Source organism: Hemiscyllium ocellatum, chromosome 34 (genome assembly GCF_020745735.1).
Source record: "Hemiscyllium ocellatum isolate sHemOce1 chromosome 34, sHemOce1.pat.X.cur, whole genome shotgun sequence".
NCBI classification, from domain to species: Eukaryota; Metazoa; Chordata; class Chondrichthyes; order Orectolobiformes; family Hemiscylliidae; genus Hemiscyllium; species Hemiscyllium ocellatum.
In genome coordinates this window covers 34,543,994-35,031,580 of record NC_083434.1, presented here as the reverse complement: position 1 = coordinate 35,031,580, position 487,587 = coordinate 34,543,994, and the positions used below count along the sequence as shown (strand labels likewise).

The 487,587-nt window shown below is 40.8% G+C and overlaps 2 protein-coding genes across 2 annotated transcripts; one reads left to right on the top strand and one right to left on the bottom strand.

Moving 5' to 3' along the window:
* Positions 1 to 459: 459 nt before the first annotated feature.
* cdyl (chromodomain protein, Y-like) lies at positions 460 to 178,844 on the bottom strand. The gene is made up of 7 exons (XM_060849954.1): positions 178,311 to 178,844; positions 46,271 to 46,934; positions 15,984 to 16,240; positions 10,289 to 10,461; positions 8,082 to 8,292; positions 4,053 to 4,196; positions 460 to 2,069 (listed from the first exon to the last, which is right to left on the bottom strand). Exons 1-7 carry the CDS (start codon positions 178,332 to 178,334, stop codon positions 1,911 to 1,913), a joined length of 1,632 nt encoding a protein of 543 aa, XP_060705937.1. The 5' UTR covers positions 178,335 to 178,844; the 3' UTR covers positions 460 to 1,910.
* Positions 178,640 to 354,020, top strand: eci2 (enoyl-CoA delta isomerase 2). Its single transcript, XM_060849955.1, has 10 exons — positions 178,640 to 179,038; positions 281,424 to 281,580; positions 288,758 to 288,856; positions 298,399 to 298,584; positions 309,741 to 309,810; positions 336,951 to 337,053; positions 337,346 to 337,466; positions 337,631 to 337,720; positions 344,871 to 345,014; positions 353,506 to 354,020. The coding sequence occupies exons 1-10, from the start codon at positions 178,983 to 178,985 to the stop codon at positions 353,659 to 353,661; spliced, it is 1,182 nt and encodes a 393-aa protein (XP_060705938.1). The 5' UTR covers positions 178,640 to 178,982; the 3' UTR covers positions 353,662 to 354,020.
* Positions 354,021 to 487,587: the final 133,567 nt, after the last annotated feature.

The following is a 487,587-nucleotide window of genomic DNA, read 5'->3' as shown; positions in this document are numbered from 1 at the left end:
GGGTCTTACTTTGATATTCACAACCTCCCTCCTGCCTTTCATTTCTGTGTAGTCCTCTAGGCAGCTGAGAGTGCCCTCACCCGAGTGGTAACTTTGAATAAGGTTAGCATAGTCAGCTGCTGTGCGGAGGGAATCTCTCAGTATAGTGATGTCTCAACAAATTGAACCCCTCCTCTGTCTACATGCATCAATCGACTATTTGCCAAACCAAAACTGCATGTGGGTTTTATTTTCCTAAATCTCAACAATTGCAAAATGCAGTACAGCAGGAACTTCTTCTGCCTGAGTGTTCTGATAATTTCCTAATTAAAATTGCAAGTTTTCAGAGGCCATGTTACAAAATATACAACTAGGTAGAGATGAAAGAGGCCACAAGGATAAGCATGAACTGTGCAGAAAAGCACAACAATTTGGCTGCTCATTTGAATATGAAATATTAGTTTTATTTACCCAGATTTTTTTCACAGCTCATTTTAATTATTAACCTATAAAACTTTACAGATTGTACAGTTTAATATAGTTTAAACTACTGAACAAAAGTAGGTCCCACAGATGCAAAAATACTGTACCAATCCAAAGTAAAGGCAGATTTACACAATGTACAGCTCTCCACTAGGAAGGGGAGGTGATCATTTCTAAGTACAAACAAATAAACTGTACAAAAATAAGATTTAATTTCCATTCATACATTCAGAGAAGATTGCAAATGCAGATATCTATATCCAGTGAGACATCTGCAAACGGAATTAGTAACCACTCCTAAAAGGAATGCACAATACTATTTACATGGGGCACTGTTAAGAATACCGCATAGTGTATCATAAAATAAGCGGACACAAAAATCACCTACTTTTAAAGGTAATTTTTGGATGGAGTTTTGCTTTGAATAGTGTGCCAAAAGGATTTTTTAACTTATTAAATTAAGAAATAATGTTTCTAAAGTGGTACTAAAACATTATGAATACATAAAGCATTTTTGGGTGTAATATATCAATTTTAACAGCAAAGAAAACACAAGCTCTTTCTATAATTTATCGCTCTCACCCAGAAACAGAAGTATAAGTTTATAGTTGATTAAAACAAAGAAAAAAAGCCTACACTTTAAAAACACTAAAACTAATCTTTAACTTTGTTTATTTCATATAAGATTCACAAAGAATCACTAATACTGCAAGGCAAGGTTTTTCTTAAAGAGCCAGTGGTTTCTTCATGCTTATTGGATAATATTGTACTAATATGTTCCAGAACTGGGTCAAACATTTATCACACAGCTCCTGAGCACATTTAACATGTACACATAAGTCTATAGATATCCCTCAGAAGAGTCTAAGGATTAGACATTAGATCCACTGTCAGAACTTAGAATTTTCTTTTGATCTTTTTTGTTGTCGAGGTACTTATAATCCTCTCTAGATACCCTAGATACCCATGACCATTACTTTCTTTTAAAAACAGAGAGTGTTTATTTTTAAATTTAAACCAGCCTTACATATTCTCTATCAGTGAGAAGGAGGCTAGTTATTACCCGTCTTTTTTTCCCCCTCCCCCTCTTAAGCTGAGTGTTTTTCCAAACTTTCCTGTCACAAACATATGCATTTGGATTTGGAAAGCATAGTAATGTACAGTGCAGTAATTGCAAATAACAAAAGCTACAGGATAAACAAAGACAACTGAAAAGTTTGGTAGTGCACACCAATTATATCCTTGTAGCTTTCTTTCCTGTCATCATTTTAGATGATGACAATACAGTACTAGTTGCGATCTTCAGCTTCCATTTTCCAGCCTTTGCTCCTCAGCTTCTGAGCAGATATGACTCGAGAATGTCTTTCTACAGTTTCTCCCATCTCGCATTTATAACCCAAAAAGGGACAACCCAGCAGGAAAGAATTTTCCAATGAACAATCATGTATTCAGAATTCATCAATTTTCTTCTGTAGATATTTCAGCATAGAGTCCATCCCCTGAGAAGAGCTCCAGATTTTCCTCAGCACATCAGATTCGTTTTCATTGGTTTGCTCCAAATCCCCTCTCATGGCATTTCTGACAAGAGCTTTGGATTCTTCAAGTACCTGGACAATGCAAAGAAATTCTTTTCAGAGTTATACTATTATTTCACGTATAATGAGAGCGCTTGTGGAATGAGTGATTCAGTTACAGCAGCATATTACACAATCTGTGGAGAATCAATCTACAATCTGTGGTCGGCACGGTGGCACAGTGGTTAGCGCTGCTGCCTCACAGCGCCTGAGACCTGGGTTCAATTCCTGACTCAGGTGACAGACTGTGTGGAGTTTGCACGTTCTCCCCGTGTCTGCGTGGGTTTCCTCCAGGTGCTCCGGTTTCCTCCCACAGTCCAAAGATGTGCAGGTCAGGTGAATTGGCCAAGCTAAATTGCCCGTAGTGTTAGATAAGGGGTAAATGTAGGGGTATGGGTGGGTTGCGCTTCGGCGGGTCGGTGTGGACTTGTTGGGCCGAAGGGCCTGTTTCCACACTAAGTAATCTAATCTAATCTCAGCAATGAAAATCTTCCAATCAGTAGGGCAATTGCCCTGGATAAGTTAGCAAAATAAGTTTAAGCTTGCGATTATAATTGCATTGAACATGGGACTAAGATGATCAAGTCTGAAATTGCATGGAACGAAGTAATTCAGTCTCAACAAAAAAGGTCACATGGTCATTGATCAGACATGTTGTTATGAACAAAGTAGCCAGTTTCTATTTATGTATTTTTTTCCTCCAAGTTTATGCTTCATTAGTTCTGGGTTCAGCTGGAAGTTAGTACTTCATAAAGAAGCAGTGTTCCATCTTAGTAACATTACAGCCCGCTAGATTCGGTAATTTGCATTCTTGCCATGACTATTCATAAATGGTGGAAAATAAGAAGAAGAAAACTGTTTGATTTGGGAATGATGCATACCCATTAATCAGTGACAAAAAAATTTCCCTTTGGCCAAATTCAAATTTCTATATAAAATATAAGTAGGAAAGTAAGTTGCTAAGAGGACATAAGGAGGCAATAAAGGGATATAGATCTTTGCCATACATTTAATCTATCAATCAATCAACTATAACATGGGAAAATGTAAAATTGCCAATTTTGGCAGGAAGAATAAAAAGAATACCATCTAAAAAAAATTGCTGATAACTCAGATGCAGAAATATCTGGGTGTTTTAGTGCATGATTCATACAAAGATAGTGTCAGTTACAGCAAATTATTAGGACAGCTAATACAATAGTGGGAATGGATTACAAGAGTAGGAAGCATTCCTTCAGTCATACAAGAGCATGGGTGGAACCATATATGGAGTACTATATACAGTATTAGCAAATGCAGTTGAGTAAGCTCACTAAACTAATATCTGGAATGGACAGGTTGTCTGGAAGAAAAATTAGACACGGCTGAAAATGTGTTGCTGGTTAAAGCACAGCAGGTTAGGCAGCATCCAAGGAACAGGAAATTCGACGTTTCAGGCCAGAGCTCTGATCTCCAGCATCTGCAGACCTCACTTTTTACAGAAAAATTAGACAGCCTAAGCTTAAATGTGCTGGAGTTTAGAAGGATAAGAAGCAACTTGATTGTAACAAAAAGAATACTGAGAAAAAAGTTATAGGGTGAATGTGGAAAGCATGTTTTCTCTTGTGGGGTGGCCAATGAATTCTTCCACGAAAGGCAGTGGGAGCAGAGTCTTTACCATTTCTAAGGCAGTAGATAGATTATTAAGAAAGGTTAGCGGGATTGCAGGAATGTGGAGTAATCAGATCAAACAGTATTTGATTGAATGACAGAGCAGGCCTGACAGGATGAATGGCCTACTTTTGCTCCTTGTTGCTAAAAAATGTGAATGGCTGGAACAATTACTGATTTCACACAGAACTGACATTACACTGATATTTACCAACTTAGATAAGCTTGCAGAAACACTCTACATCAGTAACCATTTTAAAAAAATTGCTTTTTTTATACATTTAAGGCTCATAAATTCTGAAGTAAAATGCTGCATTTTTACTGACTAAGAGACTTGCATATTAGAAGCATAATTTCCTGACTTACAAGGGAATTACATGCGACTAGTTCCTTAATTCGGACCATAACCTCCTGACTGAATGTTCCAGGCCAAAAAACCTGCGATACCAATCCTTTTGCACATGCTTCTTGTGCAGTCAACTTTCGTCCACTGAACAGCATTTCATTAGCCTATGGGGGGGAAAGAAAACAGAGAATCTTAGCATACATGAGAAAAAAGATTCTGACTAATATGGTTTGAATAAACCATTTATATACAACATTTGCTCTTTACTCAAATATTAGGCTCACTCATCTGTACAATCAAAGTTTAGATAGTTATATATAAAAACATACAGAGGAACCTCAATTATCCAAATACCAATTATCTGAACATCGGATTATCAGAGGGAGATCTCTAGGTCCCAATGGAAATATTACATCAAAGACGTGTTTCCAACAGTGATCGCATCTTTTGTTAACAGTGATTAAACAGGCACGGTCTCCAAATGACTGCCTGCTTGCCCTCTCTCTCTCTCCCCACACTTTTCTACACAGGCGTGTACCCTAAACCCTCCTTCGCCAGATAATGTCTCCACTATTGTCTTGTAAGAGCAAATGTGGAACCTGTCAAAAAATTGCAGTAAAAAGTTGTGTGGGTGGTTGTGGCTGCGCACCCGTGTGTGCGTGCTATTTGGAGACTCACCCCACAAAAGCAGCAGCAGTCTTGATGTTGGTGTACAGTCCTGCTTGCCCAGAGGGGGCGGTGTTGGACAGGGTTGGGTGGGGTGTGTGTGCACGCTGTTGCAGTCTCCTGAACAGGGAGCAAACTTTAAAAACTCTAGGCCTTAGAGGAAAGGCACTTAATCGATTATCCGAATAATCTATTATTATTTCTGTAATTCAATGTTAATAATGATCAATGCTTGCTATGCAGGGAAATAATTCAAAAGTAGGAAGGTTGAACAAGTTTATTTTTTTCCTTAAGTTCTGCCTCAAGCAATGGGTGAACACCCAAAGTCTAAGCTTAGACTTCACTACTGAATAATTACGAACAGTGGGGAAGAAAAAAAGAAAGGCAGGGAGAAGAACCCATTCTTTAAAAAACACACATCAGGAGATGGTTAAAAATGGTGAGAACAGAAATTAAACCAAACATTCAACAAAAATCATTCAGATAGGACCTATCCTTTTTTAATAAAAGCAGCAAGTGCTGCTGTAACTCAGCAGGTCTGACAGCATCTGTTGAGAGAAACTGGAAATATTTCAAATCCACTGACTCTTCATTGTTCTGAGAAAGGGTCACTGCACTTGAAACATTAACTCTGTTTTTTCTCTCTACAGATGCTTCCAGATCTGCTGAGTTTTTCCAGCACTTTGTTTTTATTTCCTATTTCTAGTATCTGCAGTTCTTTGTTTTGTTTTATTTCACAGCTCTTTTATAGAGTCTGCTCAGCTCATGCTTGCTCAAGTGCAAATGGTAAATAAATATAAAGGCATGGAATAGTACTGGTCTTTACTACCCATGAAAATTGTAGTTAAAAGCAGATTTATAGGAAAAATTGTATTTTCTCTCTCTCTTCCCCCCCCATCAAAAATGTATAAAACAGCTTCAGTGAAATTATCAATATAAAAAAAGGGCAGCATTCTTTCTTGCTAGTTATCAATGAAATGTGACAACTGATAAAAGGTGTGCCTACTTCGAAGTAGGGAACACTTGTAGTTTAGTTTTTCAAAAATTTCAAACCAATGTTGTAGTTTTCAATAACAGTTTCAAATTCCTAAAAACTATTGGCACATCACAGAATATAAAACATGCATCTTCAGATGGAGTTTATTAATACAAGTCAACAAGTTGGACAAATGACAATGAATTAAAAACAATGAATTTTAAAAATTGATAAACAGGGATGACACTCTAATGTGCTATATAACACTTTTTTAGGAAAATTAGGGATACTAGTTACTGATCCAATCCAGCAAAACAATTGAAAAGGGAAAGAGAGCGCTTCGCGGGAAGTTAATCTTTTTACAGAAATTTATCAAAACAAGATTATATTGGGTACTGAAGATAAAACCTGTGGAATTATTTGCCAGTTGGATCCAAAATGGGGAAGGATGGTCGACACTCAGAAACTTTAGAACATAGAACAATACAGTGCAGAACATATCCTTCAGCCCTCGATGTTGCGCCAATCTGTGAATTATTCTCAACTCGGCCCCCTACACTACCCCAAAGTCATCCATGTGCTTATCTAAGGATTGTTTAAATCTCCCTAATGTGGCTGAGTTGACTACATTCTTCCGTGAAAGGCAGTGGAAGGTAGGGCTTCCACACCCATATCACTCTCTGCCTAAAGAACTTGGCTCTGACATCTGTCTTAAATCTATCACCCCTCAATTTGTAGTTATGCCCCCTCATACAAGCTGACGTCATCACCCTAGGAAAAAGACTTTCACGGTCTACCCTATCTAATCCTCTGATCATCTTGTATGTCTCTATCAAATCCCCTCTTAGCCTTCTTCTTGCCAATGAAAACAGGTTCAGGTCTCTCAGCCTTTCTTCAGAAGACCTTCCCTCCAGACCAGGTAACATCCTGGTAAATCTCTTCTGCACCATTTCCAATGCTTCCAAATCCTTCCTGGAATATGGGGACCAGAACTGTATGCAATATTCCAAGTGAGGCCACACCAGTGTTTTGTATAGTTGTAGCATGAAATTGTGGCTCCGGAACTCAATCCCACTACGAATGAAACCTAACATACCTTCTTAACGGCACTATCCACCAAGATGAGAGTGTCGCTGACTAGGCCAATATTTATTGCCCAACCGATAGGGCAGTTAAGAGTCAACCACAGTGCTTTGGCTTGGAGTCACATAGCCCAGACAAATTAAGGATGGCAATTTCCTTCCAAAAAGGACATTAGTGAATGAGATGGGTTTTTCCAACAATCAGTGGATTCAATGGACACCTAATTTAAAGATTTCTATTGAATTAAAAATTCCACCTTCTGCCATAGTGGGATTCAAACTTGGGTTCCCAGAATATTATCTGGGACTTCTGAATTAATAGACCAGTTGTAATACCAGAGCCATTCCCTCCCCAAATATTTCTCCCATATATGCAAGCCATTATTATAATACATGTTTTTAATCTTTCCCAAGTTGTTGGAGTCTAATTTTAAAATCACAACAGGCTATAAAGACACTGCCTGTTTTCAAAAATGTTTGCAGTATCTAGTTAAAAAAAAAAACAGATATACTCAGGCATTTCTTATAGATTATTTCTCTTAACACTCAGTCATATTGCATGGAAATAGAACCTTCAGTCCAATTCATCCGTGCCGACCAAGTTTCCTAAACTCAACTCATCCCATTTGCCGGCATTTAGCCCATATCCCTCGAAACCTTTTCATGTACTTTTTAAATGTCAATTGTACCCACCTTCTCCTGCAGCTCATTTCATACATGCATCACCTTTTGTGTTAAAGGGCCCTTTAGATCCCTTTTAAGTTCCCCACCCCACCTTAAACCAATGCCCTCTAGTTTTGAATTCCCTTATCCTAGGGAAAAGGACCTTGGCTATTGACCTTATCTATGCCACTCATTATTTTACAAAACACTATAAAAGCTCATCCTATAACCACTTCCACGCTAATGAAAAAAAATCTAACTTATCCAGCCTCTCAAACTCAAACCCTCCAAACCTGGCAGTATTCTTGTGAACATTTTCTGTACACTCTCCAATTTAATAATATCCTTCCTGTTGCTCAGCCAATTTCAGATTTTAAAACCAACAGTTATGACAAAATATAATTTAATAATAAAAAAAGTGACAGTTACCCACCATAAAAGGTTATTATATTTTAAAAAGCTATACAGGGAATAAGTAGGTCAAAATGTAACTCGGGTAACATTAACCATAATTTCCATTCTACACTTAAGACCCATTTAAAAGTTGAATAGTGTTTTATTTTACTTTATCCTTTTATTTCTTTTAAATCTATACATCATAAATGCTCAGTGTTGCAAGCTTCTAAGTATTTTTGATGATTGTAGAATAATTAGCAACTTACCGAAGCTAACCCCATAATTCTGGGAAACGTCAGTGATGAACATCCATCTGGCGTCTGTCCGAAAGTAGTGTAGGGAGTCTGAAACCATGCTTTCTCATTAGCCCACACCACATCACAAAGAGGTAATATGGAGGCTCCAAGACCAATTGCAGGACCATTCACAGCTACTATAATTGGTTTCTTAAACTGAATAAATGTATTGACAAAACTCCTAAACAAAAATAAAACAAAGTCTTTGAATGGTTTCCAGATATGCCAATTTGTGTATTGGTTAGTAAATGGTTGGGTTAAAGACCATTGACCTAAGCACAAATGAGCAAAATTTAAAAATATTTAACAGATGTCTCAAAACTCTAGAATTTTAAAAATATTGATGATTTTTTAAAAAATGGGTAGATCAATCCTTGGGTTAATTCAGTGTCTAATTCTGTCAAAGATCTCAGACATACATTATCTATTTTCAAAGAAAAGCTATTCTAAATCAAGCTCTTAAAATTCCAAATTTGCCCATCATTTGAAAGAACCGCTAAATCAATCAAGTGGTTTCATAATACAGCACAAAAACCTCAGATCAACGCAGTTATTTCCAATGTACAGTTTTAATTGACCAGATTTGTACCTTTCTTTACATGCGAAATGCACAACTTCAATGACAATGTTGTGCAATGGATTTTCAGAAGGTATATACACTACAAAAAAAATACTAAGGATGTAGGAACTTTTGAAGAAAAGCAGAACACACTAGAAACACTCTCCTCACCAGTTAGTATCTGCGCAGGTACGCAGGATTTTTCAGATGGCACTGTCTCCTGCCCTGCCACCTGAAGATTCAGCAGAAAATGTATCTCCATTAATCACAGAAGCTACACAGCCATTTCATTCTCCAGGAATTATTAATTGGCTGGAAACAGAAATTCCAGCACCTTCAACCCAGGCATAATTCATGCCTCAGGGAACTGTTGGCTAGTTTGTCTGACAGCTCTGTAGCCCAGTGTCAGTGTCAGCATTGGCCAGGACTAGAATTACAAAGAGTACCTAGATTCTGGATCAGAGCAGGATGACCTGCTGGCTTTGCACCAAACCCCCTTCTAGCAGTCTCAAAATTAAGGCTGGTCCAGAGCCCAAAACTCTTAAGTTTCTCAAAAAAAATATTAGCAAAGAATTACCTTCTTTTAAAACTTTGGACTAACTAATCCAAACAGTTAGTTCTATCTCCCTGTACAGATTCCAGTAATGTATCCATTATAGAAGTCAAACAAAAATAAAACAAAGAACTACAGATGCTGGAGATCTGAAATAAACAAAAACAAAAACTACTGGAAGAAACTTAGCAGCTCTGGCAGCATCTATGGAGAGAAATCTTGATGTTTTAAGCCCTGTATCCCCAGTTCAAATCTAGAAACAACTAAGAAAAGGTGGTATTTATGGTGATGGTGGTGGAGAAAGAGGGAAGTGAGGAGTGGCAGATAAGTGGAGAGAGGCTGCCACTTCAATAAATGTATCCATGCCAACATTTCTGTCTCAGGCCTGCTGCTGTGCTCCAGTGAAGCTTGACACAAACTAGATGAACACCCCCTGCAACTTCCACTTAAGCACCTTACAACTTCAAAAAAGGACTTAAATTGATGGGTTGATAATGGAGTTTGGTCATTTCAAAGCACAAACACACCTTTCCTTGTCTATTACCTACACCCACAGCCCAGTACTGTCATAATAACGTCCAATCCATTCTCAAAAACGTAGTCCTCAACACCAACTATTTATTTTCTTCCTGATTTACTATCAACAATCCCTTTGTATGCTCATCCTTCTCACTCTTTAAACACCCTCTTCACCCATCTACTCATTCCTTTACGCCATCCCCAGGATCAGCATAAATACCATCTTTCCTAGTTGTTTCTAGTTCTGAAGGATCACAGGTCTTCGTTTCTCTCCACAGATGCTGCCAGACCTGCTGAATTTCTCGAACAATTTCTGCTTTTGTTTGATGTTGAGATCCGATTGACTGGCCTATAATTATTTGGTCTATCCCTAACTCCTTTTACATAATGGTAAAATATTCACAGACCTCCAATCCTTTGATGTTTCACCTACAGATATTTATAATTTCTTCCGGTACTGAAGATCAATCAACCTAAAATATTAACATTTCACAGATACTGCCGACTGAGTCCAGCATTTTCTGTTTTTATCTTAGAAACACATACCTGATGGATTCAGTCATTTTTGTACTCTCCCTCTTTCGGTCATCTGTTAAGCGTCGAATGAAATAAATAAAATCAAGACCACAACAAAAGACACTTCCTACAGCACTCAGTAAAACCAATTTACTATCATCAGCTGCTGCAGTGTTCAGGGCACTTTGCATTTCCTTCATTACCTGTAAAAAAAATACAAAAACCTTAACTGAATTTAGCCAACATAAAACCTTAATTGCATAGACACTTAGATGATTCCATTCAACATTTAAAAACTTGTTTTGCTGGTTTCCTAAAGAGACTTGTACTTCGTCCCTTAAAGCAACTAATTGAAAGAAGTTCAAGACACTGATGACACTAACTGGTACAAACAGTGGTGCTTCACTGGTGGAAAAGAATTGCATGCTTTCAGTTGAAATATTTCCTGCAAAAGACTGCAGCCTTCTGACACTGCAATATGCAGAGCTGCAAATTTTGTGGCAACTTTGTAAATCCAGGGCAAGGTATTTTCTGAGGAGACTCCCCAAATTCCAAATATAGTCTCAAGCATCTCCTACTCTTATAACAAAAGAAGGGGAACACTCATCAGGAAATTTATGACCAAGCCCAAAGCTATATCATTTAAAAATAGCAGATGATTTGACAGGATATGCCGAAGCACCCAATGCATATGCAAAATGCATTTTAAGTGTATTCTTTAAAAAGAAAGTGTGGGCAAAACTGGCTGGGGCAGCATTTATTGTCCATTACTAATTACATTTAAGGTGATGGTAGAGAGTTGCCTTCAAGAATTGCAACGTATGGGGTGTAGGTACATTGAACTATGAATAACCTATCCAATACCAAGGATCCAATTTTAAATTATATTTAAAAATCAGTGTCTCAAGACTTTAAAAAAATCACTTGTGAGACATGGGTATTTCTGGCTCATCAGCATTTACAGGATTACTCATCCCTAATTGCCCCTGAGAAGGTGGTAGTGACCTACCTTTTTGAACTACTGTAGTGTGCCGTAGGTTTGACCTGCAATGTCCTTAGGGAGGGAATTCCAAGCAAATGTGAAGGAACAACAAAATATTTCAAAGTTAAGACGGTGAGTGGCTTGTGGGCAGGTACAACTTCCCTTGTATCTGCTGTCCTTGTCCTTCTAAATGGCAGTGATCATGGGTTTGGAAGATGCAAGATGCTATCTAAAAGATCACTGCAGTTCATGCTGCTTTACTGAGCAGTGGTGGAAGAGGAAGTGGATGTTGTGTCAATCAAGCAGGCTGCTTTGACCTGGATGGTGAAAAGCTTCTTGTATTATTGGAGCGGCACTTGTCCAGGCGAAAGGGGTGTATCATAGAGTCATAGAGATGGACAGCATGGAAACAGACCCTTCGGTCCAACCTGTCCATGCCGACCAGATATCCCAACCCAATCTAATCCCACCTGCCAGCACCCAGCCCATATCCCACCAAACCCCTCCTACTCATATACCCATTCAAATGCCTCTTAAATGTTGCAAGTGTACCAGCCTCCACCACATCCTCTGGCAGCTCATTCCATACACGTACCCTCTGTGTGAAAAAGTTGCCCCTTAGGGTGGTTTTAATATCTTTCCCCTCTCACCCCTTTTGATATGTGCCTTGTAGATAACGGCGAGACTTCAGCAAATCAGGTGGTGACATACTCATCGCGGTATTCCTAGCATCTGATCTGCTTTTGTAAGCCACTGTATTCATGTTAGAGTCCCTGGTAAATAGTAACCCCCACGATGTTGATAACGAGGATTCAATAACGGTAATACCACTGATGTCAAGGGGCAGTAATTAGATTATCTCTTGTGAAGGTGGTAATTGTCTGGCACTTATGGTTGCCACTTGTCAGCCCAAGCCTATCCAGATTTTGTTGCACTTAATCAAGAGTATCTGAAGAGTTGTGAATGGTGCTGAACAATGTGCTGTCATCAGTAAACATCCTCACCTTACAACAGAGGGAACGTCACTAATAAAGCGGCTGATGGTTAAGCAGAGGACACTACCCTTAGCAAGTTCTGCAGAGGGATGTCTGCCCTCCAACAATGATAACCATCTTCCGACGTGCCAGGTACAACTCCAACCAGTTAATTTCTGTGATGGGCTGTCATTCTCACCTCACTTCTGGAATTCAGCCCTTTAATCCATGTTTGAAGCAAGGCTGTAATGATATCAGGAGCCAAATGGTCCCTGGTGGAACCCAAAATGGGTTTCAGTGAGCAGGTTGCTGTTAAGCAGGTGCTGTTCAATAGCACTGTTGATGACACCTTCCATCACTTTGCAAAACTTGACCTACTCTTGGGAAATAAGGCAGGGCAGGTGACTGGAGGTGTCACTAGGGTAGCACTTTAGGGCCAGCCACCATAATGCTATTGCCTTCAGAAATGAGATAACGGGGAGTCCAGAGACAGTATATTCCTGTTAGGGCGAAAGGAAAGGCGGTAGGTGTAAGGAAAGCTGGATTACTAGAGAAATTAAAGTTTTGACTAAGAAAAAGTAAGCATGTGTCAGGTATAGACAGGGGACATCAATTCAGTCCTTAGAAGTGTACAAAGGTAGTAGGAGTATACTTAAGGCGGCAGTTAGGAGGGCAAAAAGAGGACAGGAGATAGCTTTGGCAAACAGCATTAAAAGGAAAACCCAAAGAGATTTTATAAATACATTAAGGACAAAAGGGTAACTAGGAAGAGACTAGGACCCCTCAAAGATCAGCAAGACAGCCCATGTGTGTAGTCACGAGAGTTGGGGGAGATACTAAACGAGTATTTTGAATCAGTATTTACTGTGAAGAAGAACATGGAAGATTCCATGCTGTACATCTCTATGACTCTATATAGATTGTGGGGAAATAGATCGGGACATCTTGAAAAATCTTGAAACACAAAAGTGGATAATTCCCCAGGAGCTGATCAGAAGGTAGGGAAGTGATTGCTGGGCCCCTTGCTGAGATTTTTGTATCTTCGGTAGTCACAGGTGAGGTGCTAGAGACTGGAGGTTGGCTAATGTGGTGTCAATGTTTAAGAAAGGTCGTAAGGATAAGCCAGGGAACTATAGACCAGTGAGCCAGACATCAGTGGTGGTCAAGTTGAGGGACAGGATTTATACATATTTGGAAAGGCAAGGACTGATTAGGGGTAGTAATATCGCTTTGTGTGTGGGAAATCATGTCTCACGAACTTGATTGAGTATTTTGATGTAATGAAGAGAACTGATGAGGGCAGAGAATTGGACGTTACCTATAGGGATTTCAGTAAGGCATCCGACAAGGTTCCTCATGGGAGATTAGTTAGCAAGGTTAGATCTCATAGAAAACAGGGAGAAGTGGCTATTTGAATACAGAACTGGCTCAAAAGGTGGAAGACAGAGGGTGATGGTGGAGGGTTGCTTTTCAGACCAGTGCCCTGTGACCAGTGGTGTGCCACAAGGATCGGTGCTGGATCCACTACTTTTCATCATTTATATAAATGATTTGGATGGGAGCATGAAGAGGGATCGTTAATAAATTTGCAGATGACACCAAAATTGGAGGTATTGTGGACAGCGAAGAAGGTTATCTCAGATTACAATGGGATCTTGATCAGATGGGCCAGTGGGCTGAGAAGTGGCAGATGGAGTCTAATTTAGATAAACGCAAGATGTTGGGAAAGCAAATCTTAGCAGGACTTTTACACTTAATGGTAAGGTCCTGGGGAGTGTTGCTGGACAAAGAGACCTTGGAGTGCAGGCTCATAGCTCCTTGAAAGTGGAGCCACAGATAGATAGGATAGTGAAGACTACATTCGATATGCTTTCCTTTATTGGTCAGAGTATTGAGTACAGGAGGTGGGAGGTCATATTGCTGCTGTACGGGACATTGGTTAGGCCACTGTTAGACTATTGCACTCAATTCTGGTCTTCTTCCTACCGGAAGGATGTTGTGAAACTTGAAAGGTTTCAGAAAAGATTTACATGTTGCCAGCGTTGGAGGATTTGAGCTATCAGGAGAGGCTGAATAGGCTGGGGCTGTTTCCCTGGAGCATCAGAGGCTGAGGGGTGACCTTATAGAAGTTTATAAGGTCATGAGAGGCATGGATAGGATAAATAGGCAAAGTCTTTTCCCTGGGGTCGGGGAGTCCAGAACGAGAGGGCATAGATTGATTTCGGGTGAGGGGGAAAAGATATAAAAGAGACCTGAGGAGCAACTTTTTCACTCAGAGGGTGGTATGTGAATGGAATGAGCTGCCAGAGGAAATGGTGGAGGCTAGTACAATTGCAGCATTTAAAAGGCATCTGGGTGGGTATATGAGAGGAAGGGTTTGGAGGGATATGGGCCAGGTGCTTGTCTCAGTATGCAACATCCTTGTAAATCAATACCAATAGGTGAGGGATTAGAGAGAATGAGGGGGAATCTTTAGGATGTGGCATCCAGTCAGTGCTGGGGTGAAAGAAAGTTGGAGGTAGAAAGGTGAGGCTCAACAAATCAGAATTCAAGGAATGGTTAGTTGCAGTGGTGAGAGATTTTAGAGGTAAGCGAGTTATATAAACAAAAGGCAGAAAATAAAAATTGAGCTGTGACAAATACACAAGTACTTAGGAGCACAGGAGATAGAAGCCTTTCAGCCCACTCAATCTGGTGCACCTTTCAAATAGATCATGTTTGATCGTCTATCTTTACTATTTATTCCCACCATCTTCATTTCCCATGATGTAATTATTAAAACTTCATTCTTTCATGGGCATCATTGGCAAGGCTAGCATTCACTGAGTAAACTTAACTTTCTTAAACGGAGATGCTTGTTCAGCCATTTCAGATGGCAGTGAAGAAACAACCACACTGTTACAAATCTGGAGTTAAATGTAAGCCAGTCCTACTAACGATGATAGATTTCCTTCCTCAAAAGGATATCAAAAGGACTTATCAAAACAGTAGTACTTGATAAACAAGGGCCTATTTGTACTTCGTGTTTACATGCTATTTGAATGTTTCTGTAGAACAAAATGCCAAGATTTGGATGTTGCAGAGTTTTGACAATTCAATATCTGCTGAACCCAAAGACTTCCTACCAGAAAATAGACATCTAAATATTTCAAAGGAACTTTTTTTTCCTTAAATACTGTTTAATATCATAGTTTGACCTCCAGGTGGTGCATAAAACTAAAACCAGACAGACTAATCCTTAGGGTTCATGCATACCACAGCATTTCCCTCATCATTTGTACATTCCCTTGAAAGGATATCCAACTGCCATATTATTCTCATAATTTTAATTGCATGAGGAAGACTCAGCTAACAGAAACTTATAATTAGAAACGTAATAATCATGAATGAATGTGCATGCAACTTTCTTTGGATGTGATGACAAGTTGAGGCCCTGTTTGCTCATGGTACTGTTCCAAATAAGTGAGGAATTATGCCTTGTCAGAATCAATATTTATCCTTCACTTATCACAAACAAATTGCTGTTGTGGGAACTTGCTGTGTGCAAACTGACTTTCACATTACTTAAATTAACAAACGGTGACTAGACTTCAAAAATATTTTAGTAAGATGTTTTTGGATATCCTGTTGTGAAAAACAAAAAAAAATCACAGGTCTTTCATTAACTAAATCTCCTGTGCTACAAAATAACTTAATGAGGAAGCAACAGTATTTGGAACATATTTGTGGTTCTTCCAACAAAAATAAAGAAAATACAAATGTTACTCACCTCTGGATTCAAAGAATTATTTTCTGATGACTTGGTGGAAAGTAAAATGTGCGTAAACCCGTCTTGTTTCCTGACAACAATATCCCTGTATCGGTAGGCACTTTCTGTTTGTCTTACACTGAATCTTAGTCTCTTATCAAAAGGTTGGTCCCGTCTGTCATCTATAAATTTCCTTTTGTGTCCTGCAACTCCTGTTACTGAACTTTGAATATTAGCTGTACCATTAGCTCCCAAAGCATCCAAGAAAGTAGGAGTACCTGCAAGGAAAAAGAAAGATTTTTTTTGTTGTTAAACCTATCAAAAATGAGCAAGTGGATATCTTCTACTAATATTTGTTTAGGATACGCAGATTTAACAACTGACTGGCTGCTCTTAAAAAAAGGCTCCAGAGCAATCAAAATCAAAAATTACCACCTAATACGGAGAACTTTAATTATCAGGAATAATCAAAGAGCATATCACAGCCTTTTCTCACAACAGATCAGTACATTTGTCTGTTTACTGCTATTAGGGACAAATCCAATTTAAAACATAGAACATGATCTCAATATCTTCATAGATTCCAAGAGTGCAGTTTGGTATTTGACACCCAAATGTATTTTTCTTTCACTGGATTGTTTAAGATTTACTTCAATCATCAGTTTCAGTTTTTAAACAAATAATGTATTCAGATTCGTAAAAGGTCAGAGTGCATTGTAAGCATTACATCATGCTGACTCAAAAATACACAATCCTATAACAGCTACGAGTTTGTACAAGCATCCAGTCATATGAAGTGGATTTGAGTTGGAGACTTGAATAGCTGTAGTTTGCCTGCATAAAGACATATCAATAGAACTGAGTAAAGGCCTCAATTTGTTAAACAGTGGTGATGTGATGGTGTTCATAACCAACAAAGGAAGCTACCAACAAAGATGCATCAATCTGTTGGCCTAGATTTAACCTTTACTTATGTTAGTTTGAGTATGCAGTGAAGTCAAGTGGACTCTTAAGCAGTACAGTCCTTGATCCAAAATTCTGAAATCTGAGAAGTTCCAAAGTGTTTTTGTAAAGTTTTTTTCTGCATAACAAGGTTGTTTGGCGTGCGAACAGGTGACCCAACTCCACACTGACTCAAACCACTTCACTCAGATGTGACATGGCGGTGTGGCCCAGCACTGGCAGGCGTCAACTGTGTCTCAGCGCTCGTACTAGTCATACATGGGTGGCTGTTCACTAAGTATATTTTTTACACCGAAAATGTCATTTATTCTGAAATCTGAAAAACAACTGTCCCAAGGATTTTAGATAAAGGACTGTGTATCCCTATTAGCAGAAATTCTCTCACAACAAACCAGGAAGTCAAGATCACAATTACCCTTCATCTTTTAAACATTGCAGTTCCAGGACCAAGGAGGATCCTCAACAGCAGTTATGACTTGTGGCATTGAAAATCTCATGACACCTCATTAACAAAGCACACTTTAGTTTATTTCTTCAAACTGTAATATTAGTGCATGAATCATTTATTTTGTCAGTTTCAGAATCTTGAATTGTATGCTGCAGAGAATTCATCAGCACACCTATTGAGAAAGATGGAATTACTCATTGCAACTTCTGGATTTCCACTTTTAACTGTGCATGTGGAAACTCCAGAAGCTGCTCAGTTTCAGAGGCAAAAGTGGCAGCAAGTGCATACTGTAAAATCCAGGCTAATAATCACTGCATGTACCAAGCCATTTGTTAGTCTGCTTCTTCCGTGGGAAATAAATTAATGGCTTACACCTTCACTTATACTGAAACCAATGGGCCCTACAGGATTTGCTTAATCCTATAAACAGCATCTTGTCAAACTCAAAAGCAGCTTTTGCACGAAGAGGGTAAGTACTTCTAGAACATAACAGCGCAGTACAGGCCCTTCAACCCTCAATGTTGCACCGACCTACTTCTGTTGCATCAAAATCCATGTGGCTGAGCATTTCCCATCTGCCATCAGGAATCTGGAGCTGTTGGAATTTGACAGTCCCATTAAAAGGGGATATGAACATATTTACCAACACAAATGAAGAGCAAGGGTAGACCCATTTGATCCTTTATTGAATGGGAAAGCAGTCTTAAGATCTTGTCTTGACTGTAGACTCCACATTCTTGCCACCCATCTCAACACCCCAGACTTTTCACGAGCTTTTCATAAAAATTGCAAGAGGTTTACTTAGAGGAATTCGACCCTGCACCCGCAACCAGCCCCCCACAAAATAAAACACATGCCCGTCAGCAATTGGAGCGGGGTGATGGGGATAGGACAGAGATCTGGAAGACCTTAGCTTCAGGCTGGCACGTAGTTAGTGGAGCTGAAAATGTGTTGCTGGTTAATGATTCCTGATGAAGGGCTTTTGCCCGAAACGTCGAATCTCCTGTTCCTTGGATGCTGCCTGACCTGCTGCGCTTTAACCAGCAACACATTTTCAGCTCTGATCTCCAGCATCTGCAGACCTCACTTTTCACACGTAGTTAGTGGAGTTTGACTCAGGTCATTTCTGTCTTGGAAGAGGAACATGTGAGCATTTCAGCAATTTTCTTCACAGAGTGCCCTCCTCAGGCTCTGCACTGTTTGCTCCATATCTGGAAAGGACTAGAAGCAGTGTCCTAAAATTCAGTTCCATCACAAGCTTAGCTGGAAAACTGCATCCACTGGACTGATCTACCTGCACCTGAAAGTCAAAGCCAATCTCAGAACTTGGTATGCATGCATTCTCTTAGATAAGAAGCAAAACAGTCAGGAGGAATGGAGAACTATCCATGCTTCCCGTAACAGTGACATCACTGCCCTGCAAGAGACCGAAGAACAGGCAAAAGAGTAGCTAGGGGATGAAGGTAGTGGTTATGCCTTGTTCTCAAGGAGAAAACCAGAGGATTAACCCGGGAGACATGGAATTGGATTCATAATCTGAAACAAACTCAAACATAAACTCTGAGCTCCTGTTGGCATCAACAATTGTCTCATGACTCTCCACGTACAGCTTACTCAATTGTGAAAGCCTACTCTCCAACCCTTGATGCCATCAATGAGTCTAGAGAACGCCTTTACTCCAGCCTGGACATCATACTCACTAACATATTAAAGGGAGACAGATTATCCTCCTTGGGGACTTCACAGCCAGCGTTGAAATCAACTCTCAATTCTGGAAAGGAGATTTTCATTCTTATCAAAAATTCTGAAACAACAGCTGGTCATCATCATCGCTTGTTCTGTCAAAAAGACACATTCAAAACTTCTTGGAGCAACCCGCTGCCATGTGTCCAACCATTTTTTGATTCCAAGACCAAAAGGATACTCTCATTACCAAAGTGATGACTGCTGGACAGACCACTGACTCATCCACTCTCTGCCCAAATGCCACCAGAAATAGTTGAATATGAAGAAACAGTTCAGAAAAAAATCAACATTGAACTGTTCCAAGAGCCAAGCAAGTTTGGAAACTTCCAACAATGCCTTCACCAAAAATCTCCAAAAAAGTGTTAATTTTGCTGGAGTGGAAGCAATCTGGGAAGAGCCGAAGACCGTCATCATTTCATGCTGTGAAGGACCTAATCGGCTACGAGACCAGGAAACGCCAAGACTGGTTTAACAAGAATGACCAAATTATTTAAAACCTCAGCAAAAGGAGGCAGGTTCCTTATGCCTGCCAAAACAACATCACCAGCAAGGCAAAGAGGTGAAATCAAACAACAAAGGCAGAGTTACAAAAGTAGTAGGGAAATTTAGAACTAATGGTGGACTAGGAAAACTAAAGAGTTGCAGCCCATCGGCGACAAGCACGACATCCAGCTTCTTCAGTGCCACGAAGGTAACAGAAAGACCTAACACCCTTGGCCTCAAACCAATGCAGACTAAGAATAGAACCCTTTTGAGAGGCAGATAAGGCACTTCAAAAAAAATTCTAAACCACAATTGTAGATGAGAACAAGTTTCAGGAAATTCCCCAACTTCCAAATGATGATCTTGGGCCACTATCTAGCGTGGCACATATAAACAGATGTAAAATGGAAAACCTACAGAAATAGAAAGGATACCAATGGAGGTTTTTAAACTTGGAGGACCAGAGCTTATCTGGATGGGTATATGAATAGGAAGGGTTTAAAGGGATATGGGCAGTGCTGGCAAATGGGACTAGATTAGGTTCGGATATTTGGTCAGTGTGGACGAGTTGGACCGAAAAGTCTGTTTCCATGCTGTCCACCTATGATTCTATATTCATCAACCATTGCTGAAAACCTTGGACAAAAAAAAATCCCTGGTGATCTCCAGAATGCTGCCATTGCCATTGTCATCTTCTTCAAGAAAGGAGACAAAATGGACAGTGGGAACTACCAAGGAGTTTCCCTACTTTCCAGCATCTGAGAGATCACTGCCCAAGTTCTTGCTACCATATTCTTCCCATCACTGAAAAAATTCTACAAGAAAGGCAGTGGGATTTACAATCAAACCATGGAATTATGGACATGATTTTTACTGCTCAACAGTCAAGAAACATGCCAGGAACAAGACGAACCACTCTACAAATGGCCTTAAATCAATCTGACCAAAGCTTATGAGTCAACTGGGAAGTCTATGGAAAACCTGTCATGGGTAGATGGTCATACTCTCTAGCAAGGAGCGCTCCTCATTACGTCCTGAATCTGCAACCTTTTAAATTCATGCACTCGTACACCCAGATCCCATTACATCTCAGAACTCAATCTCTCATTATTTAGTTAATTCTAACACCAGTGGTTGCATTACTGGGACAGGTTACACCTGAACCAGGGTGGGACCAGCATTCTTGCAAACTGCATACATTCGATTCTGATATAAAGCAGTAGTTGTGTTCCTATGCAATCTTGTGTTAAGAAAATGTCACGCAACAACCACAACATTTAAACTAATGGGGCCGATATCACAATATAGCCAGTACAGGTAAGGAAAGTTCATGTTCTACAAATAATGGTCTCAGTTCTTCAATCACATTAAAGCCAATTCACATTATAGCAGAACCAACTGTACTAACGAGTGGAGATGGGTTTAAACTAAAAGTAGTGGGGAAATGGATCAAATAATGTAACACCTGCAAATATTACTGCATGATGACATTACAGTTAAGAAAGCACATCAATTTCACTACTTCCTCAGAAGTTTAAAGGAAATTTCACATGTTCACAATTAGTCTTACTAATTTTTACAGACGCTGCGTAGAAAGCATCCTATCTGGATGCATTACAGCGTGGTATGGGAACTGCTTTGCCCAAGAAATTAGAGAATTGTGAATGTAGCCCAGTCTATTATGCAAATCAACCTTCCTCCCATTCACTCCCCTCTCCTTGCTGGTGCCTCAGGAATGCAGCCAACATAATCAAAGACCCCTCCCACCCCCGTATTATTCTCTTCCACCTTCTTCCAATGGGAAGGTATAAAAGCGCGAAAGCATGTACCAATAGATTCTTCCCCATCGTTATCAGACTTTTGAACAGACCTCTCATTTGAAGTCAATCTTTTTCTGCACCTTGTCTATACCTGTAATACTATATACTACATGGTTATTACCCTGATGTACTTAAGGTATGATTTGCCTTGATAGCATGCAAAAATAGTACTTTTCACGGTGTCTCAATATGTGACAATAATAAATAAAATCAATTACCAACTTTACCAACTGTCTATTGGTCCTGAGTTCAGAGGTTGCTTTTCTCCCACATTTGCAACTGAAAGCATGGGAAAGAATCAGTCTGTGACTGAAGGAGCAACTCCTTGCCATTTCTTTCCATGCTATTTAGAGGGGTGCCGTCTGATTAGTCATCCTCCTGAATAGATTTACTTGGGTGATTTGGACCTCGGACTCACCCATTGGTCCAATGTATTATGAAGGTTACTCCAAACTGACAAGAGAGGGAAGGAGGAGAGGAGGATCTGGATAGAAGTATAGCAACCTAAAGATAAAGAAAACAGGAGCAAAGAGTAAAAGATCAATGAACAATATCGTGAAAGATAACAGAAATGGTTCTTGAACTTTTCTTCAACTCAAGAATCCTGTTAAAAATAAAGTGACAACCAAGAATAAGCTAAATAATAAACATTAAATTACCTATATATTAATGTACACAGCAATAGCAAAAATAAAAGCCAAATACCAAAAACACACCATCAAGGATTTAGAGATGAGAAGCTACCAAAATAGGCGCTACACTTACAAATGCATGTACACGTAGCACAAGAAATAAAATAAATTGGTTCGGAATACAGGTTATTTTATCAATTATGTTGCAGCTAGATCTACATGGCTACTACATTTCAGCCATGATGTGGAATTGAGTATGCTGTTACTGAATCATTTCGAAAAAATAAAAATTGGAGAAAAAAGTAATTCAGGACAATCAGTTTAAAAGAAGCACTTGGGAAAGAATAAATGGGAGAATTTAATTTTCAGATCAATTCAATTAGTAAAAAGAAACTTGCTTCAAAACTACTTAACTGACAGCAAAATACTTTGAGACATTGTTAGTCATTGGTTGATGAAATATGTTAAATAAATGCATTATTATTCTGCAGGAAATGCAGTCAATTTTGCACACAAATTCCACAAAAAGCAATGTGAAAATTACTAGATTATCTAACTTTGCGATGCAAATTGAAAGACAAATACTGAGTAAAAAATACTGGATAATTCCCCTATTTTTCTTCATATATGCAAGCATTTTTTTTTCACAGACGGATCTGAAAGATAGCATCAACAACAGTGCAGCATTCCCTCACTATAACACTGGAGTGCAAACTTTCGTTTTATTGCTCAAAACGTGGAGTGAGACAAGACTGCTACCAGCTGGAACTCTCAATTTGTTTTTGGAACAAATGTGTTCTAGAAACACCAAAGAACATTAGATCTGACAAACCAGAATTAGTTAACAATTTGACAGCAAGGGAATAGTCATATTAATTACTGAATTTAACAGTCGTCATTGGACTTTCATTTAATCTGAAAGTTGATCTTTATCATTTCTAACACCTCTGATAATAATGAAAATGAATTTTATTGAGAAATGAAAAATGTTCGTTCTTATGTCTTCTCTGAAGTTTGAGTGGCTCAGTCATTAAGTATATTCAAGCTTGATATTAACAGACATCTGTACTCTAAATCAGACTAATAGGTAGACAGATTGTCAAACTCACTTTGAGCACTTAGTTGATGCCTATGATTTTATTGAAGATTAGAAAAAGAACCAGACACTTTGGCAAAGTTTAAGGGTACAGGCACATGGTACATCAGTGAGCACAGAATTGAAACTTAACTGTGACCTCTCGAATAAAACTGTAGTGCAGTCATAGAATAGCCACTATTACACAAAATGATGGGTCTATAAAATTGTACAACAGCAACATGAGTGCTTCAGTGCAATGTAGTCATTTGTGGTCAGTGTACACTAGGCTGGAGCATCAAAAAGCAGTGTCCGTGTTAACTGGCAAGCTCACCGAGTCGGTTTTAAAGCTGTTCCCACAATTATTCACTATTGCCCTTTAGGGAAGGAAAAGAGGTCTATATAGGTCTCTAGATCCACAACTAATATGGTGATTCTTAACTTGCCTCTGGGTAATTGGGATGGGCAATAAATACTGGCCTAACCAGCGATGCCCACAACCGGTGAATGAAGTTAAACAAAATCACAGCATCCAAAATAGAGCAGAACAATCTCACATGGGCAAGATTAATTATTTCTTTAAAGTGAAATCTTGTCCTCGCTGCTAGTGTACTTCCAGTTTCACATTGGCAGCTTAGCAGCAGGTCGCTTGCTTCATGTCATCCACAGCATAATAAAATCAAAATTGTCAGACTAAATCAAAAAGATTTTTGATATTAGCCTCTGAGAGTTGTATTCATGCCGAGTCAGGTTATAAGGGTCTTGAGAGTTATGGGAAAGCAGCTTGGAAAAATGGGAGTTAAGGCTACAGTCAAATCAGCATTATCTTATTGAATGACAGAGAAGGCTTGAAGGTCCAAGTTTTTGCTCCTATTTCTAGTGCTATATGCTGGAGAGTCATTAACTAAAATGTGAGATACAGAGCTTGAAGGACGAAAACTAATTGATTACTGCTTGCACTGAATTGTTGACAAGAACATTTATGCGAAGATTATTTATGTGCAATACAAAACCATACTTGGCAAAAATTTCTTGAGAAATTGAACATTAATAGTGAAAAGACAGGTGGGTAAAAGACTTGTCAAAGTTAAACGAGAAAAAGAACTCCAAGTGGAAATCAAACATACAAGGACATTCATAAAAAGCTAAAAGGAACATAATGTATTAGGGTGTGCTAAGAAAGGATGGATGGTGAAAAAACTTGCAGAGGATGGTCAGAGCTAATATAACCTTGTAAATATTTTATGAGAAAGAGAATGATGTGGACTGGGGGACTCATAACATACAAAAGCACTCAAACAAAATAGACCATGAAAATACTAGACTTGCAGATGAAATACAGTACTTGTATATACTTTCAATGGAAGTTTCAATGCAACAAACTTCAACGATAAGGTAACTTAAGTAGTAAATCAAGGAGAGTAACATTTTATATTTAATACAGATAAGACAAACAATGGAGTAAATAATGTGTGCTTTAAGATAGGAAGGACAGTTGAGAAAATTGCAGATGCACAAGTTATATATATCTTCCAGATTAGGGATGGTATTTTTGATTAGAAATGTAAACATCATTCTATTAATATTTAAGGAGGAAAGAAGAGAAATACTAGAAAATTACAAAGCTTGCCACAATTTAGTGTTAGATTCTAATAACTTGTGCACAAGTATGATCAGACATACAGGTAATTGTACCTTTGTATAAGTATAAGCTGATGACCGAAACTCAGATTTGAATGAAGGGTAGGGTGAATCTGATTAAATAATTAAAGTTTTTTTTAAGGCAGATCATTCAGAGGATTGAAATGCATTGAATTTATTGTCACATGTACAGAGGCACAGTGAAAAGCTTTGTCTTTCGAGCAATACAGGCAGATCACAAGAGTTAAATAGCATAAATAAATCAATAAGAGGTAAACAGTGGCAAAAACAAAAATACAGGCACAGGTGAATGTTAAGACTTTTTCAGTCCATTCAGTATTTTAACAACAGTAGGGTAGAAACTGTTTATAAACTGGCTGGTACATGTTCAGGCTTCTGTACCATCTCCCTGATGGTAGAGATTGTAGAAAAGCATTGCCAAGGTGGGATGGATCTATGAGAATGCTCGCAGCCTTTCCTTGACAGCAGGCCTGGTTGATAGATTATATAGATGGGAGGTTAGCCTTTGTAATTGTCCAGGCAGAGTTCATCACTCTCTGTAACTGTCTCCAATCTTGACTGGTACAGTTGTCATACCAGGTAGTGATACATCCAGACAGAATGCTCTCGTTGGCAAGGGTATTCACCATCATGCCAAATTTCCTCAGCTGCCTGAAGAGGAGACCTTGTTGGGCCTTTGTAACTGGTACGTCCACATGATTATCGCATGTAGCCAACATTGAAGCACAGTTCAATAACAGCAAAAATCCAAAATCAATATGCTAGTATACACTTTCACTTTTTTTTTGCATGTTCATGCTCCTCAGTCTGCTACGCAGTAGTTTGTAAGGGCAGTCATGATACAAGGAATCTTCAAATCAGATCAAGCCCAGTCCTAAAAGATTCCTCCAGGCAGAATCATTGATCTGCTCTGGTTTTTCTTTTGTAACATAACACTTATTGTGTACTGCATATGCAGTATTCATAACGTAGACACTTGTGTTCACAGTCAGCTTTGTCAATGTCGTGAGTGTTAACAGATGAAAACATAGCCAATTAAGCATATGACCTCAAAAGTCAGCAAGACATTTCCCATAATTCCCTTCTTGATAGTAATGTCAGTGGATTTTCTTGATTTGAAAACAAAATTAGAGCACAAGTAGATCACTTGGCCCTTCACGCCTGCTCTGCCATTTGATACAGCTGATCATCCAACGTAGTACCCTGTTCCCACCTTTTCCCCTTTGTTCTGATCCCTTTAGCCCTAACAACAACATTTCATTCCTTCAAATACATTCCATGTTTTAGCCTCAACTGCTTTTTGTAACAGAACTTTATAGGTTCACCACACTGGGTGAACAAATTTCTCATTAGTCCCAAATGATCTGCCTTGCATCCTTAAACTGCAACCTGCTTCTGGACTCCCTAGTCATCAGGAACATCTTCCTGTGTTTACCCTGTCTAGACTGGTTAGAATTTTATAGGTCTTCGATTTCATGAGTCTTTCTTCTAGATTCCTGTGAATATAGTGGCTATGGTGGACGAAATACAGTTGGCACAGTTGTTTGCTTGAGCATAAGCTGTTTATGATCAAGTACAAGCTGAAGAGCAACTCTCACTTGTTTGACATAGTTCAGAATGGAACCCTCTATCATTCAGGAATGAAAAGACGACATATTTACTTGGCATTTGCAACATTGGACAGCAAACGGATGCTGGTGTATCCAGCAGCAGCCTGGTGGGAGTCTGAAGCATACAAGTTCCTAGCTTCTTCAGAAAGGTTAGTGTTAATGCAGCCCTTGCGTAGCTCAGAATTTGGAATGGTGGCTGTAGCAGTTGGTAGATTTCACTAAGGACCTTACTGAAATGCAGTCATCTCATACACAGTTCCTTGAAGTTCTAGGAGGAAGAGAATTGCTCCCTAACCAAAATATGGCTTCCTTCTCAGTCCTCTTCCAACAGATTATTTGCACTGTGTGGACTCTGCTGATTCATACATCATGTTTACTCCAAAATGAAGGCTTACAAGTTTACCCAGGATTGGCAGCAATCAGTTTGAAGTCAGCAGAAAGCACTCCAGCACCTATCACTTCAATCCCTGTTAAAACTTGAAACAACTAGATAAACACTAGAAACATCTAGACTTTATACAACAGCCAGAAGTCAATTAGCACAAAAAAAGTGTAGTGTGTTCTGCTATAATGCAGTAGTTATATTTTTGTGCTATCCAGTGTTATGGAGAATTGCACAATAGAAATAACAGGGCTTACGGGAAAAACAGAATTGGGGTGAACCACCAAAAATATCAGTAAAAACTGAAACGAAAATAGCCCAACACAAATGATAGCACTGCCTAAGTAAATGTTAAACGCATATTTTAATAAAGGAATACAATAAATTTAACACCTTAAAAAGGAGTTTGAGTGACAGTACTATATTAAGACAGGGGCTAAGAGTCATCATCAGCATAATTTCTTTCAGGTGCAGTTCCGAGTGCAGGATTATATTGAAAGAAAATATTTAGCCCAGAAGTGGATGACTGTAGATCATTGTCCTCAGACAATTTCTTGGGGGTTGGCTTAAAAAAAGGCATCTAGCTTTTGCTGCCTTGTCATCTTATTCTTTCACAAATAAGGCTGCTAAATAAGAGACTTTATGCCACAAAGTGCTATCCTGTTGTGTTCTGCATTGTAGTCACTGTCTAAGGGCTGAAGCTGGTTCCCCACTTCCCTCAGGGTGGAAGACAAAAGAGAAGTGGAAAGTTCTTGTGGTGCTGCATCCTGGACTTCATAATCTTCATCTCGAGCTTCAATTTCCCCTGCAGCAACAAGTCGTTACAGATCAGCCTCCAGTTCTTTAATTTGCTTTCCAAGAATTACACAATGTTCTTTGATTGCTGGAAGCTCCTCTGACAGTTCAATCCCTTTACAATCATGAAGAAAATCTGGAAGAAGCTTGCACCAAACTGCACACAAGCAGTCCTTACTGACATCATCCCAGGCCTCCACAATGATATCAATAACATTCTTAATATTAAAGCTCTTCCAAAAATTGAAGGACACTGTTCTCATTATCCCCTCCGTAGCTACAATCAACTTCCTGCATGTGTGCCTTAAATAACAAGCTTTAAAAGCTGCTATTGTACCCTAGTCCATGGATTGAAGAAAGGTTGTGTTCGGAGGTAGAAATAGCATTTTGAGTTTTTCAGAAAGCTCACCCATGATGGTAGGATAGCTTGGTACATTGTCTACAATTAGTAGAATCTTGAAATAGAAATTTTTTTTCCTACAATATCATTTCTAAACACATCCTCTAAATCATCAAGAACAAGGTCAGAAAAAAAATTGTCCCATTATCCAGCCTCTTTTGCTTGAAGTAAACACAGAGAATGGACTTAAAGCAACCAGGGATGGACTCTCATAACAGCCAATAGGAGTTCGCGCTTAAGAAAAATTGTTAGCCAATCCATCAACTGCGTTACAGAAACACACATTATAGGAGAACAACCTGTACGACTATGTTAAGAAATGCGGGTTTGAGGCAGGCTGGGAAAAAAAAAGCGCAGTACGGGTCATTGTTCCTGTTGTTTAAGACCGTCTCAGCTGTTCAAACTTGCGACCATCAGCTCAAGTGATCTACCTGCTCTAAAAATCTGGCAACACAAATTAATGTCCGTTGCTAATCCTTATCCAGGTGTCATCTCCATTCTACATTCACATTTTTGTATCCCAAGGCCCCAGCAATTGAATTTTTTGTTACGTGTACTAAGGCACAGTGAAAAGCTTTGTCTTGCGAGCAATACAGGCAGATCGGATAGTTAAACAGCATAGATAAGTCAAATACATGCTTTCACTCATTCATCCTGCCTCATTTGAGAAAGTGCATAAACGTCACTCAATCTGACTGAAAAGGGTTTTCTTTGGATTTATCAAGACATACCAACAGACTGCTGATATTCCAGACACTGCGCCATTCACAGAAATCAATTTCCCATTAAAAAGTCTTGGACATTCTGCATTACCGTCAAACAGACATTTCCCTCTTCACCTCAATCTGTTTGGTATATTACATTTTTTAATACAACATTTAAATATGTATTGAGCAGAGATTTAGGCAGAAAATACCACCAAGCAAAACAAAAAGCAAAAATCTTTCACCGCAATTAAAAAGTGGTTCTCACATTAAAAAGAATCTACTTTTAATTCTAACAAAACCTAATTTCTTGGTTAAGATATACATTTCAATTAAACAAAGTAAGTTCAGGTCCAATAGTTTGTTACTCATACGTCTGGTGATAAAGTAGATAGAGATCTTTAGTCCAAATGATAATTTCTGTATAAGATAAGGAATTCTCAATCGATTCAGGAAATGACAAGAACCTACAGTATTAAATACATTTAATCATGATCAGTCTTGACAAGATTCTGTAATGTAGAAAAAAAGTGAAAACCCACTTTCAACTACCATCTGACTATGCTATCTTTGCATTATCTGTATAATTAGGATGTATTTGATGCAATTGCTAAATCAAACAGTGCAAATTATAATGGGAACAAAGATGGCAGACCAATTAAATACATATTTTTGTTCTATCTTTACAAAGGACACAAATAACATCCCAAAAATGTTGGGGAACAGAGTTTAGAGAAGATGATGAAGGAAATCAGAACTGGGAGGGAAATGTGTTGGATAAATTGATGGGATTAAAAGACCAATAAATTCCCACATCCAGATAATCTATGCACAGAGTACTTAAAGAGGCGGCTGTAGAAATAATACATGCATTGATGGTCATCTTTCAAAATGTTGTAAGACTCTGGAACAGTTATGATTAGCTACTCCCCAATGTAATTCTACTATTTTAAAAAAAGGAGGTATAGAGAAAACAGCATTATAGAATAATTAGCCTAACATCAGCAGGAGGGATGCCCTTTGCAGAGCCCAAAATAAAATAGTTAATACAGACCATTTGGGGAAAAAAAGGTCATAGGATTAGTCAGAGTCAGTATGGATTTATGAGGGGGAAAATCATGCTTGACAAATATATTGGAATTTCAAGAATATAACTCCGTTGATAAGGGAGACCTGTTGGATATGGTTTACTTGGACTTCCAGAAGGCTTTTGACAAGGTCCCATGTAAGTGATTATCTTGCAAAGTTAAAGATTGTGGGTAGTGCATTGACATGAATAGACAATTGGCAGACAGGAAAATGTAAACAGGTCTTTTTCTACATGGTAGCCAGTGACTAATGAGGTACCATATTTAGCATGGAAGGCAACAAATAGTATGATCACCTTCATTGAGAGTGGATTTGAGTACAGGAGCAAGATGTCTTGCTGCAATTGTACAGGTGCCTGGTGATATCTGGAGAAATGTGTGTAGTTTTGGTCTCCTTATCTGAGAATGGGTGTTCTGGCTGTGACTGGCAGGACTAACAGGACTAACTAACCCAAAGAGTGGTGTGCCTGTGGAATTCAGAGTCACAAGGAAATGGTGGGGGCCAAAACAATTAACATTTTCAAGAAGGAGTTAGATACAGTTATATAGAGTCATACAGTTGTACAGCATAGAAACAGACCCTTCAGGCCTACTAGTCCATGCAGACCATGTTCTCAAATTAAACTATTGCCTGTCCTTGGCCAATATCCCTCCAAATGTTTTGTATTCATGTACTTATCCAAGTGTGTATTTTAAATGTTGCAACTGTACCTGCATCACTACTTCCTCTGGCAGTTCATTCCACACACTAATCACTGTGCAAGAAAGTTGACGCTCATGTCCTTTTCAAAACTTCCTCTTTTCACTTTTAAAAGTGAGTCCCTAGTTTTGAATTCTCCCACCTAGTGGAAAGACTTGTCATTCATGTTATCAATGTGTCTCATGATTTTATAAACCTCAATAAAGACCACCCCTCAACCTCTTATATTCCAATGAAAAAAAAAAGTCTATTCAGCTTACTTTTATAACTCAAACCCTCCATTCCTGGTAAAGCATTTCTGAACCCTCTCCAATTTAATATCACCATTCCTATAGCAGGACAACTAAAATTGCACACAGTACACCAGTAAGAGGCCTCACCAACATCCTGTACAACCTCAACATGACGTCCCGACTGCTGTACTCAAAAGGAATAAGCAATTAAGGCAAGCATGCAATACCTCCAAATTAAATCTGCTACTCCTCAGCTCACTGACTCATTTGATCAAGACCCTTTTGTAATCTTAAGATAACCTTCTTCACTGCCTACAATACTAGAGTCGATAGTGTGGTGCTAGAAAAGCACAGCAGCATCAGGACGCAGGGTGGATGCCCAAAATGTTGATTCTCCAGCTCCTCAGATGCTGTCTGACCTGCTGTGCCTTTCCAGCATCAGACACTCGACTCTGATCTCCAGCATCTGCAGTCTTCACTTTCTCCCGTCGACTATACCACCCAATATTGGTGTCATCTGCAGACTTAATCTATATTGTCATCCAGATCATTTATATAAATGCCAAACGACTGTGGACTCAGCACCAAGCCTATGGAACAACACTGGCCACAGTCTTCCAGACTGAAAAACAACTCTCTACCACCACCGTCTCCTGGCCTGTTAAGCGAATTTTGTATCTAATTGGCTAGCTGTGCCTTGACCCCATGTGATTAACTTTACTAACCAGTCTATCAAGCAGAATCATGTCAAAGTCCTTGGCAAAGTCCCTGTAGACAATGTCTACCAATCTATCTTGTGTTAATAGAAGGTATGAAACTATAGAATAGAATAAAACTAAGTCTTACCTCCTAGAAATGAGTGTAACATTCAACGTGCAACAATTTAGCAGCCAAAAATCAAAACAAAATTAAAATGCAGTCAAAAGCATATCCTTAACAAAAAGACTTGGTACTGAAGCATTTAAAATTTGACCGTGGGATATCAAAATGAATCTTGGCCTTTGTCACATTTTAAGAAGTTTTGCCCTTTTTTTGAAGGAAGGTTGTAAACCAGAGTGCTGAAGTTGCTACTGAAGACGATTAATGTAAACAACTTGAGGGGCCTTGGGTTTTTTTTATTAATAAACCGCCTGAATGGGTGTGCCCAGCTCTCTCGGATTCAGATTTATGGGTTTCAAACCAGCGTCTACAGAAAACCAACACATGCAGACCAAATATTGAACTACAGAAGCAATCATCCCAACACCCACAAACGTAGCTGCATCAGAACATTATTTCAATGAGCCACCCTACACTGCAGCACAGAGGAGCTAAGCAGAGCAGAGGAAAATCACCTAGACCATGTATTCAAAAAGAACGGGTACCCAATGAACACAGTCCGCCGATTTCTCAGCAACAAACCAAAACAAGCAGACAAAACACGTCCAGAAACCCTAGCCACTCTCCCCTACATCAAAGACATCTTAGAAATGACTGCCAGACTACTCCGACCCCTAGGCATCATGGTAGCCCACAAACCCATCAACATACTAAAAACAGCAGCTAAAAGACCCTATACAGACAACAAGCAAAACTAATGTTGTCATTTACAAAATACCATTCAAGGACTGTAACAAAACACTACATTGGACAAACAGGCAGACAACTAGTCACCAGGATACATGAACACCAGCTAGCCACAAAAAGACTTGACATTCTCTCACTAGTATCCTCACATACGGATGAGGAAGGACATCATTTCGACTGGGACAATACATCCATCCTATGACAAGCCAAACAAAGGCACACACGAGAATTCCTAGAAGCATGGCATTCCAACCAGAACTCTATCAACAAACAAATCAAGTTAGAACCCATCTACCACCCCCTGAGAAAAGGAACAGAAATCAACTTCACCACAAGAAATAACATCACCAACCCAAAGAAACCCAAACATCTAAATAGAAAGCAGGAATTTTCGGCATTGCTTCGCATGAGGTCCACTGAAGATGTTACCTGGTAAGGTAACAAAACGTGTGGAAATGAACCTTTCAGCTCAGCTAGCAAACCTACATCTAAAATCTCAACCTGAGCTCCAAATCTTCTCAAAACTCACTAAGTACATGGGATCTAGGCAGGAGACATAACTGATCTGAATCAGTCCTCATTCTGCATAAATTTTCACATGAAACATAGCTCTCGAAGGGTACCTAAGGGCAACCTGTCAGACATATTCCTACAAGAAAAAAAGTGTACAGCCTATCTAGAGTCACTGGACTGTGCACAACATATGGTTTTATTCAATCAAGTGTTAAATCAATATACTGAAAGAGTTGCCATACTACTTACCTGACATTAATACAAAAAAATTGAGAGATGTGTGGTTGAAAGTGAAAGGTGCAACTATACAGATTAGAGCGCCGACAACTCAACTATACTATTTATTTGCTCATAACAATCCAAAGATGGCACTGTACCATGGGTTGACAAAGTTTTGAAAAACAAACTGGACTAGAACAGATTACAGGCAGTCCCATGTTGTAAATGGGTTCCATTCTCGAGTCTGTTCACAAGTTAATTTGTACACAAGTCAGAACACAGTGAAGGTCAAGATAAAAGTAGCCACCTGGAAACATTTGTAGGTTGAATCTTTAAAATTACACCCCTGCATGAGATCATGTTCTTAAGTACTTCATTATTCTCATGAGATAACTAATAGCTGAATCAAACAGTAGAGAGATTATAAATAAAGTTAAGCTACTGAAGCAACAAAAATAAAATACTGAAACACTAACTCTTTCGCCATTGAGGCTGCCAGATCTACAGTGTACTTCTAGCGTTTTATCCTTCTATTTATACTTCTAATATCCATAATGTTTTGCTTTTGAACCTACAGACAAAATTGCATGAACAGTGAATATTTCATTTCTCCCTTTCACTGCAGCAAAAGTAATAGAAACATTGTAAAAAGATGAAATTGGGCAAAGGGGCAGGTGGAACAGTGTAACATCTAAATGTTTGGCAAAACTCAAAGTTAAAAAGAACATATAGCCCCAATAGGATGCGTCATAGGTTAGTGGGAAAAGTATGGTTGAAGATGGTAGATGCTCTGGACATAATCTTTCCACTCTCGAATGGCGTCAGAAGGTTGGAAGTGTGTTTTTATCATTGCTGCTCAAAAAAAAAGGAAAAGCCAGCAAACATAACATTCGATTATTCTGAAATTTTACCTGCTAAAGGCAAAATTGACATTTAGAAAAGAAATAGGCTATTAAATAACAGGCATGATTTTCATTGACAGAAAAAGGTTGAAGATTCTTTTGAAAGATTGATGTGTGCACAGGCTTGCAAAAGATGTTCAATAAAGAATTGCATGAACCAAATCAGCATAAAAAATGAGAAAGACTTAAAGGGACATTGTGGTAGCATAATGAAGTTATTTGTGAGAAGCAGAGACTAGTGGGAGGCTGCATATAGGGATTAGCATCAAACTGCTGTGTATTTGATACATTTAAGATGGCCTAGATTTGGGTAAACAGAATATAAATTTAAAATGTTGTGGAAGAAATGAAATTCAAATATTGGGGATGGCAAGGGGGCTACTGTCAGATTTCAGGAGGGATGTTGAAAGACTGATGAAATAGGCAGACATGACAGATGAAATTTATTGTGGAGAAGTATGAAATAACATTTTGAAAGAAAAATCATTAAAATGCGATGCAAACTAAATTGCACAAATTTGCAAGTAGTTGGAGGAATAGACACACTTCAGGCTGCATCTACAGGGATTCGCTGATTTATGTATGGCTGACTTAAGAACACTTGTACATGTGAATGTGATCCCATTCAGTGGTGTAATTTTAAAGACCTTACATACGAACATTTGCTGTACTTACGATTTGTATTGCCTTTCATTGTGCTCAGTCTTGTATCAGACATGTAAATGAACCAACTTGTGAATAGACTCCATAATAGCACCTATTTGCAATCTGGGGACTGCTTGTACATAAACTTCTTAACTGCCATGTCATCTTCAAAGATTTATTAGAAGAACATATACAATCCAGGAACAGAGTACAAAAGCAAGAAAATCAGTCGAAGCCTTCATAGAACACTGGCTAGGCCTCAATGGTGTATTGTATCCAAATTTAAGGGCTGAAAACGTGTTGCTGGAAAAGCGCAGCAGGTCAGGCAGCATCCAAAGGAGCCAGGAGAATTGATGTTTCGGGCATGAGCCCTCCTTCAGGAATGAGGAAAGTGTGTCCAAGAGGCTAAGATAAAAGGTAGGGACTTGGGGGAGGGGCGTTGGAAATGCGATAGGTGGAAGGAAGTCAAGGTGAGGTGATAGGCCAGAGTGGGGGTGGGGCGGAGAGGTCAGGAAGAAGATTGCAGGTTAGAAAGGCGGTGCTGAGTTCGAGGGATTTGACAGAGACAAGGTGGGGGGAGGGGAAATGAGGAAACTGGAGAAATCTGAGTTCATCCCTTGTGGCTGGAGGGTTCCTAGGCGGAAGATGAGGTGCTCTGCAATCTTCTTCCTGACCTCTCCGCCCCCACCCCCACTCCGGCCTATCACCCTCACCTTGACCTCCTTCCACCTATCGCATTTCCAATGCCCCTCCCCCAAGTCCCTTCTCCCTACCTTTTATCTTAGCCTGCTGGACAGACTTTCCTCATTCCTGAAGGGCTCATGCCCGGAAAGTCGATTCTCCTATTCCTTGGATGCTGCCTGACCTGCTGCGCTTTTCCAGCAACACATTTTCAGCTCTGATCTCCAGCATCTGCAGTCCTCACTTTCTACCCAAATTCAAGGGCCAAATTTCACAGAAGATCACAGAATGAGGACAAGGTTTTAACAGATTTTGAGAAAGTATAAAGAATATTTACAAGAATGGAATCATGGATGCTGGACTTCAGTTACATGAGAGAATAAAGTAGTTTAATTTGTGTGCAACACTACTGCACAAGGTTATTGGGAGTAGATCGGTGTATGGAATTTTTTTTACTGGTTAATAGATATTTTTATTAGAAATTTAACATTTTTACAAGTTTACAAAAATAAACAAAACTCTCAAATACAAACATTGATGTACAATTAAATCAAATATACAATAGTCAAAATTTAACAAAGGAAAAAAAAATTACCAAAATAAAAAAAAAACAAAACTCAACTTTCTACTAATCTAACCTATAACTAACCAGAGTGCATACTTAAGTCTCTTACATGCTCGGAATGTAATAACATCAAATGTAATAAAACCCGTATTCGTGCGGGATTCCTCTCCTAAGGGGCCCCGGAGCAGCCAGGTTTGTGATCTTCATTGAATAAAAGCCCTTGTTAGGATGGCCGAAATATCTGCATTTATGTAATTCAAAAAGGGCTGCCATACTTTAGAAAATAATTCAGTCTTCCGGTGCACCATATTTGTCAGGAAGTCAAGGGGAATACATTCCATAATTAATCTGTGCCAATTTGAAAATCCAGGGGGGCCCTCAGCCACCCAGTTCACCAAAAAATATTCTTCCTTGCACAGAAAGAGAGAATAGAAAATAGTCTCTTCCCGTGCATATCCAGGGAGGAAAAGTTCGAAAAGCCCAAAAGGAGAGATACAGGGTCCACTCTAATTTCCGTTCCTAAAATTTCTGTCAGGGTACTTGCTACTTTAATCCAATATCTACGGATCTTATGACAAGTCCATAGGCAATGTACAAGAGTGCCCACCTCTATTTTGCATTTGGGACACATTGGGGATACTCCTGCCTTAAATTTTGCCAATTGAGCCGGTGCTATATGGGCCCTATGAAGTATCTTCAGCTGGATAGCCTGGGTTCTGTTACAGATAGTAATTCTTCTAGCATTTTCCCAAATATCACTCCACATTTCTATAGGAGGTTTCTAGTCCCAAATCTTGATCCCATGTTTTAAGCAGATTGTCCATATCTCCCGATACTTCATCATGTAGTAAATGATAAATAGTAATGACGGAGGATACCCCCACTGGTCGTAGGACATTACATTCTCTGATTTATAAAAACTATCTATTAACGTAGTCTTCTTCTGTATATAATCTCGAATTTGGAAGTATCGAAAGAGGTCTCCATTGGGTAATCCGAATTTCTGACGCAGCTGTTCAAAAGACATCAGGACCCCATCTTTAAATAGGTCCTCTAAACATGAGATACCCCTGGATCTCCAGAGTTTAAAAGTGGCATCTGTAAACCCCGGTTGGAATCCCCATACCCCTACTATCGGTGCATAGGGGGATGTTTTATGTAAATTACCCTCATTTTGCCGCATTATATTCCAGGCCTTAATAGTGTTTAGTATTATGGGGTTTTTACAGTGATCTGTAATGATTTTCCTCTTGTCTGAAAATAAGAGGTTAATAAGTGGGTATTTTACTTGAGAGGCCTCGATGTCCAGCCAGATTGATTGTGGGTCGGACAAGACCCAATCAGCTATGTAACTTAGTAGGGAACTTAACTGATATTTCCTAAAGTCTGGGAAGTCCAGTCCTCCCATTGCCTGTGGAAGCTGTAGCTTCTTCAGCTTAATGAGGGGCCGTCTATGATTCCAAATAAAGGAACCCAGCCAGCCATATAATTTACGTAGGGCCATCCTTGGCAGCATCCTCATAGGATATAGGAGACGGGGCAGAACATTCATTTTAATTAGTGCTATTCTACCCAACCAGGAAATTGGAAGGTCTCCCCATCGCTGGAGGTCCTACCTTCTCCTTTCCAGTAATTGCACAAAATTCGCCTTATACAACTGACCAAATACTGGAGTAATAAAAATACCTAAATATAAGAAACCCTCCAGGGACCAACGAAAGGGAAAAAGGGATCCGTCCACTAAGTGGGGTGTCATAACCAGGCCACCCATTGGCATAGCCTCCGATTTTAAACAATTAATTTTATAGCCTGAGAATGCACTAAATGTATTAATAACTTGAATTAGACGAGGTACGGACATCAGAGGATTATTGAGGAATAAAAGAACATCATCTGCATAAAGGGTAATTTTGCGTTTACCTGTACCAATCCTCGGGGCCGTTATATTAGGATCAGTCCGTATAGCTTCTGCTAGTGGTTCAATTATTAGCGTAAATAATAATGGTGAGAGAGGACATCCTTGACGGCAGCCCCTACCCACACTGAAGCTATCCAAACCTAATCCATTGGTAATCACAACTGCTTTGGGATCACTATACAATGTTGAGACCCATTTGGTAAACACCTGTCCAATGCCAAACCTTTCCGATGTGTAAAACAAATATGACCATTCAACCCTATCGAAAGCCTTTTCCACATCTAATGAGACTACTACTCCTGGTATCTTTCCCTGATGACAGGCTTGGATCATGTTCAAAACCCTTCTAATATTATTGGATGATCTACGGCCCTTAATAAATCCCGTCTGATCCTCCTTTATAATATATGGCAGTACCCTTTCTAGTCTCAGTGCTAACAATTTAGAGAGGATTTTAAAATCTACATTTAGCAAGGATATTGGTCTATATGATGTACAGTCTTCTGGATCTTTTCCTTTTTTAAGGATAAGAGAGATATTTGCCTCTTTCAGTGAAGGCGGGAGACAGCCCTGACTATATGCATAGTTATACATGTCCATAAGTTGATCAGCCAATATTTCTGTAAATTCTTTATAGAATTCAGCTTGAAAACCATCTGGGCCCGGTGACTTTCCGCTCTGGAGTTGCCTAATTGCATGAAGTATTTCTTGGACTGTTAGAGGAGCATTTAGGACCGATACCTGTTCTTGAGTCAAGCCTGGAAAGGTCAAATTTTTAAAAAATGACTGCATCCTCATAGTCCTATCTTCACAATCCTGCGATTTATATAACTCAGAATAAAATTCTCTAAAGATCGCATTAATCTTTTTATGATCATGAGTCAGAGTACCTGTACTTTCCTTGATAGACGTAATAGTCTGAGGGGCCTTCTTTTTCTTTGCAAGAAATGCTAAGTATCTACCCGGTTTATCGCCATATTCATATAACCTTTGTTTTGGAAATAATATTTCCCTCTTAGCCGTTTGAGTAAGCGTAGTGTTTAGAGCTGTCCTAAGAGCCGTAATCCTCTGCAATTTTATAATAGAAGGTCTATCAGCATATGCTGTTTCAGCTGCTTTTAAGCGTGCTTTGAGCAGGCGCTGTTGCTCTCCCTTCAGTTTTCTCTGGGTCGCTGAGTAGGAGATGATCAAACTTCGTGCATAAGCTTTGATGGTCTCCCACATCATTGATGGGTTGCTAGCCGTACCTGAATTAATTTCTAAAAAAGTTTTAAATTCTTGGGAGAAGTACTTTACAAATTTACTATCTTTTATCAGGAAGGGGTCCATACGCCAATGCTGAGCGGATGTCCCATTGTTCCTTGCCTTCGTTTCCAAATATACAGCGGCGTGGTCAGAAATTGCTATAGTACCTATTTTACAGGATGATATGGAATTTAAAAAAAAAATCGATGGGGCAAAAAACATATCAATTCTTGTATGACATTTATGTGGATTAGAGTATAAAGAAAAATCTCTACCCTGTGGATGAAGACATCTCCATACATCTACCAATCCTAATTCTTTATTCAGATCCGCCAGTTGTCTAGATCTGGGAGATACTCCAGCAGCACTCTTGGGAATCCTATCTATTTCCGGATCCATAATACAATTAAAGTCTCCCCCTATAAAATTGTATGACGGGCACCAAAGGCCATCAATTTTGAAAAAGCTTCCATTATAAATTTAAAGGGGTGTGCCGGGGGAAGAGTACAAATTTAGAATCCCATATTCCTCTCCATTTACGAGGGCTTTAATCAAAATATCTCGTCCAGATTCGTCTTTTATCTGATTTAGAATTTTGAAAGGGAAATTCTTCCGAACAAGAATAACAACTCCCCTGCTTTTTGAGCTAAAAGAAGAGAAAAAGGCCTGATCAAATCCACCCTGCCGTAATTTTAAGTGTTCTTTATCCGACAGGTGTGTCTCCTGTAGGAGAGCTATATCAACTCTTTCTTTCTTAAGATTTGATAATATTTTCTTCCTTTTAACTGGCGAATTACTCCCCCTGACATTCCAGGTGCACCACTTAACCGACTGATCAACCATAATCATCTGGGCAGATCCGAGACCCCTCGGGAGGGGAAACCCTATCTGGAACATCCCGAGCATGGAGCATATAAAATTTACAAAAATAAAGGCTCTCTAATACACTCAAAACAATATAATAAAAAACTATTTCTAAATAAAAAAAATATAAAAAACATACCTAAATGGAGATTTTCCCCCTTGTTCCCAGGGAGCGTCACTTCCTCTCCAAAAGTCCATCTTATCCTCTCCCAACCAATGCCCCACCCTTGACCCAGGTGCTCCTCAATAAAATGAGGAGAATTCAAATATAATACAAAGCTAGAGTTAACAGTGAGCACCCTACCCCCACCCACACCAATACCTGAATATATTTGGGAATGTTAATACCACATATAAATATATAACTATAAAATTACAATCTCAACAAAGTAATAATTAAATATAATAATACAAAATAACAGGGGAAAAACAACCCCGCTCCTAAAGACAGAAGTAAAATAGAATAAGGTAACCACCTCCCCCCACCAACATTAACCAAACGCCCCAACATGTATATACATACATACATACATAAAGTAATAAAAGGAAACAAACCCACGCGCGGGGGGGGGGGGAGAAAATCAAATCCCTCTCCCCGCCCCTATGATAATATTAAACAATAAAGGTAAGAAAAAAAAAGAGAAACAAAAAAGGTGGGGATGTAAACCAAAGTAGAGGGAAAGGCAAACCAACATCCACTATCTCTTACAGTTTATTTAAGAGAGTCCAAGAATTCCTTAGCCTTCTCTGGTGATCCGAAGTTATATCTGGATCCTTCGTGGTTAAAGCGTAGCGTCGCTGGATAACGTAAGGAGTACTGAGTATTTAAGTCCCTTAAACACTTCTTTACCTCATCGAATGCCTTCCTCTTTCGGACCAGAGCTGGGGAAAAGTCCTGGAATAGCATGATCTTGGATCCTTTATAGATCATGGCTTGGGGATCTTTTCCGAGATTTCTTGAGGCTTCCAGGAGCATCTGCCTCTCCCTATAGCTCTGCAGCTGGAACAGGACCTGGCGTGGGTGCTGGTTTGAGCCGGGCCCACGTATTGCGACTCGGTAGGCCCATTCCACCCTTACCTGGCCTAATCCAGCATGCAGATCTAAAAGCTGTGGCAACCACTGTTCCAGGAATGCTGTAAGCTGGCCTTCCTCTTCCCGTTCGGGAAGGCCCAGCAAACAAATATTTTTTCGACGACCTTGATTATCGAGGTCGTCAATATAATTTTCTAAGGTCCGGACTCGCTGCTCGAGAGTCTGGACCTGATCGGCGGCTGATTGAGCTGCAGTTTCGGAGGTCGCGGCCTTTAACTCTGCCCCTCCGACTCGGCGCTCAAGTTCCTGGATGTCTCGGCCGTGCTTCTGCAGCGCGGCCGAGAGTGATTCCCAGTGATGTCGGGACTCCTCGATAAAGGCGTCGATCTTCGCGTCCAGCTTGGTGATCATCTCCACAAGGCTTGTTACCGTCAGTAAGTCCCCCGGGGTAGCTGTGGACGCCTCTGCTGCAGCTGAAGAGGGAGAAGGTGGGGGAGGGGGTCCTGCTTGTTGAGAGCTGCGGGCTCCTTTCCCTTTGGTCATTTTTCACTAAATGTTAGATTATTTAAATGTAGTACTAAGCAGCTTTTTAAAGTTAACAGCTATTATGAATGATTTGGTGAGTGTGGTGGGGGTGGGTGACCCACTTTGCCCAAGTCTTGGGAAGAGCACTATAGACTCAGACTTGCTGGGTCGCCGCCATCTTGGATCCCTCCCGTATGGGATTTTATACACAAAATAGATCAGTCGTGATCTTATGAATATGGCCATTTGAATCCTCAAGCCTGCTCCATCATTCAATATGTTGGCATGATGACAGAAGTAAATGGAAAGAAAGAGGATTTTATATGAGAAAGAGAATGATTAAGATTATTATTATAGCAGAAAAGGCCAGGGTGAAAGACAATTTGAGACTGATGAAGGATTTTGATAAATAATTGAGGAAGTATTTCCAGTAGCAGAGGGTTCCTTAACTACATTGCAGAGATCTCAGGTAATTGGCAAAGAAACTGGAGGCAGGTGAATAATTTTTATTCTTTGCATAGGAGTCATGATTGGAAATGTCTTACTTGAAAACAATGGGGTAGCAGATTAAGTTACAATGTGCAAAATAAAACAAAACAAAACAGGAAGAAAACCGGGATGGCGCAGTGACTCAGTGGTTAGCACTGCTGCTTCACAACACCAGAGGCCCGGGTTCAACTCCCACTTGAGCAACTGTGTGTGGAGTTTGCATATTCTGCGTGGGTTTCCTCCGGGTACACCAGTTTCCTCCCACAATCCAAAGATGTGCAGGTCAGGTGAATTGGCCATGCTAAAAATTGTCCATAGTGTCATGTGCATTAGTCAGGAGTAAATATAGGGTAGGGGAATAGGTCTGGATGGGATACTCTTTGGAGGGTCAGTGTGGACTTGTTGGGCTGAAGGACTGTTTCCATGCTATAGGGATTCTAATTATTAAAACAAAAACGCACAGAAAAAGGAGAAAATTGCAGAGTTGTGGGGAAAAATTGTGGGAAGTAAAACATTAGATAACTTTGAAAGAGTTTGCATAGCTAGGATGGGCCAAATGGCCTCTTTATCTAGTCCAACAATTTCATGAATCAGATCCATTACAATAAATTATGATGTGGAGATCCTGGTGTTGGACTGGGATGGACAAAGTCAGAAACTACATGACACCAGTGACATCTCATGAAGCAGCAGTGGTCCAAAAGCTTGTGATTTCAAATGAACCTGTTGGAATAAAACCTGGTGTCGTGTAACTTCTGACATAAAAAAAATTCTCAAGCTTCATAATGTATTAAGATAATCGACCAAATGTACTCCACTGAATGGCATAGCTAAATTTGTTTTAAGGACAAATGTATCTTTGAGTTTCTTTCTTCTCAGCACTTGCCATGATCATTTCAAATCAGTAAATGTTTTTTAAAAATGATTCCATTTGGCTTATAACGTACCACTGAAGTGAAATTCAAAATCTGGAGCACAAAGCTACCCTGAATCGTATCTTAAATTTGTATGGTTGGTAATTTTGCACTGAAAATGTATACACGATCTCGGATATTCCAAAAAGTACACTACAAAAGGAATCATTGTATGGGTGTCCAGTACAGACAATAAAGTGCTCTATTTTTTTGGGGGGGAAAAAAAAAGTACTACACACACTTAAATAGGAAAGCTAGCATCCACCGATATTTTTAAAAACTTTTTAAAATTATTTGCTTTAAATAACCACATCAGTGATTTTATGTGGTTATTTTTACATGAATTTCAGGCAATTCTGTTTGTAGACTGCGCAATATAATTTGTAGCCAGCTTCCCCAAGATAAACTGAAAGGTGTTTTTCTAAAATAGTCCAGCTATTTCCAGTCTCAAGTAGAATTCTTTGAAAAATGTTAGCAGGTCAAAAAAAAATGCTGAACAACATTGGGTATAACCTAAAATAGTGTAAATGCATTTGGGAGTCCAAAGATGTGCAGGTTAGGTGAATTGGCCATGCTAAATTGCCTGCAGTGTTAGATGAAGGGGTAAGTGTAGGGGAATGGGTCTGGGTGGGTTGCTCTTTGGAGGGTCAGAAGGACTTGTTGGGCCGAAGGGCCGGTTTCCACACTATATGGAATCTAATCTAATCTAAGAAACTGACTTCCTTAAGCAATACTTACAGGATACAATTGTATCCGGACTGTCAGTTAATTAAGCTATCTATAACATACTGTATATCAAGCTATTGAGGGGTTAGATAGGCATCAAGCCTCACCCGACTCTGTTCATCTGAAATTTAGTCACATTGAGACTCTGGGAGGAGGGGCGGGGGGGGCGGGTGCGCGGAGTGTGGAGGCAGTATGATCACAGACACAGGATACGATTATACTGTGATATCCTGTTGGTGGTGAGCCAAAGAGGAATTTGGAAAAGTTCTATTAACAGATCACCTGATTACAGTTTGTCACAAGACTTGGAGCTTAAAGAGTACAATGGAATCTCCATATCATTGGCAATTCAACTTATTTAACTGTTCAAGTTTGCCAAGTGTTATGGGAATAGTATTAAAATTTACTTGCCAGCCTGGTATGGTAGGGAGATCGTATGAGGAAAGGCTGAGGCACTTGGGGCTGTTTTCATTGGAGAAAAGAAGGTTTAGGGGTGACTTGATAAAGGTGTACATGATGATTAGGGGTTTAGATAAGGTTGACAATGAGAACCATTTTCCACGTATGGAGTCAGCTATTACAAGGGGGCATAGCTTTAAATTAAGGGGAGGTAGGTATAGGACAGATGTTAGGGGTAGATTCTTTACTCAGCGAGTCGTGAATTCATAGAACGCCCTGCCAGTAACAGTGGTGGACTCTCCCTCTTTATGGGCATTTAAACGGGCATTGGATAGGCATTTGGAGGATAGTGGGCTAATGTAGTTAGGTGGGCTTGGGTCAGTGCAACATCGAGGGCCAAAGGGCCTGTACTGCGCTGTATTTTTCTATGTTCTATGTTCTAACCTGTTTATTTTTACTTTCAGCTTTGCACTTGCATTGTAAGTGAAGGTATTTGAAATTGCTGCAGTAATGAGCATGGGAAACTCATTTATGAGCAAGTGTTCCAAATCTCTGCACTACTTAAACACTCAGTTAAAAGTCACCCAACACCAGTCCAACAGGTTTATTTGGAAGTACTGGATTTCAGAGCATGGTTCCTTCATCAGGTAGCTGTATAAACTGGTGCTGTGCGATTTTCAAACTTTGTCCACCCCAGTCCAACACTGGCACCTCCACATCATGACTACCATCTATAAGACATCTCAGGCCAATACTGTCCAAGTTCATTTGAATGAGAAACCTTGCAGTAAAACAAAACTACACCCATCTTTGGAGATTAGATTTAAGTGAAAATCCTTGGAGATGAAAAGGATACTGTGCTAGTTTAATGAGATGTGGTGAATTAGCAAAATATCATTTTATATTAAAGTAGAATAATAGGCAAAACAGTGAAGAGTCACAGAATCACAGAAGCTTGAACACACACACACACACACACACACACACACAATCCAGGATAGTACTAAATCTTGCTAACAATGATCAAAGTACATATTTTTCCACATCTTAAATGTGGTCCAAGTGAAGTGAAGCACATTTTTGTTTTACAAACATTAGAGAGCTAAAGGAAAATAAGTTCATTTAAAAGAAAAACAGACAACTTTCATGAAGTGAGATGAACAGGACCTGAAGTTGAAATTGGGAGTTAGGGTAGTGAAAGGCTTGGAGTCATTAAAAAAGTAGTTAAAGTCAAACATTTAATAAACAGGAAAGCAAAATATACAAACTAAGTTCAGTACAGTGAATGGGCATGGGGAGGAACAACAATGGATCTAGGAAAATGAGAAAGGAATGTGCAGGATAGAAAATGGTGTGGACACTACAGCTTGGATCTTTACATTAAGTGGGAAATCAATAGATTATACATTTAAAAATTGTTAGATTTAAGGCAATTTTTGAAATTAATTACAACATAATATCTTAATTCAAAATGCATTTACATTGACTTAATAAGCTGTACTATTTGTTCAAATACATATCACTGGTCAAAATACCTGATCAGGTTCAATATTGAAATCAAAATTAAAATGATTACATTGGCAATTTCCAGCACTGAAAAGAATATCTTTAAAATTATTTTGGCAAAATGCACACAGGACGAAGCATCTTTCACAAAAAGCAGCAATTTTATATTATATTTTACCCTTGCAAGAACAGCAACAGCCAACTCTCACACCAATCTTTTGGCAATCTGCCTGCACTAAGGTATGGTGTAAAATTCAATGTTCCTTGAATGTCAAATGACCTGTGGGTACATTGTATTAAAGAACAATTACCCAAAAAACAAAAGTAATAAAAAAAAACTTGCTCTAAATCTTCTGAATATAAATGCATGAAATGTTCAGCACAATACTTCAAAGTCCCGACATATTTCAACACAGCAGGAAATCGGGTTAGAAAACTAGATTTTTTTATATTCCAAACTGTACATCCATTGGTCAAATAATATAAATCATACTAATCACATGAATGGTAGGTCATTCAAAAGACTTTGACAAAAATACAGAGTTTATTCTTGTGGATGAGAATTTTGATTTTCAAGAAGATTTCTACATACATTCCAGGATGCCAAAACCAAAATTTTACTTCCAACGATTAGATGCCAACTTTGCAACAGATGAAAGATTGGGTAAAATCAGAATGGAGAGTTTGACTGATTGAAATCTGATCCACAACATTTCCATTGTTTTGTAGGTTTACTATATGCAACTTAAAGGCTTGTAAATAAATCAAAAATTCAGATTGAAAAATTTGTAATAGCTCATGGTCAATTATTCAACTTTTATTAAAATATACAACAATACAAACACATTCACACTCACCTTTCCCATTAAATGATAATGCTGAGGCTGTTGCTCCTGTCACTGGCAGTTGCATCTGGGGTGATAATGGTTGCGTCCTTGGCCTAGTTCCCATTCTGGCTCTCTCTGCTCCATGGACAAGCAAAGCTCCAAATGGCTTTTCAATAGCCAAGTCTGGTGCTACAGAGTCAGGATTGTGTGTCATTTGCTCTAACCTATCTGATGAGGTATCCTGAAAACCATCAACAACTATCCTATTCTTTAGTGGGCTCCTGGGGACTAGGATTTTGATGCCAGATTTAGTAAGGTCCATCGTCTTCCTACTGGAGAAAGTCTGAGAGTTGGTTTTTCGATATTTCTGGTGACTTGATAAGAATTGGTTGGAGCCTTTTGAGTCACAGTCTTTACCAACTCCTGGGGATCTGGGAGACTTTGACAGAGAACTGTTGGTCGACCGGGAAATCTGCTTTCGAGCATTGTTTAGAGTGTGTTTGTTTGCCCTGGAGAAAGGTCCATCTTTCTGTTTATCACTGTGCTGCCTGTTAAACTCCAGAATATATTCCTCACAGTTCACCAGATGATGTTCTGGTTCCCATGTGTCATCGTCGCTGTTGTAACCTTTCCACCGGACCAAGTATTCTGTTCGGCCTTTTTTATTTTTCCTCTTGGCCACAATTCTCTCTACCTATTAAATCAGGAAACAATGGAATCAGTGATACAGAACATGCTACAACTTTTGCGCTATAATAAAAGGTTTCTCTCTACTGTTTCAATTATAGAAGAACTATTCTGGTAAATGACCAAGTCTAGAATTGTATCTGACATTTCAATGAAGTATAACAGGATTATAACAAATGTATGAGATCTGATGTTGTTATTATGTGTAAAAGCCATGCACTGGACATGCAGTAGTTTGCAGATAGACAGTTGCTGAATATAACATATTGTACAATAAAAATACAACGATTTTTAGCAGTAGGAAAGTATCTCAACCCCGAAATGTTCAACATTTTTTGGTGATAATCATGAATCACCAACCTAGCACTGGAGAATAGAATTATACAGGACAGGAAAACATCAGTACAATTTTGCTCTTTGAGAAACATGTCATTATTCACCTCCTAATCCCCCCAAAAAAATTGTCCTCTCACCATATCCCTCAAGTTTCCCATTCCAAAACTTACCCCTTTGCTTTTAAACACTTCTACACCACTAAAAAAAAACTGAATCCTTGACCATAGTGACATAGTATTTGCCTCCTTTAACTTGAAGCATTTCATCCAATCCCCTCTGTAGTTTTGAAAACGTAATTAGCGCTTTACATGCTCGCTTTTAAAAAAGGGATTCAATCCCACACTCAACTTCCTTTAGGATTTAAAATAATCGATATCCAAATTATGCTTTGTTGCTACTCATAAAAGCATTTTCCTTCAAATGTCTGGGTGATCATCGACTTATCTGAAACCACTACTTAAAGCTAGAGAATTCTGGAAGAATTAACAGATCACCCATACCAGAAGTATGTCATAACAATTTTGAACAGATTAAATATAACTTATTAATTTTGGAAACAAAAAGAAAGTATTTATAGATTTACCTTCATAACTTCCTTTTTACCTTTTCTGGAGGGCAACTGAACATAGTTTCACTTAAGATAGACTTACTCCCTTGGATCCTTGTGTTTGTACAAAGTTACGTGAAAGTTGATTTACATTTAGGTAATTCAGTAAATCAGAAGCACAAAGCTTAGTCTACTCTTTGATAACTAATTTGCCTGATCAATAGTGTCCCAGAATGACAGATCCAAGATTGAATACCATCAAAAAAGTAATGCACAATAAACTCAAATATGATTTATGAAAATCCAGCTGACTCATGTATTCTTGTGAAGGATTTCTGGGAAAAAGCTACTGCTATTCCTTACATTCTGCTGGGAGTTTAATATGCTGACAAACCTAAAAGAAGCTGTCAGGAAGTGATCAGGACTTGCCTTCAGTAGAGGGAATGGAATACAAAAAAAATACATGGCAGACATTGTGACCGCGACATGATGGGTAGCAAATGGAAACAAGCAGTTATTGACAGTTACAGGAACAAAATTCTAGGAGTCTGAAATAAAAATTGACAACACTGAAGACACTTAAGTCTGGCAGTCTTGAAGTGTTAATTCTATTTTTCTCTCTCTCTCTTAAATCTGCTCAACCATGGTTTTCATTCAAATCTGTGACAGTGGCCAAATTCAGCATGTGGACAATAGTTGGAGTTATACTTCAGCAGTAAGTTGGGACAACAGAAGGAATGGCTCTAATGACGGAATAAGGCAGTCCTAGTAGCATCAATACTCGATTTACTGCTGAAAAAATAATTACAAGTGTAGGAAATCACTATAATTGTCTGGAGTTTAGACAGGAACAAGACTGAAATATTGCAATACAATATTTTGGAACTGCAAAAAACACCACTCTGATGAATAGTGGAATTATCAAAAGAACCCAGATGACAGTTTCAGATTACACAGATTGCGTTGTACAAACTTTTTCTTCGCCCATTTATCTTCCTGTTTTCCACATCAGTCAAAGCAAACGCTCAGAGACATAGTATGGCTCTACCTTCATCTTTATTATGAGCCCTGGAGACAGAGTGATTGCCCATGTACACAAAGACCTGAGTTCTCGGTCTGCTCTAAAACAGCAGATTCTGAAGGAATTACACAGTCACTTACAGGGAACAGCATCCAAATAAGGCAACATCTATAGTGTAATGGTCACCCAGTCAATCAGTAAGCATCAGTGAAGATTAAGCCATCTGGTATCACACAACAGATGTTCTTCACCTCATCAAAACACTACCCTTGACTCCAGCACCTCACTGGTTTACTGCAAGGTCTTATCTGGTCAAAGTCATGTGAGTGGAGCGTGTTCAAGCAATCCCAAACTTAACTCTTTCCCTATCTGCTCATATCTTACACACTTTCTCACATCCTTCTCAATTAGTCTGCAGTAGAGTATTGTCAGAGGTCAGATCGGAGTCTCAAATAATCTATGAATATTATGTGTACGATATAAGTCTGATCACAGTTCATACAAAAGCAAGACAACACAGAAGGAAGCCATTCAGCCCTTGTTAATATTCACCATCCACATAAGGATATTGCTCCAGATCAAAAAACTTACCCACTTGGTTTTTACATTCATTTAATTACTTTAAATTCTTTCACCTATCAATCTAATCTCAACTTCTGAAATAACCTTCTAAAGTAGGAAGTCAGAAAGTGAATTCCATTAATCCACACTAGTGTTTGAAAGGGTTGTCCTATCCTTGTTTTAAACCTTTTAGATTTAATATTAGACAATAGACAATAGGTGCAGGAGTAGGCCATTCTGCCCTTCGAGCCTGCACTACCATTCAATATGATCATGGCTGATCATCCTTAATCAGTATTGATCCTGCCTTATCTCCATAACCCTTGATTCCACAATCCTCGAGCGCTCTATCCAACTCTTTCCTAAAAGAATCCAGAGACTGGGCCTCCACTGCCCTCTGGGGCAGAGCATTCCACACAGCCACCACACTCTGGATGAAGAAGTTTCTCCTCATCTCTATCCTAAATGGTCTACCTTGTATTTTCAAGCTGTCTCCTCTGGTTCGGCACTCACCCATCAGCGGAAACATGTTTCCTGCCTCCAGGGTGTCCAATCCTTTAATAATCTTACGTCTCAATCAGATCCCCTCTCCGTCTTCTAAACTCAAGGGTATACAAGCCCAGTCGCTCCAGTCTTTCAGCATAAGGTAGTCCCGCCATTCCAGGAATTGACCTCGGGAATCTACGCTGCACTCCCTCAATAGCCAGAATGTCTTTCCTCAAATTTGGAGACCAGAACTGCACACAGTACTCCAGGTGTGGTCTCACCAGGGCCCTGTACAGCTGCAGAAGCACCTCTTTGCTTCTATACCAATCCCTCTTGTTATGAAGGCCAGCATGCTATTAGCCTTCTTCACTACCTGCTGTACCTGCATGCTTACCTTCATTGACTGGTGTACCCAGATCTCTGTATTGCCCCTTTACCTAAATTGATTTCATTTAGGTAGTAATCTGCCTTCCTGTTCTTGCCACCAAAGTGGACAACCATACATTTATCCACATTAAACTGCATCAGCCATGCATCTGACCACTCACCTAACTTGTCCAGGTCACCCTGTAATCTCCTAACATCCTCCTCACATTTCACCCTGCCACCAGTTTAATATCGTCAACAAATTTGCTAATGTGATTATTAATACCATCTTCTATATCATTAATATATATTGTAAAAAGCTGCGGTCCCAGCACTGATCCCTGCGGTACCCCACTGGTCTCTGCCTGCCATTCCGAAATGGAGCTGTTTATCACTACTCTTTGTTTCCTGTCAGCCAACCAACTTTCAATCTAAGTTAGGACTTTGCCCCCAATACCACTCGCCCTAGTCTTGCTCACTAACCTCCTATGTGGGACTTTATCAAAAGCTTTCTGAAAGTCCAGGTACACTACATCCACTGGATCTCCTTTGTCCATCTTCAGAGTTACATCCTCAAAACATTCCAGAAGATTAGTCAAGCATGATTTCCCCTTCATAAATCCATGCTGACTCTGACTTATTCTATATTGCAGTTCTTCTTCCTGTATATAAATTACTGTCTCTACCAAGAATGCTATAAAAACTCAAGCAGCATCCGTGAAGCAAGAGAGAGAAAAAAAAAATCAACATTTCAGGTCAATAAGCATTTGTGTGCTATTTGAATGCACGCATTTAAAAACAACACCACATCAATTGTTACTGTAGCACTGTTGTGTTGGGTGATGGGGTGGGGGATGAGAAAAGAGGGAGAAAAAGAGAAAATTGAGATGTGATTTCAATGAAACATTTGAACTCTTAAGAATAGATACTATGAGGATGTTTGCTTGGCTAGGAAGTCTATAAATATTGTTGCTGAATAAAAGGGGTCAATGATTTTGAATGAGATGCAAAATTTCTCCGTATAAAAACAGCTCTGCAGCATTGGAAGTCTCAACCCCAGAGAGCTAACAATGCTCAGTTGCTATGTAAGTTCAGGATAGCAAAACCCCATTAAGTTCTAAAGGAATCAAAAGGGATGTGGGTATAATGCAAAGATGGATTCAGTAACAAGACAAATAATTGTTTTCCTGAATGGCAGAATAGACAAGAAGATCCATATGGCTAACTCCTACTCTGATTTCTTAAGCTTCTTGTAGACTTCCTTTAGAAAGTTGGACGTTGGAGGGAAATCATGAGCACCTGGAAGAGTGCACACAAGAGATTCAACATTTCAGTTTTAAGTCTCAAGTTTTATTTCTGATACATGTGGTTAGCAGAGATGCAGTAGGACACTAGAGATTTATCCTCATCCAATGACTATTTCCAGGCCATTTCTTAATTTGGACATCCTCATATGCATAACTGTATCAACTGAATAATTCACACGCCGGCACTGCAATGGCATCACTTTTGCATAAACTAAACTGCATCTGTCATTGACCTTTCCGGGACATATGATGAAGTTTCATAACATCTTATTCTTATTTGGGAACTTTGGTTCAACAATGGAGGTAAAATGGATTGGAGAAGTTTAAAGAAAAGCAAAGCTCAGGTGATCATTTATAATAGTTGTTTAAAAAGTAGCATTTCTTTCAAATCATTTGGCTTTGGACAAAATATAAGCAAGCCATCTCAGGAAACCATTGCTGTAGTTTTTGCTGAGTTTTACAACCCAAGACGAGGAGAGAGAGGCAGCCCAGATGCAAGTTCATTCAGAGAAGAGTTCCTGATCACGAGATGTCGTGTTAGTAGAAGTCAGAATAGTCATGGCTAGGGAAAAGGCTGTATTTAAATACCTAACAGCACCACTAGATGATGTGACACATATGCAGTCAAACTCCTAAGTATCAGCTCAATGAAAATCAACAGTCATTGCAGTATGGCAGTTTTGACTTATCAGTATCTGGTTTTATTAAACTTGCAGTACTGTACCCATATAAAAAGGTGACCCTGAAATTAGAGGTCATTGACCCAGTGGAACATTTAAAGAGCCGTCATTTGCTGCCTCACTGGTTAGCCCACTCCAAGTGAAGTGACAAGCTGTGCAGAAAGAAATGCCATGAGCAACGAGACAGAAAGGGAATTAGAGTAGCAGTCAGGGGAATGGCAAGGTAAGGGGTGCAAAAAGTTTAGAGCTGCTTAGAAGCAAGCTAGAAACAGGCTGTGGAGGTGTCAAATTTGTAGAATATATTCCTTTCTGACAAGGTTAAGGAACTCATGTTAAGTAGAAAGAAATCAGAGCTAGCAGCTTGTTTAAAAGGCAGAGGGAGACATGTTAATGAAAGAAAACATCAAATGAGCACATAAAATTTGAGAAACGGAAATAGATTAGATTAGTCATACCAGTTGAACAAGGAGTTTTATCACGGAGACAGGAGTGACACATGACTCAGATATTGGTGCCTTTTAGTTATTGTTTGGGCAAAATGATTGAAGCTTTCTTTCTAATGAAAAGATTTCAAATAGTTCTCCTGTAGAATAATATCATGTGTCAGAAACTCAAATTATTTTATTAAAAAGTATATTGGCAGTCTCTGGCGAATACATTTATTGACTGACTTCTATGATGAACATAAAAACAAAATAAAGTTTACAGCCCATTAAGCAAGGTTTTACTCGGATTTCAGATTTGCTCAGTATTACTATAAGCAGAGATCATATCATCTCTCCAGCACTAACATCCTCAAAGTGCTACCTATCCTGCCCCCCCTTTCTTAAACACCTTGGATGCAGGAATATTTTATACACTGTCCTGCCCTTTTATGCATCAGTTCTGTTGCCATGACAGAAATACAATACTTGCACCTGCAGCTTACCAACTTTATTTAAAACATACTAAATACTACATCACACTTCTATTGCTCTCCCAATCTGTGCAACACAGGCGGGTTCAATGTCTTGATGTGATAATCTGCTACTAAGGATGAAGAAGATTTAAACTAATTTAGAAGGTGGATGGGAACCAGTTTGATTAAATCATTTCAAATTTGTAATGACTCTGGTTTCTAGTTTGCTATCAAGTGTGTAACACAAAATGTTTTAATTGCCTGCATCTTCCTGTGGTGGAAGCATTGGCAAGGAGAAACCTCACGGCATGTCATTCTTTCCTGTGACTTTTGCTCCAGAGTGCCGTTCCCAAACATCAATCAGAAACAGGAGAGTCAATTTGTTCACAATATACTGATAATAATGTACCAATAACCAGGTAATTTGCTTTTGTGGTGTCAATTGAGGGATAGTTGTTTACCAGGATAAAAGGCATAACACGCTTGCTCGTCTTTGAAATAATGGCATGGGATGTTTTACATCCATCTGAATTGCCATAACTTAACATATTGCAGGATGGCATCTCCGAAAGCATACATTTCCCCAGCACAGGAATGGAATTGAATTGAATCTACAACCTTCTGATTTAGAAGAGAGTATGCTGATGATTGAAGAATACCTGGTACTTACGGCACAGTCTAATTAAAAATCTAAAAAAAAGGAGGGATTATTTATTATAAATTCAACCATTCAAACATCAATATCAATCTCCCATCTTACCACCTTAGTAAGATATGGGCTATTAAAACATTTCTGTTCTGATATACCAGATGGCAGTAGAAATCAAGCCTCATTATTCCCAGAGCCATCACAAACATCAAAAAGATTTAATCAAACTATCTGAACTACCAATTTAACCTGAATTTGGCAGCCAGGTAAAAAAAAAATTAGGTTTCTGTATTTAAGAAGGAAATAGCTGTTTATTTCAAACATATTTTTAACCAATGGCAGAAAAGCAAATAGTTGACAAATACACTACCAATTTAAAAATATTCCCATTCACATGCAAGCAGAGACAAGACAAATATTATGGACAGGGAAGGAACAAAAAAATAGTCATAGTTCGGACATCAGTCCAGATGATAGACATCAAATGAAATACTTTCCTTTAGTTCCCTTCTGGTGCCTTCAAGGTGGGCATGAGGTCGTGGACACATTGTTCTCACTTTTACATTCACTGGTTAAAGACTCACCTTTTCACTGTCTCTAAAGGTGATTTTCCCTTTCAAGAAGAAAATTTACAGAGACAGAACAGCTAACTGTTTGAAAATTTCTTTCATTACTCAAAAGGGAAGGAGAGGATAGGGAAAAAGGGGGAGACACAGACAGTGGAAGAGTGCAAGATAGGGACAGATTTTCTCCTTCACAGGTCAAAATGTTTCTGCTGCATTGTTCAAAACACAGAAAAAAAGGTGCAGCCACTCGTCCAAGAAGCAAACCAAACCAAAAAAAAAGTTGATATTAAGACCAGAGAACATCTAAACACATACCTAGCCCTGGTTGAAAAACCAAAAACAGAAAAAAAACGTCAGTCACCAAATAAAACTGCCCAGTACAAATACCCATGGAGCTAATATGTCAAGCTTCATCCTCACTGTTTGAATAGAGCAAATGTAGATTGTACACACAAGTTGTGGTAACTTTTTTAAAAAACCTGCAAACATCTTCCTCAGTTTCCTTGGTTCAAATCAGTGACTTTTTGCTAACAATGGAAGTGGTCAATATAGTCACAACTCTCCAAAGTTGGCTTTAATAAAAATTGTCCACAAATAAAGTAACATTCTGTAAATCAGCAGCATTTAGTTGAAATACCATAAAACGTATAAGCCTGTGTGAAAGGAAAACAATAGCATTCTGAAAGTTTGTCAAAATGCGACATGATTAAATAAAGCAGCCAAGTGAATTTGCAATAAATAATGCTTTCTATACTGCATAATTAAATTCACTTCCAAAAAGTATATTGCTGCAAAATTGGAATGCTTTCCACACTTAAAAGGCAAAGATGCCATAGTTTTACCAGATGATAGGGCTGCCCTCACATGTGAGTGAGAGAGAAAGAGAAGTTGAGAGGAGAATCCTTCATAGTAACCTCAGCTGGTGCAGGAATTGAGCCCATGCTGCATTAACAACCAGCCATCCAGTCAAAGAGCTAAACTGACCCTTTTAAACAAACAATCTAAACAAAAAAAAGCTCAACATACACAGCTGTTGTCACTACCGTCCAGATTACGTGGATTTTCAACAATACACTAAACAATGCATTATTGCAAGAAAACAATCTGCTGTCAAATAGCTTCAGAATTCAAATTCAATTTTTAAAGCACCCTTTAGCAGATTTTTCTTCTTTTTAATGATCTGGATAATGTCCCTGTTCATTACAAAAATGTATAATTGACAACTGTTTAAATGTGAATTTCAAAAACTGTGCCTAACTTTTCCATATGCTCCAGGTCTGATTTATTAAGATTCTTGACCAAATGAATTTATACTCTTAACAAAAGAGCCAATAAGTGTTGCATATTGCACATAAAATTAGAAGTATTTCGGTTGGTCATATTTTTGAAGAAAAGCATGAATTTTATTATATTTAAAGCTGCATTTGAAAAGTTCAGTTATGGACTGGTTTGAACCAGATTCAAATCCATAATACAACAACATTTTGAGGTAAATGCTTGGTTCTTGATCATGAATTTTGATACAAGCAGCTACTACTTATTCACTAAATGAGAGTAATGCATAAAACAAGCTTTGCTAACATGACTGCTATTAAGAGCTTCACATCAGAACAGGACTTGGCCATTAACATCTTGAATCTGCTCTACTTTTGATTGAGATCATAGCTGATCTTTATTTTAACTCTATGTATGTTTGAGCTTTTTCATTATTATTCTGTTTGACATGAGTAGTTAATCTTTTCAACTGAGCCCTCCAGGCTCAACATTTTGACACAGCTCCAAATTTCCAATACACTTTGTGACAATGTCCCTTTTTACATGATTCTTGAATACCCTAGTTCTAAATTTTCTTACACTCTTTGATCTAGGTTCTACCATCAAGACAAAATAGTTTCTCTCTTACTCAAGTTCCTTTAGCTCCCCTAAATATCCAAATAGATCATCACATAATTCTATTAAAGAAATACAAGTCTTTGAAACTTGCAACGTGTTATCTATTTAAGTATGGAGTTGTTGATATTTTTTATGTTCAATGGGAACATTGTTGATTTTTATTTTAATACACTGGAGAAGATGATCTGCTTTAAATATTGCATTTGAATTCTGAAGCAAGTTGACAGAGTTTTTGCAATATCACGATTAAAACTACTAATCTGGCTGGTGATAGTGACAGGTTGAGCATTTCTTGGGTTTCAGTCGCTTGCCTAGGAGGTTAGTGAGAAATAATTTTTTTTAAAAAAAGTTCTCGTTCACCAGTTTTCAGATTTCTTCTATGAAGTACTAAATCTCTCAGTTCTTCTCGTTTCTCAAACTTAGAAAATGCTCTGATCCCCTTTTTGGGTACAAAATAGTTCACAGTACATATAGGCACCTAGATAGTGAGGACCAAACTGATAGATGGTGTTCAGTGTCCCTTGGAAACATTCAGCTTCTATCTACCCTGCTTACCATTCCAACTAAATGAAGGTCATCAGTAAACTGAGATTATGGCTCTTAATACCATAATCCAAGTCATTTTTAATGAAGAAAAAACATCAGATTCAGATTCTGAGGGAGAATCACTGTTTAATCCTACCAATTTTGGCAAATTATCCTTAAATCGGTCTCCTATCCAATTTTTGCTAATTTGATATTGGGTATCTTCTCTTGAATCTTAGGTGAAAATTTTTCCAGTCCATATAAATAACATCCCCAGGCAGCGCAATATTTGAGTATTCGTGAAAATAACTCAATTGAGTTTGTAAGACACTTCTCACCCATCATAAATTTAGCCAACATTCAATAAACTCCTAATACGGGAGTTACAGGTTAGAAATAGAAAGTACTGGCAGATAATTAATATTTATCGTCTATGCAATTAAATTTTTGCCCAGTATGTGCGTCCATTTCTAGTAGACTTGCATTTCCCCTCCTTCAATCCTGCCTAACCAACTTGTTAATAATTTCACAGTTCTCTGCTTTAAAATCAATAACTCCAATGGTACATTTCACAATCTTGTTTTCTTAAAAATTATAAAATCTTGTTTTAGATTACTTAATCACAAAGCTTTGAGCCAAAGTTTCAAAGCAGAAATTGAATGCAAAACTAACAGATTGTTTTGATTCACACTATTGTGCCAGTCATCATTTTAACATTTTCATCAAATCAACTTTTAGTGCTCGCTTTACAACAAAAACAGCTCAAAATTTTACATTGCAAGGCGCTGTTGCATTATTTCATAGATCCTATACCAGACAAGTGGTTAAACTTTAAGACTGTTACATAACAACATTGTTTGTAATGCTCGGGCTTAAAATATTTTTCACTTTCAGATCACTGATTCCACTGCACTGAGGCAGGCAATGTAATGTGTTAAAAGCCAGTTATGTATATGCAATACAATAATCAGTGAGCACAGAACTCAGTACAAGTCAGACAACTGTGTAAATAGTTTGTGTTGTTAAATGAACATCAAGATAGACTGCCTCAACAAGAACAGTTTTTGCTGTATGTGTTATATAGGCCAGAGCATAATGAAGCTCTCATGCCATATAGTGGCAATGGTGTTTGACCCAAATAACCACACCATGGTGGTAGCTCAGTAGCTGTGGCTCTTTGGTGTTAGGAAAAGGTGATAGAGTAGCACTCGAAGATTTGTTTAGCAAAGCTTGCAACTACAACCAAAGACTGGGTTAAAACTATACAGATGCACAGTTTAAAAATACATATGCTCTATTTCAAAGGCCAAGGTCCGTCCAAATGTTTTAAAAGTTTGAGGTCCAGGATGGCTCAGAACTGGCAAAAGGAATCTAGAAGGCAGTGCAGCCAGGAAATGTGTAAAACAAAAAGTCTCATATCAATAAGATCTGACCTGTATGCAGTCGATTCTGCAATGTGTTTCCCATGGAAACAACATGAGGGCAGAAAAAAAAGGGCAAACATAACGTTATTTTCTTTTCATGAGACCAGAGGCACTGCTCAACTGATTCATGTCAAAAAGAAAAAGGAGGAATTTAAAAAAAAGATAACCTTTAAAGCACCAAGTAACAAAACCAAAACGAAAAAAAAACGTTAAATCAGAAAAAGCATTACACTGCAAAATAGAATCTTATGTTGCTATTTTAAAGTGCACATAACTATAAAAAGGATGGAAAGCAAATAATGCAGTATGGGTAGGCCCTGCATGAACATTGCCAGAATTTCATTTATTTTGACGGAGGAAAGTTTTTTTTCTTTGTTGATACAGGAAGTAAAAACAAGTTATCAAATTCATTATTGCTTTGGTACTGAAAGACTAAGAGGAGTCAAAACACCCGATGCTTCTGGCGATTGCCAAAAAGATTCTTCCAAAAATGTTTTCAGGGCTTCAGAAGATCAGCTTTAAGTTACAATAAATTGTAGAATACTCAGCCTTGAATTCATGTCATGCTGACAACAACCAGGGTTAAACGAACAACCAATCAATTTAGAAGCAGGTCTCAACATTTGAAAAAAGGTGTAGATGCGATTTCACCAAAGTCACCTTAGCTAAAGGCCTTCAGAAAAGCACCGCTGAACAAAACCTCCCAAAAACAAACCCACCTCAACAGTGCGAGGAGGAGGATGTCAGTATGAAACAACTGATGGGAGTTAGCAACACCTTCAGGTTCTGAACTCTACAAATGATTATTGCAGCCATCAACATATTCAACAGATGGTTGGGCTCACCTACCAAGATATTCTCCATTTCGTGACACATGCAAGCTAAGTTCTAGAAGCTAACACCAGAATAAAACTTGCAAGAAATCCAATTGCCAATGGAAATCAAAGATGGAGTGGTATAAGAAAAGTCAACCAAGGAACAATGACAATGTTTTTCAAGCTTAATCCATTGGACAGAGTTACTCCAGACCTATAGCAATTGGTTGACTCTTACTGCCCTCTGAAATGAGCTAGCAAGTCATTCACTACAAAGTAGCTATGATCATTACTGATAAAAGACAATCTAACCACTGCCCCTTGACATTCAATGATGTACCATCACGGAGTGCTCCATTATAAACGTCCAAGAGATATTTGCAACATCACCATTTACAGACCCCAGTCAGACAGACAATAGCAGTGATCAATTTGGACACACCACATGGACATGCAAAAATTGAAACTTTTACCTCTGTCCAAGTGATGTACCCAAAAGGAATGGACATGTATTATGTCAAGATAGACACTGGTACAAGTATAAATTCTTTATGCACCTTAGATGGGGTGTATATAGGAAACTGGCGACATATGGTGGCCCACATACAAGGTACTGGTTACAACAGGTCTGATATCCGATACATTAGTATTCTCCTTTTCCAACATCAATACAACTGCTTGGAATAAACACCTAAATTTAATTCCAAACAATTTTTCAAGTTTGTTGCCATGAATGAATATTGATCCTTGCATCTTTCCCTAGAATCACAAGAACTGACAATTTTTTAGAACATATATCGTACTAAATGTCACTTCCTTAGATTTAAAAAAAAAATTAATTGTGGGATCATGGCATCGCTGGCTTGCCAGTATTTATTGCCTAGCCCTAGTTCCTCTAGTCCAGCCTTTTTGAACTGCTGCAGTCCACCCACTGTAGGTTGACCCACAAGGCCATGAGGGAGGAAAGTCCAGAATTTCGACTCAGCAAAACAAAGTGAAGTGAAGTGAAGGAACAACAAGATTTGCCAGAGTCAAGATGGTAAGTGGCTTTTGAAAGGGGCGGGGGGAGGGTAGAAGTAGAGAGGGAGGTGTGTGTGTGTGTGTGTGTGTGTGTGTGTGTGTGTGTGTGTGTGTGTGTGTGTGTGTGTGTGTATATATATATATATATATATAAATAAATAAATAAATAAATAAATAAAAAGGTGGTGTTCCCATACATTTGCTGTCCATGTCCTTCTAGATGGAAGTGGCTGGGAGATTGAAAAGGTGCATCTAAGGATCTTTGGTGAATTTTTACAATGCATTTTATAGGTAGTACACACTGCTGCTACTGAACATCAGTGAAGGAGGGTGTGGATAGAGCTGCTTTGTACTGGATGTCATCAAGCTTGAACATCCAGGCAGGTGGGAGTATTCCATCACACTCCTGAATTGCAACTTTCAGATGTTGGATAGGTTTTGGGTACGCAGGAGGAGAGTTAAGTCATCACAGCATTTCCAGCCTCTGGACCTACTCTTGTAGCCACTGTTTATGTTGAGTCCAGTTGACTTTCTGGTCAATGGTAATCCTCAGGCTGTTAATAATGGGGCATTCAGTGATGGTAACACCACTGAATGTCAAGGGACAGTGATTAGATTGTCTCTTATCAGTAATGGTCATAGCTATTTTGTAGTGAATGGCTTGCTAGCCCATTTCAGAGTTCAGTAAGAGTCAACCAATTGCTTTTGGTCTGGAGTCACACGTAGGCCAGACCAAGTGAGGATGGAAGATTTCCTTCCCTGAAGGACATTAGTGAATCAGACAATCGACAATGGTTTCTTGGTCAGTGGATTCCTAATTCCAGGTCTTTAAAAAACAAAATTTGAACTCAAATTCCATCATCTGCCACGGCAGGATTTGAAACCTAGTCCCCTGCATTCGTGGATTTATAGGCGATTACCTCCCATTTGAATGAACTGTCGGCTCAGCCACAGTCCAACAACATATACAAACTCTATCAACAAACACACAGAGCCAGACCCCATCTACCACGCCCTGAAAAAAAGGAACAGGAAGTGACTTCACCACAGGAAGTGACATCACCAACCCAAAGGTCACACTTTCAAGGGGAGAAATAGAAAGTTTAAGGGCGATACATGCGGCAAGTACTTCACACAGAGCGTGGTGGGCGCTTGGAATACGTTGCCAGCAGAGGTGGTTGAGGCAGGCACGGTAGATTAATTTAAGATGGGCCTGGATAAATGCATGAGTAGGTGGGGAGTAGAGGGACACAGATGCTTAGGAATTGATGGACAGGACATTTGGATCGGCTCAGGTTTGGAGGACCCTTGGGAGAAGATTTGTAGCTCGGGTGCTCGTTGTTGTGATTCCGTTCGCCGAGCTGGGAATTTGTATTGCAGACGTTTTGTCCCCTTTCTAGGTGACATCCTCAGTGCTTGGGAGCCTCCTGTGAGGCGCTTCTGTGATCTTTCCTCCGGCATTTGTGGTGGTTTGGATGTGCCGCTTCCGGCTGTCAGTTTCAGCTGTCCGCTGCAGTGGTCGGGTCGGTATATTGGGTCCAGGTCGATGTGCTTATAGGACAAGCCAAACAGAGAACAGCCAGGGAATTCCTAGAGGCATGGCACTCATCCACAGATTCAGATTCAATCAATAAGCAATTCGACCTGGACCCAATATACCAACCACTGCAGCTGACAGCTGAAACTGACAACCGGAAGCGGCAGATTCAAACCGCTACAAATGCCGGAGGAAAGATCACAGAAGCGCTTCACAGGAGGCTCCCAAGCACTGAGGAGCTAGACAGGGGTCGAAACATCTGCAACACTAATTCCCAGCTTGGCGTACAGAATCACAGCACAGTCATTCTGATCAGACAATCTCATGAATATAATTTAAAACCTAATTGGTGGTAATTCCATAAACTCTACATCAAGGTATACATGCATATTGGTGGGTGTATTTTAAAAGGTCTCGAAGAAAGCCCTGTTCATAATGTCAATTTAAGTGACTTTCAACCTTCTTCAGAACCCATGCTAAAGTCTACTGACATGCTACTCAAGACATTGGTTTATCTTCACCAGTAGCTCTCCATTTAGAAGACAGATCCAAATGTTCTAATCTTTCCATGTTCTCACCATCCAATCACAACATGCACAGTGCATTGTTGGAAAGAAGGGAGAAAGTAGTATAAGAATTTGATCAATGACCTTGCAGACAGGCAATTATTCAAACTTGAAACAAGACAAAGCAAAGGAGCATTTGGAGATTTTCATTCAAACACATGGATTTGTGGGAAAATGGTATGTCATTATTTCAAGCCTTAGGTGATATGTTGCAATGAGCAATGGTCAACTTCTATTAAGAAAAAGGTGACATATCTGAACTATGTGCAGTCATCCCCCATAAGCTGATGACTCAAATACTAAAGCTATCATACCAGGCAGCAATTACACAGCTGCAAGTGATACATGCCTATTTCTGACAGACAGCACAATGCATAATGAAGCTATATTGTTGAGTTGCGATAACTGTATCAACGAAAAGATCAAGTTATAGAGTACATACACCAAGGCATCATGTCACTGTGTAGATTTACATAGATATAGTCAATCTATTTCCACATTGAAAGAGTAGGAACATTTCCAATCAAAGGAAGAATGGAAGGTATGTTGCTTTATAGCTTAGATTCTAGACCAGATGGGCACATGACATTAGATATATGACACTGCAATATATTTATAAAAACAAGAAAGCTGCCACTTTCAGTCACTCCTACTCAGTACAGAGTCAGTGTAAGCATTCAGATATGCAATATAACAGCAATAGTCAGTAAGCACAGAAACTAGACCTTGTGCAAGCCAGGAGATATCATAACAGGGTAAATGGTTAGTGTTCCTAAATAAATTTGAAGACATCCATCCCGTACAATCCATTAATGTCAAATGCGATGCGTGAGCTAATACATAGGGATGCACTCAAACCACTGTTGTGACACAGGGATTGCAAGGCCAAAGCAAACTAACTGTTCCTAATACATATCAGACATCAGGTTTATAGCTGAACCAGAAATTAAGTTTGTTATTAACATAATAACTTTAGCAGAGCAAAAATAGGTAAAGGTGAACTATTTAAGGTTGATGATTTAACAATCGAATATTCAGAATTAAAGGTTTAAACTGAAAAGAAAATGAGAGTTGTAATTTGTCAGTTTGTTAACCATTTCAATGATGAATTCCAGCTCTTTATGGAATCTTTGAAATGGAATTGTATCTTGCTCAAATTCTTAAGTCACCAATCAATGCAAATAAATTGCAGCAGGCTCCATTGAATATCCACTTATTTCTTATAAACCAGAGTTCTTTTCTCAAAGCATTCAATAACTCTAACTGGATACAAAACTAGAGAGAGTAAAACTCAAAACACATCTCCCCAGTCCAAGCATACAACCGTCTGCCCAAAAACAAACCTCGCCATAATCAGTTCAATCAATGGTTTCTCTTTCAATACTCTGATCAGACGGCCTGTAACAGCCTCCTCTTGATTGACCATGCAACATCCATCAATAGACCATTTCAACCATCTGTCAGTTCTTCAGCATAACACACCCTGGAACTGAAATGTCTGCAGTGCTCTTAAAAAATAATTAACCTGTAATTATCGTGCAAGGCCAGTTTCCATATGCAAACAATGCGTTTGTTCTTTTCTTTTAGAAAGCAAAATGTTCCTGTGAAAATTCAAAATTTGATACTCAGCTCTTAATTCCAAACCAAAAACCACAAAGTGATAGGTTCAACACTACCATTCTGGCAGTGGTATGACCTCCAAGAAACAATGTCCTATCTTTCTTTGTTAGTTAATGCAAAGACAGTATGCTAGTGCATCTGCTCTTTATTGCCTCAAGCAACTTGCTAATATCAGGAACACAGGAACTAGACAAATGCATCCCATTTTGGTTGTACTGACATTTTACATGCCTTTCCACATCAAACCTGCCCCTGACCTGTAATGGTTTTTACTCCAAAATATACCCATGACGGCATTGAAATCCGAAGTGCTAATTTCCTCAGTGTCATCATACCAATATCCCCATTCAGCATCCTTGGTATTCATAATTATTTTCAATGCAATCTATGCAATGTCAAAAGCAAATATGCCATATACCATAATTTGGTGTTTATAAACTGATCCAATTTGTTACTCTAATTCTATACCCACTAATATTCTCTTCTTCAGTGTCCTGTAAAAGGCTTTCAAAAAGGTCCTCACTATTGTCAATGTATTTTCCCCATATTATCAACTTAATGAACATTTAGATTAGAGAAACAATCTTTTTCCAAAATCCTAGACTGCCTTTTTAACCTTCTCACGATTTTGGTAAAGTGTATCCATATATTTTCCAGGACTAATTTGAAGTAACTGGACAATAGTTACAATGTTTCATTTTGTGTTAGTGTTTTGAAGATCATTCACTTTCCAGTTCTCCAGCACACTCCCTTTCAACACTAAAATACGATTTCTAGAAACTATTTCTGCACCTATGACCTACGTATTCTTGGATAATTCCTGACAAGAAATAACACTTTTGCCTTCTTCAGTGTTTGCAAGAAGCATGATAACTCATTGATTAAATTGTGCCTCTAAACTGCTCAAGCTGCGGAGACTAAACATCGTGCCATTTCCCTCTTAGTCGAAGCAAAACGCTCAGAGACATAGTATAGTTTTACCTCCTTCATCTTTATTCCGGGCCCTGGAGGGAGAGAGAATGGTCACCTTGTGCACAGAGACATGAGCTCTCCGTCTTCTCTGGAATAGCAGTTTCTTAATTATACAGTCATTTTATAGGGAGGACCACCCAGATAAGGCTACATACATATAGATTGAGTGACCATTACAATCAGTGAGTGGCAATAGAGAAGATTAAGCCATCTGCTGTTAGACAATGAACATTCTTAACCTTAACTGACATCTTTTTCACCTGTTAAGCTAGCCTTACATACTGAATGCTTGCCACATTGTTAAATAGCTCTACATAAATGAATGTCTTTCCACCTTGTTAATCCATTGCCCTTGCCTCTAGCACCCATTGTTAACTGCAAGTTCTTAACTGATCTGTCATGCTCAGCTGAACCTCTTGTTTCACAAAACTCAAAACTTATCTCTTTCCATACCTGCTTATACCTGATACACATTTTCAAACAGAATCTCAAAATTACTTTGTAACTTGTCAAAGATATATTTTATAAAATGAACTTTACAAGGAGCAGTTGGATAGCTTTGGCTTGTACTTACTGGGAGTTCAGACGATGAGATCATCCGATTGAAATATATAAAATGCTAAAAGCAGACTGAAAAGATGGACGGACAGACTAGAACAAGAGGTCATAGATATAGAGTGAGAGGAGGTAGGTTCAAAAGTTGAGATGATGAAAACTCTTTTTCTGAGGATTGTGAAGCTGTGGAACTTACTTCCCCAGAATGCAATGGAGGCAGCAGCAATCAATCCATTCAAAAGTAATAAATAAATAAATAAATATAGGTTTATGATGAAAAACAAGATTAAGGGCTATAGGGAACAGGCAAGAGTGTGGAGTTAAGACCAGATTAAGATCAGCCATGCTGATGTTAAGTAGTGACACAAGCTAAAAAGGGCTGATTTGCTCACTTCTGCTGCTAATGCTTAATATTCCAATGGTCCAGTGATGAGATTCCATAAAAAAATAAATTCAGTGCCGGGGAGGCATTGCTCAGCAACAATCAAGACTTATCGCACTATTAAAAATTAAGTTTATTAAAAACATACATAAAGGAACTAGTCAGATCACATCTGATATACCGTGCACAGTTTCAGTCAAGGTACACTGGCAGGGAAGGTGTCCAAAAGGAGATTTACAAGGTTTATTCCAGATACTGAAGGAAGGATTTTCTCATGAAAATTGGTTGGACATGTATTCATCGAAGTTTATAATAATCATTTGAGAATAATTTAAAATCTATAATTTAAAAGTATACAAGATTCTTAGGATGATAAAAAGGGCAGATGTGAAAAGGTTGATTCCCCTTGTGGGAAAGTCAAAGGCTGGAGGGCATAATCTCAGAGTTAGGGACTGCTCATTTAAAAGAGAGAGGAGGAGGAATTTCTTCTGAGGGTTGAGAGTTTGTGGAACTCTATGGAGGCCACATTGTTAAGCATATTCAAGACAGAGATCAATATTGTTAAAATCAGTAAGGAAATCAAGGGTTATGGAGTTAAAGCATCAAAGTGGAGTTCAGGATTATCCGATCAACCATGACCTAACTGAATAGTGGCCAGATCCATTGGGATGAATAGCCTACTTCTGCTTTTACATCTTGTGATCGACCTATGAAACATCAGACAGCCATCACTGGAATTGCTTTAGATTCAAGCCATGCAGAGTCATAATGCAAATTAAAATCGAAAAAAAAATTATCAGATCAGAAATAAAAAGGGCTGCATTCCAGACAGTAGTTTTTTTCAAAATGTCCAGTGTAGCAAAGGCTGCCTTTGGAATAAACGCCCAATTCCTATTCCCCTCAGATATACAGATGTTCTCAGAATGATTACAAAAAAAAAACTTGGAACACGGTGATGAGCACTACGAAGAATTCGGCAACAGCAAATTCAGCAGCCAACTAAAATCTGAGCATTCTAATAAGGTACAAAGGCTCAAAGTCACACCAAGAACAGCAAAACAGTTTTATCAGATAGCATTTCAAGTTAAGTATTTAGGCTTGGTGACTGAGGTTTTGTAAGGCAGCTCTTCAGAATCTCCCAGGTGATCCAGGATGATGAGAGTAGACCTCAAATTGAAAAGCAGCATTGTGCTGTGAAAGCAGGTTATCTAAACTGGAATGGCAACTATGGAGATATATTTGTACTTAACTTTGGGAATACCTTTGTTAGTTCTTCCAATATCTGAAAGATCATGTTTTTTGACAAATACTGTACATTCAATTTGAAGCACTGTACTGCAGATCTGAACTTTCTCGCAAGCAAATTGAAAAAAAAATGGACAAAATATGTTCTAATCAGGCCTTTGAACATACATGTTGTTAAGATTTGTAGAAGCTTTTGGTAAAGTTGGGATAAGTTGGTAGAACAAAAAATTGTACATGCAAGTGTTCATTTAGTTGTTCTAATTATAGCTCAATAATAAAAAAAAGGAACAAAGCTGAGCCCCATGCCAGCATTTTCCTGTTGATCTGGGCAAAACATTTCAAGAATAGTCCCAGATAATATGCTTTGCCCCTCTGAACTTCATCTACAAAAATTGTTTCTGCCCCCTCAATCTATTGTCTCTAATTAGCTGCTTTCATCTACACAATTCAATCTGCTTAACTTCAAAACTAAAATGCACAACTCACTATTTTTTCATACAAGTCACTGATTGGCATTGTTAAAAGTTGAGATGGATTGTAGATCCCAGAGAAATAACATAATTGGTGCCACATTGGGAAGTTATTAATTAGTTTAGCCAGCTGTTCACCTAGACTTTTGGAATGAGCTGCCAGAGGAAGTGGTGGATGCTGGTACGATTGCAACATTTAAGAGGCATTTGGATGAGTATATGAATAGGAAGGGATTGGAGAGATGTGGGCCGGATGCTGGCAGGTGGGACTAGATTGGGTCGGCTTGGACGGGTTGGGCCAAAGGGTCTGTTTTCATGCTGCTCGTCTCGATGACTCTAAGTTCCTTTCTACTGCTGTATTTTGCCCTCCTCATCAGTTAAAAGAATAGATATAAAGCATTCATTTCACAAGTCTGTAGTCATTTCCTTATTATTCATTGAAGTATCATCTGCTTGCCTTCAATGGGTCCACAGTCCTCCTTATCGTATTTTTTCTTACTGTACTTTGTTTTTTCACACTTCCTTTTTTCACTGCTTAGTCATACAGTCATAGAGATGTACAGCAGAGAAACAGACCCTTCGGTCCAACCCATCCATGTCGAAGACAAATCCCAACCCACTCTAGTCCCATCTGCCAGCGTCCAACCCATATCCTTCCAAACCCTTCCTATTCATATACCCATCTAAATGACTTTTAAAATGTTGCAACTGTACCAGCCTCCACCACTTCCTCTGGCAGCTCATTCCATACATGTACCACCCTCTGCATGAAAAGGTTGCCCCATAGGTCTTTGTTACATCTTTCCCCTGTCACCCTAAACCTATGCCCTCTAGTTCTGGACTCCCCAACCCCAGGGAAAAGACTTTGTCTATTTACCCTATCCATGCCCCTCATAATTTTGTTAACCTCTAAGGTCACACCTCAGCTTCCAAAGCCAATATCCTTGTAAATCTTTTCTGAACCCTTTCAAGTTTCACAACATCTCTCCGATAGGAAGGAGACCAGAATTGCATGCAATATTCCAAAAGTGGCCAAAACAACGTCTTGTACAGCTGCAACAATGGCCTCCCAATTCTATACTCAATACTCTGACCAATAAAAAGGGAAGAATACCAAATGTTTCCTTCACTATCCTATCTACCTGCGACTCTACTTTCAAGGATCTATGAACCTGCACTCCAAGATCTCTTTGTTCAGCAACACTCCCCAGGACCTTACCATTAAGTGTATAAGTCCTGCTAAGATTTGCTTTCTCAGTAAGAGGCCCAGCAATCACTTCCCTAGCTTCCGATAGAGTTCTAGGGTACACCTGATCAGGTCCTGGGGATTTATCCACTTTTGTGTTTCAAGACATCCAGCACTTACTCTTCTAATGTGGACATTTGTCAAGATGCCACCATCTATTTCCTTACATTTTATACCTTCCTTGTCCTTTTCCACCATAAAAGCTGATGCAAAACACTCATTTGGTATCTCCCCCATCTCCTGTGTTTCCACACAAAGGCCGCCTTGCTGGTCTTTGAGGGGCCCTATTCTCTCCGTACTTACCCTTTTGTCCTAAAATGTATTTGTAAAAACCCTTTGAATTCTCCTTATTTATATTTGCTAAAGCTATCATGTCCCCTTTTTGCCCTCCTGATTTCCCTCAAGTATACTCCTACTTCATTTATACTCGAAGGATTCACTCGATCTCTCCTGTCTATACCTGACATCTGCTTCCTTCTTTTTCTTAATCAAACCCTTAATTTCTTTGGTCGTCCAGTATTCCCTACACCTACCAGCCTTTCCTTTCACCCTGACAGGAATATACTGTCTCTGGACTACTTCTTTCCACAAAAGATCGGAATAGATTTCAATGTACAGAGAACTGCAATAGTTCAGCCAAAATGATGCAGTGAAAGGCAATATAACAAAATAAAAAGGAGCAAAGATAACTAGACAATACTAATCAACTGTGAATCAATTAGAAATAAGGACTTTTATATCAAAGACAGCCAGTTTTATTAAATCATAAAAGAAAATTATGATTGTATCAGACACAATTAAACTGATTTGAATGGAAAGAAGATGGTGAACAAGCAGAAACACCAGTAGCTTTGGTAAAAGATGTTGTGCCAGGCCACCGGCAGAGCGAGGATTGAATTTCAGTAGACCAAATATCATTTGAGAAATTGTGGGCTCAGGTTAATAGTTCCAAATCTTTATGTGTGCACATGTTAAGAGAACTTATTTCCTTTTTTATGGAGCTTAAGCAGAAAGATTTGTAACCAAAAACGAGAAACGTATCTAAATGAGATGCTTTCATACGCAAGTTTTTTATACTGTAATTAAGATGCTGAAAAGTCAATTACATAAGACACGTGTTAAAACAAACCTTCCCAACACAAATAACACTGATGTAACGGAAACAGAAGTTATAAGATGGGCCAAAAAAAAATTTGAACAAGCCAGTCAATCAAATCAATCAGGGCTGGATAGTATGCACACCAAATTGCAAGAAGAAACAGTTTGTGATCTTAAGTTTGCCTAAGCAATCCTGAGTGCAATCAATAAAAAGGATACAAGTCAGAAAAGGTACAATGAAATAAGAACGTCTCGTCAGCAGCAATTGAATATGGTAAACAGTTGTGGTGTGTGAAGCATAAATGGTCACTAGCTTTGAAAATCTGAGTTCTGAGGAAAGATAGGAGAAACCTGGGTTGGTCAATGAGAATAAAAAAGAAATCTAACAAATGACTAGTGTTATACAAAACAAAGAATGTATGTAATGTTCTGAATTTAAAGTGCAAGGGCAGAACAATGAGGAAATAAAACTTTACAGCTGATAACAGAAGTCTTCACATAGTAAAGGAATAAAAATCCAGATAGTTAGGTGGAAAAGAAAACCCAGAAACATGTAAAAATAGTTGTGATTATGCATGGAGCAGAATTCTGGATCTTGCTGGGCACAAGATCCATTTCTATATTAAGTCTAAATGCACACAGCCCTTCCTCATCACAACAACTCTTGATCCCAGTGTCTAATTCAACAGACTGCTTCAGGTTATTACTGGAGCAGAAATTCCCTCCAAATTAAACAGTGGGAGGTACGAAACCAGAGTCTTCTGGCCCCCTGCTCCAAACTATACATACTATCCTCTGACTGTATCCCTTTCTCTAACAATACCTTGAAGTTGAACCAGCCATATGCATTCAAAACGCACATCAGACCTGGAGTTGAGCTTCCAACCACTTCCTTCTTCTACTTCTGTACTATTGCCCAAGCCCTCCCCTACCTCAGGTCATCTGTTAATGGAGCTCATTCATGTCGTATCCAGAGATATCAACATTAATACCAAAGTACACTTGGCCAGTCTACGTTCTACCACCCACTAACTTAATGCTCGCTTTCTTGTCAGGAGATACACAAAAAAAAAGCCCAAATCAGATTAGAGTGTTATTTTAAAAACAGTACTTTTGTCAAGGTTAAACCCAAGAGAAAATTTATTGTATACAGACTGTCCCAAAATATTGATGGTGCCGGAAGTCATGCTGCACGCATAAGATGCTAGTGCTAGGGTGTGGATTGGTTGTGGCTGGCTAAAGTTTATTTTCAAGGGGGAGTGAATCAGTATTTGAAATAGTTCTTCGGGATCCTCCACAAGTTGCAATGGCCTAACAAGGGTTCAACTCTGAGAATATTTTTTTTTAAAAAAAGGGGCAAAATGGCCATTGCTTCTTAAGAAATTAATCCAGACTACAATTAACCAAAATTGACTGTCCAGACATTCTTGAACTCTGAGTTACCCCAATTGAAAAAGCTTTGCAAGAAAGGCCCACTACCAATACTGGGCAAAAACCAAACATATCAGTAGAACATGCTGTAACCTAAAGTTCACAATATAGACAGATTGCTGGCTTACATATATTATGAAGTGTGACAACGCTGCTCCTTTAACAAGGTTATATGGTCCTTAGCTTTCTTTCAGAGAGGTTGTAAAAACAGCGATTTTAAAAAGTCTGGGTTCAGCTACTTGAGAATGCTTTGAAGTTTAAAGAGCACCTACACAATGAAAGGGTAGTGGCAAATTCCCCCAGCTCAGCTTTTCTCTGGCTTGGTTTGATTTTTTAAGCAGTCTGGCTATTCACTGAAAGCAGTCAGTTTTCAGGCTGTTGGTCCTCAAGAAACAGCTACGTGGAAAGTGGTCCATGCTGAATCTCTGCCATCGCTCTTCTGCAAAACCCTGTGTTTGATTTTAGCTTTTGTGCATAGTGGTGTTTAAAGGGATTGTTGAGTATTTGGATCAGCATCATTAAGTGGGGATAATTTATTGGGTTTTTGGATAGGTTAAAAGGTGATTCTGTATTCTGTTCTCTTCTGTTTTTGTTCCATTCAGTAATGTTGCAAATAAATTCTGCTTAGTTAAAATTAAGTGGTTTGGCTAGCTGCATCACTGCTGGACACTGTACACCTGCGTAGAACAACTAACAAAGTTAGGGTTCCGGTGACTTTCTTGACATATTTTGACAGGGTCTGGCCCAGTCCGTAACAAAAGGAACACCGCGCGCGCGCACACACACACACACACACACACACACACACTCTAGTGCGATCTGAAGTGTAAGTTCCAAATACAAATTTTATGAAGGATTAATTGCATGACAATTTGTCAGAAGAATGAGGGACTTCAGACATATGTGCAGACTAGAGAAACTTGGTTTATTCTCCTTAAAGCAGGAAATGTAAAGGGGCTTTTCATAAGGTGTTCTCTATCTCGGAGGGCCGAGTAAAGGGTCAGCAATGAACAGGTACACATTTAAAAAAGGCGATTTGCAAACTAAACAAAAAATGACTTTAAAAATATAACTGCAGCATGTTACAGAGATCTGGTATGTATTATCCAAAAGCATGTTGAAAGCAGTGTCAAGAAATGTAAATTAGATAAATATTTGGAAAAGAAAGATTCATTGGGTTACAGGAAAACAAAGTAGTGATGTAATTGGATAGCTCTTTTAAAAAAAGGAACAAGCACTTCAGCTTCCTTCGCTGCATGGTCATTTCTGTGAGTGGCTTTCCTCATCCATGACATTATGCACTGCATTTGAAACAAAACAGCTTCAACTGAACAACTTTAAAATGAATCATTCACCGGATGAGGGCATAACTAGGGAGGCCAGCAATTATTACCCCAACCCTAACTGCCCAGAGGGCAGTCAAGAATCAACCACTGCCATGGAGTCTGGAGTCACATGTAGACCAGACCTGGTAAAGGTGGCACTTTTTTGTCTCTGAAGGACATTAGTGAGCCACTTGGGCTTTTCCCACAATCGACAACGGACATACTAGATGATATTTACTAGCAATCAAAAAAACTTATTGAATTCAAATTTCAAAATCTGCCATGGTGGGATTCAATCCCACGTCTCCAGAATACTACCTTGGTCTCGAGACTAAACAGAAGAAAGGGAAGGACAGATAGCAGAGATCACAGTCAAAAAAAAAGTTTGGCACTGGAAAACTACAGTAGGTCAGGCAGCATCAGAGAAGCAGGATAGTCATGTTTCAGGCATCAGCCTTTCAATAGGAACGTGGGTGGGGGTGAGTGAAGGTAGCTTGGAGTGTTATACGTAACTGCAGGTGGGGGTGATGGTGATAGGTTGGAGTGGAGGGTGAAGCAGATAGGTGGGGAGAAAAATGGACAGGTGAGACGGTTCAAGTGGGGACCACATGGAGAGCAATGGACACAGTAGATAGTGTTTGGATGTGCAGGAAAATCACTGCCAGATGTGGAAGACTCCTTTGAGGCCTTGGATGAAGCTGAATGGAAAGGTGTGGGTGCAGGTTTTACACCCCTTGTGGTGGCATGGGAAAGATGCCATGAGTGGAGGGTGGGTTGGTGACAGGAAGTGAGGACTGCAGATGCTGGAGATCAGAACCGAAAAAGGTATTGCTGGAAAAGCGCAGGTCAGGCAGCATCCAAGGAGCAGGAAAATCGAAGTTTCGGGCATAAGCCCTTCTTCAGGAATAAGGAAGGTGTGCCAAGATGGCTAAGATAAAAGGTAGGGAGGAGGGACTTGGGGGAGGGACGTTGGGAAAGTGATAGGTGAGAGGTGGTCAAGGTGAGGGCGATAGGCCGGAGAGGGGGTGGGGGCTGAGAGATCTGGAAGAAGATTGCAGGTCAAGAAGGTGGTGCTGTGTCCAAGGGTTGGGACTGAGATAAGGTGGGGGAGGGGAAACGAGGAAGCTGGAGAATTCTGCATTCATCCCTTGTGGTTGGAGGGTTCCTAGGCGGAAGATGAGGCGCTCTTCCTCCAGGCGTCATGTTGCCATGGTCTGGCGATGGAGGAGGCCAAGGATATGGAAGGATCCCTTTGGGCCTTGGAGGGAAGTGTGGGGGGAGGTATGGGCGCAAGTTTTGCATTTCTTGCGGTTGCAGGGGAAAGGTGCCGGGATTGGAGATTGGGTTGGTGGGGGGGGTTGGTGTGGACCTGACGAGGGAGTCGCGAAGGGAGTGGTCTTCCTGGAACACTGATAGGGGACCAAACAGACCCCACCACCAAGGATATATTTCCCTCCCCTCCTGCACCTCCACACACATCATTTACTGCATCCGCCGCACCCGATGTGGCCTCCTCGACATTGGGGAGACAGGCCGCCTACTTGCGGAACGTTTCAGAGAACACCTCTGGGACACCCGCACCAACCAACCCAACCACCCATGGCTGAACACTAACTCCCCCTCCCACTCCGCCAAGGACATGCAGGTCCTTGGCCTCCTCCATCGCCAGACCATGGCAACACGACGCCTGGAGGAAGAGCACCTCATCTTCCGCCTAGGAACCCTTCAACCACAAGGGATGAATGCAGATTTCTCCAGCTTCATTTCCCCTCCCCCCACCTTATCTCAGTCCCAACCCTCGGACTCAGCACCGCCTTCTTGACCTGCAATCTTCTTCCCGACCTTTCCGCCCCCAATCCCTCTCCGGCCTATCACCCTCACCTTAACCTTTTTCCACCTATGGCATTCCCAACACCCCTCCCCAAAGTCCCTCCTCCCTACCTTTTATCTTAGCCTGCTTGGCACACCTTCCTCATTCCTGAAGAAGGGCTTATGCCTGAAACGTCGATTCTCCTGCTCCTTGGATGCTGCGTGACCTGCTGCGCTTTTCTAGCAACACATTGTTCAGGGTTGGTGGCAGGACCTACTGAGGGAGTCATGGAGGGAACAGTCTCTGCAGAATGCTGATGGGGTGGGGAGGAAAATATATCCTGGACCTCCACCCTTGAACCTAACCCTACCAACCATAACAAGGACAGAACCCCCATTGTGCTCACCTTCCATCTCACTAATCTCTAGATACAATGCATCATCCTCCACCATTTCCGACACCTGCAGTCAGACCCCACCAGAGATATATTTCACTCTCCACCCCATCAGCATTCCGCAGAGACCATTCTCTCCAGACTACTTTGTGAGGCCCATCCCCCCACCAACCCACCATTCACTCCTAGCACCTTCCCTTGCCACTGCAAGGAGGTGTAAGACCTGCACCCACACCTCCTCCCTCATCTCCAATCCAAGACCCCAAAAAGGATTCATCCACGTTTGGCGGAGATTTTCCTGTACATCCAAAACCCCTCCTCGATTGCATCCATTGCTCTCGATGTGGTCTCCTCTACATTGGGGAGGCAGGACACCAATGTGGGGAACCTTTCAGAGAACATTTCTGGGACACGCACCAAACAACCCCACCGCCCTGTGGCCAACCACTTCAACTCCCCCTCCCACTCCACCAAGGACACGCAAGTCCTGGGCCTCCTCCACCGCCAAATCCTAGCCACCCAACACCTAGAAGAATGCCTCATCCTCCACCTTGGGATCCGCCAAACACACTGTATCAAATGCTGATTTCACCAGTTTCCTCATCCCAGATCCATCCTTCCAATTCAGCACCATCCTCTTGACCTGTCCATCTTCCATCCCACCACGTAGACCCAGGTTCAATTCCCGACTCAGGCGACTGACTGTGTGGAGTTTGCACGTTCTCCCCGTGTCTGCGTGGGTTTCCTCCGGGTGCTCCGGTTTCCTCCCACAGTCCAAAGATGTGCGGGTCAGGTGAATTGGCTAAGCTAAATTGCCCGTAGTGTTAGGCAAGGGGTAAATGTAGGGGTATGGGTGGGTTGCGCTTCGGCGAGTCGGTGTGGACTTGTTGGGCCGAAGGGCCTGTTTCCACACTAAGTCTAATCTAATCTATCTACTCCACGCTATTATGATCAAACCTCATTTACATCTACCTATCGCCTTCCAAGTTACCTTCTGCCCCAGCCCCACCCCTACTTATCTCTCAGCTCCCTTCATCCCACTCCCCAACCCCTCACATTTCCAATGAAGGGCTTATGCCCGAAACGTCAACTCTCCTGCTCCTTGGATACAGCATGACCCATTGTGCTTCTCCAGTGCCACACTTTTAGACTCTGGATTTAAAGAGTCCAGCGATAATAACACTAAGACATTGCGTCCCTTATGCGTCCAGACTAGCAGAACTATTAAGTATTTTCAAATCACTATTGACTTAAGGATTCATTCATTCATTTTTAACTTTTTGTAGCATCTCAGCTATTAATTATCTTTGTTTCTGAAAAATGTTCATTCTGAAGACTTGTCAAAATTGGCTGCATTCCAAATGAAGTTTTTTTTAAAAAAAAGAAATCCCATGAGACATTCACACAAAAAAACCCACCCTCAACATCATATATAACACATTAGCTCACTGAAAATTTAAAATTTCAATCCTGCATTTAATTAGAGAGACTTTGTGATTAACTCTTCAACATCCAAAAATAAATGAGCACTTATCTGCATAAAAAGCAGTTCAAATATCCTGTCTTCAGTTCAAGGAATTCTCCCACTGCAATCATTGGAAATAATCCAACTGCTGTTAAGTTGCCGATTTATAATTTGGGTTCACGTTTCTTTGAAAGTCAGCATATTTGAAAATTAGGGATCACATGATCAAAGTCTTATCCCGCACTATTAGGTTTAAGACCCCAAATCATAGGCTAATCTCTTTTTGGTTGCTAATCTAACAGCCGTCAAGCTACTGGGTTTTTCATGCTAAATTGAGAGGAGTACATTCAGTAATAAAGTGAATAATCATAGTAAGCAGAGTACAATTTCAAAACATTTGTTTTGTCATGAATAAACGCATGGGTGGGATCTTCTAATATTAGGAGGGCAAGTTTGGTGGATGGATGGAGAGCATTAACTAGTGGTTACCAGAACAGGCTGAGAATTCTGTGGTGAGTAACAGTTCCTGATTTCCAAAGCTAACCATCTACAAAAAGATAAATAATGTAAGGAATGTAATGGAACATTCACCTTTTGTCTAGATGAAATGTGTTAAGTGGAAGGAAAGATGTATTTTGTGGTCTGCTTATGCTGAAAAATGGTAGAAGTGGCAGAGGATATGGTAATCAGGAGGCTGGTGAAGCACAAGGTGAGGGTAAAAGGGGAACCCTATTATGGATTTCAGGAAGGGAGGGGAGGGAAGGGGTGAGATGCATGGAATATACTTGGCAGACACAGTTTAATATTTGGCTTAGGAAAGTGAAAGACAGCCGAAGTGCTGACACAGAAGGTTGCACCTTCAGTGCAAATTTGAAGAGAATGGAGAAACTGAGAGAATGGAACAATAGAAGTCTACCAAAAGCAAGGTTTGAGTAAGTGGAGCCAAAAAGATATTGTGGGAGTCAGCGAGGTTATATTTGTAGATTTGATTTACAAAATTCACCATATTTCAGTTATTGGAGGCTGTTGGATTTATTTTCTCTTTCTTGCATGTGGGCATTGATGAGTGCTCCATTTAGTGCATACATGGAAACTTCCTCAATCTTCAGATTACCGAATGAAAAAAAAACTTCTAATATTAAGCAGAATTTGACCTATTGGTGGTATAGTCTGTAAAAAGTGTAAAATACAAAGACGGCACATTTTAGAACTACAGAATTTCACAGAGTTCATGTGGCCAGTGGGGGTCCAACAATTCAAAATCTAATCAGTACCCTGCTCTTTTTGCAGACCTTGTATATTCTTCCACTCCAAAAATGTTTTTCTATTCTTCCTTCACAAAAATGCAATGGCAGTCACTTCAATGACACTTTGAAGTGAACAGTCCTTACTCTAACTTCAATAGAAAGATTTTTCTAATCTTGAAGGAACTGTACATATATACACACACGTGTTTCAGAAAGTGTTAAACTAATTGTTTATCTTAGATTTCTCTGGCTGCTATTGCAGCATAATACAAAATCTACTCAATATATGCACACATGCACAGAATAATTAGTCTTAATTCAATGAAAGCTTGAAATTGCATGTTTTGCTCTAAGAAACTAAAAGTCATATTGATCTAGAAGAAAGTGAAGAATGCAGATGCTGGAGATCAGAGCAGAGAGTGAGTGTGGTGTTGGAAAAGCACAGTAGGTCAGGCAGGAGGAGGAGCAGGAAAATCAACATTTTGGGCATATGCTTCTGCCCAAAACTATCATACTGATCTACTCCCAGTTAAGTTTTGTTATTATCAGAGAAGATAGAACTTTAATAAGATAACCATTATGAAGAATTATTTTCCATTCTTCCCCATTTAAAATAAAATTTTAATCAACATGCCTCCCTCTAAATATTCATGTTAGAAACTACATTTATTATATTTCGACAAAATAAGTGAGCAATTTGGACGACAGACTTGACACACTTTAGCAGAAATTACAACAACTATGATTAAAATTAACTCAAAATATTTCATTGACAAAGGAAAAGCTCCAATATATTTAATTAAAATTTAAATTAAAAAGCACTGTCATTTGTCATATTCTTGGCTTGGAATCACAACAGCTGGACTGGTTTATATTTGGAAGCCAGGCAATTTAAGCTCTTTTCCTTTCTATACTTGAATGGCTAAACACTTAAGCTGGTTGAGGCAACACTATAGGGCATTGAACTTAATATTCTTAGGCATCAGAATAGTGAACAAGTCAGAAAGAAGAGATAAAAATGACTTCCTGATTTAAATGCATTTGCTGCAGTATAAAGCACATATTTGGACAAAGAGGCAGTATCTGAAATATATACATTTGAAGAACAGACAAAAGCACCATTGCTGCACTATTGTATAAAGTTCTATCCACAGTCCTTGTTGTTAAAACTCTGACAGGAGTAATTTGCTGGTAATCAAACCCCAATACTTCACAAGTCACATAATTAGTACAAACATTTTGATTCAATCAAAATGGATAATTGGTTCCATTTTATTCTGGATAATAGTATAAGAGGAGGCTTTCACCAAGCTTCTTAAGCTAACTAGATTGAGTTCATTACAGAACAAAACCCACTCAAAGAACAAAAGGTGTCAACTTTTGAACATCTATTAGTCTAGAATTACAATTATATCCTCATTTAACCCCCCAAAAAAAACACAACATTAAAAATATCATTTCTGCAAAGGCTTTTAAGAAAGAGGTCAAGAGGGAAATAGAAACACATTGGCCAATGGTTAGAAAAACAAAAAAGGATATCTAGGATGTTGCAGCCATTACAGAAACTTGATTGAGATGTGGACAAGACAAGACTGGCAGCTTAACATTCTGGGATTTATATGTTTCAAGCATGGTAGAAAGAGATATTAAAACGAAAAAAGGTAGGAGTGTTAAGTTGTGCATTAGAGAGAATAATCACAACTTTAGAGGGAGGATGCTTTGGAGATAGAATTTGTTAGGTGCATCCAGGAGGGTTTCTTGGAGCAATAGTCCATCTAGGGTAGTAGGGTAGTAGGAGTTAATAGTCCATCTAGGGTAGTAGGGGCTATACCAGATCTGGTACTGGGGGATGAGCTCAGTCAGGTTATCAAAGTTTTAATGGGGAATCATTTTGGCAAAATGATCGCAATTCTGTAAGGTTTAAGCTACTTCTAGATAAAGAAGAGTAGCTCTTTGGAGAAAGTACTGAATTTGGGGAAAGCTACAACAATATTAGAAAGGAATGGTGAACATAGGGCTGGTTGTTTAAAGACAAATCCATATCTGTCATATGGGAATCCTTTAAAGGCAAATTGACTAGAGTTCAGGATCAGCATGGTCCTGTGAAGATTAAGGATAAGAATGACAAGATTCCGAGAACCTTGGAAGACAAGAAAAATTGAGAGCTAAGTGAAGAAAAAGGCGACATACATAAAAGGCTTAATAAACTGAAGACAGACAGAAATAATATTTTAAAAAAGCAGGAAAGAACAAGGAGTTAAGGCGGCTAAAAAAAAAGGTGCACTGAAATGTCTTTGGCAAGCAGACTTAAGAAAAATGTCAATATATTTTAGAATTTCCAGAAGGAGCAAGGGAAATGGTAGGTCCACCGAGGGATAAAGGAGGGAATTTATGCATGGAGCCAGAAGTGGGTGAGGTCCTTAACGAACACTTAACATCAGTATTCACAAAACAGAAGGATATGTTGAAAAACTCAGACAGGGAATCCGCATGGCTATTGTCTTTGTTGTTTGAGTTCAAGTATTTCTGGACATCAGAGTGCGACAAGACAAATGAACAAAGAGCAAAAATCACAAACATTTAAAAGGCATCTGGATGTGTGTATGAATAGGAAGGGTTTATACGTATATGGGCCAAGTGGTGGCAAATGGATTTAGATTAGAATATCCGGTCAGCATGGATGAGTGGGACTGAGGGATTGGTTTCTATGCTGTACATCTCTATGGCTCTATTTGACATAAAAGATGGTAATGTTGGGAGCGTTGAAAAACAAATCCAAGGACCTGAAGAAATCTGTCAGAATATTGAGGGAGGTGAGGGAGGAAATAGAGACCTTTTATGAAATCCTGTATCCTCTTTAGTCACAGGAGGACAAGTCCCAGAGGACTAGAGAATTGTCAAGATATTGATAGGCTGGAGGCTTGGACAGAGGAACAGCAGATGGAATTTAAGCCAGACAAACATGAGATGATGCATTTTGGAAAGTGTAACGCAAGAAGGAAGTATACTGTAAATGGCACAATGCTTACATGCACTAACATGCAGAGGGATCTAGGTGCATAGATCCATAATTCCCTGAATGTGGCAGCACAAGTGGATAAGGTGGTCAAGAAGGCAAATAGCATATGCGCCTTCATCAGTGCATAAAGTATAAAAATTGGCAAGTCATGTTGCAGCTGTACAGAACTTTATTCAAGCTACATTTGGAATATTGCATACGATTCGAGTCACCACATCAAGAAGTATTTGGAGGCTTTGGACAGGGTACAGAAAAAGGTTTACCAAGAAGTTTTCTGGTTTGGAGGGTATTAACTATGAGGAGAGGTGGGACAAACTTGGTTTGTTTTCACCTGAACATGTAAGTGGCTAAAAGGTGACCTGATGATGAAGTTTACAAAATTATGAGAGGCATGAATAGAATAGATAGTTCAGAAGCTGAGAAGTCTTCTACTCAAAGTTCATCTCTTTGGTAACATCAATCACATATACCTGACATCCAAACAGAAATGCTAGTTATGTATCCTCACGATCCTCACTTGCTTTACCCAAGCAAATAAGCAGCTTGAAGCACAAAACTTTAGAACTAGAAATCTTCAGCACATTCAGGACTTTGGAGACTGCTATCATCTCTAAGTGTGAATACCTGACACTTCCCTCCAAGCAAAACAGCCGTTGGGCTCTCTTTCATAGCCCACTTACTTGGGTTTACTGTCAGGCAGGTTTCAGAATAGGTCATATGATCCACTTCATTTTATCCCTTAAATAAAAAACTATTCTAAAACAAACATATAAACCTTAATTGCGACAATATGGATAACATTCAAAAGACACTTCTGTCTACCATATTAGGGATCTCCTCCAAAATTAATAGACAGATCTTCCAGAAATCTTCACTGACTTTGTTTGATCAGCTGATATCTCCAAGTGCTCACATTCACATTTGGCTCTTGATAGCTTCAGGGCCTTCACCTCAAATCATGTAAATGATCTATGGTTTTCATTTTTCTCTCCTATTCTTATAAACTGCAGTTTTCCAATCCAAGGACAAGCAGTGGATGGGACAGATTTGCATTGATAAAAGGTACGCTTAAGATAAAAGCTCACCTGTGCTGAAGGTAGTATATTAGCATAGATAAAAGACTGGCTAACTGAGACAAAAAGTTGGCATTCCTTAGGATGACAAACTTAACTAGTGGTGAGGTGCTGTAGAGGTCAGTGCTAGGCTACAATTATTTACAATAAGATATTGACTTGGAGGAGGAAAATGAATGCATATTAGTCAAATTTGCTGACGACCCAAAAATAGACACAGTCATGATGCTTTACGCAAGCAGCCAAAAATTTGGCAAATGAAATAGAGTGTGCAAAAATGGTATCCACTATAACAGGAAGACAGGAGCTAAATATTGCTAAAAACAGGGTAAGATTACAAAGTTATAGAACAGAAGGATTTGAGAGCCAGAGCATAAATCACAAAAGGCTAGCATGCTAATTCGGGGTGGAGACAAAAAACTGCAGATGCTGGAATCCAACAGTCCCTCCATGTGAGATAGAGGCTCACCAGCCTTCTTCCAACCTAGTTTACTACATCAGGTGCTTCCAAATGTTGTCTTTCTATACAATGGGGAGACTAAACATAAACTTAAGGAACAGATCGTTAAGCATCTCAGCTAGACTAGCAAGGCCGACTAGACCTTCCACTCACAATCCATTTTAATTCCCCTTTCCACTTCCTTTCTGACATGACCGTCCTTGGCCTCCTCCATTGCCACAACAAACCAAACCACAAATTGGAGGACCACCACCTCATCTTCTGCCTGGGCAGCCTACAGCGCAGAGGACCCAGCATGGAGTTCTCCTATTTCAAAAAACCTCTTTTCCCATCTCCTGCCCCCACCCCCAAAGCAGTCAGATTCATTCTTCCCATGGACCAACCAGGTTACACCCTCTACTTGTCTTCATCTATCCCCACTTCACCACCCTACCCCCACCATCCCCTTGATCTGCAGCTCTCCTGACACATAGCCAAAACAAAGACTTCTCCACCTCCTGATGCTGCCAGGCTTGCTGTGTTCTTGTCTGCTTGTCTACTTAGCATGCTAATTCAGCAGATAATAGGAAGGCATGTAGAATGTTAACCTTTATTCCAAAGGTAATGGAGTATAAAAATATAGAAGTCTCACTAAAACCTTACAAGGCATTTCTCAGATGTCAGTTGAAAATGGTGAACAGTTTTGGACCCCTTGACTAAGGAAATATATACTGGCATAGGAAACAGTCCAGAGAAGCTTCACTAGGCTGATAGAGTATAGAGTAAAAAATGAGGTCTGCAGATGCTGGAGATCACAGCTGAAAATGTATTGCTGGTCAAAGCACAGCAGGCCAGGCAGCATCTCAGGAATAGAGAATTCGACGTTTCGAGCATAAGCCCTTCATCAGGAATGAGAGAGTAGCCAAGCAGGCTAAGATAAAAGGTAGGGAGGAGGGACTTGGGGGAGGGGCGATGGAGGTGGGATAGGTGGAAGGAGGTCAAGGTGAGGGTGATAGGCCGGAGTGGGGTGGGGGCGGAGAGGTCAGGAAGAAGATTGCAGGTTAGGAGGGCGGTGCCGAGTTGAGGGAACCGACTGAGACAAGGTGGGGGGAGGGGAAATGAGGAAACTGGAGAAATCTGAATTCATACCTTGTGGTTGGAGGGTTCCCAGGCGGTAGATGAGGCGCTCCTCCTCCAGCCGTCGTGTTGTTGTGTTCTGCCGGTGGAGGAGTCCAAGGACCTGCATGTCCTCGGTGGAGTGGGAGGGAGAGTTAAAGTGTTGAGCCACGGGGTGGTTGGGTTGGTTGGTCCGGGCGTCCCGGAGGTGTTCTCTGAAGCGTTCCGCAAGTAAGCGGCCTGTCTCACCAATATAGAGGAGGCCACATCGGGTGCAGCGGATGCAATAGATGATGTGTGTGGAGGTACAGGTGAATTTGTGGCGGATATGGAAGGATCCCTTGGGGCTTTGGAGGGAAGTGAGTGTGGAGGTGTGGGCGCAAGTTTTACATTTCCTGCGGTTGCAGGGGAAGGTGCCGGGGGTGGAGGTTGGGTTGGTGGGGGGTGTGGATCTGACGAGGGAGTCACGAAGGGAGTGGTCCTTGCGGAACGCTGATAGGGGAGGGGAGGGAAATATATCCTTGGTGGTGGGGTCTGTTTGGAGGTGGCGGAAATGACGGCGGATGATACATTGTATGCGGAGGTTGGTGGGGTGGTAGGTGAGAACCAGATAGAGTATAGAGGTCCTGTCTTATAGAGGTTGTGCCTTTTCTCATTGGAATTCATAAAAAAAGAAGCAACCTTACTGAAATATACAAAATTCTTAGGGGACATGGCAAGATAGACGTGGAAAGGTTGTTTCCCCTTGTGGGACAGTCTCAGACCAGAAGGCATATTCTCAGAATAAGAGGGTCATTCATTTAAATCAGATTACGAGTAATTATCATCACAGAGGGGAATGAATTTGTGGAATTCTTTATTGCAGAAGGCTGTCAAGGAAGGGTTTTTAAAGTGTTTTTTTAAAAAAAAGGAGAAAATAGACAGATTTTTAAATCAGTAAAGCATTCAAAAGGCTATACGGAAAAGGCAGAAAAAAAAACGGAGTTGATGATTATCAAAATCAGCCTTGATCTCACTAAGTGGCAGAGCAGACTCAATGGGACAAAAGGCCTACTTCTGTTCAAAAATCTTATTGCCTTGTAGTTGAGGTTTGGAAAATTTAAAAACTTTTTAAATGGACAACCTTTGTAAAAAATGGAGCATACATATTCCCTACTGCCCCGGTTCTGTGTCTTCTTCTGGGTTGTTCAGTTCCCATTTCACATCCGCCCCCCGCCATGCTTTATTAGAAAATGCTATTCGAGCTCTTCTACAAGATTATTTGTTTAAACAAAACCTGTTTCCTTTTGGCAATTAAAAAAACTTTGTATTTTGGAGTTTCTTTTCTGAGCTTTTATAACTATCTCATTCTGTCGGTTCCCATTTCTTTTCTTTTATACAAGTACCGTTTTTTATTTCATGAGACTATCCCTTACCTTTTTATTGTCCATAAACTAACTATCAAGATGGAGCCTTTCATTAAGGAACACATACTGCTTTTTGTATTGTATTAAATATATTCTGAATGAAGACGTTTGGACAGGTGAACTCATTACCAGCTCAATCCGACACATTGTGGTCAAATTATTTGACATTTAGTTTTCTTTAGACAAGAATAGAATGATGGCTCAGCAGTTAGTACTGCTGCCTCACGGTGCCAGGGACCCAGGTTCAATTCAGCCTTGGGTGATTGTGTGAAGTTTACATTTTGTGTGCCTGTGTGGGATTGCCAAGTGCTCGGATGTCCTGAGTCTGAAAGATGTACAGGTGAGGTGGACTGGCCAATCTAAATTTCCCTGCAGTGTCCAGGGATATGCAGGTTAGCTGAATCAACCATGGTTGAAGTGGGGATTTTGTTTTGGGGAGACAGAGAGTAATGGTCGGAGGTTCAGTGTCAACTTGATGGACTGAATCGCCTATTTCTGCACTGTAGGGATTCTATGATAAAACAAAAATGTGTAAAAAACCAAAGCAGAGACAAGGCAATGAAAATTTGCAAATGATGTGCGAATCATTCAGTGCAATTAATTAGGTTATACACCAGAAAATAATAGAAAACAAAAAAATCTCTTGATTCAAAGTGCTCAAAAGATATTAAACAGACAATAGCCTCTGGTACCACAAATGGCAATTTCACCAATCATTCTAATAAATTATGATGCACAAGTGATTTTAATGGAAATTCAAATTTAATGAAAGTGAAATGCTGTTTTGGAAAAACACTTGAAATTCCATATTATTCATAATGTACAAGCAGCCTCAAGGCGCCTTAATGATAACTGTTATGAATTAATGTCAAGCCAGGCATAACTAAACTACAAAACAGGATTGCAAGTTTGGACAAAGGTAGGATATTGGGAGATAATGGCCTAGTGGTATTACCTCTGGGCTATTAATCCAGAAATGCAAATAAATTTCAGGCAACCCAGTTCAAATTTTGCCACAACAGATGGTAGAATTTGTTCTGAACAACTGTCAAAAAACCCATCTTGTTCACCGATTTCTTTCAGGAAGGAAATAATAGGGTGCTGCATATATGGAATGAACTACCTGAGCAAGTGGTAGATGCAGGTACATTACAAACATTTGAACAGGAACTTGAATAGGAAAGGTTTTTGGGGTGGCGGGGGAAGAGGTGGGCAAGAGATTGGCTCAAAATGCAGGCAAATTGGGGGACTAGTTTAGTTTGAGAAACTTGATCATCATGGACAAGCTGGACAGAAGGGGTCTGTTTTTAATGTCGTTTGACCAAAGAAATCTGCCATCTTTATGTGTTATGGCTGACATGTGACTCAACTGCTCTCTAAAATAGCACAGCAAGCCATTCAATTGTATCAATCACAATAAATTCATTAAAGAATTAAACCAGACAGACCAACTGGCATGGACCTTGGCACGAGAAAAAAAAGACCTATTGATTCTGAAAAGTTCTCCCGACTAACATTGGAGGACAAATGCTAAAATTGGAAGAACTGTCTCGCACTAGTTAAGCGACAGCCTGGCACTTAAATTCACAGAATTGTACTTTGCAGACAATGATGTTGAGGGAGCCAACCAGAGGGAGAAATATACTTGACCTCATCCTCACCAATCTGCCTGCCGCAGATGCATCTATAGTCAGGGGTAACCAAAGAGTAATAGGGTAGGGGAATGGGATCTGGGTGGGTTACTCTTCAGGGGGTCAGTGTGGATTTACTGGACTGAAGGGCCCATTTCCACATTGTAGGGATTCCACGAATTCTATTATATTAAATGTTGTAAATTGTACCAGCCTCTGCCATCACCTCTGGCAGCTCATTCCATACACACACCATCCTCTGCATGAAAAAGAGGTTGTCCTTTCAGTCACTTTTATATCTTCCCCCCCACCCTCCAAACCTAGGCCATCTATTCCCAGACACTCCAGGAAAAAGACCTTGTCTATTTACTCTTATTATGGACTAGCCAGTCCACTCAAAACATTCTTGAGCAGGCAGTCCAGACCGTAACTTTGCTATTTGTTTCAGCAAGTGTACAGTGAAAATTACCCGAACTTACTAGGCTGACTGGATCCCTAGACCTTTCCATTTCTATCTCGGGCGACCAAATCCCTAGACCTTTCCATTTCTAACTCAGGCGACCGAATCAACACAGAAAACCTCCTCCCACCCTGCCCCCTGTAAAAACGCCATCCCATATTCCCAATTCCTTCGTCTCCGCCGCATCTGCTCCCAAGAGGACCAGTTCCAATACCGTACAGCCCAGATGGCCTCCTTCAAGGACCGCAGATTCCCCCCAGACGTGATCAACTATGCCCTCCACCGCATCTCCTCCACTTCCCGCTCCTCCACCCGAGCCCCGCCCCTCCAACTACCACCAGGATAGAACCCCACTGGTTCTCACCTACCATCCCACCAACCTCCATATACAGCGTTTCATCCGCCGTCATTTCCGCCACCTCCAAACAGACCCCACCACCAGGGATATATTTCCCTCCCCTCCCCTATCAGCGTTCCGAAAAGACCACTCCCTCAGTGACTCCCTCGTCAGGTCCACACCCCCCACCAACCCAACCTCCACTCCCGGCACCTTCCCCTGCAACCGCAGGAAATGTAAAACTTGCGCCCACACCTCCTCCCTTACTTCTCTCCAAGGCCCCAAGGGATCCTTCCATATCCGCCACAAATTCACCTGCACCTCTACACACATCATCTATTGTATCCGCTGCATCTGATGTGGCCTCCTCTATATTGGGGAGACAGGCCGCCTCCTTGCGGAACGTTTCAGAGAACACCTCTGGGACACCCAACCAACCCAACCACCCCATGGCTCAACAGTTTAACTCTCCCTCCCACTCCACCAAGGACATGCAGGTCCTTGGACTCCTCCATCGCCAGACCATAACAACACGATGGTTGGAGGAAGAGCGCCTCATCTTTCGCCTGGGAACCCTCCAATCACTAGGGATGAACCTAGATTTCTCCAGTTTCCTCATTTCCCCTCCCCCCCCCCCCACCTTGTCTCAGTCGAATCCCTCGAACTCAGCACCGCCTTCCTAACCTGCAATCTTTTTCCTGACCTCTCCGCCCCCACCCCACTCCGGCCTATCACCCTCACCTTGACCTCCTTCCACCTATCACATCTCCATCGCCCCTCCCCCAAGTCCCTCCTTCCTACCTTTTATCTTAGCCTGCTGGACACACTTTCCTCATTCCTGATGAAGGGCTTATGCCCGAAACGTCGAATTTCCTGTTCCATGGATGCTGCCTGACCTGCTGCGCTTTTCCCGCGACACATTTTCAGTACTAGGCTGACTACCAGGTTTTAGAACAGAAAAATTTATTCACAAAATTACACAATGAAACACAAAGAACAGAACTCAATCTATCCAAACTATACTTAATTATGCTATTCCAAAAATACACAACAGTCCCAATAAACAAACCCCTTAAAAAAAGATAGTAGAACTGAAACAGAGGCTTACAGGTCGAAGTTAGAAGGGCAGAAGGAGAGAGAGTTCAGCAGCCTGTTTCACACACAGTTCCTGCTGCACTGATTACAAGTTCTGAACTGAACTGCTCAGCTAGAGAGCTGGCTACGTGGCCTTGATTTATACAGGTTACTTTTAAAATATAAAAGCTTTGGCCCAAAGTCTCATTTGTTTACATATAAACAAAAGGCCTCTCAGTAAACCCTTTCATCTCTGTACCAAACCAGTCACCTCAGAGCCTGGGCTATTTTACGGCCCCTCTGAAACATAAAATCAAGGCCACAGTACCCAAGTGAAAGAGGACCAGCTTTTAGAAAAAAAGTCCAGCTTTGTGACACCTTATCCATGCCCTTCAAGATTTTGTAAACCTCCAAGGTCACCCCTCAGCCTCCAACGCTCCAGGGAATTCAGCCTCTCCCTGTAGCTCAAATTCTCCAATTCTGGCAACACCCTTGTGAAACTTGAAAGGGTTCAGAAAAGATTTACAACATCCTCCAACATAGGAAGGAGACCAGAATTGCACACAATATTCCGAAAGCAGCCTAACCAATAGCCTGAACAGCCGCAACATGATCTCCCAACTCCTATACTCAGTGCCCTGTCCAATGAAGGAAAGCATACCAAACATCATCTTCACTATCTGGTCTACCTGCGACTCCACTTTCATGGACCGATTATTTCATCCACTGTCATTTCCAAGTGAATTTTTTTGCATAAATAATTTTTACATTAATAATGACATTAGGAACTGTGGGTTGAATTTTGCATTAATCTTCTGGAGGACTTTAGCTGATCAATTCAAGATGATTATACCCCTAAGTGATAAGTGATCAGAACTCATCGGTCACTGACACTGATGGACTTTAATAATGTGGCATTCACATTAGGTAACGAAAACAAAATCAAGTCCTACTTCAAATTGTGCACTTGCCACAACATGGTTTCATGACAATACTTTCAGTCTAAATATAAAACTTCCAATATTTTATGTTTTTAAGATTTTAGCTGATCAACAGTGCAACAGGTACTGCCAGGAGTAAATGTTTGCTACTTGCAGAATGATGGAAGCCAAGCTTTTGGTTTCTATTCAAATTAAGATTTCCACCCCCACCCCCTGACAATGTGTCATCCAAGCCTATTACCAAAAACAGTCTTTTTTTTGAAAAATTGGGATGGGTGGAAATTGAGGTTGCAAGATAGGTTAAAACTGCCTCTCACAAAAAAGGTGCACAAATAAGTTCTCTCAGAAATTAGCGCTGAAAATGTGTTGCTGGTTAAAGCGCAGCAGGTCAGGCAGCATCCAAGGAACAGGAAATTCGACGTTTCGGGCATAAGCCCTTCATCTCAGAAATTAGCATGATCGTTCTCAATCCAATTTCTAGCAGGTATTTGCTGACAGCACATGATTTTCTTCAATGTAACACAAATAGGCCAGATAAGGCTAGGAATGAATGGATTAGAAAGTGAAGTACGGGTAGGTGTAATAAGCTTCAGAGGTTGGGATGGAGGCAAAGTTCTAGGGTAGTGTGAAGCAAGTTTGTTCTTCATTTGATTGCTACAAATTGATCAGAATGCCTGGTATTGACAAAAGGTACCCAAAAACAAGTGTTCATTTCCCAAATCCTTCATCCTGACAAGCACACACAAAAAACACTTCTCAAACCAGCTTAATTAGACAAAAGTATTTTTCTTAAGTTCATATAGTCAATAAATGTTGTCAATCTTCAACAGTGTAAAAGCTTGCAATATTATTAATTACAGATTCCAAGTACAGTAGAGATAAATGGGTAGTTGGATCAGTGCTATGAAGGTATTTTATCTTTAAACTCAAATAAAAAAGTCAAGAGTTTGAATGATGAGCAAAAAACAGCCAGAGTTGTTATTTGACTTAAGCTAAAATGTTTGAATAAACTACCAAGATGAGATAATGGCTGCTTATTGTTGCCTTAGAGTTTTCATGACCTAAGGCAAATGGATTTCAAAACAGAAAGATCCATTCCAGCATAGGGTCAGTTTAGTTTGTGGAAGTCTTCATTGGAGTTGGTAAGATATTGGAAGGTGACTTAGTCACCTTAAAAAGATCCAAGAAAAGTCAACGAGTTGAATTTTATTTGCCTGAGAAATGGAAGGAATCATACCTGGTAAACATGTAGAAGGTCAACAAAATGGAAAAACTCGTAACGTTTAAAGTTTCTTACTGATGACAAAGTAAAGATGAATGATACTATTTTGGAGTTGAAGTCTATAAAAGGATATTACTGGAGAAAATAAAAGGGCTGAAATTTTTTTGCTGTAGAATAACTTTCTAAATTGTCTGTTACAACTTAAATTTTCATTAGCCATTCATGATCTTTTCATTATAAAAGTAAACAGACAGCAGTGCGTTGGTTTTGTGACAGCTCACCAATGCTACTATATTGCAAAAAAAAAGCACATGGTCATTCCACTCCGAAACTCAACTTGTCCAGTATTACTGTCAGCTGGGATCATTAAAAAATGCCCACAGTGCTTTAAACAATAAATTTAATTAATGATTAATGAGGCTGAAAATGTGTTGCTGGAAATGCGCAGGTCAGGCAGCATCCAAGGAGCAGGAGAATCGACGTTTCGGGCATAGCCCTTCTTCAGGAATGAGGAGGGTGTGCCAAGCAGGCTAAGATAAAAGGTAGGGAGGAGGGACTTGGAGGAGGGGCCTTGGAAATGCGATAGGTGGAAGGAAGTTAAAGTGAGGGTGATAAGGTGAGGGTGATAGACCAGAGTGGGGGTGGGGGCGGAGAGGTCAGGAAGAAGATTGCAGGATAAGAAGGTGGTGCTGAGTTCGTGGGTTGGGACTGAGACAAGGTTGGGGGAGGGGAAATGAGGAAACTGGAGAAATCTGAGTTTGTAAAGGAAAATATGACCAAAAAGGTGGTTGAAGGGGAGTTTGGCAAATGAGGTTTTTAAATGTCATTTCTGTATATGTCAGTTTCAAAGTTTAAGCAGGAAGTTTTAGTTAGAAAATCCATGTATTTGAATACCTCAATGGCAAAAGTAAATTTATTTAATACGATATTTAAAAATCACAATTTCAGCTGTTGTAAATAATTAGAATATTGGTCCAACCAGAATAACTAACTGTATAAAATATAGCACTCAAATTTCTATAGGCTTGGCATGAGAATGTGTACAAGGTTGAGCAGGTAAGGAAATAGTTCAGTTTAGGATTGCTTGACAGAGTTATGCTAGCTGAGCCTTTGTCCAGTTAAGATCTTGCAGTAAACAATGAGATGTTGGAGGCAAGGGTAGTGGTTTAATGAGGTGAAGAACATCCATTGTATAATGCCAGTTAAGGAGGTGAGGAACATCTATTCTGTAATGCCAGATGGCTTTATCTTGACTGTGATGCTTGTTGATTTTAATGGTCACCCAATCAATATAGATGTTGCCTTATTTGGATGCTGCTCCCTGTAAGTGACTACATAATTCTTTAAGAACCTGCTCTTCGAGAGAAGATCAAGAACTCATGTCTTTGTGTACATGAGTGCTCTCTCTCTCTCTCTCTGGCTCATAATAAGTATGGAGAAGGTACATCCATACTGGGCCTCTGAGTGTTTGCTTTGACTGATCCGGAAAACGGATGACAATATGGCAAGCCAGCCAGCCAGGAGTCCAAATGAATAGTTATGATCGGACAGTGTCAGCAACCGTTTGGAACACCGGTATCGTGGGACGGATGGGCTCACAAGGTAAGATTTTAAACCTTGGTCCCTCTCCAATTCCTGTGTCGGAAACCATCCCCTCATACAATTGCTTTCTATTCTACAAGCTTCTCGAATGCTAATAAATTCAGTCGGGAGAGAAAGTTTCGTAAACACGCTGACAGGGATTCGAATACCCGGGGTTGAATTGGGGCTAGAATCCCCATGAGAAGTAAAGTGAGAAAGGGGTTAGATAAAGGGAGTTAAAGTCCCCTAGAAAAAGGAGTTTGGACGTCTCTTGTGGCGAGGTTAGAGGCTCTGGAGCATAAAACAACTGTTAGAAACCAGGAACTTCAAAGAAAAACACCTAAATAAAATTTGGTACTTGAATGTTATCACCTTTATTCCCCACACCTTCCTTTAGAAGTACTTTTAGGGTAACATGGCATTACTGGGTAAAAGGGGGAGAAAGTGGAACAGGTTCCTTTGGATCCCAACAGTGAAGTGCATGGACTGCCAGGGACGCTTTGTCTGGGTTTTTGATGTGGGAGTCTCAGTTTCTGGGCTGTGGACTCGACCTGGCGAGTCCTTCCTCTGGGGGAGGGGAGTTGCATGGACTGTGACGCTATGTGGACCACTGTGAAGGATTTCTCTTCTGAATTAAGGTTGTATTAATACTTGGGTCGAAAAAGGAAGTTGCAACATAAATTATGCCATACTGAAAAGGTCTGATATTTAAGTAGTTGGTTTGTTAAAATACTAGTTCAGAAAATCCTTTTAAGTAACTGTTTTGCATTATTTGAATTAGGATCTCAATTCAATATGTTTTGTGGGCTGTGTAATAGGACAGATTTTGTTTTTTCATTAATATTATGCATTATTAGGTCCTTCTTAAAATCAAACATGTAACCTTAAAACAATGATGGAGGGCCTTGAGCCCCAATTTGTTTGAAATTCTACAATGCCTGTTTCAAAAAACAATTGTCAGCGGTCATGCTTTAGCCAGATGAGAATACTGCATTAAAATATCTTTGCATTTTAAAAAAAACAGCATTCACAAAGAGTGCATTTTAATGTTGATGTTTTGTAAAGATTTTAGACAACATTAGAACTTGACGTTGAGTGTTTTCAGTTCTGTCAATTATTGTTAAGATTTCATTGACTCCCTCTGTATCGCGAGTGGGTCCTAATCGGAGACTGGGAAAGGCTGGAGGTGGGACCCTGCTGGAAAAGGGACATTCCAGGTGTTGCTCCAAATCCCACCTCAGTGAAAGTCTAAGGAAAGGATCGCTGGATTCACCTAAGCGGTGGATGATGGACCAAGAAGGAGAAAAAATGACTAAGATGGCTCAATTAAAAATTTTAATCTGTACTTTTTTATTGTAGGTTTTGCTACTGATACACCACATGCCTCTACACTTGCCTCCAGTAAGGTGATGGTATGGCATTACCAAGGGAGATTAGTAGCATTATGATGGGTTTAGCAGGAATATGTCAACTACTCTCCAAACAGGGTACTGAAGTGAGGGTCAAGGTTTGTAGGCTGGGTAGACATAATCAGGTCCATCATTTGTGCAGGAGAGACGTTCTCACTTGTACCAATGAGCAAGGGAACCAGTTTGGGATACGGAATGTTACTAAAAGTGACGACTGCAATGGACTGCTTATCGAGACAGATCGCAAGTTGGTGCTGGACCAAAAGAATCTGTGGCAACTCCAGTGTTGGTATTGGGGCTGCAAGTTTGACTTTACCTGCAGAAGGGACTCCCTAGAAGGGACAGACCATCTACTGCTTTAGGGAGGCACTGGAAAATAACCTGTTGTTGCAAGAAATATCCCCCTCAACTGCGTGTCCATGACTTGGTCCACACAGCCCTCTCTGAGAAAGAGCAATCTATACTGACTATCCAGAAATACACAGTCGGCAATTATTTCTACTAAGTCTACCAACTGCTGTATGCTGGCACCACTGCTTATTTCCCTTTGGAGAAGTGTTCACCCCACTGGGCATTTTGCCTCAGTGGGACCATAGCTACACTACCACTGTGCTCTGGCCAGTAACAATTTGCCACACTCCCGAAGAACAATTCTTCAGTACGAACCTAAACAGGACCCCATGGCAGACTGCATATATCTTCCCCAACCTTCAGACCACATGGACAGAGATTGGCTGAAGTGTGACATACGGTGGGAAGGCAGAAGAGGGAAACTCCCCAATAATCACCGGGGATACGAGAGATGCTTCACTGGTTGTGGGCGGGAATATTTTGAAATGTTCATTTGCAATGTGAAAACTTCTTGCCTTTGCAGCTGCCGCCACCATCACAAGTGTGGACCTACCAAAGATAGGAGAGATGTTAACTGCCATTGTGATGCAGTCTTGTTTCCAACCCCATGCCCCAGTTGAAGCTAAATGCTCAGAGACACAGTATGGCTTTACCGTCTTCAACTTTATTCTGGAGGGAAAGAGAATGATTGCTCATGTGCACAGGGACAGGAGTTCATGGTCATCTCTGAAATAGCAGTTTCTTAAATGAATTATATAGTCATTTTACAGGGAGCATCCAGATAAGGCAACATACATATTGATTAGGTGACTGTTTCAAATCAGTGAGTGTCAATAGTGAAGATTAAGCCATCTGCTGTTACACAATGAATGTTCTGAACCTTAACTGGCTTCACATCCTTTTCATCTTGTTAAACTGACCTTACATACAGAATGCTTTCAATATTGTTAAATGGTCTACAGAATGACTGCTTTTCCACCTTGTTGTTAACCCTTGCCTCCAGCACCCCATTGTTAACTGCAAGTTCTTATCTGATCTGAGTCATGCTCAGCTGAACCTCGTTTCATAAAACTCAAAAACTTACCTCTTTCCCTACCTACTCATTCCAGATACACATTCTCAATGACAGGTCCAACGATATCCCCTTTAAAATGAGGGGAACAGCTCCTATGTGGTCAAGTCAATCGTACCCACCTCACAATGGATGCCCATGTCTTTGTCCTTCCTCAAAACAGAGAAAGAGTTAAGGCGGTCTAGTGTCCCACTGGTGCCACTTTTACCTGGATTAAATCATGATGAAGGCTGTTCAGAAACCCTTTTTACAGACCTGGGGGACACAAATTTCCTTACCCCCATTTGGTGGCCTTTGGCACCCTACTTCCCAGGACAGTACCGTGTCAGGAGCTTGGGGAATCAGCATGCAGTTGTCAGAAGCATGAAGTCTCAGTGGAGTTTTGCGCTGCCTATAAAGACCTTCCCACCCTTACTGCCAGATAGGCAGCTGGTTACATTGCAGCAGGCTTTTTCTCCCTTGGGGTTTCTGGAACCAACATGGCCGCCCATAACTATCTTGTATGTGGACTTACCATGCTGGGCAACGCTACCCACGGAGCATTCAATGTTATCACCAGAACCTGAACCAACTCAGAATTTTCTCCATGCAAAAATCCTTATGCATTGGACTATCTCCTCACCAGTCAGGGTGGTATTTGCCCTATAATACAGGACAAAATGTATCATGGGCCTGGACGACTTCACAGCTAAATGTTACCCAATATGTCCACAAATAGATAAATAATTAGGGCCTATAATTATTAGGAGGGCAGGGAAAGGGCTGGATGGGGAGACTGGGGGCTTGGAGGATGGAAGGACTGGCCATTCAACATGGCTTTTAATGCAGGGGTGGTTAAAAAAAATCTTCCTGGGAATAGCTGTTCTGAAACCGATCTTACATCAAATGATAGAGAGTCTATGCAGGGAATATTTCCAACCGAACAGGCTTTGGTGACCCGATACCCAACTGTTGAGGATTCAATAGGCAACAGTACTGAGGTCAGTCCCTATGCCATCAGTTATCCTGAAATGATCAGGAGAGAATGAGAACGTGTATAAAAGGTATGAGCAGGTATCAACAGAGTTCAGTTTACAGTTGTGGGACAAAGGCTCAGCTAGCATAACTTTGACCAGATAAGAACTTGCAGTAAACAAGGAGGTGCTGAAGGCAAGGATGGTCGTTTAACGAGGTGAAGAATACTCATTGTGTAATGCTAGATGGCTTAATCTTTACTGTTGACGTTTGCTGATTGTAACAGTCCCCCAATCAGTATAGATGTTGCCTTATTTGGATGCTGTTTCTGGTAAGTGATTATATAATTCCTTAAGAATCTGCTGTTCGAGAGAAGATCAAGGACTCATGTCTTTGTGTATATGGGCTCTCCTTGGGCTAAAAAAAAATATGGAGAAGGTAGAGTCATACGGTGTCTCTCGGCGTTTGCTTCAACCGATACAGAAACACTACAACAGTCAGAATTCAGACGATAATTAAAAAGTATATTATTTTCAGTGTAACTATTCGGTTTGAGTTTTGAAGAGGATTTATTTAAAAAAAAAAGTTGCCTTTAAAACTTAGAGATTAAAAATTGCCTTACTAACCAGGTTGGAAAGTCACTGTAATAGATCAGTTTGTGGGATGCTGCTATTTACCTGCCAGGAATGAAACACCAATTGACTTCAGCCAGACTGATTACAGTTTGATTGCTCTATTCATTTTGTAACCACTTGAAGCAGCAATAGTTTATTAAACTGGCTAACACGATATTGAAACCATGCATAGGGAACAGGTCAGACATCAAATATCAAATACCTGGTTTCCTGCCCAGTTGGGGATTTAAAGAGAGTTTGGGTTCAGTTCAGTTTAAGATCAACTCGTTTAATATGGAACTAAATCACATCAAGAAAAGAAAGTGACTAGAAAAATTGTGAACAAAGATGGTGTTGAGTTTAATTTCAGTAAATATCCTTGTAGAATAGGAAATAAAGTATAAAAGTGAGGCAAGATTTACTTCAACTGTTACTCTCTACATTCACGTACAGGTCGATATGTTTGTTGATAGAATCTGTGGATGAGTGCCATGCCTCTAGGAATTCCCTGGCTGTTCTGTTTGGCTTGTCCTGTAATAGTGGTGTTGCCCCAATCGAATTCATGTTGTTTGTCATCTGCGTGTGTGGCTACTTAGGATAGCTGGTCGTGTCATTGCGTGGCTAGTTAGTGTTCATGGATACAGATTGTTAGCTGTCTTCCTGCTTGTCCTATGTAGTGTTTTGTGCAGTCCTTGCATGGGAATTTGTACACTATGTTGGTTTTGCTCATGCTGGGTATCGGGTCCTTTGTCCTGGTGAGTTGTTGTCTGAGAATGGCTGTTGGTTTGTGTGCTGTTGAGTCCTAGTGGTTGTAGTAGTCTGGCTGTCAATTCAGAAATGTTCTTGATGTATGGTAACGTGGCTAGTCCTTTTGGGTTGTGGCGTGTTCTCATTCCATAGTCTTTCCCTTCGGCATCTGTTGATGAAATTCTGGGAGTATCCATTTTTTGCAAAAACATTGTAGAGGTGTTCTTCTTCCTCTTTTTTTTGCAGTTCTGGTGTGCTGCAGTGTGTTGTGGCCCTTTTGAACAGTGTCTTGATGCAACTTCTTTCGTGTGTTTTGGGGTGGTTGCTTTCATAGTTCAAGACTTGGTCTGTGTGTGTGGCTTTCCTGTATACCTTTTGTGGTGAATTCTCCGTTCGGTGTTCTCTGTACCATCACATCTAGGAATGGGAGATGGTTGTCCTTTTCTTCCCCTCTAGTGAATCGGATTCCAATGAGTGTGGCATTGATAAGAAATGATAAGAACAAAATGATAAGAAAAAGGACAACCAACCAAGAAATGATAAGAATAAAAATCACACTACCAGCAGACAAAGGCAGAATGACAATCATCCTGGGCAAAGCAGAGTACATCCAGAAAGCGCAACAACTACTTGCAGATACCAACACCTACTGAAAGAGAGAGAGAGAGTTTTACCTCACCCCACAGCTCACCAATAAGATAAGCAACACACTGAGGCGTGATGGTACAGAGGAATGGGAGTTGGTTGTCCTTTTTCTTCCTTTCTAGTGAATCAGATTCCTGCGAGTGTGGCGTTGATGATCTGTTGCATGTTTTCTATTTGTGTTTTTAATCATTACAAAGGTGTCATCTACATATCTGACCCAGAGTTTGGGTTGAATTTGCGGTAAGACTGTTTGTTCTAATCTTTGCATTACAGCTTCTGTTATGTGTCCAGAGATGAGTGAGCCCATGGGTGGGCCGATTTGCTCATATATTTGGTTGTTGAATGTGAAGTGTGTTGTGAGGCATAGGTCCAGTATTTTGAGTATGCAATCTTTTGTTATATAGATATTTTTATTGGGAATTTAACATTTTGACAAATTTACAAAAATAAGCAGAATTTTCAAGCACAAACATTAATATAAAAATAGATCTTAAATATATAATCATCAAAATTTAACTAATCCACAATCATCCAGAGTGTATAGTTGAGTCGCTTACATCCTTCAAATAAGAGAAAATGTTCTCTAATACACTCATAACAGTATGATAAAAAAGGAAGCTATTTCCAAACAATAAGAACAAAAAAAAATTAAACATGTTTGAATGGAGATCTTCCCCCTTGTTTTCAGGGGGCCTTACTACCTTTCCAACGTTCCACCATATCCTCTCCCAAATAGTGTCCCACCCTCGACCCGGGCGCTCCTTAATAGGATTTAGATATAATACCGAGCTAGAGTTAACAGTGAGCGCCGCACCCCCACCCCTCCCCACCCATACCTGAGTATATCTAATAGCATCAATGCCACGTACAAACACACATAACTATAAAATTATAACTCCAACAGATTACAGTTAAGTATGATAACATAGCAAGGAAGACAACCCCGCTCCCAGAGGCAAAAGTAAAGTAGAATGAAGTATCCATTTCTCCCCACGGAGTGTGGGAGAGGCAAGCCAACATAAATTGTCTCTTACGATTTATTTAACCGAGTCTAAAAGTTTCTTAGCCTCTTCCGATGATCTAAAATTATACTCGGATCCTTCGTGGGTAAAGCATAACGTCGCTGGGTAGCGTAAGGTGTATTGAATATCTAAGTCCCTTAAACATTTCTTCACCTCATCAAACGCCTTCCTTCTTCGTGCCAAAGCCGGGGAGAAGTCCTGAAATAACATAATCTTGGATCCTTCATGAATCATAGCTTTAGGATCCTTTCCAAGCTTTCTGGAGGCATCCAGGAGTATCTGCCTCTCCCTATAACTCTACAGCCGGAACAGGACCGGGCGTGGGCGCTGGTTTGGGCCAGATCCGCGTGCTGCGACCCGGTAGGCCCACTCCACCCTTACCCGGTCAGTTTCAGCCCCCAGGATTAAAAGCTGGGGCAGCCATCGCTCCAGAAATACTACTAACTGTCCTTTCCCTTCTTGCTCTTGAAGGCCCAGCAACCGAATATTTTTTCTCCGATTTCTGTTGTCAATATCATCGATGTAAATTTCAAAGGCCCTGATTCTCTGCTCCAGAGCTCGCACCTGTTCTGCAGCTGTTTGAGCTGCAGCCTCGGAGGTCGTGGCCTTTAGTTCCGCCCCCTCCACTCGGCCTTGCAGCTCCTCCATGGTTTGATTCTGTTTCTGCAGCTTTTCTTCGAATGCATTCCATCTCTGTCTGGATTCTGTGATGAAATTGACGAGTGTCGATTCCAATCTGGCAATCATCTCTATAAGGCCTGTTTTTACATCAGCTGCAGCCGGAGGAGAGGAGGGTGGGGGAGGGGTCTTTGTTTTCTGAGAGCTGCGGGGTCCCTTTGATTTACTCATTATCCACTCAGTATTAGACTATTTAAATATAATATTCAGCAGCTAATTAAGATTAAAGAAATTTTTTGGGTGGTTTGGCAAGTGTGGTGGGGGCAGGAAACCCACTTTACCCAGGTTTTGGGAAGGGCTCTGTAGACTCAGACTTGCTGAGTCGCCGCCATTTTGGATCTCCCCTGCCATCTTGGATCTCCCGCAATCTTTTGTTGATAGGTTCCCCGTCTTGTTGTCGGCTGTTCTGTTTGTCCAGCAGGTTAACTATTGTTTCTCTGGCTAGGGTTTTAAATCGATAGAGGTGAACAGTGCCGTTACATTGAATGAGACCATAGTTTCTTCCTTTATCTATATGTGTATTTCTGAATTCCAAGAATTCCTGTGTTGACTGTATAGAGTGTCTGGATCCGCTGATCAGGTGTTTCAGTTTCTGTTGTAGTTCTTTAGCCAGTTTGTGTGATAGTGTCCCTGGTAGCGATACGATGGGTCTGAGTGGGATGTCTGGTTTGTACATGTTAGGTAGTCCATAGAATCTGGGGGTAGGTTTTGCTTTCAGGTTTTATTCTAAGTCAAACCTGGTTATCTGTCTGTCTTTTTTTTTTGCAGGTTCCTCAGTGTGTTGCTTATCCTACTGGTGAGCTGTGGGGTAGGGTAAAACTCTCTCTCTCTCTCTCTCTCTCTTTCGGTGGATGTTGGTATCTGCAAGTAGTTGTTGCGCTTTCTGGATGTACTCTGCTTTGCCCAGGATGACTGTCATTCTGCCTTTGTCTGCTGGTAGTATGATTTTGTTCTTATCATTTCTTATCAATGCCACACTCATTGGAATCCGATTCACTAGAGGGGAAGAAAAGGACAACCAACTCCCATTCCTAGATGTGATGGTACAGAGAACACCGAACGGAGAATTCACCACAAAAAGGTATACAGGAAAGCCACACACACAGACCAAGTCTTGAACTACGAAAGCAACCACCCCAAAACACACAAAAGAAGTTGCATCAAGACACTGTTCAAAAGGGCTACAACACACTGCAGCACACCAGAACTGCAAAACAAAACACCTCTACAATATTTTTGCCAAAAGTGGATACTCCCACAATTTCATCAACAGATGCCGAAGGGAAAGACAATGGAATGAGGACATGCCACAACCCAAAAGGACTAGCCACGTTACCATACATCAAGAACATTTCTGAACTGACAGCCAGACTACTACAACCACTAGGACTCAACAGCACACAAACCAACAGCCATTCTCAGACAACAACTCACCAGGACAAAGGACCCGATACCCAGCATGAGCAAAACCAACATAGTGTACAAATTCCCATGCAAGGACTGCACAAAAACACTACATAGGACAAACAGGAAGACAGCTAATGATCCGTATCCATGAACACCAACTAGCCACAAAATGACACGACCAGCTATCCTAAGTAGCCACACACGCAGATGACAAACAACATGAATTCGATTGGGGCAACACTACTATTATAGGACAAGCCAAACAGAACAGCCAGGGAATTCCTAGAGGCATGGCACTCATACACAGATTCAAATCAACAAACATAAACACATCGACCTGGACCCATATACCGGCCACTGCAGCAGACAGCTGGAACTGACAACCGGAAGTGGCAGAGACAAACCATTATAAATGCCGGAGGAAACATCGCAGAAGCGCTTGACAGGAGGCTCCCAAGTACTGAGGTTGTCACCTAGACAGGGGACGAAACGTCTGCAACACAAATTCCCAGCTCGACAAACAGAACCACAACAAAGAGCACCCGAGCTACAAATCTTCTCACAAACTTTAACTGTTCATAATCACCAATTCAAAGGCATTCAATAAAGACTGATGAAATGTACTGACGCATTGCACATAAATGCTGGCATCTAACCATTCCTTTCACTATACTTTCTATTCTGAATGTGTTAACTCAGACAAAGCAAAGCAGTTTCTTTGTACAAACTTTTGATGGCACTGTTGAAAGGCTATTCAACTGTGGAGTGCTTGCACAGGATTCATGACCACGTGCTGATCTTCTTCAATCAAGTCAGTCTTGCAGCTTTGTTTGTTTCACGAGAATTCTGTTCGTTGCCCTAAATACCTAGAAGTGTTCCTTGCTGCACTATAACATCTTCAGAAGTACAGCAGGTTCATTAGAAAACTGGAAGCACTGCAGGTTCCAGATCCCAGGGTTCCAAATTCCTGAAGGTACAATCTATATCAACTATAAACTAGTTTCAACATTCACTACTAACCTGGTTTCACAAGTGTTAATCAGACCCTTATAAAATCTGAAAACATAGCTGAAAGACATTAGCTATACAGTATTCATAAAAATATCTGACAAAAAAGTTCTACATTAACAATTATTACGAAAAAATTAAACAGAAGTGGAAGTAACCATGAAACACCTAAATCTCTCAGATACAGCAAGATCTGGACAATATCCAAGTTTCAATATTTGGATAAACATATGGATGATAATGGAATAATCCAAGTTAGATGGGCTTTATAGATTGGTTTCACAGGTTGGTGCTAAAGAGCCTGTACTACGCTGTAATGTTCTATGCACTGAGGAGTGGCAGTAATAATTACACAACACAAGTGGCAGGTAATAACTATCTATAACAAGAAGGGATCTAACCATCAACACAATATTCAGTGGCACTACCATAACTGAACTCCCCACATCAACATTCTGGGAGTTATTATACAGAACATTCCAGCTTCTGGTAAGTGATCCTACAGCAAGTAATCCACTGCATCACTCCCCAGAGCCTTTTCATCATCTACAAATTAGGTTCAAGCAAGAGTATCAGCTTCAATAAAAGTCATTTGAAAACCACCCAGAGTGAAGCAGTCCATTTGATAGTTATGGATTCACTTGGTGAATGGTGCAGTTCACACCTTCCAGCAACAACTCAGTACCAACAACGAGTGCCATCTAGAAAATGCACTACAGAAATTCAAAGTTCCTTAGACTGCACATTACAAACATACAACACATCATCCAAAAAAGGACAAAGACAGCAGAAACATGGGAACACTACCACCTGCAAGTTTGCCTCCAAGCCATTCACCATCCTGAATTGGAAATATATTGTTTATTTAAATGTCAGACTCAAAATCCTGGAATTTATTCCTCAAGATGTGTAATTACACCAATGGACTGCAACAGTTCAAGATGACAGCTCAGCACCACCTTAAAAGGGCAAATAGCAATAGACAACACTTGCTGGACCAGTTAGCGATGCCAACATCCCCTGAATTTTTTTTAAAAAAGGATTGAGATAGATATTGATGGCATATGATAAGTGGTGCTTATCAACTTTTCAAATATTAAAGAAAGAGAGTTTGATAAGAAAATAGAATATTCTCTAAGTTTGCAGGTGACACTAAGTACTGCAAATTGGAGCAGAATATTATCCATTTTGAAAAGAAAAAGGTTTAGTGGACTGATGCATGGTAGTGTTCCATAATCAGAGTATGATGGCATTACCAACTTCAGATCAGAGAGATAAAATTTGAAGATTTTAACAACAAAAGGAGGAAAAGCATCTACAGAATGCTGCTCAGATCCCGGTGTGAAGTATCACATTCATTTGGATTACAAAATGTTTTACTTTGGACCAGTAATACTGAACCTACTGGCATTCACTATGAAAAGGCAACAGTTGCAAGATTTTCGTAACAGGTATTAACTAAACTCATTGTCTTGTATGATTCAGTCTAATTATCCTTTTAAAACAAATTTTATGAATTAATTACTGCCAATACAACCAGCAGCTGCTAAACATCAAATTGTGCACAGGTCTTATTCCTTCAATTTGTTGGAAACAAATAGAAAACGTTTTTTTTTAAAAAAAAGTGATTAAAAACCTTTCCACTCTTTCAGTCCTGTCTTTTCTTCTCTTTCTGAAGTTATTGAAATTACATTCACAATTTAACTTGCATTTCCTGCTCAGTCTTTGCACTGTTAATTACATCCTTAAACAGATTGGTTGAAGAGAGGCTCTTGATTACCCTATTTATGCGGTTTTCAATTGCCCTGTTTCTCTAGCAGTGATATCAATTTGCACTTTCAACAAGTTGGGTGCAAAATAAAGGGGATCCATAAATTACAAACACCTGACTTGCTTATGCTCGTAAGTATGAATGCGATGCCATGTAGGGGAGTTACAAATCAACCTCTTTAAAACAGGATTCAAAGAATAAAAGAAAAAAAAATGTTGCTTGTTTAGAGAATTAAGTAGCACCTAAATCTTATAATTAGGATAAGGTCACTTAACAGTAGAATCAAGTGTCTTCTTTCCCACAGGGGATTCTGAACTAGAGCAAACCACATCCAGCCAGAGTACTTCAGAAATGTAGATTGGTGCAAGTGACAGTGAGGGATGTGACTAGTGTGTCTGCAATTGACACCATGAATCCTTGACATCTTAGCAGGTCAACTTCTATACATTGAGGACTGGCATTCAGTTTCATTTTGGTGCCAAGGAAACAAAGTGCAGAACTTCACTCCTGGAGATTTTTTGGAAATACACGAGATTTATCAAAACACCTACTTTTTTTTTTAAAAAAAGTTTACTTTTCTTCCCCCTCAATCCAAATCTTCTCTATTTTTGTACTTACTGCTTAGAACCTATGTTGAATTTGTCCTTCTCTGCTATCCTTAATACATTCATTTCTCAATCCTTCAATCTCTTGGAAGGTTTTATTGTCACATGTATCTAGGTACAGTGAAAGGTTTTGTCCCATGTGCAATACAGGCAGATCATTCCATACAAACTGTTTCAGAAATAGAACAGAACAAAGAATACAGCATTATGGTTGCTGAGAAGGTGCACAAAGCGTGAGGGATCAACATTGAAATTTGAGAGGTCAATTCAGAATTCTAATCAAACCAATCGCTGCTTGAACATCTAAAAGCATTATTTATCACCAAATCCCAACTGACATCCTGGGGTTACCACTGACCAGAAACTGAACTGGATCCATAAGATAAATACTGCAACTACAAGAATAGGATGGAAGCTAGAAATTCAATTGCCATGAGTAAGTCACCTCCTGACTCAAGGCCTAGCCAGAGTACTCCTCACTTGTCTGGATGGGATCCAACATTACTCCAAACCATTAACATCTACAAACAGCACAAAGGCTACAGTTCCATGTGAGCACCATTACCTACATTACTATTCTTTTACATTAACTGGGGTCAGTTTTGTTTTTGAAATTTTTGTTCATAGGATGCCAAGGTCACTGGCTGGCCATCATTCACTCTACATCACTAACTGCCCCTTGAACAGAAAGGCTTGTTAGGGCCATTCCAGAGGACAGTTGGAGTCAACCACATTGCTGTGGGTCTTAAGTTACATAGGCCAGATCAGGCAAGGAAGACAGGTTTTTTAAAACCTGAATAGACATTAGTCAAACACCTGGGTTTGTAAGCAATGGTTATATGGTCATACCTTTTAATTTCATTATTTCACAGAATTCAAAAATGCTTCATCATCTGTATGCTGGGATTCAAACCCATACCCCAATTAGCTTGGTCTCTGGATTACAGTGGGTGTACCTACCAACATGGAGTATAATTGTTCAAGTTGGTAGCTCACCACCTCTTTTAAGGGCATTATATAAAGGGCAGTAAATGCTACCTTCACCTGTAATCTGCACAACCACTGAATGATGTTATGAAGTTGAAGACGTGTACTGTATCTTTCCATGAGAGAGTGAATACTGTTCTGAACTGAGAGCTCACCTGTGATGACTAGATAGCAGTCCAGAGAGTGTACTGGAAAATTGAAAATATGTAACATTTGGTTGTGAAATGGATACCGGAGTTGGCTGCTGCTTTGATAACAATTCAAATTTAACCAGTTTGATTATGCCCCAGGATACTAAAACCAAAATAGAGTTTGAATTTATTGTTTTGCCAACATCGAACCAATGGGGCAATCTGATGTTAGGGAATATGAAAATGCAGGCATTTGAAAATTACAGACAGTGCAACTGCCATCAACGCAGATACAAGAAATTAGAAAATTCTCTATCGAAAAAGGTACCCATTCATATGAAACCTACACATAGTAAAAAGAAAGACGATGACCTAGGGAGATCTTCAGCCAGACGATAGATAGACACCGAAGATGATAGCCACTGTATTAAAAGTTACATCAACTTAATTTCAAAACCCTAAAAGTGTCTTACTGGAACAGCATATTATTATAGAACTGGAGGGAGATAATAAGCAGATAAGAGAAAGGGTGGCTTAGAGTTGTGAATAGCTGTTGTTTAATGTTCATTTTTAAAGAATAATTTTAAATAGTGGAATTTGGGAGTTTCCTGTCACTCATTTTAACAGATTACAAGGCAAAGTGAGCTTTTCTGGGTGTTTGATTTAATTAACAGAAGGGTTCATTGCTGTATATAATAAATTTGAAAAATCAAAACATAATCCAGCAAGTCAACATGGTTTTGAAAGGATTAACTTGGCTGGCTAATCAGCTGAACTTAATTTATTTCACAAAGTGATAATTCAATTGAAGTTAAATTTCTCAAATGCATTTTGGAAGTCTGAACAAGTATACCTCATTTTGTTCCTGACTAGAGATGGTCGCTATAAGGGGAGGTGCGGGAGAAAAGGACCCAATGCATGTTTTAGGAAGTAAAAACAGGAAAAAGAAATGATATCATGAAAAACAGAGGCAGTGGTGAGGTACATATTTTCCAATTTGTGTACTGCCATAAGATGCAAAAATATTTGTTTCCTGCTAATGCCAAGTATACATTTCAGGTGAAAGAAAGCATGGCTCTTCATGACGACTCTTTTCCCATTGCCCTCAATCTATTGGTTTAACTGTTTCCACACTGAACAGCCAAGTGTTGGGAAGATGGAGAAATCGTAGTTAATTACTAAATAACATAGGTCAGTTTTTAACTGGCTATCACATTTTAGTTTACTGTCGCTTTTACTCCACTGGCATGCCTTCATTCAACCATCATTTGACTCATCCCTCAAGGCTGACAGATAAAGGGTCTTCAAGCTATATTCTGGATTTCCTAATGGCAAAATTCTTTGTAGTGTCGATGAGCAGAGAGATCTCAATATCCAGATACATACATCCTTGAAAGTTGCCACCCAGGTTGATAGGGTTGTTAAGAAGGCATATGGAGTATTAGCTTTTATTGGTAGAGGGATTGAGTTTGGAACCATGAGATCATGCTGTTGCTGTACAAAAAACTCTAGTGCGGCCACATTTGGAGTATTGCGTACCCAGTTCTGGTCACCACATTGTAGGAAGGATGTGGAAGCTTTGGAAAGGGTTCAGAGAAGATTTAATAAGATGTTGCCTGGTATGGAGGGAAGGCCGAGGGACTTGAGGTTGTTTTCATTAGAGAGAGAAAGGTTGAGAGGTGACTTAGTTGAGACAAAAGATAAAATCAGAGGGTTAGATATGTTGGACAGACCCTTTTTCCTCAGATGGCGATACCTACACGAGGGGCCACTGCTTTAAATTGAGGGGTGATAGATAGAAGACAGATGTCAGAGGTAGTTTCTTTACTCAGTAGCAGGGGCGTGAGTAATACACTTGCCAACTTCACAGGTATTTAAATGGTCCCTGCTTAGGCATATAGATTCACAGAATCAGATGTGCAGCATGGCAACAGACTCTTTGGTCCAACTCACCCATGCCAACTAGATAAGCCAACTGACAGCACCCAGCCCATATCCCTCCAACTCCTATACCTATCCAGATGCCTTTTAAATGCTGCAATTGTATTAGCCTCCAGCACTTTTTCTGGCAGCTCATTCTACACATGCACCACCCCTGCATGAAAACATTGCCCCTTCGGTCCCTTTCATATCTTTCCCCTCTCACCCTAAACTTATGTCCTCTCATTTTGGACTCTCCCACTCAAGGGAAGTGACATTGTCTATTAATCCTATCCATGCCCCTCATGATTTTATAAACCATGAGATCACCCCTCAGCCTCTGACATTCCAGGGAAAACAGGCCTTGCCTATTCAACCTCTCCCTGTAGTTCAAATCCCCATCCCTCCTGACAACATCCATGTAAAATCCTTTCTGAACCCTTTCATGTTTCACAACATCCTTCTAATAGTTGGACGAGAATAGAATAGAATAGCGTAGGGCTTCAGATTATTGCACCGACCTGTGGAACCATCGAGAGCCGAAGGGCCTGTACTCCGCTGTAACATTCTATATTCCTTGTGTTTCATAGAGTGACCTGGGCTCCTTTACAACTGGAAGATAATCTAAACATAAGTATTTTCCAAGGTTGAAGCTCAATTTTTAAAAATCAGCAAGGGAATCCAGCGTTAAAGGGAAGGCAGGAAGTATAGTTCAGATTCAACACATCAGTCATGTTCTCCTCGAATGACAGAGAGCACTCAATGGGCTGAACGGCCAACTTCTGGTCAGACGTCATATTGTTACATAACTCAATCACAGACAATCTATACTGGTTGAGATCACCATAATCCCAGTCACACTATCTCACATGGTATAAATGAACCAAGTCCATCATGGAAACTACCACTTAGCCTGGAACACAAGTATTGGTAGATACTTGCAAAATAGAACAAATCCATGCCACTTCATATGACAGTATGGGTAGATCCACACCTCTGGCAGAAATGTGAGGCATTTGCCATTAATTCACCAAATCAAAAGCTACAGAAGGGATTTTTTTTGGCAGTGCAAAAAGTACTAAAAGACTACCAAATGAAATATTTTACTATTCAAGCGCAGCGCAAATTTGAAAGAAGAACTCAAATAAGCAATTGCTGCTTTTGCTTTCAATAACAAAATCAACTACTTCAGCTTTAAAACAAAAGCTAAAGAAACAGGGTAGCTCACAAAGCAACAAAAAAGCCAAAAAGGAGGAATGTGTACCATTTCACTGCAGCAAAACAAAAAACAAAAGCAAAACAAAAACAAAAACACTAATCATGCACACTTGGAGATCCAAAGCAAAGCAATGAAATGTAAACTTATTACTCCCAGATCTGTGCATAAAAATGTATATAATCACAGCTATAGTGTATTCCAATCCTGTCAAATGCATAAGTCACTAACCACATTAAATTAGTATTCCAGATGGAATGAAGTGCATTCTGGATTTGCAAATACCCCCATACAGAAAACTGGTTGACCACTGGAGGCAAAAAAGCAGGAACAAATGTTGTCAGACCGTGATAAGTGTAGTACCACAACAATTATTAATGGGGTCTCAGCAGTTTATAATCTGCTGTGAAACAGACAAAAATATAATGTATCCAAAATGCTGATGTAAAGCTAAGTGGAAATCCAAGCTGTGAAGGCAGCACAAGGTGGCAACAAACAAGTTACTGTATGGGCCGAAAAAGCAGATGGAGTAGTAACGTGGAAAGAAAGAGGCTATTCATTTTGGCCTCAGGTGTGTTCATACAAGGAACACAAAGTTAGGACTCTGTTAGGAAGGCAAATGGAATGTTGACCAAGGGAATTGGAATACAAAACAAGGAAGACATACTCCAAATGTACAGGATTTTGATGAGACTACACCCCAAAATATAATGGAGTTTTGTTCTCCATGTAGTTAAGGAATAATATACCTTTTAAAAAAAAAGTCAACACAAAATGAAGTATTGTGAAACGGACCTCTAGTATAAGTAAACTAAGCAAGAATTGATAGGTGGTGATCTCATAGAAACAGATCATTCTGAAGGCATTGGTCGGCTAGACAACAACAATTAACCTTGCTGGGGAATCTAATACAATGAGACAGGTTAGGATAAAGGGAGCAAATAGTTTAGAACTGCAAGTAGGAGAAATGGCTTCGCTTAGAAAGGGTATGACCTTTTAGAACTCTCTACCCCAAGAGTTGTGGTTGGTTCACTGTTAAAAATATTAGATCGATCATCACCTGAAAAGCAAGGGCCACAGAGCGCATATGGGATACTGGTGTCAAAGTCAAAAGATCAGCAAAATCATGAACAGCAAATTCAGCAGTCCATTTGGTCTTTCCTGCTCCTTATATAGCATATGCTCTTTAACGATTTTTTGGGTATCACACAGAATAGCCACACTCCAGCATGAGAGTGTCGTTGTTTTTACTTCCTTGAATACTTCTTCCTGATAGTCTGGAATGCAGGCAAAGAGCAGATCCTGTCTACGTATACAACAGGCAGAGACTCTCCACTGAAACAACCATCTCATTGCAGTGCTTTAGTTTTATATTAACATTCCATAAGTTTATAGCAACAGCATGACAGACACAGCTGGTTTCTGAATACCATGAAAAGTGTGGGACTGTGATCCAACAGGAAGGAATTACTCCTACAACAGCCCCTAAAATTAAGATATTATCCCATGCCAGTCAGTTCACTCTTGAGAATTCCATGTCTCAATAGCAACTTGCCACCGCTCCCCATAACAATCCTGAATTTCATCAATCGCCACTTAAGGGATGCAAGATATGTTGATCGGTTCCAGAACTGCCACAGTGCAGTTGAGCTACTAGCAATAACACAAATACTGCCCAAAGCCAACTGAGAAACTAGCTGGCATTCACTGGCACGTGACTATGCCAAATTTCCACCATTCTGATTTAGATATTACAAAATAACACCATTCCTTTATTGTTGCTAGGTCATAATCCTGGAACACCCTAATAGTACTGGAACTACATCAGAATTTTAAACAGCAACATTAACTAGGAGAAGTTAGAAGTAATGGCTCACACCACCTATAAAATTTAGGACCCAAAAGAGAAAATGCTGGAAAATCTCAGCAGGTCTAGTAGCATCTGTAAGGAGAGAAAACAGCTGACGTTTCAAGTCAAAACGTCAGCTCTTTTCTCTCCTTACAGATGCTGCCATACCTGCTGAGATTTTCCAGCATTTTCTCTTTTGGTTTCAGATTCCAGCATCCGCAGTAATTTGCTTTTAATCTATAATTTAGGAGTGGGCACCAGATGCTGGCTTGTTAGTGATCCTTACATTGTTAAAAATAAAACAATTGTTTAAAATATTTCCCATCTGAACATGTTCATTGAACTGGACAGAAAAATGTAACTACTGTATCCATGCCAGGATGTTACTGAAAATGATAGCATTTGGAGGAAAAATTTAACCTGGTCCTAAAAGCAAAAGAACCTTTGGCCAGATGATCTGTATCAGTGTTTGGGAATTGGGCTATATATTAGAGTTTCAGAAAGCAGAAAGATCATTTTCAGGGTGTTTGTTCTTGTAGCTTCATTTAAAATCAACATAAAATACACTAGTCAAAACATTGCAAGTATATACCTGTCTTTGAACTTAACTAAAAAGTTTTCAAAGCACAAGATTTGACTAACATCTGTTCCAATGTTTGATGAATTACACCACCCCGTGCTTCCAGATTGGGAACACAATTCAACTTAATCCTTAAAGCCATCCATGTTTCAAATGGATTGAAAACTGAGATATTAAAGGGTTAATTTGCTCTGCTAACCTGCAGGAAATCAGATGTCCTGAGGCTAGGTTGAGATGTCTCTGTCTTACAGGTAGAATGTAAGGAATTTACATTCCAATCCCTTACCATTCAGAGCCTAGTTATTCAAAGTTAAAAAAAAGTTACATTATCATCTCCTCTTCAGAATCAATACGAACATTGCAATTAAAATTCTGACTACTCCCTACAGTTAAAAAATGATTCACAACAGATTTAAGCATTAAAAAAAAGAGATGATTTACATTATACTGTTTCTGGAGATGATCAGGTTTCTGCATGGTGTCAAGTAGCATGTGACTGTAGGGGGATGGCTAGGGGTTGTCCTGTGGGCATTACAAACTGTGATGTAAAGATGGAGGACAGAGTGCGTCTGGGGAAATTTAAAAACACAGTGAATTTCACAACTGATCTTGGAGGAACTGGTCTGTGTCACAGCACAGAAGCAGATAAGTGGATTTTAAGCATGGCCTTAAAATAAGTCTGCAGTAGTGAGTTCTTTCTTGATTATATGTTTTATTGAGCTGTGTCTCTTGATTATACTTAGAATATAGGCTACAATATTAATTTAACCTGGAGCAGTGTTTTGTACAGGTATAAGACAGTGATATTTTCTGGATGTGTAGATTGAAAGTAGTAAGAATGGCCCTTAGAGTGATATGCTCTTGTCAGATGTGGGAGCTTAGGGAGAGAATTATATCTGCAATAAATGCTGTTGGTTGCGAATCCGATCAGATCAAATAGATCAGTTCTAGAGGGAGTTAGAGGCAATGAGGAATCCAAAAGAGCAAGAGAATGTGATGGATGGCAGTTATAGGAAGGTGGGGGTGGGGTAGTCTCAGATATTCACATAGATGGTTTAACTCCAGGAAAGGTAAGAGGTAGGCAGGAGTGCAGGAATCTTCTGCGACTATCCCCATTTCAAACAAGTATGCTGCTTTGGAATGTAGGGGGTTAATCGATTCTCAGGGGAAATGTAGCACAAACAGCCAAGTTTCTGGTATTGAGACTGGCCCTAATGTAAATGAGAGGTACGTTGGGTTCCAAGCGATCGATTGTGTTAGAGGACTCCCTAGTCTGAGGTACAGACGTTTCTGTGACAAGCAGCAAAAAAAAAACTAGAATGGTGCGTTGCTTCCCTGGTTCCAGGATCAAGGAGGTCTCAGAGGGTGCAGAGTGTTCAAGGAGGAAGAGGGGCCAGCAGGAGATCATTGTACACATTGGAACCAATGACATAGGAAGGGAAAAGGTTGAGATTCTGAAGGGAAATTACAGAGTTAAGCAGGAACTTAAAAAAGGAGATCCTCCATAGTAGTAATATCGGAGTTACTCCTGATGCTACGAGCTACTGAGGGCAGGAATAGGATAGAGCAGATGAATGCATGGCTGTGTATGGGAGAAAGATTCACATTTTTGGATCATTGCATGCAATATTTTCTGGGGTAGAAGTGACTTGTACAAGGAGGACCGATTGCCCCTAAACTGGAAGGGGACTAATATACTGGCAGGGAGATTTGCTAGAGCTGCTTGGGAGGATTTAAACTAGTAAAGTGGAGGGGTGTGACCCAGGGAGATAGTGAGGAAAGAGATCAAATCGGAGACTGGTACAGTTGAGAATAAAGGTGAGTCAAAAACAGTCAGGCCAGGCAGGAACAATGCAGAGAACAAGGTAGGACTGATAAATTAAACCACTTTCATTTCAAAGTAACAGGCCTAACAGGGAAGGCAGATGAACTCCAGGCATGATTAGGAACATGGGACTGGGATATCATAGCAATTACAAAAATGTCACTCAGGATGGACAGGACTGGCACCTTGAATGTTACAGGATACAAACGTTATAGGAAGGATAGAAAGGGAGGCAAGAGACGAGGGGGAGTGGCATTTTTAATAAGAGATAGCATTACAGCTTTACTGAGGGAGGATATTCCCAGAAATACATCCGGGAAGTTATTTGGGTGGAACTGACAAATAAGGAAAGGATGATCACCTTATTGGGATTGTATTATAGACCCCCTAATAGTCAGAGGGAAATTAAGAAACAAATTTGTAAGGAAGTCTCAGTTACCCGTAAGAATAATAGGGTCGTTATGGGTTGGGGAAACGTTACCTTTCCAAACATAGACTGGGACTGCCATAGTGTTAAGAGTTTAGATGGATAGGAATTTGTTAATGTGTACAGAAAATTTTCTGATTCAGTACGTGGATGTACATACTAGAGAAGGTGCAAAACTTGACCTACTCTTAGGAAATAAGGCAGGGCAGGTGACTGAGGTGTCAGCGGGGGAGCACCCTGGGGCCAGCGACCATAATGCTATTATTTTAAAACTAATGATGGAAAAGGACAGACCAGGTCTAAAAGTTGAAGTTCTAAATTGGAGAAAGGCCAAGTTTGATGGTATTAGGTAAGAACTTTCAAAAGCTGATTAGGAGCAGATGTTGCAGGTAAAGGGACAGCTGGAAAATGGGAAGCCTTGAGAAGTGAGAGAACGGGGATCCAGAGAAAGCATATTCCTATTACAGTGAAAGGAAAAGCTGGCAGTTGTAAGAAATGCTGGATGACTAAAGAAATTGAGGTTTTGGTTAAGAAAAAGAAGGAAGCACATATAGAAGGATAGATCAAGAGAATCCTTTGAAGATTCACAAGGCAGGAGGAGCATACTGGAGAGAAATCAGGAGGGCAAAAAAAAGGGGACATGAGAGCGCTTTGGCAAATAGGGTTAAGGAGAATCCAAAGGGTTTTTACAAATACATTAAGGACAAAAGGGTAACTAGGGAGAGAATAAGGCCCCTCAAATGATCAGCAAGGCGGCCTTTGTGTGGAGCCGCAGGAGATGGGACAGATACTAAATGAGTATTTTGCATCAGTATTTACTGTGGAGAAGGACATGGAAGGGAAATCGATGGGAACATCTTGAAAAATGTCCATATTAAAGAGGAGGAAGTGCTGGATGTCTTGAAAAGCATAAAGATGGATAAATCTCCATGACCTGATCAGCCGTACCTTATAACTCTGTGGGAAGCTAGTGAAAGGATTGCTGGGCCTCTTACTGAGATATTTGTATCATCAATAGTCACAGGTAAGGTGCCAGAAGACTGGAGGTTGGCTAACGTGGTATCACTATTTAAGAAAGATGAAAGGACAAGCCAGGGAACTACAGACTAGTGACGTCGGTGGTGGGCAAGCTGTTGGAGGGAATCCTGAAGGACAGGATGTACATGTAATTGGAAAGGAAAGGATGATTAGGGATAGTAAACATGGCTTTATGCACAGGAAATAATGTCTCACACACTTGATTGAGGTTTTTGAAGTAGTAACAAAGGATTGAGGAGGGCAGAGCGGTAGATGTGATCTATGTGGACTTCAGTAAAGCGTTCGATAAGGTTCCCCATGGTTACATCTCATGGAATAAAGGAAGAACTAGCCATTTGGATACAGAACTGGCTCAAAAAAGGTAGAAAATAGAGGGTGGCAGTGGAAGGTTGTTTTTCAGACTGGAGGCCTGTGACCAGGGAGTGACTCAAGATTCGGTGCGGAGTCCACTACTTTTCGTCATTTATATAAAAATGATTTGGATGTGAGCATAAGAGGTATAATTAGTAAGTTTGCTGATACACCAAAATTAGAGGTGCAGTGGACAGTAAAGGTTGCTTCAGATTACAATGGGATCTTGATCAGATGGGCCAAGATAAATGCGAGGTGTTGCATTTTGGGAAAGCAAACCTTAGCAGGACTTATACACTTAATGGTAAGGTCCTAAGGAGTGTTGCTGAACAAAGAGATCTTGGAGTACACGTTCATAGATCCTTGAAAGTGGAGTGACAGGTAGGTAGGATAGTGAAGGAGTCTGGTAAGCTTTCCTTTATTGGTCAAAGTATTGAGTATAGGAGTTGGAGCTCATGTTGCAGCTGTACAGGACATTAGTTAGGCCACTGTCGGAATATTGCATGCAATTCTGGTCTTCTTCCTATCGGAAAGATGTTGTGAAACTTAAAAGGGTTCAGAAAAGATTTACAAGGATGTTGCCAGGATTGGAGGATTTGAGCTATAGGGAGAGGCTGAATAGACAGAGGCTGTTTTCCCTGGAGTGTCAGAGGCGGTGGACCGAGCTTAGAGATTTATAAAATCATGAGGTATAGTTGGGTAAACAGCCAAGGTCTTTTCCCTGGGGTGGGGGAGGCCAGACTAGGAGGACATAGGTTTAGGATGATAAAAAAGGGACCTAGTGGGCAACGTTTTCACACAGGAGGGTGGAGAGTATAAGGAATGAGCTGCCAGCGGAAGAGGAGGAGACTGGATAATTACAACATTTAAAAGGCATGTGGATGGGTATATAAATAGAAAGGGTTTGGAGGGATATGGGTCAAGTGCTGGCAAATGGCACAAGATTAACTTAGGATATCTGGTCAGCATGGAAGAATTGGACTGAAGGATCTGTTTCTGTGCTGTACAGCAGTGAATTGTTTCCTTTATTCTACACAGAACCACCTCAATTATCCAGTACTTGATTATCTGAATATCAAGTTCGCAAGGTCTTTGCTAAAAGTATGTTATCCGGCATTCGAATATTCAGAATTCAATTAACTGAATGAAATACTCCCCGCCTGTATCTTTCAGATAAAGGTTCCTCTGTACTAGCACCCAAAACATTGTTCACCACTGGATGGGTGGCACAGTGGCTAGCACTGCTGCCTCACAGCACTAGGGTCCCAGGTTCGATTCCAACCTCCGGTGACTATCTGTGTGGAGTTTCTACATTCTCCCAGTGTCTGCGTGGGTTTCCTTTAGGTGCTCCGGTTTCCTCCCAAATTTTCCCATGTCGATGTGGGTTTCCACCCACAAAGATGTGGTGGTCAGGTGAACTGGCCATGCTAAAATTGCCCATAGTGTTCAGGGATGTATAGGTTAGGTGCATTATTCTAGAGTTAGTGTAGAGCAGTAGGGGAATGGGTCTGGGCAGGTTACTCTTCGGAGGTTTGGTGTGGCTTGTTTGGCCGAAGGGCCTGTTGTTTCTACACTGTAGGGAATCTATATCATTTTATATCAGTTAGGAAGCTTCACAGCCACGTAACCCTTGAAAATAGGTAGTGCCTGGCATCAAAGATATTTTACATTAAAAAAAATAGTAGTTTTACAGTGCATAGATATACTTGCTAACAGTAAAACTGCTTTTGAAATGGTGAATACCATGCAATATTTCTATTAAGCAGTCACTTTTACTGAAGACAAGCAAATCTACCTTTGTCCAACCATTGAATTTTAATGTATATGCAAAGGATTTATTGAATATTTTATCAAACAGATAACTGGCTAAGTCCATAGCTTCAAGTTATGGAAATAAGCCAAACAATATTGTGCTGTATCTTAGAGTAAAAAGTGAGGTCTGCAGATGCTGGAGATCAGAGCTGAAAATGTGTTGCTGGTTAAAGTGCAGCAGGTCAGGCAGCATCCTTGGATGCTGCCTGACCTGCTGCGCTTTAACCAGCAACACATTTTCAATATTGTGCTGTAAACTGATATTCTTAAATAAAAATTGTATTAAACAAATATATAAAAGTTTGGGTCTCTGGTTTTTGAGGTAGTAACCAGAGAGTTTTCTGTGTGTCTGAAGCTAATATGAAGTTGAACATTTCTGTCGCCATGGAGATTTTCTTTATTGAAATAGTTTTTAAGGCCTGGCTTTAGAGTAAATGGTTCTTGTACACCACTAAAAAGACCGTTGCATATTGTAGATTGTTTACTGGATCCCAAACAATGAAGCCTCAAAATTGTGTTAGAGATTTCTGGAATATGGCTTTATGATTAAGGATAACATCCAAGGCTTAGAGAGAGACTATGGTGTTTTGACTGTTACGATTGAGTAGAGTAGTCCTGAAGGTGGTCTTGGAATTGGATGGCTGTGTAGACCCATACTCCATTGAAGGGAACAAGGATATACATCTAAGTTACCTTAGCCCCAGACCAGAATTGTTGGGATGAAATTTGAAAAGCTTACTTAAGATTAGGATTCTGGTTAATCCAAGATGGACAAAAGGAAAAAAAAACTGTGGCTGTCAGAGCTGCTCCATGAGGTATTTTAGGTGTTGGAGGTTAGTTTCTAATTCCAGGAGCATCAATTACTGTTTTATACACGGTTGCATTGTTTTTGAACTTCGGGGGATAAAAGATCAAAACACTAGCATTTTTAAAAAGGCGAAAGACAGACAAAGGTAGTGACCACATGGTCAGAGAAAGAAACCTAAACTGCAGTGAATCTGCAGAGTTTCTGCCTTTGCTGTTGGAGTTCAAGTATCTCGGTATAGAGTTCATCTTGCAAAAACCAACAAATCGCGAAATTCATAGCTGATCTTGGAGGAACCCGTGTGGGAGAACTCACAGCACAAGAATAGATAAGTGCATAGTTTTTAATGTGGGTTTGCTGTAAATCTATAGAGTGGGTTCTTACTTGGTTATGTAATATTGAGATCTGTCTCTTGATTAAACTTTAAAAGTATTAAGTTAGCCTGGAGCAGTTTTTTTCCCCCCACGCATGTATGAAATGAGCTGCCAGAGGAAGTGGGGTGGAGGCTAGTCCATCTACATTATTTAAAAGGCATCTTGATGGGTACATGAATAGAAAAGGGTTTAAGAGGGATATAGGCCAAGTGCTGGTAAACGGGACTAGATTAGGTTAGATGATTAGATTAGATTAGATACCTTTCAATGTGGAAACAGGTCCTTCGGCACAACCAGTCCACACCAACCCTCCGAAGAGCAACTCACCCAGACCCATTTCCCGCTGACTAATGCATCTAACACTATGGCCATGCTAAGTTGCCCAATCACTTGGACATGGATGAGTTGGACCGGTCTGTTTCCGTGCAAGATAGTCCAGGAAAAATATCTCTATATTTGGAATCTAAAAATTAAAGACCCAACTGACTTAAACTTAAAAGGAGTATTAGGTAAATGGACTCGTGATTATTGTGCATGACAGGATTGGAAACTAAACAAAAGCAGCATGCCTTTTTTTCAATTTAAGGATTGTTTTGGGATTAATAGAATGAAATGCTTGCCTGTGTGTTGTAAACTATGAATTTATATTTTAAAAGTCAGTCTAGTTAATTCTATTTTAAATCTTCATTTTTCATTACTAAACTTCTACTTCTCATCAAAGCAAAATATGCAGCATTGCCTACCCATGTTTTAGTGAGACATCATTTTATTAAAACAAAATCAAAGTAAGATCTAGCAAGCCTGGTTCCTGTCTGGTTTGGAATCTTTAAAATCTTCTGAGCCCTTCTGCAGAGATGAGCTGTTTTCAGAATGACCATGAACTCCTTCTACAAAAAAAGGGAACTAAACTCAACGAACCATAGGATCTTCTCAACAGAACTACATAAAATAACTTATTCGAGATTTTTCTTAAAAAAGTGTTCTGATTTCATTTAAGCTATAAACCCAACAGTATAAAAGATGCTGCAATTAATACCACAGAGTCTATAGTCACTTGATTTAACAAATGCAAAATTTCGTCACTACTCTGTAAACGGTTTTCAAATGGCCAGTCCTTCCAGAGGTAAGCAACATCAACTGGCCTTCATTTTTACATTCAAATTCCAAAAAAAAAAGCAACATCAATATACACTTTGCACATACCTCATTAAAAGTAGGTGTCATTCTTCCTTCAATGTTTGTAAGCAGTACATTTACAATCATTTGTACATACTTTTTCTACTCCATGTTAATTCTCTGGGGATGTCTGGCTTCTTACTTCCCATTCCCACACTGACTACCACCCTTCTCGATGGCAGCTGAAATTCTGATGAATGGAAAGACCTCCCCAACAAATGACAGCATTTGAAAAGTCACAACTAAATCTGGCTTTATAAAACAGAAGGCTAACTATTGCAGGTGATTACCGTGGTAACATACTCAAGTGAAGCTGCAGATATTCTTCAGCACCAGAACAAAAAAGTTTATTATACATGAGAGAACAAAGAAATGGGCTGCTTGTCACTAAATATGTTACAACTCAACTGGGAATAACCAATAAGCATGCCCCATTTGTTCCACAAAATGCAAACAAATATATAAAATTCCAACTTGACCAAGATGTTTGATTTGCTGCTTAACTATTACTCAAGATAAAATCATTCACACTGGGTTTTATTAAGAGGATAAACATGTTATAATAAATAATTAACTTAAAATAAAAAAAGTGATGGAAAAGGATAGGAGAGATCTAACAGGTGAAGTTCTAAATTGGAGGAAGGATAATTTTGACAGTATTAGGCAAAAACTTTCAAAAGCCGATTGAGGGCAGACGTTCACAGGTAAAAAAGGGACAACTGCAAAATGGGAAGCCTTCAGAAAGGAGATAACGAGAATCCAGAGACAGGCTTTTCACCCAAACAAGAATATAAAGGCTAGTAGCTGTATGGAATGCTGGATGACTAAAGAAAGAGGGTTTGGCTAAGAGAACGAAGGAAGCATATGTCAGGTATAGACAGGAGAGATCAAGTGAATCCTTAGAAGAGCATAAAAAGACAGTAGGAGTACACTCAAGAGGGAAATCAGGAGGGCAAAAAAAAAGGGAACATGAGATAGCTTTGGCAAATAGGGTTAAGGAGAATGCAAAAGGTATTTTTTAAAAAATAAATACATTACGGACAAAAACAAAAAAGAGTAACTAGGGAGTGAATAGGGCCCCTCAAAGATCAGCAAGATAGCCTGTAGAGCTGCAGGAAGTGGGGAAGATACTAAATGAGTATCTTGCATCAGTGTTTACTGACAAGGACATGGAAGATTTAGAACGTAGGGAAATAGATGGTGACATCTTGAAAAAAATGTCCAGATTACAGAGGAGGAAGTGCTGGATGTCTTGAAACACAAAAAGGTGGATAAATTCCCAGGACCAGACCAGGTTCACCCTAGAACTCTGTGGGAAGCTTGGGAAGCGATTGCTCGGCCCCTTGCTGAGATATTTGTATCATCAATAGTCACAGCTGAGGTGCCTGAAGACAGCAGGTTGGCTGACGTGGTGCCACTATTTAAGAAAGGTGGTAAGGAAAAGCCAGGGAACTACAGACCGGTGAGCCTGACACCAGTGGTGGGCAAGTTATTGAAGGGAATTTTGAGGGACAGGGCTTACACGTATTTGGAATGGCAAGGACAGATTAGGGATAGTCAACATGGCTTTGTGCGTGGGAAATCATGTCTCACAAACATCTGAAAGTGAACCTTCCAGCTCAACAAACAAACCTACACCCAGTAACGAACAATGGATGAATACAGATAGAGGCTCTGGTCAAGAATAAAAGGAGATATGTCAGGAATAGACAATTGGAATCAAGTGAATCTCTTAAAGAGTATTAAGATGAATGGGGGATTCTTAAGAGACCAATCAGGAGCGCATGGCCTCAAACACTAAATATTTCTCAACAATTTTTCAAATTCCTGGGGGGGAAAAAAAAATCAAAATGACGACAGGTTGTTTATCCCAGTTTAAAATTTTCTTGTAGTAAAATGGTAGCAACACCAACACCATTGAGATCACCACAGTTTTCAAATGGCTTCCTGTCTTTCAGGGCTATTAAAACTAGTATAGTTACTCATACCTCACTTTCAACTTGTCAAAGGCATTCTATTCTTTTGTCCATTCAAATTTCTTTCCACTTTTCAATACATTTTATCAAAGAAGCTTCTACAGTACAGAAATTTGGAAGAAACTTTTAACAAAATCCACCCATACCAAATGTATTACAGAAATTAATGTTCTACTTTGGGCAGGGTTTAAAGTAGCCCTTGTTTTTAAACTTCTTTAGATTCTTCCTGACCTCTTCCCAAAAATATCACCCAAAGTCATTTATACTTTGGATACAAGAGAACAAAATTTTAAAATTACACAGGTGGTTTCTCTGGAAGTTTGACTGAACAGAGTTATCGATTTACAGGCAACACAATTAGGTTTAGCTTATCATTTTAAAAAAGTTCTCTCATTCCAAACAGTATGACTAGGACAATGAGATTTAGGAGCAGAAATAGGACATTTATTCTAAAGTCCAATTACGCTTAGTCAGAGTCACAGCACAGAAACATCCTTTTGGTCAAAACGAGTCCATGTCGAACATAAAAACTAGTCCCACCTAACTGCTCCTGGCCTGTATCCCACAAAATCTTTTGTATTTTTGAACTTTTTTTTTAAATGACAGAAGGTGGTTTGGGTGTAGAATGAACTTCCTAAGAAAATGGTGATTACAACATTTTAAAACAAACCTGTCCCTTCCCCCCTCCCAATCTTTTAAAAATCTCTCTTCTTGCCTGAAAAATATGCCTCCTAGTCTTGAAACCACCCATCCTAGGAAAAAAAACTACCGTTAACCTTATTTACACTCAGGAATTTTTAAACCTCTAAATGTCACCTCTCAATCTCCAATGCTCCAGTGAAAATAGTCCCAGCCTTTCTCTTTAACTCAAACTTTCCATATCCAGCAACATCCTAGTAAGCCTTTTCTGAACCCTCTCCAGTTTATTCATCCCATAACTGGGCAACCGGAACGGAACAGTACTCCAGAAGAGGCCTCTTATATAAATTGTTGAAAATGTGTTGCTGGTTAAAGCACAGCAGGTCAGGCAGCATCCAAGGAATAGGAAATTCGACGTTTCGGGCATAAGCCCTTCATCAGGAATGAGGAGAGGGTGCCAGGCAGGCTAAGATAAAAGGTAGGGAGGAGGGACTTGGGGAGGGGCGATGGAGATGTGATAGGTGGAAGGAGGTCAAGGTGAGGGTGATAGGCTGGAGTGGGGTGGGGGCAGAGAGGTTAGGAAGAAGATTGCAGGTTAGGAGGGCGGTGCTGAGTTGAGGGAACCGACTGAGACAAGGTGGGGGGGGTGGGAAATGAGGAAACTGGAGAAATCCGAGTTCATCCCTTGTGGTTGGAGGGTTCCCAGGCGGAAGATGAGGCGCTCTTCCTCCAACCGTCGTGTTGTTATGTTTTGCCGGTGGAGGAGTCCAAGGACCTGCATGTCCTCGGTGGAGTGGGAGGGAGAGTTAAAGTGTTGAGCCACGGGGTGGTTGGGTTGGTTGGTTGGTCCGGGCGTCCCTGAGGTGTTCTCTGAAGCGTTCCACAAGTAAGCGGCCCGTCTCCCCAATGTAGAGGAGGCCACATTGGGTGCAGCGGACGCAATAGATGAGGTGTGTGGAGGTACAGGTGAACTTGTGGCGGATATGGAAGGATCCCTTGGGGCCTTGGAGGGAAGTGAGGGAGGAGGTGTGGGCGCAAGCTTTACATTTCCTACGGTTTACCTCTTATATAAATGCCTACTATGGTAAGCAGAAGGTTGCAAATACTTAAGCTAGATTCAAATCAGAATTAAATCTCAAATTGTTATATTGCTCAGTTGCATTCTAAAAAAAAGAGTAGATAAGAAAAGATGCACTAGAAGGGCAATACAATTTCTACAGAACATAAAATATAGGATGCATAACATCATAGGTCAGAGTCACAAATGTATAGCATGGAAACAGACCCTTCAGTCCAACGCGCAGATGCTAAATATCCTAAACTAAGTCCCTTTTGGCTTGTATCCCTCTTCAATATTCCCATCCAAATGTCTTTTAAAGTGTTGTAATTATACCCACCTCCACTACTTCCTCTGGCAGCTTATTCCATCCTCTGAGAAAATTCCCCCTTTGGCCCTTTTTAAAATTTTTCCCCTCAAACCCATGACCTTTAGTTTTGGATTTCACTACCCTGGGGGAGAAAAGAGATACCATGGCTATTCACCAAATCAATACCCTCCGTGATTTTATAAATTAAGGACTTCCCTCAGCCTCCAAACCTCCAGGCAAAATAGCCCCACCGTATAGCTCCAACATTCTTGTTAATCTCGTCTCTACTGAAAATATGCTGCTGGAAAAGCGCAGGTGGTCAGGCAGCATCCAAGGAGTAGGAGAATCGACGTTTCGGGCAGGAGCCCTTCTTCAGGATTGAGGAAAGTGTGCAAAGCAGGCTAAGATAAAAAGGTAGGGAGGAGGGACTTGGGGGATGGGCGTTGGAAATGCAATAGGTGGAGGGAGGGTGATAAGCTGGAGTGGGGTTGGGGCCAGAGAGGCCAGAAAGAAGATTGCAAGTTAGGAAGGTGGTGCTCAGTTCGAGGGTTGGGACTGAGACAAGGTTGCGGGGGGTGGGGGTGGAATGAGGATACTGGAGAAATCTAACTTCATCCCTTGTGGTTGGAAGGTTCCTCGGCAAAGGATGAGGCACTATCGTCTGGCAATGGTGGAGTCCAAGGACCTACATGTCCTTGGTGAAGTGGGAGGGGGAGTTGAAGGGAGGGGGACCAGGTCTTAACTCCCAGCCCTGCCGTCTTTTCACCAACCCTCCAGAACTACCCCTCTCTGAGGATGAAAGATCAATCCTCGGCAGAGGCCTCACTTCATCCCCCTACGCTCTCGGATTAACGAGTTCAACACGCGGCAATACTTCAACTCCCCCTCCCACTCCACCAAGGACATGCAGGCCCTTGGACTCCTCCATCGCCAGACCATAGCAACATCACGGCTGGAGGAAGAGCACCTCATCTTCCGCCTAGGAACCCTCCAACCACAAGGGATGAACTCCGATTTCTCCAGTTTCCTCATTTCCCCTCCCCCCACCTTGTCTCAGTCCCAACCCTCGAACTCAGCACCACCTTCCTAACCTGCAATCTTCTTCCTGACCTCTCCGCCCCCACCCCCACTCCGGCCTATCACCCTCACCTTGACCTCCTTCCACCTATTGCATTTCCAACGCCCCTCCCCGAAGTCCCTCCTCCCTTCCTTTTACCTTAGCCTGCTTGGCATACTTTCCTCATTCCTGAAGGGCTCATGCCCGAAATGTCAATTCTCCTGCTCCTTGGATGCTGTCTGATCTGCTGCGCTTTTCCAGCAACACATTTTCAGCTCTGATCTCCAGCATCTGCAGTCCTCACTTTCTCCTAATCTCCTCTGAACCCTTTAAAAGTTTCCCAACATCCTTCCTATAGCAGGGAGGCCAGAATTGAATGCAATATTCAAAACATAGTCAAACCATATGTCTGGTACAGCCACATGACCCCCCAACTCCAATTCTCAGCGCTCTTACCAAGTCGCTTGCCTTTACTGGACACTTAGGATTACCAGTTTTTTGTCTACCAAGAACAAAATAAAATTCCAGTTATTCGTATTGATTGTTAGTCAATAATCAATGGGGCCTTCTTGTGTGCAGTGGCAGTTCCCTACCGTGGGGTCAGGAAGCCTGGGTTCAAAGTTCCACTTGCTCCAGTGATGTGAATAGCATCTCTGAATAAATACATGCACACACATAATAGGCCCAACAAGTAATATAGCGTGCGAGGCTTCTGAAGTGGGAGCATGCCATACATTCATCTCTCAAAACAAGATTGGAAGAAAGCGCTTTTGGGAAAATAAGTAACAAAATGCAAAAAGAGGCATGGACCGTGATGGACCAAACAAATGCTTAGGGCACTCCCTAAAGATTGCTCTTAGTCATAAATAAACATCAAAGAGAAAACAACAATTGGTAGGGGAATAAAATTGTGAACAGAAACTCAAGATTCATTTGTTGCAATAAATTATTTTCACATTTGAACCATTTTCTTAGTAGATACACATTTACAGCAGAAAAGGAATTAGAGACAATAATGGTCAACATGGACATTTACATTATGATGACAGCTTAACGCCTTTGTTTCAAATCAACTTCAACAACACCACAATATTAAATCATTCATCTTCATCAAAATCATTTGAAACACATGGGAGCTAGCATGGAAATTATACCCATTGAAGATTAGATTTGCTACATGCCTATTCTTAACTGATAGTACACACAAAAAAACTGTTCCCACCTGAAATGCAATTCATCAGGTATATTAAAAAGAGAAATGCTGAAAAATATCAGCAGGTCTAGTAGCATCTGTAGGGAGAGAAAAGAGCTAACGTTTCAAGTCTAACTGACCCTTTGTCAAAGCAGATTCCAGCATCCGCAGTAATTTGTTTTTCCATTATTTGGACATTTGACTTCACTATTTCAAGGCTATAAAGGTGGTTCTTTTCACCAAAAATCAGAATTTGAAACTCAAAAAAGATTTGTTAAATCAGCCACAGCTCAGTTGTAGTACTCCTTACCAGCCACAAGTTTCGAAAATCTTTGTCAAGAGAATCTTTATTTCCATGTAAACTCAGACAGGCAATCTGGGGATCTAATCATATGTACTCAAGCTGTCAGTGGGACAGTATTTTAGTGATAACTTGTGCAGTGCTGCTGTTGCTAAAGCTTATTACGAAATAGGAAAGTAATGTTCTGCAAGTAAAAGGATTTGATTTATGGTAAAGAGATTTCATTAGAGTCATAGAGATGTACAGCATGGAAACAGATCTTTTGGTCCAACCCGCCCATGCCAACCAGATATCCCAACCCAATCTAGTCCCGCCTGCCAGCACCCAGCCCATATCCCTCCAAACCCTTCCTATTCATATACACATCCAAATGCCTCTTGCAATTGTACCAGCCTCCACCACATCCTCTGGCAGCTCACTCCATACAGATATGCCCCTTAGGTCTCTGTTAGATCTTTCCCCACTCACCTTAAAAACTATGCCCTCTAGTTCTGGACTCCCCGACCCCAGGGAAAAGACTTTGTCTATTTATCCTATCCATGCCTCCGAGGCTTTAGGGAAAACAGCCCCAGCCGGTTCAGCCTCTCCCTGTAGCTCAGATCCTCCAATCCTGGCAACATCCTTGTAAATCTTTTCTGAACCCTTTCAAGTTTCACAACATCTTTCCGATAGGAAGGAGACCAAAATTGCATGCAATATTCCATCAGTGGCCTAACCACTGTCCTGTCCAACTGCAACATGAGCTCCAATTCCTGACCAATAAAGGAAAGCATACCAAACGCCTTCGTCACTATCCTTTCTACGTGCGACTCCACTTTCAATGGAGCTATGAAGCTGCACTGCAAGGTCTTTGTTCAGCAACGCTCCCTAGAACCTTACCATTAAGTGTACAAGTCCTGCTAAGATTTGCTTTCCCAAAATGCAGCACCTCGCATTCATCTAAATTAAACTCCATCTGCTACTTCTCAGTCCATTGGCCCATTTGATCCAGATCCTGTTGTAATCTGGGGTAACCCTCTTCTCTGTCCACTACACCCCCAATTTTGGTGTCATCTGCAAACTTACTAACTGTACCTCTTATGCTCGCATCCAAATCATTTGTGTAAACGACAAAAAGTAGAGGGCCCAGCACCGATCCTTGTGGCATTCCACTGGTCACAGGCCTCCAGTCTGAAAAACAACCCACCACAACCCTCGGTCTTCTACCTTTTCAGCCAGTTCTGTATCCAAATGGCTAGTTCTCCCTTTATTCCGTGAGATCTAACCTCCCTTCTTAAACAGTGGCACCACATTAGTCAACCTCCAATCTTCCAGCACCTCACCTGTGACTATCGATGATACAAATATCTTAGCAAGAGGCCCAGCAATCACTTCTCTAGCTTCCCAAAGTGTTCTCAGGTACATCTGATCAGGTCCTGGGGATTTAGTCACCTTTAACCGTTTCAAGACATCCAGCACTTCCTCCACTGTAATCTGGACATTTTGCAAGATGTCATCAATTTCCCTACAGTTTATATCTTCCATATCCTTTTTCCACAGTAAATACTGATGCAAAATATTCATTTAGTATTTCCCCCATTTTCTGTGGCTTCACGCAAAGGACGCCTTGCTGATCTTTGAGGGGTCCTATTTTCTCCCTAGTTACCCTTCTGTTCTTAATATAATTAGTAAAAACCCTTTGGATTCTCCTTAATTCTTTATGCCAAAGCTATGTTCCTGTTTTGCCCTCCTGATTTTCCTGTTAAGTATACTCCAACTTCCTTTATTAAAAAAGGAGGCAGGATCTGGCCAAAGCGTTGTTGGTGGGGTGGTTCAAAATGGAAGTGAAGTGGAAATAGTACAGGCCGAAATTGTTCCCAGAGGAAACATAAGGGCTACATAACCCTGGATATCAGGACTGCAAAAAAAAAGTGAGGAAAAAAAAAGAGATTTTTAGCCAGTACAAAAAGGAACCAAAATCAGAGACCCAACTAGAATACAGAAGGTGCAGGGGGAAGCTTAAAGCAATGACGAAAGTGATGAGGGGGGTATGAAAAGAACATAGTCTAGGGATTCTCCTGAATTTTACCTGCCAATCTATAAATATCTCAAAAAAGGAGAAAGGAAACCAGGGCTTATTAGGAGGACATTGGTAGCGTATTTAAACAATACCTCACATTTGTCATCACTTTGGAGAAGGAGGGTGTAGGCACAGGGCCTCTTAATCTGCTCCCTTTGTCAAAATGGCAAAACCTCTAATACCTCCTCACTCTGACAGGCTTAAAAGAGCAGACAGATCCCCATGTCTGGATAGGGTGACTCCCAGGCAGCTGTGGGAGGCAAGAAAGGGAAATTACAGGAGGGTCTGACCCAAATTTTTAAAATGCTTCTCTGCCCACAGAAGTGCCATTGAAGGACTGGAGGACTATTAATGCAGTTCCACTTTACAAGAAGGATGCTAGACATAAAAAGTGACCAGGAGTGTTGAGGAATCATAGAATCACTGCTGTGTGGAAGCAGACCATTCGGCCCAACAAGTCCACACCGATCCTCCAAAAAGAACATCCCACCCAGACCCATTCCCCTCCATTTTCCTGACTGCTGCACCTAACTGGTGTATCCCTGAACAATATGAACCATTTAGCATGCCAATTCAACTAATCTGCACATCTTTGGACTGTGGGAGAAAACCCATGCTGATACAAGGAGAATGTGCAAACTCCACACAGTTGCAGGAGGCTAGAATCAAACCTGGGTCCCTGGTGCTGAGGGACAGCAGTGCTAACCACTGAGCCACCATGCCAGCCCAAGAAGGAAGTACAGTTGATATCATTTATCTGGATTTCAGCAAAACCTTTGACAAGGTCCTACATAGAAGACTGATGGTAAAAGCACATGCAATCCAGGCAATAATGGCAAGTTTGATCCAAAATTGGCCTTGTGGTAGAAGGCAGAGAATGGTCATAGCAGGCTATCTGTAGGACGGGAAGCTAGTGCCCAGTGGCATGCCGCAGAGATTAGTGCGGTGTTCCTTAGGTATTCAGGATATAAGTGATACAGAATAGAAGAATGTGGTGTATGTCTAGATCTGTGACACAGATTAGCTGGGTGATTGACAGTGAGGAAGGCTTTAGGTTACAGGAGGGGACAGACTGATTGGTCAAATGGGCAGATCAGTGGCAGATGAAATTTAACCCTGATAAAATGAGAGGCAGAATTAAGTAGCTTAAAAGTCAAGGGAGTACGCAAATGAATGGGGGAAAAATAAAGGGGGAAGCTCAGAGGTCCAAGCCACAAATGCCTGAAGGTGACAGGGCAGGTAAATAGGGTAGTTCAGGCAGCATTAAAAAGAAAACTTGCCTTTATCAGTCATGGCAGAGAGCGTAAGAGCAGGGTGGCTATTTTGGAGCTATATGCTAAAAAAAACACATACAATTTTGGTAAAGTGCACTCCAGCTGTATCCTCAGTTGAGTCAAGCACTAAATTGGAAAGGTGTGATGGCACTAGTGAGTGAAGGTGCAAATGAGATTTGCCAGGATATTGCCCAAGATGGAAAACCTCAGCAGATTTAGAGCAGTTTTACAGTAGTTTTGGAAAATATGGTCTTGATTAGCTAAAGGATCTGGGAGGGAGAGGAGCACACTTGAGTGAAATCAGGAGGGCAAAAAGGAGGATATGAAATAGCTTTGGCAAGTAAGGTCAAGGAAAATCCAAAAGGAAATTCTAAGGAGAGAAACTAGGGAAAGAGACAGAATATGGTTCCAAGATCAACTTGGTCATCTTTGTGTGGAGCTACAGGAGATTAACAATCCTCCAAGACAAGTATTATGCATTAGGATTTACTCAGGAGAAAGCTAGGGAACTCTGGGACTGAATAGTGGCATCTTAGAAAAAGTTCGCATTACAGAAAGCCAAAGGGTCAGTTTCCATGCTGTACATCTCTATGACTCTGACTCTAAGAGGCATTGCTGGACGTCTTAAAAACGCAGTAAGGTTAGACAACTCTCTGGGACTTGAACAAGTGTACCCCAGAATACTGGAAAACTAGGCATGAAATTGCAATCCTTTCTCCAAATACGTTGCATATAGAATCAAAATTTTAAAATTTGCTGAGAATATCAAACTTGGATATGTGGCAATGTAGATGGTACCAACTGGTCACTGATTAAATGAACAAACAAGTAGTAGATGACACTTACTACAGAAGTTTAGCTTATTTCTTGGCAGAAAAAAGGAACCAAGTCAGGCAATATACAGATTTAACGGTACAGTTCTGAAAGATAACACTAGGTCAGAGAGCTGAGCAATGTTCCATCGAAAAACTCTACAAGGGTGCAGCCAATATTCTGCACATAGCAATCCATGTACAGACACCATTATGCAGCATGGCCTCGGAGATCCACACACAAGAAAATGAAAATATTTAGAAGGACTGTTGAATCGGAGGGTGCACAGACCTTTTCAAAAAAGGTTATAGGGACTGTCAAGTGTAATTTGTGAAGCACATGGGACCATCATCTTCAGGTGTACAAAAGCAGAGGAAATTACTTTGAACCAATATTAAAGCTCTGCTTAGCATCAACTGGTTGCATCATTGCAATTCAGGGAGGATAAAATGTCCAAGGGCACAGAAGAGCTAAGAGAAACAACTAAACATTTTCATGACTACAGGCAATCCCAAAGGCAAAATGTGCTGCTTGCAGAATAAGAGATTAAGCAAAAGAAATTGGTGTTCATCAGAAGATCATGGCAGGTTTAGGTAAAGGTAAAGCAATGGCTTTTCGAACCACGTTTCAAAAAAAAAAGCACCAAGGGACAAAATTTCAAGGTTTGAGCAAAACAAAAACATGCAGGGGAATAAAATATGTAGAAAACCTTTTTTGGTCAGCAAGTGGTAATGACCTGTAACTATCTATCTATTGAGACTTCTTGAAGCAGAGAGTAATCAATGGTTTCGAAAAGGAAATTGATGGATGCTGGAGGTAAATAAACTTGCAGAACTAAAGTATGGAGAATAAGAGTTCCCACAGACAGGAAGTTGTGCACACAGTCAGTCACAATTCTATCAAAATTTGAATGGGTCTCAAAGCAATATTATCTCCCCTCATCTGGTGACAAAGATTCTAAAAGATTAAAGTTTAAAAATACAAGAGAATCACCAAGCTCCCAAAATTAAGATCATTTCAAATTTAAATAAAGAACGCAAGTAGACTTCCTTGCAAAAAAAAGTACCAATAACTGAAATTACAGAATATAGTCCTGAAATACACAAATTCACTTTGGGAGGAGATTCAGAGCCTAAATGGGACAAATAGTGAGTCATAATTACATCAAAAATTAATCAGTTTTTTTCTTGACTTTTATTTCATCTGATGCAAGATTGTAACGTTAAAAGGAAAAGGAAGATATTTACATTGAGATGTTAAAGGGTTAAAGGGTTAATTTGTTCTGCTGACCTGCAAGAAATTGGATGTCCCAGCGAGAGGGTGGTATGTTTCTGTCTTGCAGGCAGAATGTAAAAAATTTAAAATAGCCACCTCCTGTAATTCAGAATCAGTTTACATAGCGATCTCCTGCCATACAGAAAGAATAAGAACATTGCAGTTAAAGAATCTAACCGCACCCTGAAGTTTGAAAAAAAACTATTTAAACCAGATCTTGCCATTAAGGGATAACCTAATCACATTGCATTGAGTGTGTTGTGGGCATTACTGATGGATGTAAAACTTTGTATAAAAAAGGAGGGGACTGGTCCCTTTGTTCGAGGAAATCTTGATAAGGCTCCGCAAGCCTTGCGAAGTGTGTTAAGGGTATCTCCAAAACCTTGCACATGGTTAAAAAGCTTCGGCTGTTCACAGAAGTTGGCACTTTGTTGTTGCATTAAGTGTGTAAGAATCTCACGAGAAAGAACCTAACATTACAAATGAAGAAGTTGTCAGATCAGGAATGGTTGAGAACTCAGGTCCATACTGAGTTTTAGAAGGATTATGGTAGATCTCATCGAAACCTACAGAATACTAGACAGCCTATAAAGAGTGGACAAGATAAGACCCGAGACATAGCCTTAAGGAAGGGACGACCATTTCGAATGGAGATGAAGAGGAATTCCTTCAACCAGAGGATGGTGAGTCTGTGGAACTTATTACCACAAAAAGCTGTGGAGGTCATGTCATTGAGTGTACTCAAGACAAAGATGGGTTTGATTTTAAGGGGATCAAAAAGGTTACAGAGATAAAAAAGGTAGGAGAATGAGAAACATATCAGCTTTGATCAAATGGTGGAGCAAACTTGTAAGAGTACAATTAAGCCATTGGGCCCATCATCTTATGGTTTAAATCAGAAGAAGTGGCACAGCCAACAATTACTTCTTTTACATTTCTGTAGACAAAGCCTCAGATCCAGAATATAAAATTGACAATTTGGTGTACAAAACATAGAACATAGAAAAATACAGCGCAGTACAGGCCCTTCGGCCCTCGATGTTGCGCCGATCTAAGCCCACCTAACCTATACTAGCCCACTATCCTCCATATGCCTATCCAATGCCCGTTTAAATGCCCATAAAGAGGGAGAGTCCACCACTGTTACTGGCAGGGCGTTCCATGAACTCACGACTCGCTGAGTAAAGAATTTACCCCTACCATCAGTCCTATACCTACCACTCCTTAATTTAAAGCTATGCCCCCACGTAATATCTGACTCCATACGTGGAAAAAGGTTCTCATGGTCAACCCTATCTAAACCCCTAATCATCTTGTACACCTCTATCAAGTCACCCCTAAAGCTTCTTTTCTTCAATGAAAACAGCCCCAAGTGCCTCAGCCTTTCCTCATACGATCTTCCTACCATACCAGGCAACATCCTGGTAAACCTCCTCTGCACCCGTTCCAGTGCCTCCACATCCTTCCTATAGTATGGCGACCAAAACTGCACACAATACTCCAGATGCGGCCGTACCAGAGTCTTATACAACTGCAACATGACCTCAGGACTACGGAACTCAATTCCTCTACCAATAAAGCCCAGTACGCCATATGCCTTCTTCACAGCACTATTTACCTGGGTGGCAACATTCAGAGATCTGTGTACATGGACACCAAGATCCCTCGGCTCATCCACACTACCAAGTATCTGACCATTAGCCCAGTACTCCATCTTCTTGTTACTCTTACCAAAGTGAGTCACTTCACACTTAGCGACATTGAACTCCATTTGCCACCTTTCTGCCCAGCTCTGCAGCTTATCTATATCCCGCTGTAACCTGCCACATCCTTCCTCGCTGTCAACAACTCCACCGACTTTCGTATCATCCTCAAACTTGCTCTCCCAACCTTCTAGCCCCTCCTCCAGGTCATTTATAAAAAAAAATGACAAACAGCAATGGTCCCAAAACAGATCCTTGCGGAACACCGCTGGTAACTGCACTCCAAGATGAACCTTTACCATCAACTACTACCCTCTGTCTTCTTCCAGCTAGCCAATTCCTAATCCAAACCTCCAACTCACCCTCAATGCCATACCACAGTATTTTTTGCAGTAGCCTACCATGGGGAACCTTATCAAAACGCCTTACTAAAATCCATATACACCACATCTACCGCTTTACCCTCGTCCACCTCCTTAGTCACCTTCTCAAAGAATTCAATAAGGTTTGTGAGGCACGACCTGCCCTTCACAAAACCATGCTGACTATCCTTGATCACATTCTTATCCAGATGTTCATAAATCCTATCCCTTACAATTCTCTAAGACTTTGCCCACAACAGAGGTAAGACTCACCAGCCTATAGTTACTAGGGTTATCCCTAGTCCCCTTCTTGAACAGGGGAACCACATTTGCCATCCTCCAGTCTTCTGGCACTATTCCTGTAGACAATGAGGACATAAAAATCAAGGCCAATGGCTCTGCAATCTCCTCTCTTGCTTCCCAGAGAATCCTAGGATAAATGCCATCAGGCCCAGGGGACTTATCTATTTTCACCCTTTCCAGAATTTCCAACACCTCTTCCCTACATACCTCAAAGCCATCCATTCTAATTAATTGCGACTCAATATTCACATCGGCAACAATGTCCTGTTCCTGAGTGAATACTGACGAAAAGTAAAGTATTCATTCAGTGTCTCCCCAATTTCTTCAGCCTCCACACGCAACTTCCCACTACTATCCTTGACAAAATAAATCCGTTAGAAGGTTCAACAAGAAAACAAAAAAAACTTACAAGATTAAAAAAGAAATATAAAACAGCTAGAAGAGAAGTTAAATGCAAGAAAGTAGTGTGTGATTGCTAAGTTTGGTATTTTCAGGCATAGATATTTAGATAAGAATGAAAATTAAATGTTATGGAGGGAACACTAGTTCAGGATTCAGTGAGTGATCATGAAATCTGCCAGGAGATTCCATACATTCCTAAACCTTGATTTCAGCCAACCCTTTTTCTAACTTTGGTAAAAAGTCGGCAACAGTATTAATTAAACTCACAGCTGCTTGGACTTCCCAATTAGACTGGCCAGCTCCATGCTCAGCCTCAATTTAGATTATTGTGGTATTTGCACACCTTTCATCAGCATACCTATAAACAGTGAACAAGATCAAATCAAGGAAATTTATCATTGCAGTTGCAAGGAGCCATTATTTCCTCTTCATATTGACGCAGTCTCAGCAGACGAAGAGACAGGAAACCTGAGGCATGCAGTTAAAAATTAGCAATCACTTCTCCATAATTTCTTAGAAGTTCTGCACTTGAATAATGGTAAACATTACAAAGAAACTATTACCAGAATACAAATTTTCTGGAAGTTCCAGATTCACATCTCTGATCAGACATTCAAGGTATGGAGGCTCTGCTTTTGTGGTCTTGAGTAACTTTAGCCCTTTCTTGGAAAGAATCCTCCACATCAAAACTAAAACAACTTTAGTAAAAAAAAATTAAACACAAATCAGGATTATTTCACTGCCCCACACTTTCTTTGGAAAGAAAAATTAGATCCTAACAAGTTTACGGATAAGAACAACTGGTTAGCTAATCAAGACTACTTGTGTTTTAATAAAAATGGGACTAGTAGAGTGGTTCATGTGGAAGAAAATACATGTCCAAATCATTTAAAAGGTTTATTATAATGTTTCTAAAGAAAAATGTATTTTGGGCCTTAAATTGTGCATTGAGAAGAGCTTGTACATCAACTGCATGCAAGGATGTTCTACCTGGAAAGCTTAGGTCTACTGTAAATAGAGAACTTATTCACAACCGTAAATCTCAAACACCTTTTTGTTTAAAAAATTCTGAATGGAATTTATAAATAAAATCATAAGTATATGGCAGGGAGAGGTCGCAAAAGTTAAGAGCTACCGTTGGCAAAAAAAAAGGTACATTTTCCCTTGGCACACCTTCCTCATTCCTGAAGAAGGGCTTATGCCTGAAATGCCGATTCTCCTGCTCCTTCGATGCTGCCTGACCTGCTGCGTTTTTCCAGTGACACATTTTTCCTGCAGCATTGGAGCCCGAGGGGGTGCCCTTATAGAAGTTTAAAGATCTGAGGGGCATGCATAGGGTGAATAGCTAACATATTTTTCTCCAAGGTAGTGGTGTCCAAAAGTTTACAAGGTCTGTGTGTATCTGTGCATGTGAGATAAGCTGCCAGAGGTGGTGGTGGAGGCTAGTAAATTGCAAGATCTAAAATCAATTCTTGATGGCGACATGAATACAAAGGGTTTAAAGGATATGGGTCAAGTGCTGACAAATGAGACTCAAATTAATTTAGGATATGTCACGTTGGCATGGATAAGTTGGACCAAACAAAAAAAAGTCCATGCTGTGCAGCTCTTTGATTCTGCTCACTAAGTAGATTCCATTGGAAGGAAAGCAGCAATGATTTCTCTGGAGCGATAAATCTCTTCAGTCTTTGCACAGTTGAAAGTCTTATTAAAATAGATTAATATTTTTGTTACCAAAAATATCAACAATTTCTGCACATTAAAAGCATACCTTCACGAATAGCAAAAAAAAATTGTTTTAGGACAACTCAAACACCCAAATTCTTCACAAAGTTGACACAATAACTTTCTGTTCTCCATAAAGAATAGCCAGAATTAATTAGAAACATGATTGAGATGAAAGGTATATTTACACATATTTAGAGTGTTTGTAAATTTCAAGCTGGTGGTATAGAATATTGGTCTATTTTTTGAGAAAGGGTTTATTAACTATGTCAACCTTCTCAGAACCAGCACATGTCAGAGTACAGAAGTGGAGGCCAGCTTCAGCTATCTGTAAGAATAATAGGGTGGTTATGGTAAGGGATTTTAACTTCCCAAACATCGACTGGGACTGCCATAGATGTTAAGGGTTGAGATGGAGAGGAATTTGTTAAGTGCGCACAAGACAATTTTAATGATTCAGTATGTGGATGTACATACTAGAGAAGGTGCAACACTTCACCTACTCCTCTTGGTAAATAAGGCACAGGTGACTGAGGCGTCAGTGGGGGAGCATTCTGGGGCTAGCAACCATAATTCTATTAGATTTAAAAATAGTGATGGAAAAGGATAGACCAGATCTAAAAGCTAAAGTTCCAAATTGGGAAAGGCCAATTTTGACAGTATTAGGCAAGAACTTTCAAAAGCTGATTGGGGGCAGATGATCGCAGGTAAAACGGATGGCTGGAAAATGGGAAGCCTTCAGAAATGATAGAGAATCCAGAGAAAGTATACTCCTGTTAGGGTGAAAGGAAAGAAAAGGCTGGTAGGAATAGGAAATGCTGAATGACAAAAGAAATTGAGGGTTTGGTTAAGAAAAAGAAGGAAGCATATGTAAGGTATAGACAGGAGAGATCGCGTGAATCCTTAGAAGAGTATAAAGGAAGTAGGAGCATACTTAAGAGGGAAATCAGGAGGGCAAAAAGGGGACAGGAGATAGGAGAATCCAAAGGGTTTTTACAAATACATTAAGGACGAACAGGGAGAGAATAGGGCCCCTCAAAGATCAGCAAGGCAGCCTTTGTGTGGAGCGGTAGAAAATGGGAGAGATTCTAAATGAGTATTTTGCATCAGTATTTACTGTGGAAAAGGATATGGAAGATACAGACTGTAGGGAAATAGATGGTGACATCTTGTAGAATGTCCAGATTACAGAGGAGGAAGTGCTGGATGTCTTCCAATGGGTAAAGGTGGATAAATCCCCAGGATCTAATCAGGGTATACCCTAGAACTTACTGGGAAGCTAGAGAAGTGATTGCTGGGCCTCTTGCTGAGATATTTGTATCATCGATAGTCACAGGTGAGGTGACGGAAGACGAGGTTGGCTAACGTGGTGCCACTGTTTAAGAAAGATAGTAATGACAAGACAGGGAACTATAGACCAGTGAGCCTGACATCGGTGGTGGGCAAGTTGTTGGAGGGAATCCTGACAGACAGGATGTACATGTATTTGGAAAGGCAAGGACTGATTAGGGATAGTCAACATGGCTTTGTGCATGGGAAATCATGTCTCACAAACTTGATTGAGTTTTTTGAAGTAACAAAGAGGATCGATGAGGGCAGAGTGGTAGATGTGATATATAGGGACTTCAGTAAGGCGTTCGACAAGATTTCCCATGGGAAACTGATTAGCAAGGTTAGATCTCAAAAAAATACACAGAGAACTAGCCATTTGGATGCAGAACAGGCTCAATTTAGAAGACAGAGGGTGGTGGTGGAGGGTTGTTTTTTCAGACTGGAGGCCTGTGATGGGTGAAGTGCCACAAGGGTTGGTGCTGGGTCCTCTACTTTTTGTTATTTATATAAAATGATTTGGATGAGAGCATAAGGGGTACAGTCAGTAAGTTTGCAGATGACACCAAAATTGGAGGTGCAGTGGACAGCAAAGAGGGTTACCTCAGATTATAACAGCATCTGGACCAGATGGGCCAATTGGTGAGAAGTAGCAGATGGAGTTTAATTCAGAGAAATATGAGGCGCTGCATTTTGGGAAAGCAAATCTTAGCTGGACTTGTATACTTAATGGCAAGGTCCTAGGGAGTGTTGCTGAACAAAGAGACCTTGGAGTGCAGGTTCATAGCTCCTTCAAAGTGGAGTTGCAGGTAGATAGGATAGTGAAGGCGGCGTTTGGTATGCTTTCCTTTATTGGTCAGCGTATTGAATACAGGAGTTGCGAGGTCATGTCGCAGCTGTACAGGACATTGGTTAGACGTTGCAATTCTAGTCTCCTTCCTATTGGAAAGATGTTGTGAAACGTGAAAGGGTTCAGAAAAGAGTTACAAGGATGTTGCTAGTGTTGGAGGATCTGAGCCACAGGGAGAGGCTGAACAGGCTGTGGCTGTTTTCCCTGGAGCGTCAGAAGCTGAGGGGTGACCTTATAGAGGCTTACAAAATTGACGGGTATGGATATGATAAGTAGGAAAAAAAAAGTCTTTTCCCTGGGGTCAGGGAGTCCAGAACTAGAGTGCTAGGTTTAGGGTGAGACGGGAAAGATATAAAAGAGATCTAAGGGGCAATTTGTGCACACAGAGAGTAGGAGGTGTATGGAATGAGCTGCTAGAAGATGTGGTGGAGGCTGGTACAATTGCAACATTTAAAGAGGCATCTGGATGAGAATATGAATAGGAAGGGTTTGGAGGGATATGGGCTGGGTGCTGGCAGGTGGGACTGGACTGGGTTGGCGTGGACGGGTTGGACCGAAGGGTCTGTTTCCATGCTGTACATCTCTATGATTTGACTCTTTGACCTAAGGGATGCTATTGATTAAAATCAAGCTACCGACACTTATTGTAAGGTTTTTTATATTATTGCTTGCTTAATTTTGGAGGACAGCACATTGCAGACAGACCGGTGCTACCAAGAAAGGTGTACAAATAAGATTCAGCAGGTAACAAAAAGCTGATTAACAGCTGTCATTTACTCCTCTAACCACAGCTTTCTGCTGGTGAACAACTGTGGAATTAGTTCCAAGGTAGCAGAACAGATTGTGGGCGTGACAGTGTAGCTAAATATCTTTAGAAGGAGGTTAAGTCCTTCCCCACAGAAAAAAAAAACTCAAAGCCAGAAGAAAAGCAAATTTTCCTTCACTAATTGCTACAAGGATTTGTATTTCATCAATAGACCCATAGACGAACCATGAATCAGTTGCCCTGTGAACGAGAAAAAGATCATCTCCATGAACCTTGTGGGCAAGGACCACTGAGACCATCTTTCCAGTCTTTCAAGTACAAAACAGTGTCTGGGCCAGTGTGTAAGGGGAGCTTTACAACAGGGAGTTAAGAAGTTTAACTACGAGACATACACGCAGTTACTGCCTTTGTTGCTTGAACTCATGTATCGCTGGACATCAGAGTGCATAGAGGAAAACTTAAACTGTGACATTCACAACTGATCTTGGAGGAACCGGTTTAGAAGAGGTCACAGCACTGAAACAGATAAGTGAATAGTTTTAAGTATAGCCTCGCTGTAAATCTACATTAGTGAATAGAGTAGGTTCTTTCTGGATTATATTTTTATTGGGATCGGTCTCTACTAAATTTTTAAAAATAAGCCATTAGTATTAAGTTAGCTGAGAACATTGCTCTACAAAACAATAAGATGGTGCTATTTTCTGGGTCTCCTGATTAGAAGGAGCAAAATGGCCTTGAGTAGGGTGATATGCTCTTCTTCTTGGATGTGAGAGTTTGGGAGAGTTTAAGGGTTTCTGAGAATGATCTCTAATAAAAATGTTGATAGTTGTGAATCCTGTCAGATCGAATGGATCAGTTGAAGCAACAGTCAGAGGCAATGAAGAATTTACAAGAGAGTGTGAGAGTATGATGGATTGCAGTTATAGAAACGGCACACACACACACACACACACACACACACACACACACACACACACACACACACACACACACACGTTAACACCAGGAAAGTTAAGAGGGATAGGCAGGCAGTTCTGTGGCTATCCCCATTTCAAACAAGTATGCTGTTCTGGAAAATGTAGGGGATGATGGATTCTCAGGGAAATGTAGCACAAATGGCCTGGTATTAAGACTAGCTCTAAATGCAATGAGGGGTACATCGGGTTCTAAGTAATCGATTGTGTTAGGGGACACTCTAATCAGAGGCACAGACAGAGGTTTCTGCAGCCTGTAGCAAAAAAAAATCAGAATGGTGTGTTTCCTTCCTGATGTCAGAATCAAGGATGCCTCAGAGTGCAGAATGTTCAAGGGGGAAGAGGGACCAGCAGGAGGTCATTATACATTTTGGAATCATTGACATAGGAAGGGAAAAAGGATAAGATTCTGAAGAGAATAAGGAAGCTAGGCAGGAATATTTAAAAAAGCCAACCTCCTAGAGAGTAGTAATATCTGGATTACTCCTGGTGCCACAAGCTAGTGAGCGTAGAAATAGGAGGAGGATAGAGTAGATAATGCGTGGCTGAGGAACTGGTGGATGGGAGAAGGATTCGCATTTTTGGATCATTGAAATCTCTTCTGGAGTAGAAGTGGCCTATATGAGAAGGACATATTGCACCTAAAATGGAAGGGGACTAATATACTGGCAGGAGGAGATTGGAGAGCGCTGCTCGGGAGGATTTAAACTAGGAAGGTGGAGGGGTGGGACCCAGGGAGATAGTGAGGAGAGAGATCAATCGGAGACTGGTACAGTTGAGAAAAGAAGTAGTCAGAGCAGGGAGGAACTAAGCAGAGAACAAAAAGGTAGGACTGAAACTGCGTTTCAATGCAAGGGGGCTAACAGGGAAGGCAGATGAACTCAGGGCATGGTTAGGAACATGGGACTGGGATATCGTAGCAATTACTGAAACGTGGCTCAGATGGGCAGGACTGGCAGCTTAAATGTTCCAGGATACAAATACTACAGAAAGGATAGAAAGGGAGGCAAGAAAGAAAGGAGAGTGGCATTTGAGAAGGTTTAGTATTACAGTTGTACTGAGGGAGGATATTTTCAGAAATACATCCAGGCAAGTTATTTGGGTAAAACTGAGAAAGAAGAAGAGGGATGATCACTTCACTGAGATTGTATCATAGACTCCCTAATAGCCAGTGGGAAATTGAGAGAGAAAAAAAATTGTCAGGAGGAGATTTTTAGCTGTAAGAATAATAGGGTAGTTATGGTAGGAGATTTTAACTTTCCAAACATAGACTGGGATGGCCATAGGGTTAAGGGTTTAGGTGGAGAAGAATTTGTTAAGTGTGTACAAGAAAGTTTTCTGATTCAATGGGAGAGCACTTTGGGGTCAGCGACCATAATTCTATTATTTGGTTTAAAATATAGTGACGGAAAAGGCCAGACCAGATCTAAAAGTTGAAGTTTAAATTGGAGGAAGGCTAATTTTGATGGAATTAGGCAAGAGTTTTCAAAAGCTGATTGGGGGCAGATGTTTGCAGGTACAGGGATGATTGGAAAATGGAAAGCCTTTAGAAGAGAGATAACGAGGGTCCAGAGACAGTACATTCCTATATGGGTGAAAGGCAAGGCTTGTAGGTATAGGGAATGCTGAATGCTACAGAAATTGAGGTTTTGGTTAAGAAAAAGAAGGGAACATGTATCAGATACAGACAGAATAGATGGAGTGAACCCTCAAGAATTTAAACAGGCAGGAATGAAGGGCTTTTGCTGAAATGTCAATTTTCCTGTGGCCTGACCTGCTATGCTGGAGTGCTGGAAAAGCATTAGCAGTACCCACTTTAGCCTATAGGCAGTACGAATATGCTCAAGAGGGAAATCAGGAGGGCAAAAAGGGACATGAGATAGCTTTGGCAAATAGGGTTAAGGAGAATGCAAAGTATTTTTACAAATACATTAAGAGGACAAAAAGGGTAACTAGGGTCCGTCTAAGATCACCAAGGTAGCCTTCGTGTGGAGCCACAGACAATGGGGGAAGATTTTGCATCAGTACTTACTTTGGAAAAGAGCTCAAAAATGTGTTGCTGAAAAAAATGCAGCAGGTCAGGCAGCATCCAAGCAGGAGAATCGACGTTTCAGGCATCAGCCCTTCTTCAGACTGCGCTTTTCCAGCAACACTTTTGAGCTCTGATTCCCCAGCATCTGCAGTCCTCACTTTCTCCTAGAAGATTTTAACTTACTGAGAATGCTCTTGCAAGGATGCCTTCCTTGAAGAAGCTCTCTTCCTCCCTCTACAATTCCTGAAGGGCTTATGCCTGAAACATCGATTCTCCTGCGCCTTAGATGCTGCCTGACCTGCTGCGCTTTTCCAGCAATACATTTTTGAGCTCTGATTCTCCAGCATCTGCAGTCCTCACTTTCTCCTTTCTTGGGAAAAGGACAAGGAAGATATAGACTCAGGGAATAGATGGTGACACCTTGAAAAACGTCCATAATATGGAGGAAATGTTGGATGCCTTGAAACATAAAACTGATAAATCCCCAAGACCTGATCAGGTGTGCCCTAGAACTCTGTGGGAAGCTAGAGGAGTGATTGCTGGGCCTCTGACTGACTGAGATATTTTTTATCATCAATAGTCACAGATGAGGTGCCAGAAGACTAGAGGCTGGCTCACGTGGTACCACTGTTTAAGAAAGGTAGTAAGGAAAAGCAAGGGAACTATAGACCAGTGAGCCTGACATCTGTGGTGGGCAAGTTGGAGGGAATCCTGAGGGACATGTACATTTATTTGGAAAGGCAAGGATTGATTAAGGATAGTTAACATGGCTTTATGCGTAGGAATTCTCTTAAACTTTTTCAAAAAAAAAGTCAAACAATAAGGATCGAGGAGGACAAAGCAGTGGACGTGATCTTTATGGACTTCAGTAAGGTGATCAACAAGGCTCCCCATGGAACACTGGTTAGCAAGGTTAAATCTAACAGAATACAGGGAGAACTAGTTATTTGGATACAGAACTGGCTCATAGATAAAAGACAGAGGTTGGTGATGGAGGGTTGCTTTTCAAACTGGAGGCCTCAGACCAGGAGTGCCACTAGGATCACTGCTGGGTCTGCTACATTTCGTCATTAATATAAATGATTTGGATGTGAGCATAAGACGGATACTAAGTTTGCAGATGACTTCAAAATTGGAGATGTAGTGGGCAGCAACGAAGGATACCTCAGATTACAACTGGATCTTGATCAGATGGGCCAATGGGCTGAGGAGTGGCAGATGTATTTATCTAAATTAAACTCCAATGTGCTACAATTTTGGGAAAGCAAATCTTAGCGCGTTGAGAAGATTTGTAGCTCATGTTGAGGTTCTGGATGTTGGTTTGCTTGCTGAGCTGGAAGGTTCGATTCCAGACGTCGTGGCACCCTACTGGGTAATATCTTTAGTGGGCCTCCGGGCAAAGCTTTGTTGATGATTCCGGCTTTCTATTTATGTTTGGGTCTCTTTGGGTTGGTGATGTCATTTCCTATTCTTTTTCTCAGGTCAACAAACACATCAAGTTTGACCCCATCTACCACTGAGAGAAAAACAAAAACAGGAAAATGATAAACCTTAGGAAATGACATCAGCAACCCAAAAGAAACCCAAACATAAATATAAAGCAGGAATCATCAACAGTGCTTTGTCCGGAGGCCCACTGAAGATATTACCTAGTCGGGTGCCGCAACGTCTGGAAATGAACCTTCCAGCTCAGCAAAGGGGGGGGGGGGGGGGGGGTGGTGGAAAGAAGAGAAAAAAAAGTCCAGAACTGGAGAGCATAGGTTTATGGTGAGAGGGGAAAAGATTTTAAAAAAGGGGACCTTTTTCAAAGCAGAGCATATTGAGTGAGTGGAATGGGCTGCCAGAGGAAGTGGTGGAGACTGGTACAATTGTATTATTTAAAAAGGCATCTAGATGGGTATATGAATGTGCAGGGTTTAAGAGGGATATGGGCCAAGTACTGGCAAATGGGACTAGATTAGGTTTGGATATCTGGTCAGCATGGACTGGTTGGGTCTGTTTACATGCTGTACACTTCTAATGACTCTAAGTGCAGAAACTTGGTCTGTGCCTTCTGTGAACCAGGATTAAAATATAGATAATTGGGGAATTCAATAAGCTAAAAACAATGACTGTAGATGCTGGAAACCAGATTCCAGAATGGAGTGGTGCTGGAAAAGCACAGCAGTTCAGGCAGCATCCAAGGAGCAGGAAAATCGATGTTTCAGGCAAAAGCCCTTCATCTTCTAGAAAATGTAACTTTCGTGATGACTCCAAGGGCAGAGGGGCTCTATTCCCAGTGTACTATCACAGTGAGGCACAAGAACAGGAATGTAACAAAGGCAAAGGAAGAAAAAAAAGCAGTCAAGTCAATCTCCAGATTCAACAGGAAAATTTTGGGAGTAATAGTAAAGTGATTGTATTGGGAGTAGATGGTACACTATTTTACCATGTTTTGAAATCTTTCAAGCAGTCACATTTAAAAGTTACTTTGGTTTTTTTCCCCTTCATCTGTGTAACATACTTATTCTATTGTTAGAAAAACCAAATCCACAACCCTACGTGTTTATGACTGCTACCTTAAAAATTACAGAAGAAGGAGGACAATTAGTACAATATGTTAAGTCAGATTTCATTCTGGCAAGTCACTTGTCCATCAGTAATATTAGCCAAGGTCAAAATTGTATGTACATTTGTGTAAATCTTATAGACAAAAATGAAAAAAGTGTATTTCCAGCTCATGAACTACACATTAAAATATCTGGCAGAAAAACAACACCTTAAATAAAAATCTTCTGCAGGCTTTTGAATTGGAAACCTACATACAATTAGTTGTTCATCTTCTTGAACTTCCTGGTGTTGATTGACTTGTAGTCCAGGTCTTCAGCTTTGATCACTATTTTGCTTTTCCTGAATTATAGCTTATCGTCAAACAAGATAAATTCTTCACCTTTATTTCTCTATTTTCATTTCGCCCTTTGCTAACTTTTGTTATCCTACAAGGTTTCTCTAGCCTCTTCCATTCAACTCAGACTCCTCCTTTTTCTTTCAGCTGTAGGGCTCTTAAAAGTCTCATTTAAAAAAACTTGGGCTGACTGCCCTACTCTCAGCTGGCAATTCATGTTCTTTCTTAAAAGTACAGCTTTATCCAAATCGGTTACTCATTCTTCCTGTCTCCAGCCAAAAAGATTTCTAAATGTAAGTTTTGTATAGTTATCACAGTCCCTTAACTTTCTCATTTCTATTTCATATACCTTACAAGTTTGAAATAGCTATTTAGTCAATAGTAACCCTCATTCTTTGAGAATTACTTTTCAATATATAACTAATTCCCTTTTGAAAGGGATGGAGTCTCTCCACCATCTTCTCAGTGCACTTCCAGTCACAACTTTAAATACACGGGTTTACTTTCATTAAAACAATGAGTCACAAGTACTTATCTTAAGTCTGCTCCCTCTAGCGCATCTTGCCATTGGAAACACATTATCCTCATGCATTCTACAAAAAGTCTTTTTTGAAATAACTTAAAATTGTTCCATGGAGCATAATGCTAGCTTCTACAATTTCATGTTACTGATGTTCCCCATCCTTGGTATCATTCTATTCTTTCTCTGCACTCCATGATGTTGCAAAAGACCATATTTTTTCTTTTTTTGTATCTGTAAACAAATAGAAGTTGGACTGCTATATAGATGAAATCTGGAGTCAATGGTTTTGATCCCAAGAAACAGACACACAATCAGCCAATTAGAACAACAGATTTCAATAACTTTAAGGCTAGAGCATCTTAAATGTGCTTACCCCACACACCTGGCTTTGTTATCACCTGGGTGCTTTCAACACATTCACACTAATTGGTCCACATTAAACAGCTTTCCTTTGTCCCTTGTCTATCCAGCAGTTCTCTCTCTGGGCTCCATCTCCACCTAACAGTCATTCCTTTCCACAAACCCCACCCAACCCCAAATTCATATCAATAACAGAATTGTTACTCAATAGATTAAATCAAATGGTTGTGTTAAGCCCAGTTTGCACTAACAGCATAATTCTAACAATATCATCATGCAACTACTTTTATGGGGAGGCTCAAGACAAGACTGCAAATTCTCCAGGCTTGTATAACAGGTTTTTAAGTTAAACTTGTAATTAAATATATTGGATAGAAAGCCAGGTGGAGAATTGGAAGAGCTGAAAATGTGTTGCTGGTTAAAGCACAGCAGGTTAGGCAGCATCCTAGGAACAGGAAATTCGATGTTTCGGGCCAGAGCCCTTCATCAGGAATGAGGAAAGTGTGCCAGGCAGGCTAAGATAAAAGGTAGGGAGAAGGGACTTGGGGGAGGGGCGATGGAGATGGAGATGTGATAGGTGGAAGGAGGTCAAGGTGAGGGTGATAGGCTGGGGGGGGGGGCGAGGGCGGAGAGGTCAGGAAGAAGATTGCAGGTTAGGAGGGAGGTGCTGAGTTGAGGGAACCGACTGAGACGGGGGGGGGGGAAAAATGAGGAAACTGGAGAAATCCGAGTTCATTCCTTGTGGTTGGAGGGTTCCCAGGCGGAAGATGAGGCGCTCTTCCTCCAACCGTCGTGTTATGTTCTGCCGATGGAGGAGTCCAAGGACCTGCATGTCCTCGGTGGAGTGGGAGGGAGAGTTAAAGTGTTGAGCCATGGGGTGGTTGGGTTGGTTGTTCCGGGCATCCCAGAGGTGTTTTCTGAAGCATTCCGCAAGTAGGGGCCCGTCTCCCCAATATAGCGGAGGCCACATCGGGTGCAGCGGATGCAATAGATGATGTGTGTGGAGGTGCAGGTGAATTTGTGGCGGATATGGAAGGATCCCTTGGGGCCTTGGAGAGAAGTAAGGGAGGAGGTGTGGGCGCAAGTTTTACATTTCCTGCGGTTGCAGAGGAAGGTGCCGGGAGTGGAGGTTGGGTTGGTGGGGGGGTGTGGACCTGACGAGGGAGTCACGAAGGGAGTGGTCTTTGCGGAACGCTGATAGGGGAGGGGAGGGAAATATATCCCTGGTGGTGGGGTCCGTTTGGAGGTGGCGGAAATGACGGCGGATGATACGCTGTATACGGAGGTTGGTGAGGTGGTAGGTGAGAGCCAGTGGGGTTCTGTCTTGGTGGCGGTTGGAGGAGTGGGGCTCAAGGGCGGAGGAGCGGGAAGTGGAGGAGATGCGGTGGAGGGCATCGTCGATCACGTCTGGGGGGGAATCTGCGGTCCTTGAAGAAGGAGGCCATCTGGGCTGTACGGTATTGGAACTGGTCCTCTTGCGAGCAGATGCGGAGGAGACGAAGGAATGGGAATATGGGATGGCGTTTTTACAGGGGGCAGGGTGGGAGGTGTAGTCCAGGTAGCTGTGGGAGTCAGTCAGTTTATAGTAGATGTCTGTGTTGAGTCGGTTGCCCGAGATAGAAATGGAAAGGTCTAGGAAGGGGAGGGAGGAGTCTGAGACAGTCCAGGTGAATTTGAGGTCGGGATGGAAGGTGTTGGTAAAGTTGATGAACTGTTCAACCTCCTCGTGGGAGCACGAGGCAGCGCCGATACAATCATCGATGTAGCGGAGGAAAAAGGTGGGGGGTGGTGCCAGTGTAGTTGCGGAAGATGGACTGTTTCACATATCCTACGAAGGGACAGGCATAGCTGGGGCCCATGCGGGTGCCCATGGCAACTCCTTTAGTTTGGAGGAAGTGGGAGGATTGGAAAGAGAAGTTATTCAGGGTGAGGACCAGTTCAGTCAGTCAAAGGAGGGTGTCAGTGGAAGGGTACTGGTTGGTGCGGTGGGAAAGGAAGAAGCGGAGGGCTTTAAGTCCTTCATGATGGGGGATGGAGGTGTACAGGGACTGGATGTCCATCGTGAAGATAAGGCGTTGGGGACCGGGGAAGCGAAAATCATGGAGGAGGTGGAGGGCGTGGTTGGTGTCCCGAACGTAGGTGGGGAGTTCTTGGACTAAAGGAGACAGAACCGTGTCAAGGTACGCGGAGATGAGTTCGGTGGGGCAGGAGCAGGCTGAGACAATGGGTCGGCCGGGGCAGTCAGGTTTGTGGATTTTGGGCAGGAGGTAGAAACGGGCAGTGCGGGTTTGTGGGACTATGAGGTTGGAGGCGGTGGATGGGAGATCCCCTGAGGTGATGAGGTTATGGATGGTCTGGGAGATGATGGTTTGGTGGTGGGAGGTGGGGTCATGGTCAAGGGGGCGATAAGAGGAGGCGTCCGCGAGCTGGCGTTTGGCCTCAGCGGTATAAAGGTCGGTGCGCCAAACTACTAACCGCGCCTCCCTTGTCTGCCGGTTTGATGGTGAGGTTGGGGTTGGAGCGGAGGGCTGCACGTTCTGAGGGTGAGAGGTTGGAGTGGGTGAGAGGGGTGGACAGGTTGAGTCGGTTAATGTCACGGTGGCAGTTGGCTAGAAATAGATCGAGGGCGGGTAAGAGGCCAGCAGAATTGGAAGAGTTAAGTAGTGACACTAACTAATAAACAGCTTCAATAGCAGGCAACGCCAGAATTAGAATTAAGTGTATTTTCTGATAAAAAGTTACACAATTGGAAGTTATCCCCCAATGTAAACATGATGTTGGTCACTTCAGGACAGAGAGAGGTGGGAAGAGGAGAGAGGTATAAAAAAAAAGTGTTGTTCCAAGACTTTTCCAAACATATTTTAGCATGCATATGTTTAAGCTAAAAACGTTTGCAAATTCCAAAGTATATTAGGTAAGACATGATGGTCTGTGGTTAGCACTGCTGCCCCAGTGCAAGGGAGCAGGTTTGATTCCACCCTCAGGCATCCAAGGCTATACATTGTCCTTGACCTCCTTGTTAAGTCAAAAACTAAAAAGGTATACCATAGTACAAAGGCCAGCAGCAGGCTGGAAGATTGGGAAGCTTTCAAAATATGAAAACAAGGATATTAAAAAGGAAAAGAGCCAAGGTAAAAATCAGCAAAATATATCAATAAGGATAGCAAGCTTCTACAGGTATTTTTTAAAAAAGTCACTAAATTGTGAATGTCGGCCCCTTGGAAGATGAAATGAAAATTAAAATAGTGGGGAAAACACTAAAATGGCAAGATGCTAAATCAATACTTTGCCTTAGTTTTCATAAATGGAGGACAACATTATCTATTGTAACAGGCAAGTCAGAGGCAATAGAAAAGGGTAGAACTCAGACAACCAACATTGATAGGGATAAAAATAAGGTACTCAACAAAATATCAAATTGAGAGTAGACAAATCCCCCAGGCCTACATGCTAAGATATTAAAAAGGAAGCAGCAGAGATAGTGGATCCATTGGTTATAATATTCCAAAATTCTCTGGACAGGTGAAATTCCAGTGGGTTGAATGAATTATTATTTTTCCAAAAAAAAAATAGGGAGGCAATGTGAGAAATTCTAGCTTAGCATCTGTTAGTGGGAAAACGTGTTGGAATCCGTTATCAAGGAAGCAATATCAGGACTTTTGGAAACTAAAAACACTATCCATCAGAGTCAGCAAGGTTCTACAAAAGGCAAATGCTGTTTGACTAATTTGTGGAGTTCTTCAAAGATGTAACAAAGTTAATAATGGGGATCCTGTAAATGAAATACATCGGGACTTCTGGAAGGCGTTTAATAAAGTTCTGTACGAAAAGTTAATTCACAAGATTGGATCATATGGGATTAGGACAATTTATTAGTTTGGAAAGGTGACTGGCCAATGGACAGAAGACAGTCAGGATCAATAGGTTTTTGCCTTGTTGGGAAGAAATAACTTGTGGGATGCCACAGGGTTCGGTTCTTGGGCCCCAGCTATTTCCAACAACATCGGACGACTTGGATACAAGGATAGAAGGCTCTATAGTCAAGTTTGCTGATGACACAAAAATAGATAGATGGTAAGTTACTGTGAGGAAATAAGAACCTTACAAAAGAGATTAGCTAAGTTAGGAGAGTGGGCCAAAATGTAGCAGATGGCATTTAATGTGGACAAGAGGTCATGCATTTTGGTTGGAAAAAAATGGGAAAGTGGCTTATTAATTAAATGGGGAGAGACAGAGTGCTACAAGATACAGAGGTATCTGGGTATCCTGGTTAGTGAGTCACAGAACACTAGCATGCAGGTATAGCAACGTGATAAAGAAAGTGAATGGAATGTTGGCTTTTTATGTTTTATTCCTCTAGCTATATTAAAAAAAAGGTAAGGAAGTACTGTTGCAACTACACAAGACCTTGGTGAGACTGCAAACTGGAGCTGCATTCATCCATACAAGTTGGGGAATATTCCATGGCACTCCAGTGCCTTGTAGATGGTAGACAAGCTTCAGGGAGTCAGACAAGTTACTTGCTGCAGAATTCCTAACTTCTTAGCATCTCTTGCAGCTGCAATAGTCATATGGCAAGTCTCATTCATTGACCCAGAAACTGGCAACCCATTCGATGGGGGTTTGTGTAATGGTCCTACACTTCCAATGTTGAGGGATAATGGTTGTGTGAAACTGTCACTGTTGTTCAAGTACTTTCTGAACAGTTAATCTACTGTAGTCTTTTATTAGTAAGAATCAATTTAATTTAAATTTACATTACATTTCATCTTAACCTAAAATTAAAATATTTCACTTGATAAACTTTTTTGAGACTTTCAACCAGATACTACTGCCTAATTTCAATAGAATCATTAAATCTCTACAGTATAAAAGCAGGCATTTGGCCTGTCGATTTTTAAGTTCATAAGGTATAGGACCATCATCTCCGGTTTCCTCCCACAGTCCAAAGATGTGCGGGTCAGGTGAATTGGCCAAGCTAAATTGCCCGTAGTGTTAGGTAAGGGGTAATGTAGGGGTATGGGTGGGTTTCGCTTCGGCGGGTCGGTGTGGACTTGTTGGGCCGAAGGGCCTGTTTCCACACTGTAAGTCTAATCAAAAATCTAATCAAACACAGAAACTGACACCAAAGCAGCTTGTTTAATTGGCACCATTCGGTGCCACAACACACCAAAAAGGTAGATGTATGGGAACACAAACACATGCAAGCTCTCCTACAAGCCATACTCCATACTTACTTGGAACTATATACAGGATATCATGGTTCCACCTTGGATGCTGGGTCAAAATCCTGGAACTCCGCCTCTCAGTAATGTGATCTATTCTGCATGAACCGTAGCAGTTCAAGATAGCTCACCACCACCCTTTAAGAGCAATCAGGGATGGGCAAACAACACATAGTAAGTGGGATTAATGCTGGGATTTCAACTTTTCATAATTTATAGAACTGACCTGAAATTAAAAAAGAGGATTCAAAGCAAGGTTTCTAAATTTGCTGTTAACTTTCCTATTTGTTTTTCCTGTCATGTCCAATTCACAAATATTCAGATCCCTATGCAACTTCCAACAGAGTGTAGGCAAAGAAAACTGGCAAATGGGAGTACAATGTGGAAAAATGTGACAAATGTAAATTGAGTTTCCAGAGCTCCGGAGATACTGTGACCTGGGTGCCCTAATGCATCAATTGCAAAAAGGTTAATATGCAGATTAAGTAAGCAAACAGGAAAGCTAATAAGAATGTCGTAATTTCTTTTTTTTGCAGTAAATTAAGTCCAAAATTGGACAGACATGCTCCACCATATTGATACGACCTCACCTGGACAGTTGTGCACATTACGGATCACCTAATTTAAAACAAAGATGAAAATGCGATAGAAGCAGTTCAGGGATTGCTTACTAGATTAATGTTTGGATGACAAGTTCTCAAGTGACCAAGGATGGTTGGGCTACATATGTACCAGGAATGTAGAAGACTTGATTGAAACAATCTTCAGTCTTTCACAGAAGAAAAAGATATTTTTGTGGGAGAACCTGGAACAAGCAGATCAGACTTCAAAAACAAAAAAAAACCTAAAAAAAGGCCATGGAATCATTCAGAAAGCAGCCCTTTGCTCAATATTAAGCACCTATTCTAGTAGCGTGCTGCGAGTCTTACTTTTTTGCATGGTACGTGCGCATCACTGGCCAGGTTAGCATTTATTGCCCATACAGCAATTGTCGTCAACAACCTTGCTGTGGGTCTGGAGTCAAGCAAGGATGACAGATTCTCTTCCCTTAGAAAAAAAGGGACAGTAGTGAACCAGATGGATTTTCAAATTGACAGTGGCTACACAGTCACCATGAAGACTAGCATTTATTCTAGAATTGAAAAATTCAAAATGTCATCTACCATTGTCGGACTGGAGTCCTAGGCTCTGGATTACTGGTCCAATGAAATTCAAGTAATCACCTAAAATGCTTCAAATCTTTCAATGGTTCCTGCCTTAAGGCATCCTTTCAGGTAGGGAATTCCAGATAACCACCAACCTCTAGGTGAACTAATTCTTCCCCAAATCGCCTCTAAAATTTCCTACCCTTTGCTTAAATCAATGCCCCTTTGTTATTGACCCTTTCCTTTTTGAAAAGGAAGAAGAAAAAAAGTTTCAGTCTGGCATGGCTCAAATTCAACCTTCTTTGCTCAAAAAAAAACTCCCCAGCCTCTCTAGTCTTTTCATAGCAGAGAGGGTCCAGTCCAGGCAACATCCTGGTGAATCTCCAATACAGACACATTCTTCCTATAGTATAGTGAACAGAAATGCACATACCACTTCAGCTATCCTAACATCTCATAAAACTGCATAACTTAATTTCTCATGTTCAAAACTTCAACTAAAGGCAAAATGTCTCATGCCACTTGTACTCTGTCTTGTTGCCACTGCTCTTTTCAGCCCAGTTATAATGTCCTGTAATCAAAGGATTCTTCTGTACTTTTCACAGCAATTTTTCATGTAATCTGTTTTGATCAAATTGCCTGTATTCATGTCTGGATCATTAATGCACACTATAAACAGCAACGACCCAGCACGAACTCTGCAGGGTGTCAATGGACTCAGACTTCCAGTCACAAACCACCCCCCCCCCCCCAACTTCGCCTCCTGCCACAAAGTGAATTTTGGATTCGATTTGTTAACTTGTCCCAAATCCCATGGGTTCTTAAATTTTTTTGACCAGTCTCACATAACACTTTGAAAAGCCTCACCGAGGTCCATGTAGACTATGCCTATTCTTCTATTCTCAGCCACACATCACTGCCATAAAAAATAATCTCTAATCCAATTGATTAGGCATATCCCCCCTGACAAAGTTATGCTTACTATACCTAATGCTGTTGCTCAATTTTTCCAATTGTTTACCTATCATTGCTGTTAAACTCACCAGCCGAGAGTTCCCAAGCTTATCTCTGCCACCCTTCTTGAATAATGGTACTAACAGGAGTTGCCCTCTAATCTTCTGACATCTCCTGTGTCCAGAGATAATTCGACAATAAATGTCAACGTTGCTGCAATCTTCTCCATTGCAACTCACCATTGCCTGGGACATATTTCATGTGGGCTTAGGGACTTATCCAAAATTTTTATTCTGCTAAAACCACTAATAAATTCTCCTTTTTCAAATATTAAAATTTGTTAGAGTATATCACAGTCCTCTTCCCTGATTTCTAGACCTACTTTGTTCTTCACATCTGTATTCATGTTGGAGAAGTACACATTTAAAGCCTCAAAGTCTCTGGCTCCTTAACGGGGACAAGTGGATAACTGGGTAACAAATCAAACCTGATGTAATTTGAATTCATTTGTTTTATCTAGTTTTTTTTTTAAAATGCCACCTCTTCGCTTTCTTAAAAGTTTTTCCTACTTTTTTGGTACTCCTTCAGTGCTTGTGTTCTGAACCTTTGTAAATCCAAGTTTGCTTTCTTTCACCTCTTGTCCAAAAGCTAGATCTTTGCTGAGCCAAGAGTTCCCTCAATTTTTTCTCCCACACTTCACTTTTACAAGAAAAAGTATTGGGTCTGCATTATTTCTTTTCTGAAAGGCTCATACAGATTTTCCTACAAACAGCTGCTCCCAGTCCACTTTGGCCAAATTATCAGATGAGAATAATTTACAAAGGCCTTCCTGATTCAAAAGCAACTCATTTCTAGTCCATCTGTCCTTTTCAGTGATACCTTAAAATCTTTAGTGGAGTATGGCCATTATCCAAACGCCACCTACCAAAACATCAAACATTTTGTTCCCTAAAGTCAAGTCCAGGATTACTCCATCTTATGCTGGCTCCAACAACTCTAAATACAAAGAATTTTATCTCCCCTTAAGCATTTCACGTTGTCTATCTCAGTCAATAACTGGAAAGCTAAAATCCCTTATTACACCTTTGAAATTTGCCTACGTATCAAACCTTTTCTCTTCCTGGCTGTCTTTAAATGGTAGCCTAAAACAGATGTCATAATTTCAACTTAGAGTTGGATCAGTCATGGGCTTACTGAAAAAGTAAGAACAGGTTTGAGTGGCTTACTCTTGCTCCTAATTCAAATACAACATTAAAGGGCAACAGGAGTTGACCTTCACATTTGAAATGGGCCAAAAACATGAGGAAAATGAATAGTTTATCCAGGATTTTCTGGTTGTAGAACAACATTTACTATCATTGAGTCCCAACAGTTAAAAAGGAATTAGAGAATGTTACTCGAAAATCAAACAGAACTTCCAGGCTGCCATTAGCGAGTTCAAAAGCCTCGCTTAGGCATGCTGTTAAAAAAGAACAAAGAGAGCAATCTTAAAATTGCTCAAGAACATATCCTTTAGTGCTAGTCCATACCACAGCCCCAAAAATCAATTTGCATATTTGCTATGATTAATGCCTCATTAATACAGGTGAGCTGGCCCTGGAAATCTAAGTTTTGTAGTCTCTCAAATCAGTAATGGAAGGTACAACTGGCCATGCTATCAAGCAGTATTTACTCAGCAATGACCTGCTTATTAGAACAAAATACAAACTGTGCGAAGGAAATAAAGAGAGTGTAGGTCAAAATCTTTTTGGAATAATTCATTTCCGTAAAGATGTCAAAATTTGACACTTCAGCTAAAATGCACGTCTCATTTGAAATCAATGATTATCTTTTGAAAAATAAAGACAATAGCTCAGTGGTTAGCACTGCTACCTCACAGCATTAGGGTCCTGGATTCAATTCCTGCCTCAGGCAATTGTCTGTGTGGAGTTTGCACATTTTCAATGTCTGTGTGGGTTTCCTCCAGGTGCTCCGGTTTCCTCCAACAGTCCAAAGATGTGCAGGTTAGGTGAATTGAGCATGTTAAATTGCCAGTTATGTTAGGTGCAGGGCTAAATGTAGGGGAATGGGTCTGGGTGGGTTGCTCTTCGAAGGGTCGGCGTGGACCTATTGGGCCAAAGGGCCCGTTTCCACACTGTAGGGAATCTAATCTAATAAGATGCATTCACAGGGAAGGGTCTTCATTAGCTAGGCCAGCAGTAATTGTTCATCCTGACAAGGTTGTGGTGATCTTACTAACTGTTGCAGCAAGGATATGATTGCACTGGTATGGGATGCAGAAAAGATTTACCAGGATATTGCCTAGAATGAAGCACTTTAGTTATGACGAGAGGCTGCCTAAGCTGGATTGTTTCTTTGGAGTAGAGAGAAGGTTAAGTGGCTGAGACTGAAGGGCATTAACAATATGAACAGAAAGCAGCTGTAAAAGTCAAATTCAAGTTCAATAACAAGGGGGTAGGTTTGCATTGCCCTTAAGTGGGCTTTTCATGCAAGTTATTCAATTGGAAACAGGTGATTTAGATTTTAAAAATTACCACAGTGACCAGGTGATAAAAATTATGTCTCCTTTGTTTCACCCAAGAAATAGGAGGTAGTTGAGAGGGGATTTAAAACATACTCATCCAGAAGCTAGTGGAAATCTGGAATGCATAGCTTGGAGGGGCTTAGTTGGGTAACTGCAACTTCATGTATGCACATGTACTTAGATGAGCACTTAAAGAGTCATAACATTAAAAGGTTATGGGCCTGGTAGATATAGTCCAACTTTAGCAGTACAGATTTGATGGATCAAAGAGCATCTTCAGTACTGTATGATTCCTTGGGGCATAGGGACACACATCACTGTTAGGAAGGGAATTCAAGGATTTTAACCTAAAAATAACAGAAGGACCAGAGATACAAGTCCAAGTCTGGATCATGTGACTGGAGGGGGAAAATTTACAGGTGGTAATGCTGTTTCCAAGTATCTGCTAACCTTGTTCTTCTAGGATGTGGAAGTAAAGTTTGTCAAGTAACTGCAGTACATTTTGCAGATGGTACACAGATGCCACTGTGAAGTGGCAGAGTAAAATGATGAAAGTGCTGGATAAGATGTCAAAAAAAACCAGACTACTTTGTCCTGAAAGCATGAAGCTCCATTGCCAAAAGAAAAGTTTCTTGGAGCTATATCCATCCAAGCAAAGTGGAGAGTAAAGCAACACACTCCTGTCTCATGTCTTGCAAGTTGTGGACAGTCAACGAGCAATAGGGAGGGGATATGCTCAGTACAGAATTCCGACTCTGATCTGTTCTTGCAACTAAAGTATTAATACCACTTGTCCAGGTTTTGGTCAATGGGAATCTTTAGGTTGAAGAATTCAGTGATGTTCGTACCAGTCAATATCAAAAAAAAAGGGTGATGGTTAGATTGTCTTATTAGAAATGGCACACACACAGAAGGACTGCTCATTTTCTTTGCAGTCTGATTCTTCTGCCCAAAAAAATTCACATCCACAAGCTGATCAATAATTGTGAGCCACCCATAGTTGTTGGCAATCAAAGCTTCTGTTACTCACAACTATTCATCACTCTACAGACCAAATCAGGTACTTTGTTGCCTGCCAAGTCTATGATCATATACACCACTTGGCCCGTTTATCTGCAACTATACTTCCCTCACTGCTTGAGCAAATAGCACTAAAGAGTCAGATAACTTGTTCATTTTAAACAAAAAAGTGCAGACACACACACACACACACAAAAACCCCAGTAGGCTTCTAAATCCTGCTCCCAAAACACTGGCCTGAGTCTCTGGATTACTAGTGCAACGACAATACCACTATGCCGAACATCTTACTAGCTCACCGTCAGAATTCTTGACATTTGATTGGATTTTTATCCTACTTGTTGTCATGAAATTCTTATCACTGCCTAAATTTGAATTAAGTTAAGGAATATACAATACAGGTTGCAGTGATCACTAGATTTACATAAACAACTATCAGAATTCAGCATGCTCAATCCTGATCATTGAGTAGAAATGGTGCTCTTCACACTCTTAAAATTGCTAGATGATTTTAATGCAAATTAATCTCATTAAGATATTATAGGTTAGTAATTTGTCACAAGCATTCAGGTTAGGAATATTGCTGAGAAGTCAACATTCCAAGGTTTATAGTCTTGCATTTATGAACAGCACCAGTTGAACATCAATACAAGTAGCTCTCTTCCAACGAGTTTATTAAAACATGATTTGGCTGTAACATGATTAGCGAATTGCAGACTTTTTAAAAAGCAAAACTTTTTAAATATAAAGTCTCACAATCCTGTCTGCAGAATGCAAATAAAAGAATGCAATCAGCTCCACAAGCCTTGAAACTGGGAATTGTAGTCTACATTTAGAAGCTTTATTTCAAACTGGGGTGGGGGGGGAAAATCTGCAGGAGGACTGACTTCCACACGAGCATCATGTGGTCAAGTAAGGGTCTGTTTCCATACTGTACATCTCGATGACTCTAAAAAGTAGGCTCGCTCACTTTCTGGTGAAGTGCTTTGTGAAAGATACAGTGCTGTCAGTGATTTGTTACAATACATTTTGCACTTTATTTCATTAAAATATGATTTAAAAGGTTTAGATTGTGGTATCATGTGTGTTAGGCTATTATTTTTGCTTTTTACAGAGTTTTTGGCATTTCATCCCAACCCTATTTCCCCCACCACTAATCAGTCCCATTATTTATACTCCACAATTTTCTATAACACTATTGCACAGAAACGCAACTACCATCTTTTAGAACAATTACCTGTACTTGGGACAGACATACAGGATAAAATAACTTTTTTTTTAAATTAAAAAAAAAAATCAGTGTCCTTTTCAGCAGTACTGGAGTTGTTCTACCCAAACAACCATTTGAATCCGGTATGCAAGATTTAATGGTCAAGCTGTGACAATCCAGGAGAACTAGCAAGTGAACAATAAACACTGCAGAGTCTCAACTGGCAGTGAAAAATGTAAACCAAGTTTACCATGGGGCAGGGTGGTCTTTCCTCCATGTGGGACTTTGGCACATTATGCCAAAGACAAATCTCCATCACAGGGTTCTCCTGGTGACAGTTCTAATTTAGACTGTTCTAAATTAATTTAGACTTCACTTGATATTGCAGTTGTTACCTAAATCATAACATTGTAATTCATATGTGAGGTGCAGGAGATGACCATATGGCCCAACTCTACTCTACCATTCAGTCAGATCATAAGTGATGGAATATGAAATATTCAACTATCACCAATATCCTTTCACACCTTGTATAATCAAACCAATAAACCAACTACCTCTGCTACAACTAATTTCTTTTTAGGAAAGAGGTCCCAAGTTTCATGGCCCTCTAGAGAGAAAAAAAATTATGCTTTGTTTTAAAATAGGACATTCATTATTTGCTGGAGTTTATAGTAAGAAGCAAATAAAGTCTTGCCTATCCATTGTTCCTTCATAAGATAATCTGCCCATTCCAGCTATCAGACTTGTAAATCTTGTCTGAACATTTTCAACTCGATACTCATGAGATTCTGGATATATGGGCTGCAAGTTTCCAGTAGGATATTACCACAGAATTCAGTGTGGACAGACCAAACAAAGCTAAAAAAGTCCATCATCTTCCGCAGCTACACTGGCACCACCCCCCACCTTTTCCTCCGCTACATCGATGACTGTATCGGCGCTGCCTCGTGCTCCCATGAGGAGGTTGAGCAGTTCATCCACTTTACTAACACCTTCCACCCCGACCTCAAAATTACCTGGATCGTCTCAGACTCCTCCCTCCCCTTCCTAGACCTTTTCATTTTTAACTCGGGCGACCGAATCAACACGGACATTTACTATAAACCGACCGACTCCCACAGCTACCTAGACTACACCTCCTCCCACCCTGCCCCCTGTAAAAACGCCATCCCATACTCCCAGTTCCTTCGTCTCCGCTGCATCTGCTCCCAGGAGGACCAGTTCCAATACCATACAACACAGATAGTCTCCTTCTTCAAAGACCGCAATTTCCCCCCAGACGTGGTCGACGATGCCCTCCACCGCATCTCCTCCATTTCCCGCTCCTCTGCCCTTGAGACCCGTCCCTTCAATCTCAACCAGGACAGAACCCCACTGGTCCTCACCTATCACCACACCAACCTCCATATACATTGTATCATCCGTCGTCATTTCTGCCACCTCCAAAACGGACCCCACCACCAGAGATATATTTCTCTCCCCTCCCCTATTAGCATTCCAAAAAGACCACTCCCTCTGTGACTCCCTCGTCAGGTCCGCAGCCCCCACCAATCCAACCTCCACTCCCGGCACCTTCCCCTGCAACCACAAAATGCAAAACTTGCGCCCACACCTCCCCCCTTACTTCCCTCCAAGGCCCCAAGGGATCCTTCCATATCCGCCAAATTCACCTGCACCTCCACACACATCATTTACTGCATCCGCTGCACCCGATGTGGCCTCCTCTATTTTGGGGAGACAGGCCGCCTACTTGTGGAACGTTTCAGAGAACACCTCTGGGATACCCGGACCAACCAACCCAACCACCTCGTGGCTCAACACTTCAACTCCCCCTCCCACTCCACCAATGACATGCAGGTCCTTGGACTTCTCCAATCGCCAGACCATAGCAACACGACAGCTGGAGGAAGAGCGCCTCATCTTCAGCCTAGGAACCCTCCAGGCACAAGGGATGAACTCAGATTTCTCTAGTTTACTCATTTCCCCCCCCCCCCACCTTGTCTCAGTCAAATCCCTCGAACTCAGCACCGCCTTCCTAACCCGCAATCTTCTTCCTGACCTCTCCGCGTCCACCCCAACTCCGGCCTATCACCCTCACCTTGACTTCCTTCCACCTATCGCATTTCCAATGCCCCTCCCCCCACCTTTTATCTTAGCCTGCTGGACACTCTCCTCATTTCTGAAGAAGGGCTCATGTCCAAAATGTTGATTCTCCTGCTCTTTGGATGGTGCCTGACCTGCTGCGCTTTTCCAGCAACACATTTTCAGCTCAAAGAGTAAGTCATCCACAGGTATGTGAATATGAAAAGCATTCAGGACAACCATTTTATGCATATTTAACACCATTCTTGTTTTGATACATTAAAGCCTTTTAAAAAGCTATAGATAAAGAGTTACAAGGATGCTGCCAGGACTGGAGGGTTTAAGTTTAGGGAACGTGGAATAGGCTAGGCCTCTGCCTCTCTTGATTCCCCCCTCACCCCTGCGCATCACACAGTGAGAAGTGACCATGTAGAAATTTATAAAATCATGATAGGCATGGGCCAAGATAATTTTTCCCCCTCAGGGTAGGGAAGTTGAGAGAGTGAGAGTGAGAGTGATTTTTTAAAAAGATCCTGAGGGATAACTTTCCATGAGAGTGGTATGGAGAATGAGCTGCCAGATACAATTGCAACATTTAAAGAGGCATCTGGGTGGGTACATGAATTGGAGGCTTGAGGGGGAGATATGCAACAAATGCTAGAAACTAGGCTTGATCAGATGGTGATATCTGGTCAGTGTGGACAAGTTGGATCAAAGCATCTCTGTTTCCATGCTGTAGGATTCAAATTTCCATTATTTGAGGGGGTGCTATACTGCATAGGATTCTAGATATGTTCACAATGCCCTATACTGATGAAACATAACATCCTGACTTTTGTATTCAAATCCCTTTGCACAGTAATATTATTAGTTTGTTAACTTGTTGTACCTGCATAATAGCTCCCCCCCCAACCCCCATTTGTACACTACAATACCCAAATCCCTCTGAGTTGTTGTGCTGAGCAATTTCATTCCATTTAGATTTATTTTTTAAAAAGCATATATTCTCCCTGCCAAGATGGTCAATTTCACATTCTACTCTATTTGCCACATATTTGCCTACTCACAACCTAACAATTTTTGGCTTCCTTACATTCTCTTCACAACTTTTCTACCCATTTTGCTGTCAAATTCACAAACAATTCTTTCCACCCAGACTTCATACAATATTGCAAAAAGGTGGAGGCCCAGCACTAAAGCTGGCCAAACTTTGATCAAAGTCAATAAATTGCCTCATACACCATGAATTTTTATCTTCCCAGAATAAATTTTGACAAGACACCTTATCAAAGGCCTTCTGGAAGCCAAATTGGTGACAAAGCCGCTGGTTCACCTTTATCCATAGCATACATTAAATCACCTCAAATAAATCCCTGTAGAGTGGTCAAACATGATTTCCCTTTCACAAACTATGTTGATTCTACCCAACTACTTTGAACTTATTAAAGTTCTTTTTGGCTCCTTTAACTTCCAACATCTTCCTTGTGACAGACTTTAACTGGTCTGTAAGTTTCCCAAATTGTCTTCCTCCTTTTTTGGAGTAGAGTTACATTTGCAATTTTACAAATCTGATGGAATTTTCTGAACCGAGAGTAATTTTGGAAAATTAAAACCAATACTAATTATGCCACTTTCTACATCAAGATGTGCAACCAAATCAATCAAAACCCAGGGCTTGTCAGCTCTCACAATTTGCTTAGTATCACTTCCCAGTGATTGTCATTTATCCCAGATTCTACCCTCCATTCCATTTCTTGATTTACAGCTGCTTCTAGGACATGACTTGCACACTTTATGGTGAGGACTGATGCAACGTATCTCTATGTTCCATTAGTTCACTTTCAGAAGGATCAAATGCAGACTTTAAACATCTGTAACCACTTTTTTCATAGTTCTTCCTCTCACATTAAAAGATTTTAAGCAGGGCAAATGTAGTCATTTTTCATTGGACAGAATATAAATTGCAATCTTCTGACCAGACAGACAACCACCTTTGCCTAATACCATGCTTTTCTTAAAGTCTGATAATACCTAGAATTGTATTCTGCATATTCAGAAATAGCTCCTTAAAAAATATATCTGCCACTGCAATTCCATTGACACTTTAAAAGTATTGTGTTAATTCACATAACTGCAAAATTTTAAAAAAAACTAAATCTTGGATCCACTTTTTCCTTCCTCAAACTGAATACAGAAATGAAAATCATTGTCAAATCTTTCCAGCTCGAGGCACCTTCGTTAAGTTGTTTTGTGCAATTAACTACCCAAGTCTAGCACAGTTCATGCTCCAGTAAGGTCAAGAACATGCTGTTCCAAGAATCCAACCCAAAAACATTATGAACATCTCATCTAGGTTACATTAGCTCAACTGTTTCCTCCAATTCTCCCCCACCCCCGAGTCTATTTGGTTTTAGATGGAGAATTTCAATGATTAGAGTACTAAGTTCTTGTTATTTTTCCTTTTCACCCTATCCTCCTGTTAGATTACTGTTAGTGGACCTGTACGTCAATTTCGCATTTCTATACCCTGGTTTCCAGAACTTGGGTCATTTTTCTTTTGACTGGAACTGCCACAATGGCAGAGACAAACTATATGGATTTTAGGAACTGCAAGGTGAAAAAATAATAAAGACAGAGAATAAGTCTTAAATTCTGATGATTCCTAAGATTTATACAAGCAAACAAAACTTGTTTCACAGACTGAATCCCTGCTTGCAGATTGATCAACTGCAGCAGTCAATTTTTACATTGCTGACACTCCATGGTTGATGTTACTTTCAGTTAGTTGCAATCTCTTAGAATAAGAAACAGAACTAAAAATTTTACAGTAGGCAATTTTAAAAAAAAAAATGCCTAAGCCCCATTTGCTTGTTGTTTCAGTCTGCACTGTAGCTGCAGATATCTATCCAGATGAATGATATTATTTACAAACCATTCCCCACAACCATTTTTTTATATACATGGAGTCACAAAAAGAGGGGAAAATAACAAAAGTTGGCCAAGCACTATTGTAGATAGCCAGCCACTGTACAGCACAATTTTTTTAGATAGATTTTAGAAGGTCAGTCAGAAATAGTTCTCCAGTGCTCAAGGCTAACCACGAATTACATTTAAACCTGTAGAAAATATCAAAAGAGATATGGACAAGTTGGTGGAGTTGGCAGATCGGCAACAGATTGAAGTTCAATAAAGAAACAAGTCATAAAAGTTTGGCAGAAAGTACTTGGAGATATAGGATTTTTAAAAAAAAATGCACAACTCTAGACAGTGTGCAGAAAAAAAAAGAACTGGTTGAAGTACTTCAAAAGTTTCCAGAATCGTGGACTTCATTAATTGGAGTACGGAGTTCAACAGTTTAACAAGAAAGTCATACAAAAGTTGCTCTAAAAACACAAATGGACTTCAGCTGGAGTATATAGTGAACAACTCCACATGCTACACTTCAGAAAGCATGTTAATGCATTGCAGAGACAGAGGATAGAAGAGGGTAACAAAATAGTTTGAGGAATAAGAAACTTCAGTGAATGAGGATAGGGTGGAGACGTTGGGGCTATTTTCCTGGAAGGACAGAAGGCTAAAATTATGCTTGATAAAAGTTTAAACATTTGGAGGAGCCTTCCCAGAATAGATAGAAGAAACTTGTTCTGGTTTCTGTTGAGTGGAAACAAGAGGATACAGATTCTGTTTGAAAAGTGCTTGCTTTTGCAAGTTACCAACTAGTGCAAAACAATTTCCAGTAATGCTTCAGAACACACTGCCTATAAAATTGTGGAGAAGTTCAACTGCGAACGGCATGAGTCCATTAGGTGATTGTAATCCTGATTTGTTATAAACAGAAACCACAATGCAAAATGGTACCAAAGTCATTATCTTTGTTCAGAGAGCCTCCTTTTGCAAAACGACTCTAATGTGATTTTTGTTGCATAATTTTACTAAGTTAAGTTGTCATACAATCTAGGTGTCATGTTCTAACTATTATCTCAAGATTCATTCAGAACATTGGATGATCAACTCAAAACAGCTCCACAAAACAGTGCCATTCTCATCACCGGCATCATTCACATTTCTTCAGTCATGATTCTCTATTTCTTGACCAATCCAAAGATATACCATGGTTTCAGATTCTAGGAATGATTTAATTTGCTTTTTTGTCCCAACTTTAGCTGTAACTAAATTTGAACACAGATAGTTTGCACAAATGGAAAAAAAAATTCACGTTTACAGCAGAGAGCAGGGATCTGACAGCAGCCTGGTTTGTGCCCTCATCTTTTCTACTGATGTTCTAACTACTCAAACCAATCCCAATGCTGGTGCTAAATTTTATTGACGAAACCCTGTACAATAAAATGCTTATGTCTGTTCTTACATGGGGAGTAATCTCTATTAAAATAGATTAGTGGTTCTTTGACTGCAGAAGCATCAAAATTTGGAAAACGAACATAGAACCAAGCTGATATACAGTTAGCTTACTTCCAGAATTATGCTTCTGAAATACGTTTAGTAGCTTTACATTTGCAGAACTAAAATCTATTTGGTTTAGCTTTCTGACCTTCTAGTGAAATACTATCCATGTACGTAAACATAAGTTTAGAGATGGTGAGGTCCTGGATAACTAAATATTTTCCAGTTGAGAACAAAACAAGGTATTGCAGTTGAAATATCCTTAACAGATTAAGTGGAGAAAAACCAAAATAGATTCCAGAATTTACATGATAGACAACTGGAATTGATCCAAAAATGCTTTGTTGCTTACGATCTCTATTCGAGATCTATTGTCTTTAGTACTGCTGGCTAAGCAAGATACACAAAAAAGAAAGAAGTACAGCGAGTGGTGAACAGTTGTATGCATTTTAAAATTTTTTTTAGAAGAGTGCTGGGGCATGAAGACTCCATCATATTAAAAAAAGGTATTCTCACATTTGCCTACTTTTCAAAAGCAATTCTTTTCAGGGTCCATATTATTACATTAGTTTAAGAGAGTAATTACAAGAGTGCTTGTGATACAATTGGCTTGTTCAAGTCCACTTGCTCCAGAAGTTGTGTGTAATAACATCTCTGAACAGGTTGATTAGAAAAAGAAGTTACACCATTTTTTGAAAACTGCTCGAAAAAAAAGAGGACAGACTTTGTCAGAAACATAATAGGAACACTTATGACTCAGTGGGACAGCATACTTGAAACCAAGCCCCACTATTCTAGGAGTTGTCACAAAAGTCACAAATTTTATTTTAAAAAAGATTCCTTAAGTTTATTCAGTTGATAGAAAGCACAAACCAGGTTTTTGTACTGAACAAGAATCACTATTTATTATTACATAAAATTAGATTCTAGCAACAGGTAAACAAGCTGTCAGTTTAAAATATTAAAACTAATCCTCTTTAATTTTCTCTTACACACAAAAAAAAAGGGTTAAATAGGTTATGGACAGTGAGAGGAATGCAAAGACAGTGCAGTAATCCTTGTTCCTAGGTACTGTTCTTTAGATGATCCTGGAGATTCAAATAGTCTCTCTTTAGATACTTCCACTGGTTGGCAAGAGACAAAAGATGATGATCAGCTCTCTTATATGAAAAAAAGGGGTTTGTCGTTTTTTTAAAAAAAAAATCATAGTTCACAACTGTTGCAATATAAAACAAAACTGGTTTTCTTCAGGTTTACAGTCACTTGACTGCAGAGAACAGAGTCAGAGTCAAGCAGCACAGAAAACAGACACTTCAGTCCAACCAGTCCATGCCAAAAAAAAACAAATCCTAAACTAAAAGCTACTCCCACATCCCTCCAAAACTTCTGTATTCTTGTACTTATCCAAGTGCCTTTACAAGTGTCCACATCCTTCACTTCTTTTGGACGTTCATTTCACATGCAAACTAACCTCAAAAAAAAATTTGCCTCCCATTATTTTAAATCTCCCCTCAAACGTGCCCCCAGTCTTGAACTTTCCCATCGTAGGAGAAATACAACTACCATTAGCTATCCATACCCTATTATTTTAAGCTTCTGTCAGGTTTCCTCTCAACCCCCCACGCTCCAGTGAAAAAAAGTCCCAACTTTTTTTTTTATAACTCAAACTTTCCATATCTAGCAACAACCTAGCAAATCTCTTCTGAACCCTCTCCAGCTGAATATCCTTCCTGTAACTGAGTGACCAGAACTGACAGTATTCCAGAAGAGGCCTCAATGTCCTGTACAAACTCAACATGATTTCCCCAACTCCAATACTCAAAGGACCGAGCAAAGGCAACTGTGCAAATTGTCTTTGAGATGGCTCCTGAGTTGGGGAAGGGTTGAACATCTATTATTTGTAACAAGTTCCTAACTGTTCAATTAGCTGAGAAACAATCAATTGTTGGCAGACAATAAAGTTCTGACATCGATAACTTGTCCACAGACCATTTATTTCTGGTCAGCAAAAGCATGACCCCATACAGTCAGCTCCAAATCATTTGGAACTCCAAACTACAGGTAGTACAAGCAGTTGTTTGCATGATGCTTGGCATGGGTGTCATGTTACTTGCTTTCTACAGTAAGCTCATTCTAACATTTAAAAAGGCTGTTTTTTTTAAAAGAAAATTCCAGTCCACAAAGTCCAAAAGACAAATTTCACAACCATTGCACAAGAAAAGCACCAATTTAAGAGAAAGGCATTGCTGGTGAATCAAGATATCTTGGTCCATAGAAGATATTTCCAACTCAAGTGGCAAAATATGAAATCGGTTTATCAGAAGGGAAAAAAAAACACCGGGACTGCCATAGTGTTAAGGCTTTAGATGGAGAGGAATTTGTTAAGTGTGTACAAGACAATTTTATGATTCAGTATGTGGATGTACCTATTAAGGGAGGTGCAAAACTTGACCTACCCTTGGGAAATAAGGCAGGGCAGGTGACTGAGGTGTCAGTGGGGGAGCACTCTGGGGCCGGTGACCATAATTCTATTAGATTTAAAATAGTGATGGAAAAAGGATAGACCAGATCTAAAAGTTGAAGTTCTAAATTGGAGGAAGGCCAATTTTGATGGTATTAGACAAGAACTGTCAAAAGCTGATGTTTGCAGGTAAAGGGACAGTTGGAAAATAGGAAGCCTTCAGAAAAGGAGATAATGAGAATCCAGAGAAAGTATATTCCTGTTAGGGTGAAAGAAAAGGCTGGTAGGGATAGGAAATGCTAGATAACTAAAGAAATTGAGGGTTTGGTTAAGAAAAAGGAAGCAGATGTCAGGTATAGACAGGATAAATCGAGTGAATCCTTCGAAGAGTGTAAAGGAAGAAGGAGTATACTTAAGAGGGAAAATCAGGAGGGCAAAAGAAGGGGACAGGAGATAGCTTTGGCAAATTGAATTAAGGAGAATTCAAATGTTTTGTTTTACAAATACATTAAGCACAAAAAGGGTAACTAGGGAGTGAATAGGGCCCCTCAAAAGATCAGCAAGGTGGCCTTTGTGTGGAGTGGTAGAAAATGGGGGAAATTACTAAAATATTTTGCATCAGTATGTGGAAAAGGATATGAAAGATATAGACTGTAGGGAAATAGATAGTGACATCTTGAAAAATGTACATACTACACAGGAGGAATTGCTGGATGTCTTGAAATGCATAAGGGTGGATAAATCGCCAGGACCAGATCAGGTGTACCCTAGAACTCTGTGGGAAACTAGGGAAGGTGATTGCTGGGCCTCTTGCTGAGAAATTTGTATCAATAGTCACAGGTGAGGTGCCAGAAGACTAGAGGTTGGCTAACACAGCGCCACTGTTTAAAGAAAAGGTGGTAAGAACAAGCGAGTGAAGCCTGACGTCTGTGGTGGGCAAGTTGTTGAAGGGAATCCTGAGGGACAGGATGTTTAGGGTGTAGGTTTGCTCGCTGAACTGTAGGGTTGATATCCAGACGTTTCATTACCTGGCTAGGTAACATCATCAGTGGCGACCTCCAAGTGAAGTCAGGATGTATATGTATTTGGAAAGACAAGGACTGATTAGGGATAGATTAGAGTAGTGCTGGAAAAGCACAGCAGGAAAAAAATTTGTTGTTGTTCCAGGCAAAAGCCCTTCATCAGGATTGAAGGCAGGGAGCCTCCAGGGTGGAGAGATAAAGGGCGGGGCTGGGGAGAAGGTAGCAAAGAGTAAGAGCTTCAGGGCAGAGGGAGTGACAGAGTGACAGAGTGACAGAGTGACAGAGTGACAGAGTGACAGAGTGACAGAGTGACAGAGTGACAGAGTGACAGAGTGACAGAGTGACACTCTTTGCTACCTTCTCCCCAGCCCCAATTCCCCTCCCATTTACCTTTCCACCCTTCAGTCCTGATCAAGGACTTTTGCCCGAAACGTTGATTTTCCTGCTCCTCGGATGCTGCCTGACCCGCTCATTAGGGATAGTCAACATGGCTTTATGCATGGGAAATACATGTCTCACAACTTGATTGAGTTTTTTGAAGTAACAAAAGGAGGATTGATGAGGGCAGTGTGATAGATGCGATCTATGTGGACTTCAGTAAGGCATTCGATAAGGTTCCCCATGGAAGACTTGTTAGCAAGGTTAGATCTCACAGAATAAAGGGAGAACTAGCCATTTGGATACAGAACTGGCTCAAAAAAAGTAGAAGACAGAGGGTGGTGGTGGTGGAGGGTTGGTTTTCAGACTGGAGGCCTGTCACCAGCGGAGTGCCACAAGGATCAGTGCTCAATACTCTACTTTTTGTCATTTACATAAGTGATTTGGATGTGAGCAAAACAGGTACAGTTAGTAAGTTTGCAGATGACACCATAACTGGAGGTGTAGTGAACAGTGAAGAAAGTTACCTCAGATTACAATGGGATCTTGATCAGATGGGCCAATGGGCTGAGAAGTGGCAGATGGAATTCAATTCAGATGAGAGGTGCTGCATTTTGGGAAAGCAAATCTTAGCAGGACTTATACACTATGGTAAGGTCCTAGGGAGTGTTGCTGAACAAAGAGACCTTGGAGTGCAGGTTCATAGCTCCTTGAAAGTGGAGTCGCAGGTTGATAGGATAGTGAAGGCAGCATTTGGTATGCTTTCCTTTATTGGCCAGAATATTGATTACAGGAGTTGGGAGGTCACATTGCATCTGTACAGGACATTGGTTAGACCACTGTTGGAATATTGCGTGCAATTCTGGTCTCCTTCCTATCAGAAAGATGTTATGAAACTTGAAAGGGTTCAGAAAAAGATTTAAGGATATTGCCAGGGTTGGAGGATTTGAGCTATAATGAGAGGCTGAACAGGCTGGGGCTGTTTTCCCTGGAGCATCAGAGGCTGAGGGGTGACCTTATAAAAGTTTTACAGAATCATGAGGAGCGTGGATAGGATAAAGTGACAAAAGTCTTTTCACTGGGTTGGGGAGTCCAGAACTAGAGGGCATAGGTTTAGGGTGAGAGGAAAGATATGAGAGAGACCTAAGGGGCAACATTTTCACACTGAGGTGGTACATGTATGGAATGAGCTGCCAGAGGAAGTGGTGGAAGCTGGTACAATTGCAACATTTAAGAGGCATTTGGATGGGTATATGAATAGGAAGGGTTTGGAGGGATGTGGGCAGAGTGCTGGCAGGTGTGACTAGATTGGGATATCTGGTCAGCATAGACGGGTTGGACAGAAGGATCTGTTTCCATGTTGTACATCTCTATGGACTATGACAGATCCCAACTGCAGCCAAGGAAAGTGGTTATTACCCAGATACAGTGAGAACACACACTAAATGGCGATCTCCCAAAAACAAAATTTAACCAAAAGCCTCTCATTTTGGAATAGTGAACATAGTCATAAGAGTCACTTGCTCAGGAAGTGTCAAGATAAAACTGACAACATGCTCTTTCCACCATCCTTTTCGGAATTGCAAAAGTAAATGGTGCAGTCTAAAATTAGCAATTGAGAGTTCTTGTACGTTGACAAAAACTCAAGTGAACCAAAGCATGTGCCAACAGGCATATGCATGACTCAAAACTGTACTGAGGAATCAACTGAAATCTGCATTTTAAAAAAAAAATTTCCTGAATCAAAGACTGGATTCAAGTCTACTCAAAATCATGAAACGTGGTCCTTGAAGCAAATCCACTCACAATGGAAGAGCTTCATCTTGGGACTGAAAGGGAACACATGGTGCTGATCCAAGGACTTCATTCTTATAAAATTTAAAAGCACAAGGTTTATGTATAGACCAAGAACAGAGGGTGAAAAGAATGTTTTTCTAGCAAGCTTCTCAAAAAGTCACTATCAGACAGGAGGATCATCAACCAGTTTTAAAATAAAATTCATTAGGCAACTATTGTCCAAGATCAGCAATCTAAACAACTAAGTCAGCTTCCCTGAAGAGGTCACTAAGCTGTTGAAAGAAATTAGACATATCTTTTAGGTTTTTATCTGGGCTAATGGTGAGGCTGGATTAGATAGAAGAGGGCAAAAAAAAAAGGAGAATGGAAGGTTATGCTGACATGACCATCCCATCTCATCTGGTACTACGAATTGTGACCACAACTTGGGGCTCTTTTCTCTTGGGATGACAACTGTAAGGAACATCCAAAACTAAAAAGCTTGAAAATCATGATTTTAAAAAATCCTTGTGGGAATCACTGACTGGGCCAGGATTCAATCATTTGTCCCTAGCTGCCCTTGAGAAGGTGGTGGCGTGCTGCCTTTGTGAAGCACCATAGTCCATATGCTGAAGGTTGGCACACAATGCCAGTAGGGAAGGAGTTCCAGGATTTCAAAACTAGCTAGTGATGGAACAGCAGTACGTTTCCAAGTCAGGATGGGGAGTGATTGGGGAGAATCTGCTGGTGGTGGTGCCCCATATCTGTTGGCCTTGTTCATTTTGGATGGAAGAAGTGGGCATGAGTTTGGAAGGTGCTTAAGAATCTTTGGCAAATTTCTGCAGTGCATCTTGTAAATGACACAACTGCTGTTGATAGATGGTGGCAGAGGGAGTAGATGCTTGTGGATGTTGTAGTACCTACTCAAGTGGGCTGCTTGTCCTGGATGATATAAAGCTCAGAAGTACTCAAGAACTGCCATCCAGGCTAGTGTTGTGCATTCCAACACACTTCTGGACTTGTACCTTGTAAGTGGTAGACAGCTTCAGGAAGATGGAAGGTTACTCACTGCAGTCTTCATAGCCTTTGCCATGCTCTTGTGGAAAATCCAACTGTGTTTCAGGTCAATGGTAACCAATGTTGATTTTGGGGATTCAGTGACAGTAAGGCCATTGAATCCGAAGGACAGTGGTTAGATCATCTTATTTTAGATGATCGATGCCATACAAATGCCAGCCAGAGTTGTTTGTCACTTGGTCAACCCAAGCCTGAATATCATTCAGGTCATGTTGTATTTGCATACGATTGCTTCAGTATCAGAGGAACTATGAATGGTGAACATCAATTGCGCATCTGCAAATGTCTCCAATTCTGACATTATGATGGTCAGGCCTAGTACACTACTGAAGAACTCCTGCAGAGATATCATGGAGCTGAGATGACTGACCTCCAAACAATCCAACCATCTTATGTGCCAGGTATAATCACACCATTAGCTAGTTGAGAGTTTTGTTAAGTCTCCTTGATGTCAATGTTGAATGCTGCCGTGATGTTGACGGCAGCCACTTTCACCTCTAGAATTCAGTACTTTTACAAGTTCATAAGATATAGGAGCAGAATTAAGCCATTTTGCCCATAGAGTAAGAGTCTTTCGGTCATGGCCGATATATGCTCTTCACTCCCATAACTAAATTAAAAATCTGTCTAATTCCTCAAAATTTATTCACGTTCCCAGCATTCACTTTGGGATAGCGAATTGTACAGTTAACAACCCATTGGGAGAAGCAGTCTCCTCCTCGACTTTTGTTTCAAAAATATGTTACCCCTTATCCTTTGAGCTCCCGTCCTAGAATCCCCCACAACAATGTGGAATCATCTGCTCCACATTTATTTTATCCATACCTTTAATCATCTTGAATACCTCAAATTTGACCTCCCTTCATTATTCTAAAAACTCTAGAGAGAGTACAGGCCTAAACTGGTCAGTCTCATCATAGGATAAACCTCTGGGATCAAATCTAGCAAACATCCTCTGAACTGCCTCCAATGCCACTACATCTTTCCTCAAGTAAGTGCAATGAGGTCAGGAGCTGAATGGCCCTGGTGGAACCCAAATCGGCTACTCGCGTGCAGGTTATTGCTTAATGACTGATGAAAGGTGTCAGTGCTATCACCTTACTGATGAAGCAATAATTGACCAGTTTGGATTTGTCTTGCTTTGTGTACAAGGCATACAAGGTCAACTTTTCATATTTCGGGTAGATTCGGGAGTTGAGGTTCTTCTAGAACAGTTCAATGAAATAGAAAAAAAAAGAGAATGAATGAGTTTCCAACTGTGAATGAGTTCAAAAACAGTGGTCATAAAATGTAAACTAGGGAGAAATAAGTGTTGCTATCCAACTTAGTCTGTATTCTTGCCACTTGCTATCACATGGAAGCAGTTGAGCAAATAGAATAGATGCATTCAGGAGAAAGGCATAGCTGTAAAGGTTAGTGGTTTTAGATTTTTTTTTAAGCAGCACACATTTTAGGCAAAAGTAGTCACAACCAACCCTCTCCCATGCGAGCAAAAAAGAGGTTGGAGGGAACCATTCAAACAAGGCTACTATATCATACAGAGCCCAACGTATCTCCTAAGAAGTCTAGAAAAGCAAAATGATGCCAATACTGGACAGAGCACAAAAGCACAACCTTTGCTTCAGAATCAGAAAAAAAAAGCTAGAGGGTATTGATTTTGAGCAAGTGCAACATCAGCAGTGTTGGGGAAGGAAAGAATAAGTAAAAAAAAGATAAAAATGGGGAAAAAAAAAGCAAAAAAAAAAAAATTGGTGCAAGATCACATTAATGAGAAGGACAAACAAAAAAGTGGGTTCAGGGTGGGTGCAACTAGAAAACATCAGAATCAACCATTCATGCAAAGAAGATTGTTCTGCAACTAGTGAACTCAAATTTTAGAGCAATTTAAAGAGAGATCCTATAAAGTGGCCAAGAGCAGTGGGAAATCAGAAGATTGGGAAGGCTACAAAAACAAACAGAGGATAACAAAGAGAGTAATAAGAAAGGAGAGGATCAAATATGAAGGTAGGCTAGCCAGTAATATTAGAAATGATAGTAAAAGTTTCTTTCAATACATAAAGAAACAAACAACAGGCAAAAGTAGACATTGGGCCACTTCAAACTGATGCTGGAAGCCCAATGATGGGAGACAAGGAAATAGCAGGAGAACTTAACAAGTACTTTGCATCAGTTTTCACAGTGGAAGACATGAGTAATATCCCAACAATTAAAGGGAGTCAGGGGGCTGAGTTGAGTATGGTTGCCTTTACAAAAGAGAAAGTGCTAGAAAAGCTAAAAGGTCTTAAAATTGATAAATCTCCGGCCCCGATGGGATACATCCTAGAGATCTGAGAGAGGTGGCTGAGGAAATAACGGAGGCATTGGTTGAGATCTTTCAAGAGTTACTGGAGTCGGGGAAAGTCCCAGATGATTGGAAGATCGCTGTTGTAACTCCCTTGTTCAAGAAAGGATCAAGTCAAAAGATGGAAAATTATAGGCCAATTAGCCTAACCTCTGTTGTTGGTAAAATTCTAGAATCCATTATTAAGGATGAGGTTTCTAAATTCTTGGAAGAGCAGAGTCTGATTAGAACAAGTCAACATGAATTTAGTAAGGGAAGATCATGCCTGACAAACCTATTGGAATTCTTTGAAGAGGTGACAAGTAGGTTAGACCAGGGAAACCCAGTGGACGTAGTCTACCTAGACTTCCCAAAGGCCTTTGATAAGGTGCCACACTGGAGGCTGCTGAGCAAGGTGAGGGCCCATGGTGTTCGAGGTGAGCTACTGAGATGGATTGAGGATTGGCTGTCTGACAGAAGGCAGAGAGTTGGGATAAAAGGTTCTTTTTCGGAATGGCAGCCGGTGACAAGCGGTGTACCGCAGGGTTCAGTGTTAGGGCCACAGCTGTTCGCATTATATATTAATGATCTGGATGAAGGGACTGGGGGCATTCTAGCGAAGTTTGCCGATGATACGAAGTTAGGTGGACAGGCAGGTAGTACTGAGGAAGTGGGGACGCTACAGAAGGATCTAGACAGTTTGGGAGTGGTCCAACAAATGGCTGATGGAATTCATCATGAGCAAATGCGAAGTCTTGCACTTTGGCAAAAAGAATAAAAGCATAGACTACTTTCTAAAAACGGTGAGAAAATTCGTAAAGCCAAAGTACAAAGGGATCTGGGAGTGTTAGTCGAGGATTCTCTAAAGGTAAACATGCAGGTTGAGTCAGTGATTAAGAAAGCAAATGCAATGTTGTCACTTATTTCAAGAGGGTTGGAATATAAAAGCATCGTTGTGCTACTGAGGACTTTGTAAAGCTCTGGTCAGGCCCCATTTGGAGTATTGTGTCCAGTTTTGGTCCCCACACCTCAGGAAGGACATACTGGCACTGGAACGTGTCCAGCGGAGATTCATATGGATGATCCCTGGAATGGTTGGTCTTACATATGAGGAACGGCTGAGGATCCTGGGATTGTATTCATTGGAGTTTAGAAGATTAGATTACTTACAGTGTGGAAACAGGCCCTTCGGCCCAACAAGTCCACACCGACCCGCCGAAGCGCAACCCACCCATACCCCTACATATACCCCTTACCTAACACTACGGGCAATTTAGCATGGCCAATTCACCTGACCCGCACATCTTTGGACTGTGGGAGGAAACCGGAGCACCCGGAGGAAACCCACGCAGACACGGGGAGAACGTGCAAACTCCACACAGTCAGTCGCCTGAGGCGGGAATTGAACCCAGGTCCCTGGCGCTGTGAGGCAGCAGTGCTAACCACTGTGCCACCGTGCCGCCCAAGATCAAGGGGAGACTTGATAGAAACTTACAAGATAATGCATGGCTTGGAAAGAGTGTACGCTAGGAAATTTTTTCCATTAGGCGAGGAGACTAGGACCAGTGGACACAGCCTGAGAATGAGAGGGGGTCAATTCAGAACAGAAATGCGGAGACATTTCTTCAGCCAGAGAGTGGTGGGCCTGTGGAATTCATTGCCGCAGAGTGCAGTGGAGGCTGGGACGCTAAATGTCTTCAAGGCAGAGATTGATAGATTCTTGATGTCACGAGGAATTAAGGGCTACGGGGAGAAAGCGGGTAAGTGGAGTTGAAATGCCCATCAGCCATGATTGAATGGCGGAGTGGACTCGATGGGCCGAATGGTCTAACTTCCACTCCTCTGTCTTATGGTCTTAAGACTATGAACTGCACAAGTGAGAAGATCTGGCAAGTTTCATTAAATAGTGTGCAAGGGCAAAGTCAAAGCCAAAAGATCTTATTTCAGCTCGAGGTTGATCTAATCCCAAAACCAAGTACAATGTCAGCATGTACTCGGTAAAAATTGCTTAAAAAGTGTTGGTCATTGTCAGATTAGAAGCACAGTTCCAAAAATTAATTCCTGATGAATTCTTTGTTAAATAGTTGGTCACTTGCCTTCATGGGATATATAAATAATAATAAAAATTAGAGCCCAACCTAACAACATCGTGGGTTGAAGGGCCTGTTCTATGCTGTACTGTTCTATGTTCTAATGTTAGAGCACTATCATCTTCTAGACGTGGGAATTTACTGATGCCTGGATTCACAGTTAATCTAAACTATAAATGCTGTATGTTCTTGAATAAGCAATGCCACAGTCACAACTGAAATATCCAATTCTTCTTAAGATATAAAAAAAAAGTGGATATTATTCCTTCACTGCCATAATTGCACAACCAGAGGATGATCTACTGAGTCACTTTAAAAATGCTACCATGTGATGATGTGATGGCAAGTGCTATTTCCTGAAAGTCATTAGGTGAACCATTGGATTTTCAAGAATCAGCAGTTTACAGTACACCTTTTCCCCTGGTAGTAGCTCACAATGTCTGATTTAATTTGATTCAATTTCTCAACTTGTTGGGACTGGAAGTTCAACTCATCACTTCTAGGTCACTATCCTGTATGATAGCCACTATGTCCTAACAGTTGCATAGATTTCTTTTCCAAGGAACTATCATTTTACATTTGCACAAAATAAAAGAAACATTTTTGTCTAAGATTCAAAAGAAACTGAAATAAAGACAACTGTAAATTAGCACAAGCCAAGCACTCAAGATTTACAGAAAAAAAATCTGCATGTTAATACACAATTTCAAAATCATAAAATCAGTACCAAGCATTGCTTCATCACGATAGGAAACTCTCCTCCATTACTTGCTTTTGGGTTGCAGAATTCCCAGGCTGGGGAAGACGTCTGGATAATTATGATTGTAAATTCAAGATAGTCTGTCCTTCTGACTGTACTCAATTACATTAGCAATACCAGTACTATAGCTCAATGAATATAGATTATAGTCATCTCACCAAGAAATTAGTACAATTTCATTACAAACTTAACAAAATAGCTTTGCAAAACTCAACAGAAAGATGGCACTTAAAATGCATTTATATGGAGAGCAAAACAATGCATCTGAACTGAATCCAAACCATCAACTGCATGCACCTTTCAGTTGCATGATGACACAATTATGAAATTATTTCCAATGAGCTTGATTCAACCCAACAAGAAACTTTTGTACTATATACTGCACTGAATACGAGTAGTTTCAGCAGGAATAAATAAAGCCACCCAAACACTAATATTTGATGCGTACATATAAAATAATTTCTAATTCTCTAATTAGATTAATTAACACACCTTAGCAATAAATTCATACATGTCATTTCAGTTAGTGCACAAGAAACATTGTTAATACAATTTTTAAAAAGTGCAAGTATTCCAAAGAGTTTTTGTTGAGTGGTGGTGGAAAAGCACAGCAGTTCAGACAGCATTCGAGGAGCAGGAAAATCAACGTTTCGGGCAAAAGCCCTTCATCAGGAATAGAGACAGAGTGCCTGCATGGTGGAGAGATAAATGAGAGAGAGGGACCCTCCTCTCATTTATCTCTCCACCCTGCAGGCACTCTGTCTCTATTCCTGATGAAGGGCTTTTGCCCGAAACGTTGATTTTCCTGCTCCTCGAATGCTGTCTGAACTGCTGTGCTTTTCCACCACCACTCTAATCCAGAATCTAGTTTCCAGCATCAGCAGTCATTGTTCTTACCAAAAACTCTTTGGAACCCAAGCGAAAATCCAATAAACATTGTCTTGGGGACAGGGGGAAAAAACCCTCAATTTTAGTGGTGGACATCTCAAGCTGTACTGATAACTTTGGTGGACTTAACTGTTCAGCTTACAAAGATAACATTGGCAATATTAAAAGTTCTGCATTTGGTAGTTTGTCTATTCAGCCAGTATTTACACAAGATGAATGCTCATTATCAATATATTTGAAATAAAAAAATGAAATACCATTAATCTGGCATTGGTAGTATGTTTATTAAAAAATGCAATACAATTTGATTCCCTGACAATTAGAAGCTAGTCTACAACTCCTCAGCATAACCACTGATCATTTTGATGAGATACACTTCAATATCGCAAGAAATCCAAAACAGAAAAAGGAGACTGGCTGAGATCAGACCAAAATACAGCCTTTTGTAATATTTCTGGAAGAATCAAAATCAATTTCTGGTAAACATATTGACCATATGAACTATCCATGTTAGAAGTTCATACTTTGGTTTGACAAGAGAGAAAAAAAAATTATTGTAACTTCTATTCTTGAAACGTATTAAACCAAAAAAACAAAAAAAAGTGTTCCAACCTTGAACGTACCACCTTAAATAGGTTATTGTATACTTATATCTTGAACTACCCTTTAAAATATCTTCCTTATGAGTTCCAACCAACTTCAATTCTGGACATAAAAATGCAAAGCATAAAAATTGTGTGGTAATCATACAACTATTGTTTCAAGGTAAACAAAACAGATCACTGCCAGTGAAGCAGTTAAGGTCAAGTCATGAATTGATTATTCAATCTATTCAAGCCCTGCTTCATTTACTTGTCATTCTTGCATGAAGAAATCAGAATTAAACTACAGTAAAATCATCACTGATGCCAGTGCTTCCAAGCAATCCTATAGTAATTAAGTTTAATTATTAGAATAATAGTATTTAAAATATTAGCTATCATACTGAAGATCCCCCCCCAACCAAACCCCCCCTATTAGTCATCAAAACTGAAGATGGAAGAGCAGACAACCTCTCCATTGGCAAGGTAACTACTTAATACACTTTCAGCCAAAGCTTTCACTATCTTTATTACAGATCCTGCTCATGAGGAGTATAACTATATAGATTATCCTGTACATCTCCAATGCACCAAAATACAGACTCAGTACATGCAAATCTCATGAGGTACACGTACCTCAAGACTTCAGCTTATTGTCATTTTCCCAGGCTCACTGACAAATAACAAAAGAAAAACATCTGATCAAGGACTGCTTGTCAAACATCTGAAGATCTAGAGAGCATCTACATTCTAGAAGCTGAACACTTTTCCTCAAGTTTATCACTAATTTTTTCTAGCTCAGGTCTTGGCCTCTCCAAGACTTAATTAAGAAGTTTTTTTTCCCCACATATCACATTGTAACCAGAGAATTTTGCAAACAAAAGACAGGAAGAAAAGTAGCCATGGAAGTTTGAAGGGTACAAACCCCAAAAAAGACTGGAGTGCTCCAAGTTGTAAACTAGGAAAGGAAAGCCATTAATTACCAAATCCATCTCAACAAAATGTAGCTTATATTATTCAGTGAATTTCCCCCAAAAAATCCACATGAATTATGTTACCAAACAATAAACACCTTGCTACCCGTTGAGTTTATAGAACATTGATGAAATCTGTAAAGACAAACCACCCATAAGAGATAAAACAAATTGCAATCAACAGATATCTACTTCGTCCAACATAAACCTGGAATGGTTGAGAAATATATAAAGTCAACGTTTGAAATAAAATAAAGCTGTCACCACTCGTCAAAAGGAGAAAGGTGAAAGCCGAGTTTTGGATCCTTGTCTTCGTTCATAGTGCGTTGCGACATAGCTGAGGACGGCACTAGTTGTGAGAGCACATAAGCCAGCAGTAAATAGTTGGACCCCGTCTCTCTCACACTTAGCCACATAGTCTAGTACCTTACACATAACACCACTGGGGAGGCCAATCGCCAACATCGTGTGGACCAAAAGTCGTCTCCCTTTAGAAGATGATTTCAAACAACTCGGTCCTCGACCCACTTCCACCCCCACCTCCCTCCCTGCCTCTCCTCCTCAACCATTTCTCCCTCCTCCACCTCCGGACGCGTGCGCACCCTTACACCGGGTACACTCACTCCAGCAAAAGCTGGGAACTCAGATCGCCATATCACTCCAGGTTCAAAGGAGGGAGCGGGTGAGAAGAAGTAGGGATGTTAGGGAAGGGTTGAAGGGGGCTCAAGAGGCTGGTGAGTAAGTAAGAGTCGAAAACCCCATTTAATCACACCTATTTTTCCCCCTCTCCTCATACCTCATATAGTTCCTCCGAAGCCATAATCCTACTGCCGAATAGCTCGAATCAAGTAAGAGAGAATCACTTTCCAACCCCCTGTGTTCTGGATGCCTGGCCTCCTTTTAACTCCGGGAGGGAGGAGAGAGAAGGGGGGAGAACTGCCAGTGCGCAACTCGCTCTGCGCAGCAGGGAGCTCGCGCTGGTCCATGAGGGAGAGCGGAAGTTGTACTTTCTTTCCTCCCTCTCTGTCGCGCACTCCCTCTCGAGCGTGCTCGTCCTCGTGCTCTCTGAGCTTGGGGGGGGTTAAAAGGAGCCAGCGAGGCCGGGAGTCGGGGGGGGGGGAGGTGAACGGTTAAGAGCGAGCTCTATTGTAGATCTGTCATTAGAAAAATATCAACCGAATTTTCTGCGTGGGGACTCAGCGGAGCGTCGTTACGTCAGCGCGCTCCATCCGAGCCGGGCCGCCGCCACCACATTGCAGCCGGCGCGTGCCCCGAGAGCTGTTTGACGTTGGCGGCTTGGCGGGCGCGAGAGCGCGCGAGGTGGTAGGCTGCAGCGAGGGGGCGGGTATTGAATGATCCGTCAAATTCGGCCGAACGGAAAGAGGGCGTGGCGAGGGTAAAAGTCCAAGTAGCCTGACTCTCATCGCTTGTTTGACACTGCTGCCAGGGTCGGGGTGGACCGGTTTGGATGGCCGCTGCTTTCTTCACCTTGCCGGGTCGGTGGCAGTTGGTGAAGACTCTCAGGTGAGGTTGCTCGCCATCTGTGAACTGGACACCTCTCCAGTTATGACACCGCTGCTTAGCTATCACTACTTTTAGTATTACCACTAACTGTTCTGAAATCAGTAGTTGAGTGGACTAGACAAGTTGAATTATTGCAGTGAGTTGGGCCTCAATTTCATATTGCCTTAAATTGAAACTTTTTAAAATAAAATTCGAGGTTTCGTTTCAGTTTTTAAAGGTGCTGCTGCAAAACACTTAAGACTGGCCTGTCAATAATTGAGTCATCTGATCAAAAGCCACAATTTCTTTGTTTGCAGAATTGATCTTTACGTTCAAATGTTCATTTCGAATGCACAAGTTTACAGTCAAATGCTACAATTCGAAGCAGCACAAAGTGAATAAACGTTGTTTATTCAATGTTTGGTTAAGTATGGTCTTAGGCTCATAAACAGATTTTTACCCACCACACTTTTTTTAAAGAAGCTGAAGAGTATATTGAGATTACAGGGTAATTAACTCTCAATCTGGCATCAATAGGTGTTTAAGTTGTTTCCTGGCTATGGATGATATTTGCTGCAAATGTGTTGCTGGTCAAAGCACAGCAGGTTAGGCAGCATCTCAGGAATAGAGAATTCGACGTTTCGAGCATAAGCCCTTCATCAGGAAACGTCGAATTCTCTATTCCTGAGATGCTGCCTAACCTGCTGTGCTTTGACCAGCAACACATTTGCAGCTGTGATCTCCAGCATCTGCAGACCTCATTTTTTACTATGGATGATATTTGAAAACCTGCATAAGTTGCTCCTCGTTTGTCTTGTAGAACTTTTCGGTGAAGTTGGCAGAATATTGTGGTGACAGATTATTTTGGCTAGAATTCTAGAACATTGTGCAATTGCTACTCCTGTCCTGATCGTGCTTTTATTCCTGTCATGTCTTTGCCCCTCCGACTCAAACTCTGTCATTAGATCATAACTTTAAATATTGCTGTCTCTCTTTTTTCCCGACACTTGTAATCCTTTTAGATGCCATGCGCCATGGATTTCACCTGGATTTTTGAATGTGGAAAAGTTTTTTTTATTCATATAGGATTTTCAAATTACTAAAGTTGTAACCAAGACACTTACCAGTATCTGAAATGCCAACATTCACCAACATTTAATTCAAAAGCTAAAATTCTTAAAACAATTGTATTTTGCTTTCTTGTTTTATTGGAATTGTCTTTATAAACTGAAAATATATTGACTGTCGGGTCATAATACATCATTTTACAGAGCAGAAACAGTCAGGTTAACCCATCAAATTTGTGTTACTGTTCTTTTTCATGTCTACTAACTTTTAATGTTCCTCTTTACAAGCAACTAACTAATTTTCTTTTAAAAGAATGCATGCACTCTGCAAGAGGATTTATGAGAGATCATTCACTTTCTAGCTTCTGTGTAAAAGTTTTTTTTTCTAATTTTCTCATGGTTTTATGATCTCATTTTTTAATGTTCATTACAATTTTACCAAAAAGAAGAAACAATGTTGTCCCTATATTATTGGGCTGAAGCAACTCTTCACTCTACAAAAACATTTGGATGTTAACCAAAGATCGCGTTCTGTTTGATGGATCCAATGGCCTTGGATAAAAACAAAGAACCTTCAGGATGATATGGATGAGGACGCAGTGTACATTTCTTGACTCTCATCAGTATAGCATGCTCTCTTGCTGAAGGTGTAAAATGCAGTCAGTTGCAACTTTCTAAGATTTGTCTATAAATTTGAATGATATCTTTGCTCAAGATCACACATAACCAAATTTGTTTCTTGATTAAGCTGCTTTTTACAAAAAATTGTTTAAGGTAATCTCCTGATCCAGCATTATTATTGGAGTAGCATTGTCACAAAGACTGGAAGACTTCTAAGTGAAGACCTGTCATTACCACAGGACAACTGAGAATGGCAATTATGGCACCTTTTTAAGTACCAGAGAACTTAAAAGATGTGGTGTTGGTAGATTGAGAGTTAAAACCTGTTAAAAATGTGATTTCATCTGTTATTTCAAACTCCAAATCATTTTGTCAACAAGGAAAATATCGGTACCCCTTGGATCACATGTCCCTGATGTGTAGGTGTATCTCCTTAATTACATGTTATGGTTTTCTGATTTTCCCCCTTCTTAAATTTTGAATTCTCTACTACAGATGGCTCTGGAGATTCAGTCTTTGAGTATATTTAAGACAGACTTGGATAGATTTCTGATTACCGATATACAGGGTTTTAGGGATGCATTGAGTAAAAGATACCAAATTGTTTGATCAGCCATGATTGTAATGAATGGAGAGGCAGGCTTGATGGATTGAATGGTCTACTCCTGTTCCTACTTTCTAAGCGCTACAATTGCAAGATGTAATGCTAACACCTATATTTAGATTCAAATTCTGATCTCAGTGTTTTTTTTAATGAATAAAAGTGCGTGTTATTACCAAACCTGGAGACAGAAGCTGTCATTCGGTTTCATCCGGGTAATCCAGTTACCTCCCACAGTCCAAAGATGTGCAGGTTAGGTGGGTTGAGTATGCTAAATTGCCCATAGGAATTCTGGTCTCCTTCCTATCGGAAAGATGTTGTGAAACTTGAAATGGTTCAGAAAAGATTTACAAGGATGTTGCCAGGGTTGGAGGATCTGAGCTACAGGAAGAGGCTGAACAGGCTGGGGCTGTTTTCCCTGGAGCGTTGGAGGCTGAGGGGTGACCTGAAAGAGGTTTACAAAATTGAGGGGCATAGATAGGATAAATAGGCAAAGTCTTTTCCCTGGGGTCAGGGAGTCCAGAACTAGAGGGCATAGGTTTAGGGTGAGAGGGGAAAGATATAAAAGAGACTTAAGGGGCAACTTTTTCACGCAGTGGGTGGTACGTGTATGGAATGAGCTGCCAGAGGATGTGGTAAAGGCTGGTACAATTGCAACATTTAAGAGGCATTTGGATGGGTATATGAATAGGAAGGGTTGGGAGGGATATGGGCCGGGTGCTGGCAGGTGAGACTAGATTGGGTTGGGATATCTGGTCGGCATGGACGGGTTGGATTGAAGGGTCTGTTTCCATGCTGTATAACCAGGGGTGTTGTCCATGAGTAATGTTGAGTTATTGGAATAGGGTTGGGTATTGGCTCCAGGTGAGATTCTCTTCAAGGGGTCAGTGTGGGCTCGATGTGAGATATTAAGGTGTTAACTTGCTCTGTTGACCTGTAAGAATTTGGATGTCCTGAGGGTAGGATGGTATGTTTCTCTGTCTTGCAGGTATTGCCATCTCCTATTATTTAGAGTGAAACACTTTACATTATCATTTCCTATTCAGAATCATTAAGAACATTGCAACTAAAATTCTGACAACATCCTGTAGTGAAAAACATGATTTACAACAGATCTTGCCATTAAAGGATGATATATATTGCTTCTGGAGATGATCAGATCACTACATTGTGTCTTGAGTGGCCGGTGTTGTCTTGCGGGCATTGCTAACTGTGATGTGAGATTTTACATAAAGGAAGAGCTAGTTCCTTTGTGCAGAGAGTACCTCTTGACATGCTTCACAAGCATTGCAAAAAGTTTTAAGTGATCCTCCAAAGCTTATACTTGCTTCACAAATTTTGACTTGTCACAGAAACTGATGTATTGCAGTTGCATCAAGTGTGACAACACAGGTAAACCCTCCTGCTTAATTTAATCCAGCAACACAGAAAGGATTTACACCATGCAGTAATCTGTGAAAATCCAAGAGGCCAAGAACTATTTAAAGTAAACATTTACAATTTTATTTCTTAAAGTATAACAGAGAATAATTAATGAACAACTATTTACAACTCCTTCCTCTAACCAATCTTTTACTTTCCCTTCTATAGTACTAGTCCGATTAAATACTAGTCCAAACAAAACAAGCCAGCTTTTGAAACTTCTCTTTGCAGATTTGCCCTCCAGGTTGGTGTCGATGTTTTTCTCTGTGAAAACTCCTTCTCTAGACAGGTACCTCTCAGGCAGTTCTGACTAGCAGTCTACATAGAGTCATAGAGATATACAGCATGGAAACACACCCTTCGGTCCAACCCGTCCATGCCGACCAGATATCCCAACCCAATTTAGTCCCACCTGCCAGCACTCTGCCCACATCCCTCCAAACCCTTCCTATTCATATACCCATCCAAATGCCTCTTAAATGTTGCAATTGTACCAGCCTCCACCACTTCCTTTGGCAGCTCATTCCATACATGCACCACCCTCTGTGTGAAAAAGTTGCCCTTTAGGTCTCTTTTATATCTTTCCCCTCTCACCCTAAACCTATGCCCTCTAGTTCTGGACTCCCTGACCCCAGGGAAAAGGCTTTGTCTATTTATCCTATCCATGCCCCTCATAATTTTGTAAACCTCTTTCAGGTCACCCCTCAGCCTCCGACGTTCCAGGGAAAACAGCCCCAGCCTGTTCAGCCTCTCATTATAGCTCAAATCCTCCAACCCTGGCAACATCCTTGTAAATCTTTTCTGAACCCTTTCAAGTTTCCCAACATCTTTCCGACAGGAAGGAGACCAGAATTGCACGCAATATTCCAACAGTGGCCAAACCAATGTCCTGTACAGTTGTAACATGACCTCCCAACTCCTGTACTCAATACTCTGACCAATAACGGAAAGCACACTAAACATCTGTTGGCCTTGTGGCAGTTGTCTTCCAAATGTTCAATTTTCCCTGATCTTATGCCCCAAAGCATCGCATCCTTTCATTGGTTTTTAATATTTTCAATGTACTAAATTCAAACTTGATTGGTATTTTGGGGTATAATTTAAACTGGCCGAATTTGAATTTTTTTTTGTCTCCAGGCAACCAGCTACACTAACTGCTGGACCACATGCTACATTGTATCTTGTTAAGAACACTTGGGTGATGTCAGTTAGTTCTGCTAGCTTTTAACCTAAAAGGTACAGAACACCCACGTCTTCATAACACCTCCTCTTCCCCCCCCCCCCCCCGCACCCAAGAAAAAATAAACCATCATAGTGAAAAGTTGGATTTTTTTTCTCTAATCTTTAAACACATTACCTGAGCATACAAATAACTTTAATCTAAGTTCACTTTAACTTCTTCTCATATAACATTACAGATATATAACATTAAATAAATACAAATCTCATCTAAACTTTATCAGTTAAATCCGCAATAACACATCAGCATGCAACATGTACAACAAAACTCCAATGAAATAGTCTTATATTCTTGTCTCTAAGGCATTCTAACAATGTAAGCAGATTGTGATCAGAGTATACAACATGACATACATGTAAAATATTGTAAGACCAGTACCAAACTCAATAGTTCTTTTTCGATCATGGAATATTTCCTCTGGTGGATGTTGAGTTTCTTCGAAAAGTAACCAACTGGCAGATCAATCCCATCCTAATCTTCCTGTAGGAGTACAGCTCCAACTCCAATGTCACTAGCATCAGTGGTGCCTTTAAATGAGTTTGAAAAGTTTGGTGTAGCTAAAACTAGTTTGATGGTTAATATTGATTTGAAATGGTTGAATGCCTGCTGGCATTGTTCTGTCCACCTGAATATTGTTCTTCTTCAGCAAATCGGTTAGCGGTGCCAATACACTGTTGAAGTCTGGAACAAACGTCTAATAGAATCCACTGAATCCTAAGAATCGAAGCACCTCTTCTTTGAGGTTGGTCATAGAAATTCCTCAATGGCCTTCGTCTTTGCATTCTGTGGGGGCAACCTTCCATGACCGATGTTATGTCGCAAGAATGTCACCTCTGCTTTTGCAAATTCAGTTTTATTTATCACCAGTTTTGCTTCTCGAGTTGTTCAAAGAGCGCTGCCAATTGTACCATGTGATCTTTCCTGGATGTAGTAAAGATCACTACATCGCCCAAATAGATTATGCATGAACTCTGTTCATGAGGCTTTGGAATGTGGTTAATGCGTTCTTCATTTCAGAGGACATCCTTTAAACCGATATAGCCCATTTGGGGTTACAAACGCAGAAATATCTTTTGCCAACTCTCATAAAGGTATCTGTCAGTAACCACGCATTGAGTCCAACTTGAGGATGTAACTAGCTTGTCTGACTTTCTCGATACAGTCCTCCAATCTAGGAATTGGATGAGTCTGATTTTGTAACAATGTTTACCTTTCAATAATCTACACAGAATCAGAGTCCTGTCCAGTTTGGGAACTAAGACATCGGCGAACTCCACTCGCTCTGGCTTGGTTTAGTGATGCCCTCGTCAAGCATGGCTTCCACCTCCATCTTGACCTGTCTCTGGGTTTGAAAGGATTAAGCCAATAGGGGTGTTGTTTTATCAGAACAGTATTCCCCACGTCTACTTCTTGTACAAAAGCATTAGTCCTCCCCATCTGATATTGACATATGTCCTTATACTGCAATAATAAATCTTGCAAATGCGTTCTATGCTCCTGAGACCGATAGCTTACTAACCTAACCCACACCTCAAGGACTTCTTTTTTAAATTTATTTTGAGGCACATCAAAATCCACATCATCTGGATTTGATCCCTCACTCTGCGAAGCGGTAATTAATACCTATTTCTGCAGTTCTTTCTCTCTAAAATAATATGGTTTCAAAATGTTCACATGACATACCCGATACCTGTTTTCCTATCTGGCATCTTTACTAGATAGTTCACCTGACTCGACTTTTTCTCAATTGATAGGGTCCACTAAACCTGGCTTTGAAGGAATCTCCAATTACTGGTAACAGTACTAACACATCATCTCCTGAGGAAACATCTGAGTCTCACAGATTTTATCTGTCACCTGCGTCATTCTGTACTGTGCCCTTTTTAGCTAACTCATCTACTCTATTTGATCTCTCCCTCACCTCCAATACACAATCTAAATATGAGATCTCTGACTTTGGTCCTGTCAATTTTTTTTTGTAATTAACTTCAAAGGGCCTCTCAATTCAGGCCCGAAAATTATTTCGAAGGGAGTGAACTGAGTAGATTTGTTTGGGGCATCTCTAATGGCAAACAATACGAATGGGATACCTTTATCTTCAAGATCTGATGCCACCTTTATAAAGCTCCCGAGGCTTCCGAATGATGCACACTGGATTTAAAATGCTGTATACCTAAGCTATCCGTAACCTCCTTAAACGCCTTGCAGTAAAATTTGACCCTTGGTCCAACTGAATCTCTCTGGGTCGCCCATACTGTGTGAAGAAAGCTACTAACTCCTCTACTACCCTTTTTGCCTTGATGCTCTGTCATGGAATTGCCTCCGGAAAGCTGGTTAACAAGAACTGGTTCCCACTTTTAGGTCTTAGGAGGGGACTTGCAGAATCAATTGTAACCTGCATGAAAGGTTCTTCAAATGCCGGAATTGGCAACAAAGGTGCTGGTTTTATTACCGCTTGTGGTTTACCTACCATTTAGCATGTATGACACATATGGCAAAAATCAACCACATCCTTGTGCATTCCAGACCAATAAAAATGTTTTTGTAACTTAGCCTGAGTCTTTCGTAGCCCTAGGTGACCACCTACAGGTAGTTCATGTGTTACCATAACATCACCTGACTGTGTTGCCAGTAGCATACAAACTGGTGCGCTTTGTTCCATTTCTTCTCTGCACTAACCTGCCATGGTCTCCATTTCTGTCTTATGATATTATCTTTCAGATATTAACCCCCTGGAATATTCTCTGTCTCCTTTTCGGAGTGTGCATCCACATGTATATTTTTTATCATATTGTCACGTTGGTTCATGTGTCTTCGTCTTTCAGCAGTAAACACTTCTGTCTGACCCTCTGCCTGTTCAGGTTTTTCCTGTACAATTATGTCAAACATGGTGTCTGCTAACTGAACCTCCACTCCTTCATCTTTCACTTTATTTTTCATTTCGTGCAGTGACTTATGATAGTGGGATCTGTTTATCTCAGTTTGGGAAAATACCAGGATATTTCTGTTTTGACTCCTCAGTTTCTTGCTCTTCCTTGGGCTTCTCCACAACAACTGGTGTCACTCCCACCTTGGATCCTGCCAAATCATTCCCAAGAACAAACTGAATTCCTGGAATTGACACACTGTCAATCACTCCCACTGTAACTTCCCCAGTCTTGAGTTGGCACTCCAACCTGATCTTACATAGGGGCACACTAAATTTCTATCCATCTATCCCACAATCCCCACACTCGAGTAACAAATCAGAAAGAGTGCATATTCACTTCTCCCTTGCTATCAGCAAATGGTTACATTCTATATTTCTCAAAATTATCATTTCTTGTCCTCCTCCTGTTCTTTCTATGTAAGCTTGATCCACAGAGGTGAATTCTTTGTAGGGAATCAGGTACTAACTTCATACCCAACCCCTGCCTAGGCTGTGCACTCTCCTGCAGATCCTTGGCTCTTCTTGGGGTTTCCTTTACTATCTTCACTAATGCCACTTGTTATGAAGGTGTGGGTGTACTGTACCTTTTGAGAGTTAAAAGCTAGCATTGACAGCACCAAAAAAAAGGTACAGTGTAACAAGTGCTTTAGTTGCTAGGGAAGCTGGTTGCCTGGAAACAACCAAACAGATTCCAATTAGGCTAATCAGTTTAAATTATACCCCAAAAAATACCAAACTCCAATCCAGTTTGGATTTAAAAGCAAATGCTTTGGGGGTCTCAGACCGTGAGAAATTGAACAGTTGAGAGGAGAACTGCCAAGCTATCAGCATGTTTAAAAAAAAGACTGCCTGCAAAATAGCTCTCTTAAAGTACCTTTAGTGATCAGTAACCTGTGAAGCAGAAATCCTGAAGAAAAGGAGGCTGGAATTCAGAGAAAACAAAAGCTGCCTGGTTTTGAGATTTTTATTTTCCTTTGGAAAGCATAATCGGGAATTTTATCTGACTAGTATTATAGAAGGGAACGTTTAAAAAAAGGGTTAGAGGACGACATTGTAAACAGTTGTTAGTTAATTATTCTCTTCTACTTCAAGAAATAAAGTTGTTAATTTTTACTTGAACTAGTTCTTGGCCTAGCGAACTTTCGCAGATTACGGCACAGGATAAATTGTTTGTGTTGCTAGTTTAAACTAAGCAGGATAGTTTACCCCATTTCATAACACACTGGCTTAGCTTCTTTTACCACAGCGCCTTTCTTTAATGACCAGCACTGTGACTTTACGTGTACCACCTTCTGGCAGTGAAAATGGCTTTTCCCAATGTCCTTCTGAAACCACCGGCACTAACTTTGTGTCCCACTATATTACAGTGAAAACACCTGAGGCCTTTCATCTCCTGTCTACCCTCTTGGGATTCCTTTTGTATACCGTGGCAAATTCTTACTAGTGCTCTCTACCCTTGCTTTTGTAGAGTAGGATCTCCATTTCTCCCAACTTCTGTCACCCACAGGACAAAATTCTGGCTGGAATCTTGAGTTATGCACCAACATGTAGTCATCTGCTAATTCTACTGCTGTTCTCACTTGAACTTCCTGTTCCTCCACATGAATTCTTACCATCGCTGGAAGTGCGTTTTTAAACTTCTCCAGCAGAATAATCTGTCTTACAGCCCCATGTCTTATCTGTTTTTAAAGCATGCACCCATCAATCAAATTGACTGTTTAATTCTTTCAAACTCAACATAAGTCTCACCTGGTTCCTTCTTTGTGTTTCTGAACCACTGTCTATAATCATTCTGGTACCGATTCATAAGCATGTAAAATAGCCTGTTTAACCTCTTCATAATCTCTTGACACCTCACTAGTTCTGCCTACCAGTTTAGTCTGAACTAGCATTACCCATAAATCCTTGGACCACTCCATTTGAATGCTAGACAGAAAATAAAGAAGGCTTCAACATCTTTCTCATCAAAATGTGGCAGAGTTTTGACATATTTATATAACTACCTTCTCTTTTAATCTCCATCCTCCTTCCACACAGGGGATTCTGAGAATTCTAGTCCAACTACTCCGTAGGTCACAACATTAAGTAAAAATGTTGTACTGTTATCTCTCATTTGTTGGCTTTCTTCATGTTTTGCTTTTAACTGTATCTAAAACTTCTCAACCAATTAGCCTAATCTTGCTTTTTTCTTTGCACATCATTCAATGTAAACTTTCCCCACCCAGAAAGATGATGCACAAGAAACCTGCTGTATTTCCTTTTACCCTTTATTAATACTTCAATTAAAATATTTTTAATGTCTTCATTGAGTGTCCAGCTGCAAACTCCCACTTTTATGTTATGTTTGAGGCTGGAGGAGACCACTATCACTCTACTTCCACTACCCTAATGACTACAACAAAATAAAAATACTTCCACAATTATCAAGACAACCAATGGAATACCTTGTCATTTCTGATAGATGTCTTATGTCTGAAACATTGATTCTCCTGCTCCTCGGATGCTGCCTGACCTGCTGTGCTTTTCCAGCACCACACTCTCGACTCTGATCTCTGGCATCTGCAGTCCTCACTTTCGCCTAAATACCTTGTCATTGTCAGGTTTTAAATAGAAAAGATCCCTCTCCAAGGTTTTTTAATAAATACAATTGAGTTTATTTCAAAACAAAACTTGAGTAACGCATCTTTATTGAATAACTTAGACAAACCGTAATAAGTTTAAGTGCCAGTCCCTCTAAATAGCTTCAAAACTACAAGCAAATGCAGTTACACTCTCACTCTTCCAGAAAAGAGCAAGAAGGATTTATCTGCAGAGAATGGCTTTTTTTAAAAAATAAAACACTTTCATCATTGGGTTCTCCTTGGAAGTTAAGGCAATAAAATGTAGAATGTTCTGCCACATGTGGTTACCTCACTTAGCACACATGGTTGTCTCTGAAGTGTTGAACATTACTAAGGAAATATAATCCTTGTTACATTCTTTCAGTCACTATTTCAAAAGAACATGGATTTCATCCTGAACTCAAAGAGAGAATTTGCTTTTCAGAAATAGATCAGCTAAGCAGCATGTTTTAGTAGGCTTTCCTCCAATTCACTTGTTTTTGGCTGTTGTTCCTCCAACTGAATCAGATAAAACAAGAACCAGTCCACGCCACTCATCTTTCAAAATAGCACCAGCAAAGCAAGTTATCACCAGTTATGATTTACAGCATGCCTTTTATTTAAAAAAAAACTCCAGTGTCCACTGTGAACTTTCGATGATCAGCTTTAATGAAACTACTCTAGTTATTTCCACAAACTTGCAATAAATATATTTTTCGCATTCTTTCAAAACTTGATTCTTCCAAGAAAGATTGAATATAAAGTACCTTTGCAACATTCACTTTGTACTCAGGTACACCTTTCCGGACCGTCTTCTGAAGGTGAAGTGTGTTCCATACAGATTAAGTGTCATTTCTTCTAATGATGGCTTAAAATTAACAGATTTTATGTCTTTCTTTGAGAATTCTTTTCAGTTGGACAGGATTTTGAGTGATCACGGTGATATAATCAGTTGCCAGGTGACGTTGTCCATCAATAGTTGTAATTCTCAGTAATTAATTAGTTCAGAACTTCAATATTGTAAGTCTTGGCTTTTTTATATTTAGGGAATTGATTATTTATCATAGGGTATAGCAATTGCTGAAAGTGCAAATATCAGTGTTTGATAATGAAAAATGGTTTGGCAAAATCCTTTTTGTTTCTGTGTCAAAGTTCCTTCTACAGTTTGCTGAGACTAGCTAAACTGTTCCCAGGTTTAAAATACAGTGGCCTCCTATACTTCCATCCGTGTACTTCTGTGGAAATCTTTATCACCTTTGATTCTCCCATTAGCTTGTGATTTCCTGCATTAAACAGAGTCATAGTTTGTTTCATCCAGGTACTTCTTTTGGATTTGTTTCAGCTTTGTTTTTCAATTATGTGGAGTTGGGTCATTAGATGCACAGAATTATTATGATGTCAAAGGAGGCCATTTGGATCATTGTGGCTGCATCAGCTCTCTAACAAGCATTACAACTTCAGACCTTCGCATACCTTTTCCCCATAACCTTCAACATTTGAATAGAGACAATCATCCATTGCTGACTTGCATGCTCAATTAACTCTCCCTCCACCTAACTTCCAGACCCAAAACATTCATTGTGAGAAAACATTATTTTTCATGTTGCATATGCTGAGTTTTTATATATGTACCATCTTCTCCTTGATATAGTTACCATCAAGAACAGTTTCTCCCCATCTGTTCTGTCTAGCTCTCTATTAATGCGGGAAACTTCAGTCAGATTTCCTCTTGGCCATTCGACTCTACAAGGAGAATAGCCCTACCCTCCAATCTAATGCTCATAACTAAAGTTTCTTATTCTTGGAACTGTCTTTGTAAATGTCACATTTATTATGAATAGGAAGGGTTTGGAGAGATATGGGCCGGGCGCTGGCAGGTGGGACTAGGTTGTGTTGGGAAATCTGGTCGGCATGGACGGGTTAGACCGAAGGGTCTGTTTCCATGCTGTACATCTGACTCTAACCTCCTTGCTATTGAACTAATGTCCCTACTAATAAAGCACAGGATACTATATGCTTTACTAACTGCTTTGTGCAGTCTTGTCACTTTCAGCGACCTAGGCACAAATGCCCAGATGTCTATGCACCCTCTAAGTATTGTACTCCCGATTTTATATTGTCCATCTATCTATCAAAATGTATCACCTCACTTCTCTGCATCGACTTTCATCCACCTCATGTCTGCCCACTCCACAATTTGTCTATGTCCTTCTGGATTCTTCACTGTTCTCCTCACAGATTGCACTGCTTCCAACATGTGTATCACCTGCAGACTGAGGTTTGCCCCTGCCTTATTATTTATCAGGAAAAGCAGGTTCCCTGGTGACCTCCATTAGAAACCTTCCTCCAATCTGAAATATCCACTGGTGATCGGTTTCCTATTTACGTAGCCAAATTTGGGTCAATTACATGACTGACCCTTTTTATTCTGAGTTATAGTTTTTCTCTTAAGTGTTGCATGGTGCTGTATCAAATGCTTTTTGAAAGTCCATTTACACCACATCAACATTACCTTCATCATCTCATTATGTTACCGCTTCAAAAATATCCAGCAATTAAAATTTGATTTTCCCTTTCGAAATCTACACAGGCTCTCCATAATAAACCCACATTTATCAATTCGTCTATTAAAGAATAGTAATTCAGGATAGAATTAAAGTTTCCTCATCACTCAAGTTAAATTGAATGATCTTTAAATTGCTAGGTTTATCCTTTCAACCTTTTATTTTGAACCAGGATGTAATGGTTGCAATTCTGCAGTCTTCTGGCATCTCCACTGCCTCTCAGGAAGACTGAAAGATTATGACCAGTCCCCCTGCCGTTTCCACTCGCTGTTCCTTCAATGTAATATCCTTGAATGCATCTCATGAATCCCCTGTTACTATTACTTTCTTCTTCCCTCCTCTACAGAGTCAAAAAGCAGGAGAACCAACGTTTCGGGCAAAAGCCCTTCATTAGGGATTCACGATGAAGGGCTTTGGCCCGAAACGTTGATTTGCCTGCTCCTCGAATGCTGCCTGACCTGCTGTGCTTTTCTAGCACCACACTCTCGACTCTAATCTCCAGCATCTGCAGTCCTCCCTTTCCCTTCCTATACATCCAATGAATTTATTCCACCACAAACTTGACTTGGACTGTATTTTGAGGAATTGACATCCTTACCAGTTCCCAAAATTGAAAAACAGTTTGAGTGGGTCCCAAGGCCGATTCCTGCGTTACTTGTTTATCTGGGCTGCCTGGTGATCACCCATTCCTTTTGATTCCAGGCCATTGAGCTGCAGTGTCACCACATCTCTGAATACGTTACCCCTGTCACTCATGGCCATGCAGATATGCTATAGTGACTCTCCAATCTATGAAAACTAGAGGTGGCAGCACTTCCTGCACATGCAGTCTTCTAGAATACTCAGAGGGTCCATTAATTTACACAGTGTTCAGAAAATAGCACTCCAGTTGAAAAAAGTTGAATAATTTTGAGTGCAAATCTTTTACCAAAAGGAATAAAAACAAGCCTATAAAAGATGGTGCTGAAATGATGTCAGATAATGATTCTGACAAATCACTACTCTGTCACACAGGTTAGCATCATATCTCAGGATATAACGATCTGAGATAATTGACTGCAGAAGGACATCAAGTGAATGAGAGACAAGATTATGGGATTTACAGTGCTTGAGTTTAAAAAAATCATTTCCTTCAAGGCAAAGTTGAGACTTATGGTGTGACATACCCATGTCAAAAGGAAAGCCCAATACTAGGGAAGTAAAATATTTGCATTTCTAATTTTAATTCATTCATGGGATGACTACATTATGGGCTAGATCAGCCTATATTGCCTAGAGGGAACTATACACTTAGGCCAGACCAGGCAGATTTTTATTGAATCCAAATTCCACCATCTGTCATATTACTAGGTCTCTGGCTTAATAGCCTAGTGATAATGACCGCACGGTATTACCACCTCTTAATTGTGGATAGTAGGCAAAATCAATGTTGTGTACTTAAATGACTTGAAGTCTATTTAGAGATGAACAATTGCACAGCTTTACCAGGTCTAAAACTTAGCTAGTAACCCTACACAGCCCAGAAGAGATTTGTAGTATTTTGCATGATACAAAGATATTTACTACTGAACAGTACTCACAGTTTATAAAGATGTTATCACTGGTCTTAGATGTCTTCTGGTGAATGTCACTTGCAGTGTTTGAAACTAACCAAATGCTGAGAGTTCCAGTTTACCACAAATACAGAAGACAAGATAGAGGTGATTAGCAAAGCTCTTCAACAGGTTTCGATGGCAAATGTCTTTACTGTGGAGGTGAAGAATGGATACTGATAAATGAATTTGGATGGAAGTATTATTTTCTTGTTCTGATCAGTTTGTGGAATACATAAAGTTATGTATCATTTGATACTCTTCCAAAGCTTAGAACCACCAATCTTGATGACATACAATGGTAAATGAACTTGGAATGAACAATATTGGGGCTGACTTGCATTTCTACAGATATGGAAATGTGACAAAAGCTATTACACAAATTGTTCCTCCAAGACTGAACTTCTCTATAAACTCTGCAAAGGCTGATCAGTAATATTGGGCACAGAACACTAAGCACCATTCAGCATCAAAACAGCTAGAGACTACAATGCCAGTGTTAAGTTACTACATTGTCAACAGTAGAGGGTGATTCAGTAAGACAGGGAATTTGAGAATTTGTCTAATCAGCAGGGAAAATTCAGTTGTGTTTACATCTACAGCATTAATACAGACTGAACCATGTAATACACAGATAGACAAATCTTTCTCAATCTATTGTCTCCTGTGAGCATTTTAAATCTTTGTATATTTGGGAGAGACAGTGATAATAGAATCTGAATGCAAACCACTTCAAAGCATCTTTCTCAGCCACTTGCATCTGTTCCACCATTTGCAAGTAAATACAAGCAAGGGAAACAGTTGTACACCTGACATGCTGTCAAGAGCTGCATGCACTTTTTTGTAGAAAGTTAGTGCTAGTGCAAAGTGAAACCTTTCAGATTCAAGTAGAAGCAATAGGACCATGTTCTCAAAGTCATCAACTTAAATATTTAAACTGACTGATGTGCATCTTGCTCCAATCAGGCAAACTGTACAAGATGAAACTATCCAAGTAGTGCAGGATGTAGTGAAGACAAGATGGTCTGAAACCATCACATGCACACATATTACATGAGTCTTGGACATTATAAATGCAGTGATTGTACAAGACAGCATATTGAACTAACAACAGTTGTCCTTAAAGAAGTTAGGAAACAGATGTTGAAGTGCATCCATGCAAGCAATGTAAGGATTGAGACTAGAGAGGAAGGCAAGAAAGTGCTGTACTGGCCATTGCAGTACATGTAATGAACATCAAGCAACATCAAAACAAAACCCAAGCATGATATCTAAGTCCAGATGAAACTTGGAGGTGAGCTCTTTACTTTCATAGTCATACAGCACAGAAGCATATCCTTCAGTCCACCTTGTCCATGTCAACTAGGTATCCCAAAATTAACTAGTCCCAGTTGCCTGCATTTGTCCATATCCACCCACATCTTTCCATTCATTCACTTGACCAAATGTTTTTTACATGTTGTAATTCTATCTGCCTCTACCACTTTCTGTGGCAGCTCGTTCCATATGCATCACCCTCGGTGTGAAAAAGTTGCTCCTTGGGGATCTTTTTAAATCTTTCTCCTCTTACCTTAAACCTATGCCCTCTAGTTTTGGACTCCCCTACCTTGGGGGACAACTTTGGCCGTTCACCTTATCTATACTCATGATTTTGTAAATGTCTGAGTTCATCCCTCAGCCTTCCACTAGAAGTGTGTTTTTTTTTAAAATCTCAAGTTGACTATTATTCAGATTACTGAGTGTTAGACTGACTGATGTGAATGATTACCAGTGAGATTGCAAAATGCCTGAAAACACACTTTAGTCATAATAGTATAACAGACATTGAATAGCAATGGCCCTTAATTCACAGGTGAAAATTCAGGTGCTTTATAAGTGATTGGGAAATTTGACCATATCATTTGCACAGTCAAAAGCCAATGGAAACGCTGAGGTAGCAATGAAAATTACTAAGATCAAAACGTCAAATAGATCCAGCTCAAATGCTGGAAGCGTTCTGAAGAAAAGCTGTATCAGACTCAGTACACTTCCCTCTTCACAGATGCTGTTGGACCTGCTGACTTTCTCCACCGCTTTATTAGCTATTGAAGATAATGAAATAAAGAGAATGTCCAGCATACATATGACTACTGTGACATTTCTTGTTGCAAAGAACCTTACATTGTATTTTTGCTTAATATTCAATTGAATATCTGGTTAATTTCATTAATGTCTATATAGGAGCATAGGAATTAGGAGCAGCAATAGATAATTCAACCCTTGGAACCCACTGTGCCATTTAACATGATCATGGCTGATCTTATCCTGGCCTCAACTCCACTCTCCTGCCTGTTCCCTATAGCTCTTCATCCTGCTTTCATCAAACATAACTACAGTATTTCTTTCTCAAATCTATTGATTGCCTCAGTGTAGGAGAGGCAGGAGAGGCAGAATCAGTCAGTTCCACAGATTCACAATCCACAGAAGTAGTTTCTCCTTATCTGTCTTGAATCTACTTGTTCTGACTGTATATCCATGACCTCTTGTTTGAAACTATCCAATAAGGGTTGTGGGGGGCACATGGTAGGGGGGGGTGGGGAAGGGTATCAAATCCTCCCCCCCCCCCCTCCTCATTTTCCTGAACTTCTGCAAGTGCAAGCCTATATTATTCAACTGCTCCTCCTTTGACATCTCCAGAAGGAAACTGGTAAACCTCTTCTGAACTGCCTCCTGTGCCATTGCATCCTTAAGTAAGGAGACCAAAACTGGACAATGTTCTAGGGGTGGTCTCAACACACCTTAATTGTAAAAAAACACCTCACTTCTATAATCCAGTCCTTTTGCAATAAATAACAGGCTTCCAATTGCCATTCTTATCTGCTGCACTTGCACACCTATTTTGTGCACATCATGCAGAATGATGCCCAGATCCCTCAGCACTGACACACTGAATTGGCTTCCCATTTAAATAATTTTTCCCTTTTATTTTTCCAGCCAAAATTCACAACCTCCCACTTCTCCACATCAAACTCCAACTGCCAGATTCTGGCCCATTCTCCTAGCCTATTTACTCATTGCTTTCCCCACCCATTTTAGAATCAACTGCTATGTTACACTCCCTGTTTGCAGATTTTTTTTTATATATAAGAATGTAAGTAATTGAGGTCAGAACTGAACCCTGCAGCACCTCACTAGTTACAGTTTGCCATCTAGAGAAGAACATTTCTGTCAATCAGCCATTCCTCCATCTAAGTCAATACTCTACCTTCAGCCCTGAGATCTAACCTTCTGGATCAGTCTTTCATGCAAGATCTTATCAAATGATTTCTGGAAGTCCAGAGCTACCACATCTACTGGATTCCAATTGTCCATCTTGCTGGTTACATAGTCAGTGTACAGCACAGGAACAGACCCTTTGGTCCAACCCATCCACACCAACCAGAGATCCCAACCCAATCTAGTCCCACCTGCCAGCACATCTCTCTCCAAAACTCTTCCTATTCATATACCCATCCAAATGCCTCTTAAAATGTTGCAATTGTACCAGCCTCCACCACTTCCTCTGACACCTCATTCCATACACATACCACACTGAAAAAGTTGCCCTTTAGGTCTCAACTTTCCCCTCACCCTAAACCTATGCTCTCTAGTTCTGGACTCCCTGATCCCAAGGAAAAGACTGTCTATTTATCCTATCCATGCCCCTCAGTTTTGTAAACCCCTCAGCCCCCAGCCTCTGACATTCCAGGCCCCAGCCTGTTCAGCCCCTCCATAGCTCAAATCCTCCAACCCTGGCAACATCATTGTAAATCTTTTCTGAACCCTTAAGTTTCACATCTCCTTCCTGTCAGAAAGATGTTCAGAATTGCACACAATATTCCAACAGTGGCCTAACCAAATGTCCTGTACAGCTGCAACATGACCTCCCAACTCCTGTACTCCATACTCTGACCAATAAAGTAAAGCATACCAAACCCATTCTTCACTATGCACACTCTACTTTCAAGGAGCTACGAACCTGCACTCCAAAGTACCTTTGTTCAGCAACACTCCCTAGGACCTTACCATTAAGTCCTGCTAAGATTTGCTTTCCCAAAATGCAGCACCTCATATTTATCTGAATTAAACTCCATCTGCCACTTCTCAGCCAATTTGCTTATCTGGTCCAGATCCTGTTGTAATCTGAGGTAACCTTCTTCGCTGTCCACTACACCTCCAATTTTGGTGTCATCTGCATACTTACTGACTGTACCCCTTATGCTCGCATCCAAATCATTTATGTAAAATGACAAAAGAGGGGACCCAGCACCGATCCTCATGGCACTCCACTGGTCACAGTCCTCCAGTCTGAAAAACAACCCTGTCTTCTACCTTTGAGCCAGTTCTGTATCCAAATGGCTAGTTCTCTCTATTCCATGAGATCTAACCTTGCTAATTAGTTTCCCATTGGGAACCTTGTCAAAAGCTTTACTGAAGTCCATATAGATTACATCTACTGCTCTGTCCTCACTCTTCTTTGTTACTTCAAAAAAAAACTCAATCAAGTTTGAGAGTCATGATTTCCCACACACAAAGCCATGTTGACTATCCCAAATCAGTCCTTGCCTTTCCAAATACATATACATCCTGTCCCTCAGGATTCCCTCCAACAACTTGCCCACCACTGAGGTCAGGCTCACCAGTCTATAATTCCCTGGCTTGTCTTTCCTGCCCTTCTTAAACAGTGGCACCGTTAGCCAACCTCCAGTCTTCTGGCACCTCATCTGTGACTATCGATGATACAAATATCTCAGCAAGAGGCCCAGCAATCACTTCTCTAGCTTCCCAGAGTTCAGGTACACCTGATCAGGTCCTGGGGATTTATCCACCTTTAACCGCTTCAAGATATCCAGCACTTCCTCCACTAATCTAGACATTTTGCAAGAGGTCACCATCTATTTCCCTACAGTCTATATCTTCCATATCCTTTTCCACAGGAAATATTGATGCAAAATATTCATTATCTCCATTTTCTACTGCTCCACAAAGGCTGCCTTGCTGATCTTTGAGGGGCCCTATTAATTGTCTTTTTTTTTTGTAAAAACCCTTTGGATTCTCCTTCATTCTTTTTGCCAACACTATCATGTCCCCTTTTTGCCCTCCTGATTTCTCTCAAGTGTACTCCTGCGTCCTTTATACTTGAAGGATTCATTCGATCTGTTTATACCTGACTTTTTGCTTCCTTTTATTTCTTAACCAAACCCTCAATTTCTTTAGTCATCCTGCATTCCCTATACCTACCAGCCTTCCCTTTCACCCTGACAGGAATATACTTTCTCTGGATTCTGTTATCTCATTCCTGAAGGCTTCCCATTTTCCAGCCAAATCTTTACCTGCAAACATCTGCCTCCAATCAGCTTTTGAAAGTTCTTGCCTAATACCGTTAAAATTGGCCTTTCTCTAAATTTAGAACTTCAACTTTTAGATCTGGTCTATCCTTTTCCATCACTATTTTAAAACCAAAAGAATTATGGTTGCTGGCCCCAAAGTTCTCCCCCACTGACACCTCAGTCACCTGCCCTATTTCCCAAGAGTAGGTCTAGTTTTACACTTTCTCTAGTAGGTGCATCTACATACTGAATCAGAAAATTGCCTTGTACACAAGAAATTCCTCTCCATCTAAACCTTTAACACTATGGCAGTCCCAGTCAGTGTTTGGAAAGTTAAAATCTCCTACCATAACTACCCTATTATTCTTACAGATAGCTGAGATCTCCTTACAAATTTGTTTCTCAATTTCTGACTATTTGGGGGTGGGGAAGACTATAATACAATCCCAATAAAGGTGATCATCCCTTTCTTATTTCTCAGTTCCACCCAAATAACTTCCCTGGATGTATTTCCAGGAATATCTTCCCTCAGCACAGCTGTAATGCTATCCCTTATCAAAAATGCCACTCCCACTCCTCTTACCTCCCTTTCTATCCTTCCTGTAGGATTTGTATCCTGGAACATTAAGCTGCCAGTCCTGCCCATCCTGAGCCATGTTTCCATAATTGCCATGATACCCAGAGTTCATCTGCTTTCCGTTAGGCCCCTTGCATTGAAATAAATGCAGTTTAATTTATTAGTCCTACCTTGTCCCTGCCTGTCCTGACTGTGACTCACTTCTGTTCTCAACTGTACCAGTCTCAGTGAGGAACAATCAATTTCCCTGGGTCCCACCCCTCCACCTTACTGGTTTAAATCCTCCCAAACAGTTCTAGCAAGTTTCCCTGCCAATATATTAGTCCCCTTCCAATTTTGGTGCAATCCGTCCTTGTACAGTTCACTTCTATCCCAAGAGATTCCAGTGATCCAAGAAATGTGAATCCTTCTCCCATACACTAGCTCCTCACCATGCATTCATCTGTTCTATCCTCCTATTCCTGCCCTCACTGGCTCATAGCACTGGGAGTAATCCAGATTCTACCCTTTTGGATCTTTAAAATTTCTGCCCAACATTAATCTCCTGTTTTGAATAAGGATGTCACATTACCCTGTTTCCAAACTTGTACCACCTTTCTCAAATAGAGGGAATTTTGGAATATCAAAGTTTGTGCATCTGCTATCTCTACTTATACCTCTTAACCTGGGGTGCAGGCCATCAGGCCCCAAGGACTTATGTCTTTAATCTTAAAAGTTTACTTAATACCTTCTCCTAGTTTAGTAATTTCACCAAGTTCCTCTGTAGTTTGAAAAAATCTTCCACTGAAAACAGACAATACAAGGACTTGGTGCTACTGCCATTTCTAGGTTTACCATTATTATGTCACCATTTTCATCCTCTAAAGGGCCACCGTTATTCTCTTTAAATACTTATAGAAGTACTTTGGTACCAGTGATCGTTTCTACTAGTTTCCTTTTGTAGTTCATCTTAGCTCTTTTGATTTTGGTTTTAGTAACCTTTGGCTAATGTTTAAAGTTCTCCCAGTTCTTCAGAGTGCCACTAACATTTGCAGTATGATGTGCCCTAATTTTTACCTTTGTTGTTATCTTGGACTTCCTTGTTAAGCCATAGATTTCTTTCCCCCCCCCCCCATTCCTGTTCCTCAGGAATGTACTTTAATTGACAGGTATAGTATCTCCCTCAGCATTTGCCATTTCTTCTACTGTTCTGCCCTTTAATACTTTTGCCAGGTCTACTCAGGCAAACTCCTTCCTCAGATTTACATTACATTTGTCCAGCACCAAAACTTGTATGCAACTCAGTCTTCAGTCAATCTGAATTTGAATCTCTAGCAGGTTGTAGTCACTCCTTCCAAGAGGATCTTTAGCTACAAAACCATCTCAATCCTTCCTCATTAAATGCCAAATATAAAGTACCAGTTATTCTGGATGCTCCATGACATCTTGCTGTAAGAAGAAACTATCCCTCATACACTATGAACCTTTCCTCAAGACTACCCTTTCCAAGTTGATTAATCCAGTCAGTATGCAGATTCAAGTCACCAATAATTACTGTTGTGCCTTTCTCACAAATCCTCATTCTGGTTTATACTATGTTCCGCTTTGGAAGTATTGTTCAGGGACCTGTAAGCTACTCCTACCAAGGGAGTTTTCCCCTTGCTTTTTATTTCTACCTAGACTGATCCAAGTGTTTGTTCCCTAATTCCAATATCATTTCTTAATGATGTGATGAACAAAGTGCTGTTTCTTGTCTATCCTTTAAGAATAGAGAGTGCTCCTAGACATCTAAACTCCCAATCCTGATCTTCCTGTAACCACATTTCAGTAATCCCCACCAGGTTATTCACATCTTTTCATGCGATCAGCTCACCAAATACTGCAAATTCTGAATAGTGTGGTATAGTTGAGAAGAGATTCATCCCCCTCTAGCTGAAGAAATTTCTCCTTATCTGTTCCAAAGGGTTGTCCATTCATTGAGACTGTGTCCTCAGCTCCTAGTCTTGGAAACACCTCCATATCCACCTCTTTCCAACCCATTCAGTATTCTATAGGTTTCAATGAGACCTGCCATCATCCTTCTAAACTCCATTAAGTACAAACCTGAATCCTCAACCACTCCATATGTGTGGAGGTGCTAGTATTGGACTGGGTGGGCCAGGTCAAGTCACATGACACCAGGTTAGTGTTCAATAGGTATATTTGAAATCTCAAGCTTTTTAAACACCATTCCTTTTTGTTACTTGAAGTCACCTACTCACCCAAAGGAGCAACACACCAAAGACTTGTAATTTCAAATAAACCAATGTAACCTGGTGTTACAAAGCAGAGGTCAACACCCCTCTGATAATTAAAACCAAAACATTCATAAGCACTTAGCCTTTAACCTAATAAAAAGTGTTACTAGTAGTATAACCTCTCACCCAACAATCTGTTCTAAAGGAGTAGTTAAGTGAAATAAAATCCTTTCACTCACACTCCAATTAACAAGTAACAATTCATTTATCTAACTCCAACAGTGAACAAATTAAACAGAATTACTAACAAACAAAATAAATCTCTTCTAATTACTACCTATCCCCTTACTGAACTAAATTCTAATAGGTATACTGCTTCAATAACACAGATCACACTGATAAATCCAATGAATAAAAACAACAAAGGTAAAAACTTAGTCTCCCAAAACTCATACAGAATGGATCCTCCTGAGCTCTCTATCTTCTTCCATCATCATTTGTCTGAAGTGCCTTCTCAGTCATTTTCTGGTGTCAAAAATATTCACTAAATATACCACATACACATATTTTAAGGAGTACTTCTTATACAAGCTAGTTATAGCTCTCCCTTCTCTGTCCCATTGTCCCTCCATGATATACCCCAATGATTAATCGCATTCTTGCAATATGATTGGTTTCAGGTTCTCAACAATGTCAGATTTGAATTTAATTGATCCTTGGTCTCCAAGTGCCTCTTCAACTTAATTGGCTGAATTTAAACTGTTGGGTAGAAATGCTGGTTGGACCTGTTAACAAAACGGCTTTTTGATCCATTGTGTTCATTTGAGTACCTGCAGCTGCTTACATAGATATTCATTTTAAAATCTCTGAGCACTGAAAAGAACACAAGCTTTTAAAGGGACATTGCAATAATTTCCCCATTTACAATTTTACCATTTTTTACACACTAACTTCATGATACTGGTGTCATATGACTTTTGATCTGCTCCTCCTATGACAAGTTCTCCATCTCTAGGATCATTCTTGTAAACCTCCTCTGGACCTCCTCCAAGGGACCAGCATATCCTTCCTTAGACGAGGGTTCAATACTGCTCCCAATATCCCAAAAGCAGTCTGACGAGAGCCTTGTGCATATAAGATAATCAGAGGGTTAAATAGGGTGGACAGGGTGAACCTTTTTCCAAGTATGGTGACAGCGAGCATGAGGGGGCATAGCTTTAAATTGAGGGGTGATAGATATAGGATGGATTGCGCCTAAGTTGGAAGGGGACTAATATACTGGCAGGGAGGTTTGCTAGAACTGCTTGGGAGGATTTAAACTAGTAAGGTGGGGGAGGGTGGGACCCAGGGAGATAGTGAGGAAAGAGATCCATCTGAGATGGATACAGCTGAGAACAGAAGTGAGTCAAACTGTCAGGGCAGGCAGAGACAAGGTAGGACTAATAAATAAAACTGCATTTATTTCAGTGCAAGGGCCTAACAGGGAAAGCAGATGAATTCCGGGCATGGTTAGGAACATGGGACTGGGATATCATAGCAATTACGGAAACATGACTCAGGGATGGGCAGGACTGGCAGCTTAATGTTCCGGGATACAAATGCTACAGGAAGGATGGGAAGGGAGACAAGAGAGAAGTAGGAGTGACATTTTTGATAATGGCTAGCATTACAGCTGTGCTGAGGGAAGATATTCCCGGAAATACATCCAGGGAAGTTATTTGGGCAGAACTGAGAAATAAGAAAGGGATGATAACCTTATTGGGATTGTATTATAGACCCCCCCACCCAATAGTCAGAGGGAAATTGAGAAACAAACTTGCAAGGAGATCTCAGCTATCTGTAAGAATAATAGGGTAGTTATGGTAGGAATTTTAACTTTCCAAACATAGACTGGGACTGCCATAGTGTTAAAGAATTACATGGAGAGGAATTTCTTAAGTGTGTACAAGGCAATTTTCTGATTCAGTATGTGGGCGTACCTACTAGAGAAGGTGCAAAACTAGACCTACTCTTGGGAAATAAGGCAGGGCAGTGACTGAGAGGTGTCAGTGGGGGAGCACTTTGGGGCCAGCGACCATAATTCTATTTGTTTTAAAATAATGATGGAAAAGGATAAACCAGATCTAAAAGTTGAAGTTCTAAATTGGAGAAAGGCCAATTTTGACGGTATTAGGCAAGAACTTTCGAAAGCTGATTGAAGGCAGATGTTCACAGGTAAAGGGATGGCTGGAAAATGGGAAAACTTCAGAAATGAGATAACAAGTATCCAGAGTAAGTATATTCCTGTCAGGGTGAAAGGGAAGGCTAGTAGGTATAGGGAATGCTGGATGGCTAAAGAAATTGAGGGTTTGGTTAAGAAATAGAAGGAAGCATATGTCAAGTATAGACAGGATAGATCGAGTGAATCCTTAGAAGAGTATAAAGAAAGTAGGAGTATACTTAAGAGGAAAATCAGGAGGGCAAAATGGGGACATGAGATAGCTTTGGCAAATAGAATTAAGGAGAATCCGAAGCGTTTTTACAAATATATTATGGACAAAAAGGTAACTAGGAAGAGAATAGGGCCCCTCAAAGATCAGCAAGGCAGCCTTTGTGTGGAGCCACAGAAAATGGGGGAGATACTAAATGAATATTTTGCACCAGTATATACTGTGGAAAAGGATATGGAAGATATAGACTGTAGGGAAATAGATGGTGACATCTTGCAAAATGTCTAGATTTCAGAGGAGGAAATGCTGGATGTCTTGAAAGGGATAAAAGTGGATAAATCCCCAGGACCTGATCAGGTGTACCCGAGAACTCTGTGGGAAGCTAGAAAAGTGATTGCTGGGCCTCTTGCTGAGATATTTGTATCATCGATAGTCACAGGTGAGGTGGCGGCAGACTGGAGTTGGTAAACGTGGTAAAGACAAGCCAGGGAATTATAGACCGGTAAGCCTGACCTCGGTGGTGGGCAAGTTGTTCGAGGGAATCCTGAGGGACCGGATGCACATGTATTTGGAAAGGCAAGGACTGATTCAGGATAGTCAACATGGCTTTGTGCGTGGGAAATCGTGTCTCACAAACTTGATTGAGTTTTTTGAAGAAGTAACAAAGAAGAGTGATGAGGGCAGAGCAGTAGATGTAATCTACATGGACTTCAGTAAGGCATTCGACAAGGTTCCCCATGGGAAACTGATTAGCAAGGTTAGATCTCATGGAATACAGGGAGAACTAGCCATTTGGATACAGAACTGGCTCAAAGGTAGAAGACAGAGGGTGGTGATGGAGTGTTGTTTTTCAGCCTGGAGGCTTATGACCAATGGAGTGCCACAAGGATCGCATAAATGATTTGGATGCGAGCATAAGAGGTACAGTTAGTAAGTTTGCAGATGACACCAAAATTGGAGGTGTAGTGGACAGTGAAGAGGGTTACCTCAGATTACAACAGGATCTGGACCAGATGGGCCAATGGGCTGAGAAGTGGCAGGTGGAGTTTAATTCAGATAAATGCGAGGTGCTGTATTTTGGGAAAGCAAATCTTAGCAGGACTTATACACTTAATGGTAAGGTCCTAGGAGTGTTGCTGAACAAAGAGATCTTGGAGTGCAGGTTCATAGCTCCTTGAAAGTGGAGTCACAGGTAGGTAGGATAGTGAAGAAGGTGTTTGATATGCTTTCCTTTATTGGTCAGAGTATTGAGTACAGGAGTTGGGAGGTCATGTTGCGGCTGTACAGGACATTGGTTAGGCTACTGTTGGAATATTGCGTGCAATTCTGGTCTCCTTCCTATCGGAAAGATGTTGTGAAACTTGAAAGGGTTCAGAAAAGATTTACAATGATGTTGCCAGGGTTGGAAGATCTGAGCTACAGGGAGAGGCTGAACAGGCTGGGGCTGTTCTCCCTGGAGCGTCGGAGGCTGAGGAGTGACCTTATAGAGGTTTACAAAATTATGAGGGGCATGAATAGGATAAATAGACAAAGTATTTTCCCTGTGGTTGGGGAGTCCAGAACTAGAGGGCATAGGTTTAGGGTGAGAGGGGAAAGATATAAAAAAGACATAAGGGGCAACTTGTTCACGTAGAGGGTAGTACTTTTATGGAATGAACTGTCAGAGGATGTGGTGGAGGCTGGTACAATTGCAACATTTAAGAGGCATTTGGATATGTATATGAATAGGAAGAATTTGGAGGGATATGGGCTGGGTGCTGGCAGGTGGGACTAGATTGGGTTGAGATATCTGGTCAGCATGGACGGGTTGGACCGAAGGGTCTGTTTCCATGCTGTACATCTCTATGACTCTATATAGGACAGATGTCAGAGTTAGTTTCTTTACTCAGAGAGTAGTAAGAGTATGGAATGTTTTGCCTCCAACGGTAGTAGATTCGCCAACTTTAAGTACATTTAAGTCGTCATTGGACAAGCATAAGGACGTATATGGAATAGTGTAGGTTAGATGGGCTTCAGATTGGTATGACAGGTCGGCGCAACATCGAGGGCCGAAGGGCCCGTACTGCGCTGTAATGTTCTATGTTCTATCTCTGCCCTTGTAATCTAGCCCTCTTGAAATGAATGCCAACATTGCATTTGTCTTCCTACCTGCCAACTGAACCTGCACTTTAGCCATAAGAGAATTCTGAACTAAGACTCCCAAGTTCCTTTGTGTTTCAGGTTTCTGAAGCCTTTCCCATTTATAAATAAGTCTAAGCTTCTATTCTTCCTTCCAAAGTGAATAACCTTCCTCTCTCCTAGCCTATCTAAGTACTTCAGCACCCTCCTTGCTTCATCAATACTACCTCTGTGTCATCTGCAAACTTAGCAAAAATGCCTCAGTTCCTTCGTTCACATTGTTAATATATAACATGAATAGTTGTGGTCTCAACATGGACCCTTGTGGACCTCGAGGAGTTACCAGCTTCCATCCTGAAAAAGACCCCATTTTCCCTCCTCTCTGCCTTCTGCCAATCAGCCAGTCTTCTGTCCATGCCAGTGCCTTGCCCTGACACCATGGACTCACCTTATTCAGTAGCCTCCTGTGCAACACCTTGTTAAAGGTAATTTTCTTCATTTTTCTGAACAATGTTGCTTGACTACAGGGAGTTTCCTCTGTCTTACAATTATAGAGGTTCTAACTTTTAAAAAAATATCTTTCTCTTTCTTTTGGTGGAACTAAGCTGAGGTTAGGGTTAGTTGAACTTTGATCAACAGTGTGTTTTAAAACGCAAAAAACCCGCACGTTTACTGTTTGTTTGTAACTGGTCTGGAGGATAATGCAACTTAGTTACTCATTAAACAAACAGTGCAGACGACCTGAAACCGAATACCCAGGATTGGCAGCCTGGTTGGGTATTGAGTTAATCAATGCTAACCAGCCCACCAGCCCACTATACAGAGTATTGATTTTTTTTTAAAAAGAGACAAAACTGGTTTTGACTGTTTTTTTGATGCTTCAGGACTGGCTGCTGTGTTTTACTCTCTAACTTGCAGTTGAGTTAAAGAATTCTTGAATGTTTTGTGAAAAGAATCCCAGTCTGTAAGAAGTAAGTAAATAATTCTGGAAGTCTACTTTCGCATTACCAGTGACTTTGAAATTAGGTGTGCCCAAGAACAACTCATTATCGAAGGATTATATGAAGGCTTGGCATCCAACATTTAAAACTGTTTAATTGAACTGGCAAATCATTCTTTTAAAATTTATCATTTAACAGTGCCTGTCTCTCTGTTTCAGAATGGGGCTATATGCAAAGAAAGCTGAGTTTAAATCATACATATTAATTAGATTAACATTGTTTAGTATTGTTCAGCTGAAGTTATAGTATTAGAATAAGTTTTGTTTACATTTTAAACTTGGTGTCCAAGATCCAATAGGAATAGTTGGGAATTTTGCAGGTCAATGTATCTGTGTTGAGAATCTAGGGATAGTAAACTTGATTTGGTTTGGCTTGCTATCCTTGTGTCATAATTTCAAGCCAGAACCTGTTTTTGTGTCTCTATAGATTCCTATCTTTAATGGCCTTTTTCTGATTTCAGAGATCCCTGTTTCCAAATGTCAAATGATATTTTTGGTCTCCATCTGGTTTTAACCTCTTCTTCATTGTCAAATTGAAATCGAAGAGTTTTCTAACATAATACATGAGAGGTGTTTCTTTTCTAGTCCAGGTCAGCAAACAAATGTTTTATTGCTTGTTCTTTATGAGGGAAGAGCACCTTTAACACATGAGCCATAGTTCATCAAGGTGTCTTTATTAAAAAGAATTATGAAGGCTGGATGTTGCAGTCCATAGAATTCTGTCCCAAATGGCATTGTGGGTCAATCGACAACAGAACTGCAACGACCAAGAAGGCAGGTCACCAACACCTTCTCAAGGGCAACTAGGAAAGGGCAATAAATGCGAGCCACCTAGCACTGCCCACGTCCCATGATTGAATTTTTAAAAAACTGCTGACCAAAAAAAAGGTTGCCTAGAAGGATGTAGCAATCTCTGTGAAGTGGACTTGCTCTTCCAAATGTCGCTGTTATCCAGGAGCTTAGTCAAGGGAGTCTTCAGACAATTTACAACTGTGATGTCAGCAAGAGGAGTAGGCACCCAATCACATTAGATTGGTTTATGTTCTGTATGAATCCTTTAAATGCAATGAAATCATTTTAATAAAATCTTAATAAATCAAAATAAATTGATAACATTTTCATTTCTGTATTGTTCCAAGCATAAATACTTAAATTCATATTCTTTTGAAAACAATTTTGCAGCTACCGAAATGCCAAATGATAATTGTAAAATTGCCTTTATGGATCTCTTTCCTAAAACTGAATTGATATTATTAGTAGTCTTTTCAACGATCCCAAAGAGTCTTTGTGGCTCTCATTTTATTTATTCAAGAACAAAGCTAACAAACAAGAATACTTTTATATGTGGAGAAGAACGGTTGTGTTTTTGAGGGAACAGCTTCTCATCCATGGCAGAGGAAAGTGGCCATGAAACTAGTGCTTAGGAATGGTGAATCAGATCCTGCACAAGATTAATATTTTCGCAGGGTAGGTCATGTAACCTCGAATAGCTCCAAAGTGAGAAGACTTACCTCCTGCAGAAGATTTTGCTCTCTGTGCTAAGAAGGGAGATGAGAGCCCACTATTGAGTAGGAGGAATTTCACCCTTTTTTCCCCCAACAAACACAGATGCATTCACAGCAACAGGATGATGACAAACATGTAAAAGTGCTACTCCAGAATCTGCAGCTTAATCAATTACCCCTCAGATGTCCCAGAACATCCTGAAGAGCTCCAGGTCATATGACCTCAGAGATTTGCTCCTTGAAATGTCCAAGGTACAAGTTATCTACACCATTGTAAGCAGTACAGTACTTCAAAACTGAACCCTGATACCTCTGGATCTCTTTCAAGAGAATAACCATCTGCCAATGGCATGCTTATCAACCTGCCTTTTTGTTATTGAGAAAATGGACAAGCCATAGACCAGACCTTGAAGGATCAGGGCTGTGAGCTTGTATATGTGACTTGGGACCAGAAGGTTTGCAGGCCCTCTGCTTTTGCTCCATATAATTTCCAAAGCTCTGAGTCCTCTGCAACCTGACCGAAACAGGGGCTTAGCACAATAGTCCAGTCTCTTTGGACAGGCAAATAGGCTCTCTCTCTTTCGTCTCCAGAGCTCTGGTTCTATGCAGTGTAACAACAGCAAAGTCTGTCCTTTTCTTTAGATGTTGATGAATAAAGGTAGACAGTTATGCTGTAGCTACCCCAGAGGGCTTGTTTTCAGAAAATAATTATGCTGGAACCAATAAATAAATACATTTTTATCTCTTCACTCGGTTGTTTCAGAGTATTCACAAAACCTACACTTATTGGATATGCACAAGTCATTATCCAATTAGTGTTCTCCACATGTGTACACTTGACCTTATTGATACAATTAACAGATGTTGGCTTGACACAATAAGGAAAACTCAATTAATTTGAAAAGTACAGTGAAGTTGAAGGAAATAAGTAGGCCTAGAGAAATAAGAGTAGATCAATGATAAAATAAAAGTCTATAGCAAATTAACAACTTGTATTTATATAAAGCAATTACAATTAGCATATTGAAATATCCCAAGGTGTTTCACAGGAACACCATCAGACAAGATTTGAACTACTTAAGGTGATATGAGGGCCATTGACCAAAAACTTGGTTAAAGAGATAGGGGTCAAGCCATTGAGGGATTTGACATCATGGATCAGAATTTAACTCTTAATTAGGAATTGATGTAGGCCTACTAGCAGAAGACTAATAGGGTTTGATACGTTAGGATAGGGATTGTGAAACTGAGATATCAAATTTAGAGGATAGAACTTAGGAAGTTGACTATTCATGTGTTGGAACAGTCAAGACTAGAGATGACAAAGATATAGATGAGGGTTTTGTCATCATATGACAGAATCTCAAGCAACATGTAGTGATGGTGACTGAGCAAGGGAGCAAGTAGTTTGCTGGTACGTCCTCCAGCAAGTGGTGACAGTGAAGAAGGGCAGCTGGAGCAGTTGAACGGACTCTAACTGGGAATAAAAGGTAGTTTTGATGGAAGGAGAGATGACAGGAATGAGTAGCAGATGAGACAAAGGATTGGCCTTTATCCTAGGGTAGGGGAGTCCAAAACTAGAGCGCATAGGTTTCGGGTGAAAGAGGAAAGATACAAAAGTGACCTAAGGGGCAACTTTTTCATAGAAGGTGGTGGTGTGTATGGAATGAGCTGTCAGAGGAACTGGTGGAATCTGGTACAACTACACCATTTAAAAAGCATCTGAATGGGTACATGAATAAAAAGGATTTGGAGGGATATGGTCCAAATGCTGGGAGGTTGGAATAAGAAAGTTAAGATATCTGGTCAGTATGGACAAGTTGAACTGAAGTGTCTGTTTCCATGCTGTACACCTGTATGACTGTTCAGCCGAATGTAACCTACAGGCTTTGTTATATACATACTGTAAATAGTACCTTTTAATTCTTAATTACCCTTTCTGTTTGTAATTACCTGATGTCAGTATTGCTACTTCATGATCTTTGGGTCTACTGTGTTGAAATTTCATGTGACTAACATTTGACCTGAGGTAGGAGTAGTGGAGTAAAGTGATGCTGCAGAAGTAGCACTAAGTGCAGATGTATGGTTGGAAACAAATTTTGACATCATCTAGAACTCCAAAGTTCATCTTAATGTAGTGCAAATGGTGTTGTGGCATAGTGATATTGTCACTACTGCTGACCCTGATGCCTTGGGTTCAAATCCCATTTGTTCCAGAGGTGTGTAATAATTTCTCTGAACAGGTTGAAGAGAAAGTATATAGTGGAAAGTAGACAGATTAATTGAGTGGCTAGGCAAGAGAGTGGCAGGGATTGAAGGCAATTGCTACAATCTTCCTGTTTGTTTAACTGGAGAAAATTTTTACTGATACATTATTGGATGTCAGAGAAGCATTCTAACAATTTAGAAATGGTGAAGAATGATTAACAGCATTCTTATTAAAATAAAAGTTTTGTCCTATCTGCTTGGGCTAATTCGTGCTGAAGAAAAAGGAGATATTTTGGTAGAATTAAAAGATATAACTGAGGTACTAAGTGAGTGCTTTGCATGTTTGTAACGGAAGAGGACTTTTTCAAAGCTACGGCACATAACAACATAGGCAAGGAGATTCTATGTGATAAAAATAAGTAGTACAATGATTAGATTAGATTAGATTACTTACAGTGTGGAAACAGGCCCTTCGGCCCAACAAGTCCACACCGACCCGCTGAAGCGCAACCCACCCATACCCTTACATTTACCCCTTACCTCACACTACGGGCAATTTAGCATGGCCAATTCACCTGCCTGCACATCTTTGGACTGTGGGAGGAAACCGGAGCACCCGGAGGAAACCCACGCAGACACAGGGAGAATGTGCAAACTCCACACAGTCTGTCGCCTGAGTCGGGAATTGATGGCTGACCATGCATAAACTGGATAAGTGACTTGATGGAATGCTTCCTAGCTTATGAAGGGTAGTAATCATGGAGATGTTGGCTGCAGTTTTTCAATCTTACTCAGATCTAGGGGTTTGCCAATGGACTGGGATATTGCAAAAATGGTCCATTTGCCAATTATAGGCCAATCATTAAGTGGTAGGAAAGTTTTCAGAAACTGGAATTCAGGAGACATAATGATATCACTTCAAATAGAATAGAAGTTTATTGTAAGTGTATTTTTACATGAAAAAATGTGAAAGTGTTCTAAGTAGCCCTACCATGGTGCTTATATTAATGACAAAAGTCATACATAATGATTTTTTAAAAAGTAAAATTTAAGACAAAAGTTCATCACAGTTCAGCTAACGGCTCCTGGGCTCAGAGGAAGCCAATTTAAGAAATGATGGAATATCTGGAATACGCAACCAGGATGAGACCACCATTCCTTAACAAGACTGCCACGCTGGGATGAAACTGCCATGTCAGACTACTGGGATGATGGACCGTAAACCTCCACTGAAGAAAAGGGTCATGCCGGGCCAAGACCACCACTCCTGGATAAGATTGCCTGCCAGACTGCTGGAATACTTGGAAGCCGGCACTGAAGAAGACTTCCAAATGGGGACGAGACCGCCTTGCCAGAAGATCACCCCGCTGGGCTGAGACCACCATGCCAGGAAAACATTGCCACTCCAGTCCACTGGAAGCCACCTCGTCGCTAAGCCAGAGAAGCCATGCGCTGAAGCCGTTAAAAGAAAGTTAGATGAATCTTGATAATAATTATAATAACTGGAAACTTTAAAATAGCAGAGAAAGAAAATGTAAAAGCGGGTGGAGTAGATGAGCTTCAGGCTCCTGGCCTGTGGAGCCTGTATGTTACGCTGCTACTCTGCTGCCATCTAGACGACCATCTTGATCATTTTGCCAAACATGGGTTACTTAAGGAGACCTAGCAGGCAAATTGTTGCTTTACTATCATGATTGACATTTCTGATGAAGTTAGCTGAGGGTGATACAGCATTTGTTAATGTACTACATAGCTTGTTAGCAAAACTAAAACCCTCGAGGACAAAAAGAGACAGTTTCAAGATAGATGCAAAATTAGTTTAGGGATGGAAAATAGTTGTGATGAATGGCCAATTTTGTAGATTGCAGAGTTTCTAAAGCACTAAGATTGCTGTTTTTGCGATACCCTTGTGCCTTTGACTAGCAGGTACAGAGTGCAATTTTGAAATTTGCAGAAGACATATAAAGAATGAGAAGATAATAAACTTCAAGAGGACCTAGACAGGCTGTTGTAATATGTGGACACATGGCACAATACAATGTGCATGAATTCCCATGCTGGAAAATGTGAGGTGATACATTTTGGTGAAAAGTGACTTTTCCTTATTTATATGTTTGTATGAAATGTGACAATGCTGCTTCTTTAACAAGGTTATGTTGTCCTTGGTTTTTTTTCAAAAGGGGTCATAAAGACAGAAGTTCTGATATGTCTGGAAATGTCTACTTGCGAAAGCTTTTAAAACACTTGTACAATGGAAGGGGAGTGTCCAGTTCAGGGTTTGGTTTGGTTTGGTTTGTCTTTTAGCAAGCAGTCAGTTTTTGAGGCTGGTGGTCAAAGAAAAGCTCCATGCTGATCTTCTCTCTCTGACATTTCTCCTGTGTTTGAATTTATCTTTTTGTCAAGGGGTATTTATGGGATGTTGCAGGTATTTGAAACAGTTCTTTGTTAAGTTGCGTTTTCGTATCAGTTGGGTTATGTTATTCTAAATTCAGTTTTCTTATGTTCGTGTATAAATAAATTCTGTTTGGTTTAAAACTGAGTAGTTAGGCTAGCTGCATCACTCCAGGAATATCCACTCTCTACACCTGCTTAAAACAACTTGACAAGTTAGGGTTTGGGCTACCTTCTCGAAATGTTTTGAGGGGGTCTGGTCTGGCCTTGCCCATAACAGAAGGCATATCAAATCTCTGTAAACACTAGTGTGGGCTGGATAGTCTGGTTGGGTATGTCCAAATCCAGGCACCATTCTTTCGAAAGGTTGTGGCAAGATTGGAGAGAAAAAATTTAAATTTAACACCTAATCCCTGTAACCAGTCAAGTGGAAAAACTGGGATTGTCCCCCTTAAAGCAGAAAGACTAAGGGAAGATTTGGTAGAATTATATAAAATTATGAAGGGTTTAGGAAGCATAAAATAAATAAAAATAACTTCCAGTGGCTAAAGGGTCAATATCCAGAAAGCATAGATTTAAGGCGATTCCCCTGGCAACATCCTTGTATGTCTTTTCTGACTGAACCCTTTTCAAGTTTCACAACATCTTTCCAATAGGGAGGAAACCAGAATTGCACGTGATATTCCAGCAGTAGCCTAAGCAATGTCCTGTACAGCCGCAGCATGACCTCCCAACTCCTGTACTCAATACTCTGACCAATAAAGGAAAGCACACCAAACGCCTTCTTTACTATCCTGTCTACCTGCGACTCCACTTTCAAGGAGCTATGAACCTGCACTCCAAGGTCTCTGTTCAGCAACACTCCCTAGGACCTTACCATTAAGTGTATAAGTCCTGCTAAGATTTGCTTTCCCAAAACGCAGCACCTCACATTTATCTGAATTAAACTCCATCTGCCACTTCTCAGCCCATTGGCCCATCTGGTCCAGATCCTGTTGTAATCTGAGGTAACCCTCTTCACTGTCCACTACACCTCCAATTTTGGTGTCATCTGCAAACTTACTAACTGCACCTCTCATGCTCGCATCCAGATCATTTATGTAAATGACAAAAAGTAGAGGACCCAGCACCGAACCTTGTGGCACTCCACTGGTCACAGGCCTCCAGTCTGAAAAATAACCCTCCACCACAACCCTCTGTTTTCTACCTTTGAGCCAGTTCTGTATCCAAATGGCTAGTTCTCCCTGTATTCCATGAGATCTAACCTTTCTAATCAGTTTCCCATGGGGAACCTTGTCGAACGCCTTACTGAAGTCCACATAGATCATATCTACTGCTCTGCCCTCATCAGTCTTCTTTGTTACTTCTTCGAAAAACTCAATCAAGTTTGTGAGACACGATTTCCCACGCACAAAGCCATGTTGACTGTCCTGAATCAGTCCTTGCCTTTCCAAATACATGTACATCCTGTCCCTCAGGATTCCCTCCAACAGCTTGCCCACCACCGAGGTCAGGCTCACCGGTCTATAGTTCCCTGGTTTGTCTTTACCGCCCTTCTTAAACAGTGGCACTATGTTTCCCAACCTCCAGTCTTCCGGAACCTCACCTATGACTATTGATGATACAAATATTCGGAAAGATATTGTGAAACTTGAAAGGGTTCAGAAAAGATTTACAAGGATGTTGTCAGGGTTGGAGGATCTGAGCTACAGGGAGAGGCTGAACAGGCTGGGGCTGTTTCCCCTGGAGCGTCGGAGGCTGTGGGGTGACCTGAAAGAGGTTTACAAAATTATGAGGGGCATGGATAGGATAAATAGACAAAGTCTTTTCCCTGTGGTCAGGGAGTCCAGAACGAGAGGGCATAGGTTTAGGCTGAGAGGAGAAGGATACAAAAGAGACCTAAGGAGCAACTTTTTCACACAGAGGGTGATACCTGTATGGAATGAGCTGCCAGAAGAAGTGGTGGAGGCTGGTACAATTGCAACATTTAAGAGGCATTTGGATGGGTACATGAATAGGAAGGATTTGGAGGGATATGGGCCGGGTGCTGGCAGATGGGACTAGATTGGGTTTGGATATTTGTTCAGCATGGACGGGTTGGACCGAAGGGTCTGTTTCCGTGTTGTACATCTCTATTACTATATGACAAAAGAAATGGAGGCTGTATGAAGAAGGGATATCTTTAAGAAAAGAAAGTTGATTTGACTTGACTTGATTTATTGTTGTCACATGTACCTAAGTACAGTGAAAAGCTTTGTGTGCAAACATTACAGGTACATCATAGTAAGGACATACAGATCGTAGGGAGCTTAGTCTTCATAAAGGTGACACTGCACAGGAGGTGCACCAAACAAGATCAACATTAATAAAAGCAACATTATTTGAAGTTGAGGAATTAAGGGCTACGGGGAGAATGCGGGTAAGTAGAGTTGAAATACCCATCAGTCATGATTGAATGGCGGAGTGGACTCGAAGGGCCGAATGGCCTTACTTCCACTCCTATGTCTTATGGTCTTATGGTCTAAGTTAGAGTCCATTCATCAGTCTAATAATGGCAGGGAAGAACCTGTTCTTGAACCTTTGGTTCGTGTGTTCAAGCTTCTGTATCTTCTGCCTGGTGAATGAAATTGTAGGAGAGCATTACTGAGCTGAGAGGGGTCTTCGATGTTGGCAATCTTTCCGTGGCAACAAGAAATGTAAATTGAGTCTATGATTGGAAGGTTAGCCTCCGTGATGGTTTAGGCTGCGCACAAAACCTTCTGTAGTTCCTTACGGTCCCGGGCAGAGAAGTTGCCGTACCTGGCCATTATGCAACCGGATAGTTTGTTTTCTGTGGTGCATCTATAAAAATTGATGAAGGTCCTTATGAACATGCCAGATTTCCTAAGCCACCTGAGAAAGAGAAGGTGTTGTTCTGCCACCTTGACCATCACATCTACGTGTGAAGTCCAGGATAGGTTGTCTTTTATCGTCACTCTTAGGAACCTGATGCTGTCAAGCTTGTCGACCTCACTCCATTGATGTAGATGGAGACGTGTTCTCCTCCTTTCTATCTGTAGTCAATGATCAGTTCTTTTGTTTTGCTGACATTGAGAGAGAGGTTGCTATCATTGCATCATGACATCAAACCCTCTACCTCCTCCCTGTATTCTGACTCATCTTTGTTTGATATCCATCCGACTATGGTGGTGTTGTCAGCAAACTTGTAGATGGCGTTTGTTCGGAATTTGGAAATACAGTCGTGGGTGTGTAAGGAGTATTGTAGGGGACTAAGAACACATCCATGCAGGGCTCCAGTGTGTTGAGTGTTATCGTGGAGGAGGTGTGGTTGTCTGTCTTCACTGATTGCAATCTATGGGTCAAGAAACTGAGGATCCAGTTGCTGAGGGCAGATCCAAGACCCAGGTCTCTGAGTTTTAAGATCAGTCTGCAGGGGTTAATGCTGTTTTAGGTGGAGTTGTAGTCAATGAGTAGGAGTCTTTGTTGTCCAGATGTTCCAGGGATGAGTACAAGGCTAGGAAAGTTTTTGAAAGAGATGAACCCAGGACCTTGGTTTTCCATGGTGTAGCTGGTAATGATTGAGGGATAAAAGCCATGAATGCATAAGCGGTCAGCTACATAAGAACACAAAAGGTTGTAGGAGCAGCATTGAAAATATGCAGTTCCTGTGAGCAGTATGATGTGAAATTCAATTTGAGATCAAACAGCATTCCAAGACTACAAGCAAACTCATTCAGCCTGGAATTGGGATCCAATGGAAATTAATCCCAGAGGTTGCTTTAAGATTTGAAATACAGGTAGTGCCTGAAATCTGAAAGTAGAGCTTTCCCAGGAAACCTTCCACAAAGTCAAAAATGGCATAAAACGAAGGCACATGATTTACTTGGGGAAAAATATTTTTCATAAAAGTGAACATCCTCTTCGGATTCGCGAAAACAGGTCCTAATGTAGCTCTTTCGTAAAAGCGAAATTGCATAAAGCGGGGGATATCTGTAATTCAGGTTGTAAGAGTTGTTAGACCTCGTACTTGTAATAATTGACCTCATATTCAATATGGGCGGCACGGTGGCACAGTGGTTAGCACTGCTGCCTCACAGCGCCTGAGACCCGGGTTCAATTCCCGACTCAGGCGACAGACTGTGTGGAGTTTGCACGTTCTCCCCGTGTCTGCGTGGGTTTCCTCCGGGTGCTCCAGTTTCCTCCCACAGTCCAAAGATGTGCGGTGTCAGGTGAATTGGCCTTGCTAAATTGCCCGTAGTGTTAGGTAAGGGGTAAATGTAGGGGTATGGGTGGGTTGCGCTTCGGCGGGTCGGTGTGGACTTGTTGGGCCGAAGAGCCTGTTTCCACACTGTAAGTAATCTAATCTAAAAAACTGTATTTCCTGCATCCAACCATTGTCTGGATTATATTCAGATATCTTGAAAACGTTCGAAATGTAGAACTGAGAGAAAGTCTGGACCTAATGAGTAAAGGGATAAATTTACAATATGAATTGAATAAATTTTGAATAACACCAACGTGATTTGTTTTAATTCATTTGTGGCACCTGGGCATTGCTGGCTTGGTAAGCATTTATTGCCTGTCCCTAGTTGCACATGAGAAAGTGGAGTTGAGCTGCCTCCTTGAACTTCTGCAGTCCATGCACTCTAGGTAGACAATGGGGAGGAAATTCCAAGATTTTGACCCTGCTTTTGTCCATGTTTGAACTAACCACCAATGACCTATGGAAGCGCTGCTACAGTTGTCAAATACACACATGCTTCCATCTGTCTTGCTCTGGGAGATACTTGAAAATGAATGGCCTCATCAGCAGCAGATTTTTGATACAGGGTGAGGGAGAGTCCAGGGATCTGAAGGCAGCCAGGAAAGTGGAGTCAAAACACAATCAGATTGGCCACGACACTATTCAATGACAGAGCAGGCTTGAGAAAATAAGTGGCCTATTCCTGCACCAGATTCTTCAGGAAAATATTGCAGAGGGAATTGCAGGTGGCCAGTGGATAAGAGAGCAATGAAGACTTTGAAGTCATAGGGCGCACTACCACCTACTTAGGTTGAGACACTGCCTTAACTTCCTTTGTTATTCTGATGACTACCATTTCTGAAAGGTGGTATTAAAGGGTAATACACATCTGCAACCTCCCAAGGAAAGGAAAGCTGACTGTTGGTCTTGATGCCCTTCATGTTATCGTAGCGGTAAAAGTTACCAAGGCCCCTAGTTTTGTTGTCTTTGGTTCAGTTTCAGGAAACCACAAGTGAGAGTCTCGTAGTTGACTTCATATAAGTACATAAGGCAGATGGATTTCATTTGTGACTACACCCTTTGTGACTACAATAATTAAAATGAAAGAGCATTAGGATTTAAATGCTGGCTGGCTTCCTACAGGTTTATGGTACTATTGACTGCAAAGAAATAGCAATTCAAGCAACTCTAGATCAAACAGAAGTCTTTTGTCAACCAGAGAGGAATTTCATTGCAATGTTCTCTTAATTTCAAGAAAAGGTGAGTACAGTTTTGTGCCACGTTACCAGGTAACTGCCATTATTCTTTCAGATCAGGAATGTTGGACATTTGTGTTGTTCATGCCTGGAAGCTTAAAGTTACTCAAATCTGGTAATGGACACTTCTGAGCATGAGGAGCATGATAATACAAGCCATATCACAACCATATCTATCACCAAGTACACCAAAGGCATGTTCAAATTGTGCTTCAGGTACTTGGACAGATATGGAACCACAGTTTAGTACCCCCTGTTAATCATTTATGCATTTATGTTATGCATTATAGCAAAAACTAGAGGTGCAGAAGGAACAATTTAAACAGTTAGAAATATCTATAAATCATCCAGCTATCATATTTAGGATTTAATATTAAATATAAGAATATTTTAAATACTTACTGAATTGGTAAATACATACATATCAAAGAACTGAGAAGAAATTCAAAACTAGTGAGTAATGGGATAAGTGTTCTGTTTGAATTGAATACATTTGGAATAAAGATAATGTAACTCCTCTTTCATTTAATGAGTTCAGAGTGGATAATGAGGTACTTCAACATTGAATGACCCATTGTTGAGTTTCTGATAGAACCACAAGGTCTACATTTTCTCAATAAAATATTTAAATTATTCATGTCGGACCCAGATGAAAGAAGTTGAAAAGTGTGGTGTTAGAGAAGCACAGCAGGTCAGGCAGCATCTGAGGAGCAGGAGATTCGACATTTCAGGCATAAGCTCTTCTTCACATTTCTGATGACATTTCTGTTTTTAGTTTGATTTTGGATTATTATGTCAAATATACACATGCTATTTGAGTTAGAAGATTATTTTCTTTAATCTAGCTGTCTTTTTTCATGTAGCAGCAGTTTCAGTTTCAATTTTAGTTCAGGCTGTAGCTCACTGAGCTGAGAAAGCCAGAAAGACAGGAATATTAGTTAGGCCTGCACCTTAAATAGAGAAATTGCCAAATTATTATTCACAGAATGAATTATGGATAGGGCTTGAGGTAGTTCAGAATTCCCAAGGAGAAGAGATGCCTGAGGATTTTGCTAATGTCAAGCTAGAGGAAACAACCCACACTCATCCTTACAAATACTTGTGATAGAAAGCAATCAGAGTTAATTTGGAATGCAGCCAGTAAAGGAAGCTGAGGATTCATTATAAATGAGGCAGTTAAGGAAAAGTTGAAGGGTTGCATAACTACAAATTAATCAAAGTATTCTGTATAAATCTTGTACCTTGAAAACTGGAATACTGAAAGAATTGGAGTGAATTCCAAGCGTGTGGTGGGGAAGGAGGCATGGGAGTACCGAGGTGGGGGTAGTGTGGAGAAGTAAAACAATTAAACTGAGCTTACTGCTTGCATTGTTTTTAAATACATCCAAAAAATTTGTTTTTGTTTAAAGACATGAAACCTAGTGACAGTTCTATCAGTTGGTTACTGAGTGTACTATTTTCTCTTTTAAACTTTAATGATCTCTAACAGCTTCATAGCACTTCTTATCTGATTAAAGATTTCAGTCGAGTAGAGAAAGATGGTTGCCCATTGCCACACTAGCCAATCACTTTGCTGTGTGAAATGCCTTAGTATTCAGTTCATTAGACACTTGCACTAAACTGAAGTAATCATCACCTTGCCAGCATACCCATCCTCCAGCCCAATTCAATTTACAAAAGTAGTTCTATAATCAACCATGTACTCATCGCACACTTAGTGTTCTCAACAAAATAATGTTTCCACATTCAACATTAAAAAGGAGGGATGGAGTTTGTGCCATAATTGTGGTGACCCTACACCCTGGACCAATTGTCCAGATTCAAGTCACACTTGCTATGGAGGTGTATCATCATATGTTCAAACAAGGAGATAAAAATATTTTCAGAATTTAAAAAAAATCACCTAAGTTGACACTAGTCACATGGAAAAATGAGGACTAAGGAGAAATGGTGCAAGAAAATATATTTTCAGATGAATTCATAGATTAAAGACCGTAATAAAACTTTCTCAGACACGCGCAGATGTATGCTTGGTGAAGTTATCAATGGTTCAATTTCTTTCTCTGCTAAAACCACTGGGGTTACCTTTATAGAGGAATGTTGACAGTTGCAGGTTGTTCTGACTTCTGTGGTGCTTGCAGTCAGCAAACACTCTGGTTACAGTCAATGAGGATCCCTAACATGACCCTGTTCATTGTTGTGAATCTACAGCTAATGCATCCTTTTTTTAAGGAAGTAGGAATGTTTGTGTCCATAGTTTGCAAGGTCACTGTTGGAGATTGCAACGTGATTCAAATTCTTTCATTAAAGGAATCCTCAAAATAGCCTGCAAAATCAATAATCCGCAAATGTTCGAGCTGGACTTCTCCATCTTCTACAACCTTTCTCGGAATAGAGGTGTAAGGTTCTTTATCTTGAGATTCTTACACACTTGATGCAACTGCAATACGCCAACTTCTATGAACAGCCAAAATTTATGAAGCAAGTACAAGCTTTGGAGGAACCCATAACATGGCTTCACAATACTTATGGAGATTTCTCTGAATAAATTGACCAGTTCTTCCTTTATACAAAATCTTTACATCACAGTCAGTAATGCCCACAAGACAACTCCCATCCGCTTCCACATAGTCACATGCCACTCAAGACACAATGCAGTGACCTGATTATCTCCAAAAACAATGTGATGTAGATCATCTCTTAATGGCAAGATCTGGTGTAATTTTTTTTAACTGCAGAGTATGGTCAGAATTCCAACTGTAATGTTCTTATTGATTCTGAATAGGAGATGATAATGTAAACCTACTCTGAATAGTAGGAGATGGTAACATACCACCCTACCTCCAGGACATCTGATTTCTTGAAGATCAGCAGAGCAAATTGACCCTTTGACATCTCATTCCCTCCTTTATCATTCCATGATAACCAGCTAAAAGGTGCTATCAGCTTATTCATAAGACTCTGACAGCCAGTATTTAAGCAAGTTATTGACACGCAACATACAATTATTATAACAACAAGAATTACTAGTCCATGCAGTAGATAGAATCCTTAGGATCCTCCCACATGGTAAAAAAAGAGTTCACCAGTAAAGTTCTTTAATCTACGGTCCTTAGTGACCACTCAGCCCCCTCCAAGTTGAGTGGAAACGAGCCAGTTTCCAAAATCTCCTTCAGTCTGTCTTTGCTCACCACTCCATAGAGAAATCTGAATTCTTGGATAAGGGCAGTTAAATACTTAACAAAACTGACGAGACTTCATCCTTGCGGAGCTACTTCAGATGGAGGATACCAGTGCATCTGAGTGTGAAGTACAGCCGCTGCAGCAGCAGGGTAGGTGATCGCAGCATTCTTTGCTGCTTCTGCTTCTGCTCTGCTGTCAAATGTAACAAAGCCAACTGACTTTTTGATGTTAGCTTGATCAGTGAACCTTCATATCCCTTAAATGATAGAAAAAAAAAGTAAAGCTCACGTGGTTTAATATCCATAGGAAGGTCACTGACATAAAGCATACAGACCTCCTCTTCGCCATTGTTAGCTTCTTCAGTTTTCGTGTTCATGACTGGGAAGCTGGTTGAATCCATTGGATCGGGTTGTGGAGGGGCGGGCGGTGGTCCGAAGACGTGCCTTATCTGTGAATGGAGAAACTCTCAAGATGGTGTTTCACTATTTATGTCATTATTACGTTTTATAAATTTCTAAATTGTACTACCTAAACAATTCGGTCATTTACTAACAACAATCAGTCATCCTAAAATCAAACCATCGGGGGATCCCTTCCGGTTATTGAAAAATTATTTTCCTTTAACAAATTAATACTTGGCTAATGTAAAAGCTGTCAGAAAAAGTATTTCAAAAATATGGAACAGCAAGAAAACAACAAAATACTTCCTGTACTTTAGCCATTGAAGAGGCAGTTTCAGTTCCGATTTAAATCTTAAATATTCATGGAAAACAAATGCAGAATATATTAAAATATGTTCTCCAAATAAAAACACTATATTTTTTCTGTTAACGCAAATAATGACCCACTGCCACATACATACATATTAAATCTAACTTCAGGTATAGTTCAAAAGGCCTGACATTAATTACAAAAATGGTCCTAATATTTTTTAAAGTTTCATGATCAATGTTTTTAATTAGAATGTGTGGTTGCTGACAAACTGACATTGTAAATTTAACTTCCCAAATTAAACAGTTGGAATTACAGTGGTTACAGACCAGTAACTGTATGACTTTAATAGGGATCAACATTCATTGAATTTGCAATATGAAGGGGGCCAATGAAGTCTTAACAATAATTGACAGGACTGAAACAGCACAGCCTCAAGTTCTAGTATTCTGTAAAATCTTAACAGAACATCAAATTCTTCTTTATGTGAACACTCTGCATTTAAAAAAAAGCAAAAGGTATTTTAATGCAATATTCTCATCTGGCTAAAGCATGACCACTGTCTGATGTTTTTTTGAAACCAGCATTGTAGAATTTCAAACAAATCAGGGGCTCAAGGCCCTCAATCAATTTGTTTTAAGGTTACGTGTTTGATAATTTTAAGGACCTAATGTTGTAGAATATTAATGTAAAAACAAAATCTGCCCTATTACGCAGCCAACAAAGCACATTGAATTGAGATCCATTCAAATAAGGCAAAACAGTTATTTAAAAGAATTTTGGATTTCACCCCCACACTCCCTGTGAAATAAAACCAGTTCCCTGTAATTGCAAATATTTGCCACTTCACTCCTTATTCCCTGAGTGAATACAATGCTGATTTATCAGGTCATCATTCTTCTTGGGTTTTAAAAAATGCTGGAAGTCTTAAGCATGGCTTTCCCTTAAATTTTCAAGTTTCAACCCTTGAAAGTTTGACTGGTGTTATAAGCATCTTCAAATTTTGACCATATACAGCAAACACAGACAACTAAAACTTAAACCAGCAAAGAGGTATCACTTAATATTTCAGTAACAAATCTTGGTCTTGATTGAGCCATTATGTCATAATCATCAACCTTTTCCATGTGAATTTCCTATTTACTGTCAGATGTCAGTAGTTTATTGTTTAAGCTACAATAATAAAGCTCAACAAGGGTTCTGTCTAGACTTATGCAAAGAAAAGGCTGTTGCATTTAAAACCTGTAATAGGAGTGCTTGTCCCATTTTTAAAGTCTCAGCTTCCTCACTTATCTCTACATATTAGTCTAGTGCCTTCTGTGTCCACACCCACTTCAGGGTCCTGACTTTCACATGGGTGATGTGCCCTCTTAACAACCTGTCTAAGGCACACCCGTTGAGACAGACAGGTATCCTGTGTCTTATATACTATGCTCTGGAGCCTCAAACCTCACTATTAGAGGACTCTGACCCCCAAATTCCAGGGGGACTCTAACCTCCCTTTCCGGTAACTTGTGGTCCTAAGGACTCAAACCTCCGAATTCAAGGGGGACTCTAGCCTCCCTACCCAGGGGGACTCTAACTTCCCTTCCGAAGAACTCATCGGCAAGCAAGTGTGTAAGTTACCTCAGAGATTCCATCACTGCAAAGTCCCAGGAGATGAGGGGTCGACTCAGTAGTAGGTTAAGGAGAGAGATCAAGGAAGATCTTACCTCATGGGCCCATCTGTCTCACGCAACCGGCACTCAGACGATCACTTATTCAGTCTGCCAAGAAGCTCTGTATATGTTGAAATCCCACCACTGCCACCAAATGTTAGGTTCTTCTTGAGACTCTTGCACACTTGATGCAACTGCAATGTGCCAACTTCTATGAACAGCCAAAATTTATTAAGCATGTACAAGCTTTGGAGGAACCCATAACATGGCTTTACAATACTTGTGGAGCTGTGTCAAGAGATCTCTCTGAACAAATTGACCAGTTCTTCCTTTGTACAAAATCTTTACATCACAGTCAGTAATGCCCACAAGACAATTCCTCAGCCACTCTCATATAGACACATGCCACTCAAGACACAATGCAGTGACTTGATTATCTCCAAAAACAATGTGATGTAGATCATCCCTTAATGGCAAGGTCTGGTGTAAATCATTTTTTTAACTGCAGGATGTGGTCAGAATTCCAACTGCAATGTTCTTATTGATTCTAAATAGGAGATAATGTAAACTTACTCTGAATAATAGGAGGTGGTAATGTAAATATTTTTACATTGTACCATCAGGCAGAGAAACATATCACCCATCCCTGGTCCATCCAATTTCTTGAAGGTCAGCAGACCAAATTAACCCTTTAACATCTTAGAGGACTCGGAGTAGGCCATTTAGCCCATCAAGCCTGTTCCACCATTCGATGAGATCATGGTTGATCTGTGGTCAAACTCCACATGCCTGTCTTATTGATATCCTTTAATACCTTTGTTTAACAAAAATGAAACTATTGCAAATTTATAACTAACAACTGATCCATCATCCACTGTTATTTGTGGAGAGTCATCCAAACATCTATCACCTTTGTGTGTAGAAGTGCTTTCTAACACCTTTCCCCAATGGTCTAGCACTAATTGGCAACCTATGCCCCTAGTTCTAGAATCTTGAACCACTGGAAAGAGTTTATCAATCCTGTTAATATCTTAAAGGCTTTGATAAGAACACCCCTTACCCTTCTGAATTCTATAAATAACAGGCCTAATTTTTATAGTTTCTCATAACTTAAACCCTGAAGTTCAGGGGATTGGTGTGGACATGTTGTGCCGTAAGGCCTGTTTCCACACTGTAGGGAATCTAATCTTAAAAAAAAACCTCAACTCCACTTTCCTGCCTTATCCTCATAACCCTGATTCCCATACAGATTAAGATATGTCCACCTCTACCTTGAGTGTGCTGAAGAACTCAGCCTTGATCGCCCTCTGTGGTAAAGAATTCCACAGATTCACTATCCCCTGAGAGAAGAAATTCCTCTTTAACTTTGGCTTACATGGGTGACCCCTTACTCGGAGATATGCCTTCTGGTTCTAGACTCTGCCATGATGTTCTGTACTCTCCCTCTGTCCACATATACTCTTTCCAATCCCAGAAAGAGTCTTGTATGTTTCAATGGGGTCTCGTTTTTTTCTTCTAAATTCAGAATACAAGCACAACCTACTCAACCTACCTTCATAAGAAAATCCTACTATACTCTGAATCAATCAAGTGGGCCTTCTCTGCCTCCAATACCAGCATATCTTTCCTTAGGAAGCCCAAAGCCATTACAGTTTTCAAGCTGTCGTCTGACTAGTGTCTTATATAATTTTAGCACAGTGACATCAGCAAATTATGCTAATGCTTCAAACCAGGTACCTTTCACATGCACAGCAAATATGATAAACAGTCTACTGCAGAAACAGAAGAGTTTCCTCATTGAGACTTTGCAGAAGATTCGTAGCTCAGGTTGTGGATCAGGTTGTATGTTTGCTTACTGAGCTGGTAGATTAGTTGACGTTTCATCAGATTAGTGTGGTGCTGGAAGAGCACAGCAGGTCAGGCAGCATCTGAGGAGCAGGAAAATCGACGTTTTGGGCAAAAGCCCTTCAGGAATATAAATCTGCATAGTTTAGAGACCCCCTAACAGTAACCACGCTGTTGGAAAGAAATGGAATATGTAAATAAAAATGGTCTGCAATCATCATGGTTGGCTATAATCTGTAAGTAGATTTGGAAAATGAAATTGGCAAAGGTAGCCTGAACAATTAGTTCATAGAGTGTCCTCAGGAGAGTTTCTTAGATTAGTAATTTGTAGAGTAAAACAGAGTAGGCTTTCTTAAACCTGGATAGGGGCAATGAAACAAGATCAATTCATATCCTAATGCTAAAGGAGTCTCTAAGTAACAGTGATTATAATAATATGATCGAATTTCATGTTCAGGTTGAAAGAAAAAAAACATGAGTCCCTGACTGTTTTAAACATAAATACATAAATAATGGTAAATGAAATGATTTAAAGTTGGAGCTTCCTAAGTTAAAAGATGAAACAGAAGAGCTGCAGTAGCAGACTCTTAAGGAAATATAAATCTCAGCAAAGATTTATCCTGATGAGAAAGAAAAGCTCTTTGAGATGGATGCATCTACTGTGAATAAATAAGGAAATTAAGGATAGTATTACATTAATCTTTTTTTCAGATTTGTACAGCATTCTTTTGGAGATTAGACCCAGCAAAGAATGACTCAAAAGATAATTTTAAAATGGCAGAATGCAGAGATGAGAAAGCTAGCTAGTAATATCAAAATTAAACAAAGCTTCAATGGATATTTGAATAAGAAATAAGAAAGTAAAGCCAGTGTTGAGTCTGTCTTTCTTAGAGTCTGGGCAATTAATAATGGAAAATAAACAAAACAGTGACTTTGAACTAATATTTTTACTGTCTTCACAGTAAACCTCTCCAAGATAATTGAAAATCCAGAACTGAATGATGCATAGAGGTGAACTTAAAGCAATCATTGGCACCTGAGGAAAAAGAGCTAGGAAAACTATTGGATGTAAAGGCATACATGTCCAAAGGATAGTATGACTTGCATCTTGGGTCTTTAAAAGCATAGTTTGTAGATGCATTTTCTGTAATCTGCCAAAATTCCTTAGATTTTCATGGAGTGCCAACAATTTGAAAAGTAGCAAATGTAACACATTTATTCAGGAAAGGAGGGATGCAGGAAGTGGGAAACTATGAGCCAGTTAGCTCAACATCAGTCTTGGGGAAGATGCTGGTATCCATTATTGCAGACAAACAAGGAACTCTAGTTCTGCCTGTTATGCTTGCTCTTCCACAGTTAGTAAGATCATGGCTGAACTGATTGTAATGTCATCAGATTATTAGCGTCATCTACATTCCCATTGTTAAAAAGGATCCATCAACTTCTGCCTTAAAACTATTAAATACATTGGTTTCACTGCCTTTTCAGGAAGAGGGAGCCAAAGATTCATGACCCTCTGAGAGAAGCAATTTAGTCTCATCCCTGTTTTAACTGGGTGACCTGTTGCTTTTAAATCCTGGTTCAAGATTCTCCCACACATTTTCTGCACATCTATCCTGTCAAGACCCCTTATGATCTTGATTTGGAGACAACGGTGTTAGACTGGGGTGTACAAAATTAAACATTACACAACCCCAGGTTATAGTCCAACATAAATCTGTTGGACTATAACCTGATGTTGTGTGATTTTTAACCTCATGATGTTGTGTTTCAGTCAAGTCATGTCTTAATCTTCTAAACATCAGCATTACAAACCTAGCCTGTCCAAGCTTTCCCCATAAAACAATCCATCTATTTGAAGTGTTTCCAATGTATTTACATTGTTCTTTGAAAAAGACCAGTACTCTACATGAAATAACTCCACAGAGGCTGGGAGCCCGTCACCAAGTCACCCTTTATTTACACATAGAAAGTCCTTGTCACTGATCCAGCTTCCTCAGAGCCAGCTCCCAAAGTGAATAGAACCTCTAACCCTCCTGTTTTCTTTTAATTTCTTAGACCTTCCTGTTTTTATCTGTCAGCTTGAGCTCTCTAATAGAACCAGATTAACAAGCCCAATCAGGGAACTCATATTCTATGAAGTTCCTTGGCTGACTTCATTATAATCACTACTACACACATTACTCCAGATGTGGTCTCATCAATGTGTTGCACAATCGAAACATAGCCACATTACTTTTCTATTCAATTCCCCTCACAATGAACAATGGCTTACTATTAACTTAATCATTTGCTATGTCTACATACTAGATTTTTGCAATTTACGCATTGAACACCCAAATCCCTTCAATCTTGGTGTTCTACTATTTCTCACTATTGAGGTCATATACCTTTTTAAAAATGGACATTTTCACATTTATCTACATTATACGTAATTTTCCAGCTGTTTGACTTCTCAATTATCTACATATTTCTGTGGTCTTCTCATGTCCTCGCCATTACTTTCTTTCTCACCTATCTTTGTGTGCAATCTTATCTCGATGCCAATGTGTTACCCCCACACAAAGTTTAAATTTTCCACATTAATCCTTGGTGTGGACTCTATCACGTGCCTTTGGAATCTAAATAGAATCCATCCATTCTCTTTATCCATAGCACATACTACTTCCTTAAAGAACTCTTAATAGATTGGTCAGAAACATTTCCCTTTCACAACCATGTGGACTCTGCCTCATTACACTGAATTTGTCTAAGTTTTATGGCACAATTTATTTAAAAAAAGCTTCTAATCTTTTCCACATGACAGATGTTAAGCTGTCTATCCTATACTTGTTTTCTATCTCCTTCCTCTTTTGAATAAATAAATTACATTTCCAATAAAATGGGAATTCCCCTGTATCTTGGGAACTTTGAAAAATTAAAAACAATGCATTGACAATCTCACTTGCTACTTCTTTTTATACACAAGAGAGAAATCCATTAGGACCCAGGTACTTGTCAGCCTGCAGTTCCAACAATTTACTCAGTACCACTTCTCTGGTCATTGTAATTTTCTGAGTTCTTGCTTCCCTTTTTATTTTTTGATATTGCTGCTTCTTTCTTGTATATTACTTGTATCTTCTAAAGATTCCTGTTCAGTTCAGCTGCCATCTCTTTCTTTTTTCAATATCAATTTTGTAGACTCACTTTATAGAGGACCAATGCTCATTAACATAACTTTTCCTTTTTTTCTTAAATATTCATAGAAATGCTTTACCATCTCTTTTACGTTTCTGGTTATCTTCCTCTTGTAATCTAATTTTTCCCTGTTATTAAATTAATTTCTTTGCTTTTTCTTTATATTATGTCCAATCTTCAGACCTGCTACTTGTCTTTGCATAGTTAAACACTTTTTTACTTTAACTTTAAGTTACTCTTAACGTTTCGAGTTAACAGTGGATGGTGAATTCACCCACTTGGATTTTTTTTCTTGTCCATTAGAACATATCTGTTCTGTGAATTGTGAAATAGCCCCACACATGTCTGTCGCTGTATCTAAAGTAACCTCTTATTTCCTCTTCCTGATTCCATTCCTTTCCACGTATGTTTTTATTCTTCTGATGCTTAATATCAGTCTCAAAATTTCCCTTTTGTGGGCATCAGCTGCCTCCTCTTCAGCATGGCTGCGCAATCCCTCTACACATTCATTCTCCATCAGGAGGGTTTTACGGCTGTCTGCTTCTTCCTGGAAAGATAGCCTGAAATGTCTCCATTCGCACAATCCTCCTCTGCCTAGCCAAGCTCATCCTCATTTTGAACAATCTCTCCTTTAGCTCCTCTCACTTTCTTCAAATCAAAGGTGCGGCTAAGAGTATACATGGGCCGCAGTTATTCCTGTCTCTTTGTAAAGTGCTCGGATCACTCTTTGTTCCAATCCTACTTGAGTCCCCCTCCACAATTCTTCTTCCAGTACATTGATGATATCATCGCTACTGCTTACCTCCCTTGTTTGCAACTGGAAAGATTTATCAAATTTGCTTCCAATATCTACCTTGCAGTTACCTTCACCTTGTCTATCTTTGATGCTTCCTTTCCTTTCCCCAGTTTGTCTGTTTTCATTTATGGGGATGAAGTGGCCACCAATATCTGCCACAAACCCATCAACTCTGAGATACTATACATCCTCAAACCCTGCTTCCTGTAAGGGCTCCATTGCATTCTTCCAACTTTTCTGTCTCCATCACACTTGTCTGGTGATGCCATCTTCTGGAGAGGAAGCCTCCAAAATGTTCACGTTTTACCTCATCTGAGGAATTCCTGCCACTATGGTTGTCATGGTCTTAGCCATGTCTGACACATTTTCTGCACTTCTTCTGCTCTCATTCTTTCTCTTCCATCCACAACATCAATAGGGTTCCTTAGTCATTACTTTCCACCCCATTAGTCTCCGCATCTAAAGGATCATCAGCCACAATTTCTGGCACCTCCAGTGAAATGCCACCACCAAACACACATTCCACTTCCCTCCCTTGTCAGTATTTTGCGGGGACTGTTCCTCCAAGACATCCTGGTCTTTTACTCTTCCACTCCCAATATGTCCCCACACTTGCACAGCACCTTCACGTACAATTGTGGGTGGCACGGTGGCACAGTGGTTAGCACTGCTGCCTCACAGCGCCTGAGACCCGGGTTCAATTCCCGACTCAGGCGACTGACTGTGTGGAGTTTGCACGTTCTCCCCGTGTCTGCGTGGGTTTCCTCTGGGTGCTCCGGTTTCCTCCCACAGTCCAAAGATGTGCGGGTCAGGTGAATTGGCCAAGCTAAATTGCCCGTAGTGTTAGGTAAGGGGTAAATGTAGGGGTATGGGTGGGTTGCGCTTCGGCGGGTCGGTGTGGACTTGTTGGGCCGAAGGGCCTGTTTCCACACTGTAAGTCTAATCTAATCTAATCTAATCTAATCTAATTGCAGAAGGTGAAATACTGTGCATTTACACCCTCCCTCCTAGCTGTCCAATGCTGCAGACTCAAGTATCTAGTTGCCCATCGCTTCAACACACTACATTGCTTCCTGGCCAACATTTCTGTTTCAGGCCCCCAAGTGAGGCTGAGAAGCAGCTGGAGAAACAGAGTCTCATCTTCAATAGGGGGACCCTGCAGCCTTCAGGTCCCAATATAAAGTTCAATAATTTGTGAGCATGAGCTCTTCATTCCATGTCCTTTGCCCTCCCTTCTCCCACCCACCCACCCTGTCATAACCCATTTTCACCTACTCCTTTATCCATTCCTGACTTATTGTCAGCCATAGTTTTGTCCACCTAATTGTCTTTCTCTTTGTCTCTGAGCTTCATCTCCAACGATCTGCTCACTCCTTCTCCTTGCCATCCTTGCCTTCCTTCTCTTCGCACCCACCCCTGCCAATTCCATGTCATTAGCATAAATATCACCTTTTCCTAGTTGCTATAAGTTTTAAAGAGGACTCAAAATGTTAAATCTGCTATCCCGAAACAGATGCTGCCAAACCTGCTGAATTTCTCTGGCAATTTCTGTTTCTGTTTCTCTCTTTTAATTGATCCTTTTAACATAATTTGCCAAGTCACTTTTACCAACTCTGGTTCGTGCCCTATTATTGCCATTATTTCAGTGTAAAAAGAGTAATTTTGGACTAACTGCTCAAACCAAATAAAAATTCAATCATATTATGGTTGCTGCTAATGAGATCATTCAATAATTCTAACTCATTGCACTGTACTAGAACTAGGTCTAGTACTAGATTCTGGATTAGTGGTGCTGGAAAAGCTCAGCAGTTCAGGCAGCAGCCGAGGAGCAGTAAAATCGACATTTTGGGCAAAAGCCCCTCACCAGGAATACAGGCAGAGTGCCTAAAGGATGGAGAGATAAATGAGAGGAGGGTGAGGGTGGGGAGAAAGGAGCATAGAGTACAATAGGTGAGTGGGGTTGGGGATGAGGGTGATAGGTCAGGGAGGAAGGTGGGGGAAGGTAGCAAAGAGTATAATGGGTGGATGGGGGTGGGATGAAGGTGATAGATCAGAGAGGAGGGTGGAGTGGATAGGTGGGAAAAAAAGACAGGCAGGTAGGACAAGTCATGGGGAAGTGCTGAGCTGGAAGTTTGGAACTGGAGTGAGGTGGGCGAAGGGGAAAAGAGGAAACTGTTGAAGTCTACATTGATGCCCTAGGGTTGAAGTGTTCCAAGGCGGAAGATGAGGTGTTCTTCCTCCAGGCGTCGGGTGGTGAGGGAGGCCCAGGACCTCCATGTCCTCGGCAGAGTGGGAAGGGGAGTTGAAATGTTGGGCCACAGGGTGGTGTGGTTGATTGGTGCGGGTGTCCCAGAGATGTTCCCTAAAGCGCTCTGCTTGGATGAGTCCAGTCTCCCCAGTGTAGAGGAGACCACATCGGGAGCAACAGATACCTGCACATCCACCAATATCATTTATTGTAAGACTTTGATGGATGTGGAAGGCTCCTTTAGGGCCTTGGATGGAGGTGAGAGAGGAGGTGTGGGCACAGGTTTTGCAATTCCTGCAGTGGCAGGGGAAGGTGCCAGGACTGGAGGGTGGGTTGTAGTGGGGCATGGACCTGACCAGGTAGTCACAGAGGGAACGGTCTTGCTGAAGGCAGAAAGGGGTGGGGAGGGAAATATATCCCTGGTGGTGGGGTCTGTTTGGAGATGACAGAAATGTCGGCAGATGATTTGGTTTATGCAAAGGTTGGTAGGGTGGAAGGTGAGCACCAGGGTCATTCTATCCTTGTTACGGTTGGAGGGGTGGGGTCTGAGGGCAGAGGTGCGGGATGTAGATAAGATGCGTTGGAGGGCATCTTTAACCACGTGGAAAGGGAAATTACGGTCTCTAAAGAAGGAGGCCATCTGATGTGTTCTGTGGTAGAACTGGTCCTCCTGGGAGCAGATACGGCAGAGGTGGAGGAATTGGGAATAAGGGATGGCATTTTTGCAGGAGGTAGGGTGGGAAGAGGTGTAATCCAGGTAGCTGTGGGAGTCAGTGGGTTTGTAAAAAAATGTCGGTGTCACGTTGGTCGTCATTAATGGAGATGGAGAGGTCCAGGAAGGGGAGGGAGGTGTCAGAGATGGTCCAGGTAAATTTAAGGTCAGGGTGGAATGTGTTGGTGAAGTTGATGAATTGCTCAACCTCCTCGTGGGAGCATGAGGTGGCGCCAATGCAGTCATCAATGTAGGGAAGGAAGAGGTGGGGAGTAGTGCCAGTGTAATTACAGAAGATGGACTTTCTACGTAGCCAACAAAGAGACAGGCATAGCTGGGGCCCATACGGGTGCCCATGGCTACCTCTTTGGTCTGGAGGAAGTGGGAGGATTCGAAGGAGAAATTAAGGGTGAGGACCAGTTCGGCCAAACGCATTAGAGTGTCGGTGGAAGGGTCTAGTACTAGCCTGCTCCCTCACTCTAGAACATTTTGTTCTAAGAAAGTATTCTGAAACTATTCTGTGAATTCCTTGTTTAGATGACTTTCTAGTAGATTGAAATAGATTAAAATTTTCCAAAATTATTGCCATGGTTTTCCAACAGTCTTCTGCTATTTCATGTTTTATGCTGTGCCCTTCCATGTGGTTACTCTTGGGAACTTGTGCACCAGTCCCATAAGTGAATTCCTGCTTTTATCATTGATAATCTCCACTGTTACCATTTCCACATGCTTTTTCCTGAGCTTGGTTTATTCCCCTCAATTATGATAATACAATCTTTACTAACAGAGCTCTCCATTCCCACTTTTCCTGGCTACTTGTCCTTCCTAAATGTCTTGTATCCAAAACTTACGTACAACTCATGTCCTCTAGCCATGTCTCTGTAATAGCAGCCAACACACAAAATATTCTCTTATGGTCAGAAAAATATGACCTAGGGCTGTTTCATGACTTCCCTTATCTTCAAAATTATTAATTTTCTTCTGTTTCTAACCTCTTTACTTTGCCATAGTCAAATAAGCACACCTTTTCTACATATAAACCATTTAAAATGCATGTTGATGAATGTAATCCTAATCTGTAGGTCAACCAAAATATGGAATTACAGGGAAGAATGGCACAATTTAAAGAAAAAAAAATTCTAAATCGAGTGCATTAATATTTTGCCAAAAAGGGCTGAGAGACGTATCCATTCTTAAAGGGTAAAAACTTGTGTTTCATAAAGCTATGCAGTACTAACTACAAGGGAAAATGCAATTTGTGGTAGTGTTAAAGTATTAGGCAATGTCTTTTTTGTGGCTTCTGAATAGTTTACAATGTGTTAAAACGTCTTTTCAGAAAACAAAATATTACTGTGATGTGTCTTGCCTTGGAATGTAATGGTGAAGACAGATAATGCTGAAAGACTTTGAAATTACTTTGTTAGATGGAAAAAGCTTGACTGGTCAAACTGTAGTCATCCACACTTACTCAGTAAGTAATTACAAATACAATGAAGCAAACTGTTAATCCAACCAGTCGTTTCGACCTACGTTGTAGAACTTTGTGACCTCAATCCGATATTGGGTTCTACAGACTGCTTTGCTTTGAATATGAAAATTTCGTATTCTTCTATTATAGTCTCATCCAGATTTAATATTCTGTCTTTGTAACTACCTCTCAATCCTGAGGTTTGTAAACCTTTCTTCATAATTCTCATGCTCCTCGTTGTACTGTCTGGAGGAAAATCATCTGTTTTGGTCAAATCTAGATTTAATCCAGGTTTATGGTAGTGTACACACTTCCTGTCACATTCTCCAGTGAGTATTTTACTGATTAGGATGTGTTGTTACAAACTTGTTTCCTTTCTACATTACAGCTCTGCTGAAAGTAGATAAGTTCAACTTTGAATCTTAATGACTGGGTTACTCGCACAAAACCAACATAAATGTATATATCCTAGAAAAACATTCCACAAGAGTTTCACAGGAGCATGATCAGACATGAATTAATGCCACTTGGTCAAAACAGCACCTTTTAAGGAGGTTAAAAATTGAAAGAACTGCGGATGCTGTAAATCAGAAACAAAGACAGAAGTTGCTGGAAAAACTGAGCAGGTCTAGCAGCATCTGAGAAGAGAAATCAGAATTATTGTTTCTGGTCTGGTGAGGAATGGTCACAGAACCCGAAACATTAACTCTGATTACCTCTTACAGATGCTGCCATACCTGTTGGACTTTTTCAGCAACTTCTGTTTTTGTATCTTTAAAGAAGGTTATTTTAGTGAAAAAAAGGTGTGTTAAAATCTACTTTTTGTACACATCAGCGTTCTGTAAATTAGTTGTTTGTGAAGATTACTATATTCAAGGTCCTGGATGTCTAATAACAAGGGAGATACTCTCTTGGGGAGCTTTGGTAGGTCACCAGACCAGTTCAAGGGTCAATGAACAGCAGTTTATGGAATTGAATTCATTTCTGAGGTTGTTGAAGCAGAATGTTGCTATCTTGGCTGCTGGTCAGTAGTTGGCAGTCTCGAGGCTGTTGGGATTTGATAGAAGTCCTGAGGAGCTGAGAAGATGGCAACACTGCCTATCAGTCTACTCTTGAACATCAGTAAAATGATAAGGGATTGCCAGTATTCACAAAGGAATAATCTGTTCACTAATACACAGTTTGGGTTCCACCAGAGCCACTCAGTGCCTGACCTCATTTGAGTCATGACCCAAACATGCACAGAAGAGATGAGTTAAGTTGTGTTTAAGCGAGGTAAGCATCACTGTCCTTGACTTCCGGTAGCATTTGACTTAGAAAGAGCGCTAGCAAACTGGAGTCCATGGGAATCAGGGGAATACTGCCTGCTGGTTGGAGTGATACCCATAGAAAAGAAGGTTGTTTAGTTGTTGGAGGTCAATCATAGCCCCAGAACACTTGTGCACCTTAGCATTGTGTCCTAGGTCTAATCATCTTTTAGCTGCTTCATCACTAATCTTCCCTCCATCCTAAGGTCAAGAAGTACGAATGTTTAATTGTTCTGAATATAGTTCCACCAGTCACAACTCCTCAGATACTAAAGCCAATAGTGTCCAAGTTCAGCAAGACATGGACATAATTCAACCTTGGGCTGATATGCGATGTGAACGTTCTTTGCTACAAGTGTCAGGCAATTACTATCTCTAGAATGAGAAAATCTAAAATCTCTCTTTTGACAGTCAGTGGCGAGACTATTGCTTAATCTTCCACTATCAAGGTCTTGGAGGAATCTAGGCCAGCCAGAAAAATGCTGTGCTACAAAAGCAGGTCAGAGTCTGGTATTTCAGTTGCAATTAACACTGCCCTCTCTCCACAATGCTAGCCCAGCATTTACAAAGCAGAAGTCTGGAATACAATGAAACACTGTTCACTTGCCTGGATGATTGCTGTCGAAAAGTGTGGTACTGGAAAAGCACAGCAAGTCAGGCAGCATCTGAGGAGCAGGAGAGTCAACATTTCAGGCATAAGCCCTTGATCAGAATCCAAAAAATATGGATTTCAAAATTGAGCCATATTTAGATTTAGATTTTATTGTCACGTACTGAAGTACAAGGTAGATCAGTACAGCGAAGCACATGGTAAAGCACCTGAGTACAAAATCATAGTTGCAGAAGTAGAATCTAATCTAATCTAAGTAATCTAATCTAAAAATAAAGAAATTAATTTTAAAAGTTGAGCACTACATTCTTCTTTGCATAGAAAGAAAACAACAATAAAGTTTAAAAAGTCAACCATTACAGTCCTTCCTTAAGCCATGGGGCTGCACATGCTCCAAGTTGGACTTTCCCCAAGACAGCTACCTCTCCCCTGAGCTGGGCATGCTTTCACCCACACCAGGGTAAGATCAACCTTCACAGCTGCTGACCTCCATCGGGCATAACAGGATTCGCTGCCATCCACAGGGCTTTGACCGTGACCACTGCTGCTGCCATCCTTTGCATTCAACCACTGCTGCCTCCATCTTTCACTTTCGTCACCAGCAGCTGCTGCTGCCATCCAGGCTCACGCTGGGCTCCAGCTGCTACCACGATCCATTGCCACATTAGCTGCCTGGTTGCAGAGTCCCACTCTGGTACCACTCTAGGTGTCGATGAAGCCGTGATACCACCAACCACCAGCAGTTCCACTTGGGCAAACCAGCCACCTCGTGGCCAACTGTCAAAATCACTCAGCTGCTGCCATTGCTGCCATTGCCTCCACGACCGAGCAGCCTCCAGAGGTAAGTAGACAAAGAAAAGACCTAAAAGCAAAGAAAGAAAAGAAGTCTGAGTGCATGAGCTCCGGTCAGGAGCCCTACTCTGCTGCCATCTTGATTATATGGTTATTAGTTATTTCTGTGAAAGATTTTCTTTTTAAAAAAGTAAAATAATCCTTCTATAACAGTCAGGCTCTTGTCAGGGAGCTGGTATGAATGAAAAGATATTTATATTATTGGGTGTATGACAAGTATGGTCATGTAAGACTTTATTTTCAGTTCAGAAGGTGCTAGGATGAGCATGCTTTCTTTACAATGAGGGATCAGAAGACATGAGTTGAGTTTAGAAGGAAGCTTAGTGTTGCTCATCGGAGTTCAGGGTAGTTCAGGAAATAAGTCACCTCAACAGGAGGATTTAGTTAGTGCAACTTCCAAACCAGGACCCCTTGGCTAGAAATCGGCAGATTATCAGAACTGAGAAAGTTTGGATTTTAGGATTTGTGGAAAAATTCATGTTGAAAAGGGTAATCAAATTATTTCCACAGTTCACAGTAAAAAGAACTCTAAAGAATCAGTTAAGAAGTTTCTTTGAAGAGTTAAATAGGGGTGCGCTTTCCCTACATTTGTATTCCTGTAATGGACACTATGTTATACTGTGTGTTTTAAAATAGTCACTATTTAAATAGCTTGGTTTATTTTTATAATTTCTTCTGTGTAATAAGTTCCTGTTCCTGTTGTTAAATAAAACCTACAGCCTCGTGTGAAGATGTATCTAACTGACCACCACACTAAGTTTTGGAAAAAAGATCTAACAAGTTAGATTTTATTCTGAAGTATGACTTGCCCAATAGCACCATCAGCTGTGATCATATCAAGTAGAGCTAGACACAATCAGCGTATAAGCCATGGAGGGATTTGACATAATAGATGAGAATTTTAACTCTTAATTGATGTGGGCCTGATGGCAGAGGACTAATAGGGGAAGAGGATTTGGTACAAATTAGGATACAGATAGTAGAGCTGAGATCTCAAGTTTACAGGGGATAGAACTTGGGAAGTTGACTATTAATGTGTTGGCACAGTCAGACTAGAAATGAGTAGTAAGGTCCTGGGGTGTGTTGCTGAACACAGAGGCCTTGGAGTGCAGGTTCATAGTTCCTTGAAAGTAGAGTCGCAGGTAGTTAGGATAATGAAGAAGGCGTTTGGTATGCTTTCCTTTATTGATCAGAACATTGAGTATAGGAGTTGGGAGGTCATGTTGTGGCTGTAGAGGACATTGATTAGGCCACTTTTGAAATATTGTATGCAATTCTGGTCTCTTTCAGAAGGCTGTTGTGAAACTTGAAAGGGATAAGAACATATTTTCAGGGATATAGCCAAGGTTGGAGGATTTGAGCGATAGGGAGAGGCTAAATAGGTTGGGGCTGTTTTCCCTGGAGCATCAGAGGCTGAGGGGTGACCTTATAGAGGTTTATAAATCATTAGGGCTTGGCTAGGATAAATAGACAAGGTCTTTTCCCTGGGATGGGAGAATCTAGAACTGGAGTGCATAGTTTTGGGGTGAGAGGGGAAAGATATAAGAGGGACCTCAGGGGCAACTTTTTCACATGTGTACGGTGTTACATGTATGGAATGAGCTGCTAGAGGAAGTGGTGGAAGTTGGTACAATTATAGCATTTAAAAGGCATCTAGAAGGGTATATGAATAGTAAGGGTTGATAGGGATATGGGCCGAGTGCTGGCAAATGGAACAAGATTAGGTTAGCATATCTGGTCGGCATTGACGAGTTGCACCGAAGAGTCTGTTTCCATGCTGTACTTCTCTATGATTCTATGACAAGGGTACGGATGAGGGTTTAGTCACCATTTGACAGAATCTCAAGCAGCAGGTAGTGATGGTGATTGAGCAAGGGAGCAAGTAGTTTGTCAGCACATCCTCTGGCAAGTGGTGACAGTGAAGAAGCGCAGCTGGACTCTAACCGGGAACAATAGGTATTTTTGATGGAAGGGAAGGGGTGACAAGAATGAGCAGCAGATGAGACAAATGATTGGTCTTTTTTCCAGGGTAGATTTAAGGTGAGAGGGGAAAGATATAAAAAGGACCTAAGGGGCAACTTCCTAACACAGAGAGTGGTATGTATATGGAATGAGCTGCCAGAGGAAGTGGTGGAGGCTGATGCAATATTTAAAAGGCATTGAAGAGTGCGGTGCTGGAATAGCACAGCCAGTCAAGGACTGGTGAAGTGCTTACTTTCGAAACGTCGATTCTACTACTCCTCGGATGCTGCCTGACCGGCTGTGCTTTTCCAGCACCACACTCTTCAACGCTGATCTCCAGTATCTGCAGTCCTCACTTTCTGCCATAAATATTCTAGTTTTTTGCATCATGACCTAGCCTGGGACCTCTGAAATGGAAAGCCATCCTTTCTTTGGTGACTGCCATCTTACAGTTGTTACGATGTTGTCACTTTAAAAAGGTTATTTCGTCCTTGTTTATTTTTTCAAAAAAGGTAGTCAAGGCAGAGCTGCTGATGAGTCTAGGAAATATCTAGTTTAACAATGGTTGGAGGTGCTAGTGTTGGACTGGGGTGGACGAAGTTAAAAATCACACAGGTTTATTTGGAAGTACAAGCTTTCAGAGTGCTGTCCTTTGTCAGATAACGAGTGAGGCAGGATCACAGAACACAGAATTTATAGTAAAAGCTCAAAGTGTCATACAACTGATGCAAATCTTGGTTTGTTCAATACATTGCATCAGTTGTATGACACTTTGAGCTTTAACAATAAATTCTGTGTCCTGGGAGAACTGGCCACTCTCCTTCCATTGGGAAAAGCAGAAATCAAGCAATCAAGGCAGGAGGGACAAAACAGACAATGAGGGTAGTACTCAAATTAAACTGCACTTATTTCAATCCAAGGGGCCGAACAAGGAAGGCAGATGAATTCAAGGGACTGCACTATTATAATGATAACAGAAACATGGCTCAGGAATGGACAGGTCTAGCAGCTTAATGTTCCAGGGCATAGAAGGTGTGAAGCTTGACCTACTTTTGGGAAATAAGGCAGTGCAGGTAATTAAAGTGACAATGGGGGAACACGTTGGGGACAGTGGCCATTATTCTATTTGTTTTAAAATAGTAATGGAAAAGGTTAGACAGGATCTAAAAGTTGAAATTGTAAATTGGAGGGAGGCCTTTTTGACAGTATTAGGCAAGAACTTTCAAAAGTTGATTGGGGGCTGATGTTCACAGGTAAAGATGGCTGGAAAATGAGAAGCCTTCAAAACATGAGATGACAAGAGTCCAGAGACAATATGTTTCTATTAGGGAGGAGGATAAGGCTGGTAGGTGTAGGTAATACTGGATGATGAAAAAAAAATTGAGGTTTTGGTTAAGAAAAAGAAAGCATATGTCAGATATAGACAGCAGGGATCAAATGAATTCCTAAAAGAGTATACGTAAGAGGGATATCAGGAGGCAAAAAAAGTGACACGAGTAGCTTTGGTAAATAGGGTTAAGGAGAATCTAAAGGAATTCTACAAATACATTAAGGACATAAGTTGTTCCAATGATGTAATGACCAGGACAGACCCCCTCAAAGTATTTCAAGAAGGTAGTCTAGACCCTAACTTTTTCTTATTTTAAAGGCAGATGTGATGTGGCTATTACAGGTGTGATGCAGTTGGTCAAAGAACTTGGCTTTAAGCAAAACAGAAATTATTTGTACGCTACAGTTGAAACACGAACAAATGAAAACAGAATTTAGAATAACTTAACTGTTGGAAAACTTAACTGACCCGATTCAGTAATTATTACTAATTAACAGTATAAATACAGCAACATCCCACAAGCACACCCCTTGGCAAAAATGGAAATTGAAACATAGATTCTCACAAGCAGGACGGAACAACATCCAAAGAGATTTCAGAAGAAGGTCAGACAAGTTCTTTCCTAAGTTTGCACCCCCCTGGACTCTCACATTTTGTGACTGCTACAGTGAAAAACAAATGAGAAAAAACTTGAACTGGGAGAACTGGCCACTCTCCTTCCATTGTTAAACTAAAAATCACACAACACCAGATTATAGTCCAACAGGTTTATTTGGAAGTCCAAACTTTTGGAGGGTTGCTCATTCTTCAGGTTGCTAGTGGGGCAGGATCATAGGACACAGAATTTATTGTAAAAGCTCAAAGTGTCATACAACTGATGCAATGTATTGAACAAACTGAGATTTGCTTCAGTTGTATGACATTTGGAGCTTTTGTTACAAATTCTGTGTACTGTGATCCTGTCTCACGAGCTATCTGACAATGGAGCAGCACTCTGAAAGCTTGTATTTCCAAATAAACCTGTTGGACTATAACCTGGTATTGTGTGATTCTTAACTTTGTCCACCCCAGTCCAATACTAGCATCTCCAATCATCGTTAAACTAGACATTTCCTAGACTTATCGGCAGCTCTGCCTTGACTACCTTTTTTGAAATAACCTTTTTAAAGTGACAGCATCGTAACAACTGTAAGATGGCAGTCATCAAAGAAAGGATGGCTTTCCATTTCAGAGGTCCCGGGCTAGGTAAACTAGAATATTTATGGCAGAGTGAAATTGGTGAAATGTTTATTGCTGCTATGAGTGTGTTGAACATGGGAGATACCATTAGTCTGATTCCAATCGATGATAGACATCACAAAACAACGTGATCAAAGAAAGATAGGGAATCTTTAGTCTTGTTCAAATATTAGATAAAATGGTACACAACATAACTTGAGGATTAATTAGTTAGCAATTTTGGGGTAGTGGTTATGACTGTAGACCAGAAAGATACCTGACCTTACCTTTTGAGATTTCAACATTATTCCGCTATGGTATTTCATCTGCTATCCAATTTGCAAAGTTTTTACAACAACTTATATTGAACCTCCTCTGTCAGCTATTCCAACTGTTTAGGTTCTAAATCCTTTGCTGTCTTTATTCAACCATTTCCCTAATTTCCACCCCCATGTCATCCCACTTCCTCCCAGTGTTTGGGGGAAAAGTGACAAGATGGAGACAAAACCTCATGAACATTCCTTATTGGTTTAAGTAAGTGATCTGTCTTATGATTGGCATATCAAAATTTTAAAAGAGGTTTCTGATTTAATAAAAATCAATTGCTTAGGTTTAAAAGTAGCAAAGTGGCAATTTTGGGGATGAACTGTCTGGATAAATAGAAAACTGGCTAAAAAAGGAGGACACATACTCATTAAAAAAAAGTAATCGGAGGTGGAAACAGAGTGGAGTTCCTGAATAATATTGGGACTCTCAACTATTTATAATTCATGTTAACTGCCAGATTTTCATATCATTCTAAACATGAAACACTCACCTTCCTATCTTTTTAAATTACAATTCTGTCTCCAACCTCTTTGTTTCTTCCCAAAATATGTTGTCACTCCAAAAAAAATGCATTAATCTTTCCTATAACTGAGCAATTGAATTTCTTCAAACCTGGTTTCTGCCGTTGCTACGATGCTAAATGGTTCTATAAAACTTACCGAAAGGTGCAGTTGGGAAAAGGTGTCCTACATGACTCTGACCAAGATGTATGATTGTCTCCCTGGGTCCCCAACCTAACCCTCAATCCCCAACATTTGGATTACTGCATTCGATTCTGGTCTCCCTCCGATAAGAAGGATGTTGTGAAGCAATCACCTGATGAAGGAGCAGCACTCTGAAAGCTAGTGCTTCCAAATAAACCTGTTGGACTATAACCTGGTGTCATGATTTTTAACATTGTGAAACTTGAAAGGGTTCAGAAAAGATTTACAAGGATTTGGGCTATAAGGAGAGGCTAACTAGGTTGGGGCTGTTTTCCCCAGAGCGTTGGAGGCTGAGGGGTGACCTTATAGAGGTTTATAAAATCATGAGGGGCATGGAGAGGATAAATAAACAAGGTCTTTTCCCACAATAGCAGAGTCCATTTTAGTGTAAAGCCTCCCCCATTGCACTCATAAAGCCATCTCCTAGGCCATCAATTATACATGAGCAGATCCAAAATAGCCTGTTCCCTGTTTGGATCCACAACATGTTGTTCTAGGAAATTGCTCCAGATACACTATGACTTTTTCCCCATGGCTTCCTCCACCAATCCCTTATACATGAAAATAAAAGTTACTAATGGTTAACGAACTACTTTTTTTCACACATCCTCATTGCCTCCTGGTATATTTTATATCTCACCATATAGCTGCTATTAGGGATCTATGAGCTACTCTTACTTGTGTCTTCTTTCAGTTTTTATTTCTTACCTCCACCCACATAGATTTGATGTCTTTTCAGTCAAGATTATCTCGTGCTATTTTACCATTCCATCCCATATGAACAATTCTAACTCACTCCTTCCTTCCTTCCTGCCTGTCTTTTTGAAAGGTCACATACCCCTGAATATTAGGGGAAGTTATTTTAATACCTCCTTTACCATCCTTGGAACCGTGTGTCCATAACGGCTACAGAACCATATCAGTTAACCTGTATTTAGTCCAGTAATGGAGAGACATTCTTTGAGCTGCTACATAGACCCAACTACTAAAATTCTACAGCACTGTTCCAACTGGAACAGCAGATTTCTTTTGACGTCCTGAACATTTATTGCTCACTGAGTGCAAATTGGCTGCCCAATTTGTCCACAAAATGATCACAGTAATTCAAAAATAATTAGTTGACAGTAAATTTCCTTTGAGAGACCCTGAGGATCTGAAAGCATCAGGAAATGCAAATTTGTCATTCACCATTTTAGTGTCTTTTTTTATTGTCTTGATGATCACTCACGTATCTTTCAAAAATATTTAATTTGATATTTTTGAATGTAAAATGCTGTAAACAAGAATAGAGAGTTCATAATTTGCAAATTTATCCATAGTTACCAATGCTGTATTTTAGAACTTACATTGCAGGCTTTGCTTGAAGCCACTAAGCTATCAAAAGCCTGGGCTTCTGGTGGACAATTTCATGCTTAAGCTTTCATTGTCAGGAATTGTCGGCATCAAATTTCTGTCTGCCGCATGGGAGAATAGAAATTTATTTATCAATGAGGCTAAAATATGTAATAGTAACATGTAAATATATGCAAATAAATTTTCACTGCTTTGAAAAATTGGACATTTTTGTCATTTTGACTAACCCATTTTTCAGCTCGTATCATACTGTACCAACTAACTTGCCATTGGCCACATCATTCATGGGCTGGGAAGACTCCACCCATATGTTTTACAAAGTGACTAAGGGGAAGGGAAGGGCAAAACCAAAGAAGGATTTGAAACCAGGATGAGAATTTTAAAGTCAAGACTTTACTTGACCAGGAGCCAATGTATTAACAGGAAACTGGAGAAACTTTGCATCATCACCAGCAGTCAAGACCAATCACAACATCAGCAAACCAGAAGACAAAGGAGGAGCTATCGTAAGACAGAATAGAATGGACTATTGCAAAGAAATATACCAACAATTGAACAACCAGGAACACCACCTGCCAATCCGACAAAAAATCACACCCATCAGCTCAATAAACTGATCAAGATCTTTGATCCATACCTTCATAATATCCTATGCACTCTCATCTCACATACTCTTCACGTAGGAGATTTGTACTGTCTTCTGAAAAAACACAATCCAACATATTTGGACATCCCATCATATGAGGCAATAGGACCTTGTGTGAGAACCTCTCTGGCTATGTCAAGGCCATCTTGAAACTCATTGTACAAGGAACCTCTAGCTTCTGTTGCGACATTACAGACTTCTTACAGAAACTCAGCACCCACACACTAGTCAAACTGGGAACTTTCCTCGTCACAATGGATGTTTTGACATCTTAACTAGCGTCCCTCACGACGATGGCATCACTGCACCAGCCTCTGTACTCAACATCAACAATTGCTCATTTCCAGACACCATCCTTCAATCATCTGCTTCATCCTCTATGACAACATCTTCACCTTCAACAACCAGTTTTTCATCCAGACACATGGAACTAGAAAGGGGACCAACTTTACACCTCAATACACCAATATTTTCATGCACAAGTTCAACCAAGACTACTTTGCTGCATAGGACCTCAAACCAACACTTTTCACCAGATACATCAATGATATTTTCTTTCTCTGGACTTATGGCTCGGAATCACTGAAATGACTACACAACAATATCAACTAGTTTCATCTTGCCATCAGACTTACCATGGCCTATTCTCCAGAATCAGTCTCATTCTTGGACACACATCTCCATCAAGAATGGACACCTCATGTTCCTCATTCTACAGCAAGCCCATGGAAAACTTCATAATGCTGTACTTCTCTAGCTTCCAACCCAAACGTGTTAAAGAAGCCATCCCCCATGGACAAACCCTACATATACACAGGATCTGCTCAGTCAAGGAGGAATGCGACAGACACCTAAAGATGCTGCCCTCACAACAACAAGATACAATATTCAACTCATCTATCACCAGTTCCAAAGTGTCACAGCAGAAAACTACAACAACGTCCTCAGAAGACAGACACAGGACATGACTGATAGAGCACTCTTCATTGTCAAGTACTTCCCTGGAGCAGAGAAACTACGCCATGTTCTTTACAGTCTTCAACATATCTTCAAAGCCAACTAACATCTCTCCAAGATCATCCCTACGCTGCCATTTCTAATGTTCAAATAACCATCAAATCTTTAAACAGGCCATCGTTTGTAGCAAAGTACCCAGCCTTCAGGATAACATCAACCACAATGTTACACAATCCTGCCATAGCAATTTCTACAAGACATTCTGATTGTCGACATGGATATGACCATCACACATGGGAATACCACTCACCTCATACATGGCAGATACTCGTGATTCGGCCAATGTTGTCTACCTCATTAACTGCAGACAAGAATGCCCTGAGGCATGGTATATTGGCAAGACCATGCAAACATTACAAAATTTGATGAATGGACATCATGCAACAATCACCAGACAGGAATGTTCCCTTCCAGTCAGTGGAATTACACTGTAGATTGGCTGACAGCTCCAGATACCAATCACCACCCACTGAGGTTGCAGATCTCTCACTCCACACTAATTTACCAAACCTGCAGTCCATTATTATCAGTCTGTTAACCAGCTATCAACTTTCCTTCCCCGGGGTTGCAAGTAGTCCGATTCCAACAAAATTCTGCCCAGTTTGTGGCTTGGAGGAGAGCTTGTGGGCAATGGTGTTTCCGTGTACATGATGCCTATGTCCTAATGACAGAGTTGTGGCTTCAGTAACTGCTATCAAAGGTTTCTTTCACTGTATTATGTTTACAGTACATACTGCTGACACTGTGTAGTGATGCAGTAAATTTGCTGCCTTATGTGGGAGCAATGCTTGATTTTTAAAGAGTGAGCAGACAGTGCTAGAGATTGTGAAACAGGGTACTGTGGCCAATTATTGATCTTACTGGGCAGAGTTGTTGTTCTTACTTTCATTTCTTTGTGCCATAGGAAAGGTGCTTCTTAGTAAAGTCAGCCAATTTGGCTTTTTCTTGTCATTTAGTCTTAACCACACAGGAATAGAAGGAGACCTTGAATTTGTACCACCAGTGAATTATATCATGACTTATCTGGACCCCAACCCCACTTGTCTCCCTTTACTCCATATTCCTTAATAGGGGCAGCATGGTGACTCAGTGGTTAGCACTGCTGCCTCACAGCACCAGGGACCTGGGTTTGATTCCACCCTTGACTGCATGTTCTCCGATGTTTGTATGGGTTTCCTCAGGGTTCTCTGGTTTCCTCCCACTGTCTAAAGATGTGCAAGTTAAGCAGATTAGCGATGGTAAATTGCCCATTGTGTCCAGAGAAAACTAGATAGATTAGCCATGGGAAATGCTAACAAGGATTGGATGGTGGGGGTGTGAGGGAGGGTGGTGAGCCTGACTTGGATGCTGTTCAGAGAGTTGGTGTGGACTTGACAGGTCAAATGGCCTGCTTCCACACTGTAGGAATTCTATGATTGTCGTAAATTTCAGGAGGATATCAGAAGACTGCTCGGGTGGGCAGAGATTAGGAAATGGAATTCAGCCTGGAAATGTTTGAGGTACTGCACTTGGGAAGGGTTTTTTGTTTTTTTTAAATTTTTTTTTCCGCAAGTTTACAAAAGAAAACTATAAAAAAGACCCAAGTATAAACATTGATATATAGTTAAATCTTAAATAAATGATAACCAAAATCTATCAGACAAGAAAACAGAAATACCAAGAGAAAAAAATGACAAAACTCAACTAACTACTCATCTTACAACTAACCAGAGTGTATCATTAAAATTCTTACATTATTCAAGAGAAAAAAAATTCCAACAGATAACACATAAATTGAGCAGTGATATACATGCTTGGAATGTGTTAACATCAGATCACAACAAAACCCGAGCAGAGAGCATATAAAATTCACAAAAATAAAAGCTCTTTAATACATTCAGATCAATATAATAAAAACATTTCTAAATAGTAAAAAAAATGTATAAAATGTATTTAAATGGAAATCTTCCCCTTTATTCCCAGGGGGCATCACTTCCTTTCCAAAACACTCATCATAACCTCTCCCAACCAGTGCTCCACCCTTGACCCAGGCACCCCACGATTGGATAAAGAAAATTCAAGTATACTACTGAACTAGAACTAACAGTGAGTACCCTATCCCCCACTCCCCTCCCCCGCCCACCCACAACAGCATTTGGATATATTTGGTAATGTTAATACCATGTATGAACATATATGACTATAAAATTACAGTCTCAGCAAATAATAATTAAATATATTAATACAAATAACAGGAGAAAACAACCCCGTCCCCAAGGACTAAGATAAAATAAGATAAGCCACCTTCCCCCCATCTACATTAACTAGACCCCCTGGCCTATATATATATTAAAAAAAGGGGGCGAAGGAAATCGCCAAGCAAAGGATGAATAAATAAGTCCTTCTTCCCAACTTCCGGAGATAATATTAAACAATAAGATAATGAAAGGAAAAGAAAGGGGGGTAGACCGGGGTGGTGGTAGGGCAAAACAACATCAATTAACTCTTATAGTTTGTCTAAGAGAGTTCAAAAGTTCCTTGGCCTTCTCCGGTGGTCCGAAGTTAAACACAGACCTTTCATGGCTAAAGCGTAGTATAGCTGGGTAGCGCAAGGAGTATTGAATGTTTAAATCCCTTAAACACATCTTTGCTTCATCAAACGCCTTCCTCTTTCGAACCAAAGCTGGAGAAAAGTCCTGAAATAACATAATCTTGGATCCTTTATGAGTCATGGCTTGTGGATCTTTCCCAAGATTTCTGGAGGCTTCCAAAAGCATCTGCCTCACCTTGTAGCTCTGCAGCTGGAACAGGACCAGGCGGGGGTGCTGGTTCGAGCCGGACCTCGATTCTCGAGGTCGTCAATGTGGTTCTCTAAGGTTTGGACTTGCTGCTCAAGAGTCCGGACCCAATCCATGGCTGATTCTGCAATGGCCTTGGAGGTCGCGGCCTTTAGCTCTGCCCTTCTGACTAGGCATTCAATTCCTTCGATGTCTCGGCCATGCTTGTGTAGCGTGGCCGAGAGTGAATTCCACCGACTTCGGGAGTCTTCTATGAAAGCATCGATCTTCGCGTCAAGTTTGGAGATTATTTCCACGAGGCTCGCCACCGTAGGTAAGTCCCCCAGGGCGGCTGCGGACACCTCTGCTGCAGCTGGGGAGGGGCTCCTGCCTGCTAAGAACTGCGGGCTCCTTTCCCCCAGTCATTTTTACAGGAGACTTAACTGCACAAATTTAGTACTAAACCACTAATTACATTAAATAAAAACTATTTTTAGTTGATTTGTGAGTGTGGTGGGGGAAGGTTGGCCCACTTTGCCTAGTTCTTGGGAGGAACACCACAAAGACTCAGACTTGCTGAGTCGCTGCCATCTTGGATTCTTCACCTGGGGAGGGTTAACAAATCAGGAGATTACACAAAGAGTAGCAAGACTCTGCAAAGTACTGAAGGTCAGGGGGAACTTAGAATGCATATCTAGAGATCCGTGAAAGTAGCAGAATAGATAGATATGGTGCTTAAAAAAAGCATGGGGATACTTACCTTTATTATCCAAGGCATAGAATACAAGAGCCAGGAGGTTATGCTGCAACAATATTAAATAGTTAGGCCAGAATTGGTCACCACATTATAGGAAGGATGTGATTGTATTGGAGAAGGTACATAAGATGTTTATCAGGATGTTGCCTGGGATAGAGGTTCTGAGATTTGCAGAAGGTTGGATAGACTGGGGTTGTTTTCCTTGGAGCAGTGAAGGTTATGAGGGAACTTGATAAAGGTGTTAAGATGATAAGGTTCACAGAGTGGAGAGGAAGGAATTTTCCATTAGTTGAGGGGTCAATAACCAGGGGACATAGGTTTAAGGTAAGAGGTAGAGGGCTGAGAATATTTGTCACTCAGAGAGTAGTAGCAGTCTGAAACTCATTGCATGAAAGAGACGTTGAGTCAGAAACTCTCAGAACATGTAAACTTTGCATTTAGATATTCACTAGCATTGCTCTAGCCTTCAGGGCAACAGGCCAAAAGCTGGAAAATTGGTTTACTGCTGTCAGATCTCTGCCTTGTGTAGTATAGGCCAAATCACCACCTCCTATGTTGTAAACATCTCCAAAACTACTACTTGCTAAATCCTACCAATCAAAGTAAATACTATTTATCCCTTCAGTTCGTCACTGACTTAAATATATTTGACCTATGTTCGAAGTGTGCATCCATTTCTGTGCACACTAGTTTTTGCGAATAGATGTGTACTCAGGTGGCATTGTTGGAAGGTTGTGAAACCATAATACAAATACCAAGGCTGGTATTTAAATCTAGGGGAGTGCGCCATTGTTAGAGGTTATGTCCTACTAACAAAATCTTAAACCTGTATACCATCTCAAGTGGATATAAAAGATGATTTGATACTTGTCAAAAGAAAAGAACAAGGGAGTTCAATGTTGGCCATCATTAATCCCTCAATCAACACCATTGAATGAATTATTTGGTCAGCTGACCCTAGCTATTTGTGAGGTCCTTGCGTGTCTGAAATGGCTGTTGCAATTACTCATTTCACAGCAGTGAAATACTTCAAAAAGAGTTAATTGGCATTGAAGAACTTTGACATGTATTGGAGTTGTGAAAGGTATTAAATAAATGCTCATTTCATTGTTTCCCTCTTATATGAGAGTACGTTTACCCATGAGTTGTCACTGTAAACTTGAATATAACCGCGTCCTTCTCAGACACTCTGTGAATAGTGCTGAACATTGTCAAATCACTTAGTACCTTTTCGTGTACCTCTTTCAAAAAGGTAGATTCTTAGTACTGTTTCATTAATTCATAGGAAATATTGGAACATGTTTTAAACATTTTAGTTGCAGTTTAATATTTTTGATATTGTGCTTTTTCCTCTTTTTAGCAGTCAATAATTCACAAATAAGGTGATTACTAATGCCATTGCAAGCTTCTTAGCTTTACACCAGGTGAAAATGCAGTGGTTTGCTGGATTCGAGTGATGTCAATTTTACAGGCTATTCTCTTCTATGTATGGTAACACTGCTAGGCTACAATAAAACAGACCTATTTGTCAGTACTTGAATACTTAACCAAGAGTGCTGAAGGAAGTGCTCATAGTTGTATAATATAAGTTTTCTGCCATTGTTCTTTCAGTTTCTCATTATCTTGTCAATGTTTTGATTTAATTTTGTGAAAAAGGCATTCTGATTGTTGAACTTTAGTACAAATGGATGACATAGGAATGATTGATATGTAGAAGTGACCAATTAATATCTACTTTTAAAACGAAGTCCAGGGGAATGAATTATTTTCTTTTTACTTCTGAGGTTAATATGAGTGTTTGAGTATTTAAGTTAACTTAATATTTGGAAACAGCTGCAAATGTGTTGCTGGTCAAAGCACAGCAGGCCAGGCAGCATCTCAGGAATAGAGAATTCGACGTTTCGAGCATAAGCCCTTCATCAGGAATAAGAGAGAGAGAGCCAAGCAGGCTAAGATAAAAGGTAGGGAGGAGGGACTAATTTGGAAAGACTTGTTGGGTCAATTCAATATGCTGTGAAGAAACAGCCAACTGGATCCGTTGAGTTAGCAAGTAAGAACTTGTTTTACCACTATTAAAAAAAATTCACTTAAAATGATAAAACACACCTTAAATCTTGCAATATCATGCAAGCAGACAGAACAAGTCACCAGGTGGAAGAGGTGGAATTGTGAATTGAAAAAAGTTAAAGTCCATAGATGCAGATTGAGATATTAAAAAGTTAATTTGCTCTGCTGATCTTTAAGAAATTGGATGTCCCGAGGATAGGGTGGGATGCCTCTGATTTGCAGGAAGATTGTAAGGAAATCACATTCCCATCTCTTGGCATTCAGAGACATTTGCGTGGCCATTTCCTACTTATTCAAAAAGCCATTTACATTGTCATCTCCTACTATTTACATTTTCATCCCCTATTCAGAAATCAATAAGAACATTACAGTTGGGATTTGACTACTCCCCTATAATTACAAAAAACAATTTGCAACATATTTGACCATTAAGGTCAAATGCATTACATTGTTTCTGGAGATGACATAGTCACTGCATTGTGTCTTGAATGGCATGTGACTGTGGGGGAATGGCTGGGGGTGCCTTGTGGGGATTACTAACAATGATGTAACGATTTTGTATAAAGGAAGGACTGTTTCCTTTGTTCGGAGAGAGTTTTTGCCACGAACCTGTAAGCCCTGCGAAATGTGTGTTCAAGGTTCCTCCAGTAAGTTTGTACTGTGCTTAATAAAATTTGATTGTTGTTCATAGAAGTCGGTATGTTGCAGTTGCACCAAGTGTGTAAGAAGTATCTCAGAAAAAAACTTAACAGAGATATTCAGTTCCAGGGGGATTGTAGCCAAGTTGGCTGTTTTTCTGAAGCCATTCTGTTAAACTACAATCTGGGTGCCATGGCATTTGAAGTTCCTTTTTAATTTTAAATTCTCTATATCTATAATGGAGACTGCCAAAGCAAATGACTTTTTGCCCAGTGCAAGGAAGGTATTTGAACAAGAGGAGGACAAAGGATGCATTTCAAAGACCCCCTGAACGAATCCCTCAAGAAATGCAACATTACAGTCAATGTCTGGGAGACCTTCATTCAGAAGGAATTGACTTGTAGGAAGCTTCTGTCTGAAGGGACCCACTTCTTCAAGATCACCCATTGGCAAGACTAAGTACAGAACAGGAAACAGTAAAAGGAATACCAGTGATGACGTAGCCAGTGATCAATTCCACTTCCCAGAAATACCTACCAAATACAGCGGAACCGCGATTATCCAAAGGACACAGGCAGGGAGGATTTCATTTGGTTAATTGAATTCCGGATAATCGAATGCCAGATAACATAGTTTAGCCAAGCATCAGGGCATTGCGATCTTGCTGGATAATCCAATATTTGGATAATCGAATGCTGGATAATTGAGGTTCCTCTGTATGTAGTCGGAAATGTAGCTCCAGGATTGGGCTCATCATCCATGCAAGGATCTATGACCAGTGACACGGAATTTCCTAGGTGAACAATTATACTTGTTAATGAGTGATTGACGCCACTGACCAATTTGGAATAGAGATCAAGTGCTGAGCCTGAAATTTGGGAGCAGCTGTACTACAATTCCATCCTATAGGCTTTCTTGATGTTCCTACCTTTTCTGTAACAAACAGACAAGCTTATAAATTTATAATGTTAGTTCTTCCCAAGTGGAATTTCAGTCATATGGCAGATAGCAAGTGATACACAATGGAGGTAATCCGTGTTAACAAAAGAGTTTTGACTTCCCACTATTGCTAACCCTATCAAAATACCATTTGGAACAATGAAGTCTCTGACGTCCTTTCTGCGTAATAGTTTTGATGGATTTTATTTTCCTCTGGTAGTTTAAGCAGCTGAGGTGGCTGATGCTCATTGTCTTAAGCATTTTAATTTTAGATAATTCAAATAATGCCAAATGTGAAGTTCCCAATGGGGAACTACTCAGATTACTACTGTTAATCCACATTCGAGGTTTTTAGGAATCTGGCTTTGTTGGTCAGATGTAAAAAATTTGGTCTGCAGATGCTGGAGATCACAGCTGCAAATGTGTTGCTGGTCAAAGCACAGCAGGTCAGGCAGCATCTCAGGAATAGAGAATTCGACGTTTCGAGCATAAGCCCTTCAAGATGACCAACATTTTGAAAGTGTCCTAGCTCACTTAACGTATTCTGTTTCTAATGAGAATCCCAAATAACAAATAACTTAATGTTATTTAAAATAAATAGTTCGCATATTATAAGATCATGATTCTATTGTATATCATTAATACAATGAAATGAAAATAAAAAAGAAATAGAGTGGGGAAAAAATGAAAAAGAAAATCAATGGATTTTTGATCTTTGGGACAGTATTTGTTAATGTAAAACCTAATGTAACCCGAGCAGAATGTATAATTATATGTGGAATAATTAACAGTTTGAGGGAATTGTAGACTTTACGCAATGATGGTGAATGATATCTGATGTGCTGATGCAAAAGTCATGATATTAGACTCAGTGGGAATTTACAATAAGTGGCACTGTCAACAAAAATAACTTCTCGTGATGTGGGTTAACAAGCAACAAAAAACAAAACTAACCTGGGGGTGGAAGGCCAAATGTATAACCATTCATGAGTGAGTGGAAAATAACCTGTTCACATACCATGACAACAAATTCTTTGAGGAGTGATCGAAAGAACTGCCTTTAATGGTATCTTGGAATTTTTAGTGTGAACATAAGAATGTGAATGCAGTTGTAACAGTTCTTCTGAAACATGGGCAGAAATATCCCCTTCTTGGTGCAGTGTAAGAGACCACATATTTTTCTTCTTTGGGACCATAATCTGAAATGAAAGTTAAAGTATTAAAAAGCTGAAGTACTGGACATTTTTGTTATTTGAAACAAGCGCTATGTATTTTTAGCTGTGCTATTTTGAAACAGTGAGCTGTAGGGTGTTAAAATGCTATAAGTTCCAAGACAGCAGAGAGTAAAGAAACATGCAAAACCTATGAACTGAAAGCATTATCTGTCTCTTTTTCGAACTCCGCCATCCCTCATTTGCAAGACTGACCAAAAAACTAAGAAGGTTTAAAAGAAAGGATTCTAACAAAAAAAGACCTCTATTCACTGGATCAATTATTGAAAAAAAACAGCCATTGTTTTACAACCACATAACACCAGTCCTAAACATCAAAAGGAACTGTTTGTCTCCAATCTGTGTTAATCATAAATGATTGCATAAATGGGTACAACCTGGTAGCAATTACTGAAACATGGTTACAGGAAGCTCAGGGCTGGGATTTAAATTCCAGGGATACTTAGTACTCTTAGACAAGAAAGAGCAGGAGATGCAGTTTCTGTATTGGTTAAGGATGGCATCAAGTCTGTTTTTAAAAAAAAATGTTGGCACAAGGGACCAAAATCAGTCTTGGTGGAACTAAAAAACAAGGGAAGAAACTCTTTGATAGGAGTAATTTACAGGCCCCTAAACAGTACTTCCGAAGTAGGGCATAGTATAAACCAAGAAATAATGAGGGCTTGTGAGAAGGGTACAATGGTAATTATGGGTGAACATACACATTGACTAGATTAATCAACTTGGCAAGGGTACCTTTTCGAGGGAAGGTTTACCAAGTGTATGAGGGATTGTTTCTTACAGCAACATGTCATGGAGCCAACCAGAGAACTGCCTACTTTAGTTTTGGTATTATGTAATGAGGAAGGATTGATAAATTGTGTTGTAGTTAGGGATTCTCTTGGAAGGAGTGATCACAATGTGCTAAAGTTTCAAATTTAGATTGGAAGAGTGAAGGCAGAGTGCATGTGAGGATTTTAGTGTTGCACAAAAGTAATTATACAGGCCTGAAGAAGGAGTTGCCCCTCATGGACTGGGCAAAAATATTAAAGGGCAGGGCAGTTGAAGATCAGTGGCAAATGCTCAGGGAGGTACTAAATACCTGTCAATTAAAGTAAGTTTCTGAGAGGAACAGGAATTGTAAAAAGCTGAATAATCATTCATGGTGTAACAAGGAAGTCAAGGATAACAAATCACAGCATGGAGGCTTAGTGATTAACATTGCTGCTTCACAGAACCAGGGAGCCAGGTTCGATTCCACCCTCAGGTAACTGTCTTTGTGGATTTGGCATATTCTCCCTGTGTCTGCATGGGTTTCCTCTGTCTGATCATGTTTCTTCCCGGAATCCAAAGATGTGTAGGTTATGTGGTTAAAAATCACACAACACCAGGTTATAGTCCAACAGGTGGTTGTGATAATGAAGAAGCGGCACTCCAAAAGCTAGTGTGCTTCCAATTAAACTGTTGGACTATAACCTGGTGTTGTGTGATTTTTAACTTTGTACACCCCAGTCCAACACCGGCATCTCCAAATCATAGGTTATGTGGTTTTGAGAAAGTTTGTAGCCTTACATTTGACACATCTGCTACACACTAGAACTAAACAGGATATGCAGGAAAACATTAGACCACATTGTGGGGGTGGGGGGGCATTGTTCAGAAGAATTAAGGATATATGTTCTTAGTGTCAATCGATCAGAGTAAATAAGGTGATAACATTTGCTCATTTGTGGAATGTGGGGTAGTACTTCCTTTTGACCCAGAGGACTGGAAGGTGTACATATTTTATAGCTGGATAACTGAATTTCTGGTTTATGTTGAAGACTCTTAACAAAACTCATGCTCAATAGGAAAACACCTTGTAATTTAGTACGCTGAGTGGAATATACACACAATAGAACAATCCTGATACATTTTCATATATACCACATTAAGCAGATTTGAATTTATAAAGCTTAGCTATCTAATCTTGACTGTTCTGGAATGTGAATGTCTCATTACCCTTACAAACTAGGACAACACAAAAACTGAAACTGATATCGTAAGAAAGTTGGAAAGACTTTTTGGAATATTGCATCCAACTCTGGTCTCCTTCCTATTGGAAGGATGCTGTGAAACTTGAAAGAGTTCAGAGAGAATTTACAGAGATGTTGCCAGGGTTGGAGGGTTTGAACTATAGGGAGAGGTTGAATAGGCTGGGGCTGATTTCCCTGGATTGTCAGAGGCTGAGGGGTGACCTTAGAGATTTGTAAAATCGTGAGGGGCATGGATAGGATAAATAGACAAAGTCTCTTCCCTTGGGTGGGGGAGTCCAGAACTAGAAGGCATAGGTTTAACGTGAGAGGGGAAAGATATAAAAGACACCTAAGGGGCAACGTTTTCACGCAGAGGGTGATGTGTGTATAGAATGAGCTGCCAGAGGAAGTGGTGGAGGCTGGTACAATTGCAACATTTAAAAGGCATCTGGATGGGAATATGAAGAGGAAGGGTTTGGAGGGATTTGGACCAGGTGCTGGCAGGTGGGACTAGATTGGGTTGGGATATCTGGTCAGCATGGACATGTTGGACCAAAGGGTCCGTTTCCATGCTGTACATCTCTAAGACTCGATAAATGGGACTAAATTGAGTTGGGATATCTGGTCAAAGGGTTTGTTTCCATGCTGTACATCTTTTGTGTCTATACTCATATGTGTGTGTGTGTGTGAGAGAGAGAAAACATTCTTCTGCAAATTACATTTGCTGACCTAAAGATTCAAGGGACATTAGCTGTGTGTGTGTGTGTGAGTGAGAGAGAGAGAGAGACAGGACAGAAGCTGGTGGAAAGGTTAACTCTTTGTAGTCTGATTTGAGTGTACACTTGCTTGCCATGGATTGAATATTTGTGTGTTGTTCCCTGGACCTTGAGATCTGGGAATGTTATGAATTTAATTATTTGCATTTTGAAATCTAAGATTTTTTTTAAAAGCCATTTTGTAGGACAATGGTACTGGGCATGTTAGCTGAGCGAGATTACTCATGACCTTTTCCATATAGTTTAGACTAGTCTTTCATTATGATGTACTGTTAAAGGGGAGCTTATTTAGCTCAGGCATTTGGCCTGGCTTGATCAGAGTTTCCCACTTTGATGTGCATGTAGCTTAATTAGTCAATTAGTTTCTCTTTCTCTACACACATTTGCCATTTTATTGCTGCTTATCTGATTAAGGACATGGTGTGTTTTGTAATCTCAATACCAATTTCTGTATAAAGACAGCTTGTTTGCAGCAATAAGAGGAGTAGCCTGAGAGACCTCTTAGGAGTAAGAGTTGGTGCTGCTACTCTGTTAATGGTTTTAAAACCTTAGCTCAAGCCTGGTTTGTAGGTATCTACGCTATGTTGTAACATTTATGCCATTGGTAAATCAAGGTAATAATTTAAACTAAACTAACTGTTTATATTCCAGTCTACCACAGAGTATGATCTCTAAGATGAACCAAGAGAGGCTTACAGGTTGAGTCTATTAGGGATTTCCTGAGCCATCTCAAATAGGTACTTTAACAGATTGGCCATGTTAAATTGTCCATAGAGTTTGGTGCATTAGTAAGGGATAAATATAGGGTAGAGGAATGGGTCTGGGTGGGTTACTCTGTGGAGGATCAGTGTGAACTTGTTGGGCCAAAGGGCCTGTTTCCATACTGTAGGGAATCTAAAGGGGAGGTTCACCCAATTATGTCCAGGGATGAAGGAGTTATCTTACAAGAACAGTTGAATACCTTGAGCTTGTACTCACTGGAGTTCAGAAGAATGAGAGGGGATCTGATTGAGGTGTATAAAATGCTAAGATGGATTGATAAGGTGGATGTTGAATAGATGTCCTTTTTGGGTCAGCCTCAAATAAAATATCATAGATAGAGAGTGAGAGGAGGTAGGCTGAAAGCTAAAATGAGGAGAAACCACTTCTCTTAAAAGGTTGCGCATCTGCAGAACTCATTGATTCTGCCTCCACTGCACTCTGGGCAATCAACAGATGAAAAGCTGGAGAAAGGGCTAAGGGGAACAGGCAGGAAAGTGGAGCTGAGATCAGGATAAGGTCAAATATGATCATGTCAAATGGTGGAGTGGGCTTGAAGGACGAAATTGCATTCCCCCTCCTCTAATTCCTATTTGTATTTGGGGTTTTTGAAGGGATATAGTTCAAGTTGTGTAGTAGTATGGTAGAAAACCATCCTTTTGTTAAAATTGAGTGTATTAGAACAAACAAGTTATTTTTCTGTTAATGATAAAATCTGGTGTGAATTGCTTTTGGCCTGAATTGTAGTCAGTCAAGCAGTTTAGTCATTTTGGTATTACAACGGGACATAATTATCAGTGCAGTATTCCCAACTAAATTGCATCAATGTGCTTTGCTGTGCCATTCACAACTTGAACTGGTCATTGGGCAATGTCTTGCATGCAGACAAAATGGAAGATCAAAGGTTTCCTGGGGATTAAGAGGAGGTTGAGGATCAGTACACTGACCAGGAAGGTTGTCCATGAGTGCATGAAAGAGCAATGTATGATTGAGCCTAAGAAACTGATGATAAACTAATTGAAACCCGCTCCTGGGATAGTGACACAATCAATCTCCCCATTTGCTCTTATTTCAAGATATTCAAGAGAATGAGAAATCAAAATCTCACATTGAGAAAATGTTTATGATATTCCCTTTAAGCCTTATATGGTGGATTCAGAATCTCATTATTATAGAGACAGCCACGTTATCACCATACATTTAATTCTCATCAGTACCCCATCTCACCTTGTATATACACCACTCCAATTCTCCTCCCCTGCACAGTACAAATTCCCAACATATATACAAGAGCAGGGACCTGGCAGCTGTAGCTTGCTGAATGCTTGTCCCTACCATCATCTGACTGTTCCTTCTCACATAATAATCTGCATGTTCCATGGACACCATCGTTTTCCACCTTTCATACATTCATCACCATGCCTGTTCTCAAACCAATGCACCACTTCAACCCTTCATCACTTTACTTTGGAGTATAGAGACAGTTATAACTTTCATGCTTCTGCCAGGTTGCTTTGGATTATATTTGCTTTGCTATCATGAGTAACTTCACTGCACACCACTCAGATATGATATACCGACTGAAGCCTTAAAAGCTGCCTATCCCGGGAGTGGGTTTCAATTAGTTTATCATCAGTTTCTTAGGCTCGATCATACATTGCTCTTTCATGCACTCATGGACAACCTTCCTGGTCAGTGTACTGATCCTCAACCTCTTCTTAATCCCCAGGAAACCATTGATCTTCCATTTTGTCTGCATGCAAGACATTGCCCAATGACCAGTTCAAGTTGTGAATGGCACAGCAAAGCACATTGATGCAGGAGACCTTTTCTGGGATATACTGTAAGGCTCCCCTTGAGTTGTTATTGGCATGAAAACTTCACCTTAAGCTAAATGGTGTGTTCATTATGGCCCTGGCCAAAGTATGAAAAGTGTTGTACCTTCATTCCATGCCAGTCTGAAAGTTTATAAAAACGTCACAAGTGTATTACAGCAAAGTTATTTTTCAGTTAATGATGAAACCTTGTGCGAATTGCTTTTGGCCTGAATAGGACGAGGTAACCCAAATCTCCCAGAAGCATCCTGGTCTGGCCCAACGATCGTAGTTGGAAGCAGAACCTGAGAGCTCCAAGAGTCATGGCAGCTCCCAGGATATCTGGTGCAGACCTCCAAAATCTGGCATCACTGGTCAAAGATAATTTGAGCATTGAAGGAGTGGAAGCTGTACCTGTCAACACATTTTAACAGTGCAATGCAATATATTTACCAAAAAATGAAATGTTGTTTACAATGATGTCTCCCATACCACATATGTTCCCTTGATGAGCTGTCCTTCGCCTTCTTCCTTCGACCATATCTAAGTGCAGTCCCACAATCACGTGATGAGGGCTTTACTGGCCAGACCAGTATTTATTGCGCAGAGGGCAGTTGAAAGTCAACCACAAAACTGTAGGTTTGGAGTCATTTTAGGCAGACCAGGTAAGGACAGTGGATTTCCTTTCCTGAAGGGTGTTAGTTTTATATGAGAATCGGATGTGGTTACCTGTTTTTTTAAAACTATTTTGTATAATAAATGTGTTTTTTCATTAAAAACATTTGCAACCTCTTGTGAATATGTTTGTGTCTAACTGCCAGGTAACTAACTGTAAACATTAAACTTATAATATATCAGACCAGGTTTCACTGCTGGATCTGAATTTTCCACTATTACCATCAGCTGGGATCATAATACAAGAAAGGTTTGGGAGGTTGTGGTCCATTTGACCTAGTCAGGCTGAGATTCTACTACCCACATGCAGGCTCACCCCGTTAGATGCCTGCTGGCACCAACCTGCCTCCCTGAGAGCGCATCTGGCGTGAGATCAAGGTCCTCTCCCCTGCCATTAATATTGAGTATCTATTGCTAGAATGAGGAAGTGTAAGTCTGTCCACATATTCAGGACACAGAGTGTGCTGAACCTAATTCTCCATGGCAGACACACATATGCTGGAGTTAGCAAGGTACTGAAGACGATGGTGGCTTTCTCCTTCCTTCGATCCAGTTTACTGAGTGCCTCTGACAAAGCAGCTTTCTGTTTCTGTGCCTGTATGTGCATTTCAGCAATGTCATTAATGGTCTAGAACAGAGACTTGTATTCGGCTGGTGCTGAGCAGGTGCCTGGTATCGGCAGTCCCCTGTGTGTCAAAGATCTGGGGTGTTTCTTTGTAAACCACCTGAGTATGTTCTCAACAGGTTGTTTTTTTCCAAGACTTATTTGAATAGGTAAGAGTCTCTAAGCTGGTGGAGGATGCAAGTGAAAACCTTGTTGGTGCATCTTATGAGGAATCAGTGGCTTTTTCCTTTATATGGTGCTGAAGCTGAGCTGGAACAGAGGGTCTCAGGCACTAGTCTCTTTGCAGAATCTCACTCATTGCATTAGTGCTTGCATAAGAGAGTATAATTAGTTGTCTAAGTTGGATAAAACCATTAGAATGTGTTCATACTGGTGCTTAATGGGAGAGCAGCTCACCAACAACAAAATGAAGTTTACTGAGTTCGTTGATTATTGATGTCCCCCTGTCCCCATCCAAACAGTCATGCACTCTGTGCTATTGTTTGTACCTAGGTACTTTTTTTACCGAAGGCGGTGCAATGTGTGGCAATATTGTAGACCTTTTCTCTGTACTTGAGCATACTTGATAATAAAACTTAAATCAAAATAATTTGAATCAAAACTTCTCTAGCTAACTTGAGAATCTTCTCTCATACAGGGGAGTCTGAGATCTGCCTCTCCCCTGCCAGTCTTGGATTTTTCAGCCTGGCTGTGAGCCAGGTTTGTCTTGAAATGAGACAAAAGGGAGGGATTGAGTATGGGAGAAATGGGTAGAAAAGCAATTATTGGTATGCAGCAAAGAAGAGGTGGTGAAATGTCCCCGATTGAGTAGGAAATAGGGCAAGAAGAATTGTTGTCTGATAGGATGAGGTGGGTGAGAACCCTTGAATGGACAAGATGCACACAATACTAAGGATTGTATTCCATGAACGTTGATGAGATGTTTGTACAGTGACAGAGTTAGTCTGAGTGATGGTCCTGTGAGTGTAAGATAGCACAGAGAAAATGGTGGTATTTAGTCTCGCAAATGCAGAAAAACATTGATGTTCTTCCTACAGGGACATCTCACTTTGGGTCCAGGCTATCTTTATCTGCTGGTGTGACTTCCTGAAGCAGTGGTGGTGATCATACTCACCTCTTCTGCACACTTACCCAAGAAGACAGTAGATGAGCCAAATTGGATAACTAATGAGATGAAGAACAGAACATTGCGTGAAAAAGCCTGTCTGAGCTATGGTGTATCCAATGCTATGAACTCCACTCAACCAAACTGTTTAAGTGCAAATGGGAAAATTCCATCCATAGTCTTTGATTGTACAGCACTTCCTCGTTACTGCACTGAAGTGTGGGCCTGTTATGTATTTAAGTCCTGGAGTGAACTTAACTTTCTGATTCAGAAGTGAGAATGCCATGTTGAGTCATGGGTACCACACACCAGCATGCAAAATTTCTTGATCAATGTGTGATCAAGGAAATTTTCTGATTCAGTATGTGGATGTTCTGACTAGAGAAGATATAAAACTTGACCTACTTTTGGGAAATGAGGCAGGGCAGGGCACTGAGGTGACAGTGGGGGAACACTTTGGAGCCAGTGACCATAATTCTATCAGTTTTTAAATAGTGATAGAAAATGATAGAACGGATCTAAAAATTAAAGATGTAAATTGGAGGAAGGCCAATTTTAATGGTAATAGGCAAGAATTTTCAAAAGTTGATTGGGGGCAGATGTTCACCAGTAAAGAGATGGCTGGAAAATGGGAAGCATTCAATAATGAGAATGAGAGTCCAGAAACAGGATGTTCTCGTTAAGGTGAAGGGCAAGGCTGATAAGTGTAGGGAATGCTGGATGACTAGAGATTTTGAGATTTTGGTTAAGAAAAAAAAGACCATAAGACATAGGAGCAGAAGTTAGGCCATTCATTCTGTTGCATTAGCTCCGCCATTCAATCATGGCTGATAAGTTTCTCAATCCCATTCTCCTGCTTTCTCCCTGTAACCCTTGATCTCCTTGACAATCAAGAGCTTATCTATTTCAGTCTTAAATATAATGAATGATCTGGTCTCCACAGCCTTTTGTGGCAGTGAATTCCACAGATTCACCACTCTCTGGCTGAAGATGTTTCTCATTATCTCTCTTCTAAAAAGGTCTTCCATTTACTCTAAGGCTATGCCTTCAGGTCCTAATCTCTCCTACCAATAAAACATCTTCCCAGCATTCACTCTGCCCAGGCCATTCAGTATTCTGTAAGTTGCAGTTAGATCCCCCCTCATCCTTCTAAACTCTATCAAGTGTAAACCAAGAGTCCTCAAACGTTCTTGATGTGTTAAGCTGTTCGTTCTGGGACCATTCTCATGAATCTCCTCTGAACTCCAGGGCCAGTACATCCTTCCTGAGACATGGGACCCATGGCTCACAATACTCCAAATGTGGCCTGACCAGAGCCTTATAGAGCCTCAGAAGTACATCCCTGCTTTCTTTTCAAGTCATCTTGAAATAAATGCCATCATTGCATTTGCCTGCCTAACTACTGACTCAACCTACAAGTTTACCTTGAGAGAATTCTGGATTACAGCTCCCAAGTCTCTTTGTACTTAAGACTTCTGAATTTTCTCCCCATTTAGAAAATAGTCCATGGCTGTATTCTTCCTATCAAGGTGCATGACCTCATACTTTCCCACGTTGTAGTCCATCTGCCACTCATTGCCCACTCTCCTAACCTGTTCAAATCCTTCTGCAGCCTCCCTGCCTCCTCAATGCTATCTGTCTCTCTACCTATCTTTGTGTCATCTGCAAACTTAGCCAGAATGCCCTCAGTTCCTTCATCTAGTTTGTTAATAAAGTGAAAATTATTAATAAAGTGATCCCAACACTGAGCTTTGCGGAACACCACTTGTCACTGCTGCCATCCTGAAAAGGATCCTTTTATCCCCACTCTCTGTTTTCTGTCAGACAGCCAAGATTCTATCCATGCCACAGCACCTTGCCTCTAACACCATGGGTCCTTATCTTACTCAGTAGCCTCCTGTGTGGCATATTGTCAAATGGCTTCTTAAAATCCAGGTAGATAACATCCATTGGTTCTCCTCTGCTTATTACTTCCTCAAAGAATTCTAGCAGATTTGCCAGGCATGATTTCCCCTTGATGAAACCATGTTGACTCTATTTTACCATACACTTGCAAGTATTCAGAAATCTCATCCTTCACGATGGATTCCGGGATCTTACCCACGACTGAGGTTAGACCAATTGGTCTGTAATTTTCCATCTTCTGCCTTACTCCATTTTTAAACAGGGGTCTTACGTTAGTGATTTTCCAGTCCTCTTGGACCCTCTCTGATTCTTGTGATTCCTGAAAGATTATCACTAATGCCTCAACTATCTCTCTTAGAGCTCTTAGAAGAAGGAAGCATATTTCAGGTATTATCAGCAGAGATCGAGTGAATCCCGAGAAGAGTATAAAGGCAGTAGAAGTATACTTAAGAGGGAGATCAGAAGGGCAGAAAGGGAATATGAGATAGCTTAGCAAGTAGGATTAAGGAGAATCCAAAGAGATTCTACAAATACATTAAGAATAAAAGGGTAACTAGAAAGAGAGTAGGGCCCCTTAAAGATCAGGAGAAAGTGAGGACTGCCGATGCTGGAGATCAGAGGTGAAAATGTTTTGCTGGAAAAGCGCAACAGGTCAGGCAGCATCCAAGGAGCAGGAGAATCGACGTTTTGGGCATGAGCCCTTCTTCAGGATTCCTGAAGAAGGGCTCATGCCCGAAACGTCGATTCTCCTGCTCCTTGGATGCTGCCTGACCTGCTGCGCTTTTCCAGCAACACATTTTCACCCCTTAAAGATCAGCAAGGCCACCTAGATGTGGAACTGCAGGAAATGGGGGGAGGTATTTACTGTGGAGAAGGATATGGAAGAAATAGAAAGTGGGGAAATAAATAGCAACATCTTGAAAAATTGTTAGATTACAGTGGAGGAGGTGCTGGACGTTTTAAAAAGCAGAAAGGTGGATAAATCCCTGTGACTGGATCAGATAAATCCTAGAACATTATTGGAAGCTAGGGAAGTGATTGCTGGGCCATATCCTGAGGTATTTGTATCATCGATAGCCATAGGTGAGGTGCCAGAAGACTGGAGGTTGGCTAACGTGGTGCCTCTATTTAAGAATGGTAAGGAAAAGCCAGGGAACTATAGACTGGTGAGCCTGACATCAGTGGTGGCAAGATATTGCAGAGAATCTTGAGGGACAGGACTTACATGTATTTGAAAAGGCAAGGATTGATTAGGGATTGTCAACGTGGCTTTGTTTGGGGAAATCGTATGTCACTAACTTGATTGAATTGTTTGAAGAAGTAACGAAGAGGATTGAGGGCAGAGCAGCGGAGGTGATCTTTTTGGACTTCAGTAAGGCGTTCAACAAGGTTCCTCATAGTAGACTTAGTACCAAGGTTAGATTACACTGAGAGAGCTATTTGAATACAGAACTGGTTCAATGGTAGAAGACAGAAGATGGCGGTGGAGGGTTGTTTTTTTCAGACTGAAGGCCTGTGACTAGTGGTGTGCCACAAGGGTTGGTGCTGGATCCACTGCATTTTGTCATTTATATAAATAATTTGAATGTGAATGTAGGAAGTATGTTTGTAAATTACACTAAAGTTGGAGGTATAGTGGACAGCAAAGAAGGTTATCTCAGTATACTATGAGATATTGATCAGGTGGGCCAGTGGGCCAAAGAGAGGCAGATGGAGTTTAATTTAGATGCTGCATTTTAGAAAGGCATATCAGGGCAAGACTTTATACACTTAATGATAAGATCCTGGGAAGTGTTGCTGAATGAAGAAATCTTGGAATGCAGGTATATAGTTCCTTGAAAGTGGAGTCGCAGGTGGATAGGATAGTGAAGAAGGTGTTTGGTATGATTGCCTTTATTGGTCAGAACATTGAGTACAGGAGTTTGGAGCTCATGTTGCAGCTGTACAGGACATTGGTCAGGCCACTTTTGGAATACTGCATTCAAATCTGGTCTCCATGCTATAGGAAGAATGTTGTGAAACTTGAAAGGGTTCAGAAAAGATTTACAAGGACAGTGCCAGAGTGGGAGGGTTTGAGCTAAAGGGAGAGACTGAATATACTGGGGCTATTTTCCCTGGAGCATCAGAGGCTGAGGGGGTAACCTAATATAGAGGTTTATAAAATCATGAGGGGCATGGATATGGTAAATAGACTAGATCTTTTCTTCGAGTTGGGTGATTTCAGAACTAGAAGGTATAGGTTTAAGGTGAGAAAGGAAAGATCTACAATAGACTTAAGAGGCAATTTCCTATAGCTAATCCACATAAATTACACATCCCTGGACACAATGAACAATTTAGCATGGTTAATCCACCTAACCTGCACATCTTTGGACTGTGGGAAGAAACCGGAGCAAACCCATGCAGACACAGAGAGAATGTACAAACTCCACACATGGCAGTTGTTGAGGCAGGAATTAAACCTGGGTCCCCGGTGCAGTGAAGCAGCTAACCACTGAGCCACCATGCTGCCCCAACCAAGAGGGATTGGAACGCGTCTTCCTCAAATTTGGCTGCTCAAGATTTCAGTACCATCCTTCAATTGCTGCATGACAACATGCGACATAAAATAAAAACAAAGTGCTGGGGGAGACAGCAGGTCTGGCAGCATCTGTGGAGACAACAACACAATTAATGTTCTAGGTCCCAAATGACTGTTCTTCGGAACTTCAGGAGGCTGATGAGAAGGGGAGTAGATTGACAAAGGATTTCTCAGCCTAATGTAACCCATAGACTTAGTTCCATGTTCTAAACTGTAAATAGTTCTTTGTTTATCCTTGATTGCCCTTTCTGTTTGTAATAAGCCAATGCCCGTGCAATAAAGAATGACTGCTTCGTGATCTTTAGGCTTACCATGTGTTCCAATCTCACATTATATTTCTAGCAAAGTCAGCAGAGTTCCATAGGACAGGCACCAAGTCATGTCGGATGAGGTTGAAAGGTATTTAGCCAAGATGGCAAAGGCTTAGGTATTGGCAGAAGTAATCTGACGTTTAGGACAAACCCAGGCAGTAGCTCCCCAAATGTATTTCCCTGACACAAAGGAGAAAGGAAATTGTAATACTGATTGGGTATTCTACTTGCTAATGAGTGGGAAGCTGGACAGGTTTGAAGAAGATCAGAAACAGCTGGGTAAGGAGTCCAGGAGCAATAGTGTAAGTGAGGAGGTAGCATTTGTGTTGGAACATCTGAAAGGGAAACAAGTACAGATGTTGAACAAAATCCTAAGTGGTTCTTTGAGGTATTGGCAAGGGTTATTTTTGAGACAGCAGAAGTTTTATGACTACCAGCAAGCTATAGGGAGGGTCTGGTTTCCCTTTTCCCTAGATCCAATAAAGTTGGTACATGACATCATCATTCTCCTAGATCCCTCCATCTAATTGACCAGGGACATGATACTGAAGGGAGCCTAGTAGAAATGGCGAAGGATGTGAACTTTCAGAATGAGTTGAAGAGGCTTAATAGTGACAAACCTTAGTTATCTTTCTTTGAAGCACAACTATTTTGTCATGGCAATCATAGAGAAAGATCGGAAGCTACATCAGTGAGGTTGACTATCAACACAGAATGTGATATAGACCACAGGCAGAAGAGGTAGGTGGAACAGATAGCTGCTTAGCAAACATAGATCCAGTCCTTGCGGTTTATCTCTATGTTAAGCTGCGCAGTTGATCCCACCTAAAGGATGCCCTGAAGAGGTGTTGAACTTATGACATGGCCTTTAAACAAGGCTGCCCTTCACAACCATGGCCACCATTCCCACCAGATACAGAGACCCCATTCATGCTTCTTGCCAGGCATTAATCTAATTGGGCCTCTCACCAAGATAGGTGGGTGACAAAGTTTCATCACGAAAAGGTTTAGTCTTATACAGAGCATTAGGCACCTGTCCTATAGTGAGTATGAAATTTGCAAGGTAGAAATATTCCTAATTGGCTCTGAAATGGATGTGTCAATTATAGTCATAGTCATAGAGCACAGAAACAGACCCTTTGGTCCAACCAGTCCATGCTGACCATATTCCCAAACTAAACTAAACTTGCACATATCCCTCCAAACATTTCTTAGTCATCAACTTATCTAAATGCCTTTTAAACATTTGTCACTGTACCCATATCCACCACTTCTTCAGTAAGTTCATTCCACATACAAACCATTTTCTGTATTTTTAAAAAAAACTCCCCATTTTTTAAATCTTTTGCCTCTTGCCTTAAAAATATGACCTCAAATCTTGAAATCCCCTACCTTAGGGAAAAGACATCTGCTATTAACCTTATCTATACTCATCATTATTTTATAAGCCTCTATATGGACATCTCTCAACCTTCTACACTCCAGTGAAAAAAATTCCCAGCCTATCCAGCCTCTTCTTACAACTCAAATCCTCCAGCCTCATAATATCCTTCCCATAACAGGGAGACCAGAACTGTACACAGTTCTCCAGAAGAGGCCTCACCAATGTCCTGTACAACCTCAGCATAATGTCCCAATTCCTATACTCAAAGGTCGAAGCAATGAAGGCAAGCATGCTAAACACCTTCTTGACCACCCTAGCTGTACGTGATGCAAACTTCAAAGAAGTGTGTACCTGAACCCCCAGTCTCTCCAAGGCCCTACTTTTAATTGTATGAGTCTTGTATTTGTTTGTTTTACCAAAATGCAATATCTCACATTTATCCAAATTAAACTACATTTGCCACACTTCAGCCCATTAACCCAATTAGAGTCATAGAGATGTACAGCATGGAAACAGACCCTTTGGTCCAACTTGTCCATGCCGACCAAATATCCCAACCCAATCTAGTCCCACCTGCCAGCACCCGGCCCATAGCCCTCCAAACCCTTCCTATTCATATACCCATCCAAATGCCTCTTAAATGTTGCAATTGTACCAGCCTCCACCACATCTTGTGACAGCTCATTCCATACACGTACCACCTTCTGCATGAAAAAGTTGCTCAATCTTAGATAATCTTCACTGTCTGCTATAAAACCAATCTTGGTACCATCTGCAAACTTACTAACCATGTTATCTGTATTCTCATGTTATCATTTATATAAATGACAAACAAAAGTGGACCCAACACCAATCCTTGTGGAAATTCATTGAAAGCAGGCTTCCAGTCTGAAAAACAACCCTCCACCATCACTCTGTTTCTGCCATTAAGCTAATTCTGTATCCAATTGGCAAAGTCACCTTGAATCCCATATGATCTAACTTTACTAATTAGTCAAACATGCAGAGTCTTGTCAAATACTTTGCTAAAGTCCAAGTAAGCAATGTCTTCTACTATGTGCTCGTCAACCAAATGTCCTTCTATTACTTAATGGGTTGTAACAATTTCTCAACATATTAAACTTACTGGTATGATAATCTCCTACTTTCTGCCTCCTTCCCTTTTTGAATAAGGATGTTATAGTAGCATTCTTCTAATCCACTGGAATCTTTTCCACATCCAGGAAATTTTGAAATATTATAACTAATGGATCCACAATCCCTACTGCTATTTGCTTGAAGACCTAGGATGGAGACCATCAGGCTCTGAGTCTTGTCTGCCTTCAATCCCAATAGTTTGCTCAGTACTTTTTCCTTTGCAATAATGTTTGTCCTAACTTCTCTCTTTCTATAACCTACATCACCTGTTATTATTGGGATGGTACTAGTGTACACTACTGTGAAAAGTGAAACAGGATATTTTGTGCCCGTGCTATTTCTGTGTTCTCGTTATTGGAAACATCTTTCTTGTATCTACCTTGTTTGGTCCTGTTAGAATTTTATAGGTTTTTTTGAGATTCCCTCTCATTCTTCTGAACTTCAATGAATCTAACTCATATGTGAGTCCTGCCATCCCAGGAATCAGCAGCTGCCCTCTCACTATAGTAAGAATATCTTTCCTCAGTTAAGACGACCAAAGCTTCACACAGTATCCCAGGTGTGGTCTCACTAATAATCTGTAAGTTTGCACCATGAGATCCCTCCACCATATACTCAAATCCACTTGTTAAGAAGGCCAGCAAATCATCTTCAGCCTCATGCACCAGTATGCTTACCTTCAGTGACTAGTGTATGAGGACAGCCGGGTCTCTATGCACACTCTCCTCCCTCAATTTATTGCCATGCAGATAATAATCTCCCTTTCTAAGTGGATAACCTTTAAATTATCCACATTATACTGCATCTGCCACACATTTGCCCACTCGTTCAACTTGTCCACATCTCGCAGATGCATCTCTGCCTCCTCCTCAGAGCTCACCTTCCCACCCAGCTTTGTATAATCTGCAAATTTGGCGATATTAAATTTAGTTCCCTTGTCTAATTCATGAATTTATATTTAGGGTCTTGCACTGATCTCTGCAGTATCCATTAGTCGCTACCAGTTATTTACAAAATGATCCATTTATTCCTACTGTTTGGATCCTGTTTCCCATCCAGTTTTCTATCTATCTCGATACACTGTCCCCAGTCCCATGTGCTTTAATTTTACATGCTAATCTCTTATGTGGGACTTTGTCAAAAACTTTCTGAAAGTCCAAATAAACCACATCCACTGGTTCCCCATCATCAAGTCTGAGTGACATTCTTAAAGAATTCCAGTACATTTGTCAAACATGATTTACCTTTTGCAAATCCATGCTGACTCTGACCAATCTTGACACTGTTTACCAAGTGCCCAGCAGTTAAATCTTTTATGATGAATTCTGGCATTTTCCCCAATACCAGTGTCAACTATCTGTAATTTCCTTCTGCCTTCATTTTTAACTAGAGGAATTGCAATAGTTATCCTGCAACCTGGAGGAAATGTACCAATATTTATAGTTCTTGGAAGACGGCAGTGTAGAAGAAGGGAATGCTGCCTCGAATGTGGATGCAAACATTCAAGCCATCATGGCATAATTGAAACAGTTACTGTGTGCTCTACTTGGTTACCAAGACAGCAAGTTTTGAGTACGTAAGCATGGAATGGAGCCTCCAGCAACAGGTGGCGACAGTGCTGGAGGACAATGATCAAGAGAGCTAAATAGTTTGCAGGTTTTCCACCAGCAGGTGTCAGTGGGGAAGGGAGGCAACTGGATCAGTCAAGTGGACTGTCACTAGAATAAAGTGTCCCTGTTGATGGAAGGAGTAGCAGATAGATAAAGGTTTCGTCAGCACAATGTCCTGAAGAAGTGTTGCACCCGAAATGTTTGACTTTGCCACCTCCCTGATGCTGTCGAGAGTGTGGTGCTGGAAAAGCACAGCAGGTCAGACAGCAATAAGGAGCAGAAAATCAACGTTTCAGGCAAAAGTCCTTCATCAAGAATGAGGCTGGGAGCGTCTGGGGTGGAGAGATAAATGGGAGGGCATAGAGCTGGGGGGAAGGTAGCTGAGAATGCAATAGATAGGTGGAGGTGAGGGTAATAGTGATAGGTCGGAGGGGAAGGTAGAGCGGATAGGTGGGATGGGAGATGGACAGGTGGGACAGGTCATGAGGGTGGTGGTGAGCTGGAAGGTTAGAACTGAAATAAGGTGGCGGGAGGAGAAACTAGAAAACTGGTGAAATCCACATTGATGCCATAGGATTGGAGAGTCCTGAGGTGGATGGTGAGGCGTTTTTCTTCCAGGTGTCGGGTGGTAAGGGAGTGGCAATGGAGGAGGCCAAGGACCTGCATGTCCTCGCCGGTGTGGGAGGGGGGAATTGAAGTGTTCGGCCATGGGGCGGTGGGGTTGGTTGGGGTGGATATCCCGGGAATGTTTTCTGAAGTCCTCTGCGAGTAGGCGTCCTGTCTCCCCAGTGTAGGGGAGACTGCATCAGGAGCAACGGGTACAGTAAGTTATATGTGTGGAAGTGAAGGTGAAACTTTGAATGTGGACGGCTCTTTTGGGGCCATGGACGGAGGCGAAGGGGAGGTGTGGGTGCAGGTTTTGCAAATTCCTGTGGTGGCAGGGGAAGGTGCTGGGAGAGGAGGATGGGTTTTTGGGGGGTGTGGACCTGACTAGGTAGCTTGCTGTGTTCTTTCAACCTCCTACTTTCTACACTGGATTCCAGCATCTGCAGTATTTTTTTGTCTCTAACAATGTAACCCACAGGCTTTAATATTTAATAGTTGTGTGTACATCCTTAATTCTCTTCCTGTTTGTAATGACCTGATGACAGCAGAATAAAAAATCCCTGCCTCATGATAGTTGTTCAAATCTTATGTTACATACAAAATAACCATTTCAAATCAGCATGTTAAGCATATGAAGGGTTCTATAGAATAATTTAAACACCAAGGAGCTCTTTAAAACTTTTTTAACTGTTACTTCTTGTTCCCAATTTAACAATGTGGTTCAGAATTAATAGATGATTTTCTGTATTAGTACAAGTAGCAAGTTTCTAAATGATCATCTGTTGAATCTCTTTCCAGTTTGGTGCAAATTTCTCCCCATAGTTCAATTCATAAAAGCAGTGTCATAAATGAGTCTTTAAGCCTGTAAACTCCTAGCCTTTGCTAGATTTTTAGCTGATCAGTTCAAGTGATAGCCCCTGAGCTAATTATATTATAAATAGCTTGGTTTCCTGTGCCTGAATGTTATCTAGTGGTGCCTACTAGAAAATGTGTAGCTGTGGACTTCGGAGGAGGCAAGGATTAGGCTTTATTTTGTTCTCAAGTTTCTCATCATTTGGTATGTGATTGATATGCTAAGAGGAGCCACACCTACTGGTAGCATGTATCATCAGAAGTTTTGGAAAAATAAGCACTACTGTGGTTAGGCGGTAGTGCGAGGGAAAAGAAAAGAATATATGTAACCAGGAGATTTAGAATCTCCTCAGTTTAGGGGAAAAAAAAATCAACAGGAGTTAACACATTTTTATGTGGGATATAATTGAGAAGGAAGGTGATGTTTTCTAAAAAGAAATTGAGAGAAAGCTAAAGACAGCTCATCAGTTCAGAACAGCTATCTTGATATTGTATCATGGCACACTGGATTCAAGCTTTCCCACAAGAAAATTACCATTGCATGTTTGAGTGTTTGTGGCTTTACATGGTTTTACATTAGTCTCATAAGCTAGTCTCACAAGCTAGTCTCATCTTCATAATGTTGAGAGAATATTTTCATTGGTCCTACGAGCCTAGGCAGGCTTTTGACAATGTACCAATGGAGGCAAATGGAAAACTTAAATCAATTTACTTTATTAATTGAATGACTCCACAGGAATTTTCATGTCCTTAAAACGTTGTTGAACATAACATCTTACGTCGAGAGAAACTGAGGACTGCAGATGCTGGAGATCAGAGTGAAAACGTGTGGTACTGGAAAACATAAAGCTCAGGAAGCATCTGAGGAGCAAGAGTCGACCTTTCAGGCGTAAACCCTTCATCATGAATATGGAGGGGAATGGGGGGGACGCTGAGAGATAAATAGGGGTAAGCAATAGGTAGATGCAGTTGGGGTGATGGGGGTGGAGGGTGGAGTGGATAGGTAGGAAGGAAGATGGACAAGTAGGACAGTTCAAGAGGGTGGTCCCAAGCCAAAGGGTTGGATCTGGGATGAGGTGGGGGGAGGGGAGATGCCGTGTGGTTGGAGGCTCCTTTGGTGGAAGATGAGGTGTTCTTTCTCCAGGCGTCAGGTGGTTTGGATTTGGCAGTGGAGGAGGTCCAAGACTTGCATAACCTTGGTGGAGTGAGGGGGGGAGTTGAAGTGGTTGACCACAGGGCAGTGGGATTGTTTAGTGTCTATGTCCCAGAGATGTTTCCTGAAACGTTCAGCGAGTTGGCATTCTGTCTCTCCTGTGTAGAGGAAACCACATTGAGAATAACAGACAGAGATAAGGTGTTTGGATATGCAGGAAGATCTCTGCCAGAAGTAGAAGGATCTTGTCTTAGGCATTTAATTATCAAATGATTTTAACTGGAATGATGAAAAAAATCAAGTAAACCTAACTACAGGTATACTGTGGGTAGTTTCCCTACCTCAGAGTCGTACATATTCAAGTCCCACCTATTCCAGTGGTGTGTCATAACATATCTGATCAGGTTGATTTAAAAAATCTATAAAACCATAATTACAGTAGATTTCACACCATCCAGCTCAACGAATGACAAACAGTAACAAAAATTACTGTATACTGTATATGCTGATCTTTTGCAGATAATATGTTTAATACATTTTTTCCTGCAAAAGGTAGCTAGCTTTTTTTTAAGGTTTCAATCAGCTGCATCTTTTTCTGCTAAACTCAGCTCATTTTAACTCTTTTTTTGAAATCAGCTGTAGGCCATTAAAAATCTCTGAAAATATTTGATTTAGTTTCTGGATTTAAAGTTTTGGCTGCTGTGTTCAACTGGCTAGTTGAGTAAAAACATGTTTATTTGAATGTAGGTTAGCTCACTGAGCTGGAAGGTTCGGTTTCCATACTAAGTAACATCATCAGTGAGCCTCCGGATGAAGCACTGATAGTATGGCCCACTTTCTATTTGTGTATTTAGGTTTCCTTGGATTGGTGATATCATTTCCGGTGGTGTCATCATTTCCTGTGTTCATGTCATTTTCTGTTCTTTTTCTCGGGGGTGGTAAATGGATCCAAGTCAATGTGTTTGTTGTTAGAGTTCCAGTTGGAATGCCATGCTTCCAAGAAATCTTGTGCATGTCTCTGTTTGGCTTGTCTTAGGATGGATGTGTTGACCCAGTCAAAACTAGCCACCAGGATATATGAATATTAACTAGCCACAAAAAGACATGACCCACCCTAACTAGGATCCTTACATACAGATGAGGAAGGACACCACTTCAACTGGGACAACACATCTGTCCTAGGACGAGCCAAACAGAGACACTCACAAGAATTCCTAGAAGCATGGCATTCCAACCGGAACTCTGTCAATAAACACATTGACTTGGATCCCATTTACCATTCCCTGAGAAAAAGAACCGGAAATGATGACACTACAGGAAATGACATCACCAACTCAAGGAAACCTAAATAGAAAGCAGGCCATACTTCCAGTGCTTCCTCCGGAGGCTCACTGACAATGTTACCTAGTATGGTGAAGAAACGTCTGAAAATGTACCTGCCAGCTCAGCGAGCAAACCAACTTCCAAAACCTCAAACTGAGCTACAAATCTTTTCAAAACTTGCTTTAATTATTTGAATTTCAGGCAGAAAGCCAGATTATTGTATCCTTTCAGTATTTATACCAATTTGGCCAGGATGTGGATTTTAACCACTGTCTTGGGAGTGAGTTAAACAAGTCTACCAAACCAAAACAAAATCAAAATAATTAATTCTTCAATTTTACTAGTTTCCGATATGAACCAAACATTCAAGGAATGACTGAACGAAGAATTATTCTTCATGAAGCACACTTGTTTTTACGTTGGCTGGCTCAAAATCCATGTTTATCAGAGAATTGTGATACTATGAGAAACTTTAAATATTTTTAAAACTTGCTCTTCAGCAGATAATAAACCACTTAATGGAATGGATTTTGTCATCGGTGGTGAAAAAGCAATGTATGTCATCTACTTTGTTGGCAAATGCCTACAGCTGTTATGGGTGTCTGAGTGAAGATTTCCTCCAATTCAACATATCTTTTTCTGTGTGGTGTGCTCTTCAGAAATTGTAGGGTAGGAGAGAATATGACAAGCAACAATAAGGCTCATCAACCAATCAGGTTGGAGACACCTGTTGGAACACAGTCAACACTCAGAAATATGAACTAGGAAGTATTAATTAGATTTAGATGTATATAAAGCAAAAATAAAGGTTGGGAATTAGGGAGGGTCAAGAGGCAATCAGAACATTTTGTTTTAAAACCATGAATGCTCATGCGTTACTGAAAGAATAAGATGTCATATTTTTAACATTACTATTCAATAATCTCTTTGGATGTGAAAAATTAAAGTTCTCACCATTAAAGTTCTTGTTGTACCTGAATGCAGCAGCCATAAAGATATTTTGTCAGCCATTTTTTCACAGGAGCTCATGGAAAAAAAACATGTCTTTACGGTAATTTTAATGCTACAATCAGCAGGGAAAAGCAGAATATCTGACAGTACATCAGCATTTCTGCATTTAATTCTGCACATGCAGATAATAGATATTGTAACCCCCACTATGATGCTAACTACTTCCACCCTTGCTTTTACTGTTATCATAAAGTGTAAGCTAATTGTGCCTAGATTAGAAGTGGCAACTATCTGAAAAATGTAAATTGACAAAAAGAAATATTTAAACCTAGATGGATTTTTAAAATAGTGGCTGTTTTAAATGGATTATTACTGGAATTAAATAAGAAGGCATTGAAAAATGCAATGGCTGCTCAAAATAAACTGGTTAATTCTCCGGTAGGCTGGTTAATTCTTCTAGGCAGACCTTATAATTTATCGTATTGAAAAGGATCTCCTGTGGCTAATAATTGACATTCAGCTAAAGTCTCTTGCAATTATTATACAGATATTCTCAGCAGATGAATGAGGCAAGTAAGTTACATATTTTATCTATATGTTTCAGTTGGATTTTATGCCACAAAGGAGGATATTGAGGCTGAAATTGGCCAAGTATAAATTTTAGACAGTTTCATAGAGGGCTTCTTCCCATAAGCTCAGACGAAGTATCTCACACAGCTAGAGAAGGCGAGTCATAAATTCATGCACAGAAATAGACCTTTTGGTTCAACGAGTCCATACAAGCCAAGTTTCCAAAAATAAATTAGGCCAACTTGTCTGCCTTTGGCCCATATCTAAACCTTTCCTATTCATAAACCATTCCTCATATGAACCACTGTGTGAAAAAGTTGCCCTTTGGGTCCTTTTTAAATCTTTCTCACCTTAAAAATATGCCTCCTAACTTTGAACTCCTTCACCCCAGGGAAAAGACCTTTTGCTTTTCACCTTATCTACGTCCCTCATGATTTTATAAACCTCTATAAGATCACCTTTCAATCTCCTAGGCTCCAGTGAAAAATGTCCCAACCTATCCAGCCTGTTCTTTTATCTCAAAGTCTCCAGTACTGGCAACATCCTGGTAAATCTCTTCGGAACGCTCTCCAATTCAAGAATATCCTTCGTCAAATTCTTCGTAAAGCCTTCAAACGTTGATAATGGTAATCTTTGTTGAACAGCAGGAAAAGCAAAGAACATGAACAAACAAACAAATCTGCATTTGTTTCTGGGAATAAGCAGGGGCTACATGTCTTTTGAACAACAAATTTATAGTCAATGAATTATCACTTCACCCAATTTGAATCTACTGGAAGCGGGTGTCAATTGAGTCAATCTGGCTTGTTGTGTCCAAAGCTGCCAGGCTCCATCACATCTCTTTGCCTGTTCCAGTTGTGCAGGGCATAACATACAAAATTATGCTGAACTCTCTCTCCTACTAGACTGCGAAGTGGTTCAGACCGATCCAAGCATTGGAATCTCATCTTTAGGATGCCCAATGCCAGCTCCATGATAGCCCTGGTTGCTGAATGAGCTGCATTGTATCTATGGAGAGAGTAAGGACTGCAGATGCTGGAGATCAGAGTTGAGAGTACGGTGCTGGAATAGTATAGCAGGTCATGCAGCATCTGAGGAACTGGAGAATCATCGTTTCGGACACAAGCCCTTCATTAGGCCCTACCTGAAATGCCTGAAACGTCGATTCCTGCTCCTTGGATGCTGCCTGACCTGCTGTGTTATTCGAGGACCATATTCTCGACTCTGCATTGTATCTATGCTTAGTAAGGGGGTTGTATAGCCATCAGCCATGGTTGCACGAGGTAGCCATTATTGCCCAGTAATCATTCTTCCAAGGCATTCAGCCCTTGAAGCAAAGGAGAAACATGGGCATTCTCAATTACATGGATAATATGGCAGATTCTAAAATATGGTACCAATGATCACAGGTGACTTGTATGTTGATGGACTAGAACCCTATTTATGATATGGTATGCACAAAAAGCAACTTGTATATAGTCTGTTGTAGCCTGCACGTAAGAGATGCCAGCTACATTGGCAAAGCTTACTGACCAGGCTGCAGCACTGACTTCATCACAGGGTAACAACCTTAATACATTTGTGGGTTGAGTAGTGGGAGATCCTACACAGGTCCCTGTAGAAACTTATAAAACAACAAATCGATTAAAATGTAGCTCAGCTGTCATCTTGATGGCTACTAAGATATAATGGTCACCCACTCTTCAGGTCACAAGTCCTGTTGCAGACAATGACAGATTTCTGTAACAGTTCCTTAGGACATTTAAGACTGCTTTGTCAAAGTGCTTTGCTTATCTGGAGAAAATGGCATTGTGGATGATAGACTCTGGCCATCCTGTACCTTCCTTGCATCTTGAGGGGATCTTGAGCTGCAACTTCTTCATGTGGAGGTTATTCAACAGCCCCTGGAGTTGGTCTACTGGCACATTTGTTCCTCCTCAATTTCTAGGCACCATTATTTTGCTATGACCGCTGTGATGATAACCCCTGCTGTGATTTGATCCAATGGTCATGGTTCCAGTGAACCTATATGGAAAATATTAGAAACAGAACAGGTCCTGAGAAATGTGAACAATTAGCATTCATATCTCACACAGTTTTTGGTGCATCATAGTCATTGATAAAAGTGAATAAGGACGGCCATGAAGTATTTGCATATTGACTTCTGTCATAGTATACTATATTCTCATGTATGCAGCATCAGCTATGTTTTTTGTATGCAATTGGTTGTGTGTTGCCTGTTCAGAGACTGGGTCAGATGATCCCAGAGGCAGGAGCTAGAGAGGCAGTCCAAGACCAACTGTGGACCTGGGACTATGCAAAATAAAGTATTCCCTGTTCAAGTTTACCCTCCATCTACCTCAATTTCTATTTACGGTTCCAGTGAACCACAAACAATACCATGTTGTACAAATACAGGAATAGATTGTTAAGTGTGAAACCTTTCATTACTGAAACCTTGTCCCCCTAATCCTGCACATCACCCAAGAAAAACAGCGATGCATATCAGAGTATGTTGACAAATACTTAAGTTCAAAGAAAATGGCTTTGCATCTTTGTGCAGCCTATGGTATGTTGAATTCTGTTTCTGAATTGTGACATGCAGGTCACCTGTGATTATGTCTGTTTCACAGAGATGTCTACAATTAATTTGTAATGTCCAATAACATGGTCAAGATTGCTTGTGGCTGCACTTGTATTCAACATAGTTGGTCACTGCACATGTTTCACCTGCAGGATTCTATGATGACAGATAGTTTAAATCTGCATTTTCTGATTAATGTAACTGCCCCTGGAAAGTTCTCATATTGCTCACAAGTAAAACGTGAATTCTCAGGCAGGAAAAAAAATACTTACGCCTCCCATGCTGGTTTTGCTAGCAGCTATTTCTCATCAGTTTATTTTTGCAGTACACATGAAAATGGAAAGCAGAGCAGGTCACGTTTTACAGAATGATTCACATGTTCAGCCTGTCAATCCAGGTGACCTGCCCTGACCAAATTTTCATCTGCCTTCTTTACTGTTGACCCCGCCAGTTCTGAGCTTCGGAAGGTTTCCACCCAACTGTTACTTTTAAGTCTTCATCTCCCAAGATAACCCCCAACCCTGCAGCTTAGTCATGTCAACCATCATGGTGCACTGTCTCTCATTGAAGCCAAGTTGCTGACAATGGTTGATGACCTACCTCCCCACCTAATCTACCTTTCAATGTACTATTGCCTCCCAGCCTTGTATATCGAGTTGCCCCACCTTCACAATTATTGTCCTGCCTCCATCCCAGCACACTGTCTCCAATCCCTATGTTAAATTCTCCAATGTGTCCACCACAGCAGTGGCCTCTGATAACCTAACTTAACTTTCAGTGAACAGATCCCAGGACTAGCCATGGCCCAACCCTTGACCAACTTAAAATGATAGCCATAACCGATAAATGACCAGATTCCTGACTGATCTGTGTTCACTTCCTGACTGACTTGCCACTAATCACCTGACTGTTGAACTTGACCTGCAAGACTGACCATGACCCAATCCCTGGAATATAGAATTCCTGACTCTGACCACTGCAAGTAGCCAGCTAACCCTGTCAAAGCCCCTGGACTGAGATTGGACACTGCCATTGACTGCCTGAGGCAGGACGCTGACTGGTAATAGGGCCCTTTGCTCATCAGTCTCAACCCCTTAGACTTTGAGACATGGCCATTTGGCTGAAGCATATTCATGTGTTTGCAGGTGCATGTTATAGGTGTGATACTGATGTAACATAGTGCCATACAGCAACATGTCTACTTCCTTAACTGATCATTGATGGCAAACATGACAAGCTGCCCAGCTTTGTGGCTACACTAAAAGGAAGAGCTTTCTGATTAGGGCAGCAAATCACATAACACCATGGCAGAGATGGCAATGAAGGTGCTTTTGAGCTTCAAAGTGCAGAGGTAAAGTGTTGAATTATATAAGTGAGTTGGAAATGTATTATGATTATGTGGTGAGGCTGGTGTATATCTGATTCCAGCCTCCGTGGACAGATGGGAGGTGGTGCAGGCAATCGCTGCCTATGCAGTGTGACTAGAGATATTGAAGAATGCCACCAGAGGAGTATGCTGCAAGCTGGAGCCATATTGTGGTCATTCTTTCTCAAAAGCATATCATTTTGAAGGCATTTAATACCACATTAACATAGAGAGAAACCCTCAAGTTAAATTATTTAGGAATTTAGATCAACGATTGTGGTATCTAAAGCATCCCATCATTTAATTGTCCTTGATATTTCTTATTCAGCATCTGTGGATAACACAAGTAATTATTGCATGTTTATAGAAGGAAAATGGTTTATAAAATTAATCCAGAAATGGTGTTAAACTGAGCTGCTGCGAGACTGACTGACCACAATGTTTGTACAATTTGCACAAATGAATAGCTTGCTAGACCATTATGGCAAAGTCATTCACGTGGTTTGGCACAGACGTTATGCAGGGCCAGACCAGACTATGTTAAAAAATTCCCATGCCTAAAAGCTATTATCAAATGAGTTTTTTTTAACATTAGTAACTTTCATGGTCTTTCATTTCCATGTTTTCATGATCATTTAGTTTATTGTGGTAGCTCACAAAACTGCATGTTTTAAATGTTCAATATTACACTTTGAATTTCATTTTATTATAGGTATCGACCCAGTGCAACGTAAGCAATTGATCTGAGAAGTTGTTGTCGATGTCATGTATCAGCTTGTGCTTGTAAACATATTATATTGAAGCTATTTTAAAAATTGATAGTGTTCTGCTCTTCATTTCAATTTAAAAGACTAAGTTTCAGTTTGATGTGTCTAATTTTACAGATTGGTTCAGAATTTACCAGCGGTTAACCTGCATTTATCTGGAGTTGCCATGATTGCAACAGAAGCCGAATTTGAGAAAGCAAAGAATAAGTTGAAGACTTTAAAGAACGATCCTGGAAATGAAGTAAAATTGCGAATATATGCATTGTTTAAACAGGTAATACGATTAAGATTGAGAATTAAAGTAATGGTCAGGAGAAGAACCCATTATTCAAGAAAGCTCCTCAGTTTCAACTGACATTAGTTAAACAGCTTTCAGATAAACCACCTGTTTTATCTTTGTGGTTTGCCTATGTATCCTGAAGAACTGATCTAATTTGTGGATTTACATATTTTAAAGCTTATAAAAGGAAATGAAACTGAAACTAAAGAGTGATTAGGGGAATTGTTCTGCAGATTTCTAAGCAGGATAGGTAAAGTTTGAATCAGTAGTATATAATGGGGATTTCCATTTTGTGTGGTAAAAATTACAGTTTGAATGGATCGTCCATCTGGCACTTTCACTTCAATAACAAATTTCCTAAGAGGCTGCTGCATCCATTTCCAATGTTAGGAAGTCAGTAGACAGTCCTTCTCGTACCAGTGAAGTCAAAATGTGTTCATTCTTTAGCAAATGCAGCCTTCAGTTTTACTGAGGCAAAATTTCTTCAAGGCCATCAAGGCTGCCAAGAGGCAATAGCAACCTAAGTTTGAGATCCAGACTAACTACATGGTCACCCATCATTTGTGGCAAGGCCTACACGATATAATGGGCTACAAAGCGAAGTCGAACAGTGTCGTGGGAAACAGTACAACCCCACCCAATGAGCTCAATGCATTCTATGCTTACTTTGAACAGAAAAGCAGTGAAATGATATCACTGTCCCAAAAGCCTTGTGGGCGATGCACCTGTACCCTCAGTCACCGCTGCAGACATTACATTGGCCTTCTTAAGAGTGGACCCATGGAAGGAGACTTGCCCAATAGAGTCCCTGGCCATGCACCCAGATCCTGCTGGCAGGGGTATTTGCAGATATTATCAACCTCTCCTGACGACTATCTGAAGACCTCACCAGCTTCAAAAAGACCATCATCTTATTAAAGAAAAATCATGGATTGTGTGTCAGTGACTGCCACCCAGTTACTTTGACATCTTGTCAAGGCTTATGTAAAGATGAGACGTGAAGGCTCGGGGCACTTTAGAGTTTCAAGTTAGCCAGGAATGACCTAAAGAGAGAGCTGAGGAGCCAGGAGGGGACATGAGAAGTCTTTGGCAGGTAGGAAAACCCTAAAACTTTCTATGGATATGTTAGGAATAAACAATTTAACTAGAGTAATATTAGGGCCAGTCAGGGATAGTAGTGTGAAGTTGTGCATGGAGTCTGAGGAACTAGGAGAAGCACTAAATGAATATTTTTTGTCAGTATTCACACTGGAAAATGATAATGTTGTTGAGGAGATTACTGAGATACAGGCTATTAGACTAGACAGGATTGAGGTTCATAAGGAAGAGGTGTTAGCAATTCTGTAAAGTGTGAAAATAGATAGGTCTCCTGCGCCGGTTGGCTTCTATCCTAGGATTCCCTGGGAAGCTAGGGAGGAGATTGCAGAGCCTTTGACTTTGATCTCTATGTCATCATTGTCTACAGGAATAGTGCCCAGAAGACTGGAGGATAGCAAATGTTGTCCTCTTATTCAAGAAGTGAAGTAGGGGCACTTATAGACTAGTGAGCCTTACTTCAGTTGTGGGTAAAGTGTTGGAAAGGATTATAAAAGATAGGATTTATAATGATCTAGAAAGGAATAATTTCATCAGGGATGATCAACACGGTTTTGTGAAGGGTAGGTTGTGCCTCACAAACCTTATTGAGTTCTTTGAGGAGGTGACCAAACAGGTGGATGAGGGTAAAGTGGTTGATGTGATATAAATGGATTTCAGTAAAGTGTTTGATAAAGTTCCCCACAGTAGGCAATTGCAGAAAATTCAGAGGTATGGGATTGAGGTTGATTTAGTGGTTTGGATCAGAAATTGGCAAGCTGAAAGAAGACAAAAGGTGGTGGTTAATGGGAAATGTTCATCCTGGAGTTCAGATACTATTAGTGTACTGCAAGGATCTGTTTTTATAAATGACTTGGATGAGAGTGTAGAGGGATGGATTAGTAAATTTGTGGAAGACACTAAGGTCGGTGGAGTTGTGAACAGTGCAGAAGGATGTTACAGGTTACAGAGGGACATAGATAAGCTGCAGAGCTGGGCTGAACGGTGGCAAATGGAGCTTAATGCGGAAAAGCGTGAGGTGATTCACTTTGGAAGGAGTAACAGGAATACAGAATGCTGGGCTAATAAGATTCTTGGTAACGTGAATGAGCAAAGAGATCTCAGTATCCATGTACATAGATCCCTGAAAGTTGCCACCCAAGTTGATATGGTTGTTAAGAAGGCATACAGTGTGTTAGCTTTTATTGGTAAAGGATTGAGTTTCAGAGCCATGAGGTTATGTTGCAGCTGTACAAAACTCTGGTGCAGCCTCACTTGGAGTATTGCGTACAGTTCTGGTCGCTGCATTATAGGAAGGATGTGGAAGAACTAGACAGGGTTCAGAGGAGATTTACCAGGATGTTGCCTGGTATGGAGGGAAGGTCTTATGAGGAAAGGCTGACAGACTTGAAGAAGGTTGAGAGGTAACTTAATAGAGACATACAAGGTGATCTGAGGATTAGATAGGGTGGGCAGGGACAGCCTTATTCCTCGGATGGTGATGGCTAACATGAGGGAACTTAGCATTAAATTAAGGGATGATAGATATAGGACAGATGTCAGACGTAGTTTCTTACTCAGCGAGTGGTAAGGGAGTGGAACTCCCTGCCTGCAACAGTAGTAGACTCACCAACTTGAAGGGCATTTAAATGGCCATAATGTAAACATAAGGATCATAATGGAATGGTATAGGTTAAATCGGCTTCAGATTGGCGCTACATCCAGGACTGAAGGGCCTGTAATGTTTTATGTCCTATATGACCGTCGAAATCTAGGAGCAAATTACTGCAGATATTGGAATCTATCCCAAAAACAAAAAACGCTGGAGATCACAGCGGATCAGGCAGCATGCATGGTAAGAAAGCAAGCTAGCATTTTGAGTCTAGATGACTTCTTCACAGCTGATGTGAAGTGTGGAGAGGTCAATATTTATGCAGAAGTGTGGGGGGGAGGGGGGGGAGCAGGGGATGTGGGACAGGTGGAGTGCTAAGAGAGAAAGAAAGGTAGTAGTTTGGCGCACCGACCTTTACACCGCTGAGGCCAAACTCCAGCTCGCGTACACCTCCTCCTACTGCCCCCTTAACCATCACCCCACCTCCTACCACCAAACCATCATCTCCCAGACCATCCATAACCTCATCACCTCAGGGGATCTCCCATCCACTGCCTCCAACCTCATAGTCCCACAGCCCCGCACCGCCCGTTTCTACCTCCTGCCCAAAATCCACAAACCTGACTGCCCCGGCCGACCCATTGTCTCAGCCTGCTCCTGCCCCACCGAACTCATACCTCAACACAGTCCTGTCCCCCTTAGTCCAAGAACTCCCCACCTACGTTCAGGACACCACCCACGCCCTCCACCTCCTCCATGATTTTCGCTTCCCAGGTCCCCAACGCCTTATCTTCACCATGGACATCCAGTCCCTGTACACCTCCATCCCCCATCATGAAGGACTTAAAGCCCTCCGCTTCTTCCTTTCCCACCGCACCAACCAGTTCCCTTCCACTGACACCCTCCTTCGACTGACTGAACTGGTCCTCACCCTGAACAACTTCTCTTTCCAATCCTCCCACTTCTTATAAACCAAAGGAGTTGCAATGGGCACCCGCATGGGTCCCTGCTATGCCTGCCTCTGCGTAGGATATGTGGAACAGTCCATCTTCCGCAAATACACTGGCACCACCCCCCACCTTTTCCTCCGGTACATCGATGACTGTATCGGCGCTGCCTCGTGCTCCCACGAGGAGGTTGAACAGTTCATCCACTTTACCAACACCTTCCACCCCGACCTCAAATTCACCTGGACCGTCTCAGACTCCTCCCTCCCCTTCCTAGACCTTTCCATTTCTATCTCGGGCGACCGAATCAACACGGACATCTACTATAAACCGACTGACTCCCACAGCTACCTGGACTACACCTCCTCCCACCCTGCCCCCTGTAAAAACGCCATCCCATATTCCCAATTCCTTAGTCTCTGCCGCATCTGCTCCCAGGAGGACCAGTTCCAATGCCGTACAGTCCAGATGGCCTCCTTCTTCAAGGACTGCAGACTCCCCCCAGACGTGATCGACGATGCCCTCCACCGCATCTTCTCCACTTCCCGCTCCTCCGCCCTTGAGCCCCGCCCCTCCAACCGCCACCAGGACAGAACCCCACTGGTTCTTACCTACCACTCCACCAACCTCCATATACAGCGTATCATCCGCCATCATTTCCGCCACCTCCAAACAGACCCCACCACCAGGGATATATTTCCCTCTCCTCCCCTATCAGCATTCCGAAAAGACCACTCCCTCCGTGACTCCCTCGTCAGGTCCACAGCCCCCACCAACCCAACCTCCACTCCGGCACCTTCCCCTGCAATCGCAAGAAATGCAAAACTTGCGCCTACACCTCCTCCCTTACTTCTCTCCAAGGCCCCAAGGGATCCTTCCATATCTGCCACAAACTCACCTGCACCTCCACACACATCATCTTTTGCATCCGCTGCACCCAATGTGGCCTCCTCTATATTGGGGAGACAAGCCGCCTACTTGCGGAATGTTTCAGAGAACACCTCTGGGACACCCGGACCAACCAACCCAACCACCCTGTGGCTCAACACTTTAACTCCCCCTTCCACTCCACCAAGGACATGCAGGTCCTTGGACTCCTCCATCGCCAGACCATAACAACACAACGGTTGGAGGAAGAGCGCCTCATCTTCCGCCTGGGAACCCTCCAACCACAAGGGATGAACTCCGATTTCTCCAGTTTCCTCATTTCCCCTCCCCCCACCTTGTCTCAGTCGAATCCCTCGAACTCAGCACCGCCTTCCTAACCTGCAATCTTCTTCCTGACCTCTCCGCCCCCACCCCACTCCGGCCTATCACCCTCACCTTGACCTCCTTCCACCTATCACATCTCCATTGCCCCTCCCCCAAGTCCCTCCTCCCTACCTTTTATCTTAGCTTGCTGGACACATTTTCGTCATTCCTGAAGAAGGGCTCATGCCCGAAACGTCGATTCTCCTGCTCTTTGGATGCTGCCTGACCTGCTGCGCTTTTCCAGCAACACATTTTCAGCGCTTCATGTTCTGCATTGGGAATCTTCAACCACACAGCATTAACATCGAATTGACGTGCTTCAAAAACTCTCCTCCTGCCACACACTCACAGACACACACACACACACACACACACACACACACACACACACACACACACACACACACACACACCTCATCCCAGATCCAACCCTCCAAATCGGCAATATTTTCTTGACCTGTCCCAGCTGTCCATCTTCCTTCCCACCTATCCGTTCCACCCTCCCCACCGACCTATCAAAATGACCCCCCCCACCTACTGCGACATAGTGCCTTCCCTGCCACCTTACTCCCAGACCCACTCCTACCCCCCTATTTATCTCTCAGCCCCTTTCTCCCCCACACCCCCAACATTTGTGATGAAGAGTTTATGCCTGAAATGTCGACTCTCCTACTCCTCGGATGCTACCTGATCTGCTGTCCTCACCTACCACCTCTCCAGTCTCTGCAAACAACGCATCATCCTTAAACAGTTCCGCCAACTCCAACGAGACTCCACCTCCAAAAACATCTTCCCCTCCCCACCCTTCTCTGCCTTCTGCAAAGACCAATCCCTTCTACAGTCTTTGGTTTCCGCCACTGTCCCCAGCAACACCCACTGAACCCCCAGATACCTTCCGCTGCACTGGAAAAGATGCAAAACCTGCCAGCACACTGCCCCCTAACCTCCATCCAGACCCTAAACAGTCCTTCCAAGTGATGCAGAGGTTCTTCCTACCTAGTTTACTGCATCAAGTGTTCCCAATGTGGTCTTCGCTACATTGGGGAGACCAAACGTAAACTTAGGGAACGGTTCGCCGAGCATCTCGGCTGAGCCCGCAGGGGGATGACTGAACCTCCCAGTCACCCGCCCATTTTAATTCCCCTTCCCACTTCCTTTCCGACTTGGCCTCCTCCATCGCCACAGCGAACTGGAAATTGGAGGAACAATACCTTATTAGATTCTCGACAGTATGGAAACAGGCCCTTGGGCCCAACAAGTCCACACGATCCTCTGAATAGCAACCCACCCAGAACTATTCTCCTATCTTAGGTTTACCCCTGACTAATGCATCTAACACGATAGGCAATTTAGCATGGCCAGTTCACCTGTCCCGCACATCTTTGGATTGTGGGAGGAAACCGGAACAGCCAGAAGAAACCCACACAGGCAATGTGCACAACACACAGACAGTCACCCAAGGCAGGAATAGAACCTGGGTCCCTGGTACTGTGAGGCAGCAGTGCTAACCACTGAGCCACCATGCAGCCTAGGCAGCCTTCAGCCCAGAGGACTCTTCAATTTCAAATAACCTCCCACGCCATCCCCCAACTGCCTTCTCAGCCCCTCCCCCTACCTTCCACTCCTCCCTTCCACCAACTGAATTCATTCCTCCCAATGACCAACCAGGTCATACCCTCTACCTGCCTTCACCTATTCCCACTTCACCACCCTGCCCCCATCACCCCCTTTATCTGCAGCTCCCCTACATCCATCCCCAGCCCTGAAGAAAGGTAACACTGAAACGTCAATTTTTCCACCTCCTGATGCTGCCTGGGTTACTGTGTTCTTCCAGCCTCCTGCCTATATTCTTTCCAGTCTGACAACTGGATGCACCATTTGTTCTGCCATTCTCACATTACAATCACTTAATCTGATATATCAACATCCTTTTTCCCCAGCACTTCACCCCCCTCCCCCCAGCCCACTATTGCATAAATGCTGCTCCTGTATACTTCATGTCAGCTCTGATGAAGAGTCATCTAGATTTGAATCATTAGCTTGCTTCTCTCCTTGGATGCTACCTGACCCACTGTGATCGCCAATATTTTGTTTTCACTATTGAAATCTACCACCTCCAATGTTATCAGACTTTGCATTCTAGATTTTAACTCCTCATCTCATCGCTGTTTTCTTTGCAAATTTATGACCTTGATTACTAAATGAAGAATCTTTAAAGTTAAGCAATGCTTTTCAATCCATTGTTGAAATATTAAAGATAAATATTTTGTTTGTTTTAATCTAATAGGCTACCGAAGGTCCTTGCAATTCACCAAAACCCAGTATGTTGGACTTTGTCAACAAAGCAAAATGGGATGCTTGGAATTCACTTGGCAAAATACCCAAGGTAACTAATGCTTTATTTCTGTTATGTAAGGAAGGAAGAACAAAAGGGTAGATCTGGGATAGCATGTAAAGCAAGAAAGATTTAATTAGAAACAAAGGGAAAATGGTAATAAATTTTAATGAGACAAGTCAAACAAAATATTTGTCTAGAGAAGTCATAAGATGAGATTGCCAACAGCTGTTGGTCAAAAAAGAAGCAGATTTTGTGATCTGAAGTTGTTGACCAAAATGTTGAATTCAGAAAACTATGAAATACCTAAATGAAAGATAAGGTGCTGTTCCTTGTGCAGGTTCAAGTCCCACTTGCTCTAGAGATGTGTTATGACATCCATGAACAGACTGATTAAAAATACCTATACTTTGAGCTTCATTGGAACAGGCTGAGGACAGAGAGACTAGCATGAAATTGGGAAAGTGAGATAAAATCATAAGTGACAAGAAGTTTGTGGTTATTTATTTCAAATTGACCAGGTCATACCCTCTACCTATGTTCATTCCTCCCATCAACTGACCAGGTGGTATCCTCCATCTGTGATCACATATTCCTACCTCAACACCCGTCTCTTCCCCCGCCGCCTTTATCTGTAGCTCCCCTTACACCCATCCCCAGTCCTGAAGAAGGGTTACACCTGAAACGTTGACTTCTCCACCTCCTGATGCTGCCTGGCTTGAGGTATTCTCCGAAGCAATCTGTGATTTGCGTCCCCAGTGTAAGGGGAGACTACTTCATGAACAGTGACTACAATATGTAAAATTAAAAATACAACAGTGTTGCTGTTTCACCTGGAAGGAATGTTTTGAGTTCCTGGATAATGGAAAGGGAGGAGATAAAAGGGTAGATATTGTATATCCTGCTCTTGTAAGAAGGTGAAAAGTGTTTCATGAATTGTAATTTATTTTAGGTTATGTTTTAAAATTGAGGAAAATTGTGTGGTAACCTAATCAAAGTGGTATTTATTTCCTCAACCCACTGATTTAAATTGCATTAAGAATTGTTTAAAAAAAAAGTGTGTTCTGCAATTCATTTAGAATGACTAATCTGGACAACATGCTGATTACCAGTCTTTGTACCATATCTCAAAACCATTAAGATATTAGCATTGGTCATTGGGTCAGAACACCTGATGAGTAATTTTTCTAGTGGATGATAATCCAAGAAAGTCAGATCCCAGAGTGAGAGCTGGTTGCTAGACCATAGGTTGTATGTTTATAATTTGTTGATTGTGATTGTCAATCAACAAACATATTCACAAGAGGCTGCTAATGTACTTTTTAACAAAAGAACATTAAAGTTTATTACACACAGGGGTAATAATACTAACTATTAAACACAATATAAGAACTATCTGAATTGCTGTTATTGCAAGTATCAGAAATAAGGATTTAATAATTCTACTATCGTTAACAACCTTACAGATAGTCAAATCTCCGTGAAATTGACACACATTGTTTTATTTCACTTACTCCTGAGCATGTTTTCCTTATACATGTTGATTCAGCAGTTTTGTCAAATGTCTTCCTCTCTGACACCTTTAAAGACTTCTGTTTCTGGAGATTTTCTCTTCCTAATGTCTGAATCACTCAGGCCTGCTTTTCTTCTGCCTTGAAAGTTTTGGAGTCTGCAAACTGCACCTACATCTTTATCTTTTTTTTCTCCCTCTCTCTCTCTCTCTCTCTTTCTTTGTCCTGGGTTTCATAGCAATTAGCCAAATATTGCTGATTGTTCAATCAGAGAAAAAAATATGGTAATAACGACATTAGAAAATTTGTTATGGAGTTAGCAGTGAATGAATCTCTGAACAATGTCTGCCCTTGCCTGCTGGAAAAATCAGCATAAAATGAGGAGCTCGATAGGTGTTTTCTTTTATTACTGAAACAAATAGAAGATTTAAAAGATTGTGATATTTCAGAACTTTGCCTTTAATTTAGGGTAAAATGAAGAATTCTGAAGTCTGCCTGACACCAGGCCTTGGTGATATGGCTGCTTAAGGTTAAGGGGAGACCTGAGTTGTTTTGCTGAAAAGATCACAACTGGAGTGAATGGCAGCAGCATCTGTATTTCAAAGATTATCAGTCTAACGTTTCTAACACCCAGGAAGGAGTTGAGAATGCCAGGTTGTAACCAAGAACCATATGGTTCATGTTGCAGTTGAAATAGGCTTTGAAAGGCTTCCAAAACACTCTGCCAGGATCCAAGAGAGAAGGATCAGCTAGAGGTCAAAAATCTGCATTGTTCACTGCACAGTTATTTAGGTAGGATTAAAAAATATTTGAAGTTTGGGAGAATTTGAAATGAGGCTGAAGAACTAGCTTGTACTGAAGACAGAATCACAAGATAAAAAGTCCCTTACTGTGAAGGACAGTTCTAAGATTAAAAGTTAACAGATATTGAAAGAAAAGGATTGAAAGTAAGGGGAGGTGATGGCCTAGTGGTATTATCATTTTATTATTACTCCAGAAACTCAGATGATATTCTGGGTACCTGGGTTCAAATCACACCATAGTAGATTGGCTGTGGTATTTGAATTCAATAGAAATCTCGAAGTAAGGGTCTAATGCTGACCCATGAAACCATCGTACATAATCAAAAAAAACTCATCCGATTCATTAATGTTTTTAGTCCTTATCCAATGTGGCCTGCATGTGACTCCAAATCCACAACAATATGGTTGACTGTGGGCATTTAGTGAGGAGCAACAAATGCTGGCCTGGTCTGTGATACCCACATTGTGTAAATTTTTTTTAAAATCTAGGAAACAAAGAATCACTTTAAACCAGTGTAAAGTATATCCATAAAGTTGTCTTTTTTAGTTATATTAGAAGTAAAAATGATAAATTCTATTCTGTAGTAAAGTACAAGTTTTCTACATAGTAAATGGTACTTTTAGTCTGTTTGTTACAGTAAAAGTCTTAAAACATGGAACTTGTGTCATCATTGAGCTATTAACTAGAAGTTAGAATTTATTTTTCATATAAAAATAATTGGTTTCTACAGGGATTCCTACCCAAAAATATGGATTCATATCCCTGGTTGATTTAATTAACTTGGCAGCTGCATTGTATAGTATCTATATGTAAAGATATTGTTTTGACAGTTTGGAAATGCATGTCTTAATTGTTTAAAAATTTGTACACAATCTGAACACTCTGCTGATTACAGCAATCCCTGCCAGGGGATCTGCTGACATAGTGTCACCCTTTTCTGTTTTGCACTGCTCTCGCACAGTCACTGTAGCTCACCTGCAACGGTCTGTGGCATCCATCAATCAACTGTGACTAGGTCAGTCCCTCTTTCTGTTGACCTCTACTTTTCCTTCTATAAGAGATTGTTTTTAGTTTTTCAATTCTGATCAAATGGATGAAATGCTACACTTTATTTTCCGGATATCACTTTTTAAATAGTTATTTTTGTTCTTGCAATTTCGAGTGCCTCTTTCATTTGTTAAATGCTCTGACAATTGAATATTTTAGCAATTTTATTTCAAAAACCTCACATTTCTCCCACAGATCTTAATGTCCAGCTTCCTACAGGTCAAAAACTAGCAGTTTCCAGCACATGACTGGGGTTTCTGGTTCAGCCACTTAAGTTGTCAAGCATCTTTGTATCTGGTCAAAAACTGTATTTTGTAGCAGATGACTGTGGGTTCACTTGTGCCACCTCAGAGACGAGGTGTTCAGTTAGATCTCTCTTATTCAAAACTGGCTGTGTCGACATTTTATCTGTGGTTCCTTTGTGTTGGTTTAATTGACTGAAATGTTTTGACAATAAAGCAGGAGGATGATGGAAGCTTTTGTCCTCTGGCAACGAGTTATCAGAACTTTATAGAAATTTTTGTCAGTTGGCATCATGTGATCAACAGCAGTAGTGTTCCAGCAAAATGTCCACTGAAAAAAAAGCAAGAGAATATACTTTTAAAGAGGAACAATTTTGGATCTTTCTTTGTGCCTTTTAACCATGATAGCAGGTTTAAATAAGGAACTAGAGGAATACAGATTGAAGATTATGTATGTGATATACAGAGGGGGAAGTGAAGAAGTAATTTATATACAGCAAGTGGTAATGACATAGAAATCATTGCCTACAAGGGAGATAGAAATGATGACCATAAATTACTTTGAAATGAAATATGCTTGAAATAGGAGGGAAATAATCTTGCAGAAATACAGGAACAGAGTGGGGGAATGGGGCTGATTGGAATGCGTCAGACAGCCAGCATGAACTCAGGGCTGAATGGCTTCCTGCTGGATTATAATGAATCCTGATTCCAACATTCAGGAAAATGGATTGAATGTAGTATCTTGTACGTCTTTTTTACCCTTGTTGCAAGGTTGGGTTTTCTTGTTAGTCGTTTTATTGTTGATAAAATTACTTCTGGTTATTCCTACATTTATAATCTCAGAACTTAAGAACTAGGAGGAGGTGTAGGCAATTCAGTCCTTCAAGCCTCGAGTAAGGGAACCACTAGTGTACATAGTACTCCAGATACGTGCTCAGCAATGCCTTGTACTGTTATAACAACACTTCCCTACTTTTGTATTCCATTCTTTTAGCAATAAATGCCTAAATTGCACTTGCCTTCCCTAACACCTGATGAAGGAGAAAGTGAGGACTGCAAATGCTGGAGAGTCAGGGTCGAAAAGTGTGCTGCTGGAAAAGCACAGGAGGTCAGGCAGCATCCAAGGAGCAGGAAAATCGATGTTTCGGGCAAAAGCCCTTCATCAGGAATGTGGAAGGGGAAAGGGGTTGAGAGATATATAGGGGGGGTTAGGATTAGGGGCCAGGTGGCTGAGAAGGCGATAGGTAGATGGAGGTGGTGGGGGGGGTAATTGTGATGGGGGGGAAGGAAAATGGACGGGTGGGACAGGTCAGAGAGTGCTGGGTTGGAGGGTTGTATCTGGAATGAGGTGGGGAGAGGAGAGATTCTGAAATTAGTGAAGTCGATGTTTAAAGTCTGGTTGAAGATTTGTAGCTCGGGTGTCCGTTGTTGTGGTTCTGTTCGCCGAGCTGGAAGTTTTTGCTGCAAACGTTTCGTTCCCTGGCTAGGGAACATCATCAGTGCTATTGGTGCCTCCTTCGAAGCGCTGCTTTGATGTTTCTTCCGGTATTTATAGTGGTTTGTTCTTGCCGCTTCCGGGTGTCAGTTTCAGCTGTAGTAGTTTGTATGTGGGGTCCAGGTCGATGTGTCTGTTGATGGATGTTCTTGCCGCTTCCGGGTGTCAGTTTCAGTTGTAGTGGTTTGTATATGGGGTCCAGGTCGATGTGTCTGTTAATGGAGTTTGTGGATGAATGCCATGCCTCTAGGAATTCCCTGGCTGTTCTCTGTCTGGCTTGTCCTATGATGGTAGTGTTTTCCTGGGAATTTGACTGGGAAAACACTACCATCATAGGACAAGCCAGACAGAGAACAGCCAGGGAATTCCTAGAGGCATGGCATTCATCCACAAACTCCATTAACAGACACATCGACCTGGACCCCATATACAAATCACTACAACTGAAACTGACACCCGGAAGCGACAAGAACATCCATCAACAGACACATCGACCTGGACCCCACATACAAACTACTACAGCTGAAACTGACACCCGGAAGCGGCAAGAACAAACCACTATAAATACCGGAAGAAACATCAAAGCAGCGCTTCACAGGAGGCTCCAATAGCACTGATGATGTTCCCTAGCCAGGGAACGAAACGTTTGCAGCAAAAACTTCCAGCTCGGCGAAGTCGATGTTGACGCCGTGTGGTTGAAGGGTCCCAAAGCGGAAGATGAGGCATTCTTCGTCCAGTTGACAGGTGGCTTTGATTTGGCAGTGGAGGAGACCCACAACTTGCATGTCATTGGGGGAGTGGGAGGAGGAGTTGAAATGGTCGGTCACAGGGCGGTGAGGTTGTTTGATGCGTGTGTCCTAGGGATGTTCCTAGAAACACCCAGCAAGTTGGTGTCCTGTCTCCCCAGTATAGAGGAGACCACATTAAGAGAAACAGACACAGTAGATGAACTGGATGGATGTGCATGAAAATCTCTGCCAGATGTGAAAAGATCATTTGGATCCTTGAACAGAGGTGAGGGGGGAGATTTTATTGCACATCCACCCTCCTCATTTACTGCGTCCATTGCTTTTGATGTGATCTCCTCTGCATCGGAGAGAAAGGATGCTAATTCGTGGAGTATTTCAGAAAACATCTCTGGAACACAGGCACCAAACAACCCCACCATCCTGTGGCCAACCACTGATCTATCTACCTTTCCCTCACCCACATCCCCTTATATATCTCTCAGCCCCCTTCCCTCTCCACATTCCTGATGAAAGACCTATGCCCAATACGTCAACTGTCCTGTTCCTTGTATGCTGCCTGACTCTGTATGTTTTTCCCATGTCACTTTTCGACTCTCATTGTCTTTTGTATCTACATACCAGCTTTTTACGATTCATGCATGAGGACAGTTAGACCCCTCTACACCGAAGTATTTTTCAGTTTCTCTCCGCTTAGATAATAAATTGCATTCTTATTCTTCTGACCAAAGTGGATAAACTAATACTTATCAATGCTAAAATCATCTACCAAATTTTGGTCCATTCACCTAACATATCCATATCCACTTGTAAATTTCTTATGTTTGCATTGTAACTTATTTTTCCACTTGTTTTAGTATCATCTGCAATTTTAGCTGTAATACATTCTATCCCTGCATCCGAGCGCTTAATATAGATTGTAAGTAGTTGATGCCCAAAGTCCGAACCCTGTAGCACCCCACTATTCATAGTTTGCCAAACAGAAAAACAATCCATTTATCCTGACCCTTTGCTTTGACATCACATCTACCACCTTCCATTCTAATTTGTCCTAAATAATCAAACTTTTCTACTTGTTCCAGTGTGATATCATCCAACGTAATCTTCAGGCTTGTTTATTTTAATGTCTTTTATGTCCAACCAACTGTCATGGTTTTAGTCATTTTGTTCTTCATAATCTAGATCCTAAATTTGTAGATTTTACAATATTTTGTACAGCTGTTCTGAATCTGCAAGTAATACTTTGTCATTAGTGTACTGCAAGTTTGTAATGCTCTTGCCTCCAATTTTTATCCCTAGAAATCCATCTAATTCTATGAACATTTGTTCTTTGCACAGATTGAATAAATTTGGTGACAATGAACAGACTTATTGTACTCCTGTCTTCAACTGAAATGTATTTGATTGTCCCTCTTTCAGGCTAATGCTTGCTATTTCATCCCATTTAAGACAATGTAGGTCTCACCTCCACTGTCAATGTTACAGTTCAGCAACACATCTATTAGCTTTTGGTGGTAAACACGGCCAAGTTCCTTTTCATATCACTGAAGCATACTAAACACATGCTTCACTTAAGTGTGACTCTCTGTATTTACTTCTAGATATGTATTAAACATTGCTCGGTTAACTCTAACTCCATCTCTAAATGCAGAATGTGTTTCACCGAATCCTGCTTTAAATAGTTATGTTGAAAATCATAACAGAAAGAAATAATGAGATGACTCATTAAGCTTTTGGTTCTAAATGATTGCACTTCCATTCTATTGTTTTAGGTTTATTGGGCAACAAACATACAACAAATGCCTCTTGTCACTTAGAATGTATCTTTTGATATATAATTTGATCCCAAATTTCAGTTACCACTTCTAATTCTGTTTCTCCAAGGGATTTTAGATATTTGGTTCTTACTTTTTATGTGGGTGTCGCTGGCTAGGCCAGCATTTAGTGCCTTCTTTTATTTAACATTTAATCATCCAGAGGGCGGTTAAGTGTCAACCACATTGCTTTGTGATCTGGTTTTCTTCCAGGCCATCCATGAACTTGATAGATTTTTCTGACTATAGATGGCCACTTTTGGGTCAACTCTCTATTTGAGACATTTTTATTGAATTCAAATTTCACCATCTATCACTGTGGGATTTGACCCCATTCCCCAAAACATTTACCTCAGTTTTGGATTGCTAATCCAGTGTCTTTACTCTATACCACTGCCTTCATTCATCTATGGTTGAAACATTTCCAATACTCAACAATTTCAAAGGATTATTTACATCTAATACCATAATGCTTGATCTGTTGTTTCCCACTATATTTTGAAAAGTCCCTTGATTTGGATTATTGTATATGCCAACATATATTCTTTTTAATCAATATTTTACCATCTTTATTTTTTATCTATTGATATCTTTCTTTCTGTCAGAGATCTTACCTTCTTGTACGTGACTCTTGTTTTGTGATTTCTTTCCAACTCTAATACTTCATTACACATCTTCATCAGTGATGTGGAATTAGAATCAATTGCTCTAGAACAAATGTTGGGACCCTTGTTTTTCCTGATTATATATTAATGACTTCAATCTTGGTGTGTTGGAGACAATTTCACAGTTTGCAGATGATACAAAACCTGGAAGCATTGTAAGCTTTGAGGAGGTCGGTGCAGAGCTTCAGAAAAGACATTGACAAGTCGATGTTGTGGATGGATAATGCCAAATGGTGTTCAATGTAAAGAAATGTAAGCTGATAGATTTTAATAGGAAGAATATGGAGAGGCAGAATAATCTAAGGCGCACAATTGAAAGGGGGTGCAGGAGCAGAGGAGCCTGGGTTTTTATGTGCACTGATCTTTGAAGGTGGCAGACAGTTAGATCAATTAATCAAACATACAGTGTCTGGTAATAGAGACATAGTGTACAAGAGTGGCTGGTTCAAAATTTGTGGAAGACACTTGTTAGGCTTTAGTTGGAGTATTGTATATAATTTGGAGTGTCTCATGATAGGAAGAAGGTGGACACATTGAAGAATGTTGAAGAGATTTGCAAGAATGGTTCCAGGGTTGAGAAACATTATATTTTGAGAACCAATTGGAGATTTTGGGACTGTTCTTCTTGAAGAGAAGAAGGCTATGGGGAGATTAGATTAGATTAGATTATCTACAGTGTTGAAACAGGCCCTTCGACCCAACCAGTCCACACCTACCCTCTGAAGAGTAACCCACCCAGAGCCATTTCCCTCTGACAAATGCACCTAACACTATGGGGCAATTTAGCATGGCCAATTCACCTGACCTGTACATCTTTTGGACTGTGGGAGGAAACGTACGCAGACACAGGGAGAATGTGCAAACTCCACACAGACAGTCGCCCGATCTGTCAGAAGTTTTCAAAATCACAAGGGGGCCGGATAAAGTAGATAGGGAGAAACTGTTTCCATAACGGGATCAAGAACAAGGAGACACAGATTTAAAGTAACTTGCAAAAGCAGCAAATGTGTGATGAAAAAATACACAAATGGTTTGGGTCTCGAATGCATTTCTTGCAAATATGGTGGAGGCAGCTTAAATTAAGGTATTCAAGAGGTCATTGGATGATTTTTTTGAATAAAAACTAGGCGCAAGGGTATTGGGGAAATGTAGGAGAACAACACTAATTCATAACAGTGATCTGCAGACACAATGTGTTCATTGACCTCCCTGTTCTGAGAAAATAATATTCTGGAGACAAGCTAAATATTTTTTTTTAACTTGTAGGAGGAAGCTAGACAAAAATATGTTGACCTCATAGAAACATTGGTTTCTCCAGAAGTCCCCACCCAAAGCGAAGCAACCATCGCAGATGTGAAGTCATCATTCCAGACAATAAGGGTCACAAGTGAAAACAACATCACCACTATTCTTCTAAACAGACCAGCTAAAAAAAATGCTATTTCTGGATTGGTAAGATTAATAATTTAGTGAATAACAATCTACTAACTAACTGTTATATCACTGTTTTCACCTGTTGTTATATTCATTAATATCTGGTATTGCACAAAGTCAGTAAATATTAATGAAATTTATATTAAAAGTTTCAATATATTTAACTGTTAGCAGAATTCCATGTTTGTACTCCAATCAAATTTTTGATCCTACCATAGAACTTGATTTAACAAAATCAGAAATTGCACACTATGACAGTGACTGTTCAAAACTATACCTCCTCATCTTTCTCTAACTAATTCCACTTTCAAACACCTTTGATTAAACCATCCCCCAAAGCCTCTCCTATGTTGGCCAACTGGTGGGACTGCCTTTGTCAGATTCTATTCCTATCTAATCGGTCTTAGCCAGAATCTCATTTTCAATACTTATTCTTCCTGTCCTGCACAGTGATCTATCCTCGGTCTTACCTATTTCCCATCCATTTTCTGCCCCTTTTGCCCACGTGGAATGCAATGTCAGACTCTATATTTGCGTTGCTGGACATTACCATGCCTTCAAATTCTCCACTGCCTTTAATTTGTCACGGTTGATAATAGCTTACTGATATTATTGACAGACTTTAATCCAGAATCTCAGCTATTGTCCTTGGCTCAAATCCTGGGAGAAAGTGAGCACTGCAGATGCTGGAGATCAGAGTCAAAGGGTGTGATGCTGGAACAGCACAGCTGGCCAGGCAGCATCCAAGGAGCAGGAGAATCGACATTTCGAGCATAAGCTCCTGATGAAGAGCTTATGCTCAGAAAGTCAATTCTCCTGCTCCTCAGATGCTGCCTGACTGGCTGTGCTTTCCCAGCATCACACTCTTCAACTTCTTCAAATCCTGCCAGGGCAGATGGTGGAATTTGAATTCAAGACAAAAATCCGGAATTAGGAATCCACTGAAACTTCTATCGATTGTCAGAAAAATCTATCTCGTTCACTTAGGTCCTTTCACAGTGAATTCAGCCATTCTCACCTGGTCTAGTCTAGATGTGACTCCAGGGGTAACCCGACAGACTCCCAACTCTGTAACCCCACAGTCTCTCAATTCGCTGTGAAATGGCCTAGCAAGGCACTCATTTCTATCAATTGCTACAAGGTCTCAACAAAGAAGTGAAATCAGACAGACTACCTGCCATTGACTTAGCACTGGAAACAACAATGGCAAAAGAAACTCTCGTCAACCCTGCGGAGTCCTCCTTACTAATATCTAGGGTCTAATGTCAAAATTGGGCTGTCTGACAGACTAGTCAAACAACAACCTGATATAGAGCTGAAAATGTGTTGCTGGAAAAGCGCAGCAGGTCAGGCAGCATCCAAGGAACAGGAAATTCGACACTTCGGGCATAAGCCCTTCTTCAGGAATCACCGAAGCGTCGAATTTCCTGTTCCTTGGATGCTGCCTGACCTGCTGCGCTTTTCCAGCAACACATTTTCAGCTCTGATCTCCAGCATCTGCAGACCTCACTTTCTCCTCGAACAACCTGATACAGTCATGCTCACAGAATCATACCTTAGTGTCCCAGTCACCTTCCCTGCATATTCTGTTGTACCGGCAGGACAGAGCACTACAAAGCCAAATCTGTTGGCATCAAGATCACGTTGTGATAAAGAGAAAAGAGTGTGGGAGTAAACTAGCTAGGGCCATAAATTCCACATCATGAAAGCTTCCATAGGTATGTAAAAAATAAGAGGTTACTGAAGATAAACATGACTCCCTTTAAGGGCAGGTGGGGGTGAAATGTTAATGGCAAATAAGCAATTTGCATGGAATTTCCCAACTGAGTCCCTGAGCTAACAATTGGAACAATTTGTGAGTTGGAAAACAAATGTTGTGGGGGCCTAACTAGCTATTGTATTAATTTGCATTCTGAGTTCTCTGGCCAATGAGTACATTCTGGTGGATGTGTGGATCTATCTATCAAAAAATATTTAAAGAATTTACAACATGGGTCAGAATGGTACAAGCGCATGTGTACTTCTGAAGAGAGTGTTCTGAACGTGCAGCTCATTTCCACGTAGAATAGTTGAAACAATTAGAGAGATTGCAGTATAGTGGGAATATCACTAAATTATTATTCTAGCATCTCAGTCTAATGGTCTGAGCACTATGGGCTCAAAATCCATCACTGCAGCAAGTGAAATTTAAAAGCAATCAAAACAGAAAATCTAGAAATGAAAGCTTGTCTCAGTTAACGGTGGCCACAAGGCAGGCATTGATTGCTGTTTAAAAAAAAATCCCCCGTATTGTCCTTTGCGGAAAAGTTATGCCGTCCTTATCTGGCTTAATGTCCAGACCTGTAGCAATGTGGTTGACTTTTATTTGCTATCAGAAATAGGGCAGTAAGGCACTCAATTCATGGTCAATTGGGATGGCTAATTGATACTTACCTACTCAATGATGCCCACTTTCCTTGAACTAGTAAAGTAAAATACAATAATCATTGAGCAATTTAAGGAGAACTCTGACATGGTTTATGAGGAAAAGAGAAGTATTTGTTGATATGATTAGATGAAGGGAATTAGTGGAAGAGAATCCATGTGAAAAATAAAGCTCAATTTATATGTTTTGAGTCATGGCCTTTCTCTGAGCTGTAAAACTCTACATATTTTTCTTCATTCGGCTGTACCACACTGATGATTAATGCTCATGCACTGAAATTCAGGATCTGTAATATCAACATGTCTGCTGTGATAGAGGCTTAGAAAGAATAGATAGTCAAGGGGGCATAATTTTGAGGTATTGGAAGAAGGTTTAGGGGACATATCGGAGGTTCTTTAGAGTGATGGGTGTGTGGAATGCACAGCCAGCAATGGTGGTAGAGTCAGCTTTGAATCTGGGTCTCCAGAATGTTACCTGCGTCTCTGAATTAACAGTCCAATAATAATACCATTTTCTCTCCTCCAATATTTATCTTGATGGACAGGTTGTCACCAGATTCAATAATTGGTAGCAAGATCCTTCAATATCAATATTGCCATTCTTCAAGGAGAATTTCAGAGTAACTTTATAACATTTCATAGAACATAGAAAAGTACAGCACAGTACAAGTCCTTCAAGCCTCGATGTTGTGCCAACCTTTTATACTACTCTAAGATCAAACTAATTTACATACCCTTCATTTTATTATTATCCATGTGCCTACTCAAGCGTCATTTGAATGTCCCTATTGGGTCTGACTCTACCGCCATTGCTGGCTGTGCATTCCACACACCCATCACTCTAAAAAACCTCTGACATCTCCCCTAAACCTTCCTCCAATTACCTCAAAATTATGCCCCCTGTGACTATCCATTCTATCTAAGCCTCTCATAATCTTCTATATCTCTATTAAGTCACCTCTCATCCTTCTTTGCTCCAATGAGATACGCCGTAGTTCCTTCAACCTTTCTTTATAAGACATAACCTCTGGTTCAGGCAGCATCCTGTAAATCTCCTCTGGACTCTCTCTAAAACTTCGACATCCTTCCTATAGTGAGGCAATCAGAACTGAATGCCATATTCTAAGTATGGTCTAACCATGGCTGAAAATGTGTTGCTGGAAAAGCGCAGCAGGTCAGGCAGCATCCAAGGAGCAGGAGAATCGACGTTTCGGGCATGAGCCTAACCGTGGCTTTATACAGCTGCAGCATAACCTTGTGGCTCTTAAACTCAATCCCCCTACTAATAAAAGACAACACGCCATATTTCTTAACAACCCTATCAACGTAGGTGGCAACTTTGAGGAATCTATGGGCATGGACCCCAAGATCCCTGTGCTCCTCCACACTACCAAGAATCCTACCTTTAACCCTGTAATCTGCATTCAAATTCGACCCTCCAAAATTAATCACTTCACACTTTTTCCAGGTTAAATTCTATCTGCCACTTCTTGAACCCAGCTCTGCATCCTGTCAACAACATTCTACAACCTAGGTAGAATAGCCATGGGAAATGCAAGATTACAGGGGTAGGGTGGGATCTAGGTGGGATGCTCTTTGGAGGGTCAGTGTGGACTCGGACCAAATGGCTCGCTTCCACACTGTAGAGATTGTATTAATTTAATAAGAGCTGAAAATGTGTTGCTGGTTAAAGCACAGCAGGTCAGGCAGCATCCAAGGAACAGGAAATTCGACATTTCGGGCCAGAGCCCTTCATCAGGAAGGGCTCTGGCCCGAAACGTCGAATTTCCTGTTCCTTGGATGCTGCCTGACCTGCTGTGCTTTAACCAGCAACACATTTTCAGCTCTGATCTCCAGCATCTGCAGACCTCACTTTCTACTCGAAGATTTTAATTTAATAAGAGAAGTGTAATCACCGCCCCTTGACATTCAATCGTGTTACAAGCAGTAATCACCCCCTATCAACATACTGGGAGTTTCTGTTGACTAGATACCCAACTGGACTCAATATATAAATACAATGGCTGCAAGAGCAGATCAGAAGCTTGGAAGGCTGCAGTGAATAACTCACCTCTTGACTGTCCAAAGCCTGTATATCATTTACAAGGCACAAGTGGGCTGAAATACTCTCCACTTGCCTGGATGAGTACAGCTCCAACAACACTCAAAAAGCTTTACACCATCAAGAACAAAGGGGCTCACATGATTTGCACTGCATTCATTCCCTCCACCATCAACTGTGTGTGATAATAACATGATGAACTGCAGAAATTCACCAAAGATCCTTACATAGCAATTTCCAAACCACTTGCAAGTCCCTCTCCAATCCACTCACCATCTTGACTGGAAACATATCACTACTCTTTCACTGTCGCTGGGTCAAAATATGAATTCCTTCCCTGAGAATATTGTGTATTTCCATACATCGCGTGGACTGCAGCTGTGCAAAAAGATAGCTCATCACACTTTCTCAAGGGCAACTAGAGATGTGCAATAAATGCTGGCCCAGCCAGCGATGCCTGCGTCCCATTAGTGAATTTTTTAAAAAACACTGCTTATTCGACAGTATTCAGTGATCAGAAATCTTCTCGACTTAAGTATTAGGAAGACCACAACCCTCATCTTCAGTCCCTGCCATGACTCTGTTTTTGAGATACTAACTCCATTTCTCTTTTCCACCACTGTTTGAGGCTGAACCAGACTTCACTTCATGTACAACCACATATCCTCTCCACCTCCTCATCACAGCCCTACCTCAGCTAATTTACTGCTGAAAACCTTATCCTTACTTGATGTTGTGAAGGTAATTGTGAGCTGTTATCTTTAATCACTGAACAGTTGCTGTTCCAAGTTTTTGACAATGACAATGAATGAACAGCAATATTGTTCCAAATCAAGATGGTGAGCGGCTTAGAAGGAAACTTGTAGATGGTGATGTTCCTACATCTGCTACCCTTGGTCATCTGATTAGTCGAAGTTGCAGGTTTTGAAGGTTCTGTCAAAGTGGCCTTGATGAGTTACTATACTGAATCTTGCAGATGATATCTGCTGCTGCCACAGTATGCCAGTCTTGAAAGAGTGAATGTTTAAGCTAATGGTTGGGCTGCTGATCAAGCAAACTACTTTGTCCTGGGTAGTGTTATCTGTTTTGCAGCCACTCTCATCCATGTGCTGATGGGTTAAACCTAGCATACTGCCACAAATAATTCCTGTGTGTGAGATAGGGTGCCAAACATTGGAGAGTTTTGGCCCAATTTTCATTTACTTCATTGCTACGGTTTCATGATGCAGCTTGGAGAATTGATCACATAGTTCAAAGAAGCTAAGAACAGTGTCCACGTACATTATGTAACTCGGGCTGTGGCTAGCACTGTAAATAAAACCATTTGTGGGGGAAGGGTCAGGTAATGTCGCAGACTAAAGATAAAACACAAGGCAAAGAGCACTGTGTATATTTGGTCAAACAAAAGCAGCAGTTTGGAACTGCAAGGGATAGAGAGTACTTCACTGAATAAAGTCTCTTCAGAGGATAGTGGTAACAAAAATAAAGACTTTTATCTGAACATACAAAGCATTTGAATTTAGATGAACAAGTGTTGCATATAGAGAAGTGATTTAAAATTATAGCCCCATTATTTATAATTACACAGTAATAAAACTCAGGAAATGAATATTACAGTTTTATGATATTTTAAAGAGACAGAATATGGAAAAGGAGTAGGAACCCTCAGTAAAAGATGGCATAGGGACAGCATTGAGAAAGGACTTTGGTTCATAAGATCAGGAACTAGAATAAATATGACAGGATTAGGAATAAAAATAATTCTGACCATTTTTATTCCTAATGTCTTCCCACACTGACAACTTATAAAGGTAATTGAGGAACCCCCCCCCCCATCAGTAATCCTGAATAGTCGTGATAGTGTTGGACTGAGAATTCAGCAGTAAGTAATTAAAATATTTAGTAAAAACAATGTAATGTTATGGGGATCTTTAATTTTCAAATGGGCTAAACAAATTAAATTGGCAAGGAAAATCTGGATGATCAATTTTTAGTACCTCTGTGTGATAGTTTCCTGTGGAGCCAACTAAGGATAAAGCTATTTAACATTGAGTATTACACAATGAGATAGGTCAAATGAGTCATCTCATAGTTAAATGTTGAAAGTTTATCTGGGAAATATAATCATAATCTAATTACATTCCATATTGAGTTTAAAAGCAACAATCCAGTATCAAACATGAATCTTGAACTGATCTACATATTTGGTTTTGTTTCTGAGGTGAAGGTTGGTTAGCTGAATTAACTAAAAGGTTATGATTCTTAATAATCATTGGGGGGGGGATCTATAAAGACATTATTTAGAACATTCACAGCAAACATTTTTTGTTCAAAACAGCACCTTGCAAAATAAAAGATCCATGCTATGTTAGTGAAGTCAAAGATAATCTAGGAATTAATGAAGAGGTCATTAATATTGCAAAGAACAACATGAAGTCTGAGAATAAGGATTGTTTTAGAAACCAGGAAACGGTGAGCAACAAGGAAAAATAGAATGAGTGTAAACTAACCAAGAATATCAAACAGATTGTAAAAACATTTTTGGAATATATATGAAAGAGGAGTGATATACATATGAAGGAGGAGTGTATGTAAAATAAAAGGTGAACCCTTAGAGGCAGAGATAGAAGAAATTATTGTGGGGAAATGACACCAATATTTTATGTTTGCTTTCATATTTGAAAATACAAATACATGGAATCTAATAGAGGTCTAAGCCCTGGAGAGATTGGAGTTGAAGGGTCCATTAAAGATTCTGGAATTGGCTGGCTATTTGTTAAAATAATAAACTGCATAATATGAAATTACTGTCTTAACTCTCTCTCAAATCTCCCATTTAGGCTGGGAGATTATGCTACAAAAGGGTGTTGTGCTTTTGCATTCATGTGGTAGCTGTTGGGAACTGCTAAGAGTATGTCTGTTATGTGGCAGGAAGGAATTATTTAGCACAAATGACATTAGAGTTTCAAAGAAGCCGTGATCTGATGATGATACCTACAAGCTGTGTTGCCCTGTGAAACTTTGGAAGGTTCAATTATCCATTAATTTTGGCAAGTTTAAACCATTTGAGCTGTACTCAGGATGTCTGAAATCCCTAAAGGAATTTGGGAATGCACACATTAAGATTTCCAAATAACTGTGTTGAAATGTATGTGGTGATTGCATATTGAAGGTCAGGAGTATATTTATCTTCATTGAGCTTCATTGAGTGTGGAATGGGCAAATTATTCCACCTGTTCATATTGACATCAAACGGTGGTGAAGAGAAGATTTTATTTTATGTAAGATTGAGAGTTTGGGAATTACTGCTTCTCTAAGTTTTCAAACTTTATTGTGGGCTACAAGGTAAAAGGTGGGTATGGATAAATACTTCAATTTGAGTAGATAAGTTTATATTCCAAGAGCCAACCAAACTTTGTGCAGAGCAATGAAACCTGAGTGTGTGTATAAGTCTTGAAAGGTGGAGAGAGCTATAATAAATCATAGAGTAATTCTAAGTTTCATAAATAGGGGAATAGAGTACAAGAACAGAGTGGGTTCAATGAACTTAAGATAATGGTTAGACCTCAGCTAAAGTATTGTGCAGTTCTGGGCACCATGCTACCAGAAGAATGTGAATGCATTGCAGAGGTTTACAAGAATAGTTCCACGTATGAGACATTTCAGATATGAGGAAAGATTGGAGATTTGGGACTGTTTTCCTTGGAGAGGAGAAGGATAAAAGGAGATTTGATTAAAGATTTGAAAATCATTAGAGACCTGGACAGAGTGGATAGGAAGATGCTAATTCTCTTTAAATGGATCAAAAACCAGAGGGCACAATTTTTTGCAAAAGAAGCAAATACAAGGTGGGAAATAATGTTATTCATACAGTGAGCAGTTAGGATATAGAATACACTGTCTGGAAGTGCGGTTGAGGCAGATTCAATTTAGGCATTCAAGACGGCAATGTATGATTATGTAAATGGAAATGATATGCAGAGTTATATGGCAAAAGCAGGAGGTTACAAGTGATTAAAGTGCTCAGAGATTGGTGTAGACACAATGGGCCATATGGTTTCCTTCTGAGCCAGAATATACCTGCGATCGGACAGCATTGGAGAATAAAACAGTGAAATTGATTCATTTGAGGTGAAGCAAAAAAGCATTCCATTAGCCTTCTTGATTACAAGTTGTACCTGCATTCTAACTTTTTGTGACTCAGGTACTAGAACACTTAAAACCCTCTGCAGGTTGGAATTTTGTAGTTATTCTCTATCTATGTAATATACTTTTTTAAAAAATATCTTCCTTGCAATATTTTCCCATACTATTCTCCATCAAACAGAATTTTTCCCACTCACTTAGTTTAACCAATACAGTCTGCATCTTCCTTATGTCTTCTTCACATTCCTACCTACCTTGATGTTGTCTACATATTAAGCTGTTATGTCTTTGTTCCAATCATCTAAATCATTATTGTAAGTTATGAAAAGTTAAGGTCCCAGCACAGACCTCTGCAGGTCTCCACAAGTCACATCCTGCCATTCAAATATGAACCCATTTATGAAAACTGTCTATTTTCTGTCAACTTGTTATTCGTTTATCCATGCTTTATTTTGTAGTGGGTTTCTAATAGCATGTAATTCACAAGCATAAAGGTTAATATTTAACAGGAACTTGTAAAAGAGAATTTACAGGTTTATATAGAGAGTAACTAATTGGATAACTCCTTCAAAATAGCCAACACATGAATGACAGGCTGAATAGCTTCTATCAGTTCCATAAGAATCTGTGACTTTATTGTGCAAATGTAGTATATTAGTCCATTTTTAATCAGGACTACAACTTCTTTTTTAGCTCTTTTAAAAACCAGCATTCAGACCTTGCCTTTCTCAAACAACAACGCAGCCAAATTTTCTTCTGAGCCCATTCTGTTTGTAGGTGTGTCAGACACAGCCCTGGTGCCAGGAAATTGTTGTTACCTTCTATTTTTTTTTGAATGATATGGAAGCAAACAACAATAACTTGTACATATATTAAGCCTTTGTTTAACATAAAATATCATAAATAAGTTTATCGAAGTATTATAAGAAAAAACACTTGAGAAAGGAAGAAAACATAGTGATCAAAGAGCTTGTTCAAAGAGGTAAATTTTTAAGGAATATCTTAAGGACGAATGTAATGTAGGTGGGCAGAAAGTTTTAGGGAGAGAATGTCACAGTTAGTGCCTTTGGCAGAGGATGGCATGGCTACCAGTGATGTAACATTTCAATTTGAGGATGCTCAAAAGATCAGAATTGTGAAGGACTGTAGTAGTTCGAACAAATCATTGAACTTGAAAGGTTATCTCTGTTTTTCTGTCCACAGATGAAACCTGCTGAGTTTCTCCAGCACTTTCTGCTTTTATTCCAGGTCACCAGCATCTGCAGTATTTTGCTTTCAGCAAATATAAGAGGGAGTCGAAGTAGTTTAGGGAGACGGCGAGGGGCATGGTCATGAACAGATTTGAAAAGGAAGGTGAGTTGATGTTTAGCTTAGGGAGCACAGAGATAGTTTGAGAAGGGACTAATGTGGGACATGGAATAAAATGTTTGGGTGACCTCACATTTATGGAGGGTAGAATGTGGGAAATCAGCCTGTGAGGTATTATAATAATTGAGTCTAGAGGTAAAACAAGTCATGCATGAGGGTTTTAGCACAGACTACCTGAGGCAGGAATGAAGTCTGAAGATTTCCAGAAATTGAAGCAGGTAGTCTTATTGATGTCATGAATACAAGTTATCTTGGTCAATGTGTCACCATGGTCATGAACAATCTAGTTCAACCTCACAGTAATCAGGGACAAGGATGGAATTGGTTGCAAGGAAAATGTGTGACAGCAAATGGATTCGGTTGTCCCAATGTCTCGTGATTGTTTTTCCAATAATGAGAGGTTGACCATCTGTACAGCAAGATCCTGCTGGTCTGAAAGTTTATTGTTTTATTACTGTAGATGGGGTTCCAATGTGCAACTATCAGAAAAGAAAGTGTTGTATGTTAACTTACAGCATCATCCATCTCCCAAAAGAGCTTGGTTGTGTTTTACATTATTTAAAAGTTTCTTTTTATTTTAAATAAAAAGAGTGCATCATTCAGCTGCTGGAGTCTTGCCCACTGTAACTAAGTTATATATTCTCCAAATAGTTATATGAATTTGCCAAAGTTGCATGAAAGGTATAACATTTACAAATTATGTGCATGCATTTTAAAGGCTATATATATAATAAAGCAGAGTTACTCCTGATGTTCAAAGAATGTAGTTTACTCATTATCAATTATAATTTCTGCATAATTAGCAGCCAAACCTTCAGTTACCAAGACCCAAATTCTGGAACATTTCTTCCTTCCCCCGCCCCCCAAAAGTATTCCATCTTTAACACACATCTTAAAACCTAACTTTTTATTCTATCTTCTAGTCACTATCATTAATATCTCCTTATGTGGTTCACTGTCAAACTTTGTTTCATAACATTTTTGTGAAGCACTTTGGGATAATTTGCTCCATTAAAGGTACAATATAAATGCAAAGCAGTAATTGTATCTTAAATAGTCGTCTAAATATATTTTAATAATACCTGGAAGTATTGACACTTGATGTTTTATTTCTTATGAAGAGTGCATACCACATTCATGACAATGCATATATCACAACTGTCCTTTCATCCAGATGTATGAAGAAATTATGAAAGCACTTGAACAAGCTGCAAAGGATGATTCTACACTGACTGTAATGACAGGTATACTTTGTGTTCATTTACAATGTTTTTCCCATGCCATTAAGTTCTCTTGTGTACTAAATCTCCAGAGTGTGACCACACCTTCACTATTGCTAACTATAAACAAAGATAAAATGTACTTTATGCAGACTGATTTGACTCTTTCCTCAGAGAAAAGGTGATTGGGTTCAAACCCCATTCCAGTGTTTGAACATGTCATCCAAGCTGTAGTGAAAAGATAATAAAGCATGTCATAATGTGCTGTCTTTCTGATGATTTATGAAATAGTACCATAGGAGGCAGCTTTAAAGAACAGAAAATTTCTTGCATTGTCTTTGTCAACATGTAATCCCTCAATCCAATATCATAAAAGCAGATCATCCAGTCACTTAGCTAATTGCATTATGTGGAAACTTGATATGCTTAATTTGGTCACTAGGTTTGCTTGTGTGACTAACTTTGTTTTGGATTTGGAAAATTTTCTGAGCCATAAAAGTTGCTTGTGTCTTGTTTCTTTCTTTATCCATGAAATTCCAGCTAGAGGTGTGTGGAGCCTGTCATAGGAATTTGGGTCAACCAACGGTTCCATGTGCAATTCCAGCCAGTGGCCTTTTGCTGTAAACATCATTGATGTTGAGGTCAGAATCAGGATCATTTTGATTATCCACACAGAATTGCACAGCACAGAAATTAAGCAAAAGCAATGTAGTCTGGATTCTGGAAATCTGAAATGGCGACAAAAATAGAAACTCAGCAAGTCAAGTAGCACTTGAGGATGGAAACAGGGTTAGTATTTCAGGTCAATTTCAGCAGAGCTAGCCATATGGTCCAACAGGCTTACATCACTATTTATGTTCTATGCAGGGGTGTTCCATTAACATATTCTTCTGTTTCTCTGTTCTTTGTATACTTGCACAATTATGGTTTATGATAGATGGATAAGTAGATTTTTATTGATATAAGATATTGTCTTTTAATACTGAATGTGGTTAAGGCAACAAAACAGTGAAGATGGCTAGCTTCCATGGAACCAATTCTCAACATCGGCTAGCAAAACAACAAAAAAAAGAGCATTCATTATGTTTGCTATGGGTCTCTCAACTTTGCAGGAACTATCTGCCAGAAGTAATAACTAGCAATTTATTAGTCATTTGGTATCAAACAATTGGGACCAGCCCTATATGAAGGACTCTGTAGGGCCTTATAAAGAATGAAATTTTCTGTCATTACTTAAAAGATCAACAACATGAAAGGGGGAGAAGCCTCTTGATATGAAGAGTTCCCACATATCTGACAACAGGTGGTTTGCATCTTTGCATTTAGTACACATTATACCTCTGCCAGAATGGCAGTTGTAGATTCCATTTGTGATCTTCTGACCAGGTTTGAATTTATACCATTGCCATTGGTGAAATTAGTTTGGGCTGTTATGATACACTCTATGGTCAGTGAGATTTGAACCCAGACCTTCTAGTCCAGAGGTAGGGATGCTACCAAGACACCACTAGAAACATCAAATTATACCATTGCAAGACTCATACTTGCAAGACTAAATTTGGTCATTCTATACTTAATTATAAATTGTAGACATTTTATGACAAAAGGCTCTCCTGCATACAGTACGTGCCAGTACGTGGACTGTCCTACTACAGAAAGACAGTGCTGGTTGAAATCCTAGAGGATGAAACTGGTCAAGTAGTTGAAGTTTCAGTGAACGAGCATTTTGGGGATAGTGATCATAACTGTGTAAGTTTCAAAGTCATTATGGAAAGGAATAAGGGCAGTGCAGAAGTTAAGTCCAAATTTGTGGAATGATGATTTCAATATCTTCAGACAGGATCTGGCAAACAATGATTACTTGCTTTTGAAAGTAGTATTCAGGACTGGCATACGAGTTTAGGAGAGCAAGGAAGGACCATGAAATATCCTGGCAGACAGGATCAAAAAAAATCTCAAGGCTTTTATAAGAGGTATTGGATGTTTTAGCAGGTTTACAGATGCATAAATCCCTCGGACTTGATTAAATGTATCCCAGTCTGGTATAGGAGGCAAGAGAGAAGATTGCTTGGGCTGTAGCAGATATATATAATAGTTCACTGGCCACAGGCAAAGTACCAGATGACTGGAGGATAGTTAATGTGCTTCCTTTGATCAAGAAGAGCAGCAGGGATAGGCCAGATAATTACAGATATAGAACATAGAACAGTACAACACAGGAACAGGCTCTTCTATGCCGACCATGATGCCATTCTAAACTAATCTCATCTGCCTGCACATAACATATCCCTCTATTCTGCCTGTTTATGTGTCTGTCTAAATGTGTCTTGCATTGCTATTAGATCTGCTTCTCCCACCTCCCCAGCAGCAAATTTCAGGCGTCATCCATATCAAAAAACCTGCCTTGCCCATCTTCTTTAAACTTGTCCCCTTTCATATTAAACCTATGTACCCTAGTATTTGACGTTTCTACCCTGGCTAAAAGACTCCGATTATGCCTCTCATAATTCTATCAGGCTCCAATCCAAGATTGTCCAACCTCTTTTTATACCTAGCACACTCCAATCCAGGCTACATCCTGGAAAATCTCTTTTGCACACTCTCCAAAGCTTCCACATCATTCCTCTAACGTGGTGGTCAGACTTGCACACCATACTCTAAATGTGGTCTTATGCAGTTGCAACATATCTTGCCAACTTTTATACTCAGTGCACCGACCAATGGAGGCAATCGTGCTGTATGTCTCCTTTACCACTTCATCCACTTGTGTTGCTACTTTCAGGGAGCTATGGACTATGCACCCCAAGATTCCTCTATGTATCAATGCTTCTAAGGGTCTGTACATTGACTGCATGCTTTCCTCTTGCATTTGACCTCGCAAAATGCATCACCAAATTATTGGAAAAAATTCTGAAGGGCAGGATTAATCAGCACTTGGAAAGGCAGAGAGTGATCAGGGATAGACAATATGGATTTGTTAGAGGGAGATACTATGTGACTTAATTTATTTGAGTTATTTTCAAAAGGTGACTAAATATATTAATGAGAGTAGGAAAGTTAATGTGGTTTACATGGACTTCTGTAACCCTTTGACAAGGAAGCTTAGTCCAAAAGGTAAGAGTCATGGGATCCAAGGCAAGTTAGGAAACTGGATGCGAAATTAGCTTACATGGAGTAAAGGGTAATGGCAGAAGATTGTTTTTTTGTAATTAGAAGCTTGTGACCAGCGGTGTACCACAAAAATCTGGTACTGGAGCAGAAGAGGCTATAGAATTATGTGAGGCATAGACAGGGAATATATCATGAGAATCTCTTCCCCATGAAAGATGCCTCTAAGACTAAAGGGCGTAAGGTGAGGACTACCTGGTTTAGAGGAGCTCTGAGAAAAATGCTTTTCACCCAGAGGGTGGTAGATATTTGGAAGGTGCTGTCTGAGAGGGTTGTGGAGACAAGTACTCTCTCAACATTTAAAAAGTATCTAAATACCTACTTAAAATGCTAGGCATAGTAGACTGTGGACCAGATGCAGGTAAATGGGATAAGTAGTTTGGTAAAAACCGAAAGAACTGTGGATACTGTAAATCAGAAACAAAAACAGAAATTGCTGGAAACATTCAGCAGGTCTGGTTGCATCTGTAGAGAGAAATCAGAGTTAACATTTTGGGTCCAGTGACCCTTCCTCAGAACTACCGAAGTAATTTGGTGTTTTGTTGGTTGGCTAGACGTGGTAGACCCAAGGGCATGTTTCTACGCCATGCGACTTTGACTAATTGGCATGTGATTCTCATTCATCTTGCCTTTCTTAAATTATAGTGGCAGGTGCAAATTTTCAGTTTAAAAGAACAGTTTTCAAATTGGGAGAATTTTCAGAGATTGCAATTTGGCTGTTTGCTTTGTTCTCACCAATTCCTTTAAACCCTTGATTAGAAACCATCTTGTCCTGAGGGTATATCGCTCTTCACGCTGTTATTTTCTTAATTACTGTTATTTTACTTGTGTTAATTTTAATAATCCCTGTCCTTTGTTCAATATTTGTTGCCTTTAGATACCTGCCAATCTATACTTATCCTCTTTTGTATATCAGGATGCATAATTATTATTTAATATTTGATTTGATTTATTATTGTCACATGCACTGAGATATAGTGAAAGGTATTATTTTGCATGTTTTTGCTACCAGACAAATCTTACCTTACATAAGTACATCAGAGTTAATAGAACAGAATGCGGCATATAGTGTTACAGCTACAGAGAAGATCAACTCTAATATATGAAAGATCCATTCATAAATCTGATGACAGCAGGGAAGAAGCTATTGGTACATGTTTTCTAACTTTTGTGTCTTCTCCCTGATGGAGGAGGGTGGAAGAGAGTAAAACCGGATGGGAGGGGTCTTTGATTATGTTGGCTGCTTACCCAAGACAGTGGGAAGTGTAGATGCAATCAAGGGAAGAAAGGCTGGTTTTTGTGATGGACTGGGCTGCGATACCACAACTCTCTGTAATTTCTTTCATCTTGAGCAGAGCAGTTTCCACACCAAGCTGTGATACATCCGAATAGAATGCTTTTGTGGTACATCTATAAATATTGGTAAGAATCATTGTGGACATGCCAAAGTTCCTTAGCCTTTTGATGTGGGAGTGCTTTCTTTACTGTAACATCGACGTGGGTGGACTAGGATAGATCATTTGTGATATTTATTTGTAGGAACTTGAAGCTCTTGACTATCTCCACCTCAGCATCATTGATACAGACAGGGGTATGTCTTCCACTAGGCTTCCTGAAGTCAATGACCATCAGTTTTGCTAACATTGAGGGAGAGATTGTTGTCTTTACGCTATGCTACTAAGATCTCTTTCCTTTGCTCTATCTCATTATTGTTTAAGGTTCGACCGACTAGGGTGGTGTCATCAGCAATTTGTAAATTGAGTTAGACCTGAATTTGGCCACACAATCATGAGTATATAACGAGTCAAGAGTGTGTTGCTGGAAAAGCACATCAGGTCAGGCAACATCCGAGGAGCAGAAGAATTGAAGAATTGACATTTCAGGCATAAGCCCTTCATCAGGAATCTTTTCCAGCAACACACTCTTGACTCTAATCTCCAGCATCTGCAGTCCTCACTTTCTCCTCCATGAATGTATAAGGAGTACAGTACGTGTCTGATTACGCAGCCTTGCGGGGCACTAGTGTTGAGGATTACTGTGGAGGAGGTGTTGTCGCTTATCCTTACTGATTGCGGTTTGTGGGTCAGGAAGTTGCAGAGGGAAGGAGCAGAGTCCTAGGTCTCAGAGTTTGGAGATGAATTTTGTTGAAATTATGGTTTTGAAGGAGGGGTTAAAGCAAATAAATAGTAGTTTGACATAGATATCCTTGTTGTCCAGATGTTGTATTATGTTCACCATTTCCTTATTTTTTTCATTTACAATAGCACTTGTAAGTTCTTGTGGAATCACTGTTGCTCCTGATCACCCTCTTTTTCCTAATACAGCTGCAAAAATAATTGTAGTGATACTGATATTCTTGCAAACTTTTGTCATACAGTTGGTTTTGCTATAACACGATTGAAGAATTTAGACCATGTTTTGTAAAATGCAAACATTTGTTACATGTATTGGCTGTAATGCAATTCTGGGTCCCTTTGGTTTAAATGGTGCTGCTATTACACGATTTTCTTATAACACGGGATTGCGCGGGAACAGAACTATCTCATTACATCAGAACAGATTGTACTCACTTTTGTTTTGTTTACTGTTTTGTCAGCTGTGTTGTTCAAAGTTTCTCTCCAAGTCACCAGAATCTGTTAGTTTTTGTATTTCTGTCTGCCCTTTCTTTCAGTATTAATGTTGTCCATCACCCTTTTTGTAATACGTGAATTAGTTGAACTCTTTACCCTTGGGGATATAAACTGGTTCTGTGTTACATATATTTTTTTGAGCACCTCTCAATGATCTTTTGTTTATTTGCCCTTAACAGATTTGACAAGTTCACACTAGATAATGTCTCATTCCATTGAAATCAGTGTTACATAAAATCTTAAGAACCTTAGCAACTGTTCCTATTTCTTCCTTTCAAACAGAGCATTCAAGTATCATGTTTTGATTGCTACAGATAAACATCCCCTTATTGGTTTCAGAGCATACTGTTGCAGAAAACTATTCTGAACATATCAGACATTTATTGCATGCTTATCTAAACTCTATATTTATATATTATGCCAAATCACAGATGTCCACATTCTTCACATGATATCTTCTCATTAATTAAGGACTTTCATCATTAATCACTAAGACCACTGTTGCCACAGTCAATCCAATTCTGTGAATGAACTGGAACTCACTGACATTATATTTCTCTCAGTAATGACTACCATGTCTTTACCATAAATAGATCACAATTTAGCATCTGTGTAGTAATTAAGATGTTGGGAAACTTGTTGATTCTCACGATTCTGCCCTTGCAGGAAAACAATAAACCCAATCCTCATGTTTCCATTATGTGCACATAACATGAGAATCGGTGTGCCTTTAAACATGGTTTTACTTGTTATAAGAAAATAAAATAACTGGACCAAGTGCTGGCAAGTGGGACTAGATTAGGTTAGGATATCTGGTAGCATGGACAAGTTAGATCGAAGGGTCTGTTTCTGTGCTGTATATCTTTGACTCTATAAATCTATTCCCTGACTTGTACAAAATCTGTTGTAAGAACATGACTCCAGTTAATTTAACATCATGTTGGCGATGACATAAACAGTTATTGGCACAAGACCTATTGTGCCTGGGAGTGAGATCCACTGTTCAGAGGTCAGATGGATCATCATAAAAATATTTCCTGCTCTATTTTGAATGGTTGCCCGTTACATTCATCATTAAGTTATAAGCAGTAAGAATTGCCCTTTGTAGTAATATAAATTTTATTCCACTGTTTATTGAATGAAAGTATAGTCAGTGTTTAGTAACATTTGATGATACCAGCTTCTGATTCCCAAGTCCTGTACCTTAGGGTATGCTTACGATTCAAAAGCTTTCAAGAATCCAAGTTCTCCAATTACTTAAATGGGTCTATTGAGATGATTACATTCAGCACTATATACCTTTAATTTCATGATAGATTACCTATGAGCCTTCCTCCACCATGTTTGTATTGCCATGTCACAAACCTCAATCTTTATCAATTCCAAATTTATCATTTGTAGCGGGTGCTCTTGCGGTGCAGTGGTAGTATCTCCACCTATGACACAGGAGACCCAGGTTCAATGTCCCACCTGCTCCAGAGGTATATAGTAACTTCTCTGAACAGGTTGAATAGAAAATATCTGCAATTATAACTTGAAGCTTTTGTGGCATGGTGATAATGTCCTTACCTCATAACTGAGGAGAGCTGGGATCACCTGCTCCAGAGGTGTGTAAGAACATCTCTGAATGTGTTTTACTTCATCCTGTTCAGGGATGTACTGATATACCTCTGAACAGATAGGACTTTATTCTGGGTCCTCTGGCTTAGGGGTTGGGACATTCCCACTTTTAGTTCTGAGGAAGGGTCACTAAATCAGAAACATTAACGCTGATTTCTCTTCACAGATGCTGCCAGATCAGCTGAGCTTTTCCAGGAATTTTTGGTTTTATTACCACTTCATAAGAGTCCTGTTAATAACATCACTGAACAGACAGATTAGAAAATATCTGCATTCTAATTGGTATGCACATACTATTTTGCTCTGTGGTCAATCAAGTTCTTTCTAATTCCCTAGAAGTTTTTTTTTATGTTCCTATATACATTTTTAAGTACCAATTCTTGTGCATGCAAGTTTAATTTCAGCCTGTTTGCATGCCATATTATTATTCCTACCTTGTTGACATCAGATATGGTGACTTGAGTTCTCACCAGGTTCTTTTCTCATGCATAACAAGCAAACCTTCACTCTGAGTAAAATTAGGACAATGTCAAAATAATCTGAAAAATGTACCTTGAAGTCAAAAATCAAAGCATGTATTCTCTTCAATTTTATGTGCAGGATTTTTAAATACATGCCCACATTAGGTCAAATAATGCTGATTATATTTAAGAAAGGTGGTAAGAAAAAGCCAGGGAACTATAGACTGGTGAACCTGACATCAGTGGTGGGTAAGTTGGAGAGAATCCCTTCGGACAGGATTTGCATGTATTTGGAAAGGCAAGGATTGATTAGGGACAGTGAACATGGCTTTGTGCATCGGAAATCATCGCTGCAAATGTGTTGCTGGTCAAAGCACAGCAGGTTAGGCAGCATCTCAGGAATAGAGAATTCGACGTTTCGAGCATAAGCCTCTTCATCATCGGAAATCATGTCTCAGTAACTTGACTGAGTTTTTTGAAGAAGTAACAAAGAGGATTGGTGAGGACAGAGTAGTGGATGTGATCTTTATGGACTTTAGTAAGGAGTTCAGCAAGAATTCTTGTGATAGACTGGTTAGCAAGGTAGATTACATGGAAATAGAGGGAGAAATAGCTGTTTCTAGTTCACAGGTAGAAAACAGAGGGTGGTGCAGGGTTGCTTTTCAAACTAGAGGCCTGTGACCAGTGGTGTGCCACAAAGATCAGTGCTGGGTCCACTGCTTTTCGTCATTTATATAATTGATTTGGATGTGAACATAGGAGGTATAGTTAGTAAGTTTGCTGTTGACTCCAAAATTGGAGGTATAGTGGACAGTGAAAAAGGTTACTTCTGAGTATAGTGGGATCTTGATCAAGTAGGCCAGTGGGCTGAGGAGTGGCATATGGAGTTTAGTTTAGGTAAATGTGTGGTGCTGCATTTTGGAAAGGCAAGTCAGGGCAGCATTTATACACTCAAGGTCCTGGGGAGTGTTGCTGGAATGCAGGTTCATGGTTCCTCAAAAGTGGAGTCACTGGTAGATAGGATAGTGAAGAAGATGTTTGGTATGCTTTCCTTTATTGGTCAGAGCATTGAGTATAGGAGTTGGGAGGTCATGTTGCGGCTGTACAGGACATTGGGTAGACCACTTTTGGAATATTGTGTGCCATTGTGGTCTTCCTCATATAGGAAGGATGTTGTGAAACTTGAAAGGGTTCAGAAAAGATTTACAAGGATGTTTCCAGGGTTAGAGGTTTGAGCTATAGGGAGAAGCTGAATAGGCTGGGGCTGTTTCCCTGGAGCATCGGCAGCTGAGGGATGACTTTATAGAGGTTTATAAAATCACAAGGGATATGGATAGGGTAAATAAACAAGATGTTTTCCCCAGGGTGGGGGTGAGTCCAGAACTAGAGGGCATAGGTTTATAGTGAGAGGGGAAAGATTTAAAAAGTACCCAAGGGGCAACCTTTTCACACAGATGGTGCATGTATGGAATGAGCTGCCAGAAGAAGTGGTGGAGGCTGGTACAATTACAACATTTAAAAGGCATCTGGATGGGTATATAAATAGGAATGGTTTGGAGGGATATGGGCCAAGTACTAGCAAATGGGACTAAATTAATTTAAGAGATATCTGGCCTCCATGGTTGAGTTGGACTGAAGGGGCTGTTTCCGTGTTGTACATCTCTATGGCCCAATGCATAGCAGATGCCTTGCCCCCCGCTGAATTAACCCAAAACTGCTAGATTCACAGAGTCTTCCTCCTAGCAAATACTATAACCAATCAGTGGCTACATTCATAATACAGTAAATTTTAAACCAGTTCATGAAAGAGTTAAACAAGTAAATCTTGTCTTTTTTTGCAGTATCTTTGTGGCACTTTTAAATAGTAGAATTTTTTTATGTGTTTGAACAAATACTTACTGGTTGTGGACACATCTTGATTACGTAACTTCATAATCTAATGGATTTGTATCTTGTCTCTGAATTGCAGCAGATATAATCAAAACTCTATACAATGTAAGTTCAATTCTCATATATCTCATATTTTAAAAATCACAGCCTTGACATAGTGTCTATCAGTTATAAGTACCATGGATACAGTTAATTATACTACTTTAAAGGACTGTCAGAAATTCCGGGGTGGAGGAGCACTGCAAATGAGTGCCTTCTAAATTGTCTTTAGTTGATTACATTGTTGATTGATTGGATGATACTGTTTACTTGTGTCAATTTTCTCTAATAGCTCGTCATGAAGAATAAACAGTCTCATCCTTCTTTATTTTCAGCCTTTATGCCTCACTATTGTTCCTGGAAAGTGGGAACAATAATATTCGAAACACTTCAGACAGATGAATGCTTCAGTTAAATATGAAGTAGAATGCCACCCTTCACAATACTTCTCATAGTTTATTCATGCAAGTCCTCAAGCTTAAAGGTCATCCATTTGAAATGGACGTCCAGGATTGTTAGGAAATTAGTTATCATAGTAAATAAGAATTGAGAGTTGTGCATGGTTTCCACACACACTAACACACACATGTTAATGCATGTGATACTGTGGAGCGGTTCAGAGAAACGCTGACGGCAAGTAATGTTATTTCATATGTTGTCCACATGCTGTGAGTTGATTCACAATGCCATTAGGGAGGGAGTTCCAGGAGAGGTAGCGTCCGAGGAGCAGGAAAATTGACATTTTGGGCAAAAGCCCTTCATCGATTTTCCTGCTCCTCAGATGCTGCCTGACCTGCTGTGCTTTTCCAGCACCACACTCTCGACTCTAATCTCCAGATCTGGAATCCTCACTTTTGCCCAGGGAGTTCCAGGAGTTTGACCAAGAAACAGTGAAGGAATGGCAATACATTTCCAAGTCAGGATGTTGAGTTGCTTGGAGGGGAACTCTTGGGTGGTGGTGTTCCCAGATATCTGCTGCAAGTGCTAGGTCAGGAGTTAAGTTACTCTGGCATTTGCTTTTTGTGAAAATATAGATTATGGTTCATGGTTTTAGGCAATTGTTTCAGTTTTAGGAGTCACACATTTAACTGTAGAAAATGGGATTAGTACAACTGAAGCACGTGTAAGTCTAATATACTTTAGGCAAAATGCCCCCCAACATTTTTAGAGGTTAGCAGCCACATATGGGGTGAACCTTACAATATTTTTGGCTAAGTGTCAGTTCTGTCGAATCTTTTGGAGAATTTCTCGTCATGAGGACCTAGCAAGATCTCTTGTCATATCTTATCAAACTCATCTCATTAACAACTTACTCTGCCCCTACGGGGGCCCCCCACACCTAATGTTAGCCCCCACTGTTCGCGGAACAAATCTCCACTGCTGGCATATTCCAGAAATGCCCAGCAATATCTTTGTGTGCTTGGGCCTATATCCGCTCTATTACTCCAGAACTGTTCTGCACAGTTTTGAACATTTTACTGGACATGGCAGATGAGGGAAATTTGGTACGGTCCTGCTAGATGGGGTGGTGGTGCATAGCTAAGACTTCCCTTTCCCCTCAGTACCAGCAGGGGAGCCACAACACCAGAGTATGCCAACCTGGTCCACGTTTGCCAACGAGGTTACTACAGTCTCAGCTATTTGAAAGAAATACAACAATGCAGGAAGACAGACAATTACCTTCTCCATTCCACAAAATTAAGAGCCACCATCTTCTCTTCAATACCTTACACTCGTTCTATCTTTGTTACTGTAACCACCTCCCAGTAAGGCTAATGTAAGCACTCTCACTATTGCCTGCGACATCTTCCCTCTCTCAGTCAGAAACGTAGAGCATGGAAATAGACTCAGTCCAACTTGTCCATGCCAACCAGATATCCTAAATTAGTCTAGCCCCATTTGCCAGCACTTGGCCCATATTCCTCTAAACCCTTCCTATTCATATACCCAACCACGTGCCTTTAAAATCTTGTAATTGTACCAGCTTCCACCACTACCTCTGGCAGCTCATTCCATACATCCACCACCCTCTGCATGAAAATGTTGCCCCTTAGGTCTCCTTTAAATCTTTACCCTCTCACCCTAAACCTATGCCCTCTAGTTCTGGACTCCCGTATTGCAGGGAAAAGACCTTGTCTATTTACCCTATCCTGCCCCTCATGATTTTATAAACTTCTATAAGATCACACCTCAGCCTCCAATGCTCCAGGAAAAACAACCCCAGCCTATTCAATCTCATCAAGGAGAAAGTGAGGTCTGCAGATGCTGGAGATCAGAGCTGAAAATGTGTTGGTGGAAAAGCGCAGCAGGTCAGGCAGCATCCAAGGAACAGGAGAATCGACGTTTCGGGCATAAGCCCTTCTTCAGTATTCAATCTCATTCCTTAACAGCCCAATTACTTCACCCAAAAGCTAGATTAAGATTAGTTCAGAGCAGTCAATGTTGTAATGGAGATGGATGGAGCTTAAGAAGGTTCTTTGGTCATTTTTTTCTTGGAAAGGGATTTGTTGCAGCTTGAAGCTGAAAGAGTGCTGAAGCAGAGAAGTGGCTTCAGGCAACACAGTTGTTCCTTTTAGCAGAATTCAGGCAGTTAGATTTCAGGAAAATCCCAGGGAGTGGTATCTACATGTCTTGGAAAAGGTGAAGGATGAGAGAAGCCTGAAAATCATTGATAATTCAATATAGTCATGATTTGGAGGTGCCGATGTTGGACTGGGATGTACAAAGTTAAAAATCACACAACACCAGGTTATAATTCAACAGGTTTATTTGGAAGCACTAGCTTTGGAGCGCTGCTCCTTCATCAGGTGGTTGTGGAGGATAAGATCATTAGACACAGAACTTATGGCAAATGTTTACTGTGTGATGCAACTGAAATTATATATTGAAAAAGATCTGGATTGTTTGTTAAGTCTCCCATCTTTTAGAATGACCATGTTGGTTTCAGTTATTTCATTTGTAAGTCCCGGCAACAGATGGATGGACATCACACAACAATGACCAGCTAGGAGTATTCCCTCCCAGTTGGAGAACACTTCAGCGGTCCAGAACATTTGACCTCGGACCTTCGGGTGACCATCCTCCACGGCAAACTTCAGGACAGGCAACAACGCAAAGTGGCCGAGCACAGGCTAATAGCCAAATTCGGTACCCATGGAGATGGCCTCAACCTGCAACTTGGATTCATGTCACACTACAGGTGACCCCATTACACTTCATACACACACACAAACTCCTACAGACTTGTACACTCACGCAGACCCTCTCTTATAAATAAGCTCTCTCATATGCTCACACATATATACCCCCCACATTCACACCCACACACACCCTCTCACAGACTTATATCCCTTAACATTGAACTCACACACATACACACACTCTCACAGACACTCTCACCTGCCCACCACACACACACACACACACACACACACACATATAAGTTTCTGGGGTAAATTTGAAATTGCAGAATTACATTTTATTTTGTTCAAAAACTGCATGGATCTATGTAAGATTCTGTAAATCCCTCTGTTAGAAAAAGAATCAGTCTGAACATTGGGGCACCTCACACCTTCAATGATTATCTGAACTGACATGACATCTATTGTTAAAGTTTACTTGAGAATGTAACTTATTAAAAAGTTTTGAGATTTACATATGAAAGAAGTGAAATCAACATGGCCATTCTAAAATATGAGAGGCGTAACAAACAATCCAAGCTTTTTTCACTATATAATTTCAGTTGCATCACACTAACCTTTTGCTATAAATTCTGTGTCTTACGATCTTATCCTCCACAACCACCTGATAAAGGAGCTGCACTCTGAAAGCTAGTTTGACTATAAACCTGTTTGACTATAATCTGTTATTGTGTGATTTTTAATTCAATATAGCTGAGAGTTGGGTGAAAGAAGCCCATAACTAGCATTTGTATTGACGCAGCTGAAAACGATAGGAGCTTAGAGAAATTTGGCATCAACTCTCTGTCAAATTTGCTGTTGTTAAAAGCTGAAATTGTGTCAGTAATTAAAGGCTTAGAGCCTCAGATGCCCCGGGAAACTCAGTCTCATGAGGAGATTGAACTACAAGGCATGAACAGTCATTGAAGCAATTTTAGTCAGAGAGACTTCGAGGAACTGCCACAATTGGTAAAGAATTAAAATCCCTTCCAAAGTCAGAGTTTTAGTGAGATTTGGTGACCCGTAGTGTCACTCACATCTGAGTGGGATAAACTCACCAACATTAAGAGCATTGGACATACATCTGGATAAGAATGGAACTGTGTAGGTTAGAGAGGCATCAGATGATTTTCATAGGTCGGTGCAACATCAAGGCCTGAAGGGCCTGTACTGAGCTGTAACGTTCTATGAGAAAGTGACGACAGCAGATGCTGGAGATCAGAGCTGATGCTGGAAAAGCGCAGCAGGTCAGGCAGCATCCAAGGAGCAGGAGAATCGACGTTTCGGGCATGAGCCCTTCTTCAGGCATTCCTGAAGAAGGGCTCATGCCCGAAACGTCGATTCTCCTGCTCCTTGGATGCTGCCTGACCTGCTGCGCTTTTCCAGCAACACATTTTCAGCTGTAACGTTCTATGTTCTATTTAAAGTGCAGTTATAGCATGTTTGGGCACAGTTTGACATTTAACTCGTTGATTTCATATTAATATTAAAGTCAAAGTTGTCTGCATAGAGAATGTGGTTTAGAATCATGACCTGATCTATTCAGAATACCTAATTAGTCATATTGTTTTTATTTGTTTTATTCAAGTTTGTAGAATAAAGAATATTTTTGGCATTTCAGTTAAAGCCTAGAATCCTGCTGCTTATTTTCTAACTTTGGTTCTTCCAAGTACAGTAAGCTTTGTTTTAACTGGCACTTTATCAACCAGCAATCTTGATAAGCCGGCAAAAATGATACACCTCAAATAGTGCAACCTATTGTGATGTCCCCAGTGTTTATGCTGTGAATAGAGTATAACAGTGATGCATATATACCCACTGCATTACATTTCTACCACTTAATTTGTATTATTACATTGAATTAGGAGGTATGTTTATGTTTTTACATAAACTTTTTGAGGCGTGTTAATATCTCAAAGCTTTGCTTGGTCAGGGTTTACTGTGGTTATGCATACGTCTTGATTATCCAGAATATTTGATCAACTGGCACACGCCAATCCCACAGATGATGGTTCATAAAACATTTGCTGTATTGTATTTAAAATATTATGGTCTATCAAGCCAGATCATAACATAAAGCCAGGATCCAGCTTGTTCAGTTTATAAATATAATAGCCTACAGGCTTTCACTGGTTGATCCCGATTTCATAGCTATTCTGGAACTGTTTGACTAAAGGACTGGATAATCCTAATACGCAGATCTTCAGTATTATAACTAAAATGTTGTCGGGGCAATAGTCTTTGCATTGTCTTGTGTAATTAGCCATTTAATGTCACACAGAGTGAACTGCATTGGATGAATATTTACGTGGTAAGACTGGGTAAACACAAGGAATTATCCACTAAGTACTTCAATACTTGCAAACGCTCTACCCTTTCTCTGACACTCACATCCCAAATTCGCTGAGGATGTGGATGTTATTGTTCTTCTGTGAGGTGCCTAGTTGACCACTAATGTTCTTAAGTGTCAGGTAGCAGAAATGCTGGGTGTGAAATCACTTAGTTCTGTCTGTCACCCACTATCAGACTTTATCAGCAAGTGTGTGGAGGACGGCATACCGAGAATGTCAGTCTGGGTGTTCCCCAACAGAAAACCCTGGATGAATCAGGACTTACAGAACCTACTAAAGATCAGGCATGAGGCCTTCAGATCAGGAGACCCACTCAAATATAAGGAATCCAAGTATGACCTTCGCAAAGCCATTAAGGCAGCCAAGGATCAATACCGATCCAAACTAGAGACCCAGACAGACATCCAGCGACTATGGCAAGGACTGAATGACTTCACAGATTCTTAAAAAGAGACAGTGCAACATAGCAGATTATGACACATCCGTCCCAGATCGTCTCAATGCCTACTATGCTCATTTTGAACAGAATTTTGGCGGAGAGGTAACACCTATTCCAACAAGTCCTGATGAACCTATCCCAACAGTCACTGCATTAGAGGTCAGATCCATTTTCCTTCATGTGAATCCAAGGAAAGCAATGGGACCACTCAGAGCATGCGCAGATCAACTGGCAGAGGTCTTCTTGGACATCTTCAATCGCTCCCTGCTTCAGGCCACTGTCCCTGCCTGTTTCAAGAGGGCCAACAGCATCCCTGTGCCGAAGAAGGCTCATGCAGCATGTCTCAATGATAACCGCCCTTGGTCCTAATTTCAATGGTCATGAAGTGCTTTGAAAGGCTGGTCATGGCATTAATCAACTCCAGCCTCCCCACTACTCTTGACCCACTCCAATTTACTTATCGGACCAACAGATCCACATCAGATGCCATATCACTTGCCCTTATTGCCTCCCTATAACATCTTGACACCAAGAACAGCTGTGTAAGAATCCTACTCATTGACTATAGTTCAACCTTCAATGCTATCATCCCCTCAAGACTGATTACTAAACTTAGCAATCCCGGACTGTGCCCCACTCTGCAACTGGATCCTCAGTTTCCTGACCCACAGGCCACAATTAGTGAAAATTGGGGAAAATATTCCATCGTCACTAACACTCAACACTGGAGCCTCCCAGGGGTGCATACTCAGCCCCCTATTGTACTCACTGTATACCCATGACTGCATCACCAAATACCAGACTAATGCCACTTACAAGTTCGCTGATGACACCACCATAGTCGGTCAAATCTCAGATGACAATGAAACAGACTACAGGAGGTGGAAGACCTGGAAAAATGGTTCACTGTGAACATTCTAGCTCCCAATGTCAGCAAAACCAAAGAACACATTATTGGCTTTCAGCGGGATGTTACTCATGCCCCCCTACACTTTAACAGCACAGAAGTGGAGAGTGTCAAACTCCTGAGAGTGGCCAACAAGCTTTCTTGGACTCTTCATGTGAATGTGCTGGTTACAAAGGCCCAACAACATCTCCTCTTCCTCAGGCAGCTGAGGAAATTTGGCATGATGGTGAATAACCTTGCCAACTTTTATAGGTGCGCCATTGAGAACATTTTGTCTGGATGTATCACTACCTGCTATGTGTTGCTGGAAAAGCGCAGCAGGTCAGGCAGCATCCAAGGAACAGGAGATTCAACGTTTCGGGCATAAGCCCTTCATCAGGAGGGCTTATGCCCGAAACATCGAATCTCCTGTTCCTTGGATGCTGCCTGACCTGCTGCGCTTTTCCAGCAACACATTTTCAGCTCTGATACTCCAGCATCTGCAGACCTGACTACCTGGTATGGCAACTGTACCATTCAAGATCGGAGGTGGTTACAAAGAGTGATGAACTCGGCCCAGAAAATTACAAGGGTCAACCTCCCATCTCTAGAATCCATCTACCCGGCCCGCTGTCAAGGAAAGGTCACCAGCATTCTCAAAGATCCACCCCACTCTGGCGATGTTTTTCTACAACCTCTACCATCAGGGAGAAGGTACAGAAGCTTGAACACACGCACCAGCTGGTTTCGCAACAGTTTCTACCCTACTGTTGTTAGAATACTGAATGGACTCACAAACACTTAACATTTGCCTGTATCTATGTTTTTGTTTTTGCCACTGTTTACCTATTATTTACTTATCTATGCTATTTATCTATGTGATCTGCCTGTATTGCTTGCAAGACAAAGGTTTTCACTGTGCGCCTCTGTACACATGTCAATAAATTCAATTCAATTCAATTAATTTAAATATTTAGCATTCAAACAAAGCTATGTCAGGATGGCACTATGGCTCAGTGGTAAGCACTGCTGCCTCACAGCGCCAGGGAGCCAGGTTTGGTTCCAGCCTCAGGTGACTGTGTGGAGTTTGCACATTCTCGCTGCCTCTGCGTGGGTTTCCTCTGGGTGTTCTGGTTTCCTCCCACATTCCAAAGATGTGCTGGTTAGGTGAATTGGCCATGCTCAATTGCCCATAGTGTTCAGGGATGTTTAAGTTAGGTGTATTAGTCAAGGGTAAATATAGGATAGTAGGGTAGGAAAATGGGTTTGGTTGGGTTACTCTTCAGAGAGTCAATGTAGACTTGTTGGGCCAAAAGGCCTGTTTCTGCACTGTTGGGATTCTCTGATGCAATAATTTAATAGGTCCTTCTAAGATATAGTTGATAATGCTTATGTTATCCCCTTAATAGAATACACATTGCACAACACTTGGACTCTTGATTTGATTGTAAACATGAATGAGGGCATTCTGCTGATGGACCACAGCACCATCAATTTTGGACTGTGATATATGTATTTAGTCTCACCTGCTTAGTATTCGTGTCATTCTGCATGATGGAGATTGTTCTCAGCATGCAAAAGGTAGTGTTTCTATCAATGTTGTGATGGGTAGTTACATCTACAATCGCTATGTTATATGGGTGAGGTCATGCAGTTTATTGTCATGTATTTGTCCCTTACCACTTGAAATTGTATCCTTCAGGTCCTGACCACCTTGATCAATGTTGGATTCTACTTAGCCACTCTTGATGTTGAACATAAAGTCACACAGTCAGAATATATTATGTACTCATGGTACCATCAGTTCTTCCTTTCAAGTAAACTGAGTGATCATTTGGTGGGATTAGAGTGTGGTGCAAATGATGATGATCTGTATGGCTGTCCCTTCTCAACTTTGCTGAACATTAGACTAAAGAGAGTTCCTTGAGCTGAGTCAATGTTGTCTTAGGAACCACCTTTATATCAATCTGCCACCCAAGTCCCTGTACAATAATATGTAGCTAGGAATGTTGCTGGAGTCTATATTGTTGAGAGCTGTGGTTCTGAATGTGTCTGTTGAACTGTCACTTAAGTGAGTTGAGCAGCTTGATTATCAGTTCCTAAATATTAGCAAGGTGCTATTTATAGAGTTGAGTTGACTTAATTCTTTTCTGATGCAATGCCTGGTTGTCAATGGGTCCCTTTTTCAGCTTTGCAGCTATTGTTTACAGCTCCATGGGTTTCTAGGTCAACAAGGTATTAAAATTATGCACCTATTTCTGGAACAGTGTCACATGTAGATTAGATCAGAGGAGTTTCTGGTTCATTCTATGAAATATGTTGGTGAACCATTTCTGTTTTTCAGTTATCCAAAGGCTTTTCATAGTTACTTTTTGGCTGCTATTCAGAAGTTAACAAATTAATCAAGTTCAGTTTCACCATTCATATCACTGTGTAATGATAAATTTTCCATTCAATCCATTTTGCCCATTCTCACATAAAAACAGAAAAGGCTGGTGAAACTCAATAAGTCCAGCAGCATCTGTGGGAAGAAAGCAGAGTTAATGTTTCATGTCTGGTAACACTTCTTCAGATGCTGTCAGACCTGCTGGGTTTCACCAGCCATTTCTGTTTTTGTTTCAGATCTCCAGCATCCATTTTAATGCCTGGTCTGGCTCATCCTGCAATTACCCAATTAGTCTTGCTCTTTCCACATAGACCTGTAAATTGTTTTTGTTTGCCCTGTACACTACTAAAACTATCCATTAGGCTACCATATTCTAATGTTATATTTTTTATTTTAGGCATTTTATACAACTAAATGTAATATTGTTTAAAATATACAACCTCTTACCACAATACCTGAATGAAGATTGATCCAGATTTCAATAAACCGCACCACAAACCGCACAAAAATGTCTTTATGATTGAGAAGTTTGCCAGAATTCCATTTCACTTATTCAGTGAATGGTTTGGATAGCTACTGGCATTTTGTGGAGTCGGCTGAAAAATGTGTTGCTGGAAAAGCACAGTAGGTCAGGCAGCATCCAAGGAGCAAGAGAATCGACGGTTCAGGCATAAGCCCTTCTTCAGGAATGGCTTCCTGAAGAAGGGCATATGCCCGAAACGTCGATTCTCCTGCTCCTTGAATGCTGCCTGACCTGCTGCTCTTTTCCAGCAACACATTTTTCAGCTCTGATCTCCAGCATCTGCAGTCCTCACTTTCTCCATTTTGTGGAGTCACAAGAGAAAGTTAAATGAGGTGTGCAAGGAGTCAAAGAAGCTTTTGAAAGCAATTGGAGGAATTTAGAAAGCCACAAACAGGGGGTCATGATTTGGAGATGCTGGTGTTGGACTGGGGTGTACAAAGTTAAAAATCACACAACACCAGGTTATAGTCCAATAGATTTAATTGGAAGCACTAGTTTTCAGAGCACTGCTCCTTCATCAGGTGGTTGTGGAGGACACAATTGTAAAACACAGAATTTTTAACAAAAGTTTACAGTGTGATGTAACTGAAATTATACATTAAAAAATACCTTGATTATTTGTTGAGTCTTTCATATGTTCCAAAACCATGATAGTTTCACTTCTTTCATGTGTAAATCACAAAATTGTTCTTTTAAAGTTGTACTCTCAGGTTAACTGTAACAATTGGTGTTAGCCACACCATATGTTGAAGGTGTTAGCCCCTGTGTTCTCTGTCTGTGCCATAATGTTTAGACTGATTCTAATCTAAAACGTGAGATAACAGAGTATTACATGAATTCATGCAGTTTTTTGAGCAAAGTACAAGGTAACTAAGGGTAAGTGGTGCTGCTTCCTGGAAATTGCATGACATACTTCTCATTTTGTTGTGGCTCACTGGTTGAAAACCATTGGTGTAATAACATCCCTTAACAGGTTGATCAGAGACTATTTACCCTGACAAATCCTGATTAGATTAAATTAGATTCCCTACAGTGTGGAAACAGGCCCTTCAGCCCAACAAGTCTACACCAACCCTCTGAAGAGCAACCCACCCAGACCCATTCCCGTACATTTACCCCTGACTAATGCAGCTAACATGGCCAATTCACCTAACCTGCACTGTGGGCTGTGGGAAGAAACCGGAACACCCAGAAGAAACCCACGCAGACACAGGGAGAACGTGCAAACTCCACACAGACAGTTTCCTGAGGCGGGAATTGAACCCAGGTTCCTGGCGCTGTGAGGCAGCAGTGCTAACCACTGAGCCACCATACCGCCCTGCTATAATGTTCTGTGATTGGAATAATTATCCTCCAACAATCATAACTTCTTCCTTGATAGTAAATATGACTCCAGTGGGGAAGTTTCTTTTGACTCCAGTTTTGAAAGGGCTTCTAGATGCTGTATTCATTAAACTTTGCCTTGATATCAAGGGCAAAATCCATCGCCTCCCCTCTAGACTTCAGCTCTTTTGACAATGTTTGGACCAAGGCTGTAACGAGGTCAGGAGCTGAGTGGCCTCAAACCTCAAAATGGGGATCAGTGAGTAGGTTATTCCTTTGCAAGTGCTGCTTGGCAGAACCATTAATGACCCCTTCCACCACTTGGCTGATGATCAAAGATAAGCTGACAGAGCAGTAATTGGTTGAGTTGGGTTTGTTCCTTCATTTTGAATACAGGATACACCTGGGCAATTCTCCATGTTGTCGGTTAGATGTCAGTGTTGCAGCTGTACTTTAACAACTTGGTTAGGGACACAGCAAGTTCTGGAGCACATATCTTCAGTATTATTGTGCAATATTGTCAGGGCTCATAGCCTTCCCAATATCCAATGCCTTCAGCTGTTTCTTGATACCAATGGAGTGAATCAAACTTTTTGAAAACTGGCATTTATGATGTTGGGATCTCAGCAGGAGGCCAAGATGGATCGACTCAGCACTTCTAGCTAAAGGTGGATTCAAATACTTCAGCTCTGTCTTTACTACTGATGGGCTGGACTACCCCCAATCCCCTATAACCAGTGGGCAAAAATCTTGTGGAGCCCCTTTTATTCAAGTAACTTGAAGAAAATGCTGACAGGGCCGAAGAGGGGAGATGAACTCAGGGCATGGTTAGGAACGTTTGACTGAGAAATCATAGCAAATGCAGAGACGTGGCTCAGGGATGGACAGAACTAGCAGCTTAATGTTCCAGGATAAAAAGTCTATAGAAATGGGGGGCAAGAAAGGAGGGAGAGAGGTGTTCTTGATAAGGAATAGCATTACAACTGTACTTAGGAAGGATATTCCTGGGAATACATTCAGGGAAGTTATTTGGGTGGAACCGAGAAATAGAAAAGGGATGATCGCCGTATTGGGAATATATTATAGACCACCCAAAAATCAGCAGGAAATTGAGAAACAAACTTGTAAGGAGATCTCAGTTATCTGTAAGAATAGTAGGGTGGTTATGATAGGGGTTTTTAACTTTCCAAACATAGACTGGTACTGCCAAAGTGTAAAGGGTTTAGATTGAGAGGAATTTAAGTATGTACAAGTCAATTTTCTGATTCAGTATGTGGATGTATCTAAAAGAGAAGGTGCAAAACTTGATCTACTCTTGGGAAATAAGGCAGGGCAGGTTACTGAGGTGTCAGTGGGGGAGCACTTTGGGGCCGATGACCGTAATTCTATTAGTTTTAAAATAGTGATGGAAAAGGATAGACCAGATTGAAAAGTTGAAGTTCTAAATTGGAGAAAAAACAATTTTGACAGTATTAGTCAAGCACTTTCAAAAGTTGATTGGGAGCAGATATTCACAGGTAAAGGGATGGCTGGAAAATTGGAAGCCTTCAAAAATGAGAGAACGAGAGTCCAGAGACAGTATATTCCTGTCAGGGTGAAAGGGAAGGCTGGTAGTTATAGGGAATGCTGGATGACTAGACAAGTTGAGGGTTTGGTTAAGAAAAAGAAGAAAGCACATGTCAGGGACAGGATAGATCGAGTGTACTTAGAAGAGTATAAAGGCAATAGGAGTATACTTAAGAAGGAAATCAGGAAGGCAAAAAGGGGACATGAGCTAGCTTTGGCAAATCGGGTTAAGGAGAATCCAAAGCGTTTTTACAAATACATTAAGGATAAAAGGGTACCTAGAGAGAGATTGTGACCCCTCAAAGATCAGCAAGGCAGCCTTTGTCTGGAGCCGCAGGAGATGGGGGAGATACTAAACAAGTATTTTGCATCAGTGTTTACTGTGGAGAAGGACATGGAAGATATAGAAAGTGGGAAAATAGATGGTGACATCTTGAAAAATGTCCATACTACAGAGGAGGAGAAGCTGGACATCTTGAAACACACAAAAGTGGATAAATCCCCAGGACCTGATCAGGTGTACCCTAGAACCCTCTGGGAAGCTATGGAAGTGATTGCTGGGCCCCTTGCTGAGATATTTGTATCATCGATAGTCACATGTGAGGTACTAGAAAACTGGAGGTTGGTTAATGTGGTGCCGCTATTTAAGAAAGGTGGTAAGGAAAAGCCAGGGAATTATGGACCAGTTGAGCCTGACATCGGTGGTGGGCAAGTTGTTGGAGGGAATCCTGAGGAACAAGATTTACATGCGTTTGGAAAGGCAAGGACTGATTAGGGATAATCATGTCTTATGAACTTGATCGAGTTTTTTGAAGAAGGAACAAAGATTAGGGCAGAGTGGTGGGCGTGATCTCTATGGACTTCAGTAAGGCGTTCGACAAAGTTCCTCATGGTAGACTGGTTAGCAAAGTTAGATCTCATGGAATACAGGGAGAACTAGCCATTTGGATACATAACTGGCATGAAGATCAAAGACAGAGGGTGGAGAGCTGCTTTTCAGACTGGAGGCCTATGACCAGTGGTATGCCACAGGGATCCATGCTGGATTCACTGCGTTTCGTCATTTACATAATTGATTTGGATGTGAACATAAGTTAGTAAGTTTGCAGATAACACCAAATTGGAGGTGACGTGGACAGCCAAGAAGATTACCTCAGAATTTAATGGGATATTGTGGGCTGAAGAGTGGCAGATGGAGTTTAATTTAGATAAATGTGAGGTGCTACATTTTGGAAAAGCAAGTCAGAGCAGGATTTATACACTTAATGGTAAGGTCCTGGGGAGTGTTGCTGAACAGAGAGACCTGGGAGTGCAGGTTCATTGTTCCTTGAAAGTGGAGTCGCAGGTAGACAGGATGGTGAAGGAGGCATTTCGTATACTTTCCTTTATTGGACAAAGCACTGACTATAGGAGTTGGGAGGTCATGTTGCAGCTGTACAGGACATTGGTTAAGCCACTTTTGGAATATTGCGTGCAATTCTGGTCTCCTTTCAGGAAAGATGTTGCAAAACTTGAAAAAGTTCAACAAAGATTTACAAGGATCTTGCCAGGATTGGAGGGTTTGAGCGACAGGGAGAGGCTAAATAGGTTGCAGCTGTTTTCCCTAAAGTGTCAGAGGCTGAAGGGTGACCTGAAAAAGGTTTATAACATCATGAGGGATATGGACAGGCTAAATAGACAAGGTCTTTTCTCTGGGATGGGGGAGTCCCGAACTAGAGGGCATATGTTTAGGGTGAAAGGTGTTACGACATGGCGGTGAACCTTACTGCTAATTAAACTAAACACACAGAAAAGCTTAGCTCCCCTCGTAATCTGTTAAAGTATAAGTGACAGAGAACTACCTAAATTCTACTATTTAAAGAAAAAGTAACAACTTTATTCTTTAACTCTAAAATGAACATTAAACAACTATTTACAACTCTAATCCTCCTTTCTCTTAAAGGTTTGTTATCTACCTCCGACTCTATAACAATATACTGATCCAATAAAGCCCCTATTAAATTTACAGCAACTCAATTTTCAAAACCAGATAGTGGCTCTTGTGTCTGGTGTCGATCTTCCTCTGTTTGTAGATCTCCCTAGATTGTATTTGGTCTTCTGCTGCACAGCTCTTTCTTATGAAAAAGGTATCTTTGATAGAGAGGGTTTTTGGTCAGTCTATCTGACAATGGCAGGCAGTGCTGTTTCTGGCTAACTGTCCAAAATGCCTGCTTTTTATACGTGAAACATCGGATCATCTCATTGGTTTGATGTTGTCAAAACAGCAAAATTCAAATTTGATTGGGTTTAGCATTTTGGGGAAAATTTAAACCGATTGGTTAAATTCAAACTGCTGTAAAAACAACTGGTATCTATGTTACAGCCAAAATATTACATCTTTCAATTTTCCAGCACACAGTGTGACATGACAGGTGCTTGCCAGCTTTCTCTCTCTCTTAAACGTACAGTTCATGCCTTCAACTTCATAACAGAGGGGAAACATTTAAAAGGAACCTAAGGAGCAACTTTTTCACGCAGATAGTGGTGTATGTATGGAATGAGCTGCCAGAGGAAGTGGTGGAGGCTGGTACAATTACAACATTTAAAAGGCATTTGGATGGTATATGAATGGGAAGGGTTTAGAGTGATATGGGCAAGTGATTTAAAATGGGATGAGATGAGGTTAGGATATCTGATTGACATGGACTAGTTGGACCGAAGGCCGTATTTCCGTGCTGTACTTCTCTATGACTCTATGACTCTAATTTGAGATACATTGGTAATATCTGACCTCAAAATAGCAAATAAAGGATAATTTTGTTTTAGTGCTTTTCTCTCTCTGCCTCTGCATCTTTTTAAACATTATAAATTTATCATAATTCCTCAGAGAAACAATGTGATTGGCTGATAGTAGTGAAAAATGTTAAATTACAATCACACACATTGAACAAGTGAAAAATGGGTAGGTTGCAGAATTCTAGGCTTTTTAAAAAATTCTTAGATCAAGTATGGAGAGTAAGGAGAACTCCCAGCTCCATGAAAATAGACATACAAATATCAATTTTTGGTGTGGTGGGGAATGCTGGTAGACTGCACTGCAAATTTGCTCTGGCAAACTACTTCACCTGAAGAGGATGCCAGGTACCAAAGTGGGCTGGGCAGAAAGTCTGCCTGGAGACTCCAGATTGCATTCAAAGTTTAAAAGTAAAGATCAAAATATAAAACACCTCTTCAGCTTTCAACCACACCTTCACATTCCCCCACCCTGCCATCTATACAACCTCAAGGCCTGTTTCCACCCCCAATACTGTGAAATGGATTGTACCCCACTGTGATAATGGATCAATGTGACTAATTTATTAGCACTAATCTATTAATAGAATTCTTAGGCTTATGCCAATCAATTGAGTAAGATAGAAAGCAATCATTCATATTTTTAACTCTCTACACATTCTTCCAATGATTAAGCTGCCCTGTGTTTTAAATGTCTTAATAGTTCTGACAGATTTCTTTGACAGCTTGACAGTTCCATTGAATTATGCACTTCTTATAATTAAGCATGACTACATAGAACAATCCCAAAGGACAGCTGGTCTCTTCCAAAGAATTGCCTCCACTTTGGATGGCACCTTTCCTTCCCAAAGTTTTTAAAGGATCAGATCCAACAGGGTAACTTATTCTACAAAGTATAACCTGGTTGTCCATCAGAATTCACAAGAGTTTGACCTGGTATAATCTGTACACTTCAGGTTTCCGATTCCTACCTTACAAAAATCATGCGGGAGTGAAGGCAGCTGCTGAAGTAAATAGTCAGCTGCCTGCATAAACTGTGGACACGTGAATCCAGAGTTGATGCTATTCCGAACCCTGTGAAAATGGTAGCTGTCATATCTGGGGATTAGACTTAAAACTTGCAGCCAATTCTGCCATTTTAGCCACATCAAAGAAGCTCACTGAATGCTGAAAATCTGGGCTCCAGCTAACAAATTCCCAATTTTTCGTACAAAGGTACCAATTGCTAATTATAGTACCAGAAACTAAACAAGCAAATTGCAAAAATAATTTTGCAAAGTTGCCTGTTCAAGCTGTTGCTGACACTCAATTGAAGTTATATTCAATTATTTGAATTTATCACCAACTTGAAAATACCATCCAGAGCTCACGAAAAATTAAACAATTACAAATAAACAGTTTATCATATTTGGTATGTTAACTAGACACAACACATTCACTCTCTAGATACAGAAATGTATTTATACATGACATATGGGTTATTGCTGACTAGGTCAGCATTTATTGCCCATCCCTAATTGCCCAGAGGGCAGTTAAGAGTCAATCACATTGCTGTGGGAATGTGGGCAACTCAACTACAAAACTTCCTTTAATCTGAAAATCACCAGTTGACCCTAACTCTTTGTTGAGAGTGAGTTGCTGGAAAAGCACAGCAGGTCAGGCAGCATTCAAGGAACAGGAAAATTGACATTTCGGGCCAGAGCCCTTCATCAGAAGAGCTTCTGCAGACCTCACTATCTCCTTCCTTTTTTTTTGCCTATCATTCAATAATCTTGTATCCACATGGCTACTGTTCCTTTTTTTTCCATGAGTTATAACTTTTTTTTAAAATTTGTTATGTGTCACTGTATTGAATGCTATTTATCTAAATAAGATAAGTATTCAAAAGCCTTCTAGATGAATTTGAGTTCTTACTATCTCTTTATCTGCAGGTAGTGGTGATTATTACTGTAGTGGGAATGACTTGAGCAACTTCACTGATATTGGGCCAGAAGGAGTAGAGCAGAAGTCCAAGAACTCTGGAGAACTACTGAAGTGAGCAATGGGTGACGATTAAAATATTCTCATGAAAAGTGACACCTCTGTAATAATTATGTAATTAACAGGGCTGCAATATTTCATATCTATTGCAGATTTCCACCAGACATATATTAAAATATCTTAGAATAATGTTTTAAAAATACAAGTTCTATTTTTCATTAAAAAATACATTTGACAATAGTAATACTTATTGTTTTCATGAGACGTTTTAATTATTGCAATATTTGTATACTTTTGAAATCCAAGCATGAACAAACTGATATGGTTTAAAATTTGCTTCCAACAGGAGATATGTAAGCCATTACATTGATTTTCCAAAGCCGCTGATTGGTGTAATTAATGGTCCTGCTGTTGGAGTTGCTGTCACTATTTTAGGCTTATTTGATGCAGTCTATGCCACTGATAAAGTGAGTCTTCTCGAATGATCTCATCTGATTGATTGATTATTTTTATCTTTGCTAAGAGGAAATATGCCCTTTTCTGTAGAAAATTACTTTTAGGTAACAAACAATTCTGGAATTATATGGCAATGTAACAAATCTGTGTTGTTTTATTTTATGTTTCAATACAGGCCACATTCCATGCACCATTTAGTCAACTTGGTCAAAGTCCAGAAGGTTGCTCATCCTACACCTTCCCTAAGATAATGGGCACTAGCAAGGTACGGGTAGCAGATTTCTTTATTGAAGTTTCTCAATGATCCACATCGAACAATCATACTGACAGACCTTTCTATAATGTATTTAGTATAATAATTACACATTCACTGATATGCAATATATTTAGATTTCAAACAAGTAAACTCTAGGAATGCATAAATCTCCATTGCAGATCTTGTAAATTAACTTTCACATGAAACATTTGCTTAATTGTGTGAGATGGATACATGAAAAATGGTCAGCATCATCGTCACATCCAACCTTTTATGAACATTAAAAGAAGGAGGAAACTGTACCCCAAGAATTATAGCAAATGAAAACTGACAGAGTTTTGTTTATTGCATAAATGTATTTTTCCTCAGAAAATACATTGCTTGCAAGGCCACTTCAGACATTGTGTGAAGCTGCTTGAAAAGCAAAGTGGGAAGGTGGTAATAGGATTCCTTTCCTGAATATAGTTGTCAATCTTTGGGCTCTTGCTATATCTAGGAAAAGGATCCTGGGTAACTCAAGATGGAGGGCAGGAAAAAAAAATAGCCTGTAAGAGCTCTGTTTTTGAGATATTTTAGGTGTTGGAGGTGATTTCCTCGAAATCCAGAAGCAGCAATTACTATTTTATATGCTGTTGCATTGTTTTGGAACTTTGGAGAAAAAAGTCAAAACAACGGCACTTTTAAAAGGAAGAAAGATAGACAAAAGGCAACGAACACATGGTCAGCGAAGGAGAGAGAGAAAGAAACCTATACTGCTAACTGACACAGCAGTTAATCAGCACAGTTACTGCCTTCGCTGTTTGAGTTTATGTATCCCTGGACATCGGAGTGCATCTGGGAAAAATTAACAAACAGCGAAATTCACAGCTGACCTTGGAAGAACCTGTATGGGAGAGCTCACAGCACAGGAACAGATAAATGTATAGGTTTTAACATGTAACCTTGCTGTAAGTCTGCAGGAGTGAAAAAAGTGGGTTCTTTATTGAGTATATGTTTTCTTGAAATTTATCTCTTGATTAAATTTTTAAAATATAAACATGAGTACTAAGTTAGCCTGGGTATTGTCTTTTTAGGGCAAAAAGATGATGCTATTTTCTGGTTCTGTAGATTGTGAAGGAGCAAATATGGCCTTAAGTAGAGTGATATGCTCTTCCTGTCAGATGTGGGAGTTTAAGGAGAGTTTCCATGTTACTGGTGGTGATGTCTTCATTAAGTGTGTTTGGTTGCGAATCCTATTTTATCACATGGATCAGTTGAAGTGACAGAGGCAATGAGGAATTTACAAGACCTAGGGGGTGTGATGGATGGCAGTTGTAGGAAGGGAAAAAAGCCGCAGATACAGTCAGGTAAATGGGTTAAATCCAGGAAAGATAGCAGGGGTAGGCAGGTAATGTAGTAGTCTTCTGTGGATATCCCCATTTCAAACAAGTATGAAATATTTTGGGAAATGTAGGGAATGATGGACTCTCAGAGGAATGTAGCGCGAACAGCCAAGTTTCTAGTATTGAGACAGGCTCTAATGCAATGAGGGATACATCGGGTTTCAAGCGATCAATTGCGATACAGAACTGTCAGCCAACAGCGAAAAATCAGAATGGTGTGTTGCCTCCCTGGTGCCAGGATCAAGGATATCTAAAGAAGGTGCAGAATGCTCTCAAAGGGGAGAGGGACCAGCAGGTGGTCATTGAACACATTGGAACTAACAATGAAGAGATTCTGAAGGGAGAATATTGAAAGTTAGGCAGGAATTTAAAAAGGAGGTCCTCGAGGATTATTTGGATTACTCCTGATGCTACAAGTTAGTGAAGGTAGGAATAGGAGGATAAAGCTTGGCTGAGGAGCTGGTGCAGGGGAGAACGGATTGCACCTGAATTGAAAGGGGACGAATATACTGGCAGGGAGATTTGCTAGAGCTGCTGAGGAGGATTTAAACTAATGAGGTGAAGGGGTAGAACCCAGGGAAATAGTGAGGAAAGAGATCAATCTGAGACTGGTACAGTTGAGAACAGAAACGAGTCAAACAGTCAGGGCAGTTTAGTAAGTTTGCAGATGACACCAAAATTGGAGGTGTAGTGGAGAGCGAAGAAGGTTAGAGCTGAAAATGTGTTGCTGGAAAAGCGCAGCAAGTCAGGCAGCATCCAAGGAGCAGAAGAATCGATGTTTTGGGCATGAGCCCTTCTTCAGGAAGAAGGTTACCTCAGATTTCAATAGGATCTTGATCAGATGGGTCAATGGGCTCAAAAGTGGCAGATGGGGTTTAATTCGGATAAAAGTGAAGTGGTACATTTTGGGAAAGCAAGTCAGAGCAGGACTTATACACTTAGTGGTGAAGTTCTAGGAAGTATTGCTGAACAGAGAGACCTTGGAGTGCAGGCTCATAGCTTCTTGAAAGTGGAGTCGCAGGTAGATAGGATAGTGAAGAAGGTATTTGGTATGCTTTCCTTTATTGGTCAGAGCATTTAGTATAGGAGTTGGGATGTCATGTTGCGACTGTACAGGTTAGGCCACTTTGGAATATTGCTTCCAGTTCTGGTCTCCTTCCTATCAGAAGGATGATGTGACACTTGAAAGGGTTCAGAAAATATTTACAAGGATGTTGCCAGGATTGGAGGATTTGAACGATAAGGAGAGGCTGAATCAGCTGGGGCTGTTTTCCCTGAAGTGTTGGAGGCTGAGGGGTGACCTTATAGAGGTTTAGAAAATCATGAGGGGCATGGATAGGATAAATAGAAAAGTTATTTTCCCTAGTGTGGGGGAGTCCAGAACTAGAGGGTATAGGTTCAGGGTGAGAGGGGAAAAATATAAAAGAGATTTAAGGGGCTACTTTTTCACACAGAGTGGTGCATGTATGGAATGAGTTGCCAGAGGAAGTAGAGGAGATTGGTACAATTACAGCATTTAAAAGACATCTAGATGGGTATATGAATAGCAAGGGTTTAGAAGGATATGGGTCAAGTACTGGCAAAAGGACTAGATTATGTTAGGATATCTGGTCAGCAGGGAAAAAGTTGGACCAAAGGGTCTGTTTCCATGCTGTACATCTCTATGACTCTAGTAGGTTTCATGGCCTTTTTTGATTTACTGAACTCAGTCATACAACGTGCCCCTGATGATATTTGAATTTGTGATCTCCTAAACCTAAATATTTTCAGCACTTCTGTTTTAATAACAATCTGAAAGGAATAGCACAAAACCTTTGAAGCGATCAAAACAAAAACTAGGAGTAGACCATTCAGCCCTTTTGAGCCTGCAACACCATTCAATATGATCATGGCCGATCATACAATTCAGTACCCAATTCCCACATTCTTCCCAACCCACTTGATCTCTTTAGCTCCAAGAACTATATCTAACTGCTTCTTGAAAACATCCAATATTTTGGCCTCAAGTGTAAGAGAATTCCACAGGCTCATCACTTTTTGGGTGAAGAAACGTCTATTCATCCCTAAGTGGTCTTCTCTGTATCCTTAAATTGTAGTCCCGGCTCTGGACTCTCCGGTCTTTGGGAACATTCTTCCTGCAATTACTAGTAGAATTTTATAGGTTTGTATGATCTACCCCCTCATTCCTCTAAACTCTGGTTAATAGAGACCTAACCAATCCAGTCTCCCTTCATAAGTCAGTCCTGTCATCCCAAGAATCAGTCTGGTACACCTCGTTGCACTCCCTCCATAGTCAGAACATCGTTCCTCAGATAAGGAGGTCAAAACTGCTCACAATACTCTCGGCACAGTCTCATCAAAGTCCAGTACAATTGCAGAAAAACCTCCTGCTCCTGTACATGAATCCTCTTTGAATGAAGGCCAACATGCTATTTGCCTTCTGAACTGCTTACTGCACCTGCATGCATACTTTCAGCGACCGGTGTACAATGATATCCTTGTGCCTCCCTCTTTCCTAACTTTTTCCCATTCGGATAATAATCTGCCTTGCTAACAAAATGGAAAGTCTTTTGACTTCTTAACTGCCTGCTGTAGCTGCATGCTTACCTTCAGTTACTCATGTGTATGAGGTCACCCAGGTTTCATTGCACATTCCCCTCTCTCAGTTTACAGCCATTCAGATAATAATCCACTTTCCTGATTTTGCTCCCAAGTGCATAACCTCACATTTATCCACAATTAAAGCTAAGTTGGCTGGAGACTGGTTTGTGATCCAGATGACACCAATAGTGCGGGTTTATTTCCTTCACCATTGAGGTTACCATGAAGGTCCCTACTTGTCAATCTTGCCCCTCGCCTGAGGTATGATGTCCTTCATGTTAAAGGAGAGAGTTATTGCTTTCTCTGATGAGAGTACAGCCCAATGGCCCTCTGTGACTATGGCGACTTTATACTATCTCTAATTTCTCTTCTTAGCCATGCTTGTGCCACATTTCCCATTTTGTTCATGTGCCAGGCAGGAATGAACAATTGTTCCAGTTCCTCCTTGCACTCTTTAAAGGTTTGCCATTACTTATCCACCATTATCCCATTCAGTAACATTCCCTAATTTATCTCCCTGAGCACAAAAAAACATTTAGTGCTCTAGTTTCATGGGGTTCCCTAAAAAGAGATTTCTGGTTGTATGTTATTGACTGAAATTCAAGTAAAATTATTCCTTTTTGCATTTTTAAAATGTGATGGCCACAAGTCAGGGAGGAGGTATGTAGAATGTTATATTCCACAGTTGGCTTTCAGGTCAATAATATAGAAAACCACAGAAATCATTACTTACCTTCAACAGTAGCGTTAAGGGAAATTATGATCTTATTAATAGAAGCAAAAGCACTAGAAAAACTTTGCAAAGATAAAGAATGCGAGTGCTGTGAGTAAACTTGTCTGTTTTTATATCGAACATGCATAACTAAGAGATCAAGTCTACCATGAGTTGAAATTGATACATACTCCTGTAAATGGACCTTAAGTGATCTCAAGCCATAGTTCATTAATTCAATACTTACTACTGCCGTTTGGTAGGTTTTATGATGTGAGTTTGAACTCACCAGGAACCAAGGCAGTTAAAAACAGCAATTGCTGGAAAAACTCAGCATGTCTGATAGCATCTGCAGAGTGAAAGCAGAGTAAATGTTTTGGGTCCAGTGATCCTTCTTCAGAATGGGAACTGACTGACATTGATCAAACTCATTTCATTGGGAAGGTGTTGACCTAGTTGTATTATCACTAGACTATTAAACAAGAAACCTATATAATGTTCTGGGGACCTGATTCAAATCCCATCATGGAATTAGTGGAATTTGAATTCTACTGAAAAGTCTGGAATTAAGAGTCCATGATGAGCATGAAACCGTTGCAAATTGTTGGAAAAACTGATCTGGTTCACTAATATTCTTTAGGGAAAATGTCCTTACCTGGTCTGGCCTACATGTGGCTCCAGACCCACAACTATGTGGTTGACTCTTAACTGCTTCTGGGTGATTTAAAATGGGCAATAAATGCTGACCTTGCCAGCAATGCCCATATCCTGTGAATGAATGTTTAAAATTATACAAACCTTAGCAAACCAACAATAGACAGTGATGATGATTGATTAATCATGTGGTAGACCCTCCTTAACAGAGCTCCCAGCTGTCATAATCAATAACATATCTATTAATTGATTCAGGAGCAACTTTCCTACACACTATTGGTTAGAATATGTAACTTGCTGCTACAAGTTTGAGGCAAATAGCACAGATCCTCATGGGAAGGTTTGGAGGAGTGTGTTCAATTATAGAAGAAGACATCATAGCCAAAGTGTTTTACATCAACAACAACAATGGCAAGGTAAGTAAGTAAGACAGAAAGGAATTGAAGGATATGCTGATAGGATGCGAAGAATGGAGGGATATGGTCAAAGGCAGGCAGAGGGATTAGTTTAATTTGGCATCATGTTGGGCACAATATCATGGGCTGAAGGGCCCATTCATGTGCTGTACAGTTCTATGTTCTATGATAAGCTGCTATTGTCTGTATGACAGATTGCTGTAACAATTTTCTGGTTGCTTTCTGTAATGCAAATTGTTATTATCCCAACTAATATTATTCGACAAGTCAGATTCCAGACTGAAACTTGTTCTAAAAGATCGTACATTGTTGTGTCTTGGTTTTAATGAGTGGTCTTTCATTGGAACATAAACACACAATGTTGCAGATTTGATTTTAACAATAAACTAAAGTATATTAAACAAAAGAAATGAAGATAAAACAGAATAGTTCAACTACTTACATGTAACACATGCTTGAAAAATTTGATATTTTAAAACAAACAATAGAAGTATAATCCCTCTCCTTTTATAGATCCCCCAAACAGCCCATGACAATACCCAAAAGCATCCCTTGTACAGTACTCACTCCAAATTAAAATCACTTTTTCTAACACCTCAATAACCCCTGGTCAGCAAAATGAAATAGCTTTTTCCTGAACTTTCATATACGTGGTTTTAAACATTCTTAACTTTAGATAACCTCTTCAGGGTTCTTTCCATACACTTCTGGTCTAAGATTCTCACTAAACTCCTTACTCTAGGGTAATCTAGTTTTAATATCTTCTCTTCCTTCTCGGGAACACTACTTTATATATCCATCTTCATCCAAGGACTTCTAGCAGATCTAGCCAAAATTGAACAATTTTTAAAACAATTCTAAACTGTGCTAAGCTTAAACTCAAAAAGAAAAAATCCAGAATTTTCTAACAGAAACCTTGATGCACATTGTTTGCCTTGCTTGATTCTGAATGCTAATGATGTGTACACAACCTATTAATTCTGAAAGCTAACTGTCCAAGCTGTTTTAAAGGAATTCACTATGGCTGCAAAAATACCCACAAGTTAATCATTCAACTTTTCATACCCATATGTCTCTAATTCAAAAATCCAAATTTATAACAAATTATATTTTTACGTAGTTTCCATTATAAAATCAAAAATTTTAAATATTCCCTCAAGAATTACAATGTAAAACAACAGTTTTTAAGGAGTAAGCAGAAGCTTAGAAGTTAATCTATAAGTTTAGGAAATTATTAAGTCACATATGTATTTTGAAAATTTAAGCTAATTAAATGGACTTATGTCATGGCTTGTTTACAAGTTGTTTTATTGTTCTATGACTAGTCAGTCTGAAGCTACCTATGATTAAGGGAATATAAGTTATCTGTTTTATTATTTGTATTATCCCATTAGGCCAATGAAATTCTCTTGTTCAACAAGAAATTAACAGCAGCTCAAGCTTGTGAACTGGGATTGGTGACTGAAGTATTCCCTGACAGTACATTCCAAAAAGAGGTTTGGAAAAAGTTACATGCTTATGCAAAACTACCCAAAAATGTGCGTAAACATTTTCATTACAATGTTTTAAAAATGCTTTTCATTATATCAGTATCAGTATATCAGTTATTTTTAAATTATATGCTCACTCCAACTATTTGATTAATAGTTCTTATTCCACACTTACTTTCCTGGAAACTGCACTCTTTTACTCTTTCTTATATTATTTGGAATATTAAGAGCTGAGATAATATGTTTATATTACACATTGTGTTCAAATTCATGCAACGATGCAATTTTCAGTATCGTAAAACTTTGCTATCACATTGTACTTGTTGCATTTTGTTCTCAAACTCAAAGTAAAATTATAGGAAATAAAAATTGGAGGTAGAGAATATGCAAATCAAAAATAAAGAAAATGACTTGAAAGTGACCAGTAGTCAAGACAAGACAGAAAAGCAGAGAAAAGATACAGAAAGAGAGGAGGGAAAAAGAGTGGAAAATGGAGAGAAAGGAACATGAATAAAAATGAGACCTGAAGGGCGAGAATAGTAGAGCAAACAGAAAGGCACATGAAGTGATGTGACCAGGAGAGAAATGTGAGAAAAGGCAAGGGATAGACAAAAATGAAACAGGGAACAAGAGATACAGGTGAAGAAAGTGAGATAGTATTCAAGGAAGAAAGCAAGGTAAAAACACGCGGAGAGGAAAATACTATTTCTTCAAGTTTGCCCACTGCTTTTTTTTCATTGATATGAATGATCTGGATATGAACACAGGAGGTATAGTTAGTAAGTTTGCAGGTGACACCAAAATTGCAGGTGTAGTAGACAGCAAAGAAGGCTACCTCAGAGTACAACGGAATCTTGATCCAATGGGCCCAGGAGTGGCAGATGGGGTTTAATTCAGATAAATGTGAGGTGTTGCATTTTGGAAAGGCAAATCAGAGCAGGACTTATACACTTAATAGTAAGACGTTGGGGAGTGTTGCAGAACAAAGAGACTTAGAATTCAGGTTCATACTTCCTTGACAGTGGAGTCAAAGATAGACAGGTTGTAATGAAGGTGTTGGTATGCTTGGCTTTATTGAGTAACTGATTTGGGAGGTCATGTTGCAGCTGTACAGGACATTGGTTAAGCCACCTTTGGAATACTGCATGCAATTCTGGTCTTCCTGCTATAGGAAGGATGTTGTGAAACTTGAAAGGGTTCAGAAAATATTTACAAGGATGTTCCCAGGGTTGGAATGTTTGAGCTATAGGGAGAGGCCGAATAGGCTGGGGCTGTTTTCCCTGGAGCGTCAGGCTGAGGGGTGACTTTGTAATGGTTAATAGAATCATGAGCTGCATGGATAGGGTAAATAGACAAGGACTTTTCTTCAGGATGGGGGAGTCCAAAACTAGAGGACATAGGTTTAAGGTGTGAGGGGAAAGATTTAAAAGGGACCTAAGGGGTAACTTTTTCACACAGAGGTTGGTGAGTGTGTGGAATGAGCTTCCAGAGGAAGTGGTGGAGACTAGTACAATTACAGCATTTAAAAGGCATTTGAATAGGTATATGAATAGGAAAGTTTTAGAGGGATATAGGCCAAATGCTGGTAAATGGGACTAGATTTATTTAGGATATCTGGTGGCATGGCAGGTTGGACCGAAAGGGAATGTTTCCATGTTGTACATCTCTGTGACTCTATTCAGTGTTTAAAGGAGGAGCTGGCTTAAAAAGGAAATGGCTTTGTGCTTAAAACATATATGCAATATGTATAACAATCAATTTTTACCTGTGTAATGAATATATCATTAACATGTGTAGGCTTAACAATATTCAAACAAAAACAGTGTGCACCATGATTTTGTTCTAAAATAATGATGTCCCCATCCATGTCCCTGCACAATCTGAGTAAGGAGATGCCATTCAGTTTCAAACCTGCTTCATCATTTCATACAATATGGCTGATTCTTAACTGCTACTTTCCCACCTAATCCCATATTGATCCTTTTAAGTCTAAAACGATATCCATCTCAGTCTTAAACATACTCAAAATATATTCTGATCATCAACCTCTTTCTATAGTCGAGAATTCCAAAGATTCATAATCCTTGAAGTGAAGTAATTTTTCCTGAACTCAGTCCAAATGGATCCTGACTGTTTCATAAGGGAAATTCTCTTACTCACTATCTGCTCACTATCTTTCTAATTTTTTCCAGCCTCAAAACTCTGAGATATCTGGACTCCTTTAATTCTCTGCTCTCAAGAACCTTCAATTTCAACCACTACATCATTGGTGGCTGTGCCTTCAGTTGCCTGGACCCTAAGCTCTGGAATATGATCCATACATTTACTGGACTTTACTTTCCTTCTCTAAGACACTCTTAAAATGTACCTCTTTGCCCAAGCATTTGGTCATTTGGCAAAGTAACGTTAAGGTTCTAGGGAGTGTTACCAAATAGAGACCTTGGAATGCAGGCTTATAGTTCCTTGAAAGTGGAATCACAGATAGACAAGGTAGTGAAGAAGGTGATTGGTACAATTGCCATTATTGGTCGGTGCATTGAGTATAGGCATTGGAATGTCAGGTTGTGGCTGTACAAGACATTGGTCAGGCCACTTTTGGAATGCTGCGTTCAATTCTGATCTCCCTGCTCTCAGAAAAATGTTGTTAAACCTGAAAATGTACAGAAAAGACTTACAAGGGTGTTACCAGGGTTGGAGAGTTTGAGCGATAGGGAGAGGCTGAATAAGCTGGGGCCATTTTCCCTGGAGTGTCAGAAGCTGTAGGGTGCCCTCATAGAGGTTTAGAAAATCATGAGGAGCATGGATACGGTGAATAGCCAAGGTCTTTTCACCAGTGTGGGGGAGTCCAAAACTAGAGAGCATAGGTTTAGGATGAGAGGCGAAAGATTCAAAAGGGATGTAAGGGAAATTTTCTCATGCAAAGGGTGGTGGAGTCTCATCCATAGGAAGTGGTGGAGACTGGCAGAGTTACATTATTTAAAAGACATCTGGGTGGGTATATGAATAGGACGGATTAGAGGGAGGTGGGCTAAATGATGGCAAATGGGACAAGATTAATGTAAGATATCTTGGCGGCGTAGATGAATTGGACCAAAGGGTCTGTGTCATAGAGTCATACAGCATGGAAACAGACCCTTTGGTCCAACTCGTCCATGACGATCAGTTATCCTAACCTAATCTAGTCCTCTTTGCCAGCACTTGGCCCATATCCATCTAAACCCTTCCTATTTAAAAGGCATCTGGAGGGTATGTAAATGCTATAATTGTACCAGTCTCCAGCACTTCCTCTGGCAGCTCATTCCGTACACACACCACCCTCTGCGTGAAATAAATTGCCCCTTGGGTCCCTTTTATATCTTTCCCTTCTCACCCTAAACCTATGCCCTCTAGTTCTGTTCACCCCCTCCACCGGGAAAAGACCTTGTCTATTTATCCTATCCATGCCCTTCATGATTTTATAAACCTCTTTCAGGTTCCCCTCAGCCTCTAATGCTCCAGAGAAAACTGCCCCCGCCTATTCAGCCTCTCCGATAGTTTAAATCCTCCAATCCTGGCAGCATCCTTGTACATATTTTGTGAACTCTTACAAGTTTCACAACATTCTTCTGATAGGAAGGAGACCAGAATTGCACGCAATATTCCAAAGGTGGCCTAACCAATGTCCTGTACAGCTGCAACATGACCTTCCAAGTACTGTACTCAACACTCTGACCAATTAAAAAAAACATACCAAACACCACCTTCACTATCCTATCTACCTGTGATTCAACTTTCAAGGTGCTATGAACCTACACTCCAAGGTCTCTTTGTTCAGCAACACCTTATCATTAAGTGTATAAGTCCTGCTCTGGTTTGCTTTTCTAAAATGCAGCACATCGCATTTATCTCAATTAAACTCCATCTGCAACTCCTCAGCCCATTGGCCCATCTGATCAAGATCCCATTGTAACCCCCTTCACCTCCAATTTTAGTGTTATCTGCAAACTTACTAATAATACCTCCTATGTTCACATCCAAGTCATTTATAGAAATGATGAAAAGTAGTGGACCCAGCACAGATCTTGTGGCACACCACTGATCACAGGCCTCCAGCCCGAAGAGCGACCCTCCAAAGCCACCCTCTGTCTTATACCTTTGAGCCAGTTTTGTATCCAAATGGATAGTTTTCCCTGTATTCTATGAGATCTAACTTTGCTTACCAACCTCCTACGAGGAACCTTGTTGATCACCTTACTTGAAGTCTGGATAGATCTCACCACTCTGCCCTGATCAACACTTCAAAAACCTCAATCAAGTTCATGAGACATGGTTTCCCAATCACAAAGCCATGATGACTATCCATAATCAGTCCTTGCCTTTCCAAATACATGGAAATCCTGTCCCTCAGGATTCTCTCCAACAACTTGCCCCACCACCAATGTCAGACTCACCAGTCTATAGTTCCCTGACTTTTTCTTACCACCTTTCTTAAATAGTGAAGCCACATTAGCCAACCTCCAGTCTTCCAGAACTTCACATTTGAGTGTTGACAAATATCTCAGCAAAGGGTCCAGCAATCATTTCCCTAGATTCCCACAGGGTTCTGATCAGGTCCACTTTTATGCATTACAAGGTATCTAGCACCTCCTCCTCTGTAATGTGGGCATTTTTCAAGATGTCACCATCTATTTCCTCACATTCTATATCTTCCACGACCTTCTCCACAGTAAATACTGATGAAAAATACTCGTTTAGTATCTCTCCCATCTCCTGCGGCCACACAGAGGCTGCTTTGCTGATCTTTGAGGGGCTCTATTCTCTGCCTAGTTATGCTTTTGTCTTTAATGTATTTATAAACCACGCTGTACAACTCTACGACTTTTCATGCCTCAGTGTCATGTTTTATTGTAATAATATTCCTCCAAAATGCTTTGGGAACTTAAAGGCCCTATATAGATTTTGGCTTTTCACAGTTAACTAAAACTGCACAGATCTCACCAAAGCGCTGTACAATTAAAGTAAAACTTATTTATATTTACACTTCAACCACCTGCACTAAAGGTCAGTGTGGCATTTTCCTTCTGGATTGCCAATGTGCATGCAAACCTTTTGTGGTTCTTGTACAAGGTCACCCAAGTCTCTTGAAGTATCAACATGTAATAGCTGCTCATCATTTTGAAAATATTTTGTTTCCTATTATCCCTGCCAAGTGAGTAACCCCATATTTCTCCACAGCGTACAGACCATCTTCATGCTCACTCACTAAGCCTATTCGTAACCCTTTACAGACTCTTTTAGCTGGTATTGAGACTGGTGTAACAATCTTCTGATGTTGGCCTCCTAATTAGTCACTATCATGCTAATCACCCTATTAAGGGCAAAAGGTGGGCTCTCAGAGCTACCAGTCCTAGCAGAGCGCTGGCAGCTCTTGAGTCTCCAGTACTTCAATCAAAGACCGCAAAATCAGCTCAATGTGGAGACATCTTTTGGAGGATAGGATGCAAAGAAAATATTATAGGGGCAGAGGCAGTTAGATCCCTCCAAACAAAGGGAAAATCCTTATTTTAGAATTCCTGTCCATAGCTACAGCATTGGATTATAGGTCCTCTGTTATCAACAGCCCCTAGGATTGTCATAGAGGCTGCAGCTACTGATATAGTCCAGGCAGAGGACTGAGGGGGGGTGGGGAGCATTTGCCTGCAGCAAACTGCCATTCAGCCTGCAAAATTGTCCTAACAGGGACTTTAAAATAGTAACTTTTCACCTTCATGATGCAGGCACTGATGTGCTTTCCAGCTCACTTAGAGTCATAGAGATGTACAGCATGGAAACAGACCCTTCGGTCCAACCTGTCCATGCCGACCAGATATCCCAACCCAATCTAGTCCCACCTGCTAGCACCCGGACCTCTGGGAAGGTTTCCTGCTGGAGGGAATTCATTCATCAAGGTGTCTCCTGATGCAGCTCCCTCCATGCTAAATCCCCACTCTCGAAGTCTGCTACCTCAGGACAGGGTAAATTTAGCCCTTTGTGTCCTTTCACAGCTTTCTTGCTACCTAACACTATATTGTCAGTAAACCTGAATGTATTCCATTCAGTTCCTTCACCCAAAGCAACCAGTAACCTGTACAGCACACTCAACATAATAGCGCATCCGAAGGCATGTCACAGGAACATTGTAAAAGAAATTATGTTCCTTGGCCACATAAGGAGATAGTGGGTGGAATTAATAGATTCTAGATTAGAGTGGTGCTGGAAAAGCACAGCAGTTCAGGCAGCATCCGAGGAGCAGGAAAATCGACGTTTCGGACAAAAGTCCTTCATCAGGAATACAGGCAGAGAGCCTGAGAGTGGATAGATAAATGAGAGGGTGGGGGTGGGGAGAAAGTAGCATAGAGTACAATAGGTGAATGGGGGTGGGGGTGGAGATGATCGGTCAGAGAGGAGGGTGGGGAGGGTCGCAAAGAGTACAATGGGTGAATGGGGGTGGGGATGAAAGTGATGGGTCAGAGAGGGGGGTGGAGTGGATAGGTGGAAAGGAAGATAGGCAGTAGGACAAGTCATGGGGACAGTGCTGAGTTGGAAGTTTGGAACTGGGGTGAGGTGGGGGAAGGGGAAATGAGGAAACTGATGAAGTTTCCAGCATCTGCAGTCATTGTTTTTACCTAGTGGAATTAATAGAACTCACTGGATCTTTGATCTTGCATCATAGTTAGAGGGCCAGGAGAATCAGTCAGGGGTACCTAAATTTGCCTCCCAGTGATGGAAGATCTATCTGCAAATTCAATAGTGGGATGGACTGAGCATCAAGATGTCAATTATGATAATTAATGAGCCATAAACAGCCAATTACCCCTGAGCCAACTGGATTTAATCCTGGCTCAGTCAGTTAACAGGACTTGTGTGGGTCTTTCATTCCACTGCTGTCAGTGGCCTTCCCAGGGGTGTCTTGTTGATAGGCACTCAACACTTCAGGAATAGAATAGATCCCACCCCACTCCACTCGGCTCTCTCCAAGGATCTACTGAAAATCCCTGGTGAAAGAAAACCTTAGAACATTACTGACAGGGGCCATTGTAGTCAATGGCATGTCCAGGAATGGAAAACTCCAGCCCTCTGGTTGACCAGTAGACATTGGGAGAAGGTCACGTAGCCTACAAGGGCCTGGATTGCATTGGAATACCTCAGTAGAAGAAAGCAAGGAAGGTACATGCCTCAAAATGAGAGTAAGAAATCAAGCTTCAGGCCTAGGCAATTAAACTCCATGGTAGACTGATTAAAGTTAATCGAGATATCAACATTTAATAAGTGCAGTTATCCTGGAGGATTGTGGGATTGAATGATTTTTTTATTATTCACTTGTGGCTGGCCAGCATTTATTGTCTGCCTTATATTACAGATATAAGGAGGGGATGATGTCAATGGACGGTTTGATAACAGATGAGAATTTTGAAATCAAGATTGGAAGTTGATGTAAGCTAAGGGCTGATAGGTGACCAGAACTTGATGTGAGCTAGGACATGGACAACAGAGTTTTCAGATGACCTTAAGTCTACAAAAGATAAAATGTAGGAGACCAGCTGGGAATACTGTTGGAATAGTAATGTATAGAAGTAATAAATGTACGAAAATTGTGTTTCCGCGCAAATGAGCTCAGGCAGGGGTGGAATTAGATAGTTTTAATGATGGTGAAAACATCTAGTTGGAAGCTCATTTCAGATTCAAGAGTGTGAGCAAGGTATGTAGAGTCTGATTTAGTCTCATACAATATCAAGGTTAAAGATGAAGTTGGTAGCTAGGGAATTACATAAGTCATTAGTGTAGATTATGAGTAGCTCAGACCCAGCACTGATTACAGCTAGCCAACCTGGAAGACTGCCCTTATTCCTGCTAACATTTAACCAGCCTCTCTCTATGTTAATATATTACCCCAATCTCCACAGTGTTTTATCTTGTCCAATAACCTTGCAAGCAGAATTTAGCTTTGTCCTTACTCATAGAACTATCATATCTGCTTGGATATTAAGACTGAGAGTACATAACAAGCATTCAGCGATAAACAGATTTTTTTCGAAGAAAGTAATTTGATTGAAACTGTTATACAAGGCTGCTTTGCTGTCCAGTGATTGTTCTTTATTTTAAGTATAATGATCCAAGAATTGAAAACACTTTCACTTTACATTCATTATTAGCTACTCCATGCATAAAATTAAAGCAAATTATGGTTGATTATGCTGATGTACTCATTTTTAAGGGCTGATATAATCATTTAGTAACCTTGTTATGTGTAATGGGCAATGTCTGTTGTCATTGTTGTTTTGAATAGATTTTTAAATTGTAACATTTGAACTCTTTCCACACTGTTTACTTCAAGCTATGTATTTATGCTGCTTTTACTGTCATTTAGATGATTTTTTCATTGCAAGATATTTTGATAATTATAAATTTATTTAGAAAGGAGCTAACTACTCAAATGATGCTGTTTTTGCAATTAGTTTTGGTTCTCATAACACAGGATTGACTCATTTTTCAGGGTTTAATGTTGTTACTTTTCTTTCAGTCTCTGGCCTTTTCAAAGCAGCTAATAAGAGGTGTTGAAAAGGAAAAGCTGCATGCTGTTAATGCCCAAGAATGTGAACGACTGGTGGAAAGATGGTTATCTGAAGAATGCATGAAAGCCATAATGGGCTTCTTTGAAAAGAAGTCAAAACTGTGATTTTATTTCCATATTGTTCAGTAATTGACATCCATAAATTTAAATACTAGATATGATTGGAAAACATTTGTTATTAATCTTTTCGATTGTTAAGTTTTTTTTATCAATACTTCATTGCAATGTAATTACTGATTAGTCAGCCATACTACTGTATGTCTTCTAAGTGTTTTCAGAAATGTATAACTTTAAATGTTCAATCTGATGTGTGATTATTAATTTGGAGAATTATGGATGGCTAGGAGGAAACGAGTTGAAATCTGAAACATTATCAGATCTGTAAGTACTATGTCACTCTTCTAATTTTAAAGTCTGTAATTTTGCATCATAAATGGATAATACCAAAAACAATGATAAAGCTGTTCTGGAACTCTAACCGAATGGGTATTAATTGCTTTACATGCTGACAGCATATCACTGAACACAACTTGGGCACATCTATGTCCAGAAAAGATTACTGACTCAATGGGTCCATATTTGCACAGGTCTTGGAGGATGAACCATCTGTACAACGTATCAGGCATGTCTTTCCTTACTGACCACCTTTAAAAGAAAATATTTCGAAAATGTTAAAAAAGCACAAAGTATTCACAATTTAACTTTCAATCATAACAGTAGTTAAAACCTAGTTCCTTAATTGAATTGTAACCAGGAAAAAGCTGAGACAATATTCAGCCTTATATAATTTTTTAATACTTTATTAAAATCATACCTCCAGATAGCTGGCTTATAATCATCCTCACAAAAGCACTTTCTCTTAGCAGTGAAATCAGTAACCAAGAACTATACATTTTAAGTATTTGGGAGATTGAAAGGAATTCCTAGAAGAATTTTACATCTTAAACTTACTACTTGAAAAGAGTTAGAAGCACTAACCCTGATCACATTTTAAAAAGTACTTAGATATGCATTAGAAGTGTATATGCATCCTACCAGGCTACAGACAAGACTTTGAACTTGTTAGTTCTTCAGCCAGCACACACACACACAATGGCCAGAATTCTCTGTTTTAGAAGTAAATGATGCAGTTAGTATCTTAGATGGTATCACATCTGCCATGGTGAGTTTTCTCAAGTGATCAGCCGCTTATCTGTTGTTTAAGTATGAGTTCATTGGTGGGCAAAGTTTCCTGCCCACAATGGCATTTTCTGGGATTTAAGGTTCTGGCATCATATTTAAAGGCCACACAACATGCTGCAAGCTAGGAACAAGATGACAGCTTATGGTCATCATTCCCACCTCACACAAAAATATCGGCAACCCATCAGAATTTGGCTTCCCACATTAATGAAGCTTCAGTAAGTGCTCTGCTCCAGATCATCCAGATTAGAAAGAAGATCTCCTTCCCCAGTGATGGGCAAAAGAAGTAGTTCGAATGGACCTGAGTGGTCTGGGCTGAAGTTGTACAGCAAGTCTGTGTTGTAAGCAGGCAAAAATTAAGAGATCCCATTATAGAAAAGTGGTGAACAGTGTCCTGCATTCCAAAACGGTAAGTACGCAAAAAGAAGTCACTTTTTCAAAATCTGTATTTCCTACTCACTCACTGGGGATGGAGGAGCACTTGGCAGGATTATACTTAGTCATCAAATGCTCATGTAATTGTTCCAATTACAGTCAACCCTTCTCTTTCTCTTGTTGCAAGAGATGCTGACACATGTTAAGAAAGAGAATACGTAGATTAACAAAAGAGTCAGGACCTCTGCATCGTCACCATGTTTGAGGTCAGGATGGATACTTGCCTTTTAGTCATGGCATAGATTTAACAGCAGGGAAGTAATGCTGGAACTGAATAAAACATTGGTTCAGCCATAACTAGTCTATTGTGTACAGTTCTAGGATCCACATTATGGAAGGGATTTGAGAGCACTTGAGAGAATGCAGGGGAAATTTGCCAGGATGTTGCCTGGGGAGTTTCAGTAATGAAGAGAGATTGAATACACTGGAGTTGTTTTTCTTAGAGTGCTGAAAAAGCACAGCTAATCAGCCAACATCCGAGGCACAGAAGAGTCGGCATTTTGCACATAAGCCCTTCAGGAATGTCTGATGAAGGGCTTATACTTGAAACATTGACTCTCCTGATCCTCAGATGCTGCCTGACCTGCTATGCTTTTCCAGCACTACACCTTTTGACTCAGACTCTCCAGTATCTGCAGTCCTCATTTCCTCCTCCTTCCTTGGAGCAGAGGCGACTGAGGGGGAATATGCACTAATGTATAAAATTATGATGGTCACAGACAGAACAGACAGGAAGAAGCTTTTCCCTTTGGTAAAGGGATCAATTACTAGAGGGCATAGATTTAAGGTGAGTGGCAGGAGGTTTAGCAGGGATGTGAGTTAAAGGTTTTTCATCCAGAGGATGTGGGAATCTGTTACTCACTACCTGTAAGATAGAGGCAGAAACACTCATAACCTTTAAGAAGTATTTAGATGTACACATGCAATGTCTGGGCCAAGTGTAGATAAATGTGTTTAGAAATGTTAGGTAGTTGTTTTTGATCGGTGCAAACTTAAAGAGCCAGAAATCCTATTTCTGTGCTATAGATGGCTGACTTTAAGGATTAGGCGACTTCTGCTGGTGGGTCAGGATCATCCCGTGGTAATACAGTAACAGGAATGGAGAAGCCAATGAGAAACACTGCAGTCTACGTTTTTCAGATGCGTAGTCAATCTCTCATTTTTTTGGTGCATAAGGGTTTGAACATCTTTGTGATCATTGGACCATAGATCCTGTCATCTTGCCATCTTTGAGGGCTCTCCTGGGCCATCTCAGTATCGGCTTTGTCCTCGGAGAATGTCTCCCACTCTTCCATCTCTTCATATCCTAAGCTATCCATGCCTTGCTGAGTAAGGTTGTGGCATGCACAACAGGCAACTGTGATGTGAGACATTCCATCGGAGGTGTATTCATTGTCTAAGCAGTCCAGGCATCTGAATCCCATCTTTAGAAGCCCTGTGGTTTGTTCTGTAATGACCCTTGTGGAAGCTTTTACAGTTGTTTCTGTCTTCAGCAACAGTGTTTGCCTTCCTGAAAAGTATTATCAAGCATGTTATTCAGTAGCAAAGGAACATAGTTTGTAATGGAAGCAGAGGCAATGGCTTCAGTCTGCCCAATATTAACTAGAGAAATAAATCTCAACAAAATACTCGATGTAAACAGCCTGATAATTTAGCAACAGTAGAGAAGTTAACAAGTATAGTTGGGAAATACAGCTGGGTGTCGTCAGATTAATACTGGTGATTTTTTTTTGTTAATAAAATACCATTATCATGCCTGACAAATTTACAAGAATTCTTCGAAGATATATCGAGCACAATAGATCAAGGGGAAGTGGTGGATATAATTGGATTTTAGGAATGTGTTTGATAAGGTACCACACAAGGCTACTTAAGGTACGAAGTCATGGTATTGGAGGTACTAGCTTAGCATGAATAAAGAATTGGCTAACAAATGGAAGATGGATAGTTGGGATAAGGGAGGCAATTTTAGGAAAGCAATCTGCAACTAGAGTGCCACAGGAATCAGTGCTTGGGCCACAATGACTTACAGTATATAAATGATTCAGATGAGGAAATATAGCCAGGTTTGTGAATGACACAAAAATAAGTGGGAAGATGAGGATGACACCTGTCTACAGAGGGATAGATTAAGCAAGTCGGCAAAAATTTGGCAGATGGGTTATAATTTTGGGAAAGTATTATTATGCACCTTTTGGCTGGATGAATAGAGAATTGATATTATTTAAATGGAGAAAGACTGCAGAAAACTTAAGGACACAGGAATTTGAGAGTCCTAGTCAATGAATAACAAAAAGTGAATATCCGAGTTCAGTGGGTTATAGGGAAGTAAATGAAATTTTGGCCATTATTTAAAAGGGAATACAGTATAAAAGTCAGCTGGGATACTGTGAACAGTGTGGGACCCTTATCTAAGAAAAGATATACTGGCATTAGAGAAGATTCACTAGGCTAATACCAGATATGAAGCGATTGTCTTGTGAGGAGAGGTTCATTTGGTTGGACTGTACCCATTGGAATTCAGAAGAACAACAAGCGACCTTATTGAAACATACAAGATTCTTAGAGGACTTGAATGGGTAGATGTGGAAAGGTTGTTTCCTTTTGTGAGACAGCATAGGATCTGAGTAATTTAAGGATAAAGAGTTGCATGTTTAAGACAGTGATGAGGAGGAATTTTTTTTTCTGAGGCTGGTGGCCCTGTGGAATTCTTTACTGCAGAAGATTGTCAAGGCTGGGTCATTTCAGTATATTTAAGGCTGACATGGACATATTTTTAATCAGTACGGCAATCAAGGGTTATAGGTAAAAGGCTAAAAAGTGGAATTGAGCATTATCAGATCAGCCATGATCTCACTGAACAGCAGAGCAGACTCAGTGGGTAGAATGTCCTACTCCTGCTGCTCCGTCTTTGGTCTTATTGCATCAGCGTAATTGGTCAGGGACATATATCTCTGTAGCTTGCATATCCTTTTTCAGCATGAGTTGAACATTTGCTTCTCCTCAGAATCTTACAGCTGTCCAAATCTTACAGATATCTCCCCGACAAGGCAAGTTCAGATTTTCGGCTCTTACTTGGCCATGCAGTTATCAGCATGCCGTACACGATCTAGGTCGCTTGAAATTAAGCCTTCCCATTCCAAATAATACTGATGGACCACAGGTAGAAAAGAAACATTGAGACAAATAGTCTCCCCAACCTTTTCTCCAACCCTAAAACAAACTCCAAGTAATATAAGTACAGATTGTTCTGTTATAACGCACATTTCATCAGCACAAATTCACTCTAACACGATTGACAAATTGGGAATGCTATTTCTAAAGCACAAGCGTTTAGAATATATGTTGGTTATAATGTGATTACAGCACCAACACTTTTTAGAGAGTAGAGTGGGTGGCACAGTGGTTAGCACTGCTGCCTCACAGTGTCAGAGACCCGGGTTCAATTCCTGCCTCAGGCAACTGACTGTGTGGAGTTTGCACATTCTCCCTGTGTCTGCATGGGTTTCCTCCTAAAGTCCAAAAATGTGCGATTCAGGTGAATTGGCCATGCTAAATTGCCCGTAGTGTTAGGTGAAGGGGTAAATGTAAGGGAATGGGTCTGGGTGGGTTGCACTTCGGTGGATTGGTGTGGACTTGTTGGGCCGAAGGGCCTGTTTCCACACTGTAAGTAATCTAATCTAGAACAGAACACTTTAGGCATTGTTTCTAAAGTGCAATTTTTCTATTATGCAGGGTTGCACAAGAACACAACCATCGATTATAGAAGAACTGGCTGTTTGTCATTAATCAACAGCTCAGGAAAACATTGGGAAACAATGGAAAATCTCACACATAATCAGGTAACAGTTTCCAACAGAAAATAAAGCGTATCCAAAAAGAATGGGTACCCAATGAACACAGTCCACCAACAACAAACCTAAACAAGCAGACAAAACACACCCAGAAACCCTAGCCACTCTCCACTACATCACAGACATCTCAGAAATAACTGCCAGACTACTCAGATCCCTTGGCATCATGGTAGCCCACAAACCCACCAACATACTAAAAACAGCAGCTAATGAACTTAAAAGACTCTATACAGACAACAAGCAAAACAAACATACAAAATACTTTACAAGAACTGTAATAAACACTACATTGGACAAACAGGCAGAAAACTAGCCACCAGGATACATGAACATCAATTAGCCACAAAAAGACATGACCCACTATCATAGTATCCTTGCATACAGATGAGGAAGAACACCACTTTGACTGGGATAACACACCATCCTAAGACAAGCATGAGAATTCCTAGAAGTATGGCATTCCAACCAGAACTCTATTAACAAATACATTGACTTGGATCCCATCTATCACCCTCTGAGAAAAAGAACAGGAAATGATATCACCACAGGAAATGATGTCACCAATCCAAGGAAATCTAAACACATAAATAGCAAGCAAGATATAACACCAACACTTCACTGGTGGCTTACTAATGATGTTACTAGTATGTTGACAAACGTCTGAAAACAAACCTTCCTGCTCAGTGAGCTAACTTACATCCATTTGGCACTTTTCAAGCTGATGCTGGAGATGTAAGCAACATCTTTCAGTTTGTAGTGCCCTGCTGAATGAGGGAAGTCACTGAGTCTCTCTTTGCAAAGTGACACTATTTCATTTCATTTCTTTTTTCTTGGGACAAACAAGTGGAACCAGTACAAAGATCTGGAAAGATTATAGACCTCCCCATTGACTTCACACACACTGCTTTGCTAAGCTTTGTGAATTCAGCCCTGTGCCTGAACCTAAAGGGATATCACTCCTTTGATATGCAACTGGGACTACGGCTACAGGCAATGTATCATACAGCTCAAACTCAGTAACCTACTTGCTATCAGGATGCATTCATTTTAGGGATATTGGAAATAAGAGCAGAAGTAGACCATTCAGCCCATCGAGCCTATTCTGCCACTCATCTATACCATAATCAATGCAATTTGCCCACATTATCCCCATATCCCCTGATACCTTTAATATATAGAAACCTATTGATTTCTGTCTTGAATATATTCAATAACAGAGTCTTCATAGCATATATTACTTATTTGCCTCTATCACTAATCATGACTTTGTCTTTTCTCCACATCTTCTCCATTGAATGTTAGCTGTGCACAATTAGTAGCATTCTTGCTCAAGGTCACACAGTTCTTGATTCAAGTCCCAATCCAGGGTTTAAGCACAAAAACCTAAGCTGACACTCCTGTGCTGTACTGTGTGAGTGCTGCAGTACCAGAAGTGCTGTATTTCAAATTAGACATTAGACCGAGGCCCTAGATGTCAATCAACGTAAAAATCCCATGTCAAATATTTCGAAGGACAGCAGAGGAGTAATCTCTGGTGTCCTGGCCAATATTTATCCTTCAATCAACATCACAAAAACAGATGATATAATCAATGTCATATTGCTGTTTGTGGGATTTTGCTGTTCATTATTTGACTGTGGTGTTTCCTTCATTATGACTATACTGCAAAAAGTGTTTCATTGGTTGCAAAAAGCCTTTGGGATGTCTGGTGATCGTGAAAAGCATTACATCTCCTTAGTGGAGGTTCAAACGCACAGGCACATCTGCAATGTGTCATCTTCTACAAGAAAGAGATGTAAACTAGGCAGTGTCTTTAAGTCCCCCCCCCCCCCCCCACCCAATATGGGAGGGGCGTGGCTGTTCATTGTTGAAAAGCCGTCAGTGTGTGTGAGCTTTGCGATATGAGAGTGAGGTAAAATGTATGATTTTTAGGAATGAGTTGAAAATTTAGGAATAATTGAAAAATTGATAGGTTAGTGATGTAGGGTTGGAATTAATTAACATACCAGTGGATGAGATGAGTGATGCAATTGGTAGAATGTTTTTCAAGATGATTACTGGACTGTCATCTGCTGAAGAAGCTCCTTCGATCCTTGGCCATCCACTGTCATCCTTAAACTTTCTCCTACATTATTTACCTGGTTACTTTGGCCCTCACTACAAGTTAACTGCTAGCTTAAGGCTCCACTCCCCATATCCTTATAAAGCCAGTCCGCTCGCTGTCTTTCTCAGTGAATTCTGTAAATTTGTTTTCTAATTCCCTTCACATCTCTGGACATTAAGACTGCACGTCTGAGCTGGACTTTACCAAGCTCAGACTCACCTGCTATCTCTCTGATCTGCTGCTCAATTTTAAAAGTTAAAAATCACACAACACCAGGTTATAGTCCAACAGGTTTATTTGGAAGCACTACCACACCTGGTATTGTGTGATTTTTAAGTTTGTCCACCCCAGTCCAATATCGGCACCAGCAGCTCAATTTTACAATAGCTTTGATCAGCACTCGGCCTGCCTTTGCTGAGCCTGTGTCAGCTCTACTGGTTCCGCCTGTTTGACAACTTCAGTCACAATCTGTTTCCTGTCTGGCTCACTTCACTGCATCAAAATACATTTCACTGCTGCGTACAGTGACCTCAAGCTTTTGTTGTCGCTGCTTTTCTTCTGCCCTTCTACACACACCCATAGAAAAGCCTCCATCAGTTCATCCTCCAATGCACCACCATCAAAAAAGCTCCTGGATTTCACTCACTGCTGTCTTTGACTGAGTCAACAGTTTGTCAATGCTGAATGCACCTACTTTTGACAATTTAATCCCGCCAAATGACCTCTGACTTTAACTGTTGACTCCTGGCCATTTGTTCCCCACTATTTCCCATTTACTATCAAGATATACATATCCTCATAATTGTTTCATAACCAGCCCATCTTGAAATTCTGTGTTTGTACACATGCATTTTTTGGCTGCTACTTCTGAATCTAGCCCACCAATTCCTGTTCCACTTTTATGTACCTCTTCTAACTTTTCATTATCCTTCATAGTTCCTTCTCTCCCATCGTCATGGTTCCTTTACTCTCTTCCTCTTAACTCTCTGTTCTCTCAAATCCAGATCAAGAGTGTGTTGCTGGGAAAGCACAGCAAGTCATGCAGCATCCGAGGAGCAGGAGAATTGACGTTTTGGGCATTAACCCTTCATCAGGAAAGAGGCTTGTGCGCCAGGGCAGCTGAGAGATAAATGGGAGGGGTGTGGGGTTGTGGGGGGAAGGTTGCTGAGAAAACGATAGGTCGATGAAGGTGAGGAAGAAGGTGATAGGTTGGGGGGGAGTGATGGACAGGTCAGGAGAGCGGTGCCAAGTTGGAGGTTGGGACTGAGATAAAGTGGGGGGAGGGGAAATGAAGAAGCTGTTGAAATCCACATTTATTCTGTGTGGTTGCATAGTCCCAAGGCGGAATATGAAGTGTTCTTCCTCCAGGCGTCAGGTTGTAACAGTTTGGCAGTGGGGAAGCCCAGGACCTGCATGTCCTTGAAGGAGTAGGAGGGGGAGTTGAAGTGTTCAGCCACAGGCTGGTGGATATGGTGGGTGCAGGTATCAAAAAGTTCAGAAATTAAAAAGCACAGCCCATCAGGCAGCATCCGAGGAGCAATAGAGATGAAGAGCTTATGCTCAAAACGTCAACTCTGCTGCTCCTCAGATGCTGCCTGACCGGCTGTGCTTTTCCAGCACCACACTTTTTGTTTAGTACCCTAGGCTTGCCTCACTCTTAGTTGGGCTTACAGTATCTCCCTACCTCATTGGCTTGTGAATTTCCAAACCCTCTGACTCTGGCTGTTCAGGCATTGCATATATCGAAGTTTGAGATTGATATATTTTTAGACAATAAGAGGGGAAGTTTATTGGAACCTACAAGAGTGGTGTAGGGGTTCAGCGTTAGATGCAACATCTCGATTTCTTGATGCAAGTTGGGATGTACAGATAAAGTCACAGAGTTTTTGCTTTATGTCACGTACTATACTGGCCAGTGGCAGGTTCATACTTGTAATATATTTGTGAGCCATGAATACGCATTAGAATAAAACAGTTTAAATTACATGCTACCTTTTATATAAAGTTAGCAGTGCATGAGAATCTCATAGCACCCAGTGCACATTTGTTTACCTGTTGGCTCTGTGAAGTTATGTCTTGTTGGAACCTGATTATCCCTGATTAACTCCACAGCACAAGTGACAGAAGTGAGAGGGTGTCACCTGGCACATTGGCTCCAGACTGGCAAAGATGAGCCAAGAGGGTGAGGGAGTGGGGCCAGGGACACAGAGAAGGGGAAGTGGGATCAAAGGGAGGACAGAGGGTGAACTTGGGTCCTGAAGTAGTGGGAGAGGATTCAACTCGGCATCAAAGTTCATAAAATACAATCAAGGGAAGAAGAAAAGGGGCTTAAAGGGTGGCGTCCAAATTTATGTCTATCTCAGAGAATTGTCTGCTCTATTCTTGCTTTAAGAGCTAAATATGCTAAACAAGGCAAAGACCAGGATAACACCATGTGACTGCAGCCATGAATACTCCTAGGAGCAGTTATTCAAATAAAGTTGTGGATCTACAACTGTAAGTTATCATTTTGTTTGTTGAGTAATTTTTAAATAAACTGAACCTACACTCTTACCAATCCAGTATGAGAATGATAATTCTGTGTTAACATCACAACATGGGGATGAGTGGTGATCTTTTTAAAATAGAGACAGTAGCGTGAACTTAAAAACCACAGAAAGAAGTCTCACACAAGAAAAGCAACAGTTCAGAAGTTTCATTTACACCAGAACCCGGCGAGAAAAGCAAAATGACACAAACAGTGCTCACAAACTTGACCAGATCCAGGCAAACAGCAAGTCTGTTCTGAATTGGGCTGTAGAGGTGCCAAATACTATGAGGTGCTTTTGACCAGACAGAGATGAACCAAATATGTATAAGAAGTATAATACTCAAAGAGAAACAAGTGCTTGCATCCAAAGCTCTTTGTCAGGAACATCTCAATTTTAGCAGAAATCATCAAAGTGATTTTGGCGAGTTTTATGAAGAATTTCTGTTGTGACTCTAGTGGGTTTTCTCTCACTATTCTCCAAATCTTTTCTCATTAGCCTTGCTCCAAGCCTCTATATAGACCATCGTGTCCTATCATCCCTCTGGCCAGGAACATAAGGCTCATGGTCTACCAATCCCAGTGTTGCATGCAGCATCTTCCCTCACTCATACTCATGCTCCCAACACCACACACTACTGTCTACGACGACTCCAATTGCTACTCACTTATTTCACCTTCCCTACCTGCATCAGCACTAATAGCTGTGCAGGACACTTTCACCTCATTCAATCCCTTTCCTTGTCTCATTCCTGGAGAAAATGGCCCATACTAAGGCACAAAGAACAGAGGAGTGTTGGGACACCTGGCATTCATCTCCTCACCCCCGATAAGGAAAAGATTCTTGCCTTTGCTGGTGATGACCACAACCATCATGTAGAGATGTCAAAACCTCCATATTCTGGCAAGCAATAAAAAATCATTGTCTATTGCTGTGCTACTCTCCCATTACCACCCCATGAAACAAGTACCGCTTTAGTGCACTCTCATGATATATCTCCAATACACTAACAGTATGGTTCTGCACTTCAATGCTGCACTCTGGAGTGCACCAATATCTTTCATTGCAATGCTGCTGCATTTGTGAACAGGGACAGGTCCCAACTCAAGGTTCTTTATTGGTGTCTTAGTTCTCACTCACTCTGTGCTTACTTGGATGTTCACAATGCCTCGACCTTGGCTTTTTGTGCTTTGCCCCATCAGCCAGGGCTTGAAGCCCACAGTACAGGTAGCCCCCGCTCTTCGAAAATAGAGCTTTCCCAGGAAACCTTTCCTAAGCTGGAAATTGCATTAAGTGAAGGTACATGATTTATATGGAGAAAAAGTAGTGCCGTTTTTCATAAAAGCAAAAGTCCTCTTCAAAATCACGAAAACAAGTACTAATGTAGGTCTTTTGTAAAAGTGAAATTGCACAAAGTGAACGTTGGAAAAGCGGGAGATAACTGTACTCCTGTTTTGCCTTGCTGTTTAGCATAGGCACAAAGTCAGGCAGCTTGCCATGGTTATCACCTGTGATCAGTCAAGGGAGAAACATGTTGTTATATAGGAGCATGCTTTGTCAATCTCACACCTGTATCATGTGCCTGCTGCTTACATAGCAAACACACTGTATGTGCTTCAACCAAATGGCTGTGGCTCAAAGTCTCAGGGCAGTAATCCTCAGTCTGAAGCCTTCCATTAGGGGATCCGGGCACAGTAAGCGAAGGGCAGTGCCCACTATTAGTGTAGGAGCTTGGACCTGGTAAGTAGGCCATCAGGGTCTACTCTTGAGCTCATAATGCAACGTTACCAGTCAATCACACAAATAGCTCTGATACACATCAATGTTTTGTGGCCTGAAGAGATTCACCTTCTCCGCCAAAATAGCCATCAGCTTCCAAGGATCTACAGCCTGCACATAGTGCAGTACTATGAGTGAACCCTAACACTCAGAATAGCTAGCTTCTGTACCTTCATTCTGGTAGTTGCAGTTAGACCGATACTCACTCACACAACATTTTAAAGACAAGACTCTGCTTTGTGCACCATGAGATTACCCAAAGGCAAATAAATTCAGCATTGGAGATGGTTGAGCATTCACAGATAGGAAGATGAAGAACTCGATTCCAAAAGAAATCACATTGGACGTGAAATGTTAATTCCGTTTCTCTCTCCACACGTGCTGCCAGCGTCCTTGGAAGATGAACATAAACGCTGTGCTTTATGTTTGAAACTAAGTTGGTGTTGCTGATAGCTTTCACAAATTCGGAAAAAAGTACTCTTGCTATCCACATACAAAAACAAGGTATTAACATGATTTGAGAAACAGATTTTAAGCTTTCCATATGAAAACTAGATTTATGGAGGACATTCAGGGAGACAAAAGCAAATGGTGGTGTCTTACATACTAGGACTTCCTGGAAGGTAATAGCAAGTTGCTGCTGTTAGGATATCTTTGTGGGGACTTGATTTTGCAAAAATAAACAATCCTACATACTTAAAGCACATAAAGTAAATGGCACATATTGTAAAATAAATTATTTGCTTTGACTTTAGTTATTCAGTACTACGTGCATTGCTCTGTTAATGTGCAACTGCTTGAATTGCAAATATATTGCACTGAATCTACATCAACCTTAGAATTAGTTAGCTTTATTGTCATGTACTCAAATGAGTGAGGTGAAAAGTTTACAAGTCACCATTTTCAGATGCAGCTTGACACTGAGCAATAAACTGTTGAATAGAAACTATTAGGAAGACTCTATTTGAGCAAACTTCCCTTTACTCATTTTACAATTGGATGGCAGGTAGCTAGCCCCTTTAAGAATGTAAGAAATGGGGGATTCAAGATGGCGGTGATCTGATAGGTCTGTCTTGCTGAGCTCTGCACCACAACCCAGGCAAAGTGGTGCTTTTACTCTTCCTTTACTATCCATTTTTGTAAAAATCAGCAGTTTTAAGTCCCCAGAATCTTTATACATTATTTTTAGCAATCAGAGAAGATGATCAAAGGAAAAGGTCCCTGTGGATTGCAACAAACAGGGCACTACCCTGCAGTAACGGACAAGCCCACAGCATCGACCTCCACGGAAGGTCCTTTGAACTTACCTGCACAGCAGAGCCTGGTTTCCGAGTTTGCTAAACTCCAAGAAAAGATCAAGTCAGCAATGGAGGAGACCCGGACTTGGCTGGAACTGATCTCGACCATGCTACAAAAGCATGAGCAGAGGATCCAGTGTCTCGGACAACACGCAGAGGAGGTCAAATTGTGGACAGTGGCATCGGAGACCACGGCAGAATCCTCGGCGGAACGGTTCCAGGCCCTGGAGACATAGGTGCGGGCGTTGGTGGAGCAGGTCGATGGCCTCAAAAATTGAGGTCGGAGGAAAAATATTTGCGTTATCAGACTGCCGGAATGAGAGGAAGGAGATCAGCCAGTCGGTTTCTTTGAGCAATGGATCCCAAAGTTCTTGGGACTGGAAGCCAAGGTAGGCCGGGTGTAAGTCGAGCCGGCTCACTCTATTCGCGGTGTGCAGGCCCGGATCAGGCCAGCTCCTACACCTGGTTCTAATTTGATTTCAGTATTACAGAGACAAGCAAATGGTATTGGAAGCTTCCAGCACAATGAGGAAGAATCCACAGGCCCTGATCTGCAAGGGATCGAAAATTATGTTCTTTCAGGACTTTTCTGCGGCTGCAATCTGCAAGAAAAAAGCTTTTGATGAATAAAGAGGCTGAGAGATTTGAATATTCAGTATTCTGTAAGGTACCCAGCAGTGGTGTACCACAGAGGGTCTGTGCACCTTTTTGATTCATCAGAAAAGGCAAAGAACTTCCTGGATGCTTTAAAACAGACTGGCTGGTTCAAGCAATATGGACAATAGTGTGTCCTTTGCTTTCTCTGTTGTTTATTTTGTTTACCTGGTTTTGCTCTTTTAACATATGGGGTCTTTTTTCCTCCTTTTTTATTATTCCCTTTTTTTCTTTTTCTTGGTTTGGGGTTGATGTATGGGTGCGATGGGTTGAATGCCCACTTCTAATTTCCTTGTTTATAAGATACATGTATTTTTTAAAAAAATCACACAACACCAGGTCATAGTCCAACAGGTTTAATTGGAAGCACACTAGCTTTCAGAGCGACACTCATTCATCAGGTGATAGTGGAGGGCTCGATCGTAACACAGAATTTATAGCAAAAATTCGCAGTGTGATGTAACTGAAATTATACATTGAAAAATTGATTGTCTGTTAAGCCTTTCACCTGTTAGAATACAGTGATAGTTTCACTTCTTTCATGTGTAAATCACAACCATGTCCTCATCCAACAGGTTTATTTGGAAGCACTGGCTTTTGGAGCGCTGTTGAAGGAGCAGCGCTCCAAAAGCTAGTGCTTCCAATTAAACCTGTTGGACTATAACTTGGTGTTGTGTGATTTTTAACTTTGTACACCCCAGTCCAACACCGGCATCTCCAAATCATGTTTTTTAAATTTTGTTTTGCCTGTGTTTGGGGCGCGGCTTCAGCTTGAAGGAGCCATGGGAGGGGTTAGTGGGGAGTGTGAATGCCCCCTGTTCCCAAGGGGCAAAGTCTCCTCTTATTTGTTTCATATGTTCGTTTACTGTGGGGGTTGTTTTTAGAAGTTTTGCTTTGGTAGTCTTTAGAGTTGTATTTTCTAAATTTTATGAATCTCTTGCTGTTTCCATTCAGTGCATTATGAGTCGGGGGTCACAGGCTGGTTCAGATGGCTATGAATTATTGCTTGTTTAAATGGTGCACCTGAAATATTAAGGGGAGTCACTCACCAATTCAGAGAAAGAAAATACTTTCAAGTCTTAGAAAAGAGAGGGTCGATATTGCTCTGTTGCAAGAAACACACCTAGATGATAGGGAGCATTTAAAGTTACAGCAGGGAGGGTTCGGCTGTTTTAATTCCAAAATCAGAGGAGTAGCTAACAATCATCCAGAAGAAACTCCCATTTCAGCTGTTAGACCAAATTAAGGACGAATATGGGCAGTTTGTGATCCTCAAAGCTCTAATACATGAGGAGAAGGAAGGGATTTTGAATGTATATTCCCCCGGCACACGCCCTCAAATCTTTAACGGATGGTCTTTCAAGGTTGATGGCCTTGGAACGTGCCACACGATTATCAAGGGAGACTTTAATTGTCTTATAGACCCCAAGGTAGACAAGATGCCCAGGGGTCTCGCGGGCATATCCCTGCAATCCAGACAACTGGTGAACCTGAGTGGGGAGTTGGGGCTGGTGGACTCGTGGAGATGCTTTCACCCTGAGGATAGGGACTTAACCTTTTCCTCTAACCTACACAAGTGCTACACAAGGATTGATATGTTTTTTGTTCCACCAGTCTTTTTGGATTTGGTGCTATCCTGTAGAATTGGGAACATAGCCATTTCTGATCATGCAGCAGTGTGTTTGGAGGTTAAGGCCAGAGGCAATGGGACAGGCTTGTGGCATTGGAGCATGGATCCTTTTCTCCTGAAGTACAGCAAGTTTACTGAGTACTTTTCGTGGGAGGTTAATATTTTCTGGGATATTAATTCAGGTACACCCAGTAACCCATTGGTGCTCTGGGCGACTGCCAAAGCTTATGTAAGGGGTTTGATTATTTCTTACTCAGTGACCCGGAAGTGGGAGAGATGGGAGAGCAGTAGCGTATGTCTGTGGCTTGGGTGAAGGCAGCCAAGATGGCTTTTTTTTAACAGGTGTCTGTGACCAAAGTGCAGTGGATTACAGCCCTCAGGGCTGCTCTGAACTCCGCACTCACCCAAACAGCAAAGAGGGTTATCTCCTTCGCGAAACAGAAGTTATTCGAGTATGGTGATAAGCCGGGTAGATACCTGGCATATCTGGACAGGAAGGAGAGTGCCCCCCAATCTATCACATTCATCAGAGAGTGTGCTGGTACTCTCACTTGCGATTCCAAAACAATTAACGTGACATTTAGGAAATTCTATTCTGAGTTGTACTGATCAGAGGGCTGTGAAGACACATTGGCCCAGATGGAGTCCTTTTTTATGACCTTGGACCTCCCAGGTGTAACTTCAGAGCAGGAGTCTCTTTTGAATGCCCCTCTGACAATCCAGGAGATACAGGAGGCAGTGAGGCAGCTCCAGAGCGGTAAAGCGCCTGGCCCAGATGGATTTCAGAGTGAGTTTTATAAGAAGTTTATAAACATGTTGGCCGGGCAAATGTTGGACATGTATAGTTTTCACACAGTTTGGACTGCCTCCCATCCTCTCTGAGAGAAGCTAATAGCTCCCTTATTCCCAAGGGAGGCAAAGTCTCAAAGGATTGTGCCTGGTATAGGCCCACCTCGCCACTAAACATGGATTTTAAAATTCTGTTGACAATTCCAACACTGAGGTTGGAGAAGATATTGCTCTCTATTGTAAAGGAGAATCAGATAGGTTTTATTAAGGGCAGCGGGTCCTCTAATAACATTGGAAGTGTACTGAATATGGTCCAGGTGTGCCGGCAAGGGTCAATTCTGGGCTTGGTAGTTTCCCTAGATGCAGAGAAAGCATTTGACCAGGTGGAATGGCTGTACCTCTTTTATATCCTGGAACGGTTTGGTCTTGGGAGGCGGGATCTTCGCCAGATGGGTGGCAGTGTTATATAGTGATCCTATGGCAGCGGTTTTCACTAATGGCATAAGGTCTGACCATTTTAGTATTGGTAGAGGCAGTCAAAAAGGGTGCCCCCTTTCACTGCTATGGTTTACATTAGTGGTTGAGCCATTGGCAGAGGTGATCCAGAGGGACCCCGATATAGTTACTGCGGAAGAGGATCAGGGGGACATAAAATCACCCTTTATATAGATGACATTCTTCTTTTTTTTTATCTAACCCGTCAACATCGGTGCCCCATTTATTAGAATATATTTATTTATTTGGCTCTTTCTTGGGATATAAAATCAACTTTATGAAATCAGAGGCCATGCCAATGGGGGGGTCTTGTCGGAGTACCCAATATTGAAGGTGGCATCCAATTCCCTTTCAGGTGTCACAGCAAGATTTTCTCTATTTAGGTATTTTCATTGCTCTGGCCTTTGATCAATTATATAAAGTTAATTTTGTGCAGTTGCTTGAGAAGATAAGGCAGGACCGTCAGCCTTGGGAGGTTCTATCAATATGTTGGTTGGGCAGAATAACTAGAGTTTATTATATCAAAGTTTGGGAGAAGATTTGTAGCTCGGGTGTTCGTTGTTGTGGTTCTGTTCGCCGAGCTGAGAATTTGTGTTGCAGAAGTTTCCTTCCCTGTCTAGGTGACATCCTCAGTGCCTGGGAGCCTCCTGTGAAGCGCTTCTGTGATGTTTCCTCCAGCATTTATAGTGGTTTGTCTCTACCGCTTCCAGTTGTCAGTTCCAGCTGTCTGCTGCAGTGGTCGGTAAATTGGGTCCAGGTCGATGTGTTTATTGATTGAATCTGTGGATGAGTGCCATGCCTCTAAGAATTCCCTGGCTGTTCTCTGTTTGGCTTGTCCTATAATAATAGTGTTGTTCCAGTCGAACTCATGTTGCTTGTCATCACAACAGTCCATTATATCCCATGAGAATGCTCCCTCTAAATGTTACCTCGGCAAGAGTTGCGGTGACTTAATGATTGGCTCGGTTTTTTCATCTGGTACCACAGGAAATCTCTCATTAAAGCTTGCTAAAGTGCAGCTTCCACTGGGGATGGGATGGGAAATTCCCAGATTTCAACAGATATCAAATAAGCTCCCTATTATCCCACGTGAATGATTGGGTTTGTCAGGACCCAAGCTCAATATGGCTGGACATTGACAAAATGTCCCCTTATTAATTTGCTGTTTATATACAAGATGAGGACTGTAATGGAGCACTGTAGAAAGCCAATTGTCACTAACATGGTTAAAGCGTGGAGAATGATGTGATAAAGCGAGGGCAATTCATATAAAACTTCCCTTCTTACTCCCATAATAGGAATGCCAGGATCAATGGATTGTGGTTTTAGGCTCTGGGAGTCTAGAGGAGTCTCCTGTTTGGGAATCTTATTTGAGGGGGAGTCATGATGTCTTTTATTCAGCTGAGCCAGAAATATGAACTCTCCAGTAGGGACCTCTTTCATTATTTTCAGATTCGGGACTTTATACAGAAAAAGACCACATTATTGATTAATCCCTATAGGTCTGATGTGAAGAGGAGAATACTTCGGTGCCCAGGTACTCTCTCGATTTGTACCCTCTACCATTTACTGGGAAGCGGTGTCTCAAAAGACATTGAATGGCTCTGCAGGATCTGGACTCAGGAATTGGGGGTGGAGATCTCATCAGAGGCATGGGAGGACATTTGGGAGAATGTGAGAAAGATTTTGATCTGTAATAGAACGCAGACTATGAAACAGAAGGTTCTCCACAGGGCCATTGAGAAATTTCAAAAAGGAGTGTCTCCAAACTGCCCCAAATATAAAATAGACATTGGTACTCTCAGCTATTGCTTGTAGTCACGCCACAAGCTTTGCAGGTATTAGGGCGCTATGGCAAATATTTTGGAAGGGATCTTGGGAACCGAAGTCAAGGCAGATCCGGTATCCCACCTCTTAAACCTGCCAAATCTGCCTTCTTTCGATGAGCATGGGAGGAAACTTTAATATTCTTACATATTGTGTGATGAAGAACATTCTGACAAATTGGATCTCAGAAAATCCCCTGGGTCTGGCAGGATGGCACAGGTTAGTTATGGAACGTGTCTCCTTAGACTTCCTTACAAGTATGATGCACCAGAAAATGGCACTTATTTCTAGGACGTGGTGGTCCTTTTTGAACTATATAGAATGCAGACTTGTCAGCAGGGCCTTTGTATAGCCACAAATACTGGGTCTGATGGGTCAGGGACTCCGACAGGAAGAATCCCGAATAAATATGGGAATGCCAACTGATGCTCCTGATGATGGGGAGCTTTGGTGGGGTTGCACTGAGTGGTGTAATTCAATTTAATTCAACCTAATTTAATTTAACTTATTTTGTTTAATTATTTATTGAATTGTGGTATGGGTAGATTTTTTTTATTTGTTTGTAATGTAGTGTAATAGTTAGCTAATTGTTATTGTTGTTATACTATATGATGGTTATACTATTTTTATTGTAATTTTATAATTTTGCAAAATATTAAAAATCTTCTTCAAAAAAAGAATGTAGGAAATAAGAGCAGGAGTAAAGGAGTAGGTCATATGAGTCTGCAAGACTCCTCTGCCTGTCAATAAGATAGTAACTAATATCCTAATGAGGAACACAGGAGTAAGACAGTCAGCCCATCAGGCCTGATCCACCAACAGATCAAAGCCATTTTCCTGCATGATCTCCATGACCTCTCAAGCCATTAACATTTCAAAATATATCGATGTATGTCTTGATCATGTTCATACGCTGAGGTTCCATGGCCCACTAAGGTACAGAATACCAAAGATTTAGCACCGCTAATAGAAGAGGTGCACCTCTCATCTCAGTCTTAAATGGCTTAGCCTATATTTTGAGTTATAGCCCCTAGTTCCTTATTCACTAGCAAAGGGAAACATCTTATCTATATCCACCCTGTCATGGCCCTGTAATAATTTTGTAAGTTTCATTTAGATTGCCCCCTCATTCTTCCAAACTCCAGGGAATACAGATCCATTCCTCTCAATCTCCCCTCATAGAACAATCCTGTCATTCCAAGGATTAATCTGATGAATCTCCCTTATACTCCATCTCAGGCACATATATCCCTTCTTAGATCAGGAGATCAAATCTGTACTCCAGGTATGGTATCATACCAGAGGTTGGTGGGATGGAAGGTGAGGACTGGGGGGTTCTGTCCTTGTTGAGAATGGAGGGGTGAGGTTCAAGGGCGGAGGTTCGGGAAGTGGAGGAGATGCACTGGAGGTCATTGTTGACCATGAAAGAGGGGAAATTGCGGTCCTTGAAGAAGGGGGATACCTGGGATGTGCTGGAGTGAAATTGGTCCTCCTGGGAGCAGGTGTGGTGGAGGCGGAGGAATTGGGAATAAGGGATAGCATTTTTACAGGAAGTGGGTGGGAGGAGGTGTAGTCCAGGTAGCTATGGGAGTCGGTGGGTTTGAAATAGATGTCTGTGTTGAGTCGGTCACCAGAAGTGGAGATGGAGAGGTTCAGGAAGGGGAGGGAGGTGTCTGAGATGGTCCAGGTGAACCTGAGGTCAGGGTGGAAGGTGTTCGTGAAGTTGATGACCTGTTCAACCTGCTTGTGAGACCACAAGGTGACATGGATATAGTCATCAATGTAGTGGAGGAAAAAGTAGGGAATGGTGCTGCTGGAGCTGTGGAAGATGGGCTGTTCCACATACCAACAAAGAGGCAGGCATAGCTGGGCCCATGACTACCCCTTTGGTCTGAAGGAAGTGGGACGATTCGAAGGAGAAATTGTTGAGGTTGAGGACTAATTCAGCCAATCGAACGAGTATGTCAGTGGAAGGCTACTGGTTGGGTCAGCACCCAACCTCCCACTCCGCCAAGGACATGCAAGTCCTGGGCCTCCTCCGCCGCTAAATTCTAGCCAACTGATGCCTGGAAGAAGAACGTCTCATCTTCTGTCTTGGGACCCTCCAAACATACAGGATCAATGTCGATTTCACCAGTTTCTTTATCTCCCCCTCCCCTCCACCTTATTCCAGATTCAACTGCAACTGAGCACTGCCTTCTAGAACAGTCCTATTGTCCATCTTCCTTCCCACCTATGTGCTCCACCTTCCTCTCTGACCTGTCACCATCACCCCGACCTGCATCTACCTATCGCATTCCCATCTACCTTGCCCCCAGCTCCATACCCTCTCCCATTTATCTCAGAGGCCCCTTGGCTGCCTTCCACCCCTACATTCCTGATGAAGGGCTTATGCTCAAAACGTTGATTCTCCTGCTCCTCGAATGCTGTCTGACCAACTGTGCTTTTCCAGCATCATGCTTTTTTGACTGTTCCTCCATTACCACTATTGTAAATGCAATGTTAACATGGCCAAGCATCTACCGTTATTGCACAACTCATTCCATCTCTCATCTTCTGTAGGTACCAGCAGCATCCACAAAGTACCTACGCTAAAGAGAATAGGCTCTCCAGCCAATACCACTTCCTCCAGCTCTGAGGAAGGAGTCACAAATGCCTCAAAAGAAGAATCAGCAAGGCTGCCTCTTGTACCCTCCACCTGCTGAGATACTGACACCTCAGTGACTACATTAGTTAGGTTAGGCTTAGGAGCACATTCTGATGAGTGCATCTCTGCCACTGGTTGAAGACAAAACCCATGACATTGGCCATTTATAACTTGCTAAAATCCATAAGATGTCACAGGAGCAGCAGGCAAGTTAGTCAGAGCCACTTAAGAAACTGGATTGAAGGTTGGAGGAGTACACCAGCATCATATGTACTGTGCTGGCTCTGGTATACATCATTCCACTTCTGTCTCCATGGTCAAGCTGGAGCTGCTATGAAGCATCAGATCTGTCATACTCAGTGTCTCCTTGATAAATGCACGGACCTGCACTTAGTGATTGGTGCTCAGAGCTTGCCCTCATTCCAGGTAGCCTTTCCTCAGAATGGGACAGGGTGGTGCTGCGAGGCATTCATATGGGGGAGGAGCCATGTACGGACACCATGCATGCCACACCAACCACCCCCCCCCCCCAACTACCTCAGAAGTCCCTCTCCAGAGGTGTTCTGCCTCTCGAACTTCACATTGCCTCCTATTCCTAAGCCTGTGGAAGTCCAAGTTGAGGAGGAAGTGCCTGCATCTAGCTAGAACTTACTCAGCATTTCTGGGCCCTCAAGACACAACACCCCTGGGCCCATCTGCTCGACTGTCTATACTATAGGGCAGTTCCCTCCAGCCCAGCTGCAGAGCCGGGAAATGTTCACTTTATGTGCCTAGCATTTAATGACTTAATCTGAAGGTTAGCATAAATATCACAGCCACTAGCCTGGTCAAATTTCACATCAAGTCACTGAACCATTCTGGCAGGCCATGGAACATTACTAAGTTGTAATTAGAAATTCTTTTCGTTCACTAGATTGTTATTCTCCTTTTTAGAGACTTTACAATTGGATTTTTAAAAATAATGAAGATAGTCATATGCAGACAGACTGAAACCAAGATAATATATAAAAGAGGAAATCATATTCATTACTACTGCCAACTCTTTTTAATTCATTTATGTTAAAAGTGTTTCAATTGTATTCACGAGACTGATTGATTGACCTATTTCAGTTATTTTTTAAATTGTAACCAATAGCCCAGCAGTTGTTATATTAAGGAGTAATTTTGGAACAGGCAAGAGTAAGTACATGAACTACTAATTGTTTAGTCATATATTTCTAATCCTTTGATTAAACTTAGTATTTAAAGAAAACTCATTCACAAGCTGTTGACCTCAGTATCCAACAAGTTTATTAACACAAGCGTAAACAGAATCGTTTTTAAAAACTGAATTGATTCAAAGCAAGAGTACTCAAGGCCATTTTTAGAATAGTGTAGACACTCAGAAAGCATTCTCTCTGGATGCATCAACAGCGTGGTTTGGCAACTGCTCTGCCCAACACCGCAAGAAACTACAGAGTCGGGAACACAGCCCAGTCCATCATGCAAGTTCAGCTTTCCATCCAATGGCTCCATCTATACTTCCCACTACCTTAGCAAAGCAACCAACACAATCAAAGATCCTTCCCACCCCATTATACTTTCTTCCACTGGGCAGAAGATATTTAAGTTTGGATACACATCCAAACAAATTCAAGATCAGCTTCTTCCTGCTGTTATCAGACTCTCAAATGTTAATTCTGATCTCTCTCTCTCCAGATCTTCTCGACAGCTGTAACACCAAATTCTTCATTCTGTTCTGCTACCCTGATGCACTTTACACGATACAATCTGCCTGTTTAGCATGCGAAACAACACTTTGTATTGAATCTTGGTACATGTGACAACAATAAATCAATCAACCGAACGCTTGACACTGCATCGCTTCTTCTAGAGTTTGACAGAACTCCACTGAATATCAACAAAGAAAACCACCAGGGAAATGGGCTCCTCTACTTGGCACAACTACAAAGGAGTATATCTCGAAGCATCCACAAAACTAGTGTCAGGAACATTTTGTACACATTACATCATGTAGTTTCACATTGACATTATTTCATAAACGACCCAACATTTCCCAAAATGTAAGTCGGAAAATGTGGCCTCAAAACCAGGGAAGACGATTCTCAAGTGGTAGAATGGCATTCAGTATGGTCTCCTGAAACCTTGCGTGATTTTAGGAATAGAGTGAAACTTTCTAAACCTTTTCTGGAACTAGTTTCACGTTTCCCTTGTTACTGTCTTCTGCAGGAGTGCATCAGTGGCCAAAATGTAAAGAGGTTGGGTGGCACTGCCTTGATGAACCAGATGGCCTCCAATCTTTTGAATGAAGGGTAGGTAAAGATGATTCTGGTACAATACCTTCTCTTATTGACTTTGGAGGAAGGGGTCTTCTCTTGGCCCAGGCCCAGCGACGAGGTGGTTTCCAGCTGCCCGGAAAGGTTGTACAGGCCTGGCAGTCTTGTTCAGACGGAGCCGGTGTTGGACTGGGGTGGACAAAGTTAAAAATCGCACAACACCATGTCCTCATCCAACAGGTTTATTTGGAAGTACTGGCTTTTGGAACGCTGTTGAAGGAGCGGCGCTTCAAAAGCTAGTGCTTCCAAATAAACCTTTTGGACTATAACCTGGTGTTGTGTGATTTTTAAGTTTGTTCAGGAGGTCTCGTCCCATCGTGGAGGTTTTTTTCGATGGCTTCCAGTATTCCAATAGCCTGGCATGAAGGTCCAGTCTTGGCAGGGAGGTCTCATCTTGGTGTTGAGCTTTCATCTTTGCTTTGGAGGTGGCTCCTAGTGTGGAGGTCTAGACCTGGCATGGAAGTCTCATCTTGACATGGCGGGGCAGTCTTGGTCCAGTTTCTCAGTCTCAGCCAGGCCCAAGAGGCAGTTTTGGCCTGGTTTTCCAGCATAACCCAAAAACCAGGAGTCGTAAATTCAACTGTGATAAATTACTACTTTTCTTCTTATTTATGACTTCTGTCATTAATTTAGGCGCCATGGTATGGTGACTTGTAAAACATTTCACAGTATTTTTTTTGTAAAGTACACATTACAATAAATTGCTATTATTTTTTATTCCATCTGTCTTTCTTTACACGTTCATGACATGGTCTTCCCACAAATGCATGTACATTAATTGAGAGCATCTCAATTGGAGAAAAAGTTAATAAGAGATCCCAAATCCCTTCTGGATGAGTAAAAGGGATTTTAATTATTTGAACGGATGTTGTGATTGGACCTGCTGACGCTCATACATTTGTCAATGGGATCACAAATTAGATTGTAATTGAATGCCGTTCTGAATATCAGATATTGCATGCACACCCGCACAGAAAATAATTTAATCTATTGAGCCATTCTGTGCTATGGGAAAATGTACAATTTGATAGCAGCGTGGGGAAACACAGAGAAATCTTCATGGAAATGGTATGGGGAAGCACCTGAATTAGTGGCAGTCATCTTTGTTGTTTTCTGTAAACTCACAAGTTGAAGATCAAGCTACAATAGAACATAAATTAAGTAAAAATAATGATGATATCTGTTGTGATTAATGCAATGAAATTGAAACAAATTGCTTTAATTGTATTATTATGGTGGCCTAAAGTAAACCAAATTGTGCTAACACCGATGCTAAACAATGTGAATTTCAGCTTTTAACCACACTTAGTCTTTGGTGCAAAACAGCATCCTGAGGTGTCTCAGGCTGGCCCATAGCAAATTGTAGGGAAATCGTGTCATAGACTCATAGAGACATAGAACCGTACAGCACGGAAACAGACCCTTCAGTCCAACTTGTTCATAATGAATAAATATCCTATATTAATCTAGTCCCACATGGCCCATATCCCTCTAAATCCTTCCTATTCATGTCCCCATCCAGATTCCTTTTAAATGTTGTAATTGTACCAGCCACCACCCTCCCACTGGCAGGTCATTCAATACACACACCGCCCTCTGCATGAAAACATTGCTCCTTAGGTCCCTTTTAAATCTTTCCCCTCTCACCTTAAACTTATGCCCTCTAGTTCTGGACTCCCCCAACCCAGGGAGAAGATAGAACATAGAACATAGAAAAATACAGCGCAGTACAGGCCCTTCGGCCCTCGATGTTGCGCCGACCGAAGCCTACCTAACCTACACTAGCCCAATAACCTCCATATGCTTATCCAATGCCCGCTTAAATGACCATAAAGAGGGAGAGTCCACCACTGCTATTGACAGGGCATTCCATGAACTCACAACCCGCTGAGTAAAGAATCTACCCCTAACATCTGTCCTATACCTACCACCCCTTAATTTAAAGCTGTGTCCCCTAGTAACAGCTGACTCCATTAGCGGAAAAAGGTTCTCACTGTCAACCCTATCTAAACCGCTACTCATCTTGTACACCTCTATCAAATCTCCCCTAAACCTTTTTTTCTCCAATGAGAACAGCCCCAAGTGCCTCAGCCTTTCCTCATACGATCTTCCTACCATGCCAGGCAACATCCTGGTAAACCTCCTCTGCACTCGTTCCAATGCCTCCACATTCTTCCTATAGTATGGCGACCAAAACTGCACACAATACTCCAGATGAGGCCGCACCAGAGTCTTATACAACTGCAACATGACCTCAAGACTCCGGAACTCAATTCCTCTACCAATACAGCCCAGTACACCATATGCCTTCTTCACAGCACTATTTACCTGGGTGACAACTTTCAGAGATCTGTGTACATGGACACCAAGATCCTTCTGCTCATCCACACTACCAAGTAGCCTACCATTAGCCCAGTAATCCATCTTCTTGTTATTCCTACCAAAGTGAATGACTTCACACTTAGCTACATTGAACTCTATTTGCCACCTTTCTGCCCAGCTCTGCAACTTATCTATATCCCGCTGTAACCTGCCACATCCTTCTTCGCTGTCCACAACTCCACCGACTTTCATGTCATCCGCAAACTTGCTCACCCAGCCTTCAAGCCCGTCCTCTAGGTCATTTATAAAAATGACAAACAGCAATGGTCCCAAAACAGATCCTTGTGGAACACCGCTAGTAACTGCACTCCAAGATGAACCTATACCATCAACTACTACCCTCTGTCTCCTTCCAGCCAGCCAATTCCTAATCCAAACCTCTAATGCACCCTCAATGCCATACCTCCGCAGTTTTTGCATTAGTCTGCCATGGGTACCTCATCGAACGCCTTGCTAAAATCCATATACGCCACATCTACTGCTTTACCCTCGTCCACTTCCTTGGTCACCTGCTCAAAGAACTCAATAAGGTTTGTGAGGCACAACCTGCCCTTCACAAAACCATGCTGACTATCCTTGATCATATTATTCCTATCCAGATGTTCATAAATCCTATCCCTTATAATTCTCTCTAAGACTTTGCCCACAACAGAAGTGAGACTCACCGGCCTATAGTTACTAAGGCTATCCCTACTCCCCTTCTTGAACAAGGGGACCACATTTGCTATCCTCCAGTCTTCTGGCACTATTCCCGTAGACAACGACGACATAAAAATCAAGGCCAATGGCTCCGCTATCTCCTCCCTAGCTTCCCAGAGGATCCTAGGATAAATGCCATCAGGCCCAGGGGACTTATCCTTTCCAGTATTCCCCAGACCTCTTCCCTACATACCTCAAGGCCATCCATTCTAATCACTTGTGACTCAATATTCACATCAGCAACAGTATCCTGTTCCTGAGTGAATACTGACGAAAAGTATTGATTTAGTGTCTCTCCAATCTCCTCCGCCTCCACGCACAACTTCCCACTACTATCCTTGACTGGACCGATACCTACCCTAGTCATCCTTTTATTCCTGACATACCTTTAGAAAGCCTTTGGGTTTTCTCTAATCCTACCAACTAGGACTTTTCATGTCCCCTTCTTGCTGCTCTTAGCTCTCTCTTTAGATCCTTCCTGGCTACCTTATAACTCTCAATCACCCCAATTGAACCTTCACGCCTCATCTTTACATAGGCCACCCTCTTCCCTTTCACAAGGGATTCCAATTCCTTATTAAACCACGGCTCCCTCACAAGACCCATTACTCCCTGCCTGACGGGTAGATACTTATCAAGGACACCCATTAGCTGTTCCTTGAACAATCTCCACATATCATTTGTGTTCTTCCCTTGAAGCCAATTTTTCCAATCCACACATCCTAAGTCATGCCTCACCGCATCATAATTTCCCTGCCCCCAGCTAAAACTCCTGCCCTGCAGTGCACACTTATCCCTCTCCATCACTAGAGTAAAAGTCACCGAGTTGTGGTCACTGTCCCCGAAGTGCTCACCTACCTCCAAGTCTAACACCTGGCCTGGTTCATTACCTAGAACCAAATCCAGTATAGCCTCACCTCTTGTTGGCCTGTCTACATATTGTGTCAGGAAACCCTCCTGCACACATTGGACAAACACCGACCCATCTAACGAACTCGAGCTATAGCTTTCCCAGTCAATATCTGGGAAGTTAAAGTCCCCCTTAACAACCACCCTGCTACTTTCACTCTTCTCCTGAGTCATCCTCGCAATACTTTCCTCTACTTCTCTTGGACTATTAGGAGGCCTGTAGAAAACTCCTAACAGGGTGACCTCACGTTTCCTATTTCTAACCTCAGCCCAAACTACCTCAGATGGCAAGTCTTCCTCCATCACCCTTTCCACCGCTGTAATACTATCCTTGACAAGCAATGCCACACCTCCCCCTCTTTTACCCCCATCTCTGACCCTACTAAAACATTTAAACCCTGGAACCTGCAACAGCCATTCCTGTCCCTGTTCCACCCACGTCTCTGTAATGGCCACAACATCGAAGTCCCAGGTACCAACCCATGCTGCAAGTTCACCTACCTTATTTCTTATACTTCTGGCATTGAAGTATACACACTTCAAACCACCTTTCTGTTTACAGGCACCCTCCTTCGAGATCGATGCCATGTTCCTAACCTCCCTACACTCAAGGTCCTGTACCCTAAAGCTACAGTCCAGGTTCCCATGCCCCTGCAGAGTTAGTTTAAACCCTCCCAAAGAGCACTAGCAAACCTCCCCCCAAGGATACTGGTGCCCCTCAGGTTCAGGTGTAGACCATCCTGTTTATAGAGGTCCTACCTTCCCCAGAAAGAACCCCAGTTGTCCAGAAACCGGAATCTCTCCCTCCTGCAGCATCCCTCTAGCCATGTGTTTAGCTCTTCTCTCTCCATATTCCTTGCCTCTCTATCACGTGGCACGGGTAACAAACCAGAGACAACAACTCTGTTCGTTCTAGCTCTGAGCTTCCAACCTAGCTCCCCGAAAGCCTGCCTAACATCCTCACCCCTCTTCCTACCTATGTCGTTAGTGCCAACGTGGACCACGATCTGGGCCTGCTCCCTCTCCCCCTTAAGGACCCGGAAAACACGATCAGAGACATCACGTACCCTTGCACCTGGGAGGCAACATACCAATCGTGAGTCTCTATCGCCCCCGCAAAACCGCCTATCTCTGCCCCTCACTATTGAGTCCCAATAACTATCACTCTACCTTTCTCCACCCTTCCCTTCTGAGCAACGGGGACAGGCTCCGTGCCAGAGGCCTGAACCTCGTTGCTTACCCCTGGTAAGTCATCCCCCCCACAAGTATCCAAAACGGTATACTTGTTCTTGAGGGGAATGACCACAGGGGGTCCCTGCACTGGCTGCTTCCTCTCACTCCCCCTCACTGTCACCCATCTCTCTATAACTTTTGGAGTAACTACTTCCCTAAAACTCTGATCTATGACCACCTCTGCCTCCCGAATGATCCGCAGTTCATCCAACTCCAGCTCCAGATCTTGGAGAATTGAGGACTGCAGATGCTGGAGATCAGAGTCGAAAAGAGTGGCGCTGGAAAAGAACAGCAGGTCAGGCAACATCCGAATATCAGGGGAATCGATATTTTAGGCATAAACCCTTCATCAGGATATGTCTGGTGGGGGTGGTGGGGGGGGGGTGGGGGGGAAGGGGTCTTAAAGATAAATAGGAGAGTAGGGATCAGGTAGCTGCAAAGGTTTTAGGGAGATATAGGTAGGGGGTGATGGTAATAGGTCAGTCGGGAGGGTGGAGCAGATAGGTGGGAAGGAAGATGGATAGGTAGGGCAGGTCAAGAGAGTGGTGCTGAGTTGGAGGGTTGGATCTGGGATAAGTTTGGGAGAGGGGAGATGAGGAAATTGTGAAATTGACGTTGATGCCATGTGATTGAAGGATCTCAAGGTGGAAGGTGAGGTGTTCTTTCTCCAGTTGTCAGGTGGTTTGGATTTGGCGGTGGAGGTGGCCCAGGACTTGCACGTCCTTGGCACAGTGAGAGGGGGAGTTGAAGTGGTCGGACACAGGGTGGTGGGTTTGTTTGGTGTGTGTTTCCCAGAGATGTTCTCTGAGACATTCTGCAAGTTGGTGTCCTGTCTCCCCAGTGTAGAGGAGATCACATCTAGAGCAATGGACACAGTTGATCGGGTGGTTGGATGTGCAGGAAAATCGAACACAGTAGATATGTGGAGGTGCAGGAAAGTCTCAGTCAGACGTGGAAAGATCCTTTGGGGCTTTGGGATGGAGGTGAGGGGAGTGGTGTGGGTGCAGGTTTTACACCTCTTGTGGTGGCAAGGGAAGGTGCCGGGAGTGGAGGGTGGGTTGGTGGGAGGAATGGACCTAACGAAGGGCTGCGGAGAGAATGGTCTCTGAGGAATGCTGATAGGGGTGGGAAGGGAAATATAGCTCTGGTGCTCAGGTCTGACTGAAGGTGGTGGAAATGGCAAAGGATACTGCATTGTATCTGGAGATTAATGAGGTGGAAGGTGAGGACTTACGGGGGTTCGAGCCTTGTTGTGGTTGAAGGGATGGGGTTCAAGGGTGGAGGTGCAGGAAGTGCAGGAGATGTTGACCACGTGGGAGGGGAAATTGTGGTCCTTGAACTATGAGGCTATTGGGATGAACTGAAGTAGAATAGCTATTTCTAGGAGCAAATACAGCAGAGGCAGAGGAATTGGGAGCAAGGGATAGCGTTTTTACAGGAGGTGGGGTGGGAGGAGGTGTAGTCCAGGTAGCTTGGGAGTCGGTAGGTGTGAAGTCGATGAAGTTGAGTCGGTCACCGGAGAGGTCCAGGAAGGGGAGGGAGGTGTCTGAGATGGTCCAGTGAACTTGAGGTCAGGATGAAGGTGTTCGTGAAGTTGAAGAACTGTTCGACCTCCTTGTAGGAGCACAAAGTCATCGATGTAGCAGAGGAAAATGTGGGGAATGGTGCCAGTGCATCTGACCATGGATATCCAGTCCCGATACCTGTCCATCCGCTATGGCGAAGGTCTCCAATCCCTCTGTTTCTTCCTCTCCCACCAACCTAACTAGTAAACCTTCACTGACACACTCATTCGATTGGCTGAGCTGGTTCTCATGCTCAACAACTTCTCCTTTGAATCCTCCCACTTCCTTCAGACCAAAGAGGTACCCGCATGAATTCCAGCTATGCCTGTCTCTTCATCGGATACATGGAACAGTTCATCAACTTCACACACACCTTCCACCCTGACCTCAAGTTCACCTGGGCCATATAGGACACCTCCCTCCCCCCCGGACCTGTCCATTCTCCGTTTCTGGCAACTGTCTCAACACGGATATCTACTTAAAACCCACCAACTCCCCTTGCTACCTGGACTACACCTCCTCCTACCCTCCCTCTTGTAAAAACACTATCCCTTACTCCCAATTCTTCCACCTCTGCCATATCTGCTCCCAGCAGGAGCAATTCTACTCCACAGCATCCCAGTTGGCCTTCTATTTCAAGGAACACAATTTCCCCTCCCACGTGGTCAATAATGCCCTCCAGTGCATCTCCTCCACTTTCCGCACCTCTGCCCTTGAACCCCACCCCTTCAATCGCAACAAGGATAGAACCCCCATTGTCCTCACCTTCCACCCCACTAATCTCCGGATATCGTGCATTATCTTCCGCCATTTCCCTACCACCAGAGATATATTTCTCTCCTCACCCCTATCAGCATTCCACAGAGACCATTCTCTCCGCAATTCCATGTTAGGTCCATGCTCCCAGAAACCCAACTACCACTTTCCCTTGCCACTGCAAGAGATGTAAAACCTGCATCCACGCCTCCCCCCTCACCTCCGTCCAAGACCCCAAAGGATCTAGCAGAGATTTTCCTGCACAAACACCTCACCATCGTGTGTCCATTGCTCTCGATGTGGTCTCCTCTACATTGGGGATACAGGCGACCAACTCATGAAATGTATCAGGGAAGATCTCTGGGACACACGTACCAAACAACTCCACCACCCTGTGGCCAACCACTTCAACTCCCCTTCCCACTCTGTTAAGGGCATGCAAGTCCTCAGCCTCTTCCACTGCCAAATCCAAACCACCTGACACCTGGAGGAACAACACCTCATCTTCTACCTTGAGATCCTCTAACCACATGGGATCAATGATGATTTCACCAGTTTCCTCACCAGCCCCTCAACCTTATCCCAGATCGAACCCTCCAAGTCAGCACCATTCTCTTGAACTGTCCTACCTGTCCATCTTCCTTCCCAATTATCCGCTCCACCCTCCGCTCTGACCAATCGTCATCATCCCCCACCTGCATCTACCTATCACTTTCCCAGGCCCATCCCCCTCCTATTTATCTCTCAGCCCCCTCCCCCCACCCCACATTCCTGATGAGTGGCTTACACTCGAAACATTGACTCTCCTGCTCTTCGGATGCTATCTGATCTGCTGTACCTTTCCAGCGTCACACTTTTCAACAAGCCTTTGTCTATTTATCCTATCCATGCCCATCATGATTTTATAAACCTCTATAAGGTCACCCCTCAGCCTCTGACGCTCCAGGGAAAACAGACCCAGCCTGTTCAGCCTCTCCCTATAGCTCAAACACTCCAACCCAGCGACATCCTTGTAAATCTTTTCTAAAGCCTTTTAAATTTCCCAACATCCTTCCACTAGGAGGGAGACCTGAATTGCACACAGTATTCCAAAAAATCTTTTGGAATACAAAAACTATGACTGTTACTGATCCTCTGAATGAGAAAAGAGAACACCTTTCTTTTGGATAAATGATGTTTCTGTTATATTAGCTCCACCCAGGAACAGATTCAGAAGTCCCCAACCCAAGCATAGCAAAGCCTTTAACCTTTCTACCCTGATCCCTAGATCCACCTTTTCTACTGTAGGTCTGGCTGGAGACAAGGAGTTCTATTCTAACCTTTGCAGGGATCAGATGTAACTGTATCAGCTCCCTAGGGTCCTTGTAAAATGTTTGATTAAATTTATTTGTATTTAATTGTTACTAAATAAACCTTCTTTTTGTCATAGAATACTTCTTCTTCTTCCACTCTACACTGGTGCAGCCTATACCACTAATCATTAGATAGACCTAAGACAGGACAGAGGATGTAAATGCCAACAAGCTATCTCAAACAACTCTTACCCAGTACCATACACTAGTAGAGACAGTAGATACTACAAGATACTAGATATGATTATCTGGGAAAATGTCACATGGTCACAGCGGTATGGACCAAACCCCACCACAAGGAGGGGAAAATATTCAGACGATCGTAGGCACAGTGGTTAGCACTGCTGCCTCACAGCGCCTGAGACCCGGGTTCAATTCCCGACTCAGGCGACAGACTGTGTGGAGTTTGCACGTTCTCCCCGTGTCTGCGTGGGTTTCCTCCGGGTGCTCCGGTTTCCTCCCACAGTCCAAAGATGTGCGGGTCACGTGAATTGGCCATGCTAAATTGCCCGTAGTGTTAGGTAAGGGGTAAATGTAGGGGTATGGGTTGCGCTTCGGCGGGTCGGTGTGGACTTGTTGGGCCGAAGGGCCTGTTTCCACACTGTAAGTCTAATCTAATCTAAAATAGAGCAAGTGAGTTCCCTGCTGTCAGGGCATTACTGTCTTAAAAGAGATGAAGATATTCTGCTAGTACCATAAAACTGACAAAGAAGCATAGCAACCACCGTGGAAGCAGCGAAAAGGCACTCAGTATTCCAAAGATCAAAATTCAATCAGAAGCTGGTAGGAAGCACTAGGGCAAGGACAAGAGCGTGAACCAGGAAAGAAAGAGAAAAGCCAGCCACAATTAGAAAACACAGAGACCTTAGCAAAGGGGGCTCCACAGGTGAGCAACAGAAGGCTCCAAGAGTAAAGCCACAGATTCTAATGGAAAAGGATTAGATTGATGAAAGATTATGGAAAGACCAGACAGGAAGGAAAGGGAGTGTAAAAGATAGTTATCACCTTTCACGACAAACAGTGCCACCATTAAAATTATATTCCACAAAGCAGAGCTATAAGAACAGTGATAAGGCCAGAAAAAAAATTTAGACTATTTACCCAGGTTCTGGTCTATGGATCATTTCTCTGAAGGCTACAGAAGGCTTTAGGATTTATTTAGGCTGAAAATTATCAAACAAATTGAAAGTGTACACTTTGCTCCCAATTAATCAGCTTCATTTTTGAGCCTGCACACGCGCCACAACATCAACGTTCTGAGGAGAGTTAAAGGAGGTTGAATACCTCTCAGATAATAATTGATTGAGAAACAAACCATTGTCAACGTGTCCAAGATTTCAAGCAAACAGAGACTGCTGGAGAAATTCAGCAGGTCTGACAGTATCAATAAAGAGAGAGAAACAGAGTTAATGTTTCCAGTGCTGTATGATTTCTATACTGTATGAAAGAATCTGTCTTCAGACTTGAGTTAACTCTCTCTGTTTGAGTGCTGCCAGCCCCACTGGGATTCTCCAACATTCACTGTGTTTCTTCCAGATTCCCTGCAGCCACACTATTTTGCTGTCATCACTGTAGAAGATTTCATTGGGCTTCTTAGATTCATGGCTGAACCCCTCAACATCATCCATACAGTAAAATCCTTGCAGGCACGGAAAATAGGTGCATGAATGAAACAGAGTTTGATGGTGTCAGGAAACACTGAAATAAAACAAAGAAGTGTGGATGCTGAAAATCTGAAACAAAGAACAGAAGTTGCTAGAGAAACTCAGTAAGACTGGCAATGTCTGTGGAGAGAAAGCAGAGCAATATGACAGTTCGGTACCCCTTCTACTGAACTTGAAATGTTAATTCTGCATTCTCTACACAGATGCTGCCAGACCTGTTTGGTTTCTCTGGTAACAATTGGTTATTATCAGTGCTGGGCCTGTCTAGGCACATTTGCTTTACAAGGACTTTTGAATTTTTGATTTTATATTTTCTTAGATAATAATTTGCATTTGCAAGGATTTGAAGCCAACGTCCATTGATACTGCAAAATGGAGATTACCTCTTCCAATTTGAAAGTGATTTCCTGATGCAGAGGATCTATCTTCCTAGATGGACATTCACAAGATTAAAGAAACCCCAGATGCTATTACAACTGCCTTTGTTTACAAGAGAAGAGTGAAGAAAACTCAGGAGATTAAACTTCCACACCCAGGAAATAAAGTTTATCCAACAAAGTAATGACCCATAGATCAGAACCTGGGTAAATAGTTCTTAACTGAAAATGTGTTGCTGGGGAAAAGCGCAGCAGGTCAGGCAGCATTCAAGGAGCAGGAGAATTGACTTTTCAGGCATGAGCCCTTCTTCAGGAATGAGGAGAGTGTGCCAAGCAGGCCAAGATAAAAGGTAGGGAGGAGGGACTTAGGGAGAGGCGTTGGAAATGCAATAGGTGGAAGGAGGTCAAGGTGAGGGTGATAGGCCGGAGTGGGGGTGGGGGTGGAGAGGTCAGGAAGAAGATTGCAGTTTAGGAAAGTGGTGCTGAGTTCAAGGGATTTGACTGAGACAAAGTGGGGGGGGGAGGGGAAATGAGGAAGCTGGAGAAATCTGAGTTCATCCCTTGTGGTTGGAGGGATGAACTCAGATTTCCAGCAACACATTTTCAGCTCTGATCCCCAGCATCTGCAGTTCTCACTTTCTCCTAAATAGTTCTTAAGCAAGACATCTGTCATTCTTCTAAGCTTGAAGAGAGTTAATGCTGGAAAAATATGGCAACACCAAGAGTGCCTGAAATTTTGAAATCATAGACTTTGGGAAAGATAGGCTAGTTGTAAATGTAGTATAGTTACATGGATGAGTGTGTAATAATTTAACTATGGGAGACAAATCTTGGGAAAAGATGATAAGGTAATGGTCTGGAGGACTTAATGCTTATGTTACATCAGCTCCACCCATTACACTGAAGATAGTCTGTGGACTATACTCTAGACCTTGGAGGGAACAAATGTATCTGTACAGCCCCCTAAAGTCCTAGTAACTAGGTCCAACCAAATGTAGTTCTAATTATTGCTATCATATAATACACCTTCTTGTTATTTAGAACAATATCTCTTTAATAGATACTCAAAGGTGCCATATCTTCTACCCTTTATCATTAGATGGGCCTAAGACAAAGCAAACGCAAAGGAGGTTTGGTAAGTTGCCTTTACCCAGTACCATACACTGGTAGAGGTGGCAGATACCATAGGATAGCAACAGTAATCTGTAAAAATGACACACACTCATCCTCCTCACTCTGAAAATGGAAGAGCTAATCAGCTGATTTTATTCATGCATCTTTAAAAACACATACCATTAAAAACAAAGTCCTGCAGGTTTTGAAAATCTAAAACATCAAACAGAAAACTCTGGAGGAAGCCACCAACTTCATTCCAAACCAACCATCCTTAAAATGCTTTCCCTGCAGTGATAGCACATGGCAGCAAACTAAATAAAGTGAGGATCAGACTTTAACCTTCAATGGATGGAAAATCATACTCTTGAGAGCTGTCAGTAAATTTGACTGATCAACAATTCTAGCAGTTCTTGTAAGGACAGATTGGTCAGTGCTGCTAGGATTGCGAGGTGACAGGCAGAGATCATCAATAGGTCTAGACCCAGTAAGCCAAGGTTTTTAGAGAGGGAATAAATCGAGCATCCTCAGGAGGACAGGTAAGACAGGTGGGTGAGACTGATACTAGTGGCCAGGATACTAGAGGAGGAACAAAGGGGACATCTTGGGGTGGCTGGGATGGACAGGTCAAATCTGACTGGTGAAAGCAATGGAAATTATTAGAGTAGACTTGACAAATAATGGGCTCTCTTTCCTCCTGTAAATTGTTGCAATGATCTGAAATTTGGCATTCTTGCATTTGTCCTGTATTTGCATTGTAAAAGATGAAAACATTGACAACAGCCCCTCTTTCCAGGAATGGTTTCTGATTCCACATAGTTTGGGGTCACAGGTGGTGAACTGGGAAGATTTTAAAATGCTTAAGTTTTGTAATAAATCTTGTTACTGTTGGATCAATGAACCTGCACAATTTTATCTTCTCAACTATTTGATTGAGCTGGCTCATGGAAATGTTTATGTTTGTGATTACACAAATGGGTTTGAGTAAAATATTGAGCAACTAAATTGAATTTGTAAAGTTGTGTGCAATTTTAAGCTCAAAGTGTGCCCAGATCTATAATCATGCCCAAAATGGAAGTTTTTCCCTTTCTTAAAATCTACCATATTTAGCATGCTATCCACTGGAACAAGCCACTTGGCCTTTATGAATGAGCTTGGCTTATAGGATTGTGCTGTTAAGAATGCTAAAACCAAGAGAGGCCCATGGGAAAAAAACTATGTCTTAATTCTATTCATTTCCATTGATTCCTTTTAGTTGAAGAATTAATTAAATATTCTGAAACACTAGTCAATGAAATCAGTATGCCAAGCATAAAAAGCTTTGGTTGCTCGGGGTATAAAAATCTTTCTCAATGTCAATTCACAGGACTGAATTTTCCAATTTTCAGTGAAAGCACTTTATTGACTGTTATTCTTGGCACTTAGTACACTCTGGATGTAGGTTTGCTCATTGAGCTGGAAGGTCCATTTTCAGATGATTCGTCACCATACTAGGTAACATCTTCACTGAGCCTCCAGCTGATGCCTCCTGCTTTCTATTACACTAGTACTTACCTAGTACACTACAGCTAATACCGACTTTTCTCATCCAATCTTCAACTCGTTAATTATGCAACTGAGCTCTTCCATATCCTTCTTGTAGAACAATGAGGCAGTAGGTATTGAAGTGCTCGTCATTGCCGGGACCTATTGGCTTTCAAACCACTGGTGCCATACTTGAAGCTCAGCTGCACACCACTTCGAACACTGTAACATTTGTCCCTCACAGAGTGAGGCTCGATTACTATAACTGAGGACATGGTTCAGAAAGCAAAGCTCACTCCTGCTTCACAGACAGGGAGCCAGAGGCACCGGTGGAAAGGAGGGTAATCATTACCTGCTCATTACCAAAGTATGTCACACCATCAGAGCAAGTCAGACTGCACTCAGATAGCCACTTGGTGATGTGTACCAGATTAAATGGAATACCCTGCAGTGCAGGAAGAAGCTTAATGATTGTCTGTGCTCTGCAAGTGTAAATGCCAGCACCTTTCCTCTGATATCTCTTCTTCACAGGGTCAACGTTCCCCCTCAGCCAAGGCTTACAGAGTACAGTTCTCATGATTGCATGCATCATGTTCACTCAATAGCTCCCACCCACTTCATCATCCCACACTACTAACCTTTCCTTCCCCCTGTGTTTCTACTCACTCACTGGGTCACCTTACCACATTCACTTTCCTGCATCATCTGCTGTTCCACTTGCTTCCATCACATTCAATCCCTTCTTTTGTATTACTGCAGGAAATATTGATCCTTGCCCTGCACTGATGTCTCCCCAGCACTCAGAATCATTTACCTGTAATTCCCAGGTTGGTTGCATTTGCACTGAAAGACTGACTGTGGCCTATTCTCCAGATTGGAAGGTCATTGATCCCTGGACTCAGGGAGGACCAAGCAGCTGATTGACCACCGTCAATCTCCTGGATTGATTTGATTTGATTTGTTTTATTATTGTCACATGTATTGAGATACAGTGAAAAGTATTGTTTTGCATGCTAACTTGACAAATCATCCCTTACAATAAATACATCAGGGTAATAGAACAGAATGCAGAATATAGTGTTACATCAACAGGGATGGTGCAGAGAAATATCAACTCTAAAATATCTATGGTCCGTTCATAAGTCTGATAACAGCAGGGAAGAAGCTGTTTTTAAATCTGTTGAGTAAAAAGTGAGGTCTGCAGGTGCTGGAGATCAGAGCTGAAAATGTGTTGCTGGTTAAAGTGCAGCAGGTCAGGCAGCATCCAAGGAACAGGAAATTCGACGTTTCGGGCATAAGCCTGCTGCGCTTTAACCAGCAACACATTTTCAGTTTAAATGTGTTGAGACATGTTTTCATGTTTTCTGCCCGATGGAAGAGGATAGAAGAGAGTATAAACCGGATGAGAGGAGGCTTTTATTATGTGACTGCTTTCCTGAGGCAGCGGGAAGTGTAGATGGACTTGATGGAAGGAAGGCTGGTTTTTGTGATGGACTGGGCTGCATTCACTACTCTGTAATTTCTTGCAGTCTTTTGCACTCTCTAGTTTCTTGGGGGATGAGTGGAGAATTGAAAGTGGCAAAGAAATAAAGCAAGTTGGGCTGTTAATGAGATTCAAATGCACGGAAGAAAGGTTTGATACAGCTCAATAGTTGAGTTGCTCAGTTGGCTTGTAATGCTTTGTGGAAAAACAGGAAAAAGATTCTCAGCAACAAATTTCTTATGTATTCACTCTTGCTATATTCTCCCAACTTTCTTGCCAATGCACAAGCCATACCAAGGAGGAAAAATGTCCATCTATTGCCAAAAAAGAATCAACTAGCTGCATTACAATGCCTAAGACTAATTATAATATACAGTCCCTCCTGAATTGCTTATCTATTTTGTACTAACTAAAGAGAGCTTCTGAAAGTAAGACTTTGCATTTATACAGCAACTTTCATGACCGCTGGATGTTCTGAAGTGTTTTTACAGTGGTGAAATACTTCTTCAAATACAACCACTGTAGGAAGCGTAACAGCTATGTTTCAATTAGCAAGTCCACATAAACTGCAATGTGATGGCTGATTGCCTGCCCCTCTTCTATGGTTACATGTGTGCCCGGGTGTCCCTGGAGAAGGAGCACACGGTGTCTACCAACACCCTTGAGCTGTTCAGGGAGAGGTGAGCATTGCAGGGAGTGGAGTGCATTATTTCCCATTCCAACTCTATTTTGATTTAATCCCTGCCCTCCCCTTCACTGTTTGATCACACAGCATTGCCCTTTGATGTCAAGGGCGCTGCTTGCCACTGGCCACTCGGGTGTTTCCTTTCTTCCTGGTGGTGGAAAATGTGTCTTTCACTGTGTCTCACACCTGCACACACAACATGGGTGCTGGGGAAATATAAGCCCTACTGCTGTTAGGCGGTAGTGTGGGGAAAAGAAAGAAAAGTTTTAAAAAATTTAACAATATAACCAGGAGATTCTACTGCAATTTGAAAATGACTGTTTTGCATTATTGACTGAGAGATAAATATTGACCCAGGACACTGTGGAGAACACCCTGGTTCAGTTTTTAACATAATGCCACAGGGTCTTTTCCATCCACCTAAGTAGCAGGATGAACCCCTTCAGTAACATTTCATCCAAAAGAAAGCACCCACAATAAAGCAGCACTTCTTCAGCACTGCACTGACGTGTCAGGCATGATTGTTTGCTTAAGTCCTGAAGTGGGACTTGAACCTATAACCTTTCAGCTCAAAGGCAACAGTTTGACCAGTGAAGTTCCAACTGGTACGTTTAAGAGGATAGTCAATCAGAAGAAATTACAATGGTCTCCTGAGAAATAGAATAATTTATTTTAGACTGTAACCATAATTAGAGTGTTATATCAGATCCATTTATGTTGTGATCAGTAGAATAGAAGATCATGCCTTGTAAACAGCTTGATTTGTACAAAAAAAAATAATTTGAAAAGTCTTTGAGAGCACCATATACTAAATATTGATGTATAGTATTGCTTCAAATGGGAATTATATGAAGGTTTAAGGTTTGGATCCCATGAAAGCCATGTTGGTCCAGAGGATAATATAATTTAATTGAAAATGACTGTTTTGCATTATTGACTGAGAGATAAATATTGACCCAGGACACTGTGGAGAACACCCTGGTTCAGTTTACATCTTTGTCAAGTCATGCCTGATTTGCAAACCCTTGGGCAGAGTCTTCTGAATCTGGAAACTTATGCATTGGAACTATGACCCAGGCTCATCCAGCTGCACATTATTTTGGAGGCAGTCAACTGTTGCTGAGAGGCTCTTTCTGGACAACTGCTGGGGTTTATTCTCAGCAGCATAAGGTGGGGAGAGGCAGTCTTCCATTGGGAAAATACTGGCTTTGTGACAAATGTATCCCTAATTAGACATTTAATTAGGCATTTAACCAGTACGAGCCTCTGAGGGATTAGAGTTTCCAACATCTGGACCATATCATAATAATATCACAGTGCTAAGTTTAGTCCTTGTTCTTTGGTATAAAACAGAAAGTAGTGACCAATGCTTTACGAATTGAAGACAACAAATTCTAATTTGTGATGGCCACTTACCCTAAAGATGACATTGAAATTTCTGCACAAGTATTTACAGCGAGCATTTACAGGTGAAGAAATATCAACTAAGTAATATAAAAGGTGAACTCTGTACAGAATTTATCATCAACATTACATGGTTGAATTTTTGATTATTTTTACAAATTACAATTTGTTCTGGATTCTTCCTTAACTTCTTAATTTGTTAGATACATGCCATTAGGAAAATGTTTTTTTTTGTCTCATAACATTCTTTGATTATTTTGAACATTTTGCAATGTAATATTACTTAGAAACATATTTTACCTTACAATCACAGTTGACAGTGGAGTACATTCTTTATTTCTTTTCAGCTCTTTCCGAAACTCATTCCGACATTCATTTATTGTTGATTTTCTTGCCAAAATTGGCAGTTGGGTTACTTGAAGTGTATCATCTGGACCGCAGGCTTCTGTTGAACCTGAATTTTGAATATTAATAGTTCATCACTAAAAGATGATTATATGATGAACTCCACCAGTGAGGAGTCTGTAAATGGCCCTTTGATAGTCTAGATGTTGACAACGCCTGAAGATTAATAGTTTGTGGAACGTGAAGTTCAAACTTTTAAAAATAACCTTACCTCTACTTTTGCACCATTAAAGAATGTTCAGTTTTCTTCCAACTGACTCTCTCCCTCTTCCTGGCAACTGAGTGAGACTGAATCAAATCTTTCACAACTTTATTGTAACATGTAACTTCAAGAATAACTCCCGACTGCATATCTCTAAAGCTATTTATTTTTGCCCATTACCATGTCCAACTCTGTCCCTGCTTTAGATCATCTGTTACTGAAATCCTTATTCATGCCCTTGTTACCTGTACATGTGACTATTCCAACAAACTCTTGCTTCTCCTGTGTCCTATCTGCTATAAACGTATGGCCATTCTACTGTTTGTGACAGAGCCTCTTCTGCATTTTCTGCATTTGACCTGCATTGGTTCCCAGTCAGGCAACATGTTGATTTTAAAATTCCCATCCTCAAATCCCTCTATGGTCTTGCCCCTCTCAACCCTGCCCTAATATCTCTTCTGTTTGCTTATTGTCAGAATTTGCTTTATAATACTACTGCTAAAGGTGTTGAAGCTATTATATAAATCAAGTGGTTGCTATTGTTGGAGTATCATGCAAATACATGGCATTGTTAAATCAGCTGCAGACCTAGTTTTCTATACTTGTCGATTTAACATAATAAATTGAAATCTATTGGCAGATTCTGTAGCCCAATATTGGGACTATTCAATGAGACAGGTGCTGGTATTATCTACATTGTCATTAAAAGCTAAAACTGGCAGATGGGTACTTGTTTGAGAAATAGGAAGAAGTCCCAGTGTTCTTCTAAACATATCTCCTCAGCCAACAGTACCAAAATACTGGCTATTATTATAATAATTACTAAGGTTGTGCTACACACAAAACGACTACTGCATTTGCCCACATGATGACAATCATGCATTTTAAAGTAATCCATTGTATGAGAATTGCAAAATTTCATCTTCTTTCTTGTTTTCTGAAATATAAATCTGAATATGAAAATTATGATAGAGTTAAAGAGGTGCTCTTTGAAAAAGCTGTACTAGATTATCAGAGTCGCCATGGCAGGAAAGCTTTATGCAGAGATTTATATGTGAATGGAGACATAATGAAGACTTAGCTTGTATTAATATGACACCTTTCCCAAAGCTTTTGGACACCCTGACCACTGTATGGCTGACAACGTACTTTGGGACACGTAAGAAATGCTGCAACCAATTTGGACATGGCAAGGTCTCATAAATAGAAATGAGAAAATGGCCAGATTCAATGTGCACCTGTAGTGATACTAGTTGAGAGATAAATATGGGCAATCAGAAAACCCTGCTGGCGAAAATAGTTGAAAAGGAAGACTTGTTTCTGTTTTTCATGACCTCTGGACCCCTCATAGCAGTCTACAGCCATGACAGTGCTTTTGAAGTTCAGTCACAATTGCAGTGTAGGAAATATGACAGCCAAGTTATGCACAGTAAGGTCTCCCACAAATAGCAATATTAGGAATCTGTCGGGACAATCTGTTTTTATGATATTGATTAAGGGGATAAGTATTGCGGATAACTCCTCACCAAAATATGCCAAGGGATCTTGTAGAACAACTTGAAGGAGAAAACAGAGCATCAGTTCTCATCTCATTTAAAGATGGTGCCTTCAACAGTATGGCACTCCCTCAGGACTTCCCTGCAGTGTCAATCGCTCTTTTATGCTCAAGCTCTGGAGTGGGGCTTGAACCTGGAGAATCCGGGACAAGATTTCCACCAACTGAGCCAAACCTGACACAGATTAGATATTGTCCAGCATGATCCTAGAAAAGATAAGAAAGAAATGGGGACTTCTCAAAGAGCAGCAGATGCAAGTGCTGACCATTCCTGTATAAGTTACTCAGCTAGAATACATAGTCCTTTAATTCTGACTAAAATAGTGAGAGAGAGAAATGGATGATAATCTGTTAAGACTTCTGTTCTCTTGGAGGCATAACAACTATCTATAACTGCAAATGTCACTGCATAAAGTCCAACCAAGAAGGAACATTTGCATCTATTCGCAAGGGCCTTGAAAGTATGTATTTTGAATACAATTGTAGTTTGCTCTGCTTCATATCACCAAGGCTGTATCAATGTTATAAGAATGGACTGTCAGTTTTCAACTTCAATCATCTGATTATTATTAACTGGGACCATCGTGGACTTGGAATGGTTTTTAAAAAGGAAAACAGCTGACTCAAAATAGTCACAACAACCAGCTGACCACAGATTAAGCCAGCTCATGAAAATAGCAATAAGCAAGCACAAATCTGAGCCACAATTAAGACTGTTATCAAAAGGCATTGAAATTCAAATCTGTATCTCCTATTTGCTTTACGTCTTTGTGCATACATTTCACATATTGGGATAGAAAAATGGCCTGCAAAGTATCCAGCTTAGAAAACAATGAGACCAGACATGACAATACAGTAAAGAACTGTATTTCAAGCAACAATGTTTGGGCAATGCCAGAGTGAGCGAAAAGAGGATTGGTGTCAGCAGAACTGGAAAAACTTTTTCTCTGGGCTTTCACTCAGCCAATTGAAAGACAACACCCAGTAACAGAGTAAACTAGAGAAACACCCGTTCATAGAGTCATAGAGACATATAGCAAAGAAATAGACCCTTTGGTCCAACTCGTCCATGCCGACCAGACATGCCAACACAATCTAGTCCCACCTGCCAGCACCCAGCCCATATCTCTCTAAACCCTTCCTATTCATATACCCAGCCAGGTGCCTTTTAAATGTTGTAACTGTACTAGCCTCCACCACTTCCTCTGGCAGCTTATTCCATACACGTACCACTCTCTGCGTGAAAAGGTTGCCCCTTAGGTCTCCTTTATATCTTTCCCCTCTCACCCTAAACCTATGCCCTCTAGTTCTGGACACCCCCACCCCAGGGAAGAGACTTTATCTATTTATCCTATCCATGCCCCTCATGATTTTATAAACCTCTATAAGGTCACCCCTCAGCCTCCGACGCCCCAGGGAAAACAGCTCCAGCCTATTCAATCTCTCCCTATAGCTAAAATCCTCCAACCCTGGCAACATCCTTGTAAATCTTTTCGGAACCTTTTCAAGTTTCACAACATCCTTCTGATAGGAAGGAGACCAGAATTGCACGCAATATTCCAAAAGTGGCCTAACCAATATCCGCTACAGCTGCAATATGACCTCCCAAGTCCTGCACTTAATACTCTGACCAATAAAGGAAAGCATGCCAAACACCTTCTTCGTTGAGAACTCAAAGGTATTTGCAATATTTGCTGCTGCTAAGGACTCAAGACATCAATTAAACAAGCAAGGCCTCAGGTTAAATTTGAACATCACAAGGAATCTAAGAACTTTTAAACTGTACATTCTTTAATCTTCCTTTTGTTGTACTTGACATTCTCCACTTTCTAAACTGTATGTCTGTACAGAAGTTCACTAAATTGGTGATTAAGGCTAGAGATCCAAGTAGAGTTAAATTCCCATTTGTGTGTGTTTCATGCCAGTTTAATTATTTTTAGATATTAGTATGAAATAAAATTACTGTTTCTTTCGCTCATGTGAAAACCTTGTTTTAATTGAAGTATGATAAAGCTGGATGCTAAAAAGAAATAAAATCTTAGTTGTGGCTGACTAAGGGGATTAGAAATAGTGTAAATCACCCGTTGTCACATTTTGGTGTAGTTAAAGACAGCCTAAAGCCTTAGGTGGGGCACATTGGGCATCACAAACTGACAGCGGGAATTTAACTCTACTTAAACCTAGTCCTAATGACCAATTTAGAGAAAGTCTGTACACACTTCATCACCTGTTGCTGAACAGGTGTCAACCAAAGAGTCCTGCTCCACCAGACAACCTGTAATTAAGCAGAGTTTCCATCCATCCAGAGACGCTGACTCAAGGGAAGGTAGTCCTTTAAACACTCACTGGATTTTCAAACAGAATTTATACAGGATTCCGAGTCCACCCAGAGCTTCATGGCTAATCTCTTTTTGTGATTGATTCTCCCAAGTGAAAACCATCCACTAATCATGAGGTGATACATTCCAATTAATGAAAAGAAGACTAACAGCAGGAGTTATGCTCTGCATGTTGTACATTCAATGTTCTGGATGAGCTTAGGGATTTGGAGATTGGGTTTAGAATTATTAAAGGCAGCAGGTGGTGTTCAATTTGCTGCATGCACAATTGTTGTTTTCATAACTGCATTATTATACTATGTAAGGCTACCTGTCCCTTTATTTTAAATACTCATCGTTGCTTTCAAATCTTCCACAGCCTCACCCCTCTCGATATCTGTAAATTCCTGCAGCCCAACAACCCTCTAAGACTTCTGTGCTCTTCTGATTCTGGTTTCCTGTGCATTTCCAATTACAGTCTCTCCACTGTTAGTGACTGTACTTCAGTGTCTTGGGAGTCCAGCTCTGGAATCCCTATTCTACATTGTGAAATGCCTTGGGATTTATCATTAACCCCTAAGCGAGGTATATAAATAAAAGCTGTCACCATTGCTGTTTTGTCCCATTCAATCTCACACTTTGTAGAAAAAAAGGGATCAATAGGTTTTTCTGGAAAATCTTACAAACATTTTCATGTCATTGCAAGATTACATTAGCAACAAAAATGCCTCATCACTTTAGTAATGTTCCATTGTTAGATATTCCAGAGCAAAGTGACGAAAGATCACCATTGAAGGTTCCTTCCTTGTTTTCCTTAAATCTTCCAGCTGCAGTGGGAAACATCACACTACCTCTTGTGACTGAATTTGAGCTTCTGAGCTTTAAAATTGGTGTTTCATTTGTGACACCTAATCTGTAGAATTGGATTGAATGAACAACACGATCAAAGAACAGGAGCAGACAGAACAGGCCAAATGGCAATGTCCTGTGCTGTATCATTTCACAATTCTATTGAAAATGGACTGAAATTTGACCATGTAGAAAGTGAGGACTGCAGATGCTGGAGATCAGGGCTGAAAATGTGTTGCTGGAAAAGCGCAGCAGGTCAGGCAGCATCCAAGGAGCAGGAGAGTTGACGTTTCAGGCATGAGCCCTTCTTCAGGAATGAGGAAAGTGTGTCCAGCAGGCTAAGGTAGGGAGGAGGGACTTGGGGGAGGGGCGTTGGAAATGCGATAGGTGGAAGGAGGTCAAGGTGAGGGTGATAGGCCAGAGTGGGGGTAGGGGCGGAGAGGTCAGGAAGAAGATTTCAGGTTAGGAAGGCGGTGCTGAGTTCGAGGGTTGAGACTGAGACAAGGTGGGGGGAGGGAAAATGAGGAAACTGGAGAAATCTAGGTTCATCCCTTGTGGTTGGAGGGTTCCTAGGGGAAGATGAGGCACTCTTCGTCCAACTGTCATGTTGCTATGGTCTGGCGATGGAGGAGTCCAAGGACCTGCATGTCCTTGGTGGAGTTGGAGGGGGAGTTGAAGTGTTGAGCCACGGGGTGGTTGGGTTGGTCGGTCCGGGTGTCCCAGAGGTGTTCCCTGAAACGTTCCGCAAGTAGGCGGCCTGTCTCCCCAATATAGAGGAGGCCACACCGGGTGCAGCGGATGCAGTAAATGATGTGTGTGGAGGTGCAGGCGAATTTGTGGTGGATATGGAAGGATCCCTTGGGGCCTTGGAGTGAAGTAAGGGGGGAGGTGTGGGCGCACGTTTTGCATTTCTTGCGGTTGCAGGGGAAGGTGCCGGGAGTGGAGATTGGGTTGGTGGGGGGTGTGGACCTGATGAGTGAGTCACGGAGGGAGTGGCCTTTTCGGAACGCTGATAGGGGAGGGGAGGGAAATATATCTCTGGTGGTGGGGTCCGTTTGGAGGTGGCGGAAATGACGACGGATGATATGATGTATGTCGAGGTTGGTGGGGTGGTAGGTGAGGACCAGTGGGGTTCTGTCCTGGTGGCAATTGGAGGGGTGGGGCTCAAGGGCGGAGGAGCGGGAAGTGGAGGAGATGCGGTGGAGGGCATCATCGATCACATATGGGGGGAAATTGCAGTCTTTGAAGAAAGGAGGCCATTTGGTTTGTACGGTATTGGAACTGGTCCTCCAATACCAGTTCCAATACCGTACAACCCAAATGGCTTCCTTCTTCAAGGAGGAGCTCCAAAAGCTAGTGTACTTCCAATTAAACCTGTTGGACTATAACCTGGTTAGTGTGATTTTTAACTTTGTGAACAAAGTTGTCTCCAATACTGTTTCCTAATGCTGGTCTTTGGGATCTGAACTTAAACCATTGGTTCTATGGGATCTTCTTCTTTGTCCTGTTGCTCCATCTCTTCTTGCATTTAATACTCCTCCTATAAAATATAAAACCTTACTCTGGCAGCTCACTCTGACCTCAGTACATTACTTTGTGTTTGAGGTGGAGAGATTCAGAAATATCATGAACGCTGATTTCTGTGAATTCTGGATTTCAGTGGTTGCTTGAAGATGCCCTTAATTTAGAAATTCAGAAGTCACCTTGACTTCCAATTACACTGCTATCGATTTTTTTTGCACTTGGCTTCACTGCACATAGCAACAAAACTCCACCACAACTTCCTTGCTCAGCACGTAGCTCATCAGTGATGAACATTACAATCTCAATGTTTCCATTCTGCAGTCTCCACCACAATGTCATAGCTCACAACTAGCTTTGTACGAATTCTGTTGAATTAATATGTACAGGAAACAACAGACGATGATCTGCAGTACGCCAATAAGTGATCCAACCCAAAATTCACAGTTTGAACTAATAGTAATTATTCCTTACATTGAGGAGTATACATCTTACTCCAAATGTGTGGTGATATCATTATGCACCCAAAGGATGAGAAATTTCAATTTCTAAGCATCGTTTGTATATAAAGAGCACCTACTGAGGCTACATGTCAGTATCTGAGGCACTTAACTCACAATGTGGTCCTTTGTAGTTTAAGTAGCTGACTTGGCATTTGGGTTAGCAAAGCTGTATTTGGCACATTGAGCAGCTTGACACAGCACTTCTAATAACCGTGAAGTTCAAAGCTTATTAAGAATGCATGAAAGTACAGCAGGTGCTCAGTTGAGACATGAAAAATGATTATGTTTCATGACATTATTTGTTAAAGTGTATGAAACCATTGCCTTTGTACCATATATTATAGAAAATGACAATAACAATTTTCATAGCTGACATGGTGATTTAGAACATATACTATTTGCAGAAGTTTGTTATATATGTACCCATACAACACTGGCAGGGTAGATTTGTCCTGCAAAAAAAAAATTGCCCTACACAATTTTATACGGAACCTGGCAGGGTGTCAGTATGGAGGTTACAAGTGATTGCAGAGTTCACATCTACAAGCTAATGCTCAGATTCCCACCAAACAAAAAGCCTCCTGAGACAATCTTAGATCGAGACGTTATAAATGAAAAGCCTCTCATGGAACTTTTGTCTACACTTTCTCAGTGTGGCTCTTGTAAACTAAACATAGCAGGATGATCAGACTGAGCAAGTGAAGAGATTTATATAAACTTCCAAGTGGGTTTCATGAGTTGATCCAGTTGCAAGTCATTTGATTTATTTTTGATTTGATTTGATTTATTATTGGCACGTGTACGGGAGTACAGTGAAAAGTATTGCGTGCTAACCAGACAAATCACATCTTATACCATGTAACAGAACAAAATGCAGAACATAGTATTACAGCTACAGAGAAGGTGCAGAGAAAGATCAACTTCAATACATGACAGGTCGGTTCATAGGTCTAGTAATAGCAGGGAAGAAGCTGTTCTCAAATCTGTTAGTACGTGTTTTTAAACCTTTGTATCTTCTGCCCAATATAACTGGGTGTGGGAGGGGTCTTTCATTACATTGGCTGCTTTCTGTTCCTTTCCATTTTCATTCCATTGTTTCTGCAAAGGTTCAGAACTCAGCTCTTCCAAAAGGTTACATGAAGATGGTAGTGTAGTGTTAATGTTATTGAACAACAAATCCAGAGATCTGGACAAATGGTTCAGAATTCAAATCCTACCATTGCAGCTGCACATACTAATTCAAGTAATTAAATATATCTAGAATAAAATGCAATTTTTCTTGCCAAAACATCCCATCTGCTTCACTAACATTCTTCAGAAGAGGAAGCTGCTGACCTCCATCTAACTAAGATTGCATATGACTCTCGAGCACATCAATGTGCTTGACTATCAAATGACATGGAAGCCACTCAGTTGCAAATGACTTATCACAAACCTCACAAGGACAAGTTAGGATGGGCAATAATGCTGACTTTCCATTGTTGTGAACATCCCAGGAATAAACAAAAAGTTTTTCATTCGCAACAGGTTGAACCTAATTTAATACATTGAATGGGTAGAAGGACAAATAGTTTCCAATATGTAAAAATGAAAATAGCTTTACTGTAATTTGCAGTTTAAATGTAGATTGTGTGCATTGAATGCTCATCTTAAGGGGAGGGGTAAAATTTAACACAGCATTTCATAGTTAAGAACAAAGAATCATAATTTTTTAAAAAGCTACTTACTTAAAATGGTGCAGATTGCACAGTGATATTACTACACTGCAAACATTATGGGCATTAAAGAAAACATTTTTGATACCCCACTTTAAGTCTACTTTGCTCTAAACAGTACAAAACTACTGCAGTTTTGCCACTCACTGTTAGTGAGTATCTTTGCAGAGTTGGGGTCATGAGGTGAGGTGTGGGGTTAGAGCTGTAAAGGAAGAGAAACTGAGGATTCCAGATGCTGGAGATCAGAGTCTATGCTCAAAACGTCGATTTTCCTGCTCCTCGGATGCTGCCTGACTCACTCTGCTTTTCCAGAATCACACTCTCGACTTAGGCCTGTAAAGGCAGAGTCTAGTATTCACACATCCTGCAGCTATATTTTATTTTTATATCTCCTGAATTGGAACAAGACTGAGAAATAGTGCAATGAGGTGATACATAATGTCAGATTACTATTCAACAATGTATGTTTACTACTCATGATAATAGTAATTTATTATGCGCATTCCTACCAGTCACCATAAGCTGGTGCCATTTTAATTACATAAATTATAAAAAGAAATAAGTCATACAAAATTAGGATAAATGTCTTCTTGACTTCTTGATTTTCTACGTGGCTGTGGGACATCACCCTACTCCTTAACCACCAAAGCTGTCTATGAAGCCACAACTCCAAGGAGGAAGTACACTGAAGCTGGCCCCACCACCTCTGACTAGACCCAGAACTTGATCTCAAACAAATTGCTGAGACAAAAAAAAATCTGCTCTAAGCAATCACTTTTTGTCATCTCAACTAAATGAGTGTCAGTATATTCAAAAAGGTTCAAAGAATTGCACTGATATTCTGAGATTCAAAATGTTGAAAGGTGGGTAAAGCAACAAAACTGCACTTAATCCATATTTCCCACTTTATTCTCAAAAACACAGCTGTGAGAGTAATTCCACCAGCTCTGTTAATGCATTTTGATTAATGTAAGTGGTTGAAAATTGGGCAACTGTAACACATCAGAATTAATGCACTTCATTACTTGTCATGCGGTTATGCATTACAGTTAGTTAAATGATTGAAGCTCAACAAGGTATTTGGTGAATTGTTCCACCACTGTCTAAAGATTCAGTGACAATGAAGAACATCTAATTTACTCACAAGGCCAGACAATGTAAGAAGTATTCCATCAGAAACACAAAAGAAAACTGAAACTTATAGTACAGAAGGCCATTCAATCCATTGTTACTAGGCAAGTGATGTACAGTTCCACTACCTTGCCTCCTCTACATAACCCTGCAAATCCATTCTCTGTTGATAATTATCCAATTCTCTTTAAAAGACCATGATTGAATCTGTCTCCACCACACTCTCAGGCAATACACTCCATATCTTTATCATCACCTGCATTAAAATAAAGTGTCTACTGATGACAGTGTTGCTCCTTTTCCATCACTTTAAATCATTGTCCTCTGGTCCTCACTCTCCTACCAATGAGAACAATTTCAAACTCTTTATTCTGTCCAGGCCCCTCATGATTTTGCATACACTTTTCAAACCATCGCTTAATCTTTTATTTTCCCAGGAGAACAGTGAGAAAAGAGTGGGATTGTGAGAAATTAGAAACAAATTCATTCAAAGTGATCTTTGAAGAGATAAACTTAATAATGTTGAGAATGTAATGGGTGACATTTCATTTTGACTTTTGATTGGGCAGCTTGTGGGCCACAGAGACTGACCATCGAAAAAGCTTTAAGAGAGACCTACTTCAGAAGCCAGGCCTCATTTCAGGTTGAGTTGATTTGATTTGATTTGATTTTTTATCACGTGTATCTAAGTGCAGTGAAAAGCTTTGCTTGTGAGCAATACAGGATGAAGCAAGGACATACAGATCATAGGGTGAAAAAAAAATTGGACAGAGTGAGGTCTACAGGTTACACTGCACAGGACATGTGCTCAAGAAGATTGACATTAACAAGATAAGCATTCTTTGAAGTTAGACATTCATTCAGGCAAGGAGCTGTTCTTGAACCTGCTGCTGCATGTATTCAAGCTTCTTTATTTTGTACCTGAGATTGTAGAAGAACATTACTGGATGGGATGAGTCTTTGATGATGTTAGCAGCCTTTCTGCAATAATGAGACACATACATGGAATCCACGGATGGGAGGTTGGCTTCCATGATGGTCTAGGCTGAGCAAACAACCTTCTGTCGTTTCTTACAGTCCTAGGCAGAACAGTTGCTGTACCAGGCCATTATGCACCTGGACATTATGCCTTCTATGGTGCATCTGTAAAAGTTGGTGAGGGTCCTTTTGTACATGCCAAATTTCCTGAGCTACCTGAGGAAGAAGAGGTGTTGTTGTGCCTTCTTGATCATCACATCTATGTGGGGAGTCCAGGACAGGTTGTCCATTATCGTAACTCTGAGGAACTTGATGCTCTCCACCCTCTCAAAAGCTTTTCTCTTTTCATTGGTCAGTTGTTGAAGTAGTTTGTCATTATCATCAAACGAATCCTGATTTTTTTTATCTTGAACCCAATTGTTTCTTTGCAGGAGGTGATGATAGCATTCTTCAATTGATTTCAGTATTCTTCTACAGATGGTGGGATTTGTTCAGGCAGAAGTTCTTGAAGATTTTGTTGAAACTTTGGACATGGTTGATGTCTTGGAGGATGTCAACATTGAATTTCTTGATAGTGTTCTGATTTTGGTGTTTCTCTTTGGGCCGAATCTTCATTCTCATGGTGGATGAGATGAGTCAATGAACTGCCCAGCATTTGTCGGCACCAGTAATAGCTCTTGTTATCAGTACATCTTGTTGGTTCTGAGATCGTATGATGATGTAATTGATGAAGTGCCAGTGTTTGGTGCGTGGATGCTGCCAGGAGACTTTATGCCTTTTTTTTCTGGTGAAATAGGGTGTTTGTAATCACCAGATTGTGTTCAGCACATTTGATGAGGAGGAGCGTTCCATTGGTGTTGATCTTGCCGACTCCTTCCTTGCCTATTATTTCAGTCCAGAGCCTATGACCTTTCCCCACTTTGGCAGTGAAATCTCCCAACAGAATGACCTTGTCACTGTTGTGAACAGTGGAAAGGACGTTGTCAAGTTGGGCGTAGAAATCCTCCTTTACTTCATCCTCAGCATCCAGAGTTGGAGCATAGGTGCTGCTGATGATGGTGGTGTGTTGGTTCTTGATGAGCTGGATTCGCAGGGTCATGAAGCATTCATTGATTCCCAGTGGTTGCTCTGTCAACTTCTTAAGTACGCTGTTTTGGATGGCAAAACCTACTCCATAGATCTTCAGTTGTTCAGGATCAAGTCCTTTCCAGGGAAAGGTGTACTGACATTGCTCTTCCTTTAGTTGCCCTTCTCCAGCTCTGAGGGTCTCCCTCAGAGCAATGATGTCAAAGTTGAACTTTTGGAGTTCACAGGCAACAAAGGCAGTTCTCCTCTCTGGCTGGTCTGAATTTGGGTTATCCATCAGAGCTCGTATATTCCAAGTTCCAAATTTCATCGTTTCACTTCTCAATGTTTTTTGACTGCATAATGGTGATCCCGCTGGACATGGCTTTCCTGATAGAATAGAGTGAAGCAGACTATTTTTAGGGCACCTTTTCTAGCCCCTCCATGTTCAGGGTGAGCAGAGTGGATCCCAAACCGGGCTGCTCAGATGTGAATACTGCTACTGAATAATTTTCCTGCTTCTGTCAAAATGTTGAGTGATTCAATCAAGTATTCGCCGCTTTCGTGCCGGTTCTTAAGTAGGAGCTTCCAGCCATCACATTGCCTGCTCCCATCGCTCTCCCTCTGATTGCTGGAAACTTTAAGAAGTAGCCCACAGAATGAAGATGCCTGTACGTGTATTTGTTTAATGGAAACTTGATGTTGCACTCCAAGAAGCAACACGATACTTCACAACTCAACCAACTGATTCCAATGGCATGGAGACCATGACGATTGGAGCTGATGGATTTGTTGCAGCCTTCATCCACCTTCACAGCCATTGAGTTTGAAGTAACTTTGTTCGCCTTTTCCAACATTGAGATCTTGGTTGGATTGTTCTTTCTCAGGGACTTTCCCCTCGACCTTACCACCATGGTGAACCTAAAGGAGCACAGCTCCAGATGGCATCGCTGATGAGATCTCAGGACCACACAAGCTTCTCCACCATGACAAGGTGACAATCCACGGAGAGGCTGAGGGTGTACTCCACTAATAAAGGGATATGGCTACATCCTAGGAATGTTTTGAAGCAGTCCTTTCTAGCTCAGCATGAGATTTGCGATGCGCTCTTCCTCAATTTCTCCACAGCCTCAAGTGATCATTACATCATCATTGACATTGCTTTTTATGCACATGCTCAGTAGTTCGTAATAGAGTTAACCCTACAGAGCTCATTCTGCTAGAACATGCATTTCATTAATGAGCAAATTCATTGTACCACAACTGATGAATTAGGGACATTGTTTCTAAAGCGTGATTTTTCTATAATGCAGGGTTGCATAAGAACACAAACATCGCGATATAGAAGAACTACCTGTATTCTATATCTCCTCCAAATCCTTTGTTTCTGTATTATATATACACTATACAATATTTTGCATGATATAACATACTGTATATAGTCCACCCAACGTTTCTACTTTTATAATGATAATGTTTATGTTGGTGTCACCAATCTTCTCAATCTCATACAATGTTTTCTTTGAGATTGTTGAAAATGTGTCTTCTGAAAAATCATACCCTACCTTCAATCGTGCTTCTCTCCTTCATTTTCTTCTTCATCTTTCCTCTCATTGGAGTGGAATATTTGCATGTTTTTGATGTCAGCAAATGTCTTGACATTTTTTCGGGGGGTCTATGCAAGTATTTAGGGATTAGGGACAGAATCGCTTCCTCCTGTTTATCTCTTGATAACTGGTGGTCATTCTGGACAGTGTGCCAGCAATAGTTTGGTGTTTCGCCTGTGCATATTCAGTAATGGATATTGTATTACATCACCCTCAATTTGAGCCTTTGAATCTTAGCTAGCATTTTTACAATTTCTTGCATATTTAGTAAGGTTGCAATGGCTTAGGGTCAGATTCACTTGAGATAAACATGCATTGTTCGCATTCTGGAATTTGGAGTTTTTAAAAAAAATTGAGGCAGATTGGTTTTGGTCAGTCCTGCAAACATACTTTTTTTTAAAAATGTCAGATCATTATTTAGACAATGAATTAAATACATAATTCATAAGAAGGCACGTAAATCCAGCTAACTAGGAGAAAGTGAGGACACCAGACATTGGAGATCAGAGTCAAAACGTGTGGCACTGGTAAAGCACTGCTGCACATGCTTTTCAACTCCAGGTAACTGCCCAGCAGATCCCTGCGGTGTTAACAGATAAACAGTTTATACTGTTGCTTTTCTGATAGATAACCACATTACGGTAATATGTTTGGTTTTGACTTCCTACCAGAATGTTCATAACTAAAGAACCCAGAGTTCAGTTCAGAAAGGTTTTTTTTCTACCAGCAGGAGAACATTTTTCAGTCCAGTTCAGTGGAACCAACCACCTCAGCAGGCGTGATTTCTAGTCTGGGGAGCTTCCAAGACAGGAGAGTTTGGATATAGATACTCAAGTTATTACAACTAAAAAACATTTAGATCATTAGAATTATGATAGGTTCACGCCAGTGCACTCAAAAAGTAATCATAAAACTGTCTCCACAGTTCAAGGAAAAGAAACTGGTAAGTGATGGTTGAGAGGGGATATAAAAAGTTGAGCAGGCAGTAAGGACTCTCCGAGGTTGATTCTCTGAAGTAGATAGTGTTGAGAAAAAGGTTGAAACTTTGTTTTGATGTTTGTGTTAAGATCTCTTTAATGGTTTTCTCGACATATTTTGTGTAATAAACATATGTTCTGTCATTAAATAACACTTACAGCCTCAGTGACCATCTGCAAAATTAAACATATGACTTATTCGGTCAGGTTTCATTCTAGGATGTGAGTTGCCCAGCATTATCATCATTTGAGATAATAACAAAATGGAGCATCGACAGGATTTGTGTTCATTGCATTTAAGAAGGGCTTTTTTAAAGAAATGAGTATGTGAAGGCACTGGACATAAAGTAGGAATATTGTGGTGAAGTTTATTACATAGGTTTACTTTCAAATTGCTCTTTGTATGTTGTTAAGACTTTTCTGTGAATAGAGAATATAAGAGTAGATTACTTGAAATCTTTGCTAAACTGAGGGAATTGGCAGATGGATTGTAGGTGCAAATAAAGGCAGAATCGAACAAGGATGAGTTGCTTAAAGTGAGTATCCACTACTCAGAATTAAAAGTAGGGAAACCCAATCTTGAGATGGCTACAATTAGCTAAAATTCAACAAGAAATGGAAAACAAATAGTTAGAAAAATAATCCACAATGGAAAGAGAAATAGAATTTTTAAAAATTGATCTCCAGAGATAGTACGAAATCAGACAACATGACTAGGAGAGAGAGAAGTGTAGAATAAAGGAACAAAACAATAATAGCTGATTAGATTGATGATATTGATTTCAATGAAGGATTTGATTTAATTAGAAATCTATGTTTAGCACTTCAAAAATTTACAAACAATGAAGAAGAACAATATTTCACCTCATTTGAAAAGGTAGCTCAGCAGAAAAGTACCAAAATGATGTTGGGACCTCAATGTTAAAGAATGGTTTGACAGATGCAGCTATAAACATCAGTTTGTCAGGACAACGACCTGCAAACAATGAAATAGTTTTTAAAAAGTAATACACAAACCTCATGAGCTCATTCCTAAAGCTTATCAATTAAAATGGAAGATGTTATGAAATAAATGTAATCAGATATTTGCTTAATTTACAACAGTAAAGTAACTTTTTCACACAGAGGGTGGTGTGTGTATGGAATGAGCTACCAGAGGAAGTGGGAGAGGCAAGTACAATTACAGCATTTGAAAGACTTTTGGATAGGTATACAAATAGGAAAGGTTTAGAGGAATATGGGCCAAATGCAGGCAAGTGGGACCTAGTTAAGTTTGGGATACCTAGTCGGCATGGACGAGTTGGACCAAAGGATCTGTTTCCATGCTGCGTGATTCTATAACTCTATGACTGTTTAACTGGCATGGGATCAATGGTTTTGTTCACTGAAATTCGAAAAGAAAATTGAGAATGTGAGTGAAATATGCTTAAATAAGAATTCAAAAACAGTATCCAGTAAACCTTAGAATACATTTCGATGAACTCCAAGTATCAAAAATCTGAAACACAGCTGATATGTATGGGAAATGGGATTATGAGGAATCAATAAAAAATCAAGGCATTCTATTCCTTGGCAACAAACCTAAATGGCTGGAACATCTCAGCAGGTCTGGCAGCTTCTGTATAGAGAAATCAGAATTAGCATTTTGGATCCAGAAACCTTTCCTCAGAACAGGATTTCTGATTTCCAGCATCAACGGTTGTTTTAGTTTCCATTCTATCCCATGGGAACAGTTTTAGGGAACGCACAGATGTTAGAAGCTAAAACTGATATAGAAAAAAAAATAACTGGACATATCAAAGCTACTTGCTGCAAGTTAAATGGGAGATGGATTGCAGTAGTAGGAACATCTAAGGAATCCTCAGAAAACGTGGAAGAGGAAAGGAAATCCATATTAAGTCTGTAGCAGTAATACAAAGAGAACATGTTTCCTTAGAATCTATTAAGAGAGAAATGACTTTAAAAAGTAAATAGCATTCTTTCTAAGCGTTCTGAATATTTTATTTCAGAAGTAGAGCTATTTCCTCATTCTTTGAATCAAAGACACACTGGAAAAGTCAGTCACTGGTGCTGGTCACTGATACCAACTGGCTTCCAGAGGGGTTACTGAAGGACAAAATATTCATACATAGAGATTGTGACTAGTCCCATCATACAGACTTGAATTGAAGAATGTCTCAGTAAATGGAGAAGTTGGAGTTGGAGTACTGAAATAAATTTCTCTCAATGAACAGATTTTACTTTGGGAATAACCTGAGTAGGTTAAAAATATTCACCTTACTGACGGTGCTGGGATAACCAGTAGAACTAAAGGAAACCAAGATGCTTCAGAGGAACATTCTGGATTGTTTTCCAACTGTGTTGTGACTAGATATCAGGCCAATAGAATTAGGCAGGCAAAGGACAAGTCTACGAAAACAGAAAATTAATTAATTGTTCAAACTTTAAATGAAAACACTGAAGGAAAAATGTTTCAGCCTTAAATGGAGATGCAACAACAGATCCCAAATTAGCTGAGTTGTATCAAAAATGTTATTTGAAACTGAATCAGACTTAATACCAGAGTACTATTATTTGAAAGACAAAGTAATAATGTGGAAATGGAGACTAATTCAAATACCAGCTAATGAGGAATTGGTAATAGTAATTCAAGTGATAGTTCCATCTGAATATTGTAACAAAGCTATTCAAGTCACTCAAGAAATTCCTAAGGCAGGTCACTTAGGTGTAAGGAAAATATAGGCTAAAATACTAAGATGTTGTTAACTTTTGTCAGATATGTCAGGCATGTCAGTTAGGGGGGAAGCCCCAGCATTCAAATAAACTTGTACCTTTAATTCTGACACTGGCTGTCAAAAAACATTCAACCAGGTCATAGTCATAGAGATGTGCAGCACGGAAACAGACCCTTCGATCCCACTCGTCCATGCTGGCCAGATATCCTAACCTAATCTAGTCCCATTTGCCAGCACTTGGCCCATATCCCTCTAAACCCTTCTTATTCATATACCCATCCAGATGCCTTTTAAATGCTATAATTGCACCAGCCTCCAGCATTTCCTCTGGCAAACTCATTCTATATAGGCATCACCCTCTGTGTGGAAAGGTTGCGCCTTAGGACTCTTTTATATCTTTCCACTCTCACCCTAAACCTATGCCTTCTAGTTCTGGACTCCCCCACCCCAGGGAAAAGACCTTGTCTATTTACCCTATCCATGCCTCTCATGATTTTGTAAATTTCTGTAAGGTCACCCCTCAGCCTCCGACGCTCCAGGGAAAACAGCCCCAGCCTGTTCAGCCTCTCCCTGTAGCTCAAATCGTCCAATCCTTGCAACATCCTTGTAAATCTTTTCTGAACCTTTTCAAATTTCACATCCTTCCAATAGGATGGAGACCAGAATTGCACGCAATATTCCAAAAGTGGCCTAACCAAAATCCTATACAGCTGCAACATGACCTTCCAAGGCTATACCCTCAATGCTCTGACTAATAAAGGAAAGCATACCAAATGCCTTCTTCACTATCCTATCTACCTGCAACTCTGCTTTCAAGGAGCTATGAACCTGCACTCCAAGGTTTCTTTTTTCAGCAACACTCTCCAGGAACTTACCATTAAGTGTATAAGTCCTGCTCTGATTTGTTCTTCCAAAATGCACCACCTTACATTTATGTACATTAAACTCCATCTGACACTTCTCAGCCCATTGGCCTACCTGATCAAGATCCTGTCATACTCTGAGGTAATCTTCTTTACTGTCCTCTAATTTTGGTGTCATCTGCAAACTTACTAGCTATACCTCCTATGTTTACATCCAAATCATTTATATAAATGATGAAAAGCAGTGGACCCAGCACCGATCCTTGTGGCACACCACTGGTCACAGGCCTCCAGTCTGAAAAGCAACCCTCCACCACAACCCTCTGTCTTCTACCTTTGAGCCAGTTCTGCATCCAAATGACTAGTTCTCCCTGTATTCCATGAGATCTAACGTTACTAACCAGTCTTCCATGAGGATCCTTGTCGAACGCTTTACTGAAGTCCATGTAGATCACATCCACTGCTCTGCACTCATCAATCCACTTCATTACTTCTTCAAAAAAACTCAATCAAGTTCGTGAGACATGATTTCCCATGCACATAGCCATGCTGAATATCTCTATCAGTCCTTGCCTTTCCAAATACATGTAAATCCTGTCCCTTAGAATTCCATCCAACAACTTGCCTACCACTCATGTCTGACTCACCTAGCTTTTCCTTACCACCTTTCTTAAATAGTCATACCACATTAGCCAACCTCCAGTCTTCCAGCACCTCACATGTGACTATCGATGATACAAATACCTCAGTAAGGGGCCCAGCAATCACGTCCCTAGCTTCCCACAGAGTTATAGGGCACATCTGATCAGGTCCTGGGGATTTATCCACTTTTATGTGTTTCAAGACATCCAGCACTTCCTCCTCCACTGTAATATGGACATTTTTCAAGATGTCACCATCTATTTCTTCACATTCTGTACCTTCCATGTCCTTCTCCACAGTAAACACTGATGCAAAATACTTGTTTAATATCTCCCCCATCTCCTGTAGTTCCACACACAGGCTGTCTTGCTGATCTTTGAGGAGTCCTATTTTCTCCCTAGTTACCTTTTGCCCTTAATGTATTTATAAAATCCCTTTGGATTCTCTTTAACCCTATATGCAAAAGTTACTTCATGTCCCCTTTTTGCCCTCCTGATTTTCCTCTTAAACATACTCCTACTGCCTTTATACTCTTTTAAGGATTCACTTGATCTCTCCTGCGTATACTTGACATATGTTTTGTTCATTTTCTTAACCAAAACCTCAATTTCTTTAGTTATCCAACATTCCCTAGACCGACCAGCCTTTCCGTTCACCTTAACAGGAATATACTGTCTCTGGACTCCTGTTATCATCTTGATAGACTTTGTAGTATTTCTACCAGGAATGGGAATTGGTATCTTATAACAATTACGGGTGTTTCAAAAAACTTTCTTGAAGCAGTGCCTTTGGGGGACATAGTTGTGGAAAAGCTAATTTAATTTTTTTAAAGATACGAATTATGTAAAGAAATACAATCAGGTCAAAGTTTGAATTTTATGTCACAAATATGCAAAGATATGATGAATAAAATAGATTAAGTCTTCAGCTTATCATGAATAAACTCAAGGAGCTTTAGAGAGATGGCATCAAACTTTAAAGATATGTGATTAGGACTTATAGTCAGGAATATCCTGATGATTGGGATAAAGGAATTCCCTATTACTGCTCACCATTGGGAATGTCCCTCATGAGCCTGCAGGATTCAATCTTTTTAAACTGATACGTGGACAATGAGATGACTCTTTAAATTATTTAATGAGAAATTTATAAACCAAAGCTCAGAGATTACATTTCCAACTCATGATCCAAGTTTCAAAGACAAACTAACAAAATTTTGTGAGTTGGCCAAACAAACTTAAAAAGTGCTCGACAAACAATGAAAACTACAACAAGATAAAAAGCCTAAAATTCAAAATTTTATTATCGGAAACAACGTGTTACTTGTAAAGGGAATCACTAAAAGTAAGATACATCAGACATTATCAAATCATAAAGAAACTCACTGATGTGAATTATGTGCTGAGTATTCCAGAGAGAAGAAAGAAATCAGTGTCATACAGATATACAAACATTCGAATAAACAACATAGGAATAAAAGTTAAAAAAAATGAAAACATGAGGGGCATAGATGAGATGATTAGCAAAAGTTTTCTCCCCAGGATAATGGAGTTCAAAACAAAAGGGCATAGGTGAGTGAGTGAGTTATTTATTGATACTTATATCTCAAAAGATAAAGTGAAAAGTGTTTTATCACCATAACCTAGCGCCCCCTATTTTGAGTTGGAAGAAGAATAAAAAGAATTTGGATAAATAGAGTTCATCTTCTCTGCAAGGAGTCTTTGAACACAAGTCCAGAACTTCTGCAAGGTCTCCTAGGCCTCAAGGAGTAAGGTGGGAGGATAAAGATTTAAAAAAAGAGCCGAGGGCCAACTTTTTCACACACTGGGTGGGGCATATATGAAAAGAGCTGCCAGAAAAAGTCGATATAGGCCGGTAGAATTAAAACATTTAAAAGACATTTAGACATATAATGGAGAGGGAAGGTTTAGAGCGATTTGGGCCAAAAGTAGACAAATGGAACTTGTTCAGTTTAGGATACCTGGTCGGCATGGACAACTTGGGGCGAAGGGCCTGTCTATACTGTATGACTCTATGACTCTAAGTAGATCATTTGATCCCTCAAGCCTGCCCTGCATTCATTGACCATGGCTGATCTGTTTGCATTTTGAATTCAACTCCCATTAGAGGTTGACTTCTCGCACAGTGATAATTGCCAGAATCTGCTGTTTGCATCAAGTCTTATAAAAATGGTACACTTGCGAATTTTGCCAAGCTTCTATTCACTAATTTTATTGGATGTACAACACACTTTTTTTGAAAATTACCCTATCGCTTTATTCAATTTGGGGGTATGGTCAACATCAATTCTTATAGAACCATTTGATATTGGAACTGTTACCATGTCAGAACATCACTTTGTCGGTCTGGTTACTGGTAAAATTGCACCATGTTGGAGCAATGCCTCTATCCCAATCCTCACTTCCTTTTCAGAAGTGGATTCATGACTTGCCTGTGTGTAAACAGACCAAGATTCAATTATGTGGTACAAAGTTTTCAGTTTCACCAAATTTCATTGCCCTATCCAATTTGAGGAATACCATTCTGAATTAATTGCTTTGGACTTTGGGCATTGACTTCATCAAATTTAAAAATTAATGTCAGATCTATTCATCCTTTTCTGCTTAATAACTTGCACTTTTTTTTTAGATTAGATGACTTGCAGTGTGGAAACAGGCCCTTCGGCTCAACAAGTCCACACCGACCCTCTGAAGCGCAACCCACCTAGACCCATTCCCCTACACCTAACACTACAGACAATTTAACATGGCCAATTCAGCTGACCTGCACATCTTTAACTATGGGAGGAAACCGGAGCACCCAGAGGAAACCCATGCAGATATGGGGAGAATGTGCAAAATCCACACAGACAGTTGCCCAAGGCAGGGATTGAACCCAGATCTCTAGCACTGGGAGGCAGCAGTGCTGGCCACTGTGCCACCGTGCCGAATGATGTGGAGTGTTTCAGAATTTTATTTGTTTTTGTATTTCAGGTGCCCGTTAACTTTTAACTTGAACCTTCCTGGACCCTGCAGTCAAATTGACAATGGTTGCAGAATTATTCTGTTCAGCCATTCCATTCGTCAAAAAGCATTGACAAATTTGGTCCTGCATCAAAATTTGTAACATGGCAAAAGACCCCTATGTTAATGCTAACAAGATGTGTTTTCATTGATACATGCAATCAGTTGAATAGCTTTTACAACAGAGTTTGTTTTCATAATTTGGCCTCTCTAGTCATTTACTGCACCTCAGCCAATGTTAGGTCATCTCTGAACTGTATGAAGTCTAAAAAGTATTTCTTCTAAAACACCGCCTACTATTCTAGTTATGGGGAGGTTGGTGTAGTGGTAAATTCACAGAACCACTAATCTGGTGGGCCAGACTAATTCTATGGGGTCACAGTTTCAAGTCTCACCATGGCCGCTCATGGGATTTAAATTCAATTAATAAATTTGGAATTGAAAGCTCGTCTCAGTAATGGTGATTGTAAAGCAATCAGTGATTGTTAGGATAATATCCCACTTTGCTCAGTCTGAAACACATGTGTCGCCAGATGCACAATGTGGTTGAATCCTAACTGCCCCCTGAAATGGCCTATAGGCGCAATTAGGGATGGGCAAAAAATACTGGCCTTGCTGGTGACACTCATGTCTATTGAGAGGGTGAAGATAAAGCATTCCATCCCTGCTTAAATCATGCTTTAAAATGCCCTAAATTATTTCTTCAGCTAAAGGTTGCTCACTTAATTATACTGTTGTGTCAAACACTAAAATATGATCCAAGAACTCCTCATTACAGACTGACTCTTCATTCATCCTGAGTATTGCTGGTATGTAGCCCACTGTGTGCAACATTGAGTTTTATTAGTTTCTGCTGAAAATCTGAAATGTCTCTAGAACAAGTAAATAATTTCCCCAACTTTGCCATTTCTCTTCCTGTCATGACCTGCTTGAACATTTTTAGAAGTTGTAGAGTGTGGTCACCTGAGCTAGAAGTTTTCTTTCTCCAACCAGCTGTGCTGTCTTTGTCACTTTCTTCTCTAGTTTAGTTTGTTCTCTGGATTGTCCTTAAAGGTTTTCACCTGTTGCTCCTTCCCTGCTGTTGGATATCTCCTTCAACTTTTGTCAGACGGTTCAACTCGCTGCTTGATCTCTTCGATGGTACAACCATCTACTTTAATCACCTGCTGCCATATAAGGATTTAGGGTATGCTACCCTATGAAACAGATACAGCTAGTATCCGAGGATTTTGTAAAGTTATGCTTTATTGATATTATACTAACTACATACACTTCAACTTAGCAGGGGTTCCTTCCTTAGAGTCTTCCCTCCATTGTGTGGTCATGACATTTTCAATGACATGGATTCTTATGTAATGTTCGATGGTTAGTGTTTGAGTTAGCTCCTTACTCTACACTTCTAAGCCATTAAAATGGATCTGAGGAGCTGCCCAAGTGAGATCACCCAAATTTCATTGAAGCAAATGAAAATCACCTGAGAAAAGCACACACTTCCATGTCCAAAGAAAGCAAACCTCATACTATTTCTCTTTCACAGAGTAATGCATCATAACATTTTCTAAAACATCCCATAACTACAACAGTGGCACAACATTCAAAGGAACCATCTGGGATACACTGGGTATATTCATGGCAGTAATTCATCTTCTTGGTATTAATTCAAGCTACTGAATTAATACTGAATGGGGAAAGATGCCCACATGAGGTTTTTAGCAGAAAATAGGCCCAGTAATGACAATCATAATAGGTTTATTACATATTACTTAATACCTAGTTGCGTTAAATCTGAGAGCCATGATAATCTCTTGTGAGACTTTGGGCTCAACTTAAGATTCAGTTCACATTACTGCTACTGAAACATTCTGGTACACAACTATCGAAATCGAGGTAGAATCGCACCCCCCACACTCCCACCAACCCCCCACTCCCCCACCCCACCCCCACCCCACCACTCCAGAGACAGTTATTTATGTTCTGATGGGCATTGATTAACCAGCAAACTTTGCTACTGTATTTCAGAATCAAGCGCAAAATGTTCGCAACTGCTCTTTGTTTTAATTCATTCATGGGATGAGGGCATCACTAGCTAGGGAAGCATTTATTGCCCATCCCTAATTACCCAGAGGGCAGTTATGAGTCAATCACATTGCTGTGGGTCTGGAGTCACATGTCAGCCAGTTCAGGTTAGGATAGCAGTTTCCCTCCCTAAAGGACGTTAGTGAACCAGGTGGGTTTTCCCCAACAATTGGCAATGGTTTCATGGTCACCACTAGACTCCTAATTGTAGATTTTTATTGAATTCAAATTCCACTATCTGCCATGGTGGGATTCAAACCCAAGAACATTACTTGAGTCTCTGGAGTAACTGTCCAGTGATAATACCAATAGGACATCACTCCCCTTAAATCATTTTACTAACTCCCCTTTCTAACATATTTTGATAACGAATTGGTAGATTGTGGACAATGACCAAGGAAGTACACTGAAATGCACTCTGATGGTCTAATCTCAACTCGGACTCCAAGATCAGAGACCATGTCACGCTTGAGGTTCAAGTCTTTTTCAATGCACTGTGTACGAATGTCTAATTCAGCTTCCATTAATCCCTTTAAAAACAAAGAGCACTGACATCTGATTGAGTTTGAGGTTACGCTGATAAACAGTCCCATAGATGGTGAAATATTCAATGATAAAACAGATTTCAGTCATTTGGGAATAAAATAATATCATACATCAAAGAAACTGAGTTAGCATTGAATTGAAAGAATTATTTTGCTAACTAAATATTAAAAAGTTTCAGGTCTTCTCTTCTCAGAGCAGTTATTCTTCTAACATCTTTTAAAGTGTTTTTAAAAAAGGAGCATTCATGGCAAACCAAGTCAATTTACTTCATTGATAAAAGTGGGCTGATGAGGTCAAAAGACCCTTTCCTGATCATACGTTCTTCAATCATAAGCATTTAAGTTATTACAAATAAAGTGTTCACTAATAACATTGGTGTTCTGGAAGCTCGAGAAAAGTAGCATTTCATTCTCAACCAGCAGGTCATCAGTTCACTGGGATTCCCATTAATTTTGCTCCTTTGTTGTAAAAGATTTTCAGCGCTCAATCTGCACCACTAGATGCAACAAAATGCGGAAGAGATTGTACCTTGACAGAAGGAGAAAAATCTAATGCTGCTTGACTCATTCCTTCTGGTTAATCAAACAAGATATTGGCATAGATGTTGGGGTAATCTTGAGTCAAACTATCCTGTTAGTAGAAGGTTGTGTTATGGATAGGCAGCCTAGAATAATTAATGTAAATTTAAATGTACACAGATGTTGGTTTTCCATACTGCAGTATGCTTTGGCAGATCAGAAACTTTATCATCCCATAATATGTCTCAATTATAATACACTTTCTGTAAGACATCATTATAGAAAGTGTGAATAAAATTATGCAACTTCTTCGCATTCAATTCTTATTATCTAATCTGAAAAAATATTTCTAATAAATTTATATTGAACACAACAAAACAGAATTAAAACCACATACAGAAACACAGAACATTTTAACAATCATTCATGGGATAAGTTAAAATACAGTAATTGGATTAATGTATAATTTTATTCCAGAAAAGCAACTACAAACCTCAAAGTGATTTTTTTTTCATAGCGGCATGTTGTGTTTCCTCCATTCACCAAGCAGTTTATTAAAATTAAGACGAACAATGGAGACATATTATTATTTCCAATATAACAATAAAGTTCTTGACATTAGTGCACTGATAGAAACAATGACGAGACTGGAGGCAATGCTGAAAGCAAGACAGTCAAGAGATTTGGGAAGGAGATCAGATGTAAACCAGTGAAGTGAGTAAAGGGACAGGGAGAAGAAATTAACCATTAGCTTGTGTCTCTGCTCACAACCAACTGTGGTTTCACAAAGAACAATTTATCAAGCTAATTAGAGTGCCGTTCATACAGACACACCGTAAAGGTTCAAAGTGTGATCGCCTTTTCAGGTAAGGCCATTGACCTAAGTTCATTATAATACAAACAAAGTTCAAAATCAAAACAATAAATATCCTTCAGCAGAAAACCTAAAAAAGAATTATGAGCATTAAATTAAATCTACGTTCATTTGATACTGAGAATTGACATGATCTGAAAGGCACTGCCTCAATGAGTGGTGAAAGCAGATTCAACCGTCACATTCAAAAGTGAATGTAAGAATTAGAATTGTTGGATTATGAACAGTACAGCACAGCAACTCATAATTCAGTTTATAGAGTCTGTACTGCCTCTTTTAAAGTATAATTCAGTCCTTTATAGTACTCCTGTGTTTTCTTTGCTCCTTCCAGTATTTATTCAATTCCATTTTGAAGATTACTATGGAATCTGTAACCATCACTCTATAAGGCAGTGCATTCCAAGTCCTAACCACTCCTCGAAAAGAAAATTGCTTCTGATGTCACCTCAGGCTCCTTTCCCAGTCCCGGCCCACATCTGTGCCCTGGTTATTGAATCTTCAGTCAATTAAAGTGATTTATCTTTATTTATTCTATTTGAACCATTCAAATAGAATAATTTTGAACACTCTTTTCAAATCTCCTCTCAATATTCTCTGCTCTGAGGCGAACAATCCCTAGAAACATTTTAACAAGGCTTTTTCTGACCATCTCCAAAGCTTCATTGTCTGTTCTAGAGAGTGCTGCCAAAAACTAGATTCAATCCTCTGGTTGGAGTTACCTACTGTTTAATACAGATTTAGCATTTTCTTGTGGTTTTAATAGACTTTTCCTCAATTTGCAAAGCCCTGAATCCCAGATATTTTATTAACTGTTTGGTTAATCTTTCCTGCCATCTTCAAAGATTCATGTAAACACCTTCAGGCCTTACTTCTTGTACCCTTTTGAATCATTTAGGTTGTATTTTCTCTCCTCATTCTTTCTTCCAAAATGTCATTTCACATGTTGCTGCGATAAACTTCATCTATCTCGATACAGTAGTTGTGGATGCCTTGTTATAGGAACGCATTGAAGACAGCATCGAAGCGACTTACTAAAATAATACCAGGGATGAGAAAGTTCAATTATGAGCGTAGATTTGAGAGGTTGGGGCTGTTCTCCTTGGAGAGAAGGAGGCTAAGAGGAGATCTGATTGATGTTTTTGAAATCATGAGAAGACTGGATAAAGTAGATAGGCAGAAATTGTTGCCAGTCATAAAGAGGTCAAAAATGAGTGGGTGTAGATTTAAAATGATTTGCAAAAGGGAGAATAAGTGAGAAAAGCGAGCAGTTAGGGTATGGGATGCACCACCTGGAAATGGGGCAGCTCCAGTTGAGGCATTCTAGAGCATGTTGGTTGATTATTTGGATAGAAATAGTACACAAGAGTATAAGGGAGTAAAGCAGGAGATTGGCCCAAGGTAGTGATACTTGTTTGGAGATTCATTGCAGGCACGATGGGCTGAGTGGCCCCGTTCTGCCCATGACACGTCAGTGATTCTGTCTTTCTGAAGAGTGGCAGTTTAAGAGAAGGTGAGGTGCAACGAGACCTGGGTGTCATGGTGGAACAGTCACTGAAGGTTGGCATGCAGGTGCAGCAGGCAATGAGGAAAACGAATGGTATGCTGGCCTTTATATAGCAAGAGGATTTGAATATCGGAGTAAGGATGTCTTTTTGTAGTTATACAGGACCTTGGTGAGGCCACACCTTGAGTATTATGTGCAGTTCTGGTCTCCTAGTCTGAAGAAGGATATTCTTGTTATTGAGGTTGTCCAGCAAAGGTTTACCAGACTGATTCCTGGGATGGCAGGACTGACATAAGAAGAAAGGCTGGGCACGCACTCACTGGAATTTAGAAGAATGAGAAAGGATCTCATACAAACACATAAAATCCTGATGGGACCTCACAGGCTAGATGCGGGAAGAATACTTCCAATGTTGTGGAAGTCCAGAACTAGTGGTCACAGCCTGAGAATAGGGGTAATTCATTCAGGACTGAGATGAGGAAGAATTTCTTCATTCAGAGAGTTGTAAACGTGTGGAATTCTCTACCACAGAAAGCTGTTGGGGCCAGTGCTTAGATATCTTCAAGAGGAAGTTGGACATAAAGGGAACAAAGGGTATAGAGAGAAAGCAGGACTGGGATAATGAAACTGCTTGATCAGCCATGATCATATTGAATGGTGGTGCAGGCTCAAAGGGCCGAATGGCCTACTCCTGCACCAATTTTCTGTTTCTATGTTTCCAGCAATGTGTGTTCTCCAGAGGTTTACTGTTATCCTCCTCACATCTCACTATATTTCCAAGTTTTGAATCATCTGCAAATTTCAAAACTATGCCTTGAACCTTGAATCCATGTTATTAATGCATATCAAAACGTGGTGTGGTGGTCAGAAAAGCTGAGGGGAGATTGAAAGAGTTGGGGGAGATTGGCAGTGTTGGAGAGAAGAGGTCAGAGAAGCTAGAGAGGGATAGGTTGAGTTGTGGACAGTGTCTGATCAGGAATAGTTGGTGAAACTGGGAGATTGGAACCAGCAGTGAAACAAAAAGGCAATTACCTCCTGGATCTAGAAGTCCTTACCTCCCTTTAGCCAAACAGCCCTTTGGCTACTGTCTGAGCCTTGGAAAGTTCAGCCAGCTAAGGATAAATTTTAAATGGGGGTTCTGAGATACACTGTTCTATTATAACTTTGAAATCGCCAACCAATGACTGGGATGCTCGCCATCATTAAAATTAGAAGTCAGCCCTTTATAATTAGATTCAGGTTTCTCAACTTTTAGTAATCTGACCAACTTAAAACTGACCATTTTTTTTAGGGGGAGAGAGCTTAAAGGTAGAAAAGTCCCCTCATCCATTCTAAACGTTTCTCTACCACCAACATAATAGACTTTTTTATATTCATTCACAGGATGTGGGTATACACTGGCCAGTCCATCACTCATTACCCATCCCAAATTGCCCAGCAGTTAAACGTCAAGCTCATAGCTGTGGGCCTGGAGTCACAAGTGGGTCAGACCAGTTTCCTTCCCTAAAGAACATTCGTGAACCAGATGTGATTTTCCTGACAATCAACAATGGGGTGTCATGGTCATCATTAGACTCTTAATTCCAGATTTTTATTCAATTCAAATTCCACCATTGTCTGGGTCCCTGGATCAATAGATTACTGATAATGCCAATAGGCCATTGTCTCCCCATTAAGCTGACTGTTCTGTAACATAGAAATATAGGAACAAATGTAGACCACTCAGCCACTGTTCCTCCGTTTAATGAGATCATGGATGATCTTTGGCCTAATTCCATATACCTGCCTAGAACTGCCATGTTGACCTTTGCTGTGACCACTCCTGTACCTGAGGAGACCTTCACAGCCACAATTGCTACTAGATTTTCTCTCAGCCACCAGGAATGTATCCCATCCAGACCGTGTGATGTATGCACTCTAATTATCACTGCCCCTTTAGAATGCCTCCACTTTATCGTTTTTTGTCTCCCCCAATAGTCCAACAAACCTCTCATTCACCTTTCTGGCTTTGTAAAAGTTTCTTTCTGTGGTAAACATTGGAGGGAAATATTTGAAGGTGTAAAGATAACAGACAAACGAAGGAAGAGCCATTTGTCTATGTTAGATAGCTCCACCACAGAGTCAGCATTTGTACAATGGTCTACTCTGTGCTGTATCATTCCATGCATGGAAAAGAAAACATCTACCCTGAGCCACTTCAGCACAGAAAAATAAAAATTAATGTTCCAAATTGCTTCACATGACCAAAATCTCAATGAACTATTTCTCATCAACCTTTAGAAGCGAATGCTAAAAATGCAAATAAAATTATTACTTTCATCCTTCTTTGTTCCCTCCCATATTCCCCTGCTTACAACTTGTGGACAGCCACAACACTATCTGTTGTCAGAAAGCAGCAACGGTGCTGTCCCTGGTGAGCTAGTTCAACATGTTGTCACCGAGCTTGAATTCAAGGACCACATGTTGTGTAGCTGACACACTTCCTGTTTACTGACCATGTGTTTCTGAGCAGTCATCAAGCAACTCAGAAAAATTGCTTGTACTGACGTGTACTTCCCAACACACAAAGCAGAACATTATGAAGCAGAGAAAAAAAGATACTTCTGTCTGAGGTACTGCCTGTGCCTGGGATTATCCTGATATCAGTTACTGCTCTGAAATGGATTACATTTATCATTTCAAACAATTTATAGAGGAAAGATATACAATATCACATATTAAAATACCACGTAAAGAAATAAAACAAACAAATAATTCAGTGCTGATTTGAAAATGTCGTGCGTAAGATACTTTCATTTTGAGGAGCTGATAACCCTGCAATTTGTTCCAGTAATTGGTTATATTTTATTATGTAATGCAATTAGCTTTGTCAAGTGGAACAGCCTGACATTTTCTAAAGGACAGAAACATGTTCTCATTTTGGGTTGATGATGAATATAAAATGTTTCAGATTGATGGTGAATATTGAGTGATTCAGGTTGAGAGTGAATATTGAGTATTTTAGGTTGATGGTAAAAATTGAGTATGTCAGGTTGATTTTTCAGATTGGTGGTGAATATTGGGTGTCTCAGGTTGGTGGTGAATATTGCGTGTCTCAGGTTGGTGGTGAATATTGAGTGTCTCAGGTTGATGGTGAATATTGCGTGTCTCAGGTTGATGGTGAATATTGCATGTGTCAGATTGATGGTGAATATTGCGTGTGTCAGGTTGATGCTGAATATTGAGTGTCTCAGGTTGATGGTGAATATTGCATGTGTCAGATTGATGGTGAATATTGCGTGTCTCAGGTTGATGGTGAATATTGCATGTCTCAGGTTGATGGTGAATATTGCGTGTCTCAAGTTGATGGTGAATATTGCGTGTGTCAGGTTGATGGTGGATATTGCATGTGTCAGGTTGATGGTGAACATTGAGTGTGTCAGGTTGATGGTGAATATTGCGTGTCTCAAGTTGATGGTGAATATTGCGTGTGTCAGGTTGATGGTGAATATTGTGTGTCTCAGGTTGATGGTGAATATTGCGTGTGTCAAGTTGATGGTGAATATTGCGTGTGTCAGGTTGATGGTGAATATTGAGTGTCTCAGTTTGATGGTGGATATTGAGTGTCTCAGGTCAATGGTGAATATTACGTGTTCAGGCTGATGGTGAATATTGCGTGTGTCAGGTTGATGGTGAATATTGCGTGTGTCAGGTTGATGGTGAATATTGTGTGTCTCAGGTTGATGGTGAATATTGCGTGTGTCAAGTTGATGGTGAATATTGCGTGTGTCAGGTTGATGGTGCATATTGAGTGTCTCAGTTTGATGGTGGATATTGAGTGTCTCAGGTCAATGGTGAATATTACATGTTCAGGCTGATGGTGAATATTGCGTGTGTCAGGTTGATGGTGAATATTGCGTGTGTCAGGCTGATGGTGAATATTGCGTGCCTCAGGTTGATGGTGAATATTGCATGTGTCAAGTTGATGGTGAGTAATGCGTGTGTCAGGTTGATGGTGAATATTGCGTGTCTCAAGTTGATGGTGAATATTGCGTGTGTCAGGTTGATGGTGAATATTGTGTGTCTCAGGTTGATGGTGAATATTGCGTGTGTCAAGTTGATGGTGAATATTGCGTGTGTCAGGTTGATGGTGAATATTGAGTGTCTCAGTTTGATGGTGGATATTGAGTGTCTCAGGTCAATGGTGAATATTACGTGTTCAGGCTGATGGTGAATATTGCGTGTGTCAGGTTGATGGTGAATATTGTGTGTCTCAGGTTGATGGTGAATATTGTGTGTGTCAAGTTGATGGTGAATATTGCGTGTGTCAGGTTGATGGTGAATATTGAGTGTCTCAGTTTGATGGTGGATATTGAGTGTCTCAGGTCAATGGTGAATATTACGTGTTCAGGCTGATGGTGAATATTGCGTGTGTCAGGTTGATGGTGAATATTGCGTGTGTCAGGCTGATGGTGAATATTGCGTGCCTCAGGTTGATGGTGAATATTGCGTGTGTCAAGTTGATGGTGAGTAATGCGTGTGTCAGGCTGATGGTGAATATTGCGTGTCTCAGGTTGATGGTGAATATTGCGTGTCTCAAGTTGGTGGTGAGTAATGCGTGTGTCAGGTTGATGGTGAATATTGCGTGTCTCAGGTTGGTGGTGAATATTAAGTGTCTCAGGTTGATGGTGAATATTGCGTGTCTCAGGTTGATGGTGAATATTGCGTGTGTCAGGTTGGTGGTGAATATTGCATGTGTCAGATTGATGGTGAATATTGAGTGTCTCAGGTTGATGGTGAATATTGCGTGTGTCAGGTTGATGATGAATATTGAGTGTCTCAGGTTGATGGTGAATATTGCGTGTCTCAGGTTGATGGTGAATATTGCATGTGTCGGATTGATGGAGAATATTGCATGTGTCAGATTGATGGAGAATATTGCATGTCTCAGGTTGATGGTGAATATTGCGTGTCTCAAGTTGATGGTGAATATTGCGTGTGTCAGGTTGGTGGTGGATATTGCATGTGTCAGGTTGATGGTGAACATTCAGTGTCTCAGGTTGATGGTGAATATTGCGTGTGTCAAGTTGATGGTGAATATTGCGTGTGTCAGGTTGATGGTGAATATTGAGTGTCTCAGGTTGATGGTGAATATTGCGTGTGTCAAGTCGATGGTGAATATTACGTGTGTCAGGCTGATGGTGAATATTGCGTGTCTCAGGTTGGTGGTGAATATTGCATGTCTCAGGTTGATAGTGAATATTGCGTGTGTCAAGTTGATGGTGAGTATTGCGTGTGTCAGGCTGATGGTGAATATTGCGTGTGTCAAGTTGATGGTGAATATTGCGTGTGTCAAGTTGATGGTGAGTATTGCGTGTGTCAGGCTGATGGTGAATATTGCGTGTGTCAAGTTGATGGTGAATATTGCGTGTGTCAGGTTGATGGTGAATATTGAGTGTCTCAGTTTGATGGTGAATATTGCGTGTGTCAGGTTGATGGTGAATATTGAGTGTCTCAGTTTGATGGTGAATATTGCGTGTGTCAGGTTGATGGTGAATATTGCGTGTCTCAGGTTGATGGTGAATATTGTGTGTGTCAGGTTGATGGTGAATATTGCGTGTCTCAGGTTGGTGGTGAATATTGTGTGTGTCAGGTTGGTGGTGAATATTGCATGTGTCAGATTGATGGTGAATATTGCGTGTCTCAGGTTGATGCTGAATATTGCATGTCTCAGGTTGATGGTGAATATTGCATGTCTCAGGTTGATGGTGAATATTGAGTGTCTCAGGTTGATGGTGAATATTGCGTGTCTCAAGTTGATGGTGAATATTGCGTGTGTCAGGTTGATAGTGGATATTGCGTGTGTCAGGTTGATGGTGAACATTGAGTGTCTCAGGTTGATGGTGAATTTTGCGTGTGTCAAGTTGATGGTGAATATTGCGTGTGTCAGGTTGATGGTGAATATTGCGTGTCTCAGGTTGATGGTGAATATTGCGTGTGTCAAGTTGATGGTGAATATTGCGTGTGTCAGGTTGATGGTGAATATTGAGTGTCTCAGTTTGATGGTGGATATCGAGTGTCTCAGATCAATGGTGAATATTGCGTGTGTCATGCTGATGGTGAATATTGCGTGTCTCAGGTTGGTGTTGAATATTGCGTGTCTCAGGTTGATGGTGAATATTGCGTGTGTCAAGTTGATGGTGAGTATTGCATGTGTCAGGCTGATGGTGAATATTGCGTGTCTCAGGTTGATGGTGAATATTGCGTGTGTCAGATTGATGGTGAATATTGAGTGTCTCAGTTTGATGGTGAATATTGCGTGTGTCAGGTTGATGGTGAATATTGCGTGTGTCAAGTTGATGGTGAATATTACGTGTGTCAGGTTGATGGTGAATATTGCGTGTCTCAGGTCAATGGTGAATATTGCGTGTGTCAGGTTGATGGTGAATATTGCATGTGTCAGGCTGATGGTGAATATTGCATGTCTCAGGTTGGTGGTGAATATTGAGTGTCTCAGGTTGATGATGAATATTGCGTGTGTCAAGTTGATGGTGAGTATTGCGTGTGTCAGGTTGATGGTGAATATTGCATGTCTCAGTTTGATGGTGAATATTGCGTGTGTCAGGTTGATGGTGAATATTGAGTGTCTCAGTTTGATGCTGAATATTGCATGTGTCAGGTTGATGGTGAATATTGCGTGTCTCAGGTTGATGGTGAATATTGCAAGTGTCAGGTTGATGGTGAATATTGAGAGAATATCAACATACTTCTCACTAATCTTACCATCATCCATGACTTTCTCTTTGGTGAATACAGATGCAAAATAGTCATTAAGGACATCACCCACTTCAAGCATAAATTCCCTCCTTTGTCCTTGAATGGATCTACCCTCTTGCTCCCAATATGTGTATAAAATGCCTTGGGATTCTCTGAGTCCGACTTGCAAAGGAAATTTTGTGGCCACTTCCAGCCCTCCTAATTTCTTGTTTATGTTCTTTTCTGCTTCCTTTATATCCCTCAAAGGCCTCATTTCATTTCTGTTTCCTAAACATTACATTCCATTTTATTTTTACTTTTAATTTTGACTGTCATCATTTGCCAGTCTCTCGGGGTGACATGCTATTAGAAAATGGCTGGGACAATGCCTAAGGAGGTCAGAGTCAGTTTTACTCGGATGGAGAAAGCAGGGACATGAAGACACTGAAAGAACAAACACAGGAAGCAGCCCTTTGCAAACCCCAACCATGCTTAATTTGTCACCATTTCATCATCTATATGCTTTGCATTTTGAGTGAAGATGTTTAGAATCAGATGCTGGTCAAAGGACATTGGCATTGTGCCAATGGTGCCGAGTGAATTGGGCATCTCAATGGTGAAGTTAGCAGCTATGATAAAAGGCTGAATCTGACTGAGTAAAAAGTGAGGTCTGCAGATGCTGGAGATCAGAGCTGAAAATGTGTTGCTGGTTAAAGCACAGCAGGTTAGGCAGCATCCAAGGAACAGGAAATTCGACGTTTCAGGCCAGAGCCCTTCATCAGGAAGGGCTCTGGCCTGAAACGTCGAATTTCCTGTTCCTTGGATGCTGCCTAACCTGCTGTGCTTTAACCAGCAACACATTTTCAGCTCTGAATCTGACTGAGGACAAACCATTATTCATGTAACTTCTAAGGATCTTGTGTGAGCCACGCACCATTGATTCATCATTTGTCATGTAAGTGATACGATGGTTTGTCATGAAAGCAGTGAGAAGGTGAGTGTTTGGTATGGATCTGGAGCAGGAAGGGTGTTGGAGTGCTGCAGGCTCACCTTTCTTGATGTCATGTGGTGGTCACTCAGCTGGTGCAACATCTTCACCCTCAAATTGCCACACAGGCTGAGATGGATGGCAGAGACATGTCCTTTGATATCAGTATGCTGCTGTCTCACTGCTAGGTATGCTACCGATGTCAGTTCTGAGATGTAAGAACTTCTTTTGCTCCTTGTGTTCCCAATCTAAGTCATTTCCAACAAGAGCTGTGCATCCAGCAGTGGGTAGGATGTTGGTCACGGTGGCTGTCTGTTAAGAAGGTAAAAGTGGATGTAGGAGAAGCAGTGCTGATGACAATCTCAAGACTTACAGCATTCCCTCAGGGAGGACAAGAAGCACTGGGTGAGTTTGCAGATCAAAAGCTCCTCAGAATGCAGAAGCAACCCTTACTCAGTTTTCTATGGCTATGTCGACACAGGCTCCGTACATCTCGGGACACTGTGATGGTCGTGTGCCGGATGCTGGAGCTGAGGGCTGTGGGAATGGAAGATTATCCTCTACTGGTGGCTGTGAAGGTCAGTGCAACGTTGAGCTGGCTCCTTCCAGGTAGAAACAGGTGACCTGTTTGGGATCGCTCAGTCATGCTCCCACATATGCACCAGGACAGTGACTGATACCAGCAGAGCAAGGTCACACTAATTCATTTTGTTTGCCTGTGATAAGTCAGTGCTGCAGCCTAAGAAGTAGGATATATGAACACAACTGAGTTCTGCCATGTGTAGAATGTCATTGTACAGACAGGGAACTGAGAGGGCTGTTTCACAACACCTCAGAATTCCTCCACAGGGAGGAGTTCCATTCCATTAAGATTCAAGTGGTTTGTGATCACAGTTACCACTTCCCGGTCATGGAGCATTCTCAAGTACTTGGTCTGTTTGAGGATACAGGAGCCTTACAAGGCTAGTTACTAGGGTAAAAGGGATACCCACTGTGACCATGATTCATGACGCCATTGCATAAGTTGCTGGCTGATGGAGAGCACAGATGCAATACTACCCATACTTCAACCAGGACTGTGGTGGCATAGAGTATAGGGCTGTGAAGATGTGGTTCCATTGCTTGAACTGGTCTGAGGAGTTGTAGGGGGACAGTTCGAGTACCCCTTCCAGTATAATAGGGGAGGCAATGGCCTAGTGGTATTTTCACTAGAATACTAATCCAGAAATTCAGACAATGTTCCAGGGACCCGGGTTTGAATCATGTCACAGAAGGTGATGGTATTTTAATTCAATTTAAAAAATAAACCTCGAACGAAGACTCTAATGATGACCATGAAACCATTGTTGAATACCAGGATAAATCCATCTGGCTTACTAATGTCCTTTAGGCTTGGAAATCTGTCATCCTTACCTGATCTGGCCTACATGTGAATCCAGATCCACAGCAATGTTGTTGACTCTTGGCTTGCCCTCTGAAATGGCCCACAAGTCACTCAGTTCAAGGACAGCTAGAGATAGACAATAAATGCTGGCCAGATGGTGCTGTCCATGTCCCACAAATGAATACAATAAAAAGTACACTCTCGATGGAGTGTGCCACTTCAACTGGCACCAGCAACAAGGGTAATGTGCTAGATGGTGAGGAACTGGGGGAATGGGAGCGGTCTTCCAAGGAGGAAAGTGAGGACATTGGAAAGAATCCATCAGAGAGTTCAGCTGCATTGGACACACAAGCTAGACAGGACCTCACTAATACTCGTTTGCTATGGATGAAAATTGGTGCAGCAGACAATCATGGACTGTTACATATTTATTGGTGATGATGCTGAAATCTGGTTTACATTATGAGGACAAACTTCAGCCTCTACTGGTTTTGTTTGGGTTCCTTTTTATGCTCTGTAAATAAAAACTCATGATTGCATTGGTCCAATTTGTTGTTTCTGTGGGATGCTGCCCTCCTGGACAATGACAAGCTGCAGGTTTACAATGGGCACTTGGGGACAGACTAGTGCTAACTTAGAGGGTGTTCAGAAGGTATGGACAGGTGAAGGGCGTGATGTGGTGCTTACACAGAAACTCGGTGAGACTGGGGTTGTATGTGTGAGGTGTGTCAGCCGTGCTGGTTGTGTGCTGTGGTCAGTGCGTCTTTGTGGCTGCTGTACCTTGTTAGGGAGGACCAACATGGATTGCCAATCCTTATCAGCCGCTTTTCAGGAACGGCACGGACGAAGGGATGTCTGTCTTTCAGCAAATATTGATGAGTTATGAGTTGTTCCAGAATGGTGCATGATAAGGCTGGAAGCTGATGTGAGGGGTGAAAAAGGTTAGGTAGGTAGTGGGGCAAATTTTATAAGATACAGCTGGAAACATCACTAGATTGGATTGATTCAGTCATATCTTTTAGAGAAGGAAATCTGTGTTTCTCAAATCTTAAATCTTGATTTCTCACTCTTAAATTACACCCATTGCTGCTGGTCCAGGATCTTTCAGATGTTTGGCCCAGAGATCTTCCAATTTCCCTAAAGTTGCAGAGAGTCTTAACAGGGAGAAACTGTTTTGCAGCAGCTGATTTACCTGGTTAGGTGCAGAATCAGGGAACACTGATCAATCTCACTCTATCTGGAAATGAAAGAATGGGTGAGTCAAGCTGAATATTTCCTGTCATCTTGTGATTTAATGTGTAAGGACATGTTTGAGTACGTACGCTTGTGAAAACATTAAGTTCTGAAATCAATATACTGATTCTCTTACTGATTAGCACTACCCAATAACAACAGCCACAATTTGAGAGAGACGATGGACAAATAGAGCTGAACATTGTCAGTTGTTGACAATAAACCTGTCAACGATTTGTTGAAGAGCAGTTTTCAGGTGAAGGTGATGGCAGATAGTTGAAGGAGCTCCATGGAACTCCATGGTAGCTCATCACCAAGTCACCCTTTATTTACACCTGCATAGCACATAACATTGACCTAGCTCCCACAGATCCAGCTCCTAGTGTGAACAGAAGCCAGGACACTCCTGTTTATATCTGTCAGCCAGGACTCTCTGATTGGAAAAGATTAATATCCCCAATTATGGAACTCATATTCTACAAGGTCCACCTGGCTAACCCCACTAGAATCACTACATTAGTGACATTTGAACCGCAAAAAATCTCAAATTAAAAGCTAGCCCAATGCCCTTAGAGATGGAAATCTGACCTGTTCATCTGATCTGACCTACATGTGACTTTTAACTGGCCCAGGCTAATAAACACTGATGTCAATACTTATATCTCCAGCAAGAGTCTTTCTCTTGTTGACTTGGATTTTTTCCCCTTTATGCTTTCAGCACCCTTCATCTATCACATTTTAAAGTCTGAGGGGCAGAGTTTTGACCTTACCTGCTGTGCAGTAGTTTCAGCCATAATCCAGTTATCAAGTCCCTCACAGTCAAATCACACTCATCACTCTAGGAAATCCTTGAAAGCAAAGCTAATGCGAACAGATGACCTTTAAGACTGAGGCCAGTGGCTGGATTTTATGCCCAGCGGGAGAGCCCCACAGACGAATGCACTCCCATCTTCCCATCCCACTCTGTTATGCAACGATTTATCATCAGTCACTTTGAGGCGAGATATCAGCTCCCAACTGGTTATTTCTGTAAACCAGCTTTTCTCTGCGATGGAACAGTGGCAGGCTAAGCACATTTTCTTTGCACAATAAGCAATTTGCCAACCACTTATGATTTATTCTAATCGTGGATAGGACTTTGATGCACATACTAAGTAGTTAAAACATTTTCACTGGAAATGGCTACAGTTGAAGTCACTCCATGAAGGTCATGCTCAGCAAAACCAAAGTTAGCAACAAGATTCTGGTCAGTCACACACCTTCCAGACAGGCAACTGAAATCATACCGCCAAGGATTTAGAACACCCCTTAGCTCGTGATAGTCCTCATGAATGTAAATGTTGAAAATGTTTTAAACAAAAACATTGATATAAACAAAATTACCCCTGCACGGATATTAGATTAAATTACTTACAGTGTGGAAACAGGCCCTTCAGCCCAACAAGTCCACACCGACGCGCAACCCACCCATACCCCTAACCTAACACTACGGGCAATTTAGCATGGCCAATTCACCTGACCCGCACATCTTTGGACTGTGGGAGGAAACCGGAGCACCCGGAGGAAACCCACGCAGACACGGGGAGAACGTGCAAACTCCACACAGTTAGTCGCCTGAGTCAGGAATTGAACCCGGGTCTCAGGCGCTGTGAGGCAGCAGTGCTAACCACCGTGCCACCGTGCGAATTAAAGTCATAGAGAGTCATAGAGAAGTACAGCAGGGAAACAAATACTTCCGTCCAACTTGTCCATGCCAACCAGATATCCTAACATAATCTAGTCCCATTTGTCTGCATTTGGCCCATATCCGTCTAAACCCATCCTATTCATATACCCTTCCAGATGCCTTTAAATGTTGCAATTGTACCAGCCTCCACCATTTCCTCTGGCAGCTCATTCTATACACGTACTACACTCGGCATTAAAAAGTTGTCCCTTAGGTCCCTTTTAAATCTTTCCCCTGTCACCCTCAACCTATGCCCTCTGGTTCTGGACTCCCCCACCCCAGGAGAAAGATCTTGCCTTTTACCCTATCAATGTCCCTCATGATTTTATAAATCTCTACAAGGTCACCCCTCAGCCTCTGAAACTCCAGGGAAAACAGCCCTAGCCTATTCAACCTCTCCCTGTAGCTCAAATCCTCCAACCCGGCAACATCCTTGTAAATCTTTTCTGAACCCTTTCAAGTTTCACAATACCCTTCCGATAGTAAGGAGACCAGGAATGCACGTATGATTCCAACAGTGGCCTCACCAATGTCCTGTATGGCCACAAAATGACCTCCCAACCTCTATACTCAATGCTCTCACCAATAACAGAAAGCATACCAAACACTTTGTTCGCTAACCTATCTGCCTCCAACTCCACTTTCAAGGAACTATGAACCTGCATTCCACGGTTTCTTTGTTCAGCAACACACCACAGGACCTTACCATTAAGTGTATAAGTATTGCTCTGATTCGCCTTTCCAAAATGCAGCACCTCACATTTATCTAAATTAAACTCCATCTGCCACTTTGCCCATCTGATCAAGATCCTGTTATACTCTGAGGTAACCTTCTTCACAGCCCACTGGTAATCCAAGATAGAGGACGGGAAATATTTCTGACTGTAACAGGCTGCTCCTTTTTTGAGGTATTTTAGATGCTGGATGTGATTTCCTCAAATTCCAGGAGCAACTATTACTGTTTAAATGCTGTTGCATTGTTTTGGAACTTCGGAGGAAAATCAAGTCAAAACTACGGCACTTTTAAAAGGGAGAGGGACAGACAATAGGCAGCACATGGTCGGGTCAGTGCAGAAGAGAGAGAGAGAGAGAGAGAGAGAGAGAAACCCACACTGCTAACTGACACAGCAGAGAACCTGCAGAGTTACTGCCTTTGCTGTTTGAATTCATGTATCGCTAGACATTGGAGTGCGTCTAGGAAAACTTACCAAACAGTGAAATTCACAACTAATCTTGGAGAAACCTGTTTGGAAGTGGTCACAGCACAGAAACAGATAAGTGAATAGTTTTAAGTACAGCCTTGCTGTAAATCTACAATAGTGAGTAGAGTGGGTTCTTTCTTGATTAATTGTTTTACTGAGATTTGTCTCTTGATCAAACTTAAAAATAAAAGCCATAAGTATTACATTAGCCTGGAGCAGTGTTTGTAGAGCAACAAGCGGTTGGTGGGCGGCACGGTGGCACAGTGGTTAGCACTGCTGCCTCACAGCGCCTGTAGACCCGGGTTCAATTCCCGACTCAGGCGACTGTGTGGAGTTTGCACGTTCTCCCCGTATCTGCGTGGGTTTCCTCCGGGTGCTCCGGTTTCCTCCCACACTCCAAAGATGTGCAGGTCAGGTGAATTGGCCAAGCTAAATTGCCCGTAGTGTTAGGTAAGGGGTAAATGTAGGGGTATGGGTGGGTTGCGCTTCGGCGGGTCGGTGTGGACTTGTTGGGCCGAAGGGCCTGTTTCCACACTGTAAGTCTAATCTAATCTAAGACAATGCTACTTTCTGGATCTGTAGATTGGAAGAAGCAAAATGGCCCTGAGTAGAGTGATATGCTCTTCTTGTCAGGTGTGGGAGTTTAGGCAGAGTTTACGTGTTACTCAGGATTATACCTGAAATAAATGCAGTTGGTTGTGAATCCTATAAGATCCAAAATAGATAGGATGGAGCTACAGTTAGAGGCAATGAGGAATTTACAAGAGCAAGGGGATGTGATGGATGGCAGTTATACAAAGGGGGAAAAGTCGCAGATACAGTCACATAAATGGGTTAACTCCAGGAGAGGTAAGAGAGGTAGGCAGTTAGTACAGGAGTCTTCTCATTTCAAACAAGTATGCTGTTTTGGGAAATGTAGGGGGTGATGGATTCTCAGGGGATGTAGCACGAACAGCTAAGTGTCTGGTAATGAGACTGGCTCTAATACAATGAGGGGTACGTCGGGTTCCAAGAGATAGATTGTGTTAGGGGACTCTCTAGTCTGAGGCACAGTCTGTGGCCAGCAGTGAAAACTCAGAATGGTGTGTTGTCTCCCTGATGCCAGGATCAAAGACGTCTCAGAGAGGGTGCAGAATGTTCTCAAGGGGGAGAGGGCCCGGCAGAAGGCCATTTTGAACACATTGGAACTAATGTCATTGGAAGGGAAAAGGATGAGATTCTGAAGGGAGAATACAGAGAGTTATTCAAAAAGGAGAGTAGTAATATCTGTGTTACTCCCGGTGTTACGAGTAGTGAGGGTAGAAAGGGGAAGACAGAGCAGATGAATGCATGCCTGAGGAGCTGGTGTATGGGAGAAGGATTCACATTTTTTGATCATTGGAATCTCTTCTGGGCTGGAAGTGACCTGTACAAGAAGGATGGATTGTATCTGAATTGGAAAGGGACTAATGTACTGGCAGGGAGATTTGCTAGAATTGCTCGGGAGGATTTAAACCAGTAAGGTGGAGGGATGGGACCCAGGGAGATAATGAGGAAAGAGATCAACCTGAGACTGGTATAGTTGAGAAAAGAAATGAGTCAAACAGTCAGGGCAGGCAGGGACAAAGCAAAGAACAAGGTAGGACTGATAAATTAAACTGCATTTATTTCAATGCAAGAGGCCTAACATGGAAGGCGAATGAACTCAGGGCATGATAAGGAACATGGGACTGGGATATCATAGCAATTACAGAAAGTGGCTCAGGGATGGGCAGGACTGGCAGCTTAATGTTCCAGGATACAATTGCTATAGGAAGGATAGAAAGGGAGGCAAGAAAGGAGGGGGAACTGGCGTTTTTGATAAGGGATAGCATTGCAGTTGTACTGAGGGAGGATATTCCTGGAAATACATCCAGGGAAGTTATTTGAGTGGAACTGAGAAATAAGAAAGGGATGATCACCTTATTGGGATTGTACTATTAGACCCCCTAATAGTCAGAGAGAAATTGAGAAACAAACTTGTAAGGAGATCTCAGCTACTGTAAGAATAATAGGGTGGTTATGGTAGGGGATTTTAACTTTCCAAACATAGACTGGGACTGCTATAGTGTTAAGGGTTTAGATGGAGAGGAATTTGTTAAGTGTTTCCAGTATGTGGAAGTACCTACTAGAGAAGGTGCAAAGCTTGACTTAATCTTGGAAAATAAAGCAGGGCATGTGACTGAGGTGTTAGTGGGGGAGCACTGTGGGGCCAGCGAACATAATTAAACTAGTGATGGAAAAGAAGAGACTACATCGAAAAGTTGAAGTTCCAAATTAGAGGAAGTCTGATTTTAGTGGTATCAGGCAAGAATTTTCAAAAGCTGATTGGGGTCAGATGTTCGCAGGTAAAGGTATGGCTGGAAAATGGGAAGCCTTCAGAAATGGGATCACAGGAGTCCAGAGACAGTATATTCCTGTCAGGGTGAAAGGAAAGGCTGGTAGGTATAGGGAATGCTGGATGACTAGAGAAATTGAGGGTTTAGTTTAGAAAAAGAAGAAAGCATATGTCAGGTATACACAGGATAGATCGAGTGAATCCTTCGAAGAGTTAAAAGGCAGGAGGAGTATACTTAAGAGGGAAATCAGGAGGGCAGAAAGGGGACATGAGTTAGCTTTGGCAAATAGGGTTAAGGAGAATCCAAAGGGATTTTTTTACAAATACATTAAGGACAAAAGGGTAACTGAGGAGAGAATAGGGTCACTCAAAGATCAGCATGGCAGCCTTTGTGTGGAGCCACAGAAAATGGGGGAGATACTAAATGAATATTTTGCACCAGTGTTTACTGTGCTGAAGGATATGGAAGATACAGAATGTGGGGAAATAGATGGTAACATCTTGAAAAATGTCCATACTTCAGAGAAGGAAGTGCAGGATGTCTTGAAACACATAAAAGTAGATAAATCGCCTGATCAGGTGTACCCTAGAACTCTGTGGGAAACTAGGTAAGTGATTGCTGGGCCTCTTGCTGAGATATTTGTATAGTTGATAGTCACAGGTGAGGTGCTGGAAGACTGAAGGTTGGCTAACGCCATGCCACTGTTTAAGGAAGGTGGTAAGGAAAAGCCAGGGAACTATAGATCAATGAGCCTGATGTCAGTGGTAGGCAAGTTGTTGGAGGGAATTCTGAGGGATAGGATGTAGATGTATTTGGAAAGACAAGGACTGATTAGGGATAGTCAACATGGCTTTGTGCATGGGAAATCATGTCTCACAAACATGATTGAGTTTTTTGAAGAAGTAACAAAGAGGATTGATGAGTGCAGAGTGATAAAAATGATCAATACGGACTTCAGTAAGGCATTAGACAAGGTTCCTCATGGGAGACTGGTTAGCAAGGTTAGATCTCATGGAATACAGGGAGAAGTAGCAATTTGGATACAGATCTGGCTCAAAGGTAGAAGACAGAGGCTGGTGGCGGAGGGTAGATTTTCAGACTGGAGGACTGTGACCTGTGGAGTGCCACAAGAATCGGTGCTGGGTCCTCTATTTTTCGTCATTTATATAAATGATTAGATGTAAGCATAAGAGGTACATCAGCAAATTTGCAGATGACACCAAAATTGGAGGTGTAGTGGACAGCAAAGAAGGTTACCTCAGATTACAACAGGATCTTAATCAGATGGGCCAATGGGCTGAGAAGTGGCTGATAGAGTTTAATTTAGATAAATGCAAGGTGCTGCATTTTGGGAAAGCAAATCTTAGCAGGACTTATGCATTTAATGGTAAGGTCCTAGGGAGTGTTGCTGAACAAAGACACCTTGGAGTGCAGGTTCATAGCTCCTTAAAAGTAGAGTCGCAGGTAGATAGGATAGTGAAAAAGGTGTTTGGTATGCTTTCCTTTATTGGTCAGGGTATTGAGTACAGGAGTTGGGAGGTCATGTTGCAGCTAGCTATACAGGAGATTGGTTAGGCCACTGTTGGAACGGTGCATGCAATTCTGGTCTCCTTCCTGTCGGAAAGATGTTGTGAAACGTGAAAGGGTTCAGAAAAGATTTACAAGGATGTTACCAGGGTTGGAGGATTTCAGCTATAGGGAGAGGCTGAACAGGCTGGGGCTGTTTTCCCTGGAGAGTCGGAGGCTGAGGGTGACCTTACAGAGATTTATAAAATTATGAGGGGCAAGGATAGGATAAATAGACAAAGTCTTTTCCCTGGGATTGGGGAGTCCAGAACTAGAGGGCACAGGTCTAAGGTGAGAGGGGAAAAATATAAAAGAGACCTAAGGGGCAACCTTTTCACACAGAGGGTGTTACGTGTATGGAATGAGCTGCCAGAGGATGTGGTGGAGGCTGGTAGAATTACAGCATTTAAAAGTCATTTGGATGGGTATATGAACAGGAAGGGTTTAGAGGGATATGGGCCGGGTGCTGGCAGGTGGGACTTGATTGGGTTGGGATATCTGGTCGGCATGGATAAGTTGGGCCGAAGGGTCTATTTCAGTGCTGTACATCTCTATGACTCTATGACCTCCGATTTTGGTGTCATCTGCAAATTTACTAACTATTTACAAGGATGTTGCCAGGGTTGGAAGGTTTGAGTCATAGGGAGTGGCTGAATAGGTTGGGGCTATATTCCCTGGATGTTGGAGGTTGAGGGGTGACCTTGTCAAGGTTTATAAAATTATCAGGGGCATGGATAGGGAGAATGGCAAAGGCCTGTTTTCCCAGGGTAGGGAAGTCCAAAACTTGAGGGCATAGGGTTTAAATTGACAGGGAAGGATTTAAAAGGGATCTAAGGGGCAAATTTTTCACTCAAAGATTGGTACGTGTCTGAAATGAGCTGCTGTGGAAATGGTGGAGGCTTTAATATTATAACGCTTAAAAGGCATCTGTGTGGGTAACTGAATAGGAACAGGTTAGAGGAAAACGGGCCAAAAGCTGTAAAATAGGACAAGATTAATTTAGGATATCAGACTGGCATGGACAAGTTGGATCAAAGATCTGTTTCTGTGCTGTAGAACTCTAACAGTAAACTTTAATTTGTTTTAGAGACAGAATCAAAACTCTCTTAAGTAGCTCACTGTTTCCCATAGTCACATCTTTGATGAAATAAATTGCATTTCTGCTGTTTCCCCTAAGCATGTATGAGAAGGAGGAATTGGCAACTGCAATGAATAAGTCATGAAGACACTCTTTGAATTTTCCTCAAGGAAGTATCAATTATTAAACAAGAATTGAGTTGATGTTGGTTTTCTATCATTGCTGGTGCAAAGTGTTAATTGCTTTAATGACTTTTTAATCCAGCCATAGAGGTAGTTATGATGTTAGCACCTGTAATATATATACATTTTGGTCTTGATGTCTTATATGAAACAGGAAAATGCATTCAACAATAGGATCAAGTAAACTTCATTCATCCAATGTACCTTGCCATGCCAGTTCCATCATTGAGTCTGATCATTTTCAGCTTTCTCTCAAATTCATACCCTGGCTTAATGAAGCTTCTAAATGCTTCTATTAACACAGTAACTTCAGTTGTAAGCGTCAACCTCAATGACTGAGAGTGTGAACAAGTTTTCCTTCTGCAGAGTTCCACTTGCAGTTTTTGAATGTGTTCTAGTTGACTAAACTAATGTTTCTCTGTATTCATGCTGCAAATTCCCTTTGTCATGACAGGAAGGAACAAAGGAATATACGGAATTGACTTTCTTCAAATCTACATTATTTTGTTCGATTTGTTTTATAAATAAAGACACTTTGCTGGGGTGACAACATGGCTCACCAATCATATGTAAGTTTTGACCAGCAGCAACAACAAGTCAAATGCTGACATCATCCTCTTGGAATGTCACCACTCCCTGCACTGTGTAGACATTCCAGTCAAGACATTGCAAATGAGCTGCAGAAGAGATGTCAGTGTCAGACAGTTCTGAAGAAAAGAAGAACTAAGAGCTCCTTACGTCTGAGAATGTACTAATGACTCTGCAGTTATCAGAACAGTTTTTGTTAGGGGTTGGATGAGTGGCTCAAACCTAGTCACATGACTGAAACATTTTTCAAAATAGCTTTAATTGCAGCTTTGGATTTCTTTGTATAATCTGATTTTTATTTTAATATTGCAAACAACAAAGCAGCTGCAGGCTTAGGTAGAGCCTACTGCCACTTGGCCACTCTCAAAAACAATCCTGTACTTTACCTGAAAAAAGAATTCAATTCTCAGAGTGTAAAATTATATTTATGTGCCTTCAGCTGCATCTGCCTGCATCTGAGATACTACCAGAAGGAATTTGACCAGATCAACTAACTGCAAGGACACTGACTTACTGAACTCTATTTCATGTGAATTAATGCCAATGCATTAAATTTAAAAGAAAACTTAATTCATAACTGAAACTTATCTTCCTTTCTTCCTCTATTCGTTTTCTTTCTTTTTTGTATGCACATATGTGTCAATGTGTCTCATAATAACCATTCTCTCTCCAATGGATTTTGAATGCATTAATAAATCCCATTTTTAAACTGAACTTCACAAATAGTGTTTGAGAAATGCAGTACAGCCTATTGACAGGAAAAGAAACTAAAAATAAATTTTGTCACAAACAGAAGAGATGGCCAATAAAATAATTCAATTCGTTTCTCCTTCACATCGTTATGATGTCAAACACTTGAAAGTTGCCCTTTCTTACTTTAGATTGCTTACAGTGTGAAAACAGGCTCTTCAGCCCAACAAGCCCACACCTATCCCCTAACGCTACAGGCAATTTAGCATGGCAAATTCACCTGACCTGCATATTTTTGGACTGGGGAAACCCACACAGACACGAGGAGAGTGCGCAAACTCTACACAGTCAGTCGCCTGAGGTGGGAATTGAACCCAGGTCTCTGGTGCTGTGAGGCAGCAGTGCTAACCACTGTGCCACCATAGATGAATAAAGACTGGGAAGAAAGGTGAATATGTTATTTCTTACTTATTCAGATTAACCATCACGCACTACAAGTTATTCATGGGGATAATGTTTAAACCCATAGGTTACTGACACATCAGAACACCTTGGAGTAATTGTCCAATGAGGATATGCTAACACTGGAGACCATAAGACATGGGAACAGACACAGGCCATTGTACATTCACTATGCCAGGAGACAGAGAGTGATGGTGGAGAGTTGCTTTTCTGTCTGGAGGCCTGCCACCAGCGATGGGATTGGTTCTGGGTCCTTTTTATTTTCCATTTGTATTCAGCTTCTCCCTATAGCTCAAATCCTCCAACCCTGGCAACATCCTTGTAAATCTTTTCTGAACCCTGTCAAGTTTCACAACTTCCTTCCAACAAGAATTACACACAATATTCCAAAAGGCCTAACCAATATAGCTGCAACATGACCTCACAACTCCTATACGCAATGATCTCACCAGTAAATGAAAACACACCAAACGCCTTCTTCACTATCCTGTTCTGCCTGCGACTCCACTTTCAAGGCACTATGAACCTGCACTCCAAGATCTCTTTCTTCAGCAACACTCCCCAGGACTTTACCATTAAATGCATAGATCCTGCTAAGATTTGCTTTCCCAAAATGCAACACCTCACATTTATCTAAATTAAACTCCTTCTTATTAATTCATATTGTATATAATTGTGGCCTCAGCATTGATCTCTGCAGCATTATCTCAACACATGTCTTCTTTTAGTTATCCAGTCCTCCATCCATGCTATTACATGACACCAAATACCATAGGCTCATCTTATTAAGCAGCCTTATGTGTATTACCTTACCAAACACCTTTGGAAATCCAAACATATTATAGCTACTGGTTCCCCTTTATTTACCCTGCCTGTTACCACCTCAAATAATAACAAATTTCTCAAGTGGTGATTTCCCTTTCATGAAGCCATGATTGATTATATTATATATTTCTAAATGCTTTGCTAGTACATCTTTTATCAAGGACTCTAACATTTTCTCAATGATAGATTAAGCTGACCGGCATATCTATTTAGTTGTCTCCCTCCCTTTTTGAATAAGGAAGTTACAGTGGCAGTTTTCCAATCCTCTGGAAGCTCTGATGATTCTTGGAAGATTAATACTGGTGCATCCATAATTTCTGAAAGTACTTCCTATAAAATCTTAGAATGCCATTCATCAGATTCAGGGTACATTGCAAAAGCAGGAGCGAGAAAACTGATTAACAGCTCCATACGTTATGTGGAGGATAATTCCATGTAAGGGCTAATATCAAATTGATTTCAACAATGGAGAGGCAGGAACTGGCAAGTAGACAGGCAGCAAAACAACATGTATCCCAGTTTTAATTAAATCTCATAGCACCTTGAAACGCTAGGCAGGAAGCCACAGCCCAAATTGATCAGTAGTTAAACAAAGGAGTTGGCTACACTTAACTGAACAAAGATGCTAACATTTTGATGGTCCAGTGATAGAAGGGTTGCTAGGGTGACCAACTCTACAGGAGGAAATAAAACAGTCTACAGCTTATTTATTCACTGAACTTAAAAACAGACACCAAGTTCACGGTGCAATTTGTACAATTAATACAAGAGCACAGGCTGTGGCTTGGTGACAATGGCACTGGACGCATAATTAAGAGATTTAGGCTAATGCTCTTGGGGCATGGGTTCCAAACCCACAGGTGATAATGAAATTTAGATTCAATTAATTAATTTGGAATCGAAAGGCTTGTCTCATGGTAACCATGAAAACATTGACCAATTCAAACAAGTATGTTGTTTTGGAAATGGATGAAGGGGATGAGGGACTCTCAGGGGAATGACAGCCAGATCTCTGGTACTGAGACTGACTCTAATGTAATGAAGGGTACATCAAGTTCCAAGCTGTCACTGTAATAGGGGACTCTCTAGTCAGAGGCACAGACAGACATTTCTGCCACAGACAGCGAAACATCAGAATGGTGTGTTGCGTTTCTGTTGCCAAAATCAAGGATATCTTGGAGCGGGTGCAGAATGTTCTCAAAGGTGAGAAGGACCAGCAGGAGGTTGTTGGATACATTGGAACTAAAGAAATAGGAAGAGAATAGGATGAGATTCTGAGGAGAGAATATAGGAAGTTAGGCAAGAATTTAAAAAGCAGGTCCTTAAGGCTAGTAATATTTAGATTACTCCCTGTTCCACAATCAAAGTAATCTAATCTAATCTAATCTAATCTAATCTAGTGAGGATAGTGCAGATGAATTTGTGGCTGAGGAGCTGGTGTAGGGGAGACGGATTCATATTTTTGGATCATTGGAATCTTTTCTGGAGTAGGAGTGTCGAAAGTGTGGTGCTGGAAAAGCAGGAGAATCTACGTTTTGGGCACAAGCCCTTCATCAAGAATTATCAATTCTCCTGCTCCTCGGATGCTACCTGACCTGTTGTTCTTTTCCAGCACCACACTCTCATCTCTGATCTCCAGCATCTATAGTCCTCACTTGCTCTTGGAGTAGAAGTGACCTGTGTAAGAAGGACGGATTGCATCTAAATTAGAAGGGGACTAATATACTAGTAGGGAGATTTTCTAGAGCTGCTCAGGAGGATTTAAAGTAGTAAGGTTGGGGGAATGGGGGGAGTGACCCAGGGAGATAGTGAGGAAAAAGAGCAGATAGAGCAATCTGAGACTGGTACAGTTGGGAAAAAGGAGTAAGTCAAATAGTCAGGGCAGGCAGAGACAAAGCAGAGAACAAGGTTGGATTGGCAAATTAAACTGCATTAATTTCCATGCAAGAGGGAAGGCAGATGAACTCAGAGCATGGTTCGGAACATTGCACTGGGATATCATCGCAATTACAGATTTGTAGCTCAGGAATGAACAGGACTGGCAGTTTAATGTTCCAGGACATAGATCCTCTAAGAAGGATAGAAAAGGGAGCAAGAAAGAAGGGGGAGAGGCATGTTTGATTAAGGATAAAATTACTGCTGTACTTAGGGAGGATATTCCTCAGAATACGTCCAGGGAAGTTATTTGGGTGAAACTAACAAATTAAAAAAAGATGGTCACCTTGTTGAAATTACACTATAGATTCCACAGTAATCAGTCAGAAGTTGAGAAACAAATTTATAAGAAGATCTCAGTTATCTGTGAGAATAATAGGGTGGTTGTGGTAGGGGATTTTAACTTTCCAAGCATAGACTGGGACTGCCATAGTGTTAAGGGTTTAGATGGAGATGAATTTGTTAAGTGCGCACATGAACATTTTCTGATTCAGTATGTGCATGTACCTACTAGAGAAGGTGCAAAACTTGACTTACTCTTGGGAAATAAGGCAGTGAGGGAGCACTTTGCGACCAGTGATCATAACTTTATTAGTTTTAAAATAGTGATGGAAATGAATAGATCATATCTAAAAGTTAAAGTTCTAAATTGGAGGAAAGCTAATTTTGACAGTATTAGGCAAGAACTTTTAAAAGTTGGTTGGGATTCTTTACCCAAAGAGTAGAGGGGTGTGGGGTGCCCTGCCTGCAACAGTAGTAGACACGCCAATGTTAAGGGCATTTAATTGGTCATTGGATAAATATATGGATGAAAATGGAACAGTGTAGGTTAGATGGGCTTCAGGTTGGCTCCACAGGTCGGTGCAACATCAAGGGCTGAAGGGCCCGTACTATGCTGTAATGTTCTACGTTCTATGAGAGCAGATGTTCACAAGTAAAGGGATAGCTGAAAAGTGGGAAGCATTCAAAAGTGAGATAACAAAAGTCCAGAGATAATATGTTCCTGTTAGGGTGAAAGGCAAGACTGGTAGGTGTAGGAAAAGCAGGATAACTAGGGAAATTGAGGTTTGATCAGGAAAAGAAAATAAGCATATATCAGGTTCAGAGAGCCAGTGATCAAGTGAATCCTTAGAAGGGTGTAAAGTTAGCAGGAGCATACTTAAGAGGGAAATCAGAAGGGCAAAAAGGGGACACAAAACAGCTTTGGCCAATAGGATTAAGGAACGTCCAAAGGGATTCTACAAATACATAAAAGATAAAAAAGCAACTAGGGAGGGATGGGGTCCCTTAAAAATCAACTAGGCCACCTACTTGTGTAACCAAGGAAATGGGGGAGATACTAAACAAGTATTTTGCATCTTTTTTTTATGGAGAAGGATATGCAAGATATAGAACATGGAGAAATAATTAACTACATCTTGAAAAATGTCAAAATTACAGAAGAAGAGGCGCTGGACATCCTAAAATGCATCAAGGTGGATAAATCCCCAGGACCTGATCAGGTGTACCCTAGAACTCTGTGGGCAGCTAGGGAAGAGATTGCTGGGCCCTTTGCTGAGATATCTGCATCATCGATAGTCACAGGCGAGTGCTAGAAGACTGGAGGTTGGCTAACGTGCCACCATTAAAGAAAGGTGGTAATGAAAAGCCAGGGAACTATAGACTAGTGAGCCTGACACTGGTGGAGGGTAAGTTTTTAGATTAGATTACTTACAGTGTGGAAACAGGCCCTTCGGCCCAACAAGTCTACACCAACCCTACGATGAGAAATCCACCCAGACCCGTTCCCTTACATTAACCCCTTCACCTAACGCTACAGGCAATTTAGCAGGGCTAATTCACCTAACCTGCACATCTTTGGACTGTGAGAGGAAACCCACGCAGACACAGGGAGAATGTGCAAACTCCAGACAGTTGCCCGAGACGGGAATTGAACCTGGGTCTCTGGCGCTGTGAGGCAGCAGTGCTAACCACTGTGCCACCGTGCCCCCCATTGTTGAAGGGAATCCTGAGAGATAGTATTTACATGTATTTGGAATGGCAAGGACTGTTTGAGGATAGTCAACATGGCTTTGTGGAGTGGAAATTGTGTCTCAGGAACTTGATTAGGTTTTTTTGAAGAAGTAACAAAGAAGATTGATGAGAGCAGAGAGTGGATGTGATCTATATGGACTTCAGTAAGGTATTCAACAAGGTTCCTCATGGTAGGCTGATTAGCAAAGTTAGATCATACGTAATCCAGGGAGAACTAGCTATTTGGTTACAGAATTAGCTCAAAGATACAAGACAGAGGGCAGTAGTGGAGGATAGCTTTTCAGACTGGAGACCTCTGACCAGCAGTGGGCCATAAGGGTCAGTTCTGGATCCACTGCTTTTTATCATTTATACAAATGAATTGGATGTGAACATAGGGAGTAGAGTTAATAATTTTGCAGATGAAACTAAAATTGGAGGTGTAGTGGACAGCCAAGAAGGTTACTTCAGAGTACAATGGAATCTTGATCAGATGGGCCAATGGATGGAGGAGTGGCAGATGGAATTTAATTTAGATAAATATGAGGTGTTGCATTTGAAAAGGCAAATCAGAACAGTACTTATACATTTAATGGTAAGATCCTAGGGAGTGTTGCTGAATAAAGATACCTTGGAGTACAGGTTCATAGCTCCATGAAAGTGGAGTCGCAGGTAGATAGGATAGTGAAGAAGGTGTGTGCTTTCCTTTATTGGTCAGGGCATTGAGTATAGGAGTTGGGAGGTCATGTTACGGATGTACAGGGCATTAGTTCGGCCATTTTTGGAGTTTTGCATACAATTCTAGTCTCCTTCCTATAGGAAGGATGTTGTAAAACTTGAAATGGTTCAGAAAAGATTTACAAGGATGCTGCCATGGTTGGAAGGTTTGCGCTCTAGGGGGAGGCTGCATAAGCTGGGGCTACATTCCCGGAGCATTGGAGATGGAGGGGTGATGTTATAGATAGTGACAATAAAATCAGGAGGAGCATGCATAGGTAAACAGGCAAGGTCTTTTCCCCAGGAAGGGGGAATCCAAAATTATAGTCTCAGGTAAGAGGGGAATGATATAAAACGGACCTAACGGGAAACGTTTTCATGCAGAGTCTCAGGTAAGAGGGGAATGATATAAAACGGACCTAAGGGGAAACGGTTTCATGCAGAGGATGGGTAAGAATATGGAATGAGCTGCCAAAGGAAATGGTGAAGGCTGGTACGAGTATAACAATTAAAAGGCAGCTGCATGGGTATGAGAATAGGAAGGTTTAGACAGATATGGGCCAAATGCTGGCAAATGTGACTAAATTTATATAGGATACCTGGTCGGCATGAACGAGTTGGACTAAAAGGTCTGTTTCCACATCTCTATGACTCTAATTGATATAAAACCTTTCTGGTTCACTGATACCCTTGAGGGAAGGAAATTTGGCCTGCATATTGCTGTAGATTTCCAGCAATGTGGATGGCTCTTAGATGCCGTTATGAATCAGACCAAATCCCCTCAAAATATATGAAGAGGATAGCCTAGACCCTAACCTTTTCTTATTTTCAAGGTAAGTATGAGGTGTTATGTTCCAGATGCAATTCAATTGGTCAAACTACTAGACTTCAAACAAAACACACTTTATTCATACACTATAATTAAAATATGGACGAAACAAAAAAAAAGAAATGAATTGGCTTAACTATATCCAAATGCTTAACAAATATAATGTGTGTAATATCCTAAAAACACATCCTTGGCAAAGGCAAATTCAGTAAAATAGATTGTCTCACATGCAATCCTGCAGTCCAGGAGGAAAAACATCAAGAGAAACTCTGAGAAAGAGAATAGCAGAGAGAGAGGTACTCCAGCTTCCAACCCCAGCTTCAAGACCCCAATAACAACTGCTACTGAAAAACTAATGCTAGATATACTGGCTCTGCGGGAGCTTGACCCCACCCATTCAAGCTGCTTTTATTGTTCCAAATTCAGAAAAAAATCCCCAAGGCCTCACAAGCAGGTTACTTTATCAAGCTTTGAAGCAGATCGCTTGTCACCTCTGCTTCAACCTTTCTTAAAAAAAAGGCCAAATACACCTTTTAAAACCATAGTATCATCACAATGTCTTCTGAGAATATCAAACTGCTACAAAGTCTGAAAAAAGGCATGAAGGCCTATTTGTCACCCGACATTGACCCAGGCACAAAGAACAGTGATAAACATGGATGTATTGACCCTGCAAAGTCCAACCTTACAAACATGTGGGGGCTTGTGTCAAAACTTAGAGAACTGTTCCACTAGACTTGAAACAGGCATTAGGAGCATAGCACGTGAAAATCAGGAAACTGTCTGTTACAGCCGACGTAAAATTGAAGAAGTGAATGGCTCTTGACACATTTCCTTTTCCTGCCTACACAAAATACAGCTTAAAATCAGAAAATCTAACCTGCACCTTGGCACCTTCATGTAATTTTTTTCACTCTCTTGTTAACCTAAGACATTCAGAGAATGGAATTTGATAAATCATTTCAAACGTTTCATGTGAATGCAGGTTGCTTTTAAAATTGCACAGTGAGCATTTCAGAATTTTGCAGACCACGAAATGTCCTCCATCTGTTCCATTTATCACCCATTGGAGCATCGTAGTGATGTGTGCCTGAGCTGACAGGGTGAATGTGGTTCACACATCAATCTGCCCCACCTCACATCTGCCCAAGCTGTTTTGTCTTATAGGAAGGCAGCTCAGGAAAGTTCATTCAATCCCTTACCTCGAGTCACAAATTTCTTTCACACAAAGCCAGCAGAACAAGCCTGTGACTCACGATAGGAGTATAAACACAATTCCATTTTCCCTGAGCTAAACAGGAATGTGATTAAAATGAGACACCAGAGAATAGCAGGTGGAAAAACAGTTGCTACTTGGTGTAGAATTCCTCACTGAAAACAGGCCAAGAGGGACCTCATTTCAATTACCACATATCAGCTCCTTCACCTCTTGAGGCCTTATTTGTGGATTCTAAATGATTTGGGATTTAAATAGAAAATGCTAGATATACGCAGGTGGTGTCTGAAAACAGAAAAGATTAGGTTAAGATCTCAGTGAGATAACTTTATTTACAACTGAATGTTCAGGTTCAGTCTTTATTGATTATTCATGTTCAGAAATGGCTGGTAATTGTCAGTCTAGACCTGTTATGAACTTGCATCTTTAATTTCTGCTTTGAATCGGTAACATATTCAGGTTTATCAATTAACAGCAAATAACTTATTGAAGGTATATGTTCCTCTGCTATTTCAGAAAGTGACATATCACCACGCCAGGCTAAAACTCTACTTGGTCAGATTTATTTGGGTAAAAGGATACATAGAACTAAAAGGGCCCAACACAATAAACAAACTCATCTAGCCATTTACAAAATCAAAATGAAATTGGGATCAATCCCATCACCTCGTCTTGGCAGGAATACGGCATTCGTGGGTTGGAAATGTTGCCTTGTTTCTACTGCTGGTATAGCTGCTACTATTTTTGTTCTCCCCTTGCATGGGTTTTGATTGATTGATTTATTGTCAAGTGTACCAAAGTACAGTGAAAAGCTTTGTTTATGAGCAGTACAGGCAGATTCTAGTAAGCAAGGATGCACAGATCAAAAAGACTTAAACAGGCACATGCACTAGGTAAGATTAATGTCAGCAAGATCAGCATTATTTGAGGTACTATAATGGGCAGAACATGAGCCAGGCATAATCTTCATTGGCACCAAACATTGGTCTGACCACCCAGCTTTCCCCTTCAGCTAAACAAATAGTTCCGATCCATTTATCAAATGTGTTCCCATGTCCTTCAATCCGCATCTCCCCTATAATGGGCGGCACGGTGGCACAGTGGTTAGCACTGCTGCCTCACAGCGCCTGTAGACCCGGGTTCAATTCCCGACTCAGGCGACTGACTGTGTGGAGTTTGCACGTTCTCCCCGTGTCTGCGTGGGTTTCCTCCGGGTGCTCCGGTTTCCTCCCACAGTCGCAAAGATGTGCGGGTCAGGTGAATTGGCCATGCTAAACTGCCCGTAGTGTTAGGCAAGGGGTAAATGTAGGGGAATGGGTGGGTTGCGCTTCGGCGGGTCGGTGTGGACTTGTTGGGCCGAAGGGCCTGTTTCCACACTGTAAGTCTAATCTAATCTAATCTAATCTAACAATGCAAGGAAATGCATGTGACATATATGTTGTGGTTCTGTTCGCCGAGCTGGGAGTTTTTGTTGCAAACGTTTCATCCCCTTTCTAGCTGACATCTTCAGTGCTTGGGAGCCTCCTGTGAAGCGCTTCTGTGCTGATTCCTCCAGCATTTACAGTGGTTTGTGTCTGCCGCTTCCAGTTGTCAGTTGCTGTCCGCTGCAGTGGCCGGTATATAGGGTCTAGGTCAATGTGTCTATTGATGGAATTTGTGGATGAGTGCCATGCCTCTAGGAATTCCTTGGCTGTTCTCTGTTTGGCTTGCCCTATAATAATGATGTTGTCCCAATCGAATTCATGTTGTTTGTCATCTGAGTATATGGCTACTAAGGATAGCTGGTTGTGTCGTTTCGTGGCTAGTTGATGTTCATGGATGCGGGTTGTTAGCTGTCTTCCTGTTTGTCCTATGTAGTGTTTTGTGCAGTCCTAGCATGGGATTTTATACACTACATTGGACAACTGGAAGCGGCAGAGACAAACCACTATAAATGCCAGAGGAATCAGCACAGAAGCGCTTCACAGGAGGCTCCCAAGCACTGAGGATGTCACCTAGAAAGGGGACGAAACGTTTGCAACAAAAACTCCCAGCTCAGCGAACAGAACCACAACAACGAGCACCCAAGCTACAAATCTTCTCACAAACTTTGATGTGACATATCTGTTGAATAGCATCAAAATGGTCAACTCTAAATTTGATGTATGACTTCATATGGAGTGGACGTTTTTATGAGTTAGTGAAATTGAACTCTCTCTTACCTCTCTCTTTTGTCTTGGTTTTTTTCCTGAATTTTGTTCTCCAAAGGTCTTCATCTTCTCCCTCTGTGCTTTCCTTGCTACTCAGCTGTGACAAGATGTTTGACAGAATGTGCTGAGGGTTGGATTGTTCTGGCAAGAAAGGAAGTCACTGAGAATGGCATAGTTTACTTTCCAATGTTTCCCCATTCTTCCACATATTCCTTCACATTCTCATTCCCTATTTAACCCTCTTCTTCTCACCACATGCACATTGCCAGCATTTCCTCCTCACTTTAATGTTACCCACGTCACTCTTAACCATCCTTCCATTCTTGTCTCACTCTTATTAACTTGACCAGCGGGTGAGTGGCAAGAGGATATACCCTTACAACATTTTCCTGAATATAATTGCATAAGATCAGTGTCAGTAATCCTGAAGATAAAACTTTACTCCCATGTACTGATTAAAGACCCCTCTGATTTTTTTTCTCTGGTAGGAATTTTGTTAAATGTGAAAAGCCTTTTCACACAGCATTGCAGAAACTAAAATCGTATCATAAGAAGTGGGATTTGCACTCAGGAGTCAAATTGGTGAACACACCAATTCCTTTACTGCAATAGTTTCACATTCACCTCAACTCTTGTTAAATCATTCATAGCTTGTAGCTTTCTCCCTCATGGGGAAACCATTTAGAAATGCACCATCTATACTAGAGCCATTATTTTAATCATTTTATTTATTGTTTGTGACTATCTTGAAAACTTGGATTGAGTGGATATTTTGAGGGAAATAATTTTAGATTTATTTGTATGTACAGATTTATCATTTACTTTGACCCTGTGTAGTCAACATCCTGCCAATTTCGAACATAAAATGAAATCCTCCTCCATTCTTCTAATTGTTTCATCTGTTTTACTTTATTACCTCAACATTATCTTAAAAGTTTAAGAGAATAAGTCGACAACCAGTCTTTGTTTAGCGTATGTCACCATTGAAAAAAGCTCCATATATCTCAAGATCTTCTGCTTTTCCACTTGCTTTGAATGTGCTTCAAAATAATTAGGCTGGATTTCTGTGGACCAAATCTGGGAGGGCTTTTAAAATGGCAGGAGGATCTCAGGTTTGGAGTCCAACTTGCAGTGTCAGTAGATCCATTTTTGTCGGAAGGGGGGGAAAGGGGTGGGGTGAGAATTCTGAATACAGCAGGGCCTTTTGAAACTTAGGACATTAATTAGGTTATGTTGACAAAATTTCTATGGGTCAAGAGGCATTGACATAAATGGGTATTATCGGCAATTATATTGATCTTTCCAAAATGCACCCAGTCACTAATCTGATTATTAGGGTATGTTACAACAGGGAGCAACTTAAGTCATCAAAATGTCCAGGAATGTCAAACACAATGGCCTCAGATTTCCCACTTCTTCACTGTATCACAACATCATGCAGGGCAGAAGGAGGCCATTTGGTCCATCATGAGCAACCTTTTCTAGTGCCAATATCTTACTTTATTCAAATATCCTTGTAAATTATTTTTATTCAAACAATTGTACATTATCCTCTTTTAGCAGCACCAAAGAGCAGTGATTTGAGGTTCCATTCTTGACTGGCTTACACCTTGTTTTCATCCTGATCACATTTCTGCCAGCATGGAGGACGTTGCTTACAACATTTTGTTTGTTAGTTGATATGCATAAGTCAAATAATTATAGCATTGCCAATAACCAAAATTCTCTCATCAGTGGTGCTTGCAGTGAATAATGGACATTTGAACAAGTTTAATGGAGGTTTATGATCCATGGATCTCAGTATATTGGCTTCCTGCAAAACAGATATTCATCTATAGAACTATGCCTGATATGTGAGCATTTACTGGTTGATTTGGATGTTTTTTAGTTGGTGAGTTGCTGTGATCTCTGGGAATTGCTGGAGTGAGAGAATCTTCAGTAATCTACAGGTTTTACTGACTTCCACAGCACATTGAAACCAGGGGTCTTCCAAAGGGATCCCTGTTTATTTTATGCCTGTTGAAAAGGAAGAAGATTCAGAAAGGGGACTAACAGGACCAGACTGAAACCAACACATCAATATTCAAGCATATGTATTCATAAGGCCTGAAAATTGTGGGAAGGTACCTTTGGGGAACTTTGCCTCAGGGAACCTTAGTCAACAAGACAATGCAGATCTTTAGGGAATTTCCCATGTTGATGTCAGTAAAAATAATCTTGAATACTCTCAACTCTTGGGACACTAGCTGCCACTAGCAACTTCTTTAATATCAGTTAAGATGCAATTTATACTGACGATAGATTCCCTCTTTAGGAAAAGCTAGAGACTTCATTAATTTTGGTCAGATAGCATTACAGTTGCTACAAATCGTGATACAAATTTCCAAAGGCAATAGATAGTGTGATAGTGTTACGAAGATGTAGGTGTACTGTACCTTTAATAGAGTTAAAAGCTAGCAAAAACTGCCTGACAGCACCAAGTGTTCTGAAAAAAAAGATACAATGTAACATGTGCTCCAGCTACTAGGGGAGCTTGTTGCCGGGAAACAACAAAACAGATTTGAATTAGGCCAATTAGTTTAAATTATACCCTAAAAAATACCAAACTCCAATCCTGTTTTAATTGAGTATATTGACAATCTTAAAAGCTAATGACACGATCTGATGCTTTGGGGTTATAAGACTGGGGATAATTGAACATTTGAGAGGAGAACTGCCAAGCATGTCAAGACTGTCTGAAAAATAGCTCTCTTAAAGGTACCTTTATCAATCAGTAACATGCGAAGCAGAGCCCCTACAAAAGACAGGAATGCAGAGAAAACTGAAAGCTGCCTGGTTTTGAGAAAAGAAGTTTTGTTTTGTAAATCTTAATTGGGAGTTTTATCGTATACTAGATGGGAAAGTAAAGATAGCTTAGAGAGGAGTTCTAAATAGTTGCTAGTTCAATATTCTCTGTTATACTCAAAAAAATAAAGTTGTTAATTTTTACTTTAAATAGTGCTTGGCCTCTTGAATTTTCACAGATTATTGCATGGGTTAAATCATTCTGTGTTCTGGGGTTTAAATTAGCAGAGAGGTTTACCCCGTGTTCTAACAGTTAGGGGGCTCAGTCCATGATTTGAACTGTTTTAGACAGATTTGAATAGATTTGGGGGTACGAAAAATTCCCAACACATTCAAAGACATGCAGGTTAGTGTCCTAGATCTCTAAATAAAACTGTCTCATAGGTGAGACGATTTGTTCACTTTCAGTGATTTGTGGTTGAGTAAATTAAAAGTGAGAGAAATGGCTCTTAAAATTGCTAAAGAGATTTTGGGATTTGAAGATGATTCTCAAATTTGCAAAGAAAGTTGAGGAGGAAAGATAAAGACCATCATTTTAGAATTAGCAAGTAAGTTAGATTTGGGTTTGGACAAAAGTAAAGCTGAAATTCTAAGGGAGTTACTCAAACATTTAGAAAAACAAACAAATGCAGTACAGGTAGAAGAAGCTAAATTACAATTGAGGAAAATGGAGTCAGAAGATAAACAGAGGGAGAGAGAAAGAGAAAGAGACAGAAGGAAGAGAGAGAAAGAGGAAAAAGAAAGAGAGGATAAAGAGAGACAGAAGGTTCTTAGCTGCGCAGGAAGAGAAAAAATGGAGAGACAAAAAGAGAGAGAATTTGAACTTAAGAAGTTGCGACTTTGTCAGCAAAGTCAAGTTAACAGGATTGAGATGAAAAGAGAAAGTAGTGATATATATAAATTTGCCAAAATGCTGCTACATTTTGATGAGAAAGATGTTGAAGCCTTCTTTATTTCATTTGAAAAATTGGTGAGGCAAATGGAGTGGTCGGAGGAGTTTAAAAATTCATTTCCAGAGCTGGTAAGAATTCACATAGAGGAACAGAAAGTTCAGGAAGTGAGAAGGGCAGCAGTGCTGGTCATTAAAGAAAGACACGGTGGGAAAAGATATGGTAAAAGACGCTAAGCCAGTGGCATTACTGAAGGTAGTAAAGGAGACCCCAAGAAGAGCTGAGGAGATGCAGGAGAGTGCACAGCCTAGGCAGGGGCTGGGTATGGAGTTAGTAGCTGATCTCTACAAAGAATTTGCCTCTGTGGGTAAAGTTTACTCAGAATTTTATTGCATTTAAAACATGTGACACTTTGTTTTCTTGAAACTTGACATTTTTGCTTATCGTGAAATAAAAGCCATTTTGTTCACACTGTTACACTAAATGTCATCACTTCCTCCAGTCATATTAGCTTTGTAGTCCTACTCATGGAGATAGCAGCTCACTGCATTGAGTGATAATGTTGTCAACAGGACATGCCACATATGATTTAAAACTTATACAGTACCTCAAGCAAATTAAATGTTAACCGCCCTCTCCCTTGGTTAAGTTGGTATTTTCATTCCACCAACATAAAAAACACACCATGGGGTTAAGCGTATGCTAAAATTTGTGTACTAGCCTAATGTGATGCAACCTCAATGTCCAAACTGTGGCTTAATACAGGTAGAAAGCTGGCAGTTACAATAATGTACCCGTCTTTCTCTGTAAAATCTTCCAAATGATCAGAAGGTATGTGCTTGGGCAGGAAGGCTGGCAGAAGCCAAGCAATGTTTCCCACTCACCAGGCTACAGTTTGCTCAGGTCCATTCCATTCAAAATATTGTGCTTTCAACTGGAACACACTGTGGTCTGAGTGTATGATCATGCAGATTCAACTGAAGCATTCAAAGGGAGCTGGACCTTTACTTGAAAGGCAGCAATTTGAAAGTTAATGAGGAGAAGGCGGAGGAAAGGCACTAATGAATTACTCATTTGGAGCACGGGTGCAGACGTGATAGGCTGAATGGTCTCCTTCTGCACTGAAACAATTCTGTGATTCTGTCGTACATTGAGATTGAGAAGAAGATTCAATTTTTATAGACCATCAGCAGAGACAAGGTGCACAGTTGAAAAGCACTGTTTCTTTCCAAAGGCATGATGGCATCTAATGAAAGTTCTCTGTGATCAGCTGTTTGACTGATTTCCATATAGACACCAAAAGCTACTGAGGCGAGCGCATTCCTCAATGTGTCAAAGAAAAATCATTACTTAGTGATTGATCGAGAATAGATAGTGTGTGACTAGCCTCTAATGTGCACAGAGAAACAACAGTATATAAATGTCAACATTCCAAGACAACTTTTGAATAAAGTCATTCAGAGTATAATTGACAGGATGGATTATTACTGTGAGCAATTTCCTTTCAGGAATCAGAAAGGCCGACATTAAATACATTGGACCATCTTTTTTGCTTAATGCCTAACTATATAACTACAGTTTCTAGTTCATTACATTTGAATAAATTTGTGAGAACAAAAAATCAAGAAGTGCTGTAAAAGACAAAAGCAATGCAAAATAATTAAAAATAAAGCAGAAAAAAACAAACATAATATTTTTGTCACCATAAAGTGTGGAAAATGTAAAACTTGCAAACATGTTGAGTGACTGAAACTATAAGCAGAGATCCTTTTCAGAGGCTTTATAACTATGTGAAGGGAAAAACAAGGGATGCTGATAGGTGAGTTGAAATAAGCTATAAGGAACATTCAATCAGACTGAATGGACTGTTTTATTGTGCTGCAAAATTCATTGTTATTTTATGTCCTAGGTTTCTGTTGTTCTTCCTCAAGTTTGAGATTCTACTGACATTGCTGTTGTCTCTTCATTTCACTCTCCGCCTTTAAGACTCTTATAATTAGTGGTCTTTGAAATACCTTTGGATATATTTCTATTTATTGTTTTCAATATGCAATGATTGATTGATATTAGATAGTGTGGGAATAGCCTTTGATGCGCGTAAGGAAAGTATGTGAATGCAAGTTAAAATTTTTATTTTGTCAGAACTGTGGTGGGGAGATGATTTTCAGAAATACAAACTATTTCTCCACCAAATGTTTATAAACCAAGATAATTCTCACTAACATAATGCCTTTAATATAATAAGGTGCTTCACAGGAATATAATACAAGCTGACACAGGATCTATAGCTCAATAAAAGACTAACGTCTCCATGCTCATAGCCGAGATCCCACATGAGCCTCTTTCCATCTTTTCCCATTGAAATCTATCATCGCAAGCCTTTAATTTCAATTATGAAGATGGGTACTTGCCTAGCTTCCTCTTAAATGCATTTATACATTCACTTCAATCACTCCTTGTGGTCATGACTTCTATAATCTCACCTGTCTTTGAGTAAAGGAGCTTCTTCTGACCTCCCTGTAGGATTTGTTTGGTGATTAACATATATAGATAGCTGCCTTTTCTGCTCTTTCCCACAAGAAGAAACAGACTCTCAGTAACCACTTTATTGAAACTTTCATAATTTAAATGTCTCTGTGAAGTCATTTCTCAGCCTTCAATTTTTTAAGGGAAAAGGAGGCCCTGCTACCTGTTAATTATTAGCAAAGGCATTACTCTTCTGAATCTCCACTTAGCAAATTTCTGATTGTAGTTCTGACATTATGGGGAAGCCCTGGGTCTCTGCTTTACCCAGCTATGAGGAAACAAGATATTTCATCTCGTTTTCACTTCCTTCTGATGACCTATTGTAGCTACACTGACTGAGGCCTGTCTCTCATTCCACAGGTAAGTTTGAGAGATTCATATGACCATCAAATCTCCAGCATAGTTTGATGCAAGTAGTTCAAATTAAATGAGCAGTGCTTCTACTAAAATAGAAATAAAAGTGAGTTTCACATAGAACATAGAATGTTACAGCGCAGGCCCTGTAAATTCGGCCCTTGATGTTGCGTCAACCTGCAAAACTAATCTGATGCCCATCTAACCTACACCATGCCATTATTATTCATGTTATGTCCAATGCCCGATAAATGCCTTTAACGTCAGCGAGTCTATCACTGTTGCAGGTAAGCCATTCCATGCCCCTGCTACTCTTTGAGTAAAGAAACTACCCTGAATATCTGTCCTACATCTATCACCCCTCAATTTAAAGCTATGTCCCCTCATGTTAGCCTTCACCATCCAAAGAAAAAGGCTCTCAATGTTCACCCTATCTAATTCTGTTTATCTTATACGTCTCGATTAAGTCACCTCTCAAACTTCTTCTCTCCGACGAAAACAGCCTCAGTTCCCTCTGCCTTTCCTCGTAAGACCTTCCTTCCATACCAAGCAACATCCTAGTAAATCTCCTCTGAACCCTTTCCAAAGCTTCCACATACTTCCTATATTGCGGAAGTGCACCCAGCACTCCAGGTGCGGCCTTACCAGTGTCTTGTACAGCTGAAGCATGACCCTGTGGCTCTGAAACTCAATCCCTTTACCAATAAACACCAACACAACAATATGCCTTCTTAACAACCCTATCAACTTGGGTGGCAACTTGCAGCGATTTATGCACGTGGACACCGAGATCTCTCTGTTGATCTGCACTGCCAAGACTTTTACCATTAGCCCAGTACTCTGCATTCCTGTTATTTCTTCTGAAGTGAACTACCTCACGCTTTTCCGCATCTCCTATTCAATATCACACTGATGAATCAAGCAGCAAACTGTAAAGGCCTAAACTTCCCACTGGATTTACTGTGGCTCACAGAGTGGAATGAGCCAGGTAATCTTTCAGGGCTCCCTCTGACAGGTCCTTGCACACCCCAAACCACATGAACATATTGATCCAACAGATACAGCACTGTATAGTATTCCATTTCACAGCACCTCACCGTGTTAGAGACAAACCAAATTTATTGCAAGAAAATAAACTGAGGGGGTTCAAAGTTCCCAACTTTGCAGAACTTATTCAGGCACAAATCATTGATAGATGAAAGATCTTTATTGTTCACATATCTTTCAGGTTGAAAAGGGTGGCTTTCTGGCTTGAGGCAAGAAAAACAAATTTTGCTTCAAAATATTAAGCGTTGAATTAAATTTAACTTTGGTGCAAAAAGATCAGGTGTCTATGCAAATTTCCTGTGGCTCATTTATCTATTTATTTCAGAAGTTAGTGACAGTGATAGTATTTATTAACAATGGAAATAATGTAGGAGTTAACACAGGCTGTTCCATTGGAATTTTAAGATAAATCCTTTGATTATATAGTATTGATGCAAACTATTTACTCTGAAACTATAGATTCTTTTCCAAGTGAAGAAAAAAATCTGGAACCTTGTACATTGAATACTCAGGAAAAGAAACAATGGTAATAAAAGCACAAACATTTTAGAAATATTTTACACTTAAGTTAGCATTGTTTTCCCCACCCAGGTGAGGAACTTGTTGTAACAGGTTCCATTTGCACTGATTTATTACTTGTAAAGAATGTTCTCAGGTGACAATACTTTGTATACTTTGTATTCACACAACTAATGATTGAATCTGATTTTTAGTCTCCACCATGTATACTTTTCACATTTATGCCTAACACTGTGACATCTTCACTCACCACAGTTCACCATCTTACATTACGGTGTTTGGCTAAAACATCTTGGATGTTTGGATAGATGTCTTGCCACAAATCCTTTTTACTGGTATCAGTCTAAGCTACTGATCCCAAATGGGGAAGGATGCCTATATGGTGTCTTAGATAGAAGACTGGCCATGATAAACAGTAAAGGTTTATTACTATTTAATAGCTAGTAATGTTACATCTGAGATATATGATGGTCCCTTGTGAGACATCAAGTTCAATTTAAGAATAGGTCTATAGTACCACTATAGAAACATTCTAGTAATACATGTGCTTACAAAGAATGGTTAGCTTCTCCTAGGAACATATATTGATGGAGGAGCTGATTGCATCATGTTAGTTAACCCTAACAGGTACTAACTGCCTTATACAACAATGACTATTCCTACAAGTGGCACTAACAATTTCTAAAGCAATCGCAAAATCTGCACTTATAACAGGATAAGCACAACTATTTCAGGTAGCATTCATTCAGCCTTCTTACACGACATTCTAGATAACATGCCTGGACAAACAGGCAGGGTGAGGTTAAAGCCACCCAGAGAGTTTCAAATACCTCATCAATATAAAGCAAAAGTGAGAATGCTGAGAGATGTGGCTGTGATATAGGTGCTTTAGCATTAGCTTAAGAAAGTGGCTGCCCCTGCCTTGATCCCATGTTTAGAGGATTGCAGTGATGTAAAAGACAGGAAAGTGGAGTTCAGTACAGGTTACACTGCTATAATGCGCATTTCGTCAACGCAAATTCACTGTAATGTGATTGAAAAATTAGGGACACTGTTCCTAAAGTACGAATTTTTAAAACTTTTAAAAGGAAATTAGTATCCGATCCAAGGAAGATTGGCAAGGAAAAATAATAGGTCTGAGGACGGGGAGCAGTTTAGAATTCAGCAAAGAAGGACCAAGGAATTGATTAAGAAGGGGAAATACAGTACAAAAGTAAGCTTGCAGGGAACATAAAGACTAAGAGTTTCTATAGATATGTGAAGAGAAAGAGATGAGTGAAGACAAATGTAGGTCTCCTACAAACAAATCTGGGGAATGTATAATAGGGGACAAAGAAATGGCTGAGCAGCTGAATACAATCCTTGGTACTGTCCTCACAAAAAAGGACACAAATCAGATACCAGAAATGTTGGAGAATGCAAGATTTAGTGAGAGGGAAGAACTGAGGGAGATCAATATTAGTAGAGAAATGGTGCTGGGAACATTGAGCGGATTGAAGGTGGATAAATCCCCAGGTCCTGATAATCTATATCCCAGAGTACTTAAGTAAGTGGCTCTAAAAATAGTGGACGCATTGGTGGTCATCTTCTAGCATTCTGTCGACTCTGGAAAAGTCCCTGCAAATTGGAGGGTAGTTAATGTTATTCTAATATTCAAAAAGGGAGGTAGAGAGAAAGCAGCAAATTATACAGCAGTAAGCTGAACACTGATAGTGGTAAAAATTCTCAAATTCATTATCAAAGACTTTATTGTGAACCATTTAGAAAACAGTGGGAGAATCAGACAGACCCAGCATGGATTTATGAAGGGGAAATCATGCTTGACAAATCCCTTGGAATTCTACCATAGTTCAAATATGGTATATTTGAACTATCAGAAAGCATTTGATCAAGTCCCACATAAGAGATTGTGCAAGATTAAAGCGCATGGGATTGGAAGAAGTGTATTGAGATGGAGAGAAAACTGGTTGGCAAGAGGAAACAAAGAGTAGGAATTAATGGTCCTTTTCAAATTGACAGGCAGTAACTAGTGTGGGACAGCAGGGATCTGTGCTAAGACCCCAGCTATTCACAATATATATTAATGATTTGGATGAGAGAACAAAATGTAATATCTCAAAGTTTGCAGATGATACCAAGTTGGGTAGCAGGGTGGACTGTGATGGGGATGCAGAGATCCTTTAGCATGATATGGACAGGTTGGGTGAGTGGGCAAATCAATGGCAGATGCAGTATAATTTGGATAAGTGCAAGGCTGTTCACTTTGGAAGCAAAAACCAGAAAGCAGATTACTACCTGAATGGGTGTAAAATGGGAGAGGGGAGTGTGCATTGGGACCTCGATATCCTTGTGCACCAGTCACTGAAGGTAAGCATGCAGGTGCAGCAAGTGGTAAGGATGGCAAATGGGATGTTGGCCTTCATTGTGATAGGGTTCAAGTACAGGAGCAGGGATGTATTGTTGCAGTTATACAAGGCGTTGGACAGTGTTTTCTGAGGAAGGATGCTCTTGAGGGAGTGAAGTGAAGGTTTACCCGGCTGATTCCAGGGATGGCAGGACTGATGTATGAAGAGAGATTGATGAGGTTAGGATTGTTTTCATTGGTTTCAGACGAGGCAGGCCGGGGGAGGGGGGGATCTCTCAGAGACCTGTAAAATTCTAACAGGACTAGACAGGATAGATGCAGGGAGAATGTTCCCAATGGTGGGTGCGTCCAAAACCAGGGAGCACAGTCTGAGGATTCGGAGTGGATGAATTAGAATGAAGATGAGGAGACTATTGTTCACCCAAAGAGTGATGAGCCTGTGGAAGTAGTTGATGCAAAAACATTGAATGTATTCAAGAGGTGGCTAGATATAGCACTTTGGGTGAATGGAATCAAAGGTTATGGAGAGAAAGCAGGATCAGGATATTGAGTTAGACGATCAGCCAGATCGTGATGAATGGCGGAGCAGGGTCAAAGGGCTGAATAGCCTCTTCCTGCTCTTATCTTCTATGTTTCTATGTGTTTTGGCTGTAACATGAATACATTGCCAACACTTTAAGTGCTGTTTCTAAAGCGCAAATTTTATATATCGCCGGGTTGCAAGGGAACACAATCATTGCATTATAGAATGCATTATAGACTGTACAGGTAGTTGATTTTCTTCCTTTCAGCTGAGTTTCAGTCTCACTACATACACTGCTCCTTCATCAAAGGACCTGATCAGGTGTACCCTAGAGCGCTTTGGGGAGCCAGGGAAGTGATTGCTGGGCCTCTTACTGAGATATCTGTATCATCGATAGTCACAGGTGAGGTGCCAGAAGGCTGGAGGTTGACTAATGTGGTGTCACTGTTTAAGAAAGGTGGTAAGGACAAGCCAGGGAACCACAGATTAGCAAGCCTGACGTTGGTGGGGAAAGTGTTGGAGGGAATCCTGAGGGACAGGATGTACATGTATTTAGAAAGGCAAGGACTGATTAAGGATAGTCAACATGGCTTTGTGTGTGGGAAATCATGTCTCACAAATTTGATTGAGGTTTTTGAAGAAGTAACAAAGAGGATTGATGAGGGCAGAGCAGTAGATGTGATCTATATGGACTTTAATAAGGTGTTTGACAAGGTTCCCCATGGGAGACTCGTTAGCAAGATTAGCTCTCATGGAATACAGGGAGAACTAGCCATTTGGATACAGAACTGGCTCAAAGGTAGAAGACAGAGAGTTTTTTTTTAGACTTGTGGCCTGTGATCAGTGGAGTGCCACAAGGATTGATGCTGAGTCCACTACTTTTCATTATTTACATAAATGATTTGGATGTGAGCATAAGAGGTATAGTTAGTAAGTTTGCAGTTGACACCAAAATTGGAGGTGGACAGCGAAGGTTACCTCAGATTACAACGGGATCTTGATCAGATGGGCCAATGGGCTGAGAAGTGGCAGATGGAGTTTAATTTAGATAAATGCGAGGTGCTGCATTTTGGGAAAGCAAATCTTAGCAGGACTTATACACTTAATGGTAAGGTCCTCAGGAGTATTGCTGAACAAAGATACCTTGGAGTGCAAGCTCATAGCTCCTTGAAAGTAGAGTCGCAGGTAGATAGGATCGTGAAGAAGGCGTTTGGTATGCTTTCCTTTATTGGTCAGAGTATTGAGTACAGGAGTTGGGAGGTCATGTTGCAACTGTACAGGACATTGGTTAGGCCACTGTTGGAGTACTGTGTGCAATTCTGGTCTCCTTCCTATCGGAAAGATGTTGTGAAACTTGAAAGGGTTCGGAAAAGATTTACAAGGATGTTGCCAGGGTTGGAGGATTTGAGCTATAAGGAGAGGTTGAATAGGCTGGGCTGTTTCCCCTTGAGAATCGGAGGCTGAGAGGTAGCCTTATAGAGATTTAAACATTCTGAGGGGCATGGATAGGATAAATAGGCAAAGTCTTTTCCCTGGGGTGGGTGAGTCCAGAACTAGAGGGCATAGGTTTAGGGTGAGAGAGGAAAGATATAAAAGAGACCTAAGGGGCAACGCCCTCATGCAGAGGGTGGTGCATGTATGGAATGAGCTGCCAGAGGAAGTGGTGGAAGCTAGTACAATTACAGCATTTAAAAGGTATCTGGATAATTGTATGAATAGGAAGGGGTTGGAGGGATATGGGCCAGGTGATGGCAGGTGGGACTAGATTGAGTTGGGCTGGTCGGCATGGACGAATTAGACCGAAGGATCTGTTTCTGTGCTGTACATCTCTATGACTCTAAGAGGTTGTAAATTTGCTTCTTGGGTAGTTTGTTTAGTGAGGCATTGATCTCCTATATCCCCTACACCACTGAGCCTCCTAGTCCTGATATTCTAAGACAGTGCCACAAATGGCTATGGGCCATGTTGTGTGGTTAAAAACAGTTCTGCTGCAGTCACTCCTGATACTGTTTAAATAATAATGAAACAAACTTCCTGTCCTTTAGCTGCAAAATGATCATTAAACATCCATCACTTTTTATTCACACTCAGCCCTTCACAATTCGTCAGCAGCTTTTCCTGTTTGACATCCAACTAGTCCTGGCCATTAGTGCTTCTCCAGTACTTCTTCCTCTAGCTTCTTTGCATACTTTACTTCACCTTACATCCAACCCTTTATCAATCTGAGTGACTCATTCCGTGCTGGTGACTGTAAATGAGAGCATGAATGTAGGTGTGAGAAACTTTCTTCACGTGGTCTCTGATGCTAACGGTCTCTGGGTTGCAATCATTTCTCTCTCTCTCTTAGCATTCTTCCTTTGCTTCCAGCTTCCGTGAAGACCAACGACAGAGAAAATGTGTTGAAGTTACTTCTTCTTATTGTCTCTTCATGCACGTGTGTTCCAGTATGATTCAGACAGATGTAATTTAGAAAAAAAACTTCGCATGGAGCTGTGGCACAAAAAAACCTGGAGGTGTAAACCCTCCAACATCTCTGTTTTCTACCATCTCAGCTGAAATCCCATTTCTGCTCGCTAGGTTAATCGATGAATGTTCTGTTTCATACAGCTTGTCACCTCAATAATGTATATTTTATTCTTAGGGAAGACCTTCATGTTTATCACTTTCAGGCACATACTGTCCTAATGAACAATTTTTGCAGAACTTGTACAACTCCTCTTTTGGAACTTGCATTGATAAATACAGTTCTTCTATAGGGGCAATTGCAACACAAGTCTTTTCAATGAGGTAATTTATTTCCTTGTATTGATCACTTTCAAGCCATATTTCAATCCATAATCTGTAAAAATTTAAAGTATAGATTCCTTATCGCTGTTTGCTTTTGTCTTTAGCTTTGCTGACCTAGTGGGGTCATTAATGTTTTCCATCACTTGTATTGAGTATTGGGTGTGGCTTTTGGCCGTTACTTCCACACGGCTCTCATCGCTGCTTTAGAACACCTACGATTCAATTTCTTGCTCATCTAATTATTTAGAGGAATGTTTACTTTAGTTACTGAACGATCTTGTTTTACTTGTTTTACCTTTTCACCTTCCTGCTTCAATCAATTCTGTTTTATGAACAGTCCAGTTTTAATCCTGCAGCTCCATGTACTGTACAAACACTCCCCCTCCCAGCCAGCACAATCCTCCCAGGTACGTGCCAGTGAGACCTATATTTTGTCACCTCAAAAACACTCAAATACTGGGCACCATATTGAAACTAGTCAGCAGAGACAAGAACACAAATCACTCAAGAGGCATGACTAATGCAGCGAAGTCAGAGCTAAAGCAAACAAGACTTTGGGTTGCTCTAACAGAAATATCAAGCACACATGAAAGTCATAATTCTGTCAAGGCAGAAGCCTTTGGTCTGATCATATCTAGAATACAGGGCCCAACTGAAGCTCCCTCTTGTGGGGACTAATGCTAGTGGCATTCTAACCAATTCAGAGGTGTGTGTAAACAATTGATTCTTAGTTTAAGAAAAGGCATTACTTAGCAGACTTAAAGAGCTGGGTCTATTTACATGAGACCATCACTGAGCTGAACGAAAGTGAAATGACACGTTTGCTGAATATCTGAAAAAAAACAGAGAAAACTACAAATACTTGGCAGATTAGGCAGCATCAGTGGAGAGGGAAACGGAGTTAACGTTACAGCTGCTGAAAGGGAGCTGGGACAAATATTGGCAGCATAGACAGGCAGGAGGATGGAAGAACACAGCAAGCCAGGCAGCACCACGAGGTGGAGAAGGCGACGTTTCGAGTGTAACCCTTCTTCAGGCAGCAGTCACTTAACAGTTGACAACAATATATTCAATGTGGTGCCTGGACTAATTCTGACCAGCTGAGGGAGTTGGCGAGGTCTTTTCTGGATTATTTTTCCCATTTTGGCCTTCAACATATTTTTTCTGTTGTCTGTCTACCTCTGGAGTTAACATGATTAAGATTTTTATGAAGATCTGGAGCTCGGGTTGTGGTTGGAGTTGTTGGGCGTTTTGCCAAGCTAGTTGATGTTTAGCAAATGCTTCGCCCCCCCAACTGGGTGATATCTTCCGTGCTGTGTAGCCTCTAGGTGAAGAGGTGTAGTTGTGATCTGCCCGGAATTTATACGGTTCTGTCTGTCACAGCAGATGGTTCTATTTCCAGTTTTGTACTCTAGTGGTCTGTAGATGTGGTCTATTTCAATGTGTTTGTTTATGGAACCAGTGGCTGACTGCCAGGCCTCCAGGAATTCCCAAGCTTGTCACACATGATTGTGTGTTTACATGAGGCGTGGAGTTGAGGGACAAAGTAGGAAGGATCTAGACAAGAAATTTGAGCGGCAATCTTGCTGGTCCAGCAGTTCCTTTTCTGCATATCGTTCCGGTATGTTGATAGACAAGCCCACTCTGTAACCTTCCTGATGAAGGGCTCTGGCCCAAAACGTTGATTCTCCTGCTCCTTGGATGCTGCCTGACCTGCTGTGCTTTAACCAGCAACACATTTTCAGCTCTGATCTCCAGCATCTGCAGACCTCACTTTTTACTGTAACCAATGACAGACAATATTGTGCAGTTGATCAACAAAAACAGCTCACCCCAGTACTGCACTTAGATGGGAACTGGAAATTTGCAGCTGTTATTTTCAATTAAAATTAATGCCAAGAACCTCCTTTGAGGGAGTGCTAGAGTCAGCTTGTTATTACCCGGTCAGAGTTCCACAGTGGCCATTGCTGCATCAGGGCTCGTGGCTACAAAATCTCAGCTCGTGCTCCCACAGTGGTCCTGTCCCCCACTTTGGAGAGCCCTGCTTTAAACATCAGAGACTGAAGGCCAATCCATTCCATCTCTTCTCATAGAACAATCCTTCTATCCCAGGAATGAGTTTAGTGAAGCTTTGTTTGCACTTGCCTTCAGGAGATTGGTAGAAGGAGTAAAGGATCATAACAAAAACTTTTCACCCGGAGGGAGGAAGGTGTCTGGAATTTTCTGCCCTGGTTTGGTGGTAGAGGTGGAAACCCTTGACTCATTTAAAAAGAATCTGGATCCACACCTAAAGCACCGTAACCTTCAAAGGCCAAGTATTGGAAAGGGGAGGTGGCTAGTTTATGCAGCCAGCAAAGGCTCAAGGAGGGATTATATCAAAGAATTTGTAAATCTGTCTAGTAATTGTTCTAGTGCCACCTTGGACTGATTAAATCCATTTGTCCAGATGGGATAAATAGTAATGTAACATGACAGTTATGATTCACAATGACACATAAGACAAACGAAGAGGTACTTGAAATTGCAACAGCAAGAGGAACTCTAGAAAGTGACATCCAGGAGGGAGAATGTTAGCCATTTGATCAGAGATATGGTGAACACCTCTAGAGGGTAAAGAGTCTTCCTGTCCAACATATCAATGTCTCTAAAACTTCAGGTATTTCATGTACAGAGCTTGTCAAAATGTCTAATGCATATGTCGATGAGCAAAGCTCCCTGCAAGCATCATGATACCCTTTGATATCATTTTAATAAGTTTAATCCAAACATCACCAGAGTGCAATTATATAATGCTAGTTCAATGTTTGCAAGCCAAAGCCATAGAAGACCTGCTGGCACACTTGAAATTTCAATCTTTCTCTTCCACTGCATCCTGTTTGGCCTGCAATGAAAACATAATATCCAATGGCAGACTGTTCCCAGAGGACTGTGCAATTGGGAAGCTGCTTAATCCTTCAATCTGCCAGCTGCAGATCCACTGTCCATGACAGTATCAGTAAGAGTGACCACCGGACAGTCCCTGTGGAGACTAAGTCCTGCCTTCCTATTGAGAATAACCTCCATTGTGTTGTGTGGCACTATCACCATGTTAAATGGGACAGGCTTCAAATGATCAGCAACTCAAGACTGGGCATCCATGAGGTGCTGTGGGCCATCAGCAGCTGTAGAATTGTACTCCAGAATAATCTGTAATGTCACGGATTGGCATATCTCCCAGTCAACCATTATCATTAAGCCAGGAGATCAACCCTGATTCAATGGACAGTGCAGGAGAGTATGCCAGGAGCAGCACTAGGCATACCTAAAGATGAGATGTCAATCTGGTGAAGCTACCAAACAGGACTACTTGCATGTCAAACAGCACAATCAACAAGTGATTGACAGAGCTAAGTGATTCCACAACCAATGGTTCAGGTCTAAGCTCTGCATTTCTGCCACATCCAGTCATGAATGGTGGTGGACAATTAAATAACTCACTGAAGGAGGAGGCTCCACAAATATCCCCATCGTCAATGATGGAAGGGCCCAGCACATCAGTCCAAAAGATAACGCTGAAGCTTTCACAGCAATCTTTAGCCATCTTTGCCTCCTCCAGTGGTGCCCTGCATTACAGATATCAGTCTTCAGTCAACTCCATTCATTCCATGTAATATCAAGCAATGGTTGGAGACAATGAATACTGCAAAGGTTACGGGCCCTGACAACATTCTGGCGATAGTACTGAAGATTGTGCTGCAGAACTTGCTGTTCCCCTAGTCAAGCTGTTCCAGTACAGTTACAGCACTGGCACCTCCCTGACAATGTGCAAAATTGCACAGCTATGTCCTGTACATTAAAAGGACAAATCCAACCTGGCCAATTACTGCCCTATCAGTCTACTCTCGATATCAGTAAAGTGATAGAAGGTGTCATCAACAGTGCTGTCAAGCAACACCTGCTCAGTGATGCCCAGTTTGGGTTCCACCAGGACCACTCAGCTCCTGACCTCATTACAGCCTTAGTTCAAACACGGATGAAAGAGCTGAATTGCAGAGGTGAGGTAAGAGTAACAGCCCTTGACATCAAGGCTGCACTCGATCGAGTGTGGCATCCAGGAGCCCTAGCAAGACTGGAATCAATGGGAATCTAGGGGCAAACTCTCCAGTGGTTAGAGTCATACCAGACACATGGGAAGATGGTTGTGGTTGTTGGAGGTCAGTCATCTCAGCTCTAGGACATCTCTGCAGAAGTTCCTCAGGGAAGTGTCCTAGGCTCAGGAATCTTTAGATGCTTCATCAATGACCTTCCTCCATGACAAAGTCAGAAGTGAGGATGTTCGCCGATGACTGTACAATGTTCAACATCGTTTGCGACTCCTCAGATACTGAAGCAGACAATGTCCAATATGATCTGGACAATATCCAAATTTGGGCTGACAAGTGGCAAGTAACATTCCCACCATACAAGTGCCAGGCTATGACCATCACCAATAAGAGACAATCTAACCACTGCCCCTTGACATTTAATGGTGTTACCACTACTGAATCCCCCAATATCAACATCCTGGGGTTAACATTGACCAGAAGCTCAACTGAACTCATCACATAAACACAATGGCTACAAGAGCAAGTCAGAGTCTAGGAATACTACAGTGAGTAACATACATCCTGTCTCCCCAAACCCTGTGCATCATCTACAAGGCACATGTCAGGAGTGTGACAGATAACTCCCACTTGCCTGGATGGGTGCAGCTCCATCAACATTTCTGGAGCTTGACACCATCCAGGACAAAGCAGCCCAATTGATTACACTACATCCACAAGCATCTATTCCCTCCACCATAAGTGTTCAGTAGGAACAGTGTGTACTATCTACAAGATGCATTACAGAAATTTGCAAAGATCCTCAGACAGCACCTTCTAATCCACGACCACTCTCATCTAGAAGGACAAGGGCAGCAGATATATGGGAACACCACCACTATCAAGTTCGTCTCCAAGACACTTACCACCCTGACTTGGAAATGTATCACCATTCCTTCACTGTTACTGGGTCAAAATTCTGGAATTCTCTCCCTAACGGCATTGTGAGTCAACCCACAGCAGATGGGCTGCAGTGCTTCAAGAAGACAGCTCACCACCGCCTTCTCAAGGGCAACTAGGGACAGGCAATAAATGCTGGGCCCAGCCAGCGATGCCCACATTCCACAAATGAATAAATTTTTTAAAAAGTAGTACACGCATACCTGATGAACAAACTGTTCCTGGTGTAAGTATATCCCTCCTTAAGGTGTGAGCAGACCAAAACTGTACACAGTGTTGTAGGGTGGTCAGAGCAATGCTTTGCAATGTGGGAGGTGCTGTATTTCAGGCACGATAATAGATCAAGGTGCTCTCTGGTGGATGTAAACGTTCGTGTGATATTTTCAAAAAGCAGGTGAGTTGCCTTGGTGTCCTGACAAACAGGTGGGACAAATGTACACACACACAGGAGACTGCAGGATCCTCCATCCTTGTGAATTAAGGGCCAGGAAATTGGACTAACTTCAATTCAAACCTGCGCTCTTTTCTGCTTGAATTTCTCAAGCTTTCAGTCCTCAAAACTCCATATCCACCTAGAAAACCTCGAAAGTCTTAGATTAGATTACTTACAGTGTGGAAACAGGCCCTTCGGACCAACAAGTCCACACCGACCCGCCGAAGCGCAACCCACCCATACCCCTCCATTTACCCCTTACCTAACACTACAATTGGCAATTTAGCATGGCCAATTCACCTGACCCGCACATCTTTGGACTGTGGGGGGAAACCGGAGCACCCAGAGGAAACCCACGCAGACACGGGGAGAATGTGCAAACTCCACACAGTCTGTCGCCTGAGTCGAGAATTGAACCCGGGTGTCAGGCGCTGTGAGGCAGCAGTGCTAACCATTGTGCCACCGTGCCACCAAGTCAATATCCTGTGTCCCTAATGAATGAACATTCAGACTCATGTAGCAAGGAAACTTTCAGGCACTAATGAACTGTTATAGAATCATAGAATCCCCACAGTGTGGGAGCAGGCCATGGGGCCCAATGAGTCCACACTGACCCTCTGAAGAGCATCCCATCCAGACCCACCCCTCCCACTCTACCCTTGTAACCCTGTACTTCCCATGGCTAATCCACCTACCCTACATATCTCTGGACACTATGGGCAATTTAGCATGGCCAATCCACCGAACCTTCACATCTTTAGACTTCTTGGAAACCTCTTCCACTAAATTTCCAAACATTTGAACACTGACTGGGCCAAGTGACTAATTCAAACTGATTTGCATAATTAGCCAAAAACAGGACTGAAATTATTTCCCCTCCCCGATGGGCATTGGTTCAAGTGACCTTGGTGGACATGCTATAGCAATCACCACACCTGCTCAATGTTAGAAAAGTCATTAATGAAAACAGAAAGTGCTGGGCAAACGCAGCAGATCTGGTATCATCTGTACACAGAGAAACAGTTAATATTTCAACTCACTTTCGAGAGTTAACTCTGCTTTTCTGTCCACACATGTTGCCAGAGCTGCTGACGTTATCCAGCACTTTCTGTTTTTATTTCAGTTCTCTAGTATTTAATTTTTGTTCAATAAACCAGTTGCAGGTGCTCCCTATGTTCACCATACTTTTGGGAGATGTTGCATTCTGATAGAAAGTCACAGACCCGAAACATTAACTGTTTCTCTCTCCACAGATGCTGCCAGAACAGCTAATTTTTTTTTGTATTTATTTCAGATCTCCAGAATTCCCCAGCATTTTGCTTGTGCATTGGGACGGTCATACATTCCTGGCAGCCCACAAACAGTGCAACTGTGCCCTCCTTGATCCGTTTGCAGCCATTGAGAAATGTTAAGTCATACCACCTGCTGGCTGTTGAACGGAGCCCGGTGTAGATGCACAGGGCCACCCTGATGTTGACTGCCACAGATGGATGATTCGGTGCTGAACGTCAATCCTTGGCTTGGCAGGTGGCATGACTCAAATGCCCAGTCCTGGAGTCAACTGAACACTCTGCCTTCTCTGTAAAGCTGAGGTGGCCTGTGCCCTTGCTGCACAGCTTCCATCTGCTTTCCCTCCTACACCATCTTTTATCAGCCTTTGCAGCTGTCTCCTATTAGCTCCTGCTGTTACGTCTCCCCATTATGTCACAGCACCAAAGGCAAAACAGAACACCAACATTACAATGTTGGGACAATTGAGAAACAACATGCTTGTGCAACATCACTCTCTGAGTTCATCACAGCAGCCAAAAATTAAAAATACTGTATGGAAGTAATAATTCCTTTAAATAGAACTTAAGCAGCATGCTTCCCACTGTTAAGAGAATGATCTCTTAGGCAAGATTAAGATTTAATTAAGTAGAGTGCTTCCACAGCATGAAGTTTCGTGAATGGACTCTTATTTAAATACAACATTCTGATTTTTATATTTTAGTAATTTATGTTCCCAATACGGGCAACTGCTAGGGATGCCTAAGTGTGGTTTCAAGACTAAATTACCCCAGAACACAAACAGGCACAGTCTCATTGTTCCACTCATTTTCCATTTGAGAAACCGAACGTATGATGATACAAACAAGCAACAAGAATAGGCCACAAGGCCCTTTGAGCCTACTCCGCCATTCAATAAGATCGCGGCTGATCTGATTTTAACCTCAACTCCATATTCCTGCACATCTCCGATAATTTTTCATCCCATTGGTAATCAAGAATCTATTTACTTCTGCCATAAAAATATTTAAAGATTCCACATCCATTTCTTTTGGGGAAGGGTACTCCAAAGATTGATAACTCTCTGAGCGAAAATGTATTTTGTCATCTCTGTTTTAAAATGGACAATCCCTTATTTTTTTCTAAACTTTGACCCCCCCCAATTCTAGATTCTCCCACTTAGGGAAACATCCTTCTGACACCCACCCAGTTAAGTCCCCTCAGGATCTTATCTGGTTCAACTGGATCATCTCTGGCCTCACAAGGCAATCTGCTCATTCCAAATCTTAGTCTAAGAAACCTTCTCTGAACTGTTTCCAACACATTAACATCTGTAAGTCCAATGACCAAGACACAGTACTCCAGATGTGGTTTCAGCAATACCCTGTATAAATTGGTGAAATGATGTGGAATTTAGATTCTAGATTGTCAGTCTTTCCTTGCTTGCGCATGGGGAAGAGATCCAATGACTTTCAACACTGGCAAAAAGAATGCTTTTGACAAAATTTTAACAAGTCAGAATCTGAACAAGAACCAAAGATGCTGGAGATACTCATTTTGTTCAGATAGAAAGGGTCATTGACCTGAAACATTAATTCTGCTGCCAGGCGTGTTCAATATTTTTAACAAGCCATGGTACATCAGTATAATACATCAGCATTTGTGTGGTACGCAATGTAATGGACGCATTCAGTTCAAAGAATCATAGAATCACTACAGTGTGGAAGCAGATCATTTGGCCCATCGAGTCCACATTGAACCTCTAACCAGTATCCCACCCAGACCCAGCCCCCTACCTATCGTTGTAACCCCACATATCCAATGGCTCACCCACTGAGCCTCTACATCCCTGGACACTATGGGGCAATTTAGCATGGCCAATCCACTTATCTTTGGACTATGGGAGGAAAACCATACAGAAACAAAGAGAATGTGCAAACTCCACACAGTAACCACCAGAAGGTGGAATCAAACCCAGAAAGCAGCAGTGTCAACCACTGAACTACCATGCTACCCCAGTTAACACTACTAAGTACTGGCAAAACAGGAACAGTCTAATAATATCATCCGTAACTTGATTTTAGGTTACAACCTACAAAACTGTTCTCATTGATATTAAGTTAAATAAAATATTCGGTTTCAATTTGTAAAGTCAACAATTCTCATTATTTTTTGGGATAGGCTCAATGTTTCTTGTTGTTTGTGGTAGAATACCAGTGTCAGTGCTTTACCATGACAATCATTGAAGAGTACTATGTTTCCTGGTGTTGGTATTCCTTAAAACCGATTCTTGGGATGTGGGCTTTACAGACACATCTGGAATATCAACCTATATCTAGTTATCCTGAGGAGATGGTGGTGACTTCTAAAGTAAGACAACCAAGTGGTTGACTAGACCATTAATAAGGGTCAACTGACATTGAACTGGAGACATACATAGGCTGCAATGAGTAAGAATGGCAAATTTCCTTCCCTAGTTTATTGTTCCCGCATAAAAGAATCCTGCTACAACTATACAAGGCTATGGCAATACCACACCTGGAGTGGATATTTTTTTCCTGGGATCTATCACAGAATCTCTAAAGAGTGCAAAGAGGCCATTTAGCCCATCACATCTCACATAGACCCAGTCCCCTGCAACCCCTCATTTAACATGACCAATCCACATAACTTGCATATCTTTATACCATTGGAGGAAACTGGAACACCCAGGATGTAAACTCCGTTCACACAGTCAACCGAGGCTGGAATTGAGCCTGGGTTCCTGCTGCTGTGAGGCAGTAGTGCTAACCACTGAATCACCATGCCACCCTAAACTGAATTAATTCCTGAGCCCAATTCTTTGATGTGCCGAAAAAAGTCTCATTGAAACAATTTAAAATTCTTGGAGGGATTTATTAATTAAATTTGGAGAGATATTTTCCTTTAGCTGGTGAGACTACAACTAAGGGCATAGTCCCAAGGATAACGGGTGATTGGAGATTGAGACAAGGATTGTAAATCTTTGGAACTCTCTAGTCCAGAGGGTTCTGAACACCCAACCATTCAGTATGCACGAGTCTGAGATTGATACATTTTTGGATAGGGCAAATTTCTGTGGAGGTTGAACAGGTTCCAGAGGCCATATGCCTACTTATGGTACAAAGGACAGTGGTGAACCAGAAGACATTGGTTCCCTTGCAATCCAACAGCTTCACGGTCACTCCTATTGAAAGGGTCATGGAGATGTACAGTCAGAAAGAGGTACAGCACGGAAACAGACCCTTAGATCCAATTCGTCCATGCTGAGCAATTATCCTAATCTAATCTAGTCCCATTTGTCAGCATTTGACTCATATCCCCCTAAACCTTTCCTATTCATTTACCCACCCAGATGCCTTTTAAATGCTGTAATTGTACCAGTCTCCACCACTTCCTCTGGCAGCTCATTCCATACATGCACCATTCTCTGTTTGAAAAAGTTGCTTGTTAGGTCCCTTTTAAATCTTTCCCTTCTCACCTTAAACCTATGCCCTCTAGTTCTGGACTGCACCACCCCACCTTACCTATTTATCCTATCCATGCCCCTCATGATTTTATAAACCTCTATAAGGTTACCCCCTCAGCCTCTGACGCTCCAGGGAAAACAGCCCCAGTCTGTTCAGCCTCTCCCTGTATTATTTTAATTCTATTGGTAACTTTTTTAAAAAAAAAATGGGCAGGAGAGAAACCACACGAATGCAAAACGAGGAAGTGGACCCCACATAAACATTCTGTGACCTGCTCGAACCTTTGACCACAGGTGGGGGAGAGGTCAAACTTCCACAAACTATTGCAAAGAGAAATTCAATGGATCCCTGTCTCCCGCCCAAATGTTGCCAACATGACAGGTAGAGTTTGGAGTGGACATTTTATTTAACCGCAAACTATAATGGATTAGAATTGTTTTTACTCACTTCTCTCCTGGGTGGTGCTCTGATCTTTGTTGGGAAGTCTGGTGTGGATTCGTGAGAGCCTCAGACATGTGGCAGAAATATTAGGGTCCTGTTTGGGCAAATCATTATTTTTGGGAATGGAAAATAAAGGAGGGAGGTTTAGCCGCGTGTGACGCCTTGGCATTTTGTTTTGGTGTTAAGGAGACATTTGCTTAGTTACTTCAAACTTCCAATGGTACATTTATACGCATCTACATGAGGACATCCTATCGCCCATAGTCTTATCTGTTCACCCCTACCTACTTTGACAAGTGTGTGTGTGTGTTAATGTTTGAAAGATCAAATTACATTAGTCAGACAGCATCCTTTCTCCCTCTTCCTCCTCCACCCTCCCTCCCTCTGTCAGTGACTAACCAGGAGAGAGCTGCAACCTTCAGAGAACGCAGTTCCATCACAAAACCCATTTGACGTGACGTTCATCATGAAACCCCCCCTTCCCCCCACCCCGGCCTCAGATGATGAGACATCTCGAACCACCCGCTAATTCTCCTAAAGCAGTGTCCAGTGTCGTGAATTCCAGTCGAGGAATCGGACGTGGTCAAGTTAAGGGATTCGGCACTGATTAAAAATCAACTTCCGTGGGAAAAGAGAAGAGCGCCTGTTGTCCTAATACCCTTCTGTGGTGCAGTCACACACACACATACATCTGTGGAAGTCCTCGCCTGCCGTACCCGTTTTGTAATCCTGTTGGATTTTCATGGGACACGAGCAAGGACAATTCACCAAATTTATTCTCCCAGTGGGAAACAACGTAAAAGGTTGATTCTAGTGTGTGTTCCCTGGCCTCACACTGCTCCCAATTTTATTTTGGGAACCTTATTTTGCAGCTTTGCCTAACTGGAACCAAAGGGGTTAAATGTCAGCCCTAGTGGGTAGATGGAACTCCTTCCTATTCCATTGTGGTTAGTCTCTGACATGTTTTGGACTCGGCTGTGCCACAGACTGCTTCCTTGGGTCCAAACCCCTATGGTCAGACTTTACCTCAAACAATGATTATCTCCAAGATGGTTAGTCACAGGTTAATTGTCAGATAACAGACATGTTCAGCCATCAGTAAGCAGACAGCAAATGCCGGGATATTCCCACCAGGGACACAATGAGCAGCACAACTCACCATGTACTGTTATATGTGATTCCATTGCCACCATCCTCTACCACAGAATGGATGGAAGAATAACAACATGATTGAAATACACAGGTTGAGTAACATCTGCTTTCAATAGTGGTGCAGACTGAAACTTGTATGTCTTTCCAATTCCAAGTTCCAGACTGTGTGTCCTCGCAATTGTCATCCCAAGTTACAAAGTTTCCAATTCTGGCTACTTGATCCAATAGCCATTTGATCCATCTCGACTTCAACAATTCATTCCTCATCGCACCCAATTGCTCCTGAAATCACTCCTGGGCTTTCACTCCCACCCCTCACTGTGTTCCAGGATCCACTCTGTAAAAGTGCCAAATGTTAAGTAACGTTGATACTTTGAAGTCGGTTACATTCTTTAACATATTATCGATTTTCAATTTATTTTGGTAAAGTCATCAGTGGATATGATTTCAAAATCCTTAAATTCTGTGCGATCTGGCAGAACCATTCCTTTGCCAGGGCTAAGAAACACTTCTTAAATAAATTCTGGATCAATGGTGCTGGAAGAGCACAGCAGTTCAGGCAGCATCCAAAGTGCAGCAAAATTGACGTTTCGGGCAAAAGCCCTTCATCAGGAATAAAGGCAGTGAGCCCTACAGGAAGTATTCAGGATTAAATTAAAGGACTAGAAAAGACAGAGTGTGCTTCATTGCAAGATCTTACTTGAACTGTTCTGATTTGGTTTGTACAGATTAACCTGTCTGTTCTACCTGAGTAAGAAACTGATGTTGATTTACCCTAAGTCAACTCTTACTGATGATTTAAAAAGTCTTTAAGATGTATCTATGTAGGCAATTGCAAGCTTCTTTTGAAGTTGAATAACTTCTGATATTGAATATTTAGTTAAACACTGCTAGTAGCCAAAAGTAAGATTGCTATGGAAATGCCAATAAAACTTGCAAATGACATATACTAGTCCAACTCAACTTGTATACTTCAAAATGGAGGTCTAATATGACCAGTATGCTCATTTCCAGTTTTGCCTAGTTTATTACTAGTTTTTTCTTCAGTCTATCATTAGATTTAGATTTAGATTTTATTTTCATGTGTACCCAAATACAGGAATAGAGGAGAATACAGGTCGTTCTGTTATAATGCACGTTTTATCAACATGAACTTGCTGTAATGCTATTCAGGAATTCTAAAGCTTAAACTTTTAAAACATGGGTTGGACTGTAACATGATTACGGCACCAACACTTTAAATGCTGTTTCTAAAGCGCAATTTTTCTATAACACGGGGTTGCAAAAGAACACAACAATCACATTATGGAAGAACTGACTGTACTGAAGAGTGTACGTAGTCACCGTTGTCCATCATAGTATACAAAAGACAGGATTAAAAACAGAAGCAGAAATAAAAGGAACAACAAAAAGATAAGTAAGTGTCCAGATCACTCCCTCATATCTGCCAGGATAACAAAGCCGCCAAGCCCATCTCTCGGTCTGCCAACAGTTAGCTGCCTAAGCCCTGGCACGCAGCCAAAACAGCACAGCCTTTTCCATCAGATATCTGGGTCCACCCATGTCCTGGAGTAGTGCCGCCATTGCTGGAACTGCATCGCCATTCTTTGGTGCCATTTGCCTCCACCGACATCTATGCAGCCATGAATCTGCTGAAGCTGCCATGTCCCAAATGGGGCTCAATCTCAATGCTGGGCCCATCACACTGAAGCAGCCAGGGCCTCATGTTGATTCATGTTGCTGCTGCCTCCTGGGACCACCATTCTAACAAAGGAACCCACTGCTGCTGGCCCCCCCAGGAAGGAACTGCTTCCACTGCTGCTGAGACCTTAACATTTAAACTTTGAATTGCTTCATTTCATTAACAGCAAGAATAGTAAAACAATTCTAATATGATCAACTACATTATTTCATACTCTGCTGCTGCAGTGAATTTCAGTAAAGTCTGTAGAAACCCATGTCTCATTCAATGGTGACTGATGTCCCATGCTTCATATTTAATGCACTTGCCATTTTACCAATTGTCCTGACGAATAAGATCTTCTATAAATTGAGTGCAGTAGATTCAATTTACAAACTGTATTAAGACAATTGTTCCCAGTGTTCTAAAGACACTGAAGTGCTTTTCTGCACATTTCAAATTAAAATGCTTGTATTTAAAAGTCACTGAGTTTGATATTCATTAAGATCACTGGTTTTATTGCCTAGGTTAAACCAAAATTGACTCCTACGGCTGTTTTGCATAAAAGTTAAATGGATCTTTAAATAGCCTTGACTGTGCATCCTTTTGAAATACACAGCAAGCAAAATGGAAATATAAAAGTTGGGAAATTAAGTTGTCACATCAATTAACAGCTCTCAGGATATCACTCAGACCAGTATTGTATAGGGGAAAGTAACAGATAGTTTAAAGTAAAATACAGCATCCAGCAGCAAATAGTAAGAATGAGTCATAACAGGAACTGTTTTCAAAAGCATTACAGTTTTGCTAATTCTAAGGACATTCCTGCAGTATTTTCTTTTCCCCATGAATAACACAAAGTTTTGCAACTAGGAATGATTTAATGATAGCGAAGCCTTGATCCTTGACTTGGACAAATAGCTATTTGTACGGATGAACTAAAGAATGTGGGGTGGATACACAAAGTCATAGAACAGGAAGTCATTCAAAAGGGATTGGTGAAAGGAATAGGGAAGTGACAGGAAACAATGTTTTCAGGGGAATGGATACTGTTCTCTGCAATTGCAACTGGGAGTTCTGACCAGTATTCTGCGTTACCTGTTGGGTGCCAGAGATAAAGGCATCTCTTCTTGACAGAAGATGAATTTAGAGTAAGGGGGGAAGATCTAGTTTTTGTGGTCCATGTAAAGACTAATAACATAGGGAGAACAGAAATGGGAATGATGTTCTACTAAGAGATTTATGGAGTTAAGATCCAAATCAAAAATGTCTTTTGAATATCCATCTATCTTACATATATTACATCTGTCTACTCTCTCTCTCAATTCAGCGAAGTCTGTCAAGCAAGTTTTACCCTTTTGAAGTCTAAGGGCAGAATATTCCACTCCAGTGTGTGTGAACAATGGTGAGAGAAGTGGGGAAATACACTGAGAACAAAAAAAAATCAGATTCTTGATCTCAGAAAAATGTTTCTGATTTTCCCCTCAAGCCATAAATTGCAACTTCTGAATCTCAGCATTGAGTAGCAACTGCCTTATTTCCATGCTTTGGCACCTCATTAAAGCCTTATTTAAATGTTACTTCGATTCTCTTCTTCTCCATCAGGAAACTAGATGGTAGAAATTTGTTATGTAAATCAGAACAGCTCATTGAATGCCTTTTCCAAATATCACACAACTTGGCAACAATGTCCCCCATGTTCCATGGTCACCATCCACATAAGTCAGCAGTAGAAGCTCAACCTCAGCACATCGTCATGCAGGCTCTCAGACGAACTTACACCGCTGTTGGAGTTTAGGGACACCGATGACTTGCATGCTTCTGCCCGGTCATTTTGTGAGCAGAGGTACACAGCCATTTTGTGCAACTGCTCAGGATACATCTAATGACTCTGACCTTGGTTTCTTAGTGCTCACTCAATTTACTATCTACCTGGAACTGCCAGCAACGGTTTATATTACATTGCTTTGTTAGCTTACTATCTTCAGCACTGACTTTATAAGCTGAGAGCCTCTATGTTTTGATTTGCTTTTCAGTGCTTCAGGAGAGGCAGGCAGTTTATGATGATGGAAACCACTCAACAGTAAATCAGACATGGTGGCATGTGTCACTGAATGAAATTATGTTTTGTCAATGTCATATTTGCAGCATGTGTGAGCAGTTTAGGAGTGTTATGAAGATGTGGGGTGTACTGTACCTTTAAGAGAGTTCAAAGCAACATAACTACCTGGCAGAACCAAGTGTTCTGAAAAAACGATACAATGGAACATGTGCTCCAGCTACTAGGGTAACTGGTTGTCTGGAAACGACAAAACCGATTCAAAATTAGGTCAATAAGTTTAAATTATCCCTGAAAAATATCAAACCCCAATCCAGTTTGGATTTAGTATATTGCTGAAAATGTGTTGCTGGTTAAAGCACAGCAGGTCAGGCAGCATCCAAGGAACAGGAAATTCGACGTTTCAGGCCAGAGCCCTTCATCAGGAATGATATTGACAATCTTAAAAGCCAATGACACAATCTGATGCTTTGGGAGTATAAGACTGGGGAAAATTGAACAGTTGAGGGGAGAACTGCCAAGCCAATAACATCTGCACACAGCCCAGAAAAATAGCCTCTTTAAAAGGTACCATTATCAATCAGTAACCTGTGAAGCAGTGTTCCCAAAGAGAAGAAAAGAAGACCGAAAAAATGAGAAGAACGAAAGCTGCCTGGTTTTGAGATAAGAAGTTTTGTTTTTTAAAAAACTTAATCAGGAAGTTTTATTGGACTAGTATCGTATAGGGGAAACTAAACGATAGTTTAGAGGAAAGAATTATAAATAGTTGTTAGTCGATTATTCTCTGTTATATGTTAAGAAGTAAAGTTGTTAATTTTTAATTTAAATAGTTCTTTGCCTCTCGAACTTTCACAGATTACTGCATGGGATAAATCCTTTCTGCGTTGCGGGTTTACATTAAGCAAAAGAGTTTACCCGTGTCATAACAATTTGAGGCGTGGGTCTGGAATTTAAACTGGTTTAGACAGATATGTATAGATTCGGAAGTACGAAACGTTCCGGCAAATTTAAACATGGGCGGCACGGTGGCTAGCACTGCTGCCTCACAGCGCCAGAGACCTAGGTTCAGTTCCTGCCTCAGGCGACTGTGTGGAGTTTGCACATTTTCCCCATGTCTGCGTTGGTTTCCTCCCACAGTCCAGACAAAATGTGCAGGTTAGGTGAATTCGCCAAGCTAAATTGTGTTAGGTGAAGGGGTTAATATGGGTGGTGGGTCGGTGTGGACTTGTTAGGCCGAAGGGCCTGTTTCCACACTCTAACTAATCTAATCTAAACACTTGCAGGTTAGTGTCCTAGATCTTTAAATAAAATATAAGTGAGACAATTGTTTAATTTTGGTGACTTGTGGTTGATTAAATTAAAAGTGAGAGAAGTAGCTCAAAATTGCTAAAGAGATTCTGGAATTTGAAGATGGTTTTCAAATTTGCCAAGAAAGTTTAGAAGGAAAGAAAAAGGCCATACTTTTAGAATTAGCAAGTAAGTTAGATTTGGGTTTAACCAAAAACAGAAGTAAAGATGAAATTATAAGGGACTTACTCAAACACTTAGGTGTGTCAGAGAAACAGACAAGTGCAGTAGAGGTGGAAAAACTCAAATTACAATTGAGTAAAATGGAGTTAGAAGATAAACAAAGAGAGAGAGGAAAGAAAGTGAAAGAAGAAAAAGAGAGAGAATTTCAATTTGAGAAGTTGTGACTTAGAAAGTCAAGTTAACATGATGGAGGTTAAAAGAGAAGATAGTAATATATATATAAATGTCAAAACTCTGCCACATTTTGATGAGAAAGATGTTGAAGCCTTCTTTACTTCATTTGAAAAGCTGGCGAGGCAAATAGAGTGGTCCGAGGATTCGTGGGTAATGCTAGTTCAGACTATACCAGTAGGCAGAGCTAGTGAGGTATTTGCCACGCTGTCAGATTATGAAGAGGTTAAACAGGCTATTTTAAGTGCTTATGAATTGGTGCCAGAAACAAAAAGTCAGCAGTTCAGAAACACAAAGAAGGAACCAGGTCAGACTTATGTTGAGTTTGAAAGAATTAAACATAGACATTTTGATCGATGGGTACGTGCTTTGAAAATAGATAAAACCTTTGAGGCACTAAGAGAGATTATTCTGCTGGAGGAATTGAAAAACTTATTTCCAGTGATGGTAAGAATTCACGTGGAGGAACAGAACGTTCAGGAAGTGAGAAGGGCAGCAGAATTTCAGACAAGTACATGTTGGTGCATAAGACAAGCTCTGGCCAGAATTTCGTCCTGTGAGGGATAAAAGTTGGGAGAAGGGGAGATTCTACACTACTAAATCAGGAGTAGACAGCACTGGTAAGAAATTACCACAGGATAAAAAAGAAGCTCAAGAAGGTGGAAAGGAGGTAAAAAGCCTCAGGTGTTTCCACTGTGGTAAATTGGGACAGTGCTGGTCATTGCAGAAAGGCACTGTGGGAAAATATGTGGTCAAAGAAGCTAAGCCAGTGGCATAAGTGATAGTAGTAAAGGAGACCCCAAGAAGAGCCGAGGAGATGCAGGAGAGTGCAGAGCCTAGGCAAGGGCTGGGTATGGAGTTAGTATCTGATCTCTACAAAGCATTCATCTCTGTGAGTAAAGTTTACTCAGAACAAGGAGAGAAGGACAAGATGTTATAGTTCTGAGAGATATAGGATCTAACCAGTCGCTGATCATAAGAGATGAGCAAATATGCTTTCTTTCTGATCTGTTACACAAGAGTGTGATAATTTGTGGAATAGATGGACAGAAATATAGCATTCCCCTATCTAAGATCAAGTTGGAGTGCCAACTCGAGACTGGGGAAGTTACAGTGGGAGTGATTGACGGAGTGTCAGTTCCAGGAATTCAGTTTGTTCTTGGGAATGATTTGGCAGGATCCAAGGTGGGAGTGACACCCCTAGTTGTGGAGAAGCCCAAGGAAGACCAAGAACTGAAGAGTTAAAACAGAATTTCCTGGTATTTTCCCAAACTGTGTGATAACCAGATCCCACTATCATAAGTCACTGCACGAAGTGAAAAGTAAAGTGAAAGATGAAGGAGTGGAGGTTCAGTTAGCAGACACCATGTTTGACGTAATGGCTCAGGACAAACCTGAACAGGCAGAGGGTCAGACAGAAGTGTTGACTGCTGAAAGACTAAGAGACTTGCAACAGCAGGACAAGATGATAAAAGATATATATGTGAGGCGTACTCTGAAAAGGAGGCAGAACTTATTCCGGAGGGGTTATTATCTGAAACATAAAATCCTAAGGCGGAATTGGAGATCATGGCAAATTAGTGTGTTACGGGTAGCACATGAACTACCTGTTCATCTAGGCATATGAAAGATTCAGGCTAAGGTACAAAAACATTTTTATTGGCTGGGAATGCACAAGGATGTGGTTAACTTCCGCCATACGTGTCTTACTTGCCAAAGGGTAGGTAAGTCACAGGTGGTAGTAAAACCAGCATCTTTGTTGCAAATTCCCACATTTGAAGAACCTTTTACACAGGTTAGAATTGATTGCGTACGTCCCCTCCTGAGAGCGAAAAGTGGGAACCAGTTCTTGTTAACCATAATGGATGTGTCTACCAGATTTCTGGAGGCAATTCCATTACAGACTATCAAGGCAAAAAGGGTGGTAGAGGAGTTAGTAGCTTTCTTCACACGGTATGGGTGACCCAGAGAGATTCAGTCGGACTAAGAGGCAAATTTTTTGGCTAGGCTGTTTAAAGAGGTTTTGGATAGCTTAGGTATACAGCAATTTAAATCCAGTGGATGTCATTCTGAATCCCAGGGAGCTTTAGAAAGGTGGCATCAGACCTTGAAGACCATATTGAGAGCGTACTGTCAGGACTACCTGAATGATTGGGATAAAAGTATCCCATTCATATTGTTTGCCATTAGAGATGCTCCAAATGAATCTACTCAGTTCACTCCCTTTGGGTTAATATTCATCATGAAATGAGAGGCCCTTTGAAATTAATTAAAGAAAAATTGACAAGACCAAAGTCAGAGTTCTCACACTGAGATTATGTATCGGAGTTGAGGGAGAGACTAAGTTGAGTAGGTGAGTTAGGTAAACAGCGCCTAAAGAGGGTACAGTATAGAATAAAACAGGTGGCCAATAAAAGCTCTGAGACTTGGATGTTTTCCCAAGGAGATAATGTGTTAGTACTGTTACCAATGATAGGAGATCCCTTCAAAGTCAAGTTTAGTGGTCCCTATCCATTTGAGAAAAAGTTGAGGCAGGTGAACAATTAGGAAAGATTACAGATCGAAAAAAAAGTATCAAGTATGTCATGTGAACATGTTGAAACCGCGTAATGCTCGAGAGAATGAACTGGAGAAACAAGAGTTTGTTACTGCCCCACAGAGTGAGGGATCAAATCCAGATGATATGGATTTGATGTGCCTCAAAATAGATTTAAAAATGAAGACGTCCTTGAGGAGTGGGATAGTTTAGTAAGCTACCTGTCTCAGGAGCGTAGAACGTGGTTTAAAGATTTGTTACTACAGTATAAGGACATAATCAGAAGGGGAGGACTAATGCTATTGTGCATGAAGTAGACATAGTGAATACTGCTCGAATAAAACAATGTCCCTATCAGCTTAATCCTTTCAAAGCCAGACAGGTGCCAGAGCGGCGAGGAGAGAAGGAGAGGTGAAGCGAGGGCTGCCGGGAAGGGTGAATTTTCCCGCATTAAAAAGGACTTACCTCGGGAGTCGGGCCTCCATTTTGCCAGAGGAGCGAAGGACTTCTGGGGAGACATATATTTGTGTGGTTGTGTTACCTGAAACACTACTCGGGTAGTGTCTCCCACCCATCCTCCTCCTCTAACCAAAAAAAAGGACCTGTGCACCAGATTGGTAAGATAACGAGTTTTTTTTTATTCCTTATTTTTTCATCAGTCTCTTTGGGAATTTAGAATAGTGGGAATGGAGGTTAGGGCAGTTGAATGTTCCTCCTGCAGAATGTGGGAGGTAAGGGTCACCACTAGTGTCCCTGCTGACTACATCTGCAGGAAGTGCACCCAATTCCAGCTCCTCGAAAACCGCACTAGGGAAGTGGAGCTAGAGCTGGATGAACTTCGGATCATTCGGGAGGCAGAGGGGGTTATTGAGAGGAGTTACAGAGAGGTAGTCACTCCTCAGGTACAAGAAAAAGGCAAATGGGTTACAGTCAGGGGACAGAAAGGGAACCGGCAGGCAGTGCAGGGATCCCCTGTGGCCATTCACTCAACAATAAGTATACCGTTTTGGATACTGTTGGAGGGTTGACTTACCAGGGGGGAAAGCAGTGGGGCACAGGGCTCTGGCACAGAGTCTGTCCCTGCTGCTCAGAAGGGAAAGGGGAAGAGGAGCAGAGTGGTAGTCATTGGGGACTCCATAGTTAGGGGGACAGATAGGAGGTTCTGTGGGGACGAGAGACTCACGGTTGGTGTGATGCCTCCCAGGTGCCAAGGTTCGTGATGTCTCTTATCGTGTGTTTTGGATCCTTAAGGGGGAGCAGCCCCAAGTCGTGGTCCACATCAGCACCGACGACATAGGTAGGAAGAGAGATGGGGATTTCAGGCAGAAATTCAGGCAGCTAGGATGGAAGCTTAGAGCTAAGACGAACAGAGTTGTTGTCTCTGGTTTGTTACCCGTGCCACATGCTAGTGAGGCAAGGAATAGGGAGAGAGAGGAGCTAAACACATGGCTAGAGGGATGCTGCAGGAGGGAGAGTTTTGGATTCTTGGATAATTGGGGCTCTTTCTAGGGGTAGATGGAACCTCTACAAGCAGGATGGTCTTCATCTGAACCAGAGGGGTACCAATATCCTGGGAGGGAAATTCGCTAAGGCTATTGGGGTGGGTTTAAACTAATCCAGCAGGGGGATGGGAACCAAAATTGTCGTTCAAGTATAGAAAAGGTTTTGAGTAGGGAAGGCAGAAATCAAGTTTCATGGACACAAGATGGCACCAGCAAGCAAGAAGTTGGTTTGAAGTGTGTCTACTTCAATGCCAGGAGCATCCAGAATAAGGTGGGTGAACTTGCAGCATGTTGTGGCCATTTCGGAGACATGGTTAGAGCAGGGACAGGAATAGTTGTTGTAGGTTCCAGATTTTGGATGTTTCAGTAAGAACAGAGAAGATGGTAAAAGAGGGGGAGGTGTGGCATTGTTGGTCAAGCACAGTTTTACAATTGCAGAAAGGATGTTTGAGGACTCGTCAACTGAGGTAGAATGGGCTGAAGTTAGAAACAGGAAAGGAAAGGTCACCCTGTTGGGAGTTTTCAATAGGCATCAGAGTAGTTCCAGAGATGTGGAGGAAAGGATAGCAAAGATGATTCTCGATAGGAGTGAGAGAGACAGGGTAGTTGTCATGGGGAACTTCAACTTTCCAAATATTGACTGGGAATATGATAGTAGGAGTGCTAT

Excerpts from the sequence above, each read along its gene's own strand:
- cdyl (XM_060849954.1), bottom strand. The coding sequence starts at position 178,334 with ATGGCTTCGGAGGAACTATATGAG. Across the intron at positions 4,197-8,081 it reads GAATTATGGGGTTAGCTTCG|GCTAATGAAATGCTGTTCAG; the intron begins GTAAGTTGCTAA and ends TCCCCCCCATAG. Across the intron at positions 2,070-4,052 it reads TAGTCGCATGTAATTCCCTT|GTACTTGAAGAATCCAAAGC; the intron begins GTAAGTCAGGAA and ends TGCATTGTCCAG.
- eci2 (XM_060849955.1), top strand. The coding sequence starts at position 178,983 with ATGGCCGCTGCTTTCTTCACCTTGCCGGGTCGGTGGCAGTTGGTGAAG. Across the intron at positions 179,039-281,423 it reads CAGTTGGTGAAGACTCTCAG|ATTGGTTCAGAATTTACCAG; the intron begins GTGAGGTTGCTC and ends CTAATTTTACAG. Across the intron at positions 345,015-353,505 it reads ATGCAAAACTACCCAAAAAT|TCTCTGGCCTTTTCAAAGCA; the intron begins GTGCGTAAACAT and ends CTTTTCTTTCAG.